A 562,663-nucleotide genomic window follows, 5' to 3' on the forward strand; every position below is an offset into this window, starting at 1 on the left:
GATCCTTCAAAATGCATAGTCAAGTATTTCGGCGGGGCTAGGGGAAGCCAGTGAATTAGCAATAGTTGTAGGGTTTAGACCTACTTTTCAAGTTTCGGAGAGTTTTTCTCCACGTTCGCAATCGCAAGTTACGCAATATATCGGGAACCCTTAATGTGAAGTGTTATGGTGTTTTCGTTCGTAAACTGTAATTTTCTAATTAGGTTCCTTACGATTAGTTATTCACTCACAGTTTATAAGTTTCTATTTCTTGACCTTTTTTCAATTACAGTTCTAGATAAACAAGTTATTGTTTTATTTCACTCTATCAATCTATTCAACAGGCCAGACTAAATCACATTTAAGAGTCCATTTAAGTTTCTATTACTGAGCATTCGAAGGCTAGCGGAATAATTGGACTTACAGCAAGTACAAACCGCTGAAAGAGACACTGTTAGCATACAAGACTCTTCGTGAAGGGATGTTGAAAACCGGCATCCCTCCAGTTATACATTGGCATCCACCGTTTCCAAGCTCTTAGAACATAACAAGGAAATAGATTCAAATATGTGAGATGAAAAAAATGAGAAAAAAATTAATCAGGTAGGTGCGCTAAATATTGCCACTGTTCCTAATACTGTCACAGATAGTATCGACGCTGCAAGTAAGGTGCCAAGTGTATTTGCCTATCAGCTACGTGTTTTCTATTCGGCGCTTTTAGCCTATGGTATACATCATATGTAGGAGCTTGCTATTTGTTTTTCGTGTCTTCGTTATAAATAAACCTGTTTTTTGCGTTGACCCTACCCAAGATATATTAAAATTTTCTATATTTTGTAATTAAGTTTAGATAAGTACAACCTCCAGTGGTTATTATTTTATGAATTGCATGAATTATTTCAAATGAAATTTTAAGTAACGGATTTTTTTTCTACCCATCATTTGTTCCTAATATTGCCATCGCTAATAATTCCTAATATTGCCAGCGGCAATATTAGCACAGGAAGAAAATGATCTTGTCGAAAGAATTCACAGATTAGCCTATTAGTAGGCTAGGTATGCCTATTACAAGCAAGATTCTAATGAAAAGTGTGTTTTCTTAATCTACAAATCATAGATCCTTTTTCTAAAGAGTTAAATAAAGCTGATAGAAAATGGCTTATGTTATTCATGTGCAGGCATCCAGACTAGCTAGGTGAAAAGCTCAACAAATGAATATGGCTCGAGCCGAAAAAATGAATAAAACAATCGTGGAAAACTTTGTTCATAAATTGAGAGACACCATAGAAAAACTAAACCTATTTGAAAACCTGGTAGGATATATAATATTGACGAAAAATAATGCAGATTGACAATCCATAAGCAACAAATTGTTTTTACTAAAAGAGGAGTAAAACGGATATATTTAACCGCACCCGAGCACGGAGAAAGCGTGTCAATTGTAGGTTACGGAAATGAGCTTAGTCAACCTGTACCACTTTTTGTGCTTTTTAAAGGCCAGTGGTTTAAACCTGAATGGTCTGATCACTTGCCCCCTGGCTCAAAAGCTATTGTCACCAATAAAAGTAGTATGACATGCGAAGCATTTGTTTTTGTGGCTTGACTACTTCTGGTCCTACCCTACTAATATTTGATGAATCTAAAAGTCACTTAGATATTTCCATAGTTAAGGCAGCTAACCGTATGGACATAACTTTATTTTGTCTTTCTAGTAACACGTCACACGAGTTGCAACCTATGGACAAATCAGTGTTTAAAAGCTTTGAGACATTTTGGGACCAAGAAGTCGTACAGTTTTTAACAACAAACCATGGCAACGCGATTACGAAAATTAGGTTTGGAGAAATTTTTAGTCTAGTTTGGCTAAAAGCAATGACATTATAAAACAGTATCTCCGGTTTTGCAGCCACCGAAATTTATCCGTTTAAGCCAGACGCTATACCTGAAGCTGCCTTTGCAGTAAGTTTGATCACTTACAGAGAAGAAGACGAAGTAAACCACAGTAGCTCCCAAGATTTATTAGATGTCGTTAGCAGTTCTAGCAAGTCGATTGAACTCGCATGTAAAAAAGAGGCGAGTATAGGCGGATATTAAGTACCAGGGAAAACTAATAACAAAAAAAGGAGCGTTTAATTACTGTCTTCAGTAACGAATCATAACCTATGAAAAGATCTAAAACGACCAGCAGCTCTGACGTTGACAGTACATTAATTGAATTTAAATATAAACAGAAAGGCAATGCGGTTACAAAAAAAACAACAAAATGTAATCCGGGGTCTAGGACTGCTGATTACACCAGCCAAGAGAAAGCCAGGTTTAAACAGTAGAGCCCAGCAAGTTACCAAAGATTTGTTCGCATAATACCAAAATTGAATAATCCAATTAAAGTTGTCAAAAAAGCAACGAGCAGTATGACAAAAAAATCAAGTAATGAAGAATTGTGGCATTGTTTTCTTTGTAACATCTGCAGTTATTTTTCAGAAATATTAGTTACATTTTTACACTACTTAATTGTTTGTTTTTCAGAAAAATGTGGTACTTTTAACTGCAGTTCTGCAGTGTCTAATATTTACATGGGTGGCAATAATAGGAGATCTGTAATCCTAATGTTGCCATTCACAACGTCAATAAAAAGTTTTCTTTATTTAGTTTTTGTTTGGTTTTTAAATATAATTAAAATATAGTGTTCAAGAAAATACATTTTTTTACTACTACCCAAATTTGTTTTCACATTAATAAAAGGGTAGGATTTATTTAGAACCAAACGTTAAGGTGGCAATATTTGGCTCACTTACCTTATGGACAATGTGTACACAGAAATCCATTAAAAGAGAAAACAAAGTACAGAAAAAAATCGAGGTTAGCCAAAGAGTGGAAAACGTAGTTGGGAGTAGTAAGGAGCACAACATCTCGCATGTTTTGCACAGTTACGAATAAGCATCGAATAATTTGTTCGGAAGGAATCATAGACCCTTTAATCGATTTAATACGAATATATAACCAATTTGAATATTCTGCTTATATTTGTTTCATTGAGAGTGTACTGGCAGTGTATCCAGTATATCGTCGGTGTACAAGCAAAACACACTAAGTCAGAAAATATAGTTTTAAGAAACTCAGCTTTGAATTTTATGAATTTATACATACTCCTATATAAACTAATATATAGAAATGTAGCCATAAGCTCCCTTACTATTAAGAATCAGCAGATTCCGATATCCGACGTTATAAATGGGAAGAAATCAATATTTTTATTATTATTGTAATTATTATGTTTCAATAGTCAAGTTTAAATCATTAAATGTAGTAGTTTGTAGAATTTCTCAAAAATTGTAACTTATTTTCGAAATAAAGATTTTTTTTTGGGAATATCGACGTTGAAGAAACATTTCTGGCGCTGCGAACCACAGGATATTTCATACAGAAACATAGTCGTTTCCTGGTCTACGTTAGTTTAATGAAATCCTGAAGAACCTGGTAAAAGAGAAAAATGTATTGGAAATCAAACACGATCATCCTTGCGTAAGTTTTTCCTTTCTTTACCATTGTTTATGAGCATTTATTATTTTAATTGAATTCTTAAACATTTACATTGAATTTATTATTTATTGTTTATTGAATTTATATTATTTATAACATTTTACTTCAACGAATTTTTATATATACTTGCATTTATATTTTTGCATATATTTTATGAGTACATTGAATGATATTTCCCAAAATAGTATCGAAAATTTAAGTTTACTATTCGACAATTTAAATTTAAAAATAAAAAGAAATCTACAAACCTCTAAATCTAAGCCTGCATCTAAATTACGTTCCAAAATGCCGATGACCAATAGCGATATTGCTAGCCTTTGCTCAACTCTGCCCGAATTCTCTTCTGGAGACAACCTCTCCACCTTTATCAAAGCAGTAGATAATTTAATAGTTTTCTTAGGCACCCAAGATTTAAATCCGTCCCAAGAATTTATCTTAAATTCCCATATCGTATCTCGAATTAAAGGAGAACCTAGAAATTTCTTAAACTATTCTAATAAAACCAATTGGACAGAAATTCGTCCAGCATTATTAACTAAATAAGGAGACAGACGTTCCGAAGACATATTAGTAACACAACTATCCACCACCGTCCAAAAACATAGTGAATCCTACGACAATTATCATCAGAGAATAACTACAAATCTGAACGATTTACTCCAACACATCACTTTAAACGATAATCCCGCGACAGTCACTTTTAAAACTCCATACTTCAAAAACATTGCCCTCAAAACTTTCTGTACCGGAATCAACGAGCCTTATTGCGAATACTTATCGCATTTTGAATTAAATTCCCTAGAAGAAGCTCTTCAAAAGTGTATTGCCTACGATAACCACAAAAATCAACAACAATACATGAACTTCCTTAAGAGCCAACAAAACAAAAAGGCCCTACTCAAAAATAAACCCTATCAATCTTCGAATAATCAAAGATCCACAAACTTTCAACCTACATACCCAAACTTCCAACCCACGCATTCAAATTATGTGAGACCTTCAACTCACAACACAGAGCCCAATTTTAACTTCACTCCACAACAGAACTATAATTTTCCTCAGAGACAAAATTTCAGTTCTCACGAACAAAATCAATCCTTCCAACGAAACAATGTTCCGAAAAACAACCAACAAAGATTAAATAAATATAAAGCTCCTCGACCCCAACCAAATTTTGCTACTCCAATGAGCGGTGTTCAAACTACCACAACCAGAAACCATCAGCCCATGACAATTACAACTAATAGAAGCCACAATTTTCACATAGACTCAAATGATACCCAATATTTCGAAAATGATTTCGAAAATTACGAATCCGAACAAGAGCCCGATTTGCATGATGAAAATCATCAGGATTTTCAAGCCATCCCGTTAGACGATCATCCACCCCCTGTATAAACCTATATAATATCGAAAGTTCCCCTGGGTTACCCTGCTTCGTTACACCCAAAACACATCTACGCGTTTTAATCGATACCGGCGGTTCCCATTCAATTTTAAATCCGCGAGCTCTCAAACTATTTGATAAAAATCATATTTATCGAAAACCGTTTTCGCTAACGTCAATGAAAATTACTTCCAAGCACGACTTAAATATTAAGACGCCACTATTCCTAGAATATGGAATTCCACAAACATTCGACGTAAAAATTGCCGACTTTAGTCAACACTTTGATATCCTCCTTGGAACTTACGATCTGAAAAGATTCCACGCCACAATTAGCTACGCAACTCATACTTTAACCTTTGAGAATCCTCACGTTAGCATTCCATTTGAAACATTATACCAAAAAATTCCAGTAAGCGTTCATAATGGCGAAGTTTTATTGTGCGAAAGACACCTTCAAGGTATCAAAATTCCCCATTCTATTCACGTTGCAAAAAACGGCTTTCTAGACACTTTCGACTTACCTATGCCTATGAAATTTAATAAGAGAATTGAAGTTGAGAACTTTTGTAATTATAATATAGTAAAAATTCCAACGACGCATTTTAATGAAAATAAAATCCGTACTTCGCACTTAAATAACGAAGAAAAATATAAAATTATGAATCTTTGCAAAAAATATAAAGACGTATTTTACGACGAAAACAAAAATTTAACTTTCACGTCAGCTGTTAGACACGAAATTAAAACTAAGGATGAAAATCCAATTTATGTAAAGGGATTTCGGCATCCCAAAGCAATGCAGGAAGAAATAAAAAAACAAATAAATAATTTATTAGATAATAAGATAATTCGACCGTCAATTTCACCGTATTCAGCTCCAGTTTGGATAGTACCAAAAAAAGCTGATGCCTCAGGTCAGAAAAAATTTAGATTAGTTATTGATTACAGGAAGCTCAATGATCATACTGAAAGTGATCGCTACCCACTTCCTCAGATAGATGAGACACTGGATAACTTAGGAAAAGCCAGTTATTTCACAACATTAGATTTAGCTCAAGGTTATACCATCAGATTGAAGTTCATCCGGATTCTATTCGGAAAACAGCCTTTTCAGTTCCGCATGGTCACTTTGAATTTTTACGTATGCCCTTTGGTTTAAAGAATAGCCCAGCAACATTCGAAAGGTTAATGGACAATATTCTTAGGCCCTTTATTCATAAGTTTTGCTTCGTCTACATGGACGATGTCATTATTTTTTCCAAGTCACTGCAAGAACACTTAGTTCATATTGCGACTATTTTTGACACTTTCAGAAAAAATAATTTAAAAATTCAGTTAGACAAATCTGAGTTTCTCACGAAAGAAGTTTCTTTCTTAGGTCACGTAGTGACAACCGAAGGAATCAAACCTAACCCAGCAAAAATCGAAGCTATACAAAAATATCCTCTACCAAAAACAGTAAAAGAAATTAAATCATTTCTTGGTTTAATCGGTTACTACCGAAGATTCATACCCAACTTTGCAAAAATAACGTCCCCATTTTCGAGATGTACTCGAAAAGGAGCAACTATCGACCCCACAAATCCAAATTATTTAGAATGTTTTGCAAAATGCAAACAATTGTTAACTAATTCTCCAGTCTTACAATATCCAGACTTCGAAAAGCCTTTTGTACTGACTACAGACGCCTCTAATATAGCTATAGGATCAGTATTATCTCAAAATAATCACCCTATTGCCTACTATTCTCCAACTCTAAATTCCGCAGAACAAAACTACTCCACTATTGAAAAAGAACTTTTAGCCATACTAGATTCTTGTAAACACTTCCGTATGTATTTATACAACCAAAAATTCACTGTAGAAACAGATCACAATCCTCTCGTATGGATCTACAAAATTAAAGACCCCACTTCTAGATTAGCCCGATGGAGACTTAAACTAGAAGAATATGATTTTGAAGTTAAATATAAAAAAGGCAAAGAGAATCAAGTTGCTGATGCTCTTAGCCGAGTCCAAATAAATGCCCTAAGCTCGAGTTCAGAATGTGCTGAACCCCCGAATTCAGAATGTGCTGAACCACCCGACAATTTCGACATAGACGATTTCCTTGCCGATTTTGACAACTTACAAAACAGTACTAACACACAACATACATCAGTTGAGAACCCTATCACTGGAATAGATATTTCACCTGAACCAATTAATTTATCCTCAAACCAAATTATTTTTAAACCAGAGTCAAATAATTTTGAAATTAAATACAAAAGAATTTTTAACAAACACCGTTACACTGTCACTTTGACAAATAATTGGAAAACAGAAATAGCAAATACCTTCCAAAATATCCTTAGACCAAATCAAAAATTTGCAATAACAATCCCTCACGAATTTAGACCTTTTATCTGTAACTATTTTAAAGAAAAAATAAATTCCACAGTCAAAGCAATATTTTGCAATATACTACTTCAGGACATAGAAGAAGAAAACCAACAAATAGAATGCATAAAGAAATATCACGTAGAAAATCACAACGGAATAATTGAAACCTACAAACATTTAAAACAAAAATTTTACTGGCCCTCAATGCAGACAACTATTTCTAATTTTATCAATAAATGCGAAATTTGCCTAAAAAATAAATACGAACGACGCCCTTATAAACTTCCCCAATTAGGACCGTTGTTAGGTCAAAAACCTTTTGATATATTACATATCGATCTATTCCACTGCAATAAAAACCTGTATCTCACAATAATAGATTCTTTTTCCAAATACGGTCAATGCTATAAGCTCACCGACAAAACTTCCATTTCGATACTAAATAAATTAAGACACTACTTTTCGCACCACAATTACCCAAAAAAGATTGTATGCGACAGCGGCACCGAATTTAATTTAATAATTAAATTTAATTTAATTAAAGAATTCCTAAATATCCACAAAATCGAAATACATTTTACAACAGTAAACAATTCTTCCTCAAACTCTCCAGTAGAGCGCTTTCATTCAACTCTTATTGAAAAATTTAGGACCTTACAAGCCCAAAATCCAAATGATTCGTTAGATGACATTCTAACACACGCCATTCTTATTTACAACCAATCAATCCACAGTTCCACAGATTATTCCCCGTTCTCAATTCTGTACGGACCCTATGCAGAAGAAATACATTTCGACTTTGATCTTCCGATATACGAAACATATAATCAAAGACATAAAGAAGAACTCCAACCCTTTATTGCAGAACTATATAATAAACAAAAACAAAAAAGACAACAACTTTTAGATAGACAAAACGAAAATGCCGAAGATATTCCGGAAATAGACCTTACAAAATCCCTATATGTTTCTAAGAAAAAACATAAGTCCAAATTACAAGCCCCTTTCTCCACTATTCATCCAGAAACGCAAGACAAAACAAAAATAATCGGTAAAACAGATAAACAAAATTTAACAAGCACTCACCTTAAATATGTAAAACGAATACGAAAACATGTAGATAAACCTACTCAAGACCCAAATTTTTCACAGGACAATCCTCGCCCTGGTCCATCCACTCAATATTCAGGAGATTCCGAATAATGGTTACTATGCTAAAGAGATAGGCAAATCAAGAGAAATCTCCCACTATCACAGACATTTTCTTCACATTCCACTAGACAAATTATCCGACAGTATTGACGCTAGTCCGACAAGCTATTTCAAAGATCACTTCAAAAATGCACCTCTCTCGCTACTGTACTCCCAATACACCCACATACAAGAACAAACAAAAGACGATCTACACAAGATTACGCGAAAACAGAAACGCGGACTTTTTAATTTTCTAGGTACAGCCATCAAATACGTGACTGGAAATCCAGACGACTCTGACTTAGACTTGTTAAAATCACACATAATCTCTTTAGAAAATAAACAAAACGAAATCATAAAAAAAATTTAATAACCAAATATCTTATGGAAACTCTTTTAACACGAGATTCGATAAACTTTTAGAAAAACTAAATTCTGATAATTCAATTCTCATATCTGCACTCAACAAATTATCAGCTGATTTTGACAGCTATATCATTCTACACAACGAGATAATAAATCTCCAAAATATAAACGAATTTCTAATGAAACTTATTAGAACCATTACTTTATCTGAACTTAATATCTCCAATATAGAATTATTCACTTTAAAGGAAATAATAGACCTTAAAGAGAACCTTCTCAAAATTTATCCCAGAAATTCAATTCCCAATAGTAATGAACACCCTTATGAACTTATAGAATCAACAAAAACTTTAGTTTGTGTAACTTCAAATACAATGCTCATAATAATTAAAATCCCTATACTCCATGAAATTCCTTATACTACCTATAAAATCTATCCCATTCCAAACAAAGATCATGTTATGATTCTGCCACCTGCAAGCTACTATACAAATAATAAATGGTTCAACACTTGTATAGGACAAGGCGATAACATAGTTTGTTCCAACTATGTACAATCCAAATGTAACATACCCAATGTAGATAATTGCACAAAAACATTAATCACAGAGAACTTTTTCCAAGAAACCAGCAAAGTCATATTGCTAGGAATAGTTCACCCAATGAGAATCCAGCAGATAGAAATTAATTCAACCAGCCTCTTGACGACAGATGTACCAATAATGATTGAAGGTATCCAATTTAATAAAAAGACGTCTCAAGACATTTCCATTCCAAAAATTGTTCCAATAAAATTAATACCAAACCATGAGATGAAAATTGAAAAATTAACAATCCCAGAGACACATGGCCAAATTCAACCAATAGATACCATAGAAGTACTACCCCGATTATCCATAGGACTGAGCACCACTTCTGTTATAATATTTTTAACTATTTTAGCTTTCCTAATAATCTTCCTAATTAGGAAAAGAAAACGAATTTCCAAAATCCTATTTGGAGAAAAATTGCATCCTGCCCAGATCCAGATACTAGACGAGCTGATAGCCGAAGTAACCAAAACTTCGAGGACGAAGTCCCAACCAATGGAGGGAGGAGAAATGTAGCCATAAGCTCCCTTACTATTAAGAATCAGCAGATTCCGATATCCGACGTTATAAATAGGAAGAAATCAATATTTTTATTATTATTGTAATTATTATGTTTCAATAGTCAAGTTTAAATCATTAAATGTAGTAGTTTGTAGAATTTCTCAAAAATTGTAACTTATTTTCGAAATAAAGATTTTTTTTTGGGAATATCGACGTTGAAGAAACATTTCTATATACATCATAATGATGGTATTAGATTTTTGTTTCGATACAGGGCAGCGTCAATACGTATTTTGACCTCTTTAGGTCTCCTCAAAGCGGTTTAGCCACTGCTCTGAATCGAAACAAAATCTATCCCGTCGCGTCCCGTATTGGCAAGAGAAAATGTCTGTTGAATTGTGATACATTAGAAATAAGCAAAACACTACTTACATTCCGGCACAAGAATTACTATATAGTAATTGGTGATTCATAGCTCAAACTATCCCTTATTACGGATAATGAGTGATCTTCGGTCAATGTTGTAACTGTCTAACAACTTAGGTTTTTAAAATGGACTCACATAAGCAACACATTCATGATTAGAAATCATACGATTTCTACCTGGCGAAACCGAATTCAAATTTTTATCACTGTGCCTTCTAAAACTTGCAAAGCAAACAGCTTGATAAATTACTCGGCAAGGGAATCTAAAAATTGCATTCCACCTGCCGTTCATCATGGTCACAATTCGTAGTGAATTCAGTTTCTGGTACTCCAAACGGAGTAAAATAATAAAACATGATGACGGTATTAGACTTTTGTTTCGATACAGGGCAGCGGCAAGCAGCTTATACGTATTTCGACCTCTTTAGGTCTCCTCAGAGCGGTATAGCCACTGCTCTGAATCGAAACAAAATCTATCCCGTCGTAGACCAATAGTTATCAAAATACCTATTTACGAACGTAAATTACGTTTTTTTTTAATATATACATATTTTCAAATTCCCTATCAGGCAATTATAGACCTTAATGTATCACAAGTAAAATGTAGCATGTAAATTATCTTAGGTTTTACATACAAACATTGTTTTAGTAGAATTTTTTGTTAACTGTCACTGACTTAATGTGTTTTACCTGCAGTGATCGACTTAATGTATTTTGACATTATCAACTTAAACAAATTTTTTAAATAAGAAAGGGAAAATATAAACACTAATATTCATCTTCATCACTATCATGTTAATCTGGTTCAGCAATAGTCTCTTTAACTGAATCGGAACTCTGCAAGCTGCTATATCAAGGATGAAAGATAGGAATAACTTTTTTCTCACAGTTTCATCAGGTCCTTTTTCTTTGCACAGGGGATTGGTAATGGTCTTGAGTATAACGGTAAGATAATAATATCATCAAAATTATTTTCTTTGCCCTTACGACTTGAGGTGCGCCTCATAAGTCCAATGTCGATATTTTCATATTCTTCATTAAAAAAATATTTGTAATGAATTGTGTTTGGAAATTTCTTGTCAAATTTAAAACAGTTTATTTTCAACCAGTTCACTGTGTTACGTCTTTGATCTTCTTTTTTGTTGTGTATGATAAGTGGAACTGTTACTTTTAAATCTAAAAATCCCCTAAATTCTTATTCTCTAATCTTATAGGGATAAGTACAACGTTTTATACCAACTCTCGCCATTTTAAAAATATTTTTATAGTCATGTACGCTGAAAATATCAACTTTCCATACATTTTTGTTCTAGGACACAAAGTAAAAGATGGGTTTTTACAGTATACCGTAGTATATCTGTAATCTGAACGTTTCTATTCTGCCCACCGCATGTATCAGAAGAAATCGTCAAATGTACCTCTTGAGAAAGTGATTTTATGTATAATGACAAACAACTACCAATCTCACAACTACCACATTTTTCGTTGATTTTCGTCCAAAAATAATAGAGGGTGTCGTTTGGTGGGGCAGCTTTGTAAATAGGAAAGTTGTATAAATTTAATTTACGCAGGTAGTATAATAAACTAACTTGAGCAGAAGGAATTTGAAGCACGCTTTGCATGTCACATGTTATAGATTTAAAATTGGCATCAGTAACAGTCTTTTGTTTATCTGCTTCTTTCTATTTCATAGACATTGATTTTCTTTCAAGATGTTCTTTATACTTTACCTCCAGTGTTATCTTTTCCTCCATAGATGCATTCTGGTATTCATTGGAAGTACGACATTGATCCTTCTTTGGTTATATATTCTCCGGTAGGTCATTAGGCTTACAGTTGGCCACTGATTTTGTCTGCATTTTTCCAGAAACAAATCATACATTTTCTTAATGTTTAAATTCGTATCTAAGTACGATCTCTTACTTGATTTCCTTGTGTAATGACTTTCAGTAACTGGAAAACTTTCTATGTGTTCCTTCACTGTAGTTTTAATTTCGTATGGAGTTTTATTGGAGGGAGCTTTCTTGCTCCGTTTGTCCACACCAGCATACTCTCCACAGTCATTTTTATGTTGAAATGCATTAAGTATAGGGAAGTTTGATATACACAGTTTTACAAAAGAATTTCTGACACATCTGTCGATTAGAATCTGTTTTGGTAAAAAAATATGATTTGGTATTACTCCTTTTTCCTTTTCGTCTCTGATATGTTAAATTCCAATATGTTTGGCATAATAATTTACGATCTTCCTCAGAAAATATTGTCGTACACTTGTAACGACACTTTGAACAATCTGCTGGCTGACATATCTTATGTGCCTATATTTTCCTATTGGTACTTTTGTACGGATGCTTTGTATTTCTCTTTTTCTTTTTAATATTTCTTTTGAAGGTCTTGCTGTATTCCATCTGCGCCTTTTTTGTTCGTTTCGGTTTCTCATTATCTCGATCATCTTTTTCACTACCTACAGAACCCTCGGTTTCATGTTCTGGTATGTAATCGCAGTCTTTGACTGAATCATTTGAATCATAGTCCATAGTACCTTCTTTAGAACAGGTCTGAGAAGTGAACACTGTAAAAAATTAAGAAGTGATATATTCAATATGAAAAAGTTACATGTAATAAGAGCATACCCTGTGAAAATTCGTCTACCATAACTGCTGTTACTGAATGATGTTCATCTCTAATACCTGCTGGTACTCAAGGGTGTTCGTCTGCCATAACAGCCGTAAATGAAGGATGTATCTAGAAAACCTTAAAAGTTTGTAGTACAAGAGTTGCCTTTGAAGTTTTTACCATCGAACAATAGAAATAAAAAATTGCCCGTATTCACCCGATTTATCGCCAATGACTTTTTCTTGTTCCCCCTGTCAAACAAAAGATGCACGAACTGCTATTTTCATTCCCCCAAGAAGCTGTTGAAGACTTTCAAAACCATGTTTCTGAAATATCAAATTCACAGTAGAAAAAATGTTTCCAGAATTGGGGTTTGAATTTATGTAAACATGTATAGGCCGTAAAGGCGACTATTTTTAAAAGCAATAAAACACTTTGTTTCGAACTTGTTCGTTTCGGTTTTAGTCTTTTTAAAAATTTAAAAGGCAGTCCTCGCATATAGTGTGAGCTAGAAATATTGTAAATTATTTCTCCTATTTTCCCTTAAAAACATTTCCTTAATTTAACAAATACTTTTTACAACACAAACAGAATTCAACCGACATTGAACTGGTCATTTTGTTCTCTGGAAAAGTATCCTTCATCATGTCACATGATGTTAATGAAGAAGGTAATTATAAAAAATCAGATTGTGGGTCTTACCTCGTGGAGTATAATCTGGAATTACAGGTGTTAATGTGCAATAACTTTTAATACTATTGTAAACTTTTAAGCAGATCTGCGTAGTGGTTTCTGAAGGAAACAAAAACTTTGGTTATATTAAAGTAGAATGGATCATTATTATATATAATTTTTACAGTGTAAAGATCCTAACTTTATTTATTAACGACTATAACTTAAAGTATCATGGATCAATATTATTTGTAATTTTTGCAGTGTAACGATTCTATCTTTTCAATATAGCTATATTTACTATCCGTTAAATTATAACCCGAACAAAGGGGCTACTGATAGAAGAATGTGACTTTTTAAATCAATCTTAATAACACTAAATTTTGTTCCTTCGAACAATTTAGCTTTTGACATCTTCGAAATATACATACTCAGAATTGTTTTTAACTTATTAAATTTGAAACAATTTTACTTACCTACACAACTTTGCTGTTCCTTCATTATATTAAATATTTCATCCATACGCTTCATTTTGCGACTTACTCTAACACTGTACGTTTTACTGTACTGAAATACATGTAATACTGAAAATATGTGAAATCATAATTTTATATAAGTATAATTGTTTCTGCAGGCTCAGACGTGTCACAAACAAGAAAAATCCACTAAGTCGCAAATCGGGCTCCGTTGTTTTAATTTTGGTTCAAGCAAAATCCACCAACTTACTTCATGTATATTTTCTAAACAGGAACACTTATTTTTGACTTAGTGAAAATGTTAATAATCATAATAATTCAGTAAACAGTTATCTGTTGTAAGTAGGTTTTACTACATGATCTGGCATGGTAGTTAATGCTTTTGGTATAAATAAGTCATCAACAAAAAAATTACTTAGTGTGTTTTGCTTGTAAACCGACGATATCTTTATTAGATTATCATACTCTAGTAAAACACATTATTTTAAACAAAAGTTGACACATCATCCTTTATTGGTTTCTATAAACGGTAGTGCACCAATGAAGATACTTATTTATACAACTAAAAATAATATATTATCACAATGAGAAAATAACACAGAGCAAAGGCACTAACGCATCTGTTAAGGGAACTGAATCACGTACTATTTTCATGTTTAGTAAATCCCAGGAACACCTGCAAAAAAATTGATATTATCAAAAAAATTATATATATATATATATATATATATATATATATATATATATATATATATATATATATATGCAAACAATAAACTTAATTCTATATATATATATATATACATATGTATATATATATATATATATATATATATATATATATATATATATATATATATATATATCAGATCAGATATACTTCAAGGCGAATATTTATGTCTAGGTAACCCTTTGCTAAAAAGACGATACATTGTATAGTAGAGCAGCTTTTAATACTGCCTTCCTAAGGAAAACCACAGCATCTGCAGTAATAGTAATAATAATGAGTAAACGGACTTCAAAGAATCTGCAACTTTTAAAAAGAGCGAAAATTGTTACAACAATGCAGTTAGAAACGATTTTACTTTATATCAATAAGTCTTTAAATAAGCTATGTTTTTTAAAAAAGGAGCAGTAGTTTATCCTAATTTTATGCTTACTATGGCAGATACTGGGAAAAATTGTAAGTAATATTAGGAATTGCTAAGTAAAACTACAGCATCTACGGATAATATATTTATGCGGTATTTTTTCTTAGCTTAATAGGACCATACCAGGCTGGTTTCAGAGGTGGTAAATCAACAATTTATCAGATTTCAACCCTGAGACAAATTTTAGAGAAAACACTGAAATACGGTGTAGACACGCACCACATATTTATAGACTACAAGGCAGCCTACGACTCTGTAAATAGAAGAGAATTGTTTAGAGCAATGATAGACCTAGGAGTACCAAATCAGTTGGTAAGTTTAACCAAACTAACCCTTGAAAAAGTTAAATGCAAAGTACGAATCCAGGGGAAACTCACTGAACCTTTTAAAACAAATAACGGGCTACGTCAGGGAGACCCACTCTCCTGTATACTATTCAATCTAGCTCTGGAAAAAGTAATACGTACGTCACAAATCACAACTACCGGTTCAATATATAACAAATCTGTGTAAATCCTCGCATATGCTGATGATATCAATATTGTTGGGAGAACGGAAAACGCAGCACGAGAGGCGTACGTAGCATTAGAGGAAGCGGCTACAAAAATGGGTTTAATAATAAACACCAATAAAACAAAATACATGAAAGTAGGCACACAACCACAAACACTACGGCCACTTGTTATAGAAAATGACGTCATCGAAGCAGTTAACGAATTTGTATACCTGGGAACGCTCGTCAATACTGAAAATGTCATTACCGCAGAGATAAACCGCAGAATTTGCACGGCTAATAGATGCTATTTTGGGCTTAATCTCCTTTTTAAATCTACAGTTATATCAAGAAATACAAAAGTAAAACTCGACAAAACAATAATACGCCCAGTCCTAACATATGGTTCAGAAACCTGGACTTTAACAAAAAGCAATGAAAACATGTTAGGATGTTTCGAAAGAAAAATACTAAGGCGCATCTATGGAGCGGTAAATGAAAATGGTGTCTAGAGAAGACAATACAACTTCGAACTCTATAGGATATACCAGGAACCGGATATCGTAAAACACATAAAGATAGGACGTCTGAGGTGGGTAGGCCATGTAATGCGGATGGAGCAAACCGACCCAGCCAGAAAAACGCTCCTTGATAGACCTATTGGTCAAAGAAGAAGAGGAAGACCCAAAACAAGATTCCTAGATAACATCGATGAAGATATGAGAAATATGGAAATACGTACTTGGCGGAGGAAGGCGATGGATAGGGACGACTGGAGAAAAATTCTTGGGGAGGCTAGGACCCACACAGGGTTGTAAAGTCAAAATGATGATGATGATTTTTTCTTAGGATAATGTTAACGAAAATATAATTAAACAACAACAAGAAAATAAGTTTTTGAATAATTTATTAAAACTACATATTAAATAAAAAAAAAAACAACATTTATTAGACCGGATAAACGCTAACAAACAAAATTTAATACAAAAAAAATAAATATTGAAAGAAATTATCTTATGAATCCTTATCTTTCTCAAGATTTTGTCAAAATTGTAATCTATTTGAAGACATTATGGTTTTGAGATTTTTAATAAGGGTTTCTTTTCTATTTTTCGGTACTCCACATGGAGATGTAACTGGCTGAGAGCTGGGAAGTTTTTTATTTAAAACTTTATTTTAAAGAAAATTCATTTCAAATACGCTATCGTAGTTATTTGTTAACTTGTACTTTAGAAAAAATGATCCCCTGTTGGCAACGATTTCTTTTATTTACTCCAAGTAAGGTCAGGCTCTATTTTTTTAATTTCTGCTTGTGACCCGAAATCTTGCCACTTAAAAAAATTTGTTAACTGCATTGTTTTTATTGTAACCTTTTTGAATTTGCATTTAAAACAGCGGTCACAAAATCGTTCACAATCGTTCAGCGGTCACAAAAACCCAAAAGAGAAAATGTTCAATATCCCTGTAATAAAAAAAGAAAGGTATTATATGAGCTAATTATTTCTTCCTTTCTTCCAGCAATACCGCCATGCCATAGCATGCAATTTTTTTTTGTTTTTTTTCTTTACCTAGAGGTACACCGCTCTCATTAAATCTCGATATTCTTTGGGTAAATATTGCTCTCTTAAACATATCGATCCTTGGTAACATTATGTAAAATATGTAGATAAGACGTCAATGAGTATAGTACCGGGAAAGAACTATAAGATCCTTATCAAAAGCGGTCGGTAACAACTACGATACTATCATAATAACAGACAACCTCCGAGACCTCCAAAAGCTAATGAACAAGATAGTTGAGTATGGAGAGGAATATGGATTATCAATAAACACCAAGAAAACCAAATTTATGAGGATATCAAAAACCCAAAATAATGGTGAAAGCCTGACAATTAACGGTAGTGCTTTAGAACAAGTTGAAAACTACCACTATCTTGGCACAATAATTAATCACACAAACGATTACTCCAAAGAAATCAAAGTTCGAATAGAGAAAGCACGTACAAACTTCAATAAAATGAGAAAGGTACTATGTGCAAGAGAACTAAAATTGGACTTGAGAGTTAGGCTGGCAAGGTGCTATATTTTCTCGACTCTGCTTTATGGGATAGAGGCATGGACACTTAACGCGTCGACTGCTAAAAAGTTGGAAGCATTTGAAATGTGGGTGTATAGAAGAATCCTGAAGATATCATGGACCGAGCATGTAACAAACAACGAAGTCATGAGAAGAATCAACAAAAGAATGGAAGTATTGGAAACCATCAAGACACGAAAGCTGCAATACCTGGGGCATGTTATGCGTAATGAGAGATACAACCTACTTCAATTAATTATACAAGGGAAAATCCAGGGCAAGAGAAGTGTAGGAAGAAGAAGAATCTCATGGTTGCGTAACTTGAGGGAATGGTACGGATGCACATCAATTGAACTATTCAGAGCAGCAGCATCTAAGATCAGAATAGCCATGATGATTGCCAGCCTGGGTGATGAGTGCCGCGGAGATGGCACGTGAAGAAGAAGAACAACTTGGTAAAGTAGTCTCTGCCAAACGACGTGTATCTACTGCTCTAGTCATTTGTATGTCTGCGGGAGGTTTATATGTTCCACCGATGTTAGTTTTTTCCCGAAAGAGAATGAAGGAGGAGTTAAACGATGGGGAACCACTAGAAGCAGCATTCAGACGCAATGATTCTAAGTGGGTGAATCTAGATGTGTTTGCAGATTGGTTGGATTATTTTAGATCTTGCGTTAAACCATCGGCAGAAGACCCAGCGCTATTAATTCTTGACGATCGCCTTTCTCACAATAAGAACTTATATGTCATCGAAATAGCTTTGTTATGCTTGCCTCCGCCTACTACACATAGGCTACAGCTATTAGACTGTTGAATATTAGAATTGTTAATAAATCCTACGCCAAAACCTGCAACCCCATAAATGCTGTTAATGATTTCAAGAAAGTCGGAATCGTACCTTACAATCCAGATGTTTTTTTAGATTTCGCAGCTGCTGACGTTACAAAGCAAGACAAACCAGAAAACATTATAACAGTTCCTTTAACTCTAGTTCTGCAAACCCCTTGTAAGAAAAATTGTGGTCCAGTCCAGACAACGATATGACCTTGAAGAATTAGAAATTAAGCCTTCTTCATTCGTTATTTGTTAGTATATTAACACTGGCTCCGCATCTGTACCTTCGACCTCTTTTACTATTTTTTTGAAAGATATTTGCCCATTTCCCAAGTCGTCATAACCACGACGCACTATTCAACGAAAATCTGTTGGTACGGTTATTCTTACAAGCACTCCTTACAAGAACCAGCCTTTAGGTGAGAGACGAAAAAGGAGCAATTGAACGAAAAGGGAGCTCCTAAATTAAAAAATAAAGCTACACTTAATGGAAAGCAAAAAGGGAACAAACAAGAAACCAGGTTTAAAAAAGAAGGACCAAGATGATGGAGAGTCGCATGTTAAAGAAGATGCAGAGTGCTTCATTTGTTCTGATACTTTTCCGCGTGAGAGGGCTGGGCCCATAATTAATGTGCTGGAAAATTTATTGCTTTTACGTGATTTTTTGAAAAAGTGACTGTGGTGAGCAAACGCACAATTTTGATGATAAAGTTGGTGACGAGAAAGACGCCTTTAAACCTGCAATGATACTTCATTATAACAAAACAAAAGGAGCTGTGGTAAATAGTTTTAATACTTCGAAAATATAAAATTCAAATAATATGCACTCTCAGTCATGTCAAATGATGAAAATTGTATATCCTGAATTGGACGTTTCTGATGTTCCACCTGGATCTAACATAGCATCGGGACAAGGTCGACAAGGTGTTACTGATGCTAGAGAAAAAAAGACCAAAAATCCCGTCATTACTGTATTGTGTATAAAACCCATAAAACCTTTGTTGTGTTGCTCACTCTGAAAAATTCCATGTGTTTGTGTTGCAAAGATAATTATTTTTTTTTAATGAAAAAATAAGTAGTTTGTAAAATTATGTTTCATAGTATAATAAAAAAATTTTAATTATCTTTCAAATTAATTTCTCTGGCGTTTAAATATAAAAAAATGGATATTCGGATGTGGTGCAAATGACCGTTATTTACGTAAGAATCTAGGCACCGTCTTGCAAGGCAACGAAACTGAGCAGGAAACCCCCCGTATTAATTCTCTAAGGTATTTTAAAGGAGCGTATTACATCGATGTTATTATTGATTACAAATCTTGTTCTTTAAGTGCAATCTCCCAATCGGAGGATGGATATTATCATCACTATCTATACTCTATACGATTACAGATACAGTCCGACCATAAATACAAAATAGTACAACATGTAAGAATATATTTACAAGAATCCCCAAAAAGGTTTACAAATAAATGTAAATCCCTACAATCAACTTTGGGATATAAATTAACAGCAGAAATTAAATTTTGATCTATGCTATGCAACGGTGGGCTGTGATATTTCACTAAATAAATTGCAAAATAAAAGTTTTAAAAAGTTAGTAAGTTTTGGAAAAGTACTGTCAAAGACATGTGCGGAATGAAAGTACTATGCGCAAAAAATATGTTAATCGCGTTTGTTCAATTTAATATTTTAAGCTTTATGTATGGCAACACTATAATAAAAGTTTGCCTGTCCTATATTTATGTCAACTGTCGGCAGACATATATTCTTCATATTTGTTCCTTTGTAAGCAATATAACAATTTTTAGCAAGGCAATACACACGCTAATATTTTGTCTATCGATGTCTATTTTTTTCCACCCTAATTTCCAATAAAACCAATTTAAATTTAATTAGCGTTTACATGGAAACCATAAAAAAGTAAAAACACTAGTAAGGAACAATTAGTGATTTGCTGTGGACGAGACTACAGATATTTGTGGAAGGTACGTCACTAATTTAATCATAGACGTACTTCACGAAAAAATCTTGACGAAGGGTTATTTAGTGTTCTCAAAAGAACTGGAAGCAATACAGTTTATAAAACTACAGTTTTAAGATTCGTAAATTAAACAAATTTTTATCTTTTCAAGGCTGTGCCCACCAATAAAATAATATTATTGAATTTCGACGATCTACCATATATGATCAAAACAGCATCAAATCTTAAAGTATTTTATTCAAACCTAATTCACTGTACGTGTCTAGCACACGGTCTAAGTCGCGTTGCCATCACTATGCGGCTACAATTTTCACTTGTTAATGAGTTGATAAACCTCATTCCAAGACTTTCCTTGGCCTCTTATCTCGTCCATGATGGATCTTCTCCAAGTTTGTACTGGGCGACCTCTTTTTCTTTTCCCTTGGGGATTCCACTCTAGGGCAGTCTTTGCGATACTGCAACTATTTTTTCGGAGTGTGTGACCGATCCAACCCCACTTTCTGGACTTAATTTCATTTTGTACCCTCTTTTGTTCGGTCAGGTGTAGCAGATTGTACAGTGTAGCAGTGTACGATTGTTAAAAGTTCTACCAATTTGACAGATGTAAACCACATTTAAGTTTATATAGTATTTGACTATTTTTGTTGATGTCTTTTCTGTATATGTAATCAAGCAGAAGGTACTGGGTTTTTTCTCTGGTGGTGGAAATACTAATTTCAGAGCTTTCTTATGAAGTTTTTGATTTAAAATTTTATTAATTGTTTGTTCGTTGTACCCATTGTTTACTGTTATTTGCTTAATGATATTTAATTCTATCTCCAAGTTGTATTTTGACATCGGAATTTCTATTAATCTAAATAACATGCTATGCTAAGATAAGTTTTTACTGGAGCGTCTGTTGCGATCATCGAGAAGCGATCATCGCCGAGCGGGGATTGCGGTGTACCACTTGCGGGGTCTGTTAAGTTGCTGTTTTGACTGAAGCGTCAGTCGCTGGAGGCGCTATCGTCGATCGTTGGCCACTGGTCCAAGAGCAGACACAGTCACAAACGCTGAGCGACGATAGTGGTTTGTGTATGTGATTTTGACAGTTTTTTCTTTAAGAGATTCTCTTCTGGAGACATTGGATACGAAATACAGTTTGTAGACAACTTTTTCATATCCTGTGTACTAAACTTAACACAGAATCAAACGGAAGAACTGTGGACACTTAACATCATCTCCTAATAAATGGTTGTTTATCAAAATTTTGAAGTATTCTCCTTTTTGTTTTCTTTTAAATATTGCATGTTTTTTTAATCTTGGAACACTTGAAACATTTCTAAAATTTCTTCGTCTTTTCTTTCTTCTGCTAGCAGGTATTCTAACAATAATTGTTTTCATTTACATACGCTCATCGCCGCAACAAAACCACTTGTTTATTAGACAACGGACAATTTATATTTTGTAGGATGGGATGATGAATTGTGTATAGTACAATATCAAAAATGTGTCATTGCAAAATCTAGTACCGATGTATGTAGTAAAACCAAAAAGGCTTGAAAGAGAATCAAACACCCATTTCAATTAAAAATAAATCAATAGAAAACAACATAGTGTTTACAAAAGCAGCTTTTGTATAATAAACATTTTTTTATACTTTTAAATCCGAACTCTGTTAATCACCAATAGGGCAAAAACACATAAGAACTTGTGAAGGAAGAGACAGATAACAAGAAAACTAAGAAAAGTCGCAGTAATTCCCGCTAAAATGGATCAGCAGAGCTCATAAGTCTTTACGCCAACTCTTAAATACCAAGCATTACGCCCTTCCAAATCAATTTGTATATATTTATAATATTTATCCCCTACATTGTTTATTACACTTGTTTTAGATGCATTTAACTCAGTCCCAATGAAGTGCAATGGAATATGTAAACATTGCTTATTGTTTAAATTAAATACATTATTTACTTTAGAACAGATTGCAATAAGAATAAGATATTGGCAAAACTAATATCTCTTGGTACAGTTAAATTATTAATACTTTTAAATAATTCTATAGCTTTAAAACAACTTTTGTGATATCTTTATAGATGTATCTCTTACCTGTTCTAAACTACATTGTCCTAATGAATAGTCTTCTATATTGAGATCACTTCTCTTTCCCTTCTCCAAGATGCCAAACATCTTGGACCAAGGCACCGACTTATCAGTAATATAATAATTTAATAACTCCTGGTGTCTCTCCCGAAGCTGCGCCCCAGGGAAACTTTGGCTAATGAATTTTTCTATAGGTTCAGTTTCTGAGAGTCCTTCGCTGGAACTATCTGAGATTTTCTTTAGTTTTATCGTCAGAGTATATCCTTCGGCGAATTTGTGTTTGAGATGCTGCGTAGATCCGAGACATTTGAAATTTCCGTTTACCATTATGGCTATTCGGGTACAGAGGGCTTCACACTCTTCCATGCTATGCGATGTAAGAACTATACATTTACCTTTGTCTCGAATTTTACAGAGGGCATTCCAGAGATGGCGTTTCGTAGCAGGATCCATACCTAAAAATAAATAGAAAACTAAGTAGGTTGTTTAAAAATAGTAAAATAAATATAATATTATAACAATAACTATATAAAAATATGTATTTTGGTACTCATGCTAGTGTCAGATATTCCTTAGGTTGGTAATATGTCAAGAAGGGCTGTTGTGACATGCAGCCAGTAGACTTAGAAGTTTAGTTGTTACTGTTAGTTGTACGGTTTCAATTTAATATTGATTAAACGGTATTCTCCTCATCTACTTGTTTTATTAATACACAACATTCTGGCGACAAGGATAATATAGTTTGTGCAGGGTGAATTCGGAAGTTTATAGAAAATGGTGTTAATCGGCAATATAAAAGCATTCGGCGGGAAAGCTGAAGAATTCGAGATATACCTGGAATGAATGGAGCATTTTTTGGCAGTGAACAAAGTAACGGAAGGAACAAAAGTCTCAATGTTTATCACGCTAGCGGGTTTTAATGTGTATCAGACAGTGAAAAATTTATCGCCACCTAAAAGCCCAGGTGAGCTTTCATATGAGAAAAGCAATTTTTGGATGAAGCATTACGAGATAGGTTTGTGTGTGGGTTAAGATCGAAAAATATTCAACAGAAACTATTAGCAGATAAAAAATTGACATTTTAAAGTGCGTGTAAAGCTGCTCAAGCAGCAGAATTGGCCGAAATTTGTCTGGAGAAACTAGTGTAAATAGTGTCTATGTCCAAATTAGCCAACATTGGTGAACAAAATCCAGATGACATAGTTTCTAGTGTATCTAGTGCAGATCAGTTTGAAGAGGTAAATATGTTTTAAATCAGGTATGTAACAATGATAATTCAGCTCATCAAGTGAGGTTAATAGTTAATGGAGTAGGAATACAGTTTAAAGTCGATACAGGTGCTTGTAAGACTGTAATGGCCCACAAAATGTTTGTTGATTTATTAAATGTACCTCTAAATAAAGTTTCATTCAAATTAAATTCAGTTTCAGGTCAAAATATAGTACCAATAGGAAACTGTAGGGTCTGTGTATGTAATACAAAGGATAAATTTAATTTGAATTTAACAGTCATTGAATCAGACATGGAATTTGTTCCTTTACTTGGTAGGAATTGGTTAACCCGTAACTGCTACCGACAAAAAGTTATCTCGCAGCTGCTATTGACGGGTCACTGTGACCCAGTTTTAAAATTCTGAAATAAAGAAAAAACATTAGCTAATACATTTATTTTAAGTCATAAACACTTTTTTATATAACGGTAAACTAATTTAATGTAAAATAAATTCCTATTTACAATTTGGGCATATTTTTAGAGCACATTGTAAACATATAGGTAATTTTCACACAAAACAGTATGTATTTGTTTTCCGGTCTTTTTTTCCGGGACAAATTGCGCATCTCTTCCTTTTAGATATATTCTGTATTGGCAATGGTGCAGGTGTATCATCTATATCTACTCCAAGGATATTCGCTGCGAGACATCGAAGTTTCCGGGGTACATTTACGTTGTAAAGTCTTTTCTTCGTATGTGGCGTGTACAGTGCAATGCCTAGTTCTTTTAAAAAATTGTAACGGGATATTTCTTTTCCTCGGGAAAACTGATATATTATTCGGCTGTTTACATTAGACACATTTAAAATACAGTGAAAAATTGCCATAGGCCATCGACGGGTCCTTCGAGAAGTGGAATATGTTGCACATTTTTCGTCCAAAGCATCTACACCTGCTTTGGTTTGGTTATAAAACATAATTATTTCGGGTTACCCAGTGCTCTGATCAACAGTACTGTCGTGATGCATTGATGATATTAAAACAACAGATTTTCCCTTTTTTGGGACATATGATACCAGAGTATTGTCTGATGTAAATCCGAACTCTGAAGAACTAGCAGGTCTCTTTCTGTCGGCCATAAATTCTGAAGGAATCATTCTTTTATTTTTCTTCACTGTACCTACATATGTAATTCCTCGTTTTCTTAACTCGTTGGTTAATTCCATTGATGTGTACCAGTTATCTCCAGTGACATTACGGTTGGAATTTTCAATACATTTTATCATTCGAAGAACAACCTCAGTTGGATGTGAAAATAGCAATTTTTGTTTCTGTTGGAGAATTTTTCCTGTATAGACCTTCGCGTTATATATGTAGTGTGTTTGGGAATCGGCTAAGATCTGCACTTTTATACCATATTTCGCAGGTTTATTAGGTATGTACATTCTAAATGCACACCTTCCCCTGAATGGTACCAGCATTTCATCTACTGTTACGTGAGGACCTGGAACATAGTTCTGTTGGGAGTTTTTTGACCCTTTCAGACCTTGTAAGATGATTGTCGAATCTTAAACAGCTTAGCAAAAATAAGAATCGTGCAAGTGACATCGAACATCTAAACAGATCTCTCCCTGTACCATCTGTTGCCCATAATGATTTTAAATCTTCATGGTTAGACTTAAATATACCTTGCATAAATAAAAGTCCAATAAAAGCTTCTATCTCAATTTTATCTGTTCTTTCAATGAAAGTTGGGGCAAATTTTGAGAGAGAGAGTTTTTACGTCGTTTGAATGTAGCGTAATTTGAGGATACTAAGTCAATTCTTGTGTTGGTATGTTCAACAATAATTTCCAACATGTCATCAGTTATTAATAATTTTCAAGCTTCTTTAGGACACAGTGGTGGATTCTGACGGGTAGAACCTTTCAGTCCTGATAAAACTCTTATAATGTTATGAGATTTTACTTTGGACCTTTTTGGCGATTGTTTTGCCCATTTTGTAGAATCTTTTCCATACCAAGCTAATTTTGAAATGTTCAAAGTAGCTGTTTTGTTACTTGAAGCGTTATTCGTGGCATCATCTCTGTCTAAGGTGTCTTCATGCAATAGTTCAACCTCAAATTCACTATCAGAGTCGTGTTCACTGTAAATTTCATTGTCTATTTCATCGCTGTCACTTTCACCTGAATAGTTAAATAATTTGTGTGCAGCTTGCTCCTTATTTTCTACTTCTTAGAGAGTATCTGTCGTTTCATCGGCATCTTCCAAATCTTTCCAAAACTCTTCACTGTTTAGAATGTCTTCCATCTCAGACAAAGTTAAATGCTTACTTGAAGAAGCCATTTTATCTAAAACAAAAAATGTGTATTAAGCAAATGATATAAATATTTAAATTATTCAAGCCGTTAACATAATAATATATATATATATATATATATATATATATATATATATATATATATAAATATATATATATATATATATATATAATAATAAAAATAGGTACATACCTTTATAACCAAAAAATATTATGTTACTTAAATACTATAGACGGGTCACCGTGACCCAACTATACTATAAATTCAATAGGATTGTCAGGGCAGACATTTTGTAGTTCGTTAACACTCGGTGGTAAGCGGCTATATATTTATTTCTTTATTAGCACACAAAACCACTTCTCAATTATCATTTTTGACGGTTACATCTGTTGAAAGTCCGAACTAGAGAAGGTACACTCGCCTTGTTGCGAAATTTATTATTTAGTACCGCTTGCAGCTTATCCGTGCCATTGAGGTATACCCTGAATGCCAATAGAGAGGCAGGCGGACACCGTTATTTCTTTTCGAAAGTAATATTCTTAATGCAATACGGCAACATTGTAAAAACTCACCCACAAATAACCATTAAATCTGGTGGGTGGTAGTATTTCATGAGCGTACCGTCGGGTAACATCATGGCATCAAAATCAACGTGCAGTATATCTGTTAATAAACAAAATAAAAAAAGGTGGTTATCTGTAAGAGAAAAGCAAATGATAAAATCGGTTTATGAGGGATTGCGTAGAAGATATCCAGATATGCTTATAGAGGACGTCGCGGCATTGTCTGGAGATTTAACGAAAGTATCGGGTCGTACGGTTTTCTGAATAATTCAAGGTAACAAACCTATACACAAACCAACCCATAAAGGACGTGCAAAAATTGTATTGGACGATAGTACAAAAAGTATAATCCGAAGAAAAGTTCATAGATTTTATTTTAGGAACGAACTGTCCACGTTAAAGGCTATTCAACGAGAAGTTAATGCAGACGCAGATGATACTTTAAATAAAATATCCATGAGAGTATTACAAAGAACTTTATATGAAATGGACTTTCGGTATGTGAAGAGAAATCGGAAAAGTTTGTTGATCGAGAGAGACGAATTAGTGATATGACGGAGAAAATTTTTGCAAAAAATTCGTGATTTTAGGCGACTTGGTAAAAAAATTTATTATACGGACGAAACGTGGTTGAATGAGGGTCATACGAAATCCAAAGTATAGCAAGACTTGAATATTAACAGTGCGCGACAGGCTTTCATTGAGGGACTTTCATCCGGCTTAAAAGCACCCTCGGGCGAAGGAAGACGTCTCATTATAACGCACATTGGAAGTGATTCAGGTTCTTTACAAGATGGTTTAAATGTGTTTACCTCAATCAAAACGGGCTATTATCATGAGGATATGAATTCGGATGTGTTTGAAAAGTGGTTTTCGTCTATACTGACTCTTGTAGATCCTGGTTCGGTAATTATAATGGACAATGCACCTTATCACAGCCGTCGTATGGAAAAAATACCGACTTCTGCATCTCGAAAAGCAGATATAATAGATTGGTTAAGAAGTAAAAATATAGATTTTGATGAATCCATAATAAAGGTTCAATTACTTGATATAGTGCGCGAACATAAGAGTTCATACATCAGATTTGCAGTAGACGAAATGGCACGCGAGCATGGCATCACCGTATTAAGAACTCCACCGTATCATTGTGAATTGAATCCCATCGAGCTAATATGAGCACAAATAAAAAATGAGGTAGCGCAAAAGAATACAACCTTTAAATTAAAAGATGTCAAATTATTATTAGACCAAGCCATACAAAATATAACCGCTTCCAACTGGCAGTCATACATTAAACATACACAGAAAGAAGATAAAATGTGGGACGTAGACAAGCGTGTTGATGTTCTTATCGAGCCCATTATCATTACTCCAGGAGAAGACAGTAGTGATAGTGAATTAACAACAAGAAGTGATTCAGAATAAAAATATTTCTTTAAAATAATAACTAATAGGTACAGTTCTAGAGATTTTTTGTTGCTACATTCGGAGACTACCTGTGAGATCCTTCGTCCTACCTGGTTATAATTTTCTAAGTAGATATGTACCTAATAACTATATTATTATTATTATGGCAAGTTTGTTTTTCACAATTGTAGTGTAGATTAGGTTGCTGGGTCTAGAATTATTATTTTCTGTAAAGAAGTTGGTATTTATATGTGGATAGGAATGTTATTTAAAAAAAAATATTGTACATTCTACCGATCTCAAAGTTGATCACAATGCGACTAAGTTATTTCGAAACTATTACCTATTTACAAATTCATTCACATTTACTTTAAAGTCTCATGTAGAAATTGATTGTAAATAAAAGTTCAAAAGAAAAAACAAGGTTGTTTCGGGAATTCTATTATTTCCATTTTAATCGTATTTAATTGGAAATTTCCAGGTATTATATTTGTGTTCTTGGAAATTGCTCAATTTGAATGCTACGTCGTGTTTAGTTTAAAACGTATATTATGACTAACGAGGGTTTTTCAAAAGGTTAATCTGACAATTCATCTACAGTTTGATGTCTTAACGGAAAATTTTATAAAAAGCAGTGGAAGATATTCTATTGGGGAAATGCAAGGCGATACAATAGTTATTAGTTATTCTTACGTTTACTACTAAAAGTTTCGTTTATATTTTTAAGTTATTTTCTTTCTTGTTTGTTATGAATTTAAGATATTTATAAATGATAGGTTTTGTTTATTACAAATCATTACGAACCATAAGTATATTCGTGACATTTCGTTATTATAAGGGAGAACGTTTTGGATTTAAAATATAATATAATTTAGCACCTCGACACAGTAAGGTACAAAAGTATACAATTAATTATTAAGACGTAATATTTTGAATATAATATTTTTACATAACATTTTAACAAAATATATTTAACATAAATTAACAATTTTACCGTGGACGCAAACATATTTTTATGTGCAAGTTTCCTATTATTTTCCTTATTTTAAAAATATACACGCCACCATTGAACTACACGCGTCTCTCATCTCGGACCCCTCGAAGATCTATCATTTCTAAGCGATAACCTGACAATCCTATTGAATTTATAGTATACGTAATTATTTCGAATTTGACACGATCAACAAAACTACTCACTTTGCCTTTTTATAAAATACTAACTAGCCAGAGAATAGGTGGACAGACAGCTCCCCCACTATCAAACTTAAATGGGTAGGGCGGTTTAAAACTATTGATGGGTCACGCTGACCCTGTCGGTAGTAGTTACGGGTTAAATATATTATTTCCAGATTGACAAAATAGTTTTTCTATTAAATATCTGAATTTGTCAGAAAAATTGAAGTTAATTAGGCTATTACAGGATAAATTTAAGAATGTTTTTGATAAAAATGTATGTGCTTCCATAAAGAAATTTGAAATTAAGTTCAATATATAGTATAATGTAGTACCTATTGTAAAAAAAGCATATGATATGCCATTTGCGTTGTTACCAAAAGTGGAGCGAAAACTTAAACAAATGGTGCAAGTGGGTATATTAAAACCAGTTACTTTTAGTGAGTGGGTATCACCCATTGTTATAGTACCCAAGAAAACCGGAGATGTCAGGATTTATTGCCCATTGCCAAAGCCCAATAGAACAGAACAGAAAAATAGTACTCAGTTAAGAACCTATTTAGGACTTAACTATTATAACAAATTCATTCCAATGTTGTCATCTCAGTTACACCCTCTGTATAAATTATTGGAAAAGGATGTAGAATTTAAGTTGAATCATGAGGCACAAAAGGCTTTCATGCTTAGTAAGCAGTTGATTAACAGTAACCGAATTTTAACACATTATGATCCAAATAAACCAATAGTTATTTCTTGCGATGCAAGTTCCTATGGAGTAAGTAGTGTTCTCAGTCATAGGGAACATGGTGTAGAAAAAGCAATATGGTATGCTGCTAGTTCGTTATCAAAAGCTAAACAGAATTATTCACAATTGGAAAGGGAAGCTTTGGTGATTTTATTTAGTGTAAAAAAATTTCATAAATATATATACGGTAGATCATTTACTCTGGTATCTTATCATCAACCATTAAAAATTATATTTAATCCAAATAAAAATATTTAAGTTATGTCAGCTTCCGGAATTATTTGTTGGAATATTATATTATCAGCTTAAAATTATGAGATAGAAGAGGCTCACAACTTTTTGAAGTAGATATGTTATCCAGATTACCCTTAAATGATTCTACTGAAGTTGATAGTGGAGTTAACGCCTTTAACTTAACAGATGAATTACCAATTAATTATAAGGACATTGTCAAGGTATCCAGTAAAGACCCAGTACTAACGAACGTAATAGATTATGTCAAAACAGGTTGGCCAAATAAAGTTGGCAGTGAATTTAAAACATATTATAATAAACGCAATGAACTTTTTATTGAAGAAAATTGTCAAATGTGCAGGTACCCTTGTTTTCGGCTGGTGATAAAGTGTTAGTGGGGAGTTTATGCCCATTGTGTAGTGAAAAGTGGAAAAGAGAAATATTGGAACACATTAGCGCTGTGACATATTTAGTTAAGGTGGAAGATAAAAAGTTATATAAACATGTTAATAGTTTAAGAAAATATGTTGAGAACAATGAAAATATTATAGATAGAAAATCCTATTCACATATAACTGATGATGCTACTAATAATAAAAGTGTATTACCTGAGAAGGTTGATTGGTCCACACCGTACAATACATCATTAGATAATAATGTACCACAAACGGTAGTTACAGACATAGGTAACCAAAATGCAAATGACAGTTCTACTGTGCAAAACCAACCAGAGGTGCTTGTACGACGTAGCAGTCGTATAAGGCAAACACCTCAAAGGTTGGATTTGTAAACATAAGTTTAGATTTTTATGCAAATATAAATTATTTTATGAAAGGAGAAAATGTTATGTATTTTGGTACCCATGCTAGAGTCAGATATTCCTTAGGTTGGTAATATGTCAAGAAGGGCTGTTGTGACAAGGCGGCCAGTAGACTTAAATGGTGTTCTCCTCAACTACTTGTTTTATTAATACACAACAAAATACTAAAAGAAATATTGGTTACAAGTGCAGCGATTTTGAGAACTTAGTTTTTAATGCAAGAGAATTTTTAATGTATGATCTTCAATAGAAATATTTCTATATAGTCGGGAGGCGAATAACTGAATACATACGACTTTTCATCGAATTAATGTTATGATTTTAAATGAGAGTGATAGTGAACGTTTTGCATCGGTAACTGCATCTCGTTACTTATGGTTATTTACGAAAGATCCCATGCTGTAAAAGGTTTTTTAAAGTTAGGTTCCATCGATTGACGAAAAGCTGGTGGATAATGAATAGCATTTTAAATTTTAGTATCTTTAAATGTACCTAATAAAAAAAACAAGAGAGAAGCGGAAATATTAAAATTATTGTCTATGGCCCAAACGATGACGACTTGGCTTATAATAAGGATAAAAAAGAATTAGCATTTGCAACGGAACAAGCAAAAGGAAATATATATTTAGTAGGTAACCTCAATAGCAGAAGAGGCGCAAATAACTAGGAATGTTAAGAGAAAAATATAGAGAAACAGCACGAAATAATAATGACATACGAATGCTATACTTCTGTATGATGCATAATTTAGTAATAACCAATACATTTTTTGAACACAAAAATATCTACAAGTACGCAAGAGAAGTTAAAAGTAGAGAAGAGAAATCGATAATTGATTATATGTTAGTAGAAAAAATAACAGGAGAAACATAATAGACACAAAAGTTAGAAGGGATCCAGAAATAGGAAGTGAACACTATTTAAGTAATGAAAATAAAACAAAATAAGTCAGATAATAATAACATTAACAAACTGCGAGAAAACAAACAAGAATATGAAACTAATAGGTCATATCAATTAAGAAATAAAGAAATTGAGATTGAACTGAGAAGTAGCAGATAACCATAAATCAGATCAAAAACCAGGAAATACTGAACTAAAGAAAAGATAGAACTTTCTGATCTACTTTTACAAATTGAAATATAATGTAATAAGTTAATTTAATTAAAAAATTTTTTCGGGAGCTAGATTAATTACTCTTAAAGAGTAATCTTTATCAGTGACGTACCCAAGGGGGGTATTAGGGGTTAACCCCCCCCCTCAGGGCACTATTCAGACACTCTTACTCACACGTTTTAAGGACTCAAAATGGAGGTAGCATAAAAAAAATTTCGGTGCTAAAACAAACCCCCTCCCCCCACAGGAAACACGAAAATTCTAGATCCTATCGTATATCCTGATTTTGTAAACCGAAAGTTCCAACAGAAGGAATATTAGTGAAATACACAAAAGTGTTAAGTATATTTTTTCCTTCTGATGGACTGAGATCCAATCGAATATATTAACTAAAACGAAGTTTGGAAAACAGTAATTGTTTGTAGCGACTTAAATACGATCTTAACTTAAAAGTCCCAGAAAATCTTAACTTTATATAGAGTCTAATAAAAGTATTAAAACAAAATTAATTCACGTTAAAGGATTTTGAAATACTCGAACTAAGACCTACACAATTTTTGGAATAGTTACAATGTTATATTCTTAAAAATTATTCAGCCAAACATCTGAACCCTCTTATAAAATAACTACCTTCCTTCGACTATTTGCGACAATTTTGCGACAGCCAACCTTTGAGCAAAGTCTCCACATTAATCAAAATCTAATAATATTACAGTAAATAAAGTTAAAACTACATTAACCCATTAATGGCCAAGCAATGAAAAACAATAATATTTGAAGTGATCGAAATTGTAATTGTGACATTTCACTATCATTTGCAATATTGCAAATCTTCCAGCTATTTACGACTGTGCTATCAATAAGATTCATAAATAGAGGTCACCACCATTTCTTTCCTCTTATTCTGATTTGGTAATTAGCAATGCCATTATCGTGCAAATCCACACCATCCATAAAAATATTGTATTCGGCTACTACATTAGGCTGAGATACGAGAATATTTTTGTATTTCATTCCGACTGTATCGTTCTATTTGAACAAGAGGTAGTAATGTGCAGGTATTTCTTAACAGCACTATTACCGTAACAGCGGAATTATTATTCCATCTCACGAGTAAAACTTTAGACACAGTATCAAATGCAGACTCGAATGTTCCCTATTTGAACATTTTGCTATTCTGTAATGGACACTTTGCAGTGCGGTTTTTTCTCATAGTACATGTGGCAAAGAAGCCTAGATCCTGCAGTGTCGTAAAAGAGCATAAAAGGAAAAGAAATTGTCGAAAAAGACTCGATGCTCTTGGCGTTTATCAACTTCAGAAAGTAACTGTAAAACTACCTTCGTTCCCAAACTATTACAAGAATCAAAATTATTATGTTGTGTTCCTCCATATGGTATGAATTTGTATAAATAACCTCTATGTGAACAAAGACACCATAATTTAAACACCCCGAATGAACATCTTGCAGGAATGACGTCCAAAATATGGTACCATTTCCTCGTCTATTGAAAGGTTATGTTCGAATAGGTATACCAAATTGTAAAAAATTTATATTCATTATTTGAAAGATAAGAGTAAGTTTAGCAAATTTATTATCTTTGACTAATTAAGTATAATCAGACAACTGAATATTTTGTTTAATTGATCGAAATTTATTTCTAGAAAAGGTTTCCCTCACAATGGCTACTTCCTTATCTTTATCTTTCGACCTTTATCGACATGTCACATTGTAGCAAAGTATGATAATCCGATAATATGCAGATACCGATAAAGCGTGTTAGTTCAGCTTCATTCAAATCGAATTTGTGACGATTGTTTTGTGCTACATAAGTATTTGAAAAATGTATAATCTGGCTTGTGACTTCATCATCGAAAAATAATGAAAATATTTGGATGGGCGACTTTCCTCCATGGCTGGCTTTGATGTTCTCTAATAAACGATTGTTATTTATGTCAGGATGAGTCGAGAATGCTGGAGTGGTGTTTGTTTTTCCTTTTGGTAAAATTTTCGATTTATTTTGATTAGTTTTTCGCATTTTATTGCTAATTTTACTGAGTGGGATATCATCTTCTTTAGAATAACTTGCTGTCGGAACGTAAATTTCATATATGTTCCAGCAATTTCTGCATCAATATAATATTCTTGAATGAGGTTATCATTTAGGTCTTCGCCATCAGTAATTTCATCAACATTAGGAGGGATATATGTAACTTCTACTTCATCTGCATTCTCTATATCTGAATCTTCTGAAGACATGAAATTAATTCCTTAGTAGTCAAAGGTCGTGTTCGATCATACATCTCTTGTGCAGTCAAAGGTCTGAATGGTCTCTTCTGGCTCTGGCTCAACGACATTCCAGAAGTACTTGGTTGACTTATATTGACTGTGATAAAAAAAAACCGAATTTCAGCAGATAATTTTGAAACAAAAAAAGTTGACAACTCACTTTTAGATCACTTTGAATATTCGCTTATGTGCAACAAACAAATATTTTTAGTTATTATTTATGTAGGTAATATAAACCACCTCACAGTAATGAGAAGCTATTACACATGCCTGCAATAATTGCAGTACAGATGTAACTGACAAACTGACCGACGGTTGATGTTGATGTCGCGATGGTCATTAATCACTGATGCCGTTATGTGCCAAGGGTGCGAACGCGCACCCTCAATATTTAAATCAAAATTGGAAAATTCCAGGCCAAGTTTCATCCAAGTATGCAATTTAGAATGAAGCGTAATAGTATTTTGAAGCTATATTATCATAACATATATCTTCGTTGGGTCAAAAAGTCGATAAAAAATTATTGTCTTCATGATGTCAAACAGTTTAAAAATCGTGTTAGTTTCACTAATTATAAAACAGTTTTTTTATCTAAAATCAAGTACATGTGGTGATAAAGATAAAACAAACATGCTAGAATATTTGTGAATACTTGTCAGAATACTAAGTATTTTAGCAGTATGTAAAAAAAATAAAAATTAAAAGGGTGCGTAGACGCATCTTTGGCTGTTAATGGGTTAAATAATGAATCTGATCATATCTTATTTACTTATATTAACTTACCGGTAGTTGGTTCATCTAGATATAATAAAGGAGGATCCCCAATCAACGCAATCGCTGTACTTAATTTTCTCTTGTTTCCACCGCTTAGTTCTTTTACCTTCTTTTTTAAATGTCTGGTAAAATCGAATTCTCTAGACAAATATTCAGCTATGTTAAAAGTATCTCTAAATGGTAAACCTCTTAGCATAGCAAACATAATAATCGACTCTTCTGCTGTCATGTCGTCGAGTAAGGCATCAAACTGAGGACAATATCCGATTGTTTTTTGAACTTCTTCCAAATGTTGTTTGATACTCTTACCATTCATCTAAAACACAAAATATATCTTAGAACCATTCACCTAAAACACAAAAAGAAAAAAAATAGACATTGAAACAGAGTTTAAAATCGAAAGATAATCACAACCAAACTCATATAAAATCACCATATATTTCAAACTAATATGTCTTTCTTTAAAAAAAACTTGTTATTGTTGCGAAGAATAAAAGGTTTTTATTGAAAATAAACAGACCAATAAAACAATCAGATCCCACAGCCTGGCACAGTATAGATTATTTATTTTAGTTTTAAACTAAACACTGCCTGGGGTGATTGCGGGGTGGATTGAGTAGCTCTGCGATTACCACAGCCGGTCCCAAACCCGGATAAAATGTGGAGGGTGATTGGCAAGGTTAGCAACCTACCAATCGTAAAAACAAATACTGCTCAAAGAAACAATGTACAGCCTAAGAACCGGATTGATGGAAGACGACTACGGCAAGAAATAAGGACAAGCGAAAAACATCCAAAACCCAGATGAGAATTACTACTTGGAATATCAGATCACTCAACTCAAGGGACCAAGAAATAACCCAAGTGCTGAAAGAGAAAAAAATAGACATTTGTGCTTCATAAGAAACAAAAAAGAAAGGAAAAGGTCAATCAAAATTAGGTGAATACATACTAATCTATGTTAATCTAATTTTAACGCTCGAATAGCCAATCAAGTGATAACCGGCATTAAACACATTATTTTATGACCAATTACAACAATTAGTAGATCAAATCAGAGAAAAGATGATAATATTGGGGAATTTTAACGCTCGAATAGGCAATCAAGTAATAACCGGCATTAAACAAAAACATAACGAGAATGTTAAAAACGAAAATGGAGAACTGATGATCAACTTCCGCACGAATGACGAACTAAGAATTAACAACACATTTTTTGACCACAACGACCAACACAAATATACATTTAATAACACCCGTGGACAAAGATCTATGATAGATTATGTTATAACCACCAGAGATATACATCCATCGAAAATAATTAACGTAAGATGCCTCAACTCAGCAGATCTAGGTAGTGACCATAGCCTAGTATTATGTAAAATAAGAATCATCCTGAAATACTTCGCACCCAAGAAAGTGGCGCCAACAAAAACATAAATCAAAGTCGAATGACTAAATACGGAATCCACGGAATATTTTTACAGGAAAAGAATATCAGAGAAGATCGCTGATAATGAAATATTGGAAAACGATAACATCGACGAAAGCTGGAAAAAACTCAGAAATAACATAATTAACGCAGCAACAGAATCACTTGGAGAGAGCAAAGTAACGAACACTAACATATCAAAAAAGAAGACACCAATGTTTAGAGAGGAAGTGAAGACAAAATGTGAAGAAAAGAAGAAAGCCTTTTTACAATACAGAACACAACAAACACAACAGGCATATAACCACTATAAACGAATCAGAAATAAAACAAATACTTTAGTTAGACAAATAAAAAAAGTAACACTTGCAGAGTTTTTCAAAACAGATGGAACACGATTTCTACGGAACACAAAAAGAAATATGGAGAATGATCAGAGGACAAAGAAAAGAGATGAACGAACTAATAAAAACAAAACACATTAAGAAGGAAACATGCGTAGACTACTTTCTATCCCTATTTGCCTAAACATGACGATAATGAACCACCAATACCAAAGGTGACGACAAACGAAGAAATAAATACTGAGGAGGAAAAGGTAAAGGAAGCATTAATAAAATTAAAAAATTAAAAATCACCAGGAGAGGACAGAATACCGAACGAACTCCTAAAGTACGGAGGACCAGATCTAACCAAACAAATATTAAAACTAATCCAAAAGATAACAGAACAAAACAGAATTCCTCAAGAATAGAAATCAAGCATCCTAATACCTCTCTTCAAAAAGGGAGACAAATCGGACCCGGAAAATTATAGAGGAATTAATTTATTAAACACAACACAAAAGTTAACAACTAAAGTGATAACAAATAAAGACGTTATCCACTTACTGTATGCAAGTAAGATACCTCTAGGAATAATCAAAACGATCGAAAATATCTACCAAAACAACACAATAAAAGTTAAAGTAAAAGAAGAACTTACCGACCCTATTGAAGCTGGTAATGGAATAAGATAGGAAGAGTCCCTGAGTCCTCTATTGTTCAACCTGATTATGGACGAAATAATAAAAAAAGTAAGAACTAAAAAAGGATACCAAATGGGAGAAAAACAACTTAAAGTAATCTGCTAAAAGTGCAATTTATTATAACCGCCAGAAAATTTAACATGTCAATTTCCCCAAAAAAGACAAAATGCTTGGTTACAACAGCAAAATTACTAAGATGTAAATTGGAGCTGGAAGATCAGATAATAGAACAAGTGATGGAGTTTAAATACCTAGGCATCACATTATCTAGCTACGGAAAGCTCGAAACCGAAGTGGAAGATCAAGTGAATAGAGAAAACAGAGCCGCAGACTGTCTAAATAAAACAATATGGAGAAATAAAAATATCGGAAAAGATACGAAAAGCAAAATTTACAAAACAACCATCAGACCAATAATAACATACGCGGCAAAAACAAGACCTGACACAGGGAGGACAAAAAGGATGTTAGAAACAGCAGAGATGAAAACACTAAAGACGGAAAGAGACAGTTCCCCAATAGGAAGACGATCAGTAGGAAGAACACGAAAACGATGTAACGACAACTTACTGGAGGCACATTGAAAACCAGACAGAGTCATGTATATATAAAAAGAAAAAGATGAAGAAGAAGAAGAAGTTTTAAACTAAACGATTATAAGTGACCCAACTTTTGCTTTTAAAAACGAAAATATGCCTGATGTGGGGTTAACGGATGTGCAAAGCGGAAATATTATTGGGCTTGTGGAGCAAGGCATGCCTCATAGGGACATAGCTGCAGTGGTAGGCCTAACACAGAAATGCTTAAGAGTAGATCAAGATAAAATCGCCAAAAAGTAACAAGAGCTTGCCACAGTCGTTTTATTGTTCAAGTAGCTAGAAAAGACGCGACAAATTTTCACTCGCAACTCCTATGTAAGTGTTTCAGTTGAAACAATAAGAAGAATTCGTGTCAAAGGACTATACAGCAGTAGACAGTTACAGGTTTACGAGTTAACCAGGCAGCACAAGATTGATCGCCTAAATTGGTGTCTTCAATACCAAAACTGGAACATTCGAAATTGGCAAAATGTGATATTTTTAGACGAAACCAGGATTTGTGTAAAATCATATGATCGATAGATTCGTATACTTAGAGGGAGAGAAATATGAGCAAGAACGGAACCAGCAAGATCTGTTCACAGACATACAGAAGGAAGTTTTATGTTCTGGGGAAGTAATATGGTCGGTGAAAAAACTTCTTTAATTTCTATTCCACCAACTTCATTAGTTCACAGGTATGTTGATTTGTAGTTAGACTAGAACTTGTAGTTAGACTATGAGAAAGTGCAGTGGGAAAAAATTTAATTTTCATGCACGATAATGCATCTCCACATGCCAGCAGAGTCACTGCAGACTTCCTTGAAGCAGAAGATATCACCATTCTGTAGTGACCTGCTTGCTCACCCGACTTTTACTCTGTATAGCATTTGTGGGATATGCTTAAAAAAAGGATTAAACCTCGCCGGGATAATCCACAAAATACCGTACAGCTAGTACAAGCTGGTGTTAAAGAAAGGAAACAGCCTAGCACAATAAAATGTAGACAATTTGTTTAGAAGCATGACAACGCGAACTGGAGATAGCATAAGGCCTAGGGTTAGTCACACCGACTATTAAAAAAATCATAAATAAATAAAAACAATTTAAACATTATTCCTTGTACATTGAAATTTTGTATGATATTAATAAACATTCTTTGACTTCGTAGGTTGGTTTTGTAAAATTCGCTTAAAATAATAAGAAATATCTGATGATTCCATATAAGTTTGGTTGTGTGTATATAATATCCTACTTTTAATAATTATTAAGATACGATTACCCTTATTCATAAAAATAAATCTGACTGGTAATATAGGAGTCAACTAAAAGTAACTGATAGAAATTATGCCTGTAAATCAATAATTGCCAACTGGTTCATCGAGAGATAGCAGTGCTGCTATTTACAACATATTTTAACAATAAAAATATATACAAATCATAGAACTTAGAAACATATGTAACAGTGATATATATATATATATATATATATATATATATATATATATATATATATATATATATATATATATATATATATAGTAATATTTAGATATAACAGTGGCTAGAACTGTTAAAAAATGGCATGTGTCAAATGGGGTGTCTTGTTAATCAATTATAAGTATCAGTTACTAGTAGCAATCAGTAATATTGTTAATAATAATCAGCAGATAATTCCATATGTAAGCGCTGTCGAAAATAAATGTATTTATTATGTACCCTTATGTACAGAGTCCATCTTCTTCTTTTTCTTCCTTCTTGTATGTAGGCTTTAAAGGCTGTTTCTTCTTCAATATTAGCCTCCTAAATTGTTTAAATTATCGCACCATCTTTTTCTTGGTCTGCCAATACTTCTTCGTCCATTTGGTAACTTATCTCGTGCTATTCGTACTATCCTATCCTCTGCCATTCTACTAATGTGTTCATTCCACTTCTGTTTCCGTTTTGTCACCCATCAATTTATGTCTTCTGTATTGCATGCTCTTTTTATGTTTTCGCTTCACTCCCTATCCAACAGACTTTTCCCTGATATTCGTCGGAGTTGTCTTAGGTGTTTGTTCTTCCAGATTGTGTCATTAAGAGATCCCGCCGCTTTACTTGCTTTTAAGCTTTGTTGTTGTACTTCTTCTTCAACATCTCCGTAACTAGTTATATCTATTCCCAGATATCTAAACCTTGATTCCTGCTTTATTATTTTCCCATCAATTTCGATTTTACATCGTAGTGGGTATTTAGAGGTCATACATTTGGTTTTTTCTGCTAATATTATTATATTGTATTTTTTGGCTGTTGTATTGAAGATATGTGTTAATCTTTGAATCTCGTCTTCTGTCTCGGCGATTAATGCTACGTCGTCTGCATGACATAATATTTGGATTTCTTTGTTTCCCATTCTGTAGCCATGATCTTTACGTACTGCTTGTATTATTTCGTCCATTATTATATTAAAGAGAAGAGGGCTTAACCAGTCATCCTGTCTGACTTCGCTTTGTACTGGTATACACTGTGTTAGTTTTCCATTTATCTTTGCCTGTATTTGATCATGGAAGTAGATGTTTTCGATGGTTTGTATAATATTGATTGGTATGTTTCTTTTATACAGTAGGTGTGAGGCGTCTTTGACTTGGATGCGATCGAAAGCCTTCGTCAGGTCTATAAAACATAGATATGCTAGTTTATTGTACTCGATGGCTTTTTCTGTGATTTGTTTTGTACAAATATGGCGTCTACGCAGGATCTTCCGGATCTGATTCCTTGTTGTCTATCTGATAAAGTTGTTAGTTTATTGATTTTGTTGGTTAGGACTTTTGTAGTAAGCTTAAGTGCGGTGTTCAATAGATTTATACCTCTATAATTGTTGGGGTTTCATTGCTTCCCATAATTTGACTCTAGGTATTATGGAAGCAATGGATGATCTCGGAATCCGACAAACACTAATAAAAGCAGTTAAAGCACTATACAAAGAAAACAAAGTAGCTATTAAATGTGGAAATACAGCCTACAATCCATTTAAGACGACAAAAGGACTTCTACAAGGCTGTGCTACGTCCCCTACTCTGTTTAAAATATTCTTGGAAAAGACACTCAAACCATGGAGGAGAAAGTGCGAAGGAATGGGCATACCAGTAAGAGACGAATATCTATACACCTTAAGTTTTGCCGACGATCAAGTAGTCATCGCACAAGATGAAGAAGATCTCAGCTTTATGCTCAGAAAACTAGAAGATGAATATAAAAACAACGGAATGGAAATAAACTTAGAGAAAACCGAATACCTAACAACAGAAAACAAGGATATGAGAAACCTAGAGATAGACGAGGGAAGACAAATAAATGGAACAGATAAATTCAAGTATTTAGGAACCATAATATCGAACCAGGGAACAACAGAAGAAGATATAAACAACAGACTGAGACAAACAAGAAACTGTATAAGACAACTAAACTCAGTGTTGTGGGATAAGAACATTACAATAAAGACAAAAAAGAGAATATATAACACCCTGACAAGAAGTATCCTGACATATGGGTCCGAAAACTGGACAATAAACAAGAGAAATAGAGGTAGAATAAGAGCAGTAGAAATGGAGTTCCTGAGAAGAAGCTGTAGACTTACAAAAAGAGACAGAATTGAAAACGCAGAGATTAAGCGAAGAATGGGAGTGCAATCAGACATAATCGACTATATAGAGGAGAAGAGACTATCCTGGTACGGCCACGTCAGAAGAGCGGACAGAGGACGCTGGATAAACAAAATCACAGAATGGAGTCCGATTGGAAGAAGAAAGAGAGGAAGACCCCGAAGGTCATTCAGAGATGAAATCGACGAGGCTATGGAGAAAAGAACCCTGTGAGATGGAGACTGGAATGACAGGGAAAATTGGAGAAAACGGTTGAGTGATGGAAGACAGTGAGAACTGTGGAAATCCTTAGTAGTAGTAATTGTTGGGGTCTTCTTTATCTCCTTTCTTGAACATTGGGATCACTATGCTGTTTCTCCATGCGTTTGGTATCTTTCAGTGCAATATAAGTTTTTGTATAAGTTTTGTCATCTCTAGGGTTATACTTTCTCTTCCGTGTTTTAGAAGCTCGTTGGTTATTCCGTCTGATCCTGGTGCCTTTCTATTTTTGAGTGAATTTATGGCTATTTCTACTTCCTGAAAACTGATTTCTATTTCCTGTCTTAATTCAGGTACGTTATTGTGTTGATTATTATTGTCCTTTCCTTTAAAGAGTTCCGTCAGGTATCTTTCCCCTTCGCTTGCTGGTATGCTATTGTATTTCTTCAATTTTGCCATTTCTTTCCGTTGGTTTCTTATAAATCTAGATATTTGTTTTTGTGTACCGTAGAAGTAACTTTTTATCCTCTTTGTAAACTGTCCCCAGTGTTCATTTTTTGTTCTTCTTACCAACTGCTTTGTTTCATTTTCTCTTTTATTTCTTTCCTGAACCATGGTGTATTGTTGTTGTTTCTTTTGTTCAGTATGACTCTGCGTTTTCCTAGAGCTTCTAGGTTTAAGCTTCTAGCTTAAAGTTCGGATATCTAGAATCTGCTTTGGGTGGATTTTTCTATTAGTGACTATAAAATCAATCATAGATTTATGCCCCCTGGAGTTTTCAGATGTATATTTATACTGGAGCTTATGGTCGAAAATGTATTATTGATTCTAAGTTCGTTAAAGCACAGATGTTAGCCATAAGTTTTCCATTTACGTTGACATGGTTTTCATTAAATCTTTGTTTTTACTTCTTGAACTATTTCATTTCCAATTCGTGCATTAAAGTCACCCATAAGAATTAAGGGTTCTTCATAAGGTATTTCATCCAGGATGGTTTGCAATTGTTCGTAGAATGCCTCTTGTTTCTCCTTAGGTTTCTAGTCCTCCAGTCATTGGGGCTATAGATAGCTAAAGAGTTAAGAAATTTAAATATCTTAGAGCTACCTTAAACAGTAAGTGGGATCGCAACGACGAAGTACTGAAAATACGAGTATAGCTAGAAATATTTTTACCAAATTCAATAACTCTCTTTGTCAGCGCGAAACTCCCTTGGGTATCCATATCAGCGTCCTTAAATACTACATATTATTGGTCATTTAAAATAAGATCGCTAAACCGTATTGAAGCGTTCGAAATGTGGTGTTTCTGAATGTTGCTTGAAATTCCATGGATCGACCATATTTTAAATAAAAAAGTCTTAACTTATAGCCAAAAAAGCTAATAAACATCTTTAACGCTCCAGTGGACGCGTCGGGACTAGCAGACCCAATAAAAATAATTTTTATCTGTTATGAATTTTATTTATAACAGATTATAATATAATAACAATGTACCAATTAAGAACTCTTCAGTTTTCTGGAGTAAATGCTTAAAAAGTTATTCTATTTATTTATAAGCAAAAAATTGACATGTTTTTGCCAAATTATTTTGCAATATTTAAAATTATTTTTCCCAATTTTTTTTTTAATGTTGATAGAGAAAATCTTTTTCTTTTATAATCTGTCGGTATATTTAATACACCTATTTAATTTTCTGACTTATATTGTTGCAAACAAATTTAATTTGAGATAAACAAATTAAATAACTTTTAAACTCTTTGACCGATCATCTTGAAATTTTAATGTTAGTTTAAGCACCACAGGGCCCAACATTGTGTGTAATATAAAGGTTATAAGTTGATATTAAAAAAAGTTATTAACATTTATAAAAAACCGAAATTTTTGACTCATTTGGTAACTTTCTAAGCAACAAATAAGGATAGGAACGTTTAGAAAACGCCATTTTCAAGGTTTTTATATGACTTATAAGTTTCTTCTCTTCTCAAATTTGTTTCAAACACAAAAATTTACCGTTTTTTAACCTTAATTTGTTAATAATGAATTAAGTCCAAAAAATCGACTGTAGGAAACATAGGTTCTTGTTGTAGAGGTCCATACTACTCAAAACAACTATTAGTTGCCTGGCCGGACGAGTGTCACAAGCAGTCTTCCATCTCAGCTTTTCTCAGCTCAGATTTTATTTTGTAAAAGATATCATTACTCAAATACGAAAAATAATTATATTTGAATGATAATATAAAGTTTGTATTAAATACTAAATAAAAATTTGTTTCAGGTTTCGTTTGTAATAGTTTTTTTTTTAAATATGTGCATACTTACAAGCAAAATACGAGGCATGTTTTTTAAGTAAGTACTGTTTTGCGATTGCGCCGCCGCAGCGCTACGGTCGGCGTTCCGCGCATGAGCGCTGGTTACCTACATCTCTTGTCTACGCACTGACGCCATTACAGTCTGATTTTTCATTGTATACTTGTTTACTCCAGTGTTTAAGATGCCTCCAACAATCGTGAGTCACGCTGATTGTGAAGTAAGGGCTGTTATACGATTTCTTAGTGCTAAAGGCGTAAAACCGATCGATATTCATCGTGAGATCGTTGAAGTTTACGGAAAAAACATTATGAGTGATGGAATGGTAAGGAAATGGGTAAGAGCATTTAAAGATGGCCGCACAAATGTGCATGATGAAGAACGGAGTGGGCGTCCTTCGGTCGTTAATGAAAATTTGGTGCGGAAAGTGGACGAAAAGGTGAGAGAAAACAGACGCTTTACAATTTCATCATTATCCGACTGCTTTCCTCAGTATTCTTGTAGTGTTTTGTATCGCATTGTTACCGAGAACTTGAATTACCGGAAATTGTGTTCACGTTGGGTTCCAAAAATGTTGACGGATTTGCACAAAACCCAACGTTTAGGCAGTGCATTGACTTTCCTTGAGCGGTACCACAGTGAAGGTGAAGATTTTTTAGACCAAATTGTTACTAGTGACGAAACGTGGGTGGCCTACGTCACACCAGAATCGAAACAACAATCCATGGAATGGCGACATTCATCATCACCCAAAAGAGTGAAGTTTAAGCAAACAATTTCTGCCCGGAAAATCATGTGCACAGTTTTTTGGGACAGAAAAGGAGTATTGCTAGTGGAGTTTCTGCCTCGTAATGAAACAATCAATGCAGCGTCTTATTGTGAGACATTGAAAAATCTGCGTCATGCAATCCAGAACAAAAGACGTGACAAGTTGAGTAAGGGTATCGTTTTGCTGCATAACAATGCCCGTCCACATGTGGCTAATCAGACCAAAGATCTCATCAAATCATTTAAATGGGAAACTCTAGATCATCCTCCATACAGCCCTGATCTGGCGCCCAGCGACTACCATTTATTCCAGTACTTGAAGAAACACCTGGGCGGTCAGCGTCTTCAAGACGATAACGAAGTCAAAACATTTGTGATCCAGTGGTTAACAAGTCAGGCGGCAGAATTTGATCAGGAGGGTATTCCAAAACTGGTGCCACGTTATGACAAGTGCCTCAATATTCACGGAAATTATGTAGAAAAGTAGATTAGGCTTTCATGTAAAAAGAAAATTATTGCCATATCTTTGCACGTCTTTTTTTAATTCCAAAACAGTACTTACTTAAAAAACACGCCTCGTATTTCACGTCTAAATCATTATAACTGACCGTTCTTTAATTTTAAAAAGCAGTGTATTTTTAATGAATACTTACCCAGGCGTCACCATATGAGATACTGGTATCACCAGTCATCATCATGAATGTACTAGTTTTTCCAGCACCATTAATCCCAAGCAATCCAAAGCATTCGAACTTTCTTATTCCAACGCACAGTCCGTTCACAGCCAAAAAGTTCTTATAGTATTTGGTTAAATCTTTGACTACCAATGTATAATTTTGTTTAATATCAGTCTCTGTAGCAACATGTATTTTTTCTCGTTCTTTTGCAACGTCAGCATCTTCGTCTTCAACAGGTATAGGTCTTTTGGTAAAATGCTTTTGCGTTAAGTAATACTTAATTCTAGAGAAAAGTTTATACTCAACGGCCAAAAGAAGCGCAAATAAAATAATGCCTGTTAAAAATGAATAAACAAGGTTCCTAGCAATTCCAGGTGCCTTCCATTTAAAGTAATTCAAATCAGCATCTAAAAATAAAATAAATTTATTAAATATAAAGAAACGCAGATTCGACAATTTAAACTTTATTCACGGGAGTACAAAGAGGTAATGATACATTCTATTTTAGATTTAGGGATTCAGTTTTTGACCTATAATATGGTTGTCCTAAACGATTAGGGATAGAAGAACGCTAACAATGTAGAATTAAATTAATTAAAGAATAAATTTTTCCTAATAAAGAAGATACACAACCCTGTCGTTTTCGACATTTTTTAATAATCGCCCTCTATCTCGCTAATGTTGGGAGCTATCGATGATTTGATTGGACAATCGTTACTTTAACAAAAAAAAAAACAGTCATAATAATATTATGTATCATATATTAGATATTATCTCAACTACTTTTTTTCTATCTCCTCTAGTTTTCGGTATCATCATCATCATCACTGGCTCGACAACCCTTTTTGGGTCTTGGCCTGTTCTAGGATTCTTCTCCATTCCGATCTGTTTCGTGCTTTTTTTCTCCAGTTTTTTATTTTTAAGGTTGTTATATCATTTTCTATTTGTTCTAAGTATCTCAGTTTCGGTCTTCCTCTTGTTCTTTTTCCTACTGGCGTCTGTTTGAATATTTTGTTTGGTATTTCGCCTTCTTCCATTCTTTCTACATGTCCTATCCAACGCAGCCGTCCTATTTTAATGAATGTTATAATATCCGGATCCTGGTATATTTTGTATAGTTCAGAGTTGTATCGTCTTCGCCATATTCCGTTTTTTTTGTGCCCTTGTATATGTGTCGCAAGATTTTTCTTTCGAAGGTGGCTAACAACGTTTCCTCTCTTTTAGTAAGTGTCCAGGTTTCTGAGGCATATGTGAGTACCGGTCTTATTAGGGTTTTATATATTTGGCATTTTGTCTTTCTTGCGACGTTATCTGATCTTAGGTGTCTAATTAAGCCATGGTAACATTTATTTGCAATAAATATTCGCCTCTTCACTTCCTCCGTAACGTTATTATCAGACGTGACTAGGGATCCCAAGTATATAAAGTTTTTTACCTCCTCTATGTTGTATTCTCCTATTGTTATATTTTGTGGCTGCCTTATTTCTGCGTTTTTTCTTACCTGCATATATTTTGTTTTGGTCTGATTGATTTTAAGACCACACAACATCATCTGCAAATGCTAGTATTTGCACGCTTTTATTAATGATTGTTCCTCGTGTATTGACTGTTGTGTCCCTCAGTATTTTCTCGAGCACGATGTTGAACAAGATGCATGATAGAGCGTCTCCCTGGCGTAGTCCCTTTTTCACATCTATTGTTTCCGTTAATTCATTTTGTATCCGGATTCTACTTTCTACTTTTAGAGATTCTTTTATCAGTTCTATTAGTTGTGTTGGTATATTAAATTCTTTCATTGCTTTTATTAAGAATTCTCGGTTTATATTGTCATATGCGCTTTCAAAGTCTATGAAGAGATGATGGGTGTCGATGTTATATTCACTTGTTTTTTCGAGGATCTGTCGCAGAACAAATATCTGGTCTATTGTTGACTTCTGTCTACAGAAGCCACTTTGGTATTTGCCAACTATTTTTTTTAGCTTGTGGTCTAAGTCTATCATAAATGACATTGGACATTATTTTGTATGCTGCATTCAGCAGCGTGATTCCACGGTAGTTTCCACATTCTAACTGATTTCCTTTTTTATGTAGTGGTACAATAATACCGCTATTCCACTCCGTTGGTAGTTGTTTATTCGACCATATCTTTGTTATCAATTCATGTATTGTTTTTTGTAGTGCGTCTCCTCCTTCCTTTAGTAACTCCGATGCTATTTGATCCGATCCCGGTGCTTTATTGTTCTTTAATTTTTCTACTGCTGCTCTAATCTCGGCTATTGTTGGTGGAGTCTTTTCTCTGTTGTCTGCTTGGTCTAATGGTATGTCAGGGGTCGTCTCTCTCCGATCTCCTTCAAACTTTTCCGTAAAATGTTCTGTCCATCTACTTAGTATCTCTTGCTGTTCTGTCAATATATTACCTTCCTTATCTCTACACATCGTTGTTCTCGGTTTGAAGTCTTTTCTGCTTTTGTTTAGTCTCTGATAAAATTTTCTTGTCTCTGTTGATTTACTTAGTTCTTGTAGTTCTTGAAGTTCTTTGTTCATATATTCTCTCTTTTTTCTTCGGTGAGTTTTCTTTTCTTCTTTGCGTAGTCGTTTATATTCTTCCTCTGCTTGTCGGGTTCTGTGCCCCTGTTGCATCAGTAAATATGCTCTGTTTAGTTTTCGGTATACCTTGTAAAACATACCAATTTGGGACACCCTGTACATATGATGTAAGCTATGTCTAAAATGCTCAACTAAATATTACCAATCGATGTGTCCGAGCGTGTTTTTCTTAAACACTAATCAATTTATTAAAATTTAGTCAGATGATATTTAAGTCAAAATATAGAGCTACACAAACTATTCATATAAAACGTAAAGAGAATTAACATACCTTCACAAATATCACGAATTCTTTCATTATGTGATAAACAAGTTTTTTTGGGAATATTCTGTTCCTCGCAAGTTTTAATAAGGGTTTCGCATATATAATTGTAGGCATATACTTTAAAACTTTCATTTATTCCAGTAGCTAACGAGTAATGTGGAAATATTAGAAAAAGCCAGTGTAAAGCATTTCCTATGTATTGCAGGTCTAATCCTGGACTTTGAAGAACTTGTACCACGAGAAATGCAGCGTTTCCTAAAACATAAACAACCATTATTATGAATTGACACTAAAGGTGACCATTTTGTATGTATTACCTCCAAATATACTGACAAGGGTCATTCTTGTGTAACCGGTGGAAGGAACTTTAAAGAAATACGAACTTAAGTAAAACATCGGTAAAAATGCCCATCCAAAATAAAACAGGATAAAAAACATTCGACCTAAAACAGTATAATAATGTATTATTCTCTTTTAATATATATTTATTACAAACTTTATATTTTTATATGCATATTACATTTAATTAGAGTTTAAATTAGAATTTAAAAAAGTGGCGCAGTAGGCGGTAATGTAGACTCATGGTACAATGAACATAAGGTATGATATTGCGCATGACATTTTGACAGCTGGGCCAGGCGTGTGACTTAGCCAAGAAACCTCTTGGAAAAGAACCCAATTATTTGTAATGATAGTTAACAAGTTTTTTTGACATTGTAGCAATTTACCTCGTTTTTTCTTTAGTTAAAGCATTATAGTGTCTTAAAAAGTACCTGTGGTGTTTAGTTGCTGTTTAGTTTATTATTTTGTATAATACTTTTTTTGCATAACTTGTAGTTCGCTTGTTTTTAGTGCTTTGATGTACACCATCAAATCATATGGATTGTTTACGTTTTTTCGTTGGTGTTTCCTGCACATATTTTAATTTTTTTGTATAGCGACTGATCTACGAATATTTAATCTTCAGTATCTAGTTTTTATTTGCCATTGTGTCTCTAGTTTTGTACCTTTTTCAAAATGAGCTGTGCGGTTGCTTCTTGCAATAGTGACAATGTAGCTTTAATCTTTACAGTACCTTTATGTACAAGTAACTTAAGTATTTTTATATATATTTGGGCAACATAAGCAGCAACTTATTATTTCGTAATGTTTTATTATGCAATTTGCAATTTATTTAAGTTTTTGTTTCGAGTTAAGTGCTAAATTGTGAGATGCCAAACCGTAACGTTGTAATTGCCATATAAACTAAAATACGTTTTATTGCAGTAATGCGTTGTATGTGCCAGCGTTTTACTTGCAGTCTAACAAAGAAATTTCAATGGGTGTATATGAACCAGCTTCCGATCGCAGGTAATTAGCTCTCTACAGATAAAGGGGTATGAGCGAATTGGACCTCAATGAAACTTTTGGAAATTTAGGTAGGTAGGCGATGTATTTTATTGGGATGGTCAGTTCGCCATATACAAACTCGATTTTCCCATAATTCTTTAAATTAGTATACCTTTTCGCCTCAAACTTATTTCAAATTAGTTTGCTGATAATTTTGCGTCTTGCTTGTACTTGATCATGTTGTTCTAGAAGATGCAGCTACAGAAATGTTGAACTAACAAGAAAAACTCATGCTAGAGGTGAACAGTTTTAAATATAATTTCGACGAGTTATTGTCGGGAGAATTAAAGCGATGGCAGTGTGTATACTGTCAATGTAAGTCGTATGTGAAAACGGACCGTAGGTACACAGTTCTTAAATTTGGTGGTAAGCACAATAATGACAGCAGCAGCCTGGAAAAGCTAAACCGCCAAAAACTCCTCAGTGAAACAATTTACTGAGGAGAAAGACCGTTGAATACATTTGTGAGAAGAGAAGCCCATAAAACTTCTTTACAAAGAATGACGTACATATGATACGAAACTACATGTACTACAGTTGGAAGAAGGTGTTACCGAAACTACCAATGAGTGTGCAGGAAGTGCAGAAAGTGCTAAATACAATTGAAATAACGACAAATGAAAGAGAGCAGTTCTTGTTAAAGAACGATACAGACACACTTTCGTGGTGTTTTCTTGTGAGACAAACTAAATATTTTTGTGCTATTTAAATACCATTTATGTGGACCGAACTTTCAAATATTGCATGAAGTATTTTTGCCAACTGTTTACTGTTCACAAGCTCATGAATGAACACTACGTGCCTCTTGGATATATCTTGGATAGCATTGGTAAGTTTATTTAACGATTCTTAGTCTATGAGAATTTAACTGTAAATACATCAAACAGGTGACGAAAAATTCAGAAACTGATCTTGGCAATGATATTTCACTTAAAATACGTGTTTGGTCTTTCTTTATGGACTACGAAAACGTAGGTGATTGCATTGCGATTGATTTTGGAGTAGCCTTATCTAGACATCCAACAGTTCAACAATTTGCAGATTTTTTGGTGGAGAACTACATCGTTGAAGACGTCAAAATTCCACCTACCATGTGGACCGAGAATACTACGTCTCTGAAAAGAAAGACGAATGCATGCGAGAGTTTCCATTCAAAATTCAATTCTTTATTTTATACTTGCCATCTGAACATTTTACAATTTTTGAAGCTTCTAAAACATGTTTAAAAAGATACCTATGGTAAATTAAGAAGTAGTAGTGTTAAAGCATAATAAACAGAGTTTTCTCGCACTTAAAACTTTATGATTTGACATCTCTCAATTTGGTTTCTTTACGTTGTGTAGATCGTTCGTAAAGTTTTGTTAACTGATATAAAATATGCTGGACGAGTTTCTTTTCTCATTAGTTTGTCTCTTAGCGTTAAAATGTTAGTTCAGTGGTCAAAATCTGAATTAAAGTTTTCTTGGATAGCTATCCATAAACTTTGCTGATAATTTTCTGAGGATAATACAATGAAATATGATCTTCAGCTTATAGATGTTCATGCACCAGTACATTTTAATTACTGTGACTCAGAATGAAGTAGGACATAAATATATATTATCAATTTTATTTTATTACTTACTTATATCAGTAGGTGACTTAAACCCATCTTCTTGAAACATGATCATAGTGATCATCAATACAAATATAGTTAACAGATAGGTCAACATATCACAGAAGGCCGCAGTTAACCAAAAGACGTATATCTTTACTCCTGACACAAACTGTAAATGCTTAGATTTACAACGATTTTCTTTTATAACGAATAGTACATAGAAGGAAGCAACAAATGACATGCTAAATGCTATATTAAACGACAACTGGAATCCAACATTCTGTACCGTTAACAACTGTGACGCTTGCGTCTCAGGACTGTAAGGTAAAGGATTATTCGTAAATTCTATAGTACAATCTTCACAATCACCTAACTTTCGGTAAATACTATTTAACATTAAGGACAAAGATACTGCCGGTGAGTGAAAAGGGTTGCTATTAAACCAAGCTGTCAAATTCGGTAAGTTCAATTGCAGTTCAGGTAATCCAGCTTCACTAAATGTTGCTGCTGCCTGGTATCTTCTAGTAACAAGAATTGGATGATGCTCTGTCTGAAACAGGAAATATTTCTTAGAAAATTGGTTCGTATATTTGTAATAAAAGTCATAAATTAAAGAAAAAAACTATATTTAGGTTCGGAAAAAACGGTGTATTGTCAAACTTTTACCCTGTCTGTCCTTGTGGTGATATTTGTCACCGTAAATATTCACAAAAGACTTACAATCCGGTCACCCATCCGCCGTAAAGATAGCTCAAAATATAAGATCCAATTTTTACGCCATGTATACTTTCCTATATATGTATTCGCTCCGTGCGTGAACATGGTAGGTGTACTTTGAAACGATGCCAGCATGCGTAGCGGCGAAATATGACAAAATTGGCCCTACCTTTTTACGCATAAATTTTATCAAAAATGTGTGCAAATACATATTGCGTATTTAATTGTGCTAATAATAGCAAAAATAGTAAGTGTAGTTTTTATAGGTTCCCAAAGATTACATATAAATTAGAGAAAAGAAAAAGATGGATCCGTGCTATTAATAGGAAAAAGTAAATATCTTCATTTTTATGCAATTGAAATAGAAAAAAATTTAAATAATTTACCTTAAATGATATTTTATAAGCCTTCAAGCTAACTGCAGAGTGCCTGATGACTTTAGCTTTTATATTATAACTTTTACTATTACTGTTTTTAAATATATGCTCTTTCACGTGAAAAACTTGATTTGCGAGTACTATATTTTTCCCTTTCTTTTCCGTTTGTGGTTGAAAATATATATTATGATGAATTTTGAGAAACTCAGTTTTTAATACTACATTTATTTTCAGTCAGTCACGCACGGAGCGAATAGGAAACTATACATTCCTATCCTATATATTCCTGTATATTTCCTATATATGTAAATACTGTTACGATAAATAATGACGTGTCATATGACTCAAAACTGTAAACATATTTATTGCTAATATCTTTTCTGTTCTAGTTATTTCGGCGCTCAATTTATTTTACCCACATGGCTGCCACTGGGAATAAGGATATATATATATATATATATATATATATATATATATTGAAAATTGGCTGTTTATTTATTTATATTTCTAAAATATAATTACTTGACTAGATGTTGCTATTATAATCAAAACCTATATTATGTAAATACATAATAATAAATGTGTGCAGTATGTAATTCTGCCTCTTGTAATGGTTGGATGGATTGCATAGTTATTGTTGGAGGAAGGGCATAGTTCAGTAAAAACCTTGCGTATATTATGGAAAAAAGGAATATGGAAAACAATTTATGACTACCATTTAAAGAAAGGTAGGAGCCAAAAAAGCTAGTCCTGGGGATTGCAACTCTCAACGTCCGAAGAATAACAGATAAAGGAAGAGAGCTCGCTGATTTCATGCAGAGGAGAACGATTGGTGTACGTTGTGTGCAAGAAACTTTGGAAAGGTAATAAATCGAGATATCTTGGAGATAGATAAAAGTTAATATAAGTAGAGCGAACAGTCACGGCAGAAATAGAGTGGGTATTATTTTGGATACTGAGTGCAAGGATCATCTTTTAAAGATAACCAGAAGAAGTGGTAAAATAATGCGTGCCCAACTGAATAGAGACAATACCAATATGAACATCCTAATACACCATATATTACCATATCATTTATTGCTCTAACTATCTCTTCTTGACCCATCCGTTCTTGTATTTCGTGATTCAACCATTGTCTTGCATTCTCTTCGTTTTCTCTCTTTGGTCTAGTATTTTTCACATAAATTTCCTCTCAAAAACTTTCAGTTGCTCTTCTTCTCTTGCTTTTAATGCATGTCTCTGCAGCATATACTAATTATAAGTTGTTCCAGAAATGAACACATCGCTAATCTGCAAATAACTACCATGCAACAACCATCGAGCAACAGAACCTTGTCTAGCGAACAACAAAGGAATGAAAATTGCTCAACCAATATAGTACTCCAAGAGACAGAGTCAACTGAGAATCAACATGAACAACCAGGTAACTCTTTTCTTTCTAATTATGCTTCTTCTTCTTCTTATCTACCGTCACAAATATACATCGCAAATCCACAAAATAGCCAAGAAAACCAAGATCAAGAATGGAAAACTGTTCAAGCCCACAAACGAGCAAGAAATGACAGCCCTGGAGGTGATAAACAACTAAAACAAACAATAATGAGCGATTACTGGCTCAAAGCACCCACACCAACGTCTAATAGATTTGCTAGCTTAGATGAAGTACCTGATGAGACCAACCAAACTAGAACTGATGCAGTTAAAGAAAGTATTCAACCCCCACCCATATTTGTTTCAGATGTAGGTGATATACAACCTCTTCGACAATTGTTAGAAACAATATCCCCTCTGGGATATTCCATCAAATGTCTCTATAACAACCAAGTAAAGATCCAGCCCTCAACTTCTGAATATTACCGAAACATAACCAAAGCACTCAATGAGAAAAATACACATTATTACACCTATCAAACAAAGGAAAAAAGAACATTCCGAGTTGTGCTTCGTAATATGCATCAGACAGCAGATAAAGACGCTTTAGTACATGAGCTAGGATTAATGGGACACGAAGTAACCAACATAGCTAATATATATAAGAATGGATCCAAAATAGCGCTTCCGCTCTTTTATATAGAATTAAAAACTAAGCCAAATAATAAAGACATATATGATGTGAGAGCACTCCAGAACATGATTGTGTCCTTCGAACCACCATATCCCAAACGTCAGGTTCCCCAATGTACCAAATGTCAACGCTACGGTCACACACAAAAATTCTGCCATATGCCTCCAAGATGCGTAAAGTGTGCAAGTAATCATCTTACTTTACACTGTCCACGAAAAGAACGCAGCAATAACGTAAAATGTGTACTTTGTATGGGAAACCATCCGGCCAACTATAAGGGCTGCAGCGTATACAAACAAATACAAAAAGAAAAATTCCCCCAACTCAGAAAGAATCAAGAGACCCACAGAACAGACACCCATGAAACCAATAGTCAAAGAGTAACCCCTGGTGTTTCTTACGCCCAAAAAACTTCAGGAAATAGTCAAGCGGATGAAATCACAAATCAACAAACTAATGTCGGCTTAAACCATTCAACGAAAATTGCCAACCTTGAAAACCTGATGACAAAACTAGTAGAGAGAATGGACACTATGCTTAATCTTCTTATGACTATGATTTCCAAAATGCACTAATGCAACACAGACTTAAAATAGCCGTCTGGAACTCAAATGGCCTAACGAACCACATCCAAGAAATAAAAATTTTCCTCGACGAGAAGAAAATTGATGTTATGCTTGTATCAGAAGCTCATCTAACAGACAAAAACTATATCAAAATTCCAAAATACATTTTCCACTACACAAAACATCCAAATGACAAGGCACACGGTGGCACAGCTATTATTATCAAATCTAATATAAAACACCATGAGTTAAATAAGCTCAGTGAAAAGTACCTGCAATCAACTAGCATTGTTATCGAAGACTGGCTAGGCAACCTTACCTTATCTGCGGTCTACTGTCCTCCTGGTCAACCAATCAACGAAAACAACTTTAGAGCCTATTTCAGTTCTCTTGGACACAAATTCATAGCAGGAGGAGACTTTAACTGTAAACATCATCACTGGGGCTCTAGGGTAATTACAACAAGGGGTAGACAACTGCTGAAGTCAATAACAGGAAACAACCTACAACACATATCTACAGGAGAACCAACTTATTGGCCTACAGATCCAAATAAAACACCAGATCTCTTAGACTTCTGTGTGATTAAAGGTATCTCTCTTAACTATTTAGCAATAGAATCATGCTGGGACCTCTCTTCAGATCATTCTCCCATTCTAATTGACCTAGACTCCAAAATCATACTCAGAAATAAGCCTCCAGTCCTAACCAATAATCAAACAAATTGGAAAATATTCCGAAGCGCACTAGCAGAACAAATACCAACGAACTTGCCACTTAAAACAGAATTACAAATTGAAAATGCGGTACAACAACTTACTACCTCCATACAAAAGGCAGGTTGGATTTCTACTCCCGAACAAGCAACATGGAAGGAAAGCATAAACTGTTCGCAAAGTGCAAAAAACCTGATCGATGAGAAAAGAAAACTTAGGAAAAAGTGGCAAAACACACACGCTCCTATTGACAAACAAAATTTAAACAGAATTACCAGAAGACTTAAAAATCTATTAAAAGAAGAGAAAAACAGGGGGATTCAAACTTACTTAGAAAATTTGACTCCGTCCAAAGACACCAATTATTCTCTATGGAAGGCGACGAGAAAGGTAAAAGGTCCACAAGACGCCATACCTCCTCTAAAAAATGTCAAAGGTAAATGGGCAAGAACAGACACAGAAAAATCTGAGACATTCGCTGAACATCTTTCTACAGTATTTAGTCCATTTAACAGAGTAGTGCCATTAGAACAAGAAGAACCATTTAATTCTTTTCTTGAGGCTCCATATCAAATGGATCTACCTATCACCAAGTTTAATATTAAAGAAGTAAAACAGATAATAAAGAATGAGATACAACCCAATAAGGCTCCGGGATTTGACCTCATAACGGGTAAGATCCTCCAGGAACTAACCAATGACTGTTACAGAATAATCACTATGATCTTCAATGCTATGCTTAGTCTGCATTACTTCCCTCTGCAATGGAAAGTGGCACAGATTATACTCATTCAAAAACCTGGTAAAGATCCAAAAGATGTCAACTCATACCGACCGATTAGTCTACTCCGAGTCATCTCTAAGGTCTTCGAAAAACTTCTACTACGAAAAATCAAACCAATATTGGACGAAAAGTGTCTCATACCTGACCATCAATTCGGTTTTCGTAACCAACATGGTACAATAGAACAAGTTCACAGACTATACACAACAATAAGAAGTAGTCTCGAGAACAAGCAATATTGTACTGCAGCCTTTTTAGACGCCTCTCAAGCTTTTGACAAGGTGTGGCATACAGGACTTCTGTACAAATTAAAGAAAAATTTACCTTACCCTTACTTTAAACTGCTTCAATCATACCTTACAGAAAGGAGATATCTGGTAAAATATAGTGAAGCCTATACAAAACTCTACCCCATCCTATCTGGTGTACCTCAGGGTAGTGTGCTCGGACCGATTCTGTACCTGATATATACGGCTGACTTGCTAATAAGCAATAACCTAACGCTTGCAACATTCGCAGATGATACTGCTTTCTTGGCCTCTCATAGCAACCCAATAATAGCATCAGAGAGACTGCAACTACATCTGAACAAAACAAATGAATGGCTTAAACTCTGGAGAATTAGAGTAAACCCCTCAAAATCTACACAAATTACATTCACTCTAAGAAGAGGTACATGTCCACAAGTTAACCTCAATGGACATCCTTTGCCCCAAAAGCATGACGTAAAATACTTAGGTATTCACCTTGACAAACGTCTAACTTGGACCAAACATATATGGACGAAAAGGCTTCAATTGGGAATTTTATACAGAAAACTTTACTGGATGTTGGGAAAAAACTCTCACCTATCGATTGACAACAAGCTGCTGATATACAATACAATAATAAAACCCATTTGGACATATGGCTCACAGCTCTGGGGTTCAGCTAGCTAATCTAATATTATGATAATACAAAGATTCCAATCCAAAACTCTGAGAACAATCGCTAATGCACCTTGGTATATCCAGAATGATGCAATACATAGAGATCTTCAGGTACTAACAGTCTCTGAAGAGAGCAAAAAAACTTCTGAACAATATCAAAACAGGTTGCGGGTGCATCCTAATACCCTGGCACACAATCTTCTCAACAACCAACAAGCGAAGAGATTGAAGCGACATGACCCCTTGGACCTACCTCACCTATCCTGACAGAGCCTACAGCAGTGGGAGTTACGCCTTCAACAGCACCCAGCCATTGTGATCAGTGCCGCTTTTAGTGCTCGCGTATCAGTGTATGTGCGCATCCTACCGGTAAAAAGCCAATTTGTGTCGTGATGATTTGGTCACTGGACCTTACATCTCTCTGTCATGTAAAGACAAAAATTTTACTTATTGTTTTCACTGCAAAACAGATTGTAAAAATCTTAAATGTTAATAAAAAAAAAAAAAAAAAAAAAAAAATTAAGTTTTTTCGCGACACCTTGGCGTCTCAGCCTCTTAAATATTTTTTCACACCTAAATAAAAGGGGAGTAATCTTCAATTTTACGCATCAAGTAGTGTTTTATCTGTTCGTTCTCACACACCGCCCTGGAGGCATTGCATTTTCAAACACTCTCAATTCATGTATAAAATATTTCTCTACGCCGAAATTAGGTATTTTTCTCATACATACGGTTTTCTCTTTTACGTGTTATAAAGAAAGAATTTTTTGACATTGTATAGTACGCTACGGCCGTGTTGGGCCTCTCTACTCAAAAAATATTTAATTATCAATCGATAAACTTAAAGTGATTTTATTTCTCTGGAGCTATATTTGCCCATATTAAGAATCCTTATCCTTCAACGGTCACTGAAGAACCAAACCTATGGAGATACATCCATTCAAAAGTCCTTTAAAGTAAGGCTTGGAATCAAAAGATTTCCAACCCTCGAGTGTAGGTAGCCAGTTATAAGGTTCCCCCTCATTCGTGGTCCTATCCAGCACAAATTATTTGATGAAACAGGACTGAAGAAAGAAAAGGATTACACACGCCGGAGAACAACAAGAAGAAAAAATAATGGTTTCTCGTCCCTACAAAAAAGATTGCACAAGTTGACCTTCGTTCAAGATTAGGCACGTGTGTTTTGTGAAAAATGCGTTATGTGTTGGTAAGCGACAGCGGTAATTAAATTGGATACTTGAAAAACATTTGGTGAGGTTAAAACTCTTTCTATATTTTCTATAGTCGTATAGTTGGTAGATATTTGTCTCGACTTTTATTTGTTTATTAATATTTATATTAACTAATGGCTTTGATTTACAACAGATCTTTCTTAGACAGATTGTCTCACAGCCCGCTCTCAAGAAAAATATTTGTTTTATTACTCTAGTAAAAATACTCTATTAAAATTAAAATCGCGTCTTAGTTGAAAAAGACATTTACACTATCATATATAACAAAATCATTCACTCTTATTTCTCGTTCAGTATATATTTGCAAATAAATTTACTTTAAATAAAAAAGGAAGCTTTAAAGAAAAAGCGCAAATCACTTAAAGCATCAATTACACGTATCTCAGAATGGTTTATAGCCAATAAAGACACAGAAAACGAAATACTTGATTTTGAAAATGGGAAAGAAGAAGTTTTTAATTTTTTCACACAATATGAACAAATTCAATTAGAAATCGAACAGACTGATGACAGCGACCAACAATCAGCTGATCGAGCAAATGTTGAAGAAAAATACTTCAACACACTCAAAGGTTTGCAAAGAAAAATAATAGAATTAAATTTAACAGAAAATAAAGTACCTCGCTCAAATAATAATGCTGTTTCCAGTGCGAGGCTGCCTGAAATTAGCAAGAAAACCTTTACCGGAAATTTCTCAGAATTCAATGAATTTTTTAAACTATTTGAAACTCTGATCACAAACAGTTCAAGTTTAAATAATGTACAAAAGTTTATATATTTAAAATCCTTCCTCAAAGAAGAACCTTTAAACTTAATTAGCAGTATCGAAGTAGTAGATGCAAATTTTGCTATCGCTATAAAAACCCTAAAAGAAAGATATGATGAAAAATCACGAGTGATAAGTACTCTTATAAAAAAGCTGTTAAAGTCTCAATCTCTAGTTAAATGCACTCCTCAGGTACTAAGAGATTTTCTTGTACACACGAAGCAAACGCTTCAAGCTCTTAGTAATCTCGAAGTTCCAATTGAACATTGGGACCTCCTTTTAATAGAAATATTTTTAGAAAAAATAGATTCTGCTTCTCACAAGGCTTTTAAATATGAAGTAGGTTCTAAGAATGTTCCAACACTCAAACAATTTTTTGAATTTCTAGAAAAAAGATGTGATGTTTTATAGAAACTTAATTACATTGAAACTCAGTCAAAGTTTAATAATAAAGTCACTCAAAAAACTGCTCATATTGCCACTATAAATAATAATAAATCTAGCTATGAAAATTGCATATTTTGTAAACAAACTGGTCGTAAAATATATCAGTGTAACTTATTTAAAGACACAAATTCTCGAGAAAGGTTTAATTTGGTAAACCAAGCACAGCTTTGCAGAAACTGTTTTGGCACTGAGCATTTTACTGATAAATGCATCTCTAAATAAACATGTAAAATTTGCAATAAAAAGCACAATACACTTCTGCATGAAGAAAATAATTTTTCTCACACTCATGAAAATAATTTATTCTCTCCCACTCGAAGCAATCAAAGTGCTTCAAATTCACATGATGGTAATCAAAGTCACGCCAATAGGCAACAATCACGCTTTAATGCACCACAAACCTCTTAATCGTCCGCAAGTATACAGGGTGATTCACAAACTCGCCATAGTGCACCACATATCTCTCAAAGTCATTTTCATGCTCCTCAAAGGAGTAAAAATGCCCAAGTTACTCAAAGAATTAATTCTCCACATTCATATAATGAATTACCAAACACTTCTACTCACTTAAGCACTCAGACAAATGAATATTGTCTACTCTCAGACACACAAAGTCAAAATTCATCTTGCATCTCTTCTCTCTCAACTTTCAATCCGAAACACGAAGTTTTGCTAGCCACAGCGCTGGTAACAATTTACTCTGAAAGTGGACAACCTGTACACGCAAGATGTCTTCTCGATAATGGATCTCAATCGAGCTTTGCAACAAAAGATTTAGTAAATAAACTAAATTACTCCACCACTAATAAAAAATTACAAATTTCCACAATCTCTCAAAATTGTTCCATCTCAAATGAAATGGTAAACATTAAATTTTTCCCATATAAAAACAATGATATGAAATTTGAAGTATCATGTGCAGTTTTGGATAATATTACTTGTAAAGTACCTCAGGTACCTCTAGATCGTAGCAAAATAAAAATACCAGCTGGCATAAAGCTCAGTGATTCCTCTTACTCCTCCCCAGGGAGAATCGATCTCTTATTAGGTGCAGAAATTTACTGTGATCTATTAAAGGATGGTTTAATTCATATTGGAGCAGGTCTTCCAGTGCTTCAAAACACTCATTTAGAATATGTCATGTTCGGTAACTTATCTCTACAAGTTTCATCTAAGAAAAAGATGCACTCTCACTCAAACTGTAACTATTCACACTCGAATCATATTTCTTTATTTCAATGATGTTCAATCTCACACTGAAGAAGAAAATATAAATAATCTTCTCCAAATGTTTTGGGACATTGAAGAAGTTCCTGAAATAAAGCGTTTAAGTCCTGATGATGAAAAGGCTGAGAAAATATTTAAAGTCACAACACAAATCCTACCGAATGGACAGTTCCAAGTAGATTTACCCCTATGCAAATAATTCTCTTTACAAACAATATAAATCTTTTATAGATGAGTAGTTGAATTAGGACATGCAAAATATGTTCCGTTGTCTCTGCAGAATATACACTCAGAAAACAAATTTTTCTTGCCTCACCACAGTGTAGAAAAAGACACTTCTCTCACAACTCGTTTGCGCGTAGTTTTTGACGCATCGATGAAAACCACTTCTGGTTTTAGCCTGAATGATATTATGTTAAAGGGTTATACCACACAACCAGAACTATTTGACACTTTAGTCAATTTTAGACTCTTTAAGTATGTATTCACATCTGATATAAAAAAGATGTTTAGACAAATCAGAATTAACCCCAACCAAACTTTCTTATTAAATATTTTGTGGCGCAACGTTAAAATGTATACAATTGGAAAAAGTTACCTATGTAACGAAACCAGCTACATTCCTTAGTACACGACGTTTAATTGAACTCGCAAACATGCATAAGGAAGAATATCCTCTCGCTCATGATATGCTCATTAATTTATGCTATATTGATGACATATTATATGGTACAAATAGTATTGAAACACTCACACTTGCGCATGAGCAAATCACTACACTGCTACAAAAGGCAGGCATATCTCTTCACAAATGGTGTTCAAATTCACCACAATTTTTAGAAAATATTTCACAATTTTCAACTGACTCTACGTATGTCATATCTCCAGAAAATCATTCCAATAAAATATTAGGTCTTTGTTGGGACTCTAAATTAGATAGTTTCTCTATTTCAGTACCACAAATCGAAATAAAAGATTTCTACACTAAGAGACAAGTGCTCTCGATAATCGCAAGTTTTTTCGACTCCAAGGGATTAATTAATCCTGTAATAGTAACTGCAAAAATAATAATGAAAAAAATTTGGCTTTCAAAAATTCAGTGGAATGAAAGTTTAGACAGTTTAAATGAATGGTTAAATTTTCTCAAACATATTTCAGCACTAAAACATTTAAAAATTCACAGACTTTTTTTTATTGAAAATTATATATGTAGTATACAAATACACGCATTTTCCGACGCTAGTGAAAAGGCATACGCCAGCTGCATATATATTAGAGTTACTTATAGCTCAAGAAATGTCTCTTCCACACTAATCACCTCTAAAAGTAGGGTAGCTCCAATAAAAACATCAACTTTACCTAAGTTAGAACTTATGGGTACTGTTTTATGCAGCAAACTCACTAAAAGAATAGTTGAAATTCTAAATAATAAATTAACTCAAATGGACTCGATAAACTGCTGGACGGACTCGTACTTGCTTGGTTGGGCTCTTATAGCTCGAGATGGTCACAGTTTGTTGCTAATAGAGTTTCTGAAATACAAGGAAACCCACAATTTAAGTGGCGATATATAAAGTCAAAACAAAACCCCGCAGATATTGCGTCAAGGGGCATGTCTGCTCCTGAACTTCTAAACTCAAAATTTTGGTTTCAAGGTCCCTTATTTCTACTTAATTATGACTTAGATTTAACTTCTTATGATTCAAAACCAAATGTAAGTAAAATACCCGAGGAAAAGAAAATAGTTCATCTAGCACAAGAAAGCCCAATAAGTTTCACTGAAAATTTATCTCTCAAATTTTCAAACTTCTCAAAACTACAACGCAGTATCGCACTTATTCTAAGGTACATTCACAATTTCAAGTTTCCTTCTTTGTTTCAGAATTAAAAAATGCTGAAAATTTATTAATAAAACTTTTGCAAAAGGCACACTTTTTAGAGAATTTTCTTGTCTTGAAAATAAGGAGATAATTTCAAATAGAACAATTTTAAAACTCAACCCATTCATAGATAATCAGCAAATGATTCGTGTAGGTGGTCGTCTAAGGTACTCAGACGTCCCATATGAACAGAAGTACCCATTACTTCTACCCTCTCATAATCACATAGTAAAATTAATGCTGCATAGAGAACGTATAAGATTATGTTATGCAGGCCCTCAAAATACTCTTTCCAATTTTCGTTTAAGATAATGGATGTCTAAATGGTCTCAAAGAAACTAAAAGAATAATTAATAAATATCACGATTGTTTTAAATTTAAAGCAAAGACAGCCACACAGTTAATGGCTGATTTACCACGGGAACGTTCATGTTTCTCCCCTCCATTTACCAATGTTGGTCTAGACTTTGGTGGTCCATTTCTTATAAAAGGCTCCAATTTAAGAAAGGCTCCAAAAATAAAATCCTACATAGCGTTGTTCGTATGTATGGTTACTCGTGCAGTGCACATCGAATTAGTCACAGGTCTCTCTACCAAAAGTTTTTTGAACTTTAACTTTTGAAGCCTTTAGCACAGTTCTCGCACAAATAGAAGCAGTACTAAACTCACGCCCTCTTTGTGCTATGTCAAATGATCCAAATGACTTTAACACATTGTCTCCAGGATATTTCCTAATAGGAAAACCAATTACGTCATTTCCTGAAGAGATAGTGACGGAAATACCTAACAATAAATTAACAATTTGGCAAAACTACATGAAGATTCAGCAATCATTTGCCAAACGCTGGAAAATTGATTACCTTAATCAACTTCAGAATTAAGATTAGGAACATGGACCACCCAAACCTTGTACCGAACTGGAGCACTCACATAGTGAACATGTAGAAAGTAGATGTTTTATCACTGCAAGAAATTCTAGAAAGAAAGTACTATTTTGCGCTAAAAGGGAAATTCTTTACAGTTTGATCAATGCACATGACCCAACTGATAACAAACCAGAGAAAACGAAAGAACAGTTCTTCGAAGACCTAGAGCAAGCCTACAGGAGATGTCCCAGAAATGACACCATAGTGTATTAGGTGACATGAATGCAAGAATAGGACGAGAGCGAGTTTTCATGCCCACGATAGAAAAGCAAAGCCTACACAATATCAGTAGCGATAATGGATTACGACTGATAAACTTAGCAGTAGCACTCAATATGACAGTCGCTAGCACCTATTTTAAACACAAGGTAATCTGGAGCTTTCCTGATGGAAGAACAATGAGCCAGAATGATTATATCTTAATAAATTCGGGGCATAAAACGGAAATAATAAACTAAACATTGAGGGCCAGAATTTCAAATATCAGTAAAGAAAATAGAATGGATACAAAAAAATGGAATGTACAAAAGCTGAGAGATGCGACAATTGCAGATTGCAGTACGGTACTCGGAAAACATCACCAATAAGCTAAGGAATCAAAATGTAAATGAAGAAGGTCAGACAGATACAGACTTCTACTGGACCAGAATAAAGGAAGACATTGAAGCAGCAGCAAAAGATGAAATAGGAACAGAAATGTGTACCCGTAAAAATCATTGGTTTGACGATGAATGCAAGAATGCAACAAAAGAAAGAAATGAAGCCTACAGAAATATGATTACCCAACGAACTAGAAAAACTGTAGAGAATTCCAGACAAAGAGAAGAGAAGAAAAGAGGATACACAAAAAAAAAACGAAATCACCTAAATAAAGAACTTAAATATAGAGAAAACCTAAACAGGGAGAAATAATTCAAAGCATTCTATAAGAAAGTTAACATCAACAGAAAAGAATTCAAGGCAACCACAAGACAAATCAGAAGTCAGAATGGCGACCTATTAACAACAAGGAAAGATGTATTGAATAGATTGGTTAAATATTTTAACCAGGCAGTTAATGTAGAGGAAGAAGAAGAAAACCTGGAAAGGGAAGACGAAAGAGATGAGATAAGGGGAACAGACGAGAGGGAAGAAGAATCACCAGGGATTCTTGACGTTAAAGATGCAGTTAAAAAACTAGCCATAAACAAATCACCCGAAATAGATAATCTCCCAGCTGAACTATATAAAGAAGGTGGCCACGATACCATTATGGCATTACAGCAGCTTATAAAAGAAATATGGACACATAAGTCCCTCCTCAATGATTGGAATATTGGCATACTTTGCACCAGACACAAAAACGGGATATCTTTGAATGCTCTAACTACAGAGGAATTACGCTTCTAAATGCATCGTATAAAATATTTTTCACAGTACTATGTCACCGTAAGGCACCATATGCAGAACGGATAGTAGAAAATACCAGGCTCATTTCAGAGGTGGTTAATCGACAATTCATCAGATTGCAAACCTGAAACAAATTTTGGAAAAAAACACTGGAATATGTCATTGATATTCATTACATATTTATAGATTACAAAGCAGCCTACGACTCTGTGAATAGAAGAAAAATGTTCAAGGCACTGAAAGAGCTAGGAATACCAAATCAGTTGGTCAATTTAACAAAACTAACTCTAATTAACTTGAAAAAGTTGAATGTAGAGTACGAATTCAGGCAGACCTTTTAAAACAAATAACAGGCTTCGTCAGGGTCTCTCTCCTGTATTCTGTTTAATCTGGTTCTGAAAAAAGTTATACGTATATCAAAAATCACAACCACTGGTTCAATATATAATAAATCAGTCAAAATCCTAGCCTGTGCTGATGGTATCAATATTGTTGGGAGAACGTAAAACGCTGTACGAGAGGCGTATGTTGCATTAAAAGAATCAGATACAAAAATGAGTTTAATAATAGACACCAACAAAACGAAACATATGAAAATAAGCACGCAACCACAAATCGTACGACCACTTGTTATAGAAAATGACATCATCGAAGCAGTAAACGAATTTGTATACCTGGGAGCGCTCCTTAACACTGAAAATAATACTTCCGCAGAGATAAACCGCAGAATTTGCACGGCCAACCTCCTCCTATTTTGGGCTCAATATCCTCCTTCAATCCACAATTATAGCGAGGTATATAAAAAGCGAGGTATATATATATATATATATATATATATATATATATATATATATATATATATATATATATATATATAAGCCATACAAAACTTTACAAAACAATCATACGCCCAATCCTAAACTCAGACAAGATATTGAAGACGGTGACGCATACATTTGCAGGGATTGCAAATTGGCAAATCTAGCGAGTGTCAGTAGCGTACTGTAGTGCACAGTGAGCGTGTGTGATTTTTAATACGATATTATAGTGAATAGTGGAAGGTTTCTACTGAAAACTCGTAGATATAGAATTCTATTAATATTGTTAAATATATTTAAATATATTTCGTTATTTAGAGGTTTTTTTTTTATTTATTTATTTATTGCTAATTTACAATCTACTTCAATACAGTAATAAGTAAATATGATTTATGTTCTTGGCTTGTGGCAGGTGTCGTCCATTAACGACTCTCTGGAATTTACCTAGCAGCTGGCCAAAGTCTTTTTAGACGTCTGTCAACCAGTGGGGGGTTGAATAATTCGTCTATGAGATGGTTTGGATGGTCTGCGCTGCGATTCATGTATCTTCTGGAGTGGTCGGCAATCACATCATTGATGAAGGGGATGTCGAGGTCTGCATGAAGGGTTTGGTTTGACACATACCATGGGGCTTTAGCTAACATACGAATAGTTTTTGACTGGAATGTCTGTAGTATTTTGGTGTTGGATGGTTTGCTACAGCCCCACAGCTCAATTCCGTATGTCCACACTGGTTTGAGTATTGTTTTATAGATGGTCAGTTTGTTTTCTAATGAAAGTTGCGATCTTCTGTTGATTAGCCAGCTCATATTTTTAACTTTTAGGCCGAGGTGTCGTCGTTTGGCTGCAATATGTGATTTCCAAGTAAGTTTTTCGTCTAGATGAAGGCTCAGGTACTTTACTTCTGTTTTTATAGGTATAGGTGAATTATTTAGGTGTAGTTGTGGACATCTAATTCTTCGATTTGTGAAATTTACTTGACAAGACTTGTTTGTGTTGACATTTATTTTCCAGCATTTAAGCCAGTCTTCTAGTTCATTGAGATGATTTTGCAATTTGTTAAATGCTAATATTTCGTTGATGTCTGATGCTAGTATACCAGTGTCATCCGCAAATGTTGCCATTAGTGTATTTTCGCTAGGAGGAATATCAGCAGTGAAGATTTGATAAAGGAATGGGCCAAGCACACTGCCTTGAGGTACTCCGGATTTTATTTGGTGGTAGTTGGATAGAGCACCTTCGAATTTAACTTGGAAGTATCTGTCGGACAAGTATGATTTAAGGAGGAGGTAGATTTGGTCGGTTAGCTGAGCTTTTATTTTAAAGAGAAGACCCTCGTGCCACACTCTATCAAATGCTTGCTGTATATCAAGGAATGCTGATAGACAGATTTGTTTCCCTTCTAGGCTCTCTTTTATTTTGTTGACTAATCTGTGGCACTGTTGTATGGTTGAGTGATTTGACCGAAAACCAAACTGATGATCTGGGATAAGGATTTCTATAGGTATTATTGTTTCTATTCTGTTAAGGATTAACCTTTCGAAGACTTTTGATAAAGTCGGAAGGAGACTTATTGGTCTGTACGAACTGGCTTCAGTTAGAGGTTTACCAGGTTTAGGTATCATTATAATTTGTGCATACTTCCATTGCACTGGAAAATAGCAGAGTCTCAGGAGGCTATTAAAAATAATGGTTATTAAGACGACACCTTTTCTTGGGAGTTTTTTTAAGATTTCGCCAGTTATAAAGTCAAATCCTGGAGCTTCATGAGGGTTAAGCAGGTTGATTTCGTTACGGACTTCGTTTGGTGAGAAGTATTTTAGTGGTAATGATAGCTGACAGGGTGCATTAAGGAAGTCTCTAATTTTCCCGTCGTTAATATCGTTGGCCTGTGGGGTGGAGAAGACGGTTGATAGATGTTCTGCAAATCTATTGGATTTTTCTATATCTGAACGAGCCCAGGTTCCATCATTTTTCCGAATTGGTGATTTCATTACTACCGGCCTTTTGAATTTCTTTGTGGCTTTCCAAAGAGAGTTGTCGTCAAGAGAAAGGTTTGTGACATATCTTTCAAAAGATTCGTTTTTGGCTGTTTGAATAGCGGAATGAAGTCTGTGTGTGAGCCTGTTTAGATTTGTTTTATCTATCGCGTTTCTTGTTCTTTGCCATTTGCGACGGGCTTTTCTTCTTTCTTCTACTAGTGTTCTAGTGTGGAGGGGTATACTATACCTTTCATCAATGGTTTTTTCCTTTTCAGGAGTAGCTTTCCAAGCGGCTTGTTGTATTTGTTCCGTTAGATATTTTACAGCTTCTTCAATATCGTTTTTGTGTTTGAGTCGAATGTCAAGAGATATTTTTTCATTGATTTCTTCTTTGAATTGAACCCAATTCGTGTTACTGGAACATAGCCTTGGTGCAAGAGTTTTCCAAATTATATTGGTACTTAAAGTAATCAAGATGGGACTGTGGTCCGAATGTAGATCAAAACTGGGGGTAATGTCGCTGTGTATTTCAGGTATTCTCTTAGTTATAGCAAAGTCTAGCAGATCAGGAATTTTGTTGTTATCAGTAGGCCAGTATGTGGGGGTACCAGTTGTTAGGTATTTCAGGTTATTATCTTGTATGATCTTTAATAGATTTTTGCCTTTTGGAGATATCAGTCTTGCTCCAGGTTGTATGTTTTGCATTCCAGTCCCCTGCCACTAGGAAATGTGAGCCAAGTTGTTCAAAAAACTCTCTGTATTCCTCCAGGTTGATGGTATGGCGTGGTGGGCTGTAGGTAGAAGCTATTGTTAATGGGAAGGTGAGCGCTTGTACTTTTATGATAGTACTCTGAATTTTGTTGGTGATATATGGAGCAAGTTCGTAGTGTTTTATAGCTGTACGGATTATTACAACTGAACCAGCGTGGGCTGTTCCATCTGGATGGTTTGCGTAATAGACAGAGTAGTGTGGAATCTTTATAAAAGACCTCTCAGTTGTGTGACTCTCAGATACAAGTAGGATGTCTATTTTGTTTAATTTTAGAAATAGTATAATTTCTTGCACATGGTTTGTTAGACCATTTGCGTTCCACTCTGCTATACTAAGTGAGTTAGCCATTATGACGTTCTATTTATCACTGTTGTAAGCATGCTTAGTATCATGCTGTTTTGGTTTATCAATTGTGCAAACATATTTTTAAATTCGTTGAGGAATTCTCTAAGTTTATTTGAAAGGTCTGAATTATTGTTGTTGTCTTGTGAAGAAGTATTAGTTGCAGCAACTTGAGCATATGTTACATGTGATTGGCGTATGTGGTGAGCATTATTGTTATTATTATTTAGGCTTGCAACTCTAGGTATAGGAATGCTGCTTGTTATATTTTTGTTTTTCGAATTTACTAGGTCTTTATATATAGCACATCCTTTATAGTTTGCTGGATGATTGCCATTACATAAGGCACATGTTGCTGGTGTGTCGCGTGCTTTTTTGCAGGTTTTTGTATCATGTGATCCACCGCATTTAACACAGGCGAATGGCCTCAGGCAGTAACTTTTTGAGTGCCCGTATTTTTGACACCTTGTGCATTGTACTATTGTATTTTTTATTCTAGGTGGTTCTACTGTTATTATGCAGTTTCGTAGGACTTGCAGGTTAAATATGTTTTTGTTGTTTTCATTTGGCTCTATATCGACAAAGAATAAGGGCAATGGTTCTTTGGTAACTCTATGTCTAACATTAATTATGTTGCGAACTTTAAAACCCTTATTATTTAATTCATGCGAGATATCTCCTGTGGGTGTTGAATGATGTAATCTTCTAATGACAACTCTATAGACCCTCTCTTGTTTCGGTTGGTAAGTGTGATGTACAATGTTTTCTTTTCTAAGGTGCTGTATGAGTCTCCTGTAGGTGTCTGAGTTTGTAGGGTTAATTTTTACTGTATTATTTGAAATGGTTTTGGTGTAATAGGTTTCGGCCGCAGTTGCAGTTGAAAGGTTTGCTATCATAGCACTATATTCAGTAACTCCATAAATATAGATTGGTGGCGGTGAGGGATCTTTTTTGGTTATATTTGTGTTTGGTGTATTTGATAATTTTGTCTGTTTGTTCATCTAGATTTTCTTTTGAGAGGGAATCAAATCTGTTTTGTGTTTGGATTTGGTTGGGAATTTCTGAAGTTTTTTGTCTTTTCACCCTTTTTCTCTTATTGCCAACTTCTTGCCAAGGATGTTTATTTTCTTTTTCTGTTTCGTTAAGTTCTACATCGCTATCGCTATCCGTGTAGTTATTGATGTTTTGTGATGATGAGAGTGAGCATTGAGGGTTTGTGGATACTGTTGTGTATTGGGACTGAATAAGGTTTTGAGTATTATGAATATTTTGTGCAGTTGATTGACTAGGAAATTGCACTTGGTTTGGTATAGCTATTTGGGTTGGAATAGATATTTGGTTTAGGCATGACATTTGATTTGTTGTCTGGTTAGCAGATGGTGTTTGATTAAAATACAAAAATGGTACTTGCGGTTTTACTGCTGTTTGGTTTGACTGGCTCTGGTTATTTATTGTTGGGACATCCTGTATAATATTCATTTGTTGATAAATTGGTTGGGCATTATTATCAAATCCTAATAAGTTCCCCGAAGGGAACATATTTCTTTTGGTTTTTTGACTAATCACTTAGTTTTTGTTACTTTTCACTTTAACAATTTTTTGATGCTGATAAGATAATTACTAGTTAATTAGGTAGTTTTACGATAAGGAAGTTCTCTAGCGCTTTGAACGACGGTACGTGTTCACGCTTCGAGAATCAGATTGCTACTGTTATTTAGAGGTGAGTACATTAAACAGTTAGCTGTGCAATTTAGATTTATTGATTTGCAATAGGTACTTCTTATCTTAAATGAAATCATGAAATGACAAGTAACACATTAAACGCATTCTAAAATTTAACACAAAACTATTAAGACTTAGATGTCTAATGAAAAAAATCAAGAATTAATTATTATATTGTAATAAGACAAAACCATTACACAATACTTGATTTTTAATCGAAAAGTCAGTAATTAATTATTGTATTATCAATTTTTTTTAATTAAGAAAATTTCGAAAAATATATACAACGGAGGTTGGCAAATAATTTTAAAAAGGGTCCAGATACTGTTAAAAACTTTTATCGCCATATTTGAGTAAAGGTAAGAAATATTGTTCATTATGTCCTTTCAATTTTTGTTCAAGTTTACTGGATAATAACGCAACACTCAATAATAAAAATACTTTAATTGACATTTCACTGATATTGTTTAATACAGAAGTTTAAACATGTAATAAATAATAAAATTCGACAATATTAATGAGAGTATATTTTCGTCTTTATAGAAATAAAAATGGATGCAGCTGCTAGCGCAAGTACCACAAAATCTCATCGGCACAAACCACTCTCAAAAGCTGAGAAACAAATCGTGTGGAAAGTGTATGATATACTTAAGAAAACATATCCTACAAGAAGATGTACCTACAAAGCTGTAGATCGCTGTTCGATTTTTACAGGGGTGTCAGCCTCGACAGTGGAGCGGATTGTGCGTGAAGTAAAAATCACAGAAACTTTAAGTGCGCCAAAAACTCGCCAGCGTGAACGAAAACCTCTTGATTTAAACGAAACGCAAATGAATTTAATCCGGAGGACTGTGCATACATTCTTTTTAGAAAATAAGCCTCCAACGATCAAAAAAGTTAAGGCCAAGTTACTGGAAAACGATATGATTCCTTCAATGAGCCGTGAAACCCTAAGAACAGTTTTACATAAGTTGAATTTTTGGTATATGAAACGGTCTCGGCAATCAATTCTAATAGATAAAGAGGAAATAGTATCATGGCGACGAAGATATCTGCCCACTATTAGGGATTATCATATTTCTAAAAGAAAAATTTATTATCTTTTACTTCTTTTACCATTCACCATTTTTAACAGGTTATATTTTGTTTCATTTCTTGTGATGTGGCCGAAATATTCTCATTTTCTTCTTTTCACCGTGCACATTCTTTCCTTCTCTTTATTAAGCTTTTGGAGTATTTTGGCATTTGATATTTTGTCCATTCATGATATCTTAAGGATTCTTCTATATGTCCACATTTCGAACACTTTCAGTCTCTTCTTTGTTGTTTCCGGTAGAGTCCAAGACTCTACTCCATACAATAAGATGAAGAATATATAACATCGGAGAAGTCTGAGTTTCAGTTCTAAATTTAAATTGTGTGATTTGAATAGCTTGGACATTTGGATGAACGCTGCCCTTGCTTTTTCTATTGGAGCTTTTATTTCTTGGGAGTGGTCCCACTGCTCATTTATTGTAGTGCCAAGGTACCTGTATTTTGGCACACGTTATACTACTTTTTGGTTGATGGTAAACTGTACCCTCTCAATTCTTTCTTTGCTGATTATCATTTCTTTAGTTCTAGAAGTGTTAATTTTGTCCATATTTGCTACTAACGTCTAAGTGACTATTGTTCTAGAAAGGGGACAACTTCTGTTTAGTTTGTCTAACGCCTGCTTATACTCTAGAAAAAGTATATGTGTTTCTCCGTCGTACCCGTATGTTTTCTCTATCACTTGTTTTAGCGTATAAATAGCGTCCATCGTGGATCTTCCTTTTCTGCCACAGTTCTGGTAATCTACTATGCTTTGTTCTGTGTATATTGTTAGTCTATCTCTAATTATACCAGTTATTACTGTATATGTTACATTAAGTAAATTAATTGCTTCGTAGTTTTACATATTCTATGGTCTCCTTGTTTTGAGATTGTCACTATAATTTCCTTTTTCCATTCTTCGGGCATTACTTCCTTACACCATATATTCTGTATTAGTTCATAAATCTTTCTGTATAGTATCTCTTAGCCATTCTGCACATATTCCACTCTTCTCCTGCTGTTTTCCCGTTTTTAACTTCTGTTCTAATCAACTTTTTTAACTTCTGTATAGGTCAACTCTTTTTCTTCTTCATCTTGTTCCGTAATCATTATTGATTTTCTTTCTTCTTCATCATCCGTATCTTGATACATTTCTTAAAAATACTTCTGCCATTTTTGCTGCTTATATAGCTATATTAGCTGTCCGTTTTCAGTTACCTAATTTTAGGTAATGTGTCAATGTATTCTTTGTCTTTTGCCTTTGATCTTTATATTTCCCGTTCCTCATCTTTACTTGTGCTTAATTATTTTAATCTTGTTTTATTGTTTTCTTTCACTACTCATCATTGCTTGATTTTTTTTACTGTTCCTCCATTTGCTGTTCTTTGAACTGCATCGCTGCATTTACTTATTTTATAAATCTTCTTTTTATTCTTTTTCTTTCATTCAGATCCGCGTCCCATCTTCTTTGCGCATTTCACCTTTCATTTTTCGTTGTTTTTATTTAACATTTTGTAATCATTAACATATGGTCAGAATCGATGTTGGCCTCTCTGTGATATTATCTCTGTGGTCATTTATCGATTGTTTGTGTGCCTTTTTGATCAGTACATAGTCTATTTGATTTTCTTCCAGACTTTCTGGTCTCATTCATGTTATTTTATGTATGTCTGTGTTTATATATATATATATATATATATATATATATATATATATATATATATATATATATATATGTATAAGTCGTATAAGACTGACTTGGGCAGCCTTCGGCAACTATTTTCAAATCGTCTGATATACCAATATGCCTTAAAAGAAAAACGTTTAATCAGTGTGTTTTGTCAGTGTTAACTTACGGTGCGGAAACGTTAACCATGACAAGGAGAACAGTTCAAAAGATCCGTGTGTGTCAAAGGGCGATAGAGCGTGCTACGTTGGGTGTTTCACTACGAGACAAGATCCCAAACAGATCCCAGAACAGGAGTGGCTGATGCAATAGAGAGAGTACCAACACTGAAATGGAACTGGGCAGGTCACGTGGCTCGAATGACAGATAATAGATGGACAAAGCGGATACTGGAATGGAGACCAAGAGATGATGCCTACCGAAGCAGAGGACGTCCACCAACACGTTGGACTGGCGATCTAAATCGTTGTCATAGGAATTGGATGCAAGAGGCACAAGATCGAAATAGATGGAAAATTATGAGGAAGATATATATCCAGCAGTGAATAAGCGAAGATTGAATGATGATGATGATTTGTGTTTATATCTCGTACTACTTATGTCTTATCAACGTTTCAAATAATATTAGTTAATAAAATTACATGTCATCATTATCATCCAGCCTCAAGAGTCCACTGCTGAACATAGGCCTCTTCCTCATGTTTCCAACCCCGTCTAACTTGCGCCGCTCTTATCCAGTTTTTATTGAGTCTTCTTAAATCGTCAGTCCATCTTGTAGGTGGTCGACCGACGCTTCTCTTGTCTTTCCTTGGCCTCCATTCCAATAACCTCTTTATCCATCGCCCATCTGTCATTCTGGCTATGTGTCCTGCTCATCTCTATTTTAGTCTGGCTATCTTCTCGATGATGTCAGTCACTCCGGTTCTTCTCCTGATGTTTTCGTTGGTTATCCTGTCTCGCAGAGTTATTCCTAACATGGACCGCTCCATTCTTCTCGGCGTGACTCTTAGTTTGGTAGCTGCTGCTTTTGTTAAGGTAAGTGTTTCTGCTCCGTACCTCAAGACTGGGAGGACGCACTGATCAAATACCTTTCTCTTTAGGCATGTGGGCAGCTCACTTTTAAAAGTTTCTCTCAGTTTTCCAAATGCTGCCCACCTAAGGCCGATTCTTCTCTTCATGAGTCTGGTTATGCCTGCCAATCATAATTTTATGTCCCAGGTATTTATATCTATCTACGAGTTCTATTTCTTTCCCACCAATACTGATGTTCTAGTTGGGTACCAAATTGGTCATGATTTTTGTTTTCAAAATAATTATATTTAAACCTATATTTTCTGTAGCCACAACGAGTTCCTGTACCATCTCTCTTGCCATACCTAGATCTTCAGCTATTATAAGTATATCATCGGCGAAACGTAAGTTGTTTAGATATTCTCCATCTATTTTTATTCCCTTTGTCATCCAATCCAAATTCTTAAAAGCATGTTCTAGCATCGTATTAAAAAGTTTAGGTGACATTGGGTCTCCTTGTCTAACCCCCCGTTCTATTTTTATGCGATTACTGTTAGTATGTAATCTGACAGTGGTTGTTGCCTGCAGGTATATTTTGTATAATAATTTAGTATATCTATAATCTAGCCTGTATTCTTTAAGCGCCTGTAATATTTTGCTTAGCTCAACTGTGTCAAAGGCTTTGTGAAAATCGATAAATATTAGAACTAGAGGTTTATTGTATTCCACTGCTTTCTCATTACATGTATCTGCAATAAAAGAATAAAAAAATAAACAACTAGATACTTTACTTACCATATCTAATAATGTTGAAGTAATATTATCTACTATTGTTGCAGGATATCCATAATCCTCTAAAACTTTCATATAGTAGGGCAAATAATCTGACGTACCATTTTCCACTAAAGTAACGGGGTTCTCAAATTTATCTAGGCTTAGAGGCATGCTAGGAAGATTTCCAGTCATTTTGTTTTTGCGGGCTACGACAAAGGCAATTATAAGAAACAGAGTGGGCATCATTACTTGGATTCCCAGTAATATCCATGAACGGACAGTTGAAACGAACTTTTTTAATAACATAGCCACAATCTGGTTTAATAATAGAGTAGGCCCATGTGAATATGTCGGAACCATGGTGTAGCTACCTGAAAATAAGCTTTTGTTTTAAACATTGGCAAACCAAATAATTCGGAATATATGATCTTTTTTTTAGTTACTTACCATTGGTAGTTTTGTGTGTTCCGTTTATCCCATTGGTAAATCCATTTTGTGCAGCCCCATTATGAACAACGTTGCCATTTTCATGGTTGTACATTTCTTCTTGACCATGGTCTGCTCCAACTCTAATAAAAAATGTAAAATATATGAATATGAACATAAAAAATATAAAATAAGCTAAATTAACATTAAAAAAAGTAAATTATTAATTTGATTTAAAAAAAGTAGTACAGTTGGCGGTACTGTAGACTAACGCGAAACTTCATACTTAATATTTTCTGTATTTTTAAAATTTAAATATATTTTAAAATAAAATGAAATAATTTTATCATTTATTTATTATTTTTACAGATTTTAATAGTTATTTAACCAACGAGTGTATTAATAAGGGCGATTAACAATTGAGATATTTCGAGATTGTTAATCGCCATTTTAATTCACGAGTTGGTTACAAAACTTTTCCGTCGACAGTACTTTTCAGAAATAAAGATATCTTAGTATAAATATTTATTTACTTAACGATAAACAACAATTTTTTCAGCTTTCATTGACTTTATTCAAAGTTTCCTTTGTGGTAGTTTTATTATCCATCCATCCAATGGCGCTACAGCCCAAATCGGGCCTTGGCCTCCTTCAACAGGCTTCTCCAATCATCTCGATTTACCGCTGTTCTTTTCCATGAACGCGTTCGCAGACAGTTCCTGGCATCCTCATCGACTTCATATTCCCATCTCTTTTTAGGTCTTCCAACAGGTCTTTTTCCCTGCATTCTTGCATTTAATAATTTTCTGGGGATTCTATTCTCATGCATGCGGACCACGTGCCCTGCCCATCGTAATCTCTGCAGTTTAGTATGTTGTGCTAGAGTTGATTCGCTATATTGCTCGTATATTTCTCTATTATACCTAATTCGCCAGTTGTTGTTTTCACTTATTGGGCCCAGTACCCTACGTAATATTTTTCTTTCAAACACATCTAATGCATTGGCAGATTTCTGTGTCACCACCCATGTTTCACAACTATAACTTACTATGGGCCTGATTATTGTTTTATAGACCCGGAGTTTTGTTTTCCGGTGTACGTCTCGCGATTTGAATATGTGCCGTATATTTGCCAGCACAAGCCTTCTATTTATTTCCGGTTCTTTTTCATTGCTTGCGACCAGATCCATTCCTAGGTATGTGAATCTATTTACATGTTCTATATCGTCAACAAACTGTTGTTGCACCAGTCTACTTGATCTGGTTTGTATGAGTAGTTTTGTTTTATTTGTATTTATTGCTAGCCCTGCTGCTTCTGCACTCTGTTTCAACTCAACGTAGGTTTCTTCCGCTGCATTCACTGTTCTGCTCATTATGTTTATATCATCTGCGTATGCTGCTAATTGGGTAGACTTGTTTGTAAGTATGTTATTTCCGCTCACCGGCAACCGTCTAATTACATATTCAAAAACAAGATTAAAGAGCGTTGGAGCAAGTCCGTCGCCTTGTTTCAGTCCTTGCGTTATCGTAAACGCATCAGTGATCTGTCCCTGAATACATACCTGTGCTTCTGTTTCTGTCATTGTTATTTGCACTAGTCGTATTAATTTTGATGGTATGTCAAATTCTTTCAATATATTAGGTAGAATTGTTCTATCTATTGAATCATAGGCTTGTTTAAAATCTACAAAGAGATTGTAAACGTCCATGTCATATTCCCATGCTTTGGCTAGTATTTGTTTAACTGTAAATAGTTGGTCAATGGTAGATCTATTTTGCCTAAACCCTGCTTGATATTCCCCGATGATTTTTTCCGTGAGAGGTTGTAGTCTTCGATTAATGATGTTTGTGAGTATTTTGTATCCCGAACAAAGTAAAGAGATGCCTCTATAATTCTGACACAACAGTTTGTCTCCTTTTTTATGAATAGGGCAGATTATACTTTTCTTCCATTGTTTAGGAATTTCTTCTTCTATCCATATCTCTCGTATTAGCTGGTACATCTGTTGTGTCAAATTCCTTCCTCCTTGCTTGAGTAGTTCTGCCGGTATTTTATCTATTCCCAGTGCTTTATGGCTTTTTTGTATGTGGATTGCCGTTTGGACCTCCTCTAGCGTTGGGGGTCTAGTTAATTTATTTTCTTCTCCATCTTTCCCCAGTTCTTGTTGTTGTACCTCCTGTCGTGCCTGCTGCTGCCTCTGTTGTTGTAATGGTGGTTGTGTCCCTTTGTTTAGTAATTGTCTCCGTTGTGTCTTTGTTCCTAAGACTTCTTTCGCTGTGTTGAGTATGATACTGCTTATGGTGTTCCATTGGTTTTCTATTGTGGAGTCTGCTCTGTTTTCTTATAGTAAGTTTTCATCCACTGTTCTCTTAAATCTTTCTTGTACCTCAGAGACTTTTAGGTTATCTAAGTTTAGTTTTTCTTGTTTTGTATATTTTTCCTTTACCTGTCGACTGATTTTGCATCTAAACCGTGCCTGTACTAGCAGATGGTCTGAGTCACAGCTTGCACCACATCTGCTTTTTACATCTAATATACTCGTCGCCATTCTTTTTTCAGCCAGTATATGGTCTATTTGATTGATCGTATTTCCGTCAGGTAATATCCAGGTGCCCTTATGTATGTCCCGATATGGGAAGCATGTCGAACTGATAATCATATTCTTTCCAGCTGCGAAATCTATTAGAAACTGACCATTCTCATTTGTGTCTTTATGCAAACTATGTTTCCCTATTACCCCTGTGTACTCTTCTTCTTTTCCGATCTTGGCGTTTGTGTCGTCTATCACCATTTTCATGTCGTTTCTTGGTATTGAGTCATAGATTCGTTCTAGATCTTGATAAAAGGCTACCTTAGTGTCTTCTTCCTGTTCATTTGTGGAACAGTGTACATTTATAAGGTTTATGTTAAAGAAATGCGTTTTTATCCTAAGCTTGCAGATTCTTTCATTGATGGCTTGAAAGTCTGTTATCAGGTGCTTCATTTTATTATCTACGATAAAGGCTACTCCAAATTCTTTATTTCCTTCATCTTTACCGCTATACAGTATAGTGTGTGTTTTAGTGTCCCGGATACCTTTTCCCAACCATTTAGTTTCTTGTACTGCAGTCATTCCTATTTTATATCTTTTCAGTTCGTGTAGAAGGATCCTCTGTGCTCCTGGTCTATTTAGAGTTCTGACATTCCATGTTCCCAGCGTAAATTCCATATTCCGTTGCCAGAGTCGTCGTCTTGATATCCGTCCATTCCGAGGCCTATCTGAAGGTTTCGTAGTAGTACTTTTTTACAAGAATAGGTTACTGGCCTATCGCCCAACCCCCTTTTCGGTGGACCATTTCTCCCTTCCTCGTCAGCCCTGACCCTACTTTCCATTGGTTACCCAATCTCCATTAAAGGAAGATATTGATAAATGATTATCTGCTGTATAGCATTTTGACAAATTTATATTTAAGTCTTCTTGGACCTCTGTAAATTCTGTGATAGAAGAAATTAAATTCTGGTGGAGTTAAATTAAACTCTTCGTCAATATCCACCCTTTGATTTTTCAAATATATAGAATTTTAAACAATAAAGTAAATAATGACATACAATGACAGATAGTACTAACAGCGGCTACTTAATTTTAAATTAATTTTTTAGTGGGAATATAAATAGGTATATGTTTGGTTGCCTACACCACAGGTCACTGACACTCACAGTGCGTTTAATTTATGCAAGCAATGTATGTTGTGTTGCCTATAATGAAATCGTTCATTAATAGAAAATCATTTATTTATAGGGGTCATTAATCAATGATTTTGAGGGTGTTAAAATTGATCATAAATGGACGGTCGACGGAAAAATAATGTAAACAGTTTACATGTTGTATAACGAACCCCCTCGTCTCGTAAGTGGTCTCTTTCAACTGTATACTGTGCTGCTGTTTCGTAAAAAGATATATTTAATATGCCCTGATTTAGAAATATCTTCCAAAGTATAAATATGAAAATTCAACTTAAAATATTTTACTAATTGTCTTTTTGTCCCACTTTAATACAATAGTCCTACTGATAATTGAATGGTGGGCCGCAACAATGTTGTAAGCGACAGATTTGAGATTATGCAAGAGATGAAAAAAACATATTTTTTCATCAGGTATTTATGACGAACCATGGATTCACCACTTAATTATCAACAGAGAGCTGAGCAAATATATTAGCCAGGAAGATACTGTCGCCAAAGTGGACCAATCAAAGCGAAGATTGTCACTCTATCCAGTCACAACAAAGATTATTATCTTTGATTTGTATAAAAACCGTGGATCCTTCGACCAGAGGAGAAACTTGTTCTTAATCTCAACAACCAAGACCTATTTTGGCTGATCAGCCCATTTCAACGAAACTCTGCGTTTTATTTTCTCACCTATTCTAATCATCGCACTTCTAAACTTCGTCAACGAAAGTTCTGGATACCTAGAAATTTGCTGTAACTAAATATAGTCTCACCACTTTAAAATTATTTCGCAAATATCAAGTGAAGGAATTACGGCACTTTGCTGTTAGAATGTTTGCTGGAATAAAGAGGGTCTGGGCAGACTTAAAATTATTTCGCAAATAACAAAAAGCTCGAAGTGAACACCACGCTGTTCAGTTATCTTTGTTTAAAATAAATAAAAGTCTCAAAAGAATTGGAATTATTTCTCGAAATGTGAACGAGCTGAAGTAGCCCTTTGCTGTTAAACCATTTGTCCAAAATAAACAAAAATCTGAAGAGATCTAGAATTATTTCACGAAGGGTAACGAGCCGAAGAGCACTTTGCTGTTGAATCGTTATTGTCGAAAAAAACTCTAGAAAGGACTTAGAACTATTTCGCAATTCGTGAAACAGTCAAAGTTTCAAGGCTTTGCTGGCATTCCTGCGCATTGAGGAAAATAGTATCCTAGAAACCAATATCTTTGTTTAACAATCATGGTGCCTTCTGAGCATAGAGTCCTCCTGAACCTTTATTATCTAAGATATTAATTTAAATGTAAGAAATTTAAGTACTCTATATTGCCAGTAGCCCTTGACATCAGAGTCCCCGATAAACCTCCAGTTAGTGACAATCCGGACTATATCAATTTCTAAAATATTAAGAAGATAGAACCGAAGTGTCTTCGTTCCTCATCTCGAGCGGCGGCTAGTAACTAGCTAGCTATTCAGATATCCGAGATACCATGGAGGATAAACCGACCATTCGACAATACATATAATAATACGATCAAAGATGCAAACGTTCAGTGGCAATGCTTTCGTATTTTGGGATGCTAAACTTTTACCTTGAGACAGAAGAACCATCAATAGTACAAGCACTATTTTTACGATTGACGGGATAAATTTAAAAGACAATCCTAAACTAAAAAGGATTATTTTACAAAGATAATCCCATTCGACACCATCGTGGTACCTATTCGATTACAACAATGTCAAATGTATATGAATTGCACTTTAAATTACTTCTAGATGCTGCATATACCATATCCTTGAAATCTAGTCCACAGCGACTTATTGGGCCGGAACTTATTGAGTGAAGTGAGTGAATTGATGTATTGTAGTTTATAGTCATATTATAAGCTTTAATATGCCTGTCTATTAGATTTCTTAAATTTTCTGAACTTTGAAACTTATTTCTATATTTACTAAATTTTATAATAATTTATTAATTAAAATATTCTTACTTCATAAATACTTCTTCTAGTGTCGTCAGAGAAATACCATAGCTTCTAATTCCTAATCTCTCTGATTCAGTTTCAAGTTTTCTAAGCATAGGTTCAAATACGTGTACATAATTATCTACCAGAAGGTACGTCAATTCCGAACCTACATTACTATTTATCTGAAAAATAGATATAAATATGTATATATACCTACATAAATTATAAGCGCCTATTATACCAATAAAAAAACGTAAAGACTGAGCATTAAGTCTAGAACTAAAAGTACAAATAGTAAATTATTAAACATATTCTATTTGATTTAATGGTATAGAAATTTCACAATAAATAAGGCCCTAGTGATGCAAATAACAAAATTATTAATAATCCTTATAATGCTTTAACTAACCAATGTCTTGTTGCAAGGGGGTATATACAAGTATAGTCCTACCAGAGATCTAAGAGAGTCATTAATATTTATTATCGATAAGTGTCTACCGCAAGGCAGCGGGGATCGCACTTTTATTTTCGATTTACATTACTTATTCGATTGTTAGGTGTGTTTAAAAGCCGGTCTTTATCATTGTCTACTAAAGTTATAATAGCTGCAAAAATATTTACATACACTATATTCACATAATAATATTTACAAAACCTATTATTTCTAAATAGAGTACAAAAAGTACAGAGGCAAAAATATTTTAGAAAATTATTTTCAAAATTGAGGTGTGTCAAAAAGCTGGTTTTATACCATACTCAAAGGAGTTTAAAAATATTTCATAAAGAAAGTTTACCATTTATAAATACAATTTAAAAAGTACTTACATTTAAAAAAAATAACATGGACAAGTCAGTTTCACTATCACTGTCGTTATTTACGTCTATAATAATTGTTTCTTTGAGCAACCTATCTTTATTTTACCAGCTGTCGTTGGTAATTTTCTCCATTTCTAATTCAATTAGAAGAACTCCAGATGAATTTAGGGTAAGCTTTAGGTTTAGGCTTTAGCTCATGCCATATGTGTTCAATATAATTGAACATGCAATAGTAAGGAGGAAGACTTAATACTGTATGGCCCATTTCTTCTGCCAAACTGTCGCAATAATATTGTTTTTTGATAAAAATTGATTTTAAATTTTCAAGTAGATTAGATTAGATTATGTGAGGTCGTTAAGGCCATGCGGCCTCATCGCACTTCAACCTATAGAGATCTTTTGTGCATATCTTAATCTAGTTAAACTCTAGAATGCCAATACTTCTGATGAAGTTAATTAGCTTCCTAGGTGACTTGTTTCCTACGTCAAAGGACGCCAGACTGACCTCTCCTAGGAATTTTAGTCGTTTACAGAACAGTGCTAAGCAGTTGCATAGTATATGTTCTGCCGTTTCTTTTTCATTGTGACAGAAACGACAGTTCTCACTATCTGATTTGCCCATCTTCTTGAGATGATATCTCAGAGGGCAGTGACCAGTGAGAAGGCCAGTGACCATTTTGATATCTTTTTTACTTATTTCGAGAAGGCGGTTTGTTGCAGTAGGAGACACTTTTATGAGCCTTTTTGCTTGCCTTTGTCCTGGTGTGTTAGACCAATATGATCTTAGTTGATTGAGTTCCCAGGTACGGAGTTCCTCTCTGATGTGGCTTTTCGATAGTCCACAGAAGGGTTCCGGACCCTGGAATGGGGTATTAGCTCCTTCTTTTGCGAGGCTGTCCGCTTCCTCATTTCCTGAAATTCCCTTGTGACCTGGCACCCACATCACAGTTACATTGTTGCGTTCCGCCAGCTTCTTGAGAGATTGTTTATAGTCCCAAACCAACTTTGACTCACATGTAAATGACTTTAGAGCCTTTAAGGCGGCTTGGCTGTCTGATAAAATTAAGACTTTTGAATAATTGATTCGACCGTTACTTGATGGAAATTCATTTTATGTAACAATAAAACACTGAAAACTTTGTTTTCAAAACTTCCACAAAATCTATTTTAAATTCTTATCACTACAGCTGTTTCGGCTAATTGCAGTTCTCAAGTTATCTGTTTTTGGCATGTGTTTACACTTTATAGTCTCTAATGAAATAGGTTAAGGAGGGGAGAACTGTTTGTCTCAAGCTGGTCATTCAAAATTATAGCTGTGTTTTTTAATTTGTTGATTTCTAAAGATTCTAACAAAGATAGCTTCAGGCCTTTATTTTGAATGTGAAGAATTTTAAATTCCTCATTAAAAGAATGATTATAATCTAGAAGGTGAAGTGCGTATGTAGAATCTGTTTTTCTATTATTGAAAGCCCTTTTATGTTCTGCTATTCGTTTATTAAAATTTCTACCAGTTTGACCAATGTAAGTTTTTGGGCACTCGCCACATTTAAGTTAGTACACACCACTGTGGAAGTGTTTTTTATGTTGTTTTTAATATATTTGCCTAGGTTATTATTTGTTCTGAAAGCTGGTATTATTCCTTTCTTTTTTATGTGTTTGGCTATTTTTGTTGATATTTTGCCTGTATATGTAATCGAGCAGAAGGTACTGGGTTTTTTCTCTGGTGGTGGAAATACTAAGTTCAGGGCTTTGTTGTGTAGTTTTTGATTTAACATTTTATTAATTGTTTGTTCGTTGTATCCATTGTTTACTGCTATTTGCTTAATGATATTTAATTCTGTCTCAAAATTGGAAATCAACAAATTAAAAAACACAGATATAATTCTGAATGGCCAGCTTGAGACAAACAGTTCTCCCCTCCTTAACCTATTTCATTGGAGATTATAAAGTGTAAACCCATGCCAAAAACAGATCACTTGAGAATGGCAATCAGCCGAAACCGCTGTAGTGATAAGAATTTAAAATAAATTTTGTGGAAGTTTTGAAAACAAAGTTTTCAGTGTTATATTGTTATATAAAGACTTTTGCCCTACGGGTGCCTCGGTTGAGACATTCTTGGGCACTTATGTCTATAGCATGTATTTTTGCCTGGAAGATAGTTGGGACGTTTCCAAGAGATTTAGATAGCCTGAAATTGGGCCCAGTAACTGCCACTCCTACCCTTTCATCTATCTTAGATCCATCCGTATACCATACGAGTGAACCTTCTTCCACTTTTGGTTCAATTTCTTTACCCATTTGTAATTCTTCACAAATTTTCAAGTAATTAAAATAAGTTTTTTAGAATAACTATCTTCATAAGATATATCATTTTTCAGCATTTATATTCCTGGATTCTAAGTTTGGTGGTATTAGAACATGTACCTTTATTCGGCCTGCGACTGTGGTAGCTGGCATTGTCCATCACAATTACACTGTTTGGTGCTAAATTTGTAGCTGTAGACGAATTATTCCACGTTGCAAAAGGCAGAGAAGCTTTTAAAAATGTGGTCGCCAACCTCCGTTAATGGGGACGGCATAGGAATAAGAATAAGGTGCTAAATTTGGCAATAACTTCGTTGAAAACCAGTTCTCAAATAATTCTGACGTAGTGTCATCATGAGAGTCGACACATGAGTCCTTAATGTTTTTGCATGAAAAGGCTAAAGCATTAGGTTTAAAACCATTTCTTTCCTGCATAGATTATTGTAATACATCTTCGTTTATTTAATGAAGCTTTTGTTGTACAGCGACAAGAAGAATCTGCCCAACCACATTTTGGAAACCCTGTATTCATGAATTTGAATTAAAAATTCCGTCCTCCATATTTGTAGACAAGCAGATTCCATAATCAGTTGGCGTTTATCGATCGTTTTTATTGTAAAGCCGTTTTTTAGAAGACACGTCTCACTTCAGCACTTGATTCATGTGTCAACTTTCTGCCTGTTCTGTTCTCAAACCAACATATGCATGATGGTTTTTAACGTGGGGATTTTTCTTCTAATAATGTTTACATCACTCCAGTCTAGTTTCCTAAACATATCAGCGTTTTTTATTTTTCTTCTACTTACTATAGCCAATGACAGCTGAAAAAATAGTAATGGCCATGTTCTAAAGATGGAAAGATCTTATATAAATACAGATAGGTTGTTCATAGAAACAATTATTATAGATCTAGATAACAACAGTGATAGTGAAACTAACTTGTCCATGTATTTTTTTAATGTAAGTACTTTTTGAATTGTATCTATAAATGGTAAACTTTCTATGTATACGTAATTTATGTAAATATTTTTAAATTCAGTTGATAACGGTATAAAACCAGCTTTTAGACACACCTCAATGTTGAAAATAATTTTCTAAAATATTTTTGCCTCTGTTCTTTTTGTACTCTATTTAGAAATGATAAAGTTTTGTAAATATGTAAGTGTAGTGTATGTAAATATTTTTGAAACTATTATAACTTTAGTATAGTAAGAGTTTTAGACTCTATTGGATCATTTTTTCGATGAGAAGAGGTATAATTGTTACAGATAATGGCTTAAATATAGGTCTAGTATTTCTGCCTTACACGAGATGTGCCTGCCACAATTTGAATTCAGTTATGCACGACGTTTTAGAAAGCAACAATACTAGCAGTAGTAATAAACGAAGCAAAACAACTCATGGATGTATATACAGTGTGTCCGTAAGTATGGAATAAATTCGATATTTCCTAAATGAAAAGCCTTTTTTGAAAAATCGAAAACACGTCGATTTTTAAATTTAATGTTCTACATTTTACAATAAAATTTCGTTATACAAGGTGATACACATTAGTGATGACGTCATCAGCACATTTTTTAAATGTAACAGGACATTTTTAGATCGATAAAAATGATCTGATTTCAAAAAAATATAATACGTTGCTCAAAAGTATACAAAAGATATAATTTGAAAGATACGCGCTTAGAAAATAAATTATTTATTATCAATTGCAAAAAAGTAGCCTACTTCTAGTTTTTGGTAAACTAATTATTTTTAGTAACGTTAAATAACAATTAAGTAGTACAATAATTATATTAATTCGTGAATATTCTGTATTATTGCTTAGAATTAATTTTAAGTAGAAATGAATTTGAGTGTAAAGCAAAGAATTGAAATACTCATGATGATTGGGTATGGAGACAAATCGCGAACTCAGATGGAACTTTACGGACACACTGACTATTATATATATATATATATATATATATATATATATATATATATATATATATATATATATATATATATATATATATATGTATTGTTATGATGTATTGTTTGTGAATGATGAGCAATGAGTGTTTTTTTTAATAATATAGGGTTTTTATCGCGGTTCTCAAAGAATTAGTTTGTAAGTACTTTTTTTAAATTATCTTTATTATATCTATTATGAAACACATATATATCTAACCTAGCCAATGTAAATTTAAAATAAACTATCTTTAAATTGAAATTCTTATGAAACTAATTAAATTCTATAGACAATGTAAAATTTAAACAAACTATCTACAAAATTGAAATTGTTATGACACTAACTAAATTATATAAACAAATTTTTGTACCTTTCTGTCACTGAATGCCTAAATGAACTGTTTTCCACTATATAGATTCTAATCACTACTCAATGTCTTCCTGCTTCGGTTATCCTTGTTTTTGTGAAATTACTTTTTCCAATTATCAGCTTCCACCAATTTAAAATATATTTCTTCTTAAGCATTTATAAATCACCAAGCAAACCAGCAAACAGCATTTATATTTATTCTTCTTTTCAGTATACCAGTATCCAATCACCAAAAATATTATTTAATTTTAATATTCAATTAATACTTCTTCCATTATCATCATTTATACATAACATAATTTTTAATCTTCAATAATATTTTCTTTATACTATTTCTTAATCTTGATTTAACTCACTATATTGAACAATTATAACTGATTGATTCTCTAACTAACTTTCATACTAAAAAACTGGCCATCATAGTAACTGTAACTCATAACTGATTGACTAACTGAATGGACCTCTTGAATCCAAATCACCGGGTATTTATATCCTTTTTTCATGTTCCAGAACCATCTGGTAAGAAATCATGTTCGATTTGTTCTATTTCTTCTATATGGATGTTCTCGAAAAAAGTATATGTTCGATCCACAGACATAACCATTATTTCGAGAATGTTCCACCGTAAACAAAGGTCAAATTCTCTATTCTGGAGAATTCTTTAATTTTCTATTGATAATTTTGTTGACATTTAGGCTTTTCAGATCAGAATATACACTTAAATCAGTAACTTAACATTCTAATTTAATAAAATACACATTTTAAACAACCTATTATTATAACCCCACTTTATATTCGTAATCATTACTTAAACTGTCACTTCGAGAGTATGTATATCTGGTTGACTAATCACATGGCTCACTTAAATATATTTAAAACATTAAAATACAACTTTTTACAATTATTATATGCTAATTTCTTAAAAATGCCCTCACATAAATATATTTTTATAAAATTCTCTAGTATATAACTTATTAAAATAACCAAATACTTTTAATATCTAATATTATCTAGTAGTGTAACGCATAAATTATTTTCTATAAACACCAATCATATCAATATATATATATATATATATATATATATATATATATATATATATATATATATATATATATATATATATATATATATATATATATATATATATATATATATATAAAAATGTAATGGTATGTCTCGCAAAACAGAAAACCCAAAAAGGTATATCGATGGAAGGCAACCGTATATACGTATTTCTGATTATTGGTCGTCTTCAGTACGGTGCAGCTAAGTTAGAAAAGCAGCATGTTAACTTGGCAAAGGATCACTACAGGAGGAAAGCGATCAATTTGGGACATTAGAGTTAGAAGACCCTGATGGTTTCCAGGACTCGGTGGACCAGTGCGGTGGAGAGTGGTAAGAGAGTCAAATTAAATCGAAACGCAACCGTCTTCGGTTGCGTTTCGTATCGACTCGACGCAATGAGTACAAGAATGATGGTAATTTATATGGGTAAATTGTTGATGCATAGTGGAATTATTCCCAGCATCGCTCTGAATGGGTTGATTAAGCTTGGGTATACAGTTTACGTCAATTGTCATCGACACATTTAACTTCCTCTTTCCTCACTAGAGGTCTCTAGTAACAAACTCTGGTAATTATTTTTCCTATAATTGCCAGAGTAGTCGGTGCAGTCTTCTTACAAACTCTCTCTGATGACATGTAAACCAAGAAACACGTGTTAGGGAGTGGCAAGAGAGTCACATTAAATCGAAACGCAACCGTCTCAGTATGAAAGAAGAGGATTAAAAAATAATCGTATCCTTCAAATTTGTTTCTTCCTTATCATCTCCTGTACCAGATAATTGATTTTCTTCATACTTCTACATATTCTTATGCTTTAGATAATTTTTTGAAGGTTTATATAAAGTTTCATGAAATATTTTGAGTTCATTTATCAACGAAATATTCGTGTTCAGAAACACGAGTAATGTCAAAACACATTTGATTGATTTCGAATAAAAATAACATAAAACTCCAAGATATAAGAACCTCTTAGGCAGGTAGCTTGAGGACCATCGTCATTATCATATTCGTTTTTATCCCCCTAGAAAACTCCAAAGTAATAACTTTCGGCAGATTTTGAATGAAAATAACATTAAACTTATGAAGACGAGGTCCACCCTGTGTACCAGGTAGCTCGAGTACCATCATCGTTGTCATATTCGTTTTTAGCGTCATCAAAAACCCATATGTCATGACTGTCGAATGAAATGAACATACTCCAGGGGACATACACCCTGGGCATCAGGTAGTTCGAGGATCATCGCCGTCATAATATTCGTATTCTGCGACCTCTAAAACCCTCCGAGTAACGATTTTCGAGTGATTTCGAATAAAAATAACAAAACTTTAGCAATAAAAGCTATTCTACTTTTCTGAATCACTTTCCTAAATCGGGTAAAAAGAGTTGCAAAGCGATACATTGGTGAGTTTAGTGCTATTTTAGTGCTTCATTACCGCGCCTAACTAGTTCCTTTTTTTTTGGAATCCTTATCTACAAACAACGATTGACAGGATCAGAACAGCCCAAGAGAACGTCTGTCTGGTTACTAACGAAACGTTGTTTCCACAAACACCACATTTACATCATTTAGCAATGATCCATTTAAGGATTCATCAGGCGAAGAGGATATCCATAGGATCGATATTGAAATATAATTATACTAACGATGGAAGATTCAACCAAATTTATATGTTTTATACTTTTGAAAAAATTGTAGTGATCTGCGTCTACTAAAAAAATTAGCAAGCTAAGTTTTAAACGTAACTATCCTACTTCAAAACGGTTAATATTTCTTGAGCGAGCAGAATTGTGGTAGATCGACGTACGACCTTATTATCCGATAATTCAAACACATATTTATGAATTAGGTCCTAAGAAATAAATTGTATGAAGCCATCGATGAATTCCACATCCCCGATAAACTGATAAGATTGGTTAAGTCTACAATGCGTAAAGTTGTTTGCAAAGTCGAAATACAGGGCGAACAATCACAGGCATTTGAAACGCATAATGGGCTGCGACAGGGAGATGCGCTGGCGTGTCTCCTTTTCAACATAGCTTTGGAAAAGGCGGTCAAGGATGTCCAAATAGACAGCAGAGGAAATATTTTTAATAAACCATCCCAAATTTTGGCATATGCAGATGATGTTGATCTAGTTGCCCGCACGACACGCAAGCTAGAAGAAATGTATACCACCTTGTCACACGCCTCAAAAAATATGGGCCTGCAAGTAAATGAAAATAAAACTAAGATAATGGCATCAACACCCAACAATAGAGCCAGAAACATCGGCCACCAATTCACGGTTGATAATTCTACCTTTGAAGTGGTGGACAAATTCACATACTTAGGCTCCCTGATCACCAAGGAGAACGTCATGACGGAAGAAATCAAGCGAAGAATAATCCTAGCAAAAAAATGCTATTTTGGACTGAGTAGACATATGAGAAGCAGAAACTTAAGCCAAAAAACAAAAATAAACATATACAAAACCCTTATACAACCAGTGTTGACATATGGGTCGGAGGCATGGACCATTTCCAAGGCAGATGGAAATCTCCTGCTTATATTTGAACGAAGGATCCTGACAAGAATATTTGGTGGCATCTGTGAAAATGGTGTTTGGAGAAGGAGGTACAACTACGAGATATATTACAGATATAAACATATATTTGGTGGTAAAGACGTAGTATCCTTTCTAAAAATAGGAAGACTAAGATGGGCAGGACATCTGGCAAAATCACAGCAGAACAACCCTCCTAGAAGAATTCTTATGTCACAACCTGTGGGAAGTAGAAAAAGGGGTAGACCAAAACTCAGATGGAGGGATGGTGTAGATGAGGATGGTAGACAAATAGGCGCAGCAAACTGGCAACAGTTGGCAATGGATAGAACTAACTGGCGTAATAGACTTGGCAAAGGTCGAGGCTCTTTTATAGGGCTGTAGCACCAATGATGATGATGATTTATGAACTAGGTAATTTTTAGTTTTCTAAAAAAAGTTTTTTAAAAGATTTCAGTTTTTATTGGATTTATATTTGAAATTCAGGCATAAAATACAATTCCAAAGGCTAGAAAAAATCAAACATAAGATTTAAATAAAAACGCTCAGATATACGTCGATTTTTAGACTTCCATTTACATTAAATGTGGATTAAACTTAATTTGTGCATTGTAGATGACGTATCGTGTCATCATTAATGTCTTACGTAATTAATTTATTTTAAAAATACAAAATATTGACAGAAATGTTACGGACAAACTTACAATAAAAAGTAAAAGCTAAAACTTTATAACTATTTATTTAAAATTTCCTGTATACATAATATTGCATAGTTTTTTATACACTGAAATGTGCCGTTTGTGCAGAATTCAGTATCGTAACTTTTGTGAGCTCTATCCTTTTTAGGAACTCACGTTCACTTAAAAGAAAATATTGTAAAAAATAAACAATTAAAGAAGAAAAACATTGCCTCAAAACTTAAAGAAGTGGTTTGACTACATCGCTAATCAACTATTTGTTGTAGCTGTATCCAAAATTAAAATAACGATGATGATTATCATGCTTCGAAACATAAAAGAAACGTGAAATAGAGGAATGATTTTGAATAAATTGATTATTTGATATTTTATTTCGTATATATCGAGGTTCCAGATTTGGTTTACAGTGAAAATATCTAAATTTCGGAGTGCATTAAATCGGATTCTTAACAATTCATTTCTTGCAAAATCTTGACATAAAATGAAATCAAGAAAAGAAAATAAAAGTACAAAAGCTAAAATTGCATATTTTTACCAGCTTTTTCATCCCTACCTCAATATCAGGTATAAATTTCTGCAATAGCTGTGTAACTCGTCTAGGGTCACATTCCTGTGACTTGTCCATAATAAGACTGTAACCAGCACCATATTTTTTCTTGAGGAAAAAACTTGATCCACAGCATTGTAGCTGTCCTCCAGCCATAATTGCAATACGATCACCAAGAATGTCGGCTTCGTCCATAAAATGAGTTGTGAGAAGTATAGTACGACCTAAAAGTATGGAATTTATTATAATATGATTAACAGCTTTACTATGAAATACGATGAATTTTCTTATATCTTATTATATGGTACATAAATGTTTTTATGAATGGTAAAACATTTATGGCAAATTCTCTATTGATTTACCGATTAATATATCCACCATATAGAGCAGTATTGTAATTAAAACAAAAACATAAATGTAATTAAAAATATTTATTTGACCTTTCGATTTCCACCTCGGAATCATTTTCTCCATTTTCCATAAATTTTTGAAACCCACGTTTCGCTTATATATTACGTTAATAAATAAGGAATATAATGCAGTAGAAGTTGTAAGTACGAATAATTATAGTGAAATATGGAATTGATAAAGAAGTGTTGAATGTTGTGTGTGTAAGGTAAAGTGCCCAAAATCCGTCCCCTGTCTTAATTTCGTCCCCCACTATAACTTCTACGGACAGTACTGCAACCTTGCGAGAGAGTAAGGAAACTCTTTAAAACGATCCAGTGTAGGCAGTAGTGGCAGTGACGTAGGATTTGTTCTGTTCACTTAACCTTAAATTTTTCATAAATAGTTTATGTGATAGCTTGCCACAGTTTGTAATTTACTTTAAATACTTATATTGACGCCTAAAGGTAAGTTTAAACTGATTTATTGATTGATAATAATAGAATGCTCTTTGAGTATTATATTCCATGTGTCACAGCCGTGTAGTTGTAGTCGTTTCGTCACGAACAGCGGCCTATTTTATATAACGGAATTCCTAAATCTATCCCCTTTGAGGTTCTCAAATCCGTCCCGGGACGGATTTAGGAATCTTTTCATATATTTTTCTTTCAATAAATTTTAATTTTCCCTGACTACTTAAATTATTTTTTATGGATATATAATCACTTTTCGATATCTTTTAATAGTTTTAATAGACACCTTAGTCTTGAACAGTATTGTTGTTATTAAAAGAGTTCTGTGAAAAAGTTAAAAATTTTAAGAATTGCGTAAATTGATAAATCAATACAAAATCTAAATTTTTTTAGATGCCGCAACGCAAAGCGTGGAATCCTGATGCAATAGTGAGAGCTATCACTGCTGTGAGAGATAAATAAATGGGATATAAAATAGCTGCTAGGACCTTTGGTGTTCCGAAGGCTACTTTAAAAGATTATTCAAATCTGACCGCACACCAGAGGAATGTGTGTGAAATCAAAATTTGAAAGGAAGCCAGTTTTTACAGCTGACGTCGAGAAAAGTCTTGTTGAACACTGTCTGGATATGGAGCAGCATTATTATGGACTGACTATTTCTGACCTGAAGCGATTGGCTTACCAGCTAGCCATTTTAGACCAAGTACCTCATCCTTTCTCGAACGAAAAAGTGGGTTAGACTGTTTTTCAAACGCCATCCAGAGCTTTCCCTCAGACGCCCACAGAACTTGTCAATGGCTAGAGCTAAAGGATTCACTAAAGACAATGTTGACAAGCATTTCTCTATCCTGAAGCCTGAACTCGAGAAAAGAAGACCCCTCAAAAATATTTAATGTAGACTAAACAGAGATATTTGAAGTCCAGCCCAAAGCTACAAGAGTAGAAAACGTACGTTTATTGACGTTTCAATTTCCATTTCGGAAATCTTTCTCAAAATACAAACATTAGTAAATTATTTTGAGAACGATTTCCGAAGTGGAAATTGAAACGTCAATAAACATACTTTAACCTTTAATTGTGGCTTATTGCCATTTAAATAGTAATTACTTTAACATGCCACAAGAAAATAGCTTCAGAACAATATTAAACTTAAACACTTAAACAATAACATTTAAACAGGTTTTAGCCACTTAAAAAAATATGGTGTTATAGAAGGTTATTGAAGATCATGGACGCAGAGATAAATCAATATTTAGATAATGAAATAAATAAGAAATGAGTGCGAATTAAGGACAACTATTAAAACAAAAAACATGCTGGCATGTGATAAGGAAGAAGTAGTCTCTACTAATTATATGCAAGAAATGCATACCATAATACAAGGAAAAATAAAAAGAAACTGTCGTTGCGGAAAAATTTAAAGGAATGGTTCCAATGTAATTCAATACAATTGTTTAAAGCAGAAATGGATAAAAAAAATAGTGTGATATTTAACCTCAGTTGAGGAATGTGCTCGCTGTAATCACGATGTCGTCAGCGAATCCGAGGTGGTTTAACTTGTTAGCCATATGTTGACCAATTTGTAGTTTTGTAGAAGTCTTCTAGAAGTATTTTCATCAAGTTGTACTATCACAGTTGCGTTATCATATATATCATGTATAAGTTGCCTACATCTCGAATCAATTCTACAATTATTAATAGCTTGTTCTATGTCTCTCACATCTCTATACTATAAAATGCCTTTTCATGGTTTACTAAGTCAAGAAATACGGGTAGTTGGTACTCATTGGCCTTCTCTATCAGTGTTCTCACTTAAAAATTATTTTTTTCGGCATCATTACAAATGTTGACAGTAGCCGCTCTGTTGATATATTCCCTGTTTCGTATATTTTATTGAACTTGATTTTTGCCCATCGCATGCGGATATCCAATCAATTGTTATCTACAGTGAGTCATTAAATTTTTAAAATAAGAAACTTTTTGTATATAATCCAATGACTTGATATCATGTTTTTACTATACCATATATATATATATATATATATATATATATATATATATATATATATATATATATATATATATATATATATATATATATATATATATATATATATATATATATAAATGTTTTGGATGGGTTGGTGTCAATAAAATAGACTATTGATTAACTATTTATTGTGTTAACAATTATTATCAAGAGCTGCTAAAAAAAATACAAAATATCTTACAAAGTTGAACTAGAAAGAAAAACAATTTTTGTTAACTTGCCAAATAAAATTAGTTTGGTAATAGAATTGCTGCTAACATATTTCAAAAAGAATTTATAAAAATGTTCTTATCTAATAAATGTTTCTCTGAAATTTTAATATAATTTTGAAAAAGTTTCTTAACACAAAAACAATTGAATTTTTAAATAAGTTACAATAGCGACCAATTACAATTGCATATAATCGATAAAGATATCATATTATGGATTTTGATATCATTAAGATTTTGTGTAGTAAAAGTAATAAATTCAAAAGGACTTTTTTGGAAATGGTTTGTATTAACAAAAGTGATAATAATTTAAACAAAAAATCGGAGATTCAAAATCTAAGTAAAATTTATAATTATATTATTTCTTTGTATTTTATATATGAAACCAGTAAAATATCACATTTTGATTTAATTTTCCATATATTTGTTACATTTTTTCAGGCATCTATCAATGGTGAATAAATCCCTTTTTTTTTTGTTACTAAACAAAAAAGAATTTTTAAACAAAATTTTATTTTTGGCAATATAATTGTCAAAAATAAAAATTTTAAGTTGGCATTTATGACATTGAGGCTTAATTGTAATTCTAACTTGTTTATAAATTCAATTGTTTTTGTGTTAAGAGACTTTTTTAAAATTATATTAAAATTTCAGAGAAACATTTATTACTTAGATAAGAACATTTTTATAATAATTCATTTTGAAATATGTTAGCAGCAATTGTATTAACCAAACTAATTTTATTTAATGAGTTAACAAAAATTGTGTTTCTTTCTAGTTCAACTTTGTAAGATATTTTGTATTTTTTAGCAGCTGTAAAAAAAAAGTTAACCAATAGCCCCTTTTATTCACTCCAACCCATCCAAAACATTTATATATTTTTTTTAAACGAGTCACAAGTACTTATACTTATACTACTATATATATATATATATATATATATATATATATATATATATATATATATATGTATTTATATATATATATATATATATATATATATATATATATATATATATATATATATATATATATATATATATATCAAAAGGTACATAAAAATTACTAAGTTTTTGGGAGGAACCGCGTTGAAAATTTAATATACGACGTCTCGGCACCCATTTTGAAGCCATTATCACGAGGGATTCGGTTCCGTTCGAGGTCGGAGTCTCAATCTACCTACTCCCCTCACTCGTGACATACCAATATCCTGTACAAGAATCGTCAAACGGCACCGAGGTCTCAATCTACCTACTCCTCAGTGTCTAGTGACACTGAGGATTATGCTATGTCGCATGTTAAGATTCGATCAGTTGTTGATTTTGTACTCAGCCTGAGGCCTTCGAGTCAATAAATCAAAATTTGTCTTATGGTAAATCTATTTGTATCCATAGTTCCATATAATATCTCGTACGTCTCGTATGTATCTATACGATCATTAATAATGAAGATACTGTGTAGTGCCCTTTTGGTAGTCGTTTTGTTTGTTTTTTCTATCTGAATATATTCGTTGTATTGTCCCCTTTCACTTGCTATGTCGTATGTTAGGATTCGATTAATTGTTTATTTTGTATTCAGCCAGAGGCCTTTTTAAGTCAGTAAATCAAAATTTGTCTTATAGTAAATCTATTTGTATTCATACTACCCTATAATATCTCGTATGTCGCGTGATATCCTTCCCTTTCATTTAACGTAGCACACGCTCCAATCGGACCAATAACATAGGAGATATGATGTAATTCCGTCTTAGAAATGCTGCAATGTGTGTTCTTTCTGTCTCAACATATTCGCTACCGTCTATTCTTTCCAATGATGTTACATACCTCACGAACCGAAGAACTATTCTACCCCCACCACAAATTGCTCAAAAAATGAGCAGAGTAAACCTCCCATTTTCTTATGGGATTTTTCATAATAAATTAAACAGAAACGGTATAGCTGCCTTTTTACAGGAATAACTTTAACTTAATTTTTATTTAATTTTACTTAATTTTATTTAACTGTTATTTAATTTTATGTAATTCTGTTTAACTTGATTTAATTCTATTTACCTTTATTTAATTTTACTTAATCTTATTTATATATATATATATATATATATCTTATTTAATAAATATATATTATACGTCATTGATCTTACTTTGCAATTACAGTAACCTATATTTTTAGAAATTTTGCGAAAAAATTAATTACTGTGAAGTAGTAAAATTTCTGATTAACAATTTATGAATCAACAATTTTTAAATCAACCATTTCGTTTCAAGAACAAAATATGATTGAATAGTCAAATCTTGGTAGTTCAGATTTCCTTCCTAAGTGGCGTCGATACATTACTGGACAAACGGTGTGACTTGTCATCATAGATATTCCTCAAAACATTTTTTCCACCGTTTCAGTTTGTCTTGTTCATTGACTATACGTCCTTGTTTGTCAAGTAGACTACTTCCAGTTGATCTATATGGTCTATTTATTTCTTAAACATTTAATTTGTATTTGCTTAAGAAGAAATAAATAATATTTAAGTATTTGCTATGCGTATACTTTATTTAGTATCCGCGAAAATTTTTAGAGCATTCATTTATTTTATTTCTTATGAAATATGTATCTATATCCAGTATTTTACAATACTTTCCCTACAGCGAATTTCTCTATAATTCTTACATTAAATTTTTGTTCTTATGGATAGAATATACTTTTGTTTTGTCCATTCTTTTGGTATTTGGTAGTTGTCCCATAATTGATTTATTAGTTGATAACTATGATCATGTAATTAATCTTCTCGGTGTTAAAGCATTACTGCTCTGATTTCAAATATTTTTTTGTCAGCTTCTGTTCTTAATACCTTTATATATACTCCTTAAACTCCTATTTTTTTAAATTATTTATTGCACATTCATTTATGTTTTCAGATAGAGCTTTGACTTTTTCATTTTATTTATTAAATTATTTATCCTTTTTAAAGTAAACTTACAATAGACAATGGTGTAAAACCAATAAATAAAAAAATCATTGCAAACCATCTGTTATAATAAGTATAAATATCACATTTTTCTTACTATTGCCCCTATCCCCCCTTTACTATCTCAAAGCCTACACGACAAGGAACATCTCATCAATGAATTTGCCATGATCTAAATTAAAAAAAGTCTTGTGAATGAAAAAAAGTAGATGTGAATTTTAATTGATAACTTTTAAATATTTTCAAATTCCACCTAAAAAATCAGAATTTTAACAATCAAAATTGATTAGATTTACTTACCATCTTTCTGTGTTTCTAATAAATTCCAGAGAGCCCTTCTTGCAGCAGGATCCATACCAGCAGTTGGTTCATCAAGCATAACGACTTTAGAATTACCACAAAGTGCTACACCCACACAGAGTTTTCTTTTCATACCGCCTGAGAGAGTCGATGCTTTTGAGTTTCTCTACAAACAAACCTTATATGTTAAATTTATCTAAAAAGTGTAAAAATGTGTAAGGTATTAGCGACATTTCAAGTAAAGCTACCTTGAAAAGAGACGGAATATATATCAACCTATAATTCAAAATACAAAATCGTGTTAAGTATCTGAAAAAAGTTCCTCTACTTAACACATTCTCTATTATGACCCTACAGTGATTACTACTATTATCACCCTACAGTTTTATTCTTTTTCTTTTTTCTACCTGTATAGATTTGTATAGAAGTTAAAAGAAAACGAACTGAAAGAATCACATAATCAGTGACTTCACCACTGCATCCCCAGGGTCATATGTTATCAAATAGACTATTGATGAATAAGTAATATTGAAACTCCATTAAAGAGGCAAAAATATATCTACGCATGGTCTACACCCACCACAATCCGGTAGTAGGTAATATACGTACAAGAATTATATTACTACATAAAAAAAGCAAAGTTAACCCAACATCAAATGTCTAAAAAATGTTACCAAAAACAATAATTATCGATACCTCCTGCATCTTCAGCTTATTTGCTTGTTACGTCAGCACGATCTTAAATAAATGTTTAAATGCTTTCGAAATCATTAGCAGATTTAAATTAACAAGTAACATTATGTTGTCTAGATTATCAAATTACTCAAAATGACTGACTGCCCTTTTCAATTGATCCTTGGCAGTAACTGCGACGAAGCTTTACGTATTTAAAGGCAATTTGTAAAAAAGTAATTTGTGATCACAAACAACAGTGCAAAGAATGGGAGAAATACATCACTGACCTTTTTGACGATGCTTCTAGAGAAAATGCTCCAAATACTGCCTGTGACAAGCAGTTAGACAGAGGTCCCAGTATACTGAATTCGGAAGTCAAAAGGGCAATACAGCAAGCCAAAAACAATAAAGCACCTGGACCAGATCAAATCCCTGCTGAGCTACTTAAACTTTTGGATGAGGAAAGCATTGCCTGCTTAACCACTTTCTTCAACCAAATTTACAACGAAGGAAAAATACCAGATGATTGGTTAGAGTCACTGTTTATAACATTGCCAAAGAAAAGCAGGCCCACCAAATGCAGCGATTTTAGACTAATCAGTTTGATGAGTCACACACTGAAGATACTCTTACGAATTATACAAAACCGAGTATTCCTTCTATGCGAAAGTAGGATGGGTAATAAGAATTTGGATTTAGAAACGGTCTAAGAACTAGAGGGGTACTATTCTGTATGCGCGTTCTATTACAAAAAAGTTGTGAATTCCGAAAGAATGTTTATGTCTGTTTCATCGACTTCTAGAAGGCGTTCGACAGAGTACAACAGGATACACTTTTCGATTGCCTACGGGCAGCAGGACTTGACCACTATGATATAAGACTGCTGAAATACTTATATTAAAATCAAATAGCCTCTATTCAAACAGTCCGACTGAAAAAATATCCATCAAACGTGGAGTACGGCAGGGTTGTGTTTTGTCACCCACTCTTTTTAATCTGTATTCTAAAGAAATCTTTAGAGGGGCTTTGGATGACAGACAAGAGGGAGTAAGACTAGGTGGATAAGTAATCAACAATATTAGATACGCTAACGATACAGCCATTCTTGCAGAAAATTTACAAGATCTCCAAACATTACTAAATCTAGTCAGTGAAGCAAGTTATCGGAGAGGCCTAAAAATCAACATTTCAAAGACAAAGTAGATGGCAGTTGGAAAGATCAATATAGATCAAGGTCTGATTTCTCTTAATGGAGAGGAGATCGAAAGGGTAAATCATTTCAAATACCTTGGCAGCTGGTTAAATGTAAATTGTGACTCTGATGAAGAGATAATAACCAGGATCGAAATATCACGTAAGGCTTTTATGACCTGGAAACCAGTTTTATGCAACAGAAACCTGTCGATGAATATTCGTAAGAAGGTCCTGAATTGTTATGTGTGGTCCATCCTATTGTATGGTTGTGAGACATGGACGTTAAAAACCACAATGCTAAACAAGTTAGAAGCATTCGAATTGTGGTGCTATAGACGAATCCTAAAGATATCGTGGGTTTCGCACACTTCCAATGAAGATGTTCTTCAAATGATTAATTCAGAACGTCTGCTCATAAACACCATAAAGAGGAGAAAAACAGAATACTTTGGCCACATAATTAGAGGACCTAAATACCATCTACTTCGCTTTATAATACAAGGAAAAGTGGAAGAAAAGAGATGGATTGGTAGGAAAAAACTTTCATGGCTGCATAATATTAGACAATGGTGTGGTTCCACAGTAGAAGAATTATTTCGCGCAGCAACCGACAGAGAAAGGTTTCAGGAAATTGTAAACATGATGACGGCCAACGTCTGAATACGGACACGGCACCCAAAGAAGAAGAAGAATTGGACGATGTTGGCTTAATGATCACGATATACGAGCCGGATTATGTTGAATGCTACAAAGTTTTTTTCACAGGGAGTAAATATAAGAAGGCAGCCAATAATAGATACGGTTGTACAAAATGAAGAAGGAGACATCGTCATTATTGGCTATTTCCTAATAATTAATAATACTAGATACAACCTACTGAGAGTCACAGCTCTTCTGTTGTCGGTGACAAGTGGCGTTGTTCGCTCGTTGTTAGTCCCAAGAAATCTACTTGCAGTAGATTATAATAATTTACACTATTTTGAAGTGACATATGAAGATAAAGAAAGGTGTATAGAATTAAACAAAGAAGAGTTGGCATGTTCACCTATGCCAATCATGAATATGGATACCCAGTCGAATTGTATCTTAAATGAATTAAAAGATAGAACTCCCAACACCACCTGCAATATAGCACAGTACATGATAAAGGAAGCCAGTTGGTTGAAAATGAGCTTACTGAACCTCTGGCTAGTCATTCCATCATACGCTATACATTTAACTATAATGTGAGACGGTTCTCGATCTGAACATATAATAAATCAAACGGGTTTTATAAAGCTGTTACCAAAATACGTTGCGCAGACCAGGAACATAACATTACTCAAATCCAGTAATGGATTGTAAACAGCAATTGGAAGTTAAAGACTCCCGTCAGGCCCTTTGAAGAGCTTATGCAGAGGCCAATAATAAAACAGATCAACATTCCCCGACATAATATAGACATTCGGAGAGGTGAGTTGCCAAATATAGTTCTTGAAGCAGAGCAGTTAGACCAAGACATATCCGAACACACACGTGGAAAACCATTGCCAACCATCAGTGGATTCCTCATTTAACCACAGGACTAGTGACTATATTCATTGTCATGTTGATTGTCAATATGTGGAAGGTAGTCAGATAGGTATCTTCGGAATGTCAAGAGAGCCAAAAAACAAAGGCATCAAAGTTCCTGCATCCAACCTCATCTAGCACCTCGAAGGCATATGATATCACAACCAAATTTACGTAGAACTTTTGGGACAGTCTCACCTAGATCAGTCCCACTTAATGAACTTAGATTTGAATTAGACAGTATAACTAAATCATAAATTCTAAATATTCAAATTATAGATAGTACTACTCTTGTGAGATAATAATTCAAAAACCGAGTAAATTAGTATTATGATGTTATGGATATTGTGATTATTTTAAACTATTAATATTATTTTATATTTTATGTATGTAGATATTTTCTATTGGTCGTCTGGTTCTTATAGAATTGCCAATATGTTCAATCACAAATTAGTCCATTAATTTGTAATCTGATCTTATTAATCTTAATTTCCTGAATTTGTATAGTTTTACTGTGTATAATTGTGAAACATTGACATGTGAAACAACAAGAAGGGGTAGGCTGCCTGATACACAGTAACCTAATAAAGAATATTCAAGATTGGGAATGCATCTCCGAAAGAATTCTAAAGATAAGACTGGCAATTGCGGGGCACAAACTAGTCAATATCATTGTTATGTATGGAATAAATGATGACGAAAGAGCAGCTAGCAAAGACCTATTCTGGGATAAGGCCTCAGAAATAATACAGTTTAGAAGGCAATACTATAGTACTAGGGGATCTAAATGGTCGAGTGGGTGTAAGAGATGAACATACCCAAGATGTATTAGAACTGGAATATATAGTGACCACTATCAAGTTGTAGCCGAACAAACGAGACCAAGAAAACAAGTAAAGCTCATGATACACCCACTATAGAAGTAATCAGGTCACATAAGCTAGCGGACAAGGAGACAGCAAACAAGTTTGAAAACTACGTTAAAAACTACCTAACAGAGCACGCTGAACATGACTGTGACCAAAATTGGCAAATACTGGAAGAAGCACTCCTAAACTATGATAAACAAGCATGCGGAATAACAAGAAATATGTGTACAAACTGGTGGAACAATAAAATAAAAGCAGAAGTGAAGTCCAAGAAGATAGCTTGGAAAAATTATTTAAAGAACAGAACCGCAGACAACTACCAAATATACAAACTGCAAAAAATCAAAGTCAAAGATAGGGTACTAGCAGCGAAGCGGAAAAGTTAAGAACAATTCGGAAAGAAGATGGAAGAAGACTACCACTCTAACGAAAAGTTATTCTTTAAAACCCTGAAGAATTTAAGAACTGAAAAGGCTCCACAAACACCAAAGCAAATAAGGGACAAAGAAGGACACTTACTTCATGACAATGACCACATCCTAGATAGATGGAAGCAATATTTCGAGGATCTACTGAATATCCAAAACGATGTAGACATTATCACAGAAGAATCAGAAGAGGTAGAGAAAGAAGACCAAATTCAAGACAAAATAACTAAAGCAGAAACAAAAGAAATCATACACAAGCTTAAGAAAGGTAAGGCGGCTGGATTTGATAAAATCACTGCAGAAATGCTTAAAAACATGGGCGACAAGGGCATTGAACTGCTAACAAAAGTATGTAATAGGGCATGGAGTGTTAAATACCAAAAGATTGAAAAGTGGGAGTTATTCTACCCATTTTCAAAAAGAAAGACAGACGCGAATGTAGTAACTATAGAGGAATAACACTACTGAGCATCCCATCCAAAGTATATGAGAGAATACTAGAAAAACGTCTTTTACAAGAAGTTAATTATAAAATGGAACAACCACAGAGTGGATTTAGAAAAGGCAGAAGTATCCAAGATCACATTTTTACTATCAAGAAACTAATACAAAACGCACGGAACTCAAGCACTGAGTTATACCAAGGCTTTATAGAATTAAAAAAGGCATTTAATGGTACTCCAAGGAAGGTGATTGACATATGTTTAATAAAGAAAGGTGTGAAAATCAAACTCAGGCAAGCCATTATGAGTATATATAGACATACAAGGAACAGAATCAGAACTGATAATATGGAATCCGAAGAGTTCATAGTAAATAAGGGGCTACGTCAAAGAGGAGTCCTAGGCCCCATACTGTTTAACATTGGCTTAGATGACATAATTAAAAAAACTAGAGCAAAAGTATTGAAATTATATGCCGGACATAGAAATTTAGAAGCAGTGTGGATCTCAAAGTGTGCATACGCAGACGATCTAGTGATATTTGGGACAAATGGAGAAGCACTCAAATTATATTTGCTAGCTTTTAAAAGCTAGCAAATATAATTTGAATAAATAAATGGCAGTGAGATAGAACAGTTTTCTGAACCATAAAACTAATTGACTGACGCCCAAGAGAAGACAAACGCAGCAGAGGACGACCACCAACACGCTGGATTGACGACATTGGACGAATATCCAAGAAATGGCAACAAGAAGCACAGCACCGTGAAGAGTGGCGAAAAATGGGAGAGACCTATGTCCAGCAGTGGACAGAAGAGGTTGCATCATGATGATGATGATGAGATAGAACAAATCCAGGAATATATCTACCTAGGCCAAATCCTAAGACTTGACAAAGAGAACCAAAGTGCGGAAATTACTAGAAGAGCAAGACTAGCATGGGCAGGATTTGGAAAACTTAGTTGGATACTTAAGAACCGCAAAATACCCCAATACTTGAGGAGCAAAGTGTTCAACCAATGCATCCTTCCTATCATGACATATGGATGTCAAACCTGGACCCTAACCAAGGCAAACATGAATAAACTAGCCACAACAGAAAGAACAATGGAAAGAGCAATGTTAGGTATACGACTGTCAGATAAAAAGAGGAACGACTGGATAAGATCCAAAACAAAAGTCGAGGACAAAGCAACAAAAATTGCTAAACTTAAATGGAGCTTCGCGGGCAACACTGCTAGACAAAAAGACCAACGTTGGAATACCACAATACAACATTGGAGACCTTACGAAAGTAAACGACCAAGAGGAAGACCACATATGAGATGGGTTGATGACATTAAAAGAATAGCCGGAACAAATTGGAAATATGTTGCTCAGGATAGAGACCGATGGAAGGAGTTGGGAGAGGCCTATGTCCAAACATGGACGACAGAAGGCTAAGAAGAAAAAGAAGAAGCTTTTAAAAGTCAAAGGTTTTGTTCTATGCAGAGGGCAATACAGTTATTTGATGAATCGTAGCATTTTGTGAGATTATAAATACAGCTTCGGGACTAGTTTGGGACGCAATCTATTATAAATTTATACCTCAAAAACAACTAGAGTGTAATCATTCAGTAGCCGTCAATAAAACTATATTTTACTCCACGACTTCAACATTTTATTTTAACATCGCCGATCGAGAAGAATCGAAAAAAGGGAATTTAGAAACAATTCGAACTTATAAATTATATTCGAATTTGTCCACCAATATTAAGTTGTAGGCTCCGTCCCTGTATAATTTTAAATATATCAGATATACTTGACATCTTAAGTTTATCTTAACTAAATATTGTTAAACAAATGTATATAAAAAACAATATTATTTTTAATAATAGCTTATTTGTTTTGTTGAAAACCGCCGGCGAGATTTCGAAAGCAAAATAAAACTAACTAATGTTCAGTCTTCAGTCTTTCTCCAAGATATTTGGTTCGTGGCGACATTCGCCGACAAATGTTAACATTCACTAATTTCGGATTTTCACGGTAACATATACAGCTGAAAGAATAAAAAATATTGGCCCTAAAAAATGGACATAATCAAGGTTATGCTTGAGCTGATGCCTATTATAAATTAAATGCTTAAAAGATATCTTTGTTTATAAAAGATCAAGTGGTGAAAGCACAAAAAAAACATATGTTATGTACCTTTGGTTCCAATTCGAGAAGATGTACATATTTTTCTATTTCGGTCTTGATTTCACTCTTTCTCATTCCTTTGAGTTTACTAAAGAAGTAAATATGTTCAGCCACAGTAAGCTCATCGAAAATAATATTGTGCTGCGGACAAAGTCCCAAACTTTTTCTTACGCCTTCCATATCAGTTCTAATATCATACCCGCTAATCTTTGCAGTACCTCCGTTTGGTGTTAACATTCCTGTTAGGACTGACATCGTTGTAGTTTTACCAGCACCATTGTGTCCTAGTAGTACTGTTATTTGGTCTTCGTACATGTTTATTGAAAGATTTCGAACAGCTACCTTTGAATGAAAGACTTTTTTGAGATTGCGGATTTGAATACCTGGTTTAAGATTTTCTGGTTCCGCTTCGAAAAATTCTCCTTGTGGTCCACCTTCATGAAAATCTTCAACACCTAAAATAAATTTTAACTAGGTTACTTTCACGGCTTATAAAATTGAAATTGAAGAGTAATAAGGTAGTGACTCCAAATAAGGCCAGTGTCTTAATTAGGCCAATTGTAAATATTTTCTTAAATGTAGATATATACTAGATGTCACTGTAAATCGCTTTCCCAGTCAAAATCGTCTACGCCATTCAATCGGTAGTATTAAACAGCAGCGCGAAGTATACTAGACACGTGTTTACTACGGTGCTGAAGTTCGGTTATAAATTTTAGGTAAGTTAGAAAATCACTATAAAGTTACTTAAATAATATATACCACATATTATTTCTTTAGAAAGCAATAAAAAATTAATACTCTTTTAGGAACTGGTACTGTTTTTCGCTATATTGCTTTTTATTATTGTTCTTTTATGTTAAAAAAAAAGAGGACAATGCCCTAATGGCCAATTGATTGGCCTTATTAATAGTCGACTGGCCTTATTAAGAGCTGGTTGACATTATAAACAATTTGTTTACATAATCGTTTAAAATATTTTTTCTTTGCAGATATGTACACCAGGAAAAGGGCACAGTGGACCGAAGAGGCCATTGAAGCTGCAATGAATGCCGTACGAAATGGCATGGCTGTTTATAAGGCAGCACTTACATTTAATATTCCTCGGCGTACGTTACGTAACCATCGAGCTAGTGGTAATTCACAAAAACGACTTGGGCGGCCTCCAGTACTTACAAAACCTCAGGAAGATGAATCGGTTAGGCGTATAGGAAGATTGTGTTACGTGGGTATGCCATTAACCACCAAAATATTAGGAAAAAAGTGTATGCTTTTGTCAAAGAGACAGAAATAAGGCATCCATTCTAGGTTAAAAAAGAGATAGCTGGACAAAAATTGATGAAATTGTTTTTTTCTAGGCATCCGGACATTGCAAAGCCTCGGGCTCAAAAACTCAATTTGGCCAGAGTCCAAAAATTGAATCGTACAGTTCTTAGTGACTATTTCGAGAAACTTCGACAGATTTTATATGAGAAAGACTTCGCAAGAAAACCTGCTCAAATTTACAACATGGACAAAAAAGGATGCCAGCTTACACTGCATCACCAACAAACTGTATTGGCTAGTAAAGGTGATAAAAGGGTTCATATCGTTGCACCAGAGCAAGGCGAAAATATAACAATCGTGGCATGTGGCATAGGTAACAGCATTCCGTCAGTTACCATTATGAAAGGGCAACGAGTTAAGCAAGAATGGTATTGTAATCTTTTAACAGAAACAAAAATTATAATGACCAAGAAAGGAAGCATCACAGCAGATGCATTTATAGAGTGATTAGACCACTTCTGCCGATTCACAAATCCTAGACCAGCCCTTTTAATTTTTGATGGAGTGGATGGATTTATACATTAGAATCGTAGAAGCTGCAATAAAATTTATTATGTAACTTTGTTTTGTCTACAGTCCAACACCACCCATGAGCTTAAACCACTCGATAAAGCAGTCTTCAGGAGTTTTGAATCTTACCGAGATGAGGAGGTGTTAAATTTTTGGGTGAACCATAATAACGAACGTACCATCAACCGAGCAACATTTGGGCAAATATTTACACCGGTATGGAAAAACGCAATGACGCAAAAAAATATTTGTTCTGGTTTTGAAGCAACTGGAATATGGCTGTTCAATCCAAATGCTATTCCGGATGGTGCCTTTGCACCTAGTTGTCTGGCACAACGAGATATTGAAACAATCTCCGAATATTTTCAAGAAAATCCTACAACCAAACCAGAAATTGAAACAACTGGCAAATAGAATACAAATTTCGAAGAACAACTATCCTGCAGCGGTGTAAACAAAAATAATAAAAGCATTCTCGAGTAGTGAGAAAAGAAAAATTACCAAAAAAAAAGGACTGACCAAAGTTTTTCAAATTTACATCTCACATGAAGACAGTGACTCATCTGGGTCTTACACAAGTGGTACAGCCTCCAGCGAGGATTATAGTGATGTAGTTTACACGTCAAATAAGTGAAACAGAGCCATCTAAATAACTAAACGCAAGTTTTAGTTCCAGTGGTTTGCTGATTACACCGGAGTTAAAAGTATCAACAAAAAAACGTCGACAGGCCATTAATGTGAAAGCACAAGAAGTCACCAGAGATTTATTTAGTGCACAATCTCTAGCTCAGCAAAACCAAAACCAAATTTAAAAAAAAATTCATGGTACTGTTTCTTGTGTGATACGGATAGAGTGGCTGATATATGCAAGTGGGTTTGTTGTAATAAATATATCCACGAGGAATGTATAGGATTAACAAAAGACGACAAGGATATACACTCGCGATCATAAAATCCGGGCCATCTTGAAAATTTTAAGTTTATTAAATATTTTTGCCTCTGGCGCAGTAATAACCTTTTTTTGGCTAATGTATTATTTATTTGTCATCAATGTTTGTTTTAAAAGAAAAAAAATGGTTTTTTATTGTTTTTATTGAAAAAACAGAAAACAAATCAAATTGTTGCTGAAACAGACATACGAAAAAAAAAATGGAAAATACAGAACGTGGTAAAAAATCAGTGAAATTTTAATGACTAATATCGTGTATTGCCTCCCCTTGCTCTAATAACCTCTTGCAGACGACGGGGCATACTCTCAATTTTTCACCGTATTACATGTTGTGGTATGTTATGTCACTCTCTCACTAACAGATCCTTAAGCTACTGTGTGTTGTTAGGAGAAGGTGTATGGGTTTAAATACGTTTTTTTCAAATCGTCCCAGAGATGTTCAAAGGGATTCAGGTCCGGAGACCTAGCTGGCCAGGGTACCCTCGTAATTCCAACCTCGTCCAAGTATTACATACTGATCCTGGCAATGTGCGGTCGCACGTTGTCCTGCATAAAAACGGCGTTTTATCTAAGCCCTGCCAGGTTGGGCATAACATGGTCTTCCGGAATCTCCGTAATGTACCTTCGTGCAGTTAGGGACCCATTTTCGATGAAGGGTAATTCTGCGTGGAAATCGGAAGATACACGTCCCGGAAGACATGCCCGAGCCTCCACCAAATGGCATTCTTGGAGCAATGCAAGCTTGTGAAAATCGTTCACCGGTTCTCCTCCAAACTCTTATACGTCCATCGGATCCAGTTAGGCAGAAACGGGATTTATCTGAGAATAACACTTACTTCAATCGTTAATTCCCCAATGCGCGTATTGTCGAGCAAAAACTAGTCGGGCAACTCGAGGCACCCGGCGAAGTGGCGGTCCTCTAGCCAGTACCCAAGAAGATAGTCAAGAAGAACGAAGTCTTCTTCTGACTATTGCAACACTAAAATTGCGATTTCGTACTTCGTCTAGACGATTTTGATGCATAACCGCAGTTGAGGTCCGGTTTCGTAAAGCTTGAAACACAAGGAAACGGTCATCTAGTGGCGTGGTCGTTCTTCTTCGTCCAGAGCCAGGTCGTCTGGTTAGACAACTTGCCTACTGAAAGCGTTGAAGCACTCGTTGAACCGTAGAAAGGCTTCCGCCAACAGTTCTTGCGACTTGCTGTTGAGTGTAACCGTCTTCCACAAGTGCAACAATTTGTGCCGTTTCAACAATAGTCAAAGGCATTTTTGGCAAAAAATAAACACTAATAATGGCACTAATAAACACTAATGGTGGCAATAATAAACGTTTGTCCATTGCATTTGAACAGAAACTCGAAGCACAAATGAGACATTTAAAACAAGCGGCAGTTATAGGTAGCGTTTATTTTGCAAAGTGTGCACTTTACCGCGAAATCGGCACTATTGTAATTCTTTGTTACAAAGGAAACCGCAAAAATTATCAGAAACATGCATTAGTTTGTATTTGTGTTAATATTATTTACGATAAAGCTCGTTAAAAATGAAATATCAGTGATTTTCAAGATGACCCGGATTTTATGATCGCGAGTGTATTTGTATGTCCTCGATGTGTGTAAATGTGCGATATATGTACTTAATGTATTGACAAATTTTTGTTTTTAATATGAATAAAAGTTTCTTTCACTAAACTTTGTATTTATTCTTTAATTCTTAGGTTTAAACTTTATTATCAACGAAAATTTCTTAAAAATCCTAAGCTGACTAAAGGACTTTGCTTATCGTGCACTTATAATTTTAATTAGCAAAATCGTGGAATTAAATGTAACTTTTGCCAAAGGGCCTACCACATCTCTTGCATAAATAGACTGAATATGCATAAATCACATTCACAAATATTTAGCTGCAATCCACGTCTAAAAAACAAACATAAAATTAATTAAGTCTTATACGTATTATTTTGATTTTGTGTATTATTTTTTACTGTGAATAAATACTACATAGTTTAATTAGTACCTATACACGGTTCACAATTTGTCGATAGCTCACTACAAGTTTAACCCTAATTAGAGAGCTGAAATACAGAGAGAGTAGGTAATACGATATAATAGTAAAAACCAACCTGAAACTGACGGTTTAAGATGTTTTCGACTAACCCACCTTGTATCTGAAGGAATACAATACCTTATAATCCTATTACGAGGGTATTTTGAATGGTTACAGATGTATTACACCAGTGTCGTAGAGTATATGATTGAAACACTTTTTTGAACTAAATAAATATTTTTTTTAAATTGTACTTATGTAAATTGTATTTTTTAATAAAACTTCTTTATTTTATTCAAAAATAAAAAGTTTCTTGCCATTTGTAAAAGATACATTTATTTAATTAAGGGGAAAGGCGTCAAATGTCGCCTGGCATAATTTCCAATGTGTTTTAAATGTATCCATTATTTTGGAATCCGTAGAAAACTAATAAATATTTTTGAAAAATTTAAACGCAGAATGAAAGATTACATTATTACTGAGGACAGAAAGTCCCTGAAAACTTCTACAATGTTTATTTTAATATGTTATGTAACAGGGGTGAAAATAAAAGAGAAAATATAGTATAATTTTTAATTGAAAATATTGCATGCAAAAGAAACTTTTTATTTATTCTAATAAATATTTCATTCTGCCTTTAAATTTTTCAAAAATGCTGTTTAGTTTTCTCAGGATTTGAAAAAAAAAATGGATACATTTAAAACACATTGAACATTTTGACAGGCGACATTTTGCGCCTTTCCCCTTTAATACCTTACGATTACAACTACTATTACTTACCTTATATAATTACGATTAGAAAACTATTCAAATTCAAAATAAATAGGATCAACTTCGGAATCCGAGTCATCTTGAGGGTTAATAATTAGCGGTTGTGTCTCTACGGTCGCATCAAGTATGTTATCAAGTTCCCACATTTTTTGTTCTTCTTCTATTACATGCCTTACTGCATCTTTCCAGTTTTGTTCTGTAATATGTTGTAAAGACTCGTATGACAATTCACGTACAGCTTGTATTTTATATAACGTATTTTTTCTAGCCACATAACTTTTCATTTGTGCCCAAATGAGTTCAATTGGATTTATTTCGCAGTGGTAGGGTGGAAGTCTAAGGACTGTAATGTTTCGCCTTTCCGCCATTTTGTCAACTACGTATTCCTTGAACTTAGATTTGTGTTGCCGGGCAATTTTTAGAAGTTCTGCTTTTACCATTCCATCTTCGTAAGGCAGATACTTATTCCGCAGCCAGTCAAGAATATCCTGTTTCTTCCACGCAGTCGTTGGAAGTCTTTCTACTAGTCGTGAATGATAAGGTGCATTATCTAATACTATAATTGAATTTGGTGGTATGTGTTCAATCATCTGCTCAAAATACTCTTCGAAAACATCAGCTGTCATCTCCTCGTGATAGTCTTTTGTGCTTTTGGACTGAAATTCCAACAAACCATGCTTAACAAATCCTTTTTCACTGCCAATGTGAGAAATTATTAATCTACTGCCTTTACCAGAAGGTGGGGAGATACCAGTAGACCAACCTTCCATAAAGGCTTGCCTGGAGCTTAATATATTTTTATCTGACCATTTTTTTTTAGAGTATGACCTGAGTTTACTCACGTTTCATCCTGGTAGAAGATGGGCCTTCCTTCAGCCCGGAATTTTCGTATGGATCTTAGATAATTTCTTCTCCAACATATTATCAATCCGGTCAATCAAAAGTGATTTTCGGTCTGGTTTCCCCCACCGGAAATTAAATTCTTTTAAAACTTGCCACAATTTAGTTCGTCCGATATGAGGCAAATCCGGGTCGTCTCTAACTTCTTGTAAAATTTTCTTTAGGTTTGGTATTTCTTTTTTTGAAAAAAAATCCATGAATTTTCCTTCGAATACCATATTTGGCAAATTCATCAATTTCAATAGGCTTTTTCCCTCTCTTTAAGTGTTCGTTTGTGTTTGGGTTAGCTATACCGTGTTTTTCTCTTTCTGATAGGAACCTATATATAGTTGACTCTCCTACGCCAGTCATGTTGGCACAACTTTCGACTATGTTGCGAACAGTGTTTGTGGGATTCTGAGAAACCAGAGCATCGTAAACATCCAGGACAATAGTCTTCTCTCCTGGTGAATAGACAGACTTACTAACTGTACGCAACAGTACCGGTGTAAAACTTGATGATGTTGATGATCAAGCCATCACAAACAATCCAACAAAACGAGCATGAGCGAAAGGTACGTATATGTTCGTAGGTATATGGAATAAAAAATCACTCACGCACTGCATATAATTCGCAAAAGAAATATTCGAGACGCTAATTACTGCCGTAGACGCGGACACAACGACGAGCCGTAAATTACATGCGATCAAAAACGTACTAAACAAAAAAATTGTTTTCGTTCGTAATAACTTCACCCTTTTAAGTTAAGTTTCGAATATAAACTGAACAAACGAGGCACGTGGCCAAAGCATACCCATTATATTATTAAAAATCTGGGGAATTCCATCCTAATTATCTTGCAACGAATAGTACCTTCGGATATGAATTCCAGGTTTTCTAGTAAAGTGATTAAACGCGAAAATTAGTATTGAAATATCCAAAGAGATAAGGTATTCTTATTTACAAAATTGTTAATGGTTAAATTCTTTTTTTTATTAATATAATATAATTACATAACATTAGCCGTGAAAGTTTTAATTGTTTTTTTGCTAAATATATTAGTATTAAAATATTATTAATATTATATATATATATATATATATATATATATATATTTATATAACAGTATTAAAAAATATTATATTATTATTTAATGAATAAACACCTCAGGAACGCCTATGGTTTACGACCGTTTTATGAGTTTGAGGCACATTTCGTGCTCTCAACAATTTATGATCGGAGAATAAACCTGTTTCATTTTTGTTTATTTTTTCGGCCAATAACTGATTAATTGGTGGCTAACATGGTGGCTAATCACTAGAAGTTTCGTAATCCGTTTTGGTTAATAATTGACAAATTAGTGGCTAATCACTGGAGGAGCCATGCCACTAACTGATTTTCAACAGACAGGTATTATAAAAGATTTTTTGGAACTTAAATTTGATGCTAGACTAGAAATGTTTGGTTCTTTATAAACTACAACTGATTTTTTATAGGGAGGAACGTGATATTCCTACTGATAAACATTTATTACATAATTCTATGATTTAATACCTTAATAGAAATGTGACAGGCCAATCACTGGGTAGTCTAGCCTATTAAGTTAAAAAATAAGCAATTGCTGGCCGATGATCGTATCTTGTAGCCTGTCGAGAAGTTCTTATTTAGACTTACTTTTAAATTTATGGTTATATTTTCTCGAAGATTTTTCGTTGGTTAACCAGTTTAATAGTCTTTTAAATAAAAGGTATTTCTAAAATTATTTATGACTGTGTATAATTGGTTTTATCTAAATTACTATTGAACAATAATGTACTAAAGAGGTTAATTGATATTACAACAATAACACAACAAATGCTGTAAATCGAATAGCGTTCTTATAGTATTTTAGTAAATATTAGTTACTATTTTTTATGAGAATTAACCACAATTTCTATTTAAAATATGCTAATTCCCATTAAATATAGTAAATGTAAATCTAATGTTAGATAAAATCTAACAGCAGAGTGATTACACGACTCGGATATTTTAAAATGTTTATGACGACACTGTAAAAGTTTATTATTTAAAAATGTTTAAAGTAAAATATCTCTTACCTCTGTATATAGGGTGTCCACACCAATATTGTGCAGTGAATGGAAAATACCAAGGTTGTGGAACTCCGAATTCGCCGGGGAAAAGAGCCTCTATGTATAATGCAATTAATAAGTACATAATACAGTCAACTGTTAACATAATTAGAATTAACCCTAAAGTTAAGGAATCATCTGGAGTGTTTGGAGTAAAAATATTGTTCCATTGAATACCTAAAAAACGATGTAGTAATATATAATCTATATGATCCAATACCAATTGATGTAAATTCATATTAGCAACGTACTTATAGGTACACACGGCTTAAAAAAGTTAAAGGAGCCCTTTTTTTATACCTTATATAAGTTTTTGAATAACAACAATATATTAATAAGACATTAAAATTTAAAACTTTGCACGTATAGTCTTTATTTTCTTCTTCTTATTCGTCTTCCCGACACCTTAAATATTTTTGACTGAGCTTCCCTAATTAGCTTTTGTATATCTAAACATATCTACCATGTCCACCCGTACCTTCTGCATTACCCCATGTGAGAATTTTTGCTGATACAGTGTTTGTATTGCTTTTTAGATTCCAAAATACCCCGTGCTTACGTTGCGAAAACCGAAAGATCAATTAAAATAGACAGAAGATGAACTAAAAGCTTTTAGCGTGTTGCCGAGGCGTTAGGAGTTTTGTTCCCAACAGTAAGACGATTGGCAAATGAAGACATTCAAACAGATGCTAGCTATTCTGTGGCAATGAGTACTTCAGTATGTGATAATCTAGGATTTTCATTAACCAATAAATATGAACATGTTATTAGAACTCGAATGTTTAGTAAAGGTTTGTATCAAAATATAATTTGCCATAACCTACTGAAATATCACTAGCGTCATTACATTTTTTCTTGTTCATTTTAGGCCAACATGTTACCCTTCATACCCTTCAAGAAAAACTGAAGGATATAGATGAAATTACCATTTCTACTAGTTCACTGAGTAGGGTTTTAAAAGATATGAAATTCAGATGGTTAAACTGCAATATATCAAATCGAAATTATCTAATGAAACAATCACATGTGGCATATAAAAGATTACATTTTTTAAAAGAATACAAAAAAAATCAACATGATTTACACCCGTTACAACCAGTTTTCTTGGATGAGACCTGGATATATAGCAAGGGAGGATTCCGCAAGAGTTGGCAAGATTTCAGCATTAATGCTATTAGAAAGAGGACCGGAAAAGGTGTACGATATAATATACTCCATGCGGATTGTAAAAATGGATTCATTGATAATTACAGTCCAATTTTCAAAAGTGGAAAAAAAACTGGAGATTATCATGATTCGATGAATGCAGAAAATTTTTGAAAAATGGTTTGAATATCAACTTTTGCCAAATTTAGAAGAACCGTCGTTAATAATTATGGACAATGCACCTTACCACTCCAGTATAGTGGAAAAAATACCAAAATCAAGTTGAACTAAACACTCTTTAGTAAAATGGTTAAAAGGGAGATATTTACGTGTTTCAACAACCATGATGAAGCTTGAATTATTGGCGATGGTAAAAAACATTTACCAGATAAAGTTTTCAAGTATGTATTAAGAAATATTTAGTAAATAAGATTATATTTGTTTTATTCTACAGATTAGATCTACTGGCGCTTCAAAATGATCCTAGAGTATTGAGATTGCCTCCATATCATTGCCAGTTTAACACAATTGAGAATGTTTGGTCAGATTCTAAAAGGTATTATGATACAAAAATGAGTTCTGCAGGTACCGTAAATGAAAGTACTGTATTAAGTATTTGGAAAAAAGATTAGAACAGATAATACAAGAGTACTAAAATAAATAGTGGAAGACAGCCAAAAAAATTGATGCCAGCCACATATCTCCTATAATTATTGATTTTAACGAATTAGATACTGAATCAGATTGTGAATTCAGAAAATATATTGAGGAAATATCTTAAACTATTGCTGTTATGGATATTTCTATGTATTAAAACGGTTCTTTTTAGAACCACGGCATTTTCTTGAAATGTAAGTTATAATTGATGTCAGCCACATATCCTCTGTAATTATTGACTTTAATGAATCAGATTCTGAATCGGATTGTAGATTGTTTGAAATATAATATTCATTTTTGTTATTCGTAAAAAAAAGAAGGTAAACTTGTATTCGGTATCTTGTTTTTTAATTTAACTCCATTAACACTATTTCATCTGCACACCATAACTGGTAGATTCACTCAAAAATCAACTGCTTCACTATTTAAACTGTTTACATTGTTTTTAACTAAACTTCGTAACACTCTTTCATTTGCACACCAAATCTGGTAGAATAACTCAAAAACCAACTGCTTAACTATTTAAACTATTTCCACTATTTAATGATAAATCTTCACAAAATTAAACTATTGGCTGCCACAGAAACTTATCGGAAAATTACTTATCCGAATATGACTGATTTCAATCGATGGTATTTTATCACAGGAATGTTTGCCTTGATGCCTTGCAATTGCCAGTAAATTTTTTTATCTCGCAGTCAACTCTTAAAAGATTCTAGAAGGAAGCCTTATTTTCAATATTCAAATATTCCAATTCCATATTGTTTGTAATAAATAATAATAAAGCCATAAATAAATCTTAGCTAATTAAGCACTTTCCGTGGAATGTACACAATAGGAATTATGACAAACTGCCGTTCCAATATAATGCACAATAAAAATTTATAAACAGGACCGGACCTCTAATATGTAAATTAAAGTAAATTTTGAATTGTTAAAGTTTTTATTCCATATTTCAAAAAAAATAACCTTTTCACATTTAGCCGATTACGATCCTGCAACTGTCAGATTTACCTAAAATGTCATGCAATAATTCTCGACATTCTTAAAATCCTATATGACGTCAAAATTAGTGACGCATTGAAAGAAGAGTTTGGGATAGACTGTATATATGCAATTATAATGTTTGAGTTTTATTTAATTTTAGGAAACATGATTGATAATAATTTATTTTGATGTTTAATTTATGTTAGAAAGACACTCGTTTCTGTTTATTATTTTCTTTGATAACTAGTTTTCGTTTGTTATATAGCCGCGTACTATTCGCTCCGTGCGTAACCATGGTAGGGGTACCTTGAAACGATGCCAGCGTGCGTAGCGGCGAAATATGACAAAATTGGAAACTATCTTTTTACGCATAAATTTTATCAAAAATGTGTGCAAATACATGTTGCGTATTTAGTTGTGCTAATAATAGCAAAAATAGTAAGTGTAGTTTTTATAGGTTCCCAAAGATTACATATAAATTAGAGAAAAGAAAAAGATGGATTCATGCTATTAATATGAAAAAGGAAATATCACGTAACCTCATTTTTATGCAATTGAAATATTTAAATAAGTTACCTTAAATGATATTTTATAAGGCTTCAAGCTAACTGCAGTGTGCCTGATGACTTTAGCTTTTATATCATAGCTTTTACTATTACTGTTTTTAATTATATGCTCTTTCACGTGAAAAACTTGATTTGCCAGTACTAGATTTTTAACTTTTCTTTTCCGTTTGGGTTTAAAAAGATATATTATGATGAATTTTGAGAAACCCAGTTTTTAATACTACATTTATTTTGTACATAAACTGAAAACATATAATTAGAAAGTTAATTCTTAATAATTGTCAATTTCGCCTGTATTTAACAATGTCAAACATATGTCATTAATGTCATATGTTTAACCTGAAAATTGGTAGGTCCAAAACTGTCAGATGAAGGCGGTAGGCGTCGCGTCAGTCACGCACGGAGCGAATACATAATAGAATGATGAAGTATTTAACTTATCTGATTATTTAAACAAAAAAGGAAAGTGGCGCCAAACTTCAATATTAAAAATAAAATAAAACTTTAGTTTACATAACGTGTCAGTCAATAATACCTAAATACTTTAGGTTGATTTATTATTTATTTAGATTTCGACGACATCTTATATATTTCGGAAATGAAAATTAATTATTTCAGTCGTAAATTTACATAAAACAGAATATTTTCTAGTAATAAAAGTTTCTTACCTTCGCCAGTTCCCTCATACATCAGAATTACTTGAAAACCAAATGCCATAGCAGTATTTGATCCAATACTTGCTACCAATTTCGAAGTTAACGTTAAGGTATCATATACATTTGCCATAAATAAATATGGTGAGTATGACAAAAACCAGACCATGCCTGCTATAGTAGCTGCAGTATTAGCTAAAATACATACCAAATATTAAATATACTTTAAATATTAAATTTTATAATAAATATTAAATTCACTTTAAAACAAAATAGTTCGTAAAGGCCAACACATATTGCAAGAGGTTTATTAATACTGTTTAACTATTTTGCTTTATCATAGGCGTGGTTAATGCATCTAAGTAGTACATATTTTTTCTCTGAGTTTATCTTCGACGTCCCTACTGTTATATATGTCCCCATATAGGGCAATATATGACTTTGACCAATGCCCAAGTTTTATATACAATAGTTTTAGTTTTCGTATATATGTCGTTATAATACTTGTGATAAATGCCTTTTAACCTATAAATATCGTAGCCAATACTTGTCGGGTTTTACGTTTACATCCAACTGAAACTAAACATGTGGTAGTACACATTGAAACATATAGCGGTGGTCCACAATGATACATGTTTCATTGTGTACCATACTGAAACATTATATACCAATGGCATTCTATTGCAGGTGTACCATGGTAAGAAGGAAGGAAGAAAGATCAAGAGCCAAATTTACAAGTAAACAAATGGTCGCATTAAGGCGATATGTTCTAAAAGAAAGAAAATTATCCAAATTATGCTGTTAGGTTAATATTAAACACAGAGCATGAGACATCGATGTGTGATTATATCAAGAACTGTAGCAAAATGGCTTTTGTGTTGAATACTCTAAAAGTCAGAGAATTGGCATATGAAATGGGTGCTAAAAACAATATCACTATGCCAGAATCTTGGAAGGCTAACAAATATGCAAGCAGACATTGGTTGAGAAAATTTATAAAAAGAAATTTATCATTAAGCCTCAGAAGGCCAGAAGGATGTTCAGTGTCAAGACTTACTTCATTTACGAAACCAAATGTTGACCGATTTGTTGAAGATATTCGCATCTACAATTTAGACGAAACTGCTACTACGACTGTCCAATGACCCCATAATGTTGTGGCACAAAAATGTGTTAAACAGCTGAACCAGTGCACAAGTACTAAAAGAGGATTACTTGCTACTACTTGTGCAATAGTTCGAGCAAATGGAACATTTCTACCTCCGATCATTATTTTTTCTCGTAAAATGTTTAATATGATTATGCCAAATAGTGCACCGTCAGGAACATTAGGACTAACTAATCCAAGTGGATGGATGACTGCCGAACTATTCATGCAAGTATTAGAATATTTTATTAAGCATACTGATGCTAAAAAAGAAAACCCGTGTTTATTAATATATGACAATCACTAATCCCATATTGTAGCATTTCTATTTTCTTTCGTACATAGTAAATCACCGAAAAATATTTTTAATCTTTTTGCGTCATTGAGATTGATAAGATAAACATTTTTAGTTTTGTTTATATAACACAGATTGGTATTTCTATGGTATTTCTTTGATGTTGAGTTCGCTTAATATTGCGCGTCAAATAAATATCCGCTTAGATTGGTGAGACAGTTATACGGGGAGGCGATCGATTTTTAAGAATGATGTCACTCTAGGTAAAATCGCTGCCAAAGTCAGTTGGTTTTATTGTTTAGTCCGGATTTTCATCAAATTCGTTATTATTGTTCGGTTTTCGTTTTTTGTCATGAAATATAATGTGCAGTAAAGTAGCAGTGTGGTGTTTACAGCTGGCAGTTTTTGTTGAGTTAATCAACAATTTTTCGTGCTGTGTTTTATCTGAGACATTTGTAAGACGGCTTTTACGTTTTTTTTTTTTTAAGTTTTATGTCATTCAGGATAATCCGAAGCCAGAATCCAGTGCCAACTTTCAAAGAATTATCTAGTTGTATTCTCTGGTCACTTCAGATCAGTTTGCAGCTTGTGCGGGACCCAGTTGTCTTTGTTTGTAGTGTTTTGATCCAGTTCCAATCCCAAAAACTTTCTTAAAGGAAATAAATCAGCCAGAGTGATATAAGGTACTTTTTGTTAAAATTTTTCTAAGTAAAAATAGACATTTTTCATTATTAAAAAATTTGCTTTCATTACAAACCCCATATACTTTCAACCCCTGTAAGTGATATTAAATGTGGTAGGCAAATTATACCCTTACAATATGTCTCTGGAAATAGCAAAAAAAGCAAAAGCTAATGGCTTAATAATGTTAAGTTTATCCCCCCCCCCCATTGACAGACAGATTGATGATTTTGAAAACTATGACAAACAAAAAGCTATGGTTATACTAAGAGATTCTACCAATCACGAAGAAAATGCATCTGTATCTTTATCTTCAGTTCATATAGCTTCTACTTCTTCTAATACGTCCAAGAATCTGAACCGAACTCAACTCTTAAAATACCTTCGACATCAAAAAGTCCTTTTATTACCCTATTCGACATACGGGATGGGGTTTTCCTAAGGAAGCACCCAGAAAAAATTTAAATCGTAGACGGAAATCAAGGAAAAGTGTCCTTTTAACTAGTACACCAGAAATGAAAGACCTTTCTTATAAAACGGAAGGTAAGAAAACCCTTACAACAGCAGCAATCAAGAAAGTGAAACAAAATATTTGTAAAGCTTTAAGAACAAAAGGCTGTTAAAAGGACCCTCTCAGAAAACAGACCAAGCCAGGTGAAAGTGATTCAGAAACGGATTCTGCAAGTTTAGAGTTGGCAGTCTCTTCACATAATGAATTAAGTTCTCCTATGATGCAGGAACAAAAGGATGACTCAGAATATTATGTAATTGATGAAAATACTGGTATTTTAAAAGACTCTTGTTTTACTGAAATTTGAAAAGAACCTCCATTATACATAACTATTAAAATTTTATAAGCAAATGTACACATATAACAGAAGTGTAAATGGAGATTTTTTCGAAGATTGCATTCCGATGTTAACATTTCCCAAAAAAATGTGCCATTGTGTACCAGTCATGCCTATGTACTAGTGTCCACTGTGTAGACATTTTAATTACAGGTTTGCATTTCTATTTCGAATTTTGTTGACACATCACCTTTTGTGTCCTAAAATAGGTCGAAACAAGTCATTACGTTTCTGGAACACAAAGTTTTAAAACGGAAAGGCACATTATTAGTGTTATTTGTGTATATTACACCTGCCTTTCTATTCTTAGCATCTTTATTGAATTCTTTGAATGATTCTATTGTTTGATGGCTTGAATTAACTTTATAATTGAAATTCATAGTCGAAATTGGCTTTAATAGATATCGATATAATAATAGCTTGACTTTCTCACTTTAAAATTATTTGAACTTTGTTGACTTGTTTGGTGTTTTCTGTTTTCCAGATACTTTGTTCGAGTTGGCTTGATAGCTCAGCGAGCAGGTGAGTTTGTTTCATAAAAAGAAGTATAGTCTCTACTTGGTTCGAGCCACACTCCAGTCAATAATTTCTTAGAAAGTTTAGTTTAAAAATTAAATTAGCTCCTTGCCTTTAAATTGAAGTTTATAACAGATTTGGATTCCCCGGTGAGTGTAGTATTGTGTGACATAATGCTCATTCGTTAATATCTACCAGACAGGTGTAATATGCTAGAAAACTAAAGCACCAACCCCACTCACACATACCCACTTTACTTGTACGAACCATTTTTCTTTGAGGTCAATGAAAATCAGTTCGGTTGATCTATTCACATTAGTTTCATTTTTTTTGTTAAAGCAGATTTCTAATTCGTTCAGAGGATTTTATGCGCGATTAAGTGCGCAGATGAAGTTATAGGAATCCTGCTGGTGAGAATTATTGTCAGTGTTAGATCTTTTTTTTTATGTGCCATCTTTTGCCAAAAGAATCTTACGATATGCAGCTCTGTTTTGTACTGCATATAATTGGATTAATGTTTCTGGTATTTGGAATTATTCCCGTAAGTTTCTCAACCAGAAGTTGTGTTTCTTCTTGTAGAAGTAAAGGGCAGTATGTTCCGAAACATAGCCTAGTTATGATGCTTTCTTTCTTTTAACAGTAGTTAACAATTTTAACCATCTATTTTGCTAACTAATCCATTCGTCTCAATACTCTGTATTGGTTACTCTATCCGTCTAAGACATCCTCAATAAGCATCGATAGTGCCAAATTTCCAAAGGCAAAGAAACAAAAAATATCTGAAACTGAATCCGAAGATAGCGCAGAAGAAGAAGATACGGCCTGCTTGTATTGCCATGATTATTACTCTAAGTCCAATGAAGGCTGGTGTTCTTGTAGCATTTGTAAGAAATGGGCACATCTAGCATGTGGTGGTTTAGATAGTGACGATGATGAAAGTGTTCTCGTCTGTGAACTTTGCCAATGATATTAGCTATATTATGGAGCACCCCATTGTGCCCCAGGGGGCAATTTCCCTTTATTTTTGTAATGCACATTTTTCTCAGAAACGATTGTTTTTTATAACTTTAGCTATATTTTCCTTGTAAAGAAATAACTAAATAAACATAATATTTGTCAAATGATGGTGTAGTTTCATTACATATAGCACAAATTACTATTAAACTTAGGTACCCCGTTCCACCCCGGGTTCCCCTACCGCTTTTTTACTAATTTCAAGATTTCGTGAAGTATTATTAGTTACATCCTCTTGTTCGTCCCGCTATATTAGGCTACTTACTACGCCCATACCACGTCGGTATATGATTAATTTGGGTGTCAGTGAGACGCTAAAGTAATCGGTGTCGAATTTACGGCATTCTGTGCCGCAGCGCGCCCGACGATGAATATAAAATTAGTTTTTGAATTTTATCTGTTTTTATTACTTTTTATTTAGCAAACATATTTTTTTTTAGGTCAGACCATGGAGTTGGGGTGTCTACATTATAACACTGACGTGCACCCTATCCTCCATGCTATGGCATGCTAAACGAGCCATACAGTCTGTATGTCGAGGTATGAGCGGGAACAAAACGTGTATTAATACTCATACGCTTATGAAACGCACGTGGCGGATCATAAGGGCCCTTCCCCCTTTTTCAACTTGTCTTGAGTGAAATGACTTTAATATTTCCTATCAGCCTCTTTTGGCTAACTCTTGTTTCTTCCGACCCTGAATGGCTATTAGGTTTCCGAGAGCAGAAGGGTCACTGCAAAAAATTATAAAATCCAGCCTCGGAACATGGACGGGAAAAAATGAAGACGAAGTAGCAAACGAACAAGAACTTTGAATATAAATACACGGAATATCCAAGGGTGGAGAACCAAGTCAGATGAAGTCATAGCAAAAGTAAAAAAAATATCAGATATCACAGTTCCAACCAAAACAAAGAAAAAAGGCCAAGGTAGCGAAGACATAGGAGGTTTAATTCATATTTATAGTAGGGTAGCGAAAGTCAAGAGAGCACAAGCAAGGGTATCAATATTAATAAAAAATACGTAAAAGAAAACCTGAAAAGCTGGAAACAAATCAATGAGAGAATTATTAAAGTATCTGTTACGTGGAAAGGGTACGATCTCGACAAATATACAACGAAACCCAATCAAAACTCATTGGCAAACTCATCAATCAAAATATAAATGGCCGCAAAAAATTGTACTGTTGGGAGATTTTAATGCTTAGACAGGAAAAAAAAAGACAAAGTTATAGGTAAATACGAAGATGTAAAAATAAATGAAAATGGGGAAAATTTAATCCAATTCTGCGAACAGCACTCTCTAAAAATCCTAAACGGATTCTACCGTCATCAAAATATACATAAGTATACCTAGATCCAACAAACGAGAAATACCAAGTCAATTACGGATTATGTTATCACAAAACAAGAAACACACATATAAGTCGAAGACGTAAGAGTGTTAAGAGGACCGGAGTGCGGAACTGATCACTATATGATAAGATCAAAATGTTACCTACAGTATCGACCGCAGCCGCTACATCGAAATGACAACCAACCAGCACAATCAAAACCACTGAAAATGAATTCACCCAAATACAATATTAATGCACTGCAAAACGACTCAACATCATTTTTATATAAGTTACGGCTTAGCAAAAAATTAACAAACCTGATCTACTCTTCAGACCAGAATACCTATAGAAAGATAATAAATAAAGTCAATGAAGCATCTTATGAAGCACTCGCCACGATCCAATGGAACAAAAAGGATACTCCATTGTGGTGGACAAATAACATCACTAATGCAGCAGCCAACAAAAAAAAGCGCATCAGAAGTGGCTGCAAACAAATGACCCAGATGATAGACGAACATACGCAAGATCAAAAAGAGAAGTAAAAAAATCTAGTACCTAACTAAAGCAAAAAATTTTTTCTGAGAAAGTGAATGCAAAGAGCTCAACAATTATATAGGGTCAACAAGATCAAGAGAAGCATGCAAAACCGTAAAAAAACCGAGAACAAACAGAAAAGAGGTGAGAAGAATAGATTTAATAGAAGAAAGATCTTGGATCGATCATTACTCACAACTTCTGACTGAAACAAGAACGCAATTCACGAACACCATTACAACAACATATGAAATGGAATACGATGAAGACAATGAAATAATAGTACAGGAATTCGAAGATGCAAATCTAAAAAACCGGAAAGCATGCGGACCACAAGCTATACCGAACGAATTATTAAAACACAGCCCACAAGTATTGCGGGAATTACTGGCGTATGTCTTCACCTTATTCTATAAAGGATATCACTTACCACCGGAGTAGACAAAAGCACATATTAACAACATCTACAAAAAAGGAAGCAGAAAGAATTGTTTAAACTATAGGGGACCCCTTTCCTCTTAAATGCCTTCTCTGTTGAGGTTGGCGATCAATATGGCAAATTTCTCTCTGTTCTGGGCTTGATGAATTAGGTAATTCACTTCCTCTTGTGATTGATTTTTTCTTTCGTCCTATGCCCGTTTTACCTTTAATCTTGCCTTCCAATATTACCTGGAGCTGCTGAACTGCTCCCTATGGCGCATTATGTATCCTAGATATGACGTCTTTCCTTATTCTATAAAGGATATCACTTACCACCGGAGTAGACAAAAGCACATATTAACAACATCTACAAAAAAGGAAGCAGAAAGAATTGTTTAAACTATAGGGGACCCCTTTCCTCTTAAATGCCTTCTCTGTTGAGGTTGGCGATCAATATGGCAAATTTCTCTCTGTTCTGGGCTTGATGAATTAGGTAATTCACTTCCTCTTGTGATTGATTTTTTCTTTCGTCCTATGCCCGTTTTACCTTTAATCTTGCCTTCCAATATTACCTGGAGCTGCTGAACTGCTCCCTATGGCGCATTATGTATCCTAGATATGACGTCTTTCTAATTTTGATAGTATTGACCAGATGAGGGCGTGTGTTCATTGCTCTATAGAGGACTAAGTATCATAATTTCACTCTTAATGACTCTAAGGAAAATATTAAAAAATTAAATTAAAAAAGAGGTGACAGATGTAGAAGACCAAAATGGCTTTCGTGCAGGTAGATCCTGTACATATGTTCTCTAAAGCAGGATATTGAAAAAAGATTAGCCCAAAAATTTTCCACTCATGCAGTCTTTATAGTTCTGACAAAGGCATACAATAGTGTACCACTTTCAATGTTTTGGGTAGCAGAATAAATAAATAATTCATCTATTTATTGAAGACGTTTCACTTCTTAATCAAGAAGCATCATCAGTTCATCTAAAAAGAATAATAAGAAAAACCACACATCCATGGAAAAGTTATTATAAATGGATTACCTTAAAAAGATATGTAACAGTCAAAGATATAAAATGTGTAAAGAAGCTTATGATAATGGACATTAAATATTATGTTATATAGACAAGTAATTGAACTGAATACAGTTTACAAATTAACTCAACTTAGCACAGCAAAAGACATGTGGTAGTGGTACATGTATATAAAAAATATGTGAAAAAACTTTAATTTATAGGGAACCAAAAAGATCATATGATGCACTTCCAACAGTATATAATTAATTAAATTTGATTTTAACTTTAGGTAACATTATTAAAATTGAATTAATAATGAAGTTACCACTCTTAAGCTTCTCAGTCGCTGTCGGTGAAATGCGACCAGAAATTTAGGTACCACGCCGAACGAGAAAAGACAGTTACCTTGAGGTCAAAAAAGTGACAGAACAGCAAGGCATTTTTTAAAAAGTTAATGTCGTGGCAGAATAGTCAGCAACAGGTGGAGATTGATTCAACCTCCATCAGTCCAAGGTTCATACATTTGGAACTGAGAATAATATAGATTCTATGAATCTATTTTATTATAAAATTTTATTAATTTATTTGAGCAGAAACAATTATTTAAATATGTAAAAATAACATAGACAAAATATTCAATAAAATGTAAGTTGAATAAATCTAAGTAAGTAAAGTAAGAAATTATTTTATTTTATTTGAAATTATTTAATATGAAAATATGATAGAAACTACACCTTAGGGGACAATTTTTAAAGTAAACAACATATTAAGCCTAATTCTGCAATATTAATGCATGATAAATTTGGCTTAAGTTACTAACGTCCGTTCTCTAACTTAGTAAGGGCCTCGAGCAAGGCTTCTCTATAGCATCTACACTATTCAAAATATATCTGAATGAGGCACTCTCAGTGTGAAGAAGAAAATGCTGCAATATGGGCATTCCAATCGAAGACAAGAGATTGTAGACGATACACTTTGCTGACGACCAAGCCATTGTAGCTGAAGACGACAGCGATATATACTATATGCTTAGAAAACTGGAAGAGGAGTACATTAAGTGGGGCCTTACAATTAATATACAAAAAACCGAGTATTTAGTTACAGGAGAAAAATCAGAAAACCTACAAATCGAAATGAAAACTATAAAATCAACTTCAAATACTTCCTCAAATCAGTCTTTGGACTGTCAATAGTCAAGTATTGTCCTGGTGAGTAAGCTTGTTGACAATTTGCAACAAATTTTTCAAAAATTTCCCTAATAGGAGCCAACTTAAGACTGTTGCCTTTCTTGACGATTGTCTACATTATCGAAACGTAAGCACTGCAATAAAAATGTAAATCTATTGAGTGCCATCACTGAACGAATTATATCGATTAGTGTACCATTTGATCGCCAAAGGTTGTTTAGATTACGATGAGCATTTCTATATATAACCGCTAGGTAATGGAGGCCAAATAATGCCTTCATTTCAACAATATTGGTCCTGCTACAATATGCTTTATCTTTGTAGGCTAACGCTTTTTTATCTATCAATACATTAGTGCAGACCGTGATACCTTCAAGCATTTCTTCATAAAGAAAAGAAGCCAGCAATCTAAAAAAGTCTTAGCATTTTTAGCATATGGTTTGGATCCTGGTAAGTTCGAAATTATGTTCTCTGCCCTCGTTATAACTGCTTTATTACTATGGTGTTTTCTCCATTTTGTTTTGGAATTTCTACCTAAATAATAAGGATAGTTTTTATCTTCTATTCGCTTATTTTCAGATTCCAATACTTCTAGTTCCTCAATTTCTTTATTTTGTTTACCATCAGACTGATTACTTATATGATCAATTTCGTTTTCATCGTCGGAATCCATAATTTCGTACTCATCATCTTCGAGTTCCTGCCAAAGTGCCAATAGTTTGGCTTGTTCTTTTTCGTAATTTATTCTAAAGAAAAAAGTTTTTATGTACAACAAATAACGCCACGAATTAAAATTGTCTTTAGTTACCTTGCGAATTAAAATTGTGTCTTCGTCACCCAGGTGGGGTCTAATCGGATTGCAGAACACTGTACTCACTTTGACGATCAACTTACAACTGAAATTGGTTCAGAATACCCAACTACAACATGTTTTAGGAAGTTATAGGCAACCAATAGAACATCCGTGTATTAACCATAGAATTATGCTAGATCTAAGTGTGTTAGGGGTACCATTAGACCCCACCTGGGTGACGCTGGGTTAACTACACATCTTATGATAAACTAACAGCCAATTGACAGGATAAACAACTACACATATCTTGATACTAACATAAACAGCCAATGGGACCACTCTATTGAAATAAAACAACGCATAGGAAAAGCAAGATCAACGTTCGTAAAGATAAAGTCTCTTTACAGAAGTCACGATTTACCACTTAGTATAAAAATCTCTATTATCAGATGATATGTATTTTCTAAATTATTATACGGAGTAGAGGCAATGACGCTCTCTGACGCTTTTTTAGGAAAGCTCGAGTCCTTCGAGATGTGGTGTTATAGGCGCATCTTACAAATTTCATAGATGGATCGTGTGACTACTATTGAGGTCCTACGTAGAATGGGCAAGAAATGCGAGATCTCTAACACAATCAAAGAGCGCAACTTAGAATATCTTGGCCATTTTATGAGAAATGAACACAGATATGGCTTATTGCAATTCATTTTTCAGGGCAAGGTATCTGGAAAGGGTGGACCAGGGAAAAGAAGAATATCTTGGCTTCAAAACCTAAAAAAGTGATTCAATACGTCTACAATCGGACTATTCCGAATAGCTGCAAGTACAGTTAAGATAGCTATGCTAATCGCCAACATCCGGAACGGATAGGCACCGTAAGAAAAAGAAGGGCATGCTTTGGATGCATTGTCGTTGTTTATTGTTATAAATCCTATCTGATTTTTAATGATGTGTCCCAGTTTGTTCTGTAGGGACTTCCAAGTGTACAATCTTGTTGATGGTAACTTGCCAAGTATTAGTTTATGATGTTTTTACAAACTTTATTATTTGATCGGCTTGTTTATTTCTGGTTCCTAATCCATACTTGCCAACTACGTTTAATTCGCCTCTTATTAAACAACGAAAAATATATGGTTAATTAAAATAAAAGCCATTCTTAAAGTTGAAATTAATTAAGAAATTTTTTTTTTATTTTTTCGTTTCATTTTTCACTTACCTTTGTTAAACAGGACGCTAACTGCGAAGCAAAAAGTAATAGTGGCGCAGTTATAAAACATTAAAAATAAAAGTAGAACAAACGGATTGGCTTTGGTAAATACAGTAAAATCCGTATTGGTATACCATCTTACTTTTAAAAATATTACCATCAATACGGATGATATTAATAGAAACATGAAGCATTTCACAAACCATGCTGTCCAGTGCAACCAATTTGGGAGACCCATTATCTTCATCGATTCCTACAAAAGATTATATGATAAATGTAAAATATTTCAGCAATTATTTATTAAAAAGACATATAACCTCTGGTTGTGTTTTATGTCTCTCAAGATGATTCCTAAATCAAAAATTAAGGTAAACCCGGGGAAGTGTGATTGTGGGGCAAGTGTGACTATACTATATAAAATGTTCTACAATTTAGGGATGCCAGCAGCATCTTGTGAGTATGAACTTAAGTTCTTGAAACAGCGATCTATGCAAATACGCAGTTTGTAGAAAACAAGTAATTTGATATTTTACCGTTGGCGTATGTTAGTACGAATTAACTTATTATATTACGTTGTATGTATTAAAAAAATTGCCAATTTTAATTTTTAACTGAATTATGACTTGGGTCACACTCGTTTATAATGCCTACTGGGGTATATGCGACCACGTGTACTGGTCGGGCACATATACCGGGCACATAAATTATATAATATTCCTAAAACAACATTATTCGACCATGTAACTGGTGCTCGAGGAGTTAAAAGCAAATCGCAAGGGAGGGCTTCAGCAATTCCACTCCAAGATGAGACTAGATTGGCCCAAGGACTAAAAACTATAGAGCATTGGGGATTTGGAATATCTAGATTGAAACTACTAGAGATTGTTCACGAATTTGTTACCAAAAATGACATAAAAACTACATTTAAGGATAACACTCCTGGGGATGAATGGTTCGGGAGTTTCAAAAGACGTCACCAACTTAGCACAAAAACCCCCAAGCTGTGGAGTACTCAAGAAAAAAAATGACAGATTCTTTCATCATCCAAGAATATTTTGATATTCTCAAAAAAACTTTAGTTCAGCAAAAATTAGAGGACAAGCCGCAACTCGTGTGGAATATGGACGAAACATCCATTTCTCACAACCCCAAAAAAACCAAAGTCGTGGAAGCTAAAGGTTAACCAAGTTCGAGAACTACTTCTGGTCCAGGAAGAGAAAACACTACGGTTTTTTCAGCAGTGTCTTCATCAGGGACGAAGGCACCACCACTAATCGTATTCAAGGAAAAAAATATTTGGGATTCCTGGCTACCAGATAACAAGAACTCATTTTCGGGAACTGCTTATGCAGCCAGTCCCAATGGATGGATGAAGAGTGACATATTCTTTAATTATTAAAAAAAACGTTTATTCCCACATTAGGACAAAATAGGCCGGTACTGTTGATATATGAAGGTCATAGTACCCCTATTATTATTGAACTACTTGAATTAGAACGACAGAATGATGTCACAATCATCAAACTTCTTCCTCATACCAGCCACCTTCTGCAGCCTTTGGATTTAGCAGTATTTAAGTCTCTAAAAGACGGTTGGGACCAACAACTCGTAACCTGGCAGAGACATAATAATGGCCTTAAAATTCCAAAAAAAAAGAGTTTTCTCTGACGATAGGCAATACATAGAAAAACGTAAGCGTAAAAATGATTAAAAACGGGTTTAGAAAAGCTGGTATATATCCATTTAACCGTCATGTCATACGAAAGGAAAAATACCACCCTGAAAGCCTAAAAAGATGGAAAGAACAAAAGAGTTTAGAAGACCAAACAATAGTTGTAGCTTAAATCGCAAATACTAATATGGATGCTATTACCGCCGGCAATATTTATCAGTAAATAAACACCAGATTGTGGAAAACCATACAACCAATATTTCTGATGCAACTCCAAGTAGTAGTTCTTCAAAAATAGGTTTTGAGGAGCTGCTATTAAACACTGTTAAACAGACAAATAAGCACAGCCCTTCGGGCTCAAAATGAAAAAAGTAGCTGCAGGGGCAGAAGTCATTACTTCTGAAGAAGTTCTGAATAAACTTACAGAAGAAAATAGATTGAAGAACATAAAAGAAATAGAAAAACAAACAAAAGAAGAAGAACGCAGAAAGAAAAAAGAAGCAAAAATTCAAAAACCGAAGAGGATTAAGAAACGAGAAGAAACTTTTATTAGCTCAGAATCGGAAGAAGATTTGGTAGAATATGTTTACTCTGAAGATGATTTACATCCTGAAATATTTGAAAAAAACGAGCAAATAATTGAGAAAGAAGTGCCAACAGTTGAAGAGTTGGAAAAGACCCAAATCGCGCTGGATATTTGAGTTGTTGTAGGGTACACATCTAAAAAACATATTAAACATTTTATTGGAAGAATTGATAACAAGATTGAAAATGAGTGTAAAATTTGATTGTTGATGAAAGATATAAAAGAGTAGGAATACCTTTTTTTGGCCTGATATAGAAGACACGGATATGATAGTTGAAGACGATATCGTAAAATCTTCAACAGAACCCGTTAAAGACAGAAGGGATCGTTTTATTTTTGACCTAAATTTTGTCGAGTTGAACCTTTAAATCTGAAAAAGTTTGTAACTTGCTTAAAAAAAATAAATTAAAATTTTTCAAAGACTGAAAAATTTGTTTTTTCTTGCAATTTTAAATTATTTACACTTGTCCCAAAAATATCACACGCTGTTGTAATGTAGTACTATGCTACCGTAACCTTAGCCATTTCCATATCAATTAATGTATCGAGCAAAAAAAGAACTCTAATTATACGGACTAAGTATTAAACTGAACGCCTTGTTTGAAAATCAGTGCTAGTTGACAAGCGATTTGAAGCAGAACTAAATGGGAATAAACACAAACGATATTAAATAGAGAACAAAACCGGCAGACGAGAGGCATGATTCTACGACACGAGAGATCTAAAATATCTAAAAACTACTGTCAGTTATAGTGTATATATATATATATATATATATATATATATATATATATATATATATATATATATATAAAGTTGTATTTTTACTGTACTTCTGATAGCTTGGTAGCTTATACAGATGCTGACTGGGCTAATAAAGTTATTGATAGAAAATCCATAAGTGGATACTGTTTTAAAATATTTGGTAATTTAATTTCTTGGAGTTCAAAAAACAAACATTTGTAACTTTATCAAGTACGGAATCAAAGTTTGTAGCAGTTTGCACTGCAGCATGTGAATTTTTATATATTAAAAATTTGTTCTCAGATTTAGAAATTAATATACAATTGCCAGTTTGTTTGTTTGAAGATAACCAAAGCACTATTAAATTAGTTCACAACTTTGAGAATAACAGGAGATGCAAACATATAGATGTTAAACTGCATTTTGTGTTCGACATAGTAAATAGTAACATGTTAAAATTAGAATATATTAATACAGATAGTCAGCTGGCAGATGTGTTCACTAAAGCTTTAAGTAGTGAAAAATTTTCTAAATTTGTCAAAATGTTAAATTTAGTAGTTTAGTTTAGAGTTTTTATTTCACATGGTAGCATTTTACAGGTTTGAGGCAGGGTGTTGGAGTACACTCAATTTTGGGAGCAAACCTTTAAAATGTTGTGCTGGCAACAATGACAGCAAGTTACTGTCTTCAGTAACACCTGTTATGTGTTTGTGTCTGTAACATTACGCCTAATATAAAATAAAATTAATTCTTAACACATTTTCCAAACATTATTTAAAGAACCTAACAGTTACCACTTTAAAATTACTTCTTCTCGCCAGGCACCAATTATGTCCCAATAAATTCGTCATAGACTGTTTTCACGTAGTCAGTACCGATTTTCTACATATACCTTTCCAATGTCTGACGGTTATTAATAAATTTTTTAATAATCATAAAATCGACAACTTTCACAATATGAAATACACAATATGAAAAGTTCTTTTTGCTGCTGTTATTAAAAATATCCTAAAAAAATTTAGCTGGTTATCTATAAATTTCATCACAGTCGTATTTCCGACATATTCAAGGCGTCCGACGGATTGAATGGTCCATATTTATCACCAGACAATTTTATTTTCGTGTTTTTCTTATAATTTTTAAGCCATTAAATTAAAAAGAATAGCAGTATCTATAAATTCTCGATATGTCGTAAAATCGAATTGTTTTGGGAAAATGAGAGGAAAACCGCCCCAAAACCAAAAAAAGTCGTAGAGGGAAACCGTATTAGACTCGACCTAATGAAGCGATACTCGAGTTTTTAGAGAGTATCTATTATAAACCTTTTGGCCGACGGGCACACTAACTATAAACTTTTTACTATTTTTTATTTTTTATAGTTTCGGGACATCTATATTGTAGGTATGATTTGGATGATTTTAAAAAATGACAAAACTGAATAAATCATTAAATGATTTATCTAAATACACCTACTTTAAGTTGCTTTTCCTTTTCCGTGGTTATTGACTTGACAGTATTAATACACGTGTAGACAAAACTTAACATTATTATAATACCGATCAGTGATTTCAAAGCTGTCAGTAGAATATCTTCATACCATGGTGCATTCGGAAACCTTCGCATGTTGACTAAAGGAAATTTATTTTTCATAAGCCAGGTTATAAGATCGAGATAATCGTTCGTAGCATAAGTTATGTTACTCTTCGCCAATAAAATACTGAGTGTTAGATAATATTGCAGTCCCAGGAAACCTTCTCTGTAATAACCTAAAAGTAAAACATAGCCTATTTAGACATTATATTTCGGGACAAATAATATTACAATCATTGATTTAAATGCTTCTTTAACAAGTTGACATCTTTTTTTGTTCAACAATTTGTCTTTTGCCACGATATAATATCCAATTCGAATAGCAATGCACTTGTGTCATCATGTACGTTTCATTACGAATATTTCCTTCTTAAAATAATCGATGCAAAAAATATCTCACATATCCCAAAATCTGAAATACCCTAAATAACTTGAACTAAATAATATGAAACAAAAATTATGTTGTAGAGACCTCAGCCTAAATCTTAGAAAACGAGTATTAAAGTGTTATGTATTGTAGCGAGATTAAATAAAACGAGCGGTTCTTAATTTATATAAATATATTTATTTATAAGTTTACAGCACGAAAATATCTTATCCACTCCACTAACTCATAACAGCGTTCATATATATATACATATATATATATATATATATATATATATATCAAAAGTATTATTCTAGAATCATCTGGAGTAGTCCATCTCTAGATCGAAGGCACTATTGAAAAGGCCATAGATTGTATATTCGAGATTCATCCTTCTATGAATTGTGACACGTAACATGCATCAGAGATCTGCTATTTCATTACAGTATTTTCTGTTCTTTTATATGGTTTGGAGATATGGACTAAATAAACAATGTCTCACTAAATTGGAAGCATTTGAAATGTGGAGATATCGAAGAATGCTGAGAATTTCCTGTACAGAGAGAAGAACCAATGAAGAAGTACTAAGAAGAATAGCGAACAACAGGGAAATAGAGGATTCCATCAAAATAAGAAAACTACAATATCTGGGTCATATAACACGTGGTGACTGATATGAATTCCTAAAACTAATAATGCAGGGAAAGATTCAAGGAAAGTGCATAGAAGATGAATGTCCAGGCTGAAAAACCTCAGAGAATGGTTTGGATGCAGCTTAACTGAACTCTTTCGGGCTGTAGTGTCAAAAGTTAGAAAAGCCAGTGATGATTGCCAACCTTCGTCGCAGAGATGGCACGTAGAGAAGATAAATGCACTAACACTTTCAAACAATACTATAAAACCTCGGTGAGTTATTTTTTACCATCAGACGATTTATTTGTAATCAATACTTTGACAAATTATTCGTCTTTGAAACAAGAAATTTTCAAACTTTTTACTCAAAATTCAAACATTTTCCTTCAAGAAAATAATCCACTTAAGTGTCTTACTTGGAAACATTACAATCAAGTTTCTTCTTTATTTACTATATAAATATGGTTTTGAAGATATTTTTTGGGGCATTTTAATGCAATTCCTATTTTTATTGGGAATAAGCCACAATTTAAGTTTAAAATAAGTTTATTTTTATCGTTTCTATTTCCACTTCTAAAATTGTTCTCAAAATACAAAACACTAATAAATTAAATAAATTTTGTTTTTTTTACTTGGTGAAAAATTCTTTAATAGTTTAATTTTATCAGACCCATTTATATTGACAATTTAAGATGACTTATTGTAAGATAGTTCATTTGAGCAGAGGAGAGCGGTACACATTGACACATACAGTCCATCTAATTTACAAACCGTTTCACCTCATTATCTACGTCAGATATCGAAGTTGACATAGTTGCCAAAGTATAAAAAAATCCTGAATCCATTTTTAATCAAATAGGTCACATAATTATTATTATACTCTTTACAGAGACTATTTAAATTCTTACGTGATATTTTTTAAATAAAACACACTAATTTTGTTCTAAAAAGAACAGATTTTATTAAATAGGTAAAAATATAAAACAACAGGTATTCACTTTAAAATTTAAAATAATAAAGTACAAAAAGTGTCAACACCGCAACTATCAAATAAGTGTGACCAATTTATGCCAAAATTTCACCTTCGTTCGATTACAGTTACAGTGTGTTCCGAACAAATGTTCTTCACAAAAACGCTTTATAATGCATTTATACAAATTAAATGAAACATATTGTTATCTATTTCTTTAAGTTAACATTAATAGAAATCTTTAAATATTAGTTCTACGCGTATATAATAAAATATGTTCAGTGGCTGTAATGCCAGTGTACTCGGCAAAGTGATTCTAAAAAAGAACACACCTACCGCTTAAATATTTCGTGTTGGTATTATGTGACGTCACGGGCTATGACGCCGATGACGTGCAACGGTATGTAAATTAGATGAAGTATAGTACACAAGAAAAAACACTGTTGTTAACTAAATCAAATTTGCCACCACATTGCCACTCGCTCTGCAACGGATACTACATAATGCATTGCCAATTGCCTGCGCCGACAGTATTTTGTTTTAATATACGGAGTAGTAGACATTATACGACGTGTTTTATTGTCCTTTGTGTCTGAGATTTAAAAACGGGAGCATTTATAAAAAGGTATGTTGCCTATAAATAAATAGTTTTATTAGGTTTTATTATAAATAGGTGTCATATGTCGTTATAATACTTGTGATGAATGCCTTTTAACCCATAAATATCGTTGCCAATAATTTCCATAATAATACTATTGTTCTGAAGCTATTTTCTTGTGGCATTTTAAATTAATTAATATTTAAATGGGAATAAGCCACAATTAAAGGTTAAAATACATTTATTGACGTTTCAATTTCCACTTCGGAAATCAAATGAAATGGAAATTGAAACGTCAATAAATGTATTTTAACCTTTAATTGTGGCTTATTCCCATTTAAATATTAATTAATTTAAAATGCCACAAGAAAATAGCTTCAGAACAATATTAAGAAACCGTTATGGGCCCAGCGTTATTCAAAATTTTCGGAGATTGGAAATTCTATACAAGAAACTGGCACATTGTCAAAATTCAATCAAATTTTTACGAAGATGTAGAGACAACAACCTAATACCAAAGGGCTTGAAGTTACGTCCAGCATATTCAAGCAGAAGGTTGAACAACATTCTACATAGAGCCAGCTTGTCCATGATCCGCGAACGGTTACAGTATCATAGATCAAATTTATTTTTTGTTGAACAAGATATTGTAAGTATTGAAGATTTACTTTTCGATGTGATATCAAATTCTGATTTTGATCAAATTATTTTTAGTTTACATATAGTATATGAAAATTCATATATTAAACAAAGAGATATACATTTAAATAAATTTAATATTCTATTAGAACAAAACAGTATACACACTTTAGATAACCTAAATAGAAATAATGACATTTTAGCGACAGTTGTCAATATATCAAATAGACATTTAAATGCAACGGAGAATTTAATACTGTCAAAGGGTCTAAACTTTGCTGTTACTCAGCCATCAATACCAAAATTAGACATAATAAGCTCAGTGGAAAAAATATCTCAATGTTTACCAGATTTCCGAAGTGGAAATTGAAACGTCAATAAATGTATTTTAACCTTTAATTGTGGCTTATTCCCATTTAAATATTAATTAATAATAATACTAATTTATGTTAATAAATATATTTTTAGTGAAACTGATTTTCTATTATCGTCGGTTACTGGCAGACAGATTGATGATTTTGATATCTATGACGGGCAAAAAGCTATGGTTGTACTAAGAAATTCTACCAATCAAAAGAAAATGCTTCTACTTTATCTAATACAGCCCAAGAATCTGAACCGAACCGAATACCTAACACGGAAGGCAAGAAAACCCGCACAACAGCAGCAGTCAAGGAAGTGAAACGAAATATTTTGTAAAGCTTTAAGCACAAAAGGATGTAAAAAGGAGCCTCCCAGAAAAAAGACCACGCCATATAAAAGTTATTTAGAAACGGATTCCGGAAGTTTAGATTTGGCAGACTCTTCAGATGATGAATTAAGCTCTCCTATGATGCAGGAACAAAAGGATGGCTCAGAATCTTATCTAATTGCTGAAAATACTGAGATTTTAAAAGACTCCTTTGTGTTGGTGAAATTTGAGAAGAACATCCATCATGTAGCCAAAATTTTGGAAATTGTGAACTCTCATGAATTTAAAATTTCATATTTGAAAAGAAGTATGAAAGTTTCCAATTAATTTTAACTTTCAGATGTTCCTGATATTCATATGGGTTGGAAATCTGATTTTGTTATGTTATTTCCAGCACCTATATATACAGAAAACAACCGACTATCTTGCTATTATAGATATGGTAGGAGTTTAATAATTTTATTGTACGGTAACTTGAAGAAATAATAAATATTTTTTGTATTTAATCATTGTTTTAACACTTTCTCATTGTATACCACATCACGTTTCAAACTGTACCACCCGTGGTACACATTAAAACAAATTCAGTTATGCATATTTCTGAAAATTTCTAAGCTACTATTTTTACTTTATTATGAATAACTATCAAATTTTATAAACAAATGTACAAAGATAACAGAACTCTAAATGGAGATTTTTTCGAAGATCGTATTCCGATGTTAGAGTACATTTCCTAAAAATTGTGTCATTGTGTACCAGTCTCCCCTATATGAAATCGATTTTATCTTTAAAATATCCAGCAGAAAAATCATAGCATGTAATTCGTCTTTAAAAAGACAACTACATACAATGATGACAGTAAAATTCTACTGTAAATCATGAGGAAAAACCAGGAAAAAACCTCATAATACTCTCCCGACTTGGTAAGTTTCTTTTAAACTCTCACTAAACACTAAACTTCGATTTTCTATGTGTTATTTAAAAACGGAAATGATGGATCCTCGATATGTTGTTGACTTACTATTAGTGGTATTTTCTTTAAGTTGATTTCCATTTAGCATAATTAGAGCCGCTTCTTTGATTTTTCTCTTTTTACCATCTGATTTTTTAGGACTATACTTGAATCGATATTCTCTACTGTTAATATAAGATTGATGTTCACTTATTCTATCATTGAATGGTCTTGATGTTTCACCTAAATAAAAATGATCGCATTCAAAATGTATTATATAAATACAATTCTTTGTTCTTTCTTGTTCATTCTAAGTTTTTCTGATAATCTTTCTATGTATTGTATTTTTATTTTTCTCGTATTATTCCTTGTGAATGCAGTAGGATCCCATTTTAAGTTGTTGTGTTCCAGAATCGACCGAATGGATTTTGTGGATTTTTCCACCAAATGTTTTGAGGATCTATCTTTCTTCGGAACTTCCACAACGCTTTCAATGATATCTTCCATTTCGATTTCATATGCCTTTATATCAATCGGGCAGAAGTTTTCAGATAAGCGGATTTTCTTTAGGTAATTAACCATTTTTATTGAAGTGAAAGATACTACTTTAGCAACATAAAATCGTACGATGCTCATTCCAATAAGCTTTGTTAGGTAGAATCAACCAGTTTCCAGTGTAAACTCTGTTCGTGTGTCTGGTTTGTTATTTTTAGATATATATCCTTCCCAATCTATGTCTGACTCATGCTCGGAAGACGGATCCGAACTATCATCGTAAGGAATGCTTTCGACGTCGTCGTTGTCAGAAGATGAATTGTTAAATCCTTCGATTGGGAAATACTGGTTTAGTCTTTTTAATTTTATTGCCTGTTAAATGATGCTTTCTCGGTTGGGTGTCCATAACTTTTCTTTTCACAGCTGTTTTCTTCATATTTTTATACAATCTTTCCTCGTGCTCGTTTTCTACATATTTTTTTCCCAGGTGTACCAGTTAAGACTCGACACTTGCCCGTTTTACGACCTTTTTGTATGTTTGTTCTTGGAGGTGCCTTAGGTAAAAGGCGGAATACCTCTGGTGACTTGTATGGTAGCTCAGGTTCTTCGGTCATTCATTGATATTAGCAGGATTATCTCTATCAGTGACCGAAGAACTATAGAACTCGTGTTCTTGAAATACATTTTCATTCACTGACCACCAGATCCCTAAAACTATGAATCCAGATTCAATATTTGAATCAAACCAATAGATATTGGTTTTTCTGGGTTTATTATCATCCATTTGGTGCACGCGTTGTTATAATAAGTTTTATATGGGCCAAAAACACTGCAATCGAGGGGTTGGAGCTTATGTCTCGTATGAGGTGGAATAGTCAATATTACGATCCCATGATATTTAGCTAATTAGTTTATTTAATTAAGATAAGTTGATGATTTCGGGAATATTATGACTTTCATTTTTCTCATGGCGCTGTCTCCTTTTGAAGGTTGGCGATCTCCTCAGGTCTTTCAGCCACGAGTTCTATCGTCTTCCTACTGATCTTTTGCCCTGTACTTTTCCTTTCAGTATAACTTGAAGTAATTCATATCTTTCGCCTCTTGACACATGACCTAAGTATTGCATTTTCCTCTCTTTGGTTATTCGTAGTAATTTTTTTTTGTTTACACATGCGACGAAGTACCTCAACATTAGTAACTCTTTGTACCCATGGAATTCTTGGCATTCGTCTGTATATATACATCTTAAAGGCATCTATTCTTTTTTCTATTTCAGAGTCCATTGTCCAACTTTCACAGCCATACAGTAAGAAAGAAAAAACGTAACATCTGATCATTCGGATTCTAAGCTGCAGACTAAGGTCTGATCTTGTAAAAAATGTTTTCATCCTCATGAATGCTTTCCTTGCTTGTTCGATTCTTGATAAGATTTCTTTTTTTGGATTACACTGACTATTGATATTTGCTCCCAAATATTTTATAGAATTTACCTGTTCTATTATTTGACCCTTGACATACACATGTACGTTTATTGGTGTCTTTGAAAATACTAAAGTTTTAGTTTTGGAAACATTTAGATGTAAACCGAACATTTCGCTGTGTTGAACTACCGCATTTATTATATTTTGTAGTTCTTGTGCATTGCTTGCTCTTAAGACGGTATCATCAGCATATCTGATGATGTCTATGCTGATTCCGTTAATCTTAATTCCGCCTTGGATCTCGTCTAATGCTTCTCTGAATATACATTCCAAATATAAATTAACCAGTAGCGGTGATAGGACGCAACGCTGTCTCACTCCTTGTCGGATTTGTGCATCTTCGGATGTTGTGTGCTCTATTGCAATTGTTGTCGTTTGGTGCCAGTATAGTTCTGAGATAATTCCCAAGTCTTGTTCGTCAACTCCAGTTATTCTCAGAATTTCGATCATCTTTTGATGGTTAACGCAGTCAAATGCTTTTCGATAGTCCATAAAACATGCATATACATCTACATTCATGTCTCTGCATCGCTGCGTTAATACATTTAAAGCAAAAAGGGTCTCTCGTGTTCCCAATCCGTTTCGAAATCCGAATTGAGTGTCACTAATCTGGAACTCGCACTTCTTGTAAATTCGTGTATGGATAATTCTGAGAAAAGTTTTAAGGACATGAGATATCAAGCTTAATATTCGATAATCATCGCATTGTGAGAAATTCGATTTTTTTGGTAATGCTACGAATGTTGATTTTAGCCAGTCTGTTGGTATTTTACCTGTGTCATATATCTTATTGAATAGTGCTGTTATTAAGTCTAGGCTTTTACTTTCATTGTCATGAATTTCATGATTGTTTAATATTACTAATATTTTATCATCGACGGAAGGCTTTGTGATATGTATAAAAAGCCTTAAATATTCTAAGAGTATGGCTCCATTGGACCAACCACTAGGATGAGCCGTTCCCACCGAATCAGCAGGTGCACCTTTCAGCATATAGGGCTTAAAATTCACTCTGGGAAATATAGGGGGGACAGCATTCCCTGAAGGACTTATAGCAGCGATAAATGTTACATTATTACTTCTTTCTCCACTTGTAGCGAAACCAACTTGTTTAATACCCTTGAAAGCTACAATTTTTTCAGGAACGTGAACATTAGTGTTACAACTCTCATCAATATTGTATATTTTACTGGGTGTGAAAGTATGCTTATTCATGAGTTCTTTTTATTTTGAAAAAAAATAATGAGATATTGTGTTTGTTGAAGCTGGTTCCGCGAGATAGGCTAGTGGCTTGTGACTTTCTTAAACTAAGTTACTTATGGCGACTCATAAAGTCAAAGAACCACTGTTTTCCGGCACGATAATTATTATTCCAGTACGGTGGAACTGGCTTATTGTTGGCTTTAGCGTATTCAAATGTTAAAAGTACCATAAGAGAGGAAATTTTTGGGACCACGGGGCAAAAATCTTTGAAGTGTCGTCCGTGACACATGGAATTCCTTTGCAGCTAATCTGACCGATATTTGCTTTTCTTGAATTTCATTGTAAGTATATATATATATATATATATATATATATATATATATATATATATATATATATTTATATATATATATAGTATAGTATATAACAAAAATAAATACTTACTTTTCACAAAATAATTCACTATATTTTTAAGACAGCCGCAAATGATTTCTGGTGACGTTCAACAACTAACCACAGAATGATGACGATTGTAGAAGAGCTTGACATAAGAAACAGAGAGAGTTCGCGCTCCAAATTAAAAAAAAATGGGGTGGCTCATGGTACAAGCTGGTCCAAGGTACTCGCCTCTCCCCTAAATCAAGGATCACTCGAAGAGTGGTGGGTTTTTCAGTCAAAAGGTGGAGAAAAAAAGACAAAGAAGGTGGCTACTTCATATATTTATTCGAAGACGTTTCGCTCTCTAATCAGAAAGCATCATCAGTTCATCTAAAAAGAATAATATAAAAAAACCAAACATCCATAGAGAGATTAATACAAAAGTGTTACCTCAAAAAGACATGTAGCAGTCAAAGGTATAAAATGTAAAAAAGCTTCAGACATTAAACCATTGAATAGTTAAGTTGTATAAACAATCAATTGAAACTAAGTACAGTTTACAATTTAACACAAACTTAGAACAGCAAAAGAAACATGTGGTTATTATAAATTTAATGTAAAAAAATATGTAAAAACTTAAGTAAACAACTAGTATTCGCCGAGAAACTAACAAGATCACAAGATCATCCTTCCAACAATAGAATATTAATTTAGTTTAATTTTAACTTTAGGTAACATTATTATAATGATTGCAAAAGTTTCTTGTACAAAATGTAATGAAAGTTACCACAAAGAGCTTCTACATTTCTACGGATACACTCGGAAAATGGGACCTATTTTATAGTAAACGAACCATCCCGTGAGAGACAGTGTCCTTGAAGTCCAAACATGACAACACAAGGTGAATTACCAACCGCTAATGCATTTGATCTATTTTGTTTTCATCTCTGTGACTTTTAACTGGACTTCTTTGTACTTTTTTACCGGGGCCAAATAACAGCTCCTCTTCTTTTCTATTTCTTTTTCGATTGTCATCGGATGTATTATCATCTGAGTCGGCTATTAGTACTACATCATCTAAGATGGTTCAAGTATCCTCCGTTAATAGGGATTTCCTTATTTTCCCAGTCTATTGACTTAAAGATATCTTCTAGGGCAGCTGTAAATAATTTTGGAGATATTGTGTCTCCTTGTCTTACTCCTCGGTTGATTTTTACTGGTCTTGTTTCGATTCCATTACCCAACGTCACTATAATTTCAGCTTGTTCGTAAATACTATGTATTAATATTCTTTACCTGGAGTCGATCCGGTTGTTGACTAATGCTTCTTCTATTGCCCACAGTTCTACGCTATCGAAAGCTTTTTCATAACCTATAAAAGCCAGACATAATGGGAGATTGTATTCGTTAGTCTTTTCTATTAGGATTTTTAAAGTATATAGATGGTCACAGGTGCTGTACCCTTTTCTAAATCCGGCTTATTCTACTGGTTGATATCAGTCAAATTTAATTGTTAACCTGTTTATAATAATCTTTGTAAAGGGTTTGTAAAGTTGTGAAAGAAGTGAAATTGGTCGATAATTTTTCAGATCTGTGGTGTCTCCCTTTTTGTGTATTAGTATTGTTTTAAGAGTATTCCATTGTTTGGGTATGTTGCCTTGGAATAGACATTTATTAAATAGTATTTTTAGATATGTGATGGCTTCTTCTCCGCATTCCTTCAGCATTTCTGCTAGGATTTCATCGCTTCCGGGAGATTTATTCCTTTTTATTTCTTTTACTGATCTTTCTATTTCTTCGTGGCTTATTTCGGGCATCACTTCTGAGTTAACATTTGTTATCTGCCTTTCAAGTTCTGCTTTGAGGAGTTAGGGGGATCGTTTCTACAACGGTACAGATCGGCGTAGAACTTTTCAATTGAGTTTGCAATATCAGATTTACTTTTTCTAGTTGTCCTTGTTCATTTTTAATGGTTATTATCTTTTTCTTTTCTAGTTTTAGTTTGGTGCATTTGAGACTTCGGTTTTTCTCTATGATTTGTTCTATACGGTCTTCTTGATGTTTTTTAATGTACTCTTTTATCTGTTTTCTTGTAACTCGATTAAGTTCCTTAAATTCTGCAGTGTCTCTTTTATTTTGTCTCAGATCTTTTCTTTGTTTCAGCAATGGATAAATATATATATATATATATATATATATATATATATATATATATATATATATATATATATATATATATATATATATATATGCCTAAATTAAGGCAAAAAAAACAAAAAATTTAGTATGAATACCAAAGTATATAAAAGTTATGTGCCTTCTCTACATATACCTACTTGGAGCTGCTCCTGTAATCAACTTATAAAGTCGAGGTCCCGGCTGCTGATATATTGGAAAAATGAGATTCGTTCTCCAGTTGTTATAATTAAAAGGATCCAACCTTAACCTGGTTTCTCCTGGAAATCTAAAAAAAAAGATAAAACATATTTCAGTATTCATCCAGATTTTCAGAAATACAGTTATTCGTATTCTTTGTATATAACCCTCTACTGTACTAGTCTAAGTTTCAAATCTATATCGATCTTCATTCATCTGTTTAACGCATGAAACATTTTTTGTTATCAAATTTCATACATAGACAAATACGTCTTGCATGTACCTATTGCCTGATAAAATATTCATAGCTACCCTTACTTCACAAATATTAATTAATTTTTTTTAACAAGTTTGACCCATTTGTTTACCAAGCAACTCTTATTCAAACTAAAAATTAAAAACATATCAAATAGGTTTATGAGGTACTGCCTACTAAGCAAGCAATTTAATTTAACCCAGCCTGTTAGACTTGTACACCCCTTAAGAATGACATTCGGGTGTTACAATTCATTGGGGCGAGAAGAATTAACTCTTGTACTCAGGAATCACTCCACCGCGCCCCAATGCTCCAGCTCGTCCCTTTCCCCCTATAGCAGTCTAATACTTTCAGCAAAGTGATTGTCGTGTGTGGAAGTCCTAGGTACAAGAACTCCAACACGATATCCTATCCCGATCAAGGTTTTTCCCTTTTCCCTTTTGTCACAACTATATAAAACCTTCACAAGAATAATAAACAACCGACTAACCTATAAACTTGATAACTACCAACCAGTGGAACAGGCCGGATTCAGGAAAGGGTACAGCACAATCGACCATCTACATGCGCTTAAAATCTTAATTAAGGAAACCAATGAATACAACCTTCCGCTGTACTTAGCATTCGTAGATTATGAAAAGGCTTTCGACAGCATTGAACACTGGGCGGTGGAAGAAGCTCTGGTCAATATAGAAGCTCTGATACATGATATTTACCAAAACGCAACCATGACCGTAATTCTGGACGACAAATTAATAACGGATAATATAAAAGTTAAACGAGGAGTCCGACAAGGCGATATGATTTCACCTAAACTGTGTTCCTTGACCCTCGAAGATATAATAAAATCAACAGATTGGGAAAACAGAGGAATATGTATTAACGGAAAGTACCTAAATCACCTTAGATTTGCGGATAATATACTCCTGATCTCCTCGGAATGACAAGAACTAGAATTAATGCTGAATGAACTTCATGAAAAATCACTGTAAAAAGGCCTAAAAATTAACTTCAACAAAACAAAAGTAATGACAAACACGGAAAACCAAGAGGCAATAAAAATACAAACAGAAAAAATAGAACAGGTAAATGAGTATATCTATCTAGGACAAGCAATCAGAGCTAACAGAGAAAATCAAACAGCCGAAATATCGAGACGAGTAAGAATGGGATGGGCAGCGTTCGGCAAACTTTCTTACGTTCTAAAAAATCAAACAATCCCTCTATACTTAAGAAGCAAGGTAGGTATATAACTCCTTTATAATACCGGTGCTCACCTAAGGAGCACAGACATGGACATTTACACAGGCCAATTTGGATAGGATAAGGAAGGCACAAAGAGCGATGGAGAGACAAAAAAATGTTGGGTATATCACTTAAAGATAGAAAACGTAACCAGTGGATCAGAACCAGAACAAAGACAGTAGACGCGATAGAATAAGCAGCAAAACTGAAATGGAAATGGGCTGAACACAATGAACGTCTCCAAGACGGACGATGGAACAATGCCATCGGAAAGTGGCGTCCATACAATGCAAAGAGATCAAGAGGCAGACCACAGATGAGGTGGAAAGATGACATCAGGAAACAAGGAGGTCAGACATGGCAGAGAACAGCTCAAGATAGGGAAAGATGGAGAGAACTGGGGGAGACCTACATCCAACAATGGAAGTATAGAGAATAGGTTAAAAAAAAACAAGTTTGACCCATTTGTTTACCAAACAACTCTTATTGAAACTAAAAATTAAAAACATATAAAATAGGTTTATGAGGTACTGCCTACTAAGCAAGAAATTTAATTTAACCCAGCCTGTGAGACTTGTACACCCCTTAAGAATGACATTCGGGTGTTACAATTCATTAGGGCGAGAAGGATTAACTATTGTACTCAGGAATCACTCCACCGCGCCCCAATGCTCCATCCCATCCCTTTTCCCCCTATAGCAGTCTAATGCATTCAGCAAAGTGCTTGTCGTGTGTGGAAGTCCTAGGTACAAGAACTCCAACACGATATCCTATCCCAATCAAGGTTAGCCTCTTTTCCTGCTATCTCTGGTGACTTTGCTTGCTCGGGCCCGAAGTCTCGGCGATCGGGGATGTGGGCCTCTCGTGCCCGAGTTTAGGATTTTTTGTTAATTTTTTTATGGCTTTCGACTTTTTGTTAGTAGTTTCGTAATTATTTTCGTGGCATAAGCCGTTTTTTAAGTTTTTTAATTTTTTTTTGAGATATGTCTGAAAAGTAATATCATTAGTTATTATTAGAATTGTCAGTGCTATGTGCTGGGTTGTCTTTTATTGATAGAGCTACGATTTTCTAGATTTAATATGTTGGCCAGGATTTGCTGTTTTGGTCTTTTCTGCTTCCATCGATGGAACGCATCATATCTTATTATCTCTCGCAGTATCGGGCTTGGGTGGTTCTCTAGCTCAGCAAACTTTGTTCTGGCTTTTTCTTCCATCTTGTCTATCACCCTTACTTGTTTCAGTTCTCTAAACAGGCAATGTTCATAAACGTATCGGGGTATATTTACCGCTTCTCTGAGGCTATTATTATATTATTATTGGAAGTATGATGTTGTTAATCAGTCTTACTTTCGTTTTTAGTCTTAATTTGCTTTTTCTACCTGAGTTAGCTTATTGCCGCTCTGGCTGTGGTTGTTTTTTAGATGGTTTGGAGAAGGAAACATATCACGAAGAACAATTTTAAACAAATTTCAAAGAAGATACCTAAGGAAACCTGGAAAACAACCCATATTTTTTTTACGAGAAGAAGAAGATTGTGTTTAGTGTATTGTTGCTTCTGGACAGTTTGGCTTTCCTGTAGATACAACAGAATTAAGTCATACTATTAAGGATTATTTGGACAGATGTGGTAGGAAAGCTAAGACTTTCCAAAATAATTTTTCTCCCTTTCTTCAAATACTTAAACCAAGAAAATCTTTGTCAAATAAAAATACAAATAATCACAAGAAGAAAATCAACATTTCTCTTAGAAAAAGTGTGTGTGTTGTTGAATCAATTGAGGAACCTACGACCTCCACTACAGTTGAAGACTAGCAGCTACTCTACTTTTAGAGCAGAGGACACACTTAATATAAATGATGATTCATCAGATGATGGTAACCTAGATAAACTTGAAAAAGAGAAAGGGAAAGAAAGAGAGTTCATAAATTTTGTAGAAGACAAATGCTATCAAACAAATGGTTTTCATTTTGATAAGGTTGTAAGAGAAGTCGAATGTGTTGTGGTCTTTTCTTTTGAAAGATAGTTCTATCCTGGACAAATTGTTTCCTTTGATACTGATGAAGTTACAATTGGTTCAATGCAGAAATCGCTAAAAATGTGGAAGTGGCCTCAAAAGAAAGATCAACTTACGTACTCTTGGTCCAATGTTTTTGGATCTATCAAACCTCCTAAATATGCAGGTATACATTTTTGGTACCACACTATTTTCAATATACATATAATTGTTTCTAAAACCTTACGATACAGTGTTTTTTATTGAATATTTGCCTTCCTAGGTTTTACGTTTTTGTAAGGCACATCTAGTTACATTTTATGAGGTACTTTTTTTTAACTTATTAAAATAATTCAAAAAATATTTCAATTTTTTGCAATAAACTCTAAAAATATTTTGAGTTTTTTTATTTATTTTGTGGGATAAGGAAAATTAAACGAAATGTGTGCTTAACCCTGTATCTGGTCCTCTAGCTTTGTTGCTACATCAACTTTGAACGATAACTTCAATAACATAGTGCTTTACATACCCTATCTAGAAAGGTTGCCTTTAAACTACAACCTCTTTTATTATTGTTAAGTCTGGCAGCACCATCTATTACAAGGTTTGAGAAATTTTAAGCGACATTAAAATTGTTAACGGCAGTCATAAAAAATAAAATCGAGGAAATGGCGAACATGGCAGATGAACAACAAGGCTTCCGGAAGGACCGCAGCACAATAGACGCAATTTTTATTATCAGACAAATAATAGAGATGTCTATTGAATATAGAAAACCAGAATACATGTGATTTGTAGATTTAAAAAGTACTTTTGACAGGGTGAAGCGAAATGACATCTTAAATTTATAACAAGCTGAACAAATAGACCATTAGATAATAAGGACAATTAATGAAATTAACAAGAACAACAGGTTATAATGCCAAAAGGGAAAACAGAATGCATGGAACTAAAAGTAGGAATCCGCCAAGGAGACTCGCTCAATCCATTGTTGTTCAATATGGTGATGAATCAAATAATTCACGAAGTAAGAAAACGACACGGATACCACATGGAAGCGCATAAAATCACGATACTATGCTATGCCGATGATGCTGTACTAATTGCTGATGACGAAGATGACCTACAAAGGCAGCTCCACACCTTCAATATCACAGCAAACTTAATATGAGAATATCAGTGGAAAAAACTAAATGTATAGTGATCAGTAAAGAGCCGCGTAGATGCAAACTAGAAATAAACGGCAAAATTGTAGAACAAGTAATGAAATTCAATTACCTAGGAGTAGAGATCACTAGTGACAGTATATAAGAACAGAGACCAAAAGGCAAGCATCAAAAGCGGCAAGAGTAAGTGGTTGCCTCCGAGAAACCATATGGAGAAACAAATATCTGACCGCGGAAAGCAAACTGAAAGTATACAAGACAACAGTAAGACCAATCCTAACATATGCAGCGGAGACAAGGACCGATACAAGAAAGACGAAACAACAAATCAACAATATCGAAATAAATGTATTAAAATCAATAGCGGGTATATCATTAAGAGACAGACAAACCAAAAGAAGTATACGCGAACAATGCAAAATTCAAAATATTAACAGGTGGATAAAAGCAAGATCATCAATAGAATAAAGCAAAGAACATCAATAGAAACAGACATACTAACATATATAGAACAAAAAAGACTAAAGTGGTATGGACATGTAAGAAGAGCTAGCGACAGCAGATGGATAAAAAGAATAACCGAATGGAGCCCCATAGGAAGGAGGAAAAGAGGACGACCCCGAAAATCCTGGAGGAACGAAGTAGACGACGCCATGAGTAAGAGAGGACTAAACGATGGAGAATGGAACAACAGAGAGAGATGGAAACGGTTGAGCGAGGGAAGGCAGTGAATACTGTAGAATCCCTAAATATATATATATAAAAGCAAGAAAAAAAAAACTGGAACGAACATGTAAACCGAATGGGACCAGATAGATTAGCGAATATCTGTAAAAACAACAAGCCGTATAGCAGAAGACCCGTTTAAAAGCCGCCAAAAAGGTGGAAAGATAATGTACAGTCAACAACAACTGAAACAGAATAAGAGGCAGACAAACAGGAGTAATCCTAGTCGCACGAAGAAGAAGAAGAAAAATTTTATTTTATTATGGCCGAAAGTAAACAGCTGTAGCTGATACATAGCGTACATGCTGATTGAAAGTGAATAAATATTGCAACATAAAAGTAAGTTAAAACTATTGTTGTACAATATTTTGGCTTTACATTGAATATATAGGTACTTTAGTTTTTTTTGTTGCAGATTTTCAAAGAAAACTATTTTTTATTATGGATTTTAAGCCAATCAGCGCTGCATGTTTTTTTGGGAAGAAAAAAACGTTTGTAATAACTGTTTGTAAAACGTTTGTAAAGTATTCTTTACATATAGTATTTAAGTAAATAAAGATATCTCTCGATTTTATTAACATCTTATTGAACAATTTTCAGAGACCTTTAAAAACGGAGCAAAGTAACCCCGGTTTACGGTATCTACAAAGAGATCCTGTCATTTTCACCGCACACTAAGTTAATAGAATTTGAAAATATTAAGGCATATTCATTTTAATTTTCGTATTGCAGCTTACTCAGACCTAATATTTCAAAATACAAAGTTTTTGGTAGTGTGTGCATTTTTAATAAGTACTTTAGTTTTGAATAGTTATTTTTCTGCACATTTTCGATGTTTTCTTTTAATTTTTTAGATACTTAAGATTCATTAGTTAAAAATAAATATTTTTTATAAATCATTTTCCGCACATCATAAAAAAAACACTGAAATGTTAACATTTTACCAACTAAGATTAAACAATGACAATAATTAAAATAAAGTCACATTTCAATTTTTTTTAATTCGAGCTCTCACAATGAACATAATTTTAGGATTCAAATTCAAAATTTTACCAGAAACTACATTTTGCCAAAAATTAAAAGTATAGTTACCGCTAAATTTAGTTTGTCATCATTTTTTTAAGTGCCGAATCCATTTTAAAAAGATCTAATGTACAGGCTCGGAATATTTTTGCAATATTTTTTAATCCGAACCTGGATTTTTTATAATTATAAAGAAATTAATCGATTGGACACCCTAAAGAATATTCGCCTGCCAAATATACAGAAAACATACAGTGTATATATATATATATATATATATATATATATATATATATATATATATATATATATACAAACAACACAGTTTATTAGGGTTGCAGTCAGAAAATTGGCCGGGATGTTAATGAAACACTCTTATGACTTTTTGTCTAGCTTTCGGAATGGTTTTATTCCTTTTTCAAGACACTGTAATAAGAAAAAGTGTAAATATTTATAAAATATCACGAATCTTCAGTGCAACTTACTAGTCGTTGAGATTATTTATAAACGCATAGACACTCAACATTAATAACACACACATAAAATATAAAATAGTGGACAAAATACATTTTAAAATTCTTTAAAATTTAGGTAAAAATAGTAAAAATTTTGTTGTCATCTTTTACTGGTGTGTTTTAACTCTGGCACATAGAGAACAAAAAGAAAAAATCCTATGATTAAAAAGCAATTAGGTGTACTTAATATCATATTTCTTTTTAAGAAATACTAGAGGCCCATCTTAGGTGATTTTAATTTTTAAACCTGTCTTAATGGTATGCAACATGTTATGCATATAACTGTAATTTGTGTGGGTACGGGTGCAGGTAGATATTAATTTTATTTTGGATGTTTTTCCAGTAAGTAACAATAAATGTTGCTCAGTTTATCTATGTCTGACTTTTTATTGATGCAAGATGTACTCGATTTTATGGAACACATTTCCAAGAAAACACGTTTTGAATGATTCTTTTCCTTTGCCAAAATACAGGAATCCTCGAAGGCAATATACTGTTTTCAGATTAGAGCAGAATAGCCCTAAAAAGTCCAGATGGACGCCAACGTAACCTAAACAGTGGCTTACCGAGGAGGGTAAAAATCATTTGGGGAGGTATTTATTACGAAGCGAGTACTAATATTGTTGTGTTTGGTAGAGGCAGTGTGAATGCCCAAGAATACGTGCAAGAAGTTCTCCAAGACCATGTCATGGTGATAACTTCAGACTAATGCATGACAATGCACGTTGCCATACAGCAAGTTCTACCCGTGAGTACCTTAATGAGATCGGTATTCAAGTTCTATCATGGCCAGCACACAGTCCTGATATTAACCCAATTGAGCATATCTGGGACAACCTCAAAAGACAGGTAAGAGCAAGAGCATCATTTAAAGAGCTGAAGACGGCTGCGGTAGAGGAGTGGCACAATATCCCCCAATCAGATATCCAGGATATCATGAATGGATTGCCAAACCAGTTCCAAGAGGTCCTAAGGGCTAGAGGCGGCAACACCCATTATTGATAACTATTTTTTTTCCAATTAGACTTTGACTTCCCAAATATTGTTAATTTGAATTTTCTTCGAAGATTTGATTGTTTGGATTTTTACTTTAACAAATGACTTTTTTTCAAAAAAAATTATTTTTCTCTTCCGAGGAGATAAAAATTGATAAAAAACATGTCTAGTTGTTAAAGCACCTAACTTTTGTATTATCCAACATAAGCCAATTAACCAAAAACAAAATGTTGAGAAAGTATGAGGCTATAGTTACGATTTAATTTCAGTATTCTACAAATGCTAGAATATTCCACAGGGTGATGCAAAGGAAAAGAAAAAAACACAGTTTAATTTGTACACCCGGTATACAATGAAAATTTACCTGTTTAGCAACAATATTATTATAAAGATATTGTCAAGGAATAAGGCTATAACATATTAAAATAATCACTTAAATCGGACAACACGTTTAGGAGATATCAAAAGATAAGAAATCAAAAATTACCCATTTTTAAGGTGGCCGGTTAATTTTGGCCAAGAGTGTATATATATATATATATATATATATACATAATTTATATTTATATTTATATTTTATAAAAATACATACCTTATAGATACTTGTAGGTGCTTAACGTCATCTAAACTGTGTAAGGTCTTATAAGAATCATCAAACTGTATACCAGCGAATGTAGTGTTGGACGAATTTGTTATGAAATATTTTTCTAGCTCCTGGGAGCTCTCCAAGGCCACAACGTTTTTGAAAGCGAGTCGAAAATAATTCATCACTTGGTCTATTTGAGGGTTGGACGGTGAATAGACTAGTGCGAATTTCCTAAAAGTAAGGTTTAATTGGAGTAAAGTAATTACTTAATAAATGCAAAAACAGTTTATTTACATATATTGTTGTAACTAATGTTGTGCAAAAGAGATTTATAAATTGATCTTGTTGCGAAATTAAAATTGTGCTGGCGAGAGCATTTGCTAGTATATTGGTGAATATGTGGCATCATTATGAGTACACATCGAACTTTTTAGGTCAACAAATACAAAATCTGTGTAAAGCTTGCAGTAAAATCTAAAGAACAGCACTCACCTGCCACCACCGGCATGTATTGATACATCGATATATCGTTTACAATATATATCTGCACCAATATATATATATATATATATATATATATATATATATATATATATATATATATATATATTGTGACAATTGGGGTTTATAGAAAATAATTTATAAGTTATATACTACATAATATTAGATATAAAAAAGTATTTGATTATTTTAAGAAGTTATATATTAGAGAATTTAATAAAAATATATTTATGTGAGGGCATTTTTAATAAATTAGCATATAATAAGTGTAAAAAGTTGTATTTTAATGTTGTAAATATAGTTAAGTGAGCCATGTGCCTAGGCAACCAACTATACAGTAAGTAATTGACAGATAGAAATTAAGAATTATAGGGAATATAAAGTGGGGTTATAATAATATATTGTTTGAAATGTGGATTTTATTAAATTAGAGTGTTAGTTACTAATTTGAATGTTTATTCTGATCTGAAAAGCCTAAATGTCAACAAAATTATCAATGGAACATTAACGAATTCTCCAGAGTGCAGAGTATGACCATTGTTTACGGTCGAACATTCTGGAATAATGATTATGGCGGTGGATCGAACAGATAGTTTTTTCGAGAACATCTATATAGAAGTTAATAGAACGAATGGAACATGATCTCTTACCAGATGGTTCTAGAATATCCAAAAAGATATAAATACCCGTGATTTGGATTCAAGAAGGAGTTTTTAGTCAGAAGTCAAGCAGTTTATTATGAAAGTTAGTAGATTAGTTAGTGAAGTCAATTGTTCACAGTTTTAGTAAGTCAGTCAAGCAGTTTAATAAGAAATATGAAAGTTAGTTGGAGATAGTCCAATTGTTTAATATAGTGAGTTAAATGAAGATTAAAAATTATGCATATATTTAATGCACATTTATAATTATACACAAATAATTATTGAAGATTATAAAAGTATATTAGAAGAATATTGGATGGACATTGGAAGGAATTAAAATTATATTATGTTTGGAGATTAGTATAAATCAACTTATAATAATTGGATATTGGTATATTGAAAAGAAGAATAAATATAAATGCTGTTTACTGGTTTGGTTGGTGGTGTATAAATGCTGGTGAAGAAAACTATATCTTAAATTGGTAGAAGCTGATAATTGGAAAAAGTAATTTCACAAAAACAAGGATAACCGAAGTACGAAGACATTCAGTGATGATTAGAATCTATATAGTGGAAAACAGTTCATTTAGGCATTCAGTGAAAGAAAGGTACAAAATTTTGTTAATATAATTTAGTTAGTGTCATAACAATTTCAATTTTGAAGATAGTTTTGTTTAAATTTTAGATTGTCTATAGAATTTAATTAGTTTTATAAGAGTATCAATTTAAAGATAGTTTATTTTAAATTTACATTGGCTAGGTTAGATATATATGTGTGTTCCATAATAGTTATAATAAAGATAATTTAAAAAAGTACTTACAAACTAATTCTTTGAGAACCGCGATAAAAAACCTATTTTATTAAAACTACTCATTGCTCATCATTCAAACAAAAAACACATCATAACAATTTGGCACCCAACGCGGTGGCTCTCTATTTAAAAGAATTAGTTTGGGAAGATAAGTGCTCTCATATAATTAAATTAATTATCAGTAGAAAGAAAAAGTATAGATTTTAATTTTAATTATATTTGAACAAGTAAAGTCTCAGAATGTCTCAAGGAAAGAAAGGTACAAGAAGCAAAAAGAATGAAGAAGATGTGGAAGTAGAAACACAACCTATACAAGAGGAGAGTTTAGTTCAAGTTCCACAAGATACTGCAGAAATGAATCCAGAAAGAGAGGAAAATGTCAATATGGCAGCTTTGATGTCATTAATGATGCAGATGAACAAGACAATAGAAGAGAATTCAAAAGAAGTCAAAGAAGACATAAAAAAAATGGAACAGAAAATGGAAGAGAATACGAAGAAAATGGAAGAGAATAAGAAAAAAATGGAAGAGAACATGAAAAAAATGGAAGAGAATTATAGAAAATTAGAAAAGAAAATAGAAGATAATAATAATAAAATTGTAAAGCAAATAGAAAAACAAATGGATAAAAAACTTGAAGCTGCAGAGAAAAAAGTAGCAAATGAAATAAAAATTATACGGAATGACTACAAGAAAAGGATAGAAAATGAGAGGACAGAAGTAAAGAGGATTATTCAAGATAATAAGATAGATATAGAACAGAAAATAGAGTTACAGAAATGTAACTTAGAAGTACAAATTAACGAAGACAGGAGAAACACAGAAGAAAAATTAGACGATATACAACAAAATATCCAAATAAATAGTAATCAAATAAGAAATGTGGAACAGAGAATAGATGATATTTCACAAATGAGAGACATAGGGAGACCTTACTTAAATTTAACAAATGAGACTGGGATTAAATTCTCTGGTAATATAAAAAATTTGCATCCTAGAGTATACATAAATAGTTTAAAACATAAATTAAGATTGGTGAATAATATTAATGATATTAAAGATTATATTAGAATGACATTAAATGACAATGCAGCAACTTGGTTTGCTAGTATTGAGAATGATTTAGATAATTTTCAAACATTTGAAAATAAATTTTTAAATTATTATTGGGGTGAATTAGAGCAAGCCAAGTTTAGAGAAATTCTATATTTTGGAAAGTATAATCAAAATTTAAAATCAAATATGGTAGATTATGCATTGAAATTGATAACAGTTGCAAAATATTTAGAACCACCACTTAGAGAGGATGAAACAGTCTTAAATGTATCTAGACATTTTGATGCTGATGTTGTGCAAACCGTAACTGTACAAAATATTCAAACAATAGATAGTTTTATTAATTTTATTCAAAGAATACAAAGAGGCAATATGACAAATAATAATAACAACAGAAAAAACAATAATAACTTTCAATATAATAAAAATGATAATCAACAATATAGACAATCATATAACAATAATACTAGGTATGGTGATAGTTTACAAAATTTTAATAATAATAACAGTAATCCAAATAGACAGAACTTTAATAATAATACTAGTTATAATAGACAAAATTTTAATAATAATACTAATTATAATAGACAACATTTTAATAACAGTACTAATAATAATAGACAAGATTTTAACAATAGAAAAAATACAGAGCGACCTAACTATAACAGACAGGTAAATTGTGTTCGAAGGAATAGAAGCTGCGAAGACAGGGAACGAAGTAGTACAAGTCAGGAAAATGTGAGTAGAAGTCATAGTAGGGAAAGACATAGGACATCAGATCCAAGTGGTCAGATACAATCTGACAATTCTAATAATCAAAATTTTGTGCAGTAAATTTTCTGAATTACAAGTTAGGCCATTGCTATTATGAAAAACCTTCTGAATTTATTTCTTTAGATGAAGAGAAAATTATTGAATCTATTAATTTAATTTATATACATGCTTTGGCCAAAAATAAAATGATTAAGATTATGATAGATACTGGTTCAGAAAGTACTTTAGTCTCGGAGAATTTTATTTTTAAAACATTAAAATTATCAGATATAATAAAGATTCCAAAAATTAAAATTGTTGGTGCAAATAATAAGAAGTTGGGTGAAATTGATAAACTAGCCAATTTTAAAATTAATATTCTTAATAAAGAAATTAATATGCAAGGATTTATTGTCAAGGATTTATGTGTTGATATATTATTGGGAAATGATGAATTGGAAAAGAAGAAAGTAAAGATAGATTTTGAAGAAAAAATGGTAACTTTGGAAGGGCAAATAATTAAATTTATGCAGAAAGATGAGGTGGAAGAAGGAATAAGAGTTGATAGGATATTATTAAAAGAAAATAATGATGTTTATGAAGAAGAAATGTATTTTGATGATAGGGAAATGTCCCAAAAGAATGTAAAGAATAATTATTGTAGTGAATATTTAAGGAATGGAAATTTTAAGCAGATGGATGCCTACGAGGCGGAGTGCGTAAAATTGGAAGCAAGGAATAATGAGTACATAATGAAGAATAATTTTATTTGTAAAGAAGAAGATATGATAAAAGTTTTAAATTGCCCTGAAGAATATAAATCAATAGTCATTTTCATATTGCAGCAACACAAGGGACTTGTCAATAAAGAAAATAGAATTGCACAAAATTATATCCATAGTATAAAAGTTAAAGAAGAAAAAGATTTTAAAACAAAATCATACCCAATACCATATAAATACAGAGAAGAAGTAAACAAAACAATTAATAATATGTTAGAAGATGGAATCATTGAGAAGGCAGATACACGTTTTATTAACCCCATAGTAGTAGTACGAAAAAGATCAGGTGAAATCAGGTTATGTTTGGATGCAAGGAATATTAACAAGATCACTGAAAAGCAATTTGAAGCACCAATGAGTATAGATGGAATACTAGGAAGAATTACAGGAATGTCATTTTTCACTAAAATTGATTTACAGCATAGCTTTTGGTTTATACCTCTAGAAAGAAAAAGTAGACAGTATACAGGATTTCAGATAGATGGAGTAGTATATCAATTCAAAGTAGTACCATTTGGACTTCAATCATCTTGCAGTGCTCTATGTAGATGTCTTCATGATATTTTGGATCAATATGAACATTTTGTAATTCACTACATTGTTGATATATTAATTTTTTCTAAAACGGCTGAAGATCATGAGAAACACCTAAAAATTATAATAAATAGATTAGATAAAGTTGGACTTAAAATAAATCAAGAAAAATGTACATTTTTTCAAAAAGAAGTCATATATCTAGGTTATAAACTTAACACTAATTATAAAAATACTAACAGCTTACTGATATATCCATTTTATTCAATAGACTTGATTTGTTAAATAGATGGTAGATTTCATTATTTTGAATCAATTTGACATCATACTTGTTGAATTTTGTATATATGGAAATTAATTTGTACCCTAAAAATCATAATTTGGGGTTAGACACAAAATTGATACTATAATTGCTATAAAAATGTCTTTCTAATATAATAAAGTGAAAAAAAACTTACCAATTTATATTGATGAAAGTTATTTTGAATGGAAATAATTCCTAGATTTTGTCTATAAACAAACAGAACACCATATCGATTATATTTTTAATTAAGGTTATATTTTATTCTCTGATATCACATCCATTGCCCCATTTGACATGACAGTTTGACCATAGAATAGCCGAACTGTGCTCCGTTGTTCTCTGCTTTGATATAGACAGTGAACAGGGATGTATTTAACACATTTTAAATAAAAAAAAAATTGATTTATTAAATTTAATAAGGTATGAGAAAATTAATATTTAAAAAAAATAATAAGTAAATTATTTATTTTAAATATTATTTTGGGGTATTGTGACAATTGGGGTTTATAGAAAATAATTTATAAGTTATATACTACATAATATTAGATATAAAAAAGTATTTGATTATTTTAAGAAGTTATATATTAGAGAATTTAATAAAAATATATTTATGTGAGGGCATTTTTAATAAATTAGCATATAATAAGTGTAAAAAGTTGTATTTTAATGTTGTAAATATAGTTAAGTGAGCCATGTGCCTAGGCAACCAACTATACAGTAAGTAATTGACAGATAGAAATTAAGAATTATAGGGAATATAAAGTGGGGTTATAATAATATATTGTTTGAAATGTGGATTTTATTAAATTAGAGTGTTAGTTACTAATTTGAATGTTTATTCTGATCTGAAAAGCCTAAATGTCAACAAAATTATTAATGGAACATTAACGAATTCTCCAGAGTGCAGAGTATGACCATTGTTTACGGTCGAACATTCTGGAATAATGATTATGGCGGTGGATCGAACAGATATTTTTTTCGAGAACATCTATATAGAAGTTAATAGAACGAATGGAACATGATCTCTTACCAGATGGTTCTAGAATATCCAAAAAGATATAAATACCCGTGATTTGGATTCAAGAAGGAGTTTTTAGTCAGAAGTCAAGCAGTTTATTATGAAAGTTAGTAGATTAGTTAGTGAAGTCAATTGTTCACAGTTTTAGTAAGTCAGTCAAGCAGTTTAATAAGAAATATGAAAGTTAGTTGGAGATAGTCCAATTGTTTAATATAGTGAGTTAAATGAAGATTAAAAATTATGCATATATTTAATGCACATTTATAATTATACACAAATAATTATTGAAGATTATAAAAGTATATTAGAAGAATATTGGATGGACATTGGAAGGAATTAAAATTATATTATGTTTGGAGATTAGTATAAATCAACTTATAATAATTGGATATTGGTATATTGAAAAGAAGAATAAATATAAATGCTGTTTACTGGTTTGGTTGGTGGTGTATAAATGCTGGTGAAGAAAACTATATCTTAAATTGGTAGAAGCTGATAATTGGAAAAAGTAATTTCACAAAAACAAGGATAACCGAAGTACGAAGACATTCAGTGATGATTAGAATCTATATAGTGGAAAACAGTTCATTTAGGCATTCAGTGAAAGAAAGGTACAACATTTTGTTAATATAATTTAGTTAGTGTCATAACAATTTCAATTTTGAAGATAGTTTTGTTTAAATTTTAGATTGTCTATAGAATTTAATTAGTTTTATAAGAGTATCAATTTAAAGATAGATTATTTTAAATTTACATTGGCTAGGTTAGATATATATGTGTGTTCCATAATAGTTATAATAAAGATAATTTAAAAAAGTACTTACAAACTAATTCTTTGAGAACCGCGATAAAAAACCTATATTATTAAAAATACTCATTGCTCATCATTCAAACAAAAAACACATCATAACAATATATATATATATATATATATATATATATATATATATATATATATATATATATATATATATGCATATATATATATACATACATATATATATATATATATATATATATATATATATATATATATATATATGCATATATATATATACATAATATATATATTATATACATATATATATATATATACATATATATATATATATATATATATATATATATATATATATATATATATATATATATATATATAATATTTTGCTTTCGTTGTCAATACACGTCTTACGAACCTAATTCTTGCACGAATTACACCTTAACTCCCCGCTTATTAAACACAATGTCAGTCTCATTCCCATCTTTGTCCTCATATTCATCATCATTGTCCTAATCTTCCAAAGTTATTTCCCCATAAGTTTTCTTATTTGTCTTTTCCCAAGGTAACTTCACTCTCCTATCAACAACTTCTTCTTGAGCGCCAATTATGTCGTCAGAAAAAAACTTTCTTTTATAGCCCTGTTAAGCTCTTTTTTTTTGTTAAGCTAATAATATTTTATCAGAAAGATTTTCAATGGGGTGAGGTAATTATTTGCGACTGCTGTTTTGTGGTTGTCTTCTTGCTCCCACCAGCTTTGGATGTTGATGATCCTGGCAGCGGTAAAATTTCGTGGAATTACTTTTCAATACCTGACTGTTGAAGGGATTCCAATGGGCTTACTATTGCTTAACGTTGCCGGTACGCTGTGGTTGAGGAGCTGAAGTTAATTCTTTTGTTGGTGGTTCCTGACGTTCATTGGTTATAGGGACGTCAGTAATAAGATTATATTGTGCCATTGGCGCTCTGATACGAGCTGGCTCATAGTCTTCTTGGCTAAAATATAAGGATTATAAGAAAATATTCCTGTATCTTGAAAACCTTTCATATATTATTCTGGAGTAGCTATAATAATAAACGCGTTATTAAAAAGCTCTGCAACTTCAAAAGGTCTTGTTTTTTATGCGGATGATTACTTAAATAGCTTCAAGTAGACCCCTTTTTTTAAATTGCACATTAATTCTTTTCCTCACAAAAACAAACACGTGGGGTACATAAATTCCGGTTGCGCTAAAAGCACACACCACTGTAATATTTCTGCCCTTTCCCAACAACTGGTAGCAAATCTCACTTGTTTCAGTCCCTTCTTGGCTAAAATTTTCTGGTGTCTGGACAGTAGAAATTTATTATATGGAAAGTTTTAAGCAAAAACAGCAGATTAAATGTAACTTTTATTAAGGAAAATGATGACAATGTAGCAGACAAAGACTACAGGTAAAAATATATTTCATTTATATTATATGGAAATATTTATCATGTGGCTTATCGAGTTACCGATATAAAAGTTTTGGATTATTCACAAATTCTGGAGTCTAATATAGTTATTTTTTTGTATTCTAGGATGAATTACAGGAACCGATACCTATGCGGAGTTAAGCTCATTCGACCTTCAAAGCAGGTATCTCTTTGGGAATATCAGAGTAAACAATAAAAATAGAACGTACAAGGTAAAAACAGAAAAGTAGCATTTCTAGAAAATATACTGCTGAATATTGGGTTAATGTAGGAGATGAAGAGATTAAAGTATGCCAGACTGAACTCCTAAGCGTTCATGGTCTTCAAAAGTGTCAAACAGGGCTATGGTTCCTATTCCTGTTACACTTTCATAGGACCATATTCAATTGGTAGTAGTTTATATTAAATATATTCCTAAATACCAAAGTCCCTACAGCGGAGCCTAAAATAAAAAGAAGGAATATCTAAATTGCGATATGACAATTACAGGACTGTATACAGTTTTTCATGTGTCCTGGTGTAGAGAATTGAATATTACGCCAGTTAAAGAAAGCGCACACAGAGAATTTTTTTTTTTTATTTAAACAAATATACCCGCATCAACCACTAAGGGTTATTAGCGGGGGGACATACACAAACAGTAAGATACATATTGTTGCATAAAAAAAAATATTTTTTACAATCTGGTATATAGTTTAGTCATTTTAAGATAACTTAATAAAGACTGTAAATTTGACGTTAGTATACTTTTTAAATTATCACTAAGGGCACACGCGATTCTTTCGTTCTGGTACACTGGACACTCAACAATTATATGTTTCACTGACAACTGACTATTGCACTTGGTACACAACGGAGCAGCCTCCTGGTTGAAGATATGCTTGTGTGTAAGGAAAGTATGTCCTATTCGGAGTCGGTTAATGATGACTTGGTCTTTTCTATTATTTGGTAAGATGAGTTTGGTTCCTACTTGACTTAGACATTCTTTGAGTTTATTAGCAGTGTGATCCCAAGTAGTTTGCCACGCTCTGTATACGTGGGCTTTGATATTTACTTTGTGATCAGTCCAAGGCATTTGATTTATGATAGCAATACTTTGGTCGGTGGTTGCATTGCTTGCCAGAGAGTCCACTTCCTCATTACCACTTATTCCCATATGGGAAGGTACCCAGATAAAGGAAATATCTTTTTGTTGAGTCTGTAGATAAGATAACTCTTCTTTGATCTTGAGAAGTATGGCGTGAGTTGTATATAGCTGTTTTATTCCAAGTAATGCGCTCATTGAATCGGTGATAATAACAAATTTGCTTTCATTGATAGAACAACATTTTTTCACGGCCTGATGAATTGCCGTAAGTTCTCCGGTATATATACAACAATTTGTTGGGATTCGTATGGTAGAGTTGACGTTTTCGTAGATGTAGGCTGCAGCATGTCCTTCATGACATTTGGAAGCATCAGTGAAGATGTGATGGGTTGTTGGGTATTTGGATATTACATTTTTATAAGCTTGCTGTATAAGGAAAGGATGTGTGGAATGTTTCGGGAGTTCTTTCAGAGACGTGTCTATTTTTGGATGTTTAATCATCCAAGGAGGAACATTTACATGAATAGGCATAGTAAGACTGAACTGTTCTAAATTAAGACCAATACGTTTTATTCGTTCGGGAAATGGTAGTTTTTTTATTGCAATGTTTCTGTAAAGATCGGACGTTATATTTGTTCTGCAAAGTATTGTTGAGTAGGTTACGTTGCTGTTGTTTGCTGAAATTCTGGCAACGTAATTTAGTGATAGGAGTTGCCTTCGTTGGCTTAAGGACAGTTCATTAGCCAAAACTTGTAAGCTACTTACTGGACTAGTTCTTGTGGCACCTAAAACTAATCTTAAGCACATATTTTGAATGTAGTCAAGTTTTTTTAAAGATGTTTTGTTAGCAGTATCGTAGCATAAACAGCCGTAGTCTAGTTTACTTCGTATTAGTGATCTATATAGAGTAAGTAAGGTTGTTGTATCTGCCCCCCAAGAGGTATTTGACAGCATCTTTAGTAGATTAATTCTGGATTGGCAAGAACGTTGCAGATTGGTGATGTGGGTTTCCCAGCTTAAGTTACGTTCAAAAGAAAGTCCTAAGAAATTTATTTCTTCTGCTTGTTTCAAGACAACTCCATTTAGTGTTAATTGAACATTAGGATAATTTTTTCTTTTGCTAAAAATTAAATAACGTGTCTTTTCACTAGAGAATATAAAACCCGTGTTTTGCGACCAGCTTTCAATTGTGTGTAAGGTAGTTTGCAGTATATGTGTTCCCAGAGTTACATTGTTTGTTCTTAGATAAATGACTAAGTCATCTGCATATAGGCTAGTAAATACAGGTAGTTTTATTTGATGTATAATACTATTTATTTCAACTAGAAAAAGAGTAGGACTTAGAGTAGATCCTTGTGGAGTGCCGTTTTGAAGTACTCGTCTGGAGGATGTAAATCCATTGGTTCTGACTCGAAAAGTTCGTGTTTCTAGAAAATTTTTAATAAAAGACAACATGTGCCCTTGAACATCCCATTCTTGAAGTGTTTTTAGTATAAGATGTCTCCATGTTGTGTCAAACGCTTTTCTTATGTCAAAAAACACGGCAATAAGTTTTTGGTTGTGCAGAAAGGATTCATGTATACTTGATTCAAGTGTTATTAGATTGTCTGTTGTGGATCTACCCGTACGAAATCCACTTTGTCTGATACTTATTAGGTTATTGTTTTCGAGGTACCATTTAAGACGATAATTAAGGATTTTTTCTAAAAGTTTGCAGGTACAACACGTAAGTGATATTGGACGATAGGAATTTGGATCGTCTTTTGGTTTATTATATTTAAGGATTGGAATTATAGTTGCTTGCGACCATAGATCAGGAAAGTCATGATGAATAAAAATATTATTAAAAATATCAACTAATATTAGCTTTGCATTCAGAGGAAGATTTCGTAAGAAAAGAGGGTGGATATCATCAGGTCCTGGACTCGAATTTTTAGCACTTAAACAAAATTCTAATTCTTGAAGACTTACTGGTTTGTTTATTGGATTGCCACTCTCTGTGATTTGTATATTTGAAGACTCCGTTAGTTTTTTGTGCTCTAGAAAGGATAGGCTGTAATTAGAATCACTAGAATTAAGTTCGTATATATCTGCTAGTATTTCTGGAATATCTTCTTTGTTTGAATGCATTTGGTTATTATATGATAGAGTATCTATACCTCGAAAGTATTTTGTACCTTTTATTCTACGGACTTTGTTCCATATGTTGCCTAAGGGAGTGGAAGGATTTATTGAAGAAACGTACTTTTTCCAACTTTCTCGTTTTGCTTTTTTGATTAATTGTCTGCTTTGAGCTCTGAGATTTTTAAACCTTAAAAGGTTTTCGATAGTTTTATGTTTCTTGTAAACGTTAAAAGCGTGTTTAGACAAAGTGAGTGCTTGTGCAATTTCGTTATTCCACCAAGGAACTGGCTGCCTTTGACTCGATTTTGTTTTTCCCACTGCGATTGTTGCTGCAGAAATAATAATGTTATTAAATATTTCCAGGTTTTGGTTTGCGTTATTGGTTAAATTATATTTGTTTGTTTGTTCTTCTATCAGTGTTCGATATAAATTCCAGTCAGCTGACTTTATTTTCCATGTCTGGTGAATTGGAAAAGTTGATTTATCATTAGTGTTTATGGTTATCGTGATAGGGAAGTGATCACTATCATATAAATACCCCAATGTGTCCCAATATAATAAAGGAGCTAGCGACGGACTGCATAAAGAGAGATCTATGGCAGAAAATGTACCATTGTATGAATTAAACCTAGTAGATTTGCCAGTGTTTAGTAAGACTAAATTTAAATTATCAATGAGATTATTTAGGAGATTGCCACATTTGTCGGTTTTGTTACTTCCCCAAGTACTGTTGTGACAGTTAAAATCGCCTAATATTATTTTTGGGTGTGGAATTTGGTTTAAAACATTGCTTAGTTCAGTTATGTCTAAATCAGTAGGATGAGGTAAGTATACATTGCAAATATTGATTTTCATTTTGTGGGTGACTGACACTGCAACTATTTCGAGATTTGTTTGTAGTTGTATTTCAGTTGACTCTATGTCATCCCTTACAAAAATTGCTGTTCCGCCGCTTGAGTGATCTGCAACTCGGTTTCTTAGAAAAGGAACATAATTTTTTAATGTCACACTTTGGTGCTTGAAATGGGTCTCTTCTAGGCATATGACTAAAGGAAGATATTCGTGTATAAGAAGCTTAATGGATTCTATATGTGTAAAATAACCGTTGGGGTTCCACTGTAATATGAATGTGCTGGCCATTAACTCTTTATGTGTTAACTATTTATTGTTGAGAACTTGATTCTTGGTCAGTTTCGTCAGTAGAAGAAGGACTGTTGAAAAGCAGTTTCTTCTTCAATCTGGTGATATTGTTTTTTAAAGTTTTATTTTGTATTTGGGAATATATAAAGTTTAAAATTTCTTTTATTTCTTGGCTTTCATTTGAATAATTTTTAACAATGACTTCAGGATGTTTTGAGTGAAGGGAATTTGCCAGAAAATCACATATTTCATGAAAAGTAAGTGTAAAGGAAGGGTTTCTATTTTCAATTTTTTCTTTAATTTGATTTAGAATAATTGAAATATCTTCTTGGGTTTTAGGCTTTTTCTTAGGTTTTTGAGTATCGGGAGGAGGTAGGTCATTTTCAAGAATTTCAGGAGAGGATATTTGTCTTTTAGTTGCAGGAGTAATTTTAGTGCTTTTTCTATCGCTTTCAATTACTAAGGAATTATCTTGGAATATTTTTGGTTGATTCAAGATTTGTAATTCATTGTTTGTTTGTGAGGAAGTGGTCTGGTCTTTTGTAGCTGATGCGTGATTTTGTATGGTATTGGGTTCTGGTTCCATTAATGTTTCGGTATCTTCTTGGTATTGGTTTCGTGGTTGATCTTGTAGCTGATTATATTTTTCATTGGTAGAGTTATGTATATTCACGTGGTGGTCAGTTTCCATTTGATTAATTGAGTTGCTTGATGATGATAAAGAAGGACAGTCAGAATCTTGATGTCCGACAATCTTGCATCTGGAGCAGTTTAAACCATCTATGGAAATGTATAGTCGATATGATGTATTGTCAAATGAGATTAGAAATGAGTCAGGAATTGATGCATTTTCTAAAGGACTTATGAACATTTGCCTCCTAAAGCTGAGTACGTGGCTGTATTCTGAGTCTTGCATGCCTACTCGTAGAAACGTCATGTTGGAGGCGGATTTTATACCCATAGTTTTTAAGTGCTCTTCAATTAAGCTATTAGGTATAGTAGGACATACATTAGATATGATGAGTCTCTGGGCGGGGGTTATAAGTCTTCTTACTTCAATCTGGTTACCATCAATATTTATATATTTGTGGGAGCTAAGAAATTGATCAACTACATATTTAGAGGAGAGGTAGATGCAGATGCGATTGTTTGATATTTTGGATGCCCAAACAACATTTTTGGGCTGTACTATTGATCCAACAGCTTTTATATATTCGAAAACTTTTATTCCTTGTATGGTTGAAAGTATAATACCTTGGTCTTTTGAAGGATATTTGAAACTGTTTAATGCATTGGAGTAAGATATATGTGACGTAGTGGATATATTTCGTGAGGTAGTAGCTGATTCCGGTTCATCCATCTTCCCGCTGAGAATTTACGTACATTGGCACAGAGGATCTGAAGCCGGACTTGGCGACTTAATAAAATTAAACAGCAGCCTAGCCTAATTACTTGTTAGTAGCAAGAACAAGCAAAAAGTTGTTGTCAATAATCGATAAGTTGAATTGAAATCGATAAAATATTTTGCCTTTTAAACTTCTGATTTTAAGGTTATTAATAATGCAGTTTTGTACTCACAGAATTCTACGATTTTCAGTACACTGTCACATTTAACTTTGAACAGGATTTTGATTTTAATATTATTCACTATTTACACGTTCAGAACTGAAGAAATAATAGTTTAAATATTTAAATTTTTAAGAGAAACTTTGAAATGCGTCTAAACACTTTGACAGTTTTTTGACATTCTCGAAAAATATTTTATACTGAATATAACATAGGATTTACAAATGTATTACAAACAAGTAAAAATTCGTAATCTCGTTTGACTTACAGCAAAGTATGTCTTTGCCAAAATTAATCACTGGTCCTGCATTTTACTGTAGAAAAATTTATCTTTATAACTTAAAAATTCATAAATATACCAACGATAAGGGATATATGTGCTTATAGACCGAAGACTAGGCTAAGTAGGGAGGTTACTTCTGTTGTGATTAAATTTTTAGAGAACAAGTCATGTTATAAAGAGCTCGTTGTTTTTACCGATAACTGTTTAGGTCACAACAAGAACAGGCAATTAATGACTTTTTGGTAGCAGCTAGTCAAGGAAGAGAAATTTAAACAAATAACACAGCACTTTCTAGTTAGTGATCATAATAATATGCCATCAGATCGAGATTTTGCTCAAATTGGCAAACGCCAGAGAAATCGTGCACCAGTTATTGATTCGCCAGAGGGTTGGGAAGATATTATGAAAGCAAATAAAAAGAATCCTTTTGTTGTTACGCAGATTACACAAAGCTTAGGAGAGCTTAGATTTTGCAGGAACATACAGCTTTCGATTTAAATCACAAAATGTAGGGTCATTTTTTGTCAATTAGAGTGTCAATGGAGATTATCAAGAAGTTAATGTCATAAGAAAAGTCTGATCTTTAACAGTAGAGTTGTCAAACATTCTCAAAAAATACAAAGAGCCTTCGAAAATTGCAAAAAATAAAATAAAAAATATAAACAGCTTATTTCCTTATATTCAAACAATCTACCATACTTTTTATAATCAGCTAAAAGAAGATACTTACTATGGTAATGAAGAAGTTGAAATTGTAGATATTTTAAATTTTTTTTAATGTAGTGTTACGATTTTTGATCTGAGAGATACATTGAAAACATTTTTATAAATATTTTGAAAGAAGTGCATTATATAATTCTACGGCACTGTCTAGCTTCACATGCATGGTACTTCACATGTATGTCTTAGGACCCGGGAAACACACAACGTCGGCTTTCAGGTAATTTCTAGCGGTTGAGAAGTGAACGTTCGTCGTAACTACTCGTAACCGAACAACAGTAGTTGTATCTGACAGATACCGCGACCTCGCAGATCGAACCTATATTTTTTCGTGTTTATTTTGTTGTGTGATCTATATTATATTCAGAATGTCGAAAAAGGTATAAAGGTTGGATAATCTAAAGGATCTTGAAAAGCTTCAGTGTACGTTTATCGATTCTGACGATGGAAATAAAAGAGATGAGTTTGAAGACAACAGTGGCGTGGACGAAATCGATTATGTCGAAGAGCGACCAGAAAACTTAAACAGCGAACAAGACATTTCTAAGGAGAGCGAAGAGAACGTATATGAAAACGAGGAGTATTTTTTCGGAAAAGACTAAGTAACAAAGTAGGAAAAAAAGACAGTTTACGGAAATAAAATTAGGCGACAGAAACAAAATATTCTGTGTCAATTGCCTCTAGCAAGGAATACTGCAAAATGCAAAAACTGAATATGAATGCTGGAGCTGTTTCGTGTCAGAAGAACTTTTAGATTTAATTTTACATTATACAAATAAATATATAAACTTTATTTCAAGTAGATATTCCCGAGAAAAAGATGCTAAACAATTAGTAGGAATTGAATTATTGAAAAAATGAAAAGATTCAAATTTATTCACAACTGTATAAGATTCGATGACAAGACGACTCGACCAGATCGACTAAAGATTGATAAGTTGTCAGCTGTTAGACAAATCTTTTCACTATTTGTAGAAAATTGCAAAAAAGGATACTCTATGGGACAAAACATAACTCTAGACGAGATGTTAACAAGCTTTAGGAGCAGATGCGGATTTAGGCAATACATCTCATCAAAACCTAACAAATATGGGATTAAAATTTTTCCATAGTTGATTCTAAGCTATTTTACATAGGCAATATGGAAATTTATGCAGGACTGCAGCGTGAGGGTCCATTTCATGTCAGCAATAAACCAGTATATGTGGTCAAGAGATTAGCAGAACCTATCTATAATTCAGGACGAAATATCACTGCTGATAATTGGTTCACCGATCTAACTCTCGTCAGCGATTTGAAAAAGAACAGACTATCATATGTAGGGACAGTCAGAAGAAACAAACTTCAACTATCACCTGAATTAGTTATTACAGCAAACAGACTAATACAGTCTAACTTTTTTGCTTGTATCGTATGTGCCGAAGAAGGGAAAAAAACGTAATTTTAGTATCTAGTATGCATTTAGTGATATATCTAGTAGAAAGAGTGATATATCTTGTATTAGAACTGAATAAACGATATAGCTTACAAATAATACACTGCTATGCTCCAACTTCCACTGCGGATGACGAGTCAATAGAACAACTTTACGAAGATATAACGCGAGCTAAAGACCTAGAAAAAACACATTATGTTATCATCACCGGAGATTTTAATGCAAAAATAGGGCGGCGAATACCAGGCGACTCAGACTACATAGGAAACTTCGGTCTAGGCAACAGAAACACCAGAGGAGAGACATTAGCAAATTTCATAAGAACCGAAAAAATGTATTGCCTGAACACGTTCTATAAAAAACAAATACAAAGAAAGTGGACATGGCGTAGCCCGAACGGCCAGGTTAAAAATGAAATAGATTTTATCCTTTCCAGTGATAGATCAATATGTAAAAACATCGAGGTGCTGAACAAATTTAATACTGGCAGTGACCATAGACTAGTTCGTGCCGATATACATATTAACGTAAAGAGAGAAAGACGAAAACTATTAACAACAAACCCTTTACCGACGGCAGACATCCTAGCCAGTAATAAAGAGAAATATCGAGAGGAATTAGCACGGAAACTAGTAGCAAATACCTTTGAGCACAAAAATATAGATGAACTAGCTGAGAAAATAACTAAAGACATACAAACAGTCACTAAGAAACTTTGTTGCAGAATAAGAAAACAAAAAGAAGCTAAACTAAAACCCGAGACTCTAGAACAGATAGAGAAAAGAAGAAGAACGAACAGAGATAACCCGGACTATAAAGCGCTCAACAGAAGTGTTAAGAAAAATATTCGAAAAGACCTCAGAGCTTATAGAACAAACCAGATTCTTGAAACCATAGAGAACAATAAGAACATGAAAGTACTAAAAACATGTAAATCCGCTGGCAGGAATAAAATCATAAAGATAAAAGACGACCGTGGAACATTGTGCTCGCATAAGGAAGAGATCGTTAGAGAAATCCGAAAATTTTATGAGAAGCTGTATACTTCTACTATTCCAAACCCCGGTATACCAACAAAACATATCTTAAATGTGGGCTCAGAGGATCTCCCTGAAATAATAACATCAGAAATTAGAGCCGCCCTAAAACAAATGAAAAATGGGAAAACACCAGGAGAAGATAAAATTACTTCAGAGATGCTAAAAATGGGAGGCACTGCATTAGAAGAGGCAATGAGAGCATTACTGAATAAATGCCTATTGGAAGGACAAATACCAAAAGCATGGAAAAATGCGGAAGTCATTCTACTCCATAAAAAAGGAGACGCCGCAAATATAGAAAACTACCGACCAATAAGCTTGTTGTCACACCTTTACAAACTACTAACTCGAATAATAACAAATAGATTGACAGCTAAGCTAGATGCATACCAACCGGTGGAGCAAGCAGGCTTTCGTAAGGGTTTTAGCACTATCGATCACTTGCAAACAATCCGGACAGTTATTGAAAAAACAATAGAGTACAACATACCACTACATCTGGCATTTGTCGACTATCACAAAGCATTCGACAGTATCGAGAAATGGGCTTTCTTAACAGCACTGGACGACGCCAGACTAGATTCAAGATATGCTGCCCTCCTTAAGAATATATACGATGATGCTACTTTTCACGTAAAAATAGATGATGATCTGGAAACTATGAAAATAGACCTTGGCAAAGGCGTGAGACAGGGTGACACCATCTCACCCAAGTTATTTACTCTGGCATTAGAAAATGTCTTCAAAAAACTAAATTGGGTCGAAAAGGGATTAAAAATAGATGGAGTATATCTTAACCATTTGCGTTTCGCAGACGACATAGTACTAATAAGCACAGATATCCATGAACTAAAATCAATGCTACAAGATTTAAATCACAAATCAAATCAAATAGGATTAAAAATGAATCTCGACAAAACAAAGATATTAAGCAACAGCCTAGAAAACATCACGATAGATAACATCAATGTAGAAAAGGTAGAACAATATATATATCTAGGACATGCAATTAAAAACGAAAAGGAAAATCAAACCCTAGAAATTAAAAGAAGGACACAATTATCATGGGCTGCTTTTGGGAAGTTGAGCTTCATTTTAAAAGACAGAAAAATCCCAATGCACTTAAAACGAAAAACCTATGACACTTGTATACTACCAGTTGCAACTTATGGATTGGAAACTATGGCAATAACAAGAAAAATGGCAGAACAATTAAGAGTAACTCAACGGGCCATGGAGAGGGCCATGTTAAATATAAGCCTCAGAGACAAAATTCCTAACACCGAAATACGTCGAAGAACTAAAGTAACCGACATCATGGAAAAAATAGCGACATTGAGATGGCAATGGGTAGCACATGTAGCAAGACAAGACACCAACAGATGGTCTCATAAAGTGACATTCTGGAGACCTCGAGAAACAAAAAGAAGCGTGGGAAGACCCAAAAAGAGATGGATAGACGATATAACAGCTGTAGCTGGAAAGCAGTGGATGAGAATTGCAAAAGATAGGGAAGCGTGGAAACAATTGGAGGAGGCCTATGTCCAACAATGGATGAATGAAGGCTGAAGAAGAAGAAGAAGATGCATTTCGATGACGTAATTAATTCAGATACGCACAATCCAGAGATAATTAATTATTACAATTAGGCGAAATCAGGGGTTGACACTGTAGACCAAATTAGGGATGGCGGTTTTTGACAAAACACCGGTTTTCGGTTATACCGTTTTTTTTTTGTTTACGGTTTAACCTGGCGGTTATAACCGGCCAAAAAAACCGGTTTTTCCAAAAACCGGTTTTCGGTTTTTTTAATCCAATAGGTTACAAAGTTACATTTACAATGCACTTTAGTTTGGGATACTTCATTCGACTCGATATTAATATGATCAAAATTAGAAGGTACTATCGAAAGAACATCAATATCGATATAAAGAAAACACAATTTTTAATAAAACCGTTTTATTCTATTAATTATTATATTTATTATTTTATTATTATTATATATTTATTGATTAGTATATTAAGATTAATATATACATATTGCAATAATATACAATAAAAGTATAATATAAGTAGAATAAAGTAATATTTTAAGTAAAAAAGTATAGGTTAGAAGGTTAGAAATAGGTTATATTATATAAAATGGATTTAGCATTGTGTTGGCCAGTATTTTTCATGAAGCCTATTGAGAAAAACTCGTTCATATATATGTTGATCGGTTAAGCGGATTCTCTCATCTAACAAAATATCATTCAATGATGACACCAATCTCTCTGATGCCACCGAACTTCCGACCAACGACATGTATTTTTTAGCTATAAAAGCCAAGCCTGGCATACAGGTTCTGTTCTGCTCCCAGAATGAAAACGGATCACTTAATCTCGGCGTCTCGGCAGCAAAGGCTGCTGCAGATATAGAGTCAGTTTATTTGGAAAAGAACTTTGAATCCGTGTATCCTAAGAACTTGAACTGGAATCCCTGTTCACCAACTCCAGATCGTGTGGAGACCAAAGAGGGTTTGATTTTAAACCCACTTTGAATTTTTCATTCTGGAAGGAGCAGGGAGGAGAAAGTTTTCCGATTTCGATAAGTTACGTCCTAACTCCGAGCCTAAATTAGATGTAAATTGATATAAGGTTGAATGCTCAAATAAATGAACTTTGATAAAATGAAAGGCAGATATCGAGCACAGTTTTATTAATTAAATCTTGCCCAAGTACTTTCGCCATCTTCAAGGGCATTTTATCAAATTTGGGCTATCCAACAGTCGCAGAATGTCGTAAACATAAAATTAAACATAAAATTGTACATAACACTACACTAAACAAGGACAAACAGTTTAAAATTATTTAAAAAATAGTCGAAGCTACATTCTAGTCGGCAACAGAAGAGAGATTCTCTCCTGTTTCCCTGTTTCCTGTTACCCCAACCATTTCAACTTATAAAAAATTTCCCAGATTCTTTCAAATGGGATTTAATAAAAATAATATCAACATAAATATTTTACTTAAAAATAAATTGGATAATGCAATTCATCTTTTATTTTTATTACCATCAAAAAAATTTATCATGTATTACTTTTAACACATTTGTATATTTGTATAATAGGTACCTTTTAACTCATTTAATACTGTATGGGTGTATCGTTTTGAAAACGTAGGGAAATCCTTGGAGATTCGTACTCGTAATCGGTACCTAGGTTATTCGATATTCATAGTCAGAACATTACTTTTGGTAATCAGAAAAAGCCATTCACCCACTTTCAATGTCAAGAGTCAAGTGTGAAAAATAGATGATGTACCAGATCACTTCTTATGTAAATATTATGATTACAAATACCTTTTCAACGAAATATTATAAAAAAAATTGTTTCTGGCTGATGTGAATTTGCACTTTCAGTTTGCTTCTGTATTTATAAAATAAAATAAAATTTGAATTATGGTTTTGTTTGGAATAATTACTTGAGAATAATAATTATGATTGGGATCCAAAATAATACCCAACCTAATCCTAATCACCGTAAAAACCTAATAACCGGTTTTTACTTTAAAAATAAAAAACCGGTTATAACCGGGACAAAAAAACAACCGATAAAACCGGTTATTGCAATGTAAAAAAACCGGTTTTTGGTTAAAACCGGTAGGTTTTTCCCATCCCTAGACCAAATGGTTCTTCTTCTTCATGTGCCATCTCCTCTAAGAAGGTTGGCAACCATCATGGCAATTCGCACTTTCGATACCGCTGCTCTAAAGAAGTCAGCAGAAGTGCAGTTAAACCAAGCTCTCAAATTGTTTAACCAGGAGATGCGTCTTCTTCCGCGACTCCTTCTACCCTGTATTCTTCCTTGCATTATTAATTGCAACAAGTTATAACGCTCGCTTCTCATGACATGTCCCAGATATGACAGACCAAATGGTTGGTTCGTATAATGTAGCCATAAACAGCCGAAGGTGGCCTATGGTGATATTTTACGTCGTCTTGAACGTTGCTGGGATCAACGCACAGTTCATTCACATGCTAAGTGAGAATTCAAAAATACGACGTAGACGTAGACGTAGAACAATCTTCATTCGAAACCTTTTAAGTCAATTATTGTCAGAGCAAATAAAACGGCGATCGGATATTACTACAGGTTTAGCTGTTTAGCTTACAGACCATTGCAGCTTTAGCTTCAGAAACATAAGGAGGAAAGTTCAACCAGTGGGGCAGATCCAGATGTTGCTAAAACGGGCGATAAAAGAAAAAGGTGTTCTTCTTGCTATGCGACAAAGATGACGTGTTTGTCCAAATACTATTGTAAATGTTGTACCACATTTTTATGTCTTGAGCATAGCAATATTGTATGCAACAGTTTTACTAGTCCTTCCGCTGATGAATCTGATTAATTTTAGCTAAATCTAATTATGTGTTTGGGTTATTTTTGCCTTAGAATAGTAACAATAATAATAGTTATTGCATGTTTTTATTTTGTTATGTTCTTAATACTGCATTTATTTTATTTTCTTTTGATAATAAATTCATTTAAATCCGCTTGTTTTAATTAGTTATGTTCAAAGTAAACGTTTCTTCCGATCTCGATCAGTTTTTTTTTAATCTTATTGAAACATTAAACTTAAACGAACGTATCTCTGAGATACACCGCGACCTATACACTACACATTATGACCGCGACCTCCAAACGATTAAATAAACCCCAATTTTCCTATAAATCTGTGTTTTTCTGTAAAATATAAACACTTATGAGTTTTGGTGATTACCATAATTAAATAACAATAGTTATGGCTCTCTAAAAATCAATCAATATTTTTAAGATCTTTTTAAAACTTTAAACCTTAATATATCAGCTTTCTTATTTCGTGGCTTATCATTCCGTTGCAATAAGATCTTTAATTACTTTAGCCTAAATTTTATAAAATAATTGGGACACCACGTGTATCATATATATAATATAATATTTATGTCTGATGGCCTAGTAATTTACTAAATAATTTATGCTTCCTTTATAACAATATATGGACATAAATTGATCTCCTTATTAGTTTACACAACTGATTGTTATGAGTTTATCGATTACATAAAAATACTAGGTATACATTAACTAAAACAACGTTTTTTTTTTATTTATATATATATACCCGGTATTTAGGCGGCACACGCCCTTCCGGTAGGGATCTATGGAGGAGTATCACCGAGCCGCAAGCCCTTATCTCTTGCCGTACTGCTCCACCATAGGCCTCCAATTAAATTTTTTTTATTTATATTAGTCCAAAATTATAGCTTTTCACCTATTATTAATTTTATTTTTATACTATAAGATACATAATTATTTTCCCATCTTTTTAGTGAAGTGGAAATATATATTGTTGAGTGTGTATGAGGGAAGAGAATAATAAAATCCCTAAGTATGAGAAAAATATGAAAAGGGGGTTGGAAAGAATACTTTGATAGCTTATTGAATAAAAGTAAAACCAAAGTAACGACATTGATCCCGAACAATAGAATTAAAGCTAGAAAAACTTATCCCAAAACTTCAATTTTTAGGAATAAAATAAATTATTTATTAAGTACCTAGGTGATAACTATCAGTAAGACTTTTCCAAGAGCTAATTTGGCTGAGACCACAACCCAGTAGTAATCACTCAGTCAATCAATCAATTAATAATGCCTTTTTGTTTCTCGTTAAAAAAATTCAATACAATATTCTCTTTTATCGACATGTGTTCTCTTTGGCACATGCCATCAGGAGGGTTGACGAATAAATATTATTTTCTAATATACAAAAAATTGCACTAAGGCTAATTCTATATAACAAGGTCATTAAAACTAATAAAGAACAAATTAAATAAATAATTACTATTTAAATGGAAATAAGCCACAATTAAAGGTTAAAGTACGTTTATTGACGTTTCAATTTTCACTTCGGAAATCGTTCTCAAAATATAAACATTAGTAAATTAAACAAATTTTTGTTTTTCTGTTACTAAGTAATATCAAAATCAGCTCTTCCGGTCCGTAGGTGATAATAAGTTCAAACTGTCCGGTCCAAACATCTAATGGCAGGTCATCTTCATCATCAATCAATCCTTGATCTTCCAGCCATCCTGCGTGTTTGAAGAAATGTTTTATTGTATTGCTCTTCACCTCGTCCCAGGATTAACTAATCATTAGGATGGCGTCAAGAATGTTTAGTTTAAGATCTCCATTTTTCCCAACCAATTTCATCAAAAGTCTTCTCCTGTTATGGCTTTTCAAACTCTTGATGACACTTTGGTCCATGGGCTGAAGGACGCTCGTTGTGTTTGCTGGCAGAAAACAGAGTTCGATGTTTTGAAGGTAGCGCAATACAGGATGAGCAGGACCACTGTCTACAAGCAAAAGAATTTTTTTTCCCTTTAAGCTCGATATCCCACTTTCTTATCGCTTCTTCAAAAATTTCCGAGGTCATCCACGCACTCTAGTTTGCTTTATAGGTCACCGGTAGATTTTTTATATTTTTAAAGCAACGCGGGTTTTTCGACTTCCCTATCACTAACAATTTTCGCTTCACCGAACCTGTCCTGTTAGTGGCCACTAAAACTGTAATGCGTTCCTTAGAGAGCTTTCCACCAACGCACTTTTTCAATTTAAATTTTAAAGTTCTGTTTGGTGTCATTTTAGAAAACAATCCAGTCTCATTCGCATTGAAAATGTTGTCTGATGCATATCGGGCCTTCAGTCCAGGCCACACGTTTTCTAGCCAATCATCCGTTACGTTTTTGTTAACATCGTTGATCTTGTGCCGCAGCTTCCACTTGCTTAGCCAACCCTCAGATGCCTTGAAATTCTCAATTCCAAGTTCAGTTGCAAAAAACTCAGCTTTTGTCCTGACCACAGGCCCAGAAAGTAGAATATGGTTCATACGCTGCTGCTGGAACCACTGAAGCATAGCGCGATCTAAATCTTTGTGCTGAGGTTTCCGCAACTTCTTCCTGCTACCGCCCTCCATCTCCGCTTTAAGCCACTTTTTTCTGTCCTTCCATATCGTAGCCACAGTTGACTGTGGCAGCCCCGTCCGGCGAACGACATCCGATTGCTTTTTACCTTTCTCTATTGCTCTAGTTATCGATAACTTTTCCTTCACCGAGAGCACTTTACGCTTTTTCGAAAACATGTTGACTGTTGACACACTAAGACACAACTCAAACTGTAAATCAAAAGTCGCCAATAGATGACAACATCTGTATTATAACAGTTAGGTACGCCGCCCGAACAATAAACGTGAGTCACTTAATTCTCTGATAAGAAAGAGTAGAATGGGTGGCCGCATTCCTTAAGCGCAAAACAAAACAACCGCTGGACAATGACCTTGTCACTCGTGACTCAGGTAGTCTTAACTTTAAACAGAATAACACATTTGTCATCAACTATTGAACGCTAAAAAGTTATCGCTATAAAGAGAGAACGATATCGGTATAGAGAAAGAATTAATACATTGTTCTTATGACGAACCAACCAAGGTTTACTATTTTCATCGTTATAGAGGACATATCGTTATATAGGGAATTGTTATAGAGAGAGACTACTGTACTTGTTCGTCGTAGATAAAATACAGTATGTAGCTCGTAACGATTTTCGCACGTGTGATAGTCTCAAATCGTTAAACATCAAAATACGTCGTATTGAATATATATGAATTTGATCGTAATCCATATCTGCAAAGTATGTTCTCGATTTGGGTTAGTATATACAGTGCATTCTGTATGTTTTGTAAATACGATCACGGGAAATTGTTGCCTGATGGCTATCTATAACCAACAGATATTCTTACCAGAGACGGAAGTACAATAACAACTAAAAATAAATTTCTTATTCGTCGAAGATAAAATACAGTATGCAGATCGTTACGTTTTCCACACGTGAGATAGTCTCAAATTGTTAAACATCAAAATATATGTGTCATGTTTGTGTCATATCCCCCGGCTCGGTGTGACTTCGTTCTGACATTAGCTACGCTAAAGAAGAAGAATTGACAGTTGAGAGACAAAAAAAATTGACGAACCAAAAAGAAGAAGAATGGACAATTGACAATTTAGACAGGGAAAGAGAGGAGAAGCGTAATTGTATGGAATTGACTGATGCCTAAACTGGTACCAGAAAAGTTACCAGGTCATTGTCTATTTCTTCAGTAGATTGAGAATAATGTTTCAAAATTTATAATTAAACACTGATATAATAATCACTTTCTGAACATGATTTTATCATTACATATTTTTTAGTAGGTCGATATAGTGTTGTAGTAAATCAGTAAATTGAAGTTAAAATCAGTAGATCTACTGAAAAATCAGTAAACCTGCGAGAGGTAGTAATGGGCAACGTACAGGCACCAAAACATGGTGGTCACATCGGAACTGGCTTTACTTTGAGAAGGTTTATTAAATGATCGTTCTGTTCTCTCTCTTTCTTTGTCTAATGTTGACAAAATGGTTACGGTCTTGGCTAAGGTTCAATAATTTTTAGACCCGTAGTTTGTACCGCTTCTGTAAAATATGTTTAAATATTTTCTAGGTATTTTAATGTCCAGCAATTATGTCTGTATCATCTGCGTAAGTTATGAATTGGTTGATTTTTGTAAGTATTGTACCTTCTCTATTTATAGGAGTTTTCCTTATAACTTGTTCCAACGCAAGATTAAAAATTGTTGTGGATGGCGCATATCTTTGTGTTAGACTTTCTTTGATATTAAATTGATCGGTCAGTTGATTCTGGATTCTTACTTTTGCTTTGGTGTTTTTTAAGCATAGTTTTACTAATTTGATTAGTTTTTCTGGTACATTTAACGATTGCATTGCGTTATATCATTCCTTTCTAATTATTGAAATCTACAAAAAAATGATGCAGTTCAGTATTTCATCTTTTCCTAGTAGTGATATTTCCCGGTGATTATTGCAGTATAATTTATCTCTATTCTTATGTTTAGGCCATACTACTGCTATTTTACGTTGTTCCGGCATTATTTTTGCATTCCATATATCTAGTATTAACTTTGATATTTCACTCTGTAGTCTATGTTCTCCATATTTTAACATTCCTCTGGTTATTATATCCGCATTCTTCTTCCTTTGGTGCATATACGTCTGCATCAGCCTCTTCAACTAATCTTAGCTCTTCTATTTCGTAACGTTGATTTTGTTTATTCAACAGTCCTTCGAAATATTCTCTGTACCGTTTTAGCACTGCCTTTTCGTCTGTTATTAGCTCACAATTTTTTCTGTTCATAGTTTTGTTCTTGGTTGGAAACCTTTTTTCTTAAAATTTATTTCCTTATAGAATTGTTTCATACCATTTTTCTGTTCATGTTCTTCTAGCCTATCAATCTTTTCTTTATTTTATTTCCTCTTTCTAAATGTTTTTAATTGTCATCTACTTGCAATATATTCCTCTTTGGTTTCTTCTGTACTGTTGATCAGCATTTTAAACCATTTTTTTGTTCCATTAGCCTCTGAAAGTCTTTGTCATATAATCTTTTTTGGCTAGGTTCTTTGGTTTCCCCCAGTACTTCTTTTGCAGCTGTTTAATAACTGCATAACTGCTTCTTTTAAAATCCTGCACCCAACTTCGATATTTTTGATCTGATTTTGAGTTACTTTATGAAATCCATGTTTCTTTGCGGATATTTTTGTGTGGAAATTTTGTACTGCTTATTACCTTTTTTTTGTCTGCTTCGAAATCTATAATTCTTTGACCGTTGTCGTTATTTATTTCATGCAGGCTATGTATATCTATTGTTTTCTTACATAATTCCTCTCTTCCTATTTTTGCATTTAAATCTCCTAAAATTATTTTACCGTTATAATTATTGTTGACGTGACAACGTCTTAAATTAGGTTGTGGCTCGAAGTCACTCATGAAAAAGTGTAACGCCCGCTCACGTCTGTTACGATTAGTCACCGAACGAGAGAGAGGCCCGCCGGACCGGCGAATGCCTTGCGTCTCTCTCCCACTCAAACATGATCGGTCCGCTGAAGCGATGCTATTTCTCCTATCATCGTCCTATCCTCAACAAAATCACTCAAATAGAAATTAGTTAAGTTTAAATTTTGCATGTACAATGTTTTAGTAAACAAAATATATTTCTATAGTTAAAATTTGTGCAATTCTTATTTTCATTCAATTCCTTGTTCCTATTGTACAATTTAATAATATTCATATCAATAAATATTCTACCGAGAAAAAGACGTTGTTCACGTAAAATCTTTGCCCGTAAAACCGACTTTACAGGCAACCGATTTTTTTTAGTTTTGAAACTTCTTGGTCTAATCTGGCATCAAAATTTTCCTGTTTATCTGCTTCTTTGTCCTCTGTAAGAACGTGCATGTTAATGAGATTTATATCAAAGAACGTTCCTTTCGTTAATGTTAGTAAAACTTTTTACCGTGTGCTTGTATCTTTCACTTACTATGAAACTTATCCCCTTGTCCACTTAGAGAATTACCGTGACATATTGGGTATTTTCCGTATTCCCAGATGTTTTCGTTTTTCCATCCCATTTTTTTGCAATAGTAAAATATCTATTTTGTAAATTTTTATTTTTACAATAACTTTTTTACAAGATCAGACCTTAGTCTACAGCTTAGGATTCGAATGATCAGATGTTACGTTTTTTCTGTCTTACTGTATGGCTGTGAAAGTTGGACAATGGAGTCTGAAATAGAAAAAAGAATAGATGCCCTTGAGATGTATATATACAGACGAATGTTGAGCATTCCGTGGGTACAAAGAGTTACTAATGTTGAGGTACTTCGTCGCATGTGTAAACAAAAAGAATTGGTAAGAATAATCAAAGAGAGGAAAATGCAATACTTGGGTCATGTGTTGAGAGGCGAAAGATATGAATTACTTCAAGTTATACTGGAAGGAAAAGTACAAGGAAAAGATCAGTAGGAAGACGCCAGAACTCGTGGCTGAAAGACCTGAGGAGATGGTTCGACCGCTCATCCGCAGAGATCTTTTGTGCAGCAGTTTCCAAAACTACAATTGCCATTTGGATCACCAACCTTCGAAAGGAGACGGCGCAATGAGAAGAAGAAATTTTTATATGATTAATAAAGTTTTGTAGTTCTCCTATTTCTCCTAATGTTCTTATATTCTACGTTCCAATTAACATTTTTTCACTTTTCTTATTTTTCTTCTTTCTGTTGTACTTATTCATATTTTATTTGTTTTGTCCTGTTTACTAGTCTCTGCAGTACAATTACTATGTCTGTCATCTGTGTGGCCTTTCTATGTTTCAACCGTATTTGTTGTACTTTGCTTTCTAGCGTTAATTTGAGTAAAGCTTGGAAAATTCTCCGATGTGCTTTCAGCGGTCAACTAATAATGTTCAATACTCTTAGCACTGTTGTTGCCCTGATTTTTCCTGGCATTACAATTATGAGAAATTATGCATTGATTTATTATTACAGTTTAATCGTTTTTCTGGCCTACTTTTATCCGTTAACTCCATTATCTTTATTTCAATTAGATTAAAGTCAAAATTAATATTAAAATCAAAATAAAAATTATTAAAAGTTCTTATAAAAAAATCATCATTATTTCTCTTAACATAACTAGATCTATTTTCACCCTCAATGCGAGCGCCGTCGCCATAATTTGTAATCACGTAAACAATATTTTTATATTTGTTACTGTTACTGTTGAGTATGCTACGTGGCGGCGTCCGCACCGACAGTAAGTATTTCTTTCTGCCTTCGGTTTTCCGTAATGTCTTATTTAATTACTGTTTTCATTTTAGTTTATTTTTCTTGTTTCTCCGTAAAACATGCTTTCGTTACTTGTTTTTTTGGGTGTACTGTTTTCGTTATTTTCGTTGTTCTTTCTGTATTAATGTTAATTGATAACTCTTCTTCCAAGAGGGATCTATCACCATATTTTCTAGCTTTATTCTTTTTCAAATCTTCTGATATTGTTGTGATCAAGTTTGCAGTCGGCTCAACGTTAGTTGTTTTCCTTTTCTATGCTGAATTTGATTGATTTTTCTTCACAGTTAATGTTTATCAAAAATTTCTGTACTCTTTTAGTCTGAAAACCATGACTGGTAAGCAGAGTCGATCCTAGGGAGTTGGGTGCTTGCTTGCGAGGACCTAATATGCCTGCCCCCCTCTGGAGAATGTTTCATATTTTTATTAATTCTGAACGATGAAATGACTGATCTACCCGTCTAAGAATACCGTCCAAGAATACAAAGTAAACAAGTAATAAAAATGCCAATAAAATTTTGTTTTTGGTCAATTTAAAATACTTTACCAAGATACTAAAAAAATAAAAATAAAATCTTTTACATAAAAATAGACATTTTATAATTAGAAATACAACACAACCTTATATTCTCAAAAAATATAATCTAATAACAAAGAGTACTTGTTAAGTACTTGATTTTATTGCATATCAAGGAGCTTCCACACTTTCTGAGTTGTACAATACTCTAAACGCGCTTACTGAAGAAGAAACTTTTTTTGTGTAGGTGCTAGGCGTTGTTATAAGTTTGAGAAAGACCATTTCTGATCCCTCAAATTCAGTAATTTATTGCGACAACTGGTTTTCCGGTCTGAAGCTTTTTATTTATCTGAAGGAAAAACATGGGATACTAAGTTTGGGAACAACTAGGCAAAACAAAATCAAGGGATGTATAATTTAAAGCGACAAGGTAATGTTGAAATGTAAAGTCTGATACCAAAAAGGGAATTATTGTTACTAAATGGACTGACAATAAATATGTACTTTTAGCAAGTACTTTTTGGGGAATTCAATCGCTAACTTATGTACAAATATTCTGTAAAACTAATAAAAGAAAATTAAATGTACCCTGTCCCTCTCTACTTATCCAATACAACAAGCACATGGGAGGGGTTAATAAGGCAAACTCTTTACTTGAATTGTATAGAAGTCCAAGTAGAGCCAACAGATGGTATTTTCCCATTCTGACTTGGATATTAGACATATGTGTCATAGATGCATGGATTCTCTATAACAATGACTGCACTGCTCTGAAGGAACAACCTATACCTTTAAAAGTATTTTGACTACATCTAGCAAGTTCTCTCTCACGCACAGGAAAAGAGAGTAAAAGAGGTAGACCTTTCGTGCAAGCCTAAAAATAAAATTCAATCTTCTCTTGCACTAAGACCAGATAAAGCCACTACACAGGATTCAGTTGCTCATTGGCACAAACATATCAACAAGGGTAGGTGTAAATATTGTGTATCTGAATTTACTATTATGGTATGCAGTAAATGCGACATACGACTGACTAAGTTTGACTAAAAGTAAAAATTGTTTTTATATTTTTCACAATGAAGCATAAACGTTTTGGTTACTCAGGGTTCAGTTCTAATATTTTTGGCAGCATTTCATATATCCTTGTTACATACTTTCATTGTACATGTTTTATTGTTAATATTTTACTCTAAATAAACATAAAATATTTGATAATCTGATTTCTACCTCACCCCACACCTTAGCTGTAAAAGACTCTACCTCAAACTGGCAATGTAATTTTTTAGCTACAAATTCGAAAGTCACTTCCTTTTAGTTTTATGAGTTTTATTTTTATTGCTTATCGTTTGTGGTGCCAAATTAACAAATAGTTAAAAATATATGAATGAAAGAAGAAAGAGTAATGAAAATCTCCCTAAATAAATCATCAAGGGGATATCTGCAAATTGTTTGTTCGTGAACGATGTACAGCAATGTCCTAAGCATCTATGGGACAAGTGTATGTAATCAAACAGGCGATCAACACAAGAAGGATATCATGAAGGAAAAAAAGAAACTTAATTTTTAATTGAATAACTATATAATTGGACATATTTTGTGTATATTAAATTAGGTTATCTAGTCATTTTAACATTCACTTAAAACGTATTAACAATGTAAATGTAACATTTTATTTCCTAACAATGTTTACTTGAATAACTAGAGTTTGACATATTTTTGTCTATATTAAATTAGGTTATCTTTAACCTTCAATTAAAACTGTTTAATAATGTATATACAGTACATTTACCTTTAAATTACTATTATCGTAGTTTTTTTTTAAATTCAATCAAATTCGTCTGTGGTATTTTTGTTGATATACATTATTCACCGTTTTTGACGAAAATGTCCTTTATACTTCACAAAGTTTTTAAATTATTCATGAACTCTTTAACCTTGGATCGATACACCCGTACCTTAAACTTTATCTTAAGTATTATGAATAAAACACAGTGAATGGGATAGTAATTTGTAAAGTAATGTTAAACAAAGAAAAGGTGATTAAAATTACCTTTGTCATAATGCAAGTGTCAGCAACCTTTCCTTATATAAGCTTCACAAGTGTTATTTGGATATGCGGGACACATTTCAACTAATTACGCAATTTTTTTTAATAAAACTAATTTTCGCATTTTTAACTATATTTATTGTTACACTCATTTTAATGTAATAGGTACAAAATTAAGTAAGACTTTTTAAGGTTATACTTGACTTAAAATTTTTTAATGTCTGCTTCCTTTTTTGGTGGTATTGCTTTGACTATTTCACTCATCTTAAAATTTTCACATAATCTGACCAATCACAAACCAAAGACAGCTTGTGTTATCGCGAAAACACCAACTGTCTTTCAATTCTGATTGGTCTATCAGCTTCGTGTTTTCAACGACGTAACCATGGATACCGATCGCAAAGCAAAGTTTGGCGTTTGCCAAAAAAATTATTGTAGCTGTATACGTCAAAATGATTCGTTTCGGTGGTACTTCAAACGAAGTTATAAACCAAAACATTAAAGAAAATATACCGAGTAATACAAGAAAATCTAAATCTTATATATGGAGACAATTTATGATGTTCTGTGTGGATCGCAACTACAAATTAGATGCAGAAAATAACAACGAAAGACTAGCATTCATTCTAAAAGACTTGGCCTTCAACATGCGAAAAATTGATGGTAGTGATTTCAAGGAGAGTGTTATTAAAACCATATGGAACACTACTGCAAAATTGGTACAAGAAAAATATTTCTGTGAGTATCAGAGACATATTGATCCCTTCAAAGATATAACCTTCAAGGAAGCGAGAGCGGCTCGTGATAGTAAGAGAAAATTGTTGCAAACTGACCCGATAAAAGGAAAATGAGAACCTGATTATAGTTATAATAAATATTTCATGATTATGACTAATTGTGAATTATTCAAAAAATGGGTAGATTTGGGTTACCTAGATCAAATGTATTATTATTAAATTCCTTCCTCTCATTCTACTGAATTTTTGACCTATCACTTTGTTCATGAAATAGTCTAATAAAATACCACTCGTGATTTAATTTAGCTTATAAGTCTGTCTTTTATTTCTAAACTCAACTGAGTTTCTTAAAGAAAACACCACTCGTCCTACGGACTCATGGTGTTTTTAAGCAACTCAGTTTCGTTTAGAAGTAAATCGATAGACTTATCGCGAAAATTGAATCACTAGTGGTATTACTATTGAAAATCTTTGTGAGTTTGTAAATTGCTTGGCACGATATCAATATAAATTACAAATGACTATTAAAAATTAGCAGTTGCATCAGCATCTTTGTCATTTTAATATGCCATCCAAAACTCGCTCTAGCTTCTTTAACGGCTTTCTCGCAGTTGGAAAAATGGCCGAGCTTTCTTTTACAAATATGCTTAATAACTAGTTTCAGTTTCTTCTCAAAGGACTTTACATCTAAATACATCTCATATAACAATTTGTTTTTTCCCTGCAAGCGTTTGTTGAGCTAATTTTTGGATTTTTTCCACTTGTTGTTGAAAATCTCTTTAACTGGCTTTTCTTTAATCTGTATAAACTCCCGATTGGCTTTCCTTAGTTTAAAATCATATTTAGAACGGTACCTTGATTGAGCCACCTCACTTCACTTTCACAATGAAATTTCAAGGGCTTAGCTGATCCTGTCTCTTTTTGTTTGGGAAAGATTCTCCCTACAACACCCTTGTTTGGACACTCATGTTTAAACCTTCGTCAGTATTAACACTTATCGACTTTCCCCAGCCTAATTTTAATAGGCCCAAGGCTTGGTACAAATAACGAAATAAATCTACCCAGGCAGCAATACTTTTTAAACTGTACATTTTTATCAGATCTTCATGAACATTAGAGTTTTCGTCAATACCAAGTACAAAGAAAAGGAACTGTACTGGAACACATCGGTACTTTCGTTCATCGCTAAAGAAAAATAATTAAAAGACTGTGCTGTATCTTTAAGCTATTAGTACAAGCTAAGATCCAACTCAATACGTCGGTTACAAGTTCTAGCAGAGAGTCTGAGACTTTTAATTTTTTTAGTTCTTAGGACATTCTTCACTAAGGACACTTCACTTTTTCAAGTTTGCGTTGTTATCTACCACGACCTTGAAAGCGTTTCGTCAATTTTTTCCGGGAGATTTCAAGCTAGAATTTTATTTTTTTGTAATTTTCCTTTAATACTGTGAAGTTTAGCTCATTATCGCAATATCTCAGTAAGTTCAGGTTGTATTTCTTTATCACCGAAAAAAAACCTCTTTTAACAAATCGAGCATAACGGTTTTCCATTAAACTCGATAAAAAAAATATAAAATCTGTCTATGCTTCGGTAAAAGCTTCATTTTCTTCTACATTCTTCCTTTTTTTAATATGTTTAGCATATTATTCTGAAAAAAAAAGTTAAAACATAACTTTAAGTACTATCCCTGACTCCATAATATTTTCCTATAATCTAATTTCCGTGAACAATAAAAGCAACCGATAAATGAATAATAAATACACATTGAAACGGTAAACAATGAAATTTGATAACGTACCTCTTACCGCGTCGGTTTCGTCGAGAGGATCAAACGAAACGCTGGCATTTGAAGTACACATGTATTACACGTAAAAGTATTCACAATCAACTGACGGAGCAGGAGTGAGCAAGCGCAGAGTTGACGGTGACTGGAATAGGGGGGAATAGCTGCTGAGAATTATTATGAGAATTATTATGCAAGGAAGGATCCAAGGAAGAAGAAGCATAGGAAGAAGACGCATCTCCTGGCTGAAGAACCTTAGAGAATGGTTTAACTGTAGTTCACTACAACTTTTTAGAGCTGCAGCCAAAAAAGTGACCATAGCCGTTATAATATCCAACCTCCAATAGGAGATGGAACTTTAAGAAGAAGAAGGAATAGGGGGCGCAACACGAATCTGATGGATAACTGATGGATGGATATTTGACTATCTCACACTTGCAACTCTCATTTTTAAACGAAAGAGCAAAAATATCGCGTTACAATCTTTAGACTGTGATCACTTGAAGTGAATCTCCATCTTTCGCAGATACAAAACAATGAAATACAAACATATTTCCGTAAGTGTTTTAATTAATGCCTGCGGCGTAACTTCACGTATAATGGCTCTTACTTTCACAGCCCGAGCCGTATAGAATTACGGGCCACATGCTTCAAGCGGGATGCTGGTTGCCGATACCTTTTAACGTATATTATTAATCATAGTCTTAATATTTTATTTGTCAGTGACACCAATTATCCCATTAACCTTTCAGGGACAACATGACATGATGTTACATAAAATGTAACGTCGGACTAGCAGTCCGAAAATCTAAAAACAGTCCTTTTTCTTCTTCTTCAGTGCCATATCCGGTTCGGATGTTGGTGATCATTAAGGCTATCATGGTTTTGTTGACTGCTCTGCGAAACAGCTCTGCAGAGGTCATCCCAAACCATTGTCGAAGGTTTTTCAACTTCAATTCAAGAATTCTATATCTTTCTTTGTTTCGCATCACGTGGCCGAAGTACTCAAGCTTACGTTGTTTCACTAAATTAAGCACTTCTTTTTCTTTTGTCAGGACCTCAACGCTCTAGGACCTCAACGTTGGTGACATGGTCCACATACAATATTTTTAGTATCCTCCTGTAGAATCACATCTCGAATGCTTCAATCCGCTTTTCAGTACCTTGCGTCAGTGTCCAGGCTTCAACTCCATATAGTAACACTGGAAGAATGTAGCACCTCACTATTCGCATTTTGGTTCCCAAACTGAGATCACTGCAGCACAGCAAGGATCTCAACTTGATAAATGTAGACCGTGCCTTTTCAATTCTGAATCTAATCTCTTGAGCGTAGTCCCATTGGGAGTTGAGGGTTGTTCCGAGGTAAGTGAATATGTCGACTTTCTGGATCTCTTCGCTACCTGCCATTAGTGTCCCGGGATCTAAATTTACACGGCTGACAACCATAAATTTAGTTTTCTTAATATTAAGGTCTAGTCCGTATGTTACGTTAACAGTTCTCCACATCACCTTAATAAGTTCAACTGGTATTTCGTCCGGACCTGTAGCTTTACCATTCTAAGACTGTTTTAAAGCTGCCTTCATCTCGCTTTCTAATATTGACGGCACTGTCATGCAATTTATTTCTGAAAGGTTACCTCGGTAGTCCCAGAAAAGTTCTTCGATGTATATTTTCCAGGACACCAACTTCTACTTAACTGTCGTCGCCAGGTTCCCGTCTTTGTTTATGAGAGGGTGTGTGTTTCTCCTCTTGTATTGACCAGTGGCTTCTCGAATCTTTTGGTGAATATTTATATGATCGTGTTTCACTTGGAGCTCTTCGATTAGTTTACATTTTTCTTGCATCCATGTCTACTTGGCTCTTCGTATTTCTTTTATAATTATTTAGTTAATTTCTTGGTATTTCTTCGCGTCTCTGTTTTTCAATAATCTTCTTTGGTCCATAATCTATAGAATGTCATCAGTCATCCATTCTTTATTTTTACTCTTGTTTTCTTTCCCATATGTTCTTTTCCCGCATTTAGCATAACGTCTTTGATATAACTCCATTTTTGTTCTACACTCTGTTCTTGTTGTTTGTATAAAATAAGCAATGATAAAATCTTATTCCCGACAAAATTGGATAAGTCGGTCTCCACTTTCGTTTTTCTCGCCTAAGCCGTATTGTCCGACGATATATTCTATTCTGCTTATGCCAACTTTGGCATTGAAATCACCCATGATGATGGTAAGCTCGTTCTTCTTGGTATATTTTAGTGCTTTTTGAACAGGTGCGTAGAACTCCTCGGTATCCTCTTCTGGCTTTTCTGATGTTGGAGCGTAAATTTGAATGATGTTCGTATAAACGGATCTGCTTTGCAGCTTGATCAGAATGACTCTATCAGAGAGAGGTAGCACGCTGATCACAGTCCCAGCGACCTTTTTGCTCAGAATCACCGCTACGCCATCCCAGTGATGTGGTTTATCGCTTCCCGCATAATATACTATATGCTCATCTACATAGCACTGTCCCGAGCCTGGCCATCTCATCTCGCTGATTACCATGACGTCGATATTTAGTATTTTCATTTCTTGAATGGTGTTGTGTATCTTTCCACCCTCAAACATACCTCGAACATTCTAAGTACAGATTTTTTTAAACATTCCACGTGCACACTTTTTCTCTATTAGTGTTTAAATATTGGTAAGGATTTCATGGGTTAACGACGTGGGAAGCCTTAAATTTTCGTGTTCTTCATCTCCTGCCGGATCTTGGTATCCGAAGTCCGTGATCAGTACCTTCTCCAAATTGGTTTACACTTTTGGCATTTTTGGTAGGTATATCTGGTTGGCCTATTTTTTTGTCTAGTACAGTAAAACCAACGAACTTGACGATTAGGTTGTGGATTTGGAGCTGGAACAATTTCTTCTTTAATACGGCAAATTTCTTTTATTCTTGACCTAATAGATCTAGGAATAAGTTTATTCAAAAATCGACGTTGCAGATGATCGTTTATAAAATACATAAAAATTAGTTGTAAAATCGCATGTACGGAAATTTCATTTTTAATTAAATAAAAATTGTCAAAAAAACTGTCAAACTTAATGTGAATTTTGTGATTCTCCCCGAAAAATATTAATTTTTGGCGGTTTTCTGAAGATAATTGTAATAATTGTGCTAACTAATTATTAATCTTCTCGAAATTTGGTATATTTAAATTGAGTATTGGTAAATAAATAAATTTTTATTTATCCAGTCAATGTAAAATAAAAGTGAGAAGTGAAGAGAAAATGTTTTCAACAGGAAACGGACCAGGATCAAATGATTTTCAGTACCTTACAGTGCAGTTTCCAACTGTAATGCAGAACGAGCCTACAAATCTAATACATCCGTATTACCAAGTAAGTCAAATAAATACTCAAGATCCACCATTGTGTTCAAATCAACCAACAGTCAACCAAATGATACTGTTTGATAATTATCAACAACAATATCAGGTGCAGCCAGTAGTTGCCCAGCAAAACCAACTTTTCTCATTCTACATCAAACTCTCAAGCTAACTTGAACTTAAAAAACAATATAGAAACACAGAATGAGTATGATTCGATGTCAGATGAAGAACATGGCAAACAGTAAGATCAAAAAGAAAAATGCTTAAACGTCAAGATTCAAGAGAAGAAGAAGCAATTGCACTCTCAAATAGGTTTCAGCCACTTCCACAGAAAAACTCCGTAAATGATACGAATAAAAATCCACCAATCTCAAAACCCCCTCAAATTTTTTCATATGGCGTTAATGACTATAGTAAAATGATAGATAATTTAGCTCAAGCAGTAGAAGTATAAACACAATACAAATTTTACCAAAGACACCCGAATCCTACAGAAAACTAATACATCACGTACGAGAGGAAAATATCGTCCATCATACATACCAGCCTAAGGAAGATAGAGCATACAGAGCAGTTATTCGAGATCTACATCACTCTTTTCCGATAGATAAAATAGAAGCGGAAATCTAGAAAAGGGTCATAAGGTAAAGAACGTTAAAAATCTCAGACTCAGATTGAGGTGTCAACCATTACCATTATTTTTTATTACCATCGAGCCTCAAACGAACAACAAAGAAATATTTGAACTACAGTATATTCAACATTGTAAAATAAGGGTTGAACCATCGAGAATTAAAAGAAATATGCCACAATGTACACGATGTCAAAAATATGGTCACACTAAAACGTACTGTGCAAAACCATATAATTGCGTAAAATGCGCTGGATCACACAACACAAAGGACTACAAGAAACCAAAAAACACGCCAGCAACTTGGACTAACTGCAATAGAGACCATCCTTCCAATTACAGAGGACGTTCTGTTTATCGTGAACTACTAAATGTAAGATACCATGACAAATCAAAACAAATCACCACTCAAAATCCTGTCAACAATTCCAATGTAAATATACCTACCCCACATCAGGCTCATAATTTCAACAGAATCAGTTATAGAGATGCTACCTTTGGAAACATAAATGCAGATAACAAAAATAACAACAATGAATTAGCAGATGAACTATCAAATTTCTTAAACGAATTCAAAAATGTTCTCTCAACTCTTAAACCAAAATAGCATGATTTTAACCATGTTAACTACAGTCATTAACAAAATAACAAAATAGCTTTCAAGTCACTACCAATTGCGTCGTGGAATGCTAATGGCATTTCAAACCATATATTAGAGATATCACTGATTTTAAAAATCTATAATATAGACATTTTATTAATATCTGAAAATGCAGGTTCTGCTGTTATTATGAAATCAAAAATTAAACACCGTGCAGTCCAACCTTATATTGCGGAAAAAATTCAAGCAGATCATTAAAATCGAAACAAACACCTCCCTCAGTGTATCATCAGTCTACAGCCAACCTAGACATCCAATTTCAAGTGAAGAGTATCATGATTTTATACAAACTCTTGGATCCAAATTCATAGTAGCAGGAAACTGGAATGTCAAACACACCACATGCGGTTCCAGATTAATCACGCTTAAAGGTCATCATGATTAATGAATATCATCCAACAAAATAACTTAAGATACTTATCTACGTAAGAACCTACATACTGGCCTACGGATGTCAACAAAATTACAGATTTGGTAGATTTGCTGTAACAAAAGGAATATCTGACATCCATAGTGCAGTAGAGTCAAACTTCGATTTAATATCAGATCACAGTACAATAATAATAACTTTAAGTACACACATAATATGAAGAACACCACCACCCAAACTCACAACTAAAGAAACAAACTGGGATGTTTCCAAAATTCTGTAAATACAAAAATTAGACTAGATATTAGGAAAAAAGAAAACCAAGATGTAGAGAAAGCAGTAGACTATTTAACAACAGTTTTACAAACATCAGGATGGGAAGCAACACCACAGCGTCAAAGAAGTGTGCAAGAAAACCATAATATCCCCTTTCATATAAGAGAACTGGTAGCAGAAAAAAGAAGAGCTCGACGCATATGGCAACAAACGAGAAATCCACTAAATAAAACGTACCTTGACAGGATAAGTCATAGACTAAATAGAGCATAACATGAATAAAAAACTGACTATTTCCAGTTTTATGTTTCGAATCTTTCACATGAAGACCACTCTATATGGAAAGCTACAAAAAAGTTTAAACGACCGACAATAACAAATTCAGCTTTAAGAAAAATATATATGACCTGGGCCCGCACAAACGAAGAAAAAACAACAGTATTCGCAGAGCATCTTGCAATTATATTCGCAACACCAGATACTAATAACGATGAAGATGATGATATAAGAATGTACCTCGAAACTCCATGTCAACTATCTCTTCCTCTGACAACATTTACTCCGACAGAGGTTCGACAACAAATAAAGCAGTGGTGCTATTAACAATAATATACAACAGTCTTGGATACTTTCCAATACAATGGAAATTTGCTCAAGTTACTATGATTCCGAAACCTGGTAAGCCCGCAAGGCAAGCAAATTCATATTGCCTTATAAGCCTACTCCCAATAATGTCAAAAGAATTAGAAAGGCTGCTATTACATAAAATCGAGCAAGTTGTTCCCATAAACGAAATTATACCACAACACCAATTCGGATTTAGACGTGAACACTCAACCATCCAACAATGCCACAGAATAGTAAATATAATTAAAACCACTCTCGAAGAGAAAAAGTTTTGCGCTGGAGTATTTCTAGATATACAACAGGCATTTGATAGATGGCATGAAGGTCTCCTCTACAAATTAAAATTACACCTAACAGACCAACTATACTTTATACTAAAATCATATCTTACTGACCATTACTTCAAAGTCAAAATTGAAGACAGCTACTCAAATTACCACATCATACGATCTGGCGTACCTCAGGGTAGCGTTTTGGGCCCATTTTGTAGCATTTGAAATAAACTGGAATCCCTCGTATATGTGATAAATTGAAATCCCCTTATATATGCATTATAATAACGAAGAATTTTTTCAATGTTTCTTAGTTCGTATCTTTCAATTTAAGACCCAAATAATATTTCGTTCTTTTTGTGTAGCCAAGTCGATAATAAATCATTTTATTGTTTGTTTATATCACAAGCGCAAATTCTTCGATATTTCTTTGTTCAAACCGCCCGATATTGCGTTTTCAAATTAATAATTTACGTCTTAATTTCCGTTGTGCTTTGTTTATTCTAACTTATGCGATCAATTTTTAAAGATAATTTCATCACTCTCGCTGGAGCCGCGGTCAAGAGTGATACTGAATGGTTCCAGCGTTATGTCCAAATTCACGACGAATTTGTAGTTTTCTGTTTTTGTCCCTTTTCAGGGAAAACTTCGTCTTAAGTTATGGAAAACCATTTTAGTAGCAGTTAATAATGTGTATGCCGTCTAATTCTACCTGTTCCTGTTTTTTAAGAGGTAGAGTCATAAGTTTTGTGTTCAGTGCCGGCTTCGGCCTCAAATGGTCGATCCAATTCGTAGTGTAAGATCCAGTCCCTTTTGTTCATGTGTTCGTGTCCAGAATTCAACTCCAGTTTCCAACCTCAGTTTTTGGTCCAACCTCCGGAACTTGTTTTTGTGTTTTTGTGAAATTCAGGTAACATTTTTTTGTTTAAGTTTTAAAGTAAAGACAGACATTTCAAAAAAAAAGTAATAATTGCTTTCATTAAAATTTAAAAGGATTTGTAATAGGTGTGTTCAGTTCTTTTTAAATTTATTGTTAACTTATGACAGCTCGTTTTATTATTTTCGATATTTATTTGTTTTATTTTTAAAGATAATGCAATTTTGTAAGTTTTGTAGCAACAGAGTTTGTAAATGGCTAGGACACATGTAAGTTTTTTGTTATTCTTGTTCTCTGTAACTATTAATCTATATGTAAATTTGTGCCATTATTTTTATAACTGTTTGTGGTAAGACACAATAAATGTTAAATTTTGTTTCTTAACATTTGTTTACTTTTTAACTAACCCCTTTTTTGAGTTTCAATTAGAAAAAGATATGTTTTGCATTTTTAATAATTTTATTTCCCCAGTTACAACTAGTTGTTGTAATAGTTATAATTAGGCACCTCGAAGTGGCGCTCTTTATAAATTACTAGAAGTGTTTCCTGTTTATTTTTGTTTTATTTGTCTCAAGAGATTTATGACTCTTTGTTTCATATTTTTGTAGTTGCCCCAATCCAAACTCCTTGTCATCTATTTATCCACGACCCCAGCTCTCCTAACAAACCCTGAGTGCCGTTCGCACAAGTAGCGTTTATTTTGGTTGCCCTATCTCCACCCCCATAGTTTCTGTCCACAATTTTCTACCCCTAATAGTAATACCCTATGGTAGGCAAAATATTTCGTTACAATTTCTGTATCTGATATTTACAGCAGACGTTCCAATCAACAATGATTAGCTACATTTGCCGATGACACGGGAATCTTGACAGTGGATATCGACCCTAATGTAGCATCACAAAATGTACAAAATCATTTAGATCAATTACAAAATTGGCTTAAGCAATGGAAGATCAGTGTTAATGCTAGCAAATCAGTACAAATTACTTTTACAACAAGAAAATCCATATGTCCACAAGTTTATATTAATAATACTCCCATTCCTATAAAGCCAAATTGTCAAATACTTGGGATTGCACCTGGATGAAAAACTTACATGGACAACGCACATTAAAACTAAACGAAAACAACTAGATCTTCAACTAAAAAATATGAATTGGCTATTTAACAAAAGGTCTCAGTTCTCTTTTGATCTTTTGAAAATAAACTGCTTCTGTACAAAGCTATACTTATGCCAGTTTGGGCATATGGAATAGAACTATGGAGCTGTAGTAAACCTTCAAATACGAGGATAATTCAAACATTCCAATCCAAAATACTCCGTATGATAAGTAAAGCTCCATGGTATGTATCTAACCAAACACATCCCATTACTTAAGGATATAATAAAGAATCACTCAATAAAATATAAAAATCGCACCACTGATCACAACAACGAACTGATAAATAACTTATTCACCCAACCACTTGGCAAAAGAAGATTGAAGAGGGTATGGCCAGAAGACCTACCCCAATAATACTTAGAGAACCGTCACTGAACGGTACCTAACTCACGTTAATTTACTTACAGACTATTTACTTATTACTCTGTGTATAGATTAGATTGTAAGCATGCAATGTAACAATAAAAAAAATTAATTAAATATATCAAACCATAATAATCATTTATTATTATTGTTTTATCTAATATCTTTACTTAGTCAACTAGTACTATAACTATAAACAGTAAGAAATTTGTTTGAGGAATTAAACCTAATATACTTTCTTGGTTTACCCAATGTCATTATGATATTAGAAATCAATACGACCTTGATACAATATTAATCTGAAAACTGATCGTCCTCTTTATGTACTTTTAATTTATTTAATGTGTTTGCAATTTAATGACAGTCTTAGAAAAAAAGTGTATTGAAAAAGCACGCGTTTATTACTTTCATTTATTGAAAAAAATATAACAGTGTTAGTTTTACTAGAAAATAAAAAGATATTTGATTATGTTTGTAGTACATAATAATAGTATGCAAAAAAAAGCTAGAAATTACTAAATACAATATTATCAAATACCTTGTTGCGGTTAAATCACAATTATAAAATTAACAAATTAACTAATATACAGTTATAATTCCGTATTCTCAGTTTCAGAAAAATATTTAGAAATTAAATATGCAGGCGTCTATTTAAAATTAAGGTAAAAATAAGAATTTGTAGTGCTACAGTGAAAGTGCGTTTTTAATAATTAAAAGTGGTTCCACGAACGATTCATTATCAATAGATTTTAATGAATAAAATGTGAGGTATAAAAATTTTACGGAACAATGGACTTTAAAAAAAAATCGGTTGAGATTTTCTTAAAATTAAATATTATTTGTAAGCGTTTGTAAATGTAAATAGGAAATTTTCACAGTAATTTACATAATTGTTTAGATATTAAGAAAAAAAAATAGTTTCTAAGACCTCCTAAAACAATAGAGTTTGACTATGGAGTATTCCAAATGAGTGTATGCTGTAGATTTTGTTGTCAAGCCAGAAGCGGGTAGTATATATAATTAAAGCTCGGATTATAGGCAAAATGCCTTTTTTGCCTATTTTGCCTATTATAATTGTTTTTTGCACTTTTTGCCTTTTTTCGTAAATTCCGCCTATTTGTGCCTTTTTTAAAATTTCATGGTACTACCCATGATATTATTCTATTACTAAACCATTCTATAATAAAATTTTGGGTCAATAATAAAATATCAATGGTTTGTTTATATAACAGATTCCTAGGAAAATGTACCTGATCGAGACTTGAGGGTTAACTATTTGGAAATCCCTAAGCTTTATTAGTTTATTATCAGTTGTACAGTCGGACAAATTGCTATATCCTAGTTTAGTTTTGTTGCGTATACCGAAAAGTAAAGAACACGTTTTAAAACGTTTTAGACATTTGTGTGAAAAGATGACATCTAAATTAAGGCTATGGATCGCACCTTATTCGGAACTTTCTCTAGAAGGAGATGGAGCATTTTGTAAACCATGCGGCAAATCGGTAAGTTTTATTTGTTCTCTTTTTTTCTCGTCCCACAACATAACTAAATTCTAAAGCGGTTTTAGAATTCTAATTACTAATTATTTTTTTTAATTCTCAGATTTCAAGTAGAAAAAAGTACTTTATTGACCAGCATTGTGGAACCCCACTTCATAAACGTAATTTGGAAAAATTAAATTCCTCTAAGTTAGCCCAAATATCTCTGCGGGATAGTTTAAGCAGTTAAAAAAAAAGGAGAAAGACGCATTTAAATTTGATTTATGCCAGATGATGATTGCATCCAACATTCCTCTATATATAGTTAATAACCCTAGTTTTAAATGCTTTTTCGAAAAATATCTTAATAAATCCATACCGGACGAGAGTACATTGAGAAAACATACTGTGGGAAAAAATGTTATGTGGAATGTATTTCAAAAATTAAGCGGAAGTTAGAGGGCAATTTTTTGTATATTATCGTGGATGAAACGACAGATGTATGCGGCAGGTATATAGCTAATTAAATGATTGGAATTTTGAACGAAAACTATGCGAGAAAACCTTATTTAGTTGCCGTTAAAGAATTGGAAAAAACAAACAATTTAACAGTAAGTTGATTTATACAAGATAGTTTAACAAACCTCTAATTTAATTCATTGCACTTGTGTAGCCCACGGGGTAAATAGAATTGCTGAAGAAATAAGAAATCTGTTTCCGTTGGTAAATAATTTTATAAATTTTATGAAAAATGTTTTTGTAAAGGCTCCGTTGAGGGTGCAAATATATAAAGAAAGACTTCCCGGTGTCCCTTTGCCACCTAAACCAGTAATTACAAGGTGGGGAACCTGGCTCGAAGCAGTTTTTTTTTACTTTGAACACTGCAATGAAATATAATTAGTTATGTCAGAATTTGATGATGATATTTCCGAAGCCATTCGAGAAGCAAAAAAATATTAAAAAATCCCAAATTGAAACAGGAACTCGCTTATATCAATCACAATTATAAATTAATAGTTACCACAATTACCTTATTAGAAAAACAAGAGATAAATTTATGTGAGTCAGTAAAATTAATAGATAATTTAAAGACGAAAATTAAATCGGCACCTGGAAGTAACGGTCAATTAATTTAAAAAAAAATGAAATATGTTTTCGACAAGAATGAAGGTTTTTCGTTTTTATCTAATGTTGCTAAAGTTTTGAATGGGACATTTTCCGAGGAATTTCAAATTATGCCAGATTTATTATCCGCTCTGAAATATGCTCCAATTACATCTGTCGATGTCGAACGTTCGTTTTCAATGTACAAATTAATTTTAAGTGATCGAAGACATAGTTTTAAGACCGAAAATATTGAACAACATTTGGTTGTTTCTATTAATGATAAAATTTTAAGTGGTTACAATGTTTAATTATTAATTTACAGATATTTAGTTACTAGTTTATTTATACTAATGTTATGATTATGATGTGTAAATATACCTGCCTTAAGTTAATATTACGTTAATTCACTTTGTACAATAAATAATAAGTTATATTCCTTTATTGCCTATATTTTGCCTAAATGTTAATATTCCTGCCTTTTTTAATAAAAACCTTTGCCTATATAGGCGCCTTTTTCTTCAATTTTTGTTGCCTATAAATCCGTGCTTTATATATAATACAACGAAAGGAGAAGACAGAGGAAGATGATTGGCTAAAAGAAAGAGTGGGAAAGATATGTTTTTATTGTATGTATATTGATTGGTCAAGGAAGGGATTTTATAAAATAGTATAAGAGAACAGGAGAGCTTTGGTTTTGGAAAAAAAAAGACTTTTAAAAATAGAGTTCGAAACAAGATTTGGAAGAGAAAGGTTGTTTTGATTTTCTTCATAAAGTTATTAAAGAAAAATAAATTTTGATGTTTTTGCCGGTTTGAAAAAAAGTGAATAGTGGGAAAAGTCGTTAAGTTTTCTTTTTAAATACAAAAAATTATCTGAGGCGAGGCTATCGATGTTTTTTTTTTGAGAAGCCATCAGATTTGGAGAGCTGCATGCAGCATTTGATTGTTAATATTTTATTTAAATATTAGATAATTTCTTTGGGCATAGATCAAACCAGGATTTGAGTACTTTAAACTAGGAACAGTAGGATGTTAAGAAGAGGAAGCTCTGTCAATTTGCAGATTAAATTTTGATTTAAAATTTTCAAAATAAAGTCGTAGCGAGATAGTGGTGTTTTTCGGAGACAGTTTTTCGTATTTGATATCTAGAATTAAAGAACACGTTAGATACTGTACGTTTGGATTTTGACAATTTAGATATCATAGTTTTGATCTGTTAGAAAATTTTATTCATTTTATATTAGCAGATATATGAATTTTGTGTTAATACAGCATATTGATAAATTTTACATTTGATATTTTTTTGATCTTTTTTTGACACAATATATTGATGAAATTTACATATGATATTTATGTGTAATTTTATTAGTCCTTTTAGTCCTGTTACTAGCAAATACAATAACAGAGATACTGAGCCACGAGAATACATGCTGAGACACATTGAGTTATACTTCAGGTTGTGTAAGTAATATATTATAATTAAAAATTAACATTTTTGCTTGCCATAATAATACTTTGGTAAAAAAAAATTTCAAAGCAGAACAAAGATCGAATATTTAATATAATTATTAAGAGTCTCGGACTGACGTGCCATTGTTAGTATCTATCAATAAAAAAAATTTTGGAGCTTTCATCAAAAGATAATGCCAAATGTCCTATTCCTCTATTTTTGTAAGTAGCACCCGATTTCGTTGTTGTATTCATTCATTTGTGGAAAAATTAATTGAGTATGGTGTTTTTGCAAATTACAACTTGTATCAGGTATCACATAATCAAAGTCCACCGGACAGAGCCCGAAATTAGCAGTAAGGGTTTTCTGTTAATATCTTAGATGCAACATATGCCGCCCTGAAAGACCGTTTTTATGATTCAAGCGCCATTAATAATATTCGCTGATTATGTTATGTATTTCATCTCACAATTTGTCTAAAATATACAGCTGCAGTTTTCTTTGGTCGCTAACTTCATTATACAAGTATTAGTGGGTACCAGAATCTGTTGCGCCCAAGAATTCTACGTAACGAAGCCAGTGGGTACAACCAGCAGCGCCCTTAAAGTTTGGGATAAAATAGTAAGCGCCAACTACTATCTAACAAAAACCGTGGATTAACACAATATCACCCAAATCCTGTGACAAACCGGTTAAGCGTTGAGCTCCTGGCTGAGCGTTTTTCTCATACGCTGCTCGTTGTGATCAAGTTCATGATACAAAAACCCTCTTAACCTCCTCATTGGATTCAAATTATTGAGAATTCAGATCGTTTAAAAGAGTAAATTTAAATTCATATAGAGGATCATAAAATACTTCCATTTCCGAAATTATATATATATATATATATATATATATATATATATATATATATATATATATATATATATATATATATTTAGTGGATTTTCTTGGGCTTAGGTTCATAAAAAAATTTTGATTTATACTAAGACATTTTCATATATTTTTCGACGTTTCGGCAGGAAATCCATGCCTTTTTCAAGAAGTAATATTGACTTAAAAAACATTTTATGACATACATAATACGGTTTAAAAGTTAAACTTTCGACTTACCAAGCATGTAAAAATTCGGAACTAACAAATAGACGTCACAATTAAAATAATATTAAAAACATAGGACATACCCACGTCATTACATGTAAAATGTATTTTAAATATAATGTGTTGTTTATTGATGTTAGTTTATCGTTTAAAAAATCAGTTATTTTAATATCATAGGCGTTCTGAGATTGTTTTTTATGTGTTTTTAAATTAAGTTAAAATATATTTTGTTCAAATTTTTGACATCTTTTTTATCATTTATTGCATTATTATTTTTTTTTTATTTGTATAGACTCTAGAAGCTCTCTCTTCTTCCTGTTGGGTTCACTTCCCAGTATCTTGGTTTTCTCAAAATCAAATTTATGTTTTTTTTCGTTTTCATGTTTTGTGAGGGCGGTTGAGTTTTTTTTGTCATATTTGTGATAATAATAATAATGCAATAAATGATAAAAAAGATGTCAAAAATTTGAACAAAATATATTTTAACTTAATTTAAAAACACATAAAAAAACAATCTCAGAACGCCTATGATGTTAAAATAACTGATTGTTTAAACGATAAACTAACATCAATAAACAACACATTATATTTAAAATACATTTTACATGTAATGACTTAGTGGGTATGTCCTATGTTTTTAATATTATTTTAATTGTGACGTCTATTTGTTAGTTCCGAATTTTTACATGCTTGGTAAGTCGAAAGTTTAACTTTTAAACCGTATTATGTATGTCATAAAATGTTTTTTTAGTCAATATTACTTCTTGAAAAAGGCATGGATTTCCTGCCGAAACGTCGAAAAATATATGAAAATGTCTTAGTATAAATCAAAATTTTTTTATGAACCTAAGCCCAAGAAAATCCACTAAAAAAATATATATTAAGGTTCAAGAACTAAACTCAAACAATATATATATATATATATATATATATATATTGTTTGAGTTTAGTTCTTGAGTCACTCGACACTGGGGAGTAGGCAGATTGAGACCTCAGTGCCGAGAGACAGTTCTTGCAATATAGAACACGATACTGGTACGTCTCGAGTGAGGGGAGTAGGCAGATTGAGACCCCGAACTCGAACCGAACCGTATCCCTCTTGATAATGGCTCCAAAATGGGTGCCGAAACGTCGAGTTTTAAATTCTCAACGCGGTTCTTCCCGAGAACTCAGTAATTTTCATATATATATATATATATATATATATATATATATATATATATATATATAGTTATCGCGCCCTGAGTATACTAAAAAATCAAAATAAATTCAAAATTAGCATGTTTTCCTATTGTTAGATGCAAAGTTTACATAGATTTATTATGTTTTCACATTCCATTTTAAGTATTCTTTAAGTAATTTCCTTATCGTGTAGTTTTATTCGAACTCCCTTATGATTGCATTTCACTATCCATTGTTTTAGTGTCGTATTGGCGTACCTACATTTTGAAAAGATCATGCACCAACCCTCTCTTAATCCTTTGTTACTTTGTTAATACGTTAGACGCCATGAGAAGCAAGTGTGCATCTCAGTCACCGAACTTACTGACGCCATGAGAAGAGAAGCACCTTTGCATCTCATACCATTAGTGTATTTCAGGATACGTGGTACATCCGCGCTTCACAGTACCCATTCATTTATTTGGAATACAGTTTCTCAGTGGCCTGGTGGACTTTTTTTATATATTTAGCCTGTATTTTTAGGATACTAGTGTCTAGCAATAAAACAATATTATGTAGCTTGAAACTTAGTTTTATTTATATATAAGGTAAACAACTATTTTTAATGCAAAAGATCAGTAAATGTTCGTTAAAAATTAGCAATACATGTTTCTAGTTAAGAAATAAATGAAAAAAAATAATATTTCAAATGTCTATAGATTACATGAATGAACCTCTCAAAAACATGTGATACAATAAAATTTATTGCACTGAAACGAGAAAAGGGAGTTTTAGTCTGTGCAAATTTTCTACCATTATCTGCTGATTTTTTTGCGTACCATGTGACACATCTTCTTGTCGAACTTTGCATTTCCTCCATATGGTGACCTTCACGAGCATGTGGCATATATTGCTCTGAATTAGTTAGTCTAGTGAAATCTACCAGTTGACAAACCAACTCTTCCTTGAAAGATGTGATGGATACGTTACTGTTGGTTACTTTTTGGTAAATTATATAAGCGTTGACAATAGCTGGCCCTAGAAGAAGCTCAATTGCTATTTTACGATATCATTTCACTGATTTTCGTAATGCTGTAGAGTAAGACTTTAGTTGGTCGGATATATCTATAAATCCTTTGCTCTTATTGTAGTCGACAACAGAAACTGGCTTTTCAACAACTCCTCCCCTTTGATGGACATCTACCATTTCAGCAGTATGCTTTGTACTCAGCATAAGCACTTTGCGTTTGTCCTTCCACTTAGTTACTACTACACCTATGTTACTCTCCATCCCAATAATCTCCCCTTTCTTTAATTTTGCACCTGTCACTTCTTTAGGATTAAGTTTCCTGTTTTGCCTCAAAGTTCCTACCAAATTTGTATTTTTGTTTAGCAACCTATGTGCTAATGTAACGCTAGTATAAAAATTGTCTGTGTACATAGTACGTCCAACATCTAATAAGTTATTAGCTAAACTAAACACAACACTATCCGGAACTGACATATTTTCAGTTTTATCATTACCACAATAAATTTGTAGATCATAAGTATAACCTCCATCCAAACAGAGTTTGTATATCTTCACCCCAAATTTATGTCTCTTGTTTTTAATATACTGCCGAAATGACAGTCGTCTCCTAAAGGGAACTACAGTTTTATCAATGCAGAGTTCTTCCCCCGGCACTACCACTCTCTGAAAATTTGATACCAATTTCTCCAATAGGGATGATAGTTTATATAGTCGAAGTCCTTTATTAATATTTTCATTGTCACTAAAATGTAATTTGGCAAGTAATAATTCAAACCAATTACGCGACATAAGACACTTTACTTTGCTTTCGTATAATGGATTTTTTGACCAGTATGAACACAATTTTGGCAATCTTTGCAATCCCATCCACACAAGAATGGCCAAAAATGTTTTTATTTCTTCGGTATTTGTATCTACCCACTTATGAATTCTAGCTTTTGGACCGTGACCACCTATATTCATCTTTTGATGTGCATATCGATTAGTTTCTTGCACAATCCAATCAATAATGTCGTCATTCACAAATAGTTGAAAAAAGTCAAGGGGAGTTTTATCATACATCTCAAAAAACTCAGCTTTGATATCCGAGTCTTGAACACTGAATGTAATGTTTTTTAAGTTCTGACCATCTACCATGTTCCATAACAAGGGCTGATTATGATCAATCACAATGTCATCGTCTTCTGAAGAGTTTTCATCATCTGGCAGTCGATATTGGGAAATAACATTGTCAATGGTATCGTCTACTGTTCTTAAGTTTTGCGATGTTGAAGGTAAATCTTGTAAATTGCCTTGCATTTTTTGTCTCTTGCTCTCCGGAACACCTTGATTTGACGAAGAACTACTTATTTCGTCATCACTATCTAATTCAAAATTTTTATCACGAACACTGTCATCGCTCTCCTCGTCTGAAAAAAACTCTTCCAATAGCTTTTGCAAACGCTTTTGCTCCATTTCATATGACATATTGAAAACTGATAATACACACTACAACCTCGCCTACCGACAACCAACTAATAACTAACACGAAATGCATTTGTCTAGCGAATGTAACGTATGAAATAAACAAGTTACGACAGGTTTATTCTTGCCTTATACGAGAAGCAAGTGTGCATCACATGGCTCCAGGAATCCAAAAGTTATTTGTGGCCACGAGATGCACACGTGCTTCTCACTTAAAATAATTCTAAACAACAATAAAAATGTAAGATTAATACTTAAACTAAAGTATAACTATTTAAAATGCATAAACTAATACTGTAAATGTATTTAATAGTTTGGCCCACATAACTTTTTTTTTAATATGCATTGTGGCGTTTAAGGTGTGAAAACATCTTTGAGTAGCCTTTTCGTGTTCCTTAATAGCTAAAGTTACCTACGTAGAAGTCTTTAACAACGTTTGTGTAAGTTAGTGAGATATTTTGCTGTTTCATGACAAGCCACAACTTATTCAGGGGTACGCTATCTTAAGTTTTTTTCAGGTCAATTTAATAATAAGTGAAGTTTATTATTTAGTTCTTTAGTTTTCTCGATTAGCTGTTTCACAACAATAATTTATATTTATAAGACCTACCATTCTACTCTTCTACATTTGTCATTATTTCTTCAAGTCGATTTCTTAAAATTCTTCTATACTATCTATACAGTCTACTACTCTATTTTTTATCCTGTTTTTTGTATGTAATAATTATTATATGTGTTATATTAAAATTATTTAATATATGTTGAATTGCAGTCCTTAAAATTGAAGTACTTAATAAACCACATCTGATTAACTGTCATTAAATTTAAGTTTGAATTTTGAAAAATATTAACTTGGTGATTTATGCCCATCATTGATGTTACATCTACAAAGTATTTTTGATATTATGTAATTAGAAAAAGCACTAATACGAGGGATATCTTTTTAGTTTTGCATATGTCCATAAAGAAAAAATATATAGACTTAAAGTACCTTATTGCTTTTCAAAATATGTCCTACCAAGATCGATATAATTTTGCTTACGTTAAAACCAATTGGTAAATGAGTTATTCCAGTTTCAGTTGACACCTGCAAAATCAATGCTTTAAAGGCATCGATGGTTTCTTCTGACGACTGGAATCGCTGCCCACGCGTTGATTTCTTGATCTTTATGAACGTGAAGAAGTCGTTGGGACTTAGGTCAAGGCTATACAGTGTATGGTTTAATAAGTCGATGTTTGAAGCTCAAAAAACTCTTTTGGTCATTGTGAGCACTTGCATTGTCCTAATGTATTATGATTCGCCGTTGAGTGTTGGTTTCTCGGGAGTTTCGCAATAACTTCTGGTGAACAAACGGTTATGTACCAATCAGAAGTAAGCGTTCTTTGATTGAAGAACTTCAAACTGAAGCAATTGGTGCCACATGACCAGATTTTGACACAAAAGTTTTCTTTGGCACACTTCGAGACTTTTTCGACACCAATTGACGCGAACCGCTTTTTGCTCTTCTGTGAGCAAATGAGGGATCTAATAGGAAACCAACTTGGTAACACCCAGTTCTTCATGTAGGATCTTTTGGATCGAGGTATTTAAAATGACCAAAGATGCCTCTATCTTTCGGTATGTTAAATGGCGGCCATCCTTAATTAACTGACGAACCGCATAAACGTTTTGCTGTATGACTGCTTTTTTGGGTGGACCTGAACTGGATTCGTCGCTGAGATCGGAGCGACCACATTAAAGTTCACAATATCAGCGGAAAATAGTTGACTGATATGATGCTTCATTCTCAAAAACAGAAACCATTTCAACGAGACATTGCTGTGGAAATTATTGCTCGAAATGTTCTCGGGTAAAATATATTTTTCGACAGATCTACTAATTTTAAAAATTCACTATATCTACACAACTTATTGTATCGCAATGAAACTCTTCATTTATGTCAACAAAAGATTGAGGTTACATTTGTATCGGAAAGTTTTATTGGTGACGCCCTCTAAGCGGCTATATGCAAAACTAAAAAGACAAACCTTTTATATGGTAATGATTTGTAGTTCTTATGTGAATTGACAGAACTATTTTTATTGTTTGAGGTAGTGATTTCAGTATAGTAAAATTAATTTTGTACTGGAACTAAAAGACATAAATATTTAGATAATATAAAAAATCGTGCGTTAAAATAAAGAAAAAACACGAAATAAACAACATAAGAAAATAACACAAAACATTGCGTCAGTGCCAAAAGGTGAAATCAGCTTTCTACATAGTTTTGCAAGTGATATTTAATATTAATAAGAACATACCTAAACCTTATATCACTCGTAGAATAGTCTAACTGCCGTTTTATACGAAGATGTTGACTATAGTAATAAATAACAATCATTAATAATACAATTAACTGATAGAAGGTTTTATAAATGCACATACATATATTGTGATCATGTAAGAAAAAAGTTTTCATTTATTTTAATATACAGGGTTGGAATAAAGTATGGAACCAACTAGATATCTTTGAAACAAAAAAGACTTCAAAATGAAAAAGACAGTCAAGATTTGATTTCACGTACAAAGTGTCTATGTATCTGTTTATACGTATTTCGCCCTAATAGGGCTCATCAGAACAGTTATTCATGGGCGTTCTCAACGTGAAAAATAAATCTTTTCTGTCTTTCGGGGAAAGAATAAAATTCGGGGAAAAAATGGAAGAAAACAGCACAGAAAACCTAAAATTATTTTACAGAACACTGAAAAACCTAAGAAGCAACAAAGAAACGAAACTGAAACAAATGGAACAAGGAAGGAACAATAATAAACGACGATAAGACGATAATGGAAAGATGGAGGGAACATTTTCAGCTGATACTGAATGGAAATTAAGCGAATACAATGGAGAAGGAAAGCCACAACAGGAGAGTATGCATGAGAAACACGGAAAATCCAGAAACTATAGAAAAAGAAGAACTGGCAAAAGGAATAAGAAAGATAAAGATTGGAAAAGCACCAGGAAGCGATGAAGTAGCATCAGAAATGATGAAATATATAGGAGTAAAAGCAAAAGAAAAATAGGTATACATATATAACCTAATATGGAAGAGAAAAGTAATACCCAGAGAATGGACAAATGCAGTAATTATACCTATATACAAGAAAGGAAATACAAGAGACTGTAGGAACTATAGAGGTATATCACTACTATGTGTAGCAGAAAAAGTATACGAAACCATAATAGAAAGGAAAATTAGAAAAGAAATAGAACATAAATTAGAGGATGTATAAAGTAGATTCAGGAAAGGACACAACACACAAGACCATATATTCACTATGCAACAGGTAATAGAAAAAGCCTTAAAGAAAAAAAAAGAAATACATCTGAGCTTTATAGACATGGAAAAAGCATTCGACTCAGTCAAAAGAAAAGATATATGGGAAAGCCTAAAGAAGAAACAAGTAAGTGAAGACCTGAAAGAAGCAACAAAGAGTATATACATTAAAACAACAAATACAGTTAAGAATGTTAAATATACAGTCAGAACCATTTGAAACAACCCAAGGAGTTAGACAAGGGGGAAGTCTCAGCCCAGTACTATTCATAAATGTTATAGATGAGATAGTGAAAGAATGTAAGAAAACATTCAAGAAATACTGCATCGGTTGGAACAGAATGCAAATGATAAATGCTGAGATGTGTATATTTGCAGACGACATAGTATTAATTGCGGAAACTGCAGAAAAACTGAAATACAACTTAGAGAAATGGAACCTAGAAGCAAGCAAATACAACTTAAACGTAAACAAAGAGAAGACTCAAATAATGAAAATATCAAGGAAACAAGGGACGGAAGATCAAATAGAAGTAATGATAGACCAACAAAAAATAATACAGACAAATTCATACAAATACTTAGGAACAGTAATCAACAACAAAGGAGACATCGAGGATGATCTTAACAACAGAATGGAAAACACAGGAAAACTATTCCAAGCACTAAATAGAGGATTCCTTAATAACAAAGAAATATCAACAAAGACCAAGATGACAATATACAAAACAATATATAGGCCTACAGTGACATATGGAGCAGAAAATTGGATATTAAACAAAAGACATCAGAGATGAAATACCTCAGAAGAACGATACGAGTAAAAAGAACTGATAGAATCAGAAATAAAGAAATAAGAGAAAGACTCAAAATCAAACCGATACTCGAGTCAATCAAAGAGAAAAAATTGGCATGGTTCGGACATCAAACCCGGATGGACAATAATAGACAAGTAAAAAGAGTGTGGGACGCCAAACCAATATGGGAGAACAGAAGAGGAAGACCCATTAAAGAATGGAACAGTGACATCTCGCAGATACTGCAAAGTAAGGGTAAGACTTGGCAGGAAGCAACACAGATGGCATCCAATAGGAAGAAATGGAGAAAGTTCGTTAAGAGCTAGGACACCTCAGAAGACTGTCAAATATTGTAATTTAATAATTTGTATTTTAAACGGCCCAACACCGAAAGGTACAAATGGGTCTACTGATTAAGTAAAGTAAAGTTTAAATACAAGAACTCTTTACAAACTCTGCAATTATCCTAAACCCCAAAGCTAACCAAACGTCAAAAGTAAATTTTGACAGACTAAAACCTTATATTGAATAACTTTCCTTTAGAGATTTTATGGACTCTTTTCAATCGCCCAATTAAAAATTCATCTCACTACTATTAATATTACGATTTCATGAAAAAGGAACTAAGTATATTAATATCTAACGACAAATGGACCTTATTAGTGTACAAGAAATTGTTCCCCATCAAAACTACAACATTAAACAATGACAGAATTTTAGAAAACCTAGTGGAAAAATTTATTAACAATGAGATACACCGAGAAAACTTGCATTTCAAGCCGAAGTACAGACACATGTCAGTCTGCTAAAACAAATTTAGAAATAATCTCCGACACAGTACCTTATAATAAACGCGTAGAACGTGGTTTAATCAATGGTATTGGAACAATATGATATATATTAATGGAAATTTAGACGTTTCCGACGGCGAGTACTTTAATAAATGTATAAATAGGATAGACACTGGTGAAGCTCAAATTAAAAAACTCTTAAAAAATCAAATATATGTTACCACTTCAGTTATAAAAACTTTTAACTCTACTGTCCAAAATTGCAAATAGACGAAGAAACAGTTAACACAGACTTAAAAAATATCAAAACTAAACTTGGACATTAGTGGCATCTCTTTTTACCAAGCACAAGTACTAACACTAAATTTATGTGATTATTTAATGGAAAGCTACGTATTTTTAGAAAATTATTGAAATGATATCTTAAATGCTATCACATTACCTAGCCTGCAAATTTTACACAGTTCTATTATTTCGCCCATATACATAATGGACTTATTAAAAGAAATCCCACAATCATTGCAAAAGAATGTATTGTCTACTCTTCCCACCTATATGTCAAATATATCTTAGTATATTGATATAATAAACTTCAAGCTTATCAGCTTTTATTCCTCCTAGAAATCCCATTAATCGATCCAAAAATCTACACCCTCTATCAATTGTATGCAATACCAATATTAGAATTTCAAACTGGTTTTCATCATATACTTTCAACAGTACATATAGGCACCATGATGATTCAATTTCATATGTATTACCCATGGACACCTTAAAGTGCAAACACATCAGTCACAACCAAAGAATATGTGTAGACATTCTTCTGAATCACATTAGCCCAGTCTGGTTACACAAAAATCATCGATTTCACGGCAAAATGTTTCGCAGATATCTGAAGCTTTTAAGACATAGGTGGGGGTTACTAGATGACGAATAGATAAAAAGATACTCCTATTTTTACCTTGCGTATTTTTTAAACAATAATTTATGGTCAGAATTTGATTTTTTATCTATAAGTTTTTTCCCTTATAATTTAAATAAACAATATTTATACCATTTTTTTATATCAAGAATATCTTTATTTTCCCGTTTTTTCAATTAAAATTGATAAATAATTTACGGAGATATTTGCAAAAAAGCAGTTTTTTGCACTAATTTATAAGTTTAATTAATTTTTTTATTAACCAAATAAAATGTTATTAATACATTTCAACATTGAGGAATTACCGTCCTTTAAATTTGTGCGAAATTTCCCCCCGATCGGTCAAGTAGTTTAAAAGTTATTCAATTTGTTTATCCCTGGGACTAAGTATTTAAACCATTAAACTTGCCCTATGAATGATGCTAGACACATTTAACAAATTTCATAGAATTCTTTAAGACCTAAGAAGTTAAATGAATATTGAGTTTTCATCGAAATTATTTACAAAATAAACGTTTGAAAAAGGGGTATGTTTTTTACTTATAAACAATTGTAATAACTTCTATATTTTTCAAGCTACAGACTTGTATGTACAACCATTAGATAGCTGGTAAAAAAACTCACATTCGACAAAAAAATAAACCTTCTATGAACAATAGGAACGAAGTTAGCGACAATTTTTTTGTTAATTATATATCCATTGTTTATAAACATTAAGAAGTAAAATTTGCACAAATTTTGAATGAAAACCTAAACTTTATATTGAATTTTATAGCTATAAAATTCATCCATTTTTTCGAAACTTAAAACCTTTCGAAACGAAGTTACTTTCGAAAGATCGACATAGGAAAGTGGAGGGGAAACTGTTTTAGCTCCTCGCTGCAAAATTTAATATTATGGTTACGGATTTATCATTCAAAAGCTTTAACAGTTCTGTGGGAATTTCATGAGGTCCATTTGCTTTTCCATTTTTAGCGTTTCTTATTGCGTATTCTACTTCTTCTTTCAATATGTCTGGCCCAGTTGCATTGATTATCTGAGTTAAGTTGTTTCTATCGTCTGCAAATAATTCATTCAGGTATTCTGTCCATCTTTTTATTTTATTCTCTAGATCTACAATAAGATTTCCATCTTTGTCTTTAAGTTTACCTATTTGGCATTTCTTTATGCTTCCTGTTATCTCTTTTACTTTTTTGTGCATATTGAACGCACCGTACTTTTTCTCATAGGTTTCCATTTCTTCACATTGTTCTTTAATCCACTCCTCTTTGGCTTCTTTTATTCTCTTTTTTATGTATTTATTAATTTCTTTGTATTCGTCTAGGTAATTCTTCATCTTTCTTTCTTTGTTCCATCAAGTATAGTATATCTTGTGTCATCCACCCCTTATTCTTTGTTGTTGTTTTTGTAAGATGTTTCTTTCCTGCTGTTTGTATAGATGTATTTATGTACTTTAATTTTTGGTTAACGTTGTTTGTATCGTTAATTTGTTGCTGCACTGAACGGAGGTTTTCATTTATTTCTTCTCCTGTTTCTTGTCGTATATTTTTGTTTCTGAGTTTATTTAAATCTAGTGCCTTTCTGTGTGGTCTTCTAATCTTTTTTGGTCTCGCCTCTATCACAGTAACTACCGGGTTATGATCTGAGCCTATATCAGCTCCTGGGTACGTCTTAGTACATTTAACAGCATTATGATACCTCCTTGCTATCATAATGTAGTCTATTTGATTTCTCACTATTTTTTCTTAGGTATGTTGTGGAGATGTCCATGTATATAACCGTCGAGGAGGTAATTTGAAAAAGGTATTTGTTATTACGAAGACTTCACTTTGGCAAAATTGAATCAATCGATCTCCTCTGTCATTTCTGTTTCCAAGCCCATATTTTCCTACTTGTTCTCCTACCTTACCTTGACCCACCTTGGCATTAAGATCGCCCATTAATATATTAATGTATGGAAATACTGACTTAATAAGTGAAGATAAACAACCTGCAACAAAAAGGTTCAGACCTGACAGTGAAGTCGAATAAATGAACCAAATTTTAACTTTTAAACCAATGTATGTAAAGAAAATAAAAAAAGTAAAGTTCAATAAACATTGCAAAATTTATTAAGGCAAGTAATGAAAAAATCGACTTATTTTATCAAAGCAGTAAGGCAGATTAGATTAATATTGTATATCACATTTGTAAGAAAAATAGAATAAAAATCAATATTGTTAATTATAAAAATACAAACAATTATAATTAATATAAGGAATATAATAATATAATGTGTAAAAAATTACCTGAAATTTAATTTATAAAATATATAATTATTATTACATCATTGATATAAAATAAAAAAACATATGTTGATTTTCCGGGATTTTCCGAGATTTATGGGGGGTGAAAATTATGTCATCATTATTAATACTGCGACAGACTATTCGAGCAAATTAAAAAAAAGTAAGTATTTAGGGTGAATTTCAAATGGACTAAATTTTTCCGAGTTTTCCCATATTTTCCGGCCAGTGAAAACTATGTAGTTATTCATATTTCGACAAGCTACCCCAGAATAAAAAAAAGAGGCTTGCAGCTGCAAAGGAAGCCAAGATAATGTAAATTTTTCCTACGTGTTGCAATTTGAAGTTCCGATGCCGAAAAAAAAACGGAGCTGAAACAGATATCCTCTCCACTTTCCTATGTCGATCTTTCGAAAGTACCGTCGTTTCGAAAAAGTAGATAAATTTATAGCTATAAGTTTCAATATAAAGTTTAGATTTTCATTCAAAATTTGTGCAAATTTTACTTCTTAATATTTATAAACAATGGAGATATGATTTTTTTAAAAATAGTCACTAACTTCGTTCCTATTGGTCATAGAAGGTTTTTTATTTTTTAATGTGAGCTTTTTTACCAGCTATCTAATGGTTGTACGTACAAGTCTATAGCTTGAAAAATATAGAAGTTATTACAATTGTTTATAAGTAAAAACATACCCCTTTATCAAACGTTTATTTTGTAAATAATTTCGATGAAAACTCAATATGCATTTAACTTTTGAGATAGTCTAGGTCTTAAAGAATCCTATGAAATTTGCTGAATGTGTCTAGCATCATGCATAGGGCAAGCTCAATAGTTTATTAGCCTCAGGGATAAACAAATTAAATAACTTATAAAATATTTGACTGATCGGGGGGAAATTTCGCAAAAATCTAAAAGATGGTAATTCCTTGAAGTTTAAATGTATTAATACCATTTTATTTTGTTAATAAAAAAATTAATAAAATTTATAAATTAGTGCAAAAAAACTGCTTTTTTGCAAATATTTCTGTAAATTATTTATCAATTTTAATTAAAAAAACGGGAAAATAAAGATATTCTTCACATAAAAAAATGACATAAATATTGTTTATTTAAAATATAAGGGAAAAAATTTATAGACAAAAAATCAAATTGTGACCATAAATTATTGCTTAAAAAAACGCAAGGTAAAACTAGGAGTATCTTTTCATCTATTCATCATCTAGTATCCCCCACCTATGTCTTAAAAGCTTGAGATATCTGCGAAACATTTTTCCACCTTCTTTTTTAACCAGACTGGGCTACATAGACACTGATGTTCAACTTGCCAAATGTCGATGGTCTTGGCAAAAGGTTACAATGTGCATGAAATTTACCAAAATTTATGGTTACTAACTATTCCCAATCCATTACCAGTAAGAATCAAGTGTACAAGAAAAGACGTCACTACACAAATAATCAAAACAAATTCAATTGTAAGATTAATTCCCAAATGTACCGTATTCATTGGCAACTTTATCACTGGATATTACCCTAGTTATCTTATACCTTTGCTGTAAATGTCAAAACAAAAGATTCCCAAAAATTGTAATCTCCTAGTCCCAGAATCAGTCTCCACCTTGACTACCACGCAGTAATTCTATTAGACAGAAACTTCAAGGCTTACCCTTCAGAAGAAGATAAGAAGCACAGACACCAATAACACTTTTAAAGTCAAATCAACTTGGCATTGACTTTTTATTACTAAGGGTATCTGTTATATGGGAAAATATTAACCTTGAACTAGCTAAAGCTCGCCGACTTCACATTTTATCATTTAGTTCCCATAGAAACCGCTAACTTATACAAGACCCTTGGATAAACCGTTAGCCAACAGCCCTGGGAACACCAACTGTTACCCTTGTTACAGCCCTGAACAAGTTATAAATTAGCATTTTAGATGACAAAAACCACTCTTAGCTGTTATTTCAACGCAGTCAGTTTTGTAGTCTTCTTCTTTACGTGTCATCATCACTACTATTCTAACTTTTGACACTACAGCACGAAAGAGTTTCGTTGAGCTGTATCCAAACCATTCTCTAAGGTTTCTTAGCCAGGACATTCTTCTTCTACCTATGCTGCGCTTTACTTGAATCTTTCCCTGCATTATTAGTTTTAGGAATTCATATCTGTCACCACGTGTTATATGACCCAGATATTGTAGTTTTATTATTTTGATGAAATCCAGTATCTCCCTGCTGTTCTCTATTCTTCTTAGTACGTCTTCATTGGTTATTCTGTCTGTCCAGGAGATTCTCAGTATTCTTCGTTATGTCCATATTTGAAATGCTTTCAATTTATTGATACATTATTTACTTAAAGTACATGTCTCCACACCATACAAAAGAACAGAAAATACATAACACTTTAGTACTCGTTTTCTAAGATTTATTCTGAGGTCTCTACAACATAATATTTGTTTCATATTATTAAATGCACTTCTAACCTTTCCTATTCTAACTCTAATTTCTTTGGTATAATCGTTTGTTTCATTAACGTTTGTCCCTAAATAGTCATAATTCTGAACTTGTTCTATCGTCTTATTATTTACGTGTAGATTGATGTATCTAATATTTTTCTTTGATATGACCATGAATTTTGTTTTCTTTATGTTTAGTGACAGACCAAATTCTTCACTCGCTGCAACAACTTTATCTAAAATTCCTTGTAGATCTGTAATATTTTTTGCTATTAGTATTGTATTATCAGCATATCTAATTTCACGTATGGGTAGGCCATTTATTTTTATGCCTGCTACTTCATCTTCTAATGTTTTTTTTGAATATTTCCTTTGAGTATGCATTAAACAGTGATAGCGACAAGACACATCCCTGCCTAACACCTCATTTGATTTTTATTTTATTAGTTTTTAAATTATTTATTCTTATAACAGCTTCTTGTTCATAATACAGATTATTTATTATTCTTATATCCCGTGTGTCCACATATTTTCTTTGTTCTTAGTAGTTTTATTAACGGATTATGTTTCACTGTATATAATACCTTGTTATAATCTAGGAAGCAGAGATAGATGTCCTGTTGTTCTGGTTTATATCTAGACATCTCTGTATTAGCACATTTACTGCATATAATGCTTCTCTGGTTTCTTGAGCATTTCTACATCCGAACTGAGTTTGTCCAATGTCTTGTTCTAACTGTTTATATATTCTACGGTGAATAATCTTTAGGAAAACTTTTAGTATCTGGCACATTAGACTGATGGTACGGTGATCGCAACATTGTCTGGCGTTTTTCTTTTTCGGTATAGTCACGAATGTTGATAGAAGCCATTCTTTAGGTAATGTACCTATTCTGTATATGATATTAAATAATTCGACAATAACATGTATATTGCAGTCAGCGATAAGTTGCAATATTTCTGTCGGTATTTCGTCTGGTCCTACTGCTTTCACAGTTTTCATTTCTTTAATTGTGTGTTTTACTTCACTGTCTGTTATTTCTGGTCCAGTCTCTTCAACGAAATATTCGTTATCTATTTTGTCTCGTTTGTCGTTAAATAGCTGTTTTATATAGTTTGCTCATACCATCAATTTGATTTCTGTCTCCATTACTGTGTCTTTTTCATCAACTAGTATATTTTGTTTGTATTCTGGCCTTCTAGTTAATTCTTTTATTTTCGTGTCTAAATTAAAGCTGTCATGTTTATTTTGTAGCATTTCTATTTGATCACATTTTTCTTTTAACCAATTTTCTTTTGCTATTCGAATTTGTCGCCGTATTTTCATTTGTGTTTGCTGGTACAATGATTTATTTTTGTCCTTATATACTCTTCTTTTGTTTATCAAGTTTAGTATTTCGTCCGTCATCCAATCTTTTTTCTTTTCTTTGGTTTTGCGTAGATTCTTTTTTGAAGGTTCTATTAAGTCAGGCTTTATTTTTTCCCAGTTTTTGTTAATATTTTCTTCATTGCATTTCCCTTCAATCTGTACGGTGCTTAGACGTTCATTTATTTTTTTTTTTTGATATTTTCTTTGATTTCTGGATCTCTTTTATATCTGCTTTTATATCAGTTCTTTCTTCTTTTGCTGTCTTCTCTATTCTTTTCATTTTAATTTTCATATGTGCTACTAAGAGATTATGATTAGATGCTATATCTGCTCCAGGTTGTGTTTTGACTGCAGTTATACTATTCCGATATCTTTCTTTGATCATTATGTAATCTATTTGATTTCTCATTATTTGATGTTCATTATCTCTTGGCGATTTTCACGTGTACAAACGTCTATTAGGTAATTCAAAGAACGTGTTTGTAACAATCATATTATTATCTTGGCAGAATTGTATCAATCTATCTCCTCTTTGATTTTTATTACCTAATCCAAAATTTCCCACTATGTTGCTTGTGCTACCCTTTCTAATTTTGGCGTTCAGGTCACCCATTATAATTGTAACGTCACGTGTTTTGTGAGTTCTCAATGCCTCTTGAATTTGTTCACAGAACGATTCCACCTCTTCTTCATCTTTTTCGGCCATTGGGGTATAGACTTGAATTTTATTTATTTTTCTGTCTTTCGTTTTTAGTTGTATTAGCATAACTCTTTCGAAAAAAGGTAGAAAATTCTGGACGTGTTGCGAAATTTCATTGTTCAATATTATTGCCATGCCATATCGATGTTGTGTGTCATTATTACCCGAATAGTACATCGCATGGTCTCTAACTTTACATTTTTCATTTTCTATCCATCGTGTTTCACTTATGCCTAAAATATTGATGTTAATTCTTTTCATTTCTTGGATATAATTGCGTGTTTTTCTGGATTCGAACATGCTGGTCACATTCCATGTTCCAATTTTAAATTGACGGTCTACTTTTTTCTTTTTTTGGCAGGGATTTCGCTTGTTGACAACCTGAAAAGCCCTGACTCCTTTCCTGCCGGATCTTGGTCTCCGATACGCATGATCAGTACACGTCTGAGTACTCTGTCTTCTTATTTCATGATAATTCGACTAGGGATATCTTACGATCTTTAATACAGTGGTTTCCCGTTGCCTTCTGTATTCTTATGCCGTTGGCTAATGTCTTAGCTCATCCACCTTTAGGAGCAGTTTCCCAACCCTAGGACAAAGGAGTGCCCTGCCACTTACCAGTTTATTCCCCCGAAGCCGTTGGCCATTAAGTGGGGGGATTGCTTATACCGGTAGTTTTGTAGTCATTTTAAATTAATTAATATTGTAATCTTTCAATTGTAACAAATAAAGTTCTAGTAATAAAGCGGTCTATGAAAAATCACATTTTTAACTAAATTTTAATCTATGCAAATTTCAAATTGCTTAAAGAATTAAAGAAAATTGCTTAAGAAAGTCAATTTTGGGCAAATTGGTGATCAAAAAACTCATTATTGTAAAAATCATCGAAGTTTGTGATGTACTTACTCAAATGGATTGTTAGAACTGTTTCCGTTTTCTGATTGATTTCTGTCCATATACGGTACTCCATCATATGAAGGGCAAATTACGATCCCAGTTCTATTCTCTCGCAAAGCCATAGGAATTGTACAAAACGGCGGATACACTACAGTTTCGTGACGTACTGGATCCGATAGACTTCGTATTACTACAAGTAGGATGGAAAATATTACGGGAGCCACTATTTCTATTGCCGTTTGTATGGGTTTTCTATACTGAAGCAACCAATTCTTCCACATAAGGAGCATAAACTTATCCAGGTTTGCCGCCATGCCCCCTGAAACAAAAATTTTGATAAATGATTACCTCATTGGTAACTAGAAAATATATTTATTAGAAATGATTTTTAGAGTACTTGCACATTTGTTAATAAATACATTTATCATTTATAAATTCCAAACTATACAAAATGGAAAATAAACACAAATTTAATATCCACAAGAAAACTGAAGTCCTGTAGTTGGCTGTATATCACGAATCACAATTTTTTTTATTTTAATTACTGGTCAGAAGAATATATGACTTATTGCAGAACATCCATTGATCTGCTTACTGTGATTTTGCCATAAATAATAATTTTCGATCAAAAATAAAGATTGCCAACCAGTTTTCCGAGAATTTTATGGTAAATAAATGACTAAGCAATGGTGCAGTATATTTCCAACACTATTCAAAATCTACCTGACTGAGGTGAAAAACAACCCTATATAAAAAAATACGCTTTATTTCGTAGACGATCAACTAGTCATCGCACAGGAGCAGGAAGATTTGAAATTCATGATAAAGCGATTGATACTTAACAAAAACGAAATAGCCGCACCTAACTTACTACTCTGGTCTAAAACTATTTTTAAACAGAAAAAGGTACAGTTTTATAACTTTGGAGCGGATTTTATGTTACACGCATATTTCTTGCAGAGTAAATTCGGCTTGGTATTTTCCAACTATGCCAATTGTGAACTTGTAGCCATCCGCAGAGGATATTTGCTGCTAGTATTTTGTGAGCAGTTATTAATAGGGTTATATCTTTGTAGTTGTCCGACTGGAGCTGATCACCTTTTTTATGTAACAAGCATATCACGCATTGAGACTATTCACAGGGCATGGTCTCATTTTGCCAGGCAAGAAGTAAAAGTTTATGCAGTGCTTGTAGCAGGGCGTCGCCACCATTCTGGTAGAGCTCACTACAAATTTGTCAGTTCCTGGTGCTTTATTATTTTTAAGCTTTTCAATATTTGGATTGAATAGATTCCAATCATTTCGATCTGCTACGGTGTTATCTACTACTTCTATAATATATGCGCATATTTCATCAAAATTGATCGCAATTAAATCCGCCCTATTTATAACATTATTTTTAAAAGCGTTGTATTATTTATGTGAAACCTCACTAAGAGAATGGATTAAAACTCCTTGCTTTGGAAATGTATTTTTGGCGCAGATCGGCAGGTATACCGAGAATTGTACACGTAATAAATAAAAGAATCAACAGTTCGACTCGAGCAGCCGAACAGTACGGACGTGAGAGAGAAGCGTGCTTAGGTGGGGGCGACTGACCTATTGTCAACGGAGCTTTTCAGCTCCCGGTGGGTAAGACACCGAGTGTGGCATAGGCACTTGTCCTACATATTAGCGAAAAGCGGATGCGAGGTTGTTACTAGTTAAACCGTCGAGGAGCTGTTTTTATAGGCTCCTCGCGGAGGCTATAATAGCTTCGCGTTTGCGAAGAATTCGGGATCACCTCAGTGTGTCGTCAGGGATGACACTGTAAGGCCTTGACATTTGACAAGGTCGGACAGAAACGGCCCCTGCTCCTGAGGTGTGAGAAACAGGAAGAGGATCCCTCACTGTGAATACAGGGAGTGAACTACCGCGAGGTACCTGGGACGGCACCCAGTAAGCCGTACTGACAGCGGTCAGTCGGTGGAAAAAAAACAGAGTCGTCTAAGTAGAATTTTCTTATATCTTATGAACTATTTGTTCACTGCCTTACGGCAATATGAGTGATATTCCCCCCCCAGAAAGTGTTGTCACGCAGGTGACAACACAAGAAGAAGAAGAGAATGATTTAGCCGAATCATCAAACCCCTCTGTTGACAGCTCGATCGAGCTATATAATAAATTTATTAAATCGACTAATCCCGCGATCGACGACATAGAAATCGTAATATCTGACGATGACTCCTATCTGCCCGAGTCGGAGGAAGAAAAAAGCGAAATCGACACCGATGGCGATATCAATACGATGGACGCCATCGACGAAGAGCCGAGCCCAGCTGCAGAATCGCGCGAAGCCCCACCCCCAACTGTAGTAGAGACACAACCCGCCGTGGACAACGTCTCCAAAAATGAAGCCGAGCCCGAAATCGGCAAGAAAATGAAAAGGCTAAGGCCCAAAGAAGACTCTTCGGAAGACGAAGAAGTAAAGAAAAAGGCCAGAGAAATGGCGGAAAGGGAAAAGGCCAATGAGCTTTTAAGGTCGGTCAATGTACTGACGGAACAGATCAAATCCCTTAAAGAAGAAAGCCGTATCCGCGAGGAAAAGGCAAATAAACAAATCCAAGACCTTCTCGCTCAGATGACTGAGCTGAGAAACGAAAACAAAGAAAAGGACAAGGAGATACAAAAACTTGTACAACATATAATGGCATTAACAGCAGCCAAGGAGAAAGAAGAGTCAATAATGGAAATCGACCCGTGGAAAGCCTCCCTCGATAATGACGTTGTAAAGCTAGTGGAACTAGGAATCGGTTCACCTCCCCCCGTAAAGCCATCCGGTAGCAAAGGCTAGCCTAAAGAGCCGGAAAGAATCATAACAACCAAAGAACCTGCAGGTTGGACACAAGTCCAAAACAAAAAAGGAAAAAAGACAGGCACCACTACTGAGAAATCAGACAGTAGTGTGAAAACAAAAATAAGCGTCGCCGAAAAGCAGACGCAGATAATAAATCAGCGGAAAGAAATCGAATTTAACAAGGCTGCGAAAGAGGCTCATGAAAGAAGCCAGAAAAAGAAAACTGCCCAAAATAACTTGAGCAAAAATAGCCAAGTTGAAAAAGAAAACGACGTACCAAAAGACTCACCGCAAACAAGCGAGGAGCCTATAGTAAAAGAGCCGAAACCACCGGCGATAATCCTAAAAACTGTAGGAGAACACCAAAAAATCCTACAGAGAGCAGCCAACCAAGGCATAATATCAGTCAATAAGTTTGCACGATCAGGCAGATCGATTGTTATTAACACAAAAACCAGAAAAGATTACCTAGGAATGGTACACATCCTAGAAGAACACAGTCCAAAAGTAGAATTCATCGCATATCCCATAGATAGCGATAAACTAAAAAGAGTCATTATAAAAGGGCTATCTGCTACTACTAGCACAGTAGCAATTAAAGACGAACTATACAATAAAGGAATAGAAGCAACAAGGGTGATCAATATGATCTCCAAAAAAGCTGATAAAAAAGTACTGCCACATTTCATCGTCACCCTCAAAGAGGAAGACGTTGCAAAAATTAAAAAAATATCTGATATATGCTACATGCGCATCTATGTGGAGGATGAATTCAAAATCACAAAAGACACCCTACAGTGTTATAACTGTCAAGGGTTCTATCACAGCTCAAAGGCTTGCCATTGCGGATCCAGATGTGTAAAATGCGGAGAAAACCACATCAGTAACGACTGTGAGAAAAGCCGGGAAACCGACCCCAAATGTGCAAACTGTGGTGAAGCGCACACAGCAAATTATAGAGGATGCTCTAAGGCCCCCAAAAAGAAAACACCTGCCCCAACAAGACCGGTAGGAAGACCCATAAACAGCGCTCCAATCAACAAAGGAGTCAGCTACGCACAGGCAGCGAAAAAATCCGCTGAAACCACCTCAGAATCTCCAGCACAACCACAAGAAGTGTCGGTACAGGACGCAGCTACCCTCATCGCAAACTTCCATACAGAGTATAATAACAAAATGATGGAAATGATGTCCATGATGGACAAAGCAACAAAAATGATGACTGCATTTGGAGAAGCCGTCCGAAAATGTTAGCAAACCAAAACGAAGATCTACGCATTGTGTCATGGAATTCCGGCGGAATATTCAAAAAGATCAACCTTCTGGATGAAATAATAAACAGATTAGAGCTCGATATCGTAGCCCTTCAAGAAACCAAACTAGTGGAAAGGAAAAAAACAAAATTTCCAAGCTACGATATCTATAGAATGGATCATAGAGCATTATCAGGAGGAACAGCTATATTAGTCAAAAGGGGACTCGAACACGAGCACATCCCAACACCAGACGGACTGGTGACAATGGAAGCCACAATTATTCGACTTAAGGCCAACAACGAAACACTAAAAATAGTGTCAGCTTACGTTAGACCACATGATCCGATTTTCAACGAAGATTTGAGCCTAATACTGAACTCAGAAGAGCCAACTATAATTATTGGAGACCTAAATGCTAGATCTCCCAATTGGTTTGACAGGACGACCAACCGAAACGGAAGATATCTCTGCAACCATCTCGAGAACAGACCGAACACATATGTCATCGGACCAACAGAACCGACATGTTTCCACGGAGAACTCCCTACGTATCTCGACATTGCAATCCTACACAACGTGGGTCAACAATACGAGATACACTCCCTAAATGAAGGCGATTCGACACATAACCTAATCGTCCTGACCCTGGGCGCAACAGAATTGAACTATTTGCAGCCCCACAACAGAAAGAAAACAAGTTGGCCAAACTTTAGAAGAATTGTGAGCGAGAACATCGGTAACATCCCAACAATTAATAATATTACAGAACTAGAAGACAGTGTAATAAAACTAGAACAAGCAATAAACAATGCTATCGATGCCAGCTCCAAAACCGAAACAATCACAAGACAAAAAGGAAGATTCAGGGATATAAGTATAGAACTTCAAAACCTAATCAAAGAGAAAAACCGGAAAAGAAGAAGAGCCTACCGCACAAGAATGGTAGAAGACAAAAGGATTGCAAATGAGCTAGACAGGGAAGTGAAAAAACAACTTCAAAATCATAGAAATGAAAGCTGGGACTCCTATATCGATGAGCTAAATCCTAACAAATCCGCCTTCTGGAAGTTATCTAAAATCCTTCGAAAGGACAAGAAACCCATACCTCCCCTACACGGAGTAAACGGGATTGTCCATACGGAAATCGACAAAGCCGAAGTCATGAAGGACGAACTAGAAAGGGCGTGTAGAAACAACGAAGACCCCGACGATGACATAGACTTTGAAGAAGAGGTAGAAAGAACAGCGAGAAGACTTAGAAGGAAAAAGGGCAGAATAGGTATTACACATACATCTCCCGAAGAAATAAAGGAACTTATAAAAATGACAAATGCCAAAAAAGCCCCAGGACCCGACAACATCACAAATAGGGCGCTGAAAAATCTACCAACAAAAGCTATTGTTTATATCACTAACATAATAAACAACATGCTAAAACTACGATATTTCCCAGATAGGTGGAAAGAGGCACACGTAATAATGATTGCAAAACCTGGTAAAAACGGCACATTTCCGCAAAATTACAGACCTATCAGCTTATTATCATCTATAAGCAAGATAGCGGAAAGAGTTATACTAAAAAGACTCAATGAAGAATCACAAATGCTAGGAACCATACCAGAGGCTCAATTCGGGTTCAGAAGCGAACACTCCTGTGAATTACAGGTACTACGACTTACAGAATTCATCACCAAAGGATTTAATGAAAAAATGTACACAGCTACAGCTTTTCTGGACGTCAGCAAAGCCTTCGACAGAGTCTGGCACCATGGACTCATCTATAAAATGAATGAATTTGGTTACAGTGAGGCGATGACATGCCTCCTTGCGTCATATCTTGCCAACAGAAGGTTCAGAGTTCGAATAGGGGCAACCCTATCCGAAGTCGGGACCCTGGAGGCGGGTGTGCCTCAGGGAGCGGTGCTGTCGCCGTACCTGTACACCATCTATACGGCCGACACGCCAAAAGAGCCAGGCTCTCTGTTGAGTCTTTACGCTGACGACACAGCAATAGCTGTTAGCTGGAGAAACCCGGATCATGCAGCTAATCATCTGCAAAGAGCACTAAACAGATTCCAAAGATGGTGCATAAAATGGAAAATAGCCCTAAATCCAGATAAAACACAGGCTGTAATGTTTAGTCACAGAAGAAGTGTACCAAATCGCGAAATTACAATCGAAAACACCCCAGTAGACTGGACCAACCAGGCTAAATACCTAGGGGTACATCTAGATAAGAAGCTAACGTTCACTGAGCACATCAATCAGCAAATAGGCAAAGCCAAAGCGTTGAAAAGTCAGATCTCAACACTTATTGGAAGGAAAAGTAAACTACGATTTAAAACCAAAATCAGGGTTGCGAATAGTATTATCCTGCCAGTCCTAACATATGCATCCGCTGCGTGGGGACACACCTGTAAAACAAACAGGAAAAAGATACAGACTACTCAAAATCAAATAGTCAGAGATGCCCTTAAGATACCAAGGTACGTACCCTTGAGATATGTATATAGAGACTCAGGACAAACAAGAATCCTACGCACGCTAGACGAGAGAGCATATGAAATTTTTAACGGACTAAGAAACCACCCCAGCAGAATGTTAAGAGAGCTGACTAACTACAATGAAAACACAAGGACGGTACACAGAAGACCAAAACAACAGATAGCTCGATATAGGGAGAACCCGAACGAATAAATAAAGAATGAGATGGTTGCAAGAAGAACGAACAAAGAAATGCAGTCAATCAGAAAACACACCAAAAAAAAACTCTGGCGAGAGGGTACGCTTTTCTCTTTTTTAGGTTTTTAGGTTTTTAGGTAATTATAAGTCCAATATACACCGGGGTGTGTGAGAGCATTATACACTTGGGAATGCACACCCCAATACACGCACACAAATAGGATTAAGGAAAAAAGGAAAGAATTGTTGCCCAGGCATTTTATAGTCCCGACGCCACAAGGAAGTCCACAAAAAAAAAAAACAAAAAAAAAAACAAAAAAAAACAAAAAAAAAAACAAAAAAAAAACAAAAAAAAAAAAACAAAAAAAAAAAAAACACAAAAAAAGTGTTTTCTGATTAAATAACGTAAATTCATATTGATACATTCATACTTTTCATTAAACCGTTTAACGTAAATTTACCTTATATAGCAAATATAGAAGGGGCCCGCCAGGCCTTCTATATACCGCTCCGCGGACTAGGCCCTTAAGGCAGATCGAAATGAAAGATCTACTCGCGAAATCCGAGCACTGAGGTCATGTGCGGCATGCATGGGCTCGGTGGCCGGACCCCTCTCGGGTGCTCAGCCGGCGAGGAGAACAAAATTTATTTTGCCAAATCGGCGGCTGAGTGACCGAGCACACACTCTTTTCCGGACATAGAGTCATCAGCTCAGGCTGATGGCTCTATGGTCGGAACACACGCTCTTTTTTCTTTTTTTAGGGACTCAAGTCCCGACATAAAGCTAGAGTAAAATCAATTGAGTCAGTAAAGTAAATAGGGAGAAAAGCCTAGATGTGGCTACCCCTACAGTTAGGTGGCATAACCACATTCACTAAAAACCGAGGATGTCCTATTACCCAGGGCATCTTAAGTAAATTTCAGATCATAAGCCTCCTCACGTAAGTCACACGATGAGGAGGGGTGGTGGAAAAGCCTGGGGGTCAGATAGGTACCACTTCGACTAGCGAGGTGTGACCGGTTTGATCTTCGGACATGTGGATCCCATTCTTACATTGGTATACACATGTTCCTAGGGGCAGGGTTGATCACTGCGTGTGTGTGTGTAAAAGAATCATGGAGAGAACAACCACCATCATAAAAGAAATAAAACAAAAACAGTTTATATGGTATGGACATGTACAGAGAATAACAAACCATAGCCTACTAAGGATAGTAATAAATTGGTAGCCACCTGAGCGAAAACAAAGAAGACCGAAAACAACATGGCTTAATAAAGTCCAAAAAGCAATGTTAGAGAGAAATCTACGACCAGGGGACTAGGCCAAGAGACGTGAATGAGGACTGCAAACCAGAAGGCTCAGAACGCTATAAACTGCAGATTATATATACTGCTTTCATTCATCTTACAACATTAAAATGTGAAAACTTTTAATTATCCCTGTCTGTCCGTAAACACCACTCCTCCATTATTAGAATAGATCCCCTTCTTCAGTGCCTTATCCGGTTCGAATGTTGGCGATCATCAAGGCTATCATGGTTTTGTTGACTGCTTTGCGAAACAGCTCCGCGGAGATCATCCCAAACCATTGTCGGAGGTTTTTCAACCACGAGATACGACGGCGTCCAGGTCCTGTCCTGCCAAATACTTTACCCCGCATAACGAGTTAAAGAATTCGATATTTTTCTTCGTTCTGCATTACGTGGCCGAGGTACTCTAGCTTACGTTATTTCACTAAATTAACCACTTCTTTTTTTATCATCCGCTGTAGGACCTCAACGTTCGTGACATGGTCCACACACGATATTTTTAGTATCCTCCTGTAGATCCACATATCGAAGGCTTCAATCTGCTTTTCTGTGGCTTGCGTCCAGGCTTCAATTCCATATAGTAACTGTAAGAATGTAGCACCTCACTATCCGCATCTTGGTCCCAAATTGAGATCACTGCAGCACAGTAAGGATCTCAATTTGATAAATGTAGACCGTGTCATTTCAGTTCTGGATCTAATCTCTCGAGCGTAGTCCCATTGTGAGTTGAGGGTAGTTCCTATCTCTTCGCTACCTGCGATTAGTGCCCCGGGAACTAAATTTGCATGGCTCACAACCATGAATTTAGTTTTCTTAATATTAAGGTCTAGTCCGTATGTTACGCTCACAGTTCTTACTCGGTCTAGTAAGGCTTGTAGATCATTTAGGCTGGTGGCTAGTAACACTGTGTCATCGGCGCAGCGAATATTATTGATGTATTCACCGTTCACTCGGATTCCCATCTCTAGGTTTGTGAGGGCTTTGGTAAAAATTTCCTCAGAGTATATACTGAAAAGAGTCGGCGAGAGCACATAGCTTTGCTTACTCCTAGCATGATCTTCACTTGGTCGGTCAGCTGGTCTTTGACCTTGATTTGAGCACGCTGGTTCCAGTATAAATTCATGATGATCCGAATATCCTTCTCATCCAATCATACTTTTTGTAGGACAGCGACCATCTTCTGGTGCTGACAACGGTCAAATGCCTTGGCGTGGTCAATAAAACAAATATAGATATCATAAATGACATCGCTGCATCTCTGAAGTAGGACTTGTAAGGTAAAAAGTGCTTCACGTGTACCCATGGAATTGCGGAATCCAAATTGCATTTCACCGACATTTTCTTCGCATTTCTTGTAAATTCTGGCATGCATGATTTTAAGAAAACTCTTAAGTGCATGACTTAAGAGTTTTTTTTGGTAGTGTTACAAAAGTTGACAATAGCCATTTCTTTGGGATATTACCTAAATCGTATATGGCGTTAAACAGTTCAGTTAACTCCTTCGTGCTCACTTCACTCATCACCTTAATAAATTAATAGTCAGAATAGATATAATGACAAATAAGGTGTGAAATGAGCGCTTATAACCCAAAAATGGTCTTAAAGGTGAGCAATCTTACGTCGAACTTCCGGTTCCAGAGTTCCAGAGCAACACGAAGTACTGTTTTCAAGTTGCCGAAATAGTACAAATGGTATATTATTCGACGCACCTTAGCAAAACGAAATCAAATATATACTTCCGGTTGAAAAGTTTTAACCGGAAGTGACAGATTAAAGTGGAAGAAATAGTATATGTGATAATATCAATCTACACGTATTGAAAAGTCGAAATCGAATATTAAGTTCCGGTTTTGATGCCATTTCCGTCTAAAAATGTATGGCCGGAAGTTTATTAAAAATTAGTGAAATCGTATATTACTTGACGCAATGTTAAACGAAGAGTTCAAATAGCTACTTCCAGTTCTATTTCCGTTCACATTGAGTGAAAACCTATGACTTACAAGTCGAATTACTTGCTCTAAGAGTTTATTGTTTTATATTTGTATTCCCATCTTAAAAATAATTGAATTAGATCTTGTTTGTTATAATTTATTAATTTACAAAAGTATAGTTAAATATAAAAATATTATATTAAAACTACTTTAGTACTAGTTTTTTACATTTACACCAGTAAATGTAAAAAACAATCAGTGCATTTTCACTGTGACATATAAGAAAACAAATATGTAAAAATATATCGGAATTATCGGGTTTATAAGAAATAGATCTTTGGTTTTACGTTACAAAATAAGAAGATCCATAATTTATTTTTATTGTTAATATTTGACACTGATGGAGAAACAACTAGTTGTCAGAAAAAAAATGCGAATTTATACAATATTATTAGCACAGAACTATTTTAGACAAAAAAGTAGAAAAAAGAGAAATATTTATTATTTGCAAGCAATTGGGAATTATTCCAGCGACGGACGTAATTTTTTTACGAAAATATTATTTTTGATGTTTCAACTTACCCTCTTTTGTACAAAGTGAAACCCTACTTTGACTATTGTGCCTAAATCACCACCATTTGTGAAAAACCAATAAAAATTATATTTTACTATTAACTTTCACGTAAGTATATTGATTACAAACTCGTGAGGTTCATTGTCAAAAGCATTCTACGTTATCGCTTTTAATTTCAATGTTAAAAGAAGGGACAAAAGTGCATATAATATATGTAGATTAAAGAAAACGGTAAATGCATTAATTTTAATATACATTTTAATACTATATTGCAAGTACGACTTGGAACTCATTTCACATTTTAAGGAAGAGCTATTTTAATTTTGTATTGCAATGGTAAATTACGTTACTTGAGATCTAACAATAAGTGGTAGAGTCCGTTTAGGCGACTGGACCGGGTTACCTATTGTTAATGGATTTTCTTGGTTATTTTTATCTTGGGGCCGCGTCTCCAAGAAAATATTTCATGCTCTGCGAGGGGCGAATGATTATTATGAATGGTTCTATTAGGAATAATTATAAGGGGAGCAAAGCCTCATTACAGATCAAAAATTATTAACATAACATTTACTTTCCACCGAATACCGATATAAGTATAACAGAGATATTCATATTATATCACACGATCAAATTCTATCGTTTAAGATTATAATAGGAGATCTAAATGGACACAATCCACTTTAGGGATCTAATAGATATAACAAAATAGGATACATAATAGAAACTGTCATTAATAACACCAATATTACCCTACTTAACGATGGATCTCCAACAAGATTTAATTCTTTTACTGGAAATACTAGTTATATTGACTGATCTCTTGTAGACCCTTCTCTAGTACAAAACATAATTTGGGAAGCTAGTGCACAATTGTATGGAAACGATCATTTTCCCATAGTGATACATTTCGAATCCAAACAAAAAATTCAACCATACACTGGATGAAATACAGAAATAGAGGATTGGTCATTGTTTACGCCATTTCTGGAGAATCAATTAAAGTCTTTTTCAAATCCATCCCCGCATGGCAATATAAACGACTTAGTAAATAAATTTTTCTCCGTCATACTTTCCGCAGCAGACCATACCATCGGAAAAAAGAAACTAGTAAGAAAAATGGAGTACCGTGGTGGAACAATCACTGTCAGGATGCTATAAAGAAGAGTCACAGACCATTCAATAAATATAAAAAACAAAAAACACAAGAAAATATTCTAGAATATAAGAAGTTAAGGGCATTAGTGGAAAAATGGTAAAAGAGTAAAAAAGGAATCGTGGAAAAAATTTTTATCAACAACAAACAGTTCTACTCCAGCAGCAATAGAGTGGAAACAAATTAACAAAATTTCGGGACACCACACAAACACATCAATAAGATTTTTAAAATATAATAACAAAATTCGTAGATCTAGATCTGAAATAGCCAATGTATGAGCTTTATCCTACGAGTCATATTTAAGTAATGAAAACTTGTCTTAAGAGTTTTTATAATAATTTAAAACCAAAGAAGAATTACAAGAATTTATATATGATAATTATTTTCCTTAAAAATTTGCCTAAAAATGGAACTGACTATTTACAAAGGATATATAACAAAATATACATATTCTTAAATATAAACCACGTAAAGTAGACTGGTAAACCACTTTCAGTCCCAAACTCCTACCGCCAGTATCGTTAGAATGTGCAATGAGCAAAATTAATTAACCAACGATTTATTTGGATACTCGAGCAAAGATCTGTTCTATCTAACAAACAAAGTGGATTTCGTAAAGATAGATCAACTCTAGACAACTTAGTTGAGCTGGAGTCTAAAATACATGAAGTGCTAGCAAATAATCAAAGCTGCATAGCGGTATTTTTTGATATAACCAGAGCAATTGATAGAGTTTGGCGCCATAGAATAATTAAAACTTTACAGTAATTAGGTATACAAGGAAATATGCTAAACTTCATCACTAACTTGTTAAAAAACCGAAGCTTCCAAATAACAGTAGACGATTTCATTTCTAAAACAAGAATACAGGAAAATCGTACTTCTCAAGGATCATCGATTAGTGTTACTCTTTTTCGTATTGTTATTAACAGTATTATGCAAAAAGATACTCCACCAGTAAAGAGATACGGCTATACGCAGATGATCTCATAATTTATTGTAAAGGAAGAAAGATAGAACTAATTAAACAAACCTTACAAGAAACTATTTCTACATTAGAAAAATGGTCAATGAAATCGGGAATGAAATTTTGTTCCAACAAAAGTAACTGCATCCATTTCAGCAGAAAACGTGATGTTAGTAGTCCAGAACTTACAATCTTTAATACAAAAATAGAATATATTGATTTAATCAATTTTCTTGGAATTAATTTTGAGAAACATTTAAATTTTAAGCAACAACATATTTATCATCTTAAAACATCTTGTCAACAATATTTGAACATAATGAAAGTCCTATCTACTAAAAATAGTGTATGGGTCTACCAGTCAATCACTTTTAAAAGAGTTGTAAATAATCCAAAATGCTGCTGTAAGAATAGCCTTAGGAGCTTTTTGTACCACACCTACAGATAGCGTACTATATTTAGTAGGAGAAATGCCTCTGGAATTAAGAAGCCAATATCTAAGCCTAGCACATGCTGCAAATGTTTCAGAAAATAGTGAAAATCCCGTCAGAAACAATGTCTTTGCTCCTCGTTTCCACACAACATATCTTAACAAAAAAAGATCTAAACCTTTCTTTTTATGAAAGACTTAATACATACATGACCAGTAATAATATTGTCTTCCCTAAAATAGCCACCCTTTTAACCGCTAACCCTTGGATGGTCAGAAAACCCTTCCTAGACTTGAGTTTAACAAAGACTAGTATTCAACTTAATGCTTCCTCTATGGTTAAACAATTTGACATAAGATTGATGAGTACCAGAATTACCATTTACAGAATATAATACTCATATTTATACTGATGCCTCCAAATCAGAAAAAGGAGTGGAATTTGCCCTCATACACAACGACTACACTGCTTCATAAAAAATCTCAAATTTTAGCGCAGTATATACAGGAAAACTATTCGCAATCTCATCATTAGTGGCATTACAGCTCGTTATGAGCCAAAGCCTTCTTCAGAATAATCTTCCATTCGGCCCTGTCTCTGGCAACTCTTCTCCATGCTTTTACTCCAATGGATTTTAGATCGTCCTCTATATTATCTTGATACCTAAGTTTTGGTCTTCCTCTGGCTCGGCTTCCCACTGGTCCTCTTCGGTCGAAAATTTTTCTGATCGTTGCATCTTCATCTCGCCTAATTACATGTCTTATCCATCGAAGGCGTGCTAATTTAATACATTTTACAACGTCAGGTTCCCCAAAACTTCAATATAACTCAAAGTTGTAGCGCCTACGCCACAAACCCTGTTCTTGGATTCCTCCATATATTTTCCTTAGAATTTTTCTCTCGAAACGTTTAAGCAATTCTTGGTCGTTCTGTGTAAGTGACCACGTTTCAGACGCGTATGTTAACACTGGCCTTATTAGTGTTTTATATATGGTAACTTTAATTTTTATGGGTAGTTTTGGAGCCATATGTTTCCTCAAGCCATAATAGCACGTATTGGCAAGCACTATTCTTCTTTTAATTTCTTCGCTGACATTGTTGTCTTTGGTCAGCAGCGAGCCCAGGTAGACGAAGGTGTCCACACCTTCCAGTTCCCGATCATCAATTAATAGTCTAGGTATCTGGTTGCCTGATCTAGTACAATACATATACTTGGTTTTCTGTGCGTTTATTTTTAAACCCATTCTAAGCGCAGACGCCCTTAGTGTCGAAATACTTCGATCAGAGATTCTGTGGACCTAGCAATAATGTCTATGTCATCTGCATATCCGACCACTTGTACAGATTTATTAAAGATGGTACCATTCGCATATTAATATGGCACTCTCGAATTACTTTTTCTAGTGCAAGGTTAAATAAGAGACACTACAGTCCGTCTCACTGTCTCAGTCCATTTTTACAATGGAAGGGTCTGGAAAAGTCGTTTTGGATTCTGACTACACTCTCTACGCCTGTGAGTGTAAGTTTCGTTAGTTTAACAAGATGAAGCGGCATTTGAAATTCCACCATAGCCTGTAGAAGTTTTTGTCTGTTGACTGAGTCGTATGCGGCTTTGAAATCCACGAATATGTGGTGGGTGTCGACTCCGAACTCAAGCGTTTTCTCAAGAATCTGCCTGACTGTGAAGATTTGATCCGTTGTTGATTTATTGGGTCGGAAACCGCACTGGTAGTTTCCAACTATTTGTTCAGCATACGGGATCAATCTTCTGTACAATACGTTGGACAACACTTTGTATGTCACGTTAAGTAGGGTGATGCCACTATAATTATCACATACCATCATATCTCCCTTTTTGTGAAGAGGGTGCATTACACCTAATTTCCAGTCCGCGGGCGTTTCCTTCTCTAATTTCTTCTTCGGTGGGAGGCGACTCTTGAAAATTTTCATCCATTTCAGTCAAAGTAATATCTATTTGGTCTTCTTCACGACTATCGCTAAGCAGTTCTTCAAAATGATTCGCCCACCTGTTTAGTATCTGTTCTTTGTCACTAATTATAGAACCATCTCTGTCTTTACATGCTGTTATTCTGGGTTTGAATTATTTTCTGCAGCTGTTTATCTTCTGGTAGAATTTTCGTGAGTCTTCTCTATTGTGGCGGTTAACAATCTCGTTTAGAGCGTTTTCGTAGAGCTCTTTCTTTTTCCTTCTAAACGTCCTTTTTTCTTCTCGTCTAAGATTTTCATAGTCTTCCAGGTTTGATCTGGTTCTGTGCTGCTGAATTATATGCTTCATTTTTCTGTTGGTTAATGGATCTACATTCTTCGTCAAACCAATCTTCGTTTATTTTAGCCTGGTTAGGTTTTAAAAAGCCTTTAGCCGCTGTATGGATAGCTTCCTTGCATTTGGTCCAGTGTTCTTCTATACTTATATTTTCGTCAATTCTTGTCAGCTCTTCATTTAAAATTTTTCTGTAGTTGTATTCCAATTCGCAATCTAAACTAAACTATTTGCAATCTACAAAGCATTAAAATATGCACTGAACCCCAACTTAGATAGGCGCCTAATAATGACTAGCTTAGGCACCATTAGCTTACCATTAGGCTTGGTAGCTTAGGCACCATTTACCCAACTGTTGTTTATCCATTGTTGGTATTGATAAAGAACCATTTGTACCAACTTTGTACCAATTTATGTTGATTCCGTCACATATAGGTATACATAGTAATGCAAAAGTAGATGTTGCCGCCAAATCTTCAGTTCAGCGAAGACTTTCATCACTGGATTAACTTGACATTGAAAGAACGGTGGCTTTAAGAATAGAATCAATCTCAACAAAAACAACAGTTACAACATGGAAGAATAAGTGTAGCAACAGGAAAGACCAAACTATAATAAACAGACTAAGATTGGGACATACACGCTTAACACATGAATACATAAAGTGTTTCAAAAGTTTACGTGTCCAACATGGCTTAATCGATTGCCCTGCATATTCAAATGAGAGGAAATGTGTAACCTACACCTACAACTCTACGCAAGGGTCTAGAAGTAAACTGTGTCTATTCTTTAGTTTTAAGTTTTCTAAAATCAATAGGAATATACAACAAAATATAAACATCAGTGTGTGTACAAATAAATGTGTAATAGTTAATGATTCTATTAACCAATGTACTTAGTTTAACTTGGATTTATGTATGTAAAAATCTATGTATGTCAAAATATTAACTATCCAAAAATATAAAAAAAATGTAATACCCAGCGGCGCTAATAACCACATAGGTTGATACGCCTTAATTGTAAATAAAAAAAATGCATTTAAACATTATAAAAAAAATTTTAAAGACATTAAAAACATTTTAAAGATTCCACATATAAAAAAACTTACCTGTTACCGTCAACAGTAATTTCGTTAACCGTAACATATTTTAAAATTTGAATCAATAGATGAACTAATTATTTAACAGTTTTTCTTGTTACAGTAAAGTAAAATGTTACAACGTAGAATGTGTGAGCCACGTATATGTGACGCTTGTTATTCTGCTTGCTATGCTATTCTTCTTTTAATTTCTTCGCTGACATTGTTGTCTTTGGTCAGCAGCGAGCCCAGGTAGACGAAGGTGTCCACACCTTCCAGTTCCCGATCATCAATTAATAGTCTAGGTATCTGGTTGCCTGATCTAGTACAATACATATACTTGGTTTTCTGTGCGTTTATTTTTAAACCCATTCTAAGCGCAGACGCCCTTAGTGTCGAAATACTTCGATCAGAGATTCTGTGGACCTAGCAATAATGTCTATGTCATCTGCATATCCGACCACTTGTACAGATTTATTAAAGATGGTACCATTCGCATATTAATATGGCACTCTCGAATTACTTTTTCTAGTGCAAGGTTAAATAAGAGACACTACAGTCCGTCTCACTGTCTCAGTCCATTTTTACAATGGAAGGGTCTGGAAAAGTCGTTTTGGATTCTGACTACACTCTCTACGCCTGTGAGTGTAAGTTTCGTTAGTTTAACAAGATGAAGCGGCATTTGAAATTCCACCATAGCCTGTAGAAGTTTTTGTCTGTTGACTGAGTCGTATGCGGCTTTGAAATCCACGAATATGTGGTGGGTGTCGACTCCGAACTCAAGCGTTTTCTCAAGAATCTGCCTGACTGTGAAGATTTGATCCGTTGTTGATTTATTGGGTCGGAAACCGCACTGGTAGTTTCCAACTATTTGTTCAGCATACGGGATCAATCTTCTGTACAATACGTTGGACAACACTTTGTATGTCACGTTAAGTAGGGTGATGCCACTATAATTATCACATACCATCATATCTCCCTTTTTGTGAAGAGGGTGCATTACACCTAATTTCCAGTCCGCGGGCGTTTCCTTCTCTAATTTCTTCTTCGGTGGGAGGCGACTCTTGAAAATTTTCATCCATTTCAGTCAAAGTAATATCTATTTGGTCTTCTTCACGACTATCGCTAAGCAGTTCTTCAAAATGATTCGCCCACCTGTTTAGTATCTGTTCTTTGTCACTAATTATAGAACCATCTCTGTCTTTACATGCTGTTATTCTGGGTTTGAATTATTTTCTGCAGCTGTTTATCTTCTGGTAGAATTTTCGTGAGTCTTCTCTATTGTGGCGGTTAACAATCTCGTTTAGAGCGTTTTCGTAGAGCTCTTTCTTTTTCCTTCTAAACGTCCTTTTTTCTTCTCGTCTAAGATTTTCATAGTCTTCCAGGTTTGATCTGGTTCTGTGCTGCTGAATTATATGCTTCATTTTTCTGTTGGTTAATGGATCTACATTCTTCGTCAAACCAATCTTCGTTTATTTTAGCCTGGTTAGGTTTTAAAAAGCCTTTAGCCGCTGTATGGATAGCTTCCTTGCATTTGGTCCAGTGTTCTTCTATACTTATATTTTCGTCAATTCTTGTCAGCTCTTCATTTAAAATTTTTCTGTAGTTGTATTCCAATTCGCAATCTAAACTAAACTATTTGCAATCTACAAAGCATTAAAATATGCACTGAACCCCAACTTAGATAGGCGCCTAATAATGACTAGCTTAGGCACCATTAGCTTACCATTAGGCTTGGTAGCTTAGGCACCATTTACCCAACTGTTGTTTATCCATTGTTGGTATTGATAAAGAACCATTTGTACCAACTTTGTACCAATTTATGTTGATTCCGTCACATATAGGTATACATAGTAATGCAAAAGTAGATGTTGCCGCCAAATCTTCAGTTCAGCGAAGACTTTCATCACTGGATTAACTTGACATTGAAAGAACGGTGGCTTTAAGAATAGAATCAATCTCAACAAAAACAACAGTTACAACATGGAAGAATAAGTGTAGCAACAGGAAAGACCAAACTATAATAAACAGACTAAGATTGGGACATACACGCTTAACACATGAATACATAAAGTGTTTCAAAAGTTTACGTGTCCAACATGGCTTAATCGATTGCCCTGCATATTCAAATGAGAGGAAATGTGTAACCTACACCTACAACTCTACGCAAGGGTCTAGAAGTAAACTGTGTCTATTCTTTAGTTTTAAGTTTTCTAAAATCAATAGGAATATACAACAAAATATAAACATCAGTGTGTGTACAAATAAATGTGTAATAGTTAATGATTCTATTAACCAATGTACTTAGTTTAACTTGGATTTATGTATGTAAAAATCTATGTATGTCAAAATATTAACTATCCAAAAATATAAAAAAAATGTAATACCCAGCGGCGCTAATAACCACATAGGTTGATACGCCTTAATTGTAAATAAAAAAAATGCATTTAAACATTATAAAAAAAATTTTAAAGACATTAAAAACATTTTAAAGATTCCACATATAAAAAAACTTACCTGTTACCGTCAACAGTAATTTCGTTAACCGTAACATATTTTAAAATTTGAATCAATAGATGAACTAATTATTTAACAGTTTTTCTTGTTACAGTAAAGTAAAATGTTACAACGTAGAATGTGTGAGCCACGTATATGTGACGCTTGTTCGTCTCTAAACATATCTATTAACTAATTATATTCATTGCACGAATGCATTTGTTTCAGATTATACCTATGATCACATATTATCATTTTTAGGGTAATTTAACCAGCCTTCCACGAATGATACATACATTTAATGTTTATGACCGTGGTAAACACCATAAGTGTATCTGATTAAAGTTTCTGGGTGGGGTTTGATATTTTCTCCGACCCAAATGAGGATTCCATAATTTAGGTATGATAAATTATGGAACTCTTATATTTAATACTAACTAATTCAATCAATTGGTCTCGAAAGCAGATGAGCCTAGTAACAAAGCAACGGTCAACGGCATAATGATGCAAAAGGCAACGGAGAACCATTGCAGTAACCCTTATCTAGGCAACACATTTTGCTTACGTAACCGGGAAACTCGGGTGCGTTGGGCCCACCACTGCTCTTGAATGTACTATTCATATTTACTCATATATTTCTAATATTCTTTTTTGATTTTTTATTAAACTTAAATTTAAACGGTCTAGATTAAAAAAAGGTGCTACTATAGTATGCGGTCTACCTCAAGGGTGCGATCTACCTGAAGAATTTGCACAAAATAATAAAATGCATGAAAACTTTTTTAGAAAAAATATTAATTCACAAGTAATAAACATTTGAAGCCAAATAAAGACTTCATTAATAAAAAAATAAAAACTTTTATAAATCTACCAGCCCATTTTATTTGAAAACAGGGGTTGATGTTTACGCATACCCTGGAAAAAGATTACGGTGTTGTTGTCTTTCATTATTGTGTGAAAAGCCTTCTGAGAAAATATTGTGGTAATTAAAAGCTCATGTATAAAATACCGACAATAATAATCTTTAAAAAATGAATAAAACGCATAAGTCAGAAGAATAATAATATTTTACTTTTACAAATTAATACTTTGTCATATCAATTTACTATTTTAGTTGGGACTAAGCCACAAAATTAGCTGATTTCCAACAAGAATAGCAAATTGATATGATTAAATTATTATTAATTATTAGGTAAAAAAATACAAATAAAAAAACCATAGATTAGTCATTTATTTTTCTTTATTGCAATACTTACAAACTTTTTTTAATTATACAGTGATCTACACATTTCTACTGCATATTTCACAAATTTGTTTTTGTTTCCTGTCCTTTTTTGTTGGGCACATGTGACACCTTTTTCTTGTTAAAACTGGAGGTTTTTCTAGTTTTTGCTTTTTATTGTGTGGTTTAACTTCCTGTAAGCATTTTTCAATACACTGTTTTGTTTCCCATTGTAGTCCCCTTGATTTTCTTTTCAAAATTTGACACTAGTTGTTTTGCTGACGTTGTAAGAAGCAATCTTGGCTTTTCATTTTTGTTTTCATTCCATTTTGGATGTAAATTTGTCCAAGTAATAAACCCCAGTCACGTTTAAAATATTCATAAAAAATACAAAAGGCCTACGGTTAGTTCGTCTTTTGCATATATATATATATATATATATATATATATATATATATATATATATATATATATACAAACAACACAGTTTATTAGGGTTGCAGTCAGAAAATTGGCCGGGATGTTAATGAAACACTCTTATGACTTTTTGTCTAGCTTTCGGAATGGTTTTATTCCTTTTTCAAGACACTGTAATAAGAAAAAGGGTAAATATTTATAAAATATCACAAATCTTCAGTGAAACTTACTAGTCGTTGAGATTATTTATAAAAGCATAGACACTCAACATTAATAACACACACATAAAATATAAAATAGTGGACAAAATACATTTTAAAATTCTTTAAAATTTAGGTAAAAAGAGTAAAAATTTTGTTGTCATCTTTTACTGGTGTGTTTTAACTCTGGCACATAGAGAACAAAAAGAAAAAATCCTATGATTAAAAAGTAATTAGGTGTACTTAATATCACATTTCTTTTTAGGAAATACTAGAGGCCCATCTTAGGTGATTTTAATTTTTAAACCTGTCTTAATGGTATGCAACATGTTATGCATATAACTGTAATTTGTGTGGGTACGGGTGCAGGTAGATATTAATTTTTTTTTGGATATTTTTCCAATAAGTATCAATAAATGTTGCTCAGTTTATCTATGTCTGACTTTTTATTGATGCAAGATGTACTCGATTTTATTAAACACATTTCCAAGAAAACACGTTTTGAATGGTTCTTTTCCTTTGCCAAAATACAGGAATCCTCGAAATTAAATTCATGTTTCAACGTTAATGCATGTTCTGTCAATGCACATGCATTTATTTTTTTGGTTTTATTATTTTTGTTAAGGGCCAAAACCAAATTTGTTTTCATCTTGGATGGATGTTGAGAATGAAAGTTTATAAAACGGTTACTAAAACAAGGTTTACGATACCACTCCGTTCTTAGCATGCCATCATTGCCACGATGGATTAGCATGTCTAAAAAAGGAATCATATTATCAGCCTCTCTCTCAACCATAAACTTTAGGTGTTCTCTAAACCGTAAACAAGATGAAAACAAATTTGGTTTTGGCCCTGAAAACTAGGGTTATCAACTTGTCACACATCGAGTTCAGAGACAAGGGACTAAAAAAGCTGAGATCTATATTACAAGAGAACTCCTATCCTATAGGGCTGTTAAATAAACTCATTTTCGGTTCTCCTTTTCCTTCGAATTTTTCTGACAACCAAAATTTTCATAACAATGAGGTCCGACAATTGACATTGACACAGAACACATCAGTGATACCATCTAAAATAACTTATGGTTGCCTACCCTACATTCCAGTTTTGACACCGAAGCTAATGAACATCTTCAAAAATGTTAGTGATTTAAAAATTCCATCCAAAGATGTGAAAACGGTATCGAAGTTATACACAAAAACAAAAGATCCTTTCACAATACAGGAGTCATCGAATGTTGTTTATTCTATACCGTGTAATAATTGTAACAAAATATACATAGGAGAATCATCTCGTAATTTTCACAGTAGGGTGATCTCACATCGTAGCGATATAAAAACCAAAAAAATAAATGCATGTGCATTGACAGAACATGCATAAACGTTGAAAGATGAATTTAATTTCGAGGATTCCTGTATTTTGACAAAGGAAAAGAACCATTCAAAACGTGTTTTCTTGGAAATATGTTCCATAAAATCGAGTACATCTTGCATCAATAAAAAGTCAGACATAGATAAACTGAGCAACATTTATTGTTACTTACTGGAAAAACATCCAAAATAAAATTAATATCTACCTGCACCCGTACCCACACAAATTACAGTTATATGCATAACATGTTGCATACCATTAAGACAGGTTTAAAAATTAAAATCACCTAAGATGGGCCTCTAGTATTTCTTAAAAAGAAATATGATATTAAGTACACCTAATTACTTTTTAATCATAGGATTTTTTTTTGTTCTCTATGTGCCAGAGTTAAAACACACCAGTAAAAGATGACAACAAAATTTTTACTATTTTTACCTAAATTTTAAAGAATTTTAAAATGTATTTTGTCCACTATTTTATATTTTATGTGTGTGTTATTAATGTTGAGTGTCTATGCTTTTATTAATAATCTCAACGACTAGTAAGTTTCACTGAAGATTTGTGATATTTTAAAAATATTTACACTTTTTCTTATTACAGTGTCTTGAAAAAGGAATAAAACCATTCCGAAAGCTAGACAAAAAGTCATAAGAGTGTTTCATTAACATCCCGGCCAATTTTCTGACTGCAACCCTAATAAACTGTGTTGTTTGTTTATATTGACAGTCACTAATATCCAGGAATTCTTATATATATATATATATATATATATATATATATATATATATATATATATATATATATATAAGATATAGTCTAGATATATATATATATATATATATATATATATATATATATATATATATATATATATATATATATATATATATATATATATATACCATTTGGTTTAGCATATCGACACCACATTTTGTACCATTATAATAGAGTATCATATCTGGTTTTTGTCAACATCATCTACACAGCTAGCTTTGTGATGCATGGTAGACAGGGATAGGACATTTCTTTGTTTTTTTCGGAACGTAAGAAACAAGAGCTGCTTTTGGAGTGAATCCGAAAATTAAAGATTTCTCTAAACGATTCTTGTTTGGTAAAAATTCCAGAAGAATAAATCTTTAATTTTTTTTTTTCACTGTGCCCACAAGAGTTAGTGAATTTACCAGTAATTCATGTGCTCGAGCAAGATCAGTGAAATAGTTATCGCAAGTCACATTCCTCTTGGAATTATAATAAGGCTTAACGAGTTGCTTTGCAACTTGAGATGCAAGACTTTTGGCTACTGTATTTCTGTTTTTCCTGTATATGGCATTCTACCTAAAAGGTAATATGTTTCCAAGTCACAGGTCCACCATATATGCCATACTTATCTGGCTTTGAAGGCATATACTGCTTGAAAGGACACCTATCTTGATGCGGAACAAGTTGCTTATCTACTGTTATGTTTTTTCCAGGTAATTATTATTTCTGAAAGTTTTGGTTGATTTGATTCCACACATCGCGTATTGCTGCTAATTTGTCGTTCCTTCTTTGTTCATACCTCGTGTCCTTATCGTCAAATCGAACAAATCTTTTCGAACCGTTTTAACCCCATTGTAGCTTTAAATATAGTAGGTCCATAAAACTTACTCCAAAGTATATCTACATTATGGATATTGGCACTCAGGTGCTCTGCAGTTAGTAGTAGTACAATAAACGCATATAGCTCTGTAGAGTCGCAATGTTTCCAGTTCTCTATCACCAGGACTTTTTCAGCTCTTTTATTTGTACACTTTACTATTTCGTTTACAATTTTTTCGCCCAAAAACAAAAGAAATCAACATAATCATCTACACTTTGACCAGGGGCTAACATTACTTTGTATACTTTGCTTTTTATTATGTGGCAGGATCGCATACGTCCTGTCGATTGTGGTTGACTCTTCCAGTTAATATCATCCTTAGTTTTAAAAATTACACACTCTGAAATCTGGGAACTTGTAGCTACACATTATTTTTCATTATCGCTCAATACTACTTGCTGATCATCCTCTTCACTTGCTTCCGAAAGATGATCTTCAATTTCAGAGTCACTTTCTATGCCACCTACTTCAGGAGATTCTTCATCATCGGAATCCCATAAATTATTAGCAATATCTTGCAGTTCTGCCGCTGATAATGGTTTTCGGGAAATTTTATTCGCACTATCTACTTTCACTGTAATTCAGTATAATTTTAGAAGCTTAGTTGTCGACACTAACATAGGTATCAAACGATTGATAGCAGATACATTATTTATTTTAAAATATGTATAGGTACCTACCTAACAATATTATTGCATTCCAACAATGATTATCAGTTTTTAAAATTCATTTAGAATAGATATAACACCTACTGTAAGCATATTTTTGATGTTCACATCAAAGAGATGTTTACATTGTTTGTTACACGTTTTAGACTTTATTATTGGATTTCCGGAATCAAAAAAGTTGTTTAGATAATCCACAAAAACATTACCTGACTGCCAGAATAACTTCTATAACAAAGATTTAGACTTTAGGTATAAATACAAATAGGATTTGACGGGCCCGTGTTTACGTGACAAATATTTCGTAATAAATATTTCAAAAATTATAATGAATATTTTGAATAGCTCATAACTATGTTAAAGTAAACATACTCCTAAACAAATTCGGTGATGCATAAAATTCAAAAAAAATTTTTATCAGTTTATGATTAAATAATTGACGTCTCGGACCTGTTGGACCCAACCTTGGCTGGATAAGGGTTAAAGACTCGTCGAGTACCCCCCGTACAATTAGCATGTTTACGACAGATCATAGACAATATATTACTAAACGTGGGATTCAAACGTTACTGTACAAATGAGAGCCATTTATGTTAGAAATGTGGAGACAGCGACGCAGTGCCCGTCAATGACAGCGAACTTAAAGTTAATCTACTCAAAAGGTTTAGCCTGGAAAAAACTAAAACAACAAATTAAGTCAAGTGACTTTATTCTTGTGAAAGTTTTAACTGAAAAAGCAAAGAAAAATTTTCTAGCTTCGCATAGTGGATGATAGCAGGTAAAACTTTAAGAGACAGAATCCCTAGAAAGAGTTGAAATCAGAGACATGTGTAAAGTACATGATATCGTCAGATGGGGACGCCAAAGAAAACGAGAATAGAACCAACACATTAACAGAGTGGAAAGAGAGACTTACCCGAATAGTAAGAGATGGAAAACCAGAAGATAAAAGACCACAAAGCTGACCCTCTAAAAGATTAAGAGATGGCAGCTGGCAGTCAATATCGCAAATACTGATAAATCAGACCGAAAACAACAGGTCTTAAGGCCAAACATACGAAGAAGAAGAAGAAGAAGGTGCATAAAACAATTGTTTACCGGTATATTTTGCTCTAAAAGGACAGAAATATTAGTCAAATTTTTTTTTAGTTAAGGGTCATTAGAGTAAATTGCACCTTTGTCCTTCTTCTTCAGGTTCCTTCTCCTATCGGAAGATAGAAATCATCATCGCTATTTTAATTTTATTGGCCGCGCTTTTGAATAATTCTAGTGAGCTGCAACCGAACCACTCTCTCAAATTTCTTAGCCAGGATATTTTGCGTCGTCCTGGGTTTCTCTTCCCTTGTATCTTTCCTTGCATAATTACCTTTGCACCTTTGTCCACTACCACTTAAATAAGAAAATATGAAAATGTCTTGTAGGTCTTTGGATTTGAGTTTGTTACATCCATACATGCCAGATGATAGTAAAGAACCTTCAAATCGTGGTGTATGTGGTGTGTTTATAGGCTATTGATTATTGATTATGTTAAAAAAAAATAGGGCTAAAATGAATTAAAACGGTAAAGGGGTTTTATTGTTTCATATGGTCATAAATGAAAAACCCAGGGGTACTACTATATAATGGGGTGCATTTTTGAAGGGTAATTTGTCCCTATGCACTAGGCTACATTTGGGTGAATTATATGTAGTTTTCGTACATATACATCTATACGAAAGTTGTTTTAAATTAAATTTTCTATCGAAATGCCACATTTTAAAGTCAACAAGTCTTCAATCTACAAAAATATGTTCAAAAAACGGAGCAAAAAAACAGGAATACAAGCGATTTTTATTGTTTTCCTCATACCTTTTTTCCACGGGGGTGTAGGTATAGGTGTGGCTGTACAGAAAAAACTTTTATCCTTCCTCTTCAAAATGATGTTTGGTAAAAGTATTTGGGATTTACAGTATCCCATACACCATTTTTTAAAGTTTGTCACACCATTTTTTGGCCATTTTTCCTATTTTTCCGCAAACATTTTTCTATAAATTTTTTGTACGCACTTTTAGGTATATGTAGTGGTACACTTAATTCAAAGAGAAATTAATTGCTTTTAAAACGTTCTATAACATAAGGTTTTGAACTAATTTTAAGCAAGATACGGTTCTTTAAAAATTCATGCTTTTAACGATTTTTGCCAAGTTTCACGGCTATTTTTCTCTCTTATTATAACTTTTATAAGCAAGGTTCTGAAACTACTTCCTTATGGCATTTTTAAGTTAAATATTATTTTTTTATGGGATTAACCCACAATTATTGGTTGTCATTGTGATGAAAATCACAGTTTTTATTTAACTAATATTTGACGTTTCGATTTCCACTCTGGAAATCGTTCTCAACAAAAAGGTTTTTATTGTATAAAATATTTAGAAATGTGCATAACCAAAGATTTAATTATTGGTTATGTCATTTTAAAGTTGACATATCTGACCTACATCTTGTAGGCCAATAGCCCCTAGTGGCTAAAACACATTTTGAGGGTGGTGTTACCCTAGGAATATAAAATTCTGACTGCTTTTGTGTGTTACATGTTAAATGTTTGTGTAAAAATTATCATAGTTGCAGTTGTGTAACCTAAATTATTGAGCAATTGATATTTATTTATGTGTTAATTATGTGGTAATTGGTTATTGTAGGGAAACGTTTCAGTATAGAACATCCCAGAGGTACTTTTCAGTGCGTCACAGTTTTTCGATTTCTTTCTACTGCATTAAGTTGGGTGTGACGAAAAAAGCGGTAGTTCCGTGATTAAACAGAACTATATTGCAGCGTTAGAATAAGCTTACATACATAAGCGGTTCTTTCCTAACCTACATTTGATTCGTTGATATTTAAATGCGCGCTTTCTCTAGCCAATCAAATACGCCTATTACTGACAGTTGACGTAAAACTTCGTCCATGCTGGCCATTCTTTCGAAGTGTTAAACAGCAAGTGACGACTGTTGTTCAGGTCAGTATTTGTACATAGTATTGGGTGTTTATTTGTTTTTGTGTAAGGCCAAGATGACAAGATATACGGAAAAAGAACAAGTACTAATATTAAAATTACTTAGATATTTTCAATTGGAAAAGGAAGCTGGACAAACATTATTACCAATTTCTGCTGTTCGTGAAGTATTTAATTATTAATTAAGTATTTTATTACCCTCAAAATAAAATTGTTTTATTTACTGTTTATTTCAGCGTGTTGCTGAGGCGTTAGAAATTTCTTCTCTAATTAATGTTTTGCTAGGTTATGACCAAAATCTTTCACCATGAATTCGTCTAAGGATATATCTTTAAGGAAACTCTCCACTGGCAGTATTTTTCTATAATTTTCTATTACACTGATATTCAAATTCTACTTTTCAGTGTTTTTAATAAACTAGTATTATTACGAATTAGTAAATAAATAGTTTTTATGATTAGAATTATATTTTATTTATGTAATTAATTTATAAGTTACCTAATCAATTTTTGAAAACAGTCTTTTTTGTGTAACTTATACTATGGCCAAAAAGCAGTAGTTAGAATAGAAGACATAACATCAGAAGAAATAGAAGTACAAAGAGTTGTTCGACAAGGGTGTATACATTCACCAGTAGTATTTAATATATACTCGGAAGACATATTAAGTAAGGCAATGGATTAACGAAATGTAGGCATTAGAATTAATGACATGATCATAAATAACCTGAGATACGCTAATGATACAGTTCTTTTAGCCGAATTACATGAAGACCTACAGATACTTCTTAATTAGGTGACCGCAGTAAGCGAAAAAGAATAATATATATATAGATAGAAGATTTCTATATAGATATATATATAGAAATATATGTTAATAACAAAGACAACTCAGGACATTCGTGAGATATATGTACAGAATCAGCCTATTGAAATAGTAAGAGAATTCAAATACCTATATACAACTATTAATGAAAACAATGACAGCTCTCAAAAAATACGAATCAGAATCGAACAGGCCAGAACCATATTTACAAGAATACAGGGGCTTCTCTGCTGTAGAAACTTAAACCTTAAGTTAAAAATATGACTGCTGAGGTGATATGTGCTATCCTTATTATAATACGGTATGGAAGCGTGGACACTAAAGAAAATTGACGTGAGGAGACTAAAGGCATTCGAGATGCGGATGTACCGAAGAGTACTAGAGATCTCATGGTTAGATGGAATAACCAACGTTGAGGTAATGTGACGTATGCACAAGGAAAGAGAAGTACTAAAAATTAAGAGGAGAAAAGTGGGATATATGGGTCATGTGATGATAGGAGATAAATATCTAATACTCCAGGTCATTATGCAAGGAAAATCCGGAGAAAAAGATCCATAGGAAGGAGATGTAACTCATGTAATAACGACTTATTTAGAGCCGCGGTCTTAAAATTAAAAATCGCTGTGATGATTGCCAACTTTCGACGGGCAGACGCCTTGACGCCAGATTTCCTTGAGAAGAAGAAGATACAAAAATTCAATAAATGAACCATTTTGTCGTCGATTTTAAATATTTCCATATTTATAAATTTAATAAACAATATTGTTTACTTTTTATTTTTATTAATATACGGGATTACCCCCATTAAAAAAAAAACATATTTTGTAATAATCAAATCTACTCAGATGACCTTGCAATAAAAATCCTAGTAATTCCACAAGCTTTTCACTTGTGGCTAAGTACGATCCTGGCATATGTCAGATTCTTCAATAATTATATGAAATAATTCTCGACACACCTAATTCATTCTATGACGTCATAATTAATGACGCACTGAAAAGTACCTCTGGGATGTTCTTTACCTTCATGTATCCTTGGGACCGACGGTTAGTCGTCATGTAACCACTATAGGGTAATAGTGTGGTATAGTAAACGAGCTTTCGGGTATCTTAGACTGGCGCCACTAATATTGATACAAAAGTATTCCGAGGAGGTTTTAGATATTTGTACGTTTCTAGAATTCTAATTAAGAGATTGTTAGAATTAACAATGTAGGATTACACGCACAAGCTAGCTTACTTACAAAAACTTTTAGAAGAAGTAAGATAAGATAATAGTGACAATAAGTCAGTGATATCTGAAAATGAATCAGAAGAAGACGGACAGGATATTAAGGAGGTTATAAATCACGAGAGTGAATCAGAAAAAGAGATACCAGTTGCAGGTGAAACAGTTGCAGAATAATATATTAGCAAGTAATGCTAAATTTTTATTGTTTTAGGCCAGAACCGTACAACTTACTGGAAGAAGTATCCTCCAAAGCCAAGAACTACTATAACAAGACAGAACAATATAATAATTCACTTACCAGGACCTACAAAAATTACCAAAAATTTAATGGACACTGTCGAGATTTGGAATTATTTCTTGTATGGCATGATAATTGGTATCATTGTGGAAAATACAAATAAATACGTGGCCTCCATTCAAGAAAATTATTCGCTAGAGCGAAATGCTAACCTCACTGATAAAATGGAAATGCTTGATTTCCATTTTATCAGTGAGGTTTATCAGATTAGGTTTGATGATAAAAAACACCATTCCACCATAACCTAATAAATACGGACTCAAGATATTTGCAGTTTGTAATTTAAAAGTATTTTAGGAGCAGCTCTTGGCAATCTTCCGACGACGCTGAAGCTGAGGCTTACAGAAGTAACTCAAAGTGATATACCGGAAAATCAAGAAATTCAATTACCTGTTGTAAGGTGCGTCTACTGCGGCTGGAGAAAGAACAGAAAAATTCGTTTTTCCTGCTATAAATGCAATGCATTTATGTGCTTCGAGCATATTCTAGGTTTATGTCAGAACTATAGGTAACTACAATAAAACTATATCGTTTTTTTTGTAGTTTTTTGTTGCATTTATGTTTATTTAACATTTTTTGGTGTTTATTGCGTTACATTTTTTTAAGGAAAAATTAATACACATGACATTTTTTTAATAACTATTTAAATTATTGTTCTGTTTAGTTTAAAATACTTATAAAGTTTCATTTATTTGTTTTATTGAAATGTCTCAATATATTTACCTATTTGAAATTCCTACAAAATAAAAAAAAATCTATTTCTAGTTTTTAGACCCACCTGGTCTATAACACCGGTGCAATTAAACTTGTAAGAAACTATAGCGCCACTACCCGAAAATTAAAGGTAATTATTTTTCTTTTTATTAAATATATACCTAACATTGTTTAGAAAAGAGTTATAGAACAATTTTTGCGAAAAAATAGGAAAATTGGCAAAAAAATGCAGTGAGCGACAAACTTTGAAAAATCGTATCTCGGATAGGTACTGTGAATCCTAAAGACTTCTTCAAAATATCGTTTTCAATAAGAGGGATAATATTTTTTTTTTCTGTAAGGCAGTGCCTTTACCTATATCCTCGTCACAAAATTTTATGAGGTAAAAAAAATAACGTGTTTTTTTGCTTTGTTTTTTAAATGTATTTTTGTCAAAAAAAAAACTTATTTTTAACTTTAAAAGTGATATTTTGATAGGAAATTTAATTCTGAACAATTTTTCTGTAAATGTATATTTGTTATGGCGAGCACGCCACTGTGTGTGTGTGTGTGTGTGTTTTATCTCAATATTCAGACTACTTAAAAGATGATAAACATCCACGCTGAGTATCTCGAGGTGTTTACGATATTATCAAGAACTATGAGAGGTTTTTAGGATATAGTTTGTAATTCTTAAGTTAGTATAGTTTTATACCCTAAACTGTTAACATCTAAATAAATTTGTGCATTTCATTCAGAGTTACGTTATTTAATTCTCCAACGAACACACATCATTTTATAGAGAATAAAAGTTATTTACGAAAACTGCATAGAATTCACCAAATGCACCCTAGTGCATAGGGAAAAATTTACCTTTTTTAAAAATGCACCCCTTTAAATGGTAGCACTCCACGGAATTTTCATCTTTGAGGGGCTATTGACCATGTGAAATAATAAAACTTCTTTAATGTTGTAGTTATTTTATAAAGAACATAATTAATAGCCTATTGCCAGAAATTTAAATATAAAGGTTGAGAATGATCCTACTATGCGTTAACATCGTTTAAAGGCGTAGAAATGCGGAAAGTCGTATGAAAATCCAGTGACGTACACTCACTTTTATTTTAACGTTAATTATATTTTATTTTTCAAATATTAATGTTCGAAATAGGCCACAATATATTTATTTACAAGTTTTTACTGATGTTTCGATCTCTATATCCGAAGACCGCTTTCAAAGATATAAATGGTAGTTATATTTATTTTATTTGTTTATTATTATATATTTTTATAATCTTATATTATTTATTTTCTTTTTTTTTCTATCGTTAAAAACAGAATAGAGATCGAAACGTCAGTGTATTAAACATGTAAATAGATATATTGTGGCTTATTTCCAACCTTCTCCCTAAAAATACAGAAAGCTACAAACAAAAAGCTATAGAAAAATAAATATATCTGTCATTTGTACGTTTGAAAACGGTCTCTTTGTAGAGATCGAAATGTCCGTAAATTTAACATTTGAACAAATATATTGTGACTTATTCCCAACATTATTTCTAAAAATACAGAACGACAAGCAAAAAGCCATAGAAAATAAATATTCCTATCATTTGTATAATTGAAAACGGTCTCCGGATATAGAGATCGAAACGTCAGTAAATAAACATATGAATAAATATTTTGTGGCTCATTCCCTACATTCCCCTAAAAATACAGAATTCCTCAAACAAAAAGCTATAAAAAACAAGTAATTTTGCAGAAAGCTTACTGATACCACCCGGCTGTCGCGGAAGTTACGCTAAAACGTCTTTTGAGATGACCCGTCCTTAAAGAGTTACACAATGAAATTTTTTTAAAACAAATTTTAAGACAGTTTCCACACCACCCCAGAGGTATGTTTTGTGGCGCGTTACTTTTTTAAATGAGTGTTCGCCAAGAGTCATATTGTTTTATTAAATAAAATTAACAAAACACTTAAACAGTATAAAACAAAACAAAATAAAATCCTATAAAACAAAATAAAATTATATAAAAACAAAATAACAATATTGTTTGATGTAACAAAACATTGTACTATTCTATTTAAACACAAACAGTATACACACTTCTATGTTCTTCCCGTTTTTTTTTTCGTTTTTGGTTTTTTTTTATGCTGATGTTCTTATTAAACTATTAGAAAATATTATTCGCTGTCTAAATCTGAAGATGCAGTGCTGCTATCGCTGTCATTATCTTCACCACCTGGTGTAATTATAATTGGCTCTAGTAAAACTTCGATATGAGTGTCAAGTTCCACATACGATGTTCTTCTTTAATTATGTGGCCTATACATTTAGCCCATTTCTCTGAAGTTATATGGAGGATTGCTTGAATCAAAAGTTCCTTAACTTCGTTTAATTTGAACGTTTTGTTATTGCGTGCTACTTCTCCTTTCACTTGCGCCCAAATAAGTTCAATGGGATAAAGTTCGCAATGATAAGGTGGTAGACGCAGAACTTTGACACCATAATCTTTTGCAGTTTCATCTACAGCCTATTTAAGATATTCACTTTTCCTTAACCGTGCAATGTCAAGTAGCTAAATTTTGAGCATTGATTCTTCGTATGCAATCCCCTTTTCTGTAAGCCATTCTTGAACCCTCCCTTTCAATTTCTTTTATAATCATCTGATTTTTTTTTTAACTCAAATTAAAGAAAATCATCACCAAGAAACCCTGTATCACTTCCTATATGGGTGATGATTAAACGCCGTCCCTTTCCTGATGGAGCTTGTAATCCTGTAGACCAGCCTTCTATAAATGCTTCACGTTTACTTTTGACATTTAAATCTTGCCAAATTTTCCAACTGTATGACCTTCGTTAATCCAGGTTTCATCCAAATAACATATTTTGCGTCCAGTGCTGCGAATTTTGTGTATTTCTTCTAAATATTTTCTTCTCCACACAATAATTTTACTTTTTTCTAATAGCATACTTTTTCTGTTGAGTTTTACATATCGAAAGTTCCTTGTCTCGTCATCCAAAACAATGCTTTTCCTACCTCTAGTTTTACCTTTTTCTTGCTTTTTATTTTCCGATGTATTTTTAAGTACACGATAAATACAGCTAACGGATACTTTTGTTAAACTGCTACAAATGTCGACCTCTTGGCTAACATTTAATGCCATTTTTCTGCCTAAAATTCCTTCATAAACGTTTCGTAACATTACCTTCTCTTCGGACGTTAACATTTTCCGTCTCTTTTGCGGCTTTTCATTTTTGGAATCAACATCAGAATTTTGCTGTATTCGCTTGAAACAACTCGGTTTTTCGTCCAACTCCAATAAAACTCAAACCAAATAATCACAGAATATAACTAAAAATTTACTATAAAACGACAAACTATAACATTTGTATTATCAATAACACGTTTTATTAATAACACAAACTTATCGCATAAAATATATTCACAAAATACAACACATGAAGTATCCTCAGAAACGCCAATGTAAATGAACGATTGTTGATGGGCACTTGCTCGCAAAAACTAGTTTTACGGCTTTCTGTGGGTCGGAATTGAAACGGAGGTCCGTCGCTAATTCCAAAGTGTCCAAATGATTGAAAAATAATGATTTAAAATATCGATTTTTATTTTATAAATTTAAATATGTAACGAAACGGAACATATAAATAAATTTTTTTTAATTATAATTTTGTGCTTAATTTTTACTATTCAAAAAATCATGTTTTTTGGTATTTTTATGACGGTAATAATCTCTGCGTGGAAGAATACAGGTTTTGTATGACCATAATTACTACTTGTGAACAAGAATTGGCTACACTGTACGACAACTCCTGGTCAATTTTTCTATAGAGAAGCACAAATAAATATACTACTTATATATTGTGTAATTTCTTATGAGAAAACGCAAATTGCAATTGAGAAAACGGGTAGTTTTCAAGGGCCGCTGTGTACATTTAAATCTGAGGATATTCAGCGTTGAAACGATGAATCACTCTCCCAAATAGTGTAATTATAGCATACATATACTGTCTTGTATACATCTCAGCTACAGCAAACTTTTTGGCAAGATATATTTTGCACATTTCGTGTAGCCCAAAAGACAGACAATAATAAATAATAAATTGTTGTTTTTTGGTAACATTTGTTAACTGTCACTTACGGGAAAATATTGAGAGATATCTTGTTGGGATTAAAACTAAATATATAACAAAAATTTAACCGTAAAGTTAATTCGGATAATATTTGAACATTGTAATTCTAAATGAAACTTGTGGTATATAAAAGTCTTTTTTCAAACATTAATTAACACGTTTGTGGAAGGTTTCCAAAGTAAAATACACTAATTTTTCTAATAAAAAAAATACTGACCGATAAATTCTTCTCTTGAATCAGACTGCACGGGGTTAACCCACACGTGTGCAGGCATGCTGATCACTCAATATATATAAAATGAGTATGAGTTTAGCCGTTATTATTATTATATTACTTTATCGATTTTTAAATCATTTCATTAGTTTGTGTCATATATGACTTATATGATACGATTACACTACTGGGAACAAAAATAGACGCTAATGAGAAATTACGGAATATAATAAATATATAAAATTACTCTATAGATTTATATTGATGTATATTTTGCCGAATAAAAAAATATATCTCTTATAAAACTTAGATTAAGTCCAAAGAGTTTTATTCTTATTATAATATGAAAATTACTCATAAAACTTGTATAACCCATGCTTGATGTTAACTGCTGTGACACTTACGTTATTTTGTTTTTCTCCTTTTTATACTAATTTATCAGACAAATGCTTATAGCAACGAACGTGTATTTACCATTCAAGTATCAAAAATGTTGGATTATCAATAAACACCAAAAAACCCAAATTTATGAGGATATCAAAAACCCAAAATAATGGTGAAAGCCTGACAATTAACGGTAGTGCTTTAGAACAAGTTGAAAACTACCACTATCTTGGCACAATAATTAATCACACAAACGATTACTCCAAAGAAATCAAAGTTCGAATAGAGAAAGCACGTACAAACTTCAATAAAATGAGAAAGGTACTTTGTGCAAGAGAACTAAAATTGGACTTGAGAGTTAGGCTGGCAAGGTGCTATATTTTCTCGACTCTGCTTTATGGGATAGAAGCATGGACACTTAACGCGTCGACTGCTAAAGAGTTGAAAGCATTTGAAATGTGGGTGTATAGAAGAATCCTGAAGATATCATGGACCGAGCATGTAACAAACAACGAAGTCATGAGAAGAATCAACAAAAGAATGGAAGTATTGGAAACCATCAAGACACGAAAGCTGCAATACCTGGGGCATGTTATGCGTAATGAGAGATACAACCTACTTCAATTGATTATACAAGGGAAAATCCAGGGCAAGAGAAGTGTAGGAAGAAGAAGAATCTCATGGTTGCGTAACTTGAGGGAATGGTACGGATGCACATCAATTGAACTATTCAGAGCAGCAGCATCCAAGATCAGAATAGCCATGATGATTGCCAACCTCCGTCGCGGAGATGGCACGTGAAGAAGAAGATCAAAAATGTAGTCACTAGTTTTTAAGAAATGACAATTGAGTTTTAACTGCAACACTTTTGCCAGATTCTGATTATAGATAATGTCAAATGGCTCAGTGCCATAATTGTATAACCCACAATTTTCCATATTTCGCGCTTTTACGCTCTTTCGCTTCAAATTCATCATATCTGTCTATACCAAAGTTGCCTATCCCAATATTTGACATAAATCATGGCTGACTCCTATAATCAACTTTATCAAACAAAACTTGCTTTGACCACAGAATACACCACCCAACTGGGTGTAGTGTATTCTGTGCTTTGACACAATTTGAGCCAGTCCTGCCTAAACCACATAACCTGGCGTCGGCAAGTAAGGAGACGTTTACATTATCAGACATATCAGGTGACGATAGCGATAACGACAAAAACTCTGTGTCAGATGACGAAAGTACAGGTAAGATTATTGTGTTTCCTGTATTATTTATATATATATATATATATATATATATATATATATATATATATATATATATATATATATATACATATGTAATTGCTTTTGTCAAAAATGTAATTGATTTTGTCTTAACCAACAACAAAGACATGGCCCATGATGTAACAGTTCTTAATAGCTGTTCAGTGGGAAGTGATCATAGAATGGTAAGAGCAAAGATCGTGATAAATCTCCAAAAACAAAGATACAAAATGATAAAAAAACACACCCAATAGGATGGACTCCAATCGAAAACACCATGTCCTTCGAAGAGGAAATTCTGAGATGTCTAGAGACAACAAATATAGACGTTATGGATGTTGAAACCTTAAATGATAATTTAATAAAAGCTATTAAGAAGGCAGAGAAAAAGTGCAATACAAATCCTAGAAGAGATCAGGAGGAAAAAATCAGTCAAGAGACAAAAAGACTTATAGAGACACATAGAGAACTTAAGAACAAAAACGATACGAATGCACGCGTACTACAACTACTTAAGTGAGAAAGGACGTACGACAATATAACACAAAAAAGATAATAACGGTTGTCGAGGAAAATTAAAGTTTAAAGATGCTGAAGAGATGTCAAGCTCTAGGTAAGAAGAATATTGTTAAGCTCGCAGATCGAAATGGAAAAGTGGTAACAGATAAAGATAAGATAATTAAGGTAGTTGAAGAATTTTACACAGAATTATATAGTTGTTGCCCTGGCAACCATCAGGGTCTTCTAACTCTAATGCCACAAATTGGTTGCATTGCTCCTGTAGTGATCCTTTCCCAAGTTAATATGCTCCTTTTTTAACTTGGCTGCACCGTACTGAAGACGACCAATAGTCAGAAATACGTATATACGGTTGCCTTCCATCGATATACCATTTTTGGTTTTCTGTTTTGCAAGACATGCCATCACTTTTTACTTATTTACTTATATATATATATATATATATATATATATATATATATATATATATATATTATTATTTTTACAATTTTTTTTAATAATCATACAAAATTTAATATAAAATATCAAATACTTACTTAAATACCAGTAATCCTAGTTATACGCAAAATTCTCAATAACGCTATTTAATAAATGCGAGTTTTTGCATTTTACGCGAAAAATAACTGATTTTTTCATGGTTGATTCATGATTCTCCCTCACCATTTGATTTGTTCACCAATAGTAATAAACATTAAATAATTATCTAAAAAATGAACTTTGTACTTAGTCCGACGGTTATAAATAAAGCTTTGCGTAATATCTGAAATTTATATAGATTAAATAAATAAAAAATTTGCTATTTTTTGTCGGACTGAAATTTGGGTACAATATATTTGTCGGACACATATTCCATTTAGTATGTAAATCTTTCACAAATCTAATTTTTTTTGTTCCACAGTTATTAATGAATTTCCACAGACTCGTGGAAAAGCCGATTTTCACTGTCGGATGGAAAAATCGGCGAGTACATTTTGTCGGACAATGTAAAAATAGTATTTTTCACGTTATTTTTGAACGATACAGAGAAAATCAGCTTGTTACTAAATTTCTCAAAGTTGTTTTTTTGGCATGTTTAGTTTGGTGGACTCCCTTATGGAACCAAAATGTTTGTCGGACAAGATTTTTTTCGGTTATTTCACGAAGTCGACTTTTGTATTCATTAAACAGCAATACGTTATTAATAAATTTGATACATCACTTCAAAATGGCCACTTTTAGATAAGCTGGAAAGAAAAAGCACCCGGTACAGAAAATATCCCAAGAGATATTTGGGGGTCGAGCTCTTATGAAGCTATCCTGAAAATTGTAGCCTGTTATGTATGAGTGATACAGTATGTCGCCTGGCACATAGACTATACAAATAATCAGGAAAATATACTCGCAGTATCCATTAGCTATACTAATAAAGGAAGAACTAAATAAATTGCATACTAAAGATATATGCATCACATGTTGGAATAGCAGGTAACGAAGCAGCAGACAAAAATGCCAAAAAAGCTATAAACGACAACAATTTCCCCATATCACCCCAATCTGTAAGTATGGATCTAAAAAGCTATTTCATAAAGCACCTGTTCGAGAACTGAAACAATAAATGGAAATCCGTACCATCAAAACTTCAGAAGATAAAAAATTAGATTGGACCATGGCAATGACCCGAGGTATCCAGACGAAAGCAAATATTTATTTCCCGTTTACAACTTGTACATACCCAGTTTTCCCATGAACATTTATGTTCAAGAAAGAAAAATGTCAGATTTGTGGTGAGTACGGTTCACCCCTTACGGTAAAACATGTGCTAGTGAAAAAGTGAGAAAAGTTCAAGAGTCTTAGAATTAAGAATTAAATACAATTCACCAAACAATCTTAAAGACATTTTAAATTCAGAAAACACTATACATAATCTACTTTTATTTTTAAATGACTACTAAGCAAAGTGTAATTAATTGTTACCGTTCCGCTAATAACCTTATTAGGTTCAGCGGGTTTGTTGTAAATAAAAAAAATCGTTCACACACACTGACTTGTTAATTATTATTTATTAGCCAGTCTAAAATGGACATAATGTGTGATGGAAAGTTAGTTTCACAATAATGTCCATTAACATTTTACCTTTTCTTTTATGTTTTTAATAACTATCTAACTTTTAGACAACAGATTTATTAGTGATTCAAAGTTAAAATAAGTTACACAAATTCTTTATTGTCTATCTCTACGCTAAATTCTATGCACAACCACGACTCTGGCTTTGCTAAAACTATAGGTATTATTTATTTCTTTTATCAGGAAGGAATAAGAATGTGTCGCTTAGATTATCGGTTATCTACTATAATAGCATTTAACCTGGTGTTGTAAATTCCTATCAATCACAAGTCATATCTAAATAATTACGAATACGATCAAATACTTTGTTAGGTTCTTGTAATAAATACAATATCGGAAGTTTGCATGCGATGTCTTTTATGATTCTAGAACTTCACAATTACAATCACATGCATTTTTTCCAATCACCATCGGCCATGTGTTATGTTATGTGAACCTACCTTAATATTTGAAAAACCTACCTTAACATGAGTGACAGGTGAAGGAGATGGACAACGGACAGCAGGGAGAAAAGATGGCTCGTTAGATATAATCATGTATTAAGTTTAGTTGGTCTTTAATAAAAGATATTAAAAATAAACTGGTCGTCAATAATATTAAAAGCCCACAGAGACAACGTAACATGGTGTCAGAAGTAAAAATTCAGGTCAGATTATAGCAACGAGTATTATAATGGTCATTCAAAAGTCGAAACATGGTCTAACAGCACGTGGTGGTCTGGTTGGTTTTAAAAGAAATTTAATTAAAAACGGTCAAAAGATAAAGTTCAACCATGTCGGAACAAGATTCTATAGAGCAGAATCAACCTGTTGTTGTAAAAATAAAAAGTAACGTAATAGGAAATGAAATCCAACCATTGTCAATGCAAGGAAATTTGGCACACAACTGGGGAGAGTGGAGCATACATTTGAAAATATTTTTGAGGGCCACAGGTTTAGAGGAAGAAAACGATGCGAGAAAAGTAGCTTTATTATTGCACTATATTGGTACAGATGCAAGAAATATTTACAAGTCATTTGAGGTTAACATGGATACTGTAACATTTTAAGAAGTTGTAGGGAAATTTGAATACTGTAACCCGAAGAAAAATTTAACAGTAGAAAGACATTATTTTCTTACTAGAGTACAGAAAGATGGTGAAACCATTGAAGATTTCATGACTAGTCTAAAGAATTTGAGTTTAACATGTGAATTAGGAATTTTAAAAGAAAGTTTGGTGTGTGACATGTTCATTATTGGTTTAAATCCTAAATACCGTTCAATTAAGCAAAAACTATTACAAGAAGTCTGTAGATCGAGCTGTAAAAGTAGTCCAGAGATGGAAGCCCCAAGGAAACAGACCAAGAGGAAGGCCCCGTAAAAGATGTATAGACGACGTAGAGAGGGATCTTAAAACCATGAATATCAGGCAGTGGCGAAGGAAAGTATCCGACAGGGCAGAATGGAAGAACATTGTTAAGCAGGCCAAGACTCACAAAGGGTTGTAGCTCCATTAGAAGAAGAAGAAGAAGATTGCAAGAAGTAGATCTGAAGACAGAAAAGGTATTACAAACTGCTCAAAATATAATTACAACTCAAATGCAAGCACAACAGTTAAATAAAAATTCAGAAGCAGTGGTATACAAAGTAGAGAAGAATAAAGATGGTCCAGGTCCCAATTTTTACCAAAATAGTAGTTACAAGAGTCACAATTCAAATCATTCAAGGTATAGAAATGAAGTCCCAGGTCCAAGTTGGAGAAATGATGATAGTCAAAGGTACAACATAGATGGTACTAACACAAACAGTCAAAGTCAGGTAACGAGTCAGAATTTTAAATCAAGATATAATGGATATGCAAATCAGAGTAAGAATAGTGAAAATAATCAAGTGGTAAGAAAAGTTTGTCAAAGATGTGGTGAAAACCATAGAAATAAATGTCCAGCATTAGTAGCTATTTGTCATTATTGTAAAAAACAAGGTCATTATGCAAAATGTTGTCAAACTAAAAGAGTAAATAAAATAAATTTAAGAGAAAGTACAGTACAATCATCTAATAATGGAAATGATCCATGTTTTGTTATTAAAACTATTAGTCAGAATAGTATTAATCAGAATTGGTCAATTGTAGTCAGAATCAATAAAATAAATGTAGTATGTTATTTAGATACAGGTGCACAAGCTAATCTGATGTCAATAAAAATTTTTAATGAGGTTAATGTAGAAAAGTTAGAACTGGTACCTACATGTATAAATTTAAAGTCTTTTTCAAATGATGTCATACCTATAGTAGGAAAAGTAAATTTGTTATGTGAAATTGAGAATAGGTTAGAAAGTATTGAGTTCATTATTGTGAATTTGGAGTGTCAAACAATTTTGGGTCTAGATACATGTCATAAATTAAAATTAATTAAAAGAGTTGGTCTAGTAAGTCATGAGTCTATAATAGAGAAAAATAAACAAGTTTCTACTGGTCTAGATTGTCTACCTAATGTATGTCACTTAGAAATTGATAAAAATATTAAACCTATAATAGAACCGCCAAGAAGAATACCTTTTTCTTTACATGATAAATTAAAAGAAGAATTAAACAGAATATTGTCTACGGGAGTAATAGAAAAAGTCAATGAAGCAAGTGAATGGGTAAATTCAATAGGCTTAGTCGAAAAAAGTAATAAAAGTTTGAGAGTTTGTCTGGAGGCCGTAATTTAAACAAAGCTATAAAAAGATGTCATTATCCTCTACCAACATTTAATGAGATTAGGTCAAAATTAGCAAATGCGAAAATATTTTTCAACACTAGATGCACAGTCAGGGTTTTGGATGATACCATTAGATTTAGAGAGTTCTAAGCTATGCACATTTAATACACCCTTTGGAAGGTTTAGATTTACAAGATTACCTTACGGTATAAGCTGCGCTCCTGAAATTTTTCATAAAGTAATGAATGAAATAGTTGGAGACATAGAGTTTGTTTATATATAGATGATATTTTAATTTATAGTGAAACTTTGGAAGGTCACAATAAAATACTAGAACTAATACTAGAAAGGGCAAAACAATTCAATTTAAAATTCAATATGGACAAATGAAAATTTCTATTATCAGATATAAAATATTTGGGTCATATTTTTAGTACAGAAGGCATATGTCCAGATTCTAGTAATGTAAGTGTAATTTGTCAAATGTATATTCCTAACAGTGTAGCTGATATTAGAAGATTTTTGGGAATGATTAATTATTTAGGTGAGTACATAGATAATTTAGCAGAGCGTACAAAACATTTAAGGTTGTTATTGAAAAAAAATATTAGTTTTCATTGGACAGAAGAGCATGGAAGAGAATTTGAGTCGCTTAAAGAAATGATTAGTCAAACGCCAGTACTAGCATATTTTTATAACAATTTACCTTTAACATTATCAGTTGATAGTTCACAATTTGCAGTTGGTGCAGTGATTTTACAAAACAAAAAACCTATAGCATATGCATCTAAATCTTTGTCACAGGCTCAGTCAAATTATGCACAAATAGAGAAAGAGTTATATGCAATCCAGTTCGGATGTACTAGATTTAAACAATATATTTATGGTAGAAAAGTTCAAGTTGAAACAGATCATAAACCATTAGTCAGTGTTTTTAAAAAACCATTATCTAAGGTTCCAGCACGTTTGCAAAGGATGATGCTAAACTTACAGCTTTATGATTTAGAAGTTAGCTATACTCCAGGAAAATTTCTTTTCATCGCAGATACATTAAGTAGGGTAGAAGGTCCAGATAATACTGATAGTGGAGATAAAGAGTTACGTATACATGGAAGTTTATTAGTTAACAATTTAGCTGTGTCTTCAAAGAAATTAATGGAAATACAGGCAGCAACCAAAACTGATAGAGTTTTACAGTCAATAATAAGATATTATAATGAAGGTTGGCCAAGTTCGAAAAATAAATTGGAAACGGAGGTTAAACCGTATTACAATTTCAATCATGAAATACATGCTGTGGATGGATTAGTCTTTAGAGGAAATCAAATAATAATTCCTGAGTCATTGCGTCAAGTTATATTAGAAATAATTCATGAAGGTCATTTAGGATATGAAAAATGTATTCGACAAGCACGTACAGTAGTTTTTTGGCCAGGCATGACAGTAGATATAAAGAATAAAGTTGAACAGTGTCCAGTATGTATTGAATATCATAGATCAAATAGTCCAGAACAACTATTACCACATGAAATACCAACTTTGCCTTGGCAGAAAATTGGTGTTGATTTTTTTTTATTATAGTAAAGTCACATATATATTATTAGTAGATTATTATTCTAAATACTTTGAAATAGCGCCTTTAAATAATACTTCAGCAAAAAAGGTAATTAGTACAATGAAGTCTATATTTGCGAGACATGGAATACCATTGATCTTAATGTCTGATAATGGTCCCCCATTCTCATCAAAAAAATTTCAGTCATTTTTAGTAGATTGGGACATTACTTATCAAAGTTCTAGTCCTTATTATCCAAAAAGTAATGGTTTGGTAGAGAGGATAGTTCAAACTGTAAAGAATATTTTTAATAAGTGTATAAAGTCAGGCTCTGATCCATATCAGGGAATGTTGCAATACAGAAATACAACGTTAGAATGTGGTTATTCTCCAGCTCAGTTATTAATGTCACGTAATTTAAGAATGAAATTACCTGTTAGTTAAAGAATACTCATACCAAAAACAATTGATAGGGACGAATATAACAAATTTATTAAGGAAAAAGAAAGGAAAGTATAAGAATATCATGATAGGTCAGCTAGAAACTTACCGAATCTGTTTGTTGGAGAAAATGTATTTTATAAAAAGGTTCCATCATCACCGTGTTTACCAGCTACTGTGATAGAAATAGGTCCTTCTCCAAGATCATATGTCGTCAGAACACCTGAAGGTGTACATTATCGTAGGAACAGACAACACATATTAAAGCCTGCCAGTACAATTAGTAGACAAAATAGTGAGGTGATAGTTAAGCATGAAAATAGTACAGCAGCTAGCTCCAATTTGTATGAGGCTCCAAATATGAACAACGATACATCAATTTCAAATCAAAGTTATGACAATTTAAATGTTAGCTTAAATAGGTCACATAGACTAAATGTAAGTAATCAATTTTGTACCAGGAGTGGTCGAATTTTTTTTTTTTTATTTAGAAATTACAGCCGCATCCACCATAATGGTTATTAGCGGCGGCTACAGAATTACGAGTGGTCGAATTGTAAATAGACCAAAAAGGTTTTCATTTTCAGAAGAGTAATGCGGCAGTGTAGTGTTGCGGGTAGATTTAGGTTGTTGGGATAGTTTAGTTTTTTTTTGTAAAAAAAAGGGGCATGTTATGTTATGTGAACCTACCTTAATATTTGAAAAACCTACCTTAACATGAGTGACAGGTGAAGGAGATGGACAACGGACAGCAGGGAGAAAAGATGGCTCGTTAGATATAATCATGTATTAAGTTTAGTTGGTCTTTAATAAAAGATATTAAAAATAAACTGGTCATCAATATTATTAAAAGCCCACAGAGACAACGTAACACCATGTTGATCCTTTACTCGGATGATCGAGATTCTATTATGCTTTTCTTTATTTTAATTTATTCAGTTATGTTATTTTAGTCGGAATGTACACACATATAAAATATATTGAAAAATATTTGCAGTGACTAATATGTTAAACGCTTGAGTTGATAAAATTTTAATTAATTTCACAATTTATAGTATGAAAGTTTTTATGTTCTTGATAAATTGAGTGAAACAATATGTTCTTAGCATTATATCAGTTCTTAGAATTGTATTTATTTCATTGGCGTTACATCATTAATATTAGGAATATAATTCTCGACGTTTTGGTAACATTCTTAGAAAAAAATGTAGGATAAAAGTACTATAATATATTTATGCAGTAATATTTTGAAATAAGTGAAATATCAAATGACCTTAATTTCTTTTTTAAATGAAGGACTTAATATTAAATTAAATAAAGACAATATTTTACTCATGTAACTCTGTAGGTAGATACATTTTCAGAAGCTACGAGTGTTCGGCGCAGCGTCATGTCACAAATGTAGTTTGACTTCAAATCCTTACTTATTAATGGAAATTGTTTACAACTACGTAAAAATCCAATATTTTCAACAGTATTCAGCAGTACATTCAACGTTGGTTTAATTGAAAAGCCTTTATAAGAAGAGTTAATGATAAATGAAGAGGTAAGGGATATGTATGTTAGGTAGTTTACGCAGGTTTTGATACGTATAATCATATTCGAATCTAAAGTACACAAATTCTTTGAATGATTAAAGTTTAACGCAACACAATATTAAATAGTTCAGCATAACTATACGATTTCGCAATAAATGTAACTAGCCAATATACAAGTCACATGTACTTGTCACGAACAACAACCCTACTGGCTTGAACGACTATCTCTAACTCATTGAGCAGCGGTCACCCCTACTGGATGAGACGACTGTGTGTAATTGACTGATCAGACTCCATCCCCTATCGGCTGGAATGACGGATGGTGTTTGAGTGATTGATGGTGACTGAGTGACACGGCTGTTGGGCCAAAAGTTGTTTTGTGTAAGTTGACGCTAGGTATGGGCGATAATTACCCAGCGATCTGAACTTTTAACGAAAGCCATTCATTTTTCTATCGTTCTTTGTTAACATACAATGTGGAGTGTAGAGCTAGTTCGCGTCCGTAGTAGAATACTACACGTGCACCCTGGGTAACGCCAAATGAACTAGCACATACCGGCAGTCAGACAATCTAGGATCTCCTGACCAAACAACACTTCCAACGAAAAATGATAAACAAAATAAACGGCCCTTGTGAGGACCGCACAACCAGACCAATCGGACCTATAGTTCGAATTTGCCATATAAACATAGAAGGCATAAGCTATGTTAAAAGCCAGTTTTTATCAAAACTATTAAAAGATGACAAAATTGATTTAGTTGCTATACAGGAAACCCACTGCGAAACAGAAAAGCAATTAAAAAAAAGGGGCAAAATACCGGGCTATGATCTATTAGGCGCAACTTACCACCCAAGATACGGCACAGCCACATATGCCAAAGAAGATATTGAAAATGCTTCGCTAATCTCTACTTCCACTGATGACTGTATTTGAAGTACATCCTCACTCTGCTGTTTACGTTGGAGATCACAATAGCCATCATGAACGGTGGAAGTACAAAAATAGTGATGCGAATGAGAATGCTTTAATAAAATGGGCAGAAGACGAACGCCTGTACCTTTTATTTGATGCCAAAGATCGACCAACCTTCAGATCCGCGGCATGGAGGCGAGAATACAACCCGGACCTATGCTTCGTCTCTCAGCCAACATCGACCAGTAATAATAGAAGTAGGGACGCAAATCCCTTTAATTGGTTCTATCCCACGTCTAAGATGGAATTTTAGAAAGACCAACTGGATTGACTTCTCTGCGAATCTGAATAAATGCCTAGGGTGGATTACACCTAATATCAAAAACTACCACAGATTTGTTGGTGCCGTGCTAAGTGTAGCCAAAAAACACATACCAAGAAGCTATCGCAAAGAATATATTCCTGGCTGGTCGGAAAATAGCGAGAAATTATATCAGAGCTTTCTTGAAACTGGCGACCAAGAAACAGCGGATGAACTACTTTACAGCCTAGACGCCGCTAGAAGCCAAAAGTGGACCGAAACGGTAGAAAGTCTAAACTTCCAGAAATCAAGCAGACAGGCATGGTCATTACTAAGAAAATTAGAGGCACCCGTAAAGCCAGATGCCGTAGCATCACATATAGTAAAAACATCCAGGGCACCAAAGGATAAAGCACACACCGTCTACGTAAAGAGAGAACTTAAAACTTTAAAACATGTAGCCACAGAAACGGAGCATTCCCTCCCCTTCACCAGCGAAGACATATCAGAGGCTCTTAAAGACGTTAAGCCAGCAAAAGCACCAGGATTTGATAATATTCGCCCTGAATTTCTAAAAAATTGTGGGAAGCATACAAAAGTTTGGCTGGCTCGATTTTTCACACACGTCATGGAAACTGGAAATATTCCACAAGAACTAAAGCGCTCTAAGATAATAGCCATACTAAAGCCAGGCAAACTCGCCGATAACCTAAAAAACTACAGACCAATTGCGCTTCTCTCTGCCATCTACAAACTATTAGAGAGGCTTATATATAATAGAATCAGTACAGAACTGTTCCAGGTGATCCCAGTCGAACAAGCGGGTTTTCGACAAGAACGAAGTTGCGCGGACCAGATAATGTCACTCATCACCTACATCAAAGCGGGTTTTGAAAGAAGACTTAAAACTTCAGCGGCATTTATTGATCTCTCGGCAGCTTACGATACAGTATGGAGAGAGTGCCTTATATACAAAATTCTCCGTGCAATACCCTGTAAATAAATAGCACGCCTAATAGATAGCATGCTCAACGACCGAATGGGTCAAGTAGTGATGGGCACAGATATCAGCCCACCAAAGAAACTTAAGAATGGCCTACCACAGGGGTTAGTGCTCTCTCCACTACTATTTAGCTTATACCTAGCAGATATGTCAGAAAAACAATCAAGAAAGTTCGGATACGCCGATTACTGGGCCCTCACTACACGATTCAGAACACTAGAAACGTCTGAAGACGTTCTGACGGCAGACTTATATATATTGGGCAAATATTTTCGCAAGCGGCGACTTTAACCAAATGCATCCAAAACAGAAGTTAGTTGCTTTCACCCGAAGAATAAACTTACTGGAAAGGAGCTCAACATACGGTTTGAAAATACCACACTTACCCACAACAAAACACCGAAGTACCTGGGCGTAACACTAGACAGAACGCTATCATTTAAAGAGCATTTAACAAAAACTGCCCAAAAGTTGAGTACAATAAATAACATTATACAGAAGCTCTGCGGTACCACCTGGAGAGCATCGGCTTCCACTCTCCGCTCTACTGCCTTAGCCCTTGTTTTCTCTACCGCTGAATATTGTGCTCCAGTTTGGCTACACAGTCCACACATAAAAAAGGTCGACACTCAGCTGAACAGCACTCTGAGGATGATAGCTGGTACAATTAAATCAACTCCCACCCAATGGCTTCCAGTATTATGTCACATCTCACCTCCACATTTACGACGACTTGACCCACTTACACGTGAATACAAAAAGATCATGAACAATATAAACCTTCCACATCCCACCTCCACATTTACGACGACTTGACGCACTTACACGTGCATACAAAAAGATCATGAACAATATAAAGCTGCCGATCCGCCAAGATACCGAGGATGCACGAAATGCCCGTCTCCGTTCTAGAAAACCACCAATGAAAACGGCAAGAATGATACATGAGGAATTCAATATCACGAATGCATGGTCCCAAGAATAGAACGCATGGCAAAATAACATGCCCTGTATTACCCACAAGTCACCAGGTTTTGATCTTCCACGCAAAACATGGTCCACTCTAAATAGGATCCGAACCAGACATGACAGATGTGCATACATGCTACATAAATGGGGAAAGAACACGTCTCCTTAATGTAAATGTGGGGAGAACCAAACCATCGACCACATTATTGAAGAGTGTCCGTGACAATTGATTATATTAATACACTTGATGTTTGTTTGTAAATATTTAAAGTTTGTCATATATCTATATTACTAATGTTTGTAATTTTGTTCTAAATGTGTTGTAATTGCTATACGATAAATAAATACATAACATACAATGTATGAAAGAACAGTCTTTTGTCTGCAACAATGTATTACAATCCTTTATTATTCTATAGCGTCTCTGTTTTTGTACAGGGAATCTTGACCAAATATACGGGGCGAATCAAAACTAACAAAAAGTCTGTTAATATTTTACCACTGTTTACATACAGTTGCGAAACTGCAACATTCTCCCCGCGTTGGCATAGGTGCCAATAAAACATACTTTGTACTTGCGACTCACTGCACAAATTCTGAAACCGTAAACACTCCTTCGGTTACAAAACGAAGGACACACTTAAAAGACTACAAAAAACTATACATTTACAATATTGACACAATAAAAAATAAATTTACAAGCGATAATAGATTATTGATACATAATTATATACTAAATATACATCACTACAATTATAAAACTATTAGTACTAAACATAAAACAAATTTCACTTCTAATAGGAAGTGCATTCCTCTATTATCCTAGGATACGAGACTATCCGAAGAAGAACGAGGAAAGAAAGAAAATTGATGTATATGATTAGAAGGCAGACTGTCTCGAATACATAATGAGAGACTATAAATCTCTCTATTGTAATTATTTATACTATAAATACTACAAATAAGCTTCTAATAGTATTCGAAAAGCGAGGAATTGGGAGAGGACGAATATCCTGGTGAACAAACCTAAGGAAATGGTTTATCTGCAACAACAACTAAGTTAAGGACAAATAAGCAGAATAATTGTAGCCCGAGTGACCACTACAATATTCGAAACGAATAAGCAGCAAAGGCAAAAGAAAATACCGTAGGAGTTGTAACACTGTCGCTAGATGTTAGCAATCTACCTGGACAGACATAATCTTGACAAAAATGCGAAAATGTGAAACGAAGAAACTCTATTCTTTCATAAGCTTTATCCATTAAAAACAATTATGATAATTTGAATGACACTAAACAAATTATATCTCAGGTTGAAACTCAGCTTCCTCTCGGTAAAAAGCAGGGAATATTTCGAAGCTAGTAGTAGATTTAGACAATTAGAATAAAGTAGAATAACGATAAATAGGAGAATAGATAAAATACAAACATTAAACTGTTTAATGGACACTTGGACACATACTGAGGAATGATAAATATAGACTTCTGCAGGTCATCATGCAGGGTAGAGTCCATGGCAAAAAAGGAATAGGTAGAAAGAGGAAGTCATGGCTGCGAAATATTCGAGATTGGACAAACATGACTGTAGACGCATTATTCCACATTGCAAAAGAGAGAGAAGCTTTTATAAATGTGGTCGCTAACTTCCGTTAATATCGACAACATAGGAAGGAGAAGAAACTGTTTAATAAACAAGGTTTTTATACGTAAAAAAGCAATTTTGAAATGAACAAAAACAATAATGGTGTGGTTCCTAAATAGTCTTTGTATCTTAAAGAATTTGTGCAATTTCAAAAGAAAACATAAACAAAACGTACATAAAAATATGACAATGAGAAGAAATTTCGAACAAGTAACACGATGATGTATGGTACTTTTAACATTATAAAATGCGCAACAACTAAGTCCGAGATAATGTCTAAAATTGGACGTACTTTATGGCCTTACATGTCCCAACCATACGTGTGTTTCGAACAACTTCAAAGCAACTAGATTGTTCGAAGAAAGAATAAGGAGTAGTCATTCCTCAACATACCGCTAACTTAAATTAATAATTAAATTTTTTTCACTAATCGTAGTTCGGCGAAACATTCTTAAATAATTTTGTTACTTGCTGATACTTTTAAATGCGAAATTAGACAAAATGAACTGCAATATGAATTTAATGCAACGACTACTTCGCAAATTTCAAATTGATAAGTTGTGTAATGACACAAGCTAGTTTTGTTGAGTAGCGACTGCATCATTTAAGCTGTGAGAAACTGTATATGATCGTTTGCACTTTAAATAGAATTAGTAACTTTTCTACTGTTATCGATTAATTATTGTCCAACAAATTAATGAATTCTATAAATAGAAACTAACCGTCACAATTTAACAGATTTTGCGAGCAACCGCAATTTCCTATTGTGTAAATTATCAAAGAAATTCAAGTGTGTTACGATAAAATAGCAGAATAAATATTTAATGTTATTATACACACAATATTACTGTAATGCATTGATTAGTGATCAGTGTAGTAGAGTCTAGGGGATCGGGAGACTCGAAAGCCCCGAAGAAAACATTAAAGAGAATGTCGAAAGCTCGGCGCAATGATAATCGACGCGGTTCAACGCGGAAGACTGTTGAGTTTTATATTAATTCCTGTAATAGTATTAATTTCAGCTCTAGGTTTAATTGTACTAACCTAATTGTACTACTACTACATCGCGAAGTATAATCCCCTTGTCCTCTCTCCTTATATATATCCAACAATATATATATATATATATATATATATATATATATATATATATATATATATATATATTGTTGTGGTATTCAAAATTGAAGAGTAAAAATATTAAATAAACGATGAAATCACGACAATAAAAATAGTTAATAAATAAATGATTGTTCGGAATATGTAAATACCCAGTAGAAATTAAGTGTCCTTGTAGAAATAATATGAATTAGGAAAGTTTGTAGGTATTTGTGATGTTATGTGGGAGTGTTATGCAAATTTCTGATTGGCCGAGAATTTGGAAAGTGGATGTGGGTGTGTATAATGAGAGGTTGGATGGATGAATAGAGGAGATGAGAGAGTTAGTTAGTTCCAGTTTCTTAATGTGAATGGTTGGTTTTCGAGGTGGTATCCAGGGGTAGTAAGTGATAAAGAATAAGTTGTGAGTTGGTGAAGTAAGTGTGTCCGACGGTAGCTGATCTGGTACAAATTTGTAAGTAAACTTTTCCTACTTGTATTCTACGTATAAGTTTGGCGAGAGGAAAAGAGGCTGGCATCATTGGAAAGATACGTGCATTCGAAGGAGAGCATTGAAGACACTAAATTGTAATATCTTGTTTAATATTGCCAATTACATAGAAGGCTGCTGAGAACTAGTTCATTTTGCATAGAACGAGGAATTGGACAACTCAAGGCAGAGGAAGCGTTTCAACGGGAGAAACATTCATAATATATTAAATTTGAGAATTTTGGGTAAAATAATATTATATCATATTAGTAACGTGTGAATAAGTTTTCGATAGTCGAAGGAGATCAAATTTGTTCTGAAAGAGGACACGGAGCTGTGGAGAAAATAGGATAATTCATATAAATTTTTCTTGGTACAATCGATATATCAAAATTGCATTAGGAAGGACACTGAATATTATTTGATTTGTTTATGTAGAATAATAAGCTGGATTTTAGATTGTAATTGTATTATATTATCCATGCATTATTGAAGGTTCGCGTACGTAGAACGAATTTTGTTTGATAAACATTGTATGCTAATAATTTTTGGAGGTATTTTAAATCAGTTTATTTTATTACATTATCTTCATATCATATTATGTTGTTTTATTTCGTTATTCCTTGGACCTAACCCATCAGCTGTAAAGTATAGATATTGAAGCACGAGTAAAACCTGAGATAACAAAATTGAAAGGTGTGATATAAATCATAAATTAAAAATTTTTGTAATGTTTTATATAAATTTTTGGTAAAGTTTTAAAATTGAAATTCTTGATATCACATTATTATATATATATATATATATATATATATATATATATATATATATATATATATATATATATATATATATATATATATATATATATATTATATATATATATATATATATATATATATATATATATATGTATATATATATATATATATATATTATATATATATATATATATATATATATATATCTATGTATATGTATATATATACATAGATATATATATATATATATATATATATATATATATATATATAATATATATATATACATATATATATATATATATATATATAATATATATATATATATATATATATATATATATATTATATATATATATATATATATATATATATATATATATGTATATAAATATATATATTATATATATATATATATATATCTATGTATATATATATATATATATATATATATATATATATATTGAATTCACCACACATTTTAAGAACAGTAATTTTTAAGAATTAAGTATATTAAACACTCATTTTTATTTTACAGTAAAAACATTTAACACCGTATTTCCAAATGATCATCAATTTTTTCGTTATTTATCTGATGATATCCTAGCATGTAACATAGCAAATAAACGGGGAGAATATAACAATTATATTAGGATAGAAAAACAAACAAGACGACTACCAAAAGGGCACTACACTCTTTATTATTAATGAACGTTTAGCGATATATGAGATATCGGAGAAGGCTATGGATAAAAATAGATTTACTTTAAGACAAATTTTGATTTATTGACTTAAAGAAAACTGCCTAACCTATTGACGTTACCAAAGAAACGGGAAGCGAAAAAGTGCGGAGAATATAGGTTAATAAGTCTAATGAGCCATACACTAAAACGTTTTTTTAAAATTATACATCGCAGAGTATACAAGCTATGCGAAGATAGAATACAAGACACACAGTTTGGATTCATGAAAGGCGTAGGTACGAGAGATGCACTGTTTAGTCTACAGGTATTATTCCAAAGATACAGAGATATGACTTGCGATATCTACACCTGCTTTGTGAACTAACAAAAGGCATTTGACACAGTTCAACACCGAAAAATGATGGATGTTCTAACAAAAGCCCAAATAGATGATAAAGATCGGCGTATAATACAAAATTTATACTTGAAAAAATCAGCCACAATAAGAACAAATTTTGGAGATGAACCGACGGAAGCGATACAGATTCTGCGAGGCGTTAGACAAGGATATACACTTTCACCTATAGTATTCAACCTATATTCAGAGGACATATTTAGAGATGCCTTGGAAAATTGCGAACATGGAATTCTTTTAAATGGAGAACGCCTAAACAACATCCGCTATGCAGATGACACCGTTATTTGTGCAGACAGTTTAAATAGTTCATAGCAACTAATAAACAAAGTAAATGAAGCAAGTGAAAGATTTGGACTACAAGTAAACATGTCAAAAACTAAATTTATGGTCTTCAGCAAAATTAAAATTAGAGACGCCCAACTGCTTATAAAGAGTACATCAGTGGACCGTGTAAAACAGTTTACTTATCTTAAAACAATAGTAAACGAACAATGAGATCACTTACAAGAAGTAGAATGTAGAATAGAGAAGGCTAGGAGTGCATTCAACAACATGGGCAAACTCTTTAAAAGCCACAACCTTAATCTGGAGATAAAAGTAAGGCTTCTACAATATTATATCTTCTCGATATTATACTACGGAGTTGAATCCTGGACACTTACTGAAGCGATGGAGAAAAAACTTGAAGCCTTCGAGATGTGGCTGTACAGAAAAATCCTAAGGATATCATGGACGGACAAGATAAACAACGAGACTGTACTACGAAGAGTATTCGGAAGACGAGGAATTGGGAGAAGAAAAATATCATGGCTAAAAAAGCTGAGGAAATCATTCTCCACAATAACAACTAATATCTTTAAAGCATCAGTTAATAAAATAATTATAGCCAGAATGATCGCCAGTATTCAAAACGAATAGCCACCAAAAGAAGAAGACTTAAAGAAGGCCTCTGCCTGAGTACAAAATAAACGACTGATCGAATCCCAACATACGACATAGCAAATATAGGAGGAGGATATTATAACGAATATATTAAGATATATTAAGAAAAACAAACAAGGCGACTACCAAATGAGCACTACACAGTATCTTCATTATTATTGAACTCATAGCGACATAAGAGATATCATAGGGTACTTTGGATAAAAATTGATTTACTATAGACAAATTTACAAATAGGACGTATAATATATATTATTAAAATTAGTAGTAGTTTTTGTTGATAGCTGCCGCTGGAGTTAAGGAAAGATAGACAGAATAAGCAAATTATAATATTCGTGTTTAGTTCGTGTAGTGTGAAAATTGTCTTATGTTTAATTATTTAAAAGTGCGTCTTTTAAAATCTTAATGTTTATCAAAGTAAATAGAATTAATTTGTAACCAAAAGCAGTAAGTAAGTTTTATCTAAATCTAAACACTCTCACTAAAACTACATTTTTAGAATATCCTGAAAAAGGGAATCGAATTGTCTGATCTGAATTGTCAATATAAATCAGTCAGAGAAAATTAAATTATTAAAAGAATTTTTCACCAAGTAACAAAAAACAAAATTTGTTTAATTTACTAATATTTATATTTTGAGAACGATTTCCGAAGTGGAAATTGAAACGTCAATAAACTTACTTTAACCTTTAATTGTGGTTTATTCCTATTTAAATAGTAATTACTCTAACATGCCACAAGAAAATAGCTTCAGAACAATATATATATATATATATATATATATATATATATATATATATATATATATATATATATATATATATATATATATATATATCTATGTATACACAGGTTATTATACTTATAAAATAATCGAAGTCGGATACTCCAATATGCAATCAAAAACACAGTTATTAACACGAAGAATACCCAGATATCTTTGTTATAATAATATTTACGAATATAAAAAAAAGAATGGAGAAAATAGAAAGAGAATAAATAAACCGTATAATATCAGCAAGAAATTGTTTACAAAGGGACGAAAATCACAAGACAATCAAACAATAAAAATCGTTACAAAACATGTTAAAAAATCTCGCCGTTAGATAATAACACATTATTAACCCCACTTAAAAGCTCTAATGTTGTCTACTGTATTTGGATATAGCGATTAAATATAAATTGTTATTTAATTTGTTTACTATTTTTGACACTCGAGAAAGAGAACACCTACAAATGTCAATTTTTATCAGTCTGAGCAAAATCTTATTTAATAGTTGAACGTAATAAAAGCACATTAAACAAAAGCAATAACAAATTGACTACTTACGTTTTGACCAAAGAGGAGCCAAGCAAAATGTTGTTTTCTTTTTTGCTAATTTATGCAAATGCATAATGAACAAGGTGAGTACTAGTTATGCTGATATATCACTTACATTCTCCGATACAAACGCAACGAACTGTATTAAAAGATATTATGATTTAAACTGACATTCATAAAAAGAGAAATTCCAAACCGCTAATTTTGAAATATCAATGAAAGAACCACAGGCCACTAATTATAACTGACACTATTATTGTTAATTTTATGTGCGTAGTAAGAAAGCAAAAAATTTTAGTTAATAGATTTATTTCGGCCCCCGACTGTATTGCGACCAGGAGTGATATCATTTTTCTCATTTGATATTGGAGATGGAGTGGGTTCCTAGAAATCTTGCTTATCGTTCTGTAAAACTATATTTACTAGGTTAAAAATCTGACAGTACAGAAAAATCTGACAGTTAGTCTGCTTTTGACAATATGCATGTAATTTTGTAAACAATGAAAAGACTGAGTTAAAAGCTGAAATAAAATAATTTTTTGTTTTAAAAGGTTAAGAGCAACCGAATCAAAATCAAAGCCCGAATTTATCTCTATTGGAATTCGCTTTTTAGTTTTTAAATATTACAAACTGAATTGCTGAATTTAAGCTTAATTTTAAGAGCACAAAAGGCAATAGGTATTTTTAATGACTGTGTGCACAAAATTTAAACTTAAGAATTCGAAATGAAAATCTTAGTTCGGGTTTGGTATCCTGGTTCATATTTGCTCTAAAAATGTTTGCCGTTTTCGCCAGATATTGAAGGTTTTTTTAAAGTTTCAATGTCAATTTGTATCAGATATGACTTGTTTAGTGTACAGAAATTTCTTTTACCATAATTATAACGCTCTCTCCCACAAATCTACGACTTCTTTAGCAGCCTCTTGTAGTCCACTCCTGGACATAGTTCTCCACTTGTCTTTTCCATGTTCGACTATCTTGAAATATCCGGTGTGTTTTATTGTGCCAATAAAACAAAATATTACAGAAATTCAAGTTTGTGGTAAGTTTTTTTTTTTGCAGTACACAAGGTTATTGCAAGTAAACTTCAATATTTACAGAAACCGTTAAAAAGGACAGGTTTTGCACCTAAAGCTAGAAGAGGTGGAAAAAATTATAGAAAATTAAAGCATTCTAGAGACTGTTCGTTCACATATTGAATCTTTTAAAGCACTACAAAGTCATAACAGCCTACGTGACAATCAATCTAAGACCTATTTATCTGAAACTTTAAATATACGTAAAATGTTTTTACTGTTTCAAGAGAAATATCCGATATGCTTACTATCCGATATCGAAACATTTTTAGAAGGGATTTTAATATATGTTTTGGATGTCCGCGGAGTGACAAATGCAGTTAATGTGACTATTTAAATGCAAAAATATAAGCTGCAGAAAATAGTGATGAACTTTCTAATCTCACAATTGCTCGTAAGCTTCATCTACGTAAGACCCAAATCCTTTATGATAGGAAAAATACAGACAAATTAAAAGCACGAACAGATGCGACATTCGAAGCGATAACTTTGGACTACGAAAAAAACATTTCACTGCCTAATATTACAATTAATTTTTTCCATACATTTACTATGCCCGTATATGGCAATGTCCGCATGGTGGTAAAATAAAAATTTCATTTTGTGCATAAGGAAAATGCATTTTTAAAATGCATAGAAAATGAAACATTTTTAACTCAGAAAATATTGATAGCAATGAATTGAATTTTGTTATCAGGCGGTTGTCGAGGTCGCTGAGTACGAATATGATAATGACGATGGTCTTCGAGCTACCTGGTGCCCAGGATGAACCTCGTCTTCTGGTGTATGATAATTTCATTCTAAATCAGTCGAAAATCATTACTCGGGGCTTTTCGAGGTCACTGAACACAAATATGATAACGATCATGACCTCCAGCTACCTGGTGCCCAGGGATAATCTGTTCACCTGGAGTTTTACATTATTTCCATTCGAAATCAGTCAAAAGTCATTACTCGGTGGGAAGTCGCTAAATACTAATATTATGATTGCCATGATTCCCGAGCTACTTCGAGCCCAGTATGGACCTATTCTCCCGGAGTTTTGTGTTATTTTGATTTAATATTATTTAAAAGTCATTACTTGATAGGATTTTGAGGTCGTTGAACACGAATATTCACGTAATTTTACAAAAAAGTTTTGCGTTGTAACCATTTCTTTCACTTTTTTGGTGTATATTGATGTTTAACTCTTAAACATTCTTTCATTTAATACGCGTAGAATTCCTGTATCTTCACATTTTCTAACTAATGTGACTAAAAAAACAGTCTCTGGGATAAACAAATATAATAACTTTTACACTAATCATTGGATCCATCTGAAATTTTGAGTTTTAATTGAACACCACAATATCCAACTTTGGGCGGAATAACAAATGCCTAGGTTAATTTTTACAACAGTTATAAACAAATGGACGTGTACGAACTCATCACTTTATAGCCTCCATAAAATTATTAGACCCTCCGAGATATAATAAACTGATCACCGGCATCCTTTGGAGATCGGTAAACTCATCACCGCAGATAGGTAAACTCATCACCAGTATTTTAGACCCAAGACACTAGTTTATAATGTAGAATATTGCCTGTTAAAAAAATACCTGTTACACTTCTCGTTTATGTGATAATTTATTAAATTCAGAAATTATTTTAAGCAAATTGCTTTAAAATAGATATTAATATCAGTTGTCTCACTGTGAGTGGCCTATTAGACGTATCTCTCGTATTTCTCATTGAATTCTAGAGATAATTTTTTGAATATACATTCGGTCCAAGTGATACCGTTTTGGCTTTATTTGGACACTTGGTAAATTTAAAATATCTAAAAAAGAAGAAAAAGCTAAAAACTTAAGTGTGCCATTATTGCATAGAACAGGAAAGAAACTTAATATACACGCGCAAAGGTTTATATTCACTCAACGGTCAAAGGTTCATGCAGTGTGTTTCACTCTACCACCGTTCGCGAAACATGGAAATTTTGTTAAATAAGAAAAATCACGAAGTTCTCTAGAATCAAGTGGTCTATCACCAAAAATTATTTTCGGCTATACAAGACGTTGTATGTGGTATGATTTAGGTTGTTTTGAAGTAATCGTTTTTTTTTCTGTTTGATCGGAATGATCCGAAAAAAACCGTATAAAATTTATTCACCAGTTGTATGACATTTAGCCTTACACCCTTTCGTCGCACGAGTTCACAAAAGGCAATTCGATTTTAGAGTCTTTCGCAATTGAAATTTGAAATTTTTGATAACCATCGTTTTTCGTCCGCGTTGGCTCAAAACGTAATCAATGAGCAGTTCACTATCCATGTTAAAGGAACAAGAGCAAATGAAGAGAAATTTTTAGAATTAGATAGATTTTAGAATTCATACAATTTTGTGGAATTCATAAAAAAACAATGAATTGCATTTGCATTTAATACATTCTATTTGAGATTATTTTGTCAATTTACTGTTACGATAATTATCATGGCCTATAAAACTGTAAATATATTATGACTAATTCTTTTCTGTTTTAGTTGTTTCGGCGCTTAGTTGAAAGACCTGTTCACCTGAATTATGATGAGTCACCCACGATTCGAAATTTCCAGGCAGGCCGAATAAAAACTAGTCTGAGCGACCTTCTGGGCTCGTCGATGGGGTTTCGCCGCAATTCTCGAACAACTGTATTTTATATTTAAAGAGGAATTTTGTTGTAAGGAGAACGGTTAGTTTTTGAAGATCGCGCCGCGTTTTAAAATGTAACTCATGTATTATAATAAATTGTATAATTGTTAGTGTAAGATAAATTATTAATAAAGACTTTAATGAATTTGTGAGTGTTATAAATAGAAACTTTAATAAATAAATAAAAACAATAAATTAGAATTAATAAAAATATAACATTACCAAACCTTAGCGGTTTGCAAGGGATCTATACCTGCCATGGGGTGCAGGTACGCCAGTGATGAATTTACCAATCTCTTGGGGTCTATATTAAAAGCCCTATTTTTATGGCGGTGATGAGTTTGTACTATGTACGAGGGTATTTATGGTAATTGGTGATAAGTTTACGTGTACCCAAACAAATAACCTTTTTTGTTAACCTTGCTGTTTTTCAAGCAACAAATTAATTTTACAATTTTTTAAAATCGCGATTTTACAGCTTCGTTTATGTTCCAAAGGACAAAGTTTTCTATTTTTACCTCAAATATTAAACTTTTCAATGGTAAGCAAAAATCGAAAAAATGGCATTTTTTACACTAAATTGTTAAAAATTGAAAAAGACGCCGAAATTTATGCGGAAAACATAAATAGGTTTTAATTACTATTTAAACGGGAATAAGCCACAATTAAAGATTAAAATACGTTTATTGACGTTTCAATTTCCCCTTCGGAAATCGTTCTTAAAATACAAACATTAGTAAATTTACTAATTTAAATTTACAATTTACTAATGTTTGTATTTTGAGAACGATTTCCGAAGTGGAAATTGAAACGTCAATAAACGTATTTTAACCTTTAATTGTGGCTTATTCCCATTTAAATAGTAATTAATTTAAAATGCCACAAGAAAATAGCTTCAGAACAATATTAATAAATAGGTTTTCTTTATACATATAAGCCTATAAAAATTGTCAGACATCTGGATTAGTCACAGTTCCGAGAGAAATCTTATTTCTCTGGTCTATATCCATAGATCAATTTTTGTGTGTAAAATATCTAACTAATTTAAACGCTGTATTTTTTATTTTAAGTCTAATTTTTATACATTCAAAAGCAATTTTTATTTCACATCGGATATAAAAAAAATTTGGTTATTTTAGATTAAATGTAAAGCAATTTAACCAGTAAACTCACGTTCAACGATTTTTTGACTCACAAAATTATCAGTACATGTTTATGGCACCAATTTAAAAACTATGCATTAATAAGTGTTGATTCAGTATGTTTCTAAATTGTAGAGAAATATTTAATATACTGAAGTGTTTCTAGTGTAGAGGGATCGTAAGAAAAAAGTTTACTGTTGTAGGTACCAATAACACGCCATTGATATAATTCAGGCCTAAACTCAGTAAGTTGATATAATTGAACATTTTATTTTAACAGAAAGTATATTCTCTAGGTTCTATCTATCCATCTATACAGCCCTTGCTGTCCAATTTTGGACTTAGGCAGTTTGTATCCACTTCGGTCCTGCGTGTTTCTTCAAGTCATCTGACCATCTCATTTGTGGCCTTCTTCTTTTTCGTTTGTAACTATATGGTCTCCAGTGCATAATCATCTTATTCCATCTGCCGTCTTTCTGTCCTATAGTATGTCCAGCGAACTTCAACTTAAGTTTTGCTATCTGCGTTAATACATCGGTCACTTTTCTTTTGTTGCGGATCCAAGTATTTTTTCTCTTGTCTGATAGCCTGATGTTCATAATTTGCCTTTCCATCGCTCTTTGGGTCTCATACCCAAGCTAACCGTATCCTTCTCTTTATTTCTCCGGTCTGATTTTCTTCATTTAATTCAACTAGTTGTCCAAAATATACATATTCTGTTACTTTTTCTATAGTTGTTTGTGCAATTGTAATTATTAATTCTTCTGGTTGGTTGGTTATAACTTTTGTTTTATTATAATTCATTTGTAGACCTATTTTTGTTGATTCGCTATTTAATTTATCCATCATATTTTGTAATTCCTCCCTTTTATCTGTTATTAGTACAATGTCGTCTGCATATCTCAAGTGATTCAAGTATTGGTCATTTATGTTAATAACCCGTTTTTCCCATTGTAATTTCCCATTGTAAAATTTATAGCAATTTTTGAGATCAAGATATCTTTTAAGGAGGTTCTGTTCATAAAATGCAAAAAACTGACTAGAAGACGTGGACATTAAATGAAAATCCGTTAGTGCCTAATACTCTAGTCACTCGAGCTATTCACCTCCCAATTTTGTCGGACTGAACCGGTTCACTCAAAATTTTGTGAAATGTTTTGGAATTGATAGAGGATTCAATTCTAAGCAAATTTTTGTTTTATAGAGTTTTTTCAAAAAATCAATACTGTTTGAGCTGTTTATGGTTGAAAACAGCTAATTTTCATTGAAAAAAGTCATGTTTTTTAACGGTTTTTTTACAAATAACTAAAAAAATATGCCTTCGATCGAAAAAGTACGCAACAAATGATGTTTGTAAAAGAAGAATGATTTATTTTAACAAGATATTCTAGATACAATACAAAGTGACACATAGTCGGTGAAATTAGATTTTTTTTTTGCGAATATTTAGATCAATGTATTTAACGTTATAAAGTTTTTTATAGTTCATAAAGACTCTTTAAAACGAGTAGGAAAAAAAGTCATTTGCATATAAACTGAGTAATCTAAAGTTAATTGTTCTTTTTACCAAAATAACTTCAAAACTTTAATATGTATATACGTAAAAAATGATATAGTGTAACAATGTAGTTATTTTTACAATAAATATTTTCGTTTTTTACGTCTGTACGATAAAAAACAATGTAGATATCACCGAATAAAATGTTTGTCTTAGTGTGAACACTTACTGCTTTGAGTGCTTTAAGCCTTAATTTTTCAAAATTAAAGGGTAGTTTTAATTTATAATAAATCTAACTTTGTAGCCCTTAAAATTATCGTTCATATGGCTATGTACATATATATCAAAGCTTAAAAACGAACTGACTTATTGAAGAAAAACCAATGATATTTTTGGGATATAATTGTGGAACGTGAAAAACATACAACGTGAAGCACTAACATATCTTAAGTACGCAACACAGTTTTGTTAATGAATATCTTGGCACCAATAATGACATTTTCATTTCTAAGCTCTTTACCATGCTTCGGAGGACACAATAAGCCGTCGGTCCCCCTAAACTAGTGTACAAACCGTAATAGCACCTGAATATGTCGATACTTTAGTAATTTTGACAATCCCCTAGTACCAATTTATAAATAAATTTATTTCCTTAAATTCTTATTATTCTTGACCTGCTTTACATCTCGGCGTGAGTATTCACCGCATCCACTATGGCTCTCCATCTTCTACGATCTTGGGCTTCAATTTCCCAGTGTTGTAACCCAATCCTAAATAAATTGGCTTTAACACCATTCTTTTATCAATCTTTTTCTAGGACGGCCTACTGATCTTTTACCAACTGGTCTCTCAAAAACTTTGTCTGTTTTCCTCTGATCCTACCACATGATCTGCCCATCTTATCCGGTTAGCTTTTATATTTCTGACGATATTATCAGTACCATACAGAGTCACCAATTCAGCATTGCAGGGCCTTCTCCACTCTCCTGTCAATTCATCTCTTTGAGATCCAAATATCATTCTGAGAACCTTCCTTTCAATTATCTTGATCTTTTGCAAATATTAATTGATGATTTGCAAAATGTAAGCTGTACAGTTTAGGATCTTCAATTGAAATAACGACCGGTCTATATTTTCTTTTCTAGACATTTAAAGCCCCCTTCAAATTAATTTTTAAGGGCGTAGATGCAATACAGGAGCCCTAGCAAACTCCTTTGGTCACCATTATCTTTTTTGTAATTTTTTGTCCAATCATTATTGAACTCATCATATCGTCGCAGAGCTCCCTCACAATATTTATATAAATGGTGAAATTTTCTTGTCTTCTAGCACCTGCCAGAGTTTGGCTATGGGACACTATTATACGCGTTTTGAATGTCAATAGATATCATGTGTGTCTCCATATTGTGTTCCAAGCGCTTTTCTATTGTTTATTTTAGACAGAACATATTGTATATATAAGAAGGACCAGTTCAAAAGTCACTATAGGCTTTTGTATTTTTTTTTATATAATGATGTAAAACGCCTTTCCAAGAATCATCAATTCGGCTTTTAATAATCTTTCCGTACATCCTACAGATTGAGTTAGTTACACTAGACCCTTGGTAATTCTTACAATCCTCTCTTTCGCCTTTATTCTTTTAAGATTGCTGATATATGCAGTTTTCCATTCTTCGTCCTTTAAGAACGTTTTATAACGTTGGCGCGTTTTTTAATTTCTGGAGCTATTTCAATTTCTTCCATGTATGTAATGTGGAATATTCTATTTTCACGTTTTCCGGAATTTGAAATTACATACTTTTCTGTCAGTTCTACTACCTCTAATTATTATTTTCCAAGCCTATTTACCTCTTGCGCCACCCAAACAATTATCTAACACACTAAGTAATTTTTTTCACTTTTGAGTTATTTGCAGCATTTTATTTTATTTTTTTTTACTCGTTAGATTGATTAAACTCACTATGTTTCTCACTTAGTCTCAAAAACTACATATATATTATGATTCAGGCAAAACACACTAAGTGACTTAAAAAAGAGTCATCCTTAGGATTTCCAACGTCATTGACTGACGCGCCCAGAGAGGAAAAGGTCTATACAACTTTGACACCAATTGTCGAGAGAGAGATTTCAGGTAAGCAATAATTAATGTAGTCACTTTTTATTTGAATACCAACCAATGGTTTTTATAGATTCCAAAGGAAAATACCAGTATTCGTAAGTCAGTAACATATCGAGGATACATCATTTATGTTTTTTAAATACCAAAAATATAAAATCAGAATTTGGTGTTTATTGAGAGTAAACTAAATGCAATACCAAATACTTACTATGTCGAGGTAGTATTACCAGGTTTTTTTACTACCTCACTAATAGGAGAATTTTACTGTCATTATGGTTTGTGGTTGTCTTTTTAAAGACAAATTAAATGCTATGATTTTTCTGACGGATATTCTCAAGTTAAAGTTGATTTCATGTAATCGAATGAACTATCTTACAAGTAAAGTCGTCCCAGGAACGCAACTCAACAATATTGGCAATATCATTTTAAAGTCGTTTACTTTAACATGTATAATATATGTCTGAATTGTCAATATAAATGAGTAAGATAAAATTAAATTATTAGAAGAATTTTTTACTAAGTAACAAAAAAACAAAATTTGTTTAATTTACTAATGTTTGTATTTTGAGAACGATTTCCGAAGTGGAAATTGAAACGTTAATAAACTTACTTTAACCTGTAATTGCTAATAACACGCACACATATAATGGACTAATTAAACATCTAAGATCTAACAACATCACAAGAAAAACCAAATACAAAATATACAAGACCCTGATAAAATCGGTCCTTGTATATGGAACAGAGACATGGACACTGTCGAAAAGCGATGAGAACTTATTAGGTACGTTTGAACGAAAAATCCTTAGACACATATACAAGGGGGTGAAAGAAAATGACATATGACACAGAAGATATAATTTTGAACTGTACACAGCATACAATGAACCCGAGGTCATAACATCCATAAAGATTGGACGTCTGCGCTGGTTGGGCCATGTTCAACGGATGTTGGAGACTAAAACACCAAAACATATAATGAGGCAAACACTAGTAGGGAGAAGGTCAAAGCAAAGACCCAAACTTAGATACATGGAACAAGTGGAACAAGATCTGAAAACACTTAAGATTACCAAATGGAAAAACAAAGCAAGGAACAGAACAGAATGGCGGAAAATCCTAGAACAAGCCAGGACCCAGAAATGGTTGTCGAGCTACTGATGATGATAAACCTTTAATTGTGGCTTATTCCTATTTAAGTAGTAATTACTAAATATTAAACATTTTTAAGTTATTGCCCGTGATTTTTTTCTTGAAAGTATTGTTAGTTTTCACGACAAGGAACCTGCAAAAAAAGCATAGCAGAATGCAAAAAATGCACCCTCCAAATTTCCTTTTTTTTTTTCTTATCTCAAACGACATTTTCAGTACACAAAAATATGTAGATAAGGGATAAAGTCGCGGTCGTGGTGGGAGCTTCGTATTAAAATTTGACGGTCTAAAAGTGTTTTGTGAATTAGATGGGTCGACTATGATTGATTATTTAAAGAATTAGACTAATAGTTATAGTTAAATATTAATCACCGAATTCTATTATGAATGTGAACATATAAATTTGCATTTTAAACTCAGTAGCAAACAAAATATTTTCTTATTAAAGGTGCATACCTGTTTTAATCACATATTTATCACACTATACATAATAAACCACCAACCTCGTTTCATGCGATACGTTAAGATTCAATGTGAAAATTTAGATGTGCTCAATTGAACAATTACTTTTAATAATTTATAGGTGTAACTATCAATGACATTTTAATTATTAAAGAGATATTTTGCGTAGACACTGCTCTACGAAATAAATCTAATTTTTTAGTGAAACATTTGTAGACTCAAAAGAAAAGCACAAAAATATTAAATTCGGGGCATTATTTTTTCTGAGAAAAATATTCACCACTTAATAAACACCTAAAGGTATCTAATTCTTTTGAAAATTTAGAGGTCATAAACTGTTATGGTTTATTCATGACGTTTTCTCTGCAACTAAGGCAGATATTATAAAAGGCAGACGACGTAAAAGCTCCTGTATCCTCAAGTATATACGCTATTTGTAGCAACCGTGTACCAGTAATGGTCTGTAGTTTGGTCCGAATTTACCAATTATACAGTTCTTCTTCAATTCAAGTCAGATGAATATTTGCATTTCTTTTTGTTGTTAAAATCTACAATTATTAAACACAACCAGATGTAATGTGGTAAATGTTTGTAGTCTGCAACGGTTCCCTTGTATCTTAGGTAGATCATGGTATTTTTTATATGGTCGTTGTTAGTTTTAAAATATACTTTACGTATGTTTTATGTTTTCCTAATATCTCAGATCTTGCTGATTCGACTGTAAGATTAATATAAGAAAAGAAAGTTTTACCTTCTGATTTTCGTTATTAAATATTGTAGTAAACTTTTTTTGTACATTTTTCTGTTGAACTACAAAAATTAAGAAAAGTTTACAAAAGATATAGCACTACTACCGCGTCCGTAGGGGTTTTCCAAAATTCGCAAGAACCGTCATTTGAACAACAACTTTATTCAGCATCAAAACAAAATAAAGAAGTCACATAACCTTAAGGATCATTCCACCAAACATTTGAAGGAAGAATGGAAATAGCTAGAAAACGCATTACAAACGGTTATATGGTTTAAAACACAAGCTATATATATATATATATATATATATATATATATATATATATATATATATATATATATATATATATATATATATATATATATATATATATATATACGTCCATCAAGAGTCACAATACCCGCCAACAGTGAGGACCAAGGAGTAAACCTTTCTTGCTTTATAATAAAAATGATACAGATAGGTCTTATCGGCAAAATCTTAATAATAAAAATATGTAGTAAATAAAATATGCAGAATATTAAACGTCATTTTTTAAGACTGTACACTATAATAGAAAGTGACACGATTTTGCTAAAAAAAGCATAGAAAATCCTTTAAAATGAGAATTTTTATTCAGATTTAAACAAGTATAATTTAATTATAAAAATAGCAATTATTTGAAAACTTAAACACAAGTAATGATACTGACGTTAAAACCACAAAACATTTATAGATAAAATTATCATATGATTAAAATCCATAAACTAATTTTCAAAACCAAATGCAGATTTTTGCTTTAATCTGTGCCTTATAAGAATTGCAAGGCGGAACAGACGTTGATAAAGATGTTATTAGAGACAAGGGGAATCTAAAAATTGCATTCCACAACATATCTCCTCAACTAAGCAAAAATCCTTAACGAATTGGTTTCTAGTACTCGTACAGAGTATATCGGAATAAAAAGAAAAACGACAGTTAAGATTTGATTTTACGTACAGTGCGTCTGTGTTTCCGCCTAATACGTATTTCGTACTCTGGTATAGGTACTCTGTACGAGTACTAGAAACCAATTCGTTAAGGATTTTTGCTTAGTTGATGAGATATGTTGTGGAATGCAATTTTCAAATTTCCCATGTCTCTAATAACATCTTTATCAACGTCTGTTTTGACTTGCAATTCTTAGAAGGCACAGATTCAAGCAAAAATCTGAATTTGGTTTCGAAAATTAGTTTACGGATTTTAATATCAGATGTCGCTATTTGCGTCTATACGAAGCCATGTTAGAGTTGCTTCCTCAGACAGAAAAGATTTATTTTCACGTTCAGAGCGACTGGGAATAGCCGTCTCTGAAGAACCCTATTAGGGCGAAATACGTATAAGGCGGATAGACGCACAGACGCACTGTACGTGAAATCAAATCTTAACTGTCTTTTTTCTTCTTATCATATGATTGTTAAAAAACAATTAATAATTACTTGTTTAAAAAGCACTTAAAGTGCATACCGGTAAACTGATGGTTTGAGGATGTCTTTGATATTAATTGTCAGTCTCCATTGTGGCATTCCAACGAGCTGTTCGTATAAGAACCGGCGCAGAACGGAATTCAAAAGCTCAGCAGGTGGGGAGAGATGACCGCGAAAATACCGCGAAAATTTAAAATTGGTAGTGTATACTGTCCTACAAATTTATAATTGCGTGATTTTAAATTAACAAATTAATAATATTTTATAGGAGATAAAAGGAAATGTTATATTATTTGATTTGTTTGTGTAAAATTTATGTTACACAACAAGAAAGAAACTGTGATATTCACGACAAAAAATGCAAGGAAATTGGAAACACACACTCCGTCTATCATCCAATGAAAATAGTAATAAGTTTTATTAAAACTAGTGATTATATAAAATCACTAGACTGTTAACACGTTGAAGACCGTGACACACATTACATGAAATGTTAATGTGTGTCACACATTTAGTGTCACAATTTATCAATTTAAGTATAACGGGGGATTCCTTAATGCTGTCTATCTTGAGGAAAAGAGACTATTCTTAGTGTTAAAAACATTATAATAAGAAAGAATGAAAATATGAATTCAATCAACGCTAGGTAATATTTTTTGGTGACTGTCTCAAGATAATTGACAGTTTAGATAAAGAAAACCAACCTGGCCGTTAAAGACAGGCAGATCTCAAGTGTTCTTACCCCAATAATTATGAAAAAAGTGGGAGTGAAATGAAGCTTTGAGGATTATTGGGATACGCAGCGGTGAAATAAGTGTACTCTTTTAACTGAGTTTCAAGCTTTCGAAAATGTTTATCTTCATCGTCAGGGAAAAACTAAAATAAAGTGCTAATGTTAGTAAAACATTCTCGAAAAAAATTTTTTTATTAAAAGATGTAAAAGTTGTTTTTTTTACTTACGTTATTGAGATTAGTATTTCTTGGATGTTACACTAACATGTGACAATATTACGAACCACTCATAAAATGAGTTAAAAATAAAAAAATACATAGTGTAAAAAATTTTTTAAATTGACAAGTTATATAAACTGACACATAAGAAAAAGACAAAATCAAAAAAATTGTTTAAAGGCGAAGTGTGCCAGCCAACTGTGAATTGTGATTAAGAAAAAATGTCATTTTGGACATTGCTAATGACGCAACTTCTTCTTTTATTATTTTATCTTATTCTTATGAAGTATTACTCTTAATAGAATATAAATCAAAATTTACCTTGAAACCAAAATTGTAAACTAAAAATTTTTTTAAGATAGAATAATGAAATTTGAAAAAATTACAATAAATCAATTGATGAAACATCATTGGAATAGATAATGGTAATCCAAATATAATAGGTAGGAGTAAATAGTGCTTAATTGATTTATATCACTCCTTTTGTTCATTGCATTGGAATTCTAAAAAATGAATGCCATTTCTAAGAAAAGTCTTTTAGTGTAGTTAGACTCTATAGATAAAACTTTTGGTTTCAAATAACTTTCTGGTAAATTTTGATTTATATTCTATTAAGAGTAATACTTCATAAGAATAAGATAAAATAATAAAAGAAGAAGTTGGGTCATTTGCAATGTCCAAAATGACATTTTTTCTTAATCACAATTCACAGTTGGTTGGCACACTTCGCCTTTAAACAATTTTTTTGATTTTTTCTTTTTCTTATGTGTCAGTTTATATAATTTATTTGTTTAGTTTATATAATTACAAAATTTTTTACACCATGTATTTTTTAATTTTTAACTTATTTTATGAGTGGTTCGTAATATTATCACATGTTAGTGTAACATCCAAGAAATACTTATCTCAATAACGTAAGTAAAAAAACAACTTTTACATCTTTTAATAAAAAAATTTTTTTCGAGGATGTTTTACTAACATCAGCACTTTATTTTAGTTTTTTCCTGACGATGAAAATAAACGTTTTCGAAAGCTTGAAACTCAGTTAAAAGAATACACTTATTTCACCGCTGCGTATCCCAATAATCCTCAAAGCTCCGTTTTCTAACGTAGTCAGCGAAGACTTCTTTTTTCCTTTTCTATATATATATATATATATATATATATATATATATATATATATATATATATATATATATATATATATATATATATTAAAATCACATTAGGATTCACGTAAAAAAGTAAACAAGGTTTATCTGAATATTGTTTGATTCGCGATAGATGGCGCTGTAGTCACAGAAAAACATATACAGATCAAAAGTCAGCAAACTAGTTTTTATCGTTTTGCACAGTTTTTTATGAATTTTTTGCAAAATCCGAATCTTCAATGGGGGTTCTCACTTAAGATTTCACAATTGCCCCCCTCCCCGATCTAAGGGATGAAGCTGGGGGTCGTGTTTGGTATCATTTAATAGATCTAAATTTTTAGATATTAATTATGTCAAATTTTCCTATAACGTGTAATTAGAACTCCCAAAGAGTGACTCTGTATATATTTGTGTAAAATCTAAGCAATTCTTAAACGTAAATAAATAAATGAAAGCAAGACATAATTATCTTACGTTCTTTAGTAACATGATAATAGCAATATAGGTATTTTGTGAATTTTATCATATTGTGCGTTTTTTATCTACGACTAATTAATTATTTAAGATAATTCATTAATCAATTAATTAATTAGTTTCCCGATAGTGGTATCGATATACTTAATTAATAACAACTATAAAAAGTAGTCATCAATAAAATAGTGATTTGTTATTATTCGTTTTATGTGTTAAAATAGTTTATAGTAAACTAGCGGACCAACTCCACATCGAGTTTTTTAAATGAAATTTTTATTTTGCGAGAAAAATTAAGTAAAAATATTTTTATCAATAACTCAAAAACTATAAATGATAATTTCGTGAACTTACATTTTTGAACTCTACGTTGAATTCTCTATTGATTTGACTAATAAAAACGAAACCGGAAGTCGACCTCAAAACCGGAATGCAATTTTTAGTTCATCAAATGTCGACATGGATATCATTTAGCCGTTAATTTTGCATGCTGATCACGAATCCGGTGTCAGATTTGCTCTATCTTGACGTTTTATGCGCGTTTCGGATCACTTCCGGTATCGGATCGCAACCGGAAGTACATATTTAGATTCATCTCGACGAGACTTTTCGATCCATATATACATTGTGGGGTCTAAAACTTAAAGTAAATTTTAACTTCCGGTCATCTCAAAACCGGAAGTGAATTTTTTTACCAAAAGTTGACAATCTCATACGTAATACTAATAATATTCCGAAAAAATATTTTAATTATCTAATATGGTTTTTGAGTAAAGTAGTGGACAAGAAAAGGGCTTAGCGTTTTAGTATATAAGATTGGAAAAACTTTCTATAGTATTTCGGTGAACAATCTAATACTCAACTAATAAATTATTAGCGCATAGAAACCTATCGTTTTTTAATTACTAAGGGTGGTTAAAAAAATATTATCTCTTCCAGTTAATAAAATAAGTATAAAAGCAGCGAAATTAAATTGACTAAAACCAAAAAATAATTTTGGTGTAAAATTGTGAACTATATCCCGGACATATCAAAGTTTACTGTTGCTCTAACATCATATTCATAATTGAGGCGATTTGTTATGAGTTATTGAGTTATGATTTGTATTAATCTATCGTGTGCAATAGTGTCCCACATTCATTAAAATGACGGTAGAGGAGTGGTCAATGACACTTTGGCGTATTATGAATTATTGTTGACAAACGATCCTGCAGGTGCAGTAATAGCCCAACGTTCATGCCTGTCTATGTGTGCCAGTTTCTCGTGCCCAAGGGTGGCCTGTCTTTCAACCTTAAAAGTATTATTTGAGAGTTTTAAGAACTCGTATACACTTTAATTGTTTGCCTTTAGTTATTTGGAAGTTTTATTATGGACATTCCATCAGGTAAATATATTGTCCAGATCATTTTCTTAAGTAATTATTAAAAGTAGAGATTTTGGAATGTGTTAAAAAGTATATTTTAATACACGCTTGAATTATTGTAACTTATCTCTTTCAGGTAAAACCAGTAATAATATCTTTGATAACAAAGATGTATCTAGCATTGAAGATCCATATGCCGATTCAGGTTACAGCCGATTTAGCTACGAATAATTAATTGATAACCAAAAAAAAACAAAAATTTGTTTAATTTATTAATGTTTGTATTTTGAAAACGATTTCCTAAGTGGAAATTGAAACCTCAATAAACTTATTTTAAACTTCAATTGTGGCTTATTCCCATTAAAATAGTAATTACTTTAAGATGCCACAAGAAAATAGTTTCAGAACAAAAGCTTGAAATCTAATACATATTATTTTTAGTCTGTTATTCCAATGTTCTTCGTATTAAACACGTTTTCAAAATATACTGATTCAACAGGTAATGTAAGCAAGGCATGGTTTCTTAATTCTTACGACTATGAACATGTTATCTGATATAAAACCACCGCCAACAAATATAGACACTCATAGAAAATCAACGTTTAACAAAAAGTACTCCTCTATTCAAAAGATGTCGGAATATAAACAAACAAGCTTTGTAGTCCAATCGATAGAGGGTCCGATAATAAATTTGAATGCAGTTGATATAAAAACGTGTGGTAGTCCTTTTAAGATGAAGTCCTGGGTTAGCTAGCGAACTACCGAATAAATGAGCAGAAGGATAAGGAAGAATTAAATAATTAGTAAAGATGTAACTTTTAAGTTTACTTTAATCCTTTACTTTTAATTAATAGAAATGAATAATTCCGTTTGAAGATATTCTTATTTAAAAGGAGTCTCCTTAGACATAGGGGACCAAACTCCACGAACATCTTCAAAAGATAATAACGTTATTTAAAAAAAAATAATATAAAATGATGTAAAAACAATTATGTTTAATGTTTTTTATATCGCTAATAATGATGTCCCATATTCAACAACTGTGAAAATTCCCAACAAAATGTCAACCTTGAAACGAAATCATTTTGTTATAATTTCCTGTTGAATTAATTTCGTTTTTAAAAATTAGAATAGTTCATAAAATTTGCAAAATACTTAACACAATAACTAAAACACAATATTTATGCTTTAGTATACCTATTGTCTTTTTTCTCTTCTTCTTCTTCAAGTGTTATTGCAGAGTTTAGCAATCATTATGGCCACTCTAACTTTCGACGTGATTGCTCTTGAGAGTTGTTTTAAGCTGCAACCACATTATTCTCTTATACTGCTCAACCAAGATATTCGTCTCGTTCTTTTCTTCTTTTATGTCCTTTATGCCCGGTACAATATTTAGAAAGTGTGAATCGGATATAAGAAATAGACAGTTTGGCTTTCATAATGGCTTGGGAAGAGTAGAAGCACTGTATAGTTTCACAAGTCTTGATAAAAAATTTCGAGAACAACAAAAAGATCTTTTCGTCGTGTTTATATACTATGAGAAAGCTTTCTTCTTCTTCTTCGGCTTTTCCCATTATGAGTTCGCCGTTTTCGTCCTCCACAGCACTCTATTCTCCCAGTCACCTTCTCTGAGGTCTCTATCTATCATAGCATTTCCGACGTATGTTTTCCATCTTGTAGCAGGTCTTCCTCTCCGTCTTCTTTCCGGTGGGTCCCAGTTTAATATTCTTTTCGGCCACCTATGCTCTGGCATTCTTTGTACATGCCCGTACCACTGCAGGGCTGTGTTTTCCAACTTTTTTGTAATTGAGCATTTTACTTCCATTCTGTTCCATATTTCCTCCGTTCTTATTCTATCTGCTCTTGTGATTTGTAGACATCTTCTCATAAAGTCCAGTTCAACTGTTTTTATTTTATTTCATATTGTTGTTGTCATTGGCCATACTTCCGCTCCATATAGGGTAATATTCATCACTATGCCTTGAAAGATCCTCTTTTTGTTTTCTTTGGTTAGAGTGTTGTTCCATATCACTACATGAAGTGCACTTGTGGCTTGTTTTTCCCGTGCTATTTTCATTTCTATATCTTTCATACAAGTACCATCTCGGCTAATCATTGACCCTAAATACTTAAAAGCCTTACAACTCCTAATAGTCTCTTCTTCTAAACTTAAGTTCAAATCTGCAACCTCGGGTCCAATACATAAGTATTCGGTCTTGCACATATTTATCTTGAGTCCCCAAAGTTCATATTCTTCCTTTAATTTCCTTATAATATATTCCATATCCTCCCTGTCTTGTGCAAAAATGACTTAATCATCTGCGAAAAGTAGTGAATGTAATAAGAGAAAGCTTTCGACAAAGTTAAACATAACGTTCTCATGGAATGTCTAAAGCTAAAAGAACTCGACAAAAACGATATTAACCTAGAGAGAAATATCTACTGAAACCAACAGCCTGTGGTAACATTAGATGGAAAGTGAGAAAAGACCTACAGGCGCTACTAAACACAATTTGTTATACTGGGGGACCGTTTGATTAAATAATAAACCTTAAGAAAACAAAAATCATGGTTATAAGTAAGAGGGGTAAAGTCATAACAAGGATCCAGATAAAAAATGAAGATATTGAACAAGTGCACAAAATGAAGTACTTACGAGTCTGGATTACTGAAGATCTAAATCGTAAATCAGAAATTTAATCACGAATAGAGCAATTAAGATCTGCCTGTTTGAAGATAAGGAAACTTCTAGGTAACCAAAGTCTCAATCTGCAAATCCGATATCGTAGGGTAAAATTTGTTATCCACTCTATTTTTCTTTATGGTGCAGAAGCTTGGACTTTAAAGGAACGAACCCATTACTGCGATTCATCGGTGCGTAGACGACACGATTTATCTCGCAATATAAGTGACAGCATTTTTTCATGTCATGAACAATCGCTGTGATGACACGTTTTGTCTTATTGATAACATTGAACCGATGACTGCAACATAGTCTGGAAGAGATTCTTCAAAATCGAAGGAAGATTTGATCTTGCTGGTTTGCTTTAGCAGACGAGGAAGATCAAAGGTAAAATATCTAAATATATATTAAAATTAAAGATTGTCTAGTTATGTACTCACTAGTACCTGCAAATATTTTAAACCAAATTTCTGTTTTCATATTAAATGTACAAGTTTTAATTTTAGTACTTCTATAGAAAAAGAAAATTTTGAACTCACAAGATAAATTTAGAACGACATCAAAAAAGAGAATTTCATACGTTACTGCCACAACTTCGATCTGACGTTGTCTGTTTCAGAATGAAAGGTGCTTGTTTTGATAAAATTTTAAACTTAATAAGGGAAGATATTTCTAAACTTCATAGCAATTTTCGTGAACCTATTTCAGCAGAAGAAAGGCTAGCCATTACTTTGAGTTAAATCAATAATCACGTATTGTATTTTTATTTTTATATTGTTCTTATATATCGACATTATGAGGAGTATACAATTGTAAATAGGTGGTTGCTAAAGCCGTAAATGATTGTTCGCAATCTGCACGAGTGGTACGGGGATTATGTTCAAGTGAAATGGTTCCTTGGTCTGGCGAAATAAGTGTCAGAGGTGAAACTATTGGAAGTTGATAGTCGAGAACTCTGGTATTGTTGAATTATTTGCTGCTGCTCTTCATAATGCATTACCTCTTGCTTTGCAATTATTTGGGCAATTTGTACTTTGGTGTCAGCATGACGTTTTGCAGTAAATTGTTTTATTTAGCCAGCATATGATAGTAACAATAAGTATGTTGAATCTTTTGCTGTTTTTTTTTTCTGTTTTTAAAATAACTAATAATAGAGTCAACTGAAGCTGCTGATTTTGTATTTTGTAAGTTTCTCACTTTTCGTGTTTTTTTGGTTCTACAATTGGGGTGGTCATATCGGTACAAGAAGCAGACTCTTTATTTTTTGTACGTAACGGTTTTTCAGAAAGATCACCAATTTCACTGTCTTTTTGGTTTTCTGTAAACTTTGGTTACATATCCTATATCCTCTTTTGTAATAAACACATCTAGAAAAAGAAGTAAATTGTGGCTTTTTTTTCTATTGAGAATTTGATTGATTCTTCTTTGCTGTTAATCTCCATCAGAAATGTATTTAATGGTTCTAGTCCGTGAGACCAAATATTAGAGAACACCTTAAATACACATTTCCACCATTTGTGCCACCATGTGCTTTAGTTGTCTTGTTTGTGGACAATATTTTGTTCGAAATTCTCCATTAATATATCTGCTAATAATGATGATAAGGATGAGCTCAAGGCTAATCCGAAATGTTGTTTGAAAAAATCAATATCTAGTTGTAAATAGGAATTGTCTGTGGAAACTGTTAGTAGCCCCATAATATTTTACCCATTCAATTTGGTTTTTGTTGTCAATGTGTCATCTCTCACTAATTTGGTTCTTATTATTTTGAAAGTTTCCTCCAATAACAAATTAGTGGAAAAGCTGGTGATATCGAAAGTGATTAGCATATTTTTGAAATTGTAAGCTATTTCTGCTAGTTTTTGCAAGAATTGTTGTTAGTTTTTAATAAATGTACAGCCTTTAGCACACAGCACAACAACATTTATTGAGGCGTAGTCTTGGACCAATCAATCTATTAGTGAACAGAATAAATAGCTGCCTATTAAGAAATAAGTTAACTAACACGTATGGATACAAAGTTAAAATCCTCGTGTGCGGTAATTTCTTAAAAAATACACATTAAAGTTATCATATTTGTTTTGCAAGTCCTCTATTTCCTTATTTTTCCTTTATTTCATATGCTCAGTTTTGAAACAGGCAGCTGCCATGGATCAGTTTTCTGGTCCTACCTGGCTATATGTTCTGGCTCGCATTATCTGGTTTTCAAGACAATCCCAACACCAGTTTATGGCAAATAGCATTGAATAATCATAAGGTCAACAACTCTTAGGTCATTCACTATAAGAAGTGGCATCCTTACGAAGTAAGTTTTATACAGAATCTAATCGGAGAAAAGTTTGCTTGATGAGTTCAATTTTGTTAAATTGCAACAGAAAAAAAATATCTAAAACAAAAATAAAGGGAGATCCTAAAGTCTTTAAAAAAAAGTTATTTTGTCTTTTGTTTGTCCTTCTAAATAAGGTTTTGTCAATCGACTGCGGAAAATCCGCACTGGATTTAGGAGTACGATATCCAATACCCAGAGAAAATTATTGTTTTGGCAGAAATAATACACAAAAAATTAGGAGACCATGCTTTCTCGAAGAAACTTTAATAGGCCTTCAATATTTAAGAAAAGTGGTCTGTGGCGATATCAAATTAATACTATGCTGACTTTTTTAGAAGCTACTTATACATCGTCTTTCCAAATTTGTGAATAGGTCGAAGAGAATCAGTAGATTATCCACTTAAATAACCAGATTTAACTTCTCTTGATTTGTCGTTATAGGGATACTTAAAAATTAAAGTAGATCAAAGTATTATACAAACTATGAACTCAAAGTACGAATATGCATTGATTTAGTACAAATAACTCCAGAAAACATAAGCTAAGCTTGATAAAAACTAGATAACTATAAAATCAAAAATCCTGATGTTATTATGTTAAATGAAAACAATTGCGACTTCACGGCAGAATGCAGTAGGATCTGGTTACTATTATTAAAAGAACATTCGAGTTTGATATTAATATTGAGACTAAATTACATGTAGAACCAAATACATACCATGTTGAGCTAGTATCATATGAGTTTTTTTCCTGGTTTTTTCTTATGATTTACTACGGGATCATTAACAGAAAATTTTTACTGTCATCATTGCATTGTCACTTACAATAAACTTGGATGGGTAAAAAGAAGGCCCAGAAGTTGGGTACAATTTTGGGTTACATAAAAATAACCCAAGGGGTGTTCTGCCTTTGAATTTAGTAAAACGACGAAACTCAGGTTTAAAGACTTCCACAATGCTATCGAATCTCATCTGTTTTGAAAGACACAGCGACGAGCATTAGAAAGTGGGTCAACATAAATCAAGACTGGGGATACTGAAGTCGTTTATTTAAAACTAAGTCAGAAAGAAATAAAAATAGATAATCATCCTAAGTGTTGAGGCTCCAAAGAGCCTCATCAGATCCAGCAGGCAACTAGTGGAAAAAATCTTAAAAAAAACAAAAGCGATTAGGCCGGTTAATTCTTCAAATCTTTTAAATCCCTGAGTAAGCACGTAATATTTCCTGCTTTCCTCCAAAAAGGCTTCATGCAAATACAGCCGCAACTATAGCGGGTTTTCATAGCAAGCCTTGTGTTAGCCAATTCCAAAAACTTGGAGGGACGCAAAGGTGGTATTTGTACAAAAGCGAGGAATCTTCCTTACCTCATTTCTCGTAAAAACAATGGACAAACTAGTAGACTACTACATATATATATATATATATATATATATATATATATATATATATATACCCGGTATTTAGGCGTTCCACGCCCTTCCGGTAGGGATCTATGGAGGAGTATCACCTAGCCGCAAGCCCTTATCTCTTGCCGTACTGCTCCACCATAGGCCGATCAGATACCAGCATATTCTAGACTAAGCCGCAGATTCATTTTAGAATTTTAAACTACTGCGTTAGCCTTTTTGTTTGCTATTCACCGAGCCGGGGATTTGAACTGACATCTCTCGCATTGAAGCGAGGGAGAAGCCAGCCGCCCAGCCCGCTTGGCTATCCGATCGACATAGACATAGACGTAGACTACTACATAAGAAGCGAAACTCTAACGAGAAAACCGCCTCACAAACATCAATTTGCCTACCAGACAGGCAAATCCTCTATAAATGCTCTGAACTTCCAAGTCGAAAGTATCGAAAATCCAATATTTAAATTCTTAAAAGAGCAATAGTTAAGAGGAGCATTGGGGCCTTACTAATAGAATGGATTCAGTCAGTGAAAAACACCAGAATTATCACTGCTAGTATTGGGAAAGAATCTGTGACTGTGACAGCAGTAAACGATGCCCTCAACGGGGAATACTATCGCCCCTACTGTAGTCTCTGGTCGTGGATGACCTCCTCACTAAGTTGCATGATGCTAGTTTTACAACCCAAGGTTACGCAGATGACCTATTTATTACAATTAGGGGAAATCATGACCAGATTATAACTAGTCTTATGCAAACTGCTCTTAACGAAATTAAAAGTTAGTGCTCGAGGGAGGGCTTAAATGTCAACCCCAGCAAAACGATTGTGATACCTTTCACGAGGAGACGTAAATATGATTTATGGGCTCCAATTATGAATGACATCACATATATTCCAAAGAAGTAAAATATCTGGGGGCAACCCTAGATCAAAAACTCGCCTGGAATGTCATATTGAAAAAATCCTATCTAGAGCCTTGGTGACAAGTTGGATCTGCCGCAAGACATTTGGAAAGACTTGGGGCGTAAAACCTAAAATGACCCTTTGGCTATAAAAAACGATTATTAGGCCCATGGTCACAAATGCATCTCCGTCTGGTGACCAAAAATACAACAAACAGTAGCTAATTCCAAACTGCAAAAAGTGTAGCAGTTAGCTTGTCTGGGAATCGCTGAGTAATGTCAACATGCTCCACTGTAGCTTTAGAGGTAATGATAAACCCATCTCCCTTGCAGTTCTGAATACAGAGGCAAGCATTAACGACGGCCTTAAAACTGCGACATATACAAATAATGAAACCTGGAGATCTAGTTAGCCACCTAAAAATCTTAAAAGAAATTCCATTGGATTCTAAGGACAGGCCGATAGATGCAATGCCAGTTAAATCCGACTTCGAAACAGCCTTTGAAGTGTTCGTTAAAAACTACAAAATGGGTATAAAAGGTTAAACCGAAACTGGAAGAAGGTGCACTCGTACGGTATAAGGATGGATCTAAGATAGATATAACGGCAGGAGTGGGAGCTAGTGTGCCAAATTTGAGGCTATCCAAATATCTTGGAAACGTTCCAACTATCTTTCACGCAGAAATATATGCTATAGACATTAGTTCCCAAGAATGTCTTAACCGAGACAATCTTAGGGCAAAAGTATTTATTTTATCAGACAGACAAGCCGTCATTTACTTGTGAGTCAAAATTGGTTTGGGACTGTAAACAATCCCTCAAGAAACTGGCGGAATGCAACAAAGTAATTTTGATAGAGTTCCAGGTCACAAGGGAATTGCAGGAAATGGGAAAGCTGACATTCTCGCAAAAGAAGGGGCGAATACCTCATTCCAGGGTCCAGAACCCGTCTCTGGACTATCGAAAAGCCACATCAGACGTGAACTCCGGACCTGGAAACTCAATCAACTAATTGGTCAATTCACAACTTATGAATAAAAATGGAAAATATAATATTACACAAAAAGTACTACTACTGATTAAAAGGACAACGTGAGATATATACTTATTTTGCAAATGAATTTGACAGTTTTTTTAATCAACTAAGATTACATTGGACTAGCACACAGGACAGGCCGACAGATATGCTTACGAAGATAAGCAAAAGACTCATAAAAGGGTCGCATACTGCATTCCAAACCTCTAAATCTGTTGATCTGCCTAACCAATTAAAATTGAAAAAATGGACAAATCAGATAGTTTCTGTGATAAAGAGTAGAGAATAAAAAGAATCGGCAAAACATATACTATGCAACTGCGTACCAGTGTTCTGAAAACGACTAAAATTCTTAGGAGGTCAGTCTAGCGCTCTCTGGCATAGAAAACAATTCACCTATGAATTTAATCAACTTCGTCAAAAGTATTGACATCCTAGAGTTAAACAACTAGATTAAGGGTATGCACAAAATATTTCTATAGGTCCAAGTGCGGTGAGGCTGCAAGGCTTTAACGAACTCAAATAATCTTATTTAATCTAAGTGGAAGGGAACTACATTGAAACTAAATAAAAATGGCGGCACCTCATCTCTTTTATTGGGTGACAAGGAAAATTCGAGGATCCTAGATGTTCGAAGATTCGTAAAAAAAAAATAAAAAATATAACAAATTGGTTTAGTATGTCTAATCCAATATGTATCTAAAGAAATAGAAGCATTCACTTATCATATTCACTTTATCCGAAAAATATTTATCTTTCTGATTTCCAGGCAATATCCGTGTTAGATTCGACAACAGTGCTTTACATCATAACATTGTCGATCATATGGTGTCTGGTTGATGTGCGCGTCAGTGTATATTTTTTTATGTTAATTATTGTCTAACTATTCTCGCTGTTACGTTATAACAGTTATAATACACGCGATTTTACATTCTAAAGTCAGGGTCAAGATCAATTTCATAAGTTCATGTTATATGAATTTAATACATGGTATATTGCTTGGATGTTTTAAATATTAGACTGGATTAAGTTTAATAAGTTTAATACGTGTTTAATTTTTCTGTAACAATGTATTTATTAAAGCTAATAAATTAAATTAAATTAATTTTATAAACGACAAAGTTAACTATTTGATAGTCATGAATGAAACTAAAAGAAAATCATAATACTATGGAGTATAAAAAATACACAAATGAATAATTATTTTTGTTTCGCAAATAAATTCATGCGTCATACAAAAACAGCACAAATTAAATGCGTGACCAGATATGTTGCAAAAAACTATATAGTTTAGATGTGACAAATACGATGATTGTTCGATAAGTGCGTGGCCTAATTTGGTAGTCTTGGTAATCTGTAGATTTTAAAAGATAATAGACACGACGGTATGATGACATATATGGTCAGTGGCTCACCCAGATTTTTTCTGGGAGGGGGGTTGGTTTAGCACCGAATTTTTTTATGCTTTGGGTTTTAGTTTAATTTAAAGTACTAAAGACAGCAGTGCCAATGATTCAGGTATCTGTTATCCTGCCTACCAACTAAGCCCAGTCTCTCCTACTTGTGCGCAGTTGACTGTCGCACGTCACACGTACTCCGAAAACGGGATGGCCGCTATAAGGCTGGCGACATTTTTGGAACACTCCCTTCTCTTTTTTAGATCTTATCCCTGTCGTTCGTTCGGTTGATGTTTCTCTTCTCCTTCTTTCTTTTTAATTATTGTTCGGATGTAATTGTGAACATTATTCCATCCCTCCCTACTTTCTGTTATCTTCACGATCATCTCTCTCACAGTCACAGGGTTCATACCTATTTTTTTATACATTATTTTGTTTCTTTCCACTTTACATCTATTACACTCCAGCATTGTGTGAGTAACAGTGTCGGAATATTCGCAGTATAGACATTTATCTGTATCTGTCTTTCTGATGCTATGAAGATACGCCCTAAAACAGACAATCTACCCAGTCCCTTAGGCTCGCGATCGGCATATTGGTCCACTGGGCAACATCTTACGTGCTGTTCCACTCTTCTTGCCAACTTTCCATTGATCTTTCCCTTTCTTCTTTTTTTTATGGCTGTTGTCAAATGCTCTTTTCTCTCATAGAGATATTTCCTTTCTATCGCTAACACATGCCGAGGAACATAACCCGTGATAATCCACAAGACCGCCGCAGATACAGTTCTGTCGAACTATACTCTCTTATCCTCTATACTATACTCTGTCTACTCTTATCATGAACCTAATATTAAGTATCTATATCTAAATATAATCAAACATATTAGTAATTATTGTGTACTAATTATTGTGTATAATTATTAATTACTAATTATACAATAATTATTGTATTCTACATATTTAAAGTGTTAATTTAATTATTAAATTAGCGTTTTGGATTTTTTCTGTCGTGTGTGAAAGACAAGTTACATTTTATTACGATTCTTTATATATTTTTTACTTTATATGCCATAGGGCGGGAGGGGGAGTTAATTTGAGTATTAACAGAAGGTAAAAAATTCACAAGTGTCGTAAAAGCATTGCTTGAAAACAGGTGATAGTATGTCTCTATTGAGGACAAGAACAGCCGCTGGTGGAACTAGAAGAATGGCCTAGCTCAGAGTGGGGTACTATCACATATGCTGTTTAACGTTTACACTAACGACCAACTAAACATTCAAACTGCCGAGCACTTTCTGTATGCTGACGACCTTGCCTTGTCCGTACAGGACAGAACCTTCAAAAGGGTCGAATCCAGGCTCGAGAAAGCCGAGGAAGACCTTACAATTTACTATGATAGGAACACGCTAAAGCCTAACCCCGCCAAAACCCAAGTGTACTATTTCTAGCTATGATCGAAAAATGTAAAAAGAAAGCTGAAGATCGGGGACACCAACTGGAATACGCGGAGCATCCAATATACCTCAGAGTAAAGTTGGACAGAACACTCACATATATAAAGCACACTACCAAAAGACCGCTCTTAAGGTAGTATCCTGTAACAGCGTACTTCGCTACTCTGCTACTCTAAATGGGGCTCCCAGCCCCATTCTAGAGCCAAGGCACGAATGCATGCTCTGCCTGGGGTACATCGGCACACGTTAAGAAAGTGGACTTAACCCTAAACGAAGCATGCCCAATGGCAACAGGGTGCCTAAAAGCAACGCCACTAAAGAAAATATAACAATGTGCGGGAATCGGCTGACCAGACCTGCGAAGACGAACGACGGAGTACACCGAGCCCTTTAGGCAGTCATTTCACGACAGACATGTGATGTTCGGTGCGGAAGAGCAATCAGACGGTGACCTGCGGCTAAAATTCAGGAAAGGTTTTCTCAGTGGTGTTCCCGTGGAACTTTCAGACTGGTATCCCCCGACACCAAACACACCGACTGGTTTAAACTGCGACTAGAAGACATGGGTAGTATTGAACCAAATAAGATCGGGCGTGGCCGCCGATGTAAAGACCAACAGAGCAAGATGGGGCCAGCTCTCAAACAGTCAACTCTTACTATTGTCGACAGAGTTCTACCAGACAATATTTGAAAAGAAATTTAAATTTAAAAAATGAATGATCTTACAAAACTCAAGAATCAGAACCAGTCAAATATCATATAAAGTCATCAAAGTGTGCAGCATATAATTCTCTTACTAATCCGACTAAAGCAGATATTTTAAAATTTGAAACTCACAAGAAAAATAAGGATTTGTTAAATCAGGAAAAAAAATCGAGACAAATTTATATCCTCCGAAAGCAAATTTGTTGGTATTTTATGTTTTGATCTGCAAAAAACTTTTCGCTGCCAAAATCTAACGCAAGCAATAACGCTATGCAAAATTGTATGCAATAAAATTCTTCAGGTCAGATAAAAATAATAGAATAGAAATTTGGTCAACCGGATCACAGCTGGGTGCAAGAAGTCGATGCAGCTCATGGTCGTATATAAAGATTTGTAAAAAATGTAGATATTTGGAGTCCCATAAGTTTGTTAAAAAATTTAACAAAGATTCCAAACTCGTTGAAAATAAAAGTAAAATGTTTTCAAATGATTGCTACAGATTATAAAAAGTACCAAGCAGAATTCGAAGCATTCGAAGCCCTTAGGGAAAAAGAACATATAACAAATAAACAGCACTATTATGAAATGAATGAACCAACAAAAAGAATAATTGAAGAAAAAAAGCAACTATACAGAAAATGGCTGACTACAAACAACGATGAAGTTTATAAAGAATATAGAGAAAAGGATAGAGAAGTGAAAAAACAAATAACACAGCAAAAGAATGAAGAATGGAAAAGAATCTGCTTAAATATTGAAACATATATAGGAGGTACAAGAACTTCGGAGTCATGAAAAGTACTGAGAGGATTGAAACAAAACTCAAAAGAAAAAATTAAATTGGGAAATATACAGGACAAAGAATGGAATGACTACTACAAGGAACTACTAACAGAACAAAGACCACAATTCATTGGAAAAGAAAACAGGCGAAGACGAAGCAGATTCCCACAACAAGAAATAGAAATAACAGATAGGGAAATAAGAACGGCCATAAAAGCAATCAAAAATAAGAAAGCACCGGGACCTGGAGGCATCTCACCTGAGCTTATAAAATACGGATCAAAAAAGTTACACCGGATGATACAATGGATATTTCAGAAAGCCATAAATAGAGAACAGCTCCCAAAGGAATGGACGGCGGCATATATGATATCTATATTTAAGAAAGGAGATAGAAAACGATGCGAAAACTACAGAGGAATAAGCGTAATATCATCTGTAGGAAGATTATATGGAAAAATACTGCAAGAAAAGATAGAGCAAGCGATAAAAGGCAAAATCGGGGAGGATCAGGCAGGCTTCACGGCAGGAAGATCATGCATAGACCACATATACACATTGGAACAGGAACAACTGTTGGAAAAGAAAAAATCAAAAAATAGAGATATACACTTGGCATTTGTGGACCTGAGAAAGGCGTATGACTCTGTACCAAGGTCAGAACTATGGGGGGCAATGTACAAATTAGAAACACAGACGGAACTTATAGAAGCTACAAAAGCTCTGTATACAGAAAATAAAGTGCCCATTAAAATTGGAACAAGAATCATAGGAGACTTCACCACAACAAAAGGCCTCCTGCAGAGTTGTTCCACATCTCCAACCCTATTCAAAATATACTTAGAGAAAGCCTTGACTACATGGAAAAGAAAATGCGAAGGCATGGGAGTACCGGTACGGAACGAATACCTATATACGTTAAGTTTTGCAGACGATCAAGTAGTGATTGCACAAGACCAAGACGACCTCAGCTACATGATGAAGAAAGTACAAGAAGAATATACCAAGGCTGGCCTAGATATTAACCTCGCAAAAACAAAATACCTATGACAAGTGAAGGAGACATAGAAGATCTACAGATTGATGACAACGTAACAATCAAAGGAAAGGATAAATTCAAATACCTGGGGTTTATAATCACGAAAAAGGCAACAACAGAGGAAGAAATTACACAAAGATTAGGACAAACAAGAACAGCAATCCGACAACTTAACTCAGTATGGTGGGATAGACACCTAAATATGAAGACAAAAACGCAGATTTATAAAACATTAGTGCGAAGTAATATGACATATGGGGCTGAAAATTGGATCATAAACAAGAAAACCAGCAGTAAGATAGTAGCAACAGAGATGGAATGCCTGCGAAGATGCTGCAGAGTAACAAGAATGGATAGGAGAAGTAATGACGAAATAAAGCAAAGAACATCAATAGAAATAGACATACTAACATATATAGAACAAAAAAGACTAAAGTGGTATGGACATGTAAGAAAAACTGGCGACAGCAGATGGATAAAGAGAATAACCGAATGGAGTCCCATAGGAAGGAGGAAAAGAGGACGACCCCGAAAATCCTGGAGGAACGAAGTAGACGACGCCATGAGTAAGAGAGGACTAAACGATGGAGAATGGAACAACAGAGAGAGATGGAAACGGTTGAGCGAGGGAAGGCAGTGAATACTGTAGAATCCCTAAATATATATACCAAGCAGAATCAGAAAAATTATCCTATCGAAACGTACCTTACACTTAAGAATTGAAGAAACAGCATCTCAAAGAGATGATACCGTTCATGCAGGAAGTTGATAGAGATTTTTATAATGTTGTTTTGTAAATTCAAGTATCATTAGCAACAAAAAAAAACAAAAAAAGACAAATAATAAAAGTAGCGAGAAATAGAACATTAATGTTTTAGTATAGTAATTGTATTTTTGTTTAAATTTTGGTCATATATTTAATAAATTTTGGTTTTTATTGGATTAGTTGTCCTTACCACCATTAAACATTTTAAGAATTAGTTAATTCTATATCCACTATGCATGTTCTATATCCCAAATATTTCGTTTAAATATTTATTTTATTCTATATCCAAATATTTTTTTCCGTAGTACATGTTAATGTTGTTTTAATTGGCAATAATAGTAAAGCACTATAACAAAAAGTAATTTAATATGCAAACAGTGATCATGATTGGTAGAACAATTTTTTAATCTCAAAAATATTTGACATTAAAATTTAAAAACGCTCTCCTGTAAAATTGAGTTTTAGGAAATGGAACATTTTCTACTTCTTCTTCTTCTTCAGCCTTCATTCATCCATTGTTGGACATAGGCCTCCTCCAATTGTTTCCACGCTTCCCTATCTTTTGCAATTCTCATCCATTGCTTTCCAGCTACAGCTGTTATATCGTCTATCCATCTCTTTTTGGGTCTTCCCACGCTTCTTTTTGTTTCTCGAGGTCTCCAGAATGTCACTTTATGAGACCATCTGTTGGTGTCTTGTCTTGCTACATGTGCTACCCATTGCCATCTCAATGTCGCTATTTTTTCCATGATGTCGGTTACTTTAGTTCTTCGACGTATTTCGGTGTTAGGAATTTTGTCTCTGAGGCTTATATTTAACATGGCCCTCTCCATGGCCCGTTGAGTTACTCTTAATTGTTCTGCCATTTTTCTTGTTATTGCCATAGTTTCCAATCCATAAGTTGCAACTGGTAGTATACAAGTGTCATAGGTTTTTCGTTTTAAGTGTATTGAGATTTTTCTGTCTTTTAAGATGAAGCTCAACTTCCCAAAAGCAGCCCATTTTTTTCTATTTAATAAATTATACAATTATATTAATTACAGGGTGAGTTATAACTATTGGGACATAGACTAAGGACAGGTTATTTGGACCAAAATATGGCTATTGGGCCAAATATGCCTTAATAAAATGTTGCTGAGAAAAAAGATACAGGGTGTTAAAGTTAATTTTTGTTTTTCGTTTTTTGCTAATAGTTTCCCTGTATATTTATAAATTGCTATCAAAATTGGCACAGAGGCATAATTTTAGACAAGAAATAGTAATGTATTTACAATTCCACCATCAAATACCAAACTAATAAACAAAGTTGCAACTAACGTAAGGTTTCCGTTTTGACGATAAATCAAAACTAAACACACTTTAACTTAAAAGAACTCACAAAAACTCAAAGCAAATGTTCTACATGGTCTCCTCCGATTTCTATGCCTTTTCTAATTCTTTTTATAAAGGATTTTTAGACATTAAAAAAAATATTATTCTGTCCCCTTATAAGATTAGCTGCATTTTGAATGTATCTACAAAGTTCGTCTCGTGTATTAATTTCATTGGCATAAACTGAGGACTTCATATGTTCCGAAAAATAAAAATCTAGCGGGTTGTACTCAGAACTTCTTGGTGGCCATTGAAAATCACTGCCTCTGCCAATTCAACGTTGAGGAAATACGTCATTAAGATGATTTCTAACAGCTAATGAAAAATGAGGTGGCGCTCCATCCTGCATAAACCACATTTTTCTTCTTACATCCAGTGACAGATCATCTAAAATATCACTAAGAGTATTTTCCAAAAAGAATAAATAAGAATCTCCATTTAAATTCGGAGAGAGAACATAAGGCCCTAGTAGTTGGTCGCCTATAATGCCACACCAAATATTCAATTTAAACTCATGCTGCAAATGTCTAGCTTTAATAGCATGCGGGTTTTCTTCTTCCCAATAATGACTCTTTCGCCAATTAAAAACCCCTCGTCTGGTAAAAGTTGCTTCGTCGGTGAACATAATATTCTTAATAAAGTGTCTGTCATTGCGATGTTTATTCAGAATACGTTGGCAAAACTGTAACCGTCGTGGAAGATCTGTTGGAAGTAAATTTTGAACAGGAGTGAAGTGATAAGGATGGAGGTTCTCTTTTTTTAGAATTCTAACAATAGACGACTGACTTACTCCTGTTACTGCTGATAGATGTCGTGAAATTATTTCAGGATTTTTATCTACTTGATTAGGTGTGATTTGTTTCGGTCGACCACCCCGATTTTTAGTGTGAAATGACCCAGTTTCACCTAAACTACGATATAATCTTGCAAAAGTTTTGTGATTTGGTTGCCTTCTATTTGCGTATAACATTCCATACCTTCTGGCTGCCGAGCGACCGCAAAAATTTTCTTGTGCGTATACGCAAATCATATCTCGCATTTCTTCATTAGTAAAATGATTGTGACGAGGCATTTCAATCAAAAAAAGTAATGATTACTTTTAAAAAATGCAACATTACACTACACTGTCAGATCAAAAATAATTTACTCTGAACAAATGACATTTACCAACAACAATTATCTGACAGTCCAAAGCATACTTTTCATAAATGAAATAATATTTGAAATCCTTTGTTAAGACTCTAAGCAGTTCGACTGCGTTTTTATCGAAAACGGTTGAAATTATCATGTTTAAACAAGAGTACCAATTTTATGTAAAAATGATGTTTACGTCATATTTTCTAATAAAAATTACTAAAAAGTTTCATCAGAAAAAGTTTAGACTCAATGATCCACGTGGCGCCCTCTACGACAAAACGTAAAATTGTAAATAAAATACTATTTCTTGTCTAGGATTATGCCTCTGTGCCAATTTTGATAGCAATTTATAAATATACAGGGAAACTATTAGCAAAAAACGAGAAACAAAAATTAACTTTAACACTCTGTCTCTTTTTTCTCAGCAACATTTTATTAAGGCATATTTGGCCTAATAGCCATATTTTGGTCCAAATAACCTGTCCTTAGTCTATGTTCCAATAGTTATGACTCACTCTGTAAATTAACAAAACGATTTTTTATTTTATTTTTATGTAAGTTTCCGTTTTACACAAATGCGCTTCTTTGCAGTTAGTTAGTTTTATTCCAATAAAACTGTTATTAGTCTACCGGCCTTAAACAAGTTCAATGTTCTTTTATTACGTACGATTGTGGCTAGAAATTGCGGCGTTCTAGATCAGTGCGTACAAATTTGATTCTTCCTTTGTAGACAAGACATATTATTTCAAGATTAAAATAATTAAGAAAATTTTAAAAATTCTTCTCAAAGTCTTAGTCTTTCAAAAATATTCCTTATATACAAAATTTGTTTAATCAATTTTTTTAATTTCCACGAAAGTACTTTCTTGTCCAGGTGCTCTCTCATTTTTACTAGTTTAATCGCTTTTTCTAGTTTTCTACATTGATGATTTGTTTTGTTACTTAACATCCTGAAGTAATTTTCTGCAGTACATTTTAGTCTTTCTTCTATTAGGAGTAATTTATAATATTCGTTCCATTTTCATATTAGTATGTTTTTTAAGTCTACTTTTTCTCTTTAATCTTATATTGCGAATAAATCTCCCTGATTGCCCAGATTTTCTACCTCACCTAAATGAATTAAGCTCTTTACATATTCTCTTGCAGTTTGGATTTTTGTACTTCTACTTCTTGTTTTAATTCTTACTAGTTCTCTTTCATATTTAACTACATTTTTAAGTTTTTTCGAGTTCATTTATTTAAGGTACGTGTGTTGCTAGTTTTCCTTTATTTTCTGAAGTTGTTCTGTATATCTTTGTTTTATTTATATGGTTTACTATATTTGTTATTTTTTGTTCTGCTACTGGGTGAATCACTATTATATGATAGCTTTGATTACAAACTGCTTCCCAACTGTTTATACATTGCTTATCTTTTTAACTCACAATTATTATATTTACTCAGAATTGTATTAACGAAAAGAACTTTCAGATCCTAATTGAAGTCGAATATCAAAAGTCCAAAATGTAGGCTTAGAAGACATCCTAGATATCACAACAAAAAAGCTCTCTCGAAGGTAAAAAACAATAAATTACCTAGAGAAGATGGGATAGTTATAGAAAAAATCAAAAAAGGAGAAGAAATGTTAAAAGTATTGAAAAAGATGTTCAATGTTTCTTTGACAAGAGGCGTAACCTCCTTCAAATAGCAATAATGCAATAATAGATAACCATAATGCACAAAAAAGGTGAAATTTCAGACCTAAAGAAACTATTCATAAAGATAATAACCAGACAGCTTGTTAACAAACTGGATAGCTACCAACTTTTCGAACAGGCTGGGTTCCGCTACAGATACGGAACAAATGATGATCTACAAGTTATTAACACACTAATAGAAAAGTGCACAGAATACAACAAGCCTATCTTTCTTATATTCGTAGACTATTAAACCACGTTTGATACTACAAATCACCATAAAATGCTTCGAGCATTGGCTGACTCCTGCATCGACCACTGATAGTCTTAGTTAAGAGTATCTACGAAACTGGTACAGTTTGTGTGCGACTTCATGAAGATACCAAAAAATTCCGAATAGTACATGGAATTAGACATATTGATACTATCTCCCCGAAATTGTTTCCAGCTGTACTCGAATATATGTGTTCCGTGGTTGTGTGGATGCGTGTGTGATAAACTTATTTACCACGGAAACAAAAATAAAAAATAATAAAATTGAATAAAATGTAAAAAAAACTGTTAATAACATTTATTTTGTAAAACGTAATTAATTCTCGAAGGGAAGGTATTTTTTGTATATGTATCGCATACCGATCCAATTTGTGTCTCAATGATTACTAAAAAGTAAAACTCAACATAGAACACGCGTTCTTTGTTTTTAAAAGCCATACGATAAACTTTTATTATCGGGCTGGTCGTTATATTATATTTCGTTTCCCATAAATGCAACGCAGTCAAAATGTATAATTAAAGTGTCGAGCATATCTAATATCTGTAGTAAATAAACAAATTGAAAAACACTATTTCTTATATATATATATATATATATATATATATATATATATATATATATATATATATATATATATATATATATATATATATATATATATATATATATAAACCATTTGCGAAAATGTAAATTTTAATATGAGATCGTTTTATTTAATTTTTGAACACAAAAATTTAATTATTCGTAATTAGCTTGTCGCTACATATGTTTAAGAGAATGGTACGAAAGGAACATTGGAATTAATATAAATGAAGAAGATCTGAACCAGCTAAAATTTGCCGATGACATGGTTATAATATCTGATAGAGTTGATATGCTGGAAACGCTTCATGAAGCATCAAAAATAATTGGTCTTAAATTTAACACCTCAAAAAGACAAAATTTATGACCAACCTTGTAATCAGCGATAAAATTCAGATTGAAATCCATAGCGTCGACCAGGTAACAGCTTACTATGTATCTATCTTATCTAAAGCATGAGATTTGCTTAGGCCCATATGATCATAAAACAGAAATACAAAAAAGGATACGTCTCACATGGGCTGCCTTTGGTAGATTGAACAACATATTTAAGTCTAATATTCCAGTTTATTTAAAAAGAAAGGTTTTTAACCAATGTGTTGTACCGGTCCTTACATATGGTGCAGAAACACTAACTCGGACAAAAGCAGCAATAAATAAAATAAGAGTTACACAACATCATATGAAATGATCAATGTTAAACCCTATTCATTTCTTGAAATTTATTCATTATATCACAATTAAACTAAACTCTAAAAAATAACACGACTTAACAATAACTATAACATAAATATAACACAATATATTAACTTAAAAATCAACACCATACAATTTGAATTTAAAATTATGACAAGTTGGGATCTGTAACATGAGAATCTGTCTCGCTTAAGGTAATAAATTAAATTTAATAGCCTCTTGACGAATGAGACGGCGAATATCAACACGTGCTCATGTTTACTGATGGGAATTTGGTAAACGAATGAACTTTAGGTATTACCATTAGAGATAAAGTACCAAACCTAGAAATAAGAAGAACAGGAGTCACGAATGCAGTTGAAAAAAAAAACATGGCTAAATGAGCTTGGGCCGGGCGCCAGATTTACGTACGATAGATAGACCAGATTCTGGAATAGTAAATAAGACAAGAGGCATATCGAAACAGTGGACTACCATCGACTAGATGAACGGATGATATAAATCGAATTATCATAAATTGGATGCAATAAGCTCAAGATAGAAACTGGTGGAAAATTACGTACGGGAGGCGTACGTTCAGCAGCGGACAAATATAGGCCAGATGATGACATTTATTTATGTATAAATACATATCTCCCTTTTGACAGATTCATCTTTTTTAACTGCATGGTATAGGTATATGTATTCTCCTACTATTTCCGTTCCGCTTTCGTTATTTTTGGTGATAGTAAAAACTACCACGTTCACTTTTCCTTTGTTAGTTCTATGATTTCTTCTTACTTTCCCCTACGTCCTTGTACGTTTTAAGTTTCAACATTTAATTGAATTTGCATGGAACTTTCCAACTTAAGTGGATCAATATACGCATAGATAATAAAGTGGCTACAGGGACTCTTAGAAACCCTAAGGTAGACTGTAGGCTGCTATAGGTGCCAGGTCATTAGCAATAAATGGCAATGAAACAGATAATTAACTTGGTAAAAGAGGACTAACTGCAAAATACTTCGGTCCATAGCCAGTCATAAGAGTGCCAAAAAGCACCGTCCGCGAGCGTAAAAAGCCTGAATCTGAACAAAACATAACGCTTAAATGTACCTGATCAAGCACATAGTAAAATGTACATTGGACGGACATACGTTAAAAGGGCTAAAATACTGCAGACAACAAGCGGGAGTCAGCTAAGAATCATAACATACTTAATTACTAAACATACGCCAGTCAAAGAACATAGGAACAATGGGACTGTTTCATGGAGACTAATTATATTTGAGTCTACTAATTAAGTTTATTCCCATCTCTATTTATCTATCGTGCCTTAGTCCGGCCACTTACTAGCAGGTACACCTGACAGGTATGCTTGAACAGTTAACCTTCTCAGGTGTACCTGATAGTGTGTGGTGGGAATAAATAGCGTCTCAGGTGACCTGAAGTTGACCTGGTAACTGATCAGTTTTAGTAGTAGTAGTTCTAGTACTTGACCTGGCAACTAAGTAGAGTTGATTTGTATCTGTAGGTTTCATCAGGTGTACCTGAACAGGTCTTAGTTTTTAGCAATCCTTTCTTCTTCTTCTTCTTCTTTGTTATGAGCAATTCTGCTTATTCATTGGCAAATTTATGCTTCTATGGAAGGTTTTAACTCCATCTTTTGCTCGATCGTCCGATACTTCTACCGATTGGTGATTTATCCTTTGCTATTTTAACCACACGGGTCTCCTCCATTCTGCCTATGTAGTTATTCTATTTTTTTTCTATTTGATGTCTATTAGTTTCTTTCTCAGCGTATTTTCTGTAATTCTTCTTAGTATTCTCATCTCTGCCGTTTTCAGTAGCCTTTGTGTTGTGGCTGTGTCGGGTTTCTTGTTTCTTATGTCATTATTGGTCCTATACTGGCTGTATAAATTCTTGACTTCATCTCAGTGTTAATATGTCGGTTTTGCCATACAGTACTATTAAGGCATCCTACCGGTCTATTTGCTTGTTGTATTTAATCTCTCAAACAATCCTTTGATGTGGACAATTTATAGTTTTAGGTTAGAACTCGTAATTTTGATGTATTTTACTGTTGTATTTCTTAAGTTTTTAGAAATAAAAGTATTATTAAAAAATGTCCAACGAAATAATGAAGTTATTGATGGTTTCATTGAAATTTTCAAAAGCGAACCATGCTTGTGAAAAGTAAGAGATAAATGACTATTACGATAGAGACAAGAGAGGTGCTGCACACAAAATTGCAAAATATAAGGAGGAGAAAAGCAGATCATCTTCTGGAAAATGCATGGTGAACAGACAAACTTGGCAGGTAAACATAGAGTGTATGTGCTTCTCATAAGTGACTGTCGGGTGTACCTGATAGTGAGTGGCTGGCCTTAGTTTATTAATTTCTGGATATAGACCTCCCCTTATCGGCTTCACTGAGGTCCAGTGCTACTACTATCATCCAACAGATTTTAACAGATTGCCTAAGATCGCCATTTTATCTTATCTTAGGTATAACTTTTCATCCATTCTCAGTAACGTGTGTCTTTGATAATTCCACTACAGTCCACCGCTCTACCAACTCATCTATCGAGTTCTCGTGAGCGTATGTCTATCAGGAGTTTTAATAATTATATGTGCTCTAAATACTATACGGTTTAACTCAGTCATTCAGAAGGTACTCTTCTATTCCTCTCGCTTTTATAGGCTTGTCGAATTTAATCTCGGTCTGTCCTTCTTTCGTCTTTCCTGCGGTGTCCAGTTTATTACTTTTTTGTGATTGAACTGTCATCCATTCTTTTTACGTGGAAGTACCATCTTAGTTGGTTGATTCTGATGTCCTCTGTTATTCTATGTTTAGCGCCCATGTTTTTTTTGAATGCTCTCGTTTCTCTCTGTATAATCTTGATTTTTCGGCTACTCTACTCTGATAATCAATTTTTGTTGCTTTCAAAGTCTTTATAGTTTACTCCTTCAGTGGCCTTTTTTTATTTCTATGTGTAAAAAGGGTTTTGACATCGCTATTATAGCTTATCTGTTAATTTTCTCCCGAAATTGTTTTATCCTGCAGTATCCTGTTCAATTGCCGAATCGCTTGTCTTCCCAGGTTATTTCTGCGTTTAATCTCTTCATCCTATTTGCCGTCATTGTTTATGTGTATGCCTATATATTTATACATTTTAAAGTGATGTATTTGTTGGCGTTTCTCTTCCAAAATTAGATTTTGTTGTTAATGTATTTTTTTTTGATATTTACTTCTAATCCCCATTTCTGATATTCCTGAATAAGTTTGCGTGCCATATATTCTAAATCTTTGTGGTTCTGAGCCGATACTATTTAATTGTCTGCAAAGCATAGTGTGTATAATGTGCTGTCGTTTAGAGGGATTTCCATACCACTACATTTCCTTTTTCACGTCTTCAGCGCTTGCTTGAAGTAGATCTTGAACAAATCAGGGACAGACAGCATCATTGTTTGAGTCCTTTGTCTATCGCAAACCCTTTGGATATTTCTTGGCCTACCTTTATTTTACTCGTGCTGTTTTTAATATACTTTTTTTTTTGTTTTTCTTCTTCTTCTTTATAAACAATTCTGCTTGTTCATTGACGAATTAATACCTCTATGGAAGGTTGCCACTCCATCTTTTGCGCAGTCGTCCGATACTTCTTCTGCCGATTGGTGACTTATCGCTTGTTATTTTTATGACACAGTCTCCCCATTCTGCCTATGTATGTTATTCCATTCTTTTTTTCTATGTAGTATTCGTTACTTTTAATATACGGATTTAAACGTACGATACCGATTTGTTAAAACCTATGTTAACTCAGTCCCATTGTATATATTGTAGAAGAATAAACTTTTAAATTAGAAGCATTTCAATGTGAACGTTTAGAAGAATGCTAAAATATCAGTGATAAGAACATATAGCAAATAAATAAGATCCAAGGAAAATTACAAGAGAAGGAGAGCTACCCAATATCGACAGATGGACGCCACGATTGTTACCAAACGTCAATAAATGGAGGCTGTACCCGAAAAAATTTAAGGTATTAAAGATTATTTAAAGACACCCTCATATACTGCAATAATTTTGATATCCTATTTGCTAACTCTTCTGCGATTTATACGAGGCTTGTTCAATTGAAACCCATCTTTGGTCCAGAAAAAAATTATTGGCAAATATCTACAAATAATTACCACTGTATAACCAACCAACCGATGTATAACGTGCTTAAAAAATTCTTGTGGCATTTTGTACATATTCGTCCGATTGGAAACAATTGGCCTTTAATGCGTTTCTCGGCAGCTCAAAGATGTGAAAATCGCAAAGCGATAAATCGGGATTTACACTGTCATGTAAAAGAATTGCACCACGTAAAGACTTCCCTGGACGTTTTCCTCTTATTGGAGTTATGGAGTTAATGGAGTTTGTTCAAAGTTTCCGTCATGGTCGAAAAAAAATTTTTAAAACGACCTTGCTGCAGAAGGTCTACAAATAACAGAATAACTTCTTTGGTGTCAGAGAATTTACGTGTTTCCATTGCATCGATGAAAGCTTACTGGATGGTTGAAAATATTTACACCAAGATTCTTCGCCAGCGACTATTGATGAAAAAAAGTGAGATATTGCAAAGATAAACCCATTCGCAAGCTTTTTTGGTCCTCTGACAAAAGGCGGGGAACCCCTTGCGCACAAACTTTGGTAAAATTCAGTGTGTGTATAATACTATGGACAGATTCTTTACGTACACCAACATTATTTGAAATTGCTCTGATTGAAATTCGACGATTTTCTTAATATTATTCTGAAGCTATTTTCTTGTGGCATATTAATGTCATTACTACTTTTAATGGGAATAAGCCACAATTTATGTTTATATTGAGTATATTTTTGATATTTCGATTTCCAGTTCGGAAATCGATCTCAAAATACAAATCATTGATAAATTATACAAATTTTGTTTTTTTTTGTTACTTGGTGAAAAATTCTTCCAATAATTTAGTTTTATCTGACTCATTCATATTGACAATTCAAACATTTATTATACTTTTTTAAGTAGAGGATAAAATAATACTGCCAATATTGCTGAGTTGGACGAATTTATAGTAAGATAGTTCATTCGATTACATGAAATCAACTTTAACTTGATTACTGATAATATCCGTCAGAAGAAATCATAGCATCCACAAGAAAACTAAGTTCCTGTTGCTGGCTGTATACCATGTATCACAAAAAATGTAGTAAAATCGAGCAATATCAAAACAACAAAACGTTTTCGGAATCCATATTCCATCATCAGTGTCTAGGTGTACAAGTTTTGAGCCACTAAATATCTTAGTAAAAACCCGTTAAACGTTATTGATTTAAATTCATTTTACATAATTCGATCTTATATGTTAAGATGTTAGAGTTACCAGTGGATTTGATAACATGGCAACGTAAGACTCTACATGTAGTTGCTGGTCCTGAGACAAAGTGCCTACGAGGACTTGATGATAGCAACTGAACAGTTAGGAACAGATAGCAACTGAACTTTCAGGACCAGCAACTACATGTAGAGTATTACGTTACCATGTTATCAAATCCACTGGTAACTCTAACATCTTAATGTATAAGATCGAATTATGTAAACTAATGTAAACCAATAACTTTTAACGGGTTTTTACCCAGATATTTAGTGGCTCAAAACTTGTACACCTAGATACTGAAGATGGAATATGGATTCCGAAAACGTTTTGTTGTTTTGATATAGCCCAATTGAGTTTTTTAATTATACCATGCGGTCCATATGTATGGAATAAATTGATTTTTAGCGTTATTATGTATTATCTGATAAAAAATTGAAACAGGTCGATTTTTATTCTTAAATTGACAATTTACAGTATGAAAATATTATCCCCTTCCAGCACCCTCTTTTAATTATAAGAACCTCCTCGAAAATTTTAAATAACAAAGGGGGTCGTGTGGCACCTTGTTAGAAAGGGATTTTAGTCCTCTGTTTAGCAGTATAAAGTTTTTTGAGTTTGTGCAGTCATAACTAAGAAAATTGATTTTTACAATTAAATTAAAAATCTTCAACTTGACCATCATTATTCACTTCTTGACAATAACCGAGGCGATTTTGGAATTCTCGTACAACATTTTGTATGACCTCGTAGGTTATTTTGTTAGTTTCTTCCGTTATCCTAACTTTAAATCAGCAATATTGCCTGGTCTATTAAAGTATACTTTAGAAATAACCAGGTATTTTCGTATGTGTTCTGCTAAACATAAAAACTTTGAAGATAATAAAATACTAGTCAAAAAGCCAAATAAACAATTGATATGAATCTAGTAGGCTGCTGTCATTTAGGTATTTAAAGTTACTAAAAGATGGCCGGATAATATATGTGCGCGTATTAAATTTAATTATGGCTCATTTGCCTGAGACTCAAAGAATAGACATTTTAATTATGATTGGTTTTGATAATAAAACAAGAACTCAAAAGGAGGTTTGTGAAATGTTTAATAATAAATACCCTGGTCAACAAGTTTCACAGTCTACAGTTAGAAAAATTGAAAAGAAGCTTCGTTTATACTGGACATGTAAAAAATATCGAAAAACCAGGTAGAAATGTTAAATTTACTGATGAAAAAAAGTTAGATGTACTTCTAGAGCTTGAGGAAAATCCGCATAAGACAACTCGAAAACTGGCTGCCGTCAATGATGTAAGTAAATCAACTATTTTGAGAGTTTTGCATAAAGAAAAATATCACCCTTACAAAGTTCAGTTGGTTCAGGAGTTAAATGAAGATAATCTCGATAGAAAACAAGAATTCTGTGATATGATGATGGACAGAATGAACGCAGATTTGCAGTTCATAAACAAAATAGTTTTTTCTGATGAAGCGACGTTTTCATTTAAACGGAACGGTTTACAAACTCAGAGAAAATCCTCACCTGGTGTGTGAGACACGCAATATCCTAAAAAAATTAACATTTGAGCTGGTATCAATAACAATAAAATTATTAGTCCTTATTTTTTTGAGGGCACAGTTGATGGTGAGGTTTATCTAGATTGTTTGATTAACTTTTTAATGCCTGCAGTACGAAGATTTTTTCCTGATATCAATCATCCAAATGAGATAGATCCATCTATTTACTATTAACAAGACAGAGCTCTTCCGCATTTTGCACGTATAGTTAGAAATTATTTAAACGAGGTTTTTCCCAATAGGTGGATTGGAAGACGTGGAGCGATCGAATGGTCGGCTAGATCCCCGATTTGACCCATCTCGATTACTTCTTATGGGGTTATTTTAAATCTAAAGTATATTTTAATAGACCAAACAGTATTGCCGATTTAAAAGTAAGACGGTTCCTCACAACGGAAGAAATTTACACAATAACCCTCGAGGTCGTACAAAATGTTGTGCGAGAATTCCAAAATGGCCTCGGCTATTGTCAAGAAGTGAATGGTGGTCATTTTGAACATTTAATTTAATTGAAAATTACATTGAAAAATTCATTCTAAGTATTATGTGACAATATTCTCTTTATTCAACCTAAAGTTTTGTAATAGGGACATTATTAAAATTTTACATCTTAAAAATCAATTTTCTCAGTTGTGTTGGCACCAAACTTAAAAAACTATATTTCTATAACTTATATTTCTGAACAGAGGACTAAAATTCCTTTCTAACAAGGTGCCACACAACCCCTTTGTTATTTAAATTTTCTAGAGGTTGCTTATAATTCAAATGGGGTGCTGGAAGGGGATAATATTTTCATACTGTAAATTGTCAATTTAAGAATAAAAATCGACCTGTTTCAGGTTTTTTTTCAGATATTACATAATAACGCCAAAAATGAATTTATTCCATACATATGGACCGCATGGTATACCTTTTATAAAGGATGTTAATATTTTTTTTAATCATAGCATGTGATTCGTCTTTAAAAAGACCAATTTAAAAATAATTTAAAAATACGATTTTTTCTAATCAAACCATCCACATAGGTATGTCACATTCCTGTTCTGTTGATGCAGTATTCAATGCTCCTGGTCACAGCTTATCATTCGTTTCCTGTGTTTTACTCTTAAATTTTCGACACTATTCCCTAATAGTATGATACGCAAAATTTGTGTTTTCAGACACTGCTTGCATTCTCGGATGAATTCAAAAAGTGAATGACCGCACACTAATTATATTTGAACAGATTGTTAACAACAAACTCCATGTTTAAGTCACAATACTTAAAATAGTAGTCAAACACAAATGATAGTATAATCATTAACACTAGTTTTTATTGTTTAAATCGATATTTATAAAACTCGGGTCAGAATTCATTATTATTTGTTTGTGAGTTCCCGCTAAACGGAAACTTAGTTTATGATTCACCTATTTCAACCCTTTATGCAATAACCAAGGGGATGCAAAATTTTTTGAGTTATGTTTATTAGAAATAATATTAATATTTATCGCAGTTAAGAACTTAAGAAAAAATATAAAATTGACAACATTGTACCGCAGGCGCAGGATATCATGTTCGGGAACAAGATAACCTCATGTTTATCGTATATTAGTGACAAATAACAAACATCCTACCTCTTGGTTCTCCAAATCTAACTTCAGATCCATCTTGCAGTACAGTATATATTAAGTGACTTCGTCTTCGATTTGAATTTGACTCCGCACTCATCGTAATATAGGATTACCGATTTCACGTAAATTGTAATATAATTATTTTACTATTATGTCATATAATATCACCTGAATTTTAATACTGTCTTGTATACATGTTACACCACAAAGATGAACTGATGATTACTTTTAGTACAACATAGTTTGAACGGAATTTCGCGTTGAGTGTAGTGGGACACGGTTTGTTGGTTACGATCTTTGACCAACTCCAGGAAATCATGATAAAAATTGCAAGGTCACTATAGTATACAAACATGTATCGATTAGTAATTGTATTAGAAATAATTCACTGGCTCAGAAGCGGACTGGCGTGAAAACATACACCTAATACAAATAAAAAAAATGTTTGAACTTTTGTTAATTTGTTTATACGGGCGATTATTCCGTCAGGCGGGTGAAAACATCAAGATCATACTATCACTCATATTATTACGTATGGTGTAACATACAGAAAGTTAATTAAATATGTTAATTAAATATAAAATAAAATCATAAATTTCTTATGAGCTCATTGCAAATAAACCAATTGAAAGTAATCTGATTTTTTTTTCCAAACAAAATACATTATAAAATTTGCAAAAATAGTAAGTTATAGGTATGATCCATTTAAACTTTTAAAGTATGTTCCGGATTCGCTACATCTACTTATTTAAAGTTTAAATGACAGAGAAAACGGAAAACGAAAAAAATTGGTATTTTCACATGTAAAACAATTAATGAAGGGTACAGGGGAAAAACGAGCTAAGTCAATTTTTCGCGAATTTGAGATATTGACGTTATCCCAGAGATATGACACAAACGATATTTCTGTATCTACTAAATGGGACCACTTAATTTGACAGGATGTACTCTCCAATATGGCGCCTGGCAGGTCCGGATTCAAATTAATTCAAACTGTATTTACGATTTACTGTTTAGTTTGGGAATAAGCATTGAGTTGATTAATAATAGTTATTTGGAATAAAATTACTTTGATTTTTAGTACTCTTCAAGTACACTTTAATAATAATTATAAAATTTATTACATACATAAAGTTTAAAAAAATGTACAAAACCAGTCAATGATATGGTTTTAAAATTATAACATTTACATACAAGTAAAAAACAACAATTAGCAAGTGCACTTGCATAAGTTTATATACATTTAGATATGTTAGTTCCATGTACTATTAATAGAAATTATATATTTATATATAATTATTTTATATATTTATATAAAAAATATAAAAATTTGTTATTGTGTATAGGTAGGTAGTTAAATAATTGTATTAAAGACATGCCGTGTTCTTTATCCTTTTTTAACAACAATAACTAACTCAACAGGCGATTGTCGATATTCACCGGCTTTTCGTTTATTTTTCGTAACATATAAAGTTTGAGACACTCCTCCTATGTATAAAGCTGGTACAAAAACTAGCTCACGATATGATGGTATATCGAGCCCTCAAATATAAATTAGAAAAATGAAAGAGCTTTATTATATTGATGTTAACAATGTTTACAAGAATTTTTAAACAATATTTTTATTTTATTTCTTTTTAAACAATTTGAATTCCACTAAAGTGTCCACTAAATAATACCACTTTATTAATAAGAGGTCTCATACTGAGAGATTTGTCAGTCTTACTCTTGCACATATAGAACATCCTAATATCAATATAGCGCCTTGCTACAGCCTTTATTAGGAGTATTCTGTGATTATCTGAGAATTGTTGATCAATGCTATGACTAAGTAAATTTAAAAAGATGTATTTGTTTATGTACCTCCGTAAAACTTTTGTAACTAAATCGTTGGTACTCATACAAGTTGGAGAAGGGATTTCTTTTAAAATTGTCTCAGCCATAAAGCATATATCAATTACACTTTCAGATGGATATTGCAATCCTTTTTTATTTTTTTTTTATCAATAAATGAAAATAAAAAAAGTTGTTCCGAGTGACACTTACTAAGGCGCTTAAACATTCATTACAGACTAATCTTTTTTGTAAGTAAAACACAACATAACCAGCAATGTATGTAGTTATGCTTTTAGAGTATTGAGAGAAAGAATTGATATAGCTGTGATCATGATCAATTATATCTACTGACACATCAGTATCACAACTATTACTCAATCTATATTCTCTGGAAGTGATATTAATGTGATCGGTGGGATTGCATTTTAAAATATTTAAATTTTCTAAAGGAAAGCAGTTACCACTAAATTTATTTTTCAGTTCAACATGCACCAACATTTTTTTATAAGCTGACTGAAACTTCATTTTGTACACAAATAAAGTAGCTTTATTATAAAAAAAGCATAAATCATATTTTTAAACGCAAAAAACTGCTGTTGTTACATCAAAAAAAAATGTCAAATAGTACATATTTAAAGAATGGACAAAACAAAAATGTGAGTAATTATTAACTAGTACTTTATACAAAATATCAAGAACCTTCTAGTTGAAATCTCTTTGTTCACACTTATACAAACTTATTTATTTGCAAATGAACGCAAGTTAAATGTACAATTGTAGTTGTATACTGTGTAATGTCCAGGTGTAATTATAATTATAATGTCCAATTTACTAAATTTTGAAGGTTCCCAGTTCCCACACTATTTACGAACTGTATCCAGGCATTTCTCCTTTCAACATCTTTAGGAAATCTACAACCACATAAACCAAATTAAAAAGATTACATGTTCTTTTTACACGCGGCATCACTAAAAACGGAAGTAATACTGCCCTGTACACTGTTTACAATTTCATACTAACCTATGAAAAGATATTCCAGTGGAGATTTTCTTATTATTACGAGTGTTATTTGGACACAAAATAAAAGAACACGATGTCATAATAGTTTCACTTTAAATAAACGTAAAAACCGTACAAAAATAAGCTCAAAATATTTTTAAAATTAAATTTCTATGCACAGAACTACTCGACACAAACAACAATCTGTCAGATACTCACCAATATGGCGACCCGATCCCATCTATTTCATCGTATGTCATATCTCTGCGTTATCCTATAGAAAGCACGTTATATTTTGTCGTAAACATACCGAGGACAAAAATACGATACGTCAGGAAATATGTAATAGGAAAAATATCCTGTACAGGTAAATAACGTGATAAGTACGTGCGGTACCGGGCAAAAACGGGCTAAATTTTGATTCTATTAGAGTAACTTTTCCTATTAGAGGTCATTCTTATATGGAGAATGATAAGGATATGGGAATCATTAATCAGAAAGCCAGAATTGAAACAGTGAAGGAATTATGCGATCTCGTTCAATCTTCCAGGCACAAACCTTTACCCTTTATAGTGGAACATATTTCAGAAGACAATCAACATATTTTTCGAAAGTGGACTGAACATGTAAATAAACTTTACAAGAAAAAAATCTAACTTTCCAATTCAATCAATAAGACAATTAAAAGTTTCAAAAGAACATCCTAGGTTAATCGAGTACAAAGACACATAATGGGGCATGGAACTCAGCAGTTCTAATCGATAAGAAACCTACCTTTATCAAAAATTTGGAGAGTAACAATCAATTTCTTCTTCCTGAAATATCTTACACAGGTAAAGTTGTATTCATAGACTGTTATGTAGGTTCACTATTATTTTTTTTTGCTTCAGGTCAAATACCAATTTCGGCACAAAAATTTGCTAACTTGCAAAGTTTGAAAAAGTTCTTTAGAAAAGAAGCTCAGGATTATTTTACCTCACTGGTGCACAATTAATTAAGAATAGGGGGGACATTTTTTATTTTGTTCGATGAAAAAACCTTTTAAAATAATCGAAACAACTTTGTTATTTTCTTATAATAATGGATCTATTAATTTTTTAGTTTAACTATTTTTGTAGACGTAAAATTGTTTGTACAATAAAAATATACTTAAAAAAACAAAATTGTTATACATTCAGGGAAAAAACGGGCTAAGTCAGAACCAACTTTGAACTTTGAAGAAATAACTTCTTGATTTTTCTATCAAAAAAATTTTTAATGCTTTCAGTTTTTAACCTAAGGATCTCAGATAGTTTAAAAACATAATGGTAAAAAAAACAAATTTTGACTTCAAAAACTGTAGTGTTTTTAGTGTTTTGAACTTTAAAATTGCTTTATCTTAAAATCATAAAATGTGACTTAGCCTGTTTTTCCCCTGTACCCTTCAAATAATGGAATTATATTCATACAAGGTTTTATTGGTGTTGGAAGTGATATAGACTTATTTTAGATGTATGGTGAATTGTGAAATTTCAAATATTAGGTAGAATTAAATGATGTATGAATAGAAAGTATTTCGTTTCAAAATTCAGGGAAAACCGACAGATTGAAATGATTTTTTTAACGATGAGGTTTATAAAACAGCGATTAACCGTATTAAGCTATTGTTTTGTTCAATCGGTGAAGTTTGAGAATGTAATTTATGCAGATTCTATTCTTGGGTATGTAGCAAAAACAAGAAAAATATAAATTTGATGGATTTCGTAGAAACTGGAAATCCTGTTTGTTTGTTTGAAATACTACAATATCATGGTAGCAAAAGTGGTACCAGTGGCAATTCCATGTATGCTTAATGGTATAAGTGCAGAAGTTAGTGTTATCAGCATTTTTAAGTACCAATAAATTAACATTGCATCGGCAGAAGTTTAATATAGGAGAATTTCGTATCCAAAAGGTGATAGGAATTAAGTAAATACAAAGCTAAGCGGTTTATTAAAATTTGACTAATATACAGAGATATATAGTTTTAAAACAGAACAGTAATTAAGTTTGTGATTATAAGTTCTGTAAAGTTGTATAGGTAATTTAGTAAAGCGAACCAATTATTAGCTGCTCAGTTTTTAATTTTTCAAGACAGCGACGGGGCAATATTTATATTTGGTTTGTTTTATATGTGTAATAAAAATTTTCAAGTTATTTTATTATTATATTTTAATTGTATCGAATATTTTGGCATTTCTTTTATTTCCTTCTATTCTTTTTAATTTGGGGTCTGTAATTAAGAGAATTGAGAGATTGATTAAATAAAAAACTGAATAATTTATTTTTTTGTTTGTTTTGTTAATTTCATTAGATTTTATATTTTATGAATACAATAAGTAAAATAAGTAGTAATACAAGTACCTATATTTAAGTCTAGAGTACATTTTAATATATACATATATATATATATATATATATATATATACAGGGTGGTCCTTAAGTAATTGTACAAAAACAGTAGATTCTATACTTTAAAATATTACGATTTAAGCCAAATTGCTTTAATAAAATGTTGATATTAAGAAAGATACATGGTGTTAAAGTGCAAATTAAATATTTTATTTTTCGCTATAACTTTTATGTTTGTATACATCTATATATAAAAATTTACAAATGGGCACTTTTAAATATGAGAAATTATAATTTTATGCACACTTTGATGTAGCTAATAGAGGGCGCCACATATGGCATAAATTTGTACTTAACTTTTTTGTTCTTTAAGTTACCTGTATTTGTAAAAAAAATATTAAAGATACATTATTTTAACAAAAAAAAGGTATACCTGTTAACAACTTCAAAACTCAACAGTTTTCGAGATAATCGCATTTTACAAATCAGCTGCAAGATTCTGATAAGGCAATTACTCCAGGCAACGAAGGGAAAATAGACAAAAACATTAATACTTCTGAATTTTGGTATAAAATACCTTTAACTAAAGTTATTTGTTAATGAAATATTAAATAAAATAAATATATCAGCAGGATAATAGGATTTGACAAAATAACAGAATAATAGGATTTTACATCAAACATTTTACGTTTTATGTTAAATTAAAGTCATAATCAAAACATTTTGTTTACAAAAACAAATTAAGAAATAGTTAAACGAAATAACATAACTTTTTGTCAAAGTAATGTTCGATATGTCTACCATTTTCTTTAACTCATTTGTCAATATATTCCATAAAAGATCGTCTCATATTAAATAGCATCATTGGTTCTAAAGAAACTGCTGCAGTATTTATTTCTTATAGAAGAACAAGCTGGCTTCATAAGTGAATTCAGTACCATAGATCATATTCATAAACTTCGAGAACTAATGAGTATAGTTAAAGAATATGAAATACCGCTAGCATTAACCTTTATAGATTTCGAAAAGGCTTTCGATTCTATATATCCCAAGGCAGTAATAGAAGCTTTGACTAACTAAGGCCTTGACAAACTGTACACAAAAACTTTAGCAAATTATATACAGACAAGCAAAAGCTAATGATGCTGGGATTGTGTTCAAATATGAAGGTGGTTTGATATTAATTTAGCCTTCTATAGATAGGGTTGAGTAAGAATGACAGCATTAAAATTTTTAACAGATAGACAACAATTAGTTTTTCAAACACCTTTTGAGTTTTTTTAACAACAGTAAAAATAAAATGTTTTTTAAAAACAATGTCAACCATTGTCAAACATTTGTCAACAGTTTTTAGTATTATAATTTTTTGTGCGCTTAAAACTCTTCCAAAAAAGACTTCCCGAAAAATCAGGCACCCTGCCTACCCTCAGAGCGAATTTAGTCCCACACGGTGCAACATCTCTGTCTGCAGAAAGAAGCCCTAAAAAAACTCATCAAGGATTTACTCCTCACACATTTATACAGTGCTCTACGAATCTGTAAAAGGTTTGTCCAGCTTATGGTTTAAAAGCAATATATAATAAGTTTTAATTAAAAGTTTCTGCATTGGTAGCCTTAGATCCACGTGGTTGGTACATCTTTACATTCAAAATCTCCGTGATAATGACTTGGATAGACAATATTGCACATACACTTTTGAAAGACTTAACTAGTAACGTTAACTAGTAAGTAGTATTTAGTAGTAGGAATTTTGTTTAGTTCTTTATGTATTTGTACTGATTTTATTTATGCTATTTGTTTTTCTCTCTTTTTCTCTTTAATAAATCGTTTTGTACCTTTGGATAGCTTTTTGAACCATTAGTATTTAAAACATTCTTATACTACTGGTAAGAGCTCATATTTTGTAACCAACAATCTATGTTATACTCTCTATCTCATTTTAGGACCTTCTTCATGTTTGTCCTATTGTGTAGATACTAATTTTATGTACATGTAGTACATTAAATATCATTTATTCAAATAATATGTAGCTCTTCAATTTATTAAGAAAATAACATACACACGTGTCCAAAAGTTTGGAATACGTACAAATAATATATCTACGCCTATGGTGGTTTTAAAACTGTTGTTGATATTCATTCTAGAGCGTTTTAAATGAAAATGATAAAAAATTTGAATCGTTTTTGTATGATTTTGGTCACATCCAACTGATTAGCGTATTTACACATTATTTCAGTTTTTGTTTAAATTTGAATTGAGCCGTTTAAAAATGCCCAGAAACGTGATATCTCATTTTGATAGATCTAGAATAATTGCTTTGTTACAACAAGGCTTTGGTCAAAGTTATATCGTGAATATTGTTGATGTTACTCAGAGTGCTGTATCGAAAATTCAAAAAAAAATCCAAGATACAAATGACGTCAAGGATCGTCCCAGAAGTGGTAGAAGTCGATGTATAATAGCAGCACAAGACCGGCAAATAACATTAATAGCCCGTAGAAATCGTCTGGAATCTACGACTAGTATATCCAGAGAATATAATCATTGACTCTGAAAGAGTTTTCTATACAAATATTTAAAATTTCGATTGCTATAAAGGAAGAACACGCTTTATTATTAAAAAAAGTAAAATTCATATAAAGGCGGCTACAGACACACATGCAAGCTTGTCCAGCATGCTTGTTTAACCTTTTTGTACAAATACGCTTGAATGTCTGTAGGGAAATGTGGTGCAAGCTTTGTGATTGTACAAGCAACTTGAGGATTGAAAGGATCTTAATTATGCATGCTTGAATTAAGCGCCCTTGCGCAAGCAAAACGGTACATGTGTACCCCAGATTTTCAAGCTTGAACAAGTTGGCGTCCGTTGTGTTGCTTTGTAACAATGCAAAGAGGGATACAGCGTACAAAATATTATTAGAAAAATATAGGTTAATTAATGTTAATGCTGACAAGGATGCAGTTGTTAAAAAAATTAACTCCTTCCTGAGTAATTATAAAACAGAAAAAAAAAAGATACGGATCCCTCTGGAATGAAATGGGTCAGTTGACTCCGTCCCATCGTATTCGTGGTGAAAATAACAATAGATATTCTACAGATTATCCTTTACCTCAACATTTAAATACTCATTACTCCCATTTCCCGTCAAACCCTCTCTCCAGTAATAACAAATTAATGACAGTAATAAAAATTCCAATCAGTCTATCGCGACCTATATTTCTTTTAGCGATGACTACTTCTTAGCACCTTGTAAATGACATGGCAGGTTTTAGGAACTATATAGCTTAATGCTTGTGGTGAAATAATAGTTGAATGCTTCAGGTCTTCATAACTCCTTCCAGTCACAAAAAATTGCAATGTTGTCGTTAATCTTTCATGTGGTGTTATTTCATGATCGTATCCTACTTTTGAATCAAAGGTGATACAAGAGATAAAAGGTTTAAATACGTCTGTTTATCCATTGTAAGATAATTGTGCCAGTCACGTGGATATTTTTTCAGCTCACTTACTAAGTTAATGTAGATTTCCTTTTCATCAAACATTGTTTACACCACACCGCACGTTTTTTTATTCGAGATTTACTTTTTTTCACAAGAACAAAAACGGCTAAATCGAGCGTATCGTCGTCCGCGCTCGACATATTTTATTACGCAAAAGCAGAATAGGTGATAATACATTTGGGTTAAGAAATAGCTTAGTACCAGGGAGGAACTGTTTTTTATGAACGGGTTAAAAATTTGTATGTTGTTAAGATTCCGAAATAATGTACACGTCTATTTTGTCTTACACTTAGAAAACTGCCTACAAGCAGCAGGAATAAAACACAACGATATAAAACTGCTAAAATATCTATACTACAATCGACGTGGAGTACGACAAGGCTGCGTTTTGTTACCTGGTCCTTTTAATATATACTCTGAAGAAATTTTCAGGAAGGCTTTGCATGATCAACAGGAAGGAGTAGGAATATGCGAAACAAATAAATAACAATATTAGATTAGATACGCTGAGGATACGGTCATTCTAATAGATAACTTAAAAGACCTCCAAACATTAGTAAACTCTGGTCGATGAAGCAAGTTAAATATAGGCCTAAAAATAAACGTTTCATGATGATACATTAGCACGACCCTCATTCCCCGGCGGTTCCAATTTCTCTGACCAAGGTGGCCGTCAGAACAGAGTTGGAGCAGAGGGTGATAAGAATCACCGGAATAGACCAGTCCACTATGATAAACAACAAATGCATATATGTGCCTATAACGTACAAACTCCATAAACAGAATCATTAATGATAAAACTGGAGGAAGAACTAAAACAGATAAACTGAAATGTAGTCGGTATAAGCGAAGTTAGGCGTCGAGGAGGAGACCAAATATTACTTAAGTCTGGAAATATGTTCTATTTCAGAGGAAACAAATATTCATCTGTCGGAGGAGTTGGTTTTTTAATCCATAAAAAATGGGCACCAAACATAATTACAATAAAAAGTGTATGTACCAGAGTCATTTATCTTATTACTTTAATAAATCCAAGATACAAACTTAAAATGAATCTAAAATCTGAAACAAATTTTAGAAAAAACACTGGAATATAACATTGATACTCATCACATATTTATAGATTGTAAAGCAGCCTACGACTCTGTGAATAGAAGAGAAATATTCAAAGCAATGAAAGATCTAGGAATACCAAATTAGTTGGTAAATTTAATAAAAGTAACTCTTAAAAAAGTTGAATATAGAGTACGAATTCAGGGGGAACTGTCTGAACCTATTAAAACAAATAACGGGATGCGCCAGGGAGACCCTCTCTCCTGTATACGGTTCAATCTTTTCTAGAAAAAGTAATAAGTATGTCACAAATGATAACCATTAGTTCAATATATAATAAACCAGTGCAAATCTTTGCCTATGCTGTTGATATCAATATTGATGGAAGAACGAAAAACGCAGTACGAGAGGCTAGCATTAAAAGAATTAGCTTCAAAAATGGGTGTAATAATAAACACCAACAAAACGAAGTAAATGAAAATAAGCACGCAACCAAAAATCCTACGACCACTTGTTATAGAAAACGACGTCATCGAAGAAGTGAACGAATTTGTATACCTGGGAGCTCTCATTAACACTGCAAATAATACTACCACAGAGATAAACGGCAGAATTTGCACGGCCAACAGATGCTACTTTGGGCTCAAACTCCTTCAATTATATCGAGAATTATAAAAATAAAAATCTACAAAACAATAATATGTGTCCTAACATACGGTTCAAAAACCTGGACTTCGCAAAAAGTAATCAAAACATGTTTCAAATGTTTCATTAGAAAGAAATGTTTCAGATGTTTCAAAAGAAAAGTACTAAGGCGAATCTATGGAGCAATGAATGACAATGAAGTATGGAAAAGACGATACAACTTCGAACTTTATAGAATATACCAGGAACCAGATATCGTAAAACATATTAAGATAGGACGTCTGAGGTGGATGTGGATAAGGCATGTAATGCGGATGGAACAAAATGACCCAGCTAGAAAAACACTCCTTGATAAACCCATTGGTCATAGAAGAAGAGGGAGACCTAGAACAAGGTTCCTTGATAACATCGATGAAGACATGAGAAATATGGGAATATATGTGTTTGGCGGTGGAAGATGTTGGATAGGGACGACTGGAGAAAAATTCTTGAGGAGGCTAGGACTCATGCAGGGGTGTAAAGCCAGAATGATGATGATGACAAACTTAAAATGATAAAGGCTTACGCACCAACAACGAGCCACTCAGATGTGGAGATTATTCAATTTTATAAAGATATCAGAGAAGCTATCCAAACTTCAAAAACCCATTATAGAATGATATTTAGAGATTTCAACGTTAAATTGAGATTCAAATAAGATGAGGCAGAATCTTCTATATAAAACTTTGGATTTGGTAATAGAAATGAAAAAGAAAACAGGCTAAGTGACGTCCTACATCAGGAGAATTTTTTTGTGAAAAACCTATTCTTCAGAAAAAAACCCAACATCCAAAGAACAAAAAATAAGATTGATTTTATAATAATAATCGGAAAGTTTAGGATGTAACAGTTTTGAATAAATTTTCAACAGGGAGTGACCATAGAGTAATTAGAGCAACAACCACTTGTAAGATTGAAGTCGAAAGAACAAAAATCATCCTCAAAAAGAAGAGTGGAAGATAGATGTTACCACAAGATGTAATACTTTATAAAAAAAAACATTAGGACTACTTTGGCTATACATGAGACTATCAGCATCAATGAAATGAACAGTAATATTATTCAAACATTAAAAGAAGGTGAAAAGAAATACTGTACTCGTGCTGAAAACAAAAACAAAAAATAAAACCACAGCACAAAACATCCTCTAGAGGAAAGAAAAAAACTTAGAGAAAATCAGGATCATAACAAAAATGAACTAAGAATCTTAAATAGGAAAATTAAAAATAAGGTTAGAAAGGATCTGAAATGATATAATACGATGGAAACAACTATAGTAATAGAATAAAAGAAAAGCTTAAAAGTACTCAGACAGAACATGTCCATTGGAAGAAAAAACATTCACAAATTAAGAAATTAACAGGGGCAACTCATTGAGGATCAAGATCAAATTATGAACACTATAGAGAGTTTTTATAGTCAACTATACAAAGAACAGCAATGAATCCGGAGTAGATCATTACCAGAGCTAATTAATCAGGGTTCTGAAATTTTAACTGTCACCCAATGAAGTTCGAAGGTCAATACAAGAAATAAAAAACAATAAGTCCCCCAGAGGCGATGAAATAGTGGCAGATGCCTTTAAAACAGCTGGAAAAGGATCATGGCAGCTTCTTGCTTAACTATTCACTAGACGTCTGTGGGAAACAGAAACAGAAATTATCCTACCTCATAAAAAAAGCAATGCTACGCACCTTAGAAACTACACATCCATAAGTCTACTTTTCAATATTTATTAACTATTTACAAAAATAATAACGAGACGAATAGAAAATAAATTGGAATTTTATCAGCCCAAAGAACAGGTGAGTTTTAAAAAAATCTGCAGAACAAACGAACACCTATTGGTAATACAAAATCTTAGAGAAAAATGTATTGCATATAAAAAGTACTAGCTTTATTATTTTTAAATTATAAAAAGGCCTTTGACATCATAAATGAACAAAAAATATTATTATCATAAATAAGCACATATACCAAAACACAACAGCTAGTGACGGAGTGATCGTCAAACTCAGAAATTCCAAATACATCGTGGAGTACGTCAGGGGGATACCATATCACCGAAACTGTTCACTACACTTTTGGAATATACAGGGATGAGTGCCTTAAGAACCGGCAAAATAACGCAAAAGATAGAAAACATAATACGTTGTGAAATAAAAGGAGATGCAAGTAGTAGAGGTGAGAAATTATCGATATAAACCTATAATTTACTTTACATTACATTAGATCTATCGAAAGTTTCCCACCTTTAGACCTTAGCTTATGAGCTGGTTGACTTTAGTCATAGTAATACGTATCACGTAATGTAAGTAAAAACAGTTCAAGTACGAGTATGTTTTTATCCAAAATTAAAGTATTGATCAATAATAAACTGTGATTTGAGACGTCGCATACACTCTTCTCAATACAGAATTATCATAGCTATTATTCTGTATTTATCAAATTACTACTAATTAAACTGTTTACTTACATTTACTTTATTGCCTTCAATCAGTTTTTACTTTATGCGAAATTTAAAAAATGTTAATGTTCGACGTCATACTTGTAATATTATGACTGAAGTCAACTAGCTCATAAGCTAACGTCTAAAGGTGGGAAACTATCAATAGTCCTAATGTAATGTAATGTAAATTAGAGGTTTCTATCGGTAACTTCCCACCTCTACTACTTTCATCTCTTTATTTCACAACGTATTATGTTTTCTATCTTTTGCGTTATTTTGCCGGTTCTTAAGGCACTCATCACTGTATATGTAAAAGGACAGAACTTACCGACAAGGGCGTAACCATAAATGGAGAAAAGATTACCCACCTGAAGTTTGCAGATGATATGGTGCTCATAGCTAATTGGATAGATAAAGCCAAACAACTTTTAAATCAGCTCTATCTTTCCTTGCTAGAAGGAGGATTGAAAATAAACATATTTAAAACCCTGATGGTGACAAATCTTATAGTTAGCGAAGATATATACGTAGATGGTAATGGCCTATAAAAACCTAGGTTGAGCTTCTTTGTCGTATAAGACTGACTTGGATAGCCTTCGGCAAGTTGAACCACATTTTTAAATCGTCAGACATACCAATATATCTTACAAGAAAAACCTTTAATTAGCGTATTTTGCCAGTGTTGACTTACGGAGCGAAAACGTAGACTATGGCAAGAAGAACAGTAAAAAAGATCCGTAAGGCTCAAAGGGCGATGAAGCGTGATATGGTGGGAGTTTCAATTCGAGACAAGATCCCAAACTGCCAGCTACGATGAGGATCGCGAGTGGCTGATGCTGTAGAGAGAATAGCAACACTGAAGTGTAACTGGGCAGGTCACGTGGCTCGAATGACAGATAACAAATGGACAAAGCGGATACTGAAATGGAGATCAAGAGATGACGCCTACCGAAGCAGAGGTCATCCACCAACATGTTGTACTGATGATCAAAACCGTTGCCAAAGGAATTGGATGCAAGACGCACAAGATCAAAATGTATGGAAAATTATGAGGAAGATCTATGTCAAGAAATGGACTCTTCTTAAGGTGCCTTCTCTATTACTGAAAGTTGGCTATAACTACAGCAAATTGCTCTCTATCTTGAGCTGTTCTTAGTATCGAATGTGTGTCCATGCCTGTCCAGTCTCTTACATTCTTCAACCAGGAGCATTTTCTTCTTCCTGGACTTCTTCTTCCTTCCACTTTCCCTTCCATTATAAGTCGTAGGAAGTTGTATTTTTCTCCTCAGTAAATATGTCCTAGATAACTCGTTTTTCTGTTTTTTACAATATTTAGGAGTTCTCTCTCAGTACCCATTCTTCTTAGCACCTCGTTGTTAGTTACGTGCTCTCTCCAAGAGATTTTCAGCATCCTTCGAAAAAACCACATCTCAAAGGCTTCTATACGCCTCATACTTGTAATTCCGAGAGACCATGTTTCCACTCCGTATAGCAATGTGGAATAAATAAACGTTTTTACAAATTGGTATCGGATATCCAACGATAACGTAGAGTTTATTAGGAATTTTTTCATTCGTTCAAATGAGGACCTAGCATATTCTATACGAGCACGTATTTTGACCTCGTTGTCAAGATCGTTTGTTATCCAGCAACCAATATACTGGAATCTTTGTACTGGTAAGAAATGGACAAGCGAAGATTTAATGATGATGTAGATCAGTATAAGCTTTGTCTATATATGAGGAGGATAGAACGTGTAAACAATTTTGAATACCATAACAGCTGGTTTAATGTGAATGGTAAATCTGATGAAAAGATACTAACCAGGCCAAAATTGTAATGTCGCGGAAGGCTTTTGTAACACAGACACCAGTCCAATGTATATTTGTGAGGTAGGCCTAACATGTTGTGTGTGGTACAATGCGGATCAAATTGAAAACCTTTGAATTGTAGTGCCACCTCATGATCCGAAAAATATCGTTGGCCTCGCATACATCCATTGAAGATGTTCTTCAAATTATGAATACAGATCGACTGCTATGAAATAATATAAAAAAAAGGAAAACACAATACTTTAGCCACATAGTTATAGGACCTAAATACCATCTACTTTGCCTTATAATACAAGGAAACGTTAAATGAAAAAGATAAATAGTCCAAGAGAAGCTCTGATGGTTGCGTTAAATTAGGCAGTCGTGTGGTTTTAGTCAAGAAAGATTTCGATAAATTGTAAGCATGATGTTTATAATTAAAGTGCCAATTACAGTGTTAAAGAATGCCCTTTTAGGCAGAAAATGAAAGAAAAGAAGAGAACGTTTAAAAAAATATGTTGGGAAGAAGTCAAAGACGTCCGAGTTAATTAGAATTATTAGCAACAAGGAAGATTATAGAGTCAGCAAAAGTTATTTAAAAAATGATATCTAAAAGTAGTTATAAATTTAGATAAAATAAAGGATCAATGCTACAACAAAATGAAATTCACTAAAGATATAGTTTCTAAAAATAATTTCGAGAAACGCTTACCTTTAAAGACGCCATTATAATCAATTTTCTCGTCTTCTTTATCAACTAACAATGTATATAAATGTCCTTTGGTAGTTTTCCTAATGCTATTAGAATTTAAAGTATCTTCGCTTTTATCACAATCTTTTAGAATGCTGTAAGCAATATTTTTTCTATATGTAATAGATTTTATCATCCCAAAAACCATTTTTTTTTAATTTAAACACGTATACGAAATTATTGCGATTAACACTTTAAATGGCATTCGTTTTGTTATCGGCTATATTGCATATAAAAAGTGTATTCATGAATATTTACGAACCGTAAAAGAAAAAACTATAAAGTTTAGGAAAGCCATAGTCGTCACGATTTTCCTTCTTCGTTTAGTAATTAAAAATTATTTTAAAACATTTTAGGTAAAATTTCACAGCATAATTATTACCAATACGAAAATTAATAGAATAAACCGATCCATTTTACAATTCATCAACCATCTCGAGTAGCACAGACTACACTAAAACAGTCGTACTACAAAGTTAAAGGGTAAAAACTATTTAATGATCTAAATAAGAATATATGTGACAACAACGATTCAGCCAAAGTCGAATATATTTCAATCAAATATGTAAGAAACTTTGTAGTCGATCAGAGGTGTGCATACCCCTTCGTTATCATAGTAAAATTTTAATGTCCAGGTAAAAAGACCTCATTTAATTTCGTTCAAACATAAACATTTAAATGATAATCTCTCAAGATAAATAAGATGAAAAGAACTAAAAATTCTGCCAAAATGACAAATTACAACTAACAGTCATGGCCCCAAAAACTGTTTTAAATTTATACATGCATGCATATATAATAGAAGAAGTGTATCGTTGTCGGATAAGTAACCTTTATTGAAATGAAAAACTTTTTTTTCCAGAAACTTTTTTAATTTTTAAAAAAACTTATTTGAAAAATCCTTTATAAAAGGTTTATTTATATAAAAGACCCTTTTGGGCTACATCACAGAACGTTTTCGGAATGACTCCTCCTCCTTCTAAGTGCCTTCTCTGTTGAGGTTGGCAATCATGGTATGGCAAATTTCTCTCTGTTCTGAGCTTGATGAATTAATTCATTTTCTTTTGTGTGGGTCCAATCTCGTAGCCAAGATTTTTTCTTTTGTCCTATGCCCCTTTTACCTTCAATCTTGCCTTCTAATATTACCTGGAGCTGCTCAAATTCCCTATGGCGCAGTATGTGTCCTAGATATGACGTCTTTCTAATTTTGATAGTATTGACCAGATGAGGGCGTGTGTTGATTGCTCTCAGTACTTCTTCATTTGTAGTTCTGCTGGTCCAGCTTATTCTTAGCATTCGGCGGTACATCCACATTTCAAATGAATTTAATTTGTTGACGTCATACTGTTTTAATGTAAAGGTCTCACAGCCATATAGTAGTAGAGACCACACATAACACTTTAGTGTTCTCAATCTTATTGAGACTGATAGCTTGGGGTTACAGAGCATTTTACGCATATTTATGAAACCAGATCTTGCTATTTCAATGCGTCTTCTAATTTCTTTTGAGTGGTCTAGTTGAATGTTTAGTTCCCTGTCCAGGTATATGAAGCTTTCGGCTATTTCATCATTAGTGCTTTTACCAGGCGTATATATCTGTAGAGCCACTCAATATACGGGTAAAAACTCTTTAAATGTTATTAAATTAGTTTTAACCCTGTATCTGGTCCTGTAGCTTTTTGACTACATCAATTTTAAACGATAATTTCAATAGCATAGTGCTTTACATACCCTATCTAGAAAGGTTGCCGTTAAACTACAACGTCTTGTATTATTGTTAAGGCTGGCAACACCATCTATTACAAAGTTTGAGAATTTGTATTGCAATAGGTATGGCCGAAAGTGAACAGCTATGTGCGTACATGCTTCTTAAAAGTCAATAAATATTGCATCATAAAAGTAAGTAAAAACCTTTCTTGTACAATATTTTGGCTTTAGTAAAAGTTGTTATAACGGTATGTGTATATAACGGTAAAATCTGCATTTAAAAACTATCTAGTTAAAAAGCAACATTGCCAGTTTTGTCAGCAATATAGCAAGTTTTTGTTTGTTGTAGATTTTACAAAGAAAACTATTTTTTATTGTGGATTTTAAGACAATCATGTTTTATGGGAAGAAAAAAAAACGCTTGCAATAACTCCAGTAGATCCAAATATTTCAGATATTTCCAATTTATCTGATTCGGAAGAAAATCATTTGCAACACGAAAATATTTTCGAAAACTCTTATGATGAAACAGGTCCAAACAATATGGTTATACAAGAAATAGATAAATATAGAGAAGCTGATGAGGAAGGAACAAACGAGGAAGAGAAAGTTGTACGAAGAAAAAAAAGCAAAAACAGATCCTACCCATTTCAATTGGACAGAAGATGATATTACAACTACTTCCATTTCTGATCCAGATCGATTTTTCAGTGAAAAGGATTTTACGCCTTTGGAGTACTTTACCAAGTTTGTAGCGTTTTATATTTAATATCTATATAATAGTATAAATTCTGTTTTAAGTTTTGTATTCAGATGTTTTAAAATATAGATGTTTTGTCTCTGTTACAGTTACATAGTCAGGTAGAAAATTATTCCGGTTAAGGCTAGGAGGCGAGGACATTTAAAATAATCAATAAAATGCGTGTTGTTTATCTCGTAGTAAAGACGTATTAACGCTGAGAATATTTTTTTTGTCTTTATTTACATTAAAATCCCCCTATTCTCTGTATGTATTGTGAGGTAAAAAATTTCCAGTTACCCAATTTAAAAGTAAATTTTTCAAGATGTTATTTTGTCGGTTCGTTGCTAAGAACGAGGTCAAGAGGGGTATTTTGTTTGTTTAGTTTCGTAGACCACAAACTGGCTGGAGACGTGAAGGGAAATTATTTGGCGTTGAATTTGTAAAATGTAAGGCAGAGAGAGGTCGAGCAAGAGCATTCAAACGAGAAGGACGTTTGGCGGATTTTGAATCCACAGCCAATTCTTTGTGTGTAATGTTTTAAGACCGGTTAAGGTGATAATACTCTTTGCATAATGGCAGTTTAGAACAGAGTAATCATCGTAAGATTTATGCAGTGTACCGGAGACTATGAAATTTTGAAGAGTAATATATAGGGTGTCCCCACCAGCTTTTTTTGTTTGCCTGCTCGTTCCAACCCCATTTACGTCTTACATCGTCGTTCCTGAGTATAGAAATGGTTTCCTTTGTTTCTGTGGAGAATTTGTCCGGTTAGTTTCAATCTCAGAGATGTAGCAAGTTTCTTTTTTAAGTGAAATAAGTGAAAATAAGGTAACATTCAATATATCATTTTTTCCAAGTATAATACACATTTTTTTTTAAATAACAATAATTGCTTTCATAACAATTTAAAAATTGTAATATGTATGGTTATTCTGTCAATCTATTTGTTCTTTGTCATCAAGATTAAATGTGACATCTGACAGCTAGCTTTAATTTGTTTTTTTGTTGTGACAATTTTTAATTTGCTTGTATAGAAAAGATGTTTTATAGAAATATAGAAAAGATGTTTTATAGAAAAGGTTAAACGTTACGATATCTTCATTTATAAAGATATCTTTGATTTTAATAATCTAATTTGGTCATATTAATAAATAACCTAGGAACCATTTCGAAAATTTTTTTAGCAATCTCCTTTGTAAACAGATAAGCACGTAAGTTTTTGTTAATTTTGTTATTATGTTATTTAGTATGCTTCTTGTGCAATCTGTATTTTTGATAACTTTTTGTTTGAGACAAAAATAAACGTTTGATTTGTTTCTCTGATCCATTTTTTTATTTATTTTAGAAAAATCTCCTAACCTTTTTTGTGTTTACTTTTTTTTAGGAATTAAGAGCCTTTTTTTCTTTCCTCCAGCAAGATTAGGATTCTTCGAAGCGGCGCCCTTATTTTAAAATTGCTAGAAGCCCTTTCTTGTTATCCATTTTTGCCCAGTTGTCCAGGAGATTTGTGTAAGTATCCCTTTATTTCATTTTTTGGTAGTTACCCCAATCCAACCCCCTTGTCATTTACTTACCCACAACCCCAGCTCTCCAGTTAACCCCTGAGTGCCGTTCGCACAAGTAACGATTGTTTTGCTTGCCCTATCTTCGCCCCCATAGTTTCTGTCCCCAATTTTCTACCCCTATGTTCTTACCCTGAGGTAGGCAAAATAATTTCGTTACAAGTTGTTTTTACTTGACGTTATTGAAAATATCATGTACCAGTCTAATTTGTACAGAACATAGATAAGAGGAAAATCCATAAACACTTCGCCTCGTAAAATAACAGATTTCTTATCCATTTTATTATTGATGTTACGATTGACGAAACCAAAGGTCAATATTTCAAAAATTTCAAATGATCACTTTTGGATTCAGTCAGATTTAATTGTTAGAAACATCAATTTGAAAATCAGTATTCCATAGACGAAACTATGCTTGCATATAAAGGTACTTGTTTAGGGAATCTCAGGCAATATATTCAAAATAAGCTTCATAAAAGGAGATAAAAAATGTTTGTTCGAGCTGGCGTGTCTGGCTACATTGCCGATTTTATTGCATACCAAGGAGCTTTCACATTTTCTGAGTTGTACAATACTCTAAACGCGCTTACTGAAAAAGAATCGTCTTTTGGTGTAGGTGCTAGCGTTGTTATAAGTTTGAGCAAAACCATTTCTGATTTCTTAAATTCAGTAATGTTTTGCGACAACTGGTTTTCCGGTTTGGAGCTTTTTATTTATCTGAAGGAAAAATATGAAATACTAAGTTTGTGAACAATTAGGCGAAACAGCATTATCGGATGTATAATGGAAAGCGACAAGGAAATCTCGAAACGTGGCAGAGGATCATATATGTATAAATCTGATATCGAAAAGGGAATTATTGTTACCAAATGGACTGACAATAAATGTGTACTTTTAGCAAGTACTTTTTGTAGGACTCAACCCCTAACTTATGTACAAAGATTCTGTAAAACTGAAAAAAGAAGAGTAAATGTACCCTATCCCTCTCTAATTACCCAATATAACAAGGACATGGGAGGGGTTGATAAAGCAAACTCTTTACTTGGGACGTATAGAAGTCTAAGTAGAGCCACGAGATGGTATTTTCATATTCTGACGTGGATATATGTGTTATAAATAGGGATTCTCTATAAAAATGACTGCACTGCTCTGAAAGAAAAACCTATACTTTGAAAGAATTTAGACTACAACTAGCAAGTTCTCTCTCACGCAAAAGAAAAAGAAGTAAAAGAGGTAGACCTTCCCTGCAGAATAAAAATTAAATTCAATCTCCTCTTGCACTAAGACCAGATAAAGCCACTACGCAGGATTCAGTTGCTCATTGGCCCAAACATATCATCAAGGATAGGTATAGGTATTGTATACGACTATTTGGCAGCATTTTATATATTCTTCTTACATACTTTCATTTTACATGTTTTATTGTTAATTTTTTATTCTAAATAAACATAAAATATTTGATAGTCTAATTTCTACCTCACCTTACAGCTTAGCTCTAAGAGACTGTACCTCAAACTGGCAACGCAACTTTGTAGTTACAAATTCAAAAGTAGTCACTTTCTTTTAGTTTTATTTTTATTGCTTATCGTTTGTGGTGTCAAACTGACACCATAAATTAAATTTCATATTTTTTTATATATATTTGAAACACTTTGCCAGATACAGGATTAAGTTACATTGTTGCCGATAATATTATAGGATATTTAAGTCTTAAAACTGTCAAACTGGGGTTGCTGGCCTTGAGCTGTAGTCTCTAAGTGTGGTGTAGTGTTACACGTCTGAGTGCAGAAGACACTTCAGTTAATTGTGGTTATGTTTAGTTTTCCCGCTATAATGTGGGTATTGTATTAATTAGTTAATAAATAAATATTCAGGTATTTCTGAATTACTATCTACTTAAATTAAATAGCAAGATGTAATCATTGGCGACGAGGATATTACGAGTTACTTTACGTCCGTATTAAGTATCCATGTGCAGTAAAGACTGTTTTAAGTAGCAGTCTCATTTTAAACCGGTGTCACGCCTATTGATTAATATGTGAGGACACGGAACAATTTGAAAAAATTCTAGCATAACAATAAACACAAAACTGGTAAGGGCACTCATTTTTCCCACAGCCACATATGCATCCGAAACGTGGACCTTAAAGAAAGCGAATAAAAATAAACTAGACGCTTTTGAAATATGGGTATACCGCCGCATGTTAAGAATATCCTAAATTGATCATCGCACTAACGTATCGATATTAGAACAACTTAAAGTAAAGGATAGATTGCTTAAACAAATACAACAAAGATATTTTCAGTATTTTGGACACATTGCTAGAAGAACAGGTACGATGGAAAAACTGATAGTCGAGGGTAGAGTTGAAGGAAAGAGACCTAGGGAAAGATCTTTAAGCCGTTGGGTAGATCAAACAAAAATATTGATTAACCAAGGGTTACATGAAGCCGAACAACTAGCCCAGGACAGGGAAGCATGGAAGGAAATCGTAAAAAAAACTGTAAAGGCACACACAAGGAGAACACGGAGAGGTCTTTGGTCCCACAGGCGACCCAGGTATACCAATTAGTAAACTCCGTAGGAAACTTACATATGCCAGCGTTTCGATAGTACTAATTTAACGTGGAAAGTTTATACTCAGGTTTTCAAGAACAAAATAAAAGTGCATATTGTTGAGGAAGATAAATGGCCCCGGTATTTGTTAACCTATATAGGGTGTGACATTGTGTTATTAGTAACAGAGTTATGCTTCCCAGAAAAGGTGGATAATAAAACCTATCAGAAATTGGTGAAAATGGTGAAGAAACATCTTGAACCTGACCATTCTGAAATGGAAGAGACCTATAAATTCATGTTAAGGGTCAAGAAAGAGTCAGACAGTATCACGGAATATCTGGTTGCTCGAAAATCTTTGAAGAGAACGTGAAATTTTAATAATTATCTAGATAGAGCCCCCAGAGATAAATTTGTCCACGGGTTGAGAAATCAATAAATTATTAGGAAGGTATTTTCCGAAGTAAATCTCAGTTTCCAGCAAGCTGTTACCGTTGTCTAAACCATGGAACTGGTAGAGAGTGAGTCTCAGATGGTAGCACGAAAAGAAGAGTGTAGAGAAATAAACAAAGTTAAATTTTGAACTAAGGAGAATAAGTTTGCCAGCATGGTTTGTAATTGTTGTGGTAAAAAAGAGCATATAAAGCCAAATTGCACGTTTAATAATGATAACTGTCATAAATGTAAAAAAAAGGACACTTAGCTTTGGTTATAATAACAAAAGTGTCAGCGAGAATAAGAAGAAGCCATTTGTAAGGCAAAGGCAAGGATAAAGTTTTATTAATCACCTCAAAGTGAAGAACTTTAGTGCAGATAGGCAGGCACAGCGTTCTGAAGCGGAAGAAAGCTATTCAAATGTACTCTGAAGAAGTAGATGTTGTTCAAGAAAGTTAAAACATCTTTGGTGGTTTGTCTGACAGTTTTAGTGAGTATAGTGAAGTGCAGTTTTGTGCAGACAAGCGTAAAGTAGAGAATTGAGTTATTATGCAGATGACTAAGCTGAGGGAAAAAAGCCAGGTGCATGGGAGGTAAATTTAAATATTAATGGTACTGATGTATTGTTTGAGATTTATTGTGGCGCTGATGTTACTTTAATATGTGAAAGGTATGTCAAAATGTATTTACCTGATTTAAAGTGGAAAAAATCTAATTTAAAACAACAGAAGTTAATGTTAAGTCTTTAGGTAAAAGTTATTTAGCACCTTTATTTATTGTAGAAAAGGGGATCGGTTTAATTCTATTAATATTAACTAGCCTTTTATAGCCTGTTAAGAAGAAGAAGCCTTTTATAAAAAGAACCAGGCAAATGAGAAAAATATTAAAGTTCTAGTGGTTAAAAGTCAATTTGAAAATGATGTACAGTTATTGCTAGATAAGAATAAAAATTTATTCTCGAATCCACCTGGTGAAATAAAAGGTCCCCTGGTTAAAAATTAAAAATGAAGCCCGACGCTGTTCCTAAAATGTGTAAGCCAAATAGGATTCAATATGCCATTGAGAGTTTGTAAAAACAGAAATTAGATAAGTTAGTAACTGAGGACTATGAGAAAGCATTCGATACTATCAAACATGACAAACTCATAGAACTATTACATCCTACAGGACTTGATACTAAGGACATCCAGATTATAAAAAATCTATATTGGAATCGTTATTGGAATCAAACAGCCCACATGAAGAATGGACATATGGTGAGTGAAAACATAACCATTTCGAGAGGGGTTAGACAGGGCTGTATTCTTTCGCCACTGCTTTTCAACCTGTGCACGGAACAAATATTTCTAGAGGCACTGGAGGAGTACAACGAGGGCATCAAGATTAATGGCGTACCAATAAGTAATTTTCGATATTCAGATGATACTATTATACTGGCCGATAACATTGAAGATTTACAGATGATGCTAAATAGATTAAATACAACTGGCAACCAATTTGGACTAAAGATCAATAGAAAGAAAACTAAATTTATGGTGATCAGTAAAAAGAACATTCAACATATCGACCCGAATATCGAAGCCGAACGTATTGAAAGAGTACACCGATTTAAATATCTGGGATATACAGTAAATGATAAGTGGGACCCAGACGTAGAGATTAAGATCCGAATTGAAATAGCAAGATCCAACTTCATCAAAATGAGAAAGCTCTTAAGCAACCGCCACCTAAGCGTTAACCTCCGATGGCGCGCCACGAAATGCTACGTACTCTCTACGCTACTTTACCGAGTTAAAGGGTGGACGTTAACAGCAACAATACATTATATTATGGTGTAAATAAATAAATTTTTATTGGCGGTAATTAGTTTTACTATACACCAAACAAATGCTTATGGCCCAAAAGCTATTTTGTAAGTAGTAATCTTTCTATTTGATTTATTGTTTCACATTGTTTTATTTTGCATATTATTATATTATAGACACTTAAAATTGCTATTGATGCAATGGACACAGTATACCAGTATTTTCAGGCATTGAAGTTTTACAATAAAGCACTTGGCATCTGCTGCGCATCAGGAAAAGTTGTGTTACCACCTCTTACCACTCCACCAGAACCTTTAAAATTACTTATTACTGGTGATTAAGGACAATAGCATAACATAAGAGTACAAGTGCAAAACGATCTATTGGCGCAAATATTTTCCAAACCTTTGGGGATATTGGAAACGGTAAAATAAAAATGCATCCAAATAAACAATGCATCAAACTTCCAGATAAATTCTGCACTTTTGTTGAGACCAAATATGAATTTATTGTAAGTGTCTTCTGGGCTATACTGAATAATTACTTGAATCAGAATGGTCTCAATGAGCGCGCAATTTAACTATGAAATTAGAGGAACTGATAAATAATCTACCCAAACAAGACATGCATAATATCTTAGGGGATTTCAATGCAAAGATTGGGAAGGATGCAACGTACAAATCAACAATAGGTAACCATAGTCTGCACGATGTCAGCAACGATAATGGAACAAGGTTAATAGACTTTCCAGCGTCCCACAACCTACTAATAAAATCGACAATGTTCGAACACAAGAAAATACACAAACAAACATGGGTCTCCAACGACGGCGTCACAAGAAATCAGATCTATCATGTTCTAGTAGATGCCAGAAGGGGTAGTAACTGTCTAGACGTAAGAAGCCTAAGAGGTGCTGATGAAGACACGGATCATTTTATGGTAAAAGCGAAGATAAGGACAAGAATAGCGTCCAAAAAAACACACAAGAATACACCAACACAATTATGGACTACCGAAGTTCTACGTAATAAGGAGACAGAACAGAAATTTCAAAAGGCTATAAAAATCGCTCTTACACAGACAGAAGACTATAACAACATAGACTCAGCTTGGAAAAATATCAAATTAGCTCTGACAAACGTATCAGATGAAATACTAGGATACAAAAAGAAAACAACAAAAAAATGGTTCTATGATGAATGCCTGAACTCCATAACAAAAAGAAATATGGCTAGAAAGAACGTGCTACAAAACCCCTCGCACAACAACAATGAAATGTATAGATAAAGAAGAACAGAGACAAGAAAACTAATGAAAAGGAAAAAGAGGGAGTATCAGAAACAAATAATCAGAGATATAGAAGAAGAAAGAAAGAACAAACAAGCGAGACAGTTCTTTAAAGGAGTTTTAGATATGAAGACCAGATACCAAGCAAGAACAAGAAACTTCTTTTAAAACGACAGCTTATCACTGATGACAAGGATATCCACAAAACCTGGAAGGAATACTTCTATCAACTATTGAACGACCAATCTAGAAGAAATACATCAAACATAGAGGTACATACATCTGAAATAGAAGACCAATATCCGACATACGAAGAAGTAACACAGGCAGTTAAAAAACTTAAAAATAATAAGACACCAGGTAGCGATGGTATAAACCGCAGAGTGCTTAAACATGGAGGAGAAGCGTTGTACAGTTCTATATACAAGCTAATTCAAGACATTTGGCGAGAAGAAACAATGCCAGATGAATAGAAAGAAGGAGTTATTGTACCAATACACAAAAAAAGGAAACAAAAAGCAATGTACTAACTACCGGTGAATAACACTCCTAAACACCACCTACAAAATCCTTGCAAACATCCTGCTAGAAAGGACCAAAACATACACAGAAGGAATCGTAGGAGATTATCAATGCGGATTTAGACCGGGCCGCTCTACCATTGACCAGATATTCACAATAAAACAGACAATGGAAAAATGCTGGGAGTTTCATCGTGAGCTTCATCCGATGTTCATAGATTTTAAACAAGCATTTGATAGAATATGCAGGGCCAGACTGTGGACAGCGTCCACAGACACTGACACAGCGTAGAATGTGCAGGAACTTGGCTTTCCAAAAAAACTAGTCAGGTTGATATGGATGTGTATGGAACGGTTACGATGTAAGATGAGAGTTGAACAACGATACTCTGAGACAGTTGAAATAAACAATGGCCTAAAACAGGGAGATACACTTTCACCACAACTCTTCAACTTAGAAAATCCACAAGGAAAATAAATTCCTGCAGCTGGCTGTATACCATATATCACAAAAAGAGGTTTAAATCTTTGTATGTAGGTATATTTAAAAACCCTTAAAAGGGCTACATCAAAAAACACAAACGTTTTCGGAATAATAATTCCATCATCAGGTTAAAAAGCAGGTTAACATGCCTGAGCCACCAAAATGAAGTTAAATCTAATAAAGTATTAAACATCACTCACTTTTAAACAACATGTACATTTTTTGGTAACTTTAATTTTTTGTAAAGGGTTGTACCTTAATATTTTAGTGGATCAGGCATGTTAACCTGCTTTTTAACCTGATGATGGAATTATTATTCCGAAAACGTTTGTGTTTTTTTATGTAGCCATTTTAAGGGTTTTTAAATATACCTACATACAAAGATTTAAACCTCTTTTCTTCAACTTAGCTCTGGAACACATATCAGAAGTACAAGAATCGAAAAACCGAATACGGTATTTCATCGAGAAGGTCCAAACTTACTACTGAAATTTGCAGAAGATATCGATCTAATAGGAAACACACGATTAAGGATGAAGGAGACTTTCGTGAGGTTCGAGAAGGAAGCAGAGAAGATGGGGCTCCAAATCAACAAAAACAAGACGAAATATATGTATATGAGCCGCAATAACCAAAGCAGAGACAGAATCGGTCAGAACATCACCATCGATGACTTTAACTTTGAGCGCGTTAGAGAATTCAAGTATCTTGTAACAACAATAACGGATCACAAGAAATAAACAACAGGATCCAGGCCGACAACAGATGTCTTTTTGCCCTCCAAAACCTTATAAAATCGAAACAACTAACAAGACGTACGAAGATACAGGTCTATAAAACAATCATACGACCCGTTGTAATGTATGGAAGCAAAACGTGGACGATAACAAAGGCAAACGAAGAAAGACTATGTGTTTGGAAAGAAAAATCATAAGGAAGATCTTTGGCCCTGTGCTGGATGAAGCATCAGAACAATATAGGATAAGAACTAACAAATAACTCGAAGAACTTTATCCAGACGCCAACATCATAAAAGAAATAAAGTCCAGAAAACTCCAATGGGCAGGACACCTCAGAAGACATTCTGACGAACGAACAGTAAGACTAGTGTGCGAGGAAGTCCCAACTGGAAGGAGACCACGCGGACGACCTCGTCTCCGGTGGCGAGATAATATAGCAGGAGACCTAAGCACTATGGGCGTGGAGAATTGGACGACGGAGGTTGCTCAAGACAGAAAACGGTGAAGGCATGTTGTCGAGTCGGCTAAACCCTACGAAGGGTTGTAACGCCACGGACTAAGTAAGTAAATATATATATATATATATATATATATATATATATATATATATATATATATATATATATATATATATATATATATATATATATATATAAAACAACAGAACCATAGCCTTAATAACACACTCAAGTAAGGTCCTACTTCATGACATGTAATCCACGAAAAACTAGAAGGTTTTCTATTACCTACCCCAGATATTAGTATAAAAAGCCGGATTTTTTCCAGTAAAAGACTTAAGGACATCTTTAATGTCAGATAGCTAATCGCAAAAACTCGTGAGTTTAATATCACTATGTTTTTGTGCCTTGTGGACTACACAAAGGCCTTCGATAGAATAAAATAGGAGCTCATAAGGTCAATACGACTTCTTGTCCTAAGGCCTTTTTTACCGTTATATAAATTGCATTTCTTACACCAATCTTCTACATCTCGGCGACAATTGATCCAGTAAAATCTATCTCGAACTTTGGCTAGTGTTTTTGACTCCAAAATGTCCTCCAGAAAGGCTATTATGAAGTTTTTGCAACACACTTTTAATTTGTGATTTTGGCAGTACCACTTGTTGAACTGTATGTACTCCATCGGGACTTTCCCACTTCCGATATAATAGACCATTGGAAAGATACAGCGATTCCCATTGAGCTTAGTACGCTCCACTGTATTTGGTTATTTCCTGCCAAATAGTCTTTACTACATTTTTAAGCCATTCTCTTATTACTTTTAAGTCATTATCTTTTTTTTTTACTCTTTTTAAGGTTTTCAGTGGAAGTCTCATCGTTATCTGCTTAACTGAAATCTTTCGGAGACTTACTTCTTGGGTTACATTCTCACTTTCTTTAAATAAACTATCAATGTGCCAACTAGGACACTTTTTGGACCTTCGGTCATTTGGTCGTTTGTTAAATAAGTCCTCCTCCTCAATCTTTTCTCCTTCGAAAGGATGTACTGGCGTCATGTAATTTGCTTGACTATTTCTGTCTAATTATCCCTCTCCTGTGCGTGTTGTTTTGCTTCGGAGAATGAGTAACCAGTCATCTCCTTTATTTGGTCCGACCATCATACTGCTACGTTACCTTCAACTATCATTTGCTCCATACCTTCTCTTCTTCTAGTTATATCTCCAAAATATTTCAGTATATTTTGGTTGATAGTTGTGATGTGTCTAGTTTTTATGTTAAGTTCTGCTAAAATTGGAAATATCAATGCTCGAACAAGGCGTAATTTTATGGTGATGTCAGTGTTCTTGTTGCCGATCTGGCCATTGTGATGCGTCGACGGATCTCGTCTTCGCATCCTCCATTGTTAGTAATAACGGAGCCTGACAAAGTAATTAAATTGCTTGACCACTTCGTAACCTGCCATGATTCTTATCTCAGCCTGATTGTTTCTGATTATATCGATGATCATCACTTTGGTTTTCTGCATATTTATTTCCAAACCCTATTTCGTACTCACCGTATCTAGCCTATTCATAATTTATTCCAGTTTTTCTGGTGATGACGCCAATATAACAGTGTCATCAGCAGAACGTAGGTTTTTGATTTTTCTTCCTCCTATCGTTGATCCACCTTGCCATTCCCCAAAAACTTCGCATAATATATTTACTATATACAGGGTGTTTCAAAAAGGTATATCATAAATTAATCACGCATTCCGGGGACAAAAATAAATTGATTAAATCCAACTTACCTTAGTATAAAAGTGTACACAAAAAAAGTTACAACCCTTTGAAGTTACAAAATAAAAATTGTTTTTTTACATTATCTCCTAAACTACTTGACATTTCGTAATAAAATGCACACGTTACTTCCTTGTTCTGAAAGCATTTTTCATACAAAAGAAAAAAATAGTTTTTTCTAAAAACTATTTTTTTCCTAGTTGGCCATAAAATTACAATTAGTTTCTAAGGATACAATAAGTACAAACAGTTCCATCAATAATAGCAACGATAATAGTCAATAATTTGAAGCTATCATTTATTGTGCGAATAAGATTATTATTAAAAATTTTGATATTACAATGGCCTATACATTTCAGGAAATGGCATACACATTTCAGGAAATGGCAGATATGCATTTAACTTTGTGTACGTTGGATCAGATTAAATTATGATTTCAATAAACTATCGGGTATATCGCAGGTGAATGTCAAGGAAATAGTGCAGCAGCCGCAAGGCGTTATGCAGTAAAATACCCCAATCGAAATACACCCGATAGACGATTATTTCTGACCATTGATCGTCCGTCGTTTACGGGAAACGGGTACATTCCAACCGCAAGAGTAGAAGGTAAGCTACCTTCTAAGCTACCTACAGTAGAAATGGAATAACAAACCATCATAACGAGCACATTTGGGCCGACGAAAATCCTCACGCCAAAAAAACCACTCATCACCAAAGGACTTTCAAAGTTAATGTTTGGGCAGGAATTGTGGATAACAATCTAATAGGCCCAGTATTTCTTCCCAACAATAAATGGTGATAATTATTTGCAGTTCTTGGAAAACGAAGTACAAGAGTATTTGGAGAAGTCAATATTGCAATAAGGCAAAATATGTGGTTTCAACAAGATGGCGCTCCACCGCATTACAGTAATGAAGTCCGGAAATACCTTTTTAGGCAGTATACTGGTCGGTGGATTGGAAGGGGTGGTGACGCACCTATTTCTTGGCCACCCAGAAGTCCAGGTCTTAACCCCATGGACTTTTGCTTTTGGGGCTTTATGAAAGAGAAAGTGTATTCTGTAACAATAGAGGACGAACAACAATTGAGGGTTAAAATAATTGAAGCCGCAAATCAATTTCGTCAGAATAATATGATTTTTCAGCGCATTCGGTTTTCCTTATTAAAACGTTACCGAATGTGTATTGAAGAAAATGGGGATCATTTTGAACATTTATTGTAATATCATATTTATATAGGTTATAGACATTTTTTGTACTTGTTAATTCATTTAAACCATTTATTTAGTTACACGTAATTTTTTAAAGGTTAATGAAAAGGGCCGTAACTCAATAAAAACCGTTTTTTGAAAAAAGTGATACAAGGCAAAAAAATTTTAAAAATAATGTGTTAAACTAATGATGCCACAAAACTCATTTGATTTGAACGTACTCAAAAGTTTGGGGGGACTTAGGGCTGCACAACCCCCTTAAAATTTTTCTGTGCACTTAGATCTTGTTGTTTCTTTTTTATGAAAAATGCTTTCAGAACAAGAAAGTAACGTGTCCATTTTTATTACAAAATGGCAATTAGTATAAGAGATAATGCAAAAAAAAACAATTTTTATTTTGTAACTTCAAAGCGCTGTAACTTTTTTTGCGTACACTTTTGTACTAAGGTAAGTTGGATTCAATAAATTTATTTTTGTCCCCGGAATGTGAGATTTAATTTATTATATACCTTTTTAAAACACCCTGTATATATTGAATAGAATAGAGGATATTATGCATCCCTGTCGATCTCCAGATTTTAATTTGAAGTTTTTGAAACCACAATATTAACTTTTACATTAGCAGTATTATTTACATATAGTTTTTGTAATAAATAAATCAGATGTTCTGGAGTATCCATTTCTGTAAGTATATGCCACATTTTGTCCCATTTTACGACATCGAAGGCCTTGGAATTTGGAATAGTTAACAAAGCATAAATATGTTTCTGTTAAACTCTCGAGATTTTTCAATAATTGTCATAATAATAATCATGTCATGTCATTTGGGAAGATAATCAGGTGGTTTCCCGTTGCCTGCCTAATCGCAGTATTCCAGTCGGTTGAACTAAGATGTAGGTGTCGCCTGTAAGTAATTTACACTATAATATACAATACAATAAGTAATTTTATTTAAATATAGGAAAAGATATAATTCTACTACTTAGACACAATTGTACACTTTCTGTATATATATTCGATTGACTCTTAGGTTTAGAAATTAAATTTATTATTTTGATTAGAAAATCGTTTGGGTAGCCCATATTTGCCCTATGTGGACAGACCTGTATCATGTGTTTGACCGTCTGTAATATTTTAGTTTCATTAAACTCACTCTGTCCATAAATTATCTCTTATAAGTTTACTGTTTTGTTTTGCACTTATAAATGTAACAAAAGCTCATAAAATATTTATTAGTTTTAACTTCGAGAAGTTTAGTGGTTTTATTTAATCTATTAATCACGAAGTTTTCGCCTACGACGTATATACAATTTCAATTAGTAATCAAACGTAAATACGTCGTAACATTTTTACGCCGAATTAATTTTACATTTTTCTTAGTTCCACACTATCACCATCACGGTAGGTCCGTACACAAAATGTAGGTTAAAAAGTTAGTTCGATCAAGATATTTTATTTTTACCGAGTAATTATGACATTATAAACTAAATGTTGAAAATTGGGATATTTATCAGGGCTAGGCATGGCTGGGTTCCCAGATTTGCCTAACTTAAAATAAATTATACACCACAAACATGTTTGATTTCTACATATGTCCGCATCCTTTCTTCTTCTTCTTTTGGTGCCTATCCTCTGGGGATGTTGGCAATCACGTTGGTCCATACAACTTTGTTGACAGCTGCTCTAAATAGATGAATGGTAGTCATTCCTGTCCACTGTCTGATGTTCTTTAACCACGATGTCGTTCTCCGCCCTTGAGATTTTTTGCCTTCTATGTTGCCTTGTGAAATTAGTTGAATTAATTGATACTTCTCATTGCGCATCACATGCCCTAAGTATGTCATCTTTCTGATTTTTACGATACGCCTAATTTCCAGATCTTTATTCATACGTTGGATCACAGTGTTGTTGATAACATGATGGATATAGGAAATTCTGAGCATGCGGCAGTAGCACCACATTTCAAAGGCTTCCAATCGTTTGGATGTTGCCTCCGTCAAGCTCCAGGCTTCGACTCCATATAAAATACATAGCATCTACAGACTCGTGTTCTTATATCAATGTTGAGGTGTATATTACATAAAATCTGCCTGAGGCGATTGAAGACAGCTCTCGCCTTTCCTATACGACATCTTATTTCCTGTGAGTGGTCCCATTCCTTATTTAGGCTGCATCCAAGGTATGTAATTTTGTCGATTATTTTCAAGGGTTTATTATTAGCTGTGAATTGGTGCTGTATTACGTCGTTTTTACTTACTACAAGAATTTTGGTCTTCTTACAGTTTAATTTCATGCCGTATCTGTCACAGGCTTTCTCTACACGGTCTATTAATGCACCATTGATTTTTATACCTTCTCTTAAACCACCAATAGCTTCCCTGAACAGCATTTCCGAGTAAGTATTGAACAACGTTGGTGATAAAATGCCACCCTGACGTACCCCCCGTTTTATCGTGAATTCTTGTGAGGTTTCGTTGTCTACTCGTACAGTTGCCCTTTGCTGTAAGTATAAATTTTTAATTAGGCGTAAATCTTTGTCATCGATACTAGATTCTTTCAGTATCTGAAATAATTTTTGATGTTGCACCTTGTCAAATGCTTTTTCAAGGTCTATAAAGCTTGCGTAGACTTACGTCTCCGGCTCTCTATATCAATGCATGTATGGGTAATATGGCCTCTCGCGTTCCCAGTCCGCTTCTAAACCCAAACTGAACACTGCTGATGTTTTCTTTAAGTTTTATATATATGCAAGAGTGAATAACAGAAAGAAGGATTTTGAGTGCATGGCTCGTTAAGCTTATAGTTCTGTAATCAGAGCATCTGGTGGCATTTGCCTTTTTGGGGAGAGAGATGAAGGTGGAACCTAGCCAATCTGTAGGAAATTCTGCAGTTTCATAGATTTTGTTCAGTAGACTCGTTAGGAATTTGAGTTAGTTGTTTTCAAATAGTTTCAATATTTCAGCTTGTATGTTATCAGGTCCAGGTGCTTTGTTGGTTTTTAGTCTTTTTATTGCATTATGTTACTTCACTGAGCGTTATTTCTGGTCCTGAACATCCAGAAACACTGACTTCTGTCTCTTGCTCTTTCTTAAATAATTCTTTCATGTATTGCTTCCATCTCTTAAGTATTCTCTCATTCTCGTAGAGCAGATTGTTGTGCTCGTCTAGTATTAAGTTATGACTTCGTAATTCGTTTCCTCCCGTTAAGTTTTTGATTTTTTTATGTAGGTTAAAAGTGTCATACTTCTGTTTTAGGGATTCTATTTCTATGCATTGATCTTGTAGCCATGATTCGTTTGCTTCTTTAATCTTTTTCTTAATGATTTTTTTTTCTTTGTACCTTTCCCCATTCTTACTTCTGTGTTTTCTTCGTTCTTCTATTAGCTTTAATATTTCTTGTCTCATCCATGGCTGTTTCTTTATATTGTTTTCTGGTTTAAGTTTATTATCTACCACTGAATTATAGATATTTTTTATTTTATTCCACATATCATCCACACTTATGTTTTTTTTATTAATATCTGAGATTACCATGCTGTTTATTTTGTTGTTGTTCTTCTTTTTGACTTCTTCTCTTGTGATTTTATCTTTCAACTTCTGGATGTCCGGACGTTTTTGTGCATTTCTTCTATGGACTTTTTTCATGTCGAGTTTGAAACGGCCTACTAAAAGATTATGGTCTGGAAATCGTTTGTTGATGATGATGTAGTCAATCTAGTTTCTAATTATTTGTTTTTGGACAGTCAGCTGGAGATTTCCAGGTGTAGAGTCTTCGAGGTGGTAACTGGAAAAAGGTGTTCATTATTGTACTATCCGTTTCCTGGCAGAACTGAACAAGACAGTCTCCTCCATCATTTCGCGTTTCAGGTCCAAAGTATCCTACAGTATTGCCAACACCTCCTTTGGCGTTGAAATCTCCTAGCAAGATATTCACTTCTTGTTTTTTGGTGTGTTTTAGGGATTCTTTTAATTGTTCATAGAATATTTTTATTTCCTGCTCTGAGCTTTCCGAAGTTGAAGCATATGCTTGAATAATGTTCACGTTAACGGGTTTAGCATTAATTTTGAGTACTGCTACTCTATCTGATATTACTATAAAACTAAGTACACATTTGTTAACTTCTTTATTTACTATTATAGCCACTCAGTTTTTGTTTCTTGTTGTAGTATCTCCACAGTAGTATATTGTGTGGTTTTCTATTTCGCACTGGCCTAAATTGGGCCATCTAACTTCACTGCATCCAAGTATGTCAATGTTGAGTCTTCGGATTTCTTTAATTACGTTATTCTCACGGATCAGAAGTTTTGGATAAATTTCTGATGGACATCAATAGCAAAGAAGAATAAATATTAAATTCACCATTAAAAAAAACAACTGACTTAAACAATATTTAAACTACCACTATACTAAAACAATTTTTAATTGAAGGTGATTACTTGGCAACATCGCACTTAACGAAGCCCTTAACGACAACTTTTCAACGAAATCGTATTCTACTTATCAATTTTGCAGAAGCGTACCAAAAAAAATTTAATTATTTATTTAAACACATAAGTAATTATGTAAAAATTAAATCTAAGACCGATATGATTATTAAATTATCATGTGTCTTTTAACAGGTATCTTATAGTTGTCTAACAAAATAAAGTAAAATTTTATTCTTATTAGAAAGTACCTAATACAGAACTTCAAAAAACAGAAAACTTTGGAAAATACCATTTTTTCATTAGACTAAAAACAATCTGAAATTTTAACATACGATCTGTCTGTTTATTTGTTTATGTAAATTTAAAAATATATTATGAAGTTCATATAAATTAAAATAAAGTAAGCTAAACTATTTGGATTTGTAAATTCTCGAAATATGAAATGATGATGGCACTAACTACTAAAGAGTTAATAGCTTTGTTAGAAGACTCAAATTGTGAAAATTCTGACTCACTTAATATGGTTTATTTGCCGCCCAGAACCCCAGCAAATCGGTTATTGCAGGTACATATGAAATACAAGTGATTGGGAATTCTGACGATTCTAATTATGATATTCCTTTGAACCACAGATTAAACGTCCAAAGAAAAAACCAGGCAAAAATAGTAAATCCAAATGTGTCTTAAGTTGTAACAACAGATACTCATTCGTGCACAGTAGTAATTTAACATCAGTCTGATTTATATTTAGACAATATAAAAGCCAACCATGAAGGCAAGTCATATATTGAAGTTTTTTCACTCTTTTTTGATAAAAAAAGTAGTTGAGAGCATTGTATATTTTATAAATATTTATGCATCCTAGAATAACCGTCACGATTTTGAAATGAATAACATAGATTTAAAAAAAAAATTATTAGCATATGCATATTATCTGGTTTACACTCTGCTTCAAGTTGATATGCATTAGTCAAAGGATGTGGATAAAGAAGTGCACATTATAAGACAAAGCATGAGCTGACATATATTTATATTTATAATTTATAATAGTGAAGAAACCGCTACATCAGTGTCAAACTTAGTAGATACATGGACGCCAATCTAAATTTGCTTTACCAGATGAAACCAGATTCTACAATATTGGCCACATTACAAAAAGAGACGATAGTGCAAAAATGTAGGATGTGCAAAAGTAATACTATTTATTTATGTAAAAGTTGTAGAATGCATCTACACCCCGAATGTTTCGAAAATTTTCACCTTAAAACTTAAGATAGAATATGTTCCTTTATTAAAAATTGTACTGTTTTCCTTAAAAATGAGAAAAAAAAATTTTTGGTTGTAAATTAGTCTTAATTTATGTGTTTTTAATCCAATCAAATAAATTAATTGTCAAATTTCTCTTTGTATATTAAGCGGCCGTTAATGGGTTAATAGTATATAAAGAATAAACTTGCCTCAAATTTACTTTACTTACCTCAAAACTATAATAAAGTATATTTAATAAATATATTCCCAAGAAATAAAGCACATTACGCCTATATATAATCTAGAAGGAATAAACTAAAATATCATATTTCTCATATTACCATTCTTTCTAAGAACGTAAATATATATAGACCAGCAAAATATTGATAAATTTACCGATGTTTCAAACTATTCAATGAACTTGTCTCATTATACACTCGTGAATCGCACCAATTTATATTTTTACGGGGGCAAATTTATCTTACTTTTTCACTTATTTGCATGGGCGAAGCATACACAATAAAAATGACCTCGGTAAAAATTTACTGCTGAAATTTTACATGGTTGCCGCTACCGTTTGATTCAATTTGTAGATTAGTCACCTTTAATTAAAAATTGTCAGACTATAAAACAACAACGTAAACATCAAAGAAGAAGTTATCAAATTATTATACGACACATGCTTCAATGAAAATGCATTTGAGGAAAAAAACACCTATTAACCAAAGTTTTGACAAAAAGTGGCTACTCATTGTCATTTACAAAAAAGAAATTTCACAATATTGAAGAAATTAAACAACAAAATATTACAATGAATGAAATAACACTCACAAGAGGGGATTCAAAGACGATAATATTGCCATCCCCGTAAAGGGATTGTCTAAAAAATTAAAAAGGATAGAAAACAAGTACATCACAGCAACATTTAAAACAATCAACATCCTGAGATTTATTCTTTCCAAAACCAAACACAACAACCCACAAGAAAGATCAAAGAATTGTATCTTTAAAATACCCTGTGAATGCAACAATTTCTATGTGAAGTAAACTGCAAGACTACTAAATGTCAGGATAAATGAGCATGAAATATACATCAAGATCAGCAAACATGCCTTGGATAACAATTACAGAGTACAATAAAAAGATGCATTAATAATCATGAAAGAAACAGACATGAAAAAAAAACAGTCAAAGAAGCAGCACTCATCCTATTTAATACTGAAAAATGAGTAGCAAACCCATCAGCAGAAGGTAGCAGACTTTGTTTGCAAATAGTAAAAGAAGAAGTCAACAAGAACATACCAACAATAGCGGATTAAAGGAAGTCGTAGACATCATCTACAAGTATACACAATACATATGCAAAACTAAATAATAAAATATATAATCTGCCTTAAACGCACAGACGAGCAAATAAAACAATAAAACACACAAAACAGTCAGATTTTGATATTCCAAGATAACACTCAAAACTTGGACACTTGGAAGAGCCAAATCGATCTTAGCATTGACCTTAGAGTTCGAATGACATCTTGCTACATCTTTCCTGTCCTGCTGTACGGAGTGGAAGCGTGTACTCTAACTGAGGCTATCCTTAGACTCTTGACAGCCTTTGAGATGTGGGTATACAGAGGACTACTGAAAATAAGCTGGGTCGACAGAGTTAGAAATGAGGAGGTCCTTAGACGGCTGAACCAAACAACACAAATGGTCAATATAATAATAATGAAGCTGGAGTACTTTGGTCACATTATGAAGCACCCTGAAAAATATGTTTTTTTACATCTGATCATTCAGGGAAAGATTCAAGGTAATCGTGGTCCTGGTAGAAGAAGAACATCATGGCTGAAAAATCTAAGGCAATGGTATGGAAAATCAACATCGTTATTTAGACCTGCTGTCAATAAAGTCACGATAGCGAATATGGTAGCCAACATGATATCCAACGATCGATAACGATCATGGAACTAGAAGAAGAAGAAGAAGCACTCCGGAGATCTCAGAAGTTAGGATCGTTGAAGTTTTGAAAATAAAGAAAAAAGAAAAAGGAGTTGAAAGGAAAATACAAGAAAGAAAACTGTAATATTTCAGCCATATCATGCGTGAAGAAAAACTGCATGTTATAGCTTATAAGCCACTGCAAAATAGAGTACAGAAGGAATGTGAAAAGAAGCGAAATATCTTGCCTGAAGAAACTAAGAGAATGGTACGGTTGCAATTTAAAACAACTCTCTAGAGCAGTTGCTTCAAAAGTTAGAGTGGCTATGATTGCCAACCCCTTTAACTAAGATGACACTTAAAGAAGAAGATGAAATATTGATACCGTCTACTATCTACAAAATTTATTGTAAGATAAAATAATATAATGCTGTGATAGAATATTTGTTAGTCCAAGAGGTAACATTTAACGGTTCATGCAAAGAATATATTATGGATATATTTATGGAAATATTTATGATAATATCATATACTAAAATTGGAATAACCTTGTGTAAATGGTAACATTATTTATAAAATATTCAAACCTAATTTATACTAATATTACTCATAAATATCCACCGTAATTACCAAACATACGGTTTTTGTGGAACAACTCTCAATATGTAGGTGGAAATTATTGTAAATTGAAGATATTGTATTCAGCGTAATGATAATAATAAACCGAACCATCAATGTAGTGTGATTTTTGGCATTAAAACTGAAAAAATATAAATTCCCGGTAATATAAAAGTATATAACACTGAGGGAACTAATAGGCTAGGGACAAAAATATATAATGTTAAAAAAATCGATTAATGTTAATATCTGAAAGTAGCTATTTGGAAGTTGTTTTTCTAGGTTTTTCAATCTATCGCATTGAACTTCACGCCAAACATATTGTTATGAAAGTACGCTTAGTTAAAGTTACTTATGTTAGTTACTTATGTTTTAGATACTCTGTCTTATGTCAATCAGTGAGTCATAGTTCTGGAATTAACAAATTAGTTGAATCCATGTTGTCTTATTAATTGTTAATTATTATTAATAAATATACATTTATACAACGATTATATAACATACATATTTGGCGACGAGTATTGTCGGATTTACATGCCGTGGAAATTATGTCTTTAATTGGTAATATTGAGCAGTTTAACCCTAAAAGTTCATAACATAACATACCCACATATATTGGGCAAATGAAAGAGTTGTTTTAGTGCAATGTGGTCAAAGATAATAAAAAAGTTTCGATGTTCCTCACTTTAATGGGAGGGAAAGCGTTGCGGTATTAAAGGATTTGTTAGCATTAGAGTTAGCACTACAGATGAAAACATATCAGGAATTAAAAGATGTTCTTGTTCTGCACTATAATCCAAAGCGACTAGTCATTGCAGAGAGGTATAACTTTTATTTAAGCAATAAGAAGCCAAATAAAGCATTTAAGAGATTATGCTGAAAAGTTAAAAAACCTTTTTAAACGCTGTCAATTTGGTAACTTCTTAATTGAAGCCTTACGAGATAAATTCGTTTGTGTAAATCGAATACCATAAGAAAAAAATTACTGACTGAAAGTAATTTAACATTCGAAAGAGCTCCTCCAGAAAGGCTAATGTATGGCGGCGGTAGATGATCAACCCAGAGTTTTGAAATTAGATACAGTATTATCAAAGATGGGTGCAACAAACTGCAAAAGTTTACCAAAACAATCGTCATTCGAACAAGTGCCAGTGAAACTGTGTTATCGGTGTAAAAGGAATCATAACCCAGAAAACTGTACTGCAAAGAAGTGGGAGTATTACCATTGTCGCAAAAGAGGCCACACCACTCCTGTATGCAGGAAAAGAGAATCAATAAACACAGATCATAGTGTGTGAGAAAAATTTTTTAGAGTAAGGTTCTATTTGTAAAGCAAGAGCATGAAAAACCATGTAAAGTAACGTTAGATATAGAAGGTAAGCTTTTAGATTTTGAAGTAGATTCCAAAGCATGTTAAAGTGATATTAATGTTAAAGATTATGAAAAGACTTGTAACTTTTAGAAATGTGTCCTGTAAAGTTTAAGTCGAAAGTTGTTACAGGGTATAATGTATACTCTTATGTATACTCTTACCTTTTGGTGTTATAAATTGCAATCATACATTCCTACCTCAACTTGGACGTAACTGATTAAGTGTTATTTTGCCAAATTGGAAAAAAAGTTTTAATATAAATGGCAGCAATAATAAAAGGTTACATTAAATAAGTAGTGAACATCAAATTAAAAATGATAGCAATAAAATTGAGGTTTTAGTAAAGCAAATTAAAGCAAAATTCAACAAAAATTTCAGGTAAGCAGACATGTCTTCTATTAAAGATTTTATATATATATATATATATATATATATATATATATATATATATATATATAAAGTTCTTGAACTACTAAGTGGAGCATAGAGCTTCAGTGAAAACATGCCATCGGGTTCTGTTTTGCGCTAAGGCCTTCACCTCATTCCAAGACTTTCCTTGGCCTCTTATCTCGTCCATGATGGATCTTCTCCAAGTTTGTACTGGGCGACCTCTTTTTCTTTTCCCTTGGGGATTCCACTCTAGGGCAGTCTTTGCGATACTGGAACTATTTTTTCGGAGTGTGTGACCGATCCAACCCCACTTTCTGGACTTAATTTCATTTTGTACCCTCTTTTGTTAGATCAGGTGTAGCCGATCTTCGTTTCTGATGGTGTTAGGCCCGAATATACGAACAATTCTTCGTAGACATTTGTTAACAAAGACCTGCAGTTTGTCTGTGAGGGTGTTTGTCACTTTCCAGGTTTCACATCCGTAGAATAGAACAGACATGACATTTGATCGGAATATTCGGATCTTTGTCCTTGTAGTATACTCGCCAGATCTCCAAACAGGGTTGAGCGTGCTGAAACCTTGTTGGGCTTTTCGTATCCTCATACGAATATCGTCTTCTGTACCTCCGTTTTCTGTTATGACACTTCCAAGATACGTAAAGTTTTCCACATTTTCAATCTGCATATTGTCGATAGTAAATAGCGTGTTGTTCCCTGCATTTATTCTCATGGACTTGGTTTTACTAATATTGATTTTCAAACCTATTTTATTGGCTTCAGTGGAAAGTGTTTCCAATTGGTAAGCCAGATCTTGGAACCTTTGACCTAATAGGCAGATATCGTCCGTGTATTCTAGATCGCTTAGGCGTGTGTTTAACGTCCATTGTATCCCTCTTGTATCGGAGTCTAGTTTGGAGAGAACATAGTCTATAGCTATATTAAAAAGAAACGGAGAAAGCACGCATCCCTGTCTAACTCCAGTAAGTACGTCGAATTCGTCACTGTTGATCCCGTTGTGTGTCACGCTGCATTTCGCATCAGTATATAGTGACTTTATAATAGAAATTATTTTTTGCGGGATGTTTCTTAGCTCTAAAATTTTCCATAAAGCAGCGTGAGACAAGCTATCAAAGGCACGTTCAAAATCAACAAAAACCATGTATGGGGGTGTGTTCCATTCAACCGATTGTTCCATTATTACCCTCACAGTAATAATGTGGTCTATGCAGGAGGATTCTGGTCTAAGGCCTGCTTGATTAGCTCGAAACTCAACCTTGTTTGTTATTCTTTTCAGTATGATGGTCGTGAAAATTTTATTTATGACAGTAAGCAAGGTTATTCCTCTCCAATTTTTGCACAATGTGAGGTTGCCTTTTTTTGGAAGCTTGATAATGTTACCTTTTTTCCAGCCCGCTGGAATGTTGTTTGTTTCCCACACCTCTCGGATTATGGGGAGCAAAAGTTCAGCACTTAGATGCGGATCAGCTTTAAGTATTTCAGCAGCAATGTTATCGATTCCCGGTGACTTATTGTTTCTCAGAGATTTGATAGCTGCTATTATCTCCGTTTTGGAAGGGGCCTCGCAAGAAATATGCAAGTCTATATTCTGTGGGTTTTCGACAATTTTGTCTGCGTTATCTCTGGGAATACCTAGCATCTCCTGAAAATGCTCTTTCCATCTCTCTACTTGGTCATCTGTTGTAGTAAGTAATTCGCCTGTCTTGGATCTCACAATGTTCGAAGAGTTGGACCCTTTTTGTGTTAGTCGTCTAGTAATTTGGTAAAGCTCCCTAGTTCTGTTGTATTGTGCAGCTGTTTCTGCTTGTTTTGCCAGTTGTTCGGCACACCTTCTTTTGTCTCTTCTTGCTTTTCTTTTAACTGATTTATTTATTGTTTGATATTCCTGTTGTCGGTGTGCTCTTCTTTCTACAGTTCTTGCTTGCAGGATATCTTTTTTTCGTTGTTTTCTTTCCTCGATAAGATTCCATGTTTTATCTGATATCCATTCCTTTCTATCTTTCTCTTTTTTACCCAGTTTGTCTTCAGCTATTTTTGTCAAAACATCTGCGAAATCTTCCCAGCTATTTATTTCACGTTCTCTTGTTTTGAGTTGAAGTTCCTCTCTAAACATATGTCTTCCTGGGACCGTTTTTAGTTTATCTAGATTGTAAGTTGGTCTCTTGGTGTTTCGCGTGGTTTTGTTTTTTGCCATCTTCATTTTAGTGGTACCAATTACGAGATGATGGTCACTTGCGATGTCTGCTCCTCTTTTATTACGTACAGTAAGAAGAGATGATCTCCATCTTTTTGATATAGCGATGTGGTCTATTTGTTTTTCTCTTGTATGGCCAGGTGCAGGTGCCATTAAAGATTTTAAAGTGCATATAAAATTAAAGAATAAGGTGAAACCAATTTTTCACAGAGCTTATGAAATGCAGTATGTGTTGAAACCAAAAGTAGAGGAGGAGTTAGGTAGAATGGTCAGTATGGATATTTTATCAAAGGTAAAGAGTAGTAAAGGGGCTAGTCCCGTAGTTATTGTACCCAAACGATGTAAATAATGTAAATGAAATAATAGTTTGTGTTGATTTTAAAAAGACGTTAAATACAGCCATAGATGGGGATCCCTGTGTATTACATTTGCCTAACGATATATATGCTAGTTTAGCTGGTAGTAAATATTTTAGTGTTAGACTTAAAAGGAGCGTACTAGCAACTTAAAATAGTGGAAGATTCGAAAAAATATTTTAATATTAACACCTATTTGGGTTTGTTTAGATATAACAGACTTACTTATGGTGTAAGCTCAGCCCCAGGTATTTTCCAAATCATAATGGATACAGTGCTGGCCAATCTCCCAAAGACTAAATGTTATTTAGACGATATTTTAATTCATGGTACGACATGATACTACTGAATGTCATTTAAACGTAATTAATGTTTTAAAAAAAGAAGAGGAATACAACATAAAAATAAACAGTAGTAAATGTAAATTATAAAAATCAAGTGTAGAGTGGTAAATGCAGGTGGTTTACATTAAACGAAAGAAAAAGTCTTATGTATTAAAAATGCTGCAGTGTCAGAAAATGTAACGCAGTTAAAATCAAATTTGGGTCTTTTAAATTTCTATGGGAAATTGATTAGTATATTGTCTACAAAGCTTAAACCGTTATATGATTTATGCAAAGCAAACACGAAATTTGAATGGACTAAGAAAGCTGAACAAACTTTTCAGGAGAGTAACAACTTACCAATGCAAAATGATGTATTAACTCATTATGACCCTCGCCTTTCAATCGTTATTACTTGTGATACTAGTGGGTATCTAACTCGAGCAGTATTGAGCCACAAAATAGACGGTGATCTAAAACCTATAATGTTTGCAAACAGTACAATATCAGCAGCTGATCAACGGTATTTTAATTTGGAAAAGAAGATTTTTGTTATAATATTTTCCTTAAAACATTTCCATAAATATATTATATACGGTGGAAAGTTTGTATTGTTGACTGACCATTAATTTTGAAAACCATCAACCTAAAAAAACACTACTTGATAGACTTATTGGTCAGAGAAGAAGTGGAAGACCCAGAATAAGGTTCCTTGATAACACGAAGAAGGAAACAAAATAATGATAATAAATATTCAAAACAAAACACATAAAAAACCACTCAATATCAATTGCTTACCGAAAATACATAAAGACGATGTACCACTACTATTGTGAGCTCCATAGGGTCTCTGTCGTTCAGCTTTGCTAAATATCTGGCCAATATTTTACAACCACACATAGGAAAAAACGATGCCTTTATAAAAGACTAGGAATAACTTTACAGAAACTTGACATTCTTGTTAGCTTTGATGTTGTTTCCCTATTTACAAGAGTTTCCCTAGAAGACGTTCTGAATTTAATTAAAAGACTAGTTTCCAAGGATATGGTGTAATTATAACGTATTTGCCCCACTACCACCTACTGTTCATGAGAAGACCAGATTTATGAAAAGCCCGGTCGTAGCCAACCTTTTCATGGAGCATCTAGAGATGCTCATCATATAAGCCAAACATACAAATATTCAATTTACGATGGAAACAGAGAAAGATCAACAACTAGCGTTCCTAGATGTATTAGTTAATCGAAAGGAAAGTTACTTAGAACATAAAGTGTATCAAAAACTTACACACGGACAGATACCTAAACAGGAACTCAAATCATCATCTAGGCCAAAAAAAAGGTATCGTCAAAACTCTGGCGAAGAGGGCGAAGATAATTTGTGAACCACTGCATCTGCAATGTGAGCTTCTTCATATTAAAAAAGCGCTCACCTCTAATGGTTATACCAGAAGGAAAATATATAAAGCGATTAACAACGTTTCTAAAAAAGCCAATGTAAAGACCATTTCAACAAAGAAAATCAAGAACTTTTTAAGATCGGTGAAGAACAAACGCGACCCGTTAGCAATGGCTGGAGTATACCGAATACCATGCACATGTGGAATGGTATATGTGGGAATCACAAAAAGACACACAAACACAAGGATAAACGAACATAAAAGCCATTGTCGTTCAGGACATATCGACAAATATTCCGTTGCCGAACACGCGTTGGGAATCGGAGAATATTGGATACTGTTTGAAGAAACGCAGATGCTGGATAAAACATCACAGTACTAGCCACGGTTATATCGAAAAGCGGTGGAAATATATAAGCATCCAAATAATTTTAATCGGGTAGAAGAAGGACTAAGAATGGATACAGAACAAAACATGGATACCGATATTAAAATCCACAAACACCCTTTCTGCAAATCACGAAAAAAGAAAAGCTACAAACGACGATACGTCCCCTTACGCCTAAACCAGTGGAGGGAGGCGAGTAGAAAATATAAATATGACCTCCGTAGTACAATGCGGCAATTCTAGTAAACTCAGACATCATGTCTGAGCTCCAGCTTCCCCCAGACAAATAAGAGATTATCGTAGAGCAAACTAGCCACTCTTCAAATCTTACATCACCAACAACATTCCCGAGTTAGGCGAACTCGATACAAATAATAGTATCGACCAGAGTGCAATTCAAATTGAGAACCTCATAGTTAAGGCAATCAATCACTCTATCCAAATGAAAACCATTCATCTATTCTCTCCGGCACTTTCACAATATATCATTGCCAAAATAGACGGTTACGTCAATACAAGATCAACAGAGATCCTTTAATCAAAACAGAGTATAATCGCATCTCTGCTAGAATTAAGAGGGATATATCTACCCTACAGGCTCGCCAGTGGGAAGATACTAACTCGAAACTAGATTACAGAGATGGGACTAAATTCTGGAACAAACTCAAAGTCTTAACAAAACAAAAATCTTCTCAACCCTCACATTGTTGATCGATCATCAAATAATCAGCTCCACGGAGCTAAAAGGCGAAGCTTTCAAAAACACGCTTCACGAAAATTTTCAAACCTCAGACAATCCTAACTTCGATCGCTTATTCAAACTCAACACCGAATTCATTGTAAGAAATACTCTAATGCATCAAATTCCAGAACATGACCCAATCATGGACCCTATTACTCACAGAAAAACGGAGAGTTATTGCCGAATCGGCAAAAATAACTCCCTCGGACCTGACAATATCAGTAGAAGGTGCCTAAAACAACTTCCAGAGAGTATCACCGAGCTTCTTACAAAAACTATTAATGCCTGACTTAAAAACAGCTACTTTCCTACTCCTTGGAAATTAGATAACACTATCATGATACCTACACCGAGTAAACCTCGTACAAATGTGGAATCATACAGACCTGTATCCTTAATCAACATTTTAGGGAAAGTCCTCGAGCTTATCCATAAGGAGATGGTCAACGACTTTCTCGAAACACGTAATATCATTCCCAAATTTCAGTATGGATTCCAAGCAAACAAATCAACACAAAATACATTAGTAGACTTTATATCAAAAATTAAACAATCTCTAAACGACAATTTCATCGCCATTGCCACTTTTCTAGATGTGCAAAAGGCCTTCGATCAAGTCTGGCATGACGGACTAGTTCGGAGGCTAATTGACATTAGGCTACCCCTACAATTCATAAAAATGGACAAAGGCTCGCTACCAGCCCAACAGCTTCCTATTTGGGCGTCCTATTCACTAGGACACTCAACTGGCAACCTGATCTAAAGGCAACTTTAGATAGAGTCAGAAACCGAGCCCGACTCCTAGTACCACTTATAGAGACATTCGGAAAAACAGACACAAAAACTCTCATCTACACTTATAAAACATTCATTCGACCCGTTATAGAGTATAAGTCTCACTCATATTGCCTTCTTAAAGATTATCAAAAGAAAAAGCTAATCGCTACGGAGCGCGCAATTTTGCGTACCGTCTGCAGATATCGTTGGTATTTCCCATCCCGTGAAATCCATCAAACAGCCAATATCACTTCAATTATTGAATCTCCTAACAGAAACTTCAATTATAAAATCTCTTAACAGAAACTTAACACTCAGAACTATCAACGGCCCCCCTTCCAACACCAAAAAAGACACCCTCAAAAGCTCTTGCTCTTTCCGTGATCACGTAAAATCCCGGAAGCCCAAAAATAAAAAACTTCACATCCCGTCCATCCTAATGCAGACATGCATTGACGAACTTTCGGGAGAATACGCTGACACCCTCGAGGCTACTCCACTAGCATATAGAACCCACCTATAATCTCCAATTTCTTTTTCTTACCCCGGACAGGAGATTGGTTTTTTGCGGTTTCCCAATCTCATCACTTAATGATACCTGTCCGTATCTGAGAAAATATCCGCCACTATTTTCTCACCTGAGCCGGCAGTTGCTGGAACCGTCTATCGAACTCCGACGAGGCCTGGCCCTTAGCGAAAATGATCAATAACAGAATTATAGTTCAATACACTAGTTCTGAAGTTGATCGCAATCGCACAAACGGCTTGCAGGAACAATGGTTACTAGAGAACATACTTATAGCCCCTACCGGCTCGGATTCGCACACATTCAACACTAATAACACATTCACACCAAACACACTCACACCAATCCAACAGTGGAAGGGGTCCTCTTTCTGCTACCTAAGCATCCTCATCATCGGGATCCCCGGCCGACTGCAGCCTCCGTTACTTAACACGGGGCCTGTGGTCGGACGGGAAAAATCTAGGTGATTCGTCGGAGCCAATAACATCGAAATGGTAGCGTCCATCACTGTTGGGTTAAACACACACACACATTCACACTAAGCAAATGACAAGTTGACTCTCGAAAGCTGAGGGCCTCCATTTTTGAGTACGCTCAACCACAAAATTACAGTGCAATACACTGGTTTTGGGGCCGAGTACAAGCTCGAAAATGACACAGGAACAATAGTCACTAGAGACCCAACTCTGTAGCATCTAGCCCAAAAACACACATATTCACTCTGGAAAGAACATTTAAATCCAGACAAGCTTTTCACCTCTGGTTCGAATAGTGACTCCATCTAGACAGCCTCCAAGACGCTCCACCAGAAGACGAACGCTAATACCCCAGTGGTTTCTAGGACTGTTTGCTTTTGTTCTGCTATACTTAAAACATTCAAACTCAAGCCTGAAGAGGATCAACCGATCCTAAACTGGTACAAATATGTTCACTTCTATCGAAATAAAGATTTTTTTTATAGCACTTTTGCTATCCGAATTGTCGAATAAAGGCCTCTCCCATTTCTCGCCATTCATCCCTGCTGTGTGTTAGGCGTTTCCACATTGGTCCTGCGACTCTTTTGATATCGTCGCTCCAGCGCATTTAAGGTCTTCCTCTTGGTCTCTTCGCATCGTACGGTCGCCAGTTTCCGACTTCTTTGTTCCATATACAATCTTCGAGACGTTCGTTGTGTCCAGCCCATTTTCATTTTATTTTAGCTGCTTGTTTCGCGGCGTCCTTTATTTTTGTTTTGTTCCGGATTGCTTCGTTCGTTTGCCGATCTATTAGTGAGATATCAAGCATCTGTCGTTCCATGGCTCGCTGAGTTTTTCATCGAAATAAAGATATTCTTACCCTATTCCGCTAAATGAACATTGGATGATGATGACAACGCGGCGTCAGTTTCAGCTTACAAGCGAAGCAGTAAGATCATCAATGGCGTTACAACTCTTCGTTAGTCTGTGCTGCGTTTACTATTGCCTTCCATATTTGTCGGTCCCATACCGCTATTTTCTATTGTCTCACTCCCATTGTCTCCAGATTCTCTCTGACTACATATTTTTACCTTTTCCTATTCAGTCTGACCATCTGGTCTTTCCCAAAATACACAATCTTTTTGTCATATTAGAGATGTTAGATCTTAGAGATATTAAAATAGAATATCTTGGAAGCATTGCTTTAAAGATCAAAATTAATAAATACAGAAATGTAGTAATTATATAACAAATAAATCAAGATCTTCTGCTGAAAAAAAAATGAGAAAAAGCAGTCGAACTGGTCTTCTTCTTCTTATAGTGCCGTGCACCTATATTGCATTGGCGAATTATCTTAAGGCCAGACGTCTGTCTTTTGCGGCATGCAAAAGATCACCAGTGTTATTTATGCCTGTCCAGTTCTTTATGTTCCGTAGCCACGACATTTGTTTGCGACCTACTCCTCTCTTGCCTTCAATCTTTCCCTGGATGATTAGTTGAGAGATTGCGTATTTTTTTCCTCTCAAAATATGGCCGAGGTATCCAATTTCCAAACTGGTACGATCATCTAATGAGGAAAACCTAAAATCATTTAATTTGGAGCATAAGAATAGCAAAGAGAACAAAGAAAAAAAAGACAGGTTCAGGAAAAAATTAATAGATAAAATAACCAAAATTTTACAAAAGGGGAAAATCGATTGAAAAAATGAGAGCAATGAGTGCAGATCGGAAAATATAGAAGAAATAGATAAGCAATAAACATTAAAATAAACAGTATGATGCTGAATGACTTAAGGATTTCAAGCGAAGAAAATGATATGAAACAGAAACATGGAAATACGAAATATTCGTAATGCAATTATAAACCTTCATAAATAGATCAATCAGAATTGGGAAAATTTACTGTCCAAATAAAATAATAAATATCAGACAAAGGGAAAAAGAAAAAGGAAAAGACATCTTAATATCTGAAGGAGAAATACAACTTAAAAAGATGCATGCAAGGAGAGAATATAATTAACTTTAAATAGAATTTAAGAATAGTAAACAAAGAATTGTCAGATCCAGATAATTCGTTATACTTTTATTATGCGCTCATTTTAATTTTTGTAATGAAACCGTATTCTGTATTTTTTTTATTTTTAGAAAAGAAAAAAGACGGTGTTCAAATAATATTATCTAAATTAAATTGAGGTAAATCTTAAATTTTGTTAACTGAACATCATAAATTATGTTTGTATCAATAAAGCGTAGTTAATTGAAGAGTATTAGATTTCAGAGCGATTATTGTTAAAACTTATAAGTGAAACGAATCAGTTGAGTATTAAGTTAAAAATAACTTTATTTTGTTTTAAAAGTGAATACAATTGACAGTTTACATTGTACCAATCTTAACCTGGCATAATATGAGTAGGCATATATTTGACATTACTGAGTGTGTCAGATATTATCTCTCTCAAAAAAATGATCCTCTAAGAAAAACAGCGTTTTTGAGCAGTCGCTGACAAGGCCATATATTCTGCCTCGCAGCTAGATAAAGCTACATTTCCCTGTTTTGCACTTTGACGTGATATTGTAGAGCGACAAAGCTTATCTATGATCTAATGCATTCCTTGCCCAATTGGCATCTACAAAACCTTGCCATTCTGAATCATCTTTTGAGTAAATCAGATAATAATTAATAGTGTCTTTTAAATACCGCAATACTCTTTTTGTACATTTCCAATGAGACTCATTATATACATGGTTAAATTGGCTCAGGTAAATTATATATCTGGTCGGCTTAGAACAGATAAATACATCAAGCTGCCATTAGCCACTGATAATGAAATTTATCTCTAATACAATTGGTACTATCATCATTTGTTAAAGATAACTTTGATTCATTTGGAGTTTTAACTCATTTGGTATCTCTCATGTTGAATCTCTTTAACAACTAAATAATACAGTTTTTCTAATTCAAAGCAATGTAATCTTTATTTGGATCAAAGTCTATTTACACACCTAAACATTCCTTAATTCTACCCAAATATTAATAACAAATTTACTTTTCAGCTCATTTTTTAGTCTACTTGTTTCACTTTCATCAATTGAAAATGCAAAAAAATCATTTATATATACTGCTACAACCGCAATTTTATTATTTTCTCTTTTTATATAAGCAAAGTTTATGTTTTGATTTCTTATAATTAATATTTATCAAAACATTATTTACTTCTTAATTCCAGGCCCTAGAAGACTGTTTAAGCTCATAAATAAAGCTTGGATTTATAGGCAACAAAAATTGAAGAAAAAGGCGCCTATATAGGCAAAGATTTTTATTAAAAAAGGCAGGAATATTAACATTTAGGCAAAATATAGGCAATAAAGGAATACAACTTATTATTTATTGTACAAAGTGAATTAACGTAATATTAACTTAAGGCAGGTAAATTAAATAAACTAGTAACTAAATAACTGTAAATTAATAATTAAACATTGTAACCACTTAAAATTATATCATTAATAGAAACTACTAAATGTTTTTCAATATTTTCGGTCTTAAAACTATGTCTTTTATTTCTATCAAGTTAGTGGTGCTTCTATTCCATTGGTTTTGCCAAACATCGTGCAATTTTGATTTTAAGTAAGGTTTTAAATCCAAATGCACCGTTAGATTTTTCACTGATGGGGCTGTATTGGTTGCTGCGGACCTAGCTAGACTATCTGCCTTTTCGTTACCATCTATTCCAACGTGTGACGGTACCCAGAGGAACTCTATTGTCAAATTGTTTTGGTATATACGGTATAAAATAAACTTAATCTGCTGTAATGTTGGATGAGAGGGATAAATCTGAGAAATTGATGTCAGACAACTAAGTGAATCAGTTATTATAAGAGATTTGGAAAGTTGTTTTTCTAGAATAAAGGTTAGGGCCTTAATGATGGCAAATAGTTCTGCTGTAAAAATACTTGTCTTGGGAGACAATGTATACATGAAATGTTCATGTGATATAAAGCATGCTCCTACTCCATTTATGGTCTTAGATGCGTCCGTGTATATAAAATGGTAATTTTTGTACTGTGTGAGAACACGGAGAAAGTGAGTTTTAAAAAAATTGGGTATCACGTTATTTTTGTTACAAAGCGGAGAGGGATCAACTCAAGGAAAACATAAATTTATTTCACAGGTAGGATAAATGGGAGGTAGTTCAATATTAAAATCTAATAAGTATCTATTAGCTCCTTCGTAGAAAGGTACAGGACCCCTATTTTTTTTTTTGATAGACCTCCTGGAACCTGTTAGCAACAGCATGATGAAGAGCTGGATTTTTTGGGTTAGATTTTATATTCGAGACATGCGATAGAGTTAAGTATTTTTTTCTTAGGTTTAAGGGTGGCTCTCTAGCTTCACAGAGTAGACTGTCCACAGGACTGGTGCAATAAGCTCCTAGAGTCTAACGGCCAAACTCTGAAGAGTATCCAAAGTTTTGAGCAATACTTGATTTGCGGTGTTATACACAACACATTCGTAGTCCAGTTTTGATCTTATTAAAGCTCTACATAAATTTATTAGAGTTGGAAAATCTGCTCCCCAATTTTTATATGATACAGATTTCATAATGTTTAGTACAGCTTAGCACGATAGTCTTAGGATGTGTATATGACTTGTCCAACTTAATTTTGAGTCCAGTTGCATCCGTAGGAATTGTATTTATTTTGTATATTCTATATGAGAATTGTATAAAAATAGATTTGGGAGCTTTTTTGGATTTGATTTTCGTGAAAAATGTATAGCTTTTGTTTTTGTGGTGGAAAACTGGAGCCCAATATTATTAGACCACGATTCTATCGACTTTAGAGCTGCAGCAATACGATTATGAGCAGATAATATGTTTTTATTTCTTGCTAGAATTACCAGATCATCAGCATACAAAAAAGTTTTAATTGTGCCATTGCAGTACGACACATTGTTAATAGCAAATAAAAATAGCGCTTCGCTTAGATTCGAGCCCTGTGGAATTCCATTTTTCTGTAATTTAGATTCAGACAAATGGTTATTGATTCGAACTTGGAAATATCGTTGCCGTAGAAAGTTTGAAATAAAAGCAAACATGTTACCGTCAATCTTCCAATTGTGTAGTTAAAATCTCATAGCGCCATACTGTATCAAAAGCTTTTTTAACATCAAAGAATTTGTCTAAAAATTCTTGACTGCATATATATACTTCGTGAATTTCTGATTCCGATAATATTAAGTTATCTAATTTTGATCTATTTTTCCTAAATCTACTTTGTTCGGGTATAATAAGATGTTTATATTCAATATACCACATGAATCGATTGGCAATGATCTTTTCTAGCAAGTTACACATTGTATTCGTGAGAGAGATTGGTCTATAGGATTCTGCTTCAAATTTAGGTTTACCTGGTTTGTGTATTGGAACTATGATTGACGAGTGCCATATATGTGGGAGTACCTTATTGATCTATATAAAATTGAAAAGTTGCAATAATAGTTCTTGGCCTACTAGTGGTAGGTTCTGTAGAAAAAGCACAGGTATATTATCTGGTCCTGGACTAGTATTTCTAACGGAGTTAAGAGTTTTAATAAGTTCAGTCAAGCTTATAGGATTGTTTATGGGTGAAGTGTCATTGATTAATGGTATTCCTTTATTTTCTTTAAATCGTTTCTTATTTCTATTGAATAGCTTTCATCACTAGAAGCGCTACAATATATTGCATTCGGACGTAAATTTCTAATTGTCTTTTATTAAGTACTTTATAGAGTTTGTATTTTGAGAACGATTTCCGAAGTGGAAATTGAAACTTCAATAAACGTAATTTAACCTTTAATGGTGGCTTATTCCCATTTTAAATAGTAATTACTTTATAGAGTGTTGTGAATTTTGTCCAGATATACTTATAATCATGTTCCAGATTTGACCAATTGGAGTAGATCTATTGATTTCTGAAAAAAGCTTTTGCCATGACTCTTGCTTGCTTTTTTTAATATTAAATCTACATTGAGCTTTCGTTCTTTTAAATTTCATATGATTTTCAGTAGTTTTATATCGTTTATATCTATTAAATGCCGATTTAGATTCTTTTATTGCCTGTTTGCACGCATCTTTCCACCACGGTACAGGTGAATGTTTTGGATGAAAAGCTGTTTTTCCAATGAATTTATTCGCTGCATCAATAATAACTTTATTTAAAAAGGATGTTTTCTCGTTAATATCTTGTTCTGAGTCAAATATCTCTCTAAGATCCATAGCTGATGCAGAAATCAATGTTGAGAACAGTGTCCAGTTGGCTTTATTTAAGGACCATTTGGTGATGTGTGTATTGTGCTTATGATCCAACAGATTGTTAACTAAGATGGGAAAGTGATCACTTCGATATAGATAAGGTACAGCGTCCCACGATAAACTAGGTTGCAAGTTTAGTTCACAAATTGACAAATCAATTGCTGAAAACTCTCCTGTTGTAGCATTATATCGAGTATTCCTGCCGTCATTAAGTAGATTTAAATTGAGATTATTTATGATAGTTTCTATTTTTCTTTTCATTCTTGTCAATTTTTTTGAGCCCCATAAAAATCTCTAAAATCTCCCAGTATAATTCGAGTTGTAGGAATCTGACATAAAAGATTAAACATGTCTGCTATACTTGGATCAGAATTAGGGGCGACATAAAGACCGCAGATTTAAACATTTAGTGGAGCTAGTAAGTATACTAGAGGAATACTGCAATATTCATAGCAATTCTCGATAAAAATTTAAACTCTACCACTGGCATGTTCTTGATTTTGCCTAATTTTAGATACGCTTGTATAATTTTTCAAATTATGAATTTTGTTATTTTTAAAATGAGTTTCTTATAGACAAATTAGAGAAGACAGAAGGAGAATTTATGAGCAATTATTAATTTTAACATTTCTAAATGGGTATAATAACCGTTCAAATTCCACTGTAGAGTAGACTTGAATGTGAGCTGACAGTGCAAGTAGATATTCCTCAAGTTTGGCGTTTTCCAGAGCATTATATAAAATAGCTTGTTTCTTGGGTGGAAATTTTGAAGTTGAATTGATTAACGCTGCAGAATATAAAGAAGTTTTATATGATGTCAATAACGTTTGGATCCTCGACGCCCCTGGACTATTAACATCATCCATTGTCTTTGTTTAATGACATCAGGTAATATAAATAATATGAACTTGTTTTGAAATAAGTATCTAATTAGATTAAAATTACTTACAGATTTTCACCGAAACACAGAAAAATATTTTCAATCTTTTTGCATCACTGAAATTGTTAAAGTGATCATCATTGTTTATTCCGGATTTTTCCCGGGAAATATAGTGTAAAGTGATTTACTCTCGGTGGAATCGCTGCAAAAGTCAGTCGGTTTCATTGTTTAGTCCGGATTTTCTTCTAATTCGTTATTGTGTTGTTCGTGGTTTTTTTTGTTATGAAAAAATGTGTAGATAGTAGCAGTGTGGAGTTTGGATTGAGATTTTGAAGGAGAAAGATTTCGGCGTGTGTAGTCTTCACAAGCCGGCAATGTTTTTGTGGAGAGGTGAATTTAAGCTCAAATGCAATGTGGTATCGTTCGACATCGACAGATGTAATTGGAGCATATTTCAGAGCGGATAATAAATCTGGCATAATTTGAAATTCCTCGGAAGATGTCCCATTCAAAACTTTAGCAACATTAGATAAAAACGAAAAACCTTCATTCTTGTCGAAAACATATTTCATTTTTTTTTTTTTTTAATTAATTGACCGTTACTTCCAGGTGCCGATTTAATTTTCGTCTTTAAATTATCTATTCATTTTACTGACTCACATAAACTTATCTCTTAATAAGGTTTTCTCGCAAAGTTTTCGTTCAAAATTCCAATCATTAAATTAGCTATATACCTGCCACATACATCTATCGTTTCATCCCCGATAATATACAAAAAATTGCCCTCTAACTCCCGCTTAATTTTTGAAATACATTCCACATAACATTTTTCCACACTATGTTTTCTCAATGTACTCTCGTCCGGTAAGGATTTATTAAGATATTTTTCGAAAAAGCATTTAAAACTAGGGTTATTAACTTTATATAGAGGAATGTTGGATGCAATCATCATCTGGCATAAATCAAATTTAAATGCGTCTTCCTCCTTTTTTTTTGAACTGCCTAAACTATCCCGCAGAGATATTTGGGCTAACTTAGAGGAATTTAATTTTTCCAAATTACGTTTATGAAGTGGGGTTCCACAATGCTGGTTAATAAAGTACTTTTTTCTACTTGAAATCTGAGAATTTAAAAAAAAAATAATTAGAATTCTAAAACCGCTTTAGAATTTAGTTATGTTGTGGGACGAGAAAAAAAGAGAAAAAATAAAACTTACCGATTTGCCGCATGGTTTACAAAATGCTCCATCTCCTTCTAGAGAAAGTTCCGAATAAGGTGCGATCCATAGCCTTAATTTAGATGTCATCTTTTCACACAAATGTCTAAAACGTTTTAAAACGTGTTCTTTGCTTTTCGGTATACGCAACAAAACTAAACTAGGATATAGCAATTTGTGACTAAACTCTGATACAGTAACCGACTGTACAACTGATAATAAAATAATAAAGCTTAGGGATTTCCAAATAGCTAAACCTCAAGTCTCGATCAGGTACATTTTCCTAGAAATCTGTTATATAAACAAACCATTGATATTTTATTATTGACCCAAAATTTTATTATAGAATGGTTTAGTAATATCATGGGTAGTACCATGAAATTTTAAAAAAGACACAAATAGGCGGAATTTACGAAAAAAGGCAAAAAGTGCAAAAAACAGTTATAATACGCAAAATAGACAAAAAAGGCATTTTGCCTATAATCCGAGCTTTAGTTATAATAAGAAATTGAGTGGCCGAGTTTTGAGGATTGTAGTTTGTTGTCATCCAGGATAATCCGAAGCCCGAATCCAGTGTTCAACTTCCAAAGAATTGTCTATTTGTATTTCCTGGTCACTTCAGACCAATTTGCAGCTTAAGTGAGGCACAGTTGTGTTTGTTTGCAGTGCTTTAATCCAGTCTACATCCAAAAAACTTTCTTGAAGGAAATGCATCAGCCAGAATAATATAAGGTACTTTGTTAACTTAAGAAAAAATAGACATTTTTCACTAATAAAAAAATTTGCTTTCATGACAAACTAAAAAAATTGTAATAAATAAAATATGGATTAGCTAACTGTCATATTAGTTTTTTTAAATAAAGTTAACTATTCTAATTAAAATTAATGTTTCAAAAAGGTTTAATATTTCATTCCGACATACGACAGTTAGTATTATCCCTTTCGTACATTTGGTACACAACCATAAATTTGAATTGTTTTGTTTAAAGGTTAACCTTAATGAAAGCTCCGTTGAAAAATCTAGATATTTTCATTTTAATAATAATTTAAATTCCTATATTGTCCCCAATATCTGGAGCTTGTTGTAAATCGTTACAAATAGCGGAATTTTAAGTTTTGCTTTTAAATTTTATAATTTTATTTGTAATAACTATTTATGGTGAAGTAATAATAAATATGTAATAATCCTCTCTCTAAACGAAGTGTAGAATTATTTCCTTTAAAAAGATTTTCACCCTTTAATATTTTTTTTGGAAAGAAAAGCCTTTCTTTCCATCCAGCAGGAAGATTATTTTAAACGGCGTCCATTTCAAATAGTTTAGGAACCTTCTTGTGTTTTGTTGCCCAGGAAATGTATGTAAGTATTTTTTTGATTCAATTCTTTGTAGTTACCCCATCTAGTCCCTCTTTTAATCACTTGATTACGACCCAGCTCTCCAACCAAACCAAGAGTGGCCGTTCGCAAACGTTTCGGTTTGTTTGCTCGCCCTATCTTCAGCTCAGTAATTGTTCAGTCCTCAATTTCAACCCCCTATAAGTGATACCCAATGTGGTAGGCAAAATATTGGCGCTACAGTCATTGTAATTTTTGCGGCATAACAACTTTCACTAAACACTTTCATTTTTAACCTTAACACTTGAACTAGTTAACAAAACGTCTTGGAATGTCATCTCTGATACCCTAGGATCAAATCACTATGTCATTTCTATAGAATTAATTTTTGCAATTAATGAAAATGAAATATCTCCTAAAAATAAATGGAATATTAAAAAAGCCGATTGGGCGTTATATACCTCGACGATTCAGATTTTGCACGATACGAACAACAGTCACTCGGATAATCTAACTGAACAGTACTATTCCTTCATTAATAATATAAATACGGCCGCAGAAGCAGCTATACCCCAATATAAACCTTATAAATGTAAACGGCACCCACCCCCTTGGTGGAATATTGATTGTGACAATATTATCAAACAACTTGCATTACATTGCAAAAGCTGCAATAACCTCGACAGCTGAAATTTTACCAGATGAGAGAATTTGTGTTCCTGATGCTTTTCTCATCTCTAAAAGAAATCAAACAGATCGTTGGAATACCGCCTGGCAAACTTTTTGTGACCACTCAACAACACAATACGTGCATATACAACCACACATCCCTAATTCCAGATGGTTTAAGAATTTCAATACCGCTCGTAAATATACAACAACTTTAATAAGATTGAGATTTGGCCACGCTTGTTATCCTGTTCATCTTGCTCAAATTAAAATATACAATTCAGACTTATGCGAAACCTGTCAAGAACAAGGAGATCTTGTCCTCCGGAGGCGTGTCAGCCGGGAGCTGACAGCCGTGCCGGACGCATCAAGGAATTTGGATATCGGTCAAAATACTTGGGAATTCCAAGTTTGGCCAAATCCAAATTTCTAATTGATTCGATGCAGGGAAATTCCACTTTCGCTACGTAAAACAAAGGATTTGTTTTACATAAAAGCAGGTAGATTTTCTCTCATCGATCAGTCGAGCTTGCCTCTTCTACTGTAGACCTAGTCGGTGCTATTATTGTTCCTACTAAGTTATTGTTTTATTTCTGATTTCCTATATACCATTTTATTTTAGCATTATTGTATATTCAGACCTTTTCAGGTTAGAATATTACATTGATCTATATTTTTTCATGTACTTATAATTTATATTTTATTTAATTATTTTGATTGTTTATTTTTCTTGTATTTTGTGTCTAAGTTGTTCTTCCGTAAGTTAAGAACACTTAGAAATATTTATCTTGCTTTTTCTATTTTATATTTTGATTTGTACTTTGTCTAAGTAGTTCTTTCCGGTAAGTCAAAGAACTCTTAGAAATATTTCTCTGAATATTTGACTTGTTATTTTAATTGTGCGTCTAAGCCGTTCTTTTCCGGTAAGTCAAAAGAACACTTAGAAATATTTTCGTAATCATTGTTGCATTATTATTTCCGATATTTTATCTAAGATATTTTCTTCCTTAAGTTAAGAAAATACTTAATACATTTGTCTCTTTCATTTTCTATTTTATGCTTTTTGTTGTTTCTTCCGTAAGTCAAGAAACACTTAGCAATATTTCCACATCTTTTCTGTATTTGATTTTTCGTATTTGTAAGTCGTTTTTTCCGTAAGTCAAGAAACACTTATAAAGATTTGTATTCTTATTTTTCCATATTTGATTCTCTTGTTTGTTTTCACTCTAAGTTGTTTCTTCCGTAAGTCAAGAAACACTTAGAAACATTTTCTTTGCATTGTACTTTTGTACCATTTTATTTTTCTTGTTTACTAAGTTATTCCTTCCTATAAGTAAGTCAAGGAATACTTAGACTATTTTACCTGTTCTGTTTTCTATTTTTGATCTCTTATTTTGTAACTGCCCCTTGGAACTGTTACCTATAACAGATACTTGTCACGGTAACCGTTATTTCATACCAGTAGTAGTATTAAACCATTTCATTAGTGACAAGCAAAGATGGTCAACACCCGGTCTAATTCCGAAGACAGGAAGAAGTCCGCAGAGCCGGCGATGGGTCCTACTGGCCCAAATGCCCCTCTCGGCAACAATCTTAACCACATCTTTTTTAAGTGTTCCAAATATCTTCAGCATTCAGGAACTCTTTTAAACAACTTGCAAACTCTGCAAATATTTCCTCCATATCAAATAAATAACTTGTTGGCTACTAATAATAAAAAAGTTTATGATTGTTTGATTAAATTTATACATAGTGCAAATGTGTGTCTGTAGTCAATCTCATCTAACCTCGTTAACCTTTGTTCTAACCCAATTGTTTATTTACCTTTCTTTCCGTGACCTATTGCTATCAATGTCTTAAACAAATGTCCTGATGTCTCCCTGGACGAGAAGTGAGTATTCCTGTTGTTCCTTATATTTGTTTTTCCTTGATATAATTTTCTCTTTTTGTTTGATTCAGTTATAGGGATTTTATGAGGTTTTTTGACTCGAATAGATACACTTTTTGCACTAGCAATTAATAGTATAGATTATAAACTTATGTATGTATACACTGTATAATGTACACTTATGTATGCACTTATATGTATATGCATACACTTTTTTTTTCTTTAGTATTAATTATATCAGAATATTGATATTAGTAATTTTTCTTTTATTATATTTCAATGTGTAATTGGCTAAATAGCTAAGTGCTAAAGCCACAAAAAAAAACTCTCACAAAAACCTTAACACTCAATAGTAGACAAAGTTTATTTATTTATGTCTGGGCCACCATAACCTGTTAAAACTTATAAATGAAACGAACCAGTTGAGTATACAGTTAAGACCAACTTTATTTTGTTCCAAAAGTGAATTGACATACAATTGACAGTTTATATTGTACCAATCTTAACTTCCTGTTTATGACATATGGTGGTAATAAAATTTTGTTTAGATGATAATCAATATTTTAACAATTTGTAGATATTTACCTGTTGGCACGCGAGGGACAAACATTTTTTACCGTAGTGTTAATCTGATAAAACCTGTTGACTACTAACCGATGTTTATTTGATTATACATACTATGTATACTATGAATTTATTTAAAAACAGCATAAAGCTTAATAAACAAATGAATAATTAAATAAGAGAAAAGAATCAATAGAACAGTAATAAAAACAAAAAAAATATATTTTATATAATATATATCATGCAGGGAAATTAATAAAATTCAATAATTTATTTCTAGAAAAAACGTACGAACACGGCAGTCAAAGTTAAGAACACAGTTTGTACAAAATTAGTATAATGCATGAATATTTCTATCTCTGATAGGATTTCAAAAAAATTTTTGAGTTAAAGTTAAAGATTTTTAGAATAAATCAAGTAATTTGTTTAAATAAATCAATGTAGAAGTATAACTACCACTACATCACGGTTCAACGGGTCGTGGTGGACCCAGGTATTGTGGCGAAAAAACTGACAAAAGTTGATAATAAAAAACTTTTTTCTTACACAATTTTCAACGAAGACCACGTTGTTCTAGTCAGGGAGCTTTATTGTGGTAGGTAAGGATACAGAATTGTAAAAAAATTGTAGATCAAAATAGATATATAAACGATAGAAATTAATTTGATAACAAAATATAACAGTTTGACAAAGAAAGGAACTTAATAGAGCTAAACTGTAAAACAAAACGGGCGCCAATAAGTTTCAACCTGAAACTTATGAAAGAACTCAAGAATAAATAAACTAAAATAAACATTTTTCTCAATAAACATTTGAAGAACACTAACAAACACACGTCAGAAAACACATCAGCAAATTAACGACAAAAAACCTATAAAAATTGACATATATAACATAACGTTGGAAAAGACTTGACAAGACGTTTCTTATAAAAGAAAAAAGTTGAATTATGAATAGTGGTTCCTGAGATAATATAACCGGTCAAAGTTGACCAATATTTGCGACGAATATAAACAACAGAATGATAATTTGTAAAACGTTACCGTTTTCTTTTAGAGCTCTTTCTCGATAAAAGTTTTTATATCTTCAAGATATTGTTAGCATATAATAATAAAAACCATCGGTAATGCGCATAAAAAATACCAACAAAATTAGGTTGAAGAAAATTAAATTTCAAATACCAATCGGTATACGTAAAAAAAATGTATTTTCTCGGCTTCCAATAAAACAATTTGCTTCATTTTTTTAATTCGACGTAGATCGAGTAGAGCCATCTAAAAAATGCATTATTAAATTCCAGAGATGCTTTAGTTTTTTTATAAAGGAATTCATTTATTTGTACTCCAGTCGTCAGAGACGAAAATGCCACTGAACCTCTAAAAATCATACGAATAAGCTGAATATTTTTAAGAATGTTAATTTTGTAACCCCAAAAAATATTCAAAAATAGTTTACCACTCCTACCCCCTAAAGCCACCCTGCCTCGTAGGGAAAAAAACGGAAAACATGGATTTAGCAAGAATCTGTGAGTCATAGAAAAAATTATTTTAAATAAAAAATGTAGCTGAGACAATTTTAAACAAAAATTATAATTATGGTATAATTTCACTATTTGGGAGAGTGATTCGTCGTTTAAAGGCGCAGAAATGCGGAAAGACATGAAAATCCAGTGGCGTACACTCACTTTTATTTTAACGTTAATTATATTTTATTTTTCAAATATTAATGTTCGAAATAGGCCACAATATATTTATTTACAATTTTTTACTGACGTTTCGATCTCTATATCCAAAGACCGTTTTCAAAGATATAAATGATAGTTATATTTATTTTATTTGTCTATTATTATATATTTTTATAATCTTATATTACTTATTTTCTTTTTTTTTATGTTTAAAAACGGAATAGAGATCGAAACGTTAGTGTATTAAACATGTAAATAGATATATTGTGGCTTATTTCCAACCTTCTCCCTAAAAATACAGAATGCCACAAACAAAAAGCTATAGAAAAATAAATATATATGTCATTTGTATGTTTGAAAACGTTCTCTTTATAGAGATCGAAACGTCTGTAAATTAAACATTTGAATAAATATATTGTGGCTTATTCCCAACATTATTTCTAAAAATACAGACCGACAAGCAAAAAGCCATAGAAAATAAATATTACTATCATTTGTATAATTAAAAACGGTCTCTGGATATAGAGATCGAAACGTCAGTAAATAAACATATGAATGAATATTTTGTGGCTCATTCCCTAAATTCCCCTAATAATCCCCTGCAGAATGCCAAAAACAAAAAGCTATAAAAAACAAGTAATTTTGCAGAAAGCTTACTGATACTACCCGGCTGTCGCGGAAGTTACGCTAAAACGTCTTTTGACGTGACCCGTCCTTAAAGAGTTACACAATGAAATTTTTTTAAAACAAATTTTAAGACAGTTTCCATACCACCCCAGAGGTATGTCTTGTGGCGCGTTACTTTTTTTAAATGGATGTTCGCCAAGAGCCATATTGTCTTATTAAATAAAATGAACAAAACACTTAAATAGTATAAAACAAAACAAAATAAAATCCTATAAAACAAAATAAAATTCTATAAAAACAAAATAAAAATAATGTTTGATGTAACAAAACATTGTACTATTCTATTTAAACACAAACACTATACAAACTTACTATGTTCTTCTCGTTTTTTTTTGTTTTTTGGTTTTTTTATGCTGATGTTCTTATTAAACTATTAGAAAATATTATTCGCTGTCTAAATCTGAAGATGCAGTGCTGCTATCGCTGTCGTTATCTTCACCACCTGGTGTAATTATAATTGGCTCTAGTAAAACTTACTAGAGCCAATATAGGGCCACATAATTAAAGAAGAACATACGATGTTCTTCTTTAATTATTTGGCCTATACATTTAGCCCATTTCTCTGGAGTTACATGGAGGATTGCTTGAATCAAAAGTTTCTTAACTTCGTTTAATTTGAACATTTTGTTATTGCGTGCTACTTCTCCTTTCACTTGCGCCCAGATAAGATCAATTTTAGATCAGTTTTATTTTATTTAGTTTTTCTGTGCTTTTTTATATAAAAATTATGTTTTTATGCTTTTGTATTTTGTATACCTATTTTGAAAATATTAAAATATACATTTACAAAAGACTATGTGTATAGTTTAAAACAAAAAAAAGATAATTCTTTTGATATACAGGCCGGAATTAAATCACCATTATGCCGGAATTAATGTTTTTTGCATTTTAGTGAAAACAATTTTATTTGTCGAATAAAAAACACATTATTTTTTTATTAATTATTTTGATAAAGAAAATATCAAGCTATCAAATATACTTTTAATCCATTTTCTCTATTATTTCGTCTCCTTAACATTTACGTCTAAAGTCAAATATTCCTTAACTGGGCCGTTATTGGGTCTGTTTACCTTACACCGATTTTGATATTTAAAATTAAATTTTTTTTCAACTTAATTTTTGAGTATTTTTCACACGTAATCCGATGTCTTTATTAATACAGTATACTCCCTCTATAACGAACACGGTTATTACGTGTTTTCGCTTATAACGAGGTACATTAGATGTAACTTAAAATTTCTATTGAACTATAACCCTCTATAGCGAGGTAAATTTGCTTATAACGAAAGAAAACAAGATTGAAAAACGTGTTTTTTTACGTTTTGACTCGACCGTAGCTATAAATAAATACCCTTTTTAAGTGCCGTCCGCAATAAACTTCTTACAATTTATGATTCTTAGTCGGAAATATACAATTTATGATTCACAAGTGTCATTGTAGGGGGTTGACCATTCACACCTAATAATATAGGTCCTAATAGACAAGATGTGGAAAGTGTTTTAAATGTTGTCAGAAACTTTATCCAAAGAAAAAACGCAAATGAAGAAGCATAAAACTGTTTCACATCTTTAGAAAATATGATAGATAGAATACTGGACAATTTAAAGCAGTTAAAAATGACAGACTTCTTCCAATTGCAGACGCAGTAGTTTATGTTATTCTTGAAAATACGCTTTATACAGATTTACAGAATACAGATTTTTTGTTTTAACGTATATCATTGACAATAATAGTAAACAACTCTTTTTGTTTTAATGTATTTTATTGACAATAAAAGTAAACAACTTTTTTTCAAAAACGCCATTCAAACAGTATTTATTAGCATCTTATATTGCTCCGAATGGCTTCACTATAGAAAGTTAATGTTTTAGAAAACTACATATTCATATGTATGCACAGTATTATTGTTGTTGGATATAACGAGATCCGCTTATAACGAGGTAATTAGTCTGCCATTTCAGTTCTCGTTATAGAGGGAGTCTACTGTATAATGTATTTTGTAAATATGTTGAAAATATGAAAATAATTTTTATTGAGAAAGAACTCATATCATGATCCTACTGTTTATAACTTTGTCGCAAATGCCGGTCAATTTTGACTGGTTGTATCTCAGGAATCACTGCTAGTAATTTGACTTCTTTTCTTTTGTCAGAAACTTCTTGTCGAGTCTTTTTCAACGTCGTTTCCTGATTTTAAATTAAGCTTATAGTTACCGAAATAATATATTTGTTTATGTAAGTCAAAAAATTAGTTATAATTTTTAAAACATTCCTGAGGCCGTAAAAATAACCGATTTCAATTCCAAAAAGTACTTTAGATAGGTTAAGTGCGTTTTTGTAAGTACAAAAAAATTGGCAAACTTCTATATTGTGGTCTAGTTTTTGTTGTGCAAGATTAAAAAAAAATTTAAAATTTAAAAAAAAATTTAGATTGCAAAATTATTATGCAAAATCTAAAGTTGATTTTAATGAAATTTGGTGAGTTGTTTTAATATGTTATAAGTACAGATTTTCCAGAGGAATTATAAAGCTCCTAGGTTCAATCTAAATTGTTGAAAAACATTGAGTAAGAAAAGGCTTGTTTTACCCTCTTTTTTTGTATTTAGTGCTATTTTGCAGCAAAGGTAGCATTATTAACCAGCCGTATCTTATAGAAAATTTGCTCCAATGTGAATTATAAAGTTATAAGCAAAAAAAAAGTAGAAAAAAATCGATATTCTTAGAATTTTTAAATATTTTAATTTTTTTATTAATGTTACCGACCTATTTGAGATTAAGAGATAGTCAATTATTATTATTGAAGTTATTACACAGCAAAAACCAGAATGTCACCTCGCACATCCACTTCAGAACAGATCCGCCCTGATCCATAAGGAGTTTTTTAAAGAAATTTATAATAATGTTCTAAATTAAAATGATATTAGAAAGTTCATTCCACTTGATTATAAGGTAAATTGTACCTAAATAATTGTACAATACTATAAACAAAGATCACAATTAATCATTAAGTTTGTATATAATAATTTATGCGGTAACACATTTTGGTTTTTTGATATTGTTTTTACTATTTGAAAATATGTTATACGGTGTACATGTAATTAGAAATCGCTGTACAGTGTGCTAAATATAGCAATCTAAAAACTACGTCATATATACGGTTAAACCAGCAAATATTATTAATAACGAGACATATTTCGACTAAAACTTTTATTGTTTTGAAAATGTAAAACATAACGCAACTTATTTACCGCCGGATAATCTTGGCCGTGATTTTTAAGCAACTCAACTGAAAACGTAACACTTACCTGATTTTTCAGTTTAAACTTGCGCAAACTTCCACCACAAATTTAAAAAAATAACTACACTACGAAATTTCCCATGTAGTTCCGATTAAAAATAGTTAAGACTAACATTTTCTCCTAAACGCTGTAACGATTTTTAGAGGTTAGATTGACCTGAAACCTCTACTCAAACGCGTGCGCCCCTGAAAGTGAAAATTGGCCGTGAAAACGTTTGAAAATGAAAATAGTGGTTTCAATTATATCGGAGAGTAGCTCTTCCGATAGAACTTTGTAGGTCAATGACAGAACGGCGCAAGAATGGGTTTACTATGAATATAAGGGATAGAAGTAGTGATACCTACAAAAAGTTGTTGTTTCAGTATTTATTGATTTAAAAATAAAATAACCATTGCCAGTTACACTCATGGACAGAATTAATTTATTAAATTTAAAAAAGTCATAAATTACAGTAGAAACTCTGTTACCCTAAATAAAAGAAGACATTTCGGATAACCAAATAACCAAAATTCAGGTTAACGACTGAATTTTTTCTCTATTTTCCAAGTCAAAAAATAAACTTAATAATTTATCGTCTTATAAAGAAAATCTTTGATTCCAAAATATTGCTTCAGGTCGCTATAAACGCATTTAGTGAATCATGTTGATTGTGGATTTTCTGCTGCTTCCCTGGCCAACTGATGACGGAAGCCAAAGGAATTTAACAAATCGGTCGTTTTCTTGACATCTCATTAGTTCTGACTTTATAAGCAATAGAATGGGATGGTTTGTGTATAACTATTTCATAGAGCTGAGAGCACTTAAAGAGTCAGTTATTATCAAAGAGTTTTGTATGTTTTTATTATTTACAAATGTTATTGCTTGCAAAATAGCAAATAGTTCTGCGGAAATATGGTTGATCGTAGGAAAAGTGAGAAGGAGTAGTCTTGGTGTAAAGTTGTAAAAGAAGCCCCTACCCCATTGTCAGATTTAGACGCGTCTGTAAAAATGAGGGAGTTATGAGAGCAGTTTAATTTCTCTGCTGTTTTCTTTTTAAATATACTACGTGGTGTGTCATATTTGTTATTGATAGTAAGACTTGTATCACAAATAGGCAGCTGTATTCTCCAAGGAGGTTGATGATTAAGGTTAGTTACATTGTATGTCTCAGGAAAATGTATGTTTAAACTATTTTGTAATTTTTGGATCCGAATATAAAACGGGGGACTTAATCTTTGTGAGGTGTTAAATGTCGATGTTAATCTGTCAGCAAACGTGTTTTTAAATGTTGGTATATGTGGACTGGCTGACAATTTAGCAGCATACACAAGGCTGAGATAGTTTCTTCTTAGTTGAAGGGAAGGTTCACCTGATTCACAATATAAACTTTCAATTGGGCTAGTATGATGAGCTCCCAGTGCTATTCTTATTGCTGTATTGTGTATTGGGTCTAGTAATTTAAGTATTGATACTTTGGCTGAATTATAAGCAACTGCGCCATAATCTAGTTCAGAACGAATTAGAGTTCTGTAGATAGTTATGAGTAGACTTCGGCAAATATGCATATTGCATATTTTGCATATTGTGCATATTTTATGCAAATATTTCATATTTTGGCATATTTGTATAAAAGTTTGCATAAAGTGCATAAAAGTTCAGATTTTTATACTGTATTTGAAAATTTTTAAACATACCAATTTATTTCAATTCTTGTATAAAATTTTATAGTCATTTTAATCAAGAAATGATCTAAGTACGTAATCTCTACAGGTACAAAACATTTACAATTTCAAAGAAGATCAATTTAAGTAGCCCTCAACATTCTTAGAAAGTCTCGGTCACTGAGGCATTCAGTTATTGGATAATCGCTAAGGTTTCGCTCATTTGCATTTTATGATCTAATCCCCAAATCTATCTACAATTTATTGTATCTTAACAGCAGGTAAACGGCTAATAGTTTTGTTCCTAATTTAGGGATTTTCCAACATCTCCCAGTTTATTGAATTAGGTACCTAAACATTTCTAATTTGATGCTCAGATTTGTAAATCATTTTTGTTTTGATATTCAAAGCGTAAACACTCGTTGTGCGTAACAAAAGGGAAGATTGTGATTTTATAATGCCTAAAACAACCAGTCCTTCAACTTGGATTAAACCTTATAAAGAGCTGTCTATGGATATGGGAACAATCTACTGTTCAGTCTGTGGCAAAATTGTAAGTATCTAATATTTTCTATTAAATATCTAATATTTCATACATACAGGGTGTTTCCAAATGACACTTACAACGTTTGACTGTAGATACTTCTCGAAAAATTGAACAAAACGATATAGTTAATGAGGGGTCAAACTTATTTACGTTTCGAGATACAGGGTGTTAAAATTAAAAAAAAATTAAATTCTTTTAGTTAATAACAACAATAACTTTAAAACCAGTAAACGTATTTACTTGAAATTTAGTACTCGTAGGTTGTTTTTAAATGAAAAATAGCTTCCTTTAGTGAGAAAAAATTGTCCATGGTACAATACAATGGTGTGTATTTAGAAAAATTTTTCACCTTTACTTTTTTTTTGTGAAGTCAGCTATTCTAAAACACAATTATTTTTATTGTAATTGAATTAACAAAAAAAAAACTTTTGTTGAATTTTAAAATAAGTTATATGATGTACTTACTAATGGTTAGTAACAAAAACTAATTTCTGGATTAATACTGCATTTAAAACACTTAGCGAGTGTTTTTTTTTCCAAACCAGTTATTTGATTAACCAAAAACACCTTGTATATTTTTATATTTTAAAGGTTGGGTTAAAATAAAGGTTTTTATTTTTATTTATAGATAGCATGTGAGAAGAAATTTCAGATAGACCAACATGTGAGAACTGCTTCACACATTGCAAAAAAAGGAAAAATAGGAGGAAAACATCAAACTTCAATGGCTAAATGTTTCCAATCTACTTCAAAAAAATTAGATGAGCAAGAAACTTTTAATGAAGACTTGTGTCGCGCATTAGTGTCTGCAAACATACCGCTTTCAAAATTAGCAAATGTAAATTTTAGTTCGTTTCTAAAAAAATATTGCAAACTTAATGTTCCAAGTGATCGGTCTCTAAGAAGAATAATGCTATACTCGTCGGTGTTAATTAATATTAGGGAAGAAATTGCAGATAATTATTTTTACATATCTGTAAACGAAACCACTGATTCCTCAGGAAAGTATATTGCTCATTTATTGATTGGTGTTCTTAAAGAAGATACCTTACCAAAATCTCATCTTATTTCATGCCAGCAACTTGAGAAAACAAATGCTTTAACAATTTCGCGTTTTATACAAGAAACATTAGCAACTTTTTTTCTTCCGACAACTATTCCTTCTAATAAATTACTGCTTATTTTATCGGATGCTGCTCCTTATATGGTGAAAGCAGGACAAAATTTATAAATATTTTTCCCAGATTTAATACATGTTACTTGTGTAGCGCATGGATTAAACAGAGTTGCAGAGGAAATACGAAAAAAGTTTCCTCTTGTAAATACCATGATATCCAGTGTCAAAAAAGTATTTCTTAAATCTCCTATAAGAATTCAACTTTATAAAGAAATGCTACCTAACATTCCTCTTCCACCACAACCTATTTTAACGCGATGGGGAACATGGTTAGAAGCAGCTAATTTTTATGCAGATCATTTTGTTAAAATAAAGAACATAATTGATACGTTAACAGATGAAAGTTCCCAATCTCTTTTGGATTCTAAACAAACTTTTCAGAGTAACTTGCTTCAACAAGAACTTTCATTTATAAAATCAAATTTTAGTTTTGTTCAAAAAACAATTACTCAGTTAGAATCACCAAAACTGTCATTGTTCGAAAGTACAGCATTAATAAAAGAATTTGCGTCATGTTGTCGGAACGTTAGAGGTAATATTGGAAAAGATATTTTAAAACAAATTTAAGCTACTATGGAAAAAAATAAAGGTTACCATATTCTTTCTGAAGTAGTCAGTGTTCTAGCTGGAAATATTTCGGAAACAATTAATTTAGAACCAAATGTTTTGGTTAGTTTGAAAAATGCTCCCGTTACATCAGTTGATGTTGAACGAAGTTTTTCCATATATAAATATATGTACTCAGACAGAAGCCACAAGTTTTTGTTAGAAAATTTTGAACACCACTTGGTCATTTATTGTTACCATAATTCTAAATAAGTTTATTCATACTTAAAAATGATGTAGTTACTTAAAATAAATGTAAATCTTAATGAATAGTAGGAAATATTTAGTTATGTACACTTTTTTTTTTAAATAAAATTGTTACTATTTTACGATTTTTTTATTTATTTGTATGCATATTTTGTAAAATATTTGCATATTTTCTACATTTTTATTTGCATATTTGCCGAAGTCTTGAGTGTTTGGAAATCAGCTCCCCATTGCTTGTGAGATATGCTTTTCAATAAATTTACACCATTTTGAGTTGTTTGTCGAAGATGAAAAATATGATCTTTCTAGATTAACCTCTGATCTAGTTTTATTCCTAGGAAGGTAGTTGATTCAACATAAGTAATAGGTAACGAGTATAAGGTGAGATTAGGTGGAAGTATAATGTTTTTTGGTCTCTTGGTAAAGAAAATTGCTTTTGTTTTGTTTGGACATATCTGTAGACCACATCTGTCTGACCAATTTTCTAGTTGATTGATAGCGGCTTGTATATATCTGGTAAGTGTTAGAACATTTTTGCCTCGAGAAAATATGACGAGATCATCAGCATATAAGCGTGCTTTTACTAATGAACTAAAGGATTTAGAGATATCATTAATCACAATAAGGAACAATACTACGCTTAGTGTAGATCCTTGTGGGATACCATTAATTTGTGTTGTTAGATAACATTATCTACACGAACTTTAAACTCACGAAATATTAGAAATTTTTTTATAAACTTAAGGATGTTACCTTTGATTGACCGTCTGGATAAGTTTTGTAATATGTCGGATCTCCAAATTATATCATACGCATGGGTTATGTCAGAGAAAACTACTAAACACTCTTAATTGCCTCCAAATGCTTCGTGAATTTCGGATTCTATATCAACTAGATTATCTAAAGTAGACCTTGATTTCCTGAAACCACTTTAAATAGGTGTAAGAAGTTGTTTGTCTTCTAGATACCACAGTAGTATGCTACAATATATAAATATAATATGCTACAACCAATCAGCAACCATTCGGGTAAAAGATCAACTAACAGAAGAAGTGTCAATTAAGAGAGCAGTACGACAGGGCTGCATACTCTCTCCCCTATTATTTAACGTCTATTCGGAATACGTCAAGAGCCAGGCCTTAGAGCATATCGAAGAGGGTATTCTCATAAATGGTGAGCGCCTGAATAACATCAGATATGCAGACGACACCATCCTCTTTGCAGACAGTTAAGAAGGTTTACAGATACTAGTAACGCAATTGTGGAGAATCAGTCAAGAATACGGGCTTGATTTTAACATCAAGAAAACAAAGTACATGGTCATCAGTAAGAAGCATATTCCACCTAGTCAATTACTGGTAGATCAGCAACAAATACTCCAAGTGCCCTGTTACTACTATTTAGGAACCAGCATAAACGACCAATGGGACCACTCAGTTGAGATAAAACAAAGAATTGAAAAAGCCAGGTCAGCATTTGTTACAATGAGCCACGCCAAAGATATTTAAGAGCCACGACCTAACCTTAAAAGCGAAAATCTGTTTATTGATGCTACGTGTTTACAGTGCTGCTTTATGGGGTTTAATCATGGACGCTAACCGAGGCATCCATGGGAAAACTCGAGGAGTTTGAGATGTGGTGTTATAGACGGATACTGAGGATCTCCTGGGTGGACCGAATAACAAACATTAAGGTTCTACGTCGGATGGATAAAACATGTAAAATTATATCCACAGTGAAACAGCGCAAGCTAGAATATCTTGCACATATAATGCAAAACGATCATAGATATAACCTGCTGCAACTTATATTACAGGAAAAGGTCTAAGGAAAGAGGGGACCAGGAAGAAGAAGAACTTACGAAAGTGGCCACCCTATAAATTTCTGAAAATAAAAATTCATTGGAAATTTTATGCACTGTTTCATATTGCGTCTCAATTTAAATATTTATTACGATCACGTATGTTTGTTTTTGACAGTTTTGACGTTTACGTTGTTGTTTTCGGTAGTCGCTGTTTATCTTTCAAGCTGAAAATATTAAATTAAACAGTAATTTAGCTTTTCAAACATGGATTTCGGCTAAGTGAATAATTAAGATATGGTGTTAGTTATCTACACTAGATGTGGCTCGAATTATTGCTTTGCTACAAGATGGAAGAAGTCAAGTTTATGTATCCCAAACTTTAGGTATTCCGAGAATGACAGTACGGAGAGCTTTCCATCGTTTTATAAAGACTGGTACATATATTAACTTCGACTTAGTTCCGGTCGTAGAAGAGTTACCTTGCAAAGAAATGATCGTTATATTGTGATGGAACTTTTAGGGAATCGCCATTCCACTGCAATTGCTGCTAGAAACCTTCGCAAGGGGTTCGAAATGTTAATGTAAGTGAGAGAACGATTAGAAGATGCCTCAACGAAAGAGGACTAATGCCACGAAGGCGAGCTATTGTTCCCGGATTACAACCCAGACACTGTAGGAATCGATTAATTTTTGCTTGAAAACATCAACACTAGGGTATACAGGATTGGAGCCGAACTCTCTTTTCTGATGAATCGCGGTTCTGTTTGAAGTCTGGCGATGACCGAGAGAGGGTTTGAAGATGGAGAAATGATAGATATGCCCAAGCTTGTATGTGCCAGAGAAGAAACTTTATCGGTGGTTGTCTCATGGTTTGAACTGGAATCTCATTTGAAGCTCGAACTGAACTTATTTTTATCAATAGCCCCCTGAGTGCTCACCGGTACATAGAGGATGTTTTGGCAGAAGCAGTAGTTCCATTTGGTCCATGTATTGAGGACAATTTTGTCTTTATGTATGATAATGCACGGCCGCATACTGCAATAATCGTGACAAATTACTTGAAGGAAGTAGGAATTAGTACTCTAAAATGATAGTCTGTAGACCTGATCTGAATATCAGGTCTAAGTCAACCAGGACAGCTAGAAAGTCTTGCAGAACTTGAAAATATACTTCGTGTCTTCGTGAATAATATGAACTTATACCTCAAGTTTTTATTCAAATTTTTTTCCTTTCCCTTTCAAATCGTATGCAAACAGTTATAGGGAATAATACTCGATATTAGACAATTTGGTTCAGGTTCGCTCGTAATTTTTATTGTTTGTAATTCGTTTCGATGGAAAATGGAAACAATCTTGACACATATATAGTACGCAGTCTTCCTCGCAATATGCTTCTATACAGCCTTTAATCCCAAGTGATTATTGGTTTAAAAATTATTCTGTTGCACGAAGGTATATAACATCCATAATTAGAATAAAATTTGGACACGCCTGCTATCCTAGTCATCTGTCCAAACTAAAAATCGTAAATTCAAATTTATGTTCAGACTGTCAAAAAGAAGGTGATCTAGATCACATTTTCTTCGAATGTAAAAAATACACAAAACAAACTGAAGATCTAATAAAAAATTTAGTCAACGTAAAAATTTTTCCTCCGTACAATATGTGCTATCTGCTATCTCTAAATATAAGAGTTGTAAATGAATGTTTGATGGAATTTATTTGCAAAAGTAAGCTTAATATTTAACTGTAATTAGAATCCTAACCTCTGTTTTACCCCATTTGTTATTATCTTTTATCCGTGACCCAATCTAGTTTGTCTTACTTAAAAGCAATGTCTTGATGGGTCCCTAGACGAGAAACAAGTGTCCATGTTTTATCTCTAACCTATCCCTAATAATAATTTTAATGTTTAAAATTTGTAATGCTACTCAAGTTTGAAATTTATATTATCTTTTTGTTCTTTCTGGGTAGAAAATTTTCATGTTGTGACTGGCTATATGGCACTTGCCTATGCCATTAAAACAAAAAAAAAATCAAGCAGTAATGGCTATTTTTTGGTTAAAAATGAAAGGTGTTGCGTATACAATATAAAACAGTGCATAAAACTTCCAATGAATGTTTATTTTCGGAAATTTATAGGGTGGCCACTTTTTTGCCGTTCAGTGTATAATACACACTGCGATAAATATTTACAAAAACAAAATATTAACAAAATTTTATTTATGTATAAGAGAAACTTCTTAATCTAAAAGAATATACCAAAATACTAAAAGAATTTACAACACTTACCAAGTCTATGTCTATATCTTTTTCTATACAGGGTGGTCCTTAAGTAATTGTACAAATAGAAACCGTACTTTAAAATATTACGATTTAAGCCAACTTGCTTTAATAAAATGTTGATATTAAGAAAGATACAGGGTGTTAAAATAGAAATTTAAAATTTTATTTTTCGCTATAACTTTTACGTTTGTAAATATTTTGGACAAAAACGTACAATCGGATGCTTTTGAGTAGGATAAATAATAATTTTATACATACTTTAATGTAACTGAGAGGGCGCCACATGTGCCACATGTGTGGCATAAATTTGCGATTAACTTTTTTGCTCTTTAAGTTAGCTCTATTTGTGTTAAAAAATATGAAAGATGCATTATTGTTACATAGAAAAGGTATACTTGTTAGTAACCTCAAAATTCAACCGTGTTCGAGATAATCGCATTTTATAAGTCAGCTGCATAATAATTCTTAGTTGGGATATTTGTGCGGTAAAGCACTGAATACCTGTAGATAAGCAATTTACGATTTCCCTTTTCTATCGCTTTGTAAGTTTCTATACCTATTTTTTTTCCCTATTGTAAAATGCTGAAAACCCAAAATATGTGGCTTATCAAGATGGTACACCACCACATTCTAGAGAAAGGGCAGTGAAAACATACTTAAATACAACATTTCTAAACGGTGGATTGGTCGTGGTAGTCATATTCCTTGGCAATGTGGTGAGATATCGATATAATTATTTAATTCATAAAAAATCCCAAAAGAATACTTATTATTCATCACATAAATTGTTTACCTATTTTTATTAGGACAATTAGAAATTAGATCACAAGTATTGAATAACACATATGTGTCTTGTTTTATAATACTTTTGCTACAAATCTAACCTTAAAGACTCAACATTTTTACAAAAACATCATCGTTGGCCTAATAACCGATATTGTTATAAATATAGTAAACACACAGGCAATTTAGTTCAGCATAATATTAGTTCGTTAGTAAAGCATTATAGTCCATTTATTCGAGATGTAATTATAGTTACTCGTAAGCTGTAACGTAATCATATAAATAAGTAATGTCATTGATAGGTTATTCCGTGTGTGTATACAAGTAACCAATGAACGAGATACATCACAGTTTAATACATTATTTAATCTCTGCGTCAAATAAGATGTAGTTCCATAATATACCATAAGATTTGGATATGTATCCAAAAGAATATATTCATCCATTATACATTATAGCCACCACGTAGCCCAGAATTTATTCCGCTTGAATTTGGTGTATGTGGCGCATTAAAACAGCGTATATACAATAATCCCATACAACATTCGCAATCAACTCTGGGAAGAAATAAATACTGCATCAGTTTTTTTAGAACCATTAATACTATTTAATATGAGACGATCTTTTATGGAATATATTGACAAATGAATTGAAGAAAATGGTGGACATATCGAACACTTACTTTGACAAAAAGTTATGTTGTTTAGTTTAACTATTTCTTAATTTGGTTTGTAAACAAAATGTTTTGATTATGCCTTAAAATAAATGTTTATGATAAAATGTTTGATGTAAAATCTTATTATTCTGTTATTTTGTCAAATCCTATTATTAATTATCCTGCTGATATATTGATTTTATTTAAAATTTCGTTAACTATCAACTTAAGTTAAAAGTATTTTATACCAAAATTCAGAAGTATTAATGTTTTTGTCTATTTTCCGTCGTTGCCTGGAGTAATTGCCTTAAATCAGAATTATGCAGTTGATTTGTAAAATGCGATTATCTCGAAAACTGTTGAGTTTTGAAGTTATTAACAGGTATACCTTTTTTTTGTTAAAATAATGTATCTTTAATATTTTTTATTACAAATACAGGTAATTTAAAGAGCAAAGTTAAGTAAAAATGTGTGCCATATATATGGCATATGTGGCACCCCCTATCAGCTCCATCAAAGTGTGCATCAAATTATAATTTCTCACATTAAAAAGTACCCAGTTGTAAATTTTTATACATAAATATTTACAAACATAAAAGGTATAGCAAAAAATAAAATTTTAAATTTGCAATTTAACCCCCTGTATCTTTCTTAATATCAATATTTTATTAAAGCAATTTGGCTTAAATCGTAATATTTTAAAGTGTAGAATCTACTGTTTTTTTTTGTATAATTACTTAAGGCTGTATACAAAAACGCCAAATCTGAATGCCAGTTCATTAGTAAATTAAATTAGTAAATTTAATTTACTAATGTTTGTATTTTGAGAACGATTTCCGAAGTGGAAATTGAAACGTCAATAAACGTATTTTAACCTTTAATTGTGGCTTATTCCCATTTAAATAGTAATTAAGTGGATTATTAAGTTTTGCCTCAAAATCAACCAAAGATTACCACGAGGAAATGACTGCTGACGTTTTTGAAGAATATTTTGAGCAAATGTTGGATTTAATTCCAAAAAATTCTGTCATAGTCATGGATAATGCTAGTTACCATTTAAGACTAGCAGAAAAATTGCCAACAACGGCATGAAAAAAAGGAGAGATAATCGAATGGTTGGATAAACACGCAATTGAGTACAAGGAGAATTCGACAAAAAAGGAATTATTACCTATTGTAAGGCAACATAAAGCAGCTTATAAAAAATATATAATTGATGAAATGGCATTAAACCGTGATGTAATTATTTTACGTTTACCCCCATACCACTGTGATCTGAATCCGATAGAAAATATATGGTCTCAAGTAAAGGGTGAAATTAGAAGACTTACAACAAGTATTAGAACATTCCTTATCAAAAGTAACTCCAGAAAATTGGAAAAATGCTGTTAGTCATGTTCACAAGGAAGAAAATAAAATGTGGAATTTGGATAATATGACTGATGCAATGCTGGAACCGGTAATAATTAACATTGGAGTTGAAGATTCCTTAGATTCTGAAGAAAGCAGTGAATCTGAAATAGAATTTGATTAAAATAATATTCATTTTTTTACAAATCGGCCCCTGTTACGGCCACAAATTATTTTATATATAACCAATAAAATAAACATCTTACATTTCTTGCAAATTCATTAGTACCTGTTAATCTCCATCACTCCGACACTGGCAACTTTATTTAGGGATTAGTAACCCTCAAAACTATTGTATTTTATTCTGCTTCAACCTTTATACCTGGTGGTCATACTCAATTTAAAATTGTTTTCCTATATACTTCTGTAAACTTGTTGACAAATATCTATTTTTCATTGAGTCACCCGTATCAACAGTTTAGGGATTTGCATACATATTGTGCTATCAATATGATCGAAATGGACTATAGATTGTAAAATACATTTTTTTTAACCGGTCATTTCTGCTCTTAATGCAAAAGCGTTGATATTTGAAATTTTGCAATACTGTTTAATGAATTTCTCTGAACCCTCAAAATCTAACTGAAAAAAAATCTACTGAATTGTCAAGCGCCATACTTTTTGGTGATAACCTTTTGTTCAGAAATTCTCTTACAGTATCAATAATTCTGTAAAAAATGTTTGGCCTCCAGTACTCAATGACTCCTACGTTAGCTCTAGAGCATGTGGCGTCTATCAAACCCAATTCTACGGTTGTTTCGGTGGCGAAGTCAATGAGCTTGCTACTAGCTTGCTTTTTTCTTTTGGATGACATAATTTTCAATGAAATTTGGTATTCTGTGGCAAAGTTCGATATTTTGTATGAAGATTTGTACAATATTTTCCATCTAACGAAGTCATAACACTTTCAATAACCTTAACGGCTTTCCCCAGAGTTACAAATTTTTCATGGAGGCTTTTTGATAATACATTTTAAATGTTTAGCACCTCGTCCAAAAGAAAAAGATGAATTATAAATGAGGGTCTTTTAATGCTGGATAATGTCCTAACTGCTGTAATTGACTGTTTATTATTTGTATGAGAAACTTCGTTTTCCAGTGTTGTAACGATTCCCTCGAGACATGTTTTAACAGCGTGACAAGTCGTATATCGACACACTTAACGAGTATCTTACAAAGTTTTCAACTCCCTAGAGACAATATTGAGGTCCTTCAATATTTGTTGGTATTTATTACCGTTTTGAGGGTCTGAAAAATGTTCGTGCCTCATGAGTACAGAAAAATGTCGATATTGAGGGAACATTTTTACACGAGTCCACCAGAGCCAAGTTAAGTCTATGAGCTAAGCAGTGCGTGTAAATTGCAGCTGGAAATTTCTCTCGCATTTGTGTTTAAAGACCACTTGTATTGCCTGACATCATCACAGCTCCGTCATAGGATTGCCCTACCATCTGCAAGTCGCTAGGATTAAGCTCTTCCAATTTTTTGTAGATTAAAGTAAATAAATTCGTGGCCAGTCTGTTTTCTGAACAGTTAATGAATGCAAGGAATCTTTCAAGAATTTCTAGATCTTTCGATGCATAGCAAACACATAAAGACAATTGTTCGTTTTTGAAAGAACGAGCTTCATCACACATGATTGAAAAAGTTTCGGATTGTCTAATGTCGTCAAGTATATTTCTTAAAGACGCCCGTGAGAATAGGGCAATAATTTCATTTTGTATTTGGGGACTGGTATAGTTTTTATTCGAATTATGTAGAATGTCAAAGTCCTTGTTATACTTTGCTATTAGGCCACATATTTCCTTAAAGTTTCCTTTATTTAATGAACTTTCGCTTTCGTCATGACCTCTGAAAGCCATGCATTGACAAGCCATTGTTAATCTTATATCTGCCAACATTCTCAAGTAATTTCTGTTTTTCTCTATCTTGATATTATATGCTTGTGAAAGATGAAATAAAACATTTCAGCTTTTTATTGTCTTTTTATATTTATGCCATTGACTGAAACTTTCAATGTGATGAAAAGGTGCACTATGGTTTTTAATTTTTCGCCAGTTTTTTTTTCAGTTACAGAATCCTAAAAGCTTCTTCAACCATAGCAGCTCCAAAATTACGACAAGCCTAGCACGGAATGGCATCTGTTTTGACGCTGTATTCTAACCAATCACAATCTTTATAATAGGTTGCACCGAACGACCTTTTTAATTACCAAACATGGTTCGTGGAAAACTTTTAAGAATTGGTTATGATGCGTTTTCTCCTAGTTGGCTCAAGTCAGAAGATCCTTGCTTGTACCGCGCTGCTGTTCAGGCTGACTATTGAAAGATGGTGAAATGTAATGCATTGTTTTTTTATTTATCTATTGTTATGTAAGTAATAACAGCCACAGTATTTAAAATATAACATAACATACACCACAGGGCACTTTAAAAATATATTCAATTTTCAAATTTTTGTTTTTTATTTTTTTTTCAAATTTTCGATTTGTGCCATTTATTATAACCGGTTATTAATTAGTTTGATAGTTTTTAGTTATATTTTGTCAAAAAAGTGACTACCATACAAGAAATAATTATTTTACCAAAAAACAACAATTTTATTTCCAAATACAGATAACTGTTTATAAACATTTGCAAGAACCATAACTTTTGGACGGCATAGTTGTCAAAAATTTTTTTACGCATCAAGTAATCATTTGGAATTGATGCCGTACATTTTTCAATGACCTCAACGAATGGGGGTTGAAATCAAGGGTTGTGCCCTAGATTTCTCACCCCTGTACCAGCCGATATGTACGGAACTGCAAAAAAGTAATCTAAATAACGATTCGAAACTATGTATGTGAATACCGTACTATATCAAAATGCCGAAAATGGGGTCAAAACTATCCGAAAATCAAAGATTGTCCCTGCTACTGGTAAAGTTTGTTTAGCAGTAAATGGTTGACTTCAATTAGTACCGACTATAAACATCCTGGGTTAACCGATAATAGTATAAAAGGTCCGGTTTCAGGAAACATGTAAATATGTTTCCTGGTAAAATGTGTCAATCTTTATTTCTTAATTTTGATTTAATTGCCTACAATCCAAACTCATTATAATTTCATTAATACAGATAAGGTTTATATTGACGAAACTGTACTGACAAGAGTGTTTTTTAAATTTGATGGAAGTGCACGACGGGCTAGCTAATCACCTTTTAAATGGTTTTCAGGTATTTATATAATAAGTTTATGGAACTGAACACCAACCAGTATTTAATTAGTTCTTGATAAAATGTGTTTGTCTGTATGTGTCACGGGAAGTGTTAAGTAGCATTACTCATTTTATTCATTACGTTTTCTATCATTATGATGCGTCCGTGAGCTAATAATAATGGGGCTTTTTCTAGTGTTCTGGTAAAGAAAAAACATCTATCTGTAGATTCAAAGCAAATTGTAATAATTATATACAGTACCTTGCTTAAAAGCGGACTTGACACAACTTACGCTGCGAGTGAAATATGCGATTTTACGTAAATACCTCTGACCACAGTAAAAAGAATTACATCAAATCCCATAGAAACAAGAAAAAAACGTAAAGATTCCACTTCCACCAAATGTATGGACGAAGCCGATAAGGACTTGATACGTCTAAAAATCTATACCATGTACGAAGAGCAACGCATGCCTACATTAAGAGCTCTAGCTAAGAGCATTAAGCAACGGCTCAATGTTGACGAAACCCAAATAAGCTGTAGCGCCACTAGCTTATGGAAAGTTTTAAAAAGTATGGGCTTTCGATATCGTATAATTAACAAAAGACAAGTAATTATGGAATCTCATAGATTACAAAAATGGCGTTATGAGTATATAACTTCGATAAGAAAATTCCATTCTGAAAATGGAAGATGGTCTCGACAAGACATGGTTTGACACACATTCAACGCTACCTAAAGGATTTGCCAATACAGCCGGTAAGTGTAAACCAAAAACTCCGTCAAATAAAGGGAAAAGAATAACGATTTTACATGCTACATCAGAAAATGGTTGGGTTCCAAATGCCCTGTGGCTCTCTGCAAAGAATATTAAAGACTCCAACGTCGACTACCATGAAGATACAACGTCAGAACTTTTTGAAGAATGGTTCAAAAATAATCTTATGCCAAACATTCCTCAGAATAACGTGATAGTAATGGAAAACGCAAGCTATCACAGTCGCCAACTAAGTAAGGCTCCAAACTTGAATAATACTAAATTGGAAATTCAAAATTACATAGAAACGAATGATATGTATTTTGAAAAATGTTACACCAAACAAGAGCTTTTAGAAGTTTTAAAGTCATTTTCTTTAAAAAAAAAGTATATGTTTGTAGATACATTGGCAGAGGAAATGGGACATACAGTGCTGCGGCTTCCGGTATATAAGGTAAAGCAATATATTTTACATCCGTTTTTTTGATTTTGTCGTCATAATTATTGGAAATTTTGTGGATGCTTTGCTTTATTAAAGGAGTACCGTCTAGTCAGTGTTAATTGTCAAAAGACCTCGTTTGCTTATCGCTCCGGACCGGTCTTAACAATGGGCCAAGTCAGATAAATTTAATAATATTTACGACCTCACTAATTGAAGTCAACCATTTTCTGCTAAACAAACTTTACCAATATTTTTGTACGGCATTAGGTCGCAGGTTATTATTTTTGTATTGCCTACGTAAGTTATAAATGCCGTAATATCTTTGACTAAAATGCCCCTCACCCCTAAGTTTACCTTACCTGTGTAGCCATCTGTACCGATAAAAATTGACGGCATAGTTTCTAACGTTATTACGTATTGTACTATTGATTTATATGTGATTAATGCTGGGTCAAATGACCCCTTATAATGCATAGAATAAATTTGGGAGCTAATTTAGCAAAAAAGTCATCAACAGCTTTCGAAAGAATGTTGTTTTTCTTCCGGACTCATGGCACGTTACCTACATGGAATCTTACATCACGTCTATGTAAATTGTAGCATTTTGTGTTTGTAGTGTAAGAGTGATGTATCCTCTTTTAAACTTCATTAAAGAGAAATCTTATTCAAAGGTTTGGGATCAAACAGTTTGTTGTTATTATTAACAACATTGTTAGCTGTTTCTTTGATTGTATCAAAGAGGGAACTATCAAAAGGAATGTTTCTAGCAAATGTTATAAATGAAGGAGAAAACTTTTTTAAGTCATTGTGTGTTTACCTAGATTTGTGTCCTAATATTTATGATTGTCTTGAATAAAAGACCTAATTGTAGTAACAATCGTCTTATTAACTAGTTTACTAGGGTTAATCTGTGAGTAGTATTTAGCATTGCACCAAATTTTTTGTACCTTGTATTTTTCCACTTTGGTTTGGAAATATTTGGAAACAAATTGTTTTCCATTATCAACTTCAAAGATCTATGGTACATTAAAAATTAAGAAAACTTGATTTTCAATAAATTTGACAATAGCTTTTGAAGTAGCATTAGCCAAAGGATGTATGAAAATATAAACTTTGTAAACCAGTTAACAGCAACCAAAAGAAAACGATTTCCATTTTTGGACTTAGGATATGGACCAAGTAAACCAGCAGATAAAAACCGAAAAGAAAAATTTATATCACGATATTGTCAGATAATACCCGCTGGAGGCAAGTTACTAGGCTTACAAGAAGCAGAAACTTTATATTTATGAACATACTATACTTCACAACAGAACAAAAGATCTCATTTTGAGCCAGTAATAAAATTCTGAAATCCTAGAAAGAGTTTTAAAGATATGTAAATAAGAAACAGTAGGATCATCATGATAAATTTAAAAAATTTCCTTCCTATTGTACTGTTTTTATTAATCTAATTTATTGTTTTTTATTTATTATTAAAGGTTCTACACTTATAACACTTATAAGTTTATTTAAAGACTTTATTTGTACAATATAACTAATTTATTTCACACTAATAATTATATAATTTATCTACGTGCGTTACATTTTAAAAACTCGACGCGATGTTCAAAAACGAACTAACTCAAAAACTAAAATATCTCATATTTATATATATATATATATATATATATATATATATATATATATATATATATATATATATATATATATATATATATATGTATATATATATAACCGTTAATCGAGAATCACGGCGAAGAATCGATGACCTTCCATCTAAAGGAATTCCATCAATGTAAACAGGTTTCTTATATCGTAGGGGGACCCATTTCTCTAGAGATTTCTGCCGGCAGGTATATTTATGATCTAGAAAAGACGAATGGGTTAGTAATAATATGTCTACAGTTTTGAGTCATATGATGCGTCATTATCTATCGTAACACTATGTACAGAAGGAACAAAAATTTTCCATTATGGACTAGAATGTGAAAGTTTAGATCTAGAAAAAACATGTTTATAAAAAACATTATCTTGAACTTTAAAATCAGGATATAAATCAGAATTATCTGTAACCTTTAATTAACCAAAAAACTGTAAATAGTCGAAAATTTCAGATTTTCACAAAGAAAACAACATGAAGGAGAAAGTGCCAATGAATATATTACAGCTTTACTTAGATTACAAAATATTCAAAGCAGACTACGAAAATATAAGGATCATACAATGGAGAAAGCATTAGAAGTTGCCGTCAGCATAAAGATATCAACCCGAGATGCAGCTCGATTACAGAAGTCAAGTACAAGTGCTAATATAAATAAAGTTTCTAGTGTCAAGAATAAATAAGGATACATACAACCTACAAATTTGAAAAAAAAAATGATATTGATCATAACCAAACTAAAAATATATTTTGTTTTAGAGTCGGATCTTCACAACATATTGCGAACAAATGTAATTAAAACACATTTAGTCTGTAGCAAATGTAAACGAGGAGGCCATCTGAGCAAAGTATGCATGAAAAGTAAAAGTTCGAATCAGGTAGATCAAGTGGAAGAAATTTTCAACATTCATTCAGATCATTCATACTACAGGAAAAAATTTACAATTTCAGTTGAAGTCGACAAGGAAAGCCTATCCTTTTAAATATATTCAGGTGCAGCTGCTACATTATTAAATTTCAATGATTTCAATACTGTTATATATTTGTTTAGTGTTAAGTTAGTTATAGCTGGAGACGATTGGTAACACGGGGATTATAACAATTGGCAGGACTGACAGTGTCACTTTTGTTAGGGGGTTATCTAAGCTAGTACTGTGAGCGAACATTGTATCCGACTGTATAGGGTTAATTGTAGCACTGTATTGGTAATATATGTTAAATATAATTGTTTAAGCGAACCCACAACGTTTATTTATCATTTCATCAAGTAGTATACATAACATTTGGCGACGAGGTCGGTCTTAAGCAATTTAAAGTTTACATGTGCTTCGTTTGAAGGTTATGGTCGAGTTTGGCAGGATAACCACAGTTAAATTGTAAGTCTGTCAGCGATCAGTTACGTGACAAGTGACAAGTGAATGTTATGAAGTTATGAAGCACATGTAATTTTGGACAATTTTAGAGGATTCACTGAGAGATAGGTTTGTTTGTGAAGGACTGTATACTGAATTGTCTAAATCAGAGGCAATTGCAGAAACATGTTTTTTAACCAGAGTGCCCAAAGCAACCTGCTACAAAATTATAGGAGAAACATCTTCTTCTAGACAGAAGAGAAAGGTAAATTCAGAAAAATAGAACCGCACTTAATTGAATCTATAACTAGATCTAGAATAATATACCAAATGTATGCGGCTAATATTTTTCCAACTATTGAAAGCCTTCGAAGTGAATTAGTTCGAAAGGGCATTCTCTCGTGTTCAGCAACAACACTTCGATTATTTCTTAAAGCCAATAATTTTAAGTACAAAACTATAGACAAGCGACAGACACTAATGGAAAGTACTAGAATTATTTCTTTAAGAAACAATTATATCAGACAGATAACTGAGTTTCGAAAAATGAAACGAAACATTGTTTGTATGATACTCATGACACCGTGAAAAAAAGTTGGACAAATAATAACAAAAAGTGTTTCAACTCAGTACCGCCCAACAAAGGAAAGAGGATTATAATTTTACACTGCGGTGGAGAAAATAGATATATCGACGATGCATTATTAATATCTGCAAAACAAATTAAAGACGCGTCTCTGGATTATCATGACGATATGGAAAGTTCAATTTTTTAATCATGGTTTGAAAAATCTTTTCTTCCGAAATTACCTAAACAGAGTGTGATTGTCATGGACAACGCATCATATCATTCAAGATTAATGAAAAAAACTCCAAATAATATTTGGAATAAATTACAAATTCAGAAATTTTTATTCACGGAAGATTTGTATTTTGAGGCATCTTATACTAAAAAGCAATTTTTGGAGGTTGCTCATAGTAAACAGTACGAAAAGGAATATGTTGTTGACAACTGTGCTTAGAGTAACGGGCATACTGTGCTTAGACTTCCTCCTTATTATTATACATTGAACCCAATAGAGTTAATATGTGCTCAACTTAAAGGAAATATAAGGAGAAGAAACGTTTAGGAGCAAATTTTCGTCTACTGTTCTCCAGTTAATTAGAAGAGAAGTCACAAAAATCACAGCAACCAACTGGAAAAATGTAATAAAACATGTGATCGGAGTGGAAAATGACTATGTTAAAATAATATTTACCAGCATTAACCAAATTAACTATAAATTTAGATGATACGAGTAAAACTAGTGATAAGTGACTCTGAGTAGATAGTAAGTCCTTAATTCGAATTAGGTGTCAGTTGAAACCTTTATTTCTATTGTAATTGTAGATATTCTCATTTTGCTTATATCTCTTTGAAAACAGGGTATAAACACACTCCTTGATAGGACAAAAATTATTAACGTTTTAGAGGAGTACTAGCGGACCAACTCGACATCGAGTTTTTTAAATGAAATTTTTATTTTGCGAGAAAAATATACAATATATACAATGACCGGAAGTAAAAATATTTTTATCAATAACTCAAAAACTATAAATGATAATTTCGTGAACTTACATTTTTGAACTCTACGTTGAATTCTCTATTGATTTGACTAATAAAAACGAAACCGGAAGTCGACCTCAAAACCGGAATACAATTTTTAGTTCATCAAATGTCGACATGGATATCATTTAGCAGTTAATTTTACATGCTGATCACGAATCCGGTTTCAGATTTGCTCTATCTTGACGTTTTATGCGCGTTTCGGGTCACTTCCGGTGTCGGATCGCAACCGGAAGTACATATTTGGATTCGTCTCGACGAGACCTTTCGATCCATATATACATTGTGGGGTCTAAAACTTAAAGTAAATTTTAACTTCCGGTCATCTCAAAACCGGAAGTGAATTTTTGTACCAAAAGTATATCTTGACAATCTCATACGTAATACTAATAATATTCCGAAAAAATATTTTAATTATCTAATATGGTTTTTGAGTAAAGTGGTGGACAAGAAAAGGGCTTAGCGTTTTAGTATATAAGATGTCAACTAAAACTGTCACTGTCACAATGGCAGTTGCCAAACTCGTCCCATACGTCTAAAGGTGGGAAACAATAAGTAGAATGGAAATTTATAGGTTTTTATCGCTCAATCTCCCACCTCCACTAGTTTCATTTCTTTTTATCTCATAACTTAATGTGTTTTTCATATTTAAAATTTTGCAATATTATTCAATTAATTGAACCCTCAAAATCTAACTGAAAAAAAAAAGATCTACTCAATTTGCAAGCGCCATACTTTCTTTTGTTAACCTTTTGTTCAGAAATCCTCTTACAGTATCAATATTTCTGTAAAAAATGTTTGCGCTCCAGTACTCAATGACTCCTACGTTAGTTCTAGAGCATGTGGCGTCTATCAAACCCAATTCTACGGTTGTTTCGGTGGCGAAGTCAATGAGCTTGCTACTAGCTTGCTTTTTTCTTTTGGATGACATAATTTTCAGTGAAATTTGGTAATCTGTGGCAAAGTTCGATATTTTGTATGAAGATATGTACAATATTTTCCATCTAACGAAGTCATAACACTTTCAATAACCTTAACGGCTTTCCCCAGAGTTACAAATTTTTCATGGAGGCTTTTTGATAATATATTTTAAATGTTTAGCACCTCGTCCAAAAGAAAAAGATGAATTATAAATAAGGGTCTTTTAATGCTGGATAATATCCCAACTGCTGTAATTGACTGTTTATTATTTGTATGAGAAACTTCGTTTTCCAGTGTTGTAACGATTCCCTCGAAACATGTTTTAACAGCGTGACAAGTCGTATATCGACACACTTAACGAGTATCTTACAAAGTTTTCAACTCCCTAGAGACAATATTGAGGTCCTTCAATATTTGTTGGTACTTATTACCGTTTTGAGGGTCAGAAAAATGTCGATATTGAGGGAACATTTTTACACGAGTCCACCAGAGCCAAGTTAAGTCTATGAGCTAAGCAGTGCGTGTAAATTGCAGCTGGAAATTTCTCTCGCATTTGTGTTTAAAGACCACTTGTATTGCCTGACATCATCACAGCTCCGCCATAGGATTGCCCTACCATCTGCAAGTCGCTAGGATTAAGCTCTTCCAATTTTTTGTAGATTAAAGTAAATAAATTCGTGGCCAGTCTGTTTTCTGAACAGTTAATGAATGCAAAGAATCTTTCACGAATTTCTAGATCTTGCGATGCATACCAAACACATAAAGACAATTGTTCGTTTTTGAAAGAACGAGCTTCATCACACATGATTGAAAAAGTTTCGAATTGTCTAATGTCATCAAGTATATTTCTTAAAGACGCCCGTGAGAATAAGGCAATAATTTCATTTTGTATTTGGGTACTGGTATAGATTTTATTCGAATTATGTAGAATGTCAAAGTCCTTGTTAGACTTTGCTATTAGGCCACATATTTCCTTAAAGTTTCCTTTATTTAATGAACTTTCGCTTTCGTCATGACCTCTGAAAGCCATGCCTTGACAAGCCATTGTTAAGCTTATATCTGCCAACATTCTCAAGTAATTTCTGTTTTTCTCTATCTTGATATTATATGCTTGTGAAAGATGAAATAAAACATTTCAGCTTTTTATTGTCTTTTTATATTTATGCCATTGACTGAAACTTTTAATGTGATGGAAAGGTGCACTATGGTTTTTAATTTTTCGCCAGTTTTTTTTTTTTTTCAGTTACAGAATCCTACCATTCTAAAAGCTTCTTCAACCATGGCAGCTCCAAAATTACGACAAGCGTAGCACGGAATGGCATCTGTTTTGACGCTGTATTCCAACCAATCACAATCTTTATAATAGTTTGCACCGAACGACCTTTTTAATTACCAAACATAGTTGGTGGAAAACTTTTAAGGATTGGTTATGATGCGTTTTCTCCTAGTTGGCTCAAGTCAGAAGATCCTTGCTTGTACCGCACTGCTATTCAGGCTGACTATTGAAAGATGGTGAAATGTAATGCATTGTTTTTTTATTTATCTATTGTTATGTAAGTAATAACAGGCACAGTATTTAAAATATAACATAACATACACCACAGGGCACTTTAAAAATATATTCAATTTTCTAATTTTTGATTTTTATTTTTTTTTTTTTTTCAAATTTTCGATTTGTACCATTTGTTATAACCGGCTATTAATTAGTTTGATAGTTTTTAGTTATATTTTGTCAAAAAAGTGACTACCATACAAGAAATAATTATTTTACCAAAAAACAACAATTTTATTTCCAAATACAGATAACTGTTTATAAACATTTGCAAGAACCATAACTTTTGGACGGCATAGTTGTCAAAAATTTTTTTACGCATCAAGTAATCATTTGGAATTGATGCCGTACATTTTTCAATGACCTCAACGAATGGGGGTTGAAATCAAGGGTTGTGCCCTAGATTTCTCACCCCTGTACCAGCCGATATGTACGGAACTGCAAAAAAGTAATCTAAATAACGATTCGAAACTATGTATGTGAATACCGTACTATATCAAAATGCCGAAAATGGGGTCAAAACTATCCGAAAATCAAAGATTGTCCCTGCTACTGGTAAAGTTTGTTTAGCAGTAAATGGTTGACTTCAATTAGTACCGACTATAAACATCCTGGGTTAACCGATAATAGTATAAAAGGTCCGGTTTCAGGAAAAATGTAAATATGTTTCCTGGTAAAATGTGTCAATCTTTATTTCTTAATTTTGATTTAATTGCCTACAATCCAAACTCATTATAATTTCATTAATACAGATAAGGTTTATATTGACGAAACTGTACTGACAAGAGGGTTTTTCAAATTTGATGGAAGTGCACGACGGGCTAGCTAATCACCTTTTAAATGGTTTTCAGGTATTTATATAATAAGTTTATGGAACTGAACACCAACCAGTATTTAATTAGGAGTTCTTGATAAAATGTGTTTGTCTGTATGTGTCACGGGAAGTGTTAAGTAGCATTACTCATTTTATTCATTACGTTTTCTATCATTATGATGCGTCCGTGGGCTAATAATAATGGGGCTTTTTCTAGTGCTCTGGTAAAGAAAAAACATCTATCTGTAGATGCAAAGCAAATTGTAATAATTATATACAGTACCTTACTTAAAAGAGGACTTGACACAACTTACGCTACGAGTGAAATATGCGATTTTACGTAAATACCTCTGACCACAGTAAAAAGAATTACATCAAATCCCATAGAAACAAGAAAAAAACGTAAAGATTCCACTTCCACCAAATGTATGGACGAAGCCGATAAGGACTTGATACGTCTAAAAATCTATACCATGTACGAAGAGCAACGCATGCCTACATTAAGAGCTCTAGCTAAGAGCATTAAGCAACGGCTCAATGTTGACGAAACCCAAATAAGCTGTAGCGCCACTAGCTTATGGAAAGTTTTAAAAAGTATGGGCTTTCGATATCGTATAATTGACAAAAGACAAGTAATTATGGAATCTCATAGATTACAAAAATGGCGTTATGAGTATATAACTTCGATAAGAAAATTCCATTCTGAAAATGGAAGATGGTCTCGACGAGACATGGTTTGACACACATTCAACGCTACCTAAAGGATTTGCCAATACAGCCGGTAAGTGTAAACCAAAAACTCCGTCAAATAAAGGGAAAAGAATAACGATTTTACATGCTAGATCAGAAAATGGTTGGGTTCCAAATGCCCTGTGGCTCTCTGCAAAGAATATTAAAGACTCCAACGTCGACTACCATGAAGATACAACGTCAGAACTTTTTGAAGAATGGTTCAAAAATAATCTTATGCCAAACATTCCTCAGAATATCGTGATAGTAATGGAAAATGCAATCTATCACAGTCGCCAACTAAGTAAGGCTCCAAACTTGAATAATACTAAATTGGAAATTCAAAATTACATAGAAACGAATGATATGTATTTTGAAAAATGTTACACCAAACAAGAGCTTTTAGAAGTTTTAAAGTCATTTTCTATAAAAAAAAGTATATGTTTGTAGATACATTGGCAGAGGAAATGGGACATACAGTGCTGCGGCTTCCGGTATATAAGGTAAAGCAATATATTTTACATCCGTTTTTTTGATTTTGTCGTCATAATTATTGGAAATTTTGTGGATGCTTTGCTTTATTAAAGGAGTACCGTCTAGTCAGTGTTAATTGTCAAAAGACCTCGTTTGCTTATCGCTCCGGACCGGTCTTAACAATGGGCCAAGTCAGATAAATTTAATAATATTTACGACCTCACTAATTGAAGTCAACCATTTTCTGCTAAACAAACTTTACCAATATTTTTGTACGGCATTAGGTCGCAGGTTATTATTTTTGTATTGCCTACGTAAGTTATAAATGCCGTAATATCTTTGACTAAAATGCCACTCACCCCTAAGTTTACCTTACCTGTGTAGCCATCTGTACCGATAAAAATTGACGGCATAGTTTCTAAAGTTATTACGTATTGTACTATTGATTTATATGTGATTAATGCTGGGTCAAATGACCCCTTATAATGCATAGAATAAATTTGGGAGCTAATTTAGCAGAAAAGTCATCAACAGCTTTCGAAAGAATGTTGTTTTTCTTCCGGGCTCATGGCACGTTACCGTTACCTACATGGAATCTTACATCACGTCTATGTAAATTGTAGCATTTTGTGTTTGTAGTGTAAGAGTGATGTATCCTCTTTTAAACTTCATTAAAGAGAAATCTTATTCAAAGGTTTGGGATCAAACAGTTTGTTGTTATTATTAACAACATTGTTAGCTGTTTCTTTGATTGTATCAAAGAGGGAACTATCAAAAGGAATGTTTCTAGCAAATGTTATAAATGAAGGAGAAAACTTTTTTAAGTCATTGTGTGTTTACCTAGATTTGTGTCCTAATATTTATGATTGTCTTGAATAAAAGACCTAATTGTAGTAACAATCGTCTTATTAACTAGTTTACTAGGGTTAATCTGTGAGTAGTATTTAGCATTGCACCAAATTTTTTGTACCTTGTATTTTTCCACTTTGGTTTGGAAATGTTTGGAAACAAATTGTTTTCCATTATCAACTTCAAAGATCTGTGGTACATTAAAAATTAAGAAAACTTGATTTTCAATAAATTTGACAATAGCTTTTGAAGTAGCATTAGCCAAAGGATGTATGAAAATATAAACTTTGTAAACCAGTTAACAGCAACCAAAAGAAAACGGTTTCCATTTTTGGACTTAGGATATGGACCAAGTAAACCAGCAGATAAAAACCGAAAAGAAAAATTTATATCACGATATTGTCAGATAATACCCGCTGGAGGCAAGTTACTAGGCTTACAAGAAGCAGAAACTTTATATTTATGAACATACTATACTTCACAACAGAACAAAAGATCTCATTTTGAGCCAGTAATAAAATTCTAAAATCCTAGAAAGAGTTTTAAAGATATGTAAATAAGAAACTGTAGGATCATCATGATAAATTTAAAAAATTTCCTTCCTATTGTACTGTTTTTATTAATCTAATTTATTGTTTTTTATTTATTATTAAAGGTTCTACACTTATAACACTTATAAGTTTATTTAAAGTCTTTATTTGTACAATATAACTAATTTATTTCACACTAATAATTATATAATTTATCTACGTGCGTTACATTTTAAAAACTCGACGCGATGTTCAAAAACAAACTAACTCAAAAACTAAAATATCTCATATTTATATATATATATATTATTGTGATATTTAAAGTCTTGGTGCGCCAAGCAATAATTAGCTAATTAATTTTTTTGATTAATTAAAATTATTTAAATGATATGATTATGACTTTATCACAATTTTTAATTCTTTTATCTCAGGGTTAAATTCGTGCTTCAATATCTATGCTATTACATGTGAAAGGTAAGGTCCAGAGAATACCGGAATAATAAAAAACACATATGATCTAACACTATATATTGAAATAAAAATAATGAAATAATTCACACTCAAACGTTTTCAATAAACAAACCTCATATAAGGATTCTCAAAATTTTGTTCTCCGTACGTGAACAATCAAAATTTATGGTACAAACAATATTAATTAAAATCTCAAAATCCCAAACTATTCTAACTCTCCTAATCAAAATATTTATATCCTTTCTAAATTACATGTAAAAATTGTGTTATCAATAAAAGAAAAAAAACTGCAGAAAACAAAAATATCTCTCTCTGATGATGAGTGGTCCAAATCCTTGTTCCTTGTAGACTGTATTATCTCCTCTCAACCGCTCCCTATGTAATCAGCAATCTTACACAGATTGTTGCAAGTATATCGTCCTTAATGATCTCCTTCAAAAGCACAAATCATTCAAATTATGATAGCCTTTCTCCTCTCGATAAACTGAATCTCTCGTTGGCCCGAGTGAAAAAATGACTCTTGGAATATCTTCTCTTTACGATAAACTGAATCTCTCGTTGGCCTGAACAGTGACTCTTGGAATATAAGTAGAGAAATATGACTTACAATATTTTGCTGCTTCAGCTTCTGTCAGATACACTAACTCCACAAAAACTCACTAACATTCAACACTACTGCTTGCTACATTTCAGGAACCGCCAGAGAACAATCACTGTTCCTCTTACAGATTTAGAAAACCAACTGCTCTTTTTCTCTCTCCTCCTCAATCTCGCTAAACTTTTTCGTACATACCTATCCCACCTTTTTCAATCTCCGCCAATCAAAACTCGTCACAATTCCCCCATTTTTTCATTTCGATAACAAACAAATTTTTACCTATAATTATAAAATTTCCTAAAACTTATTTACAAATAATATTTTCTATAATTCTTAAAAACTAACAAAAACCTCTATCTAAAATCTCTTCTATTTGTCCCTAATCACTGCATTAATGTATTTTGGAAAACCCCGTTCAATTGTCTTTTTGTTTTCACTTAAAACTATGCGGGTCACTCAAGTATAACAAAGAAATAATTTATGCAAAGCTTACTTTTTGTTTGGTACAGGTAATTCAAGAAATTAATAACTCTCCTTCTTCGAAATGTTTGTTGGATATTATTCTACTTATCTGAATTATTTTAATGTTATTGAATTTTGAAATATTTTTAAACAAACCAATATTTTTCTCGATTTTACATATCATAACAATATATATATATATATATATATATATATATATATATATATATATATATATATATATATATATATATATATATATATATATATATATATATATATATAACCGTTAATCGAGAATCACGGCGAAGAATCGATGACCTTCCATCTAAAGGAATTCCATCAATGTAAACAGGTTTCTTATATCGTAGGGGGACCCATTTCTCTAGAGATTTCTGCCGGCAGGTATATTTATGATCTAGAAAAGACGAATGGGTTAGTAATAATATGTCTACAGTTTTGAGTCATATGATGCGTCATTATCTATCGTAACACTATGTACAGAAGGAACAAAAATTTTCCATTATGGACTAGAATGTGAAAGTTTAGATCTAGAAAAAACATGTTTATAAAAAACATTATCTTGAACTTTAAAATCAGGATATAAATCAGAATTATCTGTAACCTTTAATTAACCAAAAAACTGTAAATAGTCGAAAATTTCAGATTTTCACAAAGAAAACAACATGAAGGAGAAAGTGCCAATGAATATATTACAGCTTTACTTAGATTACAAAATATTCAAAGCAGACTACGAAAATATAAGGATCATACAATGGAGAAAGCATTAGAAGTTGCCGTCAGCATAAAGATATCAACCCGAGATGCAGCTCGATTACAGAAGTCAAATACAACTGCTAATATAAATAAAGTTTCTAGTGTCAAAAATAAATAAGGATACATACAACCTACAAATTTGAAAAAAAAATGATATTGATCATAACCAAACTAAAAATATATTTTGTTTTAGAGTCGGATCTTCACAACATATTGCGAACAAATGTAATTAAAACACATTTAGTCTGTAGCAAATGTAAACGAGGAGGCCATCTGAGCAAAGTATGCATGAAAAGTAAAAGTTCGAATCAGGTAGATCAAGTGGAAGAAATTTTCAACATTCATTCAGATCATTCATACTACAGGAAAAAATTTACAATTTCAGTTGAAGTCGACAAGGAAAGCCTATCCTTTTAAATATATTCAGGTGCAGCTGCTACATTATTAAATTTCAATGATTTCAATACTGTTATATATTTGTTTAGTGTTAAGTTAGTTATAGCTGGAGACGATTGGTAACACGGGGATTATAACAATTGGCAGGACTGACAGTGTCACTTTTGTTAGGGGGTTATCTAAGCTAGTACTGTGAGCGAACATTGTATCCGACTGTATAGGGTTAATTGTAGCACTGTATTGGTAATATATGTTAAATATAATTGTTTAAGCGAACCCACAACGTTTATTTATCATTTCATCAAGTAGTATACATAACATTTGGCGACGAGGTCGGTCTTAAGCAATTTAAAGTTTACATGTGCTTCGTTTGAAGGTTATGGTCGAGTTTGGCAGGATAACCACAGTTAAATTGTAAGTCTGTCAGCGATCAGTTACGTGACAAGTGACAAGTGAATGTTATGAAGTTATGAAGCACATGTAATTTTGGACAATTTTAGAGGATTCACTGAGAGATAGGTTTGTTTGTGAAGGACTGTATACTGAATTATCTAAATCAGAGGCAATTGCAGAAACGTGTTTTTTAACCAGAGTGCCCAAAGCAACCTGCTACAAAATTATAGGAGAAACATCTTCTTCTAGACAGAAGAGAAAGGTAAATTCAGAAAAATAGAACCGCACTTAATTGAATCTATAACTAGATCTAGAATAATATACCAAATGTATGCGGCTAATATTTTTCCAACTATTGAAAGCCTTCGAAGTGAATTAGTTCGAAAGGGCATTCTCTCGTGTTCAGCAACAACACTTCGATTATTTCTTAAAGCCAATAATTTTAAGTACAAAACTATAGACAAGCGACAGACACTAATGGAAAGTACTAGAATTATTTCTTTAAGAAACAATTATATCAGACAGATAACTGAGTTTCGAAAAATGAAACGAAACATTGTTTGTATGATACTCATGACACCGTGAAAAAAAGTTGGACAAATAATAACAAAAAGTGTTTCAACTCAGTACCGCCCAACAAAGGAAAGAGGATTATAATTTTACACTGCGGTGGAGAAAATAGATATATCGACGATGCATTATTAATATCTGCAAAACAAATTAAAGACGCGTCTCTGGATTATCATGACGATATGGAAAGTTCAATTTTTTAATCATGGTTTGAAAAATCTTTTCTTCCGAAATTACCTAAACAGAGTGTGATTGTCATGGACAACGCATCATATCATTCAAGATTAATGAAAAAAACTCCAAATAATATTTGGAATAAATTACAAATTCAGAAATTTTTATTCACGGAAGATTTGTATTTTGAGGCATCTTATACTAAAAAGCAATTTTTGGAGGTTGCTCATAGTAAACAGTACGAAAAGGAATATGTTGTTGACAACTGTGCTTAGAGTAACGGGCATACTGTGCTTAGACTTCCTCCTTATTATTATACATTGAACCCAATAGAGTTAATATGTGCTCAACTTAAAGGAAATATAAGGAGAAGAAACGTTTAGGAGCAAATTTTCGTCTACTGTTCTCCAGTTAATTAGAAGAGAAGTCACAAAAATCACAGCAACCAACTGGAAAAATGTAATAAAACATGTGATCGGAGTGGAAAATGACTATGTTAAAATAATATTTACCAGCATTAACCAAATTAACTATAAATTTAGATGATACGAGTAAAACTAGTGATAAGTGACTCTGAGTAGATAGTAAGTCCTTAATTCGAATTAGGTGTCAGTTGAAACCTTTATTTCTATTGTAATTGTAGATATTCTCATTTTGCTTATATCTCTTTGAAAACAGGGTATAAACACACTCCTTGATAGGACAAAAATTATTAACGTTTTAGAGAAGTACTAACGGACCAACTCGACATCGAGTTTTTTAAATGAAATTTTTATTTTGCGAGAAAAATATACAATATATACAATGACCGGAAGTAAAAATATTTTTATCAATAACTCAAAAACTATAAATGATAATTTCGTGAACTTACATTTTTGAACTCTACGTTGAATTCTCTATTGATTTGACTAATAAAAACGAAACCGGAAGTCGACCTCAAAACCGGAATGCAATTTTTAGTTCATCAAATGTCGACATGGATATCATTTAGCAGTTAATTTTACATGCTGATCACGAATCCGGTGTCAGATTTGCTCTATCTTGACGTTTTATGCGCGTTTCGGGTCACTTCCGGTGTCGGATCGCAACCGGAAGTACATATTTGGATTCGTCTCGACGAGACCTTTCGATCCATATATACATTGTGGGGTCTAAAACTTAAAGTAAATTTTAACTTCCGGTCATCTCAAAACCGGAAGTGAATTTTTGTACCAAAAGTATATCTTGACAATCTCATACGTAATACTAATAATATTCCGAAAAAATATTTTAATTATCTAATATGGTTTTTGAGTAAAGTGGTGGACAAGAAAAGGGCTTATCGTTTTAGTATATAAGATGTCAACTAAAACTGTCACTGTCACAATGGCAGTTGCCAAACTCGTCCCATACGTCTAAAGGTGGGAAACAATAAGTAGAATGGAAATTTATAGGTTTTTATCGCTCAATCTCCCACCTCCACTAGTTTCATTTCTTTTTATCTCATAACTTAATGTGTTTTTCATCTTTTGCGTTATTCTATCGGTTATTAGCGAGCTCATCACTGTATAGTTAAATATAAATATTAAAACTTTTTAAAATACGTTTACCGATATACTCCATTCGCTTAGTTCGGGCATATTTTGACAGATTCATTGTCGGAAACCTACAACACAATTCCTACTTCTCAGTATTAATAGCTCAAGTATCCTACTATTGCAGACTTCTTTCTTTAAAAGAGAAGAATTATTCTAAATAGTGGAAGTGTATACTAAACCCATCAAATTTTGGGTAGTATGTATTTAAAAAATATATTTTAGTTGTTATAATTTAGCACAACTATTTATTATATGGTGCAGATAAATAAATATTGATTGTCGGTAATTCGCAAAGTTCTATTTTATTTACTATTTAGTTTGTTTACTAATAATATTGACAATGAGTACGTGTGCTTGGTTGTATAGTAATTTCCAGCCACTTTTAGTCTGTCAAAAAGTAACTAACTTTTAAAGTAACAACTAAAGCAAAAAAAATAATTACTAAATTCACTAGACAGTTCGGACTGGGAATGGCGAACCGAGTTTAATAGCCATTTCCTATTTATTACAATGACAGCAGTAGGTACTTTATACTTATAATTTTTCAGAAATGAATGTAACTTGAATTGACTCTTTCTTGTTGTGTTTTTTACAATACATAATTAAGACAGCATGGCTAATAATAAGCAACCAATTATTCAGCCGAGTACTAAAAGTATTGGTAAACAAAATTTATTTTTGTAAATTATAATTTTAATCTCGAGTAGTTGATAATTATATATATTTTTTTTTTAATTAAAACAAAAAAAGGTCGTAGAAAAGGTCACTCTGGGCAAACTTCATCATCGTGAGTAATAACCATCATTACATGCTCGTTGAATAATATACTATTATTAACAATGTTTTATATAGATATTATAATTTTACAATAAGTTCTGTTCAGTTGAGTCGATTAGTGTTATCACTCCCAAGATATATCACAGAAGTTAACAACACCGATATTTTTTATTTAAACTTTATAGAAAATGAAACTTTTTGGTAAATAAAATTAAATAAAAGTAAAAACTTTTATTTAATTTAATAATTAGATATCTACGCTACTGTTCAATAAAGTAGGGGTCATTCTGACAGTGTTGCCATTTTACTAGTATTTTACTCACTCTGGTTCCTATAAATTTTCTCATGAAATTACGTGCCGATTTTCCATGGTTTACAGTTTCTCAAACTATAAATCCAGCTTGTAAAGTTATATTATTGTTTTTTTATAACTGTAATTATTTTTACTGTATTTCAAGGTATTTTGTTGTTGTGTTTATCAGGGTTATTTCAAAATTCATCAATAAATCATTGAATTTATTTAAGAAGTTGAAAAATATTATTTAAATTAATGTTTTTTATTCTTTTTTAGGTGCCAGCGATTTTATCCCCTAAAAGACTGAATATAATCATTGGATATGTGCATTGCATGAAATTTTATTTAAAGAACTGATGGAAAATATACGCACAAGAAAAAAAAATCAAGCATGTCTTCCAACTGCATTTTCATCATTGAGAGATTGTAGAATAATTTTAGATTATACAGAAGTGTACTCAGTCCGATGAAAAAACAAAAATTACCCTGGAAAGTTCTTGTAGGAGTAGCATCGAATGGTTTCATCGCATATGTCAGCAGTGCATATCCTGTATCCACTTATGTCACAAGAAATTGTGAAAAACTGTGGCATCCTAGACCAAATGAGCTATAGTGATGTTGTTCTTGCTGATAAAGATTTCTTAATTAAAGATTTATTGCCTGAAAGGGTACACTTAAATATTCCTCCTTTGCTAAGTACCCCTCAGTTTACAGAGGCACAGATGTATGAAACAGAAACCATAACAAAGGCTAGAATACACATAGAGAGGGCGATCCGAGGAATACAGTGTTACAATATATGCAGCAAATTTCTAATTTTTACATGCCTCAAATAACAGTGATATTTCAGTTATGTACTGCTTTAACGAATTTTCAGTATCTTATTAAAGAAGTTGGGGAGTATTACCCATAAAGTACTTTATTGTGCTTAGTAACAGGGTGTAACATTTATTATTGTGAAAATAAAATAATTAATGTTGATGGTTGTAGTGTCGTAAGCTTAGACAGTGTGAACCCGACCTTAGGGTGTTAGCTGACGGCTGTCTGGCAACCGTCAGCTGTCAACCTAAAAAAAGGACACTTGTAAAATTGCTGTAAAAATATAAACATTTGTGTTCACCCTTTTAGCGGGTATTTTAGTAAAATAAAACTATTTACCGTAATTGTCGTATTATTACAAGGATACTACAATTATTTGGCGACGAGAAAAGTTGTGGAAGTTTGGGTGAAGCACAAAATATTGTATTTTTTTACGGAAAGTTGAATTTGGAATTTGCAAGTCATGTCCTTGAACCAGGGTAATTCAGAAAACGTGGTTTTGCCAATCCAACCGACTGTTACAGTGGTTAATACTGGGAACATTTCGGCATTAGCAGTTTTCAAGCAAGGTGATGATTTTGAAGTATTTGAAGAACGGCTAGACCAATTGTTTATGGCAAATATAATAGAGGGTACACGAAAGGTTGCTGTTTTACTTACCTTGTTAAGTGAAGAGGTATACAAGATTTTGAGAGACCTATGTAGCCCTGAGAAGCCGAATGGTAAAGACTTTGATACTTTAATACAGTTATTAAGACTACATTTTAAACCAAGAGTGTCTGTCTATCGCAGAAGGATTGTTTTTGATTCATTAAGACAGGGCCAAGAGTCTATTAATGATTGGTATTTAAGGGTTAAAAATGCAGCTACACAATGTGATTTTATGGACAAACTGATGTATAGAGTCCAAGATAAATTTGTAACAGGCATGAGGCCAGGTCATATATTGGACCGTTTGTGTGAGGAGAGTCCGTCCAAAAGTTTTCAAGAACTGTTAGAGATAGCTTTGAACAAAGAAGCAGCCTTGAGAGAACAGTCCAGAAATAGTGCTGAAGTGAATAAGCTACAAGAAGTTAGACAAAAAGCAAGTAGTATTTCTAGTAGTAATATTTCCAGAAATGGTGAGAAAATAGTGGAGAGACATAGTGATAAAGAGAGACATAGTGATCCAGAAGACTTAAGATGTAATTTCTGTAACAAAACCAAGCATAATTTTAGTAAATGTAAGTACCGAACATTTATTTGTAAAAAATGTGGCAAAAAGGGTCATATTATGGCAGCATGCAAATTAGAGCAGAATCATTTGGTGGAAGAGGAAGAAAATGAGAATATACTTTCATTGTACAACTTAACAGACATTCAACAAGTTAATTTTATAAAGCCACTGTATATTCCAGTTGTAGTAGATGATAAGGTGTCCACACAGATGGAATTGGATACTGGAGCAGGTATTTCTTGCATGCCTCATAAGTTTTATTTAGATAATTTAAGCTACATTCCTTTGAATAAAACAGGTATTAAATTAAAAACCTACTCTGGAGAAATTGTGAATCCAGAAGGGAAAATTACTGTAAAAATTTCTATACAGAATGTTTCAAAAATTTGTAATTTTACAATAGTCAAGAAAGCTACTAAAATGTTGTTAGGTCGCGATATAATTAGTAAATTTAACATGTCTTTAAAAAATTCCAAAATAACAATTAATGACCTAGCTATTCAAAATAAAAACAATGAATTGGATAAAATATTGTCAAAATATTCAAAGCTGTTTCAAAGGGAGTTGGGTAGGTACAATGGGGAAAAAGTTACTTTAGAAATAGATGAAAATGTAAAACCAGTTTTCCACAAACCTCATCCCTTACCATTTGCTTTTCGGGAAAAGGTGGAGGTGGAACTAAAGCGGTTAGAGTCAGAGGGTGCTATTGAACGGGCAGATAATTCTCTGTGGGGAACACCATTAGTACCAGTTATGAAACCCAATGGCAAAGATATTCGTGTTTGCGCTAACTATAAAATCACAGTAAATAAATATTTAAAAGATTTCAACCATCCATTGCCCCGTATTGAGGATATTTTCGTCGCGTTACAAGGAGGACAAAAATATTCAAAACTCGATTTTCTCAATGCTTATAACCAGTTAGTACTAGATGATACAACTAGTGAGTTATTATCTTGGAGCACACCTCTAGGTATATATAGAATAAAGCGGTTACCTTATGGCACGAAGCCAGCCTGTTCTATTTTTCAAAATGTAATTGAAAAGGTTTTGCAGGGGTGTCGGGGTACAGTAAATTTTCTGGACGATGTAGTAGTAACAGGGAAAGACGATAGAGAGCATTTAGAAAACTTGGAGGAGGTGTTAAAGCGACTAGAAAGAGCAGGGTTTAGATTAAACGAAAAAAAATGCGAATTTTTCAAAGAAAACATTTATTATTTGGGACACAAAATATCACAAAATGGGTTGGAAAAAGACGAAGAAAAGGTAAGGGCAATCATAAGTGCTCCTAGACCCAAAAATATTACAGAGGTTAGGGCTTTCGCGGGAATGATAAATTATTATTCTCGTTTTTGTGAAAATTTACAGGGGAAATTAAAACCCTTATATGAGTTAGTAGGGAAAATGAAAAAATTTAAATGGACAAAACAATGTGAAAATGCTTTTCAATATGCAAAGACTGAGTTAGCTTCACAAAAGATTTTAGTACATTATGACCCAGATAAACCAATTCGTTTAGCGTGTGATGCGAGTGATTATGGAATCGGAGGAGTTCTGTCTCATGTTTTACCAGATGGGAGTGAGAGGCCTATATGCTATATCTCGAGGGTATTAAACAAAGCAGAGCGAAATTATTCTCAAATTATGAAGGAGGCTCTGGCTGTCTACTGGTCGGTATCTAAATTGTACCAATATTTGGCGGGACGGAAGTTCGAAATATTAAGTGATCACAAACCATTGAAATCGATCTTTGGTGAATATAAAAGCCTACCGAAAATGGCGGCGGGTCGAATTCAAAGATGGTCTTTATTTCTAGCTGGTTTTGATTACACTTTTAGGTTTATCAGAGGAGTGGATAACTCAAGAGCAGATGCGTTGTCACGATTGCCTTTACAGGATGATTATGAAAATGGTGAGCCTGAATATGATTATTTAAACATGGTTGAGAGTTTAATACCTATAGATTCAATAAAACTGAGATCAGAATCAAGAAAAGATCCAATTTTGGGCAAAGTGTTCAATTTTATTAGATATGGATTTCCGAAGCATACAGAAAATGAACTATTGAAACCATTTATAGCTAGGAGGCAGGAGCTTTTTATTGAGCAAGGAATTATAATGTGGGGGTATCGCGCGGTAATTCCTGTTGCACTGAGAGGGCAGTTACTTAAAGAATTACACAGTAATCATGAAGGTATGACGAAGATGAAGTCCAGCGCCCGTTCCTATTTCTGGTGGCCATCGCTAGATAACGAGATTGAACAGCAGGTCAATAACTGTAAAGTTTGTTGCCAATTGCGGCCAGATCCGCCTAAGGCTAAGCTGATGAAGTCACTGGAGTCTCACTACATTTATGAAAAAATACATGCTGATTTTCTAGGGCCCATTAGGACAAAGACAATTTTAATTATTGTGGACACATACACTAAATGGCCAGAGGTATTCGTGATGAACACACCTGATTCAGAAAATACTATTAGTAGATTTAGGGAATGTTTTTCACGTTTTGGTATACCGCGTATAGTAGAAACGGATAATGGGACCCAATTTACATCCGAAAACTTTATTGATTTTTTGAGTAATAACGGAGTTAAGTTTGTAACATCTCCACCCTCTCATCCCTCAACCAACGGGTTTGCAGAAAACTGTGTTAAATCGGTTAAATTAGGATTAAAAAAAGCTCTTTCAGATGAAAAAAATAAAAATGTGCAACTGGAAACTTTGATTTACAGATATTTATTTTCATATAGAAATTCGATACATGCTACTACTGGTATGTCACCTAGCAGTATGATGTTTAAAACTAAGGTACGTACACGTTTAGATTTATTGTCTCTAAAAGGGGTTTCATCAAAAGAAAAAGCTGAAAATCAAATTTTAAATTATAAAGGAAAAAGAGAAGATAGTTTTGTAGAGGGGGATAGAGTTTGGTGCAGGGACTATCGAAATCCAAATAGAAAAATATGGGTAGAGAGTGTAATAGATGAAGTTTTAAATGATAGGATTTATTTGTGTAAACTGATTCATGAGAATTTGATTTGGAAGAGGCATTTGAATCAAATTCGGCGGAATCAATCGGATGTAGTGGAGGATCAGGTTGAAAAAGTTTATAGGGAAGGTCTTGAAAATAAGTGGTCAAGTGGCGAACAGGGGCCTAGTGCTATACATTTGAATGTCCAACCAAAATTGTTATTAAACGAGTCAATAAACGAGCCCTATTCTCAAACGAATGAGACTCTGGGACAGGAAGAAATTAAAATCAATGAAAGTTTAGCTGATCAGCCTTATCCTCAGACTGCATCTGAAGTTACAACTGAAAAGGGTCAGGTTAATATAAGTGAACGACCAAAGCGTAATATTAAACCACCCCAGCGCTTGAATTTGTGAGGGGAGGTATTGTAGTGTCGTAAGCTTAGACAGTGTGAACCCGACCTTAGGGTGTTAGCTGACGGCTGTCTGGCAACCGTCAGCTGTCAACCTAAAAAAAGGACACTTGTAAAATTGCTGTAAAAATATAAACATTTGTGTTCACCCTTTTAGCGGGTATTTTAGTAAAATAAAACTATTTACCGTAATTGTCGTATTATTACAAGGATACTACAATGGTGAAAGGTAAATTTGGATTGGTAACATCAATCAAATTTTATACTTGAGCCAATTGAAGTGTAAACTTTTAAAGAAATATTTATTTGTTGATTTAATAACTACAAGCAACATAAAAGTTTATACAGGAGTATAAAAAATACAATAATGTCCATACAATATTCAATTCTCAAACAAATAAAAATTATTAAATGGTGTCATTTTAAGAATTGTCTTATATTTAACTGCCAAAAATGTTTTTTAACTTGGTCTTGAATCTTTTTATGTTGTTTATTTTATATAATTGTCACTTATTCCAAATTGTGCTTTAACCACAGATATAATTTTGAAGTCTAAAATCTACCTCTGAAATAAATTGTGACAATTTTTTAATCAGGACATTATTATTGTAAATCTTGTAATCAGCATCCTTTACAGTGGCGCACTCAGAATTTATCTTAGGGGGGGGGGTTTTGAAAATTTTTTTATGCTACCTCTATTTTGAGTCCCTAAAATTTGAGTTTTAGTTTAATTTAAAGTACTAAAGATAGCGGTGCCAAAGATTCAGGTATCTATTATCCTACCTACCAACTAAAACCACCCTCTCTTACTTGTGCGCAGTTGACTGTCGCACGTACCGTACTCTGAAAGTGGTGTGGCCACTGTAAGGCTGACAACATTTTTGGAACACTCCCTTCTCGTATCTAGATCTTATATATTGTTTTGAAGCTATTTTCTTGTGGCATTTTAAAGTAATCACTATTTTAATGGGAATAAGCCACAACTGAAGGTTAAAATAAGGTTATTGACGTTTGACATTAATCCAACTTGTAAATACAATACGTATTTCCGTTCTCCTCCGCCAATCCTCCCGGTCCAAGGTATGCTTCTCCTCCAAACCTCTCGATTCCATCGCCTTTCTAATTCTTTCATTCCATGAGCGTCGAGGTCTACCTCTTTTTCTTCTTCCAGGGGCCTTCCATTTGTGAAGTTTTTGGGGCCAACGTTCCTCAGGCATTCTCAAATAGATGTCCAAACCATTTTGAACCTCTTCTTTCTATTCTGTCAATGACCGTTTCTGTAGCATTCATGTTATTCCTTATAGATTCGTTGGTCTTTCTTTCCTGCCTTGCTGTTCTAGCACTTCTTCTCAAATAATGCATTTCAACTGCCAACAATCTTCTCTTCAGGTCTTCATTACTTGTCCATACTTTAGAGCCATAACAAAGATCTCATTCAACCATGGTTTGCCCTATTCTGATTAATTCGTGTTTAATTTCGGTTTCTTCCAAGCCGTTCTTAGCAATGAGTGAACCTAAATATTTAAAATTTTCTACTTGTTTGATTTCCACGTCGTCTTCTATCAACACTTCAAACCTTGCATCTGAATTGATAACTAAGTAAATATTCTGTTTTCTTCATACTGACTTGTAACCCCCATTTTAAATATTCTCTCTATAGACGCTTTATCATAAATTCTAGATCATAAGAATCTTGAGCTAGGATGACTTGGTCATACGCAAAGTTCAGGGAGAACTATACGTTATTTTCTATGGGGATTCCCATTCCCTGGCAGGAGTTTTTCCAATTTTGGAGGGCTGCCTTAATATATAAATTAAACAGTAAGGGTGACATACTGCATTCTTGTTTTAGTCCTTTAGTTACTTTTATTGGCTCTGATAGTCTATATCCGATTTTTAGGTAAGTAGTGTTATCCCTGTATACTTCTGTGATTATTCCTAAAAGGTATGGACTAATGTCGAGTTGTTGTTAAGCTTGCCACAATTTAAGTCTTGGAACTGTATCATACGCTTTTTCTAGGTTGATAAAGGCTAGATGTACTTCGGTACCAGCCGTTATTCTTTTTTCTGTTAATTATTAGAGTATAAACAAATTATCAGTGCAAGATCAAAGATCAAAAATTCAAACGTCAATAAACTTATGTTAACCTTCAATTGCGACTTATTCCCATTAAAATAGTAATTAGATCTTATCTCTGTCATTAGCTCGGTTGGTATTTCTCTTCTTCTTCTTTCTTTTTAATGACTGCTCGGATATAACTGTGCACACTATTCCATCCCTCCGTATTTCCCGTCATCTTCGCGATCATCTCTCTTACAGTCACAGGGTTCATTCTTTATACATTCTGTTTCTGTTTCTCTCCGCTGTACATCTATTACACTCCAGCATTGTGTGAGTAACAATGTCGGAATATTCGCAATATAGGCATTTATCTGTATCTGTCTTTCTGAACCTATGAAGATACGCCCTAAAACAGACAATCTACCCAGTCCCTTAGGCGCGGGATCAGCATCTTTGCCCACTGAGTAACATCTTCGTTGTTGTTCCACTCTTCTTGTCATCTTTCCATTGATCTTTCCCTTTCTTCTTTTTTTTATAGCTGTTGTCAAATGCTTCCTTCTACCATAGAGATGTCTCTTTTCTACTGCTAACACATGCAGAGGAACACAACCCGTGATAGTCCACAAGGCCGCCGCAGATACAGTCCTGTAGGCGCATGCTACTCGCAACAGACTCGTTCTGTCTACTTTTTCATAAGCCTAATATTAGGTATCGATATCTAAATATAATGAAAAATATTATTAATTATTGTTTATTTATACAATGATACAATAATTATTGTGTTCTACATAATAATATTTAAAGTGGTAGTTTAATTATTCAATCAGCGTTTTGGATTTTTTGTATTATGTGTGAAAGACATGTTACATTTTCCCACTATTCTTTATATATTGTTTACTTTATATTCCCTGGGGGGGGGGGGTTGTTTAACCCCTAAACCTCCCCCCCCCCCTGGGTGCGCCACAGATCCTTTATAAAAGGTATAACGCTCCAAATCCCTATCTAATGGAGCTGCATAATGTGCTTCTGGTGTAGAGACGATAATTACATGATTTAAACCAATAATTATTTATTTCAATTCTTGATATAATATATTAAATGTATTCTTTAAATTCATCCTGTTTTTTCACAAGGTAAACTCTTGTATATACTTAATGAAACACCAGTTACTTTTGGATAAGTTTATTAGTATATAAAAATAAATTAATTTTTTGGCTATTTATCTATTAATACTTTTGAAGATATAAGTGGATAAAGGTCTTATGTCACAAAATGATGTTTTTGAGTAATGAGCATTTTAATGTCTTTTGTTCCAAGTTAATTATTTATTTTATAAATTTGCATTGCTACACTTTTTTAAACAGATAATCTGAAGGCACTTTATACACTTTAAATTGAATTTAAAAAAAGTTACCATAAGCCAAATATTTCAAATTTTTTTGACATATTGCCTTAATACACACAGTAAAAATAATTAAAATATGTTAGGGTTAAGTTGATAAAAGAGTTAAGTATCAAAAATGGGCATTTATTTATAAAAAATTATAATACAGGATGTAAAATTAATAAAAATAAATTTTTTAGTAGATAGGTTCTTCTTTTTTTTGGGATTTTCTTTATTTTCCTCTATCGCGTTTCCATAAAACCATCTGTACTCTTCGGGAACAAATTTTATTTGGTCTCGTAAATTTTCCAAACGTAAACCACCAATTTTATTTTCCAGTCTTATTGGTCTATATTCAGTTCTGGTCAGATATGTTGTCCTTTTTTTTTCTTAAATCTACTTGCTGAAATGGCATGTAGTCATTAAGGCATGTCTTATAGAGATAGAAGCCAAATTCGTCCACTTTGGGAAATTAATGCTCTACTATTCTAAAATATCCATTTAAAATGAGATATTGATATAGACCTACACTTATAAAGTTTTTGTTCTGACTAGAACATGAATCTGACCATATGATCAAATGATTAATTTGGGGATGTTCTTCTTTTAAAAGCATACAAAATCGGAATACACAACTCTTTATTTCAGTACTACCTCGATCAGCTACATCTTCAGTCCACGTAAAAAAGTAAGATTTTGATCCTGATGAAGTTATGCAATGTATACCAAAATTATACAGCCACATTTGACGTAATTTGAATGCTCTTGATATTGAAAGCTTAGGTAACGGCATCGTTTGTTGTAGATCCATTGTGATGTAGCACATATTCTTGTCAGTTATTGGCTTTTGCCTATCTACTTTTTGAAAATCAAATGCAATGCTACTGTTTTATTTATGCTCAATAGTATTTTCTCCAGAATCACATGTGCTACATGTGTCACTTTTTGGATATCCAAACGATAGATTGAATTTAGTATCGAACACATGTCGATACATGGAAAGTTTAACTAAATATTTTTCACCAATTTGTTGTTCATCACATCTTTTTAGGTATAGTTCATACATTTTTGTTACATTTATTAATGGTCACAAATACTTTCTATTCTGATTTTTGTTTCGAGAATAGTGAGAGCTCTCAGCTGGAAACATTTGAACATGTTGAGTAATGTAATCTACTACCTCTTCACAGATCTTGTGAGGCCTATTTGTATGTTGACCTTGTTTACTTGGACTTGGAGCTGATTGACCTTGCTTAAGTTGTTTTTGAAGAGCTAATATTTTCTTTGAGCCAACTTTTACAGCGAACAAATTGCATCCTTATAGACAGATATCTTTTCCATTTCGTAAGTTACTGAGTATTTAAAAGAACATTCTCATAACTTCTGCTTTTTACCTTCAGTACGAATTCGGTGTCTTGAAACTTGATTTATATCAATGCTTTTAAGTAAAAGACAGTTTTTTGCGTTATTTTATGATTTATTAAACATTTTCAATTACAATTATATTCTCTAGCTTCTAGGCTAAATTTGGTTCCACACTTTAATCTGCATGTTGCTTTACATCATACTAAATCTTCCTCAATTTTTTTTGCTGGTATAATTTTTCCATTTTGAGAAACACTTTCCAACCCTTTTTCTTTTTGAATTGCTGCCTTTTTTTCTTCCATTCAACAGTGTTGCGTTCTCTTTTACGAGCTTTCTTCTCTTTAAACTCAAAAATTTTTTTCGCCGTCCTTTGAGGTTTGGAAACAGCTGGTCCTTGTCCTTCTGCGGTAACATGTACCGCGCTTTGACTGTCTTCAATATTGGTTTTTATTTAAAATTCTTCTGTCTTATTTTCGGCATTTACTTCTGCTTGGTTGTCTATATTCTGCATATTTCGTTCCTTTTCTTCATTTAACATATTTTTGTTAGAAAGTTTTTGAGAAAAGATGTTTCGTTTAGCATCATGTATTTTTTTGGAAAACATTTAATTGGTGGTTTCTTCATAGAGTCTGATTCTCTGATTCATCCGAATAGTCCGTACCTGAAGGAACGAATTCATCACTAGACGACACATATCCGTCTGGTTTGCTTCCTAACTCAGTTTTTTCTAAAAATATAAAACTGTATTAGTAAAATTAAAATAAATTTACTTTATACTAAGGAATTATAAACCTTTCCAGTCAGTTCTACGTATGGTATCCATGTGTTTTTTTTTTCAGTTTATACCAAATATCTCAAAAGCACAAAACCAAATTTTTGCTTATTCAAAGCTCTTGGAGAATAATTTTATTAAAGTTTGGATAATGCATAGTGTCTATGAGATCTTGAAACAGCCCAAATAACTGATATTGCAACAAAATAGTTAATACAGATTAGAAAATATCTAAATAACTTTGATATTATCTTAAAAAGAAAATTATTATTATATTACTTTGTCAACGAGACTGGAAAGGTCAAATAAATATTCCCTTACCGACAAAATTTCTGAAAGTCGATAGTATCTAAATATCAGTACAATACTGTTTATTGAATAGCTCGTCAACTTTACTGGTATTTAAATCAGACGAACATCTAGGAGGAAATACACCTAAAACCAACAATATTATAAGTATGTGATAAAGACTGCAGTGAAAAGCATTAACTGGTAGATATTTTGCATAAAACATGTATTAAATATACTTATATGAACCCTTATATTTATAATAATGTAATATTATCTTGTTTAACATTATTTTCTTCTTTCTGTTGAAGATATAGTCTGTAAATTATTTTTCCTCTACTCCCTATAATTTTTTCGTAGCTTTTTTACTTAAAATCTGTAAAAATGTTTGCACAAAATAAATTACACAGTTACATTGATTTCCATAACATAACTCATAAAGTTAAAGGTCAGAAAACCAACTGCTGAGCAACTAAACATTTAAGTGGATAAAGGTAATATGTCCGCGATTTTGGACATACTACCTTTATCCACTAGAATTCGAAAATCTAGTATGACATATTGCTTTAATACCTTCCTATTTTTTTAATTAGCTAAAAATAGGTAATTTTAAAAGGTTAAACACCACATTAGAAGAACAAAAAACCAATAAAATAATTTTCTCAAAAAAGTGACATATGACTTTTATCCACTTATGTCTTCTATTATTAAATAAAAATGTGAAATACATTAGACCAGCCCATTGATTCTGTTGATGAAGATTTAAATTTAATAGTATAGAAAAAAATAAATCAAGTTTTGCTATCCAAATTTATCTTAATATAAATAAAATATGTAACAAAACAAAAATATACAAAAGTCCTATGACAATTAGACTTAATGCTATTTACATAAACAAAACGTGAAACAAGGTACAGTTAAATGTTTCAATAATCTGAAGTAATAAAATATTTTTGGAACTTCAAATAAATAAATAATTCCTTTGTCTGGATGTCAAAAACTAAGCCAAATAAAAATTTTCTAATAAAGCAATGTTTGTGACCCAGGTCAAGTCTTTTTTATTATAAATGTAATTAGACGCACATTTCTAAGCGAAGGAAAACGAATCACCGATGGTTTCAAAGAATTGAATAAACAAATAATGGAGGGAGTAATGGAAGATTTAAGGATTTACAATGAAAACAAGGTAGAAAAAATAGAAAAGAACCGAGGCGTGAAATGCTTAGATCAAACTTAGGAAAGCGTATAATAATCTCATTGAAGGATAAAGATGGAAAAGAAATAAGAGAAAATAACGAAATCCTAAAAGTGACTTAAACATTTTACCGTGATTTATATTCCTCAAACAACAATCCAGATAACACTGCAAAGGAAGATCTTAAGAGAAAGATAACAAATGTCAACTCAGAAATACTCCCTAAAATAGAATCCTTCGAAATAAAACAAGCTATGGCAGAACTAAAGAACAATAAGGCTCCGCGCCCAGATGGAATACTTCTAGAAATGTTGAAAGAGGGGAGTGAAATTATTCTCTAAGAATTGAAAATTTTTTCAACGAATGTCTTCACAGATAGATAGTGTAAAATGTAAAGGATAAACACTTAAAGACAGATAGATAAATTAAGAAAAAATCATGAATGACAGATGAGATCCTGAAACTAATGGACGAGAGAAGAAAAGCCAAAAATCACACAGACAGCTATAAAACCATAAATATATTAACAAGAACGAAAATAAGAGAAGCGAAAGAAAAAGAAGCAAGGGAAAGATGCGAAGAAATTGAGACTCTGCAGTCAAAGTACAATAGCCACAATGTATATAGGAAAGTTAAAGAACTCACAGGGGGACTAAGACGACGGCAGAAAGGAAATATAACTGATTCTGACGAAAGCATCATCTTGGACAAACAGAGTAAAATAAGAACGTGGAAAGAATATCTAGAAAAGATATTTGAAGACCAAAGAGATAACACTTTTGAGCTAGAAGAAGAGGTAAATGATGGACCAAGAATATTACAGCAGGAAGTTTATTCCGCAATAACACAGTTAAAGGATGGCAAATCGGCAGGCCCTGATAATATAAAAGCAGAGCTATTCAAACTAATGGACAACGAATCAATAGCAATAATCGCAAAGATATTTAATAACATATACAACTCTGGAGAAATACCAACAGAATGCCTGAAATCTGAGGTTATTGCACTTCCAAAAAAAAAACAGGAGCCAAAAAATGCGAAGATTACCTCATATAAGCCTCATGAGTCATCTCCTAAAATTGTTCTTAAAAATAATTCATAACAGAATCTACAAGCTGTGTGAAAGTCAAATTTCCCCCAACCAGTTCGGGTTTACAAATGCTGTTGGTACTAGAGAGGCTTTGTTCTCAGTACAAGTCTTATTCCAGAGATGCAGAGACGTAAACTGCAACGTATACACATGTCTGGTTGATTACGAGAAAGCGTTTGATCGAGTACAGCATGCCAAGATGATGCAAATACTAAAAGAAGCAGGAATTAACAACCAAGATCTAAAAATAATTAGAAATCTTTACTGGAATTAGACAGCAAATCTCAGAGTTGAAGGTGAACACACTGATTATGTGAAAATCATGCGTCGAGTTGTTGGATATAGATAAATAAATTTAAATATTTTCTAGCAGTGTCATCTATTGGCTACTTTACTAGTTGAATAATGTATCACTTTCCTTTTTTAGAGTAGTAGCAAAATTACAGTCATAGAGTAAACACGTGTTTCATTTTGTTTATCAAATCTCCATTTTTGTTCCAGAACTTTATAATTTCTCAATAGGTTATGGGCCCAGACGATTAAGTGGAAGATTTCCGATTAGTTCAAATAGTGTAGTACGTGTTCATTCGGTAAAAAGTTAGTGGATTAACAGTATCGAAAATGGCTGTAAACTATCTTACAAGTGTACCGCGTTTAACCGGTAGGGACAATTACCAGGACTGGTCGTTTGCGGTTGAGAATGTCTTCGTCCTAGAAGGATTGTCCAAGTGTATCCAGGGAACTGAAGAAGACAACACTTGTTGCCAAAGCTAAAGCTAAGTTAATATTGACATTAGATCCATCCCTATATTTGCATGTAAAAGATGCTTGCACGGCGAAAGATGTATGGGATACGCTAAAAAAATTATTCGAAAATTCAGGTTTTTCGAGGAAAATAGGATTGCTTCGAACGCTGATATCTTTACGGTTGGAAAACTGCAATTCCATGGAATCATATGTTAATCAAGTGATCGAAACGGCTCAGAAATTGAATAGGACCGGCTTCAAGATTGATGACACGTGGGTGGGGTCATTACTTTTGGCGGGACTTCCAGAAAGGTATATGCCCATGATTCTAGCTATCGAACATTCAGGAATCGCTATTACCACCGACGAAATTAAATCGAAATTGCTTGATATGCAGATAGACGGCGCTAGCAGTGGAAAGCAGAAAGCTTTTGCTACAAAGTCGAGTGAAGTTAGCACTAATCATGTCAAGAACGTCAACAAGAAAGACAAGAGAAATATAACCTGTTTTCGTTGTAAACAGAAAGGTCATTTCATGAATAAGTGCCCTAATGCTAATAATAATGCGTTTAGTGCAGTGTTTTTAAGTAGAAAATTTAAATCTACAGATTTTTATATCGATTCTGGATGCAGCACGCATCTTACAGCTAGAAAAGATTGGTTGAGAAATATTCGAGATGGTAGTATGTCCAATATATCTGTGGCTAACAGTGAACTATTAACGGTAGAATGTGCTGGTGATATGATGATAACCACAATTGTTGATAATAAGAGATCTGAGGTAAGCATAAATAATATATCATATGTTCCTGATCTGACAACAAACCTTTTATCTGTTTCTCAACTGATAAAAAATGGAAATGATGTTATATTTAACAATGCAGGTTGCAAAATATACAATAAAAATGGATTGATTGCAACAGCTGATTTGATAGACAATGTATATCGTTTAAATTTTGAAATGCCCAATAAGCAGAAAGCTTTTATGGCAACTACAATTAGTAGTGAAACATGGCACAGAAGATTTGGTCATATAAATTATAAAGACTTAAATCTAATGAAGAATGGTTTAGTAGACGGTATAAATTGCAACAGTAATATAACAAACAATGATGTATGCAAAGTATGTTGTGAAGGAAAACAGACTAGACCCCCATTTAGTTACAGAGGTAATAGAGCTAGTGCTTGCTTGGAGATTATCCATGCTGACCTGTGTGGACCGATGGAGATGACTTCATTAGGAGGTTCTAGATATTTCTTTATCCTTCAAGATGATTTTAGTAAGATGTCTATTGTATATTTCCAAAAGGGTAAAGATGAAACTTTTCAAAATTTTCAAAATTTTAAATCTTTAGTAGAAAAACAGAAGGATACTAAAATAAAGATTTTGAGAACCGATGGAGGTGGTGAATTTTGTAGTAATATTTTTGAAAATTTTCTAACAAGTAATGGAATCATTCATCAAAAGTCAAATCCTTATTCTCCACAGCAAAATGGTGCTGTAGAACGATTAAACAGATCGATAGTGGAGAAAGCAAGGTGTCTTTTGTTTGACTCTGGCCTCGAAAAGATATTTTGGGCTGAAGCAGTCAACACTGCTGTTTATCTAAGAAACCGTTCAATTGTAACAGGTGTGACTAAAACTCCGATAGAAATTTGGACCAACAAAAAACCTGAAGTTGGTCATCTAAGAATCTTTGGATCTGAGGTAATGATGCTGATACCTAAAGAAAAAAGGTATCAATGGGACAAAAAATCAAAGAAAACTGTGCTTGTTGGTTATAGTGACAACATTAAAGGTTACAGATTATATGATCCCGAAATAAAAGATATTGTTATAAGTAGGGATGTAGTAATAAATGAAAAATCAGTTGATGTTTCAATCACAGTTGATGAAGAGTTGTCAGGATTATCAGATTCAGTGGGAGATAATCATGAATCATGTCAGGAACAAAATCATCATAATGAAAAGGACACATCGGTTGATGAAATTGCTGAAGACAACGATCCTGATTACTTATGTAACTTGCCAAACTTACCAGATGAAATCAGGAGATCAACCAGAATACCTAAGCCAAAAAGGTTTGATGATTTTGTGAGTTATTTGTGTTCGGATAGTGACTGTGATCCAGTTAGTGTCGAGGATGCCATGTCAAGACCAGATAGTAATCTATGGTTAGCGGCTATGACAGAAGAACTGCAGTCTTTCCAGGATAACGCAGCATGGGAAGTGGTTGATGTTCCCGAAGATGGTTGTGTAGTGAAGTGTAAGTGGGTATACAAACGAAAGGTTGACAACTTAGGTAAAGTGAAATATCGTGCAAGACTGGTAGCAAAGGGTTACACTCAAAAGTTTGGAGTTGATTATAATGAAACCTTTTCTCCAGTCATAAGGCATTCTACATTAAGACTTTTATTTGCCTTGTCAGCAAATTTGAATTTGGATATTTTTCATCTTGATGTAGCTACGGCTTTTCTAAATGGTGATCTAAAGGAAAATGTTTTCATGACTATACCTGAAGGTTTAGAAGTCGAAAATAACAAAATTTTAAGGCTTAAGAAAGCCATATACGGTTTAAAACAGTCAGCTAGGTCTTGGTATGAAAAAATCGATAACTTCTTAATTAATCTAGGTTATAAGAAATCTGATTATGAGCCATGTCTGTACACAAAGATAAAAAATAGTCTAAAAACCATTATATCTGTTTATGTTGATGATTTTTTTATTTTTTCTAACGATTCAGATGAATCAGATCATTTAAAATTTAAATTAAATGAATGTTTCAAAATTAAAGGTTTAGGAGAAATTAAGAATTGTTTAGGTATGAGAGTAACTCGTAATAAAGAGAATGGTGTTATAACTCTAGATCAAAAATCCTATATTGAACAATTGTTAAAAAGGTTCAATATGGAGGATTCAAAAGAAGTTGCTACCCCAATGGAGATTAGTTTAAGTTTGAATAGAGAAGATAATGCATCTCCTCAAGTGCCTTATCAGAATTTAATAGGTGGTCTTATGTATCTGTCAGTTTTGACAAGACCAGACATTTCATATTCTGTAAGTTATCTCAGTCAATTTAATAATTCTCATTCAGAAACGCATTGGAAGCATGTAAAACGAATATTAAAATACTTAAAGGCTACAAAAGAGTATGGATTAAGTTTTTCAAAAAATGATAATTATTTAAAAGGTTATGTAGATGCGAGTTGGGGGAGTAATTCTCATGACAGAAAATCTTATACTGGTTTCTATTTTCAGTTTTCTGGTGGACCTATTGTCTGGGAAAGTAGAAAACAGAATAGTGTTTCTCTGTCAAGCACGGAAGCTGAATATATAGCAGTATCGGAAGCTGCTAAAGAGGCTATTTTTTTAAAGAATTTGTTGTATGAAATGTTTTGTATTAATGAAATTGTTATACTATATAATGATAATATGGGAGCTCAGAAACTAGCAATAAATCCTGTATTGAATAGAAGAACAAAACACATTGATATCCGATATCATTTTGTCAAAGAAGCTGTAAACAAAGGTTTGATAAAGCTGGAGTATTTAGACACAGCTAACATGCCAGCTGATCTCTTGACAAAAAGCTTGAGTCCTGTAAAACACAACAAGTTTTTGAAAGAGATTGGTTTAGTTAATGTAGTGTCAGAAATATTTGTTAAATGATATTTTTTAAATTTGTTTATCTAGTGGGAGTGTTGGATATAGATAAATAAATTTAAATATTTTCTAGCAGTGTCATCTATTGGCTACTTTACTAGTTGAATAATGTATCACTTTCCTTTTTTAGAGTAGTAGCAAAATTACAGTCATAGAGTAAACACGTGTTTCATTTTGTTCATCAAATCTCCATTTTTGTTCCAGAACTTTATAATTTCTCAATACGAGTGAGGCAAGGCTGTATTTTGTCTCCTCTAATCTTCAATCTGTACTCTGAAAGAATATTTATCGAAGCTTTGAACGAAACTGAAAAAGGTATTCTATACATAATTACCGGCTAAACAACATCAGATATGTTGATGACACCATAGTATTTGCGGATAACTTAGAAGACCTACGTATTACAGTTAACAATATGGACTCAACATAAACGTTAAGAAGACAAAGCTTATGATAATTAGCAAGAAAAGAATAACAGAAGGTCAAGTCTACGTCAACCAATTCCCTGTAGAAGGAGTGACGCACTACAACTACCTCGGCACCATAATATATGAAGAATAGACCAACAACCAAGAGATTAGAGCACGCATCGGAAAAGCTAGATCCACCTTCAATCGGATGGGGGCCTTCTTCAAGAGTCACAACCTCTCTCTTGATACAAAAGTAAGAATGCTGCGATGCTACGTCTTCTGTCCTTTTTTATGGTGCTGAACCGTGGACCTTCAACGAAAATATGTGCAGAAAACTGGAAGCATTTGAGATGTGGCTATATCGGAGAATACTTAAGATCCTGTGGACTGACCGAGTCACAAATGAGGAGGTCCTCAGAAAAATAAATAAGATCTGAGAGGTACTGACCACCATCAAATGGTTACAATTTTTCGGACATATGCGAAATTAATCCAGATATGCTCTGCTTCAAGCTATCTTGCAGGGAAAAATATTTGGAAAACGAGGTCCAGAAAGAAGAACATCTTGGTTAAAGAACCTGAGAATCTGGTTCAATACAACATCTGTGCAGCTTTTCCGCGCTGCTGCAGATAAGATAAAGTTTGCCATGATGATCGCCAACATTCGTAACGGATAGGCACATCAGGAAGAAGAAGTCCCAGATGATTGGAATGAAAGTTTGACAATACTTCAAAAAAGGAGACAGGGGAGAGCAGAAGAACTATAGGCCAATCTCCCTGCTGTCCCAAATGTACAAACTGTTTATGAGAGTAATAACTAACAGGTTAACGTCGAAGTTTGATAGCTATCAACCGGTAGAGTAGGCAGATTCCGAAAAAGTTACAGTACAGCGGATCATCTTCTTACAGTCAGAACGCTAATAGAGAAAGCGAATGAATATCACTTGAACTTATACATTGGCTTCGTTGATTATAGAATGCTCATACATAATATTTACAACAAAGCTATAATGAAAATACAAGTAGATGCGAAAACCAAAACTACACCAATGAACAGAGGAGTTCGCCAGGGAGATGTTATCTCACCAAAGCTATTCACACTTGGACTGGAAGACGTGTTCAAAGACATTAACTGGGCAGATAAAGGAATAAATGTTAATGGATGAAAACTCAGTCATTTGAGATACGCTGATGACATTGTAATACTCGCTACAAGTTTCGAAGAACTACAGACTATGATGACGTAACTATTTCAAGCTTCGGAAAAAGTAGGTCTTAAGATGAACTTGGAAAAAACAAAAATAATGACAAATACACCGAACATTAGAGAAATAACGATGAACGACATAAATTTAGAAACAATAAATGAATACATCTACCTGGGACAGATAATGAAAGTTAACAAAGAAAATCAAAATGCCGAAATTACCATAAGAATAAGGTTAGCGTGGACAGGATTTGGAAAACTGAGTTGGATCTTGAAAAATACTAAAATAGAACAATATTTGAAAACCAGGATTTACGATCAGTGTATCCTCCCTATACTCACGTATGGTTCACGGACGTGGACACTCACCAAGTCTAATTTGGATAAAAATGTAAAGGAACAAAGAGCGATGGAAAGATCAATGCTCGGGGTGAGTCTTATAGACAAAAAACAAACAAATGGATTAGAAGCAAAACCAAAGTAAAAGACGCAGAAGAACATGCTGCCAAATTAAAATGGAGCTTCGCAGGACACAATGCCCGACTAAAGGATAAAAGATGGAACCACCAAATACAACGATGGAGACCATGGTTAGGAAAGAGAAACAGAGGAAAACCACAAATGAGATGGGCTGATGACATTAAGAAGATCGAAGGACACAACTGGAAGCAAGTGGCGCAAAATAGAAAACACTGGATTGATTTGTGAGAGGCCTATGTCCAAATTTGGATTACTTAAGGCTGAACAAGTAGTAAGGTCCTTCAATGTCCATATACAAAAATAACACATTTGTCATCCTAAAATATGCAGGCAACCTTGAATTTGGTTTTAGTATATATAATTTATGCCTCATATTAATAGATCACATGCATGTATGTGGCGCTGGAGTCAGGGTTTGGTACTTAGACAAGGAAAGAGAAGGAACACGTAATCGTATGGAATTGACTGAAGTCGGCACCAGAAAGGTTGCCAGATCATATTTTATTTCTTCAGTAGATTGAGAATAATGGATATATAACAATAAATTGATTTTTTTCAAAATTTATAATTGAACACTGAAATAATGATCATTTTTTGAATATGATTGTAAATTGAAGTTGAAATCAGCAGATCTACTGAAAAATCAGTAGACCTGGTAACAATGCGAGAGATAGTAATGGACAACGTACAGGCACCAAAACTTGGCGGTCACATCAAAATTGACTTCACTTTTCGAAAGTTTATTAAATTAGTGTTACCCGTCCTCTCTCTTTTCTTGTCTAAGGTTTGCTATTAAAACATAACCTTATATTATCCTGCCATTTATTTACATTTTTTGGTACTCGTTTCCTAGTTGGTATGCAATTTTGTGAGTGATTTAAGTATTAATAAGTTATTTATTATTATTTTTTTTTTGTTCTTGGCTTGGACAATTGTCATTCTGCCAGTCTCAATCAGCATGAGTTTTATTATCGAATTTAAATATGCATATAAATATTTAAAGAATTAGTGAAACATGATTAATATAATAATAATAATAATATAATTATTCCGTACTTAGCTAATGTACATACTATGTTAATAAATACTATATTATACCTTTATTATAATTCAGTTTGACAGACGTCATGTGAAATACATAGTGTATACATCTTACAAATAAAAATATAATACATATATCTACCCACTATGTTAGTAGGGGAGATAATGGGAATTTTAAATAAAAGATGGCGGCCAGTTGGACGGCTGGTATGTGGCGTTGAGGCCGTAGAATTAGCCTCTGGGGATGTGGGGGGTGATGTACAAGAAATATAAGTATGAAAGAAGTACATCCTGTCGTGAGAGGGTTGAAAAGATGGTGAGAAGTAGAAAATACGTGTTTGTTGCAATTAATAATTTGCTGGCAGAGTTGGTTATTTGGCGTTGGGGCCTGTGTAGATGTACAAGAAAGCCTCCCCTGACGCCAGAGGGTGTGTGTGTGTGTGTAAACCATCAACCGGATATACCCACATTCCAATAATGCGTTAATGTATATACAATTTTAGAATTAGGAGAAAATGATAATTTCATTTTATTCGCATAAAGATACGAATGTTTTGTAATTTAAACCATCAACTGGATACACCCACATTCACAATAATACAGCAAATTCTAGGAATAATATTCACATGTCGTTTCAACGAATTCCGTGCACCGCAAGTGTATTCGCAAATTACTAGTTAAAAGGGGCGTAAATGTATTCACAAGGGATTTCCGGATTAGCTGCTATTTAAGAAGAAATCGGGGGATAACCATTTCATAGACTTTCCGTCAGTCACTACACCAATTAATCGAAAATAAAGTTGATGAGTTGTTAGTGTGATCAATACAACTAAAAAAGTAAGTAAATATTTTTTTATTTAATTATTTGCTACTTGTGTTCAGAAGTATTTTGTCTTCTTTTATGTTTTAATGTTATAATTTTACCTTAAAGACCTGAAATCTACACAATAGCATAGCATTTGCTGGTAAATGGTTTTTATTTCAAACCTTCTTGTGTATATTCTTAAGTTACGAGTTTTGTTTGAGTCCTGGTCCACGTTTAATACATATTCTTAAGTTATGAGTTTGGTTTGCTTCCTGGTCCACGTTTATCTTCTATTACAAGCTGTAGAAACTCGTACGTAATGCATCCTATTGTATAACTATGATTTTGTAGTTTCTTCTTTTTTATCATTTTAATGTTTTGTCATCTTTTTACGTTTTACTGTTACGATTTTACTTTAAAGACCAGAAATCTACACAATAGCAGTATTTGCCGGTGAATGCTTTTTTTTATTTCAAGCCTTCTTGTGTATATTCTTAAGTTATGAGTTTGGTTTGCGTCCTGGTCCACGTTTATCTTCTATTACAAGCTGTAGAAACTCGTACGTAATGCATCCTATTATATAATTATATAACTATGATTTTGTAGTTTCTGCTTGTTTGCCGTTTTATAATCTTTTATGTTTTACTGTTACAATTTTAAGTTAGCTTTAGCTTTTTATCATTTCAATGTCTTGTTATCTTTTAATGTTTTACTGTTGCAATTTTACCTCAGATCTGCAAGAGACACAGTAGCATGGTAATTGTTGGAATTTTTGTGTACATTCTTAAGTTATGAGTTTCGTTTGTGTCCTAGTCCACGTGTACCTTGTATTACGAGCTGTAAAAACTCGTATGTAATGTATCCTATTATATAGCTATGATTTTGTAGCCTCGACTTTTTATCATGTCAATGTCTTTTTTCATCTTTTTACTATTGCAATTTTATTTTAATTTACTTCAAAATTTTTAATAATAGAATCTGCACTGTAGCAAATAAACTTATATTCGCAATTATTTTAGATCGATTTAAACAAACTTAACAAAGTATCTGTTATCCAGAAGCAGGCAAAGCCGATTAGAAAGCTACAGCAATTGCAAGTTGACAAACCATTTAAAATAATAAACTATAAAATCGTCAACACAGCATTTGGGCAATCGGTTCTTCTAGAACTAGAGAAAACTGTGGTGTTCCTACCGAAGTGGATTACCGAGGACTACATCCCCTATATAGATCAGGTGAAGACTGAAAAGTACGCTGTCGTCTTCAGAGGCCTGGTGAGCAAGCACAAGCTATGGTATGGGCATGAAACGTAGTAAAGGTGTTGGTTCATTTAGGCTACATGTTCTGCAACCAATTATCAGAAAATTGAAACGAACTTCTCCGTCACCAAATCTACGCAAATCAGCCCTTCGTGCACTTGCAGCAGCTAGAACAGCTGTTAAGAACGTAGGTGGGAAAAGAATATACGGGTTCCAAGAATCATTCCATTTTAACCAAAATCGGGTGGTATTTTACCTTTAATCCCCATCTTTGCAGGCTTATCAGCTCTTGGTAGTTTGGCGGGGGGCGCAAGCGCAATCGCCAAGACTGTAATTTATTCAAAGAATGCTCAAAAGAAACTAGAAGAGGATAAACGTCACAATAAAGCTATGGAACATCTGGGCAAAGGATTATACCTTCGAAAAAAAGCTAAAGGTGGCTTTCGATTATATTTAAAAGTCAAAAAACTCCCGCTGAAGCTACCTAATAGACCTTTAACTAATGTGGACTTGAGTAAATTTGCTAAACTACTTAAAATTCCAAATTTTCGTGGTGTGTTTATGAGAGATAATTTACCGCGTAACCCTCGTACACATGAATGTGCTATAATTAATCTCGACATTTCAATGAACCCCGGTACACATTGGGTAGCTTAAAAAAGGATAAACAACATAGAGTACTTTGATTCATATGGTTGCTTGAAGCCACTGCGAGAACTAGTATCATATTTGAACGGTGGAAGAATTTTCTACAATAACGATCAATATCAAAGTTATAACCAAATAAACTGTGGACATTTGTGCTTAAAGTTTCTCTACAATGCAACCATCTAACGAAATCTTGAGACGTGCCATTCACATTTTTAAGGAGAATATAACGAGCGGTGTTTGGTATGAACCACCTCAAGATATTCGTCAAGCACTAGAAGAGTATTTACCTTGCAAGAAAGATTATGATAAACATGAATGGAGTGATGTTTGTGGCATGTATATGGAAAGTAAATGTGTATTTTGTGAAGTGCCATATTATGAGAAAAATAAAACAAAAAACATGTAACAGTATAAGAAAAATAAAGAAATTTTTAACATATTTTGTTATTTAACTTATTACTTTATCTTTTACCGCATATCAGTCACGTCTTGATTGTATTACAAACGAGTTTTCGTTTACTCCTCAAGTGCCTCTTGTGCCTAATCCTTTTCGACAGCTTTATGTAGCAGTGTTATTTAGCACTGTTATACATTTAATTCAATTCCAAACATCTATGGTGAAAAGTTTTATTTCTATAAGCAAAATGATCGTACAAAGCTGCGTAATATTGAAATTCCATCCGGATGTTATGAAATTACTGATGTCGAAGCATACATTCGAAATGAATTAATGCATAAATACAATTCCGTTTGGGAGTTTACTTTAAGACCAAACAACAATACGCTTAAATGTGAAATTTTCTGTCAGGATCACACCATTACTTTCGATAAAGATGATAGTCATGGGAAATTATTGGGTTTCTCTTCAAATAGAGTTTTGGCACCAGGAAAGATGCATTCTTCGGATCAACCTGTCATCATTATAAAAGTATCGAGTCTACTCTTTGAATGCAACATTACCGAAGGAGCCTTCTACGAGGACAGACCTGCGCGCACCATTCTACATTTTCCGATAAGTGTTGATAAGACAAGTGTAAGAAGAGGAGTGTAAAGACAACTTCAGCTGTTAAACGTCCACGCTATGTCATTGTAGCTTTTAAAACTTCTAAACGAGATGACATTCACGCCAATCCAACGTTATTCGATCACATGAGAATGTCAAGCATACGAATGGTTATTAATGGGGAATATTAACCTAACGAGAGAGTGCAATTAGATTTTGATAAAAATGACTATACTATAGCTCACTACAACTATACTGAATTCTTTTCCAGTTATGCTCATTCGTCAACAAAACATCCCATCTTGGATTATTAGGTTTTTAAAAAATATGCCTTGTTTGCGTTCAACTGTTCCAAACAGGATGATGCTTCATTCAGATCAGGAACTGTTGATGTTAAGTTGGAAATCGAAGCAGATGAAGGTTTTCGGCAAGCACTCGAGCGTACTGTTTAATTGTTCACGACAGCCTACTCGAATACTTTCCTCTAACTGAAGTTGTCAAAAATATCATTTAAAAAGATTAGATAAGTTAAATGAAATGTTAGTAGCAGACAAGCAGTCATCATGAGAATAGTGTTCGTAGACATTCAGGGATTCACCTAGATGGGTGGTTTGTACCCAAAGAGCTTACCATTGAAATTGGACATAAACAATGCCATTATATATTTATGTCTCCACAAGCGTTTGCTACATTGAGTAATCAAGATAAGAAGACTGCTGCGTACTTGGAGAAAAACGTTTATGGTCTTCGGTATTCTTATGGGGATGTTGAATATTCCAAAATAAATCAAATACTAGAATCCAAGTTATTGTATGCTGCCGATTACATTTACGTTCGAGAAGAACAAAAAGTAGATTTTTTAAGGCAGAAATGTCAAACGATTGCAGTTTTTCCTACAATTATTGACGTCTGCAAATTTGATGGTACACCTAGCGCTACTGGAAATTTTATTCATAATGCCAACAATTGCCACGCCACTGGATTATTTTCCTGCACTGAAAGAAATGTGGATCACCTCCGCCAATGGTTTTGTGTAAAGATATTATAGTCCGTCCCAACCCCTTCTTTCAGTGCGTCATAGTTGATCGAATTCTCTCTAACGCATTAAGCTAGAAGTGACAGAAAAAACGTGAGCCTGTGATTATTATACATAGAACTTAGAAAATTATGTATCGTTCACGGGTATTTGCATACTAAAGCGAATTCTACTTAAGGATGTATAATTGGTTGGAGTTTAGAATACGTTAAATATATATCCAATCAATGATGCGCATAAATATAATTTGACGCCCATGGTCTCGATCGTGACAGTACTTTCACAATGTCAACTGATAAAATGATAATTGTCATTCCAGGTTAGTATTTTACTTACAGTGAAAATTTAATTTTGTATTTATTGTGATAAAAATCTTTTAACTATGCCGAGATATACTGAGAAAGTACAAGGACTAATATTAAAATTATTAAATTATTTTCAATTGAAAAAGAGGCTGGGACAACTTTATTACCAGTTTCTGCCGTTCGTGAATTAAGTTTTAAATTATTCTAAAAAATATTAAAAATGTTTTAAATACTATACATGTAAGCGTGTTGCCGAGGCGTTAGGAGTTTTATTACCAACAGTAAGACGATTGGCAAATGAAAGCATTCAAACAGATGCTAGCTATTATGTGGCAATGAGTACTTCAGTATGTGATAATCTAGGATCTTTATTAACCAATAAATATGACCATGTTAGAACTCGTGTATACAGAATGTTTAGTGAAGGTTTTTATTAAAATATAGTTTGCCATAACCTACTGAAATATCACCAGCGTCTTTACATTTTTTCTTGTTCATTGTAGACCAACATGTTACCCTTCATACCCTTCAAGAAAAACTTAAGGACATAGATGAAATTACCATTTCTACTAGTTCACTGAGTAGGGTTTTAAAAGATATGAAATTCAGATGGTTAAACTACAATATATCACATCGAAAATATCTAATGGAACAATGGCATGTGGCATATAAAAGATTACAATTTTTAAAACAATACAAAAAAAATCAACATGATTTACACCCGTTACAACCAGTTTTCTTGGATGAGACCTGGATATATAGTAAGGAAGGATTCCGCAAGAGTTGTCAAGATGGCAGCATTGATGCTGTTAGAAAGAGAACCGGAGAAGGTGTACGATATATTGTACTCCATGCGGGTTGTAAAAATGGATTCATTGATAATTGCAGTCTAATTTTCAGAAGTGGAAATCGATATCATGATTCGATGAATATAGAAAATTTTTAAAAATGGTTTGAATATCAACTTTTGCCAAATTTAGAAAAACCGTCGTTAATAATTATGGACAATGCACCTTACCACTACAATTTAGTGGAAAAAATACCAAATTCAAGTTGGACTAAATACTCTTTAGTAGAATGGTTAAAAGGGAGACATAATATACGTGTTTCAACCATGATGAAACTTGAATTATTGGAGATGGTAAAAAAACATTTACCAGATAAGTTTTCAAGTATGTATTAAGAGATATTTAATAAATGAGATTATATTTGTTTTATTCTACAGATTAGATGTACTGGCACTTCAGAATGGTCATAGAGTATTGGGAGTGCCTCCATATCATTGCCACTTTAACCCAATTGAGAATAAACTGCGTTAGGCTTTCACGGCCATCGTCTAACGTGTTAAACTGTTCGTTCGGGCTGTTAGGCCGTTGTCTTCTGAGATTAGTTCTCGACGTTTCGCCAACACTAGGGGTTGGCATCTTCTGGAGATGTTACTGCTTCGCTTGTAACCTGAAACTGACGAAGCGTTGTACTACGGAGGCAATATTTATATTTCCCACTCGCCTCCCCTCCACTGGTTTCGGTTTGAGGGGGCGTATCGTCGTTTGTAGTAGCTTTTTCTTCGTGTTTGGCGGGAAGGGTGTTTGTGGATTTTAATATTGGTATCCATGTCTTGTTAATTTTCAGTCCTTCTTCTATCCGATTAAAATTATTTGGGTGTTTATATATTTCCACCGCTTCCCGATACAACCGTGGGTAGTACTGTGAAGTTTTGTCCAGCATCTGCGTTTCTTCAAATAGTATTCGATGTTCTCCGCTTCCCAAAGCGTGTTCGGCAACGGCAGATTTGTCGATATGTCCTAAACGACAATGGGTTTTATGTTCATTTATCCTTGTGTTTGTGTGTCGTTTCGTGGTTCCCACATATACCATTCCACACGTGCATGGTATTCGATATACTCCGGCCGTTGCTAACGGGTCGCGTTTGTCTTTCACCGATCTTAAACAGTCCTTGATTTTCTTTGTAGGCTTGAAAATGGTCTTTACGTTTGCTTTCTTTAGTATTCGCCCAATTCTGTCCGTTACCCCCGATATATAGGGCAAGAACGCTTTGCCTTTACATTCTGTTTCTTCGTCCTTTCTTCTAGAGATGTTGTTCATCGCTTTATGTATTTCTCTTCTGGTATAACCATTAGAGGTGAGCGCTTTTTCAATATGAAGAAGTTCACTTTGGAGATGCTGTGGTTCACAAATTCTCTTCGCCCTCTCCGCCAGAGTTTTGATGATACCTTGTTTTTGGCTTGGATGATGATTTGAATTCCTGTTTAGGTATCTGTCCGTGTGTATAGGTTTTCGATACACTTTATGTCCTAAGTAACCTTCCTTTCGATTTACTAATACATCTAGGAACGCTAGTTGTTAATCTTTTTCTGTTTCCATCGTAAATTGAATATTTGGATGTAGTGTGTTTATATAAGATAGGAAATCGTTCAATTTTTCTACTCCGTGACCCCAAATCCCAAAAGTGTCATCGACGTATCTAAACCATACCCTTGGCCTATATGCTGAGTCCATTACCCTCTTCTCTAAATGCTCCATGAAGAGGTTGGCTACGACCGGGCTTAGTGGGCTTCCTATTGCTACTATGGTAAATAATGTTGTGGGTAGTAAATAACGTGTTGTTGACTTATGTAACCATTTATTTAAACACTACTGTACACTCTTATAATGTTAATTATCTTAAGTATAATAGTACTTAGTTGACGTTGACAATACGTGATGCATTAACTTGCCATCTTGACGTTAAAGTAGTTCTGATCTCTAGATAATGATTGTTGTTGCTTTTAATAGCCTTGTCCTTGCCTGTGTCAGCACTTTACTTATTCGTGTCAAGTTTGTTCCCTTATGAATGTCCTCGATTCGAATTACTAAACATATTTATATAAACAAAATGCGAAACTATGTTACACGAGTATGAATTATAATATTTTATATAAATGAATTCTAATATTTTAGGAATAATATTACACTACTCCATTTATCTGTTCATAAATCTGGTCTTCCCATGAAAAGTAGGTGGTAGTGAGCCAATACGGTATAATTCCACCATATCCTTGGAAACTAGTCCCTCAATTAAATTCAGAACGTCTTCTAGGGGAACTGTTGTAAATAGGGAAACAACATCAAAGCTAACAAGAATGTCAGATTCCTGTAAAGATATCCCTTTGATTTTCTCAATTAAATGGGCCGAGTCTTTTACAAAGGCATCGTTTTTTCCTATATGTGGTTGTAAAATATCGGCCAGAAGTTTAGCAAGGCTGTAAGACGGAGATGCTATGGAGCTCACAATAGGGCGTAGAGGTACATCGTCTTTGTGGATCTTCGGCAAGCCATACAAGCGTGGCGGGACTGCTTCGCTGTTGCATATTCTTGGTTTTATATTCTCTGGTATGGACGAAGATTTTATAAGTCTATTGATTTTCCGTAGGGTGACTGCTGTGGGATCTTTTCTAAGTTTCTTATATACCGCAGGATCTAGAAGATTTTGTATTTTCGTTTTGTAGTCGGTTGTCTTCATTACGACGGTGGCGTTTTCCTTGTCTGCCGGTGAAATTACAACATCTTTGTCTGCGTTTAACGATTTTATGGCACGGATTTCTTAGTGGCTCAGGTTATTTTTCGGTGTCTTAGCTTTATGCAGAATTCTCGCTGATTTTGTCCTTATTTCTTCAGCTTTTTCGATTGGTAAGTTGCGAATCGCAGACTCTATATTAGCGATGATATCTTTGGGTTTTAGTTTTAACTCAAGCCGAAACATCATTGCTAGCCAAAGGGGGAAATTTTGCGATTGCACCTAAATCGAAAAAGCTGAAGAAATAAGGACAGAATCAGCGAGAATTCTGCATAAAGCTAAGACACCGAAAAATAACCTGAGCTACCGGTTGTAATTTTACCGGCAGACAAGGGAAACGCCACCGTCGTAATGAAGACAACCGACTACAAAACGAAAATACAAAATCTTCTAGATCCTGCGGTATATAAGAAACTTAGAAAAGATCCCACAGCAGTCACCCTACGGAAAATCAATAGACTTATAAAATCTTCGTCCATACCAGAGAATATAAAACCAAGAATATGCAACAGCGAAGCAGTCCCGCCACGCTTGTATGGCTTGCCGAAGATCCACAAAGACGATGTATTACAAGCGAAACAGTAACATCTCTAGAAGATGCCAACTCCTAGTGTTGGCGAAACGTCGAAAACTAATCTCAGAAGACAACGGCCCAATTGAGAATGTTTGGTCAGATTCTAAAAGATGATGATGATGTTGATGATGCAAAAATAAGTTTTGCAGGTACTATAAATGAAAGTACTGTATTAAGTATTTGGAAAGAAGCATTAGAACAGGTAATTAAAGCGTACTAAAATTCGTAGATAATAATTGGATAATAATTGTGGTTAAATTTAAGTTTACGCCAGAAAATTGGAAGAAATATGTAAGACATGCAGAAGATATCATAAATGAATACTGGGAGACAGCCAAAACAATTGATGCCAGCCACATATCTCCTATAATTATTGATATTTATAAATCAGATTGTGAATTTAAGAATGATATTGAAGAAATATATTAAACTATTACCGTTATGGATATTTATTTGTATTAAAACGGGTCTATTTAAAACCAAGACATTTTCTTGAAATGTAAGATATAATTGATGCTAGCCACATATTCCCTGTAATCATTGATTTTAATGAATCAGATTCTGAATCGGATTGTGGATTGTTTGAAATATAATCATTTTTGTTATTCATAATAAAAGAAGGTAAACTTACATTCGGTATATTGTTTTTTAACTAAACTCTATTAACACAATTTCATCTGCATACCGGAACTGGTAGAGTACATCAAAAATCAACTGCTTCCCTATTTAAACTATTTTCACTATTTAATGATAAATCTTCACAAAATTAAACTATTGGCTACCACAGAAACTTATCGAAAAATTACTTATCCGAATATGACTGATTTCAATCGATGCTCTTTTATCACAGGTATGTTTGCCTTGATGCCTTGCAATTGTCAGTAAAATTGTTTATCTCGCAGTCAACTCTTAAAAGATTCTAGTAGGAAGCGTTATTTTAAATAAACAAACATCCCAATTCCATAGTGTTTGTAATAAATAATAATAAATCTTAGCTAATTAAGCACTTTCCTTGGAATGTATAGAATAGGAATTATGACAAACTGCCGTTCCAATATAATGTCCAATAAAAATTTATATACATGACGGAACCTCTAAAAATTAAAAAAAATTTAAGTTTTTATTACATATTTAAAAAAAATAACTTTTCACATTTAGCCGATTACGATCCTGCAGCTGTCAGATTTAACTAAAATGTCGTGCAATAATTCCCGGCATTCTTGAAATCCTATATGACGTCACAATTAGTGACGCACTAAAAGAAGGGTTTGGGACAGACTGTACCTATGTAAATTAGACTTACTTTAATGCAAGATGATTCACATTTGCGATTTACAAAATAATTTATAATAATATTAATCGTTAGATATACATTTATTACTAATACGATAGTTAAAAGTATAATCGATGAACCATATTGACCGATGTATTATTACTTTTGTACCATTTTGAATCATTTTCGGTGTTATTTGGGGATATTATAAGGATGATCTTGTAGAATGCTCCTCCTGACTTTGGTATCCTTTTGAAAAATACTGGAAGCTGTCCATAATTCACCACATCATGATCCATTAGAGCCCATTCAGTTCGATTACAATCAGTTTTTACATTGTTAAAACATATCACCAGGTTGTTAACATTGTTTGGAACGTTTGTATAAAGGACATTGGTAACAATAGCTGTGAGGATGATGAACGAGGTTGTTAGTTTAGGCATCTTGTCGATTGAATTCTGTTTAACGGGTATTGTGTTGTTTTTGGTAATTTTCTTTCTGACAAATGAAAGTCTGCAAATCATTTTTCAATTGCAGTTCTATCTTCGTACCACTGTATATCGTCTTTTAACTTTTGTATTTTTTCGTAAAACTTTTCTAATCTACAGCGTATGGAAGACATTGATGAAATGAAGCACGTTTAACGTAAAGAATAAATATATATTAATTTTATATTTGTTTGAAATTTTCCTTAGTCCTGACTTGTTCCTAATAATAAAATATTTACAGTCCATCTAATTTACAAACCGTGGCACGTCATCATCAATGACAGAGATCGAAGTTGACATAGTTGCCAAAGTATAAAAAAATCCTGAATCCATTTTAAATCAAATAGGTTACATAATTATTGCAGAAGTGGATTATACAACAAAACAAATTAATATTTAATGTAAATAAATAGAAACAAAGAAGCAAGAAACAAAACAAGGGTTAAAAAATAATCTTGTTAAAAACAATTTGAGCCGCTTGTATGCGTCCTATAAAGATGTAAAATGGAATACTTAAACAAAAACAACACTTTTTTCATTACTTATTAACATTAGTCAACACTACAACTGTCAAATAAGTGTTACCAATTTATGCCAAAATATCACCTTCGTTCGATTACAGTTACAGTGTGTTCCGAACAAATGTTCTTCATAAAAACGCTTTATAATGCATTTATACAAATTAAATTAAACATATTATTGTGTATTTCTTTAAGTTAACATTAATAGAAATCTTTAAATATTATTTCTATGCGTATATAATAAAATATGCCTAGTGGCTGGAATGCCAGTGTACTCGGCAAAGTGATTCTAAAAAAGAACACACCTACCGCCTAAATATTTCGTGTTGGTATCATGTGAACTCACGTGCTATGACGCGGATGACGTGCAACGGTATGTAAATTAGATGAAGTATATGTGTTAAATAGTATGTACATATTAATTGGAATTTCCTGTAAACAAGCATCATTATATGTTCTGCATCCGTTTATTACTAATTATACAATAAACGTAATCATTTTCTCCGAATTCTGTTGTAGAAGTTGTCCATGTATATAGAATGTCCCACATTTAGTTTTCCACTCATAAGTTCAATGTCTGAAGTAATCACTTAGCTGGTTATCAGGAAGAGGAATAAGCATTTTTTCTCGTTTGATAAACGGAAATAGTTTCATCGAATCCAAAAGTATTCTGCCCATTAACTGGGACCTGTCCAATAGCACTGTCTAGTAGACTAGCTGTTTCTGTGTTTGTAAAACTTGGCAATGTCATTTGCTTATTAATCTCGGATTCATCACTTTCACTTCTCCTTCTTCTTGATGTGCCTATCCGTTACGAATGTTGGCGATCATCATTGCAATCTTTATCTTATCTGCAGCAGCGCGGAAACGCTGCACAGATGTTGTATTGAACCAGATTCTGAGGTTCTTTAACCAAGATGTTCTTCTTCTTTTCTTCCTGGACCTCGTTTTCCAAATATTTTTCCTTGCAAGATGGCTTGAAGGAGAGCATATCTGGATTCATTTCGCATAATATGTCCGAAAAACTGGAACTTTCGAGATTTGATGGTGGTCAGTGCCTCTCGGTTCTTATTCGTTCTTCTGCGGACCTCCTCATTTGTGACTCAGTCAGTCCACGGGATCTTAAGCATTCTCCGATGCTTCACATCTCATCTCCACATCTCAAATGCTTCCAGTTTTCTGCACATATCTTCGGTCAAGGATCACGATTCAACGCCATAAAAAAGGACAGAGAAGACGTAGCATCGCAGCATTCTTACTTTTGTATCAAGAGATAGGTTGTGACTCTTGAAGAAGGCCCCCATCCGATTGAAGGTGGATCTAGCTTTTCCGATGCGTGCTCTAATCTCCTGGTTGTTGGTCCATTCTTCATTTATTATGGCAGTGCACTTTCACTACCTCCAACAAAATCCCTACTATCATCGGAATCTTCTATGTAATCATCAGAAGAATACTCGTTTTCTAAGTAATAAAGTAAATCTGTTTCAGTCAGAGGCTTTCATGACAATTTCCCCCTTTTAGACATAGACGCAGCAGCAACACAGTTATCCATATTCACGTCATACGATACAGCACTGGAGCAAAAAAATCGCGGAACCAACAAAATTATAGGCAAAAGCAAAGCCCCTTAGGTACGTGACGACACAACATCAACAGTTCAACTGCGGAACCGGCTGAAATAATTCCTTAAAAGATGGTGTTGCTGGTCACGCCAATGAAAGTGTTAAAACAAATTTCACACTTGTACGGTTTTTCCTCAGTGTGAACTCAAATGTCTTTTCAAAGAATCTACTTCTGTTGACAACAAATTTCTCACTTTTTTCTTTAGTGTGCAGTCTCAAGTGTTTTAAAATTGTTGCTGACTAAACTGTTTAAAACAAATTTTACACTTGTAAGGTTTTTTCCCAGTACGCAATCCCAAATGTATGTTCAAATTATCTTCTTCTTCGTGCGACTAGGAATACTCCTGTGTGTCTGCCTCTTATTGTTTCAGTCATCATTGACTGTACATTATCTTTCCACCTTTTTGGCGGCCTTCCAACGGGTCTTCTGCTATACGGATTGTTGTTTTTACAGATTCGCTAATCTATCTAGTCCCATTCGGTTTACATGTTCGTTCCAGTTTTTTTTTGTTTTTATCCACCTGTTAATATTTTGAATTTTGCATTGTTCGCGTATACTTCTGTTGGTTTGTCTCTCTTAATGATATGTCCGCTATTGATCTAAATACTTTGATTTCGATATTGTTGATTTGTTGTTTCGTCTTTCTTGTATCAGTCCTTGTCCCCACTGTATATGTTAGGATTGGTCTTACTGTTGTCTTGTATACTTTCATTTTGCTTTCCGTGGTCAGATATTTGTTTCTTCATATGGTTTCTCGGAGGTAACCACTTATTCTTGCCGCTTTTGATGCTTGCCTTGTGGTCTCTGTTCTTATATCCCTGTCACTAGTGATCTCTACTCCTAGGTAATTGAATTTCATTACTTGTTCTACAATTTTGCCGTCTATTTCTAGTTTGCATCTACACGGCTTTTTACTAATGACTATACATTCAAATTATCTGCGTGAATAAATTTCTTAACCCTTTCGCTACGGGCCAAGTATCGGTTGCGCGTTGCTCATATACGGCGCCGGGAAAATTTTCTTCAGAGTGCACTCTGGAATATGTTTTCAAAGAATATGCTTGGCTAAACTGTTTACAACAAGCTAAACTGTTTAAAATAAATTTTACACTTGTTAAGGTTTTTCCCCAGTATGCACTCTCAAATGTATTTTCAAAGTATCTGCTTTATTAAATTTCTTAAAACAAATTTCACACTTGTAAGGCTTTCCTTTAGTGTGCACTAACGAATGTGTTGTTTAGTGTGAACTTTCATGTGTTCAGTTAAATTACCCTTTTGAGAAATCTGCTTAAAACAAATTTCACACTTGTAAGGTTTTTCTTCAGTGTGCACGTGCACTATCAAATGTGTTTTCAAATTACATGCTTGGCTAAACTGTTTAAAACAAATTTCACACGTGTAAGGTTTTTCTCCAGTGTGCCTTACCAAATGAGTTTTCAAAATACTTGCTGCAGAAAACTGCTTTAAACAAATTTCACAGTTGTAAGGTTTTTCTCCGGTGTGTACCATCAAATGTCTTTTCAATAAATATGGTTAGGTTATGTTTAGTTAAGTTAGATTAGAATAAACAAAGTAAAGATAGCCGTGATGATCGCCAACATCCGGAACGGATAGGCACTTTAAGAAGAAGAAGATTAGAATAAATTTTTCAAATCAAATTTTTAGATCTTTTAAAAGTTAAAAGTAACAGAGTCGAATGTACATAAAATTTTAATTTAAAACTTTTTGTGGCGTGGGAATATCCGCTATCTTGTTTTGAAAGATTAAAAAACTTGATTATTTTAAACAATATTATTCATTTTTACACAAGCTAATAGTAAGAATCACTGATATTTTAATTACGTTTATGATTAAGCAACTTACATAATTCTGTTGGCTTTTCACTTGAATTTTTTTGTTTATTCTATTTTTTTTGTATTTCTTCCATTTTCGGTCACTTTTAGAAAAACTAGAAGAGGTAAAAAACTTATAATTTTATTATAAAATTAATCAATTTTTAAAGGTTAACATGTAAAAATATTATTTCACTGGTTTTTGGGCTTTTTAGTTTATTTCTTCTTTCTGTTACTATTTGCCCTGTTTTGGAAAAAATCCGCTCACACAGAACAGATCTTTACATAATACATTCTTCATTCTTAACTAGTTCATAAAGTATGTTTTTTCTTTGGAACCACCATAATAATGGGTCTTCTTCTCTTCCAATTAGAGGTTCATTGGGGTTGTATTAGGTAGAATTTAATAGGTAGATCAAAGTAAATTTTTGGTTGCCATAACATTTACTTGTAAGATTGAATAACAAAGACATAATGGTCTTACACTCGATTATCCACCCACTGCTAAAATTATAGATTGGTTTGCATATGATCTCTACTAACCCGATAAAGTTTTCCGGTTCTCTTAAGTGAACCGGAACCGGTAACCCGAATCTCAAAAATGAACAGAAATTCCCGTCACTAGGGGTGACACACAAGAAAGGATGGAGAAAAAGTATCAACAGATCAACTTGCTAAAAGGATCGAATGAATCAAACGGACCGGCTGTGACTCTGGGAGTATCAAAGCCTGCAGTATGTAGGGCTGTAGAGGACTAGATCTGAGAAAGTCATTAGTGATATTGGGAGAGGATCCCAAAACAAACACATGGGAAAATCTTCATTGGTGGACCATGTACAAAAAGAACAGAGAAACTGCTCCACATGGGCAGGAACAAACTGAGAACAATAACAGGAATGGTGACCGGGCATGCACCAGTAAGATAATTCCTGAATGAAATATGCATTCACAATATTAACCGAACACTCTGCGATAAGGAATCAGAAACTGTATTTATTTATGTAACAATAAAACACTGAAAACTTTCGTTTTCAAAACTTCCACAAAATTTATTATAAAATCTTATCACTACAGCTGTTTCGACATAGTGCCTTTCTCAAGTGATCTATTTTTGGTATGCATTTACACTTTATAGTCGTTAACGAAATATTTTGAGGAGGAGAGAACTGTTTGTCTCATATTGGTCATTCAGAATGATGTCTGTTTTTTAATTTGTTAATTTCCATAGATTCTAACAAAGATAGCTTAGGCCTTTATTTTGAATGTGAAGAATTTGAAATTCGTCATCAAAACAAATTTCACACTTGTAAGGCTTTTCTTCAGTGTGCCTTACCAAATGACTTTTCAAAACACTTGCTGCAGAAAACTGCTTAAAATAAATTTCACACTTGTACGGTTTTTCCCCAGTATGCAATCTCAAATGTTATTTTAAGTTCCCTGCGTGATTAAATTTCTTAGAACAAATTTCACACTTGTAAGGCTTTTCTTCACAGTGCACAACACCAAATGTCTTTTCAAACTACTTGCTGTAGAAAACTGCTTAAAACAAATTTCACACTATGTCTGATGGCATATGGCAATTATATTTTCTTGTCTTTTCATGTCTGGAACTTTATAAAACTCTTATTTGAAAGCGTTGATATAAATAGGCCTTACTTTTACGCACGTAAAACGTTTATTGTTGTTCTTCAACGTTACAAAAACTAGGGCTATTTTAATAGCCACATTAAATAATAAAGTAAATACTAATTGTTTTTAAATACTTTGACAATAAACCCTCCCATAACGTCAAATTTGCAAGACTCCCGGGTCAGCTGAGTGGCAATTGTAGGGCTCCTATTGGTTGGTTGAAAAAAGCTGGTTGGCATGGACCAGTATCGAGGACATAAGTTGTTTTGCATGTAAAGGTGGTTTTTAACATGCTTTTACCATTGATAATATTTTTTGCACGAATCCGATAAAATAAACCACTTTGGCTACAACAGAACAATGCATTGGCACATCTAACTAAACTTTGATTTTTTTGTGACTTAAGGCTGTTTACATGTTACCTCCACAATTATGAGCTTGAATAAAATTCTCACTTTCAAAGCTTTTCTTCAGGGTGCACTCTCAAATGTGTTTTTAAAGAATCTGCTTGGGTAAAGTTTTTACAGCAAATTTCACAGTAGTAAGCTTTTTTCTTCAGTGTACACTCTCAAAAGTCTTTTGAAAGAATGTGCTTGGCTAAACTGTTTAAAACAAATTTTACACTTGCAAGGTTTTTCTCCAGTATGCACTCTCAAATGTGTTTTCAAAGAATCGGCTTGGGTACATTATTTACAGTAAATTTCACACTTGTAAGGTTTTTTTAGTGTGCACTCTCAAATGTTTTTTGAAAGTATCTGCTTTGCGAAACTGTTTACAACAAATTTTACACTTGTAAGCTTTTCCTTCATTGTGCACTATCAAATGTGTTTTCAAATTACATGCTTGGCTAAACTGTTTAAAACAAATTTCACACTTGTAAGGTTTTTCTCCAGTGTGCACTATCAAATGTGTTTTCAAAGTACGTGCTTCAGAAAACTGCTTAAAACAAATTTCACACTTGTAAGGTTTTTCCCCAGTATGCACTAACAAATGTGTTTTCAAATAACTTGCTCTAGAAAACTGCTTAAAACAAATTTCACACTTGTAAGGATTTTCCCCAGTGTGTAATCCCAAATGTGTTTTCAAATAACGTGCTTGGCTAAACTGTTTACAACAAATTTCACACTTATAAGGTTTTTCTCCGGTGTGTACCATCAAATGTCTTTTCAAATAACTTGCTATAGAAAACTGCTTAAAACAAATTTCACACTTGTAAGGTTTTTCTTCAGTGTGCAATATCAAATGTGTTTTCAAACCATGTGAATGGCCAAACTGTTTAAAACAAATTTCACACTTGTAAGGTTTTTCTCCTGTGTGTCTTCTCAAATGTCTTTTCAAATCCCCTATTTCAATAAACATTTTCAAACAAATTTCACACTTGTAAGGTTTTTCTCCAGTGTGAACTTTCATGTGTCTAGTTAAACAAATTTTGTGACCAAACTGCTTGAAACAAATTTCACACTTGTAAGGTTTTTCTTCAGTGTGCACGTGCACTATCAAATGTGTTTTCAAATTACCTGCTTGGCTAAACTGTTTAAAACAAATTTCACACTTGTAAGGTTTTTCTCCAGTGTGCCTCACCAAATGAGTTTTCAAAATACTAGCTGCAGAAAACTGGTTTAAACAAATTTTACACTTGTAAGGTTTTTCTCCGGTGTGTACCATCAAATGTCTTTTCAATTTAGATGTGTCAGAAAACTTTTTAAAACAAATTTCACACTTATGAGGTTTTTCTCCAGTGTGAACTTTCATGTGTCTAGTTAAATAAACTTTTTGACCAAACTGCTTGAAACAAATTTCACAATTGTATATCTGTCTAATCTGAATTTTTATATTTTTGTTCACAAGTTTCCCTTCAGCGGGTCGACTCATATAGTGTCCTTTATGGGATAAATGTTCAAAAGATGTCTCCATACTTTTCGACTTGTTATCCCCCTGAGCAAAACCTAAAATACAAACGATTTTTTACAAGAGAAAAATGAACTCAGACACAAAGTAATAAACAAAGTAAAGCATAATACATAAATGCTGTTGCAGACAGTAAAATTCTACCCACTAATACACTACATATGTTTCAGGCACATGCGTTTTTATTTTGTAGGTGCGTAAGTCGCACCTCTGTTTTAAGCAAGTCTTGGAAAATCAGTAAAATAGACGACAAATCTATGACTCTAATGACAACCGTTTGATACGCTCAAGAAGGGTAATTCTAACAAGTGTTGTCATAATTATACAAAATATATTTTCTTATAAAAAAAATTACTGATTTTTAATTATTTTAACATTTTATTCTTAACTAGTTTAAGAAAAAATTACTGTTTGTTAGCAGTTTCATGTTAAATATGGTTAGGTTAGGTTTAGTTAAGTTAGATTAGATTAAATTTTTCAAATTAAATTTTTAGTTATTTTAAAAGTTAAAAGTAACAGAGTCGAATGTACTTCGAAACTTGATTATTTTAAACAATATTATTCATTTTTACACAAGCTAATAGTAAAAATCTCTGATATTTTAATTACGTTTATGATTAAGCAACTTACATAATTTTGTCGGCTTTTCACTTGAATTTTTTTGGTTATTCTAATTTGTTAGTATTTCTTCGATTTTTGGTCTATTTTGGATGGAGAAAAAGTATCAACAGATCAATGTGAAATATATTTGCTATAAAATATTATTTTATTAAATTAAAATAATATAGGACGACAAATTTTGATAGAACTTTTATTGACTAAGCTAAACGTGTGTACAGAACTGAGATTTGAATGATACTCCTAAAAATACATTACAAAGCGTCTAACAGAAGCCCCTAGTGAAGGGGAGGTCGTTTCTTTAAAAAACTATAAAATTTTATCTTGGGTAAGCACGTATTGTCCTTCTCAGAAATACATAAATTTTCCCCAAAAATATGTAAAACTGATAAACATTTTAATCTTTTAATAGATTTCTGAAAGCTAATTTACCCAAACTTTAAGAATTACCGATATCAATATAAAATAATAAAGTAAAATCGACAAACAACAAGATGTAAATTATAATGAGACGAAACAGAATATTTTTTACATCTAAGTGAAGTTGTAGTCTTTCTAAATCATCTTGCAACAAGGCTTGACCTTTTAAGCTATCTATAACTTTCCAAAATTTCAAGTCATCTGCCAACATTAGACATTTGCTATTTAGAAAAAAGAAAGTGATCTCCTTAAAGATATTAAAAATAAGTGGAGAAATGTGGTATCCTTGAGGAACTCCAGATGTTACTGAGATACTGTCAGACATATGACAACCTATCTTGACTCTTTCAATTTTATCAGATGTAGAGTTTTTAATCCATTCAACAAATCTAACATGAAAGCCTACATTAATTAATTTGCTCAAAAGTATTTGGTGATCTACACGATCAAATGCTTAGGAAAAATTTGTGTATATTGCATCTACCTGTTTACAGTCTTCCATTTGAGATAATATATCAGATTGATAGCAAACCAAATTTGTTGCAGTGGATTTTTTGCTATGAACACCAAGTTGTGAAATTGCTTTGCTATAAGAAAGTTGAAGAGCTTAGGGATTGCAGATTGCATCCAAATGCTACAATAATTTTCAATGTTGTCTTTCTGGCCATTTTTAAATATAGGAACAACATAACTTTCTTTCCATTAAGAAGAAAACAAGAGGTTTCCAGAGATCTATTAAACAATATAACAAACGGCATTATAAGGGTACAGACACACTTATTTAATAAAAAATTAGGCACTCCATCTGGGCCAGCAGCTAGCTTATTGGGCATCTCATTTATGCCATTAAAAATATCGGTCATGGTAATCTACTAAAGTTGCTATTTAATAAATGGATAGGAATGTAAAGGTTGTTGTTATTTGGTGAATACACAGTTTAGAAGAAGTTCATAAATAAATTAGCTATGTCTTGACCATTTGTTGTAAATTGGACTTGATAAAATAAGGAGTTAGATAGGTTATGACTAGATCGCTTATCATTTATGTACTTCCAAAATGATTTTGGATAATTTTTTAGGCCAGCATCCATACCTTTGATATAGTTGCTGAAGCAAATTTCAGACAGTTGTTTACATTCAGCTCTTAGATAGGAAAATCTAATATAGTCATCATCAGAACGATTATTAACATAAATATAGTAAGCATGTTTTTCTCGAGTCAATCTTCTAAGATCAGCAGAGAACCACTTTGTAAAAGTTCTATATTTCTTGAATGGCACAAATTAAGAAATTCCTATAGAAAGAACTTCATAGAATAATGTTGTAGCAAAATCAATATCATTAAGCATACATATCTGCCAGTCTATGGAAGCAAGGAAGTTCATCCATTCCGAAAATCATAAAACAACTCATCATAAACCAACTTATTTCTATTTGTTTCTTTTACATCGAGGTTTAAGCAACATTCATAGCTAGGATCTACAAGGAATCACTTGTTTTAAGATATTTAGCTCCCTAACATTAGAAAAAACTGAATCCAAAATACATTACAATTACATATTGGGAATATTATTATGTTTACGATTTTAAAAAACCAAAGACTTGAGCAATATTCACAGCTGGATCATTGGGTAGATTGTAATCACCAAAAACATAGATATCCTGTGCTGAGTATTACAAAACAACATTTTCCACAATTTGACAATGCCAGTTGTATACTTCATGAAGTGATTTTGGAGGTATGTAGACACCACCGACCACAAACTTGACTTCATTATGTTGACATATTTGTTCAACCCGATCTTCAAGAATACTAATGGTTTGTGATTTTAGTTCGTTGTTAACAAACACTAGTACACCCCACACAACTTTGCACTGGTTCTCTTGGATCTATCACATCTGTAGATACTACATAGAATCACATCTAATTTCGGACTCAGTTATGTTATCACTTATTTTGATACACATTTTGATAAGAAACTGTTAATGGTTTTTTTGTTTAACTTCTAGAGCATATATTTTCATCGCAAACAAATTTTCTTTCATCTAGTTCCTTTTTAGCTTCCTTGTGTCTTGCTACATCTTAGTTTGATCCTTAGAGAGTGTATAAACAGTATTTCAAAGTTTATTACTAGTCTAAGAGCCAATTTCACTGTGTGCATTACATATAACTTTGAATGGTCTAGCTTGATTGTAACTGGACACTTTGCCAACTCAGATAACATGTGATATGGTGAATTCCTCCTGTTGTAAGCCAAGTAAACGAAAGACTTCACACACTTGAGATTTGTCATAGCTAATGCAATCAGCTAATACATTACAGCTATATTCAGAAATTTTATAAATCATAAGGTTTTGAGCTCTGTCTATATGTTATTGTACTTCATAAAAAACTAAATTGGCTGTTGTCTGTCAATTGCTATTTTCCATTAATCTAATCTTTTCTTTGAGACTGATGATTTCTTCTTCAGGCTTGGCAAATCTTCACACAAACATAGGAACATTCTTAAATGCATCATGACAGGTAGCGCAAAAGTACATAAGTAGACAAGTGGGCAAGTCAGAGCATTTTTCTGCAATGTGTATCCTTGAACGGCAACTGTTGCATGTTATTATTTGTTTTCCACCAGTACCGAGATCTTGGGAACAAGTGCTACAAATATTTATCATTATAACCTCAAAATTTGATCTTAAAATATTTCAGCAATCCTCGGCTTTTTGCGGTCTATTATTTATGAAATATAAAAAGCAATAACCGAATTAACTAGTATGTGCAATATATTTCTGTAAAACTGTAAAACATGTACCATGCGATTGTGAGGCACTGGACCGCCAAATATGAAAAAGCTCCTCATAAGCAACGGTTTGTCTCTTCCCATAAAACTATGTCTAGTTAAATGCTACATTTTTCCGATCTTACTATATGGGATGGAGGCCTGGACGCTGACAGAGACGCTCACGAGAAAACTAGAAGCATTAGAAATGTGGGTGTACCGACGCATTCTTCGTATATTCTGGACCGAACATGTCACCAACATAGAGGTACTCCAAAGAATCTTCTACTGAAATTGATTGTCCAGGGGAAAGTCGACAGTAAGCGAGGGCCAGGCAGAAGAAGACACTCGTAGCTCCAAAATCTGCGGAAGTGGTTCGGGCTCACATCGGTCGAATTATTCAGAAGCGCCGCAAACAAGATCAGAATTGCCATGTTGATAGCCAACGTTCGCAACGGACAGGGCACTTGAAGAAGAAGAAAGACCGCCAAAGACAAAACCTATACGGGCAATTCATACGGAGGCCCAATATATTTATTACACACCAAGCAAAAGACCTATACAAACTTCTTCACGGTACAAAAATTGTAGGAAACAACAATGGGCAGTAAACACAATAAACTTCAGATTCAGTGATAACATAGATCTTTTGGATCAGACGGGAAAAAACAAAAGCAGGAGAGGACAGTTTGATCAATAGTCAAATACCCAGGGTAGGTACCAATCAGTATAGCTTGATTCTCAATATCCATCTAGATGGCGGCAGGCAACCGACCATCAGAAGTCCGTCAATTTTATGTAGTGTTCGCACTATACAGCAACTAACCATCGATTTAGCAGTTATTGCTGGAAGAAGAGGATGAAGGGAATGAGGTATCTAAAAGGAAAGCTAGGAAGACAGGAAAAAGAAAAATATGGTTACATAAAAGTTTAATGGAAAGGAAAACTGAAGGGGAATTTTTCACATACAAAGAATTATTGGATGAAGTAAAATTTTATCAATACTTTAGGATGTCGAAATATCAGTTCAATGATTTGTTGTCAAAAGTCGAACATTTATTAATAAAAAGAAATACTATATTTAGACAAGCAATAACTGGAGTTGAGAAATTGGCACTTTGTTTGAGGTACCTATGTTTATTTATAAAAAATAAGTTAAGTAAAATAAGTACAAAAGTATCACATAATATATTCTATACATTTTAAATCAAATTTTATAAAAAAAAGTGTAGGTATATCAGTACTCAACATTCTCAGTGTGCGAACTTGTACATGACGACAGACATAAGTCTGTCATGGCTGATGAAAGTTGTTTTTGAAAAAATAAAGAAATGAAAAGCAAAGAAATGGTCTTGAAAAACTTACCATCCAGGGAAAGGTACTTAGGCAAAAAGATCTCACACACAATACACGGACCATATTGTTGCTACTATTGCTGTTTCATTGTCAGAATGTGCTAGAATGGCAGCAGGTAGAAAGATGTAGAGGAACATTGGAAAAATCAGATAATAGCTTCATGATATCATGATAATTGCATCAGGTTAACAACTAAGTAGAAGACGTATCAGCTAAAAATATAGTATTTTTTTTTCTTTAATAGATTTGAGGATATTAAATAAATTTTAAAAAATTCTGCATTAGGCATTGAGAGGAATTTTAAAAATTTTATTTAATGTTATAAAAAAACTGATGTATCAGGTTTCAATTCTTTAATTGAACAAAATGAAACTGATATACATTTAAAAAATATATATAAACAGTTATCTTATATGGAATCAGGAAACTGATGCATAATTTATTAAAATTAATCTGAAACCATTTTGTATACCATGCATCTGATAATTTTAAATTAAATCTCTTAAAGTTGGTCTTGTCTAGTTACTTTCTAGGTTGTTTTAATCTTATATTATTTTCTTCTGAAAAGAGGTAACACAAAAAAGTTGTTGAATATTATTTTACCAACCCAATAAATCTATCACAGAATGTATAAAAAAATTTCAAAATAAAGTCTCAAGTAACAATGTGCAAGCCTTGGCAAATATGTGTCTACAAGAGCATCTTATGTATTAGTTATAGTATTATGACTATGGCAACACTTAACATTAATTTCTATCTGAAGCAGAATTCGTTGATTTACATTTCAATATTTCAGATTTATAATGCATATCTCTGTATGAGTAACCAACAACTTAAAGATTCATAAGAGGAACAAATGAAAATATCATACTAAGACACATAAAGAAAAAATCAGGTTTTGATATATGAAATACCTCAATGATCCTCTGCATTTTTTTATTATTTATCTCACCTGAGGTATCTTCATTCTTTAAGTCTCCAAGATCAAGAGAGGTGGATAGCTGACTCTCTATATATCTTGGATTATCTTCAACAAACATTTCCTTAATTTCAGATTTTACAGTCCTATCTAAAAAATTTTAATTTCATCAAAGTTTTTAGTAGTAATTATTATTACTTATCTTACCTGAGTTATAGTCATCTGGTTCATTTTTCAAGTCTCTCAGATCAAGGGAGGTGGATACCTGACTCTCTACATATCTTGCATTACCTTCAACAAACTCTTCCTTAATTTCAGTTTTTACAGCCCTAGCTAATAAAAAATACGAATTACATCTCATTTTTTAGAACTAATTATTTGTCTTCAATTTTTTCATTCGGTTTTTGTCTTACCTGAGTTTGCTTCTGGTCCACTCTTAAAGTCCCCACGATCAGTTGATGTAGAATGCTGATTCTCTATGTGTCTTTGACCACTTTCAACAAATTCTTCCTTAATTTCAATGTTAGATTCCATAACTAAAACAACTCGGTGATCTCTCATCTCATCCCTCAATATTTCAATATTAACACAACACAAGAAGCAAGAAGTGAAATTGAAATATTTCAATATTAACACAACACAAGAAGCAAAAAACGAAGGGCTTTTTCGCAATTCAATTTTGCGCATGTGCCAATCTGCCATATTCTAACTAATTTAGTTGTCATTTGTCAACCTCAAAACTAAAGTTTGTTTAGGAAGAAGTGTTGTTTGGTCTTTGCTTTTTAATATGTTTATACCAAAGAATATAGACGCTTATAGAAGAATTTTTCACTGTTATTTTTGAGCATAGCAAAAGATGTGACATAGATAAAGAAAAGTGGGACGAGTGGAACGCACGTGTTGCACGTGGTACCACTAAGGAGCGGTTTGCTTCTAAAATATGAAAGAGTGGGGCAATAAATGCAACTTTAGATATTTTTATATGTAGATGCCGCGTGGTCGTAGAATAGGATTAAATTTTTGCGTTTTATAAAATTGTTTAAAGAAAATAATATTATTTTAACTTTTAATAAATTAATCTTTTTAGAAAAATTATTATAATTCAAATTTTTAATTGAAATATGTACAAATCTTAAGTATAAATCAGTTTAAGACTATATTGTAATAATTTCACCAATATTCATTCATTGTGAAAATTATGTTTTAGATACTATTATGTAGTTGTTATTTTAAAACAAGATTAAATAGTACCCATACAGCGTAAAAACTTTCACATATAGGTACTATTCATTAAAATGTACTGTTAAAGTTTATTTTGTTATTTCAAAAATAAATCAGGAATGCTTTTTGTTGTTATTGAAAAATTATGGATGAAATGGAAGTTTTGGCGAAATGGAAAATTTCATAATTTAGTAAAAAGTTTCATTGAATACTTTTTTTTTAAATTGAAATTTTTTAAAATTGTTTCGTTAATTTCTGGGCAGAAAAACAGTATAATAAAAAGTTATGTGACGGTTTTTCGTTGTGTTGGAACAAACCAATTTTTAATTCAAAGTTATACAATTAAAAAAATAAATACTTTGAATATTGTAAATATCATACATTTTTAAGTTTTAAAATTAAAAATTTAACAATTTAATATATTGAAAATAAAGATTTTATTGTGAAAAAACAAAAAAAAAGACAGTTTGCAAATCAATGGCATCGAAATTTGTTTAGGCGTAGATGCAAAGTTACCCGTTCGTACTCCTTTCCCACTTCCCCCTAACTACATATTTCATTATGAAATTTTCAAGATAGTTTTAAGCCGACGGCCACGGCACCACGCTGTGAGTTTATGCAGCCACCCTCTTAAACCGTAACCAAATCGCCCATTTGAACTGGTCTTCTATAAGCGTCTATCTTCTTTGTTTATACGTCCATGGTTAAAACTCTCTTTCCTTGTCTAAGGTTAAAACAGATTGGGGCAATGATTAGTTTAGAGGTTTACTAAACATTGATTTACGTAGAGGTTAACTTTTTTCCCGTTCTCGGGCGCTGCTTAACCTATGTGGCGAATTTGTGGGTCCGCAGCATCGAGTTAGACTCGATGGTCCGCAGTCAAATAAACCTAAACAAACTATAACCTATGGACTACCTTAGCTCTGACGTCACAATGGGCGGGAATTTTAAAATCTGTCCAAACATTTCTAATTTGTGTCTATTTGTCCCATAAGAAGTTGGATATATTGGCACATATTGGTTTTTTTAAATTGTTTAAAGAATAAGGTATTTTGCTAATGAACATTCATTATGTGCGATTGGTATTATTTGTTGTTCGTGAATTTGTGAGTTAGAATATAAAAGGATTAAGATGTTCATCTTATGAAATGATGCTGTCAGTGTGGACATGTGGGTCCAAGAACAACGAAGTTTTGAGTAAAATACGGTCATATTTTATAAAAAGCAGGGTATTGAACATGATAATCTTGAGCAGAATGATTTCTATTTAATAATTATGAATAAATCACAGACATATATTTTAGAGAAGTTTGGTGAAAACATAATTGTCATAGATTCAACACATGGTTTAAATGGTTATAACTTTGAACTTACAACATTAATGGTTCTGGATGAATTTGGCGAAGGGTTTCCATGTTCATGAATGTTCACAAACCGGCAGGGCACATTTATACATAAGCTTTTTTTTGAAAAACTTAGGGATGCTCTAGGAGATGTAATTACTCCTAAAACTTTTATGTCCGACATTACGGGGGTATTCTACAAAGCTTGGCAGCAAGTAATGGGCAAACCTTGTTATCAATTATATTGTGCATGGCACATTGACCGTGCCTGGCAACAAAATTTATCAAAAATATCCAGCAGTGACAAAAAAAGTGGGTGTATAAAACTTTGAAATATTTGCAATATATTCCAGAGACAGAAGAATTTCAAAGCAGTTTAATTAACACTTTAAATTTATTTTTATTTAGAATTTTGGGCAGTCTGCTATAGGCGAGAATGTGGAATCGATACCAATATGTACCTAGAGTCTATGCACAAGACAATAAAATACTTTTATTTGATACAAGATACAACTGTAAAACGATTAGATAAAGGCTTAAATGCGGTTTTAAAATATATTCGAAATAAAGTTGTTGATAGAATAATAAAAAAGCTAGGGGTAAGCATACTAAACGCATTTCTGCAATTGTTTCAAAACGTCGTCAAGCAATAACACTATCTTTTGAAGTAAATCAGAATGAAAATCAAACGCTTTTATCAACATTTGGTGATGATAATACTTCTTATACTGTTACAAAAGTAAACGACATTCCTTGTTGGGAATTACAGTGCAAATACTGCAGTATATGTGTGCAGGTTTACCAATGCTCGTGTGTAGATTACTTTTTAATATATATATATACAAGGATTTCCACAGTTTTCACTGTATTCCTTCACTCAACCGTTTTCTCCAATTTTTCCTGTTTAGCCAGTCCCCTTCCTGTAGGTTTCTTCTACTCATTGCTTCGTCCACTTCATCTCTGAAAGATCTTCGGTCTCTGTCTCTCTTTCTTCTACCTATCGGGCTCCACTCTGTTATTCTATTTATCCACCGATTTTGGTCTGGTCTTCTGATATGTCCGTACCAGGTTAACCTCTTCTGTTCGATGTAGTCTATTATGTCGGGGTTCATTCCCATTCTCCTCTTAATCTCCATGTTATTTATTCTATCTCTTCTTGTTACTCTGCAGCTTCTCCTTAGGAATTCCATCTCTGTTGCTATTATTTTGTTTTTGGTTTTCTTATTTATTGTCCAATTTTCACACCCATAAGTGAGGATACTTCTTGTCATGGTATTATATATTTTTTTCTTTGTTTTCATGCTGATGTTCTTATCCCATAGTACCGGGTTCAATTTTCGTATGTAGTCTCTTGTTTGTCCTAGTCTACTTTTTATATCTTCCTCCGTTGTTCCTTTGTTTGATATTATGAAGCCTAAATACTTATACTTGTCTGTTCCTTTGATTTGTTTACCTTCGTCTATTTCCAGCTGTTTTATTTCTGTATTCTCCGTTGTTAGGTATTCAGTTTTCTTTAGGTTTATTTTCATCCCATTCTTTCTATAATCCTGCTCCAGTTTTCTCATCATAAAACTGAGGTCATCTTCGTCTTGTGCGATCACTATTTGGTCGTCGGCAAAACTTAGCGTGTATAGATATTCGTTCCTTACTGGCATACCCATTCCTTTGCACTTTCTTTTCCATGGTTTCAGGGTTTTTTCCAGGAATATTTTGAACAGGGTGGGAGATGTGGAGCAACCCTGTAGTAGTCCCTTTGTCGTCTTAAATGGACTGCATATTCTATTGCCCGTTTTGATAGCTACTTCGTTATTCTTGTAGAGTGCTTTTACCGCGTTTATTAATCTTCGTGGAACTTCGATGTCTTCCATTTCTTCCCATAGCTTGGTTCTAGGTATTGAGTCATATGCCTTCTTAAGATCAACAAAAGCCAGATGGACGGATCTATTTTTGGCCATTCTTTTTTCTATTAGTTGTTCGACCGTGTAAATGTGATCTAAGCATGCTTTCCCCGCTGTGAAACCTGCCTGGTCTTCTCCGATTTTATCTTGTATATATATTTCTAATTTTTCCTTTATGGTCATTCCATACAGTCTGCCTATAGACGATATAATGCTGATTCCCCGATAGTTTTCGCAGTTTTTTCTATTTCCTTTCTTGTATATTGATGTCATATATGCTTGGGTCCATTCTGCCGGTAAGTCTTCTCCATTCAGTGCTCTCTCAAACATTTTATGTATCATACGGAATAACTTTTCCGATCCGTTTTTTATCAATTCATTTGGTATTCCGCCGGGACCTTCTGCTTTTTTGTTCTTTAGAGTTTTGATCGTTCTTTTTACCTCAGCTAGGCTTAATTCGATTTCGTCATGTGTGTAGATTTCTATTCCGTCTATTTCTGATTCTTTGAATTCGGAGCGGTCTTCGGTTAGCAATTTTTTATAGTATTCTTACCATTCGTTTTCTTTGATTTGACCGATCTTGATTTTCTCTGTCTTATTTCTTTGGAGCGACTTTAAGATGCGCCATGACTCTGAATTTCTCGTTCCTCCTATGTGCTGTTCTATCTCTGTGCATGTTTTTTCCCATCTTTCATTTGCCACTTTTCTTTTCACTTCTTTATTTTTTTTCCTGTATAGTTCCTAGTCCTCATAGTTTTTTTGTGTTCAAGTATTTTATATGGAGTTCTTTTTTCTCTTTTATGCATGTTAGTGTGTCTTCGGTTAATTTCGTAGTTTGGTGGGTGTATTTTTGGTCCACTTCTCCAAGAGCTTCTAGGGCTGCTGTCTTCATGCAGGTTTTTATGTGTTCGTATGTTTGTTCTAATGATTCATACCGAAACTCTTCTAGCTTTTGGTCCAATCTTCGCTTATATAGGTCTTTTATTGAGTCTTCTTCTAATAAATTGATTTTGAATTTATTTTCTTGTGTTGAGCACGTATTGGCAGGTGTAGCCGGAGCCGTAACTTGGTCAGACTCTCCCTGGGTCGGTTTCTGTTGGGTCCATATGAAGAGGAATTCCTTCCAAGCGATTACTAGTTTGTGATCTGTGCCGCATTCTGCGCCTCACTTTACTCTCACGTCTTTTATTTTTATTGAGCTTTCGTGGTTTACTATAACATAATCAATAATAGACCTCAATTTTCTTGTTTCTTGTGTCCAAATGTATTTGTGTATGTCTTTATGTTTGTAGAAGCCGTTTGTGATCTTTAAGTGGTTTATTTCGCATAGCTCAATCAATCTCTCCCCGTTATCGTTCATTATATCTTCTCCAAATCTACCAACTGTTCTGTCGTTTTCTTTTCTTCCTGTTCTTCCATTTAGGTCACCGGCGATAATTATTTCTTGGTTCTTCTTTCTCTTTTCGATTTCTTCTTGCAGTTGTTCTATGAATTGTTCTTTTTCTGCAATTGAGCTGTCTTCTGTTAGACCGTATACTGCTAGTAAGATAATTTGTCTTCCGTATACTTTTAAGTTAAGCTTGGCAATTCTTTCGTTTATTGGTTCCCAGTTTTCGATTGCGTGTTCCCATTTCTTTTTCAGTATAATTGCAATTCCTGCTTTTACCCTTTCTTTCTTATCTATTCCGCTCCAACAGTGAATGACTTCTCCCATTTTTTCGGTACCGTTTCCTTTCTTTTTCGTCTCAGTCATTATCATTATATCTAGTTTCATTCTTTCGAATTCCGCTATTACCTCTTTGTCCTTTGTTCGCCATCCTTGTTACGTTCCATGTGCGAGTCTCTGGCTTTTCTTTCTTGTTGTTGTTTGGTTGAGTTTTGAAGCTGGGCTTCTTTCACTTAAAGCAAAACTGCCCCCCCCCCCCGTATCCGATGGGGCTCCCTCCTTCAGAGGTGTGGGTTAGCATCCGGGGATTAATCTTTGTTTTTTTTATTTTGCCCTTTGTTTTTCAGCCCTTGAGGTTTTTTCTATGTGCCAGGTTGCTAACGCCTGACGCCAGAACCCCCTTTTGGAGGACCTAGTATTCAGCCGCCCACTCTGGGCCAGACGCTGTTCGTAGCCGTCCACTCTGGATCAGCCGCTACTATTGATTTTATACAATCCTTAAAATCCAGGGATGCCACTTCCGCCATCCACGCCGTACCGAAGATCTTCTTCTCCGCTGTGCCTACCGTTGTGGTCTTCACCTGTATCCCTAGGCAGGGGTCCGTGTTATACCCCACAGAACTGGGTCCCAACCTGAACTTAGTCATCTATTCACTCCGGCCTACTGAAGTGATAGATGTCCACCCCCGCGGCTTGGACGCGCCAGGTTGGAGTTACCCACAGTTATACCACATTACTTTTTAAATAACACAATATGTTAACTTATACACTACATAGGATTACAAATAATAAACCACCGACAGTAAACAAACATGAAAATGAAAGTAGTGAAGAAATTAAAATGCACTTAAACACAATGCAAAACATAAACAATGAACATTGTAATATTGAAGTTGAAGCTATGCAGAAAAAAGTTTTTACTTTGCTAACAAATATATCTGAACAAGTAAGGGAATCTTCATATTGTAAAGGCTTTACAAGAATGTTGCAACTACTTAAAAAAGACTTCTTTAATATTAAATGTTGAAGCTAATAATGTGTCGCCGTTGCTACCCAATACTGTTAGATCTGAACCTACAAACAAGAAAATTGAGAAGCAATTGCAGTAATGGGCAAACCTTGTTATCAATTATATTGTGCATGGCACATTGACCGTGCCTAGCAACAAAATTTATCAAAAATATCCAGCAGTGAAAAAAAAAGTGGGTGTATAAAACTTTGAAATATTTGCAATATATTCCAGAGACAGAAGAATTTCAAAGCAGTTTAATTAACACTTTAAATTTATTGTATGAAGATCCAGATATGTACTGTAGAGTTTGCAAAATATTTTAAGAACAAATATAGTACTAATTCCAAATTTTGGGAAGTCTGCTATAGGCGAGAATGTGGAATCGATACCAATATGTACCTAGAGTCTATGCACAAGACAATAAAATACTTTTATTTGCAAGATACAACTGTAAAACGATTAGATAAAGGCTTAAATGCGGTTTTAAAATATATTCGAGATAAAGTTGTTGATAGAATAATAAAAAAACTAGAGGTAAGCATACTAAACGCATTTCTGCAATTGTTTCAAAACATCGTCAAGCAATAACACTATCTTTTGAAGTAAATCAGAATGAAAATCAAACGCTTTTATCAACATTTGGTGATGATAATACTTCTTATACTGTTACAAAAGTAAACGACATTTCTTGTTGTGAATTACAGTGCAAATACTGCAGTATATGTGTGCACGTTTACCAATGCTGGTGTGTACACTACTTTTTAAATAACACAACATGAAAATGAAAGTAGTGAAGAAATTAAAATGCACTTAAACACAATGCAAAACATAAACAATGAACATTGTAATATTGAAGTTGAAGCTATGCAGAAAAAAGTTTTTACTTTGCTAACAAATATATCTGAACAAGTAAGGGAATCTTCCAATATAAAGGCTTTACAAGAATGTTGCAGCTACTTAAAAAAGACTTCTTTAATATTAAATGTTGAAGCTAATAGTGTGTCGCCGTTGCTACCCAATACTGTTAGATCTGAACCTACAAACAAGAAAATTGAGAAGCAATTGCAGTTTTCTCTACAAAGAATAAACAAAAACTTAAAACTTTTGTCAAAAAGCCAAATATGGATGAAAAAAGTTAATTTCGGATGTGTTAAATACACGTCCGTATATTAGCTCTAATGTAGATCACAAATATTCTAAAAGTACTAATAAATAAAATTAATAAAATTGTTGTTTTAAAATTCCATAAAATGAAATAAAATTTAAATTTTTCAAAACCTGCTTCATTTTATAGTCAACTTTTCTGTAACTCCTTATGAATTTGTCTCTGTTAAAAACAACTATGAATTTTTTTCTTGTCTTAAAACAGGTAAAAGTTAATAAAGAATAACTTTCGCTAAAAATAAAAATAATTAAGTTTCTTAGCAAAGTCTCTGTGGACACATTGTAAATAATAACTTACTAATTTTTAGAATATACTAATCCCGATGGCTTATAACTTAATATTTTTGTTTTTGAAACAGCGTTCACTTGCAACAAACATTTGAATTGCGCGCGGTTTTAAGTAAAGATACCAACCTGTAGCCAATATCACAATGAGCACGGAGAGCTCTCGATAGCCGTACCTGTTCATTCGCAATGGACTACCTGACCTTTTAAACTTACATTTAAGACTATAATAAAAACATTTTTGATAGTTTTTATCACGCAGAATTGGTACAAGAGCATAAGGATAATTCTTCTCATTAGAGTAACATCAAGCATTACTTGTGCATTAATTCATCTTTCTGTCTATTCTAAATAAAATACAAATTAAAACTTGTATGTTTTTATTTTTCAATTCTTGCCCAAGCAAAAATCTAAATAAATAAAACATCAAATTGGAAATTTTATCAGCTAACAAAAATACATTTCAAGGTAGTTATTTTTTATTAAATAGACTTGAGTGCATAGAATAAATTTCATAAAAATTTGATATTAGGGTGTCTATGGAAACTAAAAATTTCGGTAAGTGGTCTACGGAGCAAAAAAATTTGGAAGCCCTACTCTATATGGAAAACCTTTCGTTAAGTTTTATATTGCTGATTAACTGTCGCTTAATTTTTTGCACACTTTAACAGAAATAGCCTCCAGCAAATGTCCCATCCATATAACTAATTCGTGGTAGCCAAGCATTAATTGCTATGTTGATTTTTTATCTCAATTATATTTGATATTTTTATCACTGTGAAGCAGAATTCGCTAAACCTTGGATAAGATTTTTACGCTCAGTACAAGAGAAATTTCAAACAGTATTTTTTCAAAAGCTATTTTTTTAATTACAGATTTTCCTAGTATGCACTCCCAAATGTTTTTTAACTTTCGTAAGTAACTTTTCGTAAGTACTTGTTACGAAAAACTATTATTTGCTGTTTAAAACAAATTTTATACTTGTCTGTGTACACTCTTAAATTTGTTTCAAAGAATCTGCTTGGCTAAACTTTTCACAACAAATTTCTCACTTGTAATGCTTTTCTTCAGTGTTCACTCTCATATGTGTTTTCAAAGAATCTGCTTGAGTAAACTGTTAACAACAAATTTCACACTTAGTGAAAAACAAAGGTTCTTTTTTCAGTGTACACTCTTAAATGTCTTTTAAAAGAATCTGCTTCGCTACACTGTTTAAAACAAATTTTACACTATAGAGCGTTCCAAGTTAAGAAAATAACATTGCGGAGATAGGACCATGTATTTCTTATGGACGATAGAAGCGCAGCGATGCCACGCTGAACACAAGCACGATTCAGGGTTGTATAATTATTTGTATTTTCGTTTTCACAGACATGAATTAAATTAATGTTTTTTAACGTAATTGACCAAAAGTGCCCATTCGAAACAAGAGATGAAAAGTAGGGAAAATGATTTTAATTAAATAAATAGTATTTACAAAAGATAATTTTATTTTATCTTATTTTAATTATACTAACGACAGTTTATTTGTTTTTCGGTAAGAATATCATATACCATGAATCATTGAAATCAGTAGAAAATATTGCTTAGTCAAATCATACACTTTGCCGGCTATTAAAGATTTAAAAGCAAATAAACGGACCTCTTGGAATGCATATATCTAATTACTAATTGCAACTTAAAATAATACGGTGTACGTATGTCAGCGATTTTATGTCGTTCTCTGAGAGTACAAATGATAATAAGGCTTTGTGGTTCTTCAGTTGTTATTCTGACTTTACAGTTAAATGTTAATTGAAAATGTAAATTCGAAAAATATATCGACAATCTAGTAAACCGCATGCCTGAGAGTTTTGGCAACACTGATCTCCATAAGCCTAATGTTATTTTCTTAACGTGGAACGCTGTATAGTAAGGTTTTTCACCAGTATGCACTCTCAAACGCATTTTTAGCACGTAAATGCAAGTCTCTGCTTGATTAAATTTCTTAAAACAAATTTCACACTTGTAAGGCTTTTCTTAAGTGTGCACTAACGAATGTGTTTTCAAATAACTTGCTAAAGAAAACTACTTAAAACAAATGTCACATTTGTAGGGGCTCTCCCCAGTATGCACTCTCAAATGTGTTTTTAAATTACCTATTTCAATAAATTTCTTAAAACCATTTTCACACTTATAAGGCTTTTCTCCGGTGTATACTTTTATGTGTTGTCAAAAAATCTGCATGGCTAAACTATTCACAACTAGTTTCTCACTTTAAGGTTTTTTTCAGTGTGCACTTTCAAATGTATTTTCAAAAAACTTGCTGTAGAAAACTGCTTATAACAAATTTAACACTTGTAGGATTTTTCTTCAGTGTGCAATATCAAATGTCTTTTCAAATTACCTGCTTGGCTAAACTGTTTAAAACAAATTTCACACTTGTAAGGTTTTTCTCCAGTGTGTGTTCTCAAATGTATTTTCAAATCCCCTATTTCAATAAACATTTTCAAACAAATTTCACACTTGTAACGTTTTTCTCCGGTGTGTACCATCAAATGACGTTTAAATTTAGATTTTTGAGAAAGCTGTTTAAAACAAATTCCACACTTGTAAGGTTTATCTTCAGTGTGCACTATCAAATGTGTTTTCAAATAATTTGCTGTAGAAAACTGCTTCAAACAAATTTCACACTTGTAAGGTTTTTCCTTAGTGTGTACTCCCAAATGTGTTTTCAAAGAATGTGCTTGGCTAAACTGTTTACAACAAATTTCACACTTGTAAGGTTTTTCTCCAGTGTGCACCATCAAATGTGTTTTCAAATAATTTGCTGTAGAAAACTGCTTCAAACAAATTTCACACTTGTAAGGTTTTTCCCCAGTATGCAGTAACAAATGTGTCTTCAAATAACTTGCTGTAGAAAACTTCTTCAAACAAATTTCACACTTGTAAGGCTTTCTTTCAGTGTGCACTAACAAATGTGTTTTCAAATAACTTGCTGTAGAAAAATACTTAAAACAAATTTCACACTTGTAAGGCTTTCTTTCATTGTGCACTAACAAATGTGTTTTCAAATAACTTGCTGTAGAAAACTTCTTCAAACAAATTTCACACTTATAAGGTTTTTCTCCAGTGTGCCTTACCAAATGAGTTTTCAAAATACTTGCTACAGAAAACTGCTTTAAACAAATTTCACACTTGTAAGGTTTTTCTCCGGTGTGTACCATCAAATGTCTTTTCAATTTAGATGTGTCAGAAAACTTTTTAAAACAAATTTCACACTTATGAGGTTTTTCTCCAGTGTGAACTTTCATGTGTCTAGATAAATAAACTTTTTGACCAAACTGCTTGAAACATATTTCACAATTGTAGGATCCCTGTCTAATCTGAATTTTTATATTTTTGTTCACGGGTTTCCCTTCAGCGGGTGGACTCATATAGTGTCCTTTATGGGATAAATGTTCAAAAGATGTCTCCATACTTTTCGACTTGTTGTCCTCCTGAGCAAAACCTAAAATAAAAACAATTTTTTACAAGAGAAAAATGAATTCAGACACAAAGTAAAGCATAATACATAAAATGCTGTTGCAGACAGTAAAATTCTACCCACTGATACACTACATATGTTTCAGGCATATGCGTTTTTATTTTGTAGATGCGTAAGTCGCACCTCTGTTTTAAGCAAGTCTTGGAAAATCAGTAAAATAGACGACAAGTCTATGGCACTAATGACAACCGTTTGATACGCTCAAGAAGGGTAATTCTAACAAGTGTTGTCATAATTATACAAAATACATTTTCTTACCGATTTTTAATTAATTTAACATTTTATTCTTAACTAGTTTAAGAAAAAATTACTGTTTGTTAGCAGTTTCATGTTAAATATGGTTAGGTTAGGTTTAGTTAAGTTAGATTAGAATAAACAAAGTAAAGATAGGCGTGATGATCGCCAACATCCGGAACGGATAGGCACTTTAAGAAGAAGAAGATTAGAATAAATTTTTCAAATCAAATTTTTAGATCTTTTAAAAGTTAAAAGTAACAGAGTCGAATGTACATAAAATTTTAATTTAAAACTTTTTGTGGTGTGGGAATATCCGCTATCTTGTTTTGAAAGATTAAAAAACTTGATTATTTTAAACAATATTATTCATTTTTACACAAGCTAATAGTAAAAATCACTAATATTTTAATTACGTTTTTGATTAAACAACTTACATAATTATGTTGGCTTTTCACTTGAATTTTTTTGGTTATCCTATTTTTTTTGTATTTCTTCCATTTTTGGTCACTTTTAGAAAAACTAGAAGAGGTAACCAACTTCTAATTTTATTATAAAATTAATCAATTTTTAAAGGTTAACATGTAAAAATATAATTTCACTGGTTTTTGAACTTTTTAGTTTATTTCTTCTTTCTGTTACTATTTGCCCTGTTTTGGAAAAAATCCGCTCACAGGGAACATATGTTTACATAATACATTGTTCATTCTTCACTAGTTTATAAAGTATGTTTTTTCTTTGGAACCACCATAATAATGGGTATTCTTCTCTTCCAATTAGAGGTTCATTGGGGTTGTATTAGGTAAAATTTAATAGATCAAAGTAAATTTTTGGTTGCCATAACATTTACTTGTAATATTGAATAACAACGACATAATGCTCTTACACTCGATTATCCACCCACTGCTAAAATTATAGATTGGTTTGCATATGATCTCTACTAACCCGATAAAGTTTTCCGGTTCTCTTAAGTGAACCGGAACCGGTAACCCGAATCTCAAAAATGAACAGAAATTCCCGTCACTAGGGGTGACACACAAGAAAGGATGGAGAAAAAGTATCAACAGATCAACTTGCTAAAAGGATCGAATGAATCAAACGGACGGGCTGTGACTCTGGGAGTACCAAAGCCTGCAGTATGTAGGGCTGTAGAGGACTAGATCTGAGAAAGTCATTAGTGATATTGGGAGAGGATCCCAAAACAAACACATGGGAAAATCTTCATTGGTGGACCATGTACAAAAAGAAAAGGGAAACTGCTCCATATGGGCAGGAGCAAACTGAGAACAATAACAGGAATGGTGACCGGGCATGCACCAGTAAGATAATTCCTGAATGAAATATGCATTCACAATATTAACCGCAGACTCTGTGATAAGGAATCAGAAACTGTATTTATTTATGTAACAATAAAACACTGAAAACTTTGTTTTCAAAACTTCCACAAAATTTATTATAAAATCTTATCACTACAGCTGTCTCGACATAGTGCCTTTCTCAAGTGATCTATTTTTGGTATGCGTTTACACTTTATAGTCGTTAACGAAATATTTTGAGGAGGGGAGAACTGTTTGTCTCATGTTGGTCATTCAGAATGATGTCTGTTTTTTAATTTGTTAATTTCCATAGATTCTAACAAAGATAGCTTAGGCCTTTATTTTGAATGTGAAGAATTTGAAATTCGTCATCAAAACAAATTTCACACTTGTAAGGCTTTTCTTCAGTGTGCCTTACCAAATGACTTTTCAAAACACTTGCTGCAGAAAACTGCTTAAAATAAATTTCACACTTGTACGGTTTTTCCCCAGTATGCAATCTCAAATGTTATTTTAAGTTCCCTGCGTGATTCAATTTCTTAGAACAAATTTCACACTTATAAGGCTTTTCTTCACAGCGCACAATACCAAATGTGTTTTCAAACTACTTGCTGTAGAAAACTGCTTAAAACAAATTTCACACTATGTCTGATGGCATATGGCAATTATATATTCTTGTCTTTTCGTGTCTGGAACTTTATAAAACTCTTATTTGAAAGAGTTGATGTAAATAGGCCTTACTTTTACGCACGAGAAACGTTTATTGTTGTACTTCAACAATACAAAAACTAGGGCTCTTTTAATAGCCACATTAAATAATAAAGTAAATACTAATTGTTTTTAAATACTTTGACAATAAACCCTCCCATAACGTCAAATTTGTAAGACTCCCGGGCCAGCTGAGTGGCAATTGTAGGGCTCCTATTGGTTGGTTGAAAAAAGCTGGTTGGCATGGACCAGTATCGAGGACATAAGTTGTTTTGCATGTAAAGGTGGTTTTTAACATGCTTTTACCATTGATAATATTTTTTGCACGAATCCGATAAAATAAACCACTTTGGCTACAACAGAACAAAGCATTGGCACATCTAACTGAACTTTGATTTTTGTGTGACTTAAGGCTGTTTGCATGTTACCTCCACAATTATCTGCTTGAATAAAATTCTCACTTTCAAAGCTTTTCTTCAGGGTGCACTCTCAAATGTGTTTTTAAAGAATCTGCTTGGGTAAAGTTTTTACAGCAAATTTCACAGTAGTAAGCTTTTTTCTTCAGTGTACACTCTCAAATGTCTTTTGAAAGAATGTGCTTGGCTAAACTGTTTAAAACAAATTTTACACTTGTAAGGTTTTTCTCCAGTATGCACTCTCAAATGTGTTTTCAAAGAATCGGCTTGGGTACATTATTTACAGTAAATTTCACACTTGTAAGGTTTTTTTAGTGTGCACTCTCAAATGTGTTTTCAAAGAATGTGCTTGGCTAAACTGTTTACAACAAATTTCACACTTGTAAGGTTTTTCTCCAGTGTGCACCATCAAATGTGTTTTCAAATAACTTGCTGTAGAAAACTGCTTAAAACAAATTTCACACTTGTAAGGTTTTTCTTCATTGTGCACTATCAAATGTGTTTTCAAATTACATGCTTGGCTAAACTGTTTAAAACAAATTTCACACTTGTAAGGTTTTTCTCCAGTGTGCACTATCAAATGTGTTTTCAAATAACTTGCTGAAGTAAACTGCTTCAAACAAATTTCACACTTGTAAGGTTTTTCCCCAGTATGCACTAACAAATGTGTTTTCAAATAACTTGCTCTAGAAAACTGCTTAAAACAAATTTCACACTTGTAAGGTTTTTCCCCAGTGTGTACTCCCAAATGTGTTTTCAAAAAACGTGCTTGGCTAAACTGTTTACAACAAATTTCACACTTATAAGGTTTTTCTCCGGTGTGTACCATCAAATGTCTTTTCAAATAACTAGCTGTAGAAAACTGCTTAAAACAAATTTCACACTTGTAAGGTTTTTCTTCAGTGTGCAATATCAAATGTGTTTTCAAACCATGTGAATGGCTAAACTGTTTAAAACAAATTTCACACTTGTAAGGTTTTTCTCCTGTGTGTCTTCTCAAATGTCTTTTCAAATCCCCTATTTCAATAAACATTTTCAAACAAATTTCACACTTGTAAGGTTTTTCTCCAGTGTGAACTTTCATGTGTCTAGTTAAACAAATTTTTTGACCAAACTGCTTGAAACAAATTACACACTTGTAAGGTTTTTCTTCAGTGTGCACGTGCACTATCAAATGTGTTTTCAAATTACCTGCTTGGCTAAACTGTTTAAAACAAATTTCACACTTGTAAGGTTTTTGTCCAGTGTGCCTTACCAAATGAGTTTTCAAAATACTTGCTGCAGAAAACTGGTTTAAACAAATTTCACACTTGTAAGGTTTTTCTCCGGTGTGTACCATCAAATGTCTTTTCAATTTAGATGTGTCAGAAAACTTTTTAAAACAAATTTCACACTTATGAGGTTTTTCTCCAGTGTGAACTTTCATGTGTCTAGTTAAATAAACTTTTTGACCAAACTGCTTGAAACAAATTTCACAATTGTATATCTGTCTAATCTGAATTTTTATATTTTTGTTCACAAGTTTCCCTTCAGCGGGTCGACTCATATAGTGTCCTTTATGGGATAAATGTTCAAAAGATGTCTCCATACTTTTCGACTTGTTATCCCCCTGAGCAAAACCTAAAATACAAACGATTTTTTACAAGAGAAAAATGAACTCAGACACAAAGTAATAAACAAAGTAAAGCATAATACATAAATGCTGTTGCAGACAGTAAAATTCTACCCACTAATACACTACATATGTTTCAGGCACATGCGTTTTTATTTTGTAGGTGCGTAAGTCGCACCTCTGTTTTAAGCAAGTCTTGGAAAATCAGTAAAATAGACGACAAATCTATGACTCTAATGACAACCGTTTGATACGCTCAAGAAGGGTAATTCTAACAAGTGTTGTCCTAATTATACAAAATATATTTTCTTATAAAAAAAATTACCGATTTTTAATTATTTTAACAATTTATTCTTAACTCGTTTAAGAAAAAATTACTGTTTGTTAGCAGTTTCATGTTAAATATGGTTAGGTTAGGTTTAGTTAAGTTAGATTAGATTAAATTTTTCAAATTAAATTTTTAGTTATTTTAAAAGTTAAAAGTAACAGAGTCGAATGTACTTCGAAACTTGATTATTTTAAACAATATTATTCATTTTTACATAAGCTAATAGTAAAAATCACTGATATTTTAATTACGTTTATGATTAAGCAACTTACATAATTTTGTCGGCTTTTCACTTGAATTTTTTTGGTTATTCTAATTTGTTAGTATTTCTTCGATTTTTGGTCTATTTTGGATGGAGAAAAAGTATCAACAGATCAATGTGAAATATATTTGCTATAAAATATTATTTTATTAAATTAAAATAATATAGGACGACAAATTTTGATAGAACTTTTATTGACTAAGCTAAACGTGTGTACAGAACTGAGTTTTGAATGATACTCCTAAATCGAACCTTTCAACATCCGAATATTTCCAATGGCATTTTGATAATCTGACGAGTTAAATAATTCATACAGCTCGCGACTTGCTCCCACGAAATTGGTAGCGTTACCCGAATATACTTCTGCACATTTCCCTCGTCTGGCACAAAAACGGCGAAAGCTAGCTAAAAATGCTTCGGTGGTTAAGTCGCTTACTAGTTTTAAATGAACTGTTCGTGTAGACTTGCATACATACACTGCGACGTATACCTTTAATCGTCTACGATTGCGGAACTTTTTCTCCTTGCAATAATCGACTCCAGTTTTAAGAAAAGGTCGAGATGAAGTTACTCGGTATTCGGGAAGGATACCCATTTTATGATTAGCCGGACGAGGTTTTACGCGAAAACAAGGGATGCATCGATGTAAAATTTTTCGAGTTACATTACGTCCGTCTAAAGGCCAATAAATTTGGCGCACGGAGTATAGGGTGGTTTGGGGACCAGCATGTTTTAATTTTACGTTTTCTTCACGTATAATTAATCGAGTAATGTAATCATTAGCTGGCAGCAAGATTGTATGTTTTTGAGACTCAGATAACGAGGATCGATTAAGTCTGCCACCAACCCTGAAGATTTCGTTGTTATCTAGGAAGGGATTTAAAGACACCAATTTACCTTTACCAATAACGAAATCCTTGTTTTTTAAAGAATTAATTTCTTTTGAAAATTCCGAGAATTGCGTCATCTTAATTATTAAAGATTGCGAATCGACCAACTATTGAGCATTTAGCTTGTTTACATAGGCAATCACGCGAATTAATTTATGCATCGAGCTGTATTTTTCTAAAATATTATTATTATTCAACAAAACCTGCATACACTTTATTGATTGAGGCCTTACCATTTTTAGTTCGAGAATTTCGATCGAATCCAAACTCCTTTCGGCCATAGAGACTGGGTTCGCGATAAACAAATATTATTTTCTAAAAATTCGGAGGGAAGTTGACCGCGCGTTAAAAAATCTGCCGGGTTGTCTAAGGAGGAAACGTGCTGCCAATGACACCGACTAGTTAATCTTTGTATTTCCGAAACCCGGTTGGCGATAAATGTCCGAAGAAGATACGGCTGGGTATTTATCCAGTGAAGATTGTCGAGTCTGACCAAAAGTAAATACCGCTGACTTCCAGTAAAAAAGAATGCTGAAGCGTTTCATAGAGCCGAGCTACAAGTAAAGCGCCGCATAACTCCAATCGCGGTAACAATATTGAGCTGAGGGGGGGCACGCAAGATTTTGCACAAATCAATCGCACAAAAATATTTCCCTCAACATTAACAGAACGACAATAAAGACAAGAGCCGTAAGCTTTTTCGATGTCATCGCAAAATCCATGAATTTGGATATCGACGGGATTTGGTATTGTAATACAACGAGAAAAATTTAAATGTTCGATAAGTTTTAATTGAGCCTGAAATGACAACCATAAATAGTGACTTTCGAGCGGAAGTGATTCATCCCACGTTACTCCCGATTCCAGCACATCTGCATAATTATTTTTGCGTATACGATAACTGGGCCCAACCATCCCAGCGGATCAAACAATTTTGCGATTTGCGACAAAATAGAGCGTTTCGTTACAGTTGCGATACTTGAAATGTCCGACTTATAACATAGAGTATCTTCGCGAGAATTCCATTGAATTCCTAATGCCTTTATGGTGGCATCAGGATCTAGAGACATGTGAGTACTCTCATCGTGTTTATTTTCATCAACTATTAAAGAGCTATCATTTGATGCCCATTTTCAAAGAAGAACAACAACTTTTTTTAACAATGCGATAAGATCTCCTCGCAAAGCGGACGCTTCTGCGCGAGTCTTTGCACCAGTGAGAAGATCATCGACGTACAAATCTCTGTTTAATGCGATAGATGCGAGAGGATGCGCAAGACTCTCATCTTGAGCTAATTGCTTAAAAACCCGAGTTGATAAATATGATGCTGGAGCGGTACCGTACGTGACAGTATTAAGAATGTACGTTTTGATTGGCTCTCGTAGATTTTTCCGAAATAAATTTTTTTGATAAACTGCGTCATCGGGATGTACAAGAATTTGGCGATACATTTTCTCTGCGTCGGCGTCGGCTGCCAATACGAATATATGTGGACGATAACGAAGAAGAATGACAAACAAGTCATCCTGCAGTTTGGGACCGACCATTAAGGTATCATTGAGCGACATTCCCGTTGACATTTTTGCCGAGCCGTCAAAAACTACGCGAGTTTTAGTTGTGAGACTATCTTGTTTTAATACCGCGTGATGAGGAAGATAAAATCCAATTTCTTGGCCATTTACATCATTTGTATAAGATATGTGTGTTAATTTCTCATACTCAGTCAAAAAAGTAGAATAGTCCAGCTGCAAAACAGGATCTTTACGAAAACGATTTTCTAGCGAATAAAAGCGTTTTAACGCGCTATTATATGAATCACCTAATTTAGATTTTTTGTCATTAAATGGCAAACGATGTATCTATCATTAACATCTCGAGTAGTGTGACACTGGTAATGCTCTTCGCATGCCTTTTCTTCCGAGTACAAAATTTTGATGCTTGGAATTTCTTCCATTTCCCAGAAGCGATTTAAATTGAAGTCCGACATTGGACTATTTAGTGTAAGATGACACGAAATATGGTGCAATCGAGACGAACAACATTAGGCTGATTTTTCAAAGATTTTTGACCTACACTAAGCAGTTTATAAAATAATTTGATTCCCAAAAGAGCATCTACTTTTGCTGGTTTGCAAAATTCAGAATCAGCTAACATGATATTTTTTGGTATTTCGAGTTGAGTAGGATTTATTTGAATCGACGGCATTGTTTTGCTGATTTGTGGTAAAATCAAAAATTCAACAGTTTTTTGAAATTTACTAAAACGCGATTTGATTGTAGCATGAGCAGAATTTATTTTAGTCGATAAATCATCTACCCCGGAAACTGTGATATTAACGGGTTTTTGATCTATATTCAAAAATTGAGCCACGGATTCGGTAATAAAATGTGCTTGAAAACCAGCGTCCAAAAACACTCGACAAGTTTTAGCTTTTCCGCGACCGTTTACGATATTTACCACTGCGGTAGCTAATAGTACGTCCGTGGATACATGAGCATGCAAATTTACGCTAGTGCTAGGTGTGTGTGTTTGTATTTTTATTGTTATTCGAAGCTTTTTTTGGTTTATCGAAATGTAACAACAAACTATTGTGTTTTTGATGACAAATGCGACAGTTGGAAGCGGTGCATTGTAAGACGCGATGATTTTTGCATAAGCAATTAATACACCATCCACCTTTTTTAGCAACGTCGTAACGTTCAACAGGCGATAACGATGTGAATTCACGGCAGGAACTTACATAATGCTCACCTTCACAAAAAATAAGACTATTTTGTGCAGTAGTTGCAGTGTACGTTTGATGATTTCGCGAATACAGAGTAATGTTCTACGATTTTTATTTATTTGTTGGAGGATTTTCGATAGTAGCTTGCTGAGATCGCGTGAATCCAACAATGAAACGACATCATTTGTTTCATTGTTGGATTACGCGATTCGTTAGTACTATCCTCCCATCGTTCGCGGAAACTATTGGTGAATTTGTCTTTGAATAAAATGACGAGAAACGAATTCCACGAGTCGATGGGTTCACCAAGATTTTTTAATGCTCTTAAATATTTTTGAATATGATCCAAGAATGTGTGAGTTGAAAATTCTTTTGACATGCACGGTGTGTCAATTAGCGATTTAATGTAACTATCTCGAATGAATTTTCGATCGTCATAGCGTTCTTGTAACAAATTCCACGCGACATCATAATTTTGAGCAGACGATTCGATAGAAGATATGTCAGCAGCTTCTCCTTCTAAACAACTTTTCAAATAGAATAGTTTTCTCACGGGAGAAATGCTATTATGTTCATGAACTAATGAATTAAATAAATCAAAAAAGCCTAACCACGTGTCTATAGCCCCAGTAAACCTAGGTAGAGGAATACTTGGAAGGGATGCTGCCGGGAAGTTTGTTGCAAAATTATTTGCTACAGGAGCAGTTAATGCAATGTTGTTTGCGGATTGAATTTCTGTCGACGACGACGATGAAGGAAAGTTAGATATTTGTTCTGGTGGTGTGTCATCCACCGTTGACGATTTTATTTTTTCCGTAATTCGACCCGACAACAACTTTGTGGCGATTGCGTATGTTTTATAATACTGTTCCTCAAATTCTATACGATAATTCGCCCTTGCGCGTGCAAACGGAGATAAGTCCAAAATTGCCATTTTGAGATATAAGCGTTTAAAAATTTTTATGAATTTATAAGCAAATTTTAAATAAAACAACTTAAATCTAATTAAAGATGAATTAAAAACTTTATTTAATTTTACAAACTAAATGAAAATATTACCCTGTAATTTTGAAAATCATTATAACATGAGAGAAAAAAATAGTTATCTCCAAATGCACAAAACTTTAGCGTACATAACCCTATCTGCACTAATCGTCATCTAGTATATCTTCTTCTTCTTCTGAACAGTAGTCTGCAACATCGGTCTGCGTAGGTAAGTTTTTATAGAAATCGTGAAATACGTCATCTATGTATGGTAATAAATCCATTAGATTACTTTTTTTTTCTGAAGAAATTGGATTTGGATATTTACATTTTGGTAGATTTAATGGAGGAGATGAGAAACCTCTTCTAAGAAAATTCATTGTTTTAAATGGTTCATCTTCTTTGTAACTATTTTTATACGAAAACAGTCCAAATTCTTTTTGATATCTAATCCATTTGACATCTTTCCAAATAAAGCGGTTACCGTCATTATCTACCTTTCTTACTTGTAATGAACTCTTTAGTAAACTTGCAAAATCAATAAAATCATTTCTAGTCATTTCTTGAACCTTAAAGGGATATCTTTTACCACACAGTCGAACAAGTTGATACCAGTCTCTTGGATGTTCAATTCGGCTTTCATATTTTTTCTTTTTTTTTTCAATTATCGAATGGTCGCTATCACACTCCATTCTTGTGTGTCCTGGAATTAAAAATTTATGATCCAATGTATCGAGACCAGAACTAACCATTAAGACCATAAACATTGCAATGAGATGAGAGTTTTTATTCTGCCCTCCACAAGTGTCAGAATACAATGTTATTTTTCGTACTTCTGGTGGGATTTCTAAGAGCTCTTTATACAAACAAGAAGCTATTTGATTGGCTCCACGACCAGAAATCGTTTCATACCACATACAACAAGTAGTTTTGTTATTACCACAATCATGAATTGTAAGGTTGTACGTCCAGAGTTGCCTTTTATAAAAAGCTATTGAAGTGTTTAGGCTGGGCGTGGGTAAACACTGCTGCAAATCAAAAGCAAAAACTCTCTGGGACTTGTCATCTTGACAAATTATTTTATCTTTTCTTTTTGCTGCGTATGCAGCTTCTGCTTCTTCTTGATGCCGATTTAGTTCTCTTCTTATTTTTTCCTTTTGTTCTTCTTTCTTTTCATTCACTATAGTGTTATGTAACTTGTCACAAGTTTGACATGTATCCTTACTATATTTTTTTATTGAAATGTTCATTGTATGAAAAATAGTCTCATATATCTTTCTACTTACGGGACTTTGAGGTTGGATCCAAGCTTTATATTCATCATACATTCTGGTCAATGTATAAAAAGAAGGCAAAAAACGTCTATCTCCAGTTTTTTCACGACAATAATGACTTTTGTATGTAGGTATAAGACCTATATGTTGCTTTATCATGTCAATTCTGTCTGAATTTATTTTATTCGCAGGTATATGGCTTCCTCTTTTATCTTCTGTTGTTATACCGGAAAAGCTAGTTTTTGTAATAACATTTTCTATAAACTTATTCGACAAATCAAATGTTTTTTGAAAGCACTGTTTACAAACTTCAACGAGCTCACCTGCGATCTTGAAGTGATACTGATAGCTACAAGCTCTTGTTTTTGATGAATTAAGTTTCATTGTCTTTTTTTCCTGCCTCAAAATAAGACTTGAACAGTAAGCAACCCTTTTATTATAATCCCCTAACTCCCAAAATTCTGTAAATAACTGTTTACGTACTTCGGTATCAAATTTTTTACCGCATCCTTTTCGGCAATCTCCAAGTACCTTACATTTTTTGCCTTTCATCAACTTATTTTTTAGAGTCATGTATTCTTTACCTGCATTTCTTTCCATTTTTCTTTTTTTCCTCATTGCTCTAGTATCACCTTTTACCGATTTTCTTCCTTTTTTATTTTTATTCAATTGATTTGGATCTATTGTATTTTCAAACGAAACCAATGGAATACTATTCGAGTCATCTGATTCAGGAAGTTCATAATCTGGATCCTTGTCACTGTCGTCGATATCGCTTCCAAAGAACTCAGTAATCCTTTCACTAGGTGCATCTGCAAAAACATTTAGAATAAATTAATATTTGTTATTTTCTAAAATGTAACAAAACTGACCTCTGCTACAACCAGCTTCAGAAATATCAGCTTTACAAATATCAAAACGAGAATCGATATTTTCTTGTTTTTTTTTCCTGTTTTCTCGTTGTTCACATTCCAAATTCGAAAACATGGCTGTATCACTTTCTGGTGTAATGGACTGGTCAGTATTTACTTTGAGCTCAGCTGAAACAATAAGAAACATTGAAATATAATTTATTTTATAAAAAAAAATTCTAAAATTTCATTAATTTATTTATCATAATTTATTTTATAAAAAAAAATTCTAAAATTTCATTAACCCCCGACGAAATATGAGCTCAACGCCTTAATATATCTTCATAAATTATAGTTAAAAACCATCTAAATAATTTATTGTGCCGACATCAAACAAAAAAAAAACGTATCATAATTTGGTTCATTTATTGAGGAGCTACAATGCCACAGACAGACACACAAATACACAAACAAACAAATTATACCTAAGAGCTGTCTCGATTACGTCAGCGGCAGCTTTAAATAAAAAAACACATATCGGCACAATCTTTGATGAGCTACGATGTCTTAGACACAGACACACACATATTAAACGTATAACTGGTAGTGATAACACTTCTGTTTTTGCGTCGGAGGTAAAAAATAGTTATTACTAATTTTAAACTAAAATAGTTTACTTACCTTCTGAATTTAATGCCCGTTCTTTCAGAGCGGCAAGAAATTCTCGTCTTTCTGCAAACATTTTTACTTATGATATTAATGATATTATTCTCTAATACGAGTAGTAGATCTCACAATATGTGCACGTCTCACCGTAAAGAACGCAAATGAAAACAAAATACCAATAAGCCACTCAATGTTATTCAGCTGCGAGTCGAAAACACGTGATGAGGTGATGCATCGTGTTTAGTGCAGATTTAGGCAAGTTCCGAAAAATTGGCGCATTGTAATACAACTAGACTTAACTCCATTTGCACTGACCGACATTATAGTGTCAACAGAGTCTATTTGACATAAATTCCTTTAACACATTTCAAAATGAGTTATCTTCGGTATCACTAATAAGTTTTGCTCGTAAACGTAAACAACAGAGATAAATCCTTTTGCACAATAAAATTTCGATCTAAAACGTGTTCATTTATGAAGTTATCTCGATTTGGACATTTTCAGACTTAACTCCGTTTGCACGCGCAAGAGCGAATTAGTAAGTTCATCCGATTCCTTAATATTTCTAATTCCGTTCGAACGATTTCAAAATTTTCACGAACGTTTTCTATGTCCTGATACCGTTTTTCTAGAATTAAAAAATCTGTTTTAGGATTGTATTTATTTAAAAAACTTTCATATGTTGTTAAAGATCGTTTGGCATTACCGCGTTTGACATTAAGGAATTTAACTTGGTCTTCAGTCATTTTAAATAAAAATAAAAACAACCAAAAACTAAAATTTGCCAGGAAAAAATGGTAATAAACAATTTAAATAAAGCGATCAGTTTGTCAAATTCCTACTAATTAATTTTGAGCAAACTCGAAATAGAGAGCATATTAATTTTTATGAGTAGTAAAAGAAATACAGCAAAAAGAATGGATTAATTGAGTGCTTCGAATGACTTAATTTGAACTGGTGACTTTCGATACTTCTGGTGTTGACAGCTACGATTTGATTTGATGATGACCGTTGTTGTGAATGGCACAGGAATACGACGACGATATGTGATGAATCCTTGCTAATTCCGACGAAAATGCGATGATTTATTCTTGATACACCTCACTCACGGCCACTTTACTTTGATTTAAAGCGATAAATTACAATACAATAAAAAGTCCTATTTTTTCGACAATAACTAATCTCAGTTCTTCAATTACGACACGAAAACCACTAGTTATATTCGGCTCGAATGAAGGGCCATGTTCGGCTCACGATTAGTTTACCGTGAGATATATTTGCTGTAAAATACTATTTTATCAAATTAAAATAATATACGACGACAAATTTTGATAGAACTTTTATTGACTAGGCTAAACGTATGTACAGTACTGAGTTTTGAAAGATACTCCTAAAAATACATTACAAAGCGTCTAACAGAAGCCCCTAGTGAAGGGGAGGAAATATAAAATTTTATCTTGGGTAAGCGCATATTGTCCTTCTCAGAAATACATAAATACGGAGCGGGCACGAGAACAATGAACCGCTTGATTCGACTAACTGTAAATATTAAAACTACCTAATTTCTAAAGACAGGGATTATTATCTACAAATTTTCCCCAAAAATATCTAAAACTGATAAACATTTTAATCTTTTAATAGATTTCTGGAAGCTAATTTACCCAAACTTTAAGAATTACCGATATCAATATATAATAATAAAGTAAAATCGACAAACAAGATGTAAATTATAATGAGACGAAACACAATATTTTTTACATTTAAGTGAAGTTGTAGTCTTTCTAAATCATCTTGCAACAAAGCTTGACCTTTTAAGCTATCTATAACTTTCCAAAATTTCAAGTCATCTGCCAACATTAGACATTTGCTATTTAGGAAAAAGAAAGTGATGTCCTTAAAGATATTAAAAATAAGTGGAGAAATGTGGTATCCTTGAGGAACTCCAGATGTTACTTAGATACTGTCAGACAGATGACAACCTATCTTGACTCTTTGAATTTTATCAGATGTAGAGTTTTTAATCCATTCAACAAATCTAACATGAAAGCCTACATTAATTAATTTGATCAAAAGTATTTGGTGATCTACACGATCAAATGCTTTGGAAAAATGTGTGTATATTGCATCTACCTGTTTACAGTCTTCCATTTGAGATAATATATCAGATTGATAGCAAACCAAATTTGTTGCAGTGGATTTTTTGCTATGAACACCAAGTTGTGAAATTGCTTTGCTATAAGAAAGTTGAAGAGCTTATAGATTGCAGATTGCATCCAAATGCTACAATAATTTTCAATGTTGTCTTTCTGGCCATTTTTAAATATAGGAACAACATAACTTTCTTTCCATGAAGAAGAAAACAAGAGGTTTCCAGAGATCTATTAAACAATATAACAGACGGCATTATAAGGGTACAGACACACTTATTTAATAAAAAATTAGGCACTCCATCTTGGCCAACGGTTAGCTTATTGGGCATCTCATTTATGCCATTAAAAATATCGGCCATGGTAATCTTAGAAGGAAAAATATTTGTACTAAAGTTGCTATTTAATGAATGGATAGGAACGTAAAGGTTGTTGTTATTTGGTGAATACACAGTTTAGAAGAAGTTCATAAATAAATTAGCTATGTCTTGACCATTTGTTGTAGATTGGACTTGATAAAATAAGGAGTTAGATAGGTTATGACTAGATCGCTTATCATTTATGTACTTCCAAAATGATTTTGGATCATTTTTTAGGCCAGCATCTATACCTTTGATATAGTTGCTGAAGAAAATTTCAGACAGTTGTTTACATTCAGCTCTTAGATAGGAAAATCTAATATAGTCATCATCAGAACGATTATTAACATAAATATAATAAGCATGTTTTTCTCGAGTCAGTCTTCTAAGATCAGCAGAGAACCACTTTGGAAAAGTTCTATATTTCTTGAATGGCACAAATTAAGAAATTCCTATAGAAAGAACTTCATAGAATAATGTTGTAGCAAAATCAATATCATTAAGCATACATATCTGCCAGTCTATGGGAGCAAGGAAGTTCATCCATTCCGAAAATCATAAATCAACTCATCATAAAACAACTCATCATAAACCAACTTATTTCTATTTGTTTCTTTTACATCGAGGTTTAAGCAACATTCATAGCTAGGATCTACAAGGAATCACTTGTTTTAAGATATTTAGCTCCCTAACATTAGAAAAAACTGAATCCAAAATACATTACAATTATTGGGAATATTATTATGTTTACGATTTTAAAAAACCAAAGACTTGAGCAATATTCACAGCTGGATCATTGGGTAGATTGTAATCACCAAAAACATAGATATCCTGTGCTGAGTATTACAAAACAACATTTTCCACAATTTGACAATGCCAGTTGTATACTTCATGAAGTGATTTTGGAGGTATGTAGACACCACCGACCACAAACTTGACTTCATTATGTTGACATAAGATACATATTTGTTCAACCCGATCTTCAAGAATACTAATGGTTTGTGATTTTAGTTCGTTGTTAACAAACACTAGTACACCCCACACAACTTTGCACTGGTTCTCTTGGATCTATTAAATCTGTAGATACTACATAGAATCACGTCTAATTTCGGACTCGGTTATGTTATCACTTATTTTGATACACATTTTGATAAGAAACTGATAATGGTTTTTTTGTTTAACTTCTAGAGCATATATTTTCATCGCAAACAAATTTTCTTTCATCTAGTTCCTTTTTAGCTTCCTTGTGTCTTGCTACATCTTAGTTTGATCCTTAGAGAGTGTATAAACAGTATTTCAAAGTTTATTACTAGTCTAAGAGCCAATTTCACTGTGTGCATTACATATAACTTTGACTCGTCTAGCTTGATTGTAACTGGACACTTTGCCAACTCAGATAACATGTGATATGGTGAATTCCTCCTGTTGTAAGCCAAGTAAACGAAAGACTTCACACACTTGAGATTTGTCATAGCTAATGCAATCAGCTAATACATTACAGCTATATTCAGAAATTTTATAAATCATAAGGTTTTGAGCTCTGTCTATATGTTATTGTACTTCATAAAAAACCAAATTGGCTGTTGTCTGTCAATTGCTATTTTCCATTAATCTAATCTTTTCTTTGAGACTGATGATTTCTTCTTCAGGCTTGGCAAATCTTCGCACAAACATAGGAACATTCTTAAATGCATCATGACAGGTAGCGCAAAAGTACATAAGTAGACAAGTGGGCAAGTCAGAGCATTTTTCTGCAATGTGTATCCTTGAACGGCAACTGTTGCATGTTATTTGTTTTCCATCAGTACCGAGATCTTGGGAACAAGTGCTACAAATATTTATCATTATAACCTCAAAATTTGATCTTAAAATATTTCAGCAATCCTCGGCTTTTTGCGGTCTATTATTTATGAAATATAAAAAGCAATAACCGAATTAACTAGTATGTGCAATATATTTCTGTAAAACTGTAAAACATGTACCATGCGATTGTGAGGCGCTGGACCGCCATATATGAAAAAGCTCCTCATAAGCAAGGGTTTGTCTCTTCCCATAAAACTACGTCTAGTTAAATGCTACATTTTTCCGATCTTACTATATGGGATGGAGGCCTGGACGCTGACAGAGACGCTCACGAGAAAACTAGAAGCATTAGAAATGTGGGTGTACCGACGCATTCTTCGTATATCCTGGACCGAACATGTCACCAACATAGAGGTACTCCAAAGAATCGTCTACTGCAATTGATTGTCAGAAGACACTCGTGGCTCCAAAATCTGCGGAAGTGGTTCGGGCTCACATCGGTCGAATTATTCAGAAGCGGCGCAAACAAGATCAGAATTGCCATGTTGATAGCCAACGTTCGCAACGGACAGGGCACTTGAAGAAGAAGAAAGACCGCCAAAGACAAAACCTATACGGGCAATTCATACGGAGGCCCAATATATTTATTACACACCAAGCAAAAGACCTATACAAACTTCTTCACGGTACAAAAATTGTAGGAAACAACAATGGGCAGTAAACACAATAAACTTCAGCTTCAGTGATAACGGAGATCTTTTGGATCAGACGGGAAAAAACAAAAGCAGGAGAGGACAGTTTGATCAATAGTCAAATACCCGGGGTAGGTACCAATCAGTATAGCTTGATTCTCAATATCCATCTAGACGGCGGCAGGCAACCGACCATCAGAAGTCCGTCAATTTTATGTAGTGTTCGCACTATACAGCAACTAACCATCGATTTAGCAGTTATTGCTGTTTTGCTGGAAGAAGAGGATGAAGGGAATGAGGTATCTAAAAGGAAAGCTAGGATGACAGGAAAAAAAAATATGGTTACATAAAAGTTTAATGGAAAGGAAAACTGAAGAAAGGAAGAAAGAAAGAAAGAAAGAAAGGAATTTTTCACATACAAAGAATTATTAGATGAAGTAAAATTTTATCAATACTTTAGGATGTCGAAATATCAGTTCAATGATTTGTTGTCAAAAGTTGAACATTTATTAATAAAAAGAAATACTACATTTAGACAAGCAATAACTGGAGTTGAGAAATTGGCACTTTGTTTGAGGTAAGTTTATTTATAAAAAATAAGTTAAGTAAAATAAGTACAAAAGTATCACATAATATATTCTATACATTCTAAATCAAATTTTATAAAAAAAAAGTGTAGGTATATCATTACTCAACATTCTCAGTGTGCGAACTTGTACATGACGACAGACATGAGTCTGTCGTGGCTGATGAAAGTTGCTGGTAATGAGAAGTACAATATTAAATATTTTAGTCTTTGCCATGTGTTGGTACATTGGAGGAAACATTTTGATGGTTTCGCTAATACCATTCAGAAAAGCGTCTATTGCATTAGTGATTGTGGGTTGCTCATTTTTGCTCATAATGTATTTCATCAAAACGGTTGATGGTAATTCAATGGTTTCAGAATGAGATACTTTTGCACTTCTCAGTTTGTGTGCTGATGGACTTTTAAATGTTTTAGCGCGGTTTTCCGGTTGTGAAAGCTGGGAACTCTCTCCAGTCTCTAATTGAGTACTTGACTCCTGTTGCCTGCTCGATTATTCTTCATTTTGATTCTCCTCTACAACTGTTAACTCGTCAGATTCATTTTCTGATGCAATATTGGATATTGTGTCTCGTTCTTGAAAGTATGGTATTAAAAAATTTAGCAATTTGTCACACAAAAAATCAAATAAATAAAACATCAAATTGGGAAGAAATGTATCAGCCAAGGATTGAAGAAGCAAGCTTTACAATGGGTCTTAAAATAAACAGAGATAAAACAAGAATAATGATAATTGACTGAGACAACAACAATCAAAATGATCTAACCATGATATCGCTGTTGTAGATAAATTTGTGTCTGGGCTCTAACTAACAGTGGGGGCTGTGCTAAAGAAATAAAGTGCCATTGAAAGCTAAAAAGATTATAGATGTATTTAATATGTACTGCTGGAGACAAATCTCGAGAATACCATTGGCAGCCCTAAGAACAAATGAATCTATACTGAATCAGCCAAACATAAAGAAAATACTAAGAATACAAATATTAGAATAAATAATAAGCTATTATGGACATGTGCTTCAAAGAAATGGTCTTGAAAAACTTACCATCCAGGGAAAGGTACTTAGGCAAAAAGATCTCCCACACAATACATGGACCATATTGTTGCTACTATTGCTGTTTCATTGTCAGAATGTGCTAGAATGGCAGCAGGTAGAAAGATGTAGAGGAACATTGGAAAAATCAGATAATAGCTTCATGATATCATGATAATTGCATCAGGTTAACAACTAAGTAGAAGACGTATCAGCTAAAAATATAGTAATTTTTTTTCTTTAATAGATTTGAGGATATTAAATAAATTTAAAAAAATTCTACATTAGGCATTGAGAAGAATTTTAAAAATTTTATTTAATGTTATAAAAAAACTGATGTATCAGGTTTCAATTCTTTAGTTGAACAAAATGATACTGATATAAATTTAAAAAAAATATATAAACAGTTATCTTATATGGAATCAGGAAACTGATGCATAATTTATTAAAATTAATCTGAAACCATTTTGTATACCATGCATCTGATAGTTTTACATTAAATCTCTTAAACTTGGTCTTGTCTAGTTACTTTCTAGGTTTTTTTAATCTTATATTATTCTTTTCTTCTGAAAAGAGGTAACACAAAAAAATTGTTGAATATTATTTTACCAACCCAATAAATCTATCACAGAATGTATAAAAAAAATTTCAAAATAAAGTCTCAAGTAACAATGTGCAAGCCTTGGCAAATATGTGTCTACAAGAGCATCTTATGTATTAGTTATAGTATTATGACTATGGCAACACTTAACATTAATTTCTATCTGAAGCAGAATTCGTTGATTTACATTTTAATATTTCAGATTTATAATGCATATCTCTGTAGGAGTAACCAACAACTTAAAGATTCATAAGAGGAACAAATGAAAATATCATACTAAGACACATAAAGAAAAAATCAGGTTTTGATATATGAAATACCTCAATGATCCTCTGCATTTTTTTATTATTTATCTCACCTGAGGTATCTTCATTCTTTAAGTCTCCAAGATCAAGAGAGGTGGATAGCTGACTCTCTATATATCTTGGATTATCTTCAACAAACATTTCCTTAATTTCAGATTTTACAGTCCTATCTAAAAAATTTTAATTTCATCAAAGTTTTTAGTAGTAATTATTATTACTTATCTTACCTGAGTTATAGTCATCTGGTTCATTTTTCAAGTCTCTCAGATCAAGGGAGGTGGATACCTGACTCTCTACATATCTTGCATTACCTTCAACAAACTCTTCCTTAATTTCAGTTTTTACAGCCCTAGCTAATAAAAAATACGAATTACATCTCATTTTTTAGAACTAATTATTTGTCTTCAATTTTTTCATTCGGTTTTTGTCTTACCTGAGTTTGCTTCTGGTCCACTCTTAAAGTCCCCACGATCAGTTGATGTAGAATGCTGATTCTCTATGTGTCTTTGACCACTTTCAACAAATTCTTCCTTAATTTCAATGTTAGATTCCATAACTAAAACAACTCGGTGATCTCTCATCTCATCCCTCAATATTTCAATTAGTGATCTCAATATTGTAATGAAATGATTCGTTACTTTCTACTCGTTACAGTCGTTACTTACCAGTAATCGTAGTAATCGATTACCTCGGTTAGGAAAGTAGTCGTTACTCTTTAGACGATTACTTCGATACAATCCTCGCTTGTAATAGCTACCGTGGCCGTCGCCGTGATCCATACGAGTAGAGTAGAAGTAATCGGTAATCGGGTACTGACAAAGCTACAGCTGTAATCGTATATAGAACAGTATGAATAATTATTGCGTCTGCAATTTTTTAAACACTCAACTGTATGATTGTTTGCATAAGAATAGGTGGTTTCATTTTCTTAAATCATGCATTAAATGTTTTTAATTCTTTCTCTGTATTGCACCTATTTCTATAACATGAATTGCCAACTATTAAATATTCATTCAACTGGTTTTACTTTACTAAAAGTATTCGTTTAGATTAAAACATTGGACTAACAACATTCGTTCATCTGTTTTTACTTTATTATTAAAGATATTAAAGATTATTCTTTCGACTAAAACGTTAACTTTATTACAAGTGTATTATTATTACTTTATTACAGTGAACGATTTTTCAACCATCAAATAATACTATAGATTAACAAAGATGACACAGGTTTAAAGTAAACAGCTAAAATACCTTTTTTTGTATAAAAGGGCTATTTTTGTACTTTTTTCGTCAGCACCGAACCATCTGGTCTTACTGTGATACAGATACAGATATCCTGCTGCGCTAATGTTTCCAAATTCCAAATTTAAGAAACCAGATTTTCTGTTTCGAAACTTATTTTATTTTAGTAGCATGAATGCTTTGAACATCGTTGTATGTTGTAACTATTTTTATTACGTTTTTAAAATATAGTGTTACTTTTCTTATTAACAATTTGTAGTTATAGTTAAAAATATAGTTATACAGTTAAAAATATAGTTATAGTTAACCCTTAACTGGACAATGTGTATCTTAATACACACCTATTTTAGATTTTTTTTACAAAGTTTAAACCTCCAAATCTGCGTAGATATAGCAATGTGTATTTCGATACACCCCTGTTCTTTATACAGATAACTACACTGTTGCAATTTTTATATTTGGCGGGAATAAATTTGTCAACTATTATAGGTTAGTTCTGTAACGACCGTTTGCCGGGTTCAATTTACCAACTTTTCTCAAGATAAAGGTAGTTTTTGTGGTGACTTGTAAAGTTATTTTAATTCTGTGAATAAAATCGAATAATGTTCTGAAGCTATTTTCTTGTGGCATTTTAAATTAATTTATATTTAAATGGGAATAAGCCACAATTAAAGGTTAAAATACGTTTATTGACGTTTCAATTTCCACTTCGGAAATCGTTCTCAAAATACAATGTTTAAATTTACTAATGTTTGTATTTTGAGAACGATTTCCGAAGTGGAAATTGAAACGTCAATAAACGTATTTTAACCTTTAATTGTGGCTTATTCCCATTTAAATATAAATTAAAATCGAATAAGGTAAGCATTGTCCTTTGGTAATATGTCAATAGTTTCGTAATTTTAATGTTTGATAAAACGTGAGCTTCGCCTAAAAAACATATGTATCTAAATTCACATCGCCAATAACACGAACAATAATAAATGTGAATTTCAATACACACTGTCCGTTTTAGACCATTTAAATAAGAACGATGAGTAGCAGGTATCCAGGGTAGTACTTGCTGAATTGTTAACTGTATAAAATTAATTTATTTTGTGATTTTTTTCAAATGTATTCCAATAAGTTTTAATAATGGGCGCTGAGTATTAGTTTCAAGTTCGTCTTTGTTTCAGATTATGACGTTCAACAGAACAAAGAGAATATTACAATTAGCAACTCAACAAATAAACGATGAGGAGGATTGTGAGTATAATATATTAGTTCCCAATAGAAATATTGACTCCGATATTGAAAGTGATAATAAAGAATATATTATGTTACCGCCTGCCCCTTTAGCATATCCTGTAATAGAGGGTGTTGATGAAGATGAATTAGAAAATTCATCTAAGTTTACTATTTTATCGAATGTATTGCTCGAAAACGAGGATATCTTGGAAAACGAAGCAAACAATGAAGAAGTAGAAAATTCAGAACGTGCTAAAAACAACGAGCTAGATGAGCATATTGGGTATGTTGTAGATGAAACCTTAGCAGATGAGCTTGATCATAAACCTCTCAATTTAAAGAAGAACAAACAACAACAAAAAGTTCAAAAGAAAAACAAATCCAAGAAAGAAAAAATATACAACTGGACAGAGGAACCTTTTGGTTACCCGGTAGATATTGATGAGGATAATTTTCAAGTTCTAGACGAGATTTTATCTCCAATTGATTACTTTAAAATGTTGCGTTATTGGAAATGATAACATATCAAAGTAACCTTTATTCTGAACAACGTTCTGGTACCTCAATCAATATGAACAAAAACGAATTGACGGATTTTTTGGCAATAGAGCTGTCAATGGGAATTGTAAAGATGTCAGCTTACACAGATTATTGGAGTGTTCAATTTAGATATGACAAAATAGCTGACATAATGCCACTGAAAAAATATCAAGAAATACATCGTTATCTACATTTCGTCGATAATAATTCTATTAGTGACGACCGCTATTATAAAATTAGACCTGTGATGGATCATGTACGACGCAATTTTCTGAAAATTCAAGAAGAAAGACGAATGTCCATCGACGAAATGATGGTTCCCTACAAAGGAAAAAAAAAAGCTGGTTCTAGGCGCCAATATATCAAAAATAAGCCTAAGAAATGGGGCTTCTAATTGTTTCTGCGTTGCGGAATCTCAGGAATGGTCTACGATTTCATACCTTATGGCGGCGATGATACATTTCGAGATATCGCATTTGATGAACAAGAAGAGACTTTTGGAATGAGTGAGCAAGTAGTTATAGCTCTTAGTAAAACTATTTCAAATCCGATATGTAGTATTTTGTATTTTGATAACTTTTTTTGTTCTCCTGATCTTGTATCCTATTTACGCGAAGGAATACTTTCACTTGGCACTTTACGCATAAATAGAGTGAGGCATTGTCCCATTAAGGATGAAAAGGAACTTCGAACTGAAGGTAGAGGTTCTTATTTTCAAATGGTCGATAATGACCAGAGGGTAGCAATTGTTCAGTGGTTCGGAGTAGTACGACTCTGCAGTTCATACGTGGATGTATATCCGTTATCTTCCATTAAAAGGTTTGTTAAAACAAAATCAAACACAAAAACAGACATAACGTGCCCAAAAATAGTTAAAGAGTATAATCGGCATATGGGTGGAGTGGATCTCGCCGGTATGTTTGTATCCCTATATAGAACGTCACTGAAAACCCACAGATGGTATATATCAATATTTTCACAAATCTTGGATATTTGTGTAAATAACGCTTGAATTCTATATAAAAGACAAATGCTACTGCTAAACCCGGAGAAAAGAACAAAAACTTTAAAACAATTTCGTTATTCCATAATCGACAGCTTGCTCCAAAAAACTCCGTAAAAAAAAAGACCTTCAAATGAGGACATCGCTGTTCCAAAAAAAAAGAATAAAAACCATGTTTAAACCCCGGCCAGAAGATGATATAAGATTTGATAATTTCGGACACCTTCCACAATTTTCCACAAAGGGCCGATGCCGCAATTGTGTAAATACTCAAACACATATTTTTTTTTTTACCGCATCAACCCCTAGGGTTATTAGCGGGGTGGTATATCTTTATTTTAGAAAAGTTACACTTAGTATATTATTAAAATTTACATAACAGTTTTGGAAAATACAAACATTTTATGTTACGTTACAGTTTGTTATACAGTTTGCAATTTTTGATAAAATTTATTGTATTGCTGATGTCTTCTTTTAGAGTTTCTTTCAAATTGTATTTTATTTTTGCTGTCGATCTTGCTGTTGAGTACACTGGACAGTCTATCATTATATGTTGCACTGAAAATGGTATTTGACAGGTGTGGCAAATCGGCTGAGGGTCCTTGGAGATGATGTATCCATGTGTAAATTTTGTATGACCTAGCCGCAGTCTGTTAATAACTACTTGGTCATGTCTTTTAGCTGGGAGCGGTAGTAAAGCAGAAGTAACATCTGGTTTGATACTTTTTAATTTTGCTTCTGTTTGATTCCATTTTACTTGCCAGGTTTTGTTCATGTAACTTTTTATTAATGTTTTTTGGTCTGAAATTGGTGTTTTACATAATAGGAATTGTCATGTTATTGATAGTTTCTGTTGCTGCTTTATCAGCTGCTTCATTACCCTTTATCCCAACATGGGATGGTACCCATAAAAATGTTATGTTTTTACCACATGTTTGGGCATTGTATAGCATGTCTTTTATTAATGCTAAATTGGCATGAGTAGGATACATCTGCTTGACACCATTTAAGGCACTTAGAGAATCTGATATAATAAGAAAGTTGAAGTAGGACTTGAAGGCTGCTAATTGGCGTGGTTCTGAAAGCTCCGAAAACTATGCGTAATGCTGTAGATTGAATGATGTCCAGTTTGTTCATTTGACTTTTAGTAGCAGTTTCGTAGCATATACATCCATAATCTAGTTTGCTTCTAATTAGAGCTTGATATAATCGCAGAAGAATAGTTGTGTCTGCGCCCCATTTGTGGTTGGAAAGAACTTTTAGAAGATTTATTCTCTGTTGGCATGATTTAATTAGTTCATTTATGTGCGATGTCCATTTTAGTTGAGAGTCGAATGTCATTCCCAAAAATTTGATTTCGTTGATTGTTATAAGAGTATTTCCGTTTAGTTTTAAATTTAAGTGGTGTTGTGTTTTCCTTTTGTCAAATATTATTACTTTAGTTTTTTCGGTTGAAAATCTCAAGCCTATATCTAAAGACCACCCTTCTAATTTATTTAGTGTATTTTGTAATATTGATGCAGCTGATTTTAGGTTTTTGCTTCTCATATATATTACAAGATCATCGGCGTAAAGGTTTGCTTTTACTGGAAGCATAAAATGGTTAGATACGTTGTTGATTGCTATTAAGAATAGCAGGGGGCTTAATACAGATCCTTGAGGGATACCATTTTCCAGTGATTTCTTAGTTGACATGACACCGTTTGTTTTAACTTTTATACTTCTGTTCTCCAGGAAGTTTTTGGCGAAGGCTAAGAATTTACCATCTATTTTCCAACTCTTCATTGTTTTTAAGATGTGATATGTCCACGTGGTGTCAAATGCTTTTGTGATGTCAAAGAAAATTGCTATTAATTTTTGTTTATGTATAAAAGCTTCGTGTATTTCAGATTCTAATGCTATAATGTTATCTATTGTAGACCGTTCTGATCGGTACCCACTTTGGATGGATGTAAGGAGATTTTTCTTTTCTAAGTACCATTTTAATCTTTTGCTTAGAATCTTTTCCATTATTTTGCAGATGCTACAGGTAAGAGATATTGGTCGATACGAAGAAGATAAGTTTTTTGGTTTATTGTCTTTTAAAAATGATGGAAATTTATGGGTCGAATAAATTTTGTTGAAGATCTCTACTAAAGTAACCTTCGCGCTTATAGGTAGTTTTTCTATGAAAATTGGTGGTATGTCATCAGGTCTAGGTGAGGTATTTTTGAGGTTATTAAGACTTTCATTTATTTCATCAAGTGTTATGGAAGTGTTTAGTGGATCAGCAGTATCTTCTATATTAATTTTTGATGCTTCTGTTCTTTCTTTGTGTTCTAAGAAATTTGGGTGGTACTGCTGATTGCTTGAATACAACTGATAGTGTTCTACTAAAATTTCTGAGATTTCGTGTTTGTCTGAAGTTGTTAGATCATTTGTAGTGATTGTGTCAATATGGTTAAATGTTTTTGAACCTTTTATTTTCCTTATTTTTTGCCATATATCCCTTATGGGCGTAGACGAGTCAATTGACGACACGTAATTGGTCCAGCTCTCTTTTTTTGCTTGCTTTATTAAAAATCTAGATCTGGCCCTTAAAGATCTAAAATTGTTTAAGTTATTAGGTGTGTTAAACTTCTTGTATATATTAAAAGCATGTTTTGTTTGCTTTAAAGCGGATGCAATTTCAGTGTTCCACCAAGGAAGAGGAGCTTTTGTGATATTTTTGGTTTTTCCTATAGAATCTCTGGCTGCGTCTAAAATTATACCATTGAAAGATGATAGAGTAGTGTCTATATTATCTAATATAACGAGATTTGGTATACGTATGCTTACTAAGTTCGAGTATTTTTCCCAATCAGCTGACTTTAATTTCCAGGTTTCATATGGTGTTGTACAGGTTTTTTCATCTTTGTCATGAGTAATTATTATTGGAAAATGATCACTGTCGTATAGGTGGTCCAATGTATTCCACTGTAAAAACGGAGCTAAAGTTGAATCACTGATAGATAAGTCTATGGAGGAAAAAGTGCCATTATGTGCATTGAATCTAGTAGGTGTTCCTGTGTTTAACAAAACTAGTTTTATGTTATTAATTGCTTCTAATAATATTCGTCCATTTTTATCTGTTCTTTGTGATCCCCATGCGATGTTGTGACAGTTTGTGTCACCCAAAATTAATTTTGGAGATGGAATTTGTTTAATTACATTTTGAAGTTCTAATAGAGTAGTTTCGTCAGGATGTGATAAATATACGTTGCATATGTTGATTTTAAAATGATGTATTACCGAAACTGCTACTGCTTCTAGATTTGTAAAACGGAATTTCTTTGGATTGGATGGTTGAATGTACAAAAATTCCGACTCCACCACTGGATATTTGCTGTACTGCTCGATTTTTTGTATAGGGCATATAATTTTTTAGTTTCGCTTGATTGTTGGAAAGACGAGTTTCTTGAAGACATATTATTAGTGGTGACAGTTCATTGATTAGCATTTTAATGTTTTCAATGTGGCTATAACAGCCATTCAAGTTCCATTGAAGAATGAATATAATTGGACTATTGAGATAAATCGTAGTCGCTTTCTTCAGTGAGGGAAGATTCATTTGTTGGATTTATTTTCTTTATAATTCTTGTGATATTATTTTTCATGCGTCTATCATTTAATTTTGAGTGAACCATTTTTAATAAGGTGTATAAGCCGTCAAAATCTTCTGTATAGTTTTTAGCTGTGACTTCAGGAAATTTTGATCCTATTGCGTTTATAACGAAGTCGCCTAATTCAGAGAAATTTAGCGTATATGAAGGAGATGCTGTCATTAAGATGTTTTCAATTGGTTTTAATGTGACATCTAAAGCCTTTTTCTTTTTTTTGGGTGCGGATTTTTTTGGAGTTATGAAAGTTTCGTTTAGGTTTTTAGTTTCTGAGATTTCAGGAGAGGTTGAAATTTGCCTTTTTGCTTGATTGGTTGTTTTAGTATTATTGCTGTTAGCTGTAGTTGAAGGTATACTGTGTACTATAAGATCATTTGTCGTTGGGATACCTGCAGAAATAGGGTTGGAACAGTTGGTTGTATCATCTGAAATATTTGTTGCTGAATTATTCTGATTTACTTCCATGGGTTCGAGTTCTGAGGTATATTGATCTTTAAGTGTTTCTGTACCAGTTGATGTTGATGTGCAGTTTTCGTCTTTGTGGCCAGTAGTATTACATCTAGAGCAATTTAAACCATCTAGGGATAGGAAGATTCTGTAAGGAGTGTTGTCATAGGTTATTAAGATTGTATTTGGAATTGGTTTGGTGATTATCGGAGAGACAAATATTTGTCGCCTAAAGCTTAAGACATGACTATACTCAGACTCGGGCATGCCAACTTTTAAAAACGTTAATTTGGATACTGCAGTTATTTCTAGTTGTTTCAGTTCGTCTTCTAGAATACTGTTCGGGATGCTGGGGCAGATGTTTGATATTACTAGTCTCCTTGCTGGCGTAATAAGTCTTCGAATTTCTATCTCATTGCCTTGGATGACTACTGTTTTATGGTTGTTTAGTAAGGTATCTACTATGCTAGTATTGTTTAAGTAAATACAAACTCTGTTGTTAGCTATTCGTGATGCAAAGATAACATTTTTTTGTGTGAGTAGAGACCCTATGGCTACTATGTATTCATGTATTTTAATACCTTGGATAGCTGACAGAATAATGGCTTGTTCTTTTGAAGGAAAATTGAAGTTGCTTACTGCATTGGAATATGTTGATGTTGATGATGTAGTAGGTATGCTAATATTTTCAGAATCATCCATTTTTAATTTTTGTTTTCTTCATTTGATGAAATTTTTCTAGAGCCGGTCCTGTATCGGCTAATTAGTTCGACTTGTGGAAGTTGTCAAAAAACCAGAAACGGGATTAATTGATGTGTTGTATTGAATTATGGGTTATGTATAATATTTAATAATATTGAATTTGTATGAAATTGGTAATGTACTCACAGTTTATTTTTTGTGTGAAGAAACTTTGTTGTTTAAATACTCTATTTAGCTAACAATATTTTACGTTTCTTGATTATAAACCGCTGAAAAGTTAGTTTTAGTAAGAGCAGATTTTAATCGGCACTTTATCAACTAAATGCAGGGTTGGAATCCGACGCACGTCTTTGTTTTGTATCAAATCGAAATTGATTTTACGATTTTCATATGAGCAAGTAATCATTGTAATATTTTTGTTAGCAAAATAAATCAGTACAGCCCTGGGTGTTCTCTCATTTTTCCACCTAATATTGATTTAAAACACAAGTACTCAAATTGGTAATGTGTATTGTAATACACACATATTTTTTATGGATTCTTGGTGTTGTGCATTCATATACACACGTACAAATCAGAATCAAAATTTGTTAAAAAAAAGTTTATTGCTGAAAATGTATTAATTGATGACCCACTTCAACAAATAATGTCAGAAAAATTTTTTATTTCGCGTATTTCATGTTTTGCCAAGTTAAGGGTTAAAAATATAGTTATAGTTAAAAATATGTGGAAAAGTGCCATCTGGCTAAACTTCACCTCTGTAAACGAGAAAAAAGCCAAATGTAATATTTGCAGTAATATTTATTCCCACAAAAGTGGAACAACAAGCAACTTAAGGAAGCATATGAAAACTAAACATCCTTTAGTAATTGTTGAAGACATACCTTTTCAACCGGATGTAACAGAGAAACGGAAAAGAGTAAATATAAGTAGGTATTTGGACATTTTTAAAATTATAATAGTACTAATTGCTAACTAATTTTAGTGAAAGAATCTGAGATAGATCTCCAACCTGTTCATTCAACATCAAGGGAAGAAGAACCTGGTACACCATTACAATTAGGAAAAAAACCACGACTACAAACTACTAGGATAACAAACTATATATCTCGACCCATATCTATTGCAAGACAACATAAAATCAATGATCTCGTTTTAAATATGATAACCATTGATTTACAGCCCTTCTCCCTAGTACACGATGAAGCATTTGTGAAACTTCTTAGAGAATTGGAACCCGAGTACAAACTACCAAGTAGAAACACTGTTGTCAATGTGTTACTGGAGGAACAATACCAATTAATTAAAAGTAAGTTGTAAGAAATTTTGAATGAAAGTGTGTATATATGTTTAACAACAGATGGTTGGACATCTTCAGCAAATGAAGCATATTTTGCTGTAACGGCTCATTTTATAGATAATAGATGGGAATATGTTTCCTGTCTATTAAGTTGCTTTTTGTATAGTTGCAATTTACTCACAAATCCGTGAATTTATCTGATGAAATTAATTAGAGTTATTGTCGGTGCAGTAAGATTATCCAACTGGAAACATGTACCTTGCTTTGCACATACCCTTAACCTCATTGTGCAGCATGGTATCGCACTAGATGGGGTAAATACGATTAGGAAAACAGTTAAAACCTTAGTAGACCATTTTCATCGGAGTCCAAAATCTAACAATAAGGCAATGACATTGCTAAGTACATTTGCCAGTGCATTTCCTGAAACGACTGTCCAGAGGTACGACCGTAAAAAAAGGAAAGTATAACAATAAAATGCCCCAGTATTATTATTTTATATAATAAATTTATGGAGGGAGTGGATTTGATAGATTCTCTCTTGGCACTTTACCGAACAAAGATTCGGTCCAGAAAATATTATCTTAGAATATTTTTTCATCTAATGGACATGAGCGTCATAATTGCTTGGCCTATGTATAGGCGACCTAAGCGATGACTGTGGAATTCCTAAAAAACAACAGCTGTCTTTATATGACTTCAAGGCAAATGTTGCTCAGATTTTATGTTGGGCTAGTAAGTTAGCAAAAAGAGGTCGCCCATCCGGCAGTACACCATCATTGGACAAAAAAAAATTAAAACTTGTGTCTCCGCAAACGCAGACTGTATTGCTGATAGAATGGACCATTGGCCCCACTATGAAAAAAAGACAGGAAGATGTAAGAATAAAAAATGCCAAAAAATAACAAAAGTAAAATGCACTAAATGTAACTGTTTCCTATGTTTTGTTCCAGACAGAAACTGTTTCCTAGATTTTCATCAATAGTTTTAATATTTTTTATTATTAGTAGATTATTTGTAGATATTGTGCCTGCTTTTCTTTATATTATCGTAAGAACCGTCTATGAAAAATCTGTATTGACTAAAGTATAGAATTGCAATTTTTTTTAATAATATATGCACAATGTATATCTGAATATACACTTTTTTTTTTCAAAGAAATAAAAACTTTTAAAAATAAATAACTACCTAAAACTAGTCTAAATTACCTTACTTTCCCATATTTACCTTAAAATTTTTTTTGCTGCTGTCTAAAATGGTGTGTGCAATAGAGGGTTAAAATCGGTTTTGGAAACATTAAAAAGTAGTTAATGACAAAAATTGCTCAAGACCTAATTGATGATGTTTTATCATCCATAGCTAGAAGATTCGATAGGGCAGAATATAATCTGACTCTACCAAAAGCTTCTTTATTAGATCCTTGCTTTAAAGCAAAATCGTTTTCTTCAAGTTCATCAGATGCATTGAGAAAAGTAAAAGAGGCTGTGCAATCTGATATAGTTGCCATTATTAAAAAGAGGCAGAGTTCTCTCTTTGAATTCGGTTAGTACTACAGATCCAGATGAATTAGTTTCTGATCTTGCTGGTTCTTCTTACAGTGCTAAGAGAAACTTAGTCTGGGAGAGTTTTGATAATTGTTTTGCAGAAACAGAAGAAACCAGTCCAACTGCCACTGCTATATTAGAAATGAAACTGTATTTAGAAGCTCGTAATATTAGACGGACAGAAAATGCACTATTGTGGTGTCGAGGAAATTAAGGGAGCTTATGTATCCCAATCTTTCTATTTTGGCAAAAAAAACATTTGTGTGTTCTAGCCACATCTGTGCCTAGCGAGCGTATATTTTCCAAAGCAGGACAAATAATTTCGGAAAGACGCAATAGAATCAAAGCAAAACATGTTAATAAATTATTGTTTTTAAATTGTAATAATAAATTTCTATAATGTTCTGATTGTTCTGTTAGTTTTTATATTGTTTTATATTAGTTGGTAGTTTGTATTTGTATGAATTTTACTTATTTATTTTATTAATTTAAGAAAATTTAAGGTCTTGTTACATTTTGTACATAAAATTTGCATTTTGTATTAATAAAGTTAGCAAACCGTCGATGATGTGACAATACCTCCTATCTGCTTCCTCATGAGTTTTGTAAGAGAGATGAAAAACTTTTTTAAGGTTACCTCCTGTTTTCATATTATACTTTTTGACGTTTTATAGTAAATTAATAGTAGAATTTACTACAAAACAAGTCAAAACTTACATATGAAAACAGGAGGTAACCCTAAAAAAGGTTTTTCGTGTCTCCTACAAAACTCATGAAAAATCAGATAGGAGGTATTCTCACATCAGATAGAAGAAGATAGGAAAGTTAATCGAGTATTTACATATCGGCTTCTTTTTATCGTGGGTTCTACGTTCGTCTAGTTAGGGTTTTTACTACTATGACTCACGTAAATGTTGTTTCGTCCTCTATGTCTGTGATGTCCTATTTTTCTACTATTTTTTATTACTTTTACTATTTTTAAACTTTTATAGGGAGCCCCTATTGGCTGCCTGGCTAATTTTTTCACGCCCGCGATATGCGTTTGTGTTTTTGCTATAGGGGGGGATGGTCGGCTCGCTCGATATTAATCTGGCCAAACATCGGGCCATACGCTGCTGGTTTGTTGCTTCCCGGATCGGAACGGGGAGGAACAGACCAGCAGGACTAGGTCGGTAACAGAATTAAGAAAATTAATTAAGTTTTAATGTGAATTAATTATTGTTTGTTTTTATTTTAATAAATACATAAATCGGATTACCTACAACGAAAAATGTCAAGACGAAAGGTATGTAATTAATCTTTTAAGATTTTAAAACTTATAACGTAACCTGAAATAGTCGTTCTTGTTCCTTCCTAACTTAAATTAACTGAGAACAAATTGTTTTTTTTTTGTGATCTTTTATTTTCATTATCGTACAATTTAATTAACCTGTCACTGCAGTATATAAAATTTGCAGCAAATCCTACTCGAAAACAAAAAAATATAATCGTATAGGAAAACAATTCTTTAAAGAATCTACTTATTTTTCTTGAGCTAAGTGGGGAACCCTTTTTTTCCAAATGCATTTAAAAATGTTCATGATCAGGTGTTTGTTATATTTATCATAAATTTTGTTACTTATATCGTAAATGAGAATGACGAAAATTATATATGTTGGATATTATAAAGCCTGATTTTTTATCTACGAGAAAATAATTCATAGGTAGTTAGGGTTAAAAGGCAAACCGAAGTGCAAGAATGCTGGATATCGTATTATTTTCGAAAAACGACGAGTATCAAATGAAGGAAGACCCACGAGTTGTAATAAATGAAACCGTTTCACAAAGAGATTTTTTAAGTAAGAGTACATATGAACGTGTTCAGGAGTGGATTAATAGTAATGTACCAGATAGCTTTCCAAAAATTACACGACAAAATATCAGCAAACTTGTAGATTATTCATCATCTTCAGCATCATTGCCGGATGCTATAACTACACCCAACCCAAAATCTTGTTTAAATACTGATGTCGGTCCACTAAGTAGTCATCTGGAAGATTCAGAAATGTCATGGAATCCAGAAATTCAACAAGAAGATGCCTCTGATACCAGCAGAAAGCATACCACCCAATGAAGATCTGAAGATCTTTCAGTGATAGGAGAAAGAAGAATCCGAAAGCAAAAGTCACTTCCGAAAAAGGTTTCGCGAAGAATTGAAAAATGCACAGGAAAAAATAAAGCAGTACAACCTAACCCTCGTCTTAATAGAAAATGTGGTAATCAATGTGCTGAAAAGTTAAGTGAAGAAGATCGAGTTTTGATTTTTGAAAATTATTGGGGTATGGCAAGCTCACAATAGCAAAGAGATTGGATCTTATCCTGTATGGTGGAAACCCCAAATAACGAAAAAAGGCTGAGTCTACGCGAAGATCAAAAACAATGAAATATTATATTCCATATAACAATGAAAAAGTAAAAGTTTGCCAACAATTATTAACTAAAACGCTTAATATTTCCCAAATCACGCTACGATATAAAAAAGAAAATGACCTAACCAATAACATGGCTAAACAAGACCTAAGGGGAAAAAAGCCCTAAAAATAAATTTCATTCTAATCAAGTCTCTTTGGTTAAGGAATACATTAAACAACTACAGGCTGTTCCTTTGCATTATTGTAGGAACAAAAGCAATAAATTATATCTTTCAGCCGAGTTTGAGAATGTTACAAACTTGTATCGCTTATACAAAAATAGCTCGTTGACTGCGGAAAACTAACTGAAATTGTATCACTCAATAAATTTCGAAAAGTATTTCGGTCAGATATTCATATCGGTTTTCATCTGCCAAAGAAAGACAAATGTAATCTTTGTGTGAAGATAAATATCTACCTAGCCTTGAACAAGAGGAGGAAAAGACTGCAGAGTCCTACAGGCACTTCATTACAGATAAAGAAAAGTGCCTTGAAATGTTTTTGAAAGACCAAAATCTTTCTAAAGAAGGATCTGTGCTGTGTGTAAGCTTTGATCTGAAGAAAGTACTTAATACTCCTCATGGACAAAGTGACAATTTATTTTATTGTAGAAAATACGCATTCTATAATGAAACATTTTATGAGAGCGGCTCTGCAAATGTTTATTGTTACTTATGGGGAGAAGCAAATGCAAAACGAGGCTGCAACGAAATTTGTACAATAGTTTACAGGTATTTAAAAAAGAAAGATATTGAAATCACACATGGAACAATTTACCTATATTGCGACAGCTGTTCCGGACAGAATCGTAACAAGGCAATGCTGGCTATGCTCTCCTACTTCATTGAAAGGAGTGCATTTATAAAAATATAAAAATAACATTTGTTACCATGGCATACAATGATGCCCGTAGACTCTTTGCACAGTAGCATTGCACTTTTCAGACGTCGTAAAACTGTGTGGTCTCCAAGAGAATGGCCAACGATTATTCGCAATTCAAGAACAAATCCTTTTAAGTACATATGTTACTGAGTCATTGGATTTTTCTAATTTATTAAATTGGAAAGATTTCGCTAAAACATTAATACTCAATAAATTCAAAATCAACATTAGCAAACTTCGCAGAGCCATGTTTAATAAAGATAACCCACAAAGCTTTATTTTAAAGTATGGATTCTTTGACAATAGTAAACTGAAAACTATAAATTTGCAGGAAATCTTAACAACATGCCTTAATCGTAATAGTAACAATACCGCTCCCCAACAGCTCTACAATAATCGACTCAAAATTTCGTCAGCTAAGTACCTAGATCTTAAAAAACTCTGTGATAAGGGTATTATCCCAGCAGAGTTTAAAGATGACTTCCTTTTATTACCCCATAGTGGTGATATTACAGACAGCTTGATGGAAACAGATAACGAGGATACAAGTGACGTTGATTTTTGATTATAACTTTTGTTTAATAAATGTATAATTTTTATAATTGTAATTTTTTTCATTGATTCTCACCAAATAAAACACAATTAAAATAAATCTTAAGCAACGTGAATACTTTAAATTTGAACACACAAAACATAGTAACCATCTCGACAAAAAGCGTAAGTGACACTTAACCCTTTCGAGACTCCAGGTACATATGTGTACCACTATGTTTGCATACAAGCCTAAAGTGATATTTTGCCGTTAAATATTATTTAAAAATGTACCAGTCAGTTCTCCATTGCATCGTTTGAGTCACGTTCACGTGTAGCCGCGTAAAATATTTTAGTTAACCTAGAATTTGCGAGTTTTAGATGTGTTGGTTGCTACAGTCAGCATAAATACATTGTTTTTTGATACAAATTATAGTTAAATTGTATTATATCATTTTACAGACTGTTTGTTTTTGTGTCTTTTTATAGTAAGTATATTTAGATTGTTATTTATTTAGAGTAAAATAAACATTTGACTGTTTTTAAAATCTATGGTACTAATAAGTACCAATAGTCTTATAGTACGGTATGTAAGTGTACCATTAGTCTTATTCATGTCATTTTTAGATATGGATAAGAAAAGGCCACTTACACAGAAAGAACTTCAATATTATGCAGAATTATCATTTTCCGAGTCTGGAAGTAGTGATGACATGTATAAGCCTTCTGATGATGAATCGGAATCAGACGAGGACTGCAAAGATAATTTTCACGAAACTTCTGATGAAGAATCAGAATCAGAGTTAGAAGTTCGTGATACACAGGAAACTTTACAAGAAACTGCCACACCTAGTAGTTCTTTTGTGTTGTGGTCAACACCAAATGAAGGTTTTGCTCCGAAAAAATAAATTTCAAGTCAACGTAGTTGTACATTGGATGCTGGCATGTATATTGCTCAATGCACTAATGAAAGGATTGAAATATGTAAGCAGTCAAGAAGAAACGCTCGTCTGAAAGAAACTGACTTAGGAGAAATTCAAATAGTTCTTGGTTGTATGCTAGTTATGTGCTACAACCGTGTACCAGAAATCAGTAATTATTGGTCAACTCATCCTTCACTGGGAAACGTTTCAATTCAAAATGCAATATCCCGTGACAGATTCAAAATTATATCGTCAAAAATGTATTTTGCATCACCAAAGAAACCAATAGAAGCCTCAAAAACGTATTACATTGATGACGTTGTACAATGCTTGAAAGGTACCTTTCAAAAATATCGACAAGACAGCAGTTTTCAAAGTATCGACGAGTCCATGACGAAATTCAAAGGTCGATCGTCACTCAAACAGTATATGCCGCTAAAACCAGTAAAAAGGGGAATCAAAATGTGGCTTAGGTCAGACTCGTTTACTGGAGATACCTACGACTTCAACATCTACACAGGTCGCGAAACTGAATATGTAGAAGGAACTCTTGGGGAACATGTAGTGAACAAACTTGTTTCCACAGCAAAAGAAAGAGATATAACCTTTTGCTTTGATCGTTTTTTTACTTCGGTTTGTCTGTTGGAAAATATAGAGTACGCAGCAATAGGGACCTGTAACCAAAATAGAAAAAACTTGCCAAAAATAAAAGATAAATTGCAAAGAGGTGAATGCGTATTTCAGTGCAGTGAAAACGGACTAATGTTTGTGAAATGGCAGGACACCAAGGAAGTCTTGATGCTGAGTAATTGCCATAATGACAGTGTTTCATCTATCAATAAAACCATGAGAGATGGTTCGAAAGTAAATGTGTCCTGTCCAGAAATGATAGCGTGCTACAGGAAAATTATGGGTGGGGTTGATCTAGCAGACCAAATGGTAGGATTGTACGATTTAGATCGTAAATCAAACAAATGGTGGAAAAAAGTATTCCATCGCTTACTTATGATGTCAGTTGTAAACTCATGGATTATTTATAATGAAAAAAATAAGAAAAAAATTCCTCTGATTCAATTTTTGGTACCTCTGGCAGAAGAAATGATAGCTGAAGGACAAAAAATAGCTGCTATACGACATTTATCTAAGAAGGGAAGAATATCTATGAAAAGAAAACGTTTCGAGAGTGTATCATTACATCTTCCAATTGAAGGAAGCACAAGAAGACGATGTAAAATGTAATTTATATTTAAATGGGAATAAGCCACAATTAAAGGTTAAAATACGTTTATTGACGTTTCATTAAAATACTAATGTTTGTATTTTGAGAACGATTTCCGAAGTGGAAATTGAAACGTCAATAAACGTATTTTAACCTTTAATTGTGGCTTATTCCCATTTAAATATAAATTAATTTAAAATGCCACAAGAAAATAGCTTTAGATGTAAAATGTGCACTGATAATAAAACTCAAACACGTACAAAAACCCTTTGCGAAGAGTGTGACATTCCTTTATGTAAAAACTGTTTCGCAGTATATCACCGTAAATAATATTTTGTATTTTTGAGTAATTGTTTTGTATTTTTGAGTAATAAAGTAATACAAATATATTATGTGGTATATAATAATATTTTTATGTGGGACTGTTGGTACACATATGTACCAATACACAAGACTAATGGTACATATGTGTACCACTACCCCCACGAACACCCTAACGTTTTCATTAACATTTTTTGTTAAAAAAGGGTATATTTGTGTATATAAAAATAAAAAACCACAAAAATATGTTTTTAAAACTCGTTAAAAAAAACCGTCTCGAAAGGGTTAAGCACAAAAATTTGAAAAACTAAACATCGTAAGTAGCAGTACTATTACAAAAATAAAACATACAACATAATTACACTTATCATTTGTAAAGCACACTACCAAATAATATAATATAAAATATTTAACTTTCAATACTGATTGGAACGGGTATTAATTTAAAAAAAATCTCCTCCTGTAAAATTGCACTTTTGCTGGTTACGATGTTTTTCCTGAAAGGGCTCGATATAAGCCACTAAAACTTCAAAAACTAAACATTTGTTTTATTGTGTTAACCTGTTTATATTGTTAATACACTTTGTGTTAGATATCTGTTGAGGAATACTCTACTTTTGAATCTGTAACTTTAACAAATCCTAAACTATTTCACAATATTTGAAGCATGGATATTTGTGCAGACCATACGCACACGCCTATAAATGTCAAGTCAAATTTCAAATTGAGTAATCGAGGGTCATATTAGTAACTGTTAAAATTGCCAAATAAAAGTAATCGTATTTTGTAACAAGTAGAAAGTAACGATTACTTTTTTAAGAGTAATCGGTAATCACGATTACTATAAAGTAATCGTATTTGACATCACTAGTCCGCATCGAGTTAGAATCTATGGAGAACCTATGAGCATATTAACGTGCTAAAATGTGCGAGAAACATTTTGAACCGGTGTACATGTACAAAGGAAACACACGGAAGACATTATTTCAACAAGCACATCCAACGATTGTCTCACACACTCTTCAATATTCAAAACACACAGACGAACCATTAAAGAAAGTCATAAGGCTGGAAGGTAGATACTTTTTATTTATTCACAATTATAGTGCTTTATTATAAAAGTCATATAAAAATCAGTATCTACTTACAACTGTATACAAAGTTGTTTGTTGTTTTTCATAATATAAACAAGATCTGGAATTGTGAAATTTAATGATCTTTTATCAGCCTTATTAAGAACATATATCTTATGGTTACATACTGAGTAATATTTATGTCGTGGTTTTAGGTACAACTGAAATCTATAATGCACAGGGAGTAATTAATAGTCCAACTGATAAACATAATACTATACCTGATACTTTGATGGAAGAGTTTCTGCTAACAGGTAATTTTATTTATTGCTCCTACAACTGTATTATGCATTCAACTAATCACTAATAAGCATTAACATATCTACTTTGAACGTTTATATGTTATTTGGTTATTAAATATATTTTTATATTTCAGATGTTAATAGGCAGGAAGTGTCTAGCCCACCTAGGCCCCATACTCCAGAATGTTTCACAGCTGCAACACAAACCCCCTCCAAGTTGTCGGGAGGTACACCCAGAAAAAAGAAACTAAGATTAAAAATAAAAAATTTGCGTGCAAGTGCATAGAAAGCATATGCGTCTTCCAAACAGAAGGAAGACAATAAATCTTTAAAAAATTTTTTTCAAATGTGTGACAAATTTTTAAACAAATCCCTAGCACAAATAGTGAAAGCTCAAGCAATTTTAAAAACTAAATGTCCAAAAAGTAGAAGGTATTCTGATGAATATAAACAATTTGCATTAACACTATATTTTTTGGGCCCAAAAGCCGATGCTTTTATGGAAAGAATATTGTATTTTCCCTCAAAACGAAGTCTTCGAAGGTATTAATTTAAAAAAAAACCTCCTGTAAAATTGCACTTTTGCTGGTTACGATGTTTTTCCTGAAAGGGCTCGATATAAGCCTCTAAAACTTCAAAAACTAAACATTTGTTTTATTGTGTTAACCTGTTTATATTGTTAATACATTTTGTGTTAGATATCTGTTGAAAGGAATACTCTACTTTTGAATCTGTAACTTTAACAAATCTTAAACTATTTCACAATATTTAAAGCATGGATATTTGTGCATGGAATGGCCCAGACTCAGCGCAGCAGACCATACGCATACGCCTATAAATGTCAAGTCAAATTTCAAATCGAGTAATCGAGAGTCATATTAGTAATTGTTAAAATTGTCAAATAAAAGTAATCGTATTTTGTAACAAGTAGAAAGTAACGATTACTTTTTTAAAAGTAATCGGTAATCACGATTACTATAAAGTAATCGTATTTGACATCACTAATTTCAATATAAACACAACACACGAAGTGAAACGAAGGGCTTTTTCGCAATTCAATTTTCTTTGCGCATGTGCGATTCTGCCATATTCTAATTAGTTTCATGGTATAATGAAACGACAAAGGTAACATATTGCGCACGTCGCATGACCGTCGGCCAGGGAGTGACGTCAGTTGCAGCGTAGTGTAGTCAGTCAGAAACTAGCATCCGAAGAGTGCAGTTAAAGTTTCGGAGTGTTCTCACAGTAATATTTTTAATTTTTACGATATGCGTTGTGCGGTATTTGGCTGTTCCTCTGATAACCAGAGCAAGCGAAATCCTTGCCCTGGTACGAAGTTTTTTCGTTTCCCTAAAGAGGAAAATCTAATTTGCATATGTGCAAGTCGTAATGCTGAGAGGTTTATTAAAAACAGTGGAAACAACCTGTCTATTACAATTACGACACAAAAATGACTTTTTCTATCCTATATATTTAGGTACTCACCAGCATACCATATATTTAGGTACTCATATTTACTTATAAATTTTTTCTAGGTTTCCAAGTATTAGTTATGGTTTGTGATTTGGGGGGTAGAAATAGAAGACTGCACACAGAATTGGAAATTACAGAATCAAAACCTTATTTTAAAAACCCACACAATGGTCAAAATGTTTATGTTTTTGCTGACGTGCCACACCTATTAAAGCTTATCAGAAATCATTTTGTGGATGAAGGTTTTATTTTTAATGGAAGAGAACTGAATAAGGACTGTGTTGAATCTGTTCTTGATGCAACAACAGGTTCTAATTTAAAAATTACCCACAAAAAAGGCAAAGAAAAGCTCAATGTCAGAGGAGCTCATAGACAGAGAGTAAAATATGCTGCAAAATTATTCTCCCATACGGTATCGAAGGCTATTAGTAGGTGCGGCATGCTTGGTCTCATTAATCAAGACACAAATTGGACACAACTGGCAGATGTTTTTAAATTAGTAAGTGTTACAATTTGTAAGGTAAACATTAATTACAAATTTGTTTTAACTTGTTATAGGTGAACGACTGGTTTGACGTATTTAATGTGAGCGACACTCGAACCAGAAACCGGGCTTATGGTTTGGCGCTAGAAGCGCAAAATGATATTTTAAAAAGAATGTCTGACATGATTTCAACAATGCGCGTTAAAGGCAAGAAATCATTGCTTCCGTTCCAAAAAGGTAACACAATATATCAAAGTAAAAACACATTTTTGTTACATTTTAAAAAACATTGTAGGTATTCTTATATCAAACAAGGCTCTGCAGTTGCTGCTTGAAGATGTAGGCAAACGATATAATATGAACTAGCTTTGGACGAGGCGCTTAAACCAAGATCCCTTGGAGAATTTTTTTGGGGTCATAAGAGCGAAAGGTGGTTTGAACGATCATCCAACTTCTTTAGATTTTAAATACCGACTGCGTTCTTATTTAATGGGAAAAAACGAAGGTGCTTTTTCAGATAACTGTAATATAGAAGACGATGGTACACCTACATTAACTATGAGCGGTAGTATGGTAGAAAAGCTTGCTTAAAAAAAAACAATCATTGACACCAATCCCACGGATGGAGATGATATAGTCCTCTCTGAAGAACTCGATGATTTAAGATATGATGGACTAGAACATTTAGGAGGATATATTTTTAGCAAGCTTAAAGGCAAGTTACCAAATTTAACTAACCAAAGTTCGACGTCTTACACCTGGACCAATCATTTGACAGAAGGTGGACTATGTAAACCTTCTAACGAATTGATGGCTCATTTGGAAAAACTAGAGCAGATTTTTCAAAACTTAAATGGAGATACCATATTTACTGGCAAACAATATATTTCAAGTCTGTTATCCGCAAGTGTTAATATTGATTGTTCTGAAGATGCTAAGAAAATATTTTTTCGATCGCGTATGTACTTCCGTATAAAAGATTTTAATAAAAAAATTATTTTAGCACGTACTAATGAAAGAAAAATACAAAAAACTATCGCATAATGTATATAGTTATATATTTTTAAACTAAATTGTTTAAAAACTGCTTTATATATAGTTATTTATTTTGAAAATTGGCATCTGACTTCTGTAAGTGACGGTTGTTTTAAGTATATATTTACCAATTATGTGTAATATAAAAATTTTGTTCCTTCTTAGAAGTTTATAAAAAGTGCAAGTATGTAGGTACCTAAATAAGTAGATATTTTTTTATATTAATACCTTATTAGTTTTAATTCGCATAAAGATTAGACATATTTGACAAAGAAAACATGATAAACTTTTGTTTTTATTTAAAATGTATGAAGAAAGTAAAATAATATGCAAAATATCCATATTTAGGATGACTAAGTTACGAGTGCTTATGTATACAATTAAGAGCAATGTGAGTACTACGCTGCAAGTGACGTAGCTGCGCAAGGTCAACGCGATTTTGCACTTCGGAATAGATGGCCCTGAATTAGTTTAGTTGTCAACCTCAAAACTAAAGTTTGTTTAGGAAGAAGAAGTGTTGTTTGGTCTTTGTTTTTTAATAGTTAAAACTCTCTTTCTTGGTCTAAGGTTAAAACAGATTGGGGCAATGATTAGTTTAGAGGTTTACTAAACATTGATTTACGTAGAGGTTAACTTTTTTCCCGTTCTCGGGCAATTGTGCAGCCGCCTTAACCTATGTGGCGAATTTGTGGGTCCGCAGTCATATAAACCTAAACAAACAACTATAACCTATGGACTACCTTAGCTCTGACGTCACAATGGGCGGGAATTTTAAAATCTGTCCAAACATTTCTAATTTGTGTCTATTTGTCCCATAAGAAGTTGGATATATTGGCACATATTGGTTTTTTTTTTAATTGTTTGAAGAATAAGGTATTTTGCTAATGAACATTCATTATGTGCGATTGGTATTATTTGTTGTTCGTGAATTTGTGAGGTAAGAATATAAAAGGATTAAGATGTTCATCTTAAGAAATGATGCTGTCAGTGTGGACATGTGGGTCCAAGAACAACGAAGTTTTGAGGAAAATACGGTCATATTTTATAAAAAGCAGGGTATTGAACATGATAATCTTGAGCAGAATGATTTCTGTTTAATAATTATGAATAAATCACAGACATATATTTTAGAGAAGTTTGGTGAAAACATAATTGTCATAGATTCAACACATGGTTTAAATGGTTATAACTTTGAACTTACAACATTAATGGTTCTGGATGAATTTGGCGAAGGGTTTTCATGTTCATGTATGTTCACAAACCGGCAGGGCACATTTATACATAAGCTTTTTTTTTGAAAAACTTAGGGATGCTCTAGGAGATGTAATTACTCCTAAAACTTTTATGTCTGACATTACGGGGGTATTCTACAAAGCTTGGCAGTAAGTAATGGGCAATTATTGAATATTTGCTCTTGTGATTATCTCTTTATTATTTAAATTTACAATTATAAGATACATTCATATTATACCTTTTTTATTGTTCCTAAAAACTAACCATGATACCTAATATCGTGGGCGTTCTGGGAAAATCCACTAACTCACAAAAGTAAAGTTTTGAGAAAAACGCATTTAAAGATTTCTATACCTCTTAAAAATCAGGAACACTGGTTGGTCAGGTTCTGGTACCTGGATATGATTTGGAAGTATGTTATCCACACGTGGTGCGCACATTCATGTAAAAATATTTTAAAAAACAATATTTTATTGATGAAAACTGTGAAAAAGATGGAGTTAGTTGATTTTCCTTGTCACTGAATGCACCTATTTAATATAACGGTTAAAACATTTAAATGTATAAATTAATATTTATGGAGTAAAACCTTTTATAATAAAAGACAAAAAGGTCTTGAATATTTATATTATCAAAAAACAGATATACATAGAGATAAGTGCAGACACTAAGGGTTTTGAACACTATGTCATCTTCGGTACCACTATCCCTAACATCGGGTTCAATTATGACATCTGTTACCAGTTTTGACATGAGAAGAGACCTGTACCAACCCTGAAATTCATCTGGTATAATGTTGTTTTTGCACAATTTCATTAAATCCTTCTTTTTTTGAATACTATTTGTGTAAAGCTTGGGTAAATCTTTTGGTTGATTTGGTGGCCTCCCCTTTCCATAAATAGGAATTGAGCGGTAGGAGTCGGTATGTCTACACTTATATTGAATTATGCCTGTGCCTGGTTCATGCTTGGAATATTTTAAGCTTTTAATTAGTAACCAATTAACAACCTTCCCAGTTTCGTCTTTAGATCTATTTTTGATAAGATAATTTTGAAAGGTGCTTCAAATCATAAAAATCTGTGTACTTTAGTTCTGTAATTTTGTACGGTTTGGAATTTTTTGATTTTCGCGTAGATCGGGCTATCTGGAAGATATTTAACCAATCGTTCATTGAATACACAGATACATGCTTTTTCGCTTTTTCTATCGCACTATGCATCGAATCAGCTTCCATATAACTGTGCCCGCTTTCCATAAATTTATGTTCTATAAAGTTAATACGTGAATTGTTCACTCCGTATAACAAAAGGACTGCCACATGTTGATTTCTGTTTTGTCCTCCACATGTATCAGATCAAAATGCTATTTCAGTTACATGTGGAGGTAACTGGTTAATGTATTTAAAGAGGCACGTTCCTATCTCTGAACTCCCTCGTTTGCCTTTTATTTCAGTCTGACAATAACAACTTGCTTCTTCGGATGATTGGTATATGGTAAGGTTATATACACATAATTTGCGAGAGTAATACATTGGGCTAACATCTGAACTTCGTATCTGTAACACAGATTGTAGATCAAATGTTGCATACACAAAAGTATTATCTTGTAGTCATCTCTCCTTTGTAAATAACACTGCAGTGTCTCATTATCTAGGTTTTCCGCTGCAAATGGCTTATGCGTTTAACATATTAAGCACTGATCCTTTTTCGACTTAAAAAATGAATAATTATAATTTCGGCCAAATATTCGTTTGTACGTTACCAGTAACACTGGTGGTTTTCCTTTCTCCTCCAATTCCCCCGTTTCGCATTTTTCTGTATACAACTGATACATTTTGAATATAGACAAATTGCTATCCAAATACTGCCTTTTAGTGTATTGTCGGTAGTAATGCGATTCTATTGTGGGAAAACTTTCTATGTGGCATTTTATCTCGGCGATAACTTCAGGCTTAGTTTTATTGGCAGGAGATGACATCCCTCTTTTGTCATTACCAACAAAATTTCCAGATAAACCTCTATGTTTAAAAGCATTTGGAACAACACAGTTACCAATGTTAAGTGTTTTTAAGAAGAAAAGCTGGCATATACGACGTTTGGTTTTATTCTTCTGAAAATGGTATTGTTTAGAATTTTGACGAATGACTGAGTCATCATTTTTGCGTCGTCTTCTTTCTGGACTTTTTACGGTAACATTACTTAAAATAAAATCTTTCTGTCTGACAAAATCAAGATTCCAGTATGCTAAACACATCACTTTCCTGTTTTCTTCTGTGAAGTCCTCGTGACATTTAAAGCGGTAATTTTGACAATCAACTGGTTGGGGTGTCTTAGCTGGTCGTTTTTTTTTCTTAATTTGATAATCTATACCCTGACTTCGTCTTTTCCTGGCAACATTATATTTCTAAGTTTTAAAACTGGTTGCTTTTCACCTATTTAATTTTTTGATTGGACTCCTACTGTTTTCAGTGCTGTTCGGCTTAGACAGAGATAAATCACTATTATACTTAGACAGAGATAAATAACTATTATACGTTGGATCGTTGACGGAATCATCACTAAATGGATCTACAACAAACACTAAAATTAACGAATTGTACTTAAAATCTATATAAGTTTTATACCGGACAGTGGAGTTGTAGTTCTACATATTGACACAGATTGGGGTTCTTCCTGAACAGCATTAACCTCGATCTGGATTTTGTGCCTTCTCAGCATCCTCCATCATTTTACACAATAACTTTCCTCTGCTATACATTCTAAAGAATTTTATAAACTAACCACTAAACTAACCACGTTGCATCGACGTCCAAACAATTAAATTTAATGAAGTGTTTAGCAAACATAACCGCACTATTTGGAGTTAGTTGATTCTCCTTGTTCCAGGTTCTACTATTGCGGCTTGTATAGGCAACTAAAATTACACTATGTGCAGTTAGTTGATTTTTCCTGCCAAGCTTTGTAATTGTTTGTGAATAAGAATCAACTAAGTGCACTTAATTTATTTCTGCTGTATAAAAAAATCCGCTAAAGGAGTTGGACTAAATCATAGTTCAGATTTAAAAATGATGAATGACGAATTTGAAGATATAGGGTTTTTCCTGTTAAAATATTGATGTTTCTGGATTTAATCGTAATAAAATGTCAAAATTGAAAAAAATGGAGTTAGTGGATTTTCCCAGAACGCCCACGATATATGTTGACGTTGACAGCAGTCATTCATCAGGACTTCCGTCAACCTACACTATGTACCAACCTATACTTAACACTCCTCCTCGATTTGAACTTCAATACATTACTTAGGAGAAAAAATCGCTTAAATCTAAACAATTAAAAAATATATATATAGATCAATATTTTTACAAAAATTTTACATCAGTTAAGAAACGCCTGACATTGACCTTAGATGGCAAAATTTTTCTTTAGATAAAGGCTTTGTCAATATATCTGCCAAATTATTTTCAGAGCAAATATAATCAATACATATCAGTTGTTCTGAAACTAAATCTTTTATATAATGCTCTTTAATGTCAATGTGCTTGGCACGTTTAGAATTTTCAAAGGACTGACACATTGCTATTGTACTTAAATTATCAATCAAAAGTTTTGATTTACCTTGTACATTAAAGTCAGATGAAAAACCTTTTAAGTAAATCAATTCTTGAGCTGAGGTAGCCGCAGCTATGTATTCAGCTTCTGCAGTTGAAACAGCAACACAGTTTTGTTTCTGGGATAACCACGAAACTGGATTCCCACAATAAAATACAATACATCCTGTAATACTTTTCCTGTCAATTTTATTTGATGCCCAATCTGAATCTGAATAAAAAACTAGTTCCCATGGTTTCTTTTTATATGTCAATGAAAAATTGTGTGTCTCTTTCAAATAACGCAACACTCTTTTTCCTGCTTTCCAAGTTTGTTGTGAAGGTTTATCAAGTACTCTACTAAGATATGAAACAGCAAACATAATATCCGGTCTAGATGTAGTTGCTATGTACATAAGACTACCTATAAGTTTCCTATACCGAACATCAATTACTTCTAGAGTGTTATCTATCTGAAAATTTGTTTCCATTGGCGATGCCGCACCTTTACAATCACTCATACCAAATGAACTCAATACCTTTGATATCATTTTCGGCTGTCCTAATGTGAGATTACCGCTTTCTCTTGATATTGTTATTCCTAAAAAGTTCTTCACTTCACCCAGATCCTTGGCACAAAAATTGTTTTTCAAAATATCTATTGTTTCTTTTATTTTCTGTTCATGTCCTGTTAATATTATATCGTCAACATAAACAATCATAAATATGTCTTCTCCAATATATAGACAAAAATCGTGTTTTGATCTACTAAATCTATTCTCTGTTACAACTCTATTAAAAGTATGATTCCAGCATTTTGGTGATGCTTTTAAACCATATAATGCTCTATTTAATTTTAAAACCTTTCCCCTGTCTATTATTAGTCCTTGTGGAGGATAAATATATATCTCTGAATCAAGTTTTCCATTTAAGAAAGCTGTTGGCACATCAAGTTGATAAATGTTCCAGTCTCTTTGCAGTGCATGAGCCAGCATCATTCTCACTGTGCTTTACTCTCACGTCTTTTATTTTTATTGAGCTTTCGTGGTTTACTATAACATAATCAATAATAGACCTCAATTTTCTTATTTCTTGTGTCCAAATGTATTTGTGTATGTCTTTATGTTTGTAGAAGCCGTTTGTAATCTTTAAGTGGTTTATTTCGCATAGCTCAATCAATCTCTCCCCGTTATCGTTCATTATATCTTCTCCAAATCTACCAACTGTTCTGTCGTTTTCTTTTCTTCCTGTTCTTCCATTTAGGTCACCGGCGATAATTATTTCTTGGTTCTTCTTTCTCTTTTCGATTTCTTCTTGCAGTTGTTCTATGAATTGTTCTTTTTCTGCAATTGAGCTGTCTTCTGTTGGACCGTATACTGCTAGTAAGATAATTTGTCTTCCGTATACTTTTAAGTTAAGCTTGGCAATTCTTTCGTTTATTGGTTCCCAGTTTCCGATTGCGTGTTCCCATTTCTTTTTCAGTATAATTGCAATTCCTGCTTTTGCCCTTTCTTTCTTATCTATTCCGCTCCAACAGTGAATGACTTCTCCCATTTTTTCGGTACCGTTTCCTTTCTTTTTCGTCTCAGTCATTATCATTATATCTAGTTTCATTCTTTCGAATTCCGCTATTACCTCTTTGTCCTTTGTTCGCCATCCTTGTTACGTTCCATGTGCCGAGTGCGAGTTTTCTCTGGCTTTTCTTTCTTGTTGTCGTTTGGTTGAGTTTTGAAGATGGGCTTCTTTCACTTAAAGCAAAACTGCCCCCCCCCGTATGGTGTGGGTTACCACCCGGGGATTAATCTTTGTTTTTTTTTCATTTTGCCCTTTGTTTTTCAGCCCTTGAGGTTTTTTCTATGTGCCAGGTTGCTAACGCCTGACGCCAGAACTCCCTTTTGGAGGACCTTGTATTCAGCCGCCCACTCTGGGTCAGACGCTGTTCGTAGCCGTCCACTCTGGATCAGCCGCTACTATTGATTTTATACAATCCCTAAAATCCAGGGATGCCACTTCCGCCATCTACGTCGTACCGAAGATCTTCTTCTCCGCTGTTACTACCGTTGTGGTCTTCACCTATATCCCTAGGCAGGGGTCCGTGTTATACCCCACAGAACTGGGTCCCAACCTGAACTTAGTCATCTATTCACTCCGGCTTACTGAAGTGATAGATGTCCACCCCCGCGGCTACCACATTACTTTTTAAATAACACAATATGTTAACTTATACACTACATAGGATTACAAATAATAAACCACCGACAATAAACAAACATGAAAATGAAAGTAGTGAAGAAATTAAAATGCACTTAAACACAATGCAAAACATAAACAATGAACATTGTAATATTGAAGTTGAAGCTATGCAGAAAAAAGTTTTTACTTTGCTAACAAATATATCTGAACAAGTAAGGGAATCTTCCAATATAAAGGCTTTACAAGAATGTTGCAGCTACTTAAAAAAGACTTCTTTAATATTAAATGTTGAAGCTAATAGTGTGTCGCCGTTGCTACCCAATACTGTTAGATCTGAACCTACAAACAAGAAAATTGAGAAGCAATTGCAGTTTTCTCTACAAAGAATAAACAAAAACTTAAAACTTTTGTCAAAAAGCCAAATATGGATGAAAAAAGTTAATTTCGGATGTGTTAAATACACGTCCGTATATTAGCTCTAATGTAGATCACAAATATTCTAAAAGTACTAATAAATAAAATTAATAAAATTGTTGTTTTAAAATTCCATAAAATGAAATAAAATTTAAATTTTTCAAAACCTGCTTCATTTTATAGTCAACTTTTCTGTAACTCCTTATGAATTTGTCTCTGTTAAAAACAACTATGAATTTTTTTCTTGTCTTAAAACAGGTAAAAGTTAATAAAGAATAACTTTCGCTAAAAATATTAACTTTCTTAGCACAGTCTCTGCGGACATATTGTAAATAATAACTTAATAATTTTTAGAATATACTAATCCCGATGGCTTATAAGTTAATATTTTTGTTTTTGAAACAGCGTTCACTTGAAACAAACATTTGAATTGCGCGCGGTTTTAAGTAAAGATACCAACCTGTAGCCAATATCACAATGAGCACGGAGAGCTCTCGATAGCCGTACCTGTTCATTCGCAATGGACTACCTGACCTTTTAAACTTACATTTAAGACTATAATAAAAACAGTTTTGATAGTTTTTATCGCGCAGAATTGGTACAAGAGCATAAGGATAATTCTTCTCATTAGAGCAACATCAATCATTACTTGTGCATTAATTCATCTTTCTGTCTATTCTAAATAAAATACAAATTAAAACTTGTATGTTTTTATTTTTCAATTCTTGCCCAAGCAAAAATCTAAATAAATAAAACATCAAATTGGAAATTTTATCAGCTAACAAAAATACATTTCAAGGTAGTTATTTTTTATTAAATAGACTTGAGTGCATAGAAAAAATTTCAAAAAATTTGATATTAGGGTGTCTATGGAAACCAAAAATTTCGGTAAGTGGTCTACGGAGCAAAAAAATTTGGAAGCCCTACTCTAGTATTACACACTTTAACATAAATAGCCTCCAGCAAATGTCCCATCAATATAACTAATTCGTGGTAGCCAAGTATTAATTGCAATGTTGATTTTTATCTCAATGATATTTGATATTTTTATCACTGTGAAGCAGAATTCGCTAAACCTTGGATGAGATTTTTACGCTCAGTATAAGAGAAATTTCAAACATAGTATTTTTTCAAAAGCTATTTTTTTAATTACAGATTTTCCTAGTGTGCACTCCCAAATGTTTTTTAACTTTCGTAAGTACTTGTTACGAAAAACTATTATTTGCTGTTTAAAACAAATTTTACACTTGTTCACTCTTAAATTCGCTTCAAAGAATCTGCTTGGCTAAACTTTTCACAACAAATTTCTCACTTGTAATGCTTTTCTTCAGTGTTCACTCTCATATGTGTTTTCAAAGAATCTGCTTGGGTAAACTGTTAAGAACAAATTTCACACTTAGTGAAAAATAAAGGTTCTTTTTTCAGTGTACACTCTTAAATGTCTTTTAAAAGAATCTGCTTCGTTACACTGTTTAAAACAAATTTTACACTCGTAAGGTTTTTCACCAATATGCACTCTCAAATGCATTTTTAGCACGTAAATGCAAGTATCTGCTTGATTAAATTTCTTAAAACAAATTTCACACTTGTAAGGCTTTTCTTCAGTGTGCACTAACAAATGTTTTTTCAAATTACTTGCTGAAAAAAACTACTTAAAACAAATTTCACATTTGTAGGGGGCTTTCCATAGCATGCACTCTCAAATGTGTTTTTAAATTACCTACTCCAATAAATTTCTTAAAACCAATTTCACACTTATAAGGCTTTTCTCCGGTGTGTACTTATATGTGTTTTCAAAAAATCTGCTTGGCTAAACTATTCACAACTAGTTTCTCACTTGTAAGGTTTTTTTTCAGTGTGCACTTTCAAATGTATTTTCAAATAACTTGCTGTGGAAAACTGCTTAAAACAAATTTCACACTTGTAAGGTTTTTCTCCAGTGTGTGTTCTCAAATGTATTTTCAAATCCCCTATTTCAATAAACATTTTCAAACAAATTTCACACTTGTAACGTTTTTATCCGGTGTGTACCATCAAATGACGTTTAAATTTAGATTTTTGAGAAAGCTGCTTAAAACAAATTCCACACTTGTAAGGTTTATCTTCAATGTGCACTATCAAATATGTTTTCAAATAATTTGCTGTAGAAAACTGCTTCAAACAAATTTCACACTTGTAAGGTTTTTCCCCAGTATGCAGTAACAAATGTGCTTTCAAATAACTTGCTGTAGAAAAATACTTAAATCAAATTTCACACTTGTAAGGCTTTCTTTCAGTGTGCACTAACAAATGTGTTTTCAAATAACTTGCTGTAGAAAACTTTTTCAAACAAATTTCACACTTGTAAGGTTTTTTCCCAGTATGCACTAACAAATGTGTTTTCAAATAACTTGCTGCAGAAAAACACTTAAAACAAATTTCACACTTGTAAGGTTTTTCTCCGGTGTGCCTTACCAAATGAGTTTTCAAAATACTTGCTACCGAAAACTGCTTTAAACAAATTTCACACTTGTAAGGTTTTTCTCGAGTGTGAACTTTCATGTGTCTAGTTAAATAAACTTTTTGACCAAACTGCTTGAAACAAATTTCACAATTGTAGGATCCCTGTCTAATCTGAATTTTTATATTTTTGTTCACGGGTTTCCCTTCAGCGGGTGGACTCATATAGTGTCCTTTATGGGATAAATGTTCAAAAGATGTCTCCATACTTTTCGACTTGTTCTCCTCCTGAGCAAAACCTAAAATACAAACAATTTTTTAGTTTGTTCCAGCATTTTTCCAAAGTTGAAGATTTGATCTTGGCCCACGACTCAGCTCACCAATAAACATGTTTCATTGTTAAGGATTTGAGAATTTCGGGAACACTTTTGGATTAATTCGTCTCCTGTAATAACAGATGTCTTAAGAATGCTCCTCTACAATGTCTCTTAAATGTCACTATGACTCCCTGGTCTAACGGCTGAATTAGGCTTGTGACATTCGGTGGCAAAAATCAGACAATTGTCATCATTTTGTGGATTTTGAGGGTGAGGGCGCATTGTCAACAAGCAACAATGCTTTCATGGGAAGGTTTTTTGATTTTAAAAAGGATTTTACACTTGAGACGAATTCATTTTCGAACCATTCTAAAGATAAAGTGGTCGACATCCATGAACTTTTTTGGCTTCTATAACTGAAACTGCTTTTTTGGAAATATCTTTTAGAGCTCTTGGTTTTTGTGATTTCCCAACACACATAGACATCAATTGGTGAGTGAAATTAACGGAATTGTTTACGTTTTGCGACAAACATTTACTTTTTATTGACGAAATTATTGAAACTCTCAGCCGTTTCGGTTAAACGATGTTTCGGTTAAAAAGGTTTCGGTTAAGGGAGGTTTTACTGTATATTAATTTCATCTGGACCTGTTGCTTTATGCATCTTTGTGGTTCTAACTGCATATTCTATTTCACTTCGCATTATTGATGGCCCTGATAAGTTTTCGGAAGGAAGTTTGCGCGTTGGTTGTGTTGGTCTTTCCTCATTAAAAAGTCTTTCTGCGTATTCTTTCCACGCCATTGCTATCTCCTCTTCTAACTCTATGTATTCGTTTCTGTCGTTGCGTATTGTTGTTCTGTGGTGGCTTTTGTGTATATTCGATATTTCTTTGATCTTCTTATGTAGTCCAAAACTATCTCCTTTTTCCTGCAATTGTTCTATTTCGTTGCACCTTTCCACCATCCAACGTTCTTTTGCTTTCTTAATTTTCTGGCGAATTTCTTTGTGTATCTGTTTGTATTTGTCTTGATTACGTTGTTGTTTATGTTGCCTTCGCTTTTCCATTAGATCCATAATTTCGTCCGTCATCCATTCGTTATGCTTTCTCTTTCTGATCTGTGTTTTAACTTCCCTGTTTACTGCCAGAATCATTCCTTTAATATCATTGACCATCTCTTCGATATCATTATTTTGTTCTATTATTCGCATTCTTTTATTAATTTGATTTGCATAACTCTTCTTCAGATTTTCGTCTCTCATCAGTTCTCTTGTATTTATAGGCGTGCTGGTGTTTGTATTTGTTCTCTTAATTTTTGCTAGTTTTAACCTCACATCTGCTATTAGCGGATTATGATCGGATGCAATATCAGCACCTGGATATGCTGCGATTCTTTTGATAGCGTTACGAAATCTTCTGTTTATTAAAACGTAGTCAATTTGGTTTCTAATTATTCGATTTGGACGGTCCCCTGGTGATTTCCAAGTATATAACTTACGAGGTGGGAGCTGAAACCATGTGTTCATGACGACAAAACCGTTCTCCTGGCAGAATTCACACAGCAGGTCGCCTCTTTCATTTCTAACTCCAAGGCCGTACTCTCCAATTATGTCTTCATATCTTCCTTTACCCACCTTGGCGTTAAAGTCGCCCATTATTATGTTTATGTCCTCTTTCTTTGTTAGTCTTATTGCTTTTTCCAGATCTTTATAGAACTTAGTTATTTCTTCTTCTGACTTATCTGCTGTTGGTGCATATGCTTGTGTCACATTTATGTTTACTGGTTTGCCTGTCATTTTGATCAACATGACTCGTTCGGAAATTGGAACAAAATCTGTCACCGATTTACTGATCTTCCTGTCAAGAGCAATAGCCACTCCATGTCGGTGATGTCTATCTGTTGGGTCACTACACGAGTAATACATAGTAATCTTATCTTTCGTAAACTGTCCAGATCCAGTCCATCGGGCCTCACTGACTCCCATTATATTTATTTTTAGCCGATTCATTTCCTTTATAAGGTTGTGTAGTTTTCCTGGTTCGTAAAGACTATTAACATTCCATGTTGAAATTCGTTGGATATCATCTATTTGGCACCGGGAGATTCTTCGCACCCTCTGACCATCTAAGGCCTGTCCGGGACTGAGGGCCATTGTTTTGTTTTGTTCTGCCATAATGAGATGAGTTATCCTGGGGAAAAGGTAGTGTTGTGGTATCCCGTTACTTTCAACACCGCAGCCATTCAAACTGTCCTAGTCATGCCTGTGGAATTTCAATAACAAGCCGGTCCAAGATAATTTCTTTTGCGCCTTGCGTTGGTACTGGTGATCGCTGCTGCCCTTCACCAGGGTTGAGGACTAGGAGGGATAAATATGGAGGGTGTAGGATAAAGGTTATGGGACATGAGATTCCACGGTGTGGGATGGTGGAATATCATGAGCTAGCGTGGGCAGGGTCGCTAATCCCTGAAGTAGGTCTGTTTCCACCGGGATGGTGAAAAGTACCCACCCGCTACTCGATTATCCACCCACTGCTAAAATTATAGATTGGTTTGCATATGATCTCTACTAACCCGATAAAGTTTTCCGGTTCTCTTAAGTGAACCGGAACCGGTAACCCGAATCTCAAAAATGAACAGAAATTCCCATCACTAAGGGTGACACACAAGAAAGGATGGAGAAAAAGTATCAACAGATCAACTTGCTAAAAGGATCGAATGAATCAAACGGACCGGCTGTGACTCTGGGAGTACCAAAGCCTACAGTATGTAGGGCTGTAGAGGACTAGATCTGAGAAAGTCATTAGTAATATTGGGAGAGGATCCCAAAACAAACACATGGGAAAATCTTCATTGGTGGACCATGTACAAAAAGAACAGGGAAACTGCTCCATATGGGCAGGAGCAAACTGAGAACAATAACAGGAATGGTGACCGGTCATGCACCAGTAAGATAATTCCTGCATGAAATATGCATTCACAATATTAACCGCAGACTCTGCGATAAGGAATCAGAAACTGTATTTATTTATGTAACAATAAAACACTGAAAACTTTGTTTTCAAAACTTCCACAAAATTTATTATAAAATCTTATCACTACAGCTGTTTCGACATAGTGCCTTTCTCAAGTGATCTATTTTTGGTATGCATTTACACTTTATAGTCGTTAACGAAATATTTTGAGGAGGAGAGAACTGTTTGTCTCATATTGGTCATTCAGAATGATGTCTGTTTTTTAATTTGTTAATTTCCATAGATTCTAACAAAGATAGCTTAGGCCTTTATTTTGAATGTGAAGAATTTGAAATTCGTCATCAAAACAAATTTCACACTTGTAAGGCTTTTCTTCAGTGTGCCTTACCAAATGACTTTTCAAAACACTTGCTGCAGAAAACTGCTTAAAATAAATTTCACACTTGTACGGTTTTTCCCCAGTATGCAATCTCAAATGTTATTTTAAGTTCCCTGCGTGATTCAATTTCTTAGAACAAATTTCATACTTGTAAGGCTTTTCTTCACAGCGCACAATACCAAATGTGTTTTCAAACTACTTGCTGTAGAAAACTGCTTAAAACAAATTTCACACTATGTCTGATGGCATATGGCAATTATATATTCTTGTCTTTTCGTGTCTGGAACTTTATAAAACTCTTATTTGAAAGAGTTGATGTAAATAGGCCTTACTTTTACGCACGAGAAACGTTTATTGTTGTGCTTCAACAATACAAAAACTAGGGCTCTTTTAATAGCCACATCAAATAATAAAGTAAATACTAATTATTTTTAAATACTTTGAAAATAAACCCTCACATAACGTCAAATTTGTAAGACTCCCGGGTCAGCTGAGTGGCAATTGTAGGACTCCTATTGGTTGGTTGAAAAAAGCTGGTTAGCATGGACCAGTATCGAGGACATAAGTTGTTTTGCATGTAAAGGTGGTTTTTAACATGCTTTTACCACTGATAATATTTTTTACACGAATCCGATAAAATAAACCACTTTGGCTACAACAGAACAATGCATTGGCACATCTAACTGAACTTTGATTTTTGTGTGACTTATGCTTGAATAAATTTCTCACTTAACGCTTTTCTTCAGGGTGCACTCTCAAATGAGTTTTTAAAGAATCTGCTTTTTACAACAAATTTCACAGTAGTAAGCTTTTCTCTTCAGTGTACACTCTCAAATGTCTTTTGAAAGAATGTGCTTGGCTAAACTGTTTAAAACAAATTTTACACTTGTAAGGTTTTTCTCCAGTATGCACTCTCAAATGTGTTTTCAAAGAATCTGCTTGAGTACATTATTTACAGTACATTTCACACTTGTAAGGTTTTTTTAGTGTGCACTCTCAAATGTTTTTTGAAAGTATCTGCTTTGCGAAACTGTTTACAACAAATTTTACACCTGTAAGCTTTTTCTTCAGTGTGCATTATCAAATGTGTTTTCAAATTACATGCTTGGCTAAACTGTTTACAACAAATTTCACACTTGTAAGGTTTTTCTTCATTGTGCACTATCAAATGTGTTTTCAAATTACATACTTGGCTAAACTGTTTAAAACAAATTTCACACTTGTAAGGTTTTTCTCCAGTGTGCACAAACAAATGAAGTTTCAAAGATTTTGCTGTAGAGAACTGCTTAAAACAAATTTTACACTGGTAAGGTTTTTCTCCAGTGTGCACAAACAAATGTATTTTCAAAGTACGTGCTACAGAAAACTGCTTCAAACAAATTTCACACTTGTAAGGTTTTTCCCCAGTATGCACTAACAAATGCGTTTTCAAATTACTTGCTGTAAAAAACAGCTTAAAACAAATATCACACTTGTAAGGTTTTTCTCCAGTGTGCACCATCAAATGTGTTTTCAAATAACTTGCTGTAGAAAACTGCTTCAAACAAATTTCACACTTGTAAGGTTTTTCCTTAGTGTGTACTCCCAAATGCGTTTTCAAAGAATGTGCTTGGCTAAACTGTTTACAACAAATTTCACACTTGTAAGGTTTTTCTCCAGTGTGCACCATCAAATGTGTTTTCAAATAACTTGCTGTAGAAAACTGCTTAAAACAAATTTCACACTTGTAAGGTTTTTCTTCAGTGTGCAATATCAAATGTTTTTTCAAATTACATGCTTGGCTAAACTGTTTAAAACAAATTTCACACTTGTAAGGTTTTTCTCCTGTGTGTCTTCTCAAATGTCTTTTCAAATCCCCTATTTCAATAAACATTTTCAAACAAATTTCACACTTGTAAGTTTTTTCTCCAGTGTGAACTTTCATGTGTCTAGTTAAACTAATTTTGTAACCAAACTGCTTGAAACAAATTTCACAATTATAGGCTCCCTGTCTAATCTGAGTTTTTATATTTTTATTCATGGGTTTCCCTTCTGCAGCTCGACTCATATAATGTCCTTTATGGGATAAATGTTCAAAAGATGTCCCTATACTTTTCGATTTGTTCTCCTCCTGAGCAAAACCTAAAATACAAACCATTTTTTACAAGAGAAAAATGAACTCAGACACAAAGTAATAAACAAAGTAAAGCATAATACATAAAATGCTTTTGCAGACAGTAAAATTCTACCCACTTATACACCACATATGTTTCAGGCACATGCGTTTTTATTTTGTGGATGCATAAGCCGCACATCTGTTTTAAGCAAGTCTTGGAAAATCAGTAAAATAGACGACAAGTCTAAGACGCTAATGACAACCGTTTGATACGCTCACGAAGGGTAATTCTAACAAGTGTTGCCATAATTATACAAAATATATTTTCTTATGAAAAAAATTTAACGATTTTTAATTATTTTAACATTTTATTCTTAACTACTTTAAGAAGAAATTACTGTTGTTGGCAGTTTCATGTTAAATATGGTTATGTTAAGTTTAGTTAAGTTAGATTAGATTAAATTTTTCAAATTAAATTTTTAGTTATTTTAAAAGTTAAAAGTAACAGAGTCGAATGTACATAAAATTTGAATTTAAAATTTTTTGTGGCGTGGGAATATCCGCCATCTTGTTTTGAAAGATTAAAAAACTTGATTATTTTAAACAATATTATTCATTTTTACATAAGCTAATAGTAAAAATCACTGATATTTTAATTACGTTTATGATTAAGCAACTTACATAATTTTGTTGGCTTTTCACTTAAATTTTTTTGGTTATTCTATTTTGTTTGTATTTCTTCTATTTTTGGTCTATTTTGGATGGAGAAAAAGTATCAACAGATCAATGTGAGATATATTTGCTATAAAATACTATTTTAATAAATTAAAATAATATACGACGACAAATTTTGATACAACTTTTATTGACTAAGCTAAATGTGTGTACAGAACTGAGTTTTGAATGATACTCCTAAAAATACATTACAAAGCGTCTAACAGAAGCCCCTATAGAAGGGGAGGTCGTTTCTTTAAAAAACTATAAAATTTTATCTTGGGTAAGCACGTATTGTCCTTCTCAGAAATACATAAATACGGAGCGGGCACGAGAACAATGAACCGCTTGATTCGACTAACTGTAAATGTTAAAACTACCTAATTTCTAAAGACAGGGGTTATTATCTACAAAATTTCCCCCAAATATGTAAAACCGATAAATATTTTAATCTTTTAATAGATTTCTGGAAGCTAATTTACCCAAACTTTAAGAATTACCGATATCAATCTAAAATAGTAAAGTAAAATCGACAAACAACATGAAGTAAATTATAATGAGACGGAACATGCCGCCCGCCTTGAACTGCTGAAGTTCAAAATGAAGTTGTCGGTTGACGTCGATAATCTAGCTGATCGGAAGTGGACACAACTTCTTCACGCAACGTCTGTACTCTCCAGTTTTGGTTTTTTAAGTTACCACTCTGACAATGGCGTCCTCCCCAGGGTGCACCGACGTGATGCGTCCAACTGCCCATTGTAACGGTGGCAAATTGTCCTCAAGAATTAAAACCAAAGCGTCGACCACTATTCCATTATCAGTAGCATTAACATTATTGCTGCTGATCAACTGATGAAGATATTCCTTATACCATCGTTTCCAGAAGTGCTGCTTCAACTGTTGGGCGTGCTGCCAAGCTGATAATTTATTGGCTGACATATCCAAAAAGTTAGTCTCAGAATAGCTTGTCATCGGACCACCAATTAAAAAATGTCCAGGGGTAAGGGGAAGCAGGTCATTTGAGTTAGACGACATAGGAGAAATAGGACGAGAATTTAATATTGCTTCTATTTCAATAAGATAGATTTCTAATTGTTCATATGTTAACAAAGTATCATCTACAGTGCGAATTAAATGATTCTTAAAGGACTTAACCGCTGCTTCCCAAATTCCTCCAAAAAGGGGAGATTTGGGCGGTATAAAATGCCAAGCGAACCTTTCAACATCCGAATATTTCCAACGGCATTTTGATAATCTGACGAGTTAAATAATTTATACAGCTCGCGACTTGCTCCCACGAAATTGGTAGCGTTACCCGAATATACTTCTGCACATTTCCCTCGTCTGGCACAAAAACGGCGAAAGCTAGCTAAAAATGCTTCGGTGGTTAAGTCGCTTACTAGTTTTAAATGAACTGCTCGTGTAGACTTGCATACATACACTGCGACGTATACCTTTAATCGTCTACGATTGCGGAACTTTTTCTCCTTGATAAACAAAGGACCGCAATAATCGACTACGGTTTTAAGAAAAGGTCGAGATGGAGTTACTCGGTATTAGGGAAGGATACCCATTTTATGATTAGCCGGACGAGGTTTTACGCGAAAACAAGAGATGCATCGATGTAAAAATTTTCGAGTTACATTACGTCCGTCTAAAGGCCAATAAATTTGGAGCACGGAGTATAAGGTGGTTTGGGGACCAGCATGTTTTAATTTTACGTGTTCTTCACGTATAATTAATCGAGTAATGTAATCATTAGCTGGCAGCAAGATTGGATGTTTTTGAGACTCAGATAACGAGGATCGATTAAGTCTACCACCAACGGAAAAATAAATACTAAAGTAAATACCGCTGACTTCCAGTAAAAATGAATGCTGAAGTGTTGCATAAAGCATAAAGCGAAGTAGAAGTAAAGCGCCGCATAACTACAATCGCGGTAACGATATTAAGCTGAGGGGGGGCACGCGAGATTTTGCACAAATCAATCGCACAAAAATATTTCCCTCAACATCAACAGAACGACAATAAAGACAAGCGCCGTAAGCTTTTTCGATGGCATCGCAAAATCCATGAATTTGGATATCGACGGGATTTGGTATTGTAATACAACGAGAAAAATTTAAATGTTCGATAAGTTTTAATTGAGCCTGAAATGACAACCATAAATAGTGACTTTCGAGCGGAAGTGATTCATCACACGTTACTCCCGATTTCCAGCACATCTGCATAATTATTTTTGCGTATACGATAACTGGGCCCAACAAACCCAGCGGATCAAACAATTTTGCGATTTGTGACAAAATAGAGCGTTTAGTTACAGTTGCGATACTTGAAATGTCCGACTTATAACATAGAGTATCTTCGCGAGAATTCCATTGAATTCCTAATGCCTTTATGGTGGCATCAGGATCTAGAGACATGTGAGTACTCTCATCGTGTTTATTTTGATCAACTATTAAAGAGCTATCATTTCATGCCCATTTTCGAAGAAGAAAACCGCCTTTTTTTAACAATGCGATAAGATCTTCTCGCAAAGCGGACGCTTCTCCGCGAGTCTTTGCACCAATGAGAAGATCATCGACGTAAAAGTCTCTGTTTAATGCGATAGATGCGAGAGGATGCGCAAGACCCTCATCTTGAGCTAATTGCTTAAAAACCCGAGTTGATAAATATGATGCTGGAGCGGTACCGTACGTGACAGTATTAAGAATGTACGTTTTGATTGGCTCTTGTAAACTTTTCCGAAATAAATTTTTTTGATAAACTGCGTCATCGGGATGTACAAGAATTTGGCGATACATTTTCTCTGCGTCGGCTGTCAATACGAATATATGTTGACGATAACTAAGAAGAATGACAAATAAGTCATCCTGCAGCTTGGGACCGACCATTAAGGTCTCATTGAGCGATATTCCCGTTGACGTTTTTGCCGAGCCGTCAAAAACTACGCGAGTTTTAGTTGTGAGACTATCTTGTTTTAATACCGCGTGATGAGGAAGATAAAATCCAATTTCTTGGCCATTTACATCATTTGTATAAGACATGTGTGTTAATTTCTCATACTCAGTCAAAAAAGCAGAATAGTCCAGCTGCAAAACAGGATCTTTACGAAAACGATTTTCTATCACCCAATTTAGATTTTTTGTCATTCAATGGCAAACGATGTATCTATCATTAACATCTCGAGTAGTGTGACACTGGTAATGCTCTTCGCATGCCTTTTCTTCCGATGGCAAAATTTTGATGCTTGGAATTTCTTCCATTTCCCAGAAGCGATTTAAATTGAAGTCCGACATTAGACTATTTAGTGTAAGATGACACGAAATATGGTGCAATCGAGACGAACAACATTAGGCTGATTTTTCAACGATATTTGACCTACACTAAGCAGTTTGTAAAATAATTTGATTCCCAAAAGAGCATCTACTTTTGGGTAGGGTTTGGGTAGGTATCAGGTTTGCAAAATTCAGAATCAGCTAACATGATATTTTTTGGTATTTCGAGTTGAGTAGGATTTATTTGAATCGACGGCATTGTTTTGCTGATTTGTGGTAAAATCAACAGTTTTTTGAAATTTGCTAAAACGCGATTTGATTGTAGCATGAGCAGAATTTGTTATTTTAGTCGATAAATCATCTACCCCGGAAACTGTGATATTAACGGGTTTTTGATCTATATTCAAAAATTGAGCCACGGATTCGGTAATAAAATGTGCTTGAAAACCAGCGTCCAAAAACACTCGACAAGTTTTAGCTTTTCCGCGACCGTTTACGATATCTACCACTGCGGTAGCTAATAGTACTTCCGTGGATACATGAGCGTGCAAATTTACGCTAGTGCTAGGTGTATCTGTGTTTGTATTTTTATTGTTATTCGAAGCTTTTTTTGGTATATCGAAATGTAACAAACTATTGTGTTTTTGATGACAAATGCGACAGTTGGAAGCGGTGCATTGTAAGACGCGATGATTTTTGCGTAAGCAATTAATACACCATCCACCTTTTTTAGCAACGTCGTAACGTTCAACAGGCGATAACGATGTGAATTCACGGCAGGACCTTACATAATGCTCACCTTCACAAAAAATACAACTATTTTGTGCAGTAGTTGCAGTATACGTTTGATGATTTCGCGAATGCAGAGTAATGTTCGATGATTTTTATTTATTTGTTGGAGGATTTTCGATAGTAGCTTGCTGAGATCGCGTGTTTTCGAGTTGAGCTTTTTTATTTAAAAACGACATCATTTGTTTCATTGTTGGATTACGCGATTCGTTAGTACTCTCCCATCGTTCGCGGAAACTATTGGTGAATTTGTCTTTAAATAAAATGAGTTCACCAAGATGTTTTAATGCTCTTAAATATTTTTGAATATGATCCAAGAATGCGCGAGTTGAAAATTCTTTTGACATGCACGGTGTGTCAATTAGCGATTTGATGTAACTATCTCGAATGAGCGTTCTTGTAACAAATTCCACGCGACATCATAATTTTAAGCAGACGATTCGATAGAAGATATTATGTCAGCAGCTTCTCCTTCTAAACAACTTTTCAAATAAAATAGTTTTCTCATGGGAGAAATCCTATTATCTTAATGAACTAATGAATTAAATAAATCAAAAAAGCCTAACCACGTGTCTATAGCCCCAGTAAACCTAGGTATACTTAGAAGGGATGCTACCGGGAAGTTTGTTGCAAAATTATTTGCTACAGGAGCAGTTAATGCAATGTTGTTTGCGGATTGAATTTCTGTCGACAACGACGATGAAGAAAAGCTAGAAAATATTGGTTCTGGTGGTGTATCCTCCACCGTTGACGATTTTAATTTTTCCGTAATTCGACCCGACAACTTTGTGGCGATTGCGTATGTTTTATAATATTGTTCCTCAAATTCTACACGATAATTGTAAGTTCATCCGATTCCTTAATATTTCTAATTCCGTTTGAACGATTTCAAAATTTTCACGAACCTTTTCTATGTCCTGATACCGTTTTTCTAGGCTTAAAAAATCTGTTTTAGGATTGTATTTATTTAAAAAACTTTCGTATGTTGTTAAAGATCGTTTGGCATTACCGTGTTTGACATTAAGGGATTTAACTTGGTCTTCAGTCATTTTAAATCTTTATAATATATAAATAAAAATAAAAATAAACAACCAAAAAAACTAGAATTTGCCACGACAAAACGGTAATAAACAATTTAAATTATGCGATCAGTTTGTCAAATTCCTACTAATTAATTTTGAGCAAACTCGAAATAGAGAGCATATTAATTTTTATGAACAATAAAAGAAATACAGCAAAAAGAATGGATTAATTGAGTGGTTCGCATGACTTACTTTAAACTGGTGACTTTCGGTACTTCTGGTGTTGACAGCTATGATTTGATTTAATGCTATGATGACCGTTGTTGTGAATGGCACAGAAATACGACGACGATATGTGATGAATCCTTGCGAATTCCGACGAAAATGCCATGATTTATTCTTGATACACCTCACTTACGGCCACTTTACGTTGATTTAAAGTGATAAATTACAATACAATAAAAAGCCCTATTTTTTCGACAATAACTAATCTCAGTTCTTCAATTACGACACGAAAACATAATATCAATCATATAAGCAAATAAAATCATAAGCAAGAGTTTGTCTCTTCCCCTAAAACTACGTCTAGTTAAATGCTACATTTTTCCGATCTTACTATATGGTATATAGGCCTGGACGCCGACAGAGACGCTCACGAGAAAACTAGAAGCATTCGAAATGTGGGTGTACCGACGCATTCTTCGTATATCCTGGACCGAACATGTCGCCATCATAGAGGTACTCCAAAGAACCGGAAAGGAGAAAGAAATCGTGAGCACAATCAAACAGAGAAAGCTTGAATATCTAGGCCGCATATTGAGACACGATAAGTACCGCCTACTTCAATTGATTGTCCAGAGGAAAGTAGACAGTAAGCGAGGGCCAGGCAGGAGAAGACACTCGTGGCTCCAAAATCTGCGGAAGTGGTTCGGGCTCACATTGGTCGAATTATTCAGAAGCGCCGCAAACAAGATCAGAATTGCCATATTGATAACCAACGATAGTTGATAGGCCCAATATATTTAGGACACTCCAAGCAAAAGACCTGTACAAACTTCTTCACGGTACAAAAATTGTAGGAAACAACAATGGGCAGTAAACACAATAAACTTCAGCTTCAGTGATAACGGAGATCTTTTGGATCAGACGGGAAAAAACAAAAGCAGCAGAGGACAGTTTGATCAATAGTCAAATACCCGGGGTAGGAGCTCTTACCACATCTAGACGGCGGCAGGCAACCGACCATCAGATATCCGTCAATTTTATGTAGTGTTCGCACTATACAGCAACTAACCACTGATTTAGCAGTTATTGCTGTTTTGCTGGAAGAAGGGATTGAAGGGAATGAGGTATCTAAAAGGAAAGCTAGGAAGACAGGAAAAAGAAAAATATGGTTACATAAAAGTTTTATGGAAAGGAAAACTGAAGGGGAATTTTTCACATACAAAGAATTATTATATGATGAAGTAAAATTTCATCAATCCTTTCTTCTTCTTCTTCAAGTGCCCTGTCCGTTGCGAACGTTGGCTATTAACATGGCAATTCTGATCTTGTTTGCGGCGCTTCTGAATAGTTCGACCGATGTGAGCCCGAATCACTTCCTCAGATTTTGGAGCCACGAGTGTCTTCTCCTGCCTGGCCCTTGCTTACTGTCTATTTTTCCCTGGACAATCAATTGCAGTAGACGGTACTTATCGTGTCTCAATATGTGGCCTAGATATTCAAGCTTTCTTTGTTTAATTGTATTCACGATTTCTTTCTCCTTTCCGATTCTTTGGATTACCTCTATGTTGGTGACAAGTTCGGTCCAGGATATACGAAGAATGCGTCGGTACACCCACATTTCGAATGCTTCTAGTTTTCTCGTGAGCGTCTCTGTCAGCGTCCAGGCCTCCACACCATACAGTAAGATCGGAAAAATGTAGCATTTAACTAGACGTAGTTTTAGGGGAAGAGACAAATCCCTGCTTATGAGGAGCTTTTGCATATTGCTAAATGCTGCTCTAGCTCGTTCTATTCTCGCCTTAATTTCTGTGGCCTGTTCCCATTTTGCATTTATCAATCCTTTAGGATGTCGAAATATCAGTTCAATTATTTGTTGTCAAAAGTCGAACATTTATTAATAAAAAGAAATAGGTACTATATTTGAGGCCATTATTTGCAAAACTTGCTCTTTGCACGAAAGTAATTTGTTGGGAAATCGAAAAAAAAAAACGATTAACGGCCGAGTAGTGTTTAGCTCACAACGTAAAATTTTTTATTAACGTTGCTTAGAGTTTTTAGCAATAGAAATTAGAAGTTTCTAGCCTAAAATGTTTACAGAGTTAAACAAAAAAAATAATGTATATTGCAAACAACCAGTTTTGCAAATAAATATATAAACAAATAACAAACCGTATTCAATAAAAAACATAAGGGATTTATTCATGAAAATAAAACTTTATCATTTTTAGTCATACAAAGAAAATGTTTAAACAAAAAAATCTAGGTAATCAAATCAAACAACAGTCATTTTCTGCATGTTGGCAATTTTCCAAACCATCAACGGTTTCTTCTGGTGAGGTAGAATCTGTTTTTAAGTGTTTATTGTAAAAATCGAGTTCAGGAAGACTTCTCCAATTTTCTCCGTAGTGTTTTATCCCCCTTTAACTCTTTTCCCAATGGTAACTTCTTAGGAGCCATTGATGAAAGACGAAAATTTTTCTTACAGATGCTTTTAGGTTTTCCAACGTCATTTCGGTAATTGGGTTCACCTTGGACTAGAACATTGTTGCCTCTTTTGTAAAAAATAAACCGCTTTGCCTTATTAAATTCAAAGTGCCATGAACTAGGCAGCTTAATAACTCGTTTTTTTTGTGTCCTCCAATCAAACACATCCCAATCGATACCGATTTTCCGTACAGTGGAATGATTTCTGATTAAATCGTCATAGTCACTAATTTCCACGATAACAGAACTTTTTTTAATGTCTTTTTCTATAAGGCCGAAAATACGATCAGGCGGAATAAAGGAATGACCGACGACCGGAAAAATTAATTCAATTTGTTTAATATGATTCGGCGATTCTTCTAGAAGCCAATAAGACAACATTGCCATTATATTCGAATTTTTGTTTTGTCCGCCACAACCATCAGCGAACAAACGTACTGTTTCTATGCCGACATCAAAATCAAAATTCTTTAGAGCATGTTGCAAAGCTGACGCTATTGTATTAGAATCTTTTCTAGAGTCAATTTCTGTCCACACGTAAGAAAACACATTTGTTGGTCTTAATTTATCGGTAGAAGTTCCAGTAACAATTGTAAAATTATTATAGTTTATTTGCTGGCTGAAATATGCTGCTTGATCAGGCAGTCTAGGCAGTGCTAAGTTTTTTTGGCAGTCGAACGAAAAGTAAGTTGTGTTGAGTTTTGGATTTTTAAGGAGTTTGAAAAAAGCCTTTGCTTTTACGATATGAATACGATGGTCAGTGGTTTTGCCGAACAGCTAAAGAAGTGCTACTTTTAACTGCTCCTTTGTTCTCAAGCAAATGAAGCAACAGTCAGTCAGCGGAGTTCCAAAAGCGATGTTGTAGTTAACATTCACATACTTTCGAAAATAACTAAGCTTCACATGCATAGGCTGAGGCACTCTCTGAAGATAATGGCCGAAAAGTTTCTTAAAATTCAAGTCACATGGCAAGTAGACCCTCACGCTTGTCTTGCTTCTACAGTAATGAGATTCTGTACATGTTATGGATTCTATAAATTTTTTGATGCAGTTTCTTTTTTCATCATTTTTTGGACCCACTCTATTGCCACCTCTACGTTCTCTTGGTAGCTCCCCAGTTATATTTCTTACAACTCTTTGTATGCGGTCCTTGCTTAAATTCGTGATTCCTAGAAACGACTTGGCACATACTCTAATCATCTTACCCTCACTCAAACGTACACGGTATTTTATCGACACTGTAGCACGATTAGATTTTCCTCTTTTCGGTTTCTGTCCCTTACAACAAGCCAATATTAGAAGGTCTTGTTTACTTTTATCTTTTGACTGATAAAGGTAGGCATGAAAATCTATCACTTGCTTCATCGTGAGTGTGGTACAATAATACAGCAATCCGGGTCGTCCATTATGACCACAAGTTGGAAAGGCCAGCAGTGCTTTTGATGTATTTCTGTAACAATACAACTCTTTTAATAAACTTTGTGTGTAGCCCTACTCAACGTTAAATCGCGAAAAAAAGCAAAACTCCATAAAAATCAAACGATTGTCGCACAAGTCTAAAATTATAAATTTTAATATGAAGTACTTACCTAGCAAGTTTATCTACATTCCTTTTATGTGTTTCTGGTTGAAGAACTTTTTTGCGTCCTTTTCCCTGTGGACTGCGTTTATCATAACAACCATTTTCACTTAATAACTCCATAACAATAAAACAACTGTTCCTAATTCGCCAAAATACAACTATTTATTCGCTTGAATAATTACAAACTACTGAAAATTCGTTTCTTCAACACAGCTGTTGTAATAGCGTGTTCGTCACGTGAACCAACCGGCCAATTTCATTGGACGTAGAGCAAACAGCAAGTTTTGCAGGTAAACGTTCAAAGCAAAGACAGAGTTCTGCAAATAACTGTAAGTTTCTCGACAGCATGTGTATGCTAAAGAACGAGTTTTGGGAAATTCTGATTATATCATTCGATTCCTATTTAAAATTGAAATAAACTTAACAAAAAAAATAATTTTCGGAACTTTTGTCAATTAGCGAGTTTTGCAAATAATGGCCTCATTTAGACAAGCAATAACTGGAGTTGAGAAATTGGCATTTGGTTTGAGGTAAGTTTATTTATAAAAAAATAAGTACAAAAGTATCACATAATATATTCTATACATTCTAAATTAAATTTTATAAAAAAAAAGTGTAGATATATCATTACTCAACATTCTCAGTGTGCGAACTTGTACATGATGACAGACACGAGTCTGTCGTGGCTGATGAAAGTTGCTGGTAATGAGAAGTAATGCCTGGAAACTGTTGCTGAAGCAAAAGAGGACTCGCAACACCCATGTCAACGTAATTATGATTTTGGGTACTTGTTCCTGGTTGCTGATACCAATCGTATGCACTTGACTGTTGGTGAGGCCTTACTGGAGTTAAAAGTTGTAGTTCTATCTCAGATACAATATTAAATATTTTAGTCTTTGCCATGTGTTGGTACACTGGAGGAAACATTTTGTAGGTTTCGCTAATACCATTCAGAAAAGCGTCTATTGCATTAGTGGTTGTGGGTTGCTCATTTTTGCTTATAATGTATTTCATCAAAGCGGTTGATGATGATTCAATGGTTTCAGAATGAGATACTTTTGATCTTCTCGATTTGTGTGCTGATGGACTTTTAAATGTTTTAACTTGGTTTTCAGGTTGTGAAAGCTGGGAACTCTCTCCAGTCTCTAACTGAGTACTTGACTCCTGTTCCCTGCTCGATTCTTCTTCATTTTGATTCTCCTCTACAACTGTTAACTCGTCAGATTCATTTTCTGATGCAATATTGGATATTGTGCCTCGTTCTTGAAAGTATGGTATTAAAAAATTTAACTATTTGTCACACAAAAAATCAAATAAATAAAACATCAAATTGGGAAGAAATGTATCAGCCAAGGATTGAAGAAGCAAGCTTTATGATGGGTCTTAAAATAAACAGAGATAAAACAAGAATAATGATAATTGACTGAGCTAACAACAATCAAAATGATCTAACCATGATAAACAATATTGCTGTTGTAGATAAATTTGTGTAGCTGGGCTCTAACTAACACTGGGGGCTGTGCTGAAGAAATAAAGTGCCATTGAAAGCTAAAAAGATTATAGATGTATTTAATATGTACTGCTGGAGACAGATCTCGAGAATACCATGGGCAGCCCTAAGAACAAAAGAATCTATACTGAATCAGCCAAACATAAAGACAAGACTAAGAACACAAATATTAGAATAAATAATAAGCCATTTTGAAAAAATAAAGAACTGAAAAGCAAAGAAATGGTCTTGAAAAACTTACCATCCAGGGAAAGGTACTTAGGCAAAAAGATCTCCCACACAATACACTGAGCATATTATTGCTACTATTGCTGTTTCATTGTCAGAACATGCTAGAATGGCAGCAGGTAGAAAGATGTGGAGGAACGTTGGAAAAATCAGCTAATAGCTTCATGATATCATGATAATTGCATCAGGTTAACAACTAAGTAGAAGACGTATCAGCTAAAAAGACAGTATTTTTTTTTTTAATAGATTTGAGGATATTAAATAAATTTTAAAAAATTCCACATTAGGCATTGAAAGGAATTTTAAAAAATTTATTTAAAGTTATAAAAAAACTGATGTATCAGGTTTCAATTCTTTAGTTGAACAAAATGAAACTGATGTAAATTAAAAAATATATTTTTAGTTATCTTATATGGAATCAGGAAACTGATGCATAATTTATTAAAATTAATCTGAAACTATTTTGTATACCATGCATCTGATAATTTTAAATTAAATCTCTTAAACTTAGTCTTGTCTAGTTTCTTTCTAGGTTTTTTTAATCTTATATTATTCTTTTCTTCTGAAAAGAGGTAACACAAAAAAGTTGTTGAATATTATTTTACCAACCCAATAAATCTATCACAGAATGTATAAAAAACATTTCAAAATAAAATCTCAAGTAACATGATGCAAAACTTGGCAACTATGTGTCTACAAGAGCATCTTATGTATTAGTTATAGTATTATGACTATGGCAACACTTAACATTAATTTCTATCTGAAGCAGAATTAATTGATTTACATTTCAATATTTCAGATTCGTAATGCATATCTCTGTATGAGTAACCAACAACTTAAAGATTCATAAAAGGAATAAATGAAAATATCATACTAAGGCACATAAAGAAAAAATCAGGTTTTGATATATGAAATACCTCAATTATATAAACATAAGTTCCTCTACATTTTTTTATTATTTATCTCACCTGAGGTATCTTCATTCTTGAAGTCCCAAAGATCAAGAGAGGTGGATAGCTGACTCTCTATATATCTTGGATTATCTTCAACAAACTCTTCATTAATTTCAGCTTTTACAGTCCTATCTAAAAAAATTTAATTTCATCAAAGTTTTTAGTAGTAATTATTATTACTGATCTTACCTGAGTTATAGTCATCTAGTTCATTTTTCAAGTCTCTCAGATCAAGGGAGGTGGATACCTGACTCTCTACATATCTTGGATTACCTTCAACAAACTCTTCTTTAATTTCAGTTTCTACAGCCCTAGCTAATAAAAAATACGAATTACATCTCATTTTTTAGAACTAATTACCAAAGAATATAGACGCTAATTACTATTTGTCTTGGCGGTTTTTGTCTTACCTGAGTTTGCTTCTGGTCCACTCTTTAAGTCCTCACAATCAGTTGATGTAGATAGCTGATTCTCTATGTGTCTTTGACCACTTTCAACAAATTCTTCGTTAATTTCAATGTTAGATTCCATAACTAAAACAACTCGGTGATCTCTCACCTCATCCCACAATATTTAAATATTAACATTAACATAACCACCGACATAACACAAGAAGCGAAACGAATGGCTTTTTCGCAATTCAAATTTCTTTGCGCATGTGCCATGTGCGAATCCGGAATCCGCCATGTTCTTAGTTTAGTTGTCAACCTCAAAACTGAAGTTTGTTTAGGAAGTGTCATAGGAAGTGTTGTTTGGTGTTCAGTGTTCGTTTTTTAATAGTTAAAATGGTTCGGAGACTTACTACGGTTGCCTCTTCCGACTGGGGTGGGGATGCTTGAGTTACGTCACCAGAATATACAAGAATACAAAACCCATTTATTCGCGATTGAAACGCGAATGTAGAGGACAGGTCGATTGCAGTGTTGATTGGTTGAAGGGGAAGACTTACGTCACGAGAGTACAGTTTCGGGCTTAATGTTCATTGGTTAGGTGGAAGAGGCAACCGTAGTAAGTCTACGAACCATGCCCACGGCTCAACTCTACTATGACCATGTGTGTTCGTATATTCTATGCTATGACATCAACAGACAAATAAGAAAAGAAGGGTTAAAATGTCATGTCAACAAGTCAACTATGATAGTGATGTTACTTTTTTACCGATCGATGATGTTAAAACATTCATGTTTAAACTCCATTTGCTTAGCTCGGGCATATTTTGACAGATTCATTGTCGGAAACCTACAACACAATTCCTACTTCTCAGTATTAATAGCTCAAGTATCCTACTATTGCAGACTTCTTTCTTTAAAAAAAGAAGAATTATTCTAAATAATGAAAGTTTAGTCGCTCCGTGCGTGACTGACGCGACACCTACCGCCTTCATCTGACAATTTTGGACCTTCTTCTTCTTCTTCTTTTTGGCTTTTATTCTTCTGAATAATCAGCCAGTACATTTGTTTTGTTAATTTTTGGGCCACTGTCGTGAGTCTGAGAATATCTCATGCCCTATTATCAATTATCATTGACATATAGACATTTTTTTCTACATATTTACATTTTATTTATGTTTTCTATTTTCTTATAGTTGGTTTAAATGTTAATATTGGATAGGTTATTATTAAGGTTATAATTTTATATGGTTGATCTGTAGGAACACAGTATAGACAACAACTTGTTATCTATACTGTGGTAGGAATCTGATAAGAATTTTGATAATTTTAGGGTTAATCTCGCATAGAAGCATTGGTATGTTAATTGGGGTTTTAATATTAATTTTGATCAGCTCCTGATAGACATCATAATCTTTTATTTTGTTTATTGGGCATTCCCAAAATATGTGTTCTAGTCTATCCATTTGCCCACATTCACAGTATGGGTTATCGCGAATGTTGATTTTATATAAATGTACTCCTGTCAGGCAATGACCACTCCTCATTCTAATAATGGTAGTAATATGCCGCCTATCTATGTATGGGATTGTGTCAAACCATGGTTTATTAGGAAAAAAATTGTGTATGTTGTTATACCACTTGCCTTTATATTGAAAAGAATTTAACCAATTATTTTGATGCATAGAACATATTTTATTTTTTAATAATGGCATGATATCCAAGTTACTTAATCGAATTTTAGCAGGAATATTTAATTCAGCCCCAATCTTTGCCAGTTTGTCAGCTATTTCATTTCCCTTGATATCATTATGTCCAGGAATCCAACATAATCTAATATCTTTCCCATATTTATTTAAATAGTATAGTTTCTTTTTAACTTGCAAGACTCTGTAATCTTTTGTTGCAGTTATCATATTGTTATTAATGTTGTCTATAGCGCTCTTTGAGTCCGTAAATATTATAGCTTTATCAAAACTTTTTTCCTCACAAATCATTAGACCCTTTTGAATAGCTATTATTTCTGCTGTACAGATATTAATAAGTGAAGGAATTTTTTCAGAAAAGGAATAATTTATACTAGGTATGTGTATTCCTATGCCCGTTTTGGCTTCCTCAAGGTTTTGATTTTTTTGTTTTTTTGAAGCATCTGTAAATATTTGTATGTAATTGTAGTAATACGAATTTACAAAATTGTAATATTCCCAAAGGTTATGGGAACTATTTTTTTTTTAATAATGTTTTTATAATTGGTACATTATAAGTGTAGATATCATATTCATTTGAGTAGCAGGCTGGTATCACTTGTGTTCATTGATGGTAAAAACTTTTTAACTTCTGTTAGAGCGTCAATCAAATATGTTGGATTTTTTCCCTTCCAATATTCTTGTTGATAACCATGATATTTTTTTAAGTCTAGAAGCATATTTAATAATGAGTGATTTGGAGTTGTGCTAATCTTTGCTATGTATTTCGTGGCAATCCATTTAAATCTATGGTGTAGATCGATAGTTGCACTTTCTGCTAAAATGACATTAGTGGGAGTAGATTTCATCATCCCATGTGTTGTTCTCAAAGCTTGGAATTGTATTCTGTTTAATTTCATAAAATTTTGATGAGAGAAGTTATTAATTATACTAGCGCCATAATCTAATTGTGATTGTATCAAGCCATTATATATTAATTTTAGTGTTCTTGGGTCTGATCCCCACCATACTCTACAAAGAGCACGTATTATATTAATGCCCTTTTGGGCTTTATTAATCATGTTATCTATTTGGTCTGACCAATTTAGATTGTGCTTAAATATTATACCTAAATATTTTTTCGACAGAACATTAGGGATTATATAGTCATTAATTTTTATATCTGGTGGATTACTAATAGGACGGTTCATTTTAAACCACAAAGTCTCGCATTTTGATGAGGATAGTTTAAGATTATGTGTGTCAAACCATTTGGATAATTCATATAGGATAAAGTTTACCTGATTTGCTATATGGTTAAAATTACTACCTTTTGTTAAGATAATTAGATCATCTGCATATGACAGAAGTACACAATTTTCAGGTATTATTGTGTATATATTTTTAAGATAAATATTGAATAATATTGGGCTTAAAGGTGAGCCTTGTATTAGACCTTGTGTAGTATGCGATGGTCCAACCATTTCGTGATAATGATTTTTAACATATAGAGTCCTATTGTTTAAGAATTGAAATATAAGGTTATTGATGTCTACTGGAATATGAAGATTATTAAGAAGTCTGTATAGTATGTAAATATTCACATGATCGAAAGCTGCTTTAATATCTAAGAAAGTAGCATTTACATATTGGTTTTGTGAGAAAGCCAATTGAACATAAGTATTTAAATAATTTAAATTATCGTTAACTCCCATACCTTTTCTAAATCCTACTTGAAATTGGCTAAATGTTTTTTGATTTTCCACGATCCAATCCAGCCTATTTTTAATCATTGATTCCAGTAGTTTTACTACACATGATGAAAGTCCCAGAGCTCTATAATTTTCTGCTCTTAAATTATAATTTTGAATTTTGTTGTTCTTAGGAATACTTATAATAATCTGAGTTTTCCACTCGTTGGGAATCAGTTCACCTTCTTTAACCTTGTTGTATAAATTTAGTAGCCATATTAGCCCTATTTCAGGTAAATGTTTTAACATATTAAAGTTAATATTATCAAGGCCTGGTGATGTGTTTTTCTTTAAAAATAGACTATTTTTTAATTCCGTGAGATTGAATTCACTAGACAAGTGATCAATGGTCTGTAATTCAAAATCCGGTTCAATATTAGTTACTGAAAGGTTAGTTAATATTTCATAACTTATTTTTTCATTGGGAAGTTTATTGTTTGAAGGTTGAGAGAATGCATTTTTAAATTTTCTTACAGTTTGCCAAATAGAGCTGATGTCTACGTTTCTATTAATACTCCCACAATATTCCATAAACTTTTGCTTCTTTATTGTTTTTAGAAGTCGTTTTGATTTAGCTATTATGTGTTTTGCATTGATATAATTATTAAGATTAAAATTATTTTTAAATTACTTTAACGCTTCTTTTCTTTTATTTATTATTTCAGTGCATTCCTGGTCCCACCAAGGTACTCTTTTTTGATATTGCAGTTTTCTTATGCCTCTGCCTTGTTTATTTGGGATAGCAATTTCTACTGCTTGGGTAATTATACTTGTGAAGTGGTCATAGGATTGATTTTCTATATTTAAATGTTCTTCTATGTATTTACTATACTTGTTCCAATCAATTTCTCTAATGTTGTTTCTAAAATTTAAGTTTTTATTGGTTGTAATGCTTTTTCCTTCACTATAGTTAATTTTCATTAGAATAATTGTAGGAAAATGATCGCTACTATCACAATCTTTCAAGACATTCCATGTACATTGTATTGCTAGAGAGTCAGATACAAATGAAAGATCTACAGGGCTGGATCCCTCTAGTGGGGTATGAATTCTAGTGCTTCTTCCATCATTTAAGTATATATAATTAAACTCGTCAAAGATTTTTAATAAAAGGTTACCATTTCTATTACTTACTTGACTACCCCAACATGGGTGATGTGCATTCAAGTCTCCCATAATGAGTACATTGTTCCAATTATTATATATATATTCAAAAAAATTATATGATAATTTATTTTTTGGGTTTGAGTAAATGTTTATAATTGTATATTTATCTATTTTGATAGCTATATATCTAAAGTTAGGACTTTGTCATTTGGAGTCTAAATTAACCCTACTGTAAATTAGATTATTTTTAATGACTGTGGCAATACCTCCTGCTCCATTTTCTATATCTTCCCTAATTACATCATAACCTTTGATTCTACATATTTGATGAGGTTTAAGCTTGGTTTCATTTAACATAATGATATCAGGAGAATGTTCTGTTATCAAGATATTCAGGTTGTAATTATTGGATTGAAAGCCATTCATGTTCCATTGCATCAAACTAATGTTTTTAGGTGAGTTGTTGGTATAACTCATAATTTGTTTTATTTTTTTAATAATATTTGAACTGTACTATTTAGTTGAAATAATCTACCATTTTGATTTATTAATTGCGATTCATGTATAGTTTTATCATATGAAATATTTCTTTTCTTTATTGTTCCCGTTGATTTGGCTGCAGAAACGTAACTCCTTTTAGAATTTATGCACTGGCTTGCAGTAGTTCTTCTTTGATTAATATTAATACTGTTGTTTTCTGTATTTTGTTTTGGTTTTATACTTGGGAAGTTAGCCGGATGGTATTGACTATCTTCTTTTCTATAGTCTTTACTTAAATAATTTTTTGGTGCTAGTTGTGCAGCTTTATAAAATGATAAGTTTTCATATGCCATTAACTTTTTAATTTCTGTTTGTCTGGTATATTCAGGACACTTTTTATTAACAGTTATGCTCAGGACTCTTACAATATATACACATCGTTAGGCATTTTGCCTCTAGATGTGACTCTAATTCACCTTCTTCCACCTGTTGTCCACAATTATGACATTTTGGTTTAGTTCTGCAAAGAGTCCTGGTATGACCATATATCAAACATTTATAACATTGTGTGACTCTCGACACATATGGAATAATGTTGAATTTAAGATAACTAATTTTTATTTCTCTTGGCAATATCTTACCATCAAAAGTTATAAGTATTGTGCCTGTAGGAGCATATTCAACCGAGTTATCATCTTTAATAATTTTCCTGTTTAGTCTTTTGATCTCTATAACATCGAAGGGTGAGATTAATGATTTTTTGATTTGATCTTCGGTTAGTGACGGGTTAACATCTCTGATGATGCCCTTACACGTTATTTGATTATATGGAATATATATTTTATATTTATCTTTAAGATTGATAGGGTTATTAATAAAATTGTTAGCCGCTTCGCTGTTTGCGAAAGAAACACCAATTTTATTTATACCTTTGACTTTAACCTCCAAGATATCTTTTAAATTTAAATTGAAGAGGTCATTTTTGCTATTTGTAAATGATTATACTTGCCTATTTTGAATTTTTTCTCGATTCCTTCTACTACAACTAAGTATGGCCCTACAGCATTATTCTTGTATCTGTTGTCGCTTTGATTAAATTTATTTTTTTTTCTCATTATCAGACTTATCATTTATTATTGTATTATTTTCATTATTCGAAATATCCATATTATCGTTTTCATTATTGATCGCTTGGAGATCAGGTGGCTTTTTCTTGCCGCCATGCGGTGACATATCAGTAGCTGATCAAAATTTTACTAATATAGAAAAAAATATGTAATGGAAAAGACCAATGCTCTAGAAGTTATTTTATATATAAAGAGTTATATAAAAGTAGATTAATTATCTCTATCTCTTAAGACTCTTGTCTGAAATTTCTTTAACCCAGCCAGTAAAAATTGTAGTATATTACGTTGTATATCGAAACTGTTGTTTCTACGCTGTAATTGTGAATTATATATTTAATTTTGCGATATACTCTCGTAAGTATAAAGACAACCAATATTTAAATTTACCGCTAGAAAGAGTCAAACTTTTGACGTTTCGGTAAATTTCTCTTTCGAGATCACAATTCCAATTTTGGACCTTCTTCTTCTTCTTCTTCTTCTTTTTGGCTTTTATTCTTCTGAATAATCAGCCAGTACATTTGTTTTGTTAATTTTTGGGCCACTGTCGTGAGTCTGAGAATATCTCATGCCCTATTATCAATTATCATTAACATATAGACATTTTTTCTACAAATCTACATTTTATTTATGTTTTCTATTTTCTTATCATTGGTTTAAATGTTAATATTGGATAGGTTATTATTAAGGTTATAATTTTATATGGTTGATCTGTAGGAATCTGATAAGAATTTTGATAATTTTAGGGTTAATCTCGCATAGGAGCATTGGTATGTTAATTGGGGTTTTAATATTAATTTTGATCAGCTCCTGATAGACATCATAATCTTTTATTTTGTTTATTGGGCATTCCCAAAATATGTGTTCTAGTGTATCCATTTGCCCACATTCACAGTATGGGTTATCGCGAATGTTGATTTTATATAAATGTACTCCTGTCAGGCAATGACCACTCCTCATTCTAATAATGGTAGTAATATGCCGCCTATCTATGTATGGGATTGTGTCAAACCATGGTTTATTAGGAAAACAATTTTGTATGTTGTTATACCACTTGCCTTTATATTGAAAAGAATTTAACCAATTATTTTGATGCATAGAACATATTTTATTTTTTAATAATGGCATGATATCCAAGTTACTTAATCGAATTTTAGCAGGAATATTTAATTCAGCCCCAATCTTTGCCAGTTTGTCAGCTATTTCATTTCCCTTGATATCACTATGTCCAGGAATCCAACATAATCTAATATCTTTTCCATATTTATTTAAATAGTATAGTTTCTTTTTAACTTGCAAGACTCTGTAATCTTTTGTTGCAGTTATCATATTGTTATTAATGTTGTCTATAGCGCTCTTTGAGTCCGTAAATATTATAGCTTTATCAAAACTTTTTTCCTCACAAATCATTAGACCCTTTTGAATAGCTATTATTTCTGCTGTACAGATATTAATAAGTGAAGGAATTTTTTCAGAAAAGGAATAATTTATACTAGGTATGTGTATTCCTATGCCCGTTTTGGCTTCCTCAAGGTTTTGATTTTTTTGTTTTTTTGAAGCATCTGTAAATATTTGTATGTAATTATAGTAATACGAATTTACAAAATTGTAATATTCCCAAAGGTTATGGGAACTATTTTTTTTAATAATGTTTTTATAATTGGTACATTATAAGTGTAGATATCATATTCATTTGAGTAGCAGGCTGGTATGTCACTTGTGTTCATTGATGGTAAAAACTTTTTAACTTCTGTTAGAGCGTCAATCAAATATGTTGGATTTTTTCCCTTCCAATATCCTTGTTGATAACCATGATATTTTTTTAAGTCTAGAAGCATATTTAATAATGAGTGATTTGGAGTTGTGCTAATCTTTGCTATGTATTTCGTGGCAATCCATTTAAATCTATGGTGTAGATCGATAGTTGCACTTTCTGCTAAAATGACATTAGTGGGAGTAGATTTCATCATCCCATGTGTTGTTCTCAAAGCTTGGAATTGTATTCGGTTTAATTTCATAAAATTTTGTTGAGAGAAGTTATTAATTATACTAGCGCCATAATCTAATTGTGATTGTATCAAGCCATTATATATTAATTTTAGTGTTCTTGGGTCTGATCCCCACCATACTCTACAAAGAGCACGTATTATATTAATGCCCTTTTGGGCTTTATTAATCATGTTATCTATTTGGTCTGACCAATTTAGATTGTGCTTAAATATTATACCTAAATATTTTTTCGACAGAACATTAGGGATTATATAGTCATTAATTTTTATATCTGGTGGATTACTAATAGGACGGTTCATTTTAAACCACAAAGTCTCGCATTTTGATGAGGATAGTTTAAGATTATGTGTATCAAACCATTTGGATAATTCATATAGGATAAAGTTTACCTGATTTGCTATATGGTTAAAATTACTACCTTTTGTTAAGATAATTAGATCATCTGCATATGACAGAAGTACACAATTTTCAGGCATTATTGTGTATATATTTTTAAGATAAATATTGAATAATATTGGGCTTAAAGGTGAGCCTTGTATTAGACCTTGTGTAGTATGCGATGGTCCAACCATTTCGTGATAATGATTTTTAACATATAGAGTCCTATTGTTTAAGAATTGAAATATAAGGTTATTGATGTCTACTGGAATATGAAGATTATTAAGAAGTCTGTATAGTATGTAAATATTCACATGATCGAAAGCTGCTTTAATATCTAAGAAAGTAGCATTTACATATTGGTTTTGTGAGAAAGCCAATTGAACATAAGTATTTAAATAATTTAAATTATCGTTAACTCCCATACCTTTTCTAAATCCTACTTGAAATTGGCTAAATGTTTTTTGATTTTCCACGATCCAATCCAGCCTATTTTTAATCATTGATTCCAGTAGTTTTACTACACATGATGAAAGTCCCAGAGCTCTATAATTTTCTGCTTTTAAATTATAATTTTGAATTTTGTTGTTCTTAGGAATACTTATAATAATCTGAGTTTTCCACTCATTGGGAATCAGTTCACCTTCTTTAACCTTGTTGTATAAATTTAGTAGCCATATTAGCCCTATTTCAGGTAAATGTTTTAACATATTAAAGTTAATATTATCAAGGCCTGGTGATGTGTTTTTCTTTAAAAATAGACTATTTTTTAATTCCGTGAGATTGAATTCACTAGACAAGTGATCAATGGTCTGTAATTCAAAATCCGGTTCAATATTAGTTACCGAAAGGTTAGTTAATATTTCATAACTTATTTTTTCATTGGGAAGTTTATTGTTTGAAGGTTGAGAGAATGCATTTTTAAATTTTCTTATAGTTTGCCAAATAGAGCTGATGTCTACGTTTCTATTAATACTCCCACAATATTCCATAAACTTTTGCTTCTTTATTGTTTTTAGAAGTCGTTTTGATTTAGCAATTATGTGTTTTGCATTGATATAATTATTAAGATTAAAATTATTTTTAAATTCCTTTAACGCTTCTTTTCTTTTATTTATTATTTCAGTGCATTCCTGGTCCCACCAAGGTACTCTTTTTTGATATTGCAGTTTTCTTATGCCTCTGCCTTGTTTATTTGGGATAGCAATTTCTACTGCTTGGTTAATTATACTTGTGAAGTGATCATAGGATTGATTTTCTATATTTAAATGTTCTTCTATGTATTTACTATACTTGTTCCAATCAATTTCTCTAATGTTGTTTCTAAAATTTAAGTTTTTATTGGTTGTAATGCTTTTTCCTTCACTATAGTTAATTTTCATTAGAATAATTGTAGGAAAATGATCGCTACTACCACAATCTTTCAAGACATTCCATGTACATTGTATTGCTAGAGAGTCAGATACAAATGATAGATCTACAGGACTGGATCCCTCTAGTGGGGTATGAATTCTAGTGCTTCTTCCATCATTTAAGTATATATAATTAAACTCGTCAAAGATTTTTAATAAAAGGTTACCATTTCTATTACTTACTTGACTACCCCAACATGGGTGATGTGCATTCAAGTCTCCCATAATGAGCACATTGTTCCAATTATTATATATATATTCAAAAAAATTATATGATAATTTATTTTTTGGGTTTGAGTAAATGTTTATAATTGTATATTTATCTATTTTGATAGCTATATATCTAAAGTTAGGGCTTTGCCATTTGGAGTCTAAATTAACCCTACTGTAAATTAGATTATTTTTAATGAGTGTGGCAATACCTCCTGCTCCATTTTCTATATCTTCCCTAATTACATCATAACCTTTAATTCTACATATTTGATGAGGTTTAAGTTTGGTTTCATTTAACATAATGATATCAGGAGAATGTTCTGTTATCAAGATATTCAGGTTGTAATTATTGGATTGAAAGCCATTCATGTTCCATTGCATCAAACTAATGTTTTTAAGTGAGTTGTTGGTATAACTCATAATTTGTTTTATTTTTTTAATAATATTTGTCCTGATCGTCTAGATCAGGAACTGATTTGTTGAGTTCTGAATATGTTAATATTAATTCTCTAATTTTAATTTGTTCTTCTTTATTCATATTTGTAAATTTTCTGTATAAATCATCTATTGTATTACAGTAATTTTGCGATGCACTAACAGGCGTTGATTTATTAAAATTATGTTTTAAATTGTTGTTATTAATACCAGATATAGATGGAGTGTCATTAATTTGAACTGTACTATTTAGTTGAGATAATCTACCATTTTGATTTATTAATTGCGATTCATGTATAGTTTTATCATATGAAATATTTCTTTTCTTTATTGTTCCCGTTGATTTGGCTGCAGAAACGTAACTCCTTTTAGAATTTATGCACTGGCTTGCAGTAGTTCTTCTTTGATTAATATTAATACTGTTGTTTTCTGTATTTTGTTTTGGTTTTATACTTGGGAAGTTAGCCGGATGGTATTGACTATCTTCTTTTCTATAGTCTTTACTTAAATAATTTTTTGGTGCTAGTTGTGCAGCTTCATAAAATGATAAGTTTTCATATGCCATTAACTTTTTAATTTCTGTTTGTCTGGTATATTCAGGACACTTTTTATTAACTGAGTTATGCTCAGGACTCTTACAATATATACACATCGTTAGGCATTTTGCCTCTAGATGTGACTCTAATTCACCCTCTTCCACCTGTTGTCCACAATTATGACATTTTGGTTTAGTTCTGCAAAGAGTCCTGGTATGACCATATATCAAACATTTATAACATTGTGTGACTCTCGACACATATGGAATAATGTTGAATTTAAGATAACTAATTTTTATTTCTCTTGGCAATATCTTACCATCAAAAGTTATAAGTATTGTGCCTGTAGGAGCATATTCAACCGAGTTATCATCTTTAATAATTTTCCTGTTTAGTCTTTTGATGTCTATAACATCGAAGGGTGAGATTAATGATTTTTTGATTTGATCTTCGGTTAGTGACGGGTTAACATCTCTGATGATGCCCTTACATGTTATTTGATTATATGGAATATATATTTTATATTTATCTTTAAGATTGATAGGGTTATTAATAAAATTGTTAGCCGCTTCGCTGTTTGCGAAAGAAACACCAATTTTATTTATACCTTTGACTTTAACCTCCAAGATATCTTTTAAATTTAAATTGAAGAGGTCATTTGCTATTTGTAAATGATTATACTTGCCTATTTTGAATTTTTTCTCGATTCCTTCTACTACAACTAAGTATGGCCCTACAGCATTATTCTTGTATCTGTTGTCGCTTTGATTAAATTTATTTTTTTTCTCATTATCAGACTTATCATTTATTATTGTATTATTTTCATTATTCGAAATATCCATATTATCGTTTTCATTATTGATCGCTTGAAGATCAGGTGGCTTTTTCTTGCCGCCATGCGGTGACATATCAGTAGCTGATCAAAATTTTACTAATATAGAAAAAAATATGTAATGGAAAAGACTTACCAATGCTCTAGAAGTTATTTTATATATAAAGGGTTATATAAAAGTAGATTAATTATCTCTATCTCTTAAGACTCTTGTCTGAAATTTCTTTAACCCAGCCAGTAAAAATTGTAGTATATTACGTTGTATATCGAAACTGTTGTTTCTACGCTGTAATTGTGAATTATTATATATTAAATTTTGCGATATACTCTCGTAAGTATAAAGACAACCAATATTTAAATTTACCGCTAGAACAATTTTGGACCTACCAATTTTCAGGTTAAACATATGACATATGTTTGACATTGTTGTATACAACTAGCCGGTCACGGGAGGAATGAATCCTACTGCAACGCCCCTAACGAACATTTCCGAATTAGCGTTCTTAATTTGTTCATGTCACATTGTCACATGTCATCCTTTACTTTGACGGGAGGGTTGAAAAATTCTGGAAAAAACTGATGGATATAAAATAAGTTGGATAAAAAATGAAATAAAAATATTCATTTTCAGTTTTATTGTGTAGTAGCATGTAGTAGTGTAGTTAGTTATTAATGTTGAATTTTCGATTTATGTAAAGTAATGTACCTATCAGTTGAATTTTAAAATATCAGTTACGAAATTTAAATGATTATGCTCAAATATGATAGCAAATTAAAGTAGCAGGAACATATCAGAAAGAAAAATCAAGAGCTTAAACTGAAATACAAGAAGTTATATTGGTTATTAGATAGAAGCTCACAACTTACAATCAAAAACAAGGTAATAGTTTACAAACAAATGCTCCAACCAGTATGGTCCTATGGTTAACAGTTATGGAGCTGTACTAGTGAGAGTAACTATGCTTTCCTTCAAAGAGTCCAAAACCGAATAATAAGAAACATAGTAAACGCCCCATTGTATATCCGCAACAAAGACCTACATCGGGAACTTCCTATAATAACAATTAAAGAAGAAATAAAGAAAATTGTCAAAGGTCATGAAAACTGACTCCACAACCTTACGAACAGGGAAGTGTTAGAACTTTTAGATAATCAAGACCTAGTCCGCAGGCTCAAACCCACCAAACCTTTTGAACTTGTGTGATAGTGATCAATCTATAAATGTCACTGTCAGTTTAAATTCGGGCAGTGAACCTAGCCACAACAGTGAAGTGTGCAACAATAATTATTAGATTCTAAGGTGAACCCTTGGGAATACCTAGGAAACTACAGTAGTAGATTAAGTTAAACATAAAATGCTGGTTAGTCTTAGGATTAGGTGCATTGTTAATGTAATAAATAATAAAAAAAAACTAAATTTTATTAATTACTACCTACAAATAATGGAAGAACACAATAAAGCAGAACAACATGATGGATAGATATAAAATATTTAATTAAAACTTAAATCTAACATAAGTATAAAAATGTGAAATTTTTTTATTCATAAAAAATTTCTATTTCTTTTGTATACGAGTGATTGTTTTCACTGATTTTATTTTCACAATCTTGTAGTAGTAACCTGATGTCAGAGGTACTTGGTTTTTGAAGTAAATTTTCAGATTTTGGAGTTTGTTTTTTCTTAGTACTAACAAACCTCACTTGTTTTTCATATTTCTTATTGCCAGGCTCATTGTAAACATCTTTTAATGTCTTACCTTCTTTTCCAATCAAACTTAGTATAGTGTCCATCATTTTTCCAACTTTCAATTTAACATCAGAAGTTAGTTTTTTTGAAGAAATTAATTCATATATTATATCCAGCTTAACTTTAAGATCTTGGTTTTCATAATCTCCTTTTTTAATCATACTTTCGTTTACCACAGTATGGATAATATCATCAGTTTCTGTCTCAGTTTTTTGAATGGGTATTGATGGCTGGAAATTATTTCTAATAACTGCATGTATGTGTTGGCAGAAATTACTTTTAATAAAACAATCCAGGCAAGTACAGGTAAATTCATGGATACAAGTCTTACATTCGTTGCAAAAAATATGACAACTTTTATTTATTTTTAAACAATCATTTACATTTTGAACATAATACTCTGTTTTATTTTGAACAGATTTTACTTTCCTGTTATTTTCATCTATTTTGCAGATGTCTTTCAATTCAATATCCTTACTTCTTACATGTGTTTTCTTTATTAAATTTATTTATTCTATATGAGTTATTACCTTTGACTTTTTTTTTCAATTTTTTTATTACTACATCACGTACCAAGTTTAAGAGAGCATACAAACAAGTATCTACCATTTTATTCTTTTTTCCTTGAAAATATACATGTTTCAGTGTTCGATGCAATGCTTCTAAGTACATATTTGTGTTAATGCCCAGTCCTTTTCTGTAACAATATGCCCATAAATGACAACGACCAGCATAGTAAGTTTGGAAGTATTGACCAAAAGCCTCAGTATCCTCACAAGCAAATAATTCAGA

General features: G+C 33.2%; 8 protein-coding genes across 20 annotated transcripts; all 8 read right to left on the reverse strand.

Moving 5' to 3' along the window:
* Positions 1 to 14,605: 14,605 nt before the first annotated feature.
* Positions 14,606 to 387,091, reverse strand: LOC140450217 (phospholipid-transporting ATPase ABCA3-like). Of its 7 annotated transcripts, none has more exons than XM_072543710.1 (21): positions 386,939 to 387,091; positions 219,513 to 219,822; positions 153,721 to 153,945; positions 145,169 to 145,296; positions 134,309 to 134,601; positions 129,843 to 130,086; positions 118,843 to 119,022; positions 114,786 to 114,995; positions 106,218 to 106,663; positions 98,871 to 99,036; positions 92,499 to 92,716; positions 82,217 to 82,374; positions 76,542 to 76,663; positions 76,116 to 76,465; positions 51,919 to 52,441; positions 49,223 to 49,348; positions 48,912 to 49,160; positions 46,010 to 46,440; positions 35,416 to 35,722; positions 22,759 to 23,207; positions 14,606 to 14,808 (listed from the first exon to the last, which is right to left on the reverse strand). In XM_072543710.1, exons 2-21 carry the CDS (start codon positions 219,815 to 219,817, stop codon positions 14,770 to 14,772), a joined length of 5,169 nt encoding a protein of 1,722 aa, XP_072399811.1. In that variant the 5' UTR covers positions 219,818 to 219,822; positions 386,939 to 387,091; the 3' UTR covers positions 14,606 to 14,769. The 7 variants fall into 7 exon arrangements, with proteins under 7 accessions (XP_072399811.1, XP_072399807.1, XP_072399808.1 ...); XM_072543706.1 differs by lacking the exon at positions 386,939 to 387,091 and adding an exon at positions 335,920 to 336,140; XM_072543707.1 differs by lacking the exon at positions 386,939 to 387,091 and adding an exon at positions 320,508 to 320,977.
* On the reverse strand, positions 357,754 to 363,609 carry LOC140451212 (uncharacterized). Its single transcript, XM_072544948.1, has 2 exons — positions 362,895 to 363,609; positions 357,754 to 357,806 (listed from the first exon to the last, which is right to left on the reverse strand). Exons 1-2 carry the CDS (start codon positions 363,607 to 363,609, stop codon positions 357,754 to 357,756), a joined length of 768 nt encoding a protein of 255 aa, XP_072401049.1.
* Positions 387,092 to 399,436: 12,345 nt separating the features above from the next.
* LOC140451213 (zinc finger MYM-type protein 1-like) lies at positions 399,437 to 399,922 on the reverse strand. The gene has a single exon (XM_072544949.1). The coding sequence runs from the start codon at positions 399,920 to 399,922 to the stop codon at positions 399,437 to 399,439; it is 486 nt and encodes a 161-aa protein (XP_072401050.1).
* An 8,621-nt stretch (positions 399,923 to 408,543) lies between these two features.
* On the reverse strand, positions 408,544 to 409,029 carry LOC140451214 (zinc finger MYM-type protein 1-like). Its single transcript, XM_072544950.1, has one exon. It carries the CDS (start codon positions 409,027 to 409,029, stop codon positions 408,544 to 408,546), a length of 486 nt encoding a protein of 161 aa, XP_072401051.1.
* A 19,473-nt stretch (positions 409,030 to 428,502) lies between these two features.
* On the reverse strand, positions 428,503 to 465,808 carry LOC140450218 (uncharacterized). 3 transcript variants are annotated; one of them, XM_072543716.1, is made up of 5 exons: positions 465,529 to 465,800; positions 465,323 to 465,448; positions 465,149 to 465,265; positions 430,745 to 430,858; positions 428,503 to 430,378 (listed from the first exon to the last, which is right to left on the reverse strand). In XM_072543716.1, the coding sequence occupies exons 1-4, from the start codon at positions 465,674 to 465,676 to the stop codon at positions 430,773 to 430,775; spliced, it is 477 nt and encodes a 158-aa protein (XP_072399817.1). In that variant the 5' UTR covers positions 465,677 to 465,800; the 3' UTR covers positions 428,503 to 430,378; positions 430,745 to 430,772. The 3 variants fall into 3 exon arrangements, with proteins under 3 accessions (XP_072399817.1, XP_072399816.1, XP_072399815.1); XM_072543715.1 differs by lacking the exons at positions 428,503 to 430,378; positions 430,745 to 430,858 and adding an exon at positions 455,662 to 459,067 and having other exon boundaries at positions 465,323 to 465,406; positions 465,529 to 465,808; XM_072543714.1 differs by lacking the exons at positions 428,503 to 430,378; positions 430,745 to 430,858 and adding an exon at positions 455,662 to 459,067 and having other exon boundaries at positions 465,529 to 465,806.
* An 8,271-nt stretch (positions 465,809 to 474,079) lies between these two features.
* LOC140450219 (uncharacterized) lies at positions 474,080 to 497,760 on the reverse strand. 3 transcript variants are annotated; one of them, XM_072543719.1, is made up of 4 exons: positions 497,457 to 497,750; positions 497,251 to 497,376; positions 497,077 to 497,193; positions 474,080 to 477,194 (listed from the first exon to the last, which is right to left on the reverse strand). In XM_072543719.1, exons 1-4 carry the CDS (start codon positions 497,602 to 497,604, stop codon positions 476,035 to 476,037), a joined length of 1,551 nt encoding a protein of 516 aa, XP_072399820.1. In that variant the 5' UTR covers positions 497,605 to 497,750; the 3' UTR covers positions 474,080 to 476,034. The 3 variants fall into 3 exon arrangements, with proteins under 3 accessions (XP_072399820.1, XP_072399819.1, XP_072399818.1); XM_072543718.1 differs by lacking the exon at positions 474,080 to 477,194 and adding an exon at positions 477,759 to 481,524 and having other exon boundaries at positions 497,251 to 497,334; positions 497,457 to 497,760; XM_072543717.1 differs by lacking the exon at positions 474,080 to 477,194 and adding an exon at positions 477,759 to 481,524 and having other exon boundaries at positions 497,457 to 497,754.
* Positions 486,722 to 489,326, reverse strand: LOC140449727 (uncharacterized). The gene is made up of 2 exons (XM_072543048.1): positions 488,852 to 489,326; positions 486,722 to 488,791 (listed from the first exon to the last, which is right to left on the reverse strand). The coding sequence occupies exons 1-2, from the start codon at positions 489,036 to 489,038 to the stop codon at positions 486,870 to 486,872; spliced, it is 2,109 nt and encodes a 702-aa protein (XP_072399149.1). The 5' UTR covers positions 489,039 to 489,326; the 3' UTR covers positions 486,722 to 486,869.
* A 34,617-nt stretch (positions 497,761 to 532,377) lies between the features above and the next one.
* LOC140450220 (uncharacterized) lies at positions 532,378 to 548,416 on the reverse strand. 3 transcript variants are annotated; one of them, XM_072543720.1, is made up of 4 exons: positions 548,183 to 548,416; positions 547,962 to 548,087; positions 547,788 to 547,904; positions 532,378 to 535,013 (listed from the first exon to the last, which is right to left on the reverse strand). In XM_072543720.1, the coding sequence occupies exons 1-4, from the start codon at positions 548,301 to 548,303 to the stop codon at positions 533,857 to 533,859; spliced, it is 1,521 nt and encodes a 506-aa protein (XP_072399821.1). In that variant the 5' UTR covers positions 548,304 to 548,416; the 3' UTR covers positions 532,378 to 533,856. The 3 variants fall into 3 exon arrangements, with proteins under 3 accessions (XP_072399821.1, XP_072399823.1, XP_072399824.1); XM_072543722.1 differs by having other exon boundaries at positions 533,857 to 535,013; positions 547,962 to 548,045; XM_072543723.1 differs by lacking the exon at positions 532,378 to 535,013 and adding an exon at positions 545,676 to 546,343.
* Positions 548,417 to 562,663: the final 14,247 nt, after the last annotated feature.

Source organism: Diabrotica undecimpunctata, chromosome 9 (assembly GCF_040954645.1).
Source record: "Diabrotica undecimpunctata isolate CICGRU chromosome 9, icDiaUnde3, whole genome shotgun sequence".
NCBI classification, from domain to species: domain Eukaryota; kingdom Metazoa; phylum Arthropoda; class Insecta; order Coleoptera; family Chrysomelidae; genus Diabrotica; species Diabrotica undecimpunctata.

Excerpts from the sequence above, each read along its gene's own strand:
- LOC140451214 (XM_072544950.1), bottom strand. The coding sequence starts at position 409,029 with ATGGCTTGTCAAGGCATGGCTTTCAGAGGTCATGACGAAAGCGAAAGT.
- LOC140451213 (XM_072544949.1), bottom strand. The coding sequence starts at position 399,922 with ATGGCTTGTCAATGCATGGCTTTCAGAGGTCATGACGAAAGCGAAAGT.
- LOC140450217 (XM_072543706.1), bottom strand. The coding sequence starts at position 336,106 with ATGGTTTTTGGGATGATAAAATCTATTACATATAGAAAAAATATTGCT. Across the intron at positions 153,946-219,512 it reads AGTTCTAACAATCCATTTGA|GAAATTCGCACTAGTCTATT; the intron begins GTAAGTACATCA and ends CCTTACTTTTAG. Across the intron at positions 145,297-153,720 it reads CACCTACAAGTATCTATAAG|ATTTCCAGGAGAAACCAGGT; the intron begins GTATGTATTTTT and ends CTTTTTTTTTAG.
- LOC140451212 (XM_072544948.1), bottom strand. The coding sequence starts at position 363,609 with ATGGCACCTGCACCTGGCCATACAAGAGAAAAACAAATAGACCACATC. Across the intron at positions 357,807-362,894 it reads GCATTTTCAGGAGATGCTAG|ACAATCCCTTTACGGGGATG; the intron begins GTATTCCCAGAG and ends TTAATTTTTTAG.
- LOC140449727 (XM_072543048.1), bottom strand. The coding sequence starts at position 489,038 with ATGTTTCTTATTGTTTCAGCTGAGCTCAAAGTAAATACTGACCAGTCC. Across the intron at positions 488,792-488,851 it reads TGAAGCTGGTTGTAGCAGAG|ATGCACCTAGTGAAAGGATT; the intron begins GTCAGTTTTGTT and ends ATGTTTTTGCAG.
- LOC140450220 (XM_072543720.1), bottom strand. The coding sequence starts at position 548,303 with ATGGAATCTAACATTGAAATTAACGAAGAATTTGTTGAAAGTGGTCAA. Across the intron at positions 547,905-547,961 it reads ACTAGATGACTATAACTCAG|ATAGGACTGTAAAAGCTGAA; the intron begins GTAAGATCAGTA and ends AAATTTTTTTAG. Across the intron at positions 535,014-547,787 it reads CAAGAATGAAGATACCTCAG|GTTTTGCTCAGGAGGAGAAC; the intron begins GTGAGATAAATA and ends TTTGTATTTTAG.
- LOC140450219 (XM_072543717.1), bottom strand. The coding sequence starts at position 497,604 with ATGAGAGATCACCGAGTTGTTTTAGTTATGGAATCTAACATTGAAATT. Across the intron at positions 497,194-497,250 it reads ACCAGATGACTATAACTCAG|ATAGGACTGTAAAATCTGAA; the intron begins GTAAGATAAGTA and ends AAAATTTTTTAG. Across the intron at positions 481,525-497,076 it reads AAAGAATGAAGATACCTCAG|GTTTTGCTCAGGGGGATAAC; the intron begins GTGAGATAAATA and ends TTTGTATTTTAG.
- LOC140450218 (XM_072543714.1), bottom strand. The coding sequence starts at position 465,802 with ATGCGCAAAATTGAATTGCGAAAAAGCCCTTCGTTTTTTGCTTCTTGT. Across the intron at positions 465,449-465,528 it reads TGGACCAGAAGCAAACTCAG|CTAGGGCTGTAAAAACTGAA; the intron begins GTAAGACAAAAA and ends ATTTTTTATTAG. Across the intron at positions 459,068-465,148 it reads AAAGAATGAAGATACCTCAG|GTTTTGCTCAGGGGGATAAC; the intron begins GTGAGATAAATA and ends TTTGTATTTTAG.